This window comes from Staurois parvus, unplaced genomic scaffold (assembly GCF_062004578.1).
Source record: "Staurois parvus isolate SC_StPar_1 unplaced genomic scaffold, SC_StPar_1.0 ptg000015l, whole genome shotgun sequence".
NCBI lineage: Eukaryota > Metazoa > Chordata > Amphibia > Anura > Ranidae > Staurois > Staurois parvus.
In genome coordinates, this window is record NW_028317811.1 from 3736589 (window position 1) to 4313304 (window position 576716).

Sequence of the window (576716 nt, forward strand, 5' to 3'; positions counted from 1 at the left end):
CGTTTTCAGACAGCAGTATAGCAGTGGCTGGCAGGTGCTCAGGAGGTGATGCTGCCACATCCTGACACCTGTTTTTTTAATTGCTGAATGGCAATTTTACATTGCAGGACTGTGCTGTAATTGCTAGCCAAGCAATAGGCGTATGTTAGCAGTGCAACCCCATTGCTCTCAAAGTAACGTGCCACGGCATGTATACTGGCCCTGTCAGACTTGAATTTGGGGGTGGGGAGTGCTCACTCTATTCCCACTCCCATAGCACAACTCTGTATACTATATCTAGCTGATGCCACATACTGTTTATACAGGACTCTTAGTGGGAACATTTGTTGGTGAAGCAAATAGTTTGTTTGGACCAAACAAATTATTTGAAGGCATCGTGAGTCATTTGAAAATGTCATGTTTTGCCACAAGTTTTTGAAAAATGTGTAAATAGTATGAAAATGTATTGTACCCCAAAACATATTCTTCTACTTCTCCTGAGTATGAGGATACTACAAGTCTGAGACTTTTTCACAGATTAGCCACATAGAGAGACCCAAAATCCAAGGAGTACCTTCAGTTGTTCTAAAGGCATAAATTACACATCTAATTTCCTGACTACCTATCACAATTTTGGAGGTCCTGGAGTAGCAGAACAGTAGAAATGACTACAAAATGACCACATTTTGTAAAGCAAACATCTGACGGCATCTTCTAAGAGGCATAGTGCTTCTTTGGAAGACTTAATTTTTTAGCCACAGGTGTGGAAAATGTGAAAAGAAAATGAAAATTACTTTTTTTACACGAAGTTGTCCATTTATTGAGATATTTTTCACACAGAGATTGGACATACATGGAATTTCACCCTAAAACATTTTGCTACTCTTCCTAAGTATGGTTATACGACATGTGTGAGACATTTACAATGTTTGGACTAATTATATATCAGACATTGTATCTTGTGTTTAACAAAAATCAACCAATTGTATCATAACCATTGTACTGTAATGGTTGCCTTTGTACTGGCGGTCAGGGAATAAAGCTTAGTGTAGCATCACCTACAGCAGTCCCAGTTCTTATAATCCAAGTAAGCCTAGCTTACTGGTGCAAGGATACCCCTAGGAATGCCATGTTCACTGGCTAGAAAGTACAGAAAGAAAGGAAGAACAAGAGTTTCTGTGGATCCAGGAGAGCAGTTGTCCGCAGGGAATGGCTGGGACTGGTGAATCACAGGAATATAGTCAGTGGGATGTGCAGATGGATCAGGTCAGGCAGGGACCAGCAAACAGGCAAAGGATAGATCCAAGAAACAGGCAGAAATGTGGTCAATTAACAGGCCAGGGTCATCACGGGTCACAGGAAGAGGCAACACTCACTGACATTGTCAATGGTGTGGCAGGGATCAGGAACACTGGTGATGGCTTACACTGGTCTGGCAACACTGAGACAGGTGTGGTAGCGATCACAAACACATAATGGCTAACACTGGCACTGGTGTGGTGGAGGTCATGGACCCTGGTCTGGTGACACTGGGACTGGTGTGCCCAGTGATCAAAAACACTGGGACTGGTTATCGTGGACACTGTTGCTGGCATACACTGGTCTGATGACCCTGGGACTAGTGTGGCAGCAATAAGAAACATTGTTTGCTGGTTTATGCTGGTCTGTTGAAACTGGGACTGGTGCGACAGTGATCAGAAACACTGTTACTGCCTTACACTGGTCTAATGACGCTGAGACTGATGTGGCAGTGAATAGGGACAGTTGCTGGCATACATTGGTCTGATGACACTGCAAATGTGGTGGTGATAAGGAAAAGGTGTTAAGGTGGTGATCAGGAACACTGTTGCTCGCCTACATTGGTCTGGTGATGCTGTAACTATGGCAGTGATAAGTAAAAGTGTTGCTGGCTGCGTTGGTCCGGTGTGGCAGCAATCAGGTACACTGTTTCTAGCTACACTGGTCTGGGGACACTGTGCCTGATGTGGTGGTGACCAGAGACACTGTGACTGACTGCACTATTAGGACTCATTTTCATGTGAGGTTGGGGGGGGGGGCAGTAAAACCTTAGGCTTGAGTCACGGTTTTACTGTCCACTAGCTGCTAGCCCCTGCAGAAGCAGCTGCTGGGGATGTACACATGCTGAGCCTGTGATGCTTTGCAGCCATGGCACTATATATACCTACTGTCACTTTTAGCGGGTGCTGTGCCTGCCAGTCATGACCCATTCAAGTGAATGGGGGCACTTGTGCAGTGTCCAATGGGTTGAAGCAAGCAGTGACAGTGATACAGTGCCTCCTCACCACCTGTCATAATGCTTTCTGAAGAGCAGTGCAAACTCGCTATTGAGCCATACACATGTGAACAAGGCCTTATGGTGACATTGGAATAGGTGTGTAGGTGACTGGGTACACTATGACTGGCTACACTGGTCTGGTGAGATTGTGCTCCACGATCATCAGAGACAATGGCTGTTTGCACTTATACAGTGATATCAGAGCACCCAGCCACAATAGGACAACATCACCATAGTGACACTCAACTTGCTCTGGTGACAGTATGTGCCTACCACTGTAGGGAACATTCAGATTCCTCTCACAGCCAAGCAGCGTGCAGCCTTTGTTTAAAAGTGTGATCGCTGTGATTGGTCTGAGGGACATGGCGATCACAGAACTCGCCACTGCGCACCCAAGAGGGCATCCGTGAGCCCCGGAAGTGGGAGGACATACAAGTATGTCATCCCAAATGCAGGAAGCTCCCACCCGCCTGTTTTTATGCAGTGGCTGGGTGATAGGTGGTTACTTTGTTAGTGAAGTCGTTCTAATGCATCTAACACTATTATCTCCCATGGCTAACAGTGCTGCTTTCCAAAGGTGATTCTGTGAATCCCCCAGTTGAGTGGAGACACTCTAAGACAAGGTGTTACTGGCTGGATTACCAGGTAAAAAATAGCCTAAAAAGAAAATTAATGTAGGTGCAATATTTAAAGTGGTTCTAAAGGCTCAAGGTTTTTTACCTTTATGCATGAAGTTAAATAAAAAACCCTCTGTGTGCAGCAGCTCTCCCTGCCCCCCTCCCCCCCCAATACTCACCTAAGCCCCTTCTTTATCCAGCAATGTGCACTGGAGTCTTGGCTATCCTGGGACTCCCACTTCTCATTGGCTGAGACAGAAGCGAGAACCATTGGCTCCCACTGCAGTCAATCACAGCCAGTAAGCCAATGAGAAGAGAGAGTGGGTGGGGCTGAGTCATCACTCCATGTGTGAATGAACACACAGAGCAGCGGGTGCCCCCATAGCAAGCTGCTTGCTGTGGGGGCACCCGACAGGAGGGAGGGGCCAGGAGATCTTGTGGGGGACCCGAGAAGAGGAGGATCCAGGCTTCTCTGTGCAAAACCACTGCACACAGCAGGTAAGTACAGACATGTTTGTTATTTTTTCTTTAAAAAAATAAACCTTTAGAATCACTTTAAGGACTGGTTAGATGAAATAGATTACATTTTTGTTTTGGAGTTTAGTACCACTTTAAAGGCAGATACCTCACCAATAGAGCCCCTGAGAGATTTAAAACATAAGTGACGAACTGACCCTTTACATTTTCCAGATAATTTCTTTTCAATGATCTTTATTAGTTTCAAAGATTAGAAGCCATTACATTGTACATAATTACAGACATGTCATTATAACAGCTTTTCAAAGACTAAAATGAAAGATAAACTGAGATGGTTTTCAAAGATGAATTACAGGCATTGTTTATTTTTTAAATACAGTATTTACATTGGTCCAGCTTGGGCTTTGCATTTTTGTGAATGAATGCAAAGCATTTTCTGATTGGACAAGGTGGAGTGGCAGGGTGGTGACATCATTTATTCAGAAAATACAAAGCATTGATTCATTCAGAAAACACAAAGCATTCTCTGAACGGTGTCCATGGTGTTGCGGTTGACCTCCTGTGTTCACAATGCATCAGGCTGGCTGGCCACTCAGCGCAGGACCCTGAAGCAAGTGGAGATCTCCAGAGTAGTGGTGTCTACTGCGGTGATTTCCAGCTTCCAGGGGCATTGGCCGGGTATGGTATATACAAACTGAAATGAGTGACCTTATTCTCACCTATGCTAGAACTGAGCAAGTGGAAATGCGTACCTGGCAAAAGAGTACCCACTCCCTGTTAAAAAAACTCAAATGTGTTAGGGGCAGGGGTGGCTAGTAAGGGGAGCAGTGCTTTTACTTTTGAATGAAGGTCCACTTTAAACTATAACAAAGTTTAAGTGGTTAAAATGGAAAGTGAACACTTTTTAGGAGGCAATTCAAATAATAGCATTTTAACTTAAGCTGTAATTCCACTTTAATCTACAAACATGATGGATTTGGTTCTTGTGGTTCTTATTAAATTACATTAAAGTCAGCTTCTGATGGCGAAAATTACCAAATGGAAAACTGAACTATGAATAGTATTATTTTGTTTCAATAGGAAATGTTCATGGTAGATTGCATTGATCTGCTTTTTATGATTTAGATTGAAATGTGCCATGCATATGTAGGGATCTGCTGCCCTGTACTGTTAGCTGCTAATATCACAGTGTTACGTATAAGTATGTGTTAGCACTTCTTGTTTATGGAAGGCTGGCTTTGAAACGCCAGAAAGAGAAGTGGAGAGAGAGTGAGAAAACATCAGACACTTGTCGTGTTCATGCTGCCAAATCCAGACCAGAAGGGACTATTCGTATGTTCTAATAGCTTAACTGCCACTGACTGTAGTTTCTTGAGAGTGTAGATCACATGTGTCAAACACAAAGCCAGCTAGGCCATTCCATGTGGCCCTTGCACTCAGAGCTTTTTTTCAGCCAGAATGTGGCAGAACTCTGTTTGACCATCTCTGGCTCTTGCCCTCCTCTCCCCACTCAACAATGTCACTTGTAAACACAGAAGCCTTCTGTGTTTATAATGACAGCTTTTCTCTTGGAGTCTCTCACAGATCCCTTTCTGGCAGCCCTGCACTCACAGCAGGGACAAAGGAGATTCAGGTGTACTATGGGATGGGGAATCACATGATAATCTGCAATGTGTTCCCAGGTGCACAGATGCTGACCAATGATCTCCATACAAGTAAGAGAGAGGCGGAACCACCTACATAGCCTGGAGGTACTAGAACCGGGCTGGGAAGGTGAGATTGCGAGGAAACTTTTGGAAGGGGGGGTTTTGTGAAAAAAGAGTCCAACCCTGCACTCTGTAAGCCCCACACTGTGCATAGCACAACCCTAAACCCTAAAGACCTTCAAGGACTACATTGGAGTTCTTGTTTGGGCAGGTTTTGCCTTCTTTTTGTCTATTGCTGGAACTTCTGCTCTTTTACCATCCGAATATGGCTGAGCTTGGGTTTCATCATTGAATTTTGATGATTGGTTAATGCAACCTTGCACAATTGGAACGAACATTGGTTTGGCTTTCTGCTGTTTATCTGACCAGAGGTACTCTTGGACTAATGGTTCCCTAATAGGACCAGAGGTACTCTTGGACTGATGGTTTCCTCCCCGGTGTCCGCTGAATAAGGCTTTCTTGTATTTTCTACCAATATTGATCTTCATCTACATCAGGTGTTACTATTGTACAGAACATCATCATCGGCACTGTTATTTTGTTTTCCCAAATTCCCTGAAGAAGTGGGTCTTATCCTACGAAACGTGTCGGATTTATTATCTATTTCTTTAATTCAACTTTATGGAAATATATTTGCCTAATGATGATCTATGTATCTGATGTTATTGTTGGGGCTCTTAGACTCTTGCTTGTGACGCAAGTCCCGGGCCAAAGCATTTCCCCCCTTTTTGTTATTTATAGATTTATATTATATTTTTGCTGCTTTACTATGCATGTGTCTATTTTGGCTGACCAATTGGTCTCTCCTACCGCTTATGTGTTTTTTAAATTACAATAAAACATGTTCTATTTTATCTATTGTTCTCATGCTGTGCATCTTTATATTTTCAGATGGTATGGTGCTTTAAAAGCCCCATTAGTTTTTCTCTGTTAGGGTTTTTGTATCTTGTAGATAGTTTAAGGGGGAGATCACTGAACAGCATTTACCCTAAGTTTGCAGAAAGTCAGTGCGTAGCACTGAGACAGTTTAAGGTGGATATCACAGAACAGCATTTACCTGTGAAAAAGCAGAGAGGACATGATCAGGGGGCTGTGTTCAACTGCTGTTTTGCATTCCAGCAGATAATGCACTTACGCACGACAATGCCCCCACCTGCGACTGTACCCCCGTCTTTACCCCGGTAATAATATAGGAAATTAATAATATAAAGTTGGTAGTAGCTGGGGGAAAATGGGCACATGCTTCATTATGCAGCTCTCAAGGACCAGCCGGGACAAGATAAGAAATATGCCCAAGAAGAGTTCCATATCCTCGGCTGGTGAAGGTGCGTCAGCACAATGTGTCCAACACAATGTTTCTACAGACACACCCCTGTTTTGGGGACTTCCTGGCTGCATACTCCCAGCCAGTCAAAGGGTTTTAAGATTCCTCCATGCTCTGACTTGGAGAAGCAGACAAAATCCCTGGTCTCCTCCATGGGCCATAATCAGTGGATAAAAGGCTAGCCCATAGTCCCATCCAAAAGCTCCTGTCCCAATTGGGTCTGTCACACATGGTATCTATGTCCTACATGCAGAGAGTTAGGTCTGTACTACTGTATGCATGTAGTGCTCAGCTTCCAGTATATTAATAGGTGTTTATTGTACTAGAATTTATATACTGTTATTATAGTTAACCTTGTCTAGGGCTTTTTTCAGAGAATAGGTGCAGGAACTCCACCCTTCTGAGCCACTTCTTGTCTACCCACCTTCGAGCACCATCCCTTGGTTCTACCTCCTACCCACCTCCCAGTACTTCTCCTTTTAGAGAGTATAGAGGCAAGTATCATTTTGTGGTGCTAAGTAATTTGTATGGAATTTGTTAATGATAACAAGAAGAGCAGTAAAATAGATCCCCAGCCAGCATCAATAGACACCCCCCCCCAGCAACAATAGACTCCTCCCCAGCAACAGTGGACCCCACAACAAAATACCACCTCGGCAACAATAGACCCCCGGCGGCAACAATAGATCTCCCAGCAGCCACCATTAATAGACTCTCCAGCAGCCAGCAACAACAGATCTCTCGCAGCAACAATTGACCCCAGCAACATTAACCCCTTCCTCACCAGCAACAATATACCTCCCCAGCAAAAAAATAGACCGCCATGCAAAAATAGATCCTGTCCAGTAACAAAAGCTCCCCTAGCAGCCAACATCAATAGACCCTTCAGTACACCCCAGCACCCCTTGTCATTACATACATTTAGTACTGGAGGTGCCGGAACTGCATTTCCCCGCATTCCCTTCTGGTCTGAGATTCCATAGCTAGTTTTATCTTAAGGCTCTATAACTAGCATAGGCTAGATCCAGGTTAGGCATCTGACAGCCACTTTTGGTAGTTAGAGGTGTTGTTACATTTCAGAAACTGCTGGGGACTAAAGCGCAGAGTAGATAGACTGACTGAGTTCCAGTGCCATGCTATGGTTTCTGCTGGTGAAAGGCTGCATTCCAGTGTGGCTGAACAACAGCTGGAGGGTCTCCTTATCACCAGATTTTGTCTTCAGGCCTTTGACACAAAGATGGATGCTGCATCATGATCATCCCCAGGTCCTCCTGCAACTGCACTTTGCTGCAACATTCATATGGAGGTATCTTTATCTATAACTATATACCTAGCTATATGTGCATAGTTTCATTAGGATTCTTGTTGGGACCTTTGCTGATAATACCTGTTTATACATTGGGTATATATATATATTATTATTACTCTTTTCTTATATAAAGCTTTTATAACTTCCATACTGATGTGCATCTACTGTATATACTGTACTTATGGCTAGTGTTATATGATGATTTCAATAGTTCATCTGCTCCCAATTACTTTGATTAGATTACTGGTTAATTTCCAATGAAGGGAATCCCTTTTGTTCACATAGGACCTGTCCTGGGTGGAGACACTGCCAAAGTTATTATGAAATCCACTCTTCCCCGAAGAAAAGTTTCTGGCTCTCTTATTTACTTACAGGTTTAGCACAATATACAGGGCCATTTCTCATACCCACCCCCACCCCCCCCATCCCGAAAAGAGGTGTAGAGGGTTATGTACAGTTTCTCAGCTGAATTGCTGTTTCTTCTGGGTCTAATTTATCTATTGTTAATCAATATCCAATTTTATCCTTTGCACTGATGCTTTTCATCCCATTTCCTTATGGAAAAATGGACAATCAGCATCAATTTAACACAGTGAATGAACAAACCTATATGTTTGTGGGTTTGAGGTTCTTCTTCTTATCACTCCCTAGGAAACCTGTACACAGGATTATCAGCAGAGTATGCTTGAATCAGGCATATTGGTTGCAAAGAACAGGTTTATAAATGTGTGTCCTAAGCCAGATGCCACAAAACCACTTAAAGAACCACATCTGAAAATTTTAAACCTTTTAGCGCTACACAATAGATCTACTACATACCAGTGAATGGGCTCTTTTACTACTTTTGTAGCAAGATGACATATTTTATCGGATACACATAGTAAAGCATGTTATATGTGTTCAATCAGTGTTCTACCAAGGTGCTGCTGTGCTCTGGGTGTGTATGATTCATAACCTTTTTTTATATGGCATTTTTTACAATAAATTTAACAGCTGTTACATTTTGAAAAACACTTAGCATGAAATATACTTATACACTTTTTATGTACTGTATACATATGAAATAATATATAACACAATCAGGTATTTATCACTTCTCTGGTAATCTGTAAGTGGTGGATGGTATGAGTGCTAGGAGGGGCCCATAAAGGGGGCTGTTAAACTGGGCTTGTCCAGCAGTAAGGGCCCTATTTATACCATAGATTATATAATGCTATCTATTATTTTATGTCTCATTCATAAAATACAGGTCCCAGTTTGAAGCCTGCGATGCCCCATGTGCTTGCGCTCTATGAATAGAGGACAGGTGGATGAATGAAACTATTTATAGTGTGCTTTTCACTAATGGAAGCTACAGTATATACAGCTTCTGTGAATAGAGGTGGGCATAGTAGGCACTCCTAACATGTGCTTGTGACAGGTCTAATGCTCATATTAATCCACGCAGCACAGACCAGAGATTACATCTCTGAGGGTGGGGGAAGATGACTTCGGATTTCAGCTAGGGCAGTTGGCACCCGCACACTTTTCATTAAAGTGATATTAAAGGCAAGTTAAATAAAAGAAATTACAAACATGTCATATAACTTGCTCTGTGCAGTGGTTTTGCACAGAACAGCCACAATCCTCCTCTTCTTGGGTCCCCTGACGGTGATCCTGGCCCCTCCCTCCTGCCAAGTTCCCCCAGAGCAAGCAGCTTGCTATGGGGGCATCCAAGCAGGCTCACTGTGTGTCCATTCACACACAGAACCTGTGCTCAGCCACACCCTGTCTCTCTCTTCATTAGATCGCTGGCTGTGATTGACAGCAGCGGGAGCTAATGGCTCCCACTGCTACCTCAGCCAATGAGGAGGGAGAGGCTCTCATGCACATCGCTGGATCTTGATTGGACTCAGGTAAGCATTAGCGGGGCTGATGCACATAGGTACAAAACCTTGGGCATTTACAACCACTTTAAGTATAAGTACCATCCCTTGTGCTTAAAAGAGAACTATGACCCACACTTTTTGGGCATACTTCTCTTCTGGGTCACAGGAGTGCACTTATTTCTGCACTCCTGTGACCCAGATTCAGCCGACAGCAGGCTAAACCCTGCTGTCGGGTGACATCACAGAGATGGTCCAACAAAAAGTAGCAAAAGCTTCTACTCCTTCGCTGGATGATAGACTCCACAGTGTCTAGAACTACCGATGTGCCGTTGACATTTTATTCTTTGTGAGTATATTGCCATTTTTTTATACAATAAATTCATTTTTAAAGGTAATGCACTAGGCCGGTGCGTCCTCTGTTTTGTCTTTTTGTATACAGAGCTGGCCCAGGCTGATCCCAAAAATAATTTTGGGATCCACCCAGATGCCTGACTGGCAGCTGGCTCAGCCTCTCAGTGTGCAGCTGAGAGCCTGAGCCAGCCACTTCTGCCCCCTCCACAGTCTGTCAATTCAATGAGCCCTGGAGGCGCAGAGCAGAGAGCCAGTGACTGACAGTCACCGCTCTCTGCTCAATGAAGACTGAGAACCAAGCGAACAGCAGTCATGCGATTGCTCAGTTCTCAATCTTAGACACCGACCAATGCTGCAGCCACATAGATGGGTATGTACTGTAAGCATTGCTGAGTACTATATTTACCAAACTGTAATCTTAAGTATCTGTTTTAATTAACCTATTGTGACATTATATGGCAATGCCACTGTGAAAATGGTTGTAGAAAAGACACAGGGTTTGCACATATGCAGAGTACAGGACTTTGGAGCATTGATTACAAGCAGAGAAAGCTGTTTTTTCAGCTTTCTCTGGATTTTGATATTCCCGGATTAGGCTCCGTAGTTTGGAATTTGTTAAATGCTTTTGGCTGGAAGAAATCTCCAACCCTATGTCCAGGTCTTGCTGAAGACCAGCAGGGTGTGTGTACAGGTGTGCACAGCCCTTATAATAATAGACTTGTGCTTAGTTTAGGGCTCCCTTCAGGAGACAAGTGTACACCTGCAAGGGAATATCTCAGGACTTGAGTCACCTGCTAGTGTTACTGTTATTCCCAGAGCCGAAGGGCACAGTTCCAGTGACCACCAGCGGGTGACTCCCAGAAGTCAGCTTATCCTTGTAGTTAGGCTCCACCTGACACTGGCTGCTGGGAAGGTATTTAATCCCTCCCTTAATGGATATTGTTGCCTCAGTTTTCTTGCCTGTGAGCTGTGTCCCTGCCTGATCCTGTGCTTTGTGACCGGCATGCAGTATCCTGCACCCTACACCCAGTACCTTGTATTTTCCCCTTATTCCCAGCCTTGATCCTGCCCTGTCATGTGAGCTCCCTCCATTTTTGTACATAGCGTGCGTTAGTTAGGATGTTGTTCTGGGTTTGCTGTACTTTCACTTTTATTTCTCACTTTTACCCTGTTCATGGTTTGATGGTGTTGAAATGATGTTATTTGTATTATTAAGCTTTATTTAATCATACTTGGTCTGGTTTCTGAATTCTTGAAGCGTAACCCATTGATCTGGTCATCCTTGCTGGATATCTGCATTTAGTATCCCTTACAGGACAGGTGTGGGCTCCGGTTAGGAGATGTGCTCCACTCTGGAGACAACATTTCATGCTGGAGGAGAGATTCATTGTTCATAGGACTAGGAGATTCAAAGTGGCTAAGCAAGTTTAGGAGACTGAGAGAGCCAGGATGACTAGGCTAGTCCAATGAACTGAGGAACTTTGGAGATCTTAGAGGATTGAAAGAGCCCAGGGTGTCAGGAGAACCCCTATCAAGAGGCCAGGGAATCAGCCTGTACAACAGGGAGCTGCAACTAAATGGCTGAGAGAACCAGAAAAGCTGCGTAAGTCAGTCTGAGGGACAAGTGAAAAGAGAGCGGTGCAGGCTCAGCATTTCTTCTGTGCCTTCTGTGGACAACTGTTCTGTTTTGAACTTTCCTTTAAATAGGAACTATACTCCAGTGCCATGATCTCCATGGGTTTTGATCCCCGGCCATTTACTTGGCTGGGACAAGATAATGCCACTCCCGTGCATGTGTGGAAATGCAGCCAGCTTGGCATTGTTGAAATTCTACACTGAGCTGCACATGCAAAGTTCAGTGTACAGGGTCAGACAGGCAGGTAAGCAACTTGAATGCAGAACAGCCATTGTATTTTATCTTCTGTCTTGAAGATCCTGTCTGTTCACCAGTTTTTACTTTTCCATTAAAGTTCCACTTTACATTTGTTTAATAAAAGTGGGCTGGTAGACCTTAAAACCACAGTTTGGACTGGCGTGGGCTCATTACAAATGCTTCTACCACTGAGCTGAATTCTCCAATAACACATCAGACTAATACTGGCTATACACTAATATATTTTTGAACAAGAATATTTGTATGAACATTCATACGAAAATTCTTTGTACATTCGATGACTGAACGAATGTTGTTCGTAAAGTTCACTTGCTTTTACCATTCGATTTTAGAATAAATCTAATTCCTGATCAAAAACCACACACACTCTACAAAAATGTGTTCATTCGAGAAACATTGGGCAGCACAGTGGCTAAATGTTTAGCACTTCTGCCTGGCAGTACTAGGGTTGCTGGTTTGAATCCCAACCACGGCATTACCCGCCTGCAGTTTTCATGTTCTCCCTGTGCCTGCATGGGTTTCCTCTCACACTCCAAAGACATGCTGGTAGGTTAATTGGCTCCTGTCTAAATTGGCCCTAGTATGTGCATGTATGAATGTGAGTTAGGGACTTTAGATTGTATGCCCCTTGAGGGTTAGGGACTGATGTGAATGTACAATATATATGTAAAGGGCTGTGTTAATTGACTGTGCTATGTAAGTACCTGGAATAAATAAATTTTAACATGAAAATCTATGTGTATGACCAGCATAAGATGGGAAGCAAAGTCATGCTGCAAACTCTGGGACAAAAGAAAATGTAGATTTATAAGTGTATTTATTCAAAAAGTCAAGTGTATTTGTCCAGCGGAAGCAGTGGTCGAATGTCAGGGAGTACCAAGTGTACAGAGAGAAGCGGCTCATAGCTCCTATTTATTCTTGCAGTTTGCCGAACCAGCACAAGATGTCGCTGCCGCCGAGGAGGTGTGTGTTCGGCTTCGTGACGGGGAAGGAGATATTGGGCGGACAGGAAGAAATCTTCAAACCTCCGAGCGGTAGAAGCTTCGTTCCGTGCTATGTGAACACAGCAGCCTGATCATAGGCTTGTAAGACGTCTGCCTTGGTGCTGTGACCTGACATGGCTCGTGAGTGACAGTATGCCTGTGTCCCCTTCACGTGATTACCCCCTTCCTCATGGCTGTGGTGTGTGAGAGCTCTGCAGGATGGCTGCTCGATGAATTACCTCTAATAAATAGGTGGTATGAAGCTGGGGGAGGTCTGGCTGCTGCCCCTAGACCCCCTACATGTGAGGGACAGGAGAATACAAGGACTGTGTACAGGATGAAGGAGGAGCTCTTCCAGGTGGTCAAACCTTACTTCTCATTGAACCTCTCCACCACTTCCAACCAGAATATGGCTGCTCAGAGCGACAGGCAAGACGACGCAACCCCTGCCGCCTGCAAGCCTGTCAGAAAGGTACTTGGCATGAGAACTGGGTGGCCTCTGATAGGACACAATCAGTCAGCCTGCCCACCACTTATTTCCATATAGGAATGAGTTTGGGTTCATTCAGATCCTGGTTTGAGCGAGACTGCCAGGAAGCTGCCGCTGTACTGGGCCAGTCAACTGCAACTAAGGCATCCCGTACATATACATGCGGCTGCTGGGCAGGGAATGCCTCAGACACATATGATTGGCCCACCGCAGGTGACAGCTTCCTGGCAGGCTTTCTCAGTTAGGACTAGGATCTAAACACCCAAGATCATCCATGTTCACCTAGGTTTGTAATATATAAGCCCCAGTTCATACATGTGCAATGTGGGAATCACTGCGATCCCTGTGTGTTTCCTGCAACGCTCAGCAAACAATGTGTTTTGTGATCTGCTGTGGGTGTCATTTCAAAGTGACCTCAAAAGCAGGTCACAAATGCAGTGTGTTTGCCTGAACTGGATCACATTGTAGAAATCAACCATGTAATCCAGTTCCAGTGCGTTCCCAAAAATGCTGCAGGTACATTTTTGGTGTGGATGCGGTTTTATTTGAGCCATTTAAAATGAATCGGCTCAAATGGCACCACACAGAATCGCATGTAAATTGCACAGGTATGTGGTGCGATTCCTGTACAATTCACAGGCGGTTCACAGTGAACCTAGGTTAAGGCTGCTTTCACACTGATCAGTTTTTCTTTCATTTTTGCCTTTTCAAAAGCAGAAGCATGACCATTAAATCCTATGGAGCTCTTCACACGAGTCACTTACGTGCCAGTTGCATCTTTAACCACTTCCAGTCCGGACACTTTTACCCCCTTCCAGTCCAGGCCAATTTTCAACTTTCAGTGCTATCACACTTTGAATGACAATTGCGCGGTCATGCAACACTGTACCCATATGAATTTTTTAGCATTTTTTTGAGACAGATACAACTTTAATTTGGCGCTATTTATTCACCACTGGGATTTTTATTTTTTTAACTATATAAATTAAAAGTCCAAAAATTAAAAAAGAAACCCAAATTAGTTTATAACCAAAAATTATAATTTTTCAATTTTGTTTTATAATATTTGTTTTTTTTTAACATACTGTCACCCTAACAGTACAGTGTCACCATAGTGACACTGTACTACTTGTGGGGGGTGACGAAGATTTTTTTTTTTGTACACTGATTGCTTTTACACCCATAAAGGCTGTAAAAGCAATCATTACTACTTCTCTGGCTGCATTCTTGCAGCCATTGAGAAATACTGTGTGAGCTGTGATTGGTCACAGCTCATCACATGGTACAAGGCTGTTGTGAATAGCCCTGTACCATGTGACCTCTGATCATTCACAGATTTCAGAAGTCACATCTTGCTTACTACTATTCATGTGATCACTGATTAGCCATTCAGTGATCACATGATCGGGACCTCACACAGAGGTCCTGTACAGCGATTGGTGTTTGGACACAGCGGGCACCGGATCGTGGTGTCACGTGCTCCCAGGGAGCGCGCGCAGGCTGTAAATGCGGGCGCCGCTTATGAACAGCAACCCAATTCTGCACTGCTCCCATCCGGCCGTTTATGTACATAGACCGGACGAGAAGTGGTAAAAGTCCTACCTGCTGTATTTTTGGTGCATGTTTGTAAAACACAGACCTCTTCATTTAAATTAATGGAAAACGCATCAAAACTACACCCGCGGTTGCATTTTGTTGCGTTTTTTGATTCACGCCCTTTTTTCACAGGTGCAAAATGCATTGGAGCAGTGTGAAAGCAGCTGAACAGGGACTACTCTGAACAGTTACGGGAAAAAATATCAGTGGTATTTAAAAATGACAAAACATTTTCTATTTTGTTCACGATATTTCCATTGGGATGTGTTGATCTACACACAGACGCATAAAAAACAAGTGTTTTTTTATGTGTTGCAATCACATCATAATGCACAATGGGATGGGTTGTGTTGAATAAAATACAGATATACTGCATTTTTTTGCAGCACAACTTAATGCAGCATGTTGCAAGGTAGTGCAGTGAATGCAGTGTCGCTGGGATTGGGGTATGGCGGAGATCAGGGCGCTGGGATTGGGGTATGGCGGAGATCAGGGCGCTGGGATTGGGGTATGGCGGAGATCAGGGCGCTGGGATTGGGGTATGGCGGAGATCAGGGCGCTGGGATTGGGATATGGCGGAGATCAGGGCGCTGGGATTGGGGTATGGCGGTGATCAGGGCGTTGGGATTGGGGTATGGGGGTGATCAGGGCGCTGGGATTGGGGTATGGCGGTGATCAGGGCGCTGGGATTGGGGTATGGCGGTGATCAGGGCGCTGGGATTGGGGTATGGCGGTGATCAGGGCGCTGGGATTGGGGTATGGCGGTGATCAGGGCGCTGGGATTGGGGTATGGCAGTGATCAGGGCGCTGGGATTGGGGTATGGCGCTGATCAGGGCGCTGGGATTGGGGTATGGCACTGATCAGGGCGCTGGGATTGGGGTATGGCACTGATCAGGGCGCTGGGATTGGGGTATGGCGGAGATCAGGGCGCTGGGATTGGGGTATGGCGGATATCAGGGCGCTGGTATTGGGGTATGGCGGAGATCAGGGCGCTGGGATTGGGGTATGGCGGTGATCAGGGCGCTGGGATTGGGGTATGGCGGTGATCAGGGCGCTGGGATTGGGGTATGGCACTGATCAGGGCGCTGGGATTGGGGTATGGCACTGATCAGGGCGCTGGGATTGGGGTATGGCACTGATCAGGGCGCTGGTATTGGGGTATGGCGGAGATCAGGGCGCTGGTATTGGGGTATGGCGGAGATCAGGGCGCTGGTATTGGGGTATGGCGGAGATCAGGGCGCTGGTATTGGGGTATGGCGGTGATCAGGGCGCTGGGATTGGGGTATGGTGGTGATCAGGACATTGGTATGGTGTATGGGGGTGTTTTGTGTGCACTGGGACAGTTGATGGGACCTCCTGAATTATTTATGTTGATATTCTGGGGCAGTGATCTGGGGCACTGGGGTGGCTGGCACTGCAGTGTGTGAGTGTGCAAGCAGCCTGACAGCCAGTGTACACTCATACACTGCAGGATCGCTTCTCTCTGCTCTCACACTGAGATCAGTTTGAATTTTAAGCAGTGCTTTACATATTTTATCTAGTCAGAAAATAAGTGGGCAGAAAACAGCTAGTTTTGACTATGTTGGTAGCAAATCTACAAGTGGGAAAATATGCAGGCAACAAATGGGCATTTGTGACTGTATGGGGGTAGACCATTATGAAGGAAGGGAAACAAAGGGGCAAGCTTGGCAATAATGGAGCAAATGTAATTGTATACAGAAAGCAAACAGGCAATTATGATGCTATATGGACATACCCCTAGCAAGCCACCCTTACCCCCCCCCCCCCATGCCACAAAAAAAAAAGAAACCCTCTTCCAGCAAAACCCCCTATAGGGCAGAGTCGCAGGCAATGCAGCAATGTGTATCTTAAAAGGGTTGCAGTACTAAAGCATGGCTGTACCCAGGGAGCACCTGTGGCTACCCCCTAGGTTTGGCTGAATCACCCTTTAGGCCTGTGTTGAGGTCAGTTTCAGACAGTCCACACAAACGCAACAGTGCCTCAGCCCCATATGTGATGAATGTTAGAAAGGTAGACGCGTTTCACCCACAGCAACACTTATTACCATTTAGTATTGTAATGAATAATGCTGTGCGTGAAAACTGTTTACCTTCCTACCAGTCAATGCTCCAATGCTGTAATGCTTTAATCTGTATTTGACACTGCAATAAAGTATTCACTCTTCCAGGGGAGTGTGCGACCATTCCATTTCTATTGTCTGTTTCAAACACTTCTGAGATAATACAGAATTCATTGACAAGTGCATTTGATCTGTTTCAGATATTTTTTGTATTCCCATAGAATTGACTGGGAATGCAAAAGCTCAGTGGCGTCACTAGGCAGGTGCGGTGGGTGCACGCTGCACCGGGTGACATCTACCGCACGGGGTGACACCAGACCCACTCCACGAAAAGGTAAGTTGTAAAGCAAGCTGACAATCCCCGCAGGATGGATCGGATCAGCGGATGGAGCATAATGGATCGGAGTCCATCCTGCGGGGATCGTCAGTTTGGTGTACAACTTACCTTTTCGTGGAGCGGGTGCAGTGTCACCCCGTATAGGTTGCATGCCGACAATCCCCGCAGGATGGATCGGATCTGCGGATTGGGCAGGATAATGGATCGGACTCTGATCCACTTTGCTCAATCCGCAGATCCGATCCATCCTGTGAGGATCGTCAGCATGCAACCTATATGGGGTGACACCGGACTATACATTATACCCACAGCAGTTTCTCTATTTTTATCTTATAGGCATGTTTTCTATTAGATTAGCATTGTAAACATGTGAAAAAGAAGACTAGAGCTAAATAACCAACCAACTTATTAAAAAAAAAAAAGAAGCAGTTATTGGAGAGGGACAATAGTGTCTTTGTCATTTTGAGGTAACAAAATAAAGAAATTGTAATAAATTTATGAACAGGCTCTTTATAAGTCATTTGAAAGTGTGCTATTCTGGTCTCTTTTGAAACAGTTATTTTAAATATGGGTTACAGTGTGTGCCAAAAGGTTGTTAATGAAATATTTAATATTTCATGTGTCCTGAATTCAGCTACAGTTGCCTGTTTGTGACGTCAAGTTAAGAAATGTTATCTGGTAACCACAAGGTGCATTATGTAACAAAATTATGTTGAATTTTACAGAAGCGTAAAAGAGCATATGTGTTAAATCAAGGTGAACTGGATGCCCTAGAGTATCACCAAAAGGTAACCGCTACTGCTAACTGCTATACTAGCTTAAAGTGTGTCTATGCTCAAGATTTAAAATCAAATATTCATTTTCTCATAGAATTCAATTATTTCTAGCCTACTTCTATTAATTTAAATGCTCATGAAGTTATGAATGTTTTCTTGCAGACAATTTAAGAGTTACGTAGCACTATGTTCTGTGTCCAAAATAAATCGTATTAAAGTAGAACTAAGGGCATTTTCATTTTGGATAGAATAAGGGAGGGTTATAACCCCTATCAATTTTATTTTTGCCATATGTGTTTCATTGTGGAGAATAATCTTCACTTCCTGTCCCATGACCAAAACAGGAAGTGAGATGAAATCCCTCCAAGGTAAAAGAATCCCTGGTTGTCACCAGGGTCTGTAGAACTAGTGTTCCCATCAGAAGATTTTCCCTCTATTCGTGTTCTGGGGACAACCCAAAATTTGGGTTTTTCTTCTACTCTCACTTTCAGTGAAAATGGTAAACATGCCAAACAGAGGGAATCTCCCTAACGGATCCAGACAGCAATATTTTGTCAGGTACTTATATAGCGCCATCAATTTACACAGCGCTTTACATATATATTGTACATTCACATCAGTCCCTAACCCTCAAGGGCGTACAATCTAAGGTCCCTAACTCACATTCATATATACACATACTAGGGCCAATTTAGACAGGAGTCAATTCACCTACCAGCATGTTTTTGGAGTGTGGGAGGAAGCCGGAGGAAATACATGCAGGCACAGGGAGAACATGCAAACTCTAGGCAGGTGATGCTGTGGTTGGGATTCAAACAAACAACCCTAGTACTGCCAGGCAGAAGTGCTAACCATTTAGCCACTGTGCTGCCCTAAAAAAATTGTTCTAATCCTTCATCACTAGAGCCAAAACCTAAAATAATGTTTTGCCTGTAGTTATACTTTAAACTTCAGATACCATGTTACATTCTGTCTTCTGAAACAAACACAGAAAATATGATAACAGAATAACGCACTCACCAGATCCACCACTGACCCCACAGCGTAACATCGTCAGATTTGCTTGTGTATGGCACTTTCCTGAATATATCTCTCCCACACCAGTGTACCCACTACAATTAAGAGTGAAGACTGACAACTACCACAATACCACAAACCGCTGCTCAGGATATTCAGAGTTCTATAGGCTGATTCTATAGGGAGCAGCTCCAAAGAAAAGACTCGTACTTGACGTTGGGGATTTTAGTGAAACATTCCTGAGCATTTGTGGTGTTTTAGCTGTTTTCAGTGGAGATGTGCTCCTATGTGTAGTGCGTACAAGGTGTCCTGAGAATTGTGCACTGGAGTCCCAGGGTAACTCACCCTTACCTGTAGTGGGTATAATAGTATAGGAGTGGTATTTTCAGAGAGCGCCATGCACAAGCGAGACCTGACCTCTGTTACACTGTGGTGTCCCTGGATTTGGTGAGTGCTTTATCTTGCTATATTTTCTGATTGATAAGAAATGTTTGTTTCAACGGACAAAATAACTGCAAAGTATAACTAAAGTTTAATTCTTTTTTTTTTTTGGGGGACTCTGTATATGGTGCTGCATAACTTTTAATTTGTTGAGATTAAAGACTATATATTGTACTGTCTTTCTATGCAGGTGAATTGAACAATTGTGGGCAGCATGGACTTTTGATATTTAAAGTGTAACAAAAGGCAAAAGAACAAAAATCAATTGGCATCCCACATTTGATAAGGAGTAAAATGCCTGTCATATGAATTTTATTCACTGGAAACTGACATTCAAACCACAACAGCACATAGCAGAGGTAATCTAGTCCATAGACTGTCAGAAAATACTCAGGGAGCTATGGGAGTCAAACGGACAGCTAGAGGAAAGTCTTGTGTGATGTCAGACACTGGTGGGCATGGAGGAGGCATGGCTACAGTTGCAAGAAAAAGTATGTGAACCCCTTGGGATTACGTGGAGTTTTGCACGAATTGGGCATAAAATGTGCTCTGAACGTCATCTAACTCACAACAATAGAAGAACACAGTCTGCTGAACACAATACTACACAAACATTAGATGTTGCCATGGTTTAAATGCACATAACATGTAAACATTCACAGTGCAGGGAGGAAAAAGTATGTGAGGCCCTAGCTTAATGACTTCTCCCAGAGCTAATTGGAGCCAGGAGTGAGCCAACCTTGACTCCAATCATTGTGATGATATTGGATGTGTTGCTGACAGCTGTCCTGCCCTTAAAAAACACACACCTGTTTTGGGTTTACTGGTTTCAGGAAGCACTGTCTGATGTGAACTATGCCTCGCAGAAAAGAGCTCTCAGAAGACCTACGATTAAGAATTGTTGACTTGCATGAAGCTGGAAAGGGTTACAAAAGTATCTCCAAAAGCCTTGATGTTCATGTGTCCACGGTAAGACAGACTGTCTACAAATGGAGAAAGTTTAGCACTGTTGCTACTCTCCCTAGGCGTGGTCGTCCTGTAAAAATGACTGCAAGAGCACAGCGCAGAATGCTGCATGAGGTAAAGAAGAATCCCAGAGTGTCAGCTAAAGACCTACAGAAATCTCTGGCACATGCTAACATTTTTGTTGACACATCTACAATAAGGAAAACATTAAACAAGAATGGAGTACATGGGAGGACACCACGGAGGAAGCCATTGCTGTCCAAAAAGAATATTGCAGCACGTTTGAAGTTTGCAAAAGAGCACTACTGTCAAAATATACTGTGGACAGATGAAACCAAGATTAAGTTGTTTGGGAAGAACATACAACACTATGTGTGGAAAAAAAAGGCACAGCACACCAACATCAAAACCTCATCCCCACTGTAAAACATGGCAGAGGGAGCATCATGGTTTGAGGCTGCTTTGCTGCCTCAGGGCCTGGACGGATTGTTATCATTGATGGGAAAATGAATTCCAGAGTTTATCAAGACATTTTGCAGGAAAACGTACGACCATCTGTCCGCCAACTGAAGCTCCGCAGAGGATGGGTGATGCAACAGGACAATGACCCAAAGCATGCAAGTAATTCAACAAAACAATGGCTGCAACAGCAAAGAATACGCCTTCTGGAGTGGCCCAGTCAGGGTCCTGACCTCAACCCGATTGAAATGCTGTGGCATGCCCTTAAAAGAGCGATTCACACCAGACATCCCAAGAATATTGCTACACTGAAACAGTTTTGTGAAGAGGAGTGGTCCAAAATTACTCCAGATCGTTGTGCAGGTCTGATCTGCAACTACAGGAAACGTTTGGTTGAGGTTATTGCTGCCAAAGGAGGGTCAACCAGTTATTAAGTGCAAAGGTTCACATACTTTTTCCTCCCTGCACTGTGAATGTTTACATGTTATGTGCAATTTAACCATGGCAACATCTAATGTTTGTGTAGTATTATGTTCAGCAGACTTTGTTCTTCTATTGTTGTGACTTAGATGACGTTCAGAGCACATTTTATGCCCAATTCATGCAAAACTCCACGTAATCCCAAGGGGTTCACATACTTTTTCTTGCAACTGTACATGTTTTGAGGCTGTTCCACCTCTTAAGTTTATCTAACTGGTAAAGGAGTGATCTTTATAAATATAATGGAAGGGATGGCCAAGCGGGACACAGAATTCCTACTCAGTGAAAAATGAAGCTCAGACGATAAAAGTAAAATTAAAAGCTGAAATGAAACTGCTTGGTGCAACAGAATATGCAAAATAATAAATAAGATAATATTGAAAATACACGTGTGTGTGTATATAGAAAATACAGTGGCATGATTAAAGATATATAAAAACTTCACACAAAAGAAATATAGACATATAAGAATCTAAAATGCATGTGCTTGTAAGAATCAACTCATACCAAAAGAAATATAAGCGCTATGGGCGACTTAAAGGCTAAGTTTACTTTTTTTTTTTCTAAATTCCATCTTCTCTATGTACCAATATAGCATTAATATGCTTCTTTTTCAGAAAAGAAAAAGATTCTACTTTAACTACACCAACCCTTACCTTAGCGTTCAGATTGTTTTATGGAAAACTTTTATATACCTTCCTGTTCGCAACGGACCTTAACCACTTCAATACCAGGCACTTATACCCCCTTCCTGCCTAGGCCAATTTTCAGCTTTCAGCGCTGTCGCACTTTGCTTGACCATTGTGCAGTCATGCAACACTATACCCATATGAAATTTGTATCATTTGTTTCACACAAATAGAGCTTTCTTTTGGTGGTATTTATTCACCTTTTGAGATTTTTATTTTTTGCTAAATAAAACAAGAAACACCTGAAACATTTGAAAAAAAAACACACTTTTCTTCGTTTCTGTTATAAAATTTGATAAAATTTCTTCATAAATTTAGGTCAAAATGTATTCTGCTACATTTCTTTGGTGAAAATAATAATTGAATTTTTATTTTTTTTTTTCAATTTTTTTTTAAATTTTTTAATAAATTGTTTTCTTTTTTTTACTAATTTTATTTTTCAGCACACTGTGACCAAATCAATACAATGTTACCATAGTAACATTGAACTACTCTGGGCAAGTGATCAGGATTTTTTATTTTTTATTATTTTTTTTTTAACACACTATGATTGCTAATACCAATGTATTTCATTGATATTTGCAATCATTGTTACTGAATGAAACTGATTCATTCAGTCTTTTGTTGTGATTAGCTGTGATTTGGCAAAGCTGATCACATGATACAGCTGGGCTGTGATTGGCCCTGTCTGTATCATGTGACTGCCTTGGCCAGTCACAGCTAACAACATAATTGTATACAATGGATGGAATGACAGGAAGCCATCCATTGTATACAATTGACATGTGATCTGCTGTGATTGGTCACAAGACACTGGTAATGGGCCGGTGTAACGATATGTCATCGGCTGTGTCCCGTGAACGCAGCTGATGACAGATCGCGCTGCTGCGTGGCTCGTTTTTACAGGACGTTATATGACACCCAGTCACAACGGCAAGTGTCCCGCCCGGCCATCGATCTGCTATAGGCCGGGTGGGAAGATGTTAAGTTGTGAAAACCAGTACGATACAAGGAGTTCACCAGCTGTCTTCCTAGACGCAGGAAGTCGTTCACCAGCTGACCTCATTAACACTTTCCTTCCTCCAAGATATGGCTCCCACCCACTTCTGTAGGTGTATGAATTTGCAATGCAATCAGCAATTAACGTTCTCACTAAATACTCAGCCATCTATTTTTTTTTTCTTGCATAGATTGTTCATTTGGCAGAGTGTGCAGGAGCTGAGCTATCAGATAACAGCCTATCTGGATAGAGCTGTAGTATTAAAAACAGGAGTATGTCACCATACACAACAATCTGATTGTACAATCTCCTTTAGATCTACCATCAACTATGTAGTGCAAGGGTTTTTATGATTGGATACAGAGTGATTGGATAGATGGTGTACCCTTCTATTCTATAGTTTTGGTAAATGTAAAGGAGATTGTACTATCAGATTGTATAGTGTATGGCCACCTTTTATACACCTAAAATGAACTTGTCACACTTTATTGTTAACAACACCCGAAACGCAGAAGCAAACACACATGTTGTCATGTGAAAAAACAAGCGGAAAACGCTAAAAAAAAATGTGCAAACCACAACATGCCAAAATGTCCCATGAGCTACTTTGCCACATGTAGGGCAGCCTTTTGAAATCAATTGGAAATCAATTGGACTGGGTAATATGTTTGGAATGTAAGATGCTCCATCGTTTGATTTTTGGGGTGTCTTTGCATTTAGTCCTCTCTGCAGGTTGATAAATTTCAATTCCATCAAAGTGAAAAAATGATGCAGCAGGCTCCCACTATGCTAGGAGTGAAGGGGGGCCTGAAAGTGAAATTGATATGTTTACACAAGAACAATGAGGCTCCAATCACATCTGTGAGATTTCTGAACGCAAAGAAAAACACATAGAAAACGCGCTTTTCTGTGTGTTTTGCAAACACTGCAAACGAACATTGCACATGCATTGCTGTTAAATGTTAATGCTACCCCAGTTGCGGGTAGCAGGTGTGTGTTTGCCATGTTACAAATGTTATGCAAATGCACCAAAAAGCACTCCACTCCAAATAAAAATATAAAGTTCCGGAGCTTCTTTGGGGTGATTGTGATGCATAGAGCAGCCTGTTCAAGTGAATGGCCTGCCCTATGCCTGATGAGCAAAAACACTCCAAAATACCCCCAGAACAAATAAAAAGCATGCAGAAACACAAGATTCCACTATATGGATATGTGAACAGGGCCTGACAACTGAGTATTTCTGTCCACCTATGTACTTATATAAAGATGGCCATACACTATGCATTCTGATTGTACAATCGCTATACAATTTGCTTTTAGTTTTACCAAAACTATGGAATAGGAGGTCACACCTGAACAATCCATTCAATTTGTATTAAATCAGGCAGGCTCTTGCACTACATAGTTGATGTTAGACCTAAATGAGATTGTACAGAAAGTGGGTGGAAGGTGGTATAGTAACGAGGGAGGTGTGATCCAGGGTAGTGAGCACGCCCTATCATGCCCCTTCTGTGATGCAGTAAAGCAGTGTATGCTGGGGTTTAAAGCTTCCTGGATGTCACATGATCTACAGGAAGTGATGGAAGCAAAAAACATTTCTCAAACAGACATGGAATTTCAAAGTTGCTATATATGAGGTAAGTGAGAGATAAGCACATTGGGATGGCCTGGGCAGAAATGACTTCTATTTACAGGTGAAACATGAAAAATTAGAATATCGTGCAAAAGTTCATTTATTTCAGTAATGCAACTTAAAAGGTGAAACTAATATATGAGATAGACTCATTACATGCAAAGCAAGATAGTTCAAGCCGTGATTTGTCATAATTGTGATGATTATGACTTACAGCTCATGAAAACCCCAAATCCACAATCTCAGAAAATTTGAATATTGTGAAAAGGTGCAATATTCTAGGCTCAAAGTGTCCCACTCTAATCAGCTAATTAAGCCATAACACCTGCAAAGGGTTCCTGAGCCTTTAAATGGTCTCTCAGTCTGGTTCAGTAGGAATCACAATCATGGGAAAGACTGCTGACCTGACAGTTGTGCAGAAAACCATCATTGACACCCTTCATAAGGAGGGAAAGCCTTAAAAGGTAATTGCAAAAGAAGTTGGATGTTCCCAAAGTGCTTTATCAAAGCACATTAATAGAAAGTTATGTGGAAGGAAAAAGTGTGGAAGAAAAAGGTGCACAAGCAGCAGGGATGACTGCAGCCTGGAGAGGATTGTCAGGAAAAGGCCATTCAAAAGTGTTCAGGACTTTCACGAGGAGTGGACTGAGGCTGGAGTCAATGCATCAAGAGCCACCACACACAGACGGATCCTGGACATGGGCTTCAAATGTATTCCTCTTGTCAAGTCGCTCCTGAACAACAAACAACGTCAGAAGCGTCTTACCTGGGCTAAAGAAAAACAGACCTGGTCTGTTGCTCAGTGGTCCAAAGTCCTCTTTTTTGATGAAAGCAACTTTTGCATCTCATTTGGAAACCAAGGACCCAGAGTATGGAGGAAGAATGGAGAGGCACACACTGCAAGATGCTTGAAGCCCAGTGTGAAGTTTCCACAGTCTGTGTTGATTTGGGGAGCCATGTCATCTGCTGGTGTTGGTCCACTGAGCTTCATTAAGTCCAGGGTCAACGCAGCCGTCTACCAGGAGATTTTAGAGCACTTCATGCTTTCTTCCGCAGACGAGCTTTATGGGGATGCTGACTTCATTTTCCAGCAGGACTTGGCACCTGCCCACACTGCCAAAAGCACCAAAACCTGGTTCAATGACCGTGGGATTACTGACCTGAACCCCATAGAGAATCTATGGGGCATTGTCAAGAGAAAGATGAGAGACATGAGACCGAACAATGCAGAAGAGCTGAAGGCTGCTATTGAAGCATCTTGGTCTTCCATAACACCTCAGCAGTGTCACAGGCTGATAGCTTCCATGCCACGCACCATTGAGGCAGTAATTGCTGCAAAAGGGGCCCAAACCAAGTACTGAGTACATACGCATGCCTCTACTTTTCAGAGGTCCGATATTCTATGTACAATCCTTGTTTTATTGATTGCTTGTAATATTCTAATTTTCTGAGATTGTGAATTTGGGGTTGTCATGAGCTGTAAGCCATAATCATCACAATTATGACAAATCACGGCTTGAACTATCTTGAGTCTATCCCATATATTAATTTCACCTTTTAAGTTGCATTACTGAAATAAGTGAACTTTTGCACGATATTCTAATTTTTTGAGTTTCACCTGTATTATGAAAAAATGAAATTCTGCCCGAAAAAAAATTAAAGGAACACTTTGAAAATACATCAGATCTCAATGGGGAAAATATCATGCTGGATATCTATACCGATATGGACTGGGTAATATGTTAGGAATGTAAGGATGCCCCATCATTTGATTTTTGGGTGTCTTTGCATTCAGTCCTCTGCAGGTTAATAATTTTCATTTCCATCAAAGTGAAAAAATGATGCAGCAGGCTAGTCCATTTTGCTGAAATTTCATTGCAGCAACTCAAAATGGTATTCAGTAGTTTGTATGGCTCCCATGTGCTTGTATGCATGCCTGACAATGTTGGGGCATGCTCCTAATGAGATGGTGGATGGTGTCCTGGGATATTTCCTCCCAGATCCGGACCAGGGCATCACTGAGCTCCTGGACAGTCTGAGGTGCAACCTGGCATCATCGGATGGACTGAAACATGTTATCCCAGAGGTGTTCTATTGGATTTAGGTCAGGCGTGCGTGGGGGCCATTCAATGGTATCAATTCCTTCATCCTTTAGGAACTGCCTGCATACTCACCACATGAGGCCGAGCATTGTCGTGCACCAGGAGGAACCCAGGACCCACTGCACCAGCGTAGGGTCTGACAGTGGGTCTAAGGATTTAATCCCGGTAGTTAATGGTAGTCAGGGTACCATTGTCTAGCCTGTAGAGGTCCATGCTTCCCTCCATGGATATGCCTTCCCAGACCATCACTGACCCACCACCAAAACAGTCATGTTGAACGATGTTACAGGCAGCACAACGTTCTCCACAGCTTCTCCAGACCCTTTCATGTCTGTCACATGTGCTCAGGGTGAACCTGCTTTCATCTGTGAAAAGCACAGTGCGCCAGTGCTGGACCTGCCAATTCTGGTATTCAATGGCAAATGCCACTCGAGCTCTATGGTGCTGGGCAGTGAGCTCAGGGACCACTAGAGGACATCGGGCCCTCAGGCCACCCTCGTGAAGTCTGTTTCTGATTGGTCAGAGACATTCACACCAGTGGCCTGCTGGAGGTCATTTTGTAGGGCTCTGGCAGTGCTCAACCTGTTCCTCCTTGTACAAAGCAGCAGATACCAGTCCTGCTGATGGGTTAGGGACCTTCTACGGCCCTGTCCCGCTCTCCTAGAGTAACTGCCTATCTCCTGGAATTTCCTCAATGCTCTTGAGACTGTGCTGGGATACACAGCAAACCTTCTGGCATTGGCACATATTGATGTGCCATCCTGGAGGAGTTATACTGCCTGTGCAACTCTGTAGGGTCCAGGTATAGCCTCATGCTTCCAGTTGTGTCAATGACCCTAGCCAAATGCAAAACTAGTAGAAAAAAAAACCTGTTTTGGGGATCGCCTCATTGTTGCCCATCTAGTGCACCTGTTAGCTTCATTAACACCAAAGCAGCTAAAACTAATTAAAAACCCCCTCTGCTACTTAACTAACCAGATCAATATCCCAGGAGTTTAATTGACTTGATGCTATACTGTAATTAAAGTGTTCCTTGTAGTAACAGTATAATTTAAAAAAAAAAAAAGTTTTTTTTCTCTATAGTAAGTTGTAGGCTTGAAGGAACATTTTCCTCAGTCTCCTTTCTTTTAGAGGTAAGAGTGCAACACTGTAACTTTGTAGGACAAAGTTGAGAGGTTGCTCCAGGAGCTGATCTGTGTCAGTGAAGAACTACAGAGGCGCCTGGATTTACATGACTGTATCATCCCTGAGCCAGCATCTCAGTCCAGGAAGTAGGTACTGGCCTTGGGTAATGGCTGAGCCAATAGTGTTCTCTCCTTTAACCCCTTGCTTAAAGTGGAGCTCTGCTTTAAGGACTGCTCCCCGTTAAGGATTGGCACCTTTGGAGAGTGTGGGGGATAGCAGGTACCCGAAATTGAAAGGCACCCACTCCCTCTTCGCTTAGATGATCAGAAGCTCCGGTGAAAGATGGACTCCAGGAAGCCACCGCGATGACCAGCCTGGAACGCAAGATGGCGTCGGACCGGAATTGATGTCAGCACGGAGACATAATGCCGTGGATGTGGGTGGTAACTTGTTTTTGAAGCTTCTGCTTCTTCCTCAGACCTGATTGGTTGACAAGGTCCAGCACCATCTTGCGTTCCATGCTGGTTATTGTGGCGGCTGGCCGCTTACTGGAGACCATCTCTCATCACTGGATTGCACCGTGGCTGTCATACTGGTTGACTTTGCATAGGAGAGCTTCATGGATGTACGACATGCCTATTCTTTCCATTCATTTATGAAATGCCAATTGCACATTTTAATAAACCCAACGTTTTTAATGCTGCACTTAGCCTGGCTCTCTCTGTTTTTCCTTTTACAGTATATTTTGATATCTAGACACAAATATCCCAATAGCTGTAATATCAGTCAAAAAAAAAACCCAAAACACTATATGATTTTAAGAGCAGTATATTTATCGTTACATGCTGAATACATAACTGATATGATGATGATTTGATGATGGAATGGAATTGTTATGATTTCTATTTTACAACACTAACATATGAATACACAAACTGAGAACAAAACAGATCAGTTTCAATTCTTAATTGCACATTGTAGTCAAAACTGAACATTCATCTTTGGGATACATACAGGTTGCATAGGTCACCTGCTCAGTTATTTAGTGTTTCACCAAAGCAACTCCGTTTCCTTATTCCTTTAAAAATAAAAAAAAAAGTTAAATAAGCCCTTCCTAAGAATATTGCAACATTCACTATTCCAATTTTTCAGACCTGCCTTAAAGGAAAAGTACAGTCAAAGCTCTTTTGGCTGTACTTCTGTGGATCACCTGTAAGCTGACAGCGGACTAACGTCACTCGGCCATTCCAGGCTAGGGAAAGATCCCAACTTTAAAGTTGGAATCCACCCCATCCACTGAGCTAGCCGCTCACTCCCCTCCTCAGCCAGTCACTGCTCTCTGCTCAGAGCAGCTGTGAGAACTCAGCGATCATGTTCTCACACTTAGAACCGGTGGGGGACCGATGCTGCATCCACCTAGGTAAGTATAACTGAGCAAAAACCCCCCTACTTCTCTTTTAAAGATGTGTGAGACCCAGAACCATAAATGTTGATGTATAGTGCAGCTTGCCAATCTTTAGATGTGGTGGCTGCATTAGTTTTCTTTTTTTCAGGCTTTCTTCCCTCTGTGATCTAGGCAGTAACACATCTCTTGTATTAGAGCAGCCTTTCTCATCCGGGGTGCCGCCAGAGGTCTTCGGGGGTGCCATGTTGTCCTGGCAAAGAGAGGCTCAGTTAAGACCGAGCTCCCGATGCCCAGCCACACTGTACGTCGTCACTGGGAGCCGCCAGACTGCTGAGAAAAGTGAAAGCAAAGGGGGAGTGTCTTTTGTGCTCTGTGTTCCCCTAGAGTGCAGTACCTGGCTGTGTGAGTCAGGGTAAGGTACTGTAACTTTTCATAGGGTTGTATACGTGTGTGTGTGTTTTTTTTTTTTTGTATGTATGTTACCTAAATATGACCTCCTATTCTTGTCTTTTCAGAACTGCTTTTTTAGGACTTGTTCATAATAGCAGCAAGGACTGCTGCTCCTCTGAAATGCAGTCCATGCTTAGATCACTTTTCAGAGGCATTTGACAGGTTGTTTAAGAAGCAATATGTTGCCTCCTCACCAAAAGCAGCATCAGCACACCACAACCACGTGCAATACGCACACCGTTGCACGGGGGTGGTTGTAGTCAACCCCATTCACACGGAGGTATACTTTCAGCTGCGGCCACAGCATGTGTGTACCCCCAGCTGCAGCTTCTGCAGCTAAAGGGGGAGCAGTTGGCGTGGTAAAAGCAGCTCAATTGCGCGGTTTTAAGGTCCTCCAACCTCACAGGTGAACAAGCCCTTGGTTTACATCTGTGTGGCTGTGTTCATTTCAATGGGCTGCCTTACCCGCAGAAATTGCACCTCACCAAAAACGCCCCGGGTTTGCCAATGTATGGGGTAACCTCTAAAGAGCAGAGCATTTGTCTGCGTGTCGGGAATGAGTGTGATTTTGCGTGGGGTGCCTCGTGACTGAAAATACTTTTCAAGGGTGCCCTGACTGGAAAAAGGTTGAAAAACTGTGTATTAGAGTAACCCCATAGGGGGCAACTTTGAAGAGGGGGGGGGGGGGAGTATTAGATGGACTAGCAACATTAGATACACAGACAAGCTGAACTGCAGCTCACATGTTTTAAGAATTTACAGCAAACGTTTTTTTTTTCCTTTTGGAATAAAGGTTTTACATAAAAATAAAAAAAGTTGATTAATATAAGTACCCCTGTCAATGGTAAGTGGTTTTTTTCATCCCTGTAATTCATACAACTGCAGAACAGCTTGTTCTGTAAAAAAAAAAAAAACAGGTGCAAATAAAAAAGTACATTTTTTAATTGTTTGGGTTTAATACTGCTTTAAAGGTTGAATGTGATTGGCGATTCAAGGAGCAGAGAGAGGAGGTTATACAGCAGTTATACTACTCTCATGCATAGAAGTGTGCTTATTACACACAAGTCCGATTATTGTAAATTCAGTGAACTTTCTGACTTTAGCATTATTTCCCTGGGAGAAGTATCCTGTCTAAAAAGTTTGAGAATAGCAGATCCATATAAAGAATTTTGCAATATTGGCTGACTTTGGTAACTCTGGTAACCCCAAGCTGTGTTGCATATTCTAACATTCTGGTGTCCACAATACACTTAACTTTCATTTTGGATGGATTTATTCTTTGACGTATAACCTTAGCTGCCATGTGATTTACATCCACAATTTCATTTGCTTTGGCCTTCTGAGTAAGATGTCATTTTAGCAGCTGCAATGCCATTTCAGTGTGATAAGGAGCTCAAATGACTTCCCTGCACAGAATGATTTATGCTTGCGATACCCCAGAGCCAATGCCGACATAACTATTAGTCTGTAAACCACAAAACATCCACTGAGCTACACCATTTATTTTAATGTGACTCAGACTCCACAGATCTACTTGTAAAAAGTTCTTAGACATTTCAAGAAATTAATTGCAGTTCCTAAGCTGGGGAAATAAGAGAATAATGACCTTTCCCATAGTGGAGAACATAATATGTCTGTGTGATGTGGAGGGCTCTGTGGGAGGAAAAGGGAATTTGTGTTCATGGCACATTTGCTGAATTAATGCAGAACACAGAACTACAAAACCTGTACAGATTCATTCAAAGTAAATTACTATCATGGTTAAAACTGACATATTCAATATCGGTGCTGGGTGACATTCATATACTTCTATGGCCAGTTTATTATTTCATGGGCTGGATACCCTTTTGCCTTCCAAATATCATAAATCATTTGCTGACTGGCCTAAAAAGGTCCTAAACCATTGATGGTCATATTGGACCATGCTTAGTAGCCTCATGTATTTCCTGCAGATTTGTCCACCACATATTTGTGCTTCAAACCCTCAGTTTTCCACCTTACCCCAGATAAATTATTATGCTTAATTGTAGATCTGCATCTGCACATCATTGGACAAATCAAGATTCCTCAGACTTTGTAATGTTTTTCTAGTCATTAAAGTATAACTTAAGGAAAAACTGTATCTTTTCAGTTTTGGATACAGTGGAGAGGGATTAGAACATCTGTCAGTTTTTATTGCTGTCTGTACCCATTACGGAGATTCGCCCTCTCTTTTTGTCCTGTTTCCCACTATCATTGAAAGTGAAGATAAAAGAAAATCCCAAATTTTGAGTTGTCCCCAGAAACATAATAGAGAGATAATATATCAATGGGGACACTAGTGATGACCTAGGGGTCCCCATGGAATTCCTCCAATTTGCAGGGATTTTCTCTCACGTCCTTCTTGGCTATGGGACAGGAAGTGAAAGGAAAGCTCTGCAATGGGACACAGGTGGTGGAAAAAAAAAAAATCTTACAGGGGTTATAACCCTCCGTTGCTTTATCCAAAATGTGGAAAAATGTTTTGCCTATAGTTCTACTTTAATTAGTGACCAATTGCCCAGTATATTTGCCAGTGCTTAGCTGTCTGGAGTAGAAATTGACATGGGGTTCTGCTGATGGTTCTCTTCAACTCTTCAAGTTTCATGTTGACTGTTCAGCACGCTCTCCTTCTGCACATCTCTGCTGTAAAGAATTGTTAGCACATTTGTGTAGACATTCAACTTGGAAAAATGTGGTCATTCTCTTCTACCATCATCAGAAGGTCGATATACTAAAGCCGGAGAATGCTAAATCTGGTGCAGCTGTGCATGGCACCAAATTAGTTTCTATCTTCAGCTTGCTCAATTACCAAAGAAATGGAAGCTGATTGCTGTCTATGCAGAGCTGCACCAGATTATGCACTCTTCACTTTTAGTAAATCAACCCCCAAGGTTCTCACACCCACAGTATACTGTATGTTATGGTAGAAACAGTAGAGTTGGAAGATACAGTGTCTTCTTGGACCTGGGACCTTGGACAGCAAAGGGTCAGAGTATTAATAGCACAACTTTAGGGACGTGTGTCAGGAAGAGCAAAAGTAACCAAAGAGATGAAAGATAGCAAATATAAAGCAGAAGGAACCAAAGGATAAAGAAAGAGAGAGAAATTACTTAGAGGCCAAGAAGCAGCATTTACACATTTTATTTTTGTATCCTGCGTAATCCTAAACATTTTAGTCTAGGGGACATGGTATTTTACCCAAATACAACCCCTTTAATGGGGCCATATTGAGAGCATCCCTTGGCTCAGGGTACAGCCCAATACAAATGTATGAATGCTTACTATATAGAGACAGACAGCTCTGATCAAAATTTCACTCTGTTGAAGGAAACTAGTGCTTTCAGTCCAAGGTAAGTAAGCAGCTGTGTTGGGTTCTAGGTTAGTTTAGGGGTTCATTAAAAGAGAACATATCCTTTAACATCATAGGTTATACATTGTAAAGGCCAATCATAGTGAGATGTGCTAACCAACTAATTGTTGTTAGATGGTCTTATGTTTCCACAGTGGAGTTATACCCGGGAGCACATTTATGCCTTTTGAACCCTTATCAAGATATATGAATGTCAGCTAAAGATTAATTGGGAAGTAGAAGTGGAGAAAATGTTGGAACCTTCACAAAGTTTGTGAAAATAACTAGTATCTGACTGGTATCTGAATTTCCAAAAATTCTAGCAATATATGGCCAGCTTTAGAGAAGGGTGCCCTTTAACCACTTTCCACCCAGTTGAGGCCTCCTCTTAATACGGTCTGTAAGCCCAGGGGGCATGAAGGATTGGTGATCATGTGACCGCTGTGATTGGCTGTCACAGTGGTCACATGATCAGGCGTTAGTTCCCCTGGCTACTGATCGTTAGTGCAGCCTGAGAGCTGTCTTTAACAGCTCAGCCCCTGTACCGTGAATGCGCTTTCACCACAGATACCTCGGTCTCCCATTGGTGCATATGTGCGGCATGCGGGTGTTAACCACTTGCCCTCAAGAGGATTTACCTCCCTTCCTGACAGGACATTTTTTGCGATACAGTGCTGCGTTAATTTAACTGACAATTGCGTGGTCATGCATTGCTGCACCCAAATTAAATTTATGCCTTTTTTTCCCCACAAATGGAGCTTTCTTTTAGTGGTATTTGATCGCCTATGAGTTTTTTTTTATTTTGTGCACTATAACCAAAAAAAGACCAAGAATTTAAAAAAAAAATTTTTTTAAAACTTTTTTGCTATAAAACATATCCATTAAATTAATTTTAAAAAATCAAATCTCGTCATACATGTCTTTTGCTAAATAAAAAAATCAAAATACGTGTAAATTAATTGGTTTACATGAAAGTTATAGCATCTACAAATGGCGGCATATATACTGGAATTTATTTTCCTTTTTATACTAGTAATGGCGATCAGCGACTTATAGTGGGACTGCGGCAGGCATTCTGACACTGGGTGGGAACTGACTAACTGCCACTAGCATCCCTATTGACACTAATACAGTGACCAGTGCTGGGCAGGAAGGGGTCAACATCTGGGGAGATCAAAGGGTTAACTGTGGGCTGTTTTACTGTGTTGTGCGTGTGTACTTTACTGTGTAAGCACGCTGCAGAGCAATACAAAGTAGCATGCTGGCGCTGACAGGAGAGATCTGTATTGTTTACACACAGACCTTTCCTCTGTCAGTTTTCCTCAGCGATCACCTGGTGTTGGCTTGGAATCTCTGGCTGTGACCTAATGATCAACAGCTGTAGCCACCAATGGCGGAGCGGGTAGGGCAGTGCCCGCACCCCTACCCAGAAATACAAAACTGCACATCCCTGACACCCTGTAGCAGTATTTCTGCTATAGGGTGATTGGGAAGTGGTTAAAGCCCACTCTTTTGCTTCTGCACATATGTGTTAAGTGAGCTGCAAGAGGTTAAAGCAAAACTGTTTGTTTGCCTTGCATGGGCAAGCTCAAATCAGATTTATGTGAAACATCCCATTCATCCAGTTTGAGCAAGAGATAGTTACAGGACATTATAGCAGTTACAACAGTCAGCTTTTAGTTGCTCTGTGTTTTTGGAAAACAACTTTGCAATAAGTCTCAATGTTCTATAGATTTATGATCATAAAAAAGGGATATTCAAGCACAACCTTCAAACACGCTTGATGCAAGTCAGCTGAAGAACTACATTTTCAGTGAATCATTTTAGCTCAAAGCAACAAAGCTAGAGATGTATCCCTTTTGAGATCAAAAGAATGTGTTTGCATTTCCAGAAAATGTGTGTGCCTCTCAGGGAATAGAGATGTCCTCAAAGGCCAGCTTTACTTCCTAATATTTTGTAGGCCATAAAGATACTTTTACAGATCTCTGAAGGTTAAATTTCTCTCTCAGAATTTTCTGTCGTGTCTTTATGTAAGTAGCAGTCTTTTACTGTGTGTGCGTCATGGTGATAGAAAAGTTAAGCACATCTTTTCAGTAACTGAAATCTGATTTTAGAGGACATTTTTAGGAATCTCTGAACCTTGCCAATTTCTGATTTTACTGTTTTAATAATAGAGACCACAAGTTCTCTGCAGCTTTTCATTTCTCCTCATTGCAAACAGCACAGCAGGGTATTTATATTTCATATTCCTCAGCGTTTGTTTTTCAATAATGGCTACACTTAGCACTGATCTTTACTAAGCCATCAAAGATTTCTCCTTTTAAACACAGTCAGCATGTAGCGCAGCTCTAAGCTATGTAGTGAGATGGAATTTGACATATTTCCATCATTTGTTAGATTTCATTGTTTTTTGTAAGACATTCTTTTTGTCTCATGCGCTGCAGGAATGTCTGTTAAATAGATTTTAATAATAATTTCTTAATTTCTGATTTGTTTGAAAGAAACACCTTGTGGTTGTATGGGCAGTATAGATTACGGCCTGATAAACTGTTCAGCTTGTGAGGTTGCAGCCTTGAATTTGATTATGAAACTCTTCTGATGTAGTAAAAGTCTGCAAACAAGGTCTACATGAATAATAAATGGTGCTGAATTTTTCATTGACTGAATTACGGAATGTTTTCTAGAAGGGATCTCTTCGCCATATACATAATTTAGTGGTAATAATGGCTGTTGCTTTTACAAGGAAAGTATAGTAACTTGTACAGAGAATAGGAACATCGTATACATTGGAGGCTTTACAATTGTAAACAGATTTTTGCAACTAAATTTATCTTAATGGCTTTGAGAGAGGTTTGACATTGTAAAGCAGATCAGGGAAATATTCAAATTTGTAAATAATATTTATAGGCTGCCTTGTTTAATTTTGTCTGAACAGGCTGTTAGAAATATCTATTCTGCATAAGTTAAGGCAGCATTCAGATATCATAATAACCTAACCAAACCTGATTTATGATACATTTTTATACTAACACTGTCCCTTTATCAGTCATTCTAGTGCTAGCTAAACACTTCTGGGGAAAAAAATCTCCATACCACAAACGTATTTTGAATGAAAAATGTATTAGAAATGACAAATGCTGTACATCGTATGGCATCTCTGTATGGCATTCCTCAAAATCCACAATACAGTGGGGGTGATTTACTATAACTGGAGGGTGCAATATCTGGTGCAGCTATGTATGGTAGCCAATCAGCTTCTTACTTCACATTGTTCAATTAAGCTTTGGCAATGAAACCTGGAAGCTCATTGGTTTCTATGCAGAGCTGCACCAGACTTTGGACTCTCCAGTTTAGTAAATCAACCCCAGTGTGTTTAAAAAAGAATGGCCCAATTTTAAAACTTTCTATCTATGCAACCATGCACCGCCAATGAATGAAACCTGTACTACTTGAACGGGCGTGGCCTAGAATTTCTAATGGTGGCCCCTAGATACCACTACTAGCGCCCAAATAGACGCTAACCTCAGTCGTTAACAAGATGGTGTCTATGCAACAGAAGGTCTTTTGTGTTCTCCAATTTAGCAAGACTGAGTCTGTAATAACTGTGCTGTGTGCTTTTCGACAGCATTTTGAGATTAATCCATTAGTGGCAAAGAACATTTGTAGTTGGAATAAACAATTTGAAGAATTGGGGTGTTTATGTAGGGGAAAAGTCCAGGGTGAACACACACTTTAGCGGAAAATGTACAACGAATTCAAGAGGCTTTTCAGCAAAGCCCACACAAGTCTGCTAGTCGTGCTAGCTGAGAACTTGCAATCCCATAATATGATTGTCTGGCATGTGTTAAGATGTTTGCTTCTGAGGCCATACCAGTTGTAACATGTGCAAGCTCTTTGTGTAAATGACAGAAGAAAACTTTTAGATTTCTGTCATATGCTCATGCGACATGGAGGACAACAGATTCGTACTGCGGTTAATTTTTAGTGATGAAGCAGCATTTCATCTAAGCGGTAATGTTTCACGTCACAATGTTCACAAATGTTGACTTGAGAAGCCACACAAACTTGTACAGCATGAGCGAGATTCACCAAAAAATTAATGTTTCGTGTGGTTTCATTTACAAAGATTTTAGGCCCTTTCTTTTTTTAGGGAAACACTGTTACATGACATTGCTATCTTGAAATGCTGAAGGACTGTCTTTTCCCATAGCTTAATGAAGACTCTGAAGATTTCATTTGTCAGCAAGATGGTGCACCGCCACATTGGTACAACCGATACAAAAACTGGACTTGTGAATACAGTCGGGTCCATATATATTTGGACACGGGCACAATTTTAGTTTTTTTCAGGTATTTACCAAAACACATTCAAGCTATAGTTGTATAATGGATATGGGCTGAAAGTGTACACTCTCAGGTTTAATTTAAGGGGAATATACATCTAAATTGAAGGGTTTAGGAATTACAGCTTTTAAGAATAGCCATCCCCCCTTTTTCAAGGGACCAAAAGTAATTGGACAATTGAATCAAAAGCTGTTTCATGGCCAGGTCTGAGCTACTCCTTTGTTATTTCTTCATCAGTTAAGCAGGTAAAAGGTCTGGAGTTTATTCTAAGTGTGGTATTTGCATTTGGAATCTATTGCTGTGAACCAACATCATGGTTTCAAAGGAGCTGTCAATGCAAGTGAAACAGGCCTTTGTAAGGCTTCAAAAACTAATCAAATCCATCAGAGAGATAGCAGCAACATTAGGAGTGGCCAAATCAATGGTTTGGTACATTATGAGGAAAGAAGAATGCACTGGTGAGCTCAGCAACATACAAAGGTGTGGACGTCCATGGAAGACAACAGTGGTGGATGATCGACAGGATCCTCTCTATGGTAAAGAAAAATCCATTCACAACATCCAGACAAGTGAAGGACACTTTCCAGGAGGTGGGCGTATCCTTGTCAAAGTCTACAATCAAGAAAAGACTTCACGAGAGCAAATACAGAGGGTTCACCACAAGGTGCAAACCATTCATAAGCTTGAAGAATAGAAAAGCCAGATTAGACTTTGCCAAAAATACATCTACAAAAAGCCAGACCAGTTCTGGAAATCATTCTTTTGGACAGATGAAACGAAGATTAATGTGTTTAGAGATATACTGTCAGTCCAGATTCAGCCAAATGCAGCAAAGTTGATTGGACAGCACTTTATAGTACAGATGGACAATGATCCAAAACACTGAAAGCAACCCAGCAGCTTTTGAAGGAAAAGTGGGATATTCTGCAATGGCTGAGTCAATCACCTGATCTCAACCCAATTGAGCATGCATTTCACTTGCTGAAGGCAAAACTAAAGGCAGAAACAAATAACTGAAGACAGCTGCAGTTAGTCTGGCAAAGCATCAGAAAGGAGGAAACCCAGTCTTTGGTAATGTCCATGGGTTCCAGACTTCAGGCAGTCATTGCCAGTAAAGGATTCTCAACAAAATGTTTTAAGTGAACATTTTATTTATGATTAATAATATAATTATGATTAATTATAGACCTGTTTAACTTCTAAAGTTGGGAAGATACTGAAAAGTTTAATAAAAGACCACATAGATGAGTTCTTGCTGGAAACAAATATTTTAAGCAACAGACAGGATGGATTCATGAAAGACAGAAGTTATCAGAACAAATCTGATTTCTTTTTTTGAGGAGGTGAGCAAAACCTTGGACAGAGGGGTGGACGTGGTATACTTGGATTTTGCAAATGCGCTTGACGCAGTTCCCCACACAAAGCTAATGTGTAAGGTAAAGTCTACAGACTTGGAAAAAATCCGTATGTAAATGGATAGAAAACTGGCTAAAAGATCGTATCCAGAGTAGTGGGTAATGATTCATACTCTGAGGTCTAGGGTCTAGGGTTGTCAGTTGTGTACCCCAAGGTTCAGTGTTGGGACCCTTACTTTTTAATATATTTATAAACGATATAGGGTCTGGGATTAAAAATACCATTTTAGTCTTTGAAGATGACACCAAGCTGTGCAGTGGAATAACGTCCTTACAGGATGTCTCCAATTTACAAGCCGACCTCAATGCACTGTTTAATTGGGCAACTATGTGGCAACTGAGGTTTAATGTTGATAAATGTAAGGTTATACACTTGGGGGCTAAGAATATGTGTGCATCATACATACTAGGGGGAGTACAACTGGGGGAATCAATGGTGGAGAAGGATCTGAGAGTTCTGGTAGATTACAAGCTTAATAATGGCATGCAATGCCAAGCTGCAGTTTCTAAAATGAGCAAAATCCTCTCTTGTATTAAAAGAGGTATAGACTTCCGAGAGAGATATATCATGCTACCCCTGTACAAATCATTAGTAAGACCTCATCTGAAATACACAGATCAGTTTTGGGCACCAATTCACAAAAAGAACATTGGGGAACAGGAGAAAGTACAGAGAAGGGCAACCAAACTGATAAGAGGCATGGAGGAGCTCAGCTATGAGGAAAGATTAGAGGAACTGAATTTATTCACTCTTGAGAAGAGGAGATTAAGGGGGGATATAATCAACATGTATAAATATATCAGTGGTTCATATAGTGAACTCGGTGTAGAGTTATTCATCTTGAGGTCATCACAGAGGAGAAGGAGGCACTCTTTACATCTTGAGGAAAAGAAATTTAATCTCCAAATATGGAAAGGGTTCTTTACAGTAACAGCTATGAAAATGTGGAATAGACTCCTTCAAGATTTGGTTCTGGCCAGCTTAGTGGATTGCTTTAAAAAAAAGGCCTGGATTTCTTCTTAGATATGCAGAACATAACTGGTTACTAACATTTATTGGTAAAGTTGATCCAGGGAATAACCAGGAGCAAACTGGATCATGCTTTGCTGGGTTTTTTGCTTTCCTCTGGATCAACTGTGAGTGTTGGATTATAACTTATGTTAGTGGCCCCCAGTTTGCACTTACAGTAGTGATTTTTATTTTTTTTTTAATTTTTTAGTGCTTTATATTCACAGCTCCATTTAAACATTTAAACTGTATAGACAAAGAAAAAGTGCTCCAGAGTTTTGATCAGATGCTTTGAAGGGCAGAGGAGGGATCAGGGGTCTTATACATTCCTGATTTCTCAACGATTACCTGTCACTGCACCAGCTATCCTAAGGGATGTTGTTCATCCTTTGTGATAGCAATAAAGTTGAATAAAAAGAATTAAAGAAACAGTGTAAAAACTAAAAATACATTTAAACAAAATAAAAAAAAATGTAAAGCACCCCAGTTTCCCCATGCTCACATGCAAATGCACATGGTAGGTCCCGCACTCATATGTAAACAGTGATTGCACTACACGTGAAGTATCGCACCGAACATATTCTAGCACCAGTGCTCATGTTTAACTCACAGTGCAGAACAAACTGCACTCCTGTGATCAACAGGAGAAAGTTAGGTATAGTTTATATACAGATTACCCACAGTTTTATGTATTTTTTCTTTTTTTTTTTTGTTGTTTCACCAAATCATGGAAGGGGTTTTTGTTATTTTTATCAGTTATGCTGGTAGCACAAGTAAATAGATATAAAAGTATAACCACTTGCCCACCGTTTACAGTACTTTACTGCGGGCAGCATGTACCAGTACATCGCTCTAGGTGTATTAACAAAACCATTTAGTCACTTCCGGGTTCAGTTCTTGGTTTACCTGGCTGTTGCAGCCAGGAAAGCAGCCAATCAGACCGATCTGTGACAAATTACGGGCATTAGTGCCCCATCATTGGTGTCAGTGGGGGGGGAATAGTGCCCCATCATTGATACTAGTGTGGGGGGGAATTGTGCCCAATCATTGGTGTCAGTGGGGGGGGGGGATAGTGCCCCATCGTTGGTGTCAGTGGGGGGAGGAACAGTGCCCCAACGTTGGTGTCAGTGGGGGGAGGAATAGTTCCCCATCGTTGGTGTCAGTGGGAGGAATAGTGCCCCATCATTGGTGTCAGTGGGAGGAATAGTGCCCCATCATTGGTATTAATGACACCAATGATGAGGCACTATTCCTCCCACTGACACCAATAATACTTACCTTGCTGACTCCTGCTCCAGCCTGGGCTCGCTCCCTCCCTCTCCCATCTACAGCCAGCATACCTGGCTGCAGCAGCACCATCTGCACGCTACAGACGCTTACTTGTCAGCTGTCTTCCTTCTCCGGCCGCTCCCTCGCTCGATCTTCTTTGCTCTTCGCGCTGCTGCTCGGCTCCTCTCCAAGCTCCACCTCCTCGCTGGTTATTGGCCATCTGTGTGCCTCTCCTGAGCTACAGTTCCGGCGGCCAATCACTGGCGAGGAGGCGGAGCTGTTGAGTGATCCCGGGGATGTGGCCAGATGACAGGGGCGGCATGTCATCCCGCGCACACATCGCGGTCCAGGGAAATGTGGACGTATCTGCATGTGGGCGGACCCGCCTGGAGACTGATAGAGGAGCGGTGTCTCGGTTCCTAAGACCATCTGAAATATGTGTTTTCCGATGGTCTTAGGAGACCCCTGTGAAAGGGTTGTTCGACCCCCAAAGGGGTCGTGACCCACAGGTTGAGAACCGCTGCTCTAGGCAAAGCAACAAACCCTTACACACTAAACCTAAAAGCATTTTACATACATGCACATGTTAGATTAGCACATTTGATCACCCCTGCCACCCAGCCAGTGCCATTAGTACAGTGTATAAAATGTTTCACTGATCACTGTATCAGGGATGAGCAAATTATATCGCTTGACTCCTGGGACATGCAGTTTCAGGCACCGTGCAGGTGTTTTTCGTTTACTTTTAGCCCTGCTGCGGGCAAAAAGCAGAGTTTACTTTTTTTTGCCGATCCCATTCTAAGCAGAAGTGATTGAATGGCTGAATTCCCCCCCCTCCCCCCAAAAGTCCTGCTGCCGGTTCTTGCAGAGGATGTTGGCACTGTGCCAGCCCAGGGAGAGTTGCATAGTGCGGGATGGGTGTAGGAGATCAGAGCCACGGGGCCATATCCGGCTACTGCAAAATGAGAGACTGAGTAAAAGAGCCAAGAGGAGGAGAGAAGAGACCGCGTTGGCCACCAGACACACCTCCACTGGGACAACATGGCCTCACTTCCACCTGCCGGACCAACATCTGGACCGGCCTTCACGTCCACAATCGGTTAGTGACCCCTATCCAGGGCCCTAGACCCCCCTCACCCGTAGTGGCCCCTAATATCACTTCTGCTGGGGACACTGATCTTGAACTCTGACCCATCAGACTTATATGGGGGTCTCTGACCCAACATATCACTTATACTGTCGAGGAAAATGGCATGTACCTGATAACCCTTGTATTACCTACATTTTTATTTTTTGTTTTACATTTAGCCCTGCTGCGGGCAAGAAGCGGGTTTTACTTTTTTTGGCCCAGTTATTCCCTTCTAAGCAGCCACTCATTCACTTCTGTCGGTGGTGGAAGGGGGGTTTCAGACTCTCTGTTATCCTGGAAACCAGAAACGACGAGGATTTAGTCACTTCCGGTTTCAGTTCTTGGTTTACCTGGCTGTTGCAGCCAGGAAAGCAGCCAATCAGACCGATCTGTGACCTGTGACGAATTACGCTTCTCTGTTTGGCAATCTGATGGATGTCAAATGAGCTCAAGCGCTGGGTAAAAAGATAAATAAATCGCAAAGGACTAGCCGCTAGCATAAAAAGGTAACCTCTAAAACCTCCAGAATAATAAACCATAAAACAATGTATGCAGCGCGAATAGTCATAAAACATATTAAAATGGACAATGAATAGCCATATAAATAAATAAATAAAGTCAATCAGCTTAAAGTGCAAAAAGGCATGACTGCTGTGAGAGAGTCAATAAGGCTTATATAGCAAAATATCCGTGACTCCTGTGATGGTGGAAATAAGTGTCGATTGCACTAACCAGATAGCAGAAGTGCTTGCGCATGGAGTAAATAAGACCTACTCCTGGTTCTCTGGATCTGGAACACATGTAGTGGTAGTGGTCATCTGTATAGCAGCCACAAGGTGCCATACATCATGAATCCAAGGACAGCATCAAGCAGTACCAATAACAGCCACCAGGGGGATCATCCAAGATACCAGAACTGGGTTTCATTTGCCACCACCCCCTAGGAATACAAAACCATTTAGTCACTTCCGGGTTCAGTTTCTTGGTTTATCTGGCTGTTGCAGCCAGGAAAGCAGCCAATCAGACCGATCTGTGACAAATTACGCTTCTCTGTTTGGCAATTTGATGGATGTGTCTGGGTTTTGTGGTTGGCAAGAGAACATTACTTGCTTGATTGCATTGTGCCAAGTGTAAAGATTGGTGGAGGGGGGATTATAGTGTGGGGTTGTTTTTTAGGGGTTGGGCTTGGCCCCCTAGTTCCAGTGAGAGGAACTCTTAAGGTGTCAGCATACCAAGACATGTTGGACAATTTAATGCTCCCAACTTTGTGGGAACAGTTTGGGGATAGCTCCTTCCTGTTCCAACATGACTGCGTATCAGTGCACAAAGCAAGGTCCATAAAGACATGGATGGGAGAGTTTGGGGTGGAGGAACTTGACTGGCCTGCACAGAGTCCTGACCTCAACCTGACAGAACACCTTTAAGATGAATTAGAGTGGAGACTGTGAGCCAGGCCTTCTTGTCCAACATGAGTGCCTGACCTCACAAATGTGCTTCTGGAAGAACAGTCAAACATTCCCATAAACGCACCCCTAATCCTTGTGGACAACCTTCCCAGAAGAGTTGAAGCTGTTATAGCTGCAAAGGGTGGGCCACCTCAATATTGAACCCTACAGACTGGGATGCCATTAAAGTTCATGTGCATGTAAAGGCAGGTACCCCAATACTTTTGGCAATATGGTATGTGTGTGTGGTTGTGTGTATAATATGTTTGGGGCTCCACGTAATTTTTTAGCAAAAAATGCTGATCTGTACACGTAGGAGAGGAACGTCAGAATTGGCTCGGTAGGCAAGTGGTTAACAGAGTGGACATCGGAGCTTGAATTGGCTGCTCGGCATGCTACCTTGTGTGAGGGTAACCTGAAAGAGTAACTTTTTTTTTTTTTTTCTCTTCTCTTTCATTGGGGCCAGTGCCTCATTTACTCACTCAGCAGATGCACTTCTGCTGAGCATTAAGAGAGCCTGACACTACCCTTTCCTGATGAGCACCCAAGATGTGTTCGTCACACTGCCCCTCCCTTCTAGTCCCTGGGTGCAGTGCTGAAGACAGGGAGGTGAGTAGGAGATAAACAGTGCAATGGTAAAAACATGAAAAGTTTAAGTTGCCATAAAACCTCTTTCATTTTTAAATGCCCCAGACATTCCTAAAAGCACATCTGCCTAATAAAAAGGCATCAAACCTTGCTATCAATAAAGACCTTATTTAAATATGGTTTTGGTTAAAAGTATTTTTTTTTCTAATCAGGACAAGTAGATTGGGCCCCCATTTTGGTCCCTTGAACAAGTAGTTTTTTTGCACACCCCTGCTGTATTACTGCCTTTAGTGACATCAGATAGTGTCAGGGTCAGTTAGCATTCCTCCCAGCTAGGGTCAGCTAGTGTTAGATCATCGCACTCACACTATAGGTCGCTGACCACCACCATCACTAGTATAGTGTTTTTACGGATCAATATATTGATCAAGAATGGGAGAATACTAGTGCTTCCTTAGGAAAGTGTCCCCAAAAATGTAGTGTTAGCACTAGTCCCTCCACTGTTTTTCACAGAAGATTTGTAGCAATTCTTTGTGAGCCAAATGCCTTGTTTACCATGTGGTAAATATGCCCCTGCATGTGTGAGCAATGTATAATTTAAGTGACAACTGTGTGTTTAAAAAAAAAAATTATAATTTAAATTTTTTTTTCAAAACATTTGTGGCAAAACACTAAATCTTCCATGGACTCAACATGCCTCTCAGCAAATTCCTTGGGGTGTCTACTTTCCAATTAGAGGTAATTTGGTGGGGGGCGGGGAGGGTTACCAAAGACATGTGGCAGAATACACTTTGGCCTAAATTTGAGTTTATTGGATATTTTTTATAACAGAAAGTAGAAAACTTTTTTTTTTTTTTCAAAATTTTCAGTCTTTTTTCGTTTATATCGCAAAAAAATAAACCCAGTGGTGATCAAATACCACCAAAAGACAGCTCTGTTTGTGTGAAAAAAAGCATATACATTTCGTTTGGGTACAGCATTGCATGACCGTGCAATTACCAGTTGAAATAGTTCAGTGCTGAATAGGAAAAGATAGCCTAGTCAGGAAGGAGGGAAAACCTTCCTGGGCTGAAGTGGATAATATATTTACTTGCTTAAACTTTTAATTTTACATTTCCTCAGTTGCTTCCTAGTTCATGGTCTAAGCCAAAACAATGTTATAAATCCCAGGAGTCTTCATGGGAATTTTTTTCTTTCATCTGGAGAAGTGAAGGAGGGGCTTTCTCTTCTAAGCGCACCCTCCTCCCTGCATGCCTGAGCTTAAGGGTATATGGATTACAAAAAGTAAATGCTGCATGAATCATCTGCCCTTACTGAAGATGGCTGCAGCTAGAAAGGCTAGAGGGTATTTTTCAAAGTGATTTCAACAAAATAAAGCGTCGAGACATGGATGGATGTGTTTGCTTTAAATATTACAAATTAATTAAATAGCCTTTTTCAGTTTGCGGTTTTCAGAGTTAAATGCTGTTTTCAGGAATAATACCACATTATGGTCACTAGACAAACCCGACAATCATAGAAAATCAACGTATTACGCAAAATAAGGCAAAATAAATGTGTGAAAACTTGACAAATGTTTGTGACATCACTCCAGCAATTTTTTTTTTATAAATCTACCCCATCAATTTGAGTTCCTTTATTGAAGATGTAATTTTTTTTTTTTTTATACTTTACATTTTTCCCCACTCGTGATATTCAACATAAATCCTCTTTGCCCTTCCAATAACATGTACAGTGTGGGTGAGCACCACCTCTACCTACCCCACACATGGGGAAGTATTAGGCTACATTCAAACAGCTGACTAGTATCAGTGACAGGTTGGTGGCAGCCGCAGATATCCATGCCTGCCTGCATGGCGGTCCTGTGGGCAGGCAAGGTGTCTCTAGCACTCGCAGGTGGCTGAAACAGCTACAGGAGTCAATAGATCCATATTGCTGTCTTTCACACCAGTGCTAGTCGCCCATGCGAAAGTAGCCTTAATATGGTTGTAAATCTCAGACATGAAATCTGAACAAAGCACATATTTCTATAGTGTTTACTTGCCTCCCTCCAAAGTGCCATTTCTCTCTGCTGCCTCACTCCTCTGCAACCAGCATGAGTAATTTCCGATGCGTTTTCTTGACGCCAAGAGAAAAAAGGTGACAGAGTGCACAGCCTGTGATTGACAGCCTCAGTTCTGTTCCTGTGTGAAGGGTGGTGTGTCCCTTTTCTCCAGTCAGCTCTCAGAGCTCTTGTACAGTGTGTGACTGCAGCTCTCCACCCCTGCTTTGTGAGTTTGTGAAAAATCCTTTTCATCTCTTTGCGTTTTAAAAGGATATACAGGAGAAATGACTGCAAATTGAAAGGTTAAAATTATGTGGGAGGATTTGTTTCATCTCTGTGTATCACAGGCCAGTCACTTCACTGTGTATAGGTATGGGTTTACAGCTACTTTAAAGCGGAGCTCCACCCAAAAGGGGAAGTCCCCCACTCCCCAGTAAGGATTGGCACCTTTGGGGAACGGGTACCCGAATTTGACAGGTACCCGCTCCCACTTCCACTGCGATCACCTAGGCCTGGGGTAGGCAACCTGAGAGCCGCAGGACTGCAAGTTCCATCATGCCTCTGCAAGTTGTAGCTGTAACTGTCAGTTTTGTAATCTTTGCAATGCCTCATGGGAAATGTAGTTCCACAACAGCTAGAGAGCCGCAGGTTGCCTACCCCTGACCTAGGCGGTTGGAAGCGGAAGTTGTTCCCTCCTTTCCCCGTAGTCTTCTGGGACACGTGACAAGTCCCAGCAGACTACGAGGACATTCACAATGCGCAGCTCTTCTTGCGCTTGCGCAGTGGGCACCTGGCTGTGGAGACTCAAGCTGTCACAGCCGGGTGCCAACAATGAACATGCTGACACCAGGGAGAGAAGACGGCCGGTGAAACCTGCCGTGGTGAGGACACCGCTGGCTCGAGGGACAGGTAAGTGTCTGTATTTTAAAAGTCAGCAGCTACAGTTTTTGTTGCTGCTGACTTTTTTTTTTCAGCTGGAACTCCGCTTTAAGTATTGGGATTGTGATTCTAAAAAATCTCTCTGGTGTTTCCTTACTCTTTATACTACTATATTTATTTTCTTTTGTGTTTACTTCCTTGCAGATATGTGACCTTATTTTGAAAGGATCACAAATATTGATTCAATTGGGATTAAAGAATGAGCTACTCCGTGCCTGCACACAGAATGAGGAGGAAAATTGTAAAGTGATTTCAGAAGTTTGTGCAAGAAGCAGTAACTTGGCTGAACTCTGCAATATGACCAAGGAGCTGTCTACTTTGGGTGGCTGTGAACACACTGTGAACATCATAGGTCGTGACCAGCAATCACCTGAAAGCATGAACTGGCTTTTACACATTACAGAGAACAGTTCAGAGTGGCCACAAACCATTCACCTTCTGGGAGAGAAATATCTCATTCCACCCAAAACTAGCTTTCTCTTGTCAGACATTTCCTGCATGGAACCTCTTCTACATTGTAAGTACTTCTGACACTTCTGGTATTGTTTCTTCTGATTTGAACTATTGCACTCTAATGGTGTGTTCACATCTGTAGCAGGTCTTTCTGCCCCTCTGAAAAGCCCTTCAGAGGGAAATATAGAAGTAATATTGCTGCCTCCTTAATGTGATTTTTTTTTTTTTTCTTGCTGTTTTTTGACAGCTGAACAGAGATTTTCTATGTAAATACACTGCTGCAACCATGAACCAAATATTTAGCTTTAGGTTGCTGTGTGGCCTCATTCACTTAAATTGTCCACATTTGGTGGTGATACTGCCCACCCAGTGTGGCATGGAGTATAATTTTTGCTGTGGCCTGTGAAAGACCCCCAGTGCTGGCATGTTATTTTTTTAGTTTGGTAGTAAAACCACTGCTTAACCACTGTTTTTACTGCCTGGGTTAATGAGGCCTGTAGCTGTGGATAGATTTAGGATCATTCTGCCTGTAAAATGCATGAAAATAGATTACATGGCCAAATTATGGTGGTCTTCTGACATAGGCAGTGAGGAGGACAGAAGCACAGCTTCTTGGTTCCTGGCTTTGAGCCATAAAAATTTCCCCATCTTGCTAGCCCAACAGGGGTGTGCCAAACCAAGTCTGGTCAGAAGGGATGGTACTTACAATTTTATTAGTAATTAAAGAAATGTCCCAAGCCATTCAATGACAGCATGATCAGCATTATAACTACTCTTCCAAGCAGCTGGAATTCTTTGCATTATTTCAACAGGTGTGTAAGGATGCAAACCAAACCTAAAAGTGAAAAACATGCTTTTATAAAATGCTATATTCATTTATCGAGCTTCTCATCTTGCTTGAATTGTTCTAGATGAATGTTTTCATAGTTCTAAACACTGACAATACTTTGTTGTAAATTAAATGACAGTGTATAAATTGTTAAAACATTTTCTTTTTGTTTCAATCTATAGAAAGGCATCTGTAATGTTTATTGTCAGTTGTGACAACAGATGACTAAAGAACGTTGAAATCTCTTACTAATCTCTATACATTATGATTCTTGCATTCATACACTATAAAATAATTGAAAAAAATCAGAACAAAATGTTCAGCAGTATTTGCATTGCTTCTTATTCTTTTTGTGTCTCAAGTTCGTGGAAGCAGGCGAATATTTAATGCAGTGTTAAACCATTATCAACAATATTAAATTTAACTTTCAAATAGTGTTGTTGCACTGTACCTTTTATTTTTCATTAAAAATATTTAATTTTTTTTTTTTCTGGTCTCAGGTCTGACTGCCCCTGTGTTTCTCTTGCAATGTTTCCCTGACTTCCGGATGGGGAGCCTGCAGAAGGAACACCTAGCCCTGGGACTACATGTCCCATGATTCTGTGCACACTTATCGTACTGCTTAGAGAAGAGAATGCAGGAGTCCGGAACAGCTGTCAGTCTGCAGTTGATGGGTGGAACAGCTGTTATATTTATGAGCAGCCTATCTGTGCTGCCTGTGTGCATCTGTGCACAGAGTGGCAGTTTTGGTTGGGAGCGTGTACATCAGGGTGAATTAAGGAAGACCCTGAAAGACAGCAGAGCCACCCCATATAAAGAACTGAAGTGCATAACATATTCAAATTCATCTTCAGCAGAAACAATAGCCAAAAAACTATGATCATATAAAAAATTACTTTTTTCTAGTTCTTAAAAAAGAATTAGTCAGGTTAAGAGTCACAAGGGCCATAATGTCAGGTTATAGTGGTGTTTTTGATATATAGTAGTATTAGCTACACATTGCTGGTTAAAATGTGTCAATTAGTTCCCAGCAGCTGAGGCAGGGGTATGCAACCATTTTGAGCATAGTGTGCCAAAAAATGTTTTGAAAGAAACAGAGTGCCAGGTACATAAAAAAAAAAATCATCTTCACACTTTCAGTCATGAAAAGGAATTTTTGTAAATGCTGTAAACAACTTGAATAATAGTAAGAAATTAATACTGAGGTTTGTGCCTTAACACCTCAGATCTGCCCAATTCCTGCACCTTCACACCTCAGATCAGCCCCAATTCTTGCACCTTCACTCCTCAGATCAGCCCGTTTCTGCAACTTCATACCTCAGATCACCATAATTCACCTTCACACTTCAGATCACCCCAATTCCTGCATCATCACACCTCAGATCCCCCCAGTTCTTGCACTTTTAGACCTCAGATCACCCCAAATCTTGCACCCTCACACCTCAGATCAGCCCAATTCCTGCCCCTTCACACCCCAAATAAGGCCCCATTAATGCACCATCACACTTTACATCAGACTCAATTTCTGCCCTTCATATATCAAATAAGCCACAATGTATGCACCTTCACACCCCAGATCACCCCTATTCTTTCACCCTCACACCTCAGATCAGTTCTAATTAGTGCACCATCGGACCTCAGATCAGGACAAATCCTGCATCTGCGCATTTCAGATCACCCCATTTCCTGCACCTTCACACCTGAGACCAGTCCCAATTCCTGCGCTTCTAAATTTCTTAATTCGTAGTTCCCAATAGTTGGTTAATTACCAGTCCAAAATGAGAACAGGCAGCCTGGGGCATGCAACTTGACACCATGATCAGATCTAGCCTGTTTGATGTGGGGGTGAAGTAAAAAATGTATGGGGGCAGAGGATGGATGATCAGCAGGGCAGAGGATAGGGTCAGCAGTTTGTAGGGCAGAGGCTAGGGGTCAGCAGAGCACAGGGTTCAGCATGGCAGACTACAGGGGTGAGTAGGGAACAGGGTTCAGCGGGATGGACAACATGGTTTAGCAGGACAAAGGACAGGGGTCAGTAGGGCAGGGGGTCAACATGGCAGTGTACAGAGGCCAGCAGTGCAGAGGACAAGGATCAGCAGGGCAGAGGATGGAGTCAGCAGGGCAGAGGACATGGGTTAGCAAAGCAGAGGATGGGTTCAGCAGGGACATTTAAAGGGGTCAGCCCTCCTGGGGTCAGTAGTGCGGACAACAGGGCAGAAAAGGGTCAGCAGTGTAGGGGACAGTCAGCAGGGCAGTGTACAGGAGTCAATAGGGAAGAAGATGGGGTCAGCAGGGCAAAGGACATGGTCAGCAGTGTGACGGACGCGGCGTCAGACCCCAGCCCTTCTCATCAACTTGTGACCGAAGGACTAGCCAATCTAAAACCGCACTGCCACTTTTCCAGCTCACTGGATCACAATCTGTGTGCCAGCAGCCTGAGAGCGATTGTTACTGGGTCAGATTAATTACGCAATTAACCCTTCACACTGCCACCACCACATTTTTACAGAGAAGGAGGAAACTCACAAATCTTAGCAGTAACGCTATGATGTTTGAATAAGCATCTGTATACACACTGCCACCGCAGACAGATGTATGCAGAAGTTTTAAAACACACAGTAGCACTCTTCAGAGACAGGGTTTCTTAGTTTGCATTAAAAAACGTTAGAAACAGTTCAACACTTTTCAGAAAATAGGATTTATTACTAAAAAGGTCAAAATGGTGCAATAAAAATATTTACAGAAAAGATGTAACAAATATATATATTATATAAATAGAGAGAGCAATAACACAGAGATATAAAGAAAGAAGTTTAAGAAGGTATGATACTTGCAGAAGTCCTTGGTTTAAGCAGAGTTCAAGTGTCCTGAACAAAAGGGTACCTTTTCTCCCGAAGTTGGTTGCTGATGTTAAAAGGGAGAATCTCTTCATCCTCCTCTCCAGGCATGACAGCCTGTTTTCTAGTTTCCTAGCAGTGGGTGTCTACTGAAGCCAAGGGCCAATCGCCTCATTTGGGGAGGGGGTTTAGGTGGAGACCCAGGCTAGGACCAAATCCCTCCCAAGTTTATACCATGGCCAATAACCTTCACTAGGTACATGTAGCAGCCTAGCCACTGGTAGAATAATAAGCAGAATGATATCCTGAACGTCCATACATCAAATATGACATATCTTACCGTTCCAGATAAAGACATATTGTTTTCTACTCTCGTGTAGGTGCCACATAGGGGTGTAAGGTTTCAGGTGACTCGTATTAAACTGACCTATCTGAATATATGCTTTGTTTTATTGTACCTTGTTCCTGTCGGGATTTATGAATTTGTATGAAAAAGTGGTTTCATGTGGGATGTAAGTTTTACTGCCACTCTGGAATGCTTTTCATGTCCAGTGACTGATTGATTTATAGCTTTACGACCAGGCCAAGGCAAGAGTCTGACAGACATCATGGGATCAGCTAATTGGGTTTACAACCATAAAGCATATCCAGCTGTGCCCCGTGCACTCAGCACACACACAGACCACATTCCTTGCAAGGGGAGGGGGGCTGGAGGGAGGGAGAATGATATTTGCAGAGTATGATACAAAATGGTGGATCTTAGCAAAATGGTTGTCAGCGTCCATATCTGTACGTACAATTATCACAAGCAGGGCAGAGGATGGGGTCACCAGGGCCAAGAATGGAGTCAGCATGGCAGTGTACAGGGGTCAGCTAGTCAGAGGACAGGGGCCACTGCTGGCAGGGCACTCAGCAGATGTCATCCTCCCACACAGCACATAACTGAAATCGTATTCTGTTACAAACAGCCTCCATCTGCACAGTGTGTATCTTGCTACTGCAGCTGTGCTGCTGTTCCGATCTGAGGATTTCACAGGTCAAAACAGCAACAAAGCAAGCAACTACACACTGTGCAAATGACGGCTGTGTTTGTATAAGAATGCAATCTCAGTTAAGTGCTGTGCGGGAGAACAAAATCTGTTGAGTGGCTTGTGCCAAAGCTGTGTGTGCACAGGGTAGGAAAGAGAGGAGCTCAGCGGGCGAGCACAGATATCCAACTGAAATCTAGGGGGACACTGCTCTCCGGCCATGCTGAACATCCGCTTCTATGTTGGCTAAATCAGCCGAATGAAGTGGGCAGAAATGAAGGCAGCTGGGAGCTGGGAAAGAACCATCCTGCTCTCTTCTGTATAGCTAGCAGCAACTTGTGACTGTCTTTTTATTTAATGTGTGAAAGGGTGTCTCAGGCTTCCTTAGTGTGTCACTGTATATGTGTATATATTTCTGCCTTGCATGCCGGGGGTTGCCTACCCCTGAATTAAGGTGACCTGGCTTTTCTGTAATACAGCTAAGCTACAAATCTAACAATATCCTTTGGGGTAAATGAATGATTAAGGTCTGTAGCAATTTATTTCAGGGTGGGAAGTGTTTATAAACAAAGATTATTAAATCTTGTTCTTGTAGTTCCCACACAAATGGAGGGCATCCACGCTCTAGAACAATGATGATTGAAAAAAGGAAAAGAGCGCACAGATCTCAGACAAAATTGTGTAAAATGTATTAAGTAAAAACAAACTGGCAGTTCGCAAGTTTTCCACTTGGGACAAGCTCACCTCAGGCCAACTCAGAAGGGTGCCACGACCCTGAAACACTGGGACCACAATTTATAACATAATTCACAGTACTATAAGAATTGATTGCCAAAGTATGGCCTGCACAAAGGTTACTGCCACGAAAAAAAAAAAATGGGGCATGGTGATCGAACACCTCAAACAGCCTGTGATGGACAGAGATGGTAAGGCCTTGCTCACACCATACAGTCAGGTCCATAAATATTGGGACATCGACACAATTCTAACATTTTTGGCTCTATACACCACCACAATGGATTTGAAATGAAACGAACAAGATGTGCTTTAACTGCAGACTGTCAGCTTTAATTTGAGGGTATTTACAGATATCACAAGGATCACCCTTGTGAAAAAGTCAGAAGTGACGAAACGCGTCAGGGTCGTGACGTCAGACGTTTAGCCGGAAGGAGCAGTGCGGCCATTTTGAGGTGGTCTCGGCATAGAACGGACAATAAGCGAGGATGGACGGTATTTGTTATAATGTAAGCTGCTAAATAAAATTGTGTATACTTTATATATTACTCCACTGAGTCTGCTCCTATCTGTCTTGTGAGGAACGGGGATCCCGATGCTTTTTGCTGCATGAAGAAGGGAATCCATTTGTGTACTCATATAAAGGAAAGCATACTCCCAGTGAAGGCAACTATATCTGGTATAAGGGAATTCCAGAATGCTTTGAAAGCAAAAAGAGGGTAATCGTATATTATCCTATATGCAGAGTGGTGGCACCTATTTTTGGCACTAATTTTTTCACTGATCACTTATTTGTGGCATTTCACGTATTGCAGTGGTTGTTTCACAGGACCACTAGTGAAGTGGTGTGTTGATTTTCACTTCACATGTGTGATGTCTATTTAATAGTTTATTTATATCACTAGTGTGGTTGCATGATATCACCCATAATTTTTATGAAAGATAATGCACTATATCTAGTTTATTTTTTTGAGGTGCTTTTGGATTGAAGGGAAGATTTGGACATTTTCACAGTTGGAAGATTGGAGAGCGAGGATTATCATTTGCATAATTTTTATTTTTGTATTTTTATATTTTTGGTTTTCAATTTTTGGATTTGGGACTTTATTGTGGACATTATGCTAGCAGTATGAGACTGCGGGAGAGGGTGTGTGTGTATGTATTATTGAAAAGGTTTATGCTATTTTGCACTTTCAAGGGTGAAAGTTTGACTTTTCTGTGAAAATTATAGAGTTTTGATTTACCTCCTGGAGTGTTCTTGATCTGGCCAACTGTTGTGAAGAGTGTTTTCTTCACCAGGGAACGAATTCCACCACAGTTGTTTTCCGTGGTCTTCCGGGTCTTTTGGTGTTGCTGAGCTCTCCGGTGCGTTCCTTCTTTTTATGAATGTTCCAAACAGTTGTTTTGGCCACGTCTAATGTTTTTGCTATCTCTTTGATGGGTTTGTTTTGTTTTTTCAGCCTAATGATGGCTTGCTTCACTGATAGTGACAACTCTTTGGATCTCATCTTGAGAGTTGACAGCAACAGATTCCAAATGCAAATAGCACACTTGAAATGAACTCTGGACCTTTTATCTGCTCATTGTTATTGGGATAATGAGGGAATAACACACACCTGGCCATGGAACAGCTGAGAACCCAATTGTCCCATTACTTTTGGTCCCTTAACAAGTGGGAGGCACATATGCAAACTGTTGTAATTCCTACACCGTTCACCTGATTCGGATATAAATGCCCTCAAATTAAAGCTGACAGTCTGCAGTTAAAGCACATCTTGTTTGTTTCATTTCAAATTCATTGTGGTGGTGTATAGAGCCAAAAATGTTAGAATTGTGTCGATGTCCTTATATTTATGGACCTGACTGTACGTGCACAAATACTGATGGGGAAACCACGCAGATATCACTTGTAGAGACAAAAGTTTACATCAGTTTTCATGTGTGATTCAGTGGCTTTTATACACATTGCAGATTCCTGCGCAGAAAAATTATGCATACTAGTGTTGTGGTGTGAATAGGGCACATTAGAGAACGTTTTTTTTTTTGTGTGCAGAAAAAACTGACATCTCCACCACGGTGTGAACAAGGCCTAAGTGTTGTGAGCCTCCATTGCTGCTCAGCAACCGCTGTCAAGTTGTCACTCCATGTGGAGAATTCAATACTGGTTCTACTATAGATCTGTTAAGTCACTGTTTTCTCCATCCAAGTTTTATCCTGTGTTGAGCCCTAATGAAGGGGGAGTGGTGTTGCCCCTGAAACATGTTGGCTGTTTGTTTGGCTGTTGGCTCTGTGTTTATATGACTTTTCTTTACTAACAATTAAAATGAACTCAGACACTTGTATCTGGTTTTGGTCTGGACCTCCTTTCTGCATTTCTATAATTTGAGCTACTGTTGAGTGCCCTTTGAGGCCTTTCTGTGTGGGAGCTGCCTCGCCAAACCATTGAGCTTTTTTGACATTTTCCTCCATCTGACTACTTGCAAGTCTACAAGCTCCCAGCTCCTCTTTGAGTGTCTTGTTTTGGACACGCACGACTTCAAGGAGGTACTTCTCCACTGTTCACTGCAGCTTTCAATGCATTGTTTGTTTCCTGTTAACTATTAATATTTTTGGATTTTATGACAATTACTAAAAATAATTTGGTGTCAAACACACTATTTACACCACATTTCTTATCCTTATTTTTAAGTTTATCTACAAATTATTCACCATTTTAATGTTCTAAGCTGTAGATATAATCATTTTTAGTAGTGGTTCCCTGAGACCTTAAAATTATTTTAAAGGTTCTTCCATTGTTAGGGCTCATGAACACTGCAGCTGATAAACTCCTGTTTAAGGAGCTGTTCACCGTTTTTTTCAGCAGCCCCTGAACTCACCCTAATGTTTTCCTCTGTGTCCATGTACACTGTCGTTTACAGGCAGTTGAGTTTACAGTCGTTTTCTTTAATGCAGAAAACTTGCGTTCAGCAGTAGATTTTATAAGCTTTTCAAATGCTTGTAAACGCGGCTAACCGCTTTTATAAGTGTTTGCGTTTGAAATTTTTTTTAACTCTTCCATTTCCAGATGCTGTCCAGAGCCTTTTTTCATCATGAAAAATGCATGCAAAGTGTTTTCCCGGTACTCAAATGGACCTGGTACACCATACTTTGAGGTTTTGCATGAAAGAAAATGTTAGACAATGCTGCAATAATTTCTGCACAGAAAAGAGCTGGACCACATCCAAACACCACTAAAAAAAAAAAGCCTGCTAATCTCAACTTATACTGCTCTCTCTGCTTCTGCTCTATTTCTCTCAAAATGTCTAAAATAGTTCATTTGTACAGTTTTTCAGTGCATTCTGGGCATTTTGGAAGGTCTCCTGAGGTTATCTTTAAAAAACGCTTCTTAATGCAAGCGTTCAAAAACGCGGTATGCAAATGCAGCCAAACAGATATTTTTTAACCAATGTTTTCCAGCAGTCAGTTTCCATCGTTCAGAAGTGTCCCGTGTACATGGGGCCTTAAATGGTTGAGAGAGTCTGATCTAGGAAATGCAGTTAATTAGTACAGTGAACACAATCAGAGCATTAGTGTGCCATTCATTTATTGAATAATATAGTGGATGAATCATTTTATAGCCAAGATTTGGAAGCATGGACATTTTATTGCATCAGAAGCTAATGCTAATATCTGGGTGCAGCTGAAGATATAGGCTGAAGATTCTGCTATGTAAATTATAAAGCTAATATTGAAAAATGTAATAATACTTTTGTAATAATTTTACACAATGGAAGAACAGTGTTCATGGAAAAAAGGGTAAGGCTAGGTTCACACCTGATCGGCTCTGCGATCATACTGGATAAAGGTTCCTGCACCTTTTTTAAAATGCATCTGTAGGGAAATTGCATGGTGCATTTGCACCATGCAATTTCCCACAAGTGAAAACACAATGCATTTTCAAATTCGTGGGGGTGTCCTTAAAAATGAATGGCAGCCCTGTGTGTCTGTAAAAGAGCAGTGCGGTGTGGTTGTGGGTGCAGGAACAAGTGCAGTTTACACTCTGTCCCGCACCTGCACAAGTGTGAACCTAGCCTAAAGTAATATCTCATTCTTTGCCATCCCAGGTGGGATGTAATTGATTTCACTGGTTCCTGCTGTTAGCTTGTCTGCTGAGTGCCAGACCACACTATTAATATTTATATATAGTTGGCAAATAACATTATCTTGACTATACAAAATCATTGTGCTCCACTAGAGTTGTTCTGACTCAGCCTGTAAATTAGGGTTCTGTACAAACAATTTTTGTGCCTGAAAAACATTTGTTTGAGACTGGAGGTACAACACAAATTTGGCAGGATATTTATGCATTTTTAATTGGGTGTAATTTAAACAGCCACCAATAAATGTATAGTTTTTGTTAAAGAACTTTTTTTTTTTTGCGAAATATTTATTTCAGGTACTTATATAGCGCTGTCAATTTACGCAGCGCTTTACATATATATATATATATATTGATATATATTGTACATTCACATCAGTCCCTAACCCTCAAGGGGTGTACAATCTAAGGTCCCTAACTCACATTCATACATACTAGGGCCAATTTGGACAGGAATCAATTCACCTACCAGCATGTCTTTGGAGTGTCGGAGGAAACTGGAGTACCTGGAGGAAACCCACGCAAGCACAGGGAGAACATGCAAACTCCATGCAGGAGGTGCCATGGTCAGGAATCAAACCCATGACCCGTTTACTGCAAGGCAGACGTGCTAACCACTAAGCCACTGTGCCGCCCAAATATGATAGGCTTAGTACTCATGCGCACTGGACGTTTTTACAGCTGCTGTTTTTGGCTTTTGACGGGTTTTTTTCTACAGCCAGTAAACCCCCCAGCATGTTATCCTATGTGTCCATGCACACATAGATTGTAATCAACGTTTTTTGGCAGGGGTCTTTTTTGGCTCAAAAAAAACCCACAACTAGTGGAATTCTAGAGGAGTTTTTTAGCTGTAAAAACACTCTAATGCTGTAAATCACGTCAAACCAGCATTTTTTTACTTTTGAGCAAACAACAAAAAAAACATTTTTTTTTTGGTAAAAAAATGCTAAAAAACTCAAATGCAAAAAAAGGATCTAAACGCTAATGCAAAAACGCTAAAAACCGCTGAAAAACTCAGGTTTTTTAACGTGACTACACAGCTAATGTTACCAGCATTATTAAAATGCCCAGTATGCATGGAGCCTTATACTTTTGATAGAAATGTAAAAATGTATCATTTGCATTTGTTTGCAACATTGTTTATCTTTTGAGATGCAAATAAACAAGCTTGTTGTATCTTTTTTCTGCATTTCACAGTAGTTTCCATGTGCAATCTGCCCCCTTATGCTCCATTCTCCTTGAAGCAGATCTATCAGGAATGTGACAGGAGCATAGAATTGCAGGGGGTAGAAAAACATCAATCACTGCCACACAGGTTCTTCTATTGGATGCAGATGAAAAGTAGCAACAGAGAATGTTTTTTCACAGTTTTTGTGTTTAGATCCCAAGGTACATTTGTAGGTTTACTTTGTTTTACTTGACAATGATGTGCATTATTCTTTAGTTTTTCGACTTCTATAAATTAAAGTACAATGGTTCTGCCATCAACGGTACACCTTTTATTTCTGTATCTAACAAGCTTATCTTTAAATCAACCTATGTAGTGGATTCAGAGGTATTACCTATAGTAGCAAGCCAAATTATCATTTTTCTCACAAAAGTTGAATTTTTAAAGCTGTACAAACAAAATATGACTATACAGTGTTCTCAGTTTGGGCCTGATTTGCCTCAATTTATATGGTTCTCCACCTCTGCAAGTTGTCCAGTTAATATTCTGTTAGACTTGCTCTCTGCAAAATTAAAGGCTAATGTCGGCCATAGACGGTTCGAAAATCGGCCAATTTTTCGGCCGAAAAAAAAATCGGCCGATTTTCGCACTGTTAGTGGGTTAATTAGTCGACCGTTTTTCAGGTTTTTTTCTAACAGTCATGTTGGAAAATTCTCGGCTGAATTTGACGATCGGACGATTTTCCCGGCAATGATGGGCAAATCGGCCGATCATTTTACCGATAAAAAATCCGCGCAAGAGCCGTGACCTGCAAGGGACAGAAGTTATGGGGTGAATTTTATGATTTAGTCGGCCGATTTTTCTTTTTATCGTTGGTGGTAACGTCGGCCAAACGACCGACCGACTTTTTTTTTTTTTTTTGACAAATCGACCCATCTATGGCTTGCATAAGCCTATATTTAATAAAAAAAAAAAAAATACCAGCAAGATTTAAAAAAGCATGCATGTATATGTGTGTATATATATATATATATATATATATATATGTATACAGTATCTCAGAGAAGCATCATCTTTAGAAGAGGCTTCCTTCTGGGATGACAGCCATGCAGACCAACTTGATGCAGTGTGCGGCGTATGGTCTGATCACTGGCAGGCTGACCCCGCACCCCTTCAACCTCTGCAGCAATGTTGGCAGCACTCATACGTCTATTTCCCAAAGACAACTTCTGAATATGACGCTGAGAATGTGCACTCAACTTCTTTGATCAACCATGGCGAGGCCTGTTCTGAGTAGAACCTGACCTGTTAAACTGCTGTATGGTTTTGGCCAGCGTGTTGCAGCTCAGTTTCAGGGTCTTGGCAATCTTCTTATAGCCTAGGCCATCTTTATGTAGAGCAACAATGCTTTTTTTCAGATCCTCAGAGAGTTCTTTGCCATGAGGTGCCATGCTGAACTTCCAGTGACCAGTATGAGAGAGTGAGAGTGATTACACCAAATTTAACACACCTGCTCCCCATTCACACCTGAGACACTAACGAGTCAAATGACATCAGGGAGGGAAAATGGCTAATTGGGCCCAATTTGGACATTTTCACTTAGGGGGCACTCACTTTTGTTGCCAGCGATTTAGGCATTAATGGCTGTGTGGTGTTGAGTTATTTTGAGGTAACAGCAAATTTACACTGTTATACAAGCTGTACACTCACTACTTTACATTGTAGCAAAGTGTCATTTCATCAGTGTTGTCACATGAAAAGAGATAAAATATTTACAAAAATCTGAGGGGTGTACTCACTTTTGTGAGATACTGTATGTATGTGTGTGTGTGTGTATATATATATATATATATATATATATATACTGTGTATATATACAGAGAGCAAAGTATATGCATTTATCTTTTTTTTTTTTTTTTCTGTTAGTGAACCTGCAAAGCATTGTAACCACGATCAGTGGATTTTGAGTACAATGCCAGGTTCCAGCAGACTCTTCTTCCAGCTCTCTGTCCATACAGAGCTCCATACTTTCAGTTAGAGAGCTGGAGGAACTGTCGATGGACTACAAATGCAGCGAACGCCACTTTTATTTCCATTGAGAACTACAGGTCTGTCTGCCGTGGTAGATTCATTCACACAATTCTATAGGTAAATGATGCAGCTGTGTGGTGGAGCCCGTGGTTTGGGGGTGTAACATGGGCGATTTGAAAGTGGGCTCCAAGTTGCACCATGTTACACCTTAAATAAAAGTGCAACAGGGTCCAAAAGGTGGCGTTAGCCTTTTATGGGGGGCACAGTGTCGAAACTGCAGCAGGATTTCGTAGTGAAGAGTTACAGTATGTGTGAGCATCATGTTACATGAGCCTAGTTCTCAAGTGTTCAACTTGGTTCCCTATGCCTGGCCGCGTTCTAATAAATGTCTGCTATGATGGATGGTTAGTTCTTGAGAGCTTTATAACAAAAACCTAAGATAGGCTCCATGCACTCTAGCTTAAAAAAAACGTTCCTAGCAGCGGCGTTTAGAGTGTTTTTTTCTGCAACTAGAATCAAATAATGTTGTCCTATATGTCCATGCACACTTTGTAATCTAGAGGTGTTTTTTAAGCTCCGCATTTAGGAGCAGAAAAAAAACTCCCTGGTTTGTGTTTTTAAGAGTGATTTGAATGAAAATGCTAAATGCACCTACTGGATGTTAGCTACTGCAACTGCTGGTAAGAGCTGCTAAACAGCGGATCGTTAAGGGGTGGGCGGTCACTGGGTCCTCAACCAATGAATCAGCTGTCAGAGGGGAATCCAATGAATGTAAACAAAAGAGTGCTGGCATTAAAAACAAAAAAACTTGCTTGGGGGTACCACCAATATATTTCAGGCCCATCAAGTCTGATATGAATTTTAAGGGGAACCCCATGCCAAATAAAAAATGGCATGCCCCCCCAAATCCATACCAGATTCTTATCCGAGCATACAGCCCAGCAGGGCAGGAAAGCGCAAGAGTGAGAAAGCGCCTCCCCTTCTGAACTATACCAGGCCACATGCCCATAACATGGGGGGTGCTTTGGGGAAGCCAGCACCATCAATAGCGCAATGCCCCCCACCCCCTTTCCCGGGTAACAGTAACACTTTCAACACACCTGTTGCATGTAAACATCCATTTTTATGGGCTGTAGTCCTTAGAAACTAACATAATTAAGAGATTAATTTTTGAAAAGTAATTTACTTATTTTGCATTTTCCTTCTAGATAAAAAGTATGGTCTCATTGTCATTGATCCTCCGTGGGAGAATAAATCTGTCAAGAGGAGTAAGAGGTAGCTGTTCAGAATATGTAAATATATTTTATGTTCATGACAACTGTTGACAATGTCCAAAGGAATGTTCTTTCTACCTAAGAAAAGTAAATCAGCTTAACCATATTTCTACTCGAAAGTTCTATTTGCTTCTGTTATTTTTGGGACAGAATACTGACTGGTGTTATGCAAACTTCTTGGAACTAAATGTGTCTTTCAGTTCTCAAAGTCATCCACAGCATATTTTAATTTAATGGAGGAAAGAATATTAAAATACTGTACCCATCTACAAGTGTTTGATGCAAAGTCTATTTTTTAAAATAAAATAATAACCAGGTTTATACTTACCTACTCTGTGTAATGGACTGTGTGTGGCCCTGTACCCTCTCTTATGGAGTCCTCTGCAGGCACTCTGGGCTCCTCTACTTGTGTTTGACCCCATAGCAAGCTGCTGCTAGGGGGGCAGACATGCAGGCTTGCTTCCAGGCCAGGCTGTGTGTGTCCATAGATGCACACGATGCAGCTGAGCATGTGCAGAGAAGGGTGAGACAATGTATTACTTTATTTTAAACAGTGTAGGTACTTTTTATTAATTATTTACATTAAATTAAATTACCTGAAGTGATCTAGCAGGACTTAAAGTGGTAGTAAACTCAATATTTATAGTTTCCTGCATTAAAATTTATAATATACAGTGGACATGGTGCTGTTTTTTACATTCTCTCTAAACGCTGTTGTTCAAAAGAAATCAAGCTATCTTCACTTCATGACATCAACCAGCGCATGCACGTTTGTACCTTGATTCAGGGCATGCTCTGTGTGCTGTCAGTCCTTTCTAGAGGCTGTTCTACCTGCATCATTCTCTTTGTGGCATTGCATTGCAATCCAGCTAGAGTACATCCCCATGCTCAATTCCTGAAACACCCCTTGTGACTTGCTATGCCACAAAGGGTTATAAACATTGGAGCTGATCACAGGACAAGCAGATAGCATACCTTGCTGGCAGCAGTGTACTGTATTCCAAATACTCAAGCACACCAAAACAGTAAACTGCTTCCCTTTTGCTTATATTAGCACCTTTGTTTAGATATGTTGGAGTTTGTTGCCATAGTAATCCCAGAATGGAAAAGAAACTTGGCTAATAATATATGCGCATGCGCAAGAATTCAGCCATTATTGAGCGAAAGGTCAGAAGAATACTACACTATAGATGCAGAAGACAACAGAAAACATTGCACCGGCTTCAGACAGAAAGCAGTGGAACAAAAGCCAGCTGTAAAAACGTAAGAAAGCAGCTTGGGGGATACATAATACGGCGGAATGATGTAAAAAGCATTCTTTTAATGGCTAGAATGTTTTTCACGATTTGGGTGCCAGATATTACAACCATTTTTAAGCGGTATTAAATCCAAAACCAAAAAAGTATTATATTGCAGCTTTCCAACCATCAGATGTGGTGGTTGCATCAGTTTTCTTTGGCTTTTTTTCCCCTGTGTTTTCACCTGTTGATCTGACCAGTAACATACTTCCTTTACTAGTGAGAAACCACTTTGGAGGAATTAACCAGGACATGGTAGATAGCAGCATTCTCAGTCGTGGGGGTGAGAGTGTTAAATGTATTTGCAGATTTAAATACAAATATCAAATTGAAGCCAAACTCCAGCTCAAGTTTTATGATCAGTTGCAGCAAACATTTGTTTCCACTTGGTATAAAGATTTTAGGCTCCATGTACACTGCAGCTGATAAACTCATGTTTAGGAGCTTTTCTGCATTTTTTTCAGCAGCCCCTGAACTCTCCCTAATGTTTTCATATGTGTCCATGTACACTATGTCGTTTACAGGCAGTTGAGTTTACAGTCGTTTTTTTTCAACGCACCAAACTTGCGTTCAGGAGTAGATTTTATCAGTGTTCCAAACGCTTGTAAACGCGTATATAAATGTTTGCGGTTGGACATTTTTTTAACTCTACCATTTCCAGATGCTGTCCAGAGCCTTTTTTCATCATGAAAAATGCATGCAAAGCGTTTTCCCTGTACTCAAATGGACCTGGTACACCATACTTTGAAGTTTTGCATGAAAGAAAATATGTTAGACACTGCTGCAATAATTGCTGTACAGAAATGAGCTGGAACACATCCAAACACCACAAAAAAATAAAGACAGCTAATCTCAACAAATACTGCTGTCTCTGCTTCTGCTCTCTCTATTTCTCTCAAAATGTCTGAAATAGTTAATTTTTTACTGTTTTTCAGTGCATTCTGGGCATTTTGGAAGGTCTCCTGAGATTATCTTTAAGAAGCGCTTTTAAACGCAAACGCTCATAAACACGGTATGCAAACGCGGCTAAACAGACTTTTTTTAGCCTACGTTTTCCAGCAGTCAGTTTCCATCGTTCAGAAGTGTCCCATGTACATGGAGCCTTACATGAATAACTAAAAGCTGGTCATTTTGATTACCCCTGCCAGTGGTAAATTGATGGTCTCATGCATGTAAGCTGATACGTTCTGCTAGAGTTTTGAACTTCTGACAAATAGCAGAGTTAGTGGCTGAATGAAAGATGAAAATAGAAGAAAGACAAAAAATGGAAACTAATGCAGCCATCACATCTAAGAATTGTTTGATTTTACCTAGTCTCCTCCACCTGTTCCGTAGTTTTTTTCTACGGTCTCTGGTCCCACTCTTAATCCCTCCAAAACAACTGCTTTAAACATTTCTCTACCTGATTCAGAGGTTCAACATTAGCGGGATAACTTTGATTTTCAGTGGGCCTCCCGCTCTCTCCATTATTGGGGAATTCACCTCACGAGCTCTATCTTGTCACTTTATAAGACTAATTATCCCCCGCTCTTCAAACGACTTAAAGCTGACTTACATGACTGGGAGGACCTTCCTCTATCCTGGTTTGGTAGAATTCATTCTATCAAGATGACCTTTTTACCGAGACACTTATACTACTTTATGACTTTACCGATCATGGTACCCAAACGGGAACTTCTACTTTTACAAACAGCAGTCTCTAGATTTATATGGAAAGGAAAACGCCCTCAGGTTAACAAGTCAACTTTATTCTCCCTAAAAAAGCATGGTGGTCTGGGACTTCCTAATTTCCAGATTTACTTTCAGGCGGCTCAGATGGCACAGCTCTCTTGTACTACCGCTAAGTGCTATGTTCCCCAATGGGTTCGTATTGAGGCCTTATCTTGTCATCCTCATGCTATTGGTGCTCTCATGTGGCTTCCTAATCGGTTGCGTCGTCCTATCCTTTGTCCTACATTATCCTATTCCTTAACGGTCTGGGATAGATGGCGGGCACGTAAACCTCTCTGCTCTCCACATACCCCATTAGCTCCTGTCTTTTGCAACCTCAAGTTTATTCCTTGCCTATCGCCCTCTATATTCCAATGGTGGATAAATAAGGGTTTTTTGCGTATTGGGGATTACCTGGATGGTCTTTGTTCTCTCCAATACTTTTTGACAACTTTTCAGATGCCCTCCGGTGAACGGTTCCGTTATCATAAGCTTATGTCCTTTATTACCAGTAAATTCAAGCTACTCACAGAACCTTGCACACTCACCCCTCTAGAGATCTTCTTTGGGGCTACTGGAGGGATGAAGGGTCGATTATTCGCTATCTATGCCTCCCTTGTTGACCCACTTACCAAGCTATCCTACATGATTAGACAATAAAAATATGCAGCGCTCAGTGCCAAAATCAGACATAAATAAGTAAATTCAATGATTATAGCTCAAATATGATGAAAAACTTGTAGGTTAACATAGCATGTTGATCATACAGGGTAAATGTGACTTCTGTGATGCATCAGCAAACGATAGACTGGAATGCTCGTGACTCTTGTGGTAATTGTACTGAGTATAGATTGCACTAACCAGATGCATAAGCAGATGAAGCATGGAGTAATTAAGACCTACTCCTAGTGCTCTGGATATAGGCCACTGGATAGGTGGTTGTCATCTTATATCTTGCCACTAGATGTCATATCTCCCAGGCCAAAAAGGACAGGATTCCACGGATATCAACATCAGCCAATGGAGGTATTATCCAGATCATCAGCCAGCAGATGGACAGGATTTTTGATGAACACCTTCAAAAAGCCCGGGCTCCCTGGATTTTCTCTGGACGCTGCTCTTTCTATTACGACTGCGGGACCGGTGTCTTCTCTGGTCTGTGCTCTGCCAACTCCTGGAGCAGTACTGACCTCGCTCTCTGCTATCAGATCGATCCCTCTTAGAGATCGATCTCCTTTTTGGCCTGGGAAATATGACATCTAGTGGCAAGATATAAGATGACAACCACCTATCCAGTGGCCTATATCCAGAGCACTAGGAGTAGGTCTTAATTACTCCATGCTTCATCTGCTTATGCATCTGGTTAGTGCAATCTATACTCAGTACAATTACCACAAGAGTCACGAGCATTCCAGTCTATCGTTTGCTGATGCATCACAGAAGTCACGTTTACCCTGTATGATCTACATGCTATGTTAACCTACAAGTTTTTCCATCATATTTGAGCTATAATCATTGAATTTACTTATTTATGTCTAATTTTGGCACTGAGCGCTGCATATTTTTATTGTCTATTTACCACTTGAAGTTCCATGATTCAATGGGAAAGGGATTTGAACAGCTCTTTTGATTTAGACACTTGGCGGACTACAGATAATACCCTATCTAAAATTTCAATCAATACTCCCCTTATCGAATCAACTATAAAACATTTCTTTGTTGGTATCTAGTTCCAACACGTCTTGCCAAAATGTAGCCATTCGTGTCACCCACTTGCTTTAGACGCTGTGGACAGGAGGGCACTATGCTCCATATATGATGGAAATGTCCAGTGGTCCGTGGATCCGAATATTTAATTTTCTTTATTCAGTAACTGGAATTAATATTCGCAGAACTCCGGAGGTAGCTCTATTTCATCTGTTGCCCACTGATATTCCCAAGAAATCAGTTAAATTAATTCTTTATATTTTGTTGGCAGCACGAATTACAATAGCTAGAAGTTGGAAACAGTCATCTATTCCGCTAGCCTGGGTCAAACAAAAACTTAATTGGATCATAATAAATGATAAACGTACGAGTATCGTTAGCAACAATACCTCTAAATTTGAGGTCACATGGGAACCATGGATTAGGTATATCTCTATCACTTAATGGGAATGTGGCTGACCCTCTCTTTCCTCTCTTCTCTTTTCCTTTTCTTTCTCCTCTCCCCGCACCTTCTTCTTTTCTTTTTTTTTCTTCTGTTATGTTCTTGTTTGTTTTTTTGTTATTAAACTGCCCATGTTACTGACCAATGGAACATTTGCTTCCACATGGGGGCTGTATTTTCTTTGCTTACAATATTCTTGATTGAAATCTACTACGTGTCTATATACTTTTGAACCTGTTTATTTGCCTCTACTCACCCTGTAGGTGGGCTAAGTCTTTATGTTCTTGTTTGTGTATTTCTATTTTTTTAATAAAAATATTGAAATATAAAGAAATGTGTGCATTGAACGATCAGTGAACAAAAAAAAGTACAAAAACTTGGGTGACATCGGCCAGTGTTGGAGTAAGAAAAGAACTGCCAGATAATAGTGTCAACTGGTCTAGTACAGCTGTCTGAGAATGTAGCATTGTGGGGAAAGGGCTGCAGAGAATGTAATATGGGTAGTGGGTGGGAACTACTAAAAGGTGTAGTTTCAACTGTCAGAGAAATTATTGCACACATTGGGGGGACAGCTAAGACATATGTGCAGATAATGGGTAAAGAAGGGTAACATAGCAGTGGCAGACAGTGTTTACTTTCACAGTTTCTACTAAACAAACCATGTGCTAGTGACTACCAGTGTAGGGGCTGTATCTAAAAGGAGGACCCTCTGAATTGTTACATTCCTGGTGGCAGAGTCCTCCAGCAGTGAAAGGTTTCCATCTCTGTATATACCACACAGAGGGAAGGCCTTGTTTAGATTTGCTGTCTGAGGTGTGATCCTCATTTGGATCGGGTGGTGAGGAGGTGTTGCATGGTTTCCTCACTGCCTGTTTCAACCCCCTAATTACCAGACAACAGCGCAACTCCGGCATGCATTGTGCACTATTGCAGCACAGCACCTTTCACTTGCATGGGTTGTACTCAGTGGGTGGTAGTACTCGCTGAGTGTGACAGGGGGTATAATTCCTGCCATGGCATGTGTACACCACGAGCCACAGCACCAACAAGGGGAGCTATTGAGAGGTGGTAAAAACGCAGCTCAACCACAGGGTTTTACTGCCCCTCAGTTACAAGTGTAAATGAGTAAAAGAGTCATGCTCATTTAAGGCTGTAAACACTGTATGTTCTTGTTAACATAAGGGCAGTAAGATATCCAAATGATAGCAAACACTTCTAACGCTATGCACAGACATTGTGTCCGTGTACATGTGTGGGGCTGGTGTATTTGTGGTCAGATGCTGTGTTTTAGCTTAATGTGTAAAATACAGGTAGAAAGCTGAAGTCTAACAGTTTTTAGTAGTAGTTTCAGAGCTACATAAAACAAATGCTTTTGACCTGCTGACTATCTACTTACTGGCCTGACATTCCAAAGTACTATACTTTCTTGTTGCCTTTAAGCAACACGGTGGGTGGGTTTTTAAACTTTTGAGCTGGTGGACTTGGCAAAGAATTTTTTTTAGCTTTGAAAGTTACCGTTGCTTTATGTGAAATCCTTTCATCGCATATCACCAGTGGAATTCTGTGGGGCTCTGCCTTTTGCATTGCTTGTATTTCAAGTGTTTTTCTTTTTCTTTTTGTATGAATAAATCCTGTAGTTAGATACAGGCACCGAAAGGCAGAGAGTATGAGTAACACTCTTAATAATAAATTGTCTCGGGCTAAATCCCTCGATCAGGTTGCATTACTTTGAGCCAGTCTTTGAAAACTCATCTTAAAGAATGGTTTGTTATTCAAGATAAACTGAATTATGTATGATGAATTGAACATAATAGAACAAGTGATGCTGAAGTGGTTTGACGTGCGTTACAAACTTTACAAAGTTCAGGAGATACAAAATAACAAATTGTAAATAAAAGGGCAGTTCACACACATTGAGACTTAGCTCAATTCACAAAAAATGGCTCATAGCATTTTTCAAAAATTGTTTTGCAATTCACAAAAAAAGCCTAATATAATAAGGCAATGAGGCATTTCATTGAAATGTGCGGTATTTATCTCTGAAACGGTTTTGTGTTTTGTCTTATGACATGATATCTGGTGGGATGGATACAGTGGAGAGGGACTAAAACCCCTGTCAGTTTTTATTTCTGTCTGTGTCCCTATTATGGAGATTCACTCTCTATTGTTACTGCTTCTCCTTTATCACATTTTGGGTAGACATCAGAACTCTAATAGTGGAGAAATCTCCCTAATGGGACACTGCCAGGGGTTTTAACCCTCCATTACTCTATTCAAAATGAAAAAGAAAGTTTATGCCTTTAGGTATACTTTAAAGTCATGTTTGCTGTGATATTTGGCAAAGTCATTGCTATATCTTTGGACAGGTCTGTTTTGTCTTGTTAGAGAATAGCCATTATCATTCTCTGATGTTCTTGAAAGTGTCACTCTGTTATCCATCTGTCAAACCTTCCAGTTGATGACACCACTCTTCTAACAGCTCAAGTTCTACACCTTTGTAAGAATATTTCTCTATTCCTAATCACATTCTGTCTTACAAATATTTGAGACATCTTAAGATGTCTCTAAAATAATTGTGAAAACGTAAAGTACCCCCACTACATATGACATATGTTCTAACGAGATTGGAGCATTGTGAGATGCATGTGCACTACATTATGTTTGGCATGATTAAGAAGTTTTGTGTATACACTAAAAAAGTCTGAAAATCTGGCAAAATGACAGGAGAAAGTAGATATATTTTACTACATGTAAAGGGTTGGATTTACTACATGCAATGGGATGGATTTACAAAGTTTATTTATTGATTGATTACTGGTACTTGTATAGCTCTGTCAATTTATGCAGCGCTTTACATATATATTGTACATTCACATCAGTCCATAACCCTAGACAGGATCCAATTAACCTACCAGCATGTCTTTGCGGTGTGGGAGGAAACTGGAGTACCTGGAAGAAACCCACACAGGCACAGGGAGAACATGCAAACTCCAGGCAGGTGGTTCCGTGGCTGGGATTCGAACCAATGATCCTAGTACTGCCAGGCGGAAGTGCTAACCATTTAGCCACTGTGCTGTCGATGTATTGGGGTGGATTTACTAAAGCCACATAGACTGAGCACTTTGCAAGTGCAGTTGCTCCAGAGCTTAGTAAATGAGGGGAAGCTCTGCTGGATTCCATGATCCAATCATGTGCACGCAAACATGCATTTTTAAAAACAATTTCCTTGCATGTGACTGGGTATTTTTTGTAAAGTGAAGGTTTACCTCTTTCCTAAGCACTGCAGCAAATTGCACAGTCTGTTTGCCTTTATTAAATCAACCCCAATGATTTTGTGTTTTTCCATGTATAGGTTTCTATGCGTTACTGTTGAGAGAAATGGTCCAAAAAGGTAGAAACTACTCCAAGTTGGCTATTATATGTTTACGTTCCTTGAATACTGCATTCTTAGACCACTACTATTTAACTCATGCATTTATTTATTTATTTTTTTCCTAAAGTGATTGACTTTAAAGCCGTTTTATGAGGTATTTATCAAGCATTTTTTCTTTTTTGAGTTAAATATCTCATAAAGGAATATTGAACTGTCATTTTCATTTCCTCATGAGAAATTTGCGGAACATGTGTCAGATCTTCTAAATACCTCATGCGAAATGCTTTAGTGAATAGAGCCCTGTGTTCTTTGTCTGTGTTTCTCTTTAGTTGGCTGCCAGCACAGCCATTGTCGAGCTCCAACAATTGCCAGCTCATATGCAGTATGTACTGATTCTGAGGTAAAGTTGACTGTAGTGACAACCAACCAGACCTAATCCATTTTCCCCTCAGTATCCAATGTGACCAGCCCTTGTATTTTAGTAAGAGCTGCAGGTGTTCAAATGTATCCAATTTCCTCTTGAACGTTTTGGTAATTTATTTTTAAAAGTTTTTATTGAAACACTGGATAATACAAACTGCTGATCGCCCGCGGAGGGGTGCCGTACAATAAGTCACCAATAAGGAGTGTAACAGGCGATGATCAAACATTTATGAACATTATTAGCAATATAATGCCGCCTAGAGGCTGAGGCTCTATTGCGGCTTCCATGGTTCAGGAGCAATGCCTGAATGAACAAACAGTTGGTGTTAGTCATAAAATAATGGCGTTTCATTTAACTTGAAAAAAGAGAAAACCCAGAGAAGGAGAGGGAGAAAAAAGAAAAGTATAAAATCAGAAGTCAAGGTGGACAAAAGGAGAGAGAGAATTTCCCTCTCTCCCGCAGGTCCAAGAGTCCACAAAAATTAAGGAATCCCCAAGCCCAGTGGAGGAAGATTGGGAAACTCGTATGTCCACAAGGGCGCCAGATCTTCAAAAATTTAGCATGGGTATAATCAACAATACTGGTCATTTTTTCATGTAATATCAGGACGGTCAAAGTAGGTTTAGCCTTACAGAAGGGGACAGAGGGTGATCTCCAAGCACTGGCAATGACCCGTTGAGCGGCAATAAAGATGTATGTGGCAAGCTTCTGTTGGTGCGCAAACAAACCCATAACTGAGCAGTGAAGTAATGGGGCTTTCGCATCTTTCGGAATGGGAACATGAAAGAACTTTTTGGTAATTTAAAGATAAAGTAGCTAGTTCCTATATATTTTGTCATATTGTTTTATTAAATATTTAGCAGTGTATCTAGAAAGTATAATGTAAACAGAAAATCCTCCTGCACTGATATGGAAGTAGGCCCTGATCACTAGCAGCTAACACCCAAATCTGATAACCAATCAGTGTGACAACTGTAAAAAATAGTGTAGCGCTTAAAACTAAAAATTAATATTACTGTGCAAAAAATCAAAAACAAAATAATACAATCACTAATGTGGCTAGTGAAAGTGAAATTGCAATAATATGTGTTTCTCAAAAACATGCAAAGTGCAATGCGTGATGAATTCATGCAAGTGCCAGCACACACTTTTTCCACTGCAGCTGCAGTGCCTCCTCGCCTCCTTTATATGACCACAAAGGGCCAAAAAGCATTCAGGATCACCCTGGATCCTTCACATCACCGGCTACTAGCTCTCCTCTTTCAATAAATCTCCGGAAAACCTCAGGATCACCTAAAGTCCCCTGCTAATGATCCTCCTCCAATACCTCCTCCAGGACCCTCTGTATAGGTACTCTGCAGAGTGTATTACTCACCATACCAGAGAGCAATAAAAGAGATCCTCCATAGTGTAGTAATTTTGAGCAAGACAGTCTTTTAATCAAATTAGAAGCACACTCGCATTTCAAATGCAGTCCCTTCCTCCTGCTGTGTGTGGGTATGCTGCATCCATACGGTACTTCCTGGGTGTACTAAGATGGCGTCCTACTCCGGTAGTGTGTCACCTCACACCGGGAGCTGCGTATCGGCGTACCTACGCGTTACGTCACGTGGTCTTGTGACTTCCTCGGGGTATCGCCATGGAGACGCAGCTATTTCTTTTATAGTGGGATGGGTGTATGACACACCTCCTTTCCTTCCTTATTAGGTGACCGCGGCCATTTTCTTGAAGCCCAAGACTAAATAGCCATGCTAAACCCTCACCTGTATACAGGAAAAAATCCTTCATACCTACCAAGCGGCTCCAAATAACCTATCTGCATTGCTCAAATAATCAGAATTAAATAAATAACTTTATTAAAAAAAATACTAACATAAATCCATATAATTAAAAATGTAAATGGTGTATTGTGATAACCCTAAAAATAGGTTAATGAATCCCCCCTTGGAATATTATAAAATAAATGTATATAGATGATCAAAATGCAAATATATCGAAAAAGATGTTAAATATATATTATAAAGAATATATATATAAATTATATATATATATATATATATAAATACCTCATAATACCAAATGTGTCTATAATATACCCACACACTTACATAGATCGCAAACTCAAATACATGAATAAATATTATTTTATACAATTAAATATATATAAAAATTATTAAAAAATATAGAAATGCACAGTCAACCATCTCAAATAAAACCTCTAAATGTACAATATTAAAAATCGCTAATAAAACAGTTGAGGTTGAATTCAACGTTCAACCCCCTGGGGACCATGGTTCTCATATAATAAATCCACCTTGATTCTGCTTGACTGAGGGATCTAATTTTGTTGCTGCCTCCCCAATGTCTCTTATATTTCTACCCCAGAATTTCATGTTACTAGGGTCCTTATTATGATGCATGGCGAAGTGTCTTGAGACACTATGCTTAGGGAACCCCTTCCTAATATTTTGGACATGCTCCCTAAGTCTCTTCCATAGTGATCTCTTTGTTCTGCCTATATATTGGAGTCCATATTCGCATTCTAGGCAGTATACTACCCCTTCCGTTTTACAAGAAATAAAATCTTTAATTATAAACTCCTGCCCAGTGTTATTTGCAACAAAATTCTTACGTCTACTTTTTTTTTTTTTAATTTAAATATTTATTAATGTTTCAAAGTAATTACAAACACTTTCATCATATTCACAATAAATATACATAACTATTTCTTATTACCTTTCTTTTCCCTCTTAAAACATTTCCCTCTTCCCCCCTACCCACCCATCCCCCCCAAGCACCCACTCTGCATTCTTTCACACCTCTCATTTAAAGCAAGAATATCCTACTCTTCCACCCTCTCTATATCCTTCTACATTTTACTTTTTTTGCGTTTACTCCAGATTTTTCCCATTTCGCATGGTATATCTCCATCTTATCTTCCTGCATATAGTAGAGCTTCTCCATCCTACTAATCCAGTTTATTCTTTCTATCCAATCCTCCTCTTTCGGTATTTCTGTTTTTCTCCATTTCTTAGGGATCAGACTTTTTGCGGCATTTAAATAATACCCTAAACCTAAATTCTTATATTTGCTAACTGATATCTCTGAGCTATGTAGCAAACAAATCTCTGGGTCTAACCCAATATTTAACTCAGTTATGATCTCAATTAAATGTACTATTGTTTTCCAGAATACTTGAATTTTTGGACATTCCCACCAGATGTGATACACTGTCCCTAACTCTCCACACCCCCTCCAACACCATGGTGATTTTTCCCCACATATCTTATTTTCAACACTCGGTGTGATGTGCCATCTTATCAGACATTTGTAGTTTATTTCTACATCCCTCAAACTTACATTTTCGTGAACTAATCTATTTATTTTCTTCTGTTTATACTCATCTAATACCACCCCCATATCTCTTTCCCATTTCACCATGTGCATTGGTTTTGTGCTTGTGTCTAATTCTGTAAGAATTCTTTATATTTTAGCCATGCCACGTTTCCCATCCCCCCGTGAATCCATCAACCTTTCAAACAAATTACAATCCTTTTTCATTCTCAGAGGTTTTGGGAGATTTCCCACAAAACATTTCAATTGATGATAACGCCACTCATCGAACCTAACAAAAATCTCTCCCTTTTCCCTTACTAGATCTTTAAATGGCTTCAATTTCCCCTCCCCCATTATATCTCTCAGTTGAACATCTTCCTTTTTAAACCATCTACCTGTTATCTCCTCTCTGCCGGGGGGAAAAAATTCTGTATTTCTTAGTGGCATTAATATAGAATTAAACTCCCACTTCATATATTTGTGTACTTTATCACATTCCCTTAATACATTTAAAGTGTATATGCTTAAGTCCTCTTTTAATCCTCTATATTGTGCAGGTAATTAAATGATTCTATTCAACTTAGTTCCACTAAGTGCATTTTCAATTTTTACCCAACTTTTCCCCTCTAAATTAAACGTCCAGTCAAAAATTCTCCCTAATATTACTGCTTTGTAATATCTCTTAATATCTGGAACTCCCAAACCACCCTTCTCTTTGTCTCTACTTAATATTTCATAAGACACTCTTGGTTTTTTATTCCTCCAAATGTATCTTGTTATTCTTTTTATTACCTTGAAAAAAGCTTCTGGGAGTTTAATTGGGATCATTTGAAATCTATATAAGATTTTAGGTACAATTATCATTTTTACCAGGTTTATACGTCCTATCCATGATGGAATTCCTCTTTCTAAAGTTTTTAATTCCTCCTTGACTTCGTTTAATAATGAAATATAGTTTAGTTTATACAGATACTTATATGCAGCAGTTAGTCTTACTCCTAAATATTTTATATCTCTTTCTTTCCAGATGAAGGGGAATTCCTTTTTGTATTTTCTCTTTTTCCCTTTTTGGGATATTTATATTTAGGATCTCAGTTTTTGTTGGATTCATTTTTAAATTTGATAATTCCCCATATTTCTTCAGCGCCTTCATTAAGTTTGGGAGTGTTATCCTGGAATCCCCCACATAAAATAACAAATCATCTGCAAAGGCCGCCACTTTGTGCTCTATAGCTTCTATCTGAATTCCCTTTATATCTCTATTCTTCCTTATTGTGGACAACAGGGGCTCCAATGACATAACATACAACAAGGGGGGCAGTGGGCAGCCCTGTCTTGTTCCATTTGACATCCCAATAGGCTCCGTTCTTTCCCCATTTACTACAATAACTGCGGAGGGCTCCCTATACAACTTTCTAATCCATTCCCTCATTCTAACTCCAATTCCCAGAGCTTCTAAGGTGTCCATCATGAAGCCCCAGTCTACTCTATCAAAGGCCTTTTCATCATCGATCGAAAGAACCACCGCCGGTACCTCCCCTTTTCTACTTTTCTGAATAAGCATCAGGGATCTCAACCCATTGTCCCTACCCTCCCTCCCTGGGACAAAACCCACCTGGTCCCCATGTATCCATTCGGGCATAAACTCTTTCAACCTGTTTGCTAGGACCTTTGCATATAACTTGGTGTCTGAGTTCAATAATGATATTGGCCTATAGCTAGAATACTGTGAAGCATCTTTTCCTTCTTTATGTAACAACACCACATGAGCCTGTAGAGATTCTCTCCTCATGTCCATCTCTCCTCCCAGAGCATTCATATATTTCTCCAGCTTGGGAATTAGTAATTCGCTAAATTTTTTAAAATACCTCACAGTGTAGCCATCTGGTCCTGGACTTTTCCCCGTCTCTGTGCTTTTTAACGCTACTTTTATTTCTTCTTGTGTAATTTCTGCTTCTAAGGAATTTAATTGTGCTTCTTTTAATTTCAGTAAACCCGCATTTTTTAAATACATCCTTATTTTTTCCCTGTTTTCATTTTCCGTATTGTTTACTGAGTCATAGGGATTGATGTTATACAACTTTCTATAATATTCCATAAAAACCTTTGCAATCTCCTTATTTGAGTGAACCAGTTCTCCCTTGGAGCTTTTTATTTTTTCAATATAATTCCTATTTTTCTTTTTCCTTAAGGCTCTCATTAGATATTTTCCTGGTCTATCTCCCCATCTATACCTCTCATTTAGCACTTTATTATAGACTCTCCTTCTCTCCTCCTCCATTAAAGTCTCTAGCTCTTCTTTCTTTTTTATTATCTTCTGCTTGATTTCTTTTGCTATATTATTTTTATCTATCTGTTCCAGGTCAAATATATCCTCTAAGAGCCCACTAATTTTCTCTCTCCTTTCTCTTTTCTTTTTTGCCCCAATCGCAATCAGGATACCTCTTATATATGCCCTATGAGACTCCCACACTGTAGCTATCGACACATCCTCTGTCTCATTCTCTAAAAATTCTCTCAATTTCTTTCCCAATCTTCTGGGCAGTATCCTTATCCAGGAGAAGTGCCTCATTCAACCTCCATCCAACACCACCTGTTTTCTCCCTTCCCCATCCCATCTTCAATACAACAGGGGCGTGATCCTAAATAGTCATCGCTCCTATTTCTACTTCAACCATTGACTCAATAAATTGATGTTCTATCAATATGTAGTCCAACCTCGAATACATCTCCTCATGTGCATTTGAGAAGAATGTATAGTCTCTATCCTTCATATGCATAATTCTCCATGTGTCCACCAATTGGAACTCATGGTAGTAATCTAAGAGACCTACTCCCATCTCGCTGCACAGAAGAGGTTGCATCTTTTGTGGGTCCATACATAAATTAAAATCCCCCGCCAATATCAAACGGCCCTTTTTAAAGTCCATCAGTTTTTTTAGCACACCTTTCAAATATATCTCCGGCTTCTTGTTTGGACAATATATGTTAGCTACTGTACACTCCACCTCCTGCAGTTTACCCTTCAAAAACAAATATCTCCCCTCTGGGTCCACTTTTCTATCCTCCAACTCAAACCTTATATTTTTTTTCAAATTCTATTGCCACCCCTTTTGCTCTCCTAATCGGGAAATCTGCATAATACCATGTTGGATAATATCTAGATTTTAACTTAACCTTAGATTCCATCTCAAAATGTGTCTCTTGCAAAAAAACCACTGAAGATGCTCTATGGTGAAGTTCTTTAAATAACCTAAATCTCTTCCCAGGACAATTCAACCCCTTTACATTATAAGTGATAACTTGTAGTTCTTCCATCTTTCTTATATCACTCCTGTTCCCCTCCATCCCTCCTCCTCTTTTCCCTTGCTTTTGTACCTCCCTCAATCCTGCAGAGTGTTGACCCTAATACCCCTCCCCCCTCCCATCCCCCCAACCACCCCCTCCCCCCTTCCCATTTTTAGGCTACTAATATACCTATTAATCATTTGTGGGCCAAGATCCCCACCTTTGATTTAATACTTGGGGTCAAACTCTGCCAATGGACAGCTGCTCCTCCCTCCCACCTCCCCAGTACCCTCTAACTTTTAATTAACTCTTTAAAATTTCACATGCCCCCTGAAACAGAACTCTATGTAGCATACTATAAGGAAGGAAAATGGGCAAGGAAGAGATAGAGAGAAGGAGGAGGAGGGAGAGGGGAAAAAAAACACCCTCTCCCCCCCTCCCCTCCTAATTCCTCCCTCTAACAGCCTGCCAGTCCTCTTGTCTTATCACTCCTATTTCTCTCTCCTCTTCCTCCCATCCGGCAATCTCCATTCTTTGCAACTCAAGTTTTTCACAGAAATCTCTCAAGTCTTCCGGAAATCTCAAATAAGCTGTAACTCCATCTTTCCATCCAATTAGGCACGCTGGGGTCCCCCATCTAAAAAACACATTCTTTTTCCTCATCTGCTCTAAAAGGGGTTTCAGGGATCTCCTTCTCCACAAAGTCTCCGGAGTAAGATCTGCAAATATCTGAATATCAATTTCTCCATATCTAATTGATGCTTTTCCTTTGATCTTCCTCCAAATCGCTTCTTTATCCCCATGTTTGTTAAATTTAACAATTATGTCCCTTGGTTTTTCCTTCCCCGTGCCTTGTTGGCTCTTTCCTATTCTCACGATATCTTCCAGATCAGTCAACTCTAAGGCAGGTCTGTTCATTATGGAGTTTAAGATTTTACCTACTAATTCTTGCAGTGTTTCCCCTTTAGCATTCTCTGGGACTCCCCTTATCCTAAGGTTACTCCTCCTGTCCCAATTTTCTTGTACCTCCATCTTATATATCAATTTTTTCGGAATTTTCCTCATTTTCTTTTCTAATTCCGAAATGCTTTGGGCCTGATTTTTAACTTTCTCCTCCGTTTCTTCCACTCTCACCAACAACTGCCCCAAATAATTTCGGATAGTTGCCATTTCTTGCTTTATTGTCTTCTCTAGTTCTTAAAACATCTCTGCCATTTCTTTTTTATTCGGTACTTGTAGTTCACTTTCTCTCTCTCTCTCATCTCCATGGTTCTTATTGTTTGTTGACTACTAACATTTAGACCCAACGATAGTCTAGGGCTGCTTTCCAGACTGATATCCCCTTCACCCCTTCCGTTTATGCCTTGGGATCTTTCTGGAGTCACTTTTCCCTGGGGTGTATATTGTTTAATCGTTCCCGTTTGGGACCCTTTAGGCCCACTTCCTTTACTACTTTTGTTCTTCATTGCTTCTATGGGCCTTATTCTCCTCTATACTCTCTTGTAGAGACAGATGATTCACACAAATATAACAGTCCCAGTTTAGCCCAAATAGTGACCAATTTTCTTCCTCTTTTAAGTTGCTTAATCTTCTTCTCTTCCTTTTCCTCCTCTCCTTCTATTTCAAAGTCCCTGGGACTCCCCCTCCTCTCCCCGCTCTCCTTAACAGCACATTGGGACATTTAGGGTGTAAAAGTTCCAGACAGTCTCACTCACCCACGTCTCTCGTCCCTTGCTGCAAGGCAGTTGGGGGCTTCAGGTGTCCAGCTCCTCTGTACAGTTCTTTCCCTGGGGGGACTCCACAGGGCTACTTCTCCTGCTTCCATAGGGGTCTTCCAAAAAAAAAAAAGTGTCCACGTCCTTACCACTATAAACTGCCAGCCAGGGAGCAGACTAGGGAGCAGACAGCCTCCTTCCTCTCTTCTCGGCACGCCGGCCGGCTTCCTCTGCTCCCAGTGCTCCTTTGCGGCTAGACACGTTCCCACGACGCTCTCCCTGTCCCCCGGCAACCCGGCTTTCTGACTCGCTGGACTCCAGGTGGGCCGGTCTCCTGCTCTCCCCCCTTCACTACTCGGGTTCTCCGCTCCCTCGCCAACACCCCCGGCACTCCGGTAGGTCCAGACACGGCTCTCATTCCATATAGAGGGCCCCTGGGGAGGTTAGTAGAGGAGCTTAGCAGTGAGCTCCTACATCAAGCCCTCTGCCGCCGCCATGCTCAGGCTCCTCCCCCCTCTAGTCCTAACATCTACTATTTGATCTCTTTGTGACTATACAGGCGAAGCAATTCCTACACGGGTAAAAACCTTTATCATTCAAAAACGTGATATTATTTTTATTGGGAGGGTCTAATATACTTTTTACCACCTTTGATCTAACCGTAGGTGCTTTTCTATACACAAACTTACGGTATTCTGGTAAAACTCCTTTTAAAATGGGATCCAACTTTAAAATACTCCAGTGTTTACTAAAAATTCTTTCTATTTTTTTGTAATGGATATTAAAATCTAGAATTATTGTTTAATTATCACCAACATTATCTTCCTTATTACTATCTTGCAAAAACGTATTTCTATCTCTGTTCCCAACTTCAACTATTTTCTGGGTGAACATGTCCTTGGGATACCCTTTATCAACAAATCTAGATCCCAGCTTCTCAGCTCGTTCTAAATAATCTCTATCAAGGGTACAATTCCTTCTAACTCTTACATACTGACCCTTTTGGATATTATACATCCAGGGGGGATAATGACAACTCCCCATTGGTATATAACCATTACGATCTACATTTTTAAAATATGTTTTCGTTAAACATTTCCCATTATTAATCTTAATATTTAAATCTAAAAAATGTATCTCATGTATACCTCTAGCAGCTAAAATGGAAGAATTTGGATTTTTAGAGAACAGGTCCATAAATTTGGAGGAGATTTTTAACCAGTCTGCAGGCGGACCCATGGGTGATTTGGAGACACAATATAGAAAGTTGGGACACTTGAAGGAGAAGAAGGTGTCCTTATGGTGGGATATAGTCACCCATGAGAAGTATTTAAAAGATAAATTGGTGCCCAGAAGGTTAAGGTGGGATGTACCCATTTGTGATGGATTAACGGACCTGGAGGCGATAGAGGAATGGTTCAATTTCTTCCATGAAAAGGGCCTTAACTTGGTCATGTTCCTACTTAAAAGGAAACAAAGGAAGTTGAGAAATTTGGAAGTACAAATTGGTGAAATTAAGGAAAAGATTGTACCATTCAAAGACACAACAGAGATGCAAAATTTGACTAATCGCCTTAATAAGGATTTAGATAAAGTTTACCAAGAAGTAAAGTATAGGAAATCAAAGAAATATCAAAGAGATCTTAATGATATAAAGAAAAACCAAGTACTGTATTTTTCGCTCCATAAGACTCACCTGACCATAAGATGCACCTAGGTTTTAGAGGCAGAAAACAGAAAAAAAAAAATTCTGAACTAATGGACTGCAGACATAGTACAGGAGATGACCAGAGACTGCGGACAGCACAGGGATGACCAGAGACTGCGGACAGCACAGGGATAACCAGAGACTGCGGACAGAACAGTAATGACCAGAGACTGCGGACAGCACAGAGATGACCAGAGACTGCGGACAGCACAGGGATGACCAGAGACTGCGGACAGCACAGGGATGACCAGAGACTGCGGACAGCACAGGGATGACCAGAGACTGCGGACAGCACAGGGATGACCAGAGACTGCGGACAGCACAGGGATGACCAGAGACTGCGGACAGTACAGGAGATGACTGCTGACCTTTTGGGGAGGTGGGGAGCAGGTACCTGAATTTGACAGGTACCAGCTCTTAATTCCGCGGAGTTGTTCTTTGATCTTACCTGTTCCTCTATCCAGCCACGCGCTGTCTTCCCGGCTTCTGTAGTGTCAGCGCTTGGCATGACAGCCGGGTGCTCAGTGCGCATGATCGAGAAGCACTTGCGTTTTGTGATTGGTCCGGCGGCTTCTGGGATCTGTCATGTGTCCCAGGTACCGCCTTACCATTCACAAAAAGCACCGCCTTACCATTCACAAAAAGCCCAGCGCCCACACTACAGAAGCCGGGAAGACAGCACGCCGCTGGATAGAGGAACAGGTAAGGTAAAAGAACAACTCCGCGGAAGTAAGAGCGGGTACCTGTCAAACTCAGGTACCCGCTCAACACCTCCCCAAATGTCAGCAGTCCTCTCCATAAGTGTTAGGGATCCGGGTATGACCAGAAATGTGTGGACTGACACAGGGAAGTAGCAGGCTTCAAGAACACAGGCGTAGTCAGGCTGGAGAGGTGGAATGGTCAGGCAGGCCGTAAGGTACTGTCAGGTGCCACCTGGCAGTGTCTCTAGCAGCCCACAGCACAGATTTCCCCAGGTCGCGGGGTCTAAGTACCAGCCTGCTATTCACCACGGCCCCTGATGGTGGGGATGGACTTGGTGCAGACTGGAACCAGGTCGCGACCCCTGAGTGCGTCCGGCTGTGGTAGAGAGTACTGGCAGGGGAGTGCAGGAACGGGGTCTGATGGGAAGAGGCAGGCAGACTTACCAAAGGTGATCCGTGCAGGATGGATGGATCGTCGGGTGAAGTAAGCGTAGTCAGGCAGGCCGGGTCGGTATCGTGCGGGCAGCGTGGTACAGGAGGAGCAAGCAGAGAATGGTCAAGGTCACAAGCCAGGTTCAGCAGGTAGTGGGCAGCGCGGTACCGAGGATCAGGCAGAAGGATGGTCAGGCAAGCCAGGGGTTCAACAGGAGAAGTCAACAGAGGTCAGGATCAGGCAGGGTCGGCAACAAATCAGATCGTCAGCAGAACAGGAACACAGGATACCAGGTACAGGGGCTCATGGGAAACATACACCAAGTCCCAGATCACAGGCCTGGTCATTCCTTATATGCACCTCCTGCAATCAGCCTCAGGTGTTTTGGCTGATTGCAGGAATGAGCCTCTGGTTGCTGAGAGCACCCGCTGGCCAGCCCTGGAACTGCAAACCACAAGGCAGGTGAGTCCCACCACTATTGGCGAGTCCATTCCTGACAATAAGGTCCCGCTGCAGAGCTGAGCGGCCGGTCCGGTATTCTGACACGGCGGCGGTGGAAATATCGGACCGGCCGCTCCATATTCGCTCCATAAGACGCACTGACATTTTCCCCCTTTTTTTGGGGGGGAAAAAGTGCGTCTTATGGAGTGAAAAATACGGTATTTAAATGGCAGTCTGTTTTTAGATGAAGTGGAGTCGGCTTCGGCCAATACCACTCAGGTTAAAGAAAAGAAAGAAGGTGGTAGTTCTGCGCCATCCTATAAGGATTTATCTAGAGGGTATAATCAAGTGCATTATAATACTCAAAATTATCGAACACCTAGGAATGAGTGGAAACCTAAAAATGGGAATACGGGATATAGGAGACCGCAAGGAAAGGGTCCACCCTTTCACAATAAACTGTATTATCAGAATAATAGGCCATATTATTCTGGACAGAATTATTATCCTCAGCCCAGACCATATTATTCTGCAAGGCCTAATGGCCCTAGATTTGAGAGACAATACCCTGAATATAGGTTGGAATACCAAAGATATGAGGAAAGAAGCCCTATCCCTACCTACAATAGGTTTGAACCATTGAGATCTGATTATCCTCGTGGAGATTTTTTAGAGAGGGGTCAAGGGGAAAGGAGCCCCTAGAGAGAAAGGTGGAGAAGCCCAGGAAGAGGAGGGGATGCAGGGCTGGCTTTAAAAAACAAAAGAAAAAGAGAATAGTAGGTGATGGAGTTTTTAATATAAGTGGCTCTACATTGACTAAAGAGGAACTACTGGTACTAGATAAAGGCCTGAAAGACGATTCCCCTGCACCTGTCAATAAATTTAATGTATTTATAGATACTCAAAAATACATTAGAAAATGTAATATAAAAAAGTACTTTTCAGGATTGCCCGGAGCAAAGAACATTGTTAGTAGTGCCCCCAGCAGTTATGTTACCCACACAAATCTTAGAAACAGATCGCTTTTTAATCCACAGAATACTAATAACAGCCAAATTGATGTTTTTAAGAAATTGGTAAACCAGGACCTAGAGAAACTTAGCATCCCAATATTACGTATAAATATGTGTATGGAAATAGGCTTAAAGAAATTATCCAAAAGGGATGACATAGTTATATGGCCAGCGGACAAAGGAGGAGGGATTGTGATATTGTCCAAAGAAGATTATTTAAGTGAGCTATCTACCCAGTTAAAATATAATTTTACATATCAAGTTTTAAAGAAAGACCCTACATTGTCATATAAAAAAGAATTAGAAAAGTTGGTAAAGAAGGGAGTGGATATTAGGGTTCTGAACACAAAAGAGTCAAAATATCTAGTCCCAGAAACATGTAGGGTTCCAGTCATTTACACTGTCCCAAAAGTTCATAAAAATGCCACGAACCCACCCGGTAGACCTATAGTAAATGGCATACAGTCAGTGTTGGCTAGAATGGGACAATACATAGATGAATTCCTGCAGCCGGTGGTAAAAAGTACTAAGGCATATCTACGAGACACCAAGCATCTAATACAAGTGTTGGAGGAATTTAAAGGAGGACGGGATGTTTATTTAGCTAGTGTGGATGTATCCTCATTGTACACAATTATACAACATAGTAAAGATAAGATACATTTTTTAGATTTAAATATTAAGATTAATAATGGGAAATGTTTAACGAAAACATATTTTAAAAATGTAGATCGTAATGGTTATATACCAATGGGGAGTTGTCATTATCCCCCCTGGTTGTATAATATCCCAAAGGGTCAGTTTGTAAGAGTTAGAAGGAATTGTACCCTTGATAGAGATTATTTAGAACGAGCTGAGAAGCTGGGATCTAGATTTGTTGATAAAGGGTATCCCAAGGACATGATCACCCAGAAAATAGTTGAAGTTGGGAACAGAGATAGAAATACGTTTTTGCAAGATAGTAATAAGGAAGATAATGTTGGTGATAATTAAACAATAATTCTAGATTTTAATATCCATTACAAAAAAATAGAAAGAATTTTTAGTAAACACTGGAGTATTTTAAAGTTGGATCCCATTTTAAAAGGAGTTTTACCAGAATACCGTAAGTTTGTGTATAGAAAAGCACCTACGGTTAGATCAAAGGTGGTAAAAAGTATATTAGACCCTCCCATTAAGAATAATATCACGTTTTTGAATGATAAAGGTTTTTACCCGTGTAGGAATTGCTTCGCCTGTGTAGCCACAAAGAGATCAAATAGTAGACGTAAAAAGTTTGTTGCAAATACCACTAGGCAGGAGTTTATAATTAAGTGTTCTTGCATAGCAGGAACACTTATTGTATTCTCACATATATATTCTTATTCTTATTATTATAGCCATATTTACCACCCTAACTCCTCCCACAGTTTTTACACTACAAAGACAAGTAATATACCAAAACGTGCGGATTGTTCCCGATTGGTGTGCTATTACATTGTGGAACGTTTCGTCGAATCGTTCAAGAAATATCGCGGTTTTTGTGGCAAAATTTTCCCATAGGAATGAATGGTGCATGTAGAGTGGCAGCAGAGCACAGCTAGAGTGTGCAAAGGAAAAATCAGAACATGATTTGTAAACTGCCATCACTCTGTCATTTTCAAGCCCACCTACACATATCTTATATCAAAACGTTCAGCTAACCCTGCTGTCACTAAAAATGTTCACGGCTAGGACATACTCCTGATATTTTTCACAATATGACCATTTGTTTGCAACTCACCCCTCCCATTGACTTTCATTGAAACTCCACTCTAGACACCTGAAATTTTAAGGGACGTTTTTAAACTGCGACTGTGCCTTCATTTTTTATCTTTCAGAGACATACTATACATCAAAATTTAGCTCAGTTTCTTGTGATTCTTATAAAAACCAAGCTCTTCAAGCAGTAGCATTTATACTTTTAAAACTACAAGCGTTTGAAGATGGCAATTGCCAGTGAAGTTGGCAAGTTTAAACAGTGTGTTTAGAACAGAGCTGCTGACATTCCTGACTGAGTGAGTTGCTATAGCAACCAAACATGACTCACACGCAGCTGAGTCATTGAGGCTAACTGTGAGCTCCAAAATACAAGCTGAAATCCATTTCTCACTATCAGGCTTGCTATGTGCACTGCTTACATTTCATCATTACTTGGTAAGGGTTACTTGCAAGAACACTTTACACAATTTCCCCAGAAATTGTAGATTTTCTAGTTAAAGAGTTTATTTCTTGTAAAACGGAAGGGGTAGTATACTGCCTAGAATGCGAATGTGGACTCCAATATATAGGCAGAACAAAGAGACCACTATGGAAGAGACTTAGGGAGCATGTTCAAAATATTAGGAAGGGATTCCCTAAGCATAGTGTCTCAAGACACTTCGCCATGCATCGTAATAAGGACCCTAGTAACATGAAATTCTGGGGTAGAAATATAAGAGACATTGGGGAGGCAGCAACAAAATTAGATCCCTCAGTCAAGCAGAATCAAGGTGGATTTATTATATGAGAACCATGGTCCCCAGGGGGTTGAACGTTGAATTCAACCTCAACTGTTTTATTAGCGATTTTTAATATTGTACATTTAGAGGTTTTATTTGAGATGGTTGACTGTGCATTTCTATATTTTTTAATAATTTTTATATATATTTAATTGTATAAAATAATATTTATTCATGTATTTGAGTTTGCGATCCATGTAAGTGTGTGGGTATATTATAGACACATTTGGTATTATGAGGTATTTTTTATATATATATATATATATATATATATATATATATATATATATATATATATATATATATATATTCTTTATAATATATATTAACATCTTTTTCGATATATTTGCATTTTGATCATCTATATACATTTATTTTATAATATTCCAAGGGGGGATTCATTAACCTATTTTTAGGTTTATCACAATACACCATTTACATTTTTAATTATATGGATTTATGTTAGTATTTTTATTAATAAAGTTATTTATTTAATTCTGATTATTTGAGCAATGCAGATAGGTTATTTGGAGCCGCTTGGTAGGTATGAAGGATTTTTTCCTGTATACAGGTGAGGGTTTAGCATGGCTATTTAGTCTTGGGCTTCAAGAAAATGGCCGCGGTCACCTAATAAGGAAGGAAAGGAGGTGTGTCATACACCCATCCCACTATAAAAGAAATAGCTGCGTCTCCATGGCGATACCCCGAGGAAGTCACAAGACCACGTGACGTAACGCGTAGGTACGCCGATACGCAGCTCCCGGTGTGAGGTGACACACTACCGGAGTAGGACGCCATCTTAGTACACCCAGGAAGTACCGTATGGATGCAGCATACCCACACACAGCAGGAGGAAGGGACTGCATTTGAAATGCGAGTGTGCTTCTAATTTGATTAAAAGACTGTCTTGCTCAAAATTACTACACTATGGAGGATCTCTTTTATTGCTCACTGGTATGGTGAGTAATACACTCTGCAGAGTACCTATACAGAGGGTCCTGGAGGAGGTATTGGAGGAGGATCATTAGCAGGGGACTTTAGGTGATCCTGAGGCTTTCCGGAGATTTATTGAAAGAGGAGAGCTAGTAGCCGGTGATGTGAAGGATCCAGGGTGATCCTGAATGCTTTTTGGCCCTTTGTGGTCATATAAAGGAGGCGAGGAGGCACTGCAGCTGCAGTGGAAAAAGTGTGTGCTGGCACTTGCATGAATTCATCACGCATTGCACTTTGCATGTTTTTGAGAAACACATATTATTGCAATTTCACTTTCACTAGCCACATTAGTGATTGTATTATTTTGTTTTTGATTTTTTGCACAGTAATATTAATTTTTAGTTTTAAGCGCTACACTATTTTTTACAGTTGTCACACTGATTGGTTATCAGATTTGGGTGTTAGCTGCTAGTGATCAGGGCCTACTTCCATATCAGTGCAGGAGGATTTTCTGTTTACATTATACTTTCTAGATACACTGCTAAATATTTAATAAAACAATTTGACAAAATATATAGGAACTAGCTACTTTATCTTTAAATTACCAAAAAGTTCTTTCATGTTCCCATTCCGAAAGATGCGAAAGCCCCATTACTTCACTGCTCAGTTATGGGTTTGTTTGCGCACCAACAGAAGCTTGCCACATACATCTTTATTGCCGCTCAACGGGTCATTGCCAGTGCTTGGAGATCACCCTCTGTCCCCTTCTGTAAGGCTAAGCTAAGGATCATTAGCAGGGGACCTTAGGTGATCCTGAAGGCTTTCCGGAGATTTATTGAAAGAGGAGAGCTAGTAGCCGGTGATGTGAAGGATCCAGGGTGATCCTGAATGCTTTTTGTCCCTTTGTGGTCATATAAAGGAGGTGAGGAGGCACTGCAGCTGGAGTGGAAAAAGTGTGTGCTGGCACTTGCACGAATTCATCATACATTGCACTTTGCATGTTTTTGAGAAACACATATTATTGCAATTTATGGACTAATAGAGTGTTTGTTTTGATTGTTTATGAGATTTGAAGTGACACTATCACGTTTCCTCAATTTATTCATTTTTTGTGTTTGTCACTTTTATAGGTCACTAAGGTGACCCCATCACTATTGTTTGTCACTCAGTCAAATGTATATATTGTCATCACTTTCACTAGTCACCTTAGTGATTGTATTATTTTGTTTTTGATTTTTTGTACAGTAATATTCATTTTTAGTTTTAAGCGCTACACTATTTTTTACAGTTATCTAGAAAGTATAAAACATTGGAGTTGATTAACTAGAATAAAAGGGGAGCACATTGTTAACCAAGACCTTCCAGGCTGTAAGGGTAAAAGCTTTCCAGGATTGTATAATTTGTTTCTTAGCATAAAAAGCAATAATGTAAGTAAGGTGCAGATGACTAAGTACTAAGGTTTTAGCTAAAGAATCTACCACACATAGAAGACCCACACCTAAGAAGCAATGGGAAGAGTAGTGATCGAGCTAACACAATATAAAATGTCCATCCAGTATTATGTAATGATGTGCATTCCCAAAAAATATGAAGGAAATTAGCATTGACACATGAACAACCCCAACATGAGGTGGGTTGATCCTTTTAAATCTTTGCAAGTTTAGCCAGTGTCAGATAGTTTCTATGCAACACATTATAGTGAATCATTGGATCCCTGGCAGATACCTGTCTAGTAAAGGTGCCCCCCCACATGTCGTCCCAGTCATCATTGTCCAGCTTCTGGACATCATTGGCTCATGTCATTTGGCATACCTGTAGGTGTCTACTCATCTCCGGAAACAATTGTTTATATATGGTGTAGCTCCTACATATTTTGGGTTGTGTTCTCACTTCAAATTAGCCCACTCCTAAGACATTATCTTAATGCGTCATGAGTATACAGACCTCCTCTTGAAAGCAAGTGCAGCTATAAATGTACTTAAAGTGGAAAGTCACTAGGAGAGTGCTAAAGACAACTTTCAGCAGTTATGCTCAAACTAAAAAAAAACCCAAATTCAGTAATTTAAGATCACCAAGTATTTGCAATCAGATCTGTCTAATCAATACATTTAGGAATACAGATAACTGAGATTTTTTTTGCAGTTCTCAGTTTTGATGGATTAGCTTACCATTGGGTACAAGAGACTAGCAGGCATCCCACAGGGTAGTTGGGTTCTGGAGCAGCAGCACATCTTTGTTGCTTAACATACATCTTCCTTTCCATTTCATATGCAGTGACCAAGTTAGGGTTAGATATTCCCTGTGCAAATAAAGGACAATACAGCCCATGGAAGCTGGAAACATCCAATAGTCAGGTTAGTATTCCATCTTGTTCTAATTGTTGCCTGGAAAGTCCACGTGTGGCCACTAGTAAACAGTGGTTTGTATTTTGCATTTGATTGTAGGCACAAAAGAAAGATAATAGAAGAGTGCATTCAAGTACATGTATGAGCACCATCACCAGAATACCATAGAAGGTGATTTGGGTCTATCAGACAGTAGTTTGAATCATTGAATTGTAGAAATTAAAATATGTCTATTTGCCATTATTTGTCAGGCAGAAGTACTATGCATGTGTAGCTTTTTCATATGTGGTCACATGACAAGGTAAATTGAACACATCCAGTCATCCAGATCTCAAAATAGAAGAGCAATAATGATGGGTCAATGTCGGTCAAAATTAAAATGGCCAAATGCGTAACAACTGATTTTGGCAAACACCTCTATCTGGAACAAAGCTGCATAAATGTTCATTGTTATGCAGCAATGATTAAAGAGATTGGGTATGTTCAATTGCCATGTTCTCTGTGGCAATATTGGTTCAATATTTGATCTGTAGCATATGCAAGTGAGTGTAGGCAAGAGTGTATGCTAGTATAACTAATAAACCTGTTGTCGTAGTTAATGGTGTTTTTTTTAAAAGAGAATCTAATATATCTGTAGTTGTGGTTACTATTGCCCTCTCTAAGCAATGTCTTTATTTAAAACATCCCTGTTGCAAAACTAAAGATCTGTATAGGGGAATCAGGACCTCCTTCTTCCTGCTGGTTCCCTTCTAGTGATGCATCTAGAATTCTGTACGCTTTCCCCACTGCCTGGATATACTCACTGCTGTCCAACACTGTACCCCCAATGTTGTACTCTCTCAAGGAATTCTTTTTCCCTAGGTGAATTATTTTACATTTGGAAACATTGAACTGCAATTTCTACTTCTTTGACAAATCTTCCTGCAATGTCAAATCATGTTCCATGTTAGACACCTTCAGGGATATCAACCCTATTGCACAACTTTGTATCTTCAGCAAAAAGACATACCTTACCCCAGGGGTTAAAATTTCGAGTCCAGACCTACTAGCCGGTCACAAAACTTACTCTCCACCAGTTGCCCCACCCAACCTTGCCCAGGTCCGCCCCCAGCCTCACTCTTGGCCCGCCCCACCACACCCACGCCCCCTTAAAACTTATGAAATTAAATTTTTCTTTAGAATAAAGAGTCCAAAATATAAAGCTGTTTACAGTAATGTATATCCCAGCTCCCCTGTACTTCATTATAGTGATATGACATGTATACAGTATGTATATCCCAGCTCCCCTGTACTCCATTATAGTGATATGACATGTATACAGTAATGAAACACAAATGATGCAGCGCTACTACCATAAAAATTCTTCACACATAAATGAATAAGTGAAACAGTGCAAAATTAGTGACACAAATAACATAAACACACAATATTAAATAGTGCCATAAGACTCATAAATAATCACGTGTGACAAGTATTAATACTAGGTCCTAAAAGGACCAAATAACATAAATGGTGCCCCAAGTAATCCAATGGGATCCAATAGTGCTCCAAATCAAACAAGTAAGTCACAACAGGACTCAATGTGCTAAAAAACCTCCCACCGGAACTAAAAATCAGTTCCCACCATATAACACAAAACACACGTGCATCCCAATAAACGCATAAACTAAGAACTTATCATGCAAACAAACATGAATAAGTATATAAAGTCCCATGAGGTGTAAAACACCTGACAATATACAAAAAACCATATATAAAGTCCACAGCAATTCTTGAAGAAAAAAAAAAAAAGTGCTGATAAATGTGCAGAGATATCCAAAAATGGCTGAATTGCCCGCTCACCTCTCTCTTGCGACCCGCATAGGGTCAAAAGGCCTTCAGGATCACTAACACATGGACCCTTAATAGTAGGTAATCCTCCACAGCTCTCCACACTGACCTCCCCTCATGTACAGATTCAAGCACAGGCTCACAGGGCAGCAGATCTCCTCTTCAGGCACGTAAGGTGGCTGCAGCCACTTGATCCCTCAGAAAATATAAGTGAATGCTTGCGTAGTGTAAAACTATTTATTCACCAAAGTATCACATATCGAATATGTTCACAGTTAAAATCATCTTGTACATCACATGTAAATCAAACCTCAGATCAGATGTACAGTTGCAAAAAAAAGTATGTGAACCCCTTGGGATTATGTGGAGTTTTGCATGAATTGGGCATAAAATGTGCTCTGAACGTCATCTAAGTCACAACAATAGAAGAACACAGTCTGCTGAACATAATACTACACAAACATTAGATGTTGCCATGGTTTAATTGCACATAACATGTAAACATTCACAGTGCAGGGAGGAAAAAGTATGTGAGGCCCTAGCTTAATGACTTCTCCCAGAGCTAATTGGAGCCAGGAGTGAGCCAACCTTGACTCCAATCAGTGTGATGATATTGGATGTGTTGCTGACAGCTGTCCTGTCCTTAAAAAACACACACCTGTTTTGGGTTTACTGGTTTCAAGAAGCACTGTCTGATGTGAACCATGTCTCGCAGAAAAGAGCTCTCAGAAGACCTACGATCAAGAATTGTTGACTTGCATGAAGCTGGAAAGGGTTACAAAAGTATCTCCAAAAGCCTTGATGTTCATGTGTCCACGGTAAGACAGACTGTCTACAAATGGAGAAAGTTTAGCACTGTTGCTACTCTCCCTAGGCGTGGTCGTCCTGTAAAAATGACTGCAAGAGCACAGCGCAGAATGCTGCATGAGGTAAAGAAGAATCCCAGAGTGTCAGCTAAAGACCTACAGAAATCTCTGGCACATGCTAACATTTTTGTTGACACATCTACAATAAGGAAAACATTAAACAAGAATGGAGTACATGGGAGGACACCACGGAGGAAGCCATTGCTGTCCAAAAAGAATATTGCAGCACGTTTGAAGTTTGCAAAAGAGCACCTTGGATGTTCCACAGCACTACTGGCAAAATATACTGTGGACAGATAAAACCAAGACTGAGTTGTTTGGGAAGAACACACAACACTATGTGTGGAGAAAAAAAGGCACAGCACACCAACATCAAAACCTCATCCCCACTGTAAAACATGGCGGAGGGAGCATCATGGTTTGGGGCTGTTTTGCTGCCTCAGGGCCTGGACAGATTGTTGTCATTGATGGGAAAATGAATTCCAGAGTTTATCAAGATATTTTGCAGGAAAACGTACGACCATCTGTCCTCCAACTGAAGCTCCGCAGAGGATGGGTGATGCAACAGGACAATGACCCAAAGCATACAAGTAATTCAACAAAACAATGGCTGCAACAGCACAGAATACGCCGTTTTGGAGTGGCCCAGTCAGAGTCCTGACCTCAACCCGATTGAAATGCTGTGGCATGACCTTAAGAGAGCGATTCACACCAGACATCCCAAGAATATTGCTACACTGAAACAGTTTTGTGAAGAGGAGTGGTCCAAAATTACTCCAGATCGTTGTGCAGGTCTGATCTGCAACTACAGGAAACGTTTGGTTGAGGTTATTGCTGCCAAAGGAGGGTCAACCAGTTATTAGGTCCAAAGGTTCACATACTTTTTTCTCCCTGCACTGTGAATGTTTACATGTTATGTGCAATTAAACCATGGCAACATCTAATGTTTGTGTAGTATTATGTTCAGCAGACTGTGTTCTTCTATTGTTGTGACTTAGATGATGTTCAGAGCACATTTTATGCCCAATTCATGCAAAACTCCACGTAATCCCAAGGGGTTCTCATACTTTTTCTTGCAATTGTACTTGCATGGGTGTCCAATGTAAATAAAGAAGGCGTCCGACCGGAAGTGCGTCACCGCCAACGCGTATCGTCACGCTTAACACGTGACTTCATCAGGGCAAAACTGCCCTAATGAAGTCACGTGTTAAGCATGACGATACGCGTTGGCAGTGACGCACTTCCGGTCGGACGCCTTCTTTGTTTTCATTGGACACCCATGCAAGTATATCTGATCTGAGGTTTGATTTACATGTGATGTACAAGATGATTTTAAATGTGAGCATATTCGATGTGATACTTTGGTGAATAAATAGGTTTACACTATGCAAGCATTCAATTATATTTTGTTAGTGATCCTGAAGGCCTTTTGACCCTGTGCGGGTCGCAAGAGGGAGGTGAGCGGGCAATTCAGCCATTTTTGGATATCTCTGCACATTTATCAGCACTTTTTTTTTTTCTTCAAGAATTGCTGTTGACTTTATATATGGTTTTTTGTATATTGTCAGGTGTTTTACACCTCACGGGACTTTATATATTTATTCATTTATTCATGTTTGTTTGCATGATCAGTTCTTAGTTTATGCGTTTATTGGGATGCACGTGTGTTTTGTGTTATATGGTGGGAACTGATTTTTAGTTCCAGTGGGAGGTTTTTTAGCACATTGAGTCCTGTTGTGACTTACTTGTTTGATTTGGAGCACTACTGGATCCCATTGGATTACCATTTATGTTCTTTGGTACTTTTAGGACCTCGTATTGACACTTGTCACACGTGATTATTTATGAGTTTTTTGGCACTATTTAATATTGTGTGTTTATGTTATTTGTGTCACTAATTTTGCACTGTTTCACTTATTCATTTATGTGTGAAGAATTTTTATGGTAGTAGCGCTGCATCATTTGTGTTTCATTACTGTATACATGTCATATCACTATAATGGAGTACAGGGGAGCTGGGATATACATTACTGTATGCATGTCATATCACTATAATGGAGTACAGGGGAGCTGGGATATACATTACTGTATGCATGTCATATCACTATAATGGAGTACAGGGGAGCTGGGATATACATTACTGTATACATGTCATATCACTATAATGGAGTACAGGGGAACTGGGATATACATTACTGTATACATGTCATATCACTATAATGGAGTACAGGGGAGCTGGGATATACATTACTGTATACATGTCATATCACTATAATGGAGTACAGGGGAGCTGGGATATACATACTGTATACATGTCATATCACTATAATGGAGTACAGGGGAGCTGGGATATACATACTGTATACATGTCATATCACTATAATGGAGTACAGGGGAGCTGGGATATACATTACTGTATACATGCCATATCACTATAATGGAGTACAGGGGAGCTGGGATATACATACTGTATACATGTCATATCACTATAATGGAGTACAGGGGAGCTGGGATATACATACTGTATACATTTCATCACTATAATGGAGTACAGGGGAGCTGGGATATACATTGCTGTATACATGTCATATCACTATAATGGAGTACAGGGAGCTGGGATATACATTACTGTATACATGTCATATCACTATAATGGAGTACAGGGGAGCTGGGATATACATTACTGTCTACATGTCATACTATAATGGAGTACAGGGGAGCTGGGATATACATTACTGAGTAATGTATATCCCAGCTCCCCTGTACTCCATTATAGTGATATGACGTTGTATACAGTACTTACTCCTAGTCCCTCCGAGTCCCCCGCGGTGGAGGAGAGGGTGTCTCCTCTCAGCGGAGCCAGAAACCGGAAGTTGTAAACTGGAACTAGGCTTCACAGTGAGGCTTGGAGCGCAGGTGCAGTTGCTCCATGCTTCATCTGTGCTCGCTGCTCGCCACAGAGGAATTTCTCCTCGCATTTGGCGAGCAGGCAAGCTGCTTTTTCAAGCCCTGCCTTACCCAACAACCCTTTAGTTATATCACTTACATATAGATTATTTCGAACAGGACCTAGTACAGAACCTTGGGGTACACCACTAGTGACTGGTCTCTGTTCTGAGTGAACCCCATTTACAGCCACACTCCGGTATCTATCCTTTAGCTAACTGCATATCCACTGAACCCCTCAATGGTTAAGTCCTGACCTGTATAACTTTTGTATTTGATCCGTATGTGGAACTGTATCAAATGCCTTGCTGAAATCAAGATAGGCTTTGTCCACACTGCCGCCCTAGTCCAAAATGCTGGTAATACAGTCAACAAATCCAGTCAGTTTAGTCTGACATGATCTGCCCTCAGTAAAGCTCTGCAGCTTTGGGTCCATCAAGTTGTGTGTTTTTAAGTGATCAATGATCCTTCTTTTCAGGAGTGATTCCATTGACTTGACTACAACTGATGTTAAGCTCACTGGCCTGTAATTGCCAGCTTCTACCTTGTCACCCTTCTTGTGGATAGGTAGGATAGGCACAATATTGTCTGTCTGCCAGTTAGAAGAGATTGATTAAAAAGATCCGTTAATGGTCCAACAACTATACCTCTCTTGGTGTCAGGAAAACTTGTCAGAAGTGATTTATGCCGATAAAAGAGGAACAAAGCAACAAAGAGAAATTACACTTAGTTCTCTTAATAGAGACAAGTACACACTATAGAGGGATATGCTTGGTTCATAGTTGATGTCTGAGACTTACAACCACTTTTAAGGTTTCTCTGTAAAGAAGTGATATAATTACATACCCTTCTGTCTTCATTCTATGGTGTCTGGAGAATGCTTTTCATCTAATACACTTCTGGGAGTGTTGGGTTCCTTGTCCCCCTGCCGAGTGCTGCCAGCTTTTACTTTGCTACTGTGTCCTGCAGTCATGCTGGTGAAAGGAACCCAGCCCTAGGCAGGAAACCAGGAATCCAACACTCTTTGAAGAGTGTTAGATGAAGAAGATTTTCCAGGCACCATAGCTCTTGAGTGAAAGTAAGCATTGGAATGGATGGGTATAAAATATTGGGGAAACCTTTTTCTAATGGTGCAGCAGGGCCACTGAAACACTATGAGCTAAGGTCAGCAAAAAAGAAGAGAGGATAGAATGTGACAGCCTTGGGATGTTGGATTCTTCTTTATTCCCCACTGCTCCTCTCCTCCCACCAATGCTGTTTCAGCAGCCCCCCCCAAACACAGCCTTGCAATATGACATGTGACAATGCCTGGGTTGTGTTGAAGAGGGCACTTGTGCTGGTGCAGCATCATAACTAAGCTATCCGCATAGGCAAAGAATCCTATATTTTCACATGGAGATATTTTGAGGGCTATTTACAAATGAATCATGTGCGAAAGTTGTGAGAGAGCATTTTAAATATACTCATGTTTGCAAACCTTTATTAGGGACTGCTTACACTCATACCACTTGTTCTGCTGAGAGCTAGTTAACACATAATAGAAGCTTTAAACCTCAGCAGTCCTCTTTTGACTTGAGTATATTTCCCTTGTTTCGACTCCCATGAATATCTTAGCAGACTATATTTATATTACATATTCTTTTTATAACAACCGTTCTTAAAATGCATCATTTTAAGGAAGCAGTCTGTTGAATTATTTAAGGACATATGCTGAAAGCACTTTACCGTCTATTTTTACTATTTCTATAGTGCTGCTATCACATCAGTCAGCAGTGAAGTAGTACATTTGTGTAGAAGCTATATCTAGGAACACAAACTCTACGGCTCAGTATAAGTGATTTCTTTACTTCAGCCACTGGGTGTCACTGTTGTCTTTTATTCATTTTTTTTTTACAGAACTAATAAATTATTTCCTGAGCAGGTCTCTGCTTCCTACTGTTGATCTTTAAATGGTATTGAAATGCTTTGCTATTAACTGGTAGCTGAGCTTTTTTTTTCTCAAGCAAATACCTTTGTTTATCTCTAGATATAACTACTTATCCACACTGGAAATAAAACAACTTCCTATACCAGATTTGGCCGCTCAGAACTGCCTCGTGATTACCTGGGTGACGAACAGGCAGAAGCACTTAAGGTTTGTAAAGGAGGAGCTCTACCCGCATTGGTCAGTCAGAACCCTTGCAGAATGGCACTGGGTGAAGGTAGGTTAAGTGTATTTGTCATAAAACACAATATGATTTTTGTTTAAAAAATCAACTCAAAGTAATGTTTTGCTTTTGCTTAATAAAAAAGAGCAGAAATGGAGTAATCCCAATTATGTAGAATCTTAGATGAACTGGGAAAATTAGATTACTGACCATGCTAGTAGTAGGTGTGTGTGTGCTCAGCTGAAGAAAGCATCCCATTCCTAGTGCTGTACTTATACATAAATAGCTCCCTAAAATGTGCTAAACTGTAATTTTGTACTATTATTTGTAGAAAAAAATATATATTTTATTTGTTTTATTTATTACTATATTGCAGCTTTACTAATTCTTAGATGTGGTGGCTGCATTAGTTTCCTTTTTTAGGCTTTCTTTATTTTCACCTGGTGATCCTGCCAGTACGTCCGTGATTTTTCAACAGAACAAGCTGTCCTGCAGATGTAGCAGTTAGAGCGTTGAGACAAACCATTTACTAATGGCAAGGGGTACTTACAATGATTGGCTTTTATTCATTTATGTAAAAATGTTATAGAAAAAAAAAAAACTGTTGCCACGACTGCATAAAAAGTGTGAGCTAGAGTTTGTCTTCAGTTTGTTATTGTATCTAAACCTAACACTCCGCTACCCCCGATTAACAATGCTGCTGTCCAAGGTGTCTCTATTTCTGCTGCCTCCAAAGTGTAGGCACCCCAAGGCAGGAAGTGTGTTACTGGCCAGATCACCAGGAGAAATCAGAGGGAAATTAGTTTAAAAATGAAAACAAATGCAGCCACTACATCTAAGAATTGCAATATGTTAAATATTTGGTTTTGGGTTTGCTACCACTTTAAAGGGTTTGCCTTTGTCTGAAAATGTGCTATGCAGGGGCCTCAGTAATTAAAAAAAAAAAATTTCAGTGGAGAGAAATTGAGCTTACTTTCGATAACATTCCTGTAGGCCAGGTATGGCTTTCCTGAAGCTTGGCCAGAAAACTTCTTGTCGGTGACGTCTGCATCCTGCACAGAATCTAAGATTTGAGATACATTTGGCATGCCCCCTCTTTATCAAGTTTATCTTCCAGGGCAGCATTGAGAGAAGGCTTCACCTACCTAGAAACAGGAAACACATCATCCATCATTATAAAAGTGAGCAACATACCCCTGAGCTTCAATTATTTGTTTCCTCAGGCAGAACAGGAGCATCGCTAGTTTATTTTATCTGTTCTTTAGACCATTGTGCTAGTTACAGGAGCATCCCAGTATGCTGTATGTTTCCTTGCAATTCCAGGGAGAGTGGACTTGGAGGGGTTTCATAGTGAGGTTTTTTCTAGGCTACTTTTGTTTGGACCTTCCCTCCCCATCATCTTTTTGGTGTTCCCTAAGGTTCCTTCTCCGCTGTAGGAGAAGCAACTATCCACATGGTTACAGAGGCTGTAGTGGAGCCCTCTCTTACTCACATTTGGTCAGGATCCAAGTCCTCCGTTGTGTTGCTTCAGGTGGAATGCACCCTGCTTGCCGCAGGACAGCAATATGGTAGGTGAGTTTGTATACCCTGGTGCTGCCATCCACAGACACCAGGGTGGGAGCACACGTGAGTGGGGGATGGAACAGTTGGTAGACCTGGATCTTCCCAAGAGTGTTACAGCAGACTTCATCCTGTTAGCAATTCTATACCATGCAATCTGATTCTGCCATGACATCTGCTATGAATCTGGCAGATGGCTCCAAGATAGGTTGGTTTAAGTTTTTCTTACAGCTTTCCTTTCTACTATACCCATACTGTGGGGAGGCACTGTGTGGGGTACCCTTTGGTGTAGGTTGCTATGAGTGTTTGCATGCCTCTTACAATTGCAAGGTGAATGTGCTTTGTGTTCCTGTCCAAATTGGTGTGGCAAGTAGGAGGCAGAAGCTGCAGAGTAGAGTGCCACCAGCTGAGAGTTAAGTGGATGGGTGGCTGCTTGAGGACAATGCATAGATATAAAATGATTGACCAATCCAGTTGTATGCATGACAAGCTAATTTCTTAAGGTTTCTTAACTCTTGTGTACTCTACAGGTGGATGAGAAGATGAATGGTTCTATTTAATTGAGACTTTGGTTGAGGTTACTGGCTGGTATAATAAAAGGAATGCAATCAATATTTAATGTCTAAGATTTCTAATTGCAAATTAGAAAATAAAAGCTAGTTGCAGAGGATAGCAGTGTTACTTTACTTTGTTCTAGTTGTCACATTTCAACCCTTTTTCCTTCTTAATCAGTATCTGTGCATTGGTGAGAAGAGATCATTCATTTCATAATATGTACACACAAACATTTTCTTTATGCTAATTTTTATTGTCAATGACTTTTTCATAAATGCTAGCTAATGAAGCAAATTACAGCTATTTCCAGCCCTGAGAAAAAAAAATATGTCTGACATAAATTATGAGTGTATAAGAAATCTTGTCAATGCTGTCTTTTAAATTACATGTATCAGTCTTCATTTGGAGACATGAGATGATGCATGAGATTTCTGTCTGCTTTTAGGCTTTTTCATTAAACAATTTCATTGATGTTTATTTTCAGATAACCCAGTCTGGAGAATTTGTGTTTCCTATGGAGTCTGCCCATAAAAAACCGTATGAAATTCTGGTACTCGGATGCCTCATAAATGATATGGATTCTACTATAAGGTAAAAAATCGTTGCAGAAGATAATTTGAAAGTATTCGTGGTGTTTGGCTGTAGCTAATTGCAGTGTTTACTTCCTTAAAGTACATGTAAACCTACACACTAAAACTCGTAAACTTTAATATGTTTAAAGTGGTAGTAAAGCCAGATTTAGAAAAATTACTGACATGCAGGATATTTATGACAGAAGAGACCCTGTTGGTTTCTTCTGTCATAAAAGCTTCCTCCTGCTTGTCAGCCGTCATGTACACTGAGTCGTTCTTGTTCAGCTCAGTGTACATTTATGGCACCTTCCCCATGTGGGCTGCGACGATGTGACTCCCATGCGCATGCAGCCTAGCCATTCAAGTGTCTAAAGACACAGAACTTGGGCAGACAACTGGGCAAAGATGGAAGCTCCCAAGACCCACCAGATTATTCACACCACAGTGCTGGAGGGCTTCTTTGGCAGGTAAGTCTTCCATATTGTGCTAATATGCGGTGCATACTAGCACATTATGGCATATACCTACATGGGACCCCTAAGAAGAAAAAACTATAGCATACTTTACTAGCGCTTTGATGTAATTTAAATAGTATTGCTTAAATTTCACAACCTTAAAATGAATAAATATGTACCCTTCATTAAAACAATATTTGGTGATCCTGCCATGAAGGTCCTTGTTCGGGTACTTCCTGTTAGAGGTTGACAAAGCTCTGTCCCTGTCTCTCTATTTTTATTCTGTATTGTCACCTGGTCACAAGGGCTTCTAATAGAGGGTACATGTACACCTAAAAAAAGTGAAAACCAGTAAAAAAAATGTGTTGTTTAGTTAGGGGTTACATCTACTTTAAATTACAATATGGTTAAGTGTTGCTAAAATTCTTGTATACCTAAAGAAATTTAAACTTCTCTTTCTAGGGAACCAGCCTTTGACTTGTCTTCTATTCCACAACACAAGATTATTGTCAGTGTACCTTGTAATCTTCATTCCCACAAGCCACCCCTCTCTGGTATGTTCCCTTCTGTTTTGCGGTATATGTAAAAGAATTGTACTATGCAAGTGTTGGGCTTCCCTAAGCTGACAATGCCTGAGATAAACCACCTAATGGTCTCTTACATCTCTCAGGTTCTTGTGTTGTAAAGTGAGTTCACAGTTTTATGCAATTCCCTGTTGAATGTTGAATTTATTTCATACTATACAAGAAGGGCGAGCATACCCTAGTTCTAGCTGGAGGAGTGAGACTTCAGGGTGGATTCACACCAGGTGTGGTCGGAAACTTTAGTCAGTAAATTAGGTCCTTCTAGATCACTTCAGACTGGCCCCTTTTGCAGGTATAGCTATGTAAAACATTAAAAATAAGTGCCTATACTGTTTAAAATCCAGTAATACAAGGTCTTACCCTTCTCTGCACATGCTCAGTTGCCCTTTATTTTTTGGCACTGTTGAAAATCTAGAGGCAGATCTGCTGACAGCCCAAAGATTTACTTCTGTTCATAGGCTCTGGGCTTCATCAAAATGGCAGCCTCCAGCAATAAGAAACAGGAGCAATGCTGGAGGCAATTTAAAGCACACATTCATTTTGGTAGCATAATTATTAATCTAGAATGTACTGTATGTTAATTTCTAAAGAACATTATTTTTAAGTTGTTACAGTTCCGCTTTAAGACAATGCAAACTGCCTTGTCTTGTTTAAAAAAAAAAAGTGAGCAGTGCAATGCACCCAGATAGGCGCATCATCACTGCTGGCACTGAAACACACACTAGCCACTGCATTATAATGGTAGCTATGTTAGGTGGGTGAGAACAGAATTTGAAATATATATAGTGGGTGAGAACAGAATTGGAATCTAGATTGGTGGTGAGGATAGAACTGGGAACTAGAATATGTGGGTGAGATCAAAACTGGGATCTTTAATAGGTGGTGAGAATAGAATTTGGAACAATATTAGGTAGGTGAGAACATAATTAGGAACTATAGTAGGTGGGAGAGAACAGAACTGGGAACTATTATAGGTGGGTGTTAACAGAATTGAAACTATATTGGGTGGGTGAGAACACATCTAGGAACTATAGTTGGTTGAGAATATTATTGGGAATTATAGTAGGTGGATGAGAATAGAACTGCGAACTATAGTAGGTGGGGGGAGAACAGAAATTGGGTGTGATCAGAATTTGGAAATACTAGATAGTAGGTGGGTGAGAACAGTACTGGAAACTATAGTAGGTGAGAACAAAACTGGGAACCATAAGAGATGGATGAGAACAGATCAGGGAACTATAGTGGATGGACAAAAACAGAATTGGGAACTATATTACATGGATGAGAACAGAACTGGGAACTATATTACATGGATGAGAACAGAACTGGGAACTAAAGTAGGTGGTGAATAGCAGAAATGGGAACTATTATAGGTGTGTAAAGAGAACTGGGAATTACAGTTGGTGGGCGAGAACAGAACTGGAAACATTAGCAGGTGGGTGAAAACAGAATTGAAAACTATAGTAGATGAGGGAGAACTGAATTTGAAATTATAGTAGGTGGGTGAGAACAGAACTGGGAGCAATAGTCAGTGGAAGAGAACAGAACTGGGAACTGTTGTAGGCTGGTGAGAACAGAACTGGGAACTATGCTAGGAACATTTGCAAATGTTCTAAAAATGTGCTAAAGCATATGTGCAAATCTTTTCATATAGACATATAAGCTGATTATAGGTATGCTAAGACAATATACTTTTCTGTTCATATATAGTATGTGTAGAAGCATATGAAACTATGATAGGATATACAGACAAAATCTGTTAAAGCATATTGGGATTGTAATTTTAGGATAATTGGGTAAACACACATTGCCAATCTGTGATTTAAAGAGTATTAGTGCACTCTAAAATCAGTAATGTTAATTATTAACTAAGAAGCTAGTTGATATCAAAGCAAATATCAAAGTGATTTATAAACAAAATCCTGTGAGGCTTCTTTACTTCCATCCAACTCATTTCACTGAGCAGTTCTGGCCCAAACAGTGTAAAAACACTGATGCCATTAAGAAGCCCTTGATCAAATTTAACTGCAGGGAGGATTTCATGATGCTTTCAGTAATCAGCATGCTTGAAGGTTTGGGAAAGTCGCCAGTCTTGTGGGAGAATGCAAAGTCAGAGGATCAAAAAGTGGGAAGTCCCTTTTTAAATTGGAAGTTAAATCCAGATTGAAGGAAATCTTTACATAAACATTTTAGTGCTCTTTTCTTTGTGTTTTGAATTATTGCAATGATTTAACACTGTTCACTGTGTCAGCCTCCATAAGTTGTGAATCACTGTGTAAATGACTAGCTGGAGACTAAGCCGTCTCCTTTGCTGGAACATGTACATACTATGTCATTTTGAATTTAGTTTGACAGAAAAGAAAATGCATTGCTTTCTTAAGTGTTGCATTTCCTCATAATGTCTTTGATATGTTTCAAAGCTTTTATTTGAGAACAATGATCTGTAAAGATATATATATAAGGAGACTATAACACAATTGGTGGGAGAGATTAGCTGCAGGGACACCTTGCGGAAGACAATTAGAACACACTTTGACACTGTACCCCTTTTCTTTGTATGTGAATCCTCCAGGTTACCTCCAGTTACCATAGCTACCAAATATGTGTCTGTCTTTTCTGTTAAAGCTCACCATTCACTATCCTTTTTACTTACGTTTGGCCTTCTTTGGCATCACCATCACTTATTATTTACACAAAGAAGGTAGTAACAACACCTTCCATAGTATTGCATGGACTGTTCATCTTTTGACTTTAGAAGACGCAATTGTTTGCGGAGGGTCCTGCACCTGTCCCACACTACCCTTAAGTCTGAAAGATTTGCAGCTATGGGAGTTGTTTTAGTCATTGATAAAAATCCCTATTCTGATGGCTGCATGTTTAATTATTAATACCTATTGTTATGGAATTTAACCCAAACCACTTATTTTATGCTAGAATAGCGAAGGGGTTCATTAACACGTTTGTAGACATTCTTCTTTATCAGAAGAGTGTTGAATACACACATTTTAGAACGGATACCCCCTATGACAGTGTAAAAGTACCACCATGGCCAAAAATATTGCCATCCCTTCATTTCTGTCAGATAATGCACCACTATTGCAATTACAAAGGTTTAAGCATTCTCATATTTATTTATTTTGTTTGTATTGGTATTGTAGCAATCATGCACACAGAGATGGATGCGGTCATCCATTTTGCTCCAAACCCCTCCATTTTGTATCTCTCACTCCCAAATCAGCTTTCCTTATCCCCCCTCCCTCTCTGTTGAGTGACATGTGATCTGTTTGATGCAGATTACAGGCAGCAAACTCATTGAGAGGGTGTCATGGTTATAAATCCCACAACTAGCTGGTGCCCCTCTGTCTGCAAGACTCTTGCTGGAGAAGGGGTCGTAAAGCCATAAACCGAGCCCTCACTGAGCTTCAAAAGACATTTAAGGGAGTCGTAAAACAGACTTACATTTTAAAACCCAGTTTTCCATATAATTTTATATCTCCAAATAGGAAATAATTACACAAACATGGAGCACAAATTCGGATGGCTCACTTTAATACAAATCGCCTGGTATATTACACCCCCCCCCCATCTGACATACACAGGAGAGCAGAAAATTATATCTCCTTAACCATTCAAGCAGGTATGTCATATTTCATATCTAACCGTTCAGCAGATAATTCTGGGTATTAATCTACTTGTGGATAGAATGTTATATGTACTGTACCTAGGAAAAGTTATTGGCCATAGTATAATTTGTGAAGGCTTTAGTCATAGCCTGTGCTCCCCGCCTACACAACCCCCTCCCCAAATGAGGCGATTGATTCTCTGCTTCAGGGAAACACCCTGTGGAGTTCCTAGAAAAGGCTAAGCTAAGCAGAGTTGAGCTAATTTGAAGAATTCTCCCTTTTTAACATCGGAACCCACTTGGGAGACGGCCCTTTTGCTCTGAAACCTGATCTGCTTAACCCAGGCTGACGGCAAATACTTTATCTAAATTCCTTTCTGTTATCTCTTTGCTGTGCTATTGTTCTCTGTATATATATATATATATATATATATGTGTGTGTGTATATATATATATATATATATATATATATATATATATATATATATATATTGGCTACATCTTTTTCTGTAAATATTTTTATTGCACCCTTTTTGACCTTTTAGTAATAAATCTTACTTTCTGAAAGTGTTGAACTGTTTCTAAAGCTCTTTAATGCAAACTAAGCACCCCTGCCTCTGAAGAGCGCTAATGTGTGTGTGTTTTAAACTTCGGTATATCTCTGCCTGCGGTGACAGTGGTATACCGACGATTATTCAAACATCATAGTGTTATTGCTGATATTGCCGAGTTTCCTCTTTCTCTGTACAAAAAAGGAGGTGGTGGCAGTGTGAAGGGTTAATTGAGTAATTAACCTGACCCAGTAACAATCGCTGTCAGGCTGCAGGTACACAGGTTGGGGTCCAATAGCTGAAAAATCTGTGTGCAGGGTGCAGCTTTGTTATGCACGTGACAGCACGGTTTTAGATTGGCTAGTCCTTCAGTCATGAGTTTGGTGAGAAGGGCTGGGGTCTGACGCCGCGATCGTCACAGGTATGACTCAAAAAAGTGGAGAAACAAAAAGCCAAATCTGACACATTCAACGAAAAACTTAAAAAATGGCCTGGGCAAAATTATTGACACCTTCTCAAAATTGTAAGAAATAATTGCTGTCCGGGTTTGTGATGCTCCTGTAATTTGTAATCCAACGCACCGGCAACCAGTTAAAATGGTGAAAAATTACTCAACCTTTCTGTCGTGTGTCTCTGTGTGCCACATGGACCATGTAGAAGAGAAAGAGCAGCAAAGAATTGCCTGAGTATTTGAGAACAAAAATTGTGGAAAAGCATGGACAAGCTTAAAAAACAAGAACAAACAAGGGCGCACTCTCATCATGCAATACCGTGGTACACCACGTGTTTATTGTGTAATCAAATAGATATATACTCACAAACCAAAGGAGAATAAAAGCAGAATAAATAGACCGCAATGCCAGTCAATGCAATGCCGTGCCCTTATTAGGGATAAGTTGACGTGTTTCGAGAGACGAACCCCCTTCCTCAGAGTTCTGAGGAAGGGGGTTCGTCTCCCAAAACGTGTCAGCTTATCCCTAATTAGGGCACGGCATTACATTGACTGCCATTGCGGTCTATTTATTCTGCTTTTATTCTCCTTTGGTTTGTGAGTATATATCTATTTGATTACACAATAAACATGTGGTGTACCACGGTAATGCACAATGAGAGAGTGCGCCCTTGTTTATTCTTGTTTATTAGCATCCAGATTTCCCGATTTTTGAAGGGCTGCACCTCTTCGTTTTGGCATTTTGAATTCCATCTAGTCTGCTTGAGGATTTGAGCGCTGGTTTTGTTTGTTTATGGTCAAGCTTAAGGTTACAAGTCCATCTCCAGAGATCTTAATGTTCCTGTGTTCACTGTGTGCAACATTGTCAAGACGTTTACAGCCCATGGCACTGTAGCTAATCTCCCTGGAAGTGAACAAAGAGAAAAATTGATCAAAGATTGCAACAAAGGATTTAAAAACGTGATTCTTGTGAGCTACTGTGGTGTATTTTGTGCATATACAGTGGGGATCGAAAGTTTGGGCACCCCAGCTAAAAATTTGTATTAATGTACACAAAGAAGCCAAGGAAAGATGGAAAAATCTCCAAAAGGCATCAAATTACAGATTAGACATTCTTATAATATGTCAACAAAAGTTAGATTTTATTTCCATCATTTACACTTTCAAAATAACAGAAAACAAAAAAATGGCGTCTGCAAAAGTTTGGGCACCCTGCAGAATTTATAGCATGCACTGCCCCCTTTGCAAAGCTGAGACCTGCCAGTGTCATGGATTGTTCTCAATCATCGTCTGGGAAGACCAGGTGATGTCAATCTCAAAGGTTTTAAATGCCCAGACTCATCTGACCTTGCCCCAACAATCAGCACCATGGGTTCTTCTAAGCAGTTGTCTAGAAAACTGAAACTGAAAATAGTTGACGCTCACAAAGCTGGAGAAGGCTATAAGAAGATAGCAAAGCGTTTTCAGATGTCAATATCCTCTGTTCGGAATGTAATTAAGAAATGGCAGTCATCAGGAACAGTGGAAGTTAAAGCAAGATCTGGAAGACCAAGAAAAATATCAGACAGAACAGCTTGCAGGATTGTGAGAAAAACAATTCAAAACCCACGTTTGACTGCACAATCCCTCCAGAAAGATCTGGCAGACACTGGAGTTGTGGTACACTATTCCACTATAAAGAGATACTTGTACAAATATGGTCTTCATGGAAGAGTCATCAGAAGAAAACCTCTTCTACGTCCTCACCACAAAAATCATCGTTTGAACTTTGCAAATGAACATATAGACAAGCCTGATGCATTTTGGAAACAAGTTTTGTGGACCGATGAGGTTAAAATTGAACTTTTTGGCTGGAATGAGCAAAGGTATGTTTGGAGAAGAAGGGGCACAGAATTTAATGAAAAGAACCTCTGTCCAACTGTTAAGCATGGGGTTGGATCAATCATGCTTTGGGGTTGTGTTGCAGCCAGTGGCACAGGGAACATCTCACGAGTAGAAGGAAAAATGGATTCAATAAAATTTCAGCAAATTTTGGATGGTAACTTGATGCCATCTGTGAAAAAGCTGAAGTTAAAGAGAGGATGGCTTCTACAAATGGATAATGATCCTAAACACACCTCGAAATCCACAGGGGATTACATCAAGAGGCGTAAACTGAAGGTTTTGCCATGGCCTTCACAATCTCCTGACCTCAACATAATTGAAAATCTATGGATAGACCTTAAAAGAGCAGTGCGTGACAGGCAGCCCAGAAATCTCAAAGAACTGGAAGACTTTTGTAAGGAAGAATGGGCAAAGATACCTCAAACAAGAATTGAAAGACTCTTGGCTGGCTACAAAAAGCGTTTACAAGCTGTGATACTTGCCAAAGGGGGCAGTACAAGATATTAACTCTGCAGGGTGCCCAAACTTTTGCAGACACCATTTTTTTGTTTTCTGTTATTTTGAAAGTGTAAATGATGGAAATAAAATCTAACTTTTGTTGACATAAGAATGTCTAATCTGTAATTTGATGCCTTTTGGAGATTTTTCCAGCTTTCCTTGGCTTCTTTATGCACATTAATACAAATTTTTAGCTGGGGTGCCCAAACTTTTGATCCCCACTGTATGTCTTAATATAGTGAATCAATAAATGTAAAAATACAATTAAAATGAAAAAAACATATAAATTTATAAAAAAATATATAAGTGAAATGTGCAAGATGAATGTGCTTGTGTGTATAGTTATTAAATAAATAAAATATAATGAAATAGGTGAGTGGGTCGCCTACACCATACACATACTCATACAAGTGTGTCACTATAATCTTCCATTTTGCTTGAGGTGATTGTAGCCGTATTAGTGCACTTGCAACAGAAACAATTGAGTACTGTCCGTGATACTTTTTTACAAACCATCATAACAGAGGATGGAACTCTGAAAGAAATATTCCAGCAACCCCCAATGCTAGCCTTCAGACAACCCCCTAACCTCAGAAATAAACTAATCAGTAGGAAACTTCCTTCTGATCAAGATGTCAAAATAATGGAAGCAAACCTTGCAATAAAAAACGCTGCAATCTGTGCAATCAAATCAATCCATCAAAAAGTGTCAGACACTCAAAAGGGATCTTCAATACCTCCGGATCATACAGCTGCACCTCCAGTAATGTTGTGTACCTTATCCAGTGCAGAAAATGCAGCAAAGGATCTTATGTTGGTGAAACAGTACAGAAGTTGCAAACAAGGATGAATTTACACAGACACACCATCAAAGAACAAAAAGAACATGACTTCTGCACACCTGAGGGACACCATTTCGCACACCCAGACCACACAATGGGAGACCTCAATATTTTAGTTCTTAAAGGAAATTTCAATCCATTCAGGAAAGAAAAACCTTTGAACTAAGAATGATAATTCTATTTGACACAAGAGAGAACGTCCTGAATTTGGACATGGGATTCCTCAATCATTATCCAGCAGTTTTATGACTATCAGCTCAAGCTTAACTCCCTCTGTGTGAGTGAGTGTTGTCTCCCTCCCCCTCCCCCCCCCCCCCTTTGCTTTTGCTGTGTCTTATCTCTAGCCTCTTTTTTTTCATCTCTTCTAACATTCTGCTAAAACTTTGTGATTTGTATAGTACTGCTTGGACCTTGAAGAAGGGGACATTCCCCGAAAGCTTGTCCTCAAAATTGTATGTTAGTGCAAATAAAAAAAGTATCACAGACAGTACTCAATTGTTTCTGTCACTATAATCAAAGTCAAATACAAACGTGTCCTGCTCCACTAATACAATTAAGTGTGAAATATGCAAAAAAAGGTATATACATAAGTTAAATAAATCAATAAATATAATTATTAAATGACATGAGTCCAACTTTAGTTTGCAATCCTGCTAAAGCTGCGTGCTTATTTCAAACCAACTGTGACTTATAGTGTGTTTTCCACTAGTGAAAAATATATATAAAAAATATATAAAAATTAAATATAAGGTCCACAAAATCTTTATCTTGAGTGCTCCTTCACCAATGTGCGTTCATCTGACTTATATGACCAAATTGTTAAGTGAGGTCAAAGACAGCTTGTGTCCCTTTAATTGGACTTGGAGATGAGTGGATATCTGTATCCTTTCCCATATGGATGGATGGATGAGTGGAGTATTTCCCTTTTTCCAGCAGGGGGTCTCACTGTTTCCTAGAGACCTATTTCCTGGAGTTGGATGGATGGATGGAGTTATACCTCTTCCCTCTAGGGGATCTCTTTACTCCTTTCTGATTTATCTCTCCATATGCGTAAGTACCATGTAAAAAAGAGTAAGATATAGTGCCTTATCTTCTACAAAAAGTATTTATTCAGCTAAAATATAGCGCAGTCATATGATATAAATAATAAAATCGGTTTTGTATGCAATATTGTATGATCCTCTATGTGTTTGCCACACTCCTAATACTTGCTGTGTATTTTCCTTTAAGCGTCGTGATGTCAAAGACCCTCCCCTACACGTTACGCCACTGGGTCACGTGGCTTCATCAGGGGGAAATTACTTTCATTCATTTCATTGTACCTTGTGCCTGACCTTCAGGCACAAGGTACAACTATGTCAGCTCACACTATACGTCACCTTGTGAATGAAAAGGGATGCTATGGTAGGAGACCCAGGAGGACCCCACTGCTGACACAGAAACATAAAAAAGCCAGTTTGCCAAAACTTACCTGAGGAAGCCAAAATCCTTTTCGGAGAATGTGCCATGGACAGACAAAACTAATTTACAGCTTTTTGGTAAAGACCATCATCTTAATATTTTCAGAAAAAGCAATGAGGCCGTTAAAGAAAAGAATACAGTCCCTTCAGTCAAACATGGTGGGAGTTCACTGATGTTTTGGGGTTGCTTTGCTGCTTCAGTTACTGGATGTCTTGAGCGTGTGCATGGCATTATGAAATCTGAAGACTACCAAAGAATTCTGGGGTGCAATGTAGGGCGCAGTGTCAGAAAGTTGGGTCCTCTGTCAGAGGTTTTGGGTCTTACAGCAGGACACATCTCAAAAAGCACCCAGAAATGGTTTAAGACAAAGCACTGGACAGTACTGAACTGGCCAGCAACGATTTCAGTCCCATAGAGCACTTGTGGAGAGATCTCAAAACAGCAGTTGGGAAAAGGAACCCTTCCAATCTGAGAGACCTGGAGAAGTTGGCAAAAGAAAAGTGGTACAAAATTCCAGCAGAGAGGTGTACAAACTCATTGATGGTTACAGGAAGCAATTGATTTAATTTATTTTTTCCAAGGGGTGTGCTGCCAAATATTAATTTGAGGGTGCCAATAATTTTGTCCAGTCCATTTTTTGGAGTTGTGCGTGGAATGTTTTCGGATTTGGCTTTTTGTTTCTCTTCTTTTTTGTGTCCTACCAATACAAACAAAAGAAATTAACATGAGAATGCCTAAATATTTGTAATTGCAACAATTTTTTGGGGGAAGTGCTGCATTATCTGACAGAAATGCAGTGGTGCCAATATTTTTGGCCATGACTGTACATCTTTGGTTAAAGAAAAACTCCACGTTTGTTGAGGAAAAAAACACATTCACTTCTGGATGACCAATGTACATTACAAAGATTTTAACAAACTTTGTTGCAGAATCCTACCGGTTTCTGCTCTGAAGAAAAAGCTGCTTGTCTATGTCAGTGTGCAAAGTGTATCTGAATGGGAGTTATTTTCATCATTAATTAGCTGATGCACTTGCAGGCTTCCAATGAGGTAAATTGCACTGTCTGAATCCCTTTAGAACTGATTAATCCTTTGGAGTATCTCACCAAAATGACATTTTTGTTGCCGAGGATGCCAGAATCTGACTTGTATCTTAGTGCCGACTTTTGGGAAAATCAGTGAGCAAATCACAACACCTCAAGGTTGCCATATTATATAGTAAAACAGTATTGCGCTTCTCCCAAGTAGCTCATCACTAGATGAGCAGCAGAAAAAGCTCAGACAGTAGACTAGTCTGCCAATGAACCTGATTGTTGCAAATTTAGTTCTGGCGGAAAAGAGAGATACAGTAAGGTTTCTTCACAGTAAAAGCTTTGAAAATGTGGACTAGACTCCCTCAAGAACTAATTCTGACCATCTCAGTAGACTGCTTTGAAAAGAGAGCTGGATTCATTCCTAAATGCACAAAATATAACTGGATATTAAAATGTATAGACATTAAAACCAGAGATTGTTGATCCAGGGAATATCTGATTGCCTTCTGGGGGATCAGGAAGAAATTTATTTTTCCCTCACTGGAAATAATTTGACCATGCTTCATAAAGGATTTTTGCCTTCCTCTGGATCACCTGTGGGTATAGGATTCTGTATGAGGAGGTTTTCTATGTATTTTTTTTTTTATTGGTTAAACTAAATGGACTAAATAGCTATGTAAATTAAATTATTTTGTGGAGTCATTATTGTGAGTGAGTGCCACACAAGTTTCAGAATACTGAATAACTGAGTGTTCATATATGAATGAAACAGAAAAAAGAGAGTGAAGTCACTGGTAATAAGGAGGATGAGCCCAGGAGCTACAGCTGATGGAGGACTGGACCCTCTAAACATTGTTCTTTTGTTGTTGTTTTTTTTCCGCCGCAAATCTGTGTGGATCAATAACTACCAGGACTTTTCTCAGAATAAAGAGACCTCATTTTTTGATCTTTTGTGCTATTTTGCTATTTAGATTTTACTGTGAAAGGAAAGGCTAGAGCAATGTTTCTTCTTTTCGATTATTACTTGGGTGTGGCATAAATACATACACAGTTTGCCTCTTCAGTGCAAATGGAGGGCTAATTTCTTATTGATTTTCCTTAAATGTCAAATGTTTTTAATGTATACTCATTCATTCAAAGCATCAGATGCCATTATTTTGAATATTCAATCAAAATCAAAAACATTTTTAGTATCTTGTCACTCTGTTAGAAGAGTTAACTGTCATCCAGGGTTCTCACTTATGAAGGTGTGGGGCTCTGGTATGTCTATTCTGAGTGAATAAAACAGGTTTTTTAGTTTTCTCCACCACTGGTAACACCTGGATTGGTTCCACATTTAACAGGAAACAGTATCCTGATTGTGCAGATGTCCCTTTCAGTGAAAACTGTGTCCTTACATATTCAGTAGAGCCAGGAATCTTAAAAAAACAAAATTTTGTATGCAAGTCTTGGCTTTTCCTATAAAAGTAAAGTGTAGCCTCATCTCTTTCCACCCCCGAGCCTCCCATGTTGATCAACAAGGCCAAACGTCACATTATGGATTGAAAGGCTGGAGTGGGCAGGTCTCAGCCCAGTTTACAAAACATATGCATATAATTTTAGCTACCTAATTCTATGAATCTATCGGTCATTTTAATTGACGGTAACCTTGTTTTAATATATTTTTTCATTTTATATTCATTTATGCTTTGCTCAGGTCTGGGAGGGGTATACTTAAAAATATTTTCATATTAGAAGCTCATTTCTAAGAATATATTCCTGAAATCCTGTCAGTTTGCCATAATTTCGGGACTCCAGGTAGATTTGTATGTAAAACCTAATACAGCTTATATTTTATGCAATAGTCTATGAGAATCCGTTAAAGGTTTCCAACATGAAGGGAATAATGTATATCTTTGCAGAAACTATTAGTGCTTGAGTTATTAGTACTCCAAGAACTCATGAAAGATTATGTAAAAGTATGGCAATAAAGCAAAATCCATGCCTCATTAAGCCTCATTAAGCCACCCCAGTATATAAGGTGAAATGTACCTCTGAACACTGTTTCTTCGTAATACTTTGAAATATGCTGCATTTCTGAATATGGTCACTTCTGGCTGCATGTACGATTCCCAGGCTAAGTACTAGGTCTCCTTTTATGCAGTGGCACCACATGCTAAATTATGTTTCTCAGCCCCTAATCAACCTCCCCTTCTAGTGCCTGGTAATGTTATCACTGTGCACATGTGAATTAATGTAATTGACTGAGTTTGTAATTATCCCATTTGTGTTCATACAAGGATACCCTTAGCATTCTACCAGTACTTGAGACAAATCTGTAAATTGCTGCACTAGAGAAAATGAAATCTATTTAAAACATAAAAAAGTATGCCTTTTTTTACAGAAGAGCAGCCACATTCACCTTTATCACTGCTTAAACCACCCCATTTAGATGAAATGTTAATTACTGCAGTGGTCAGTCATAATCTTACGGATATTAAATGTTGCTCTAATTTTTAAACAATGCACTAAATGATGCATATTGGCACAGAAAAGGAAATATTTTGTTCCTTTTTACTTTAAAGGGCAATTACCCTCAAGTACTGTTTGCCCCTACAATTGTTTTCAATAGGAACTCCAAGAAAAACCTAACATTTTTACACAGCGAATATATATTTACTTGTGTCTTTTTTTAATTTTTTTAAAATATAATGTCTCATGACATTTAAAACCCATCTGTTGTGTCTCATGAAGTAATGTTGATTCGCCCTTGCAGTTCACACACAGCCACCCAGTCTTGTTATCACCCATAATGTCATGGCAGCTTTTGAAGTCTTGATAACTGTGCTGATGGACTCTTCTCACAGCCGGTTTTCATCAGAGAGTGACATAGGCACTTGATGAAGGACCCTACCACACCACAAACCTGCAGAAAAAAAACTCAGGAAGCACATGACTATGGATAGGTAAAAAATTAGGGCATCTATGTAGTTTTGTTTTTCAATATAAGATGTTAGTACCAGTCAAGCTTTGCTGGATGTTTCATTTCTGAGAAGGAACCTGTAGAGAGTAGGAGACATACAATCTTGCTGATATGATGGTCTTTGCTGTCAAAAAATCACAGGCTGGGGGCTGAGAATTAATCAAGCTGTGTTGCTATGTGGCAGAGCTATGTAAATCTCAGGACAGGTCAGACAAACCTATTAGTAAGTAAACCATGTCATATATATATATATATATATATATATATATATATATTTTAACTATGTATCCAAGTGTTAGTCTGGCGTTCTGCTCTTTTGATGATAAATTATAAATGCATCTTTAGCACTATGGAGTCTGTTTAGAATGCAGTGGTGCGGTCATAAAAAAAAAGAAAAAAAAGTACAATTATAAAGCTTAGCGGTATACATTACAAATGTGCATTGTGCTCTGCGGGCATTAATGAAAAGGAGTTGGAGGAGAGCCAGTCATTTTACCTGTCAAAGACACACGACTGACTGCCCTTAATTCACAGAACTCCCTCTTTTCTGTTAAGAGAGTGCATAGCGCTATCCGCTTTGTGTTAAATATTACCCTGTAATGTTTAAAAATGTATTAGTAGTAGCACTGCTACTGTTCTGTTAGATGTATTTATTCTGTTACTGATATGACCTTATCTGTATGAATTTATTTGATTTACATGTTTTTATTCTTCTGCCAACAACACAGTTTCTGACGTTTTGTGTAATGGCATCCTGTAGGCATTGTTTGCATGGCTTGCTGTTACATCTTTGTACTAAAAATGACTAAGACTTTGACTACATATTGTGTATGGCAAGGTATGCTGCTGGGGTGGATGAGTAGTACAATAGAAATGCTAGTGATCGGCAGATGACAGGAACTTGGTATTAATATTGCGGATGGATTAAATCAGCAAGTAGTACTCAATGCCTGGGGCTTAAAGATAATTAAACTCTTAGAAAAATACACATACTCTTCAAATAAGGGCCACACATTGATTTTTGCTAATAAAAGTTCATTAGGTCCTTGTGCAATGGGCCATTGTATTTTCTCAAGTTGATTTGAGGCAAACATTGTTTTTTCTGTGTTCATATAGAGATGTAATTTTTTTCATTGAGGGATATTTTTATGTCTACTGTATAATAAAGAATAATGGTTAGTGATAACTGTATTAAATGAACAGATATGAAGCTCTGTCTTGCTGTCAGTTTGGATCTGTATGCACTCTTTTATCTTTTCACAAGGTGTTTGTTTTGTAGCAGAAACAGCATACCACCAATGTCCTGTGTATAAGGGGGGGTGCAAGCGTTTGCTACATCCTCCATGTTTCCCAATTAACTAGTTGGGCCCCAAGGACTGACCAAGCCCCCCTCCGAGCACCTGTGACAGGATCGCTGTCAATACAAGTGAGGTATCTTTCCTCTGTGCCGTTTTCATCAATGCCCTGTCTCAAGACTGAGGCAGCAGTGGGGGAATACTCAACCTTAAGGTGGGCCTCTACTCTGAATATACACCATATACACAACCACCCGTCCAATGTTTCCCACTACCGATCCCTGTAGCAGCATGGGACCCCATTGTGCACATAACGTGGGCTCTAACATGCACTTGACTTGAACTTTTTGGACATCTGTACCTCTGTACAGGATGGAGACCTCGGCAATGCAGTTCCACTCTGGTTGCTAATGGAATGCATTATAGGGAGTGCCGACAGCATTCCCTCGCGGCTAGAGGCAATTCCACCTACAACAGGTACATGCTATCGACAGGCTGCTTGATGGCTTTACCTTCATTGTCCATGGCAACCACTTATTGTAATGTACCATCATGACTCTTCACATGCAAACTTTTCCTACCCCATGTACTAATGACCCAAGCCGTAGACTAAGTGTGGAATTGTGCTGCTTACTTTCTATGCACTTCTTTCAAGGTCTTCAGACCAGACAAGAAACAATGTTTCAACATTTTACCATAGAAAACCATGCACAGTATTTTTATGTTATTATTATAATACAGGATTTATAAAGTTCCAACAGTTTTTGCAGCACTTTACAACATAAGGGCACACTGTACAATTAAAATCTAAAACAGTAGGAATTAGAGGGCCCTGCTTGTTAAAGCTTACAATCTAAGAGGGAGGCCAAGACATACAAAAGCTAATAACTGTGGGGGATGAGCTGATGGAGAAAATAAAAGTACAGTTATTGGGGGGGGGGGCAGGGTAGGTCTCTCTGAAGAGGAGAGGTTTCAGGGATTGTCTAAAAGTGGACAGCCTAGGAGATAGATTGGGGAGAAGCGTTCCATAGGATGGGAGAGGCTCGAGAGAAGTCCTGGAGATGAGCATGGGAGGAGGTGACAAGGGAGCTAGAGAGCAGGATGTCTTGGGAGGAACAAAGAGAACGATTAGGTCAGTATTTAGAGATTAGGTTAGTGATGTAGCTGGGGGCCGAGTTGTGGATGACTTTGTAAGAAGTTGTTAGTATTTTGAATTTGGCTGGGTGAGTGGAAGCCAGTGGAGGGATTGGGGGAGAGATGTAGCAGATGGTGAACAGTTGGCAAGATGGATGAGTCTGGCAGCATGATGGACTGAAGTGGGGATAGCCTATATAATGGTAAGCTAATGAGAAGGGAGTTGCAGTAGTCAAGGTGAGAGATGACCAGGGAGTGAACTAGGAGCTTTGTGGTGTCATTGGTTAGGAAAGGATGTATTTTGGAGATTTTGTGGAGGTTGAGGCAGCAAGCTTTGGACATTGATTGGATGTGGGGCCGAAAGGACAGTTCAGAGTCCAGGGCTACACCTAAGACCTTGGCATGCGGAGATGGGTTGATAGTTGAGCTGTTGATCTTCACAGAGAAGTCAGAGGAAGGGGCATGTTGAGGAGGAAATATTATGAGCTTGGTTTTGGATAGATTGAGTTTGAAGTGGTGTGACATCTAGTATAAAAGAGAACAAAGCAGACAGGACGATCCAACAGAACTTCAAGAAAACGTTCACTATACTGAAGTCCCTACTCCCTACTGAACAGGCTATGTACAGCCCCGACATACCTGCAGAGGTAGAGTCAATGTGAATAAAGGTCCGTTAGTGCCATTTCCCAGTGGCTGGTATCTTCGGTATAAACCCCAAGTTGGATGGCAGACCGTCCACAAGACTCTCAAACTCCTTCAGAGGAACTTTTGAGAATCTCCTTCTTTCTCCAGGGACTCTCCAGCTCCGGACCGCTGTCCCCATTTTTTTAATCCTTTTTTTTTTTTGTCACGTTAACTGCATTTTACCCAAACATAAGTAGCAGCCCCTCCTTTTAACTTGTATATGTAGATGCGTCCCTCTAGTAATTGCATTGCTGTTGGCTCCTTTTTTTGTGCAGTATCTCCTTGCAGGACACTCTAACAATGAATTCTGTGTCCCAGCTATTTCCAGTTATGGGATGGCCACGCTGTCTTGCAGGGTCTCCTAGGAGCCCCAGTATAGCTACCCTTTGCATTTTCTAGACGAGTTACAGATTGGCATGCCTGTGCTCCATGCTCTGACACCCACAGGCAGCAACAAAGCCACTCCCTAGCGTTGACATTGATTTACAGTGGCTTTGTTGACATGAATATAGTGCTCTTCCAGAGTTCCAGGAAGTTCTACAGAGACAGAATGAGATATCAGAAGATGTATTCATACAATGCCGTGAAAAAGTATTCATACCCCTTTTTCCACATTTTGTCATGTTACAACCAAAAACATAAATGTATTTTATTGGGATTTTATATGATAGACCAACACAAAGTGACACATAATTGTGAAGTGAAAGGAAAATGATAAATGGTTTACAAATTGTTTTACAAATATGTGAACGGTGTGGCATGCATTTGTATTCAGCCACTTTATTCTGATATCTAGTGGAACTAATTGCCTTCAGAAGTCACCTAATTAGTAAATAGAGTCCACCTGTGTGTAATTTAATCTCAGTATGAATACATCTGTTCTGTTACGCCCTCAAAGGTTTGTTTGAGAACATTATCAAACAAACAGCATCATGAAGGCCAAGTAACACACCAGACAGGTCAGAGGTAAAGTTGTGGAGACGTTTCAAGCAGGGTTAGCTTATAAAAAAAATCCCCAGCTGTGAATATCTCATGGAGCGCTGCCACTTTGTGTTGGTCTGTCACATAAAATCCCAATAAAATACATTGATGTTTTTGGATGTAACCTGAAAAATGAGGAAAATTTCAACAGGCATGAATACTTTTTCAGGCCACTGTGTACAATTGAATGTACATTTTCCAAGAATGGTGATTCTATACCATTTTCCAGGGGTTGTATTTCAGCTACAATTCATACTATTACTGGAACTTTTTTTTTATTGAAAACAAATATAGCTGGGTCTTTGGGTCAAAATACTGGTGACTGAATTGCCAATTATTCATTGATATGTGCCGCTAATGGGAACTATGGTTTTCTGCTGAAAGTTTAAAGCAATATTAAACTTAAAACCAAAAATGTAATATATTGCAGTTTACCAATCATTAGATGTGGTGGCTGCATTAGTTTTCTTTTTAGGCTTTTTTCCCTATGTTTGTACCTGGTGATCTGGCTAGTAACATACTTTTGTATTAGAGTGCCCCCACTTGGGATAAATGAGTACGGGGAAATGTTGGACAAGCAGGATTGTCAGTCTGGGGGAAGGGAGTGTTAGATGTACTAGCAGAGTTAGATACACTAACACATTGAAGCCATACTCCAACTAACACTTTATAAGTCGTTACAGCAACATTTTTTTCCTTTTGGGATAAAGGTTTTAAATACATAAATAAAAGCTGATCTTTGGAAGCACCACTAACAGTGGTAAATGGTTTTTCTCATCCCTCTAACTGATACATTCATGGCTGGATCACCAGATAAATATAGAAAAATAAAGCCTTACAAAAGAAAACTAATGCAACTGTCACATCTAAGTTTTGGTAAGCTGAAATACAATAAATTATTTTTTTTCTGTGTGTGTTTTGCAACGTGTTGCATTAAAAATTGGTGTATTTATACCAATATAGTCTAACTCCAGTCAAAATAAACCTGAGTTAATAAGCCTGCACCAGAAATATAAAAGGTGGATCCTATGAAGGAAACTAGTGTGAAAAAAAGAGCAACTATAGGAAACTATCAAGACCATCAGTGAATGGCTGATGCTTTTCATAAATTCTTCTCAAAGTACTTTTTAACTGAGTTCTGTATAATTCCTGAGACACTCCTGCAGGGTTCTCACATATATTTCTGGGAGCAATTGCATCCTCCTTTCACATTGTTCTATGCAAGCAACCTCTCATGTTCCAGTGTGTGTGGGTAGAATTGCTTTGGGCTTAGCAAGAGGATATTATTTTTATTGATCAGAAAAGACATTGGACTAAAATGGGTGTGGTTCACAATGTTCTAACCATACCAACATGCATTGGATAGCCAGACAAACAAGATCAATGCCACCTTGAAAAGTAGGAACTGTTGGTTGTTTCCAAGATTTTTACTTTGGAGTAAAACTCTAGGAAAGCAACTATGCTTTTATGTTTTACCTTTTTACTTGCCAAATAATTTGTGACTTTGTTCAGCTAACTTATGATTCACACTCGCTGCACAGCCATAAAGTTCATTCCAATACTCTTTGGTTCGGCTTTACTTCTTTCTGAATCACCTTCACTGCTGGGCAGTGGTGATCGTGCCAATTTCTCAATTGTCCATCACAAGACATAGGGCACTTCATTTTCATGACTACTAGAGTTATGCTGCCACTTTCAGGTGAACAGACAGAGGCTAAAAAAGGCAGGAATTCCTATCCCAGGCATATCTCCTCCCAGCTCAGCTAAACCTCAGTTTTTATCTAGTGTCTTTAGGTGGTGGATGTACCTACAGATGTCCCTGTGAAGATCTTCCTTTGTGCATTTAGTCCTCTATTTTGTTGGGTGGTCGGAATGTTGAAGGTCCTGTGAGGTGCACCTGCCATGAGGTGTGAAGATTGGTCCCTCTTGCCCTGCAGCTTGGACTGGTCTCTGTGGTGGAGTATGTGGCAGTGTTTCCCTCATAGTGTTTCATGTGCATTGGGACAATGTAGGATGATTTTTATATTTTGATTGATACACCTCAGTGGCATGCGAGGATGCAATTTTGCTGGCTGTTCACCTGGCCAATTCCAACCTGAAGAGGACCAAGATGGCAGCATTGGATGCAGTCTTTAAAGCCGCCATGGACAAACTATTAAAGTCTTTAAGGAGTCTTCTCAGGTAGGAGTGGCTCTGCAGCCTGCTTTGGCTGTAGTGAGAGTTTTCTGACCCCTAAAAGTGTGGGCAACGTGTATTCGCAGTCCCAGAGAATCGTACCCAGGGCATACTGCTACCTGACAGTTTCTGGAAGCATTAAGTTGCTTGATCGGTGCCTTGGAAGAGTTCATAAGGCAGCTTTTCTTCACCATTTCTGTTCACGTGAGAAGGATTTTGTGGCTAAAGTGTTGGTTGGCAGAACTTCTCTAGGAGAAGCAAATCAGGAGGCTGCCCTTTGAGGTCAAAAACTTGCTTGGACCAGTTCAGAAACTAGTGGTGCCTTGAGAATTCAAGAAGAATTACATTCACCTGTGCCAAGCTGTGGACTCTCAGCAGGAGTCTACTTCCCCTGTGCATGTGGGGGGGATGTCACTGGCCTTTGTAGCCATCTGGACTTAGGAAGTCAGAAATGACTGTGTCTGCAGCTTGGTTTCCAGAGGTTACCTGTGGTATGCCCATTGTGTGGGGTACCTAGAGCAATCAGCTCCAGGGAGCAATCAGCTCAGAAGCTGACATTAAATGTGCAGCAGATGATAACAGTCCTTTAAAGGTTCAGCTGGGTGCTGAACCTTTTAGAAGCCACCCTTGGTCCTGATACAATATCTGAAACATTTGACCTAGCATAGGTGAAGGAACTTCTGCAAGAAAAGTGTCTGTATTTGATCCTAGGTGGAGTTCCAGAGGTCATCAGAAGTTGCTGGGTAAAATGTCAGCCTCATTTTTATGTGGTTCTCTATGCCCAGCTTCACTCCAGAGCTCCTCCACACAGTATTCTGTTGGTATGGGACCAATGTCAGGAGTCTTTGGACCTGCTAATGCATCTGACCACTCAAGACCAGATCAGTTCTGAAATGGTGAATAACTACGCATATGCTGTATACCTGGAGATCAATGCTTTCAATGAATTGGAAGGTCTTGACAACAAATGCCAGGCTGGCAGGCTGAGGGGGTGTTCTGAGAACGTTCGTTCAGGAAACATGGTTGTCAGAGAAGAAGTCTTTGCTGGTCAACATCCTGGAATTTTGGATGATTTGGCTTTCTCTCCTACACTGGTCTGTCTGCCTTCAGGGTCTTCTGGTCAGGGTGCAGTCGGACAGTGCCATTGCTGTAGCATACATCAGCCATCAAAGAGGCACATGAAGACCTGATGCCTAGGAAGAAGCCAACATGATTTTGTGTTGCACAGAACTTCATGCTTCTCTCTGCCGTGCACATTTCAGGGTGGAAAATTGGCAGACAGACTCTCTCAGCCTTCAGCAGCTAAATCTGGGGGAATGGGCTCTTCACCTGGAGGTGTTTACAGAAATGTATGCTGTGCAGGAAACCAGATATAGATCTCTTGACATGCAGATTGAACAACAAAATGGACATGTCTACATTATGTCCAGGACCATGGATCCTCAGGCATTTGCATTGGATGCCCTTGTGACTCCTTGGGATCACTTTTCTCTGATCTATGCTTTCCCTCCACTGCAGCTTCTTCTATGCTTTCTGCGCTGGATAAAGGTGGAGGTAAATTGGGATATGTGGATATCATAAATCTCTTGGCAAACAAGCCAAGATCAACCAGTTTTGCTATCTCGGTGTTATCTTCCATCCTGCTTTACAGTCACCTTCTTTGACAGCATGACTGATAAAGCCGAAGTACTGAGGGATAGGGGTGTTTCTGACTTTGTAATCCCTACTGTCCTCAAAGCAAGAAAGTCAACCTCTAGGAAGGTGCATCATCATACACAGAAGGCTTATTTCTTCACGTTTGAGGCTCATAAGTGTCATCCTCAACAGTTGAGTTGACTGTGCTTTCCTACAAGGAACTGTTCCTGGTTCTTCACTGGGATAAGGTGTTGTTAATGGTGTAGGTCTGTTTTTTATTGCATCCTGAGGCTTAGCTTAGCTGAGCTGGAAGAGGTTATACCTAGGTGAGGAATTCCTGTCAGTGTCCATTCACCTAAAGGTTGCAGCATAACCCAAGTAGTCATGAATATGAACTGCCCTGTATCCTGTAATGTACTCCAAGAAAAGGATTTTACGGGTAAACCAAAAATCCTAATTTATTTTCCAGTAATCAGGCCAGTGGTGGAGAGGTGTTGATGAAATTCATATTACAGAGTCAGGAAATGCATGCTATGCAGTATTTCGGAGGTTCAAGACTAACAGATTTAGAAGTTCTTTGGAAGGGCAAAGGGAAAATATGGTTTATGTTTTAAAATGTGTAATTAAAATTTTGTCTGGAGTTCTACTTTAACTGGAATAAATGTGTTTAAAGACATTTTGTATATTTTTTTTCTTGTATTGGTTTGGGCTTTGATTTTAAATTGCAAGAAAATCTGTTAGTGGTGCCATTAATATTGTAGTTTTTGCACAAAACCTTCAGTGTTGTTGGAAACCGAATGTGCTAAGAATTGCCCTGTACAAGAATAACTGATAGACATTAGCCATGTGCTAATGAAATTTGCCTGTAATCACTCTTTACCATTCTTGGGTTTGTTTCTCATATCAATAATCAAAAAACCAGTTTGATCTTTATTTAACACTTCTCAGAATTTGCTAGTCCAAGGTCTTTGTTTTCATCTGCATTAAATTCACATCAAATGGAATTCAGCTTGTTATCCTAGTTGGCATATATTAGGAAGAGAGAATTTTCTTACATTTAATATATAGTAAACAAAATGTGTTTTTTCCATGGAAAATAATTACATTTATTTTCTTATGGTGGTGATTGTAAGGGGAGAGGCATTCAGTGGAGGCACCAGTGTTCATTGAGAGATTGTTGTTCAGTGTAAACTATCATAAAATAGAAACGCTGATAAAGAAAATCAGGTAGATCATTGTGTAATGATAATACATGGAGAAGGTGATACCCAGGTCCAGAAGAGTCTTTGGTCATTAACCACTTCTGGCTGGCGTCCGGGCAATTTTTCAAATTTTCACACATGCTACAATCAACATTATTTGCAGTTAAACTACTTAGAACCCCAAACACCCGCAGTGTGTTTTTGGTGTGGTTTTTGAATCACGTCATGTTAAAAAACGCACCACAAACATGGTAAAAATGCGTCAAAAATGCATATGTGTTTGTGCCACGTATCTGTGTGAAAGTAGCCTAACTCTGATGATTGCTGCAATACCTCACATGTGTGTTGCAATTGTTTACAAACAAGTGTGGGACCTATACGTGTATTTGCATTCACATATACACTATATTGCCAAAAGTATTGGGATGCTTGCATCCCAGTCTTAGTCCGTAGGGTTTATTATTCAGTTGACCCACCCTTTGAAGCTATAACAGCAGCTTCAACTGTTCTGGGAAGGCTGTCCACAAGGTTTAGGAGTGTGTCTATGGGAATGTTCGACCATTTTTCCAGAAGTGCATTTGTGAGGTCAGGTACTGATGTCGGAAGAGAAGGCCTGGCTCACAGTCTCTGCTCTAATTGATCCCAAAGGTGGTCTATAGGGTTGAGGTCAGGACTCTGTGCAGGCCAGTCAAGTTCCTCCACCCCAAACTGGCTCATCCATGTCGTTATGGACCTTGGTTTATGCACTGGTGCGCAGTCATGTTGGAACAGAAAGGGGCCATCCCCAAACTGTTCCCACAAAGTTGGGAGCATGAAATTGTACAAAATGTCTTGGTATGCTGATTCCTTAAGAGTTCCCTTCATTAGAACTAAGGGGCCAAGCCCAACCCCTGAGAAACCACCCCACACCATAATCCCCCCTCCACCAAACGTTACACTTGGCACAATGCGGTCATGCAAGTATCGTTCTCCTGGCAACCGCCAAACCAAGCACATCCATCGGAGTCCTGTGGCAGTGTGCTTTATACCACTGCATCTGACACTTTGCATTGCACTTGGTGATGTAAGGCTTGGATGCAGCTGCTTGACCATGGAAATCCATTCCATGAAGCTCTCTACACACTTTGTGCTAATCTGAAGGCCACACAAATTTTGGAGGTCTTTAGCTGTTGACTCTGCAGAAAGCAACATCTGCACACTGTACGTTTCAGTACTGCACATTGAGTATACCTGTGGAATGGCGACAAGCTACGGTGCTTAAAAAAACTCCATAGGCAACACTTTTAAAGCTTTTACAGGTTACCAGTTTAGAGTTACACAGGAGGTCTGGAGATAGAATTATTCAGCTCACTATAGCATTGGTGGCGATACCTCACATGTGGTGCGAAAACTCTTTACATATGTGTGTGGAACCCTTCTCATGGGGGGTGAGGAGGACACATTCATTTTTTTTTTTAATTTGTGTTTTCTCTTTACATTTTTTTGACACTTTCATTGCTATGACAAGGGATCAATAACATCCCTTGTGATAGCATGACCAGAGACAGTGTAAAATGTGCTCTGTTTGGAGTGTCTTGGTTCCAAGAAGGATGACTAACTCTTACAACAAAGGTTGGGTTTATTAACAAATAAGGATATAAATACAGAATGTTTTTTCAAATAAGGAATCAGGGTAAAACAATGGGGAGGGAGATGGACTGAGGAAGGAAGGGGATCTATATTATCCTACACATCCTCACTAAATCTTTCACACACACCAAGGCCTCTTCTCCAGCATTGAGTGTTCCAGCCCCTCTGTGTTCCAGCCCATCAAGTCCTTGATCCTTTGTGGAAGATATCTGGAACTAAAAGGTCACAAAAGTTCATTCCTGTCCAAGGTTCAGAGTGGAATTTATTTTGAGCAGATTATCCCACAAGATGTCCTTGTGTTCTCTTCTTCTCCGGGAGGCATGCTGTCATTCTGTTCAGGTTTGGGCAGTAAACACCCCAAGGGTTCAATGTGCTAATGGCCTCATGTATTATTCCAGTCTTCTTTGATGTCAGCTGACTTGTGCAATCTGCTTAAGGAAAAGACACAGTTAAACAGTTCAATTCATATCCAAGCTGCATTGCTATCAATTTAATCCAGTCTTACAGACAGGTTCTCTTTAATGAGACAGCTGGGTTCTATTAGATCCCAGGTATGTCCTCTGCCCTAAAAACATCTGATCAAACCAAGACTGGTTTGATCAAATGCTTTCACAAGCCGGTATTGGCTTGTTTACATCTGAGCAAAAGCGGAAGTGGCAAAATCCTCATCGCTTTCGGTTTCTTAGACCAGTGGTCTCCAAACTGCGGCCCAGGGGCTTGATTTGGCCCTTTGATTTCTTGTATCTGTCCCTTGGGACACTATTTCATCCACTGATACCAAAAATGGGGCATAATTCCTCACACTAACACCAATTAAGGGGCACAATTCTTCCACATGACACCAATTATGGGCAAAACGCCTCCTATTGACACTAACAATGGGGCACAATTTCTCACAATGACCAACAATGGGGCCCAATGACAACAATAATGGGGCCCAATTCCTCCCAATGACACCAAAGAAGGGGCATGATTTATTCCCACTGACGTCAGGATAATATCTACTCCTGATGGCCATAGTCCGGCCCCCCTAAAGTCTGAAGGACAGTAAACTGGCCCTTTGTTTAGAAAGTTTGGAGACCCCTATCTTAGACCATAGAGATGATCTGGTCAGTCGGTGAAAGTGCCAAGTTCAGTCCTGGTGGAACCTTTGCAGCCATGGCCCGGTATAACCGCTTAAACCTGAGGACATACAGGGAAGTCTTATGTGTGTGAAGCTGTTGATTTACTATTGGAAGCATGTTATACTGTAAGTGTGAGATGACTACAAAAGATATCTGTTGATCTTGCCAGAACTTCAGAGCTGTCCTGTATACTATCCACACTTCGAATTTTATCTCGAGGAGCTAGCCCTCCCAATATTTATCTTGAGACTACAGATCAATTCATTCTTATATTGTGAAGATGAGAAGAAGAGCTGCGATTAAGTAGTTTAGCAAAAGACAACTGGATAGGGTTGACCAGGGGCGGACTGACAACTCATGGGGCCCCTGTGTCCTTGCCCAAACTCAAAAAAGCCTATGAAAAAGGTACCAGGGGCATCTCATGGGGCCCCCTACTGACTCCGGGCCCTCGGGCAGTGCCCGAGTTTCCAAATGGTGAGTCCGCCCCTGGGGTTGACACAATACAGTCCACAAAATTAACAGGATAAAACAAGGGGAGGGCATGTATTGCATAGATGCACCACATATTTTTTTGACATATCTAAATCTATTTAAAAATGTGCAAAAAATACCTGATGTTCCTGACAGATATCTAGGGAGATAATAACTTCCTCTGCTGTTTGTCCTCGATGACTATTTTCAGCTGGCTCTCTCTGTGTACTACAGGACACCTTCTTCTATGTTGAGGGGAGTGGGAGGTGGTCTGTAGCCCTGTCCTAGACTGACAACACTGCTCCTACATAGTACGGTATGTGATCTGTCACCCTTGGACAGGAAACATGCTGCCGGTACTATCACTAGGTGAGAATAAAGGTCTTTCATAAGGTCTGTATGCTATTTTGCTGTTCCCCATGTGCAGCCAGTTTTTTTATTACTTCTTTCTTGTACAAATATACACCCACAAATGATTCAGGATTAGTTATAATCATTGCTGGGGTCTAGTTAAAGCTTTCATTTTACACTGCCTTTGCCTCCTAGATTGTAAGCTCGAAAGAGCAGGGCCTTCAATCCCCTCATGTTTTGCATTGTATTGGTATTGTTCTGTCACATGTTCTGTCCCCCTTTGTAATGTACAGCGCTGAGCGAACTATTGGCGCTTTATAAATACTGTATAATAATAATAATCTACATCACCTTAAGTTTTGAATTTACATCAGCCCATACCACTGTGTCTTAGTTCTCACTCACCTGCACCAAACACTAGGTGCACACTCTGCTTGCTGCTAGAATGTGGGTGAAAGCATAGTCAGCATTCATTACATAAATCCTTTTATTGCATTAAATGTGGACCGAGTTGAAAGCTGGCAAATCCAGTTTTGAACTCCCTTTCATTTGTTTTTTGTGAACTATATCATAGTCATGAAATATGCAGTGCATTTGTGTTACATACTTCTTTGTTAGTATATTTGCTTTCAACACTAGGAGATCAGTCCAGGTAGTGTTTGGAGCAGAGCTTCTGATGCTAAAAGTAATGCTCAGGCTAAATCCTTTATCGCGCTAACCGTCCTTGTGACTCTAATGATATCCTTTCATAATGTGAACTTAAGTCCTTGCATGCATACTCTTCTTCGCTAGGATCAGCACAGGAACTGAAGACAATCTCTATCTATTCTGAAATACTAGTGCCAGGAGACTGACTCTGGAATCTACTGATATTCAAATTTGTGTATTATTTGTATTACTTTACATTTTAGATTTTCCTGCTAATAAAAAAAAATAAGATTGTGTTTGTTTTGTTTTTTGAAGAGTGGACATTTTCCATAATCAATCTGATGAATATGGCATAAATTAAATACGGTGTTGGCCTTAAAGTGTATGTAAAGCCAGAACTTTTTTCTTTATTCTAGTTTTGGATAGAGTAGAAAAAAGTAATACATCTGTCTGCACTGCATAGCCTCCTCTGAGAATCAATGAGCGCATATTTACCTATTAAGTTACCTATTTACCCTTAAGTAACTTATTTTGTATCCCCCTTTTACATGGGCAGACTCTACAGCGGACTCACACAGGAGCATTGGGGAAACCCCATTTGATTCAGACAGGAATGGTACCACATTCCTATTCAAACCACATGCCATTCTTTGCAGTGCAATTCGCACCAATTATTTGATATGTACACAAATCGCACCACAAAGTGTCGGTTTTGGGTATGGAGAGTATTTTCATAAGCATGAATACTTGTGAAAATACTCGGTATCAGCATCAGTGCATCCCTACTAAAGAGTTTTTTTTATTTTTAAAAAAAAAAAAAAAAAACTGCGCAAATATTGGGTGACATAAAAATATGCCACCCACCATTTTATTCCTTAGGGCCTTTGCTTAATATATATAATGTTTGGGGTTTCAAACTAGTTTTCTAGCAAAAAATGTTTTTTACATGTAAGAGAGGAATGTCATAATTGGCCCAAACTGGAAGTGGATATATAAACCTAACTATTAAAATTGCATATATGTCTTTAACAGGTTAATATAGTTTCAAAGTAAGTCGCTTGTTTCCCACTGTAGGGTGACAACTTTTGCAGGTATGTTTAGTTCAGGAATGACATGCAGCTGACACTTGAATGTATGTGTATGTATGTAGCAGGTATTAGCTACAAAGAGGCTGGAGGAAATCAACATCAATGAGAGATAATGGAGAAAAAAAAAAGAAGAAAGATTAAAAGAAAAACAAACATGATTTATGATATAAAGTACTTTAGAAAACTGAATCTCATTCAGTTAGTGTTTACATTTACTGTTCTTTAAGGTACTGAATGTAGAGATTTCTACATTAGCTACTGGGGTTAGGATACATAATCTATTACAATGACTGTGTCTTAGGGCTCGTTCACACTTGACTTTATTTCTAACTCTTGCCAATCGCCCCTATAGCGTTAGGCAGGTGTTTGGGAAGCGTTTTTAACATTCCCCAAATGCCCTATGCGCGGTTTTGAGGTGGTTGATAGGCGTTTGCCAAGCGTTAAAACTGCACCACAAATGCCTATAATGAAGTTAACCACTTCATGTCCGGACACTTTCACCTACTTCCGGTCCAGGCCAATTTTCAGCTTTCCGTGCTATCACACTTTGAATGACAATTGCGCGGTCATGCAACACTGTACCCATATGAATTGTTTTGCATTTTTTTGAGATAGATAAAGCTTTATTTTGGTGGTATTTATTCACCACTGGGATTTTTTTTTTTTTGCTATGAAAATGTCCAAACATTTTGAAAAAACGTGTTTTTCTTATATAATTTTGCAAATAAATTATATTTCATCATAAATCTTGGGCAAAATTTATTCTGTTATTTTTTTAGTAAAAAAAACAAATTAGTTTATAACCAAAAATTATAATTTTTAAATTTTTTTTTTTACATTTTAATTTTTTTTTTATATTATTATATACTGTCACATACTGTCACCCTAGCAGTACAGCGTCACCATAGTGACACTGTACTACTTGGGGGTGATGAAGATTTTTTTTTTACACTGATTGCTTTTACACTTATAAAGGCTGTAAAATCAATCATTTCTCCTTCTCTCTGGCTGCATTCTTTCAGCCATTGAGAACTACTGTGTGAGCTGTGATTGGTCACAGCTTGTCACATGGTACAAGGCTGTTGTGAATAGCCTTGTACCATGTGATCTCTGTGATCATTCACAGATTTCACACATAGTAAGTAATGATGTCAGAAGTGACATCTTGCTTACTACTCTGCATGTGATCACTGACAGTGATCACATGATCGGGACCTTGCAGAGAGGTCCCGTCCAACGATCGGTGTTCCACAGTGTCCGGAGGACACAGCGGGCACCGGATCGCGGTGCTGCGCACTCCCAGGGAGTGCGCACAAGCAGGGGGCTGGGGGGCCGTTTATAAATGGCAACCCAACCCTGCACTGCCACCGTCTGGCCGTTTATAGACAACGGCCAGACGGGGGGCGGTTAAATGGTGTCAACGCTCCGCAACCTCCTCGCAACCGCACCGCAAACGCCTGCCAGGCGCTTGCGGAGCGGCGACATAGACTTGAATGGGAGGCTTCAACTCCTCCTAACGCGACATGAGGCATTAGTTTTGCTGTGACGCGATGCTAACGCTTTAGTGTGAACAGCACTGTGTGCTGCCATGTGCAGATTTTTAACCACTTCCTGTACGGACACTTTTACCCCCTTCCTGTCCAGGGCAATTTTCAGCTTTCAGCGCTATCACACTTTGAATGACAATTGCGCGGTCATGCAACACTGTACCCATATGAATTTTTTACCATTTTTTTGAGACAGATAAAGCTTTTTTTTGGTGGTATTTATTCACCGCTGGAATTTTATTTTTTTTGCTATGTAAATGAAAATGTCCAAAAAATTTTAAAAAAAGTGTTTCTTATAAAATTTTGCAAATAAATAATCTTTCATCATAAATCTTGGCCCGAAATGTATTCAGTTATCTTTTTAGTAAAAAAAAAATAAGCCAAATTAGTTTATAACCACAAATTATAATTTTTAAACTTTTTTTTTTTACATTTTTATTTTATTTTTTTATATTATTATTTGTTTTTTTGTTTTTTTACATACTGTCACCCTAGCAGTACAGTGTCACCATGGTGTCACTGTTCTACTTGTGGGGGGGTGATGATTTTTTTTTTTTTTTTTTACAGTGATTGCTTTTACACCCACATAGGATGTAAAAGCAATCATTTCTCCTTCTCTCTGTCCGCATTCTTGCAGCCATTGAGAAATACTGAGTGAGCTGTGATTTGTCACTGCTTGTCACATGCTACAAGGCTGTTGTGAATAGCCGTGTACCATGTGACCTCTGTGATCATTCACAGATTTCACACGTAGTAAGCAATGATGTCACAAGTGACATCTTGCTTATTACTTTGCATGTGATCACTGATTGGCCAATCAGTGTTCACATGATCGGGATCCCGTCCGACGATCGGTGTTTCACTGTGTCCAGAAGACACAGCGGGCATCGGATCGCGGTGCTGCGCGCTCCCAGGGAGTGCGCACAGCTAGAAATGGCGGGTGCCGTTTATGAACGGCAACCCGCCCCTGGAGTGCTGCAGTTTATAAACAGCAGGCGGACAGTAAGTGGTTAAAGACGCTTCCCAAATGCCTGTCTGACGCCTGCTGACAAAGCTAGTGTGAACTGAGCCTAACTGCTTAAAACAGTACATTTTACCTTGCCCATCTAGGAGAAAGTGACATTGCATGTGTAATGGCCTCCTGACCCTTGCTTGTGCTCCCCTGCCTCAGCCAGCACCAAAATTCCCAGTGTTGGATCCTTTTGGTCATTAAATCTAGCCATATACTGTGTGAATTCCATCCCATTCCTGATGGACTCTGACACAAAATATTTGGCTGAACAGTGGCTGCATCCATTCAGATATAGCTGCTGTTAGGACATTTTAACAGCCACTGGTGCAATAGCTTCAGTGGAGATTCTTCCATCTGTACTGTTTAGCAAGGAATCTAAAAATATTTTTGTTCAGCCCACAGGCTAGAGTATGGAAAGTTTCAAAGAAGCAATTACATTTATTCATATGTCACGTGGCAGTTCCGGGGGCATAGAGATGAGTTTCTAGAACAGAGCACTGTCACATGTATAGAGGTCACATACTCCCAATACTCAAAATTACAGGATATTTTTGCCTGTTTAGGCAGCAGTTGGTTCATTGGGGATCTCTGGTAAATACAGTCAGGTCCATAAATATTGGGACATCGACACAATTCTAACATTTTTGGCTCTATACACCACCACAATGGATTTGAAATAAAAAAAGAAGATGTGCTTTAACTGCAGACTGTCAGCTTTAATTTGAGGGTGTTTACATCCAAATCAGGTGAACGGGGTAGGAATTACAACAGTTTGCATATGTGCCTCCCACTTGTTAAGGGACCAAAAGTAATGGGACAATTGGCTTCTCAGCTTTTCAATGGCCAGGTGTGTTATTCCCTCATTATCCCAATTACAATGAGCAGATAAAAGGTCCAGAGTTAATTTCAAGTGTGCTATTTGCATTTGGAATCTGTTGCTGTCAACTCTCAAGATGAGATCCAAAGAGCTGTCACTATCAGTGAAGCAAGCCATCATTAGGCTGAAAAAACAAAACAAACCCATCAGATAGCAAAAACATTAGGCATGGCAAAAACAACTGTTTGGAACATTCTTAAAAAAAAGGAACGCACCGGTGAGCTCAGCAACACCAAAAGACCCGGAAGACCACGGAAAACAACTGTGGTGGATGACCGAAGAATTCTTTCCCTGGTGAAGAAAACACCCTTCACAACAGTGTGCCAGATCAAGAACACTCTCCAGGAGGTAGGTGTATGTGTGTCAAAGTCAACAATCAAGAGAAGACTTCACCAGAGTGAATACAGAGGGTTCACCACAAGATGGAAACCATTGGTGAGCCTCAAAAACAGGAAGGCCAGATTAGAGTTTGCCAAACGACATGTAAAAAAGCCTTCACAGTTCTGGAACAACATCCTATGGACAGACGAGACCAAGATCAACTTGTACCAGAGTGATGGGAAGAGAAGAGTATGGAGAAGGAAAGGAACTGCTCATGATCCTAAGCATACCACCTCATCAGTGAAGCATGGTGGTGGTAGTGTCATGGCGTGGGCATGTATGGCTGCCAATGGAACTGGTTCTCTTGTATTTATTGATGATGTGACTGCTGACAAAAGCAGCAGGATGAATTCTGAAGCGTTTCGGGCAATATTATCTGCTCATATTCAGCCAAATGCTTCACAACTCATTGGATGCCGCTTCACAGTGCAGATGGACAAAGACCCAAAGCATACTGCAAAAGCAACCAAAGAGTTTTTTAAGGGAAAGAAGTGGAATGTTAGGCAATGGCCAAGTCAATCACCTGACCTGAATCCGATTGAGCATGCATTTCACTTGCTGAAGACAAAACTGAAGGGAAAATGCCCCAAGAACAAGCAGGAACTGAAGACAGTTGCAGTAGAGGCCTGGCAGAGCATCACCAGGGATGAAACCCAGCGTCTGGTGATGTCTATGCGTTCCAGACTTCAGGCTGTAATTGACTGCAAAGGATTTGCAACCAAGTATTACAAAGTGAAAGTTTGATTTATGAATATTATTCTGTCCCATTACTTTTGGTCCCTTAACAAGTGGGAGGCACATATGCAAACTGTTGTAATTCCTACCCCGTTCACCTGATTCTGATGTAAATACCCTCAAATTAAAGCTGACAGTCTGCAGTTAAAGCACATCTTGTTTGTTTCATTTCAAATCCATTGTGGTGGTGTATAGAGCTAAAAATGTTAGAATTGTGTCGAAGTCCCAATATTTATGGACCTGACTGTAAATCGAGTTACAATGGGTTGGAGGGGTCCCTTTATACATGTACTGTCATTCTGTAACAGTGTTTAACAGCTGTTGAGATAAGCGATTCACACAGGGAGTGCATAATTTTCACTGAGCTAGCTCATGGTCTTACATTGTGATAAGGAGAAGCAAGGCATTTGTTGGGGATCGCCGCAGCGCTGGGCTCGGCGCAGGCGCAGTGCACCGCCCTGTGCAGGGACGCGGGCACTGGGACCTGGCCGACCGCAGCAATCAAGTTCGCGCATGCGCGGTAGAGACCGCGGGCGTGCGCTTGGCACCAATGACAGCGCAGGGCGGGATATTTAAATGGCCGTGAGCTGTCATTCAGTGCCTTCTGGGCTCCTTGTATCCTTTATCCTGTGAACCTGTGAATAAGTGAGTTGCTGACCCGGATTGTGCCCTGACCTTGCTGTTTTCTCCTGTCCTGACCCTTGCTTGCCTGACCTCTCTCCTGGATGCCCCCTATTGGACCTGACCTGCTGTTGTTGACCTGGCGTGTGACCCGACTACTCTCTGCCCGCTGCTTTGTACCGCACCGTCCCCATAGTTACCGACCCGGCCTGGCTGACCTCGCACTCGCTCAGCCATCCATCCATCCCGTCGGGATCTCCCAGCCTTCTCACATTAGGCTCTTCCTCTGTGGGAGCCCCTGGCGGATACCCCTACCAGTGGTGAGTGTGCCCAGTAACTGCGACGTGGTCTCAGAGCGCTACAAGTCCATCCCCACTATCAGGGGCCCTGGTGAACAAGTGCTCTGGGACTTAGATTCCGCACGCTGGAAGCACCTCACCGGTGGGTTGCTAGAGGTACCGCTGGGTGGTCCCTTACAGCATTATTCAGATGGGTGCTGACACCTGTAGCCTGTGAATGAGTGCCTTGTTTATGTGTGCTGTGTGCAGGCAGCCTATTCATGTCTGTTGGGATGCAGAAGATGCACGGATACAGACTTTGAAAGCTGTGCAGGTGAGCGGCTCCAAATGCAGCCTGCCATTTCACTGACTAGGCAGCAGTAGGATCATTGGGCAGTTTCTGGCAAAGTGAGTTTTAATTGGTTGGATGGATACCTTTACACATGAACTGTCACTTTGCAACATTGTCTAACAGCTGTCGGGATAAGGGATCCACACTGGGAGTGCATAGTTTTAACAGAGTCAGCAAACTTATAGTCTTGCATTGGGTCAGCAACCATCTGAATGAGGCCTAAAGGACAACTAATGTGTAGAACTGAAAACAAAACCAGATGAATAAGCAAATATGATTGCCCCCACATATATAATTACATGCTATACATACATAAACACATACATACAAGATTTTGCAAAATAATACAAAAGGAACATTAACATCAAGTGGATTTTTTATTTGCATAACTAAGTTAGTTTAGAAAGGTAAAAAAAACTGTACATTTTTTAATAAAGATTTAGCCATTTGTTGTAGGTTTCCCAAAGTACATTACCATGCAGATGCACATCTTAGTCCCAAAATAGTATACCTTATCATCTACTAATCATGTAAAGTTGTATTGATCAGAGCTTTAAGTCCACCTTGTGACAGGCATGGCCATGTCACATTCAATGCTTTTTACGGTAAGGGTTCTTTTGTTCATGAGCACACTGAACAGTAGTCTTAGAATACAAAGATATATGACTCAAGTGCTGACAAAGCACTTGTTGTTATTCTTAGTTCAAGTACAGTACTTTTATTAAAACTTAATTTCTGCAATAACAATGCTGTTTAGCTTTTGTCCCTATAGAGTAGACAGTGACTCACTGTATTACCATTCAGAATGCCTGCAAAATTTCTTCCCTGACAAGCTTACAATCTACGGGACTCCTCTGCCTCAGGCTTAGCAAGATGAATGATTTTCCCAAGAGCATTAGAGAATGCCTATGCATACCATGAAGGTTTTTGAGCTGGATTTTTTTTATCTCTGTAGCCAAGTGTGTAAAAAACATTTTTGGCTCTGTACACCACCACAATGGATTTGAAATGAAACAAACAAGATGTGTTTTAACTGCAGACTGCCTGCTTTAATTTGAGGGTATTTACATCCAAATCAGGTGAACGGTGTAGGAATTACAACAGTTTGCATATGTGCCTCCCACTTGTTAAGGGACCAAAAGTAATGGGACAATTGGCTTCTCAGCTGTTCCTTGGCCAGGTGTGTGTTATTCCCTCATTATCCCAATTACAATGAGCAGATAAAAGGTCCAGAGTTCATTTCAAGTGTGCTATTTGCATTTGGAATCTGTTGCTGTCAACTCTCAAGATGAGATCCAAAGAGCTGTCACTATCAGTGAAGCAAGCCATCATTAGGCTGAGAAAACAAAACAAACCCATCAGAGAGATAGCAAAAACATTAGGCGTGGCCAAAACAACTATTTGGAACATTCTTTAAAAGAAGGAACGCACTGGTGAGCTTAGCAACACCAAAAGACCCGGAAGACCACGGAAAACAACTGTGGTGGATGACTGAATAATTCTTTCCCTGGTGAAGAAAACACCCTTTACAACAGTGTGCCAGATCAAGAACACTCTCCAGGAGGTAGGTGTATGTGTGTCAAAGTCAACAATCAAGAGAAGACTTCACCAGAGTGAATACAGAGGGTTCATCACAAGATGGAAACCATTGGTGAGCCTCAAAAACAGAAAGGCCAGATTAGAGTTTGCCAAACAACATCTAAAAAAGCCTTCACAGTTCTGGAACAACATCCTATGGACATAAGCAGCAGGATGAATTCTGAAGTGTTTCGGGCAATATTATCTGCTCATATTCAGCCAAATGCTTCAGAACTCATTGGACGCCGCTTCACAGTGCAGATGGACAATGACCCAAAACATACTGCAAAAGCAACCAAAGAGTTTTTTAAGGGAAAGAAGTGGAATGTTATGCAATGGCCAAGTCAATCACCTGACCTGAATCCGATTGAGCATGCATTTCACTTGCTGAAGACAAAACTGAAGGGAAAATGCCCCAAGAACAAGCAGGAACTGAAGACAGTTGCAGTAGAGGCCTGGCAGAGCATCACCAGGGATGAAACCCAGCGTCTGGTGATGTCTATGCTTTTCAGACTTCAGGCTGTAATTGACTGCAAAGGATTTGCAACCAAGTATTAAAAAGTGAAAGTTTGATTTATGATTATTATTCTGTCTCATTACTTTTGGTCCCTTAACAAGTGGGAGGCACATTTAATTTCAAATCCATTGTGGTGGTGTTTAGAGCCAAAAATGTTAGAATTGTGTCGATGTCCCAATATTTAGGGACCTGACTGTATATATAATATACAGTTAGGTCCATATATATTTCGACACAGCCACAATTTTCATACTCTTGGCTCTGTATGCCACCAGAATAAATTAACACAAAACAATCCAAATGAATTTGAAGTGCAGACTTTCAGCTTTAACTCAAGGGGTTGAACATAAGTGTCAAGTACAAATTTTAGGAACTGCAACCATGTAATGCAAATGTAATTGGACAAATGCATATAAATCATAAATAAAATGTTCATTTTGAATATGTTGTTGAGAATCCTTTATTGGCAATAACTGCCTGAAGTCTTGAACCAATGGACATTACCAAAGACTGGGTTTCCTCCTTTCTGATGCTTTGCCAGGCTCTAACTGCAGCTGTCTTCAGTTGTTGTTTGGTCTGCCTTTGGTTTTGCCTTCAGCAAGTGAAATGCATGCTCAATTGGGTTGAGATCAGGTGATTGACTCGGCCGTTGCAAAATATTCTTTTCCTTCAAAAGGTCCTGGGTTGCTTTTGCAGTGTGTTTCGGATCATTGGCCATCTGTACTGTGTAGAGCCTTCCAATCAACTTTGCTGCATTTGGCTGAATCTGGGCTGACAGTATGTCTCTAAACACTGCAGAATTCATACGACTGCTTCTTTTTTCTGTCACATCATCAATAAACAATGACCCAGTGCCACATGCATGCCCATGCCATCACACTGCCTCCACCATGTTTTACAGATGATGTGTGCTTTGGATCATGTGCTGTTCCAAGCTTTCTCCACACTTTTTTCTTCCTGTCATTCTTAGTTTTATCCATCCAAAAAATGCTTTTCCAGAACTGGTCTGGATTTTTTAGATGTTTTTTGGCAAAGTCTAATCTGGCTTTTCTATTCTTCCGGCTTATGAATGGTTTGCACCTTGTGGTGAACCCTCTGTATTTGCTCTTGTGAAGTCTTCTCTTGATTGTAGACTTAGACAATGATACACCCACCTCCTGGAGAGTGTCCTTCACTTTGTCTGGATGTTGTGAATGGGTTTTTCTTTACCATAGAGAGGCTCCTGCGATCATCCACCACTGTCCATGACTTTTTATGTTGCTGAGCTCACCAGTGCGTTCTTTCCATAGAATGTACCAAACTGTTGATTTGGCCACTCCTAATGTTGCTGCTATCTCTCTGATGGATTTGTTTTGTTTTTGAAGCCTTACAATGGCCTGTTTCACTTGCATAGACAGCTCCTTTGAACGCATGATGTAGGTTCACAGCATTCGATTCCAAATGCAAATACCACACTTAAAATCAACTCCAGACCTTTTACCTGCCTAATTGATGAAGAAATAACGAAGGAGTAGTCCACACCTGGCCATGAAACAGCTTTTGATTCAATTGTTCAATTACTTTTAGCCCCTTGAAAAAGGGGGGATGGTTACTCTTAAGAGCTGTAATTCCTAAACCCTTTCTCCAATTTGGATGTACATACCCTCAAATTAAATCTGAGAGTGTGCACTTTCAGCCCATATCCATTATATAACTATAGCTTGAATATGTTTTGGTAAATACCTGAAAAAAACTAAAATTGTGCCTGTGTCCAAATATATATGGACGTAAGTGTGTGTGTGTGTGTGCGTGTGTATATTTATATATATATATATATATACAGTCAGGTCCATAAATATTGGGACATCGACACAATTCTAACATTTTTGGCTCTATACGCCACCACAATGGATTTGAAATGAAACGAACAAGATGTGCTTTAACTGCAGGCTGTCAGCTTTAATTTGAGGGTATTTACATCCAAATCAGGTGAACGGTGTAGGAATTACAACAGTTTGCATATGTGCCTCCCACTTGTTAAGGAACCAAAAGTAATGGGACAGAATAATAATGATAAATCAAACTTTCACTTTTTAATACTTGGTTGCAAATCCTTTGCAGTCAATTACAGCCTGAAGTCTAGAACGCATAGACATCACCAGACGCTGGGTTTCATCCCTGGTGATGCTCTGCCAGGCCTCTACTGCAACTGTCTTCAGCTCCTGCTTGTTCTTGGGGCATTTTCCCTTCAGTTTTGTCTTCAGCAAGTGAAATGCATGCTCAATCGGATTCAGGTCAGGTGATTGACTTGGCCATTGCAGAACATTTCACTTCTTTCCCTTAAAAAACTCTTTGGTTGCTTTTGCAGTCTGCTTTGGGTCATTGTCCATCTGCACTGTGATGCGGCGTCCAATGAGTTCTGAAGCATTTGGCTGAATATGAGCAGATAATATTGCCCGAAACACTTCAGAATTCATCCTGCTGCTTTTGTCAGCAGTCACATCATCAATAAATACAAGAGAACCAGTTCCATTGGCAGCCATACATGCCCATGCCATGACACTACCACCACCATGCTTCACTGATGAGGTGGTATGCTTAGGGTCATAAGCAGTTCCTTTCCTTCTCCATGCTCTTCTCTTTCCATCACTCTGGTACAAGTTGATCTTGGTCTCATCTGTCCATAGGATGTTGTTCCAGAACTGTGAAGGCTTTTTTAGATGTCGTTTGGCAAACTCTAATCTGGCCTTCCTGTTTTTGAGGCTCACCAATGGTTTACATCTTGTGGTGAACCCTCTGTATTCACTCTGGTGAAGTCTTCTCTTGATTGTTGACTTTGACACACATACACCTACCTCCTGGAGAGTGTTCTTGATCTGGCCAACTGTTGTGAAGGGTGTTTTCTTCACCAAGGAAATAATTCTTTGGTCATTCACCACAGTTGTTTTCCGTGGTCTTCCGGGTCTTTTGGTGTTGCTGAGCTCACCGGTGCGTTTTTCCTTTTTAAGAATGTTCCAAACAGTTGTTTTGGCCATGCCTAATGTTTTTGCTATCTCTCTGATGGGTTTGTTTTGTTTTTCCAGCCTAATGATGGCTTGCTTCACTGATAGTGACAGCTCTTTGGATCTCATCTTGAGAGTTGACAGCAACAGATTCCAAATGCAAATAGCACACTTGAAATGAACTCTGGACCTTTCCTCTGCTCATTGTAATTGGTATAATGAGGGAATAACACACACCTGGCCATGGAACAGCTGAGAAGCCAATTGTCCCATTACTTTTGGTCCCTTAGCAAGTGGGAGGCACATATGCAAACTGTTGTAATTCCTACACCGTTCACCTGATTTGGATGTAAATACCCTCAAATTAAAGCTGACAGTCTGCAGTTAAAGCACATCTTGTTCATTTCATTTCAAATCCATTGTGGTGGTGTATAGAGCCAAAAATGTTAGAATTGTGTCGATGTCCCAATATTTTTGGACCTGACTGTATATATTGTGGGAACTCGCTTCTAAATGGTAGAGCATCTTAAAAGCACACAGCAACTCGCTTCTTTTTAAGGGCCTTTTGCCCAATTTTATTTAAATGAAAAGTTCCATCAATCTTCCCACGCAGGGGTATCCACATTAAACCAATTCAAATGATATTCAGCCTTCTGGCTGGTACACCGATTTCCGTCTGTCTCCTGCAGACTCTATCCAAATTATGGCTCTCCCGCACACAGCTGGCCAATAGCACACAGCTTGTCTGGCTTCCACCTCTACTAGGTGAAGCCCACCTGACTCCAAGGCAGTGACCTCCTGCCTGCTGGGGTGGAGCCCCCCTGACTCCTATCTGCCAGGGTGGAGCTCTCCTGACTCCTGTCTGCCGGGGTGGAGCCCTCCTCACTCCTATCTGCCGGGGTGGAGCCCTCCTGACTCCTATCTGCCGGGGTAGAGCCCAGAATCATGGCCTGGCCTCCACAAAAAGGCCTGCACACACCTGTGCAATCAGCGCGCTGGCTGCTCCCAAAGTATGGGCCCAGGATTAGAGATTTCATCCCTTCCAAATCTCTTAGAAATCTCCAGGCTACAGGTCCCAAAACAGGCTTTACAAACAAAAGAGGAAACTGATAAACCAGTTTCCTCTGCATTATGAGATCTGCCTGGAGCCCCTCAACCTGTATGGTTGAGAATCCTGGGTCTCCATAGTGATTGCCACCGTGGCAGGATACCGTACTGCCACAATATATATATATATATATTGTGGGAACTCGCTTCAAGTGGTAGAGCTCTTCTTGTTAAACACACAGCAACTCGCTTTCTTTTCAGGGCTTTTTTACCCACTTTTATTTAAGAAAGTTCAAGAAAACACAAATGCTTCCCACGCAGGGGTATCCACCATCAAACACAACAATATTCAGCCTCCTGGCTTGCACGCAGTTTTAAGTCTGCCTCCTGCAGACTCTTCCCAAAGTATGGCACTAGCACACAGCTAGTCCGGCTTCCACCTGACTCCACGGCAGAGACCTCCTGCCTGCCGGGGTGGAATCCTCCTGACTCCGTTTGCCGGGGTGGAGCCCTCCTAACTGCCGGGGTGGAGCCCAGAACCCTGGTCCTGACTCTCTCTAAAGGCCTGCACACACCTGTGCAATCAGTCTCCTGGCCTATCCCAAAACCTGGTCCCAGGATTGGAGATTTCATCCCTCCCAGATCTCTTTGAAATCTCCAGGCTCCAGATCCCAAAACAGACCTTACAAACAAAGGAGGAAGGTGAAAAGCCACTTTCCTCCATATCAAACATTTACCCTGGAGCCCCTCAACCTGCCTTGTTGAGAATCCAGGGTGACAGATCGCCACACTGTCACATATCCCCCCCCTTTGTTTTGATCCCGTAGGGGGCAGAACACATGACTTACAGCTTCTGGCACCTCTGTGCCAGCTCTCACTTACAGGGGTCCAATCTGGTCTAACCATACCTTTCCTAAAGGGGAACTCTACCCAATGACTCCTTTGGTGTCTCTCCCCAAGCCCCATTGTCACTCTGCTATGGGCTCTATTCAGATCTTCCCTATTCTTTTTCCGAGTGCATTTCCATAACCACTTTCTCTCCTGAGATCTTAACGGGGTCCCCCTGGCTTTTATATTGACCTTTCTGCCCCTTTGCTTCAGGTTCCAAGGTTTCCTAATACCTCTCTCAGTATTACTGTCCCAAGGCTGTAGGGGAACTATTTCTACTGTATTTGTACCAGGACCACCCCCCTGATTTCTTGTACCTCTAGCTATCAAACCTGCATGACTCATTACCACAGCATTCAGTTTACCATGAACAGATAACTTCCAGTCAATATTACATCTTTCAATACATTTTCCAGCATTAGTTAGGACAGTGTCTGCAGAGGGCACACACACCATAGGGCAGCCATCACCCACGTGAACCTCACAAAATGCCACTTCACCTGGCATCATGCACTCTGCAAGCAGCTGTCCCACCATTTTAACTTTTCCTACACCACTTGGATCTGTATCCAAATGCTGTACAGATGAGCTCTCTTCTGATCCATTTTGCCAGTTTTCACATACCATTGGTCCCTGTATTTCAGGTGTCTTATCAGACCTGCTACATAAATCTCTTTTTGGCCCAATGACCCTGATTTCTTTATGCACATCTGTCTGAGCCCTGGTCAGGATCTCTGCTGTTCTCTGGTCCATGCTCGGCCCTTCCATCTCATGTGGTTTGTCCAATGGTGCAGTAAACACGCCCTTAACTGACAACTGACCAGCACCATCCTGGACCATAGCAGCAGAAATGCTGCCCACCTGGCTGTTAGGAGGTGAAACCTTTGACTCATTTTTCATTTCTCCAAAACTTCTCTCAAATACATTGACAGGTAGTCCAGCAGCATACCCTGATACAACTTTTAACACCATCAACAAATTCAGAAATAAACAACTTTGTTTCCCTTTGATCTGTACAGCCAGCCATTCGGTGCTCCACCTAGTGGTACTCCGCAGTACCAGACCATCCGACTGTGGCGGAGACACCCCAGTATACATTGGTTGTACATTCCAAAGTTCAAGCATCTCCTTTAATACTTTGGTTACAACCCAACCGCTTGACTCTAAACCTAAGACCTTCCTTACCATATTTAGGGCACTGGGAACGCTGAGAGACTCACCTGCTGAGACTTGAGAAGCTGAAACTTTTAAAGGGACCTCCTCCAAGCTGGAGATAACCACAGCCTGGCGCTCCACCAGAGCACTGCCATGTGCTGGGCTCACTCTCAACGTCTCAGACTCAGTATCCACAAGCTGCCCCTGATCATTCCCAGTGACAACATCATTTTGACACTCCATGCCAACATCACATTTGTGGGTCACAGACAAAGTCTCTGCTGTATGCACGCCCTTATCTATAGGCCGTTCTATAGATCCTCCTGCTGGCACAGCAGAAACAGTGTCCACCTTATTTTTTTGCATAAAAGCCTCATCCAACGAAATTAGCCTTTTACCCCAACTATCCCAGTCCATTGTATATGTGCTCAATTCACCAGTGCTCCTCAGCACCGATCCATCCGCCCAAGGAGACACATAAGAATAGACGGGCTTAGTTGCAGATCCATTGCACAAATCACTCTGGATCACATCAGACTTGGGTAACACCTGGTTTCCCACTGCAGGTTGCAATACCTCACATCCACCACTTTGCTCTGGTGGCGCTTCCTGAATTACACACACACTTGCATTTTTGCCAGGCTGCATTAACCCGGTGTTCACCTGAACACTTTCAGTATTGTTAGGCTGCACCAACACACTCCTATGACAAGGTGCAGTTCCACTCTGCTCCACCAGAGTGACATCGCAGTTGTCCCGGGCAACCTCCGGCTCCAATACACGGAGACCCCTGGAGATGTCTAAGGACACCTGTGCTGTCTTACCACCAGTTGCTATGGGAAATGACCTATCTTTAATTACAGCTTTTGCACTGCAAGAGCTCAGGGTTTTCCCAACAGCAGTACATTTCACAACAACATCATCAGCACTTTTAGCTCTTGTGGGCTGTACTATCCCACTACCAACCTGTGACTGGCACACATTAGTGACATCACTTGCTTTTTGAGAACCATGCACAGGTTTCACTTTCACCCCTAACTCCCCACTGTACAAGGCACTGCACAGGGAAAAGTCACTCTCAAAAGCACATTCAGTGGCCCAACTAACTGGGGTCACTCCTACATCAGAATGGACAGTCTCATAACCAGTCCTTCTCAACATGACACTCCCAGCCATGGTTTTATCACACACAGTCTTACCCACCACAGTAGTAGGTGTCGCCATCTTCATTTGAGTGCGTTGTCTCATAAACGCATCCTCAACTGCACTTTCCTTGGCAACTTTTCTCTTGCCCCAAGGTGAAGTAACAGACGCCATCATAGGCTCCATGGACTCTCTGGCACCCCCTGCAAGCCCAACAGGAACTTCCTCCCTGTTGCCAGAGGTGGCTGCCAACATTTTAAAACAAGAATCTGCGTTTGCAGTTGTAGATATTTGCGCAGTATCAGCGGTATTCCAGAGTCTGGGACAGGAAAAGATCCCATGCCCCCACTGACCACATTCCAGGCATGGTACATTTCCACACTTATCTTTGTTGGGACACTGAGCCACATCTTCAATGCAGCTCCTCCTTCCAGGCACTACTTTTTCTCTGGTCGCCATGGGAGATTGCACTCTCCAAGCAGAACTTTGCTGGCTCTTTCCAACACTCTGTATTGGCTCCTCTTGATACCACTTGCCATGATCCTTGTACGACATGGCCCCCCGTACACAGACAGCCCGACTGGCCTCCTCTGTGTTGCTATGGGCCTTCACTCTTGGTCCTGGCCTCTGGTCAGCCCCTCTCCTTGCACATAGCATAGGCTTCTCTCTGCTGGACCAACTCTCAAGCCGTGACACATTCACATTTTTCACAACAGCTACTGGTTTAACTGCAGCAGCGTTGCCAGGGGCAACAACACCCCTCTCCCAGGTACGGACATCCTGAAGCTCTCTCCTTGCACTGAAGGTTGGCTTGCTTTCCTCTGGAGGTTGGTTCAATGCTGCCAGGTGCCGCTTGCACCAGTCCACAACAGACTCACCCACATCTAAATTTCCCGGCTTGGCTGGGGCATGTGGTATATAACCCCCTAACCACAGGGCTCTATCTCTCGCTTCAGCAAACATTGCCTCCTTTTTCTGTTTTGACCGCCCCATCTTTGCAGTCATGCACACAGCAGTGTGTTACACAGTTCAGCAACACCATGGAACACTGTCTCTTTAAGGCAAAGTCCTTTCCTCTAGCAGGTTCTCCTCACCTGCACACACAGATCGTGCAGACTTATGCACCAAACAGTTCATATAACTGATGAACTTACTTCAATCGCCGCGATCTCCAATTTTGCCCGCATCCTCCACCATATGTGGGAACTCGCTTCAAGTGGTAGAGCTCTTCTTGTTAAACACACAGCAACTCGCTTTCTTTTCAGGGCTTTTTTACCCACTTTTATTTAAGAAAGTTCAAGAAAACACAAATGCTTCCCACGCAGGGGTATCCACCATCAAACACAACAATATTCAGCCTCCTGGCTTGCACGCAGTTTTAAGTCTGCCTCCTGCAGACTCTTCCCAAAGTATGGCACTAGCACACAGCTAGTCCGGCTTCCACCTGACTCCACGGCAGAGACCTCCTGCCTGCCGGGGTGGAATCCTCCTGACTCCGTTTGCCGGGGTGGAGCCCTCCTAACTGCCGGGGTGGAGCCCAGAACCCTGGTCCTGACTCTCTCTAAAGGCCTGCACACACCTGTGCAATCAGTCTCCTGGCCTATCCCAAAACCTGGTCCCAGGATTGGAGATTTCATCCCTCCCAGATCTCTTTGAAATCTCCAGGCTCCAGATCCCAAAACAGACCTTACAAACAAAGGAGGAAGGTGAAAAGCCACTTTCCTCCATATCAAACATTTACCCTGGAGCCCCTCAACCTGCCTTGTTGAGAATCCAGGGTGACAGATCGCCACACTGTCACAATATATATATATATATGCACACACGGTGCCTTTAAAAAGTATTCATACCCCTTGAAATTTTCCACATTTTGTCATGTTACAACCAAAAAACATACACATCTTTTATGTGATAGACCAACACAAAGTGGCACATAATTGTGAAGTGGAAGGAAAATGATAAATTGTTTGCAAAATTTTTTACAAATATCTGAAAAGTATGGCATGCATTTGTATTCAACCCCCTTTACTCTGATACTTCTAAATAAAATCTAGTGAAACCAATTGCCTTCATATGTCACCTAATTAGTAAATAGCGCCCATCCAATCTGACAGAGCTTGAGCTATTTTGCAAAGAAGAATGGGTAAAAATTTCTCTGGATGTGCAAAGCCAGTAGAGACATACCCAAAAAGACTTGCAGCTGTAATTGCAGCATAAGATGGTTATATGAAGTATAGACTCGGGGGCTGAATACAAATGCACGCCACACTTTTCAGATATTTATTTGTAAAACAATTTTGAAAACCAGTTATCATTTTCCTTCCACTTCACAATTGTGTCATTTTGTGTTGGTCTAAAATCCCAATAAAATACATTCACACTTGTATGTGTGTGTGTGTATGTATATGTATGTATGTGTGTGTGTGTGTATATATATATATATATATATATATATATATATGTGTGTGTATTTATATATATATATATATATATATATATATATATATATACACATACTGTGCAAAGGTTTTGGACAGGTGTGAAAAAATGCTGTAAATTGCGAAGGCTTTCAAAAATAGAATTATTAATTTATATTTATCAATGAACAAAATTATTGAAAAAAAAGCTAAATGAACAGAAAAGAAATCCAAAACAAATCAATATTTGGTCTGACCACCCTTTGCCTTCAAAACAAAATCAATTCTAGGTACTCGTACACTCAGTCTTTGACGGAACTTGGCAGGTAGGTTGTTCCAAATATCTTGGTGAACTAACCACAGATTTTGTGTGGATGTAGGCTGTCTCAAATCCTTCTGTCTCATCATGTAATCCAAGGGCGCTAAACCATTACTTCCGGGACCCCTTGGTATTCTTTGCACTGAAATTAGTTCTAAATGACATGCACTGCATGTTTGGGGTTGTTGTCCTGCTACAGAATACGTTTGCAGCCAAACACATTCCTCCCTGATGGTATGGTATGGCATGATGGATAAGTATGGATGGATAAGTGACATTTAGTAAGGATAGAAAATAGGTCACAGACTGTTTGTGTGAGGAGAGCTCGGTGTGTGCGGCTAATGGAGGAAGGTACCTTGAATTGCTAAATTAAACTGCAAAAAACAGTCTTAACATAGAGTACACTATGCCAATCTTATTTAAGGAAGGCATAGATATCTGGTGAGTGCCGACCTGTTGGGGAGAGGAGTGAGCACATGGTGATATATACCTTTGAGAAGTCTTCATTTGTTCACTGAAGTTGTATAAATTTCAGTGGACTGTATTTGGAGCGGTTTCACATTTGGTACTGGGTTCTATATAATATTCAAAACCTGTAGAATATATATATCTCACAATTTTGGATTATATATATGTCTTTGGTAGATTGAATTGTTTATGTAATTAGGAATCACAATTTATCTGTGTTTGCCATTTTGGAGTGGGCATAATTGTTTTGTGTCGCTTTTTCTGTCCACACCTGTACATTAGCAGCAGCAGGAGTCTATATGAACTGTATTAGACATCAAATGTTATGCTTCTGAGAATGCTGTTTGACAGTGAAACGTGTTGGAAGGAGCCATATTGGAGACGTTATTATGCCTGCCAGGTCAATGCCGGTGAGGCGCTGCTGTTGTGACTACATGCTGTTTTTAACTTACATTTGTAAGTACCTGTCTATTCTTTAAGGCATATAAAATTGGTCAGTATTAAAATATAGAAAATTTTAGTACGTCCTTTAAAGTGTCCCTAAACCCTGAATTTTTTGGGGATCATTGGCTCTTTAATAGTTCATTCTGCACATTAATGGTTATTCTGCTTAACTATAATTTTATTTTGTAATTACCTTTTTGGTTCGGGTATGTTCCCCTCTTTCCCTATTCCGTGACATTGCTATTTCATCTGTTCTTCAATTTTACTGCCCTTGTCCCAATTCTTTCTTTTTTTTTCTGAATCCACCACACAGGACCTCTCATTATCTCCTTGTAGGAAAGAATTGCGAGTCCTCTGTCTGTGGAGCAGATCCAGGATTGTGAGTGACAGCGATCCTCTGTGTGCAGGGTAGTCGCCAGCATTGCGATTCCTGGTTTTCAGTAAACAAACACACAACTGTAGCAGCATCAATCAGCTCCCTATGGCCACATCGATAACAAAACTAATTTCTTGCTGTGAAGTATAAAGGACACGTCACAAGCTCCATGTTCCACCTCGCTATCAGACAGTGAGGTGTGGAGGGGATGGAAGAAAGTCATGTGACCAAGCCAATATAACCTCTAAAAAGGTATTTTGACAACATAAAATACTAATATCTATGCACAGTTATTCTTAAGCTGTTATGAAATACTTTTATTCATAGAGTTGATTTAATGGATTTACCTTCACTTTAAAATACACTGTCACCTTACCCATGCAGGTTAAGTTAGTGCCTTTTAAAAAGGGTATCCAATGACCGCATTATACTCGCCTCACATGGGTTCCTATGCATGTTCTTGTTTCTCTTCAGTTGGTGCTTAGATTAATGGTGAACCAGTAGTTAAATCAATGTCATATGACATCAGCCAAAAACTCAGAACCATTTGTTTTGAGTATTTACTTTACGGACACAGTCACATTAAAGCTATCATTAGCAAATGTCTGACCCAGAACAAGTAAGTGTGTGTCAGGAATGGACTGACCACAGGTGGTGCTGGGGTTCACCTGCCTTGTGGGCTGCAGAACCAGTGCTGGCCAGCGGGTGCTCTCAGCAGCCAGAATCTCACTCCTGCAATCAAGCCATCACCTGAGGCTGATTGCAGGAGGTGTATTTAAGCAATGGCCAGACCTGCAGTCAGTGCCTTGGTGTATTGTGCCCATGAGCCCCTGTGCCTGATCCTGTCGTCTGCCTTCCTGATCCCTCTGCCTGACTCCTGACTTTGATAGAACTCTGCCTGCACCGACCCCGGCTATTCCTGACCACTCTCCAGCCTGCTCCTCTGGTACCTTGTCTGCCTGATTGTTCCTGACCCGGCCCGTCTGACTACGCTCTGTCTGATCCTTTGTGTCTTGTCTGCCCGATGGTTCCTGACCCGGCCTGCCTGACCACTCCACCTCACCAGCCCTGACTGCTCTTGTCTGTGTACATTCCGTTATCAGTTGGAGGTTTGGTTTTGTGTATATTGTGCATTTTATATTTGTGTATAGCCTTTAATAAATTATATTGTTACACCATACTTGAGCCTGCGTTTCCCTGTGTCAGTTCACACATCTCTGGTCATACCGGGAGCCCTGACAGTGTGTTAGGAATTCATTTTAATGTGATATTAAAGGCTTGATTTTATTATTATTTTTTTTTAAATAATAAAGTGGCACAATCCTGTCATGGCTGTGTCCCTTGGACACAGCGCAACACAGATCGGAACATGGGTGCTGTGATTGGCCCTCCCAATAGTGTCTAATCACAGCCATCACACAATGTAAAAAGATACGTGCCTCTGTATTGGCTCTCCTCCATGACAGATAAGTGAGAGCTCAGAGAGGAGAAGGAGAGGGGGATTGTTGCATCCTGTAAGCGATCTGTGTGTAGCTGATGATTTTGCTGTGCAACTACCCACAGATAACAGAGTGCAACCATCCCACACCAGTGCACCAAGCACCATCTGTCCCTGCCCAAGTGCACATCAACATCTGTACCAGTTTTCCACCAACATCTGTGAGTGTACCAGTGCACAAAAGCATCTGTCAGTGTACAAGTGCTCATCATCTGCAATAGTGTCCCATTGCACCATTAACACCTGTCGGTGACCCCAGTGGACCATCAACCTCTGGTGACCCCAGTGGACCAGCAACATCTGTCAGTGTACCAGTGCACAAAGGTATTTTTCAAAGTGTATAAATGTTCCATCAACATCTGTCACAGTGTAGCAGTACACAACATCTACAATAGTGTTCCACTGCAACATCTGTCAGTGTCCCACTGCAACACAAACATCTGTAGGTGTCCATAGTGAACTGTCAACATCTGTCAGTGTACCAGTGCACGAAAACATCTGTCAGTGTTACAGTGCACAAAAACATCTGTCAGTGTCCCATCAACATCTGTCACAGTTTACCAGCGCACAACAGACAGAACAACTGTCAGTGTAGCGGTGTCCCATCAACATTTGCAATAGAGTCCCTAGTGAACCATCAATATCTGTCAGTGTCCCTAGTGAATCTTCAACCACTGTCGGTGTCCCAGTGGACCATCAACATCTGTGTGTTAGAAATATCTTATAAACTGACAGCTTTGTGTAAAAAAAAAAAAATACATTTTCACATTTCCTAAAAGCTTGTGGCAAAAAATTGGCACATTCAAAACACTTGTTTGCCTCATTGAAAGTACATTGAGGTCTTTGCTTTCCAAAATGTGGTAATTTTGTGGATGTTTCTACTTTTGGGGTACCCCAGGTCCTCCAAAAATGTCATGGGTAGTCAGGAAATTGGATGTGTAGTTTATGACCCTAGAACTCTTTAAGGTGCGCCTCTCTGTGGCTAGGCTGTAAAAACAAGTATCACACATGTAGTTTTGCCATACTCAGGAGGAGTAGCAGAATGTATTTTGGGGTGTATTTCTTAGTATGTTCATGCTGTGTTAGAAATATCTTATAAACTGCCAACTTTATGTAAAAAAAAGTTTTAATTTTTTTTCCACATTTTCCAAAAAACCTATAGCAAAAATGACATGTTCAAAAGACTCATTATGCTTCACAGAAAATACATTGGGGTGTTTGCTTTCCAAAATGTGGTCATTTTGTGGGTGCTTCTATTGCCCTGGTGCTCCAGGGCCTTCAAATGTGTGATAGGCAGTTAGGAAATTTGATGCATAATTTATGCTCCTTGAAAACCCAAAGGTGCTTCTTGGATTTTGGGCCCCTCTACATGGCTAGGCTGTGAGAGTCTCACACATGTAATATCCCCTTACTTGGGAGACATAGCAGAATGTTTTTTGGGGTGTAATTGCAAGTATGCTTATGCCATGTGTAAGAAATAAGTTGTTACAATGAAAATTTTGTGGGAAAGGAAACAAAAATTGTATTTAATTTTTTTATTTTGCAAAGAATTGTAGTAAAAAAATGACAACTTCAAATTCATCATGCCTCTTACTAAATCTCTCAGGATGTCTTCTTTCCAAAAAGGGGTCATTTGGGGGGTGTTTGTACTGTCCTGACATTTTAGTGCCTCAGGAAATTAGAACAATTAGTACATCAGGATATATATATATATCTTTCCCACAGACTAAATAATATAAACTGATTTGGGTTATTTTTTACCAAAGAAACGTAGCAGATTAAATGTCCTAAATTTATGAAGAACAATTATTTACAAAGTTTTATAACAGAAGTTTCTGTTATAAAACTTTGAAACAAATGCATTTTTTTCAAACTTTTCAGCCTCTTTTTTGTTTATATAGCAAAAAGTAAAAAAAAAAAACCAGTGGTGATTAAATACCACCAAAAGAAAATGTATACTTTTGTGTAAAAAAAAAAGATAAAAATGTAACTTGAATACAGTGATGCATGCCGAGTAATTGTCATTCAATGTATGAGAGCACAGAAAGCTGAAAATTGGCATGGGCAGGAAGGAGGTGAAAGTGTCCAGTATTGAGGTGGTTAAGGTAATTAAAGTGGACCTTTCAAAAATGACTTTGCTGCATAGGAAAGAATGACGACATCCCATCTCTGGCAGTCTTCTTAGGTATCTATGCCAGATATCCTAGGAGGCATTGGTGTTCATACAATAGCTGGGGAAGTGTAGACCTGGAAGCACATCACCAGGGGGCGACTGTAAGAACTCTGAAAAGCCAGCCAGCTAGCCCTAGATGACCTAAGAAAAGACAATAGCAACCCAGTGTTCGGCAGCATATCATAGCGGGACACTTGATTATCTGTATATTCCAGTATGTACAGTCAGGTCCATAAATATTGGGACATCGACACAATTCTAACATTTTTGGCTGTATACACCACCACAATCGATTTGAAATGAAACGAGCAAGTTGTGCTTTAACTGCAGACTGTCAGCTTTAATTTGAGGATATTTACATCCAAATCAGGTGAACGGTGTAGGAATTACCACAGTTTGCATATGTGCCTCCCACTTGTTAAGGGACCAAAATTAATGGGACACAATAATAATCATAAATCAAACTTTCACTTTTTAATACTTGGTTGCAAATCCTTTGCAGTCAATTACAGCCTGAAGTCTGGAACGCATAGACATCACCAGACGCTGGGTTCCATCCCTGGTGATGCTCTGCCAGGCCTCTACTGCAACTGTCTTCAGTTCCTGCTTTTTCTTGGGGCATTTTCCCTTCAGTTTTGTCTTCAGCAAGTGAAATGCATGCTCAATCGGATTCAGGTCAGGTGATTGACTTGGCCATTGCATAACATTCCACTTCTTTCCCTTAAAAAACTCTTTGGTTGCTTTTGCAGTATGTTTTGGGTCATTGTCCATCTGCACTGTGAAGCGGCGTCCAATGAGTTGTGAAGCATTTGGCTGAATATGAGCAGATAATATTGCCCGAAACACTTCAGAATTCATCCTGCTGCTTTTGTCAGCAGTCACATCATCAATAAATACAAGAGAACCAGTTCCATTGGCAGCCATGCATGCCCACACCATGACACTACCACCACCATGCTTCACTGATGAGGTGGTATGCTTAGGATCATGAGCAGTTCCTTTCCTTCTCCATACTCTTCTCTTCCCATCACTCTGGTACAAGTTGATCTTGGTCTCATCTGTCCATAGGATGTTGTTCCAGAACTGTGAAGGCTTTTTTAGATGTCGTTTGGCAAACTCTAATCTGGCCTTCCTGTTTTTGAGGCTCACCAATGATTTACATCTTGCATCTTTACATCTCAACGGTGCGTTCCTTCTTTTAAGAATGTTCCAAACAGTTGTTTTGGCCACGCCTAATGTTTTTGCTATCTCTCTGATGGGTTTGTTTTGTTTTTTCAGCCTAATGATGGCTTGCTTCACTGATTGCGACAGCTCTTTGGATCTCATCTTGATAGTTGACAGCAACAGATTCCAAATGCAAATAGCACACTTGAAATGAACTCTGGACCTTGTATCTGCTCATTGTAATTGGGATAATGAGGGAATAACACACACCTGGCCATGGAACAGCTGAGAAGCCAATTGTCCCATTACTTTTGGTTCCTTAACAAGTGGGAGACACATATGCAAACTGTTGTAATTCCTTTACCGTTCACCTGATTTGGATGTAAATACCCTCAAATTAAAGCTGACAGTCTGCAGTTAAAGCACATCTTGTTCGTTTCATTTCAAATCCATTGTGGTTGTGTATAGAGCCAAAAATGTTAGAATTGTGTCCATGTCCCAATATTTATGGACCTGACTGTATATGGTAAATGTAGGAATTCAGCTTCTGGAAACTTCATTCAGAACTATTACAGAAATCTGTGCCATATTTTTTCCCACTTTTCCAGCCATAACATGAGAACTTGAGAAGAGCCATTCATTGTATTCAGCTATGATGATAATGCAAAACTTTCATTTATGTTTCTCATAACAGAAGGCCTGTGTTCAGGGCAAATTGTATCTAATGTGATTTCTTGTAGCTGAAATTTACCTTCTGTGGCCCACTGGTTGGTACATTTGGCCTAGGTGAATAAATTAATTCTTTATTATATGATTTCTAGACATTGTACTGTGCCAAGGGAGGTTTTCAAACCTTCAAGCCAAACCTCAAAGACTACAAATAATCCTTTGCAGAAACTAGACCTCTTCTATTTTAATCTGTCAAAAAAAGGTAATGTTGCTACCACAGCCTTTCTACCGATCTTAGATTTCTCCTGGGAACTGCACAGGGAAAAAGCCTGTCACTATTTTCATCAGTCATCTGCAGAAATTCAGCAATGAATATAACACTTGAATCCAGAACTGCACTGGCAATATATTCATTACACCTGCCTTTGAGCATATGTTTTTTGTGTGTCTGCTATATAACTGAATCATAACTGTCCTATCCACTTCTCATCCAAATGTAGTCCTATCTGTGGATTAATTCTGGGGAACACATCCTGAATGGAGCCATTCTTAATATTAATTCTTTTGTTTGTTACATTTTATGTTAGCATGACAAAACATTTATCTAATTTTAACCATCCTAATTAAAGTCACTTTCTTCTAATTCGTAGGGGTATTAGTCCACTGTATTAACTGGTTATATCTGCATTTTTTTTACCTAATTAATTGCTTTTCTCTCCTTGATTTTAATCAAAATTTTTTGTTCAGTCTGTTCATTTGTCTGTTTGAGAAAGTAATTAAAGCTCTGGCAGTGATCAGACACTGCCAACATTGTTTTACAGTGCACATCTGCCTTTTTTCCTTTATTTTCCAATTGCAATAACCCTTGGACAAAAGCACTCTTCAGCCAGGGTAAGAAGAAAAAAAAGATATACTGAAATATTAAATCTAAGTCATTGCTGCAGAGGGAGATTTTCATTATTCTTGCTTCCCTTTGTTCCTGTGACTTGGCTAATAACATTAGGTATGATGCTCCATGAAATAACATTTTGCAGCTAGAAATATTACCGGGATTCTAACTTAATAAAGTTCTATGGTTAAACTATTGTTGTATCTGTTGGCCAGCAGGGGGCAACAAAACCACATTAAGTGAAGTGTCAGCAAGCAATATGAGCAGCAATTGTCATTGTTGAGGACAGGAAACTTGATGACTCACATGCAGTCTTTGTGCTTTGTTAAAGTAGCCAGGCCTATCCACCGGATCCCCCCAAAAGTATTGATATTTATTGCTTTTGTCTGTTGTTTTGTCTGTCTGAAAGAACATGCAAGGATACTCCCACAATCTTATGAGTGATTATATCAATATATATGTCTGGCTTGCGTAAGATGTGAATTAAAGTAAGCCATCACCATCAGACACTTTGCTTCATGCCGAGCATTTAAGTAAGAAATAATGAGTGTGGGGGTTTTGGTGATACATGCTTTTTGCTTAATGCTCACCTCCTTATGTCACACTAAATGTGCTTAAAATGTTTTACACCAAAGGGCCTAGATGTGAGGTTTTATTACTCCTGGCTTGTGTTTGAATATCAGCAGGCATTTCTTAGAAGCAGAACAGGAATAATATGTAAAACGGGTAAGAAGACAAAGCATTATCAGAATAGAACCACCTGACTTGTATTCTGCCAACTGTTTCAACACTATATATTTTTTTATGTCAATATACAATCTCAAGAAATAAACAGGATTACAGTCAACAAACAATAAAGTGCGCACAGGACATGAGAAATGCCATGTACATACAAAGAGAACATATTTGTCTGTTGGTTTTGATCATAAAATATATCTCTCTTTAAAAGGCCTGTGTGCCATGTTTAAGCTTTTCAGCAAGTTTAATACTGTTTTGCTTTATACCTCCATTATTTGTATTTACGTTGTGAGTTAATAAAATGAAATAAGCTAAAGTGGATCAACAGTTAAATCCTAACTTTATTGCTAGGATAAATACTCAAATGTTAACATTTGTAGCTGGGATGAATAAGAAGTATTAGACTGAAATACTTTACCGGAGAAAATAGTCTACTGAGTTCCCCACAGAGCAACTCATATAACCAAAATTCTATAAGCAGAACTTTGTTTCCAAAACATTCCTGCTGTTATATGCTCTGTTTTATATTTTTATTTGCACTTTCTTTTTTTCATAAAAAAATGTACAGTGTACTTTGCGCGCCACTGGTGTCTTCATTCTCAGGCCTCAGTTTGATTAATAAGGAGTTCTGATGCCAGGGTAATGTAGGCTGTCACTCTACTGGCATCTAAGGGTAACCCGCAATAGATGAGTGCCAGACAAACTATTTCACAAGCAAAAGAACATGCTAGAGGTTGGAGATCTCTAATTCAGGAAATGAACAGTAGCATATGGCATTAGAGAAGTGGATAACTTGCAGCATGAGGTGAACAAGGGACCACAGGGGAAACTTGAGGAAGTTATCATTGTTATTACCATTTTTTTAATGTCTGCCAATTAGTGGTTGCAGAATTGTGCTTGCTTGGTACTGGGAGCATATTTGTACAATATGGTAGGCTTATTTTTTTGTTTGCCCTCTTTCAGCAATAACAGATCATTGCTTGCCCCTGCCATCTTTGCCTGTTCTTCCAGACAAGGATCTTCTTTTTAATTTGGCCATTGAATGGCTACTGATGGAGTTCCTACACATCCTTTCTAGCACTTAGCTTCTTCCTCAGCATGTTACTGATGCCCGGAGTGTACACTGCATGTGTGATAGAAAGCACACAAAAAAATTAATACAAAAAAAAGAGAGGCCTTTTTTTTCTATAAATGTTACATTAAATTCTTCTGCAGGCATGGAATGTTGAACAAAATAAGGCTAACTTTATTTATGTGTTTGTAGAATTCTTTTTCAGTTGCTTAATCAATTCATAGCCAGCAACACAATGAAGTTTTAAATGGTATCCAAATGATATTGGCGTGATACACAGATATTTGTCATGGGGTCAAACATTTCTCCTGATGGTTTTGGGGGTATATGTTTATAATATGTTTATATTATGTACCTTCTTACTTCCCTCTTTTCCCATTCTATATTCTATTGCACACTCTTCTTTTAGACTTTTACTGTTCCACCATTGTAATAAGTATAGGACATATTCTATTCTTTGAGTACTTTCTAACTCTGAGTGTGTGTGCAAATATAGATATATAGAGATATGTTATTTACAGATATCCATCTTGTTTTGGAGCTTAGTTATATTTGCAGGATAGATTGCAAAACCTTTAGATCCTAAAAGAGGCTTCAGATATGGATTCAATAGATTTTTTTTCCTCTACATTGAGATTACTGCAAACCAAAAGTGTTCCAGACTGTGTTTTTCCCAGCTATAAGATACAGTGCAAACAAGACAATAATAAAAGGGTCAGCTCACTTAACTCAAGATCAAAATGCTTCTTTCTATTCCTTGCCACTACAGCTACCTACACCTTTAGTATTGGAAATGATAACTTTGTGCTTACAACAGAATTATACGCATCATCTAGGTCAGTGTATCTCAAATCACATGAATACCCCTTACTAATGTTTTTGCCCCTTCATATGTCATGTTATTTTATCTGTCTGATAAAACTAGAGTGTGTATTCTTATCACCAGTACCCTCTGATATATTTAAAATGTTTTCAATACAATATTTTTGTTTTTAAACGGTGTATCTAGAAAAATTGGCAATTCTGTTTCAGATGTTTTATTTGCTACAACTGTTACTGTGAATTCATTTAAAAAGTAAAAATACCCCTAGTGTGACAGGATGAGGTTATATCTTTATTTAACCACTTGCCCTCCAGAGGATTTACCCCCCCCCCTTCCTGACCAGGTCATTTTTTGCGATACGGTGCTGCAGTACTTTAACTGACAATTGCGCGGTCATGCAACGCTGCACCTAAATTAAATTTACGTCCTTTGTTTTTTTTGCGCTATAAAAAAAATCGAGAATTTTGAGAATTTTTTTTTTGACTTTTTGCTATTAAACATGTCCAGTAAAAAAATACAAAAAACTCTAATTTCATCATAAAATTAAGGCCAAAATGTATTCTGCTACATGTCTTTGGTATTTATTCTTTAATAATAAAGGTCTAGAATTATTAAAATTTTTGATTAGTAGAAAGAAGAAAAAATTGGAATATCTTGATTTGGAAATAAACAAAACCAAAGGGAAACTCTCACAATATATGGACAGTGATGAATTTAGAGCAGAATCTGATAAACTACGATTACTATTGGAAAAAACAGAGAAAGAACAGAGAATCAAAAAGAGAAAAAAATATATGCGAGATCTGAACGATTATAAAGAAAAAGAGGTATTTAAGTGGGAAACCACAAGATATGATTTCACAAATGATTCACAGGAGGAAACAGGACCCACACAAACCAAAGGGAAACCCAATTTAAGGGGGAACATGGAAAGAAGAAATTCATACAGACCCCCGCATACCCCTAAACATTTGTTTCATCAATCTCTTGATAGTTACTATAAACCTTCACCCAATATTCCCACAAGGAATAGATTCACACTGTTATCCAATGCCTATAGCCCTTCTACTGGCTATAGGGATATGAGATCACATCCCTTAAATAACAATAGACCATATCAACAGTATAACAACCAGAGATCGCACAACCAAGATTCAAATAGACAATACTATAAAGGTAATAGAGATAATTATCAAGGTGATTCTGAAAAGCATTGCCGAGAACACAACCAATACCATAATAGTCGTTCCTACACACAAACCCCCTCGGGCTATAGACAGCCTTACTCAAACAACTCGAGAAAAAAGGTTCCAATGCATAACTTTATGTATACACAACGTCATGAATCCCCACACCCCAATTATGAATACCACCATACAGTACGACCATTTGAGGACCATCATTCTAGGCCTCAAACATATCCTGAACAACAACGGGAAAATTTTTTAGGGAGGGGCCCTCCATACAAAAGAAATATAAGAGTAGAGGAAGAAGAGGAGGAAAAAGGCTCAACAGACAAAAAACGCAGGACATAAACAAAGAGGGCATTTTCAACCTGAGTGATAAAGTTCTAACCGATAAAGAATTGGTGCTATTGAATAAGGGTTTGAAATTTACACCAAAGACTAATCTCAATAAATTTAACACCTTTATTGACATTCATAAATTTACGAGACGTTTGGCGTTAAAAAGATATTTTTTTGAGTAATCCATCGACACGACAGATTACTAATCAAGGTCCAGTGAATATAAAATCATCGCACCTAAGTAATGCCTCCCTCTTCAATCCTCCAGCACACTCCCATATTACCATTTTTAAGGATATGGTCTTACGGGATTTGGAGAAATTAAAGATAAATAACTGGGATTCAAAAGGCACTAGAGAAATGGAGAAACTAAAAGATAATTTACTTTAAGACAAGGACCTCGTTATCTGCCCAGCAGACAAAGGGGGGGGAGTAGTTGTTTTAGATAAGAAAGACTACCTAATACAAGTATACGATTTATTGAAAGATGGGAAAACGTATAAGGTGTTACATAATAACCCACTCATTCCTTATACAAGAACAAGAATGCACAAGAGTGCACAAGAATCCGGTTAAACCTCCGGGGAGACCGATAGTAAGTGGCATAGATTCACTAACCTCACGCATAGGCGAATATATCGACTATTGCTTGCAGACATTGGTTAGCAATACTCCCGCTTTTTTAAAAGACACGAAACAGGTGATAACAGACCTAAAAACTATTAACCTGCAACACCCTACTTAAATTGTAACAGCGTATGTAGCGTCTTTATATAGCAATATTGAGCACACAGATGGAATGGTAGCAGCGGAGATATATCTAAATATGGCAGATGACATTCCAATACCACAGAAGAAATTCATACTAGAACTCCAAGAGTTTGCTTTGACGCATAATTATTTCTGGTTCGGAGACAAGTATTATTTATAGACCATGGGCGTTGCCATGGGGGCAAAATTTGCCCCCAGCTTAGCCAATCTGTTTATGGCTAACTGGGAGGAGGAGATAATATACTCCAGAGACTGGCCTGACCTCATTTTTTATAGGCGGTACATAGATGACATTTTACTTTTGTAGAAAGGCGATGAATTTTCATTGACCAATTTTTTTTAATACTCTTAACCATAATAGTCTAAATATTAAATTATCGTACAGTCACTTTGAAATACATTTTTTAGATCTAACGCTTTTTAATGAAGGAACAAGAATTTTAACAAAAAGTTTTTTCAAAATCACAGATAGGAACAGTGTCATCCCAATAAACAGTTGCCACCACCCAAGATGGTTAAATGGGATTTCTACGGATCCATAGAAATTGCGATAAAATGGAGGACTACACAACCCAAGCAAACACCTTTAAATTACAGTTTGTTAAGAAAGGCTATAATATCGATACTTTAAATAAGGAGATTCAAGAAGTTGGTGAGCTTAATAGAGAGGATCTCCTGGGTCCTGGGGTCAAATGTAAGAAAGAAAGATTCTGTCCTTTCATCACTAATTATTCAATACATTACAAAAGAGTATCAAGAATCATTAGTAAGAATTGGTCCATTCTCAAGAATGATCCTATATCACTGTTCAACAAATTTTTATTTTTTGCCAGTTTTGGAAACAAAAGGATCCATTTCTTAATGAATTTCACATTCTGAGTTCAAATATAACAATGAAATTTGTCAATTGGCTCTAGTTTTTCTGTAAACGGAAAGTTTTCTACTATAGGCGTAATGACTACATAATGCACAATAATTATATAGATAGATGTCTTTCCACAAATATAAAGCAAGTGATATTGACTACATAACAAAGCCTAAATGGCAAAATATATTTCATAGGATTACCAAGAAAAATTATAGCCATAAGCTAAGTTGAATCATTTTAATACTTAGGATTCTCACTAGTTTTGTCTTCAGTTTGTGTCGGTTTTGCTTCTCTTGGCTTTTCTCTTGTATTCGAGGAAAGGGCTATCTCTTACAACTGTTCAGCAATAGTCAGCAAGCATTGATGGGCTCCATTTACCTTGATATCTTCTTTCCATAGCTGCAATGTCTTGATGGAAGCGCTCTCCATGTTCATCACTCACTGCTCCACAGTTTGGTGGGAAAAAATCCAGATGCGAATGTAGAAAATGAATTTTTAGAGACATGTTGCAACCCAGATTTCTGTAAGTCTGGATGAGTTTTTCAACCACGAAGGATTCTGGTGCTTTAGGAATTGGTAGCCCCTCTCCATGAGGAACTGGACGTATTGCCGATGGAATATTTGGATAGTGCACAGATAACTTTTTCTTCTTATTTAGCCCTTTTGTTGGAGGCACCATACAAAAGTAACAATTACTAACATGATCTGTTGGCTCTCTCCAAATCATTGGCACAGCGAAAGGCATAGATGCCTTTTTTCCATTCAACCATTGCTCCAGTGCCGTCCCACAAGAATTGCAGCATATATGTGGTGCCCAGCTCTTGTCCTGGTCTCCTATCTTGCAGCCAAAATACAAGTTGTAGGCTTTCTTAATCATTCCTGTTATCCTCCTTTTTTGTGAGATAAAAGTTATTTCACCGCAGATATAGCAGAAATTATCTGCTTTATTCACACATGTTCGAAGCATTACTGAGTAGCCTATATAAGCATAAAACGAAATGTAAAGACGCTGTCGAACTACAATAAGCTACAGATACTGCAGCTTTTATGCAGTGAAGTGATGCAATTAAAGGCTAATATTGCATCATCTCAGTATACATGCAATTTACTATTGGTCACCAGTATCAATTGCGCAATATGCAGCTGAAGTTGCATCATAATTTTGAATGGCTTACGTCATTAGATGGGTGAATATATCATGGAAACTAGAGCCAATCAACATTTTTTAGGGTCATTTTCGTTTTCAGCACCCCAAAATTATGTAAGATTAGCTAATTTTATGCCCAAAACTTTTTACCTGTTGAACAGTGTATTAGGAGAAGTGCTACCCAGCCATCCAGAAATCACGTTTAGAAAAGCCCTCCCTCTGAGGAACACCCTAGCACCGAATATAGTTAACCCACCAAGACAGCTCTCTTTCAATTTTAATCATAAAGGATTTTACCCCTGCAATCGCTGCATGCTTTGCGTGTATAGTGGTATTCATAAAAAAACAGTCAAGAGTTTTCACGCTAACGTTACAGGGAAAACATACGATATACAAACAGCAATAACCTGCTATAGCACTCATGTTGTCTATTTACTTGAATGTGCCTGTGGTAAACAGTACATTGGCAGAACTACAAGACGACTACGAGACAGGCTCAGAGAGCATTTAACTAACATTAAAAAAGGGTTTAAAGACCATTCGGTCTCGATGCATTTTCGAGTGGCCCATAACAAAAACTCACACTGCCTGAAATTCATAGGGATATACAATATAACCTGTAATTGGAGAGGTATTTTTAAGCGCCGTGCAGTGTCGAGGCTTGAAACTAAGTGGATCTATTTATTACGGACTTCAGCACCACTTGGTCTGAATGTCGAATTGGATATCAACTGTTACATAGACACTAGTTAACCCTCCACGTGCCGAGAGGCCAAAATGGTTCAATAATGATATGTGGATTTTATTACACACTATTGGGTCTTTGGTTGTGTTTTTAGTGGAAGCTTTCGTCTTAATTTTACAGGTATATTTTTAGATATTTTTTGGTTATTATTTTATTAACACTATTTATACTTAGTATGTGGGTATGGCACCCAGCACAGGCACTACAATACCATACTTTAGGTGCGTATGCCCTTTGAATATTGTATTAGCAGTTGGTTCTTTGCCTTTTAGCTACAGCATTACAACCAATAATACAAAGGATGTAGCTGAGAATAGACTATAAGAGTAAAATGCATTATGCAATAGTTGTCATTCTTTTCTCTTTTACGCCTGTAGTACTTTGTCCGAAAAGATGTTTTATATTCATATATGTTGTTAAAAACAAAAACATTCTGTTATAATATTTTATTAACCATAATCACAATACCTTTATCTTTATATATTTTTTATATACCTTCATATTTATATTTTTACGGGGTATTAATACTCTGAGCCTTTAACAGGTCCAAACATCAGCATATTGTAAGTATTTTAACCATTGATTGACCTATTCCATATACTTGTGGGTCTGCGCATGCTATACAAAAAGTCTTTTGATTTGCTGGCACTAGTAGTTCTACTACTATATTGCACAATTTCATCCATGCTAATTATGATTGCTAATCTCCTACAAACATGGCTTAACAGCATAAATAACCATGAGATCAGGCATGCATAGCTTCTGATCTTTTTCTAAGAGGAATCAGGTTAATTTAGAACTGCTTGAAGCTATGGGGAAAGGAATCCTATGGAGAATGAATAGAGAGGAAGTTTCCCTACCTCTCCCTATGTTCTACTATGTCCCCAATAGAAGTCTATGTAATCACTGGACTTCTATAAAATGGCCGCCGCGCGTATGATCTGCACATGCGCGAACGAACGGCGATGACGTCATAGCTTCCTAATGCGCATGCGTCGCCCACAGTATAAAAGAAATGTCACCGAGAGCGGCCAGCTTCCTTTGATAACGTGCTTTCGCACGAAACATGTCAGGAAGCGTCTCTCAGTGACTCTACCACGTGGACCCCCCAGCTGGCTAGACGCCTAAAGTGTTTTTAACAAGTGTAAGTGTCATTCCTTTTAATTGATGTTCTTCACAATAAAGCGGTGTTGCACTATGGCATTTTCTGTGCTTGGGCTCTTTTCTCTATGAGCCTACCTCTTAAAAGGAGACCACTGGATGACACCTTAATTACCGGCTCCCTCTGGTGGATTTCGGGTATACTACATACTCCCTGATGCTGGGTTAAAGATCTGTGATGACATCCTGATCGCTGGCTCCCTCTGGTGGATCCTGATCGCTTTGCTATTATCTGGAAGAGTGGCTAATAGGCTGGAATTCCTGTGGCTGTCCATCAGACGATCCATATCCTAGATGTCCAACTGCAGATGACCCATGTATCATCATTCATATGTGCTATAATTAGTGCTATCTGGTTAGTGTAATCTACACCTATATGTACCACCAATGTCACCATTGTTATTCTGACATGTGTAAGACTGTCACAAGATTACCACACATTCAGAGTGTTGTATAATATAATTTCTTCAAATATCAAGAGACGCTATATATATCCGTATGCTATACGGGTTTTGTTACTGGTAATGATTTATGATAAGACTTTTCATCCTAGCGCTGCATGTTGAGATATAGATCTGCACATCTGGCAACCTTCATTTTCCTCTACGACATGAAGCATTACTTTCTGCCACTCCTAATTCTGACCCTGTTCTTACTAGTTTCTATTACATGATAGGGCAGGCTATCCCTCATTTCTCGAGTTTTCCATTTAATATAACTGTGATTAAATTATGGACCCTGCTTAACTGAAAAAAAAAAAAACACTTCCAAGCACAGTGGAGTATCAGGAGCATCTTATTTTTTTGCAGCTCTCAGCAAGATGGTTCAGTTTAAATTCACTAAATATGCTTCATGTGCATCAAAATGCAAGCTGTGCAGAGTCTTACAAATTCCAGAGCTGTAGCTAATTGGGATGACAGTTTGCTATCATGTGACAGTTTCCCACAGGTTCAGATTAAACTGCATTTATCCTGAACCTTAATGAATCCTTAAAAGAGAAGTATGGTCAAAGCTTTTTTTTGGCCATATTTATCTTGTGAGGCACAGCAGTGCACCTACTTGTGCTCTCTTGTGACTAAGAATCAGCCGACAGCTGGCTGACATCACAGACCCTCTTCAGTCTCTGAAGTGATCCCAGCAATATTGTCGGGATCCACTCAGATGCTTGATGAGCAGCTGACTCAGCCTCTCAGCGTAGGACTGAGAGCTAGGGCCTGCTGCATCCGCCCCTTCCCCAGCCTGGTGCTCCAATGAGCACTGGAGGGGCAGAGCAGAGTGCGGTGATTGACAGTCATCACTCTGCTCAGAGCTGTTTGAGAACTAAGCGATCAGCAGTCATGTGATGGCTCAGTTCTTGGGCTTAGAGCTGCAGCATGGAGGCGAGGTTTGTTTTTTTATCAGTGAAAAACTTCTCCTTTAACAAATATCTATTTACTATAATTGCCAAAGCCATGTATTGGCCAAATGCAATGTTTTTATGATTCAATCTATGAAGAACGTTCATCCTAGAGAGAAAAAAAATTTATTGCCACAAATAAACATGCAGTTTCACAGGACAAATAGCTCTATGAATTTTTTACAAATTCACCCCCATTTTGTACATCTTTTGGACGCTTGAAATGTAAGCTGTGTACTTGTAAAGGGTTTGTGATAAAACTGACAAGTCACAAGTTTTCTTCTATAAGATCTCCCTCACCCCTAGCAGCACGAACAGCTGCAGCCTTCTTTAATATAGGACGTACAGAGCAAAAAAAAAAACCCCATTAAATTTTCTAGAGCTGATGCTATAATAGCATCAGGTTTAAGTGTATGCATAGTTTAAAAAAAGAGTTATAATCACAAACTTGAAATTTATCTTAAAGTGGAGTTCCACCCAAAAGTGGAAGCTCCACTTGTTTTTCTCCTCCCCCCCTCCACTGCCACATTTGGCACTTTTTTTTGGGGGGGAGGGAGGAGCGTATACCTAGTTTTGACAGGTACCCGCTCCCAATTCTGGCTCCGTTCACTGCAGCGAACTGAGCCTTAAGTTCAGCCCCCCTCCTTCCCCCCACAGTCTTCTGAAACACTTCACAGGTCCCTGAAGACTGCCAGAACAATCAGGAGGCCCATCGTGACTCGTGCATGTGCAGCAGGTACCTGTTTGTGAAGCTGCAAGCAGTCACAGCCGAATGCCCACAGTTGAGATGCCAGCGCTAGGGAGAGAAGGGATGGCGAGGGTGAGCACATCGCTTTATCATGGTACAGGTGAATGTGTGTTTATTAAAAGTCAGCAGCTACAGTTTTGTTTGCATTTTTCAGTGTGAACTTTTCAAATTTGTCACTAAAATTCAAACACTCAGAGCTTAGTCTCATGTGGATGACCAGGTGTTACATTATACCACTGATCATAGACTTGATTGCCACTTCCATCTATAGCCCTTATAAGGTACTCAGGCACTCCCTCCCGCCCTTTCGCTAGGAGGATTAATTACAAGACAGTATAAAAGTAAAAATCCGTTACTAGAACATCTCGAAAAAATAAAAAGTTAAGCTTTATTTCATCCATCAAGTGTCTACACCTGGGTTTCTGCATACTCCTATACTTTATCCTGTTTTGTGAGTGCACCCTACAGGTGATTATGCTCACTTGCAGCTATAGTGGAGTCCAGGGTGAAAGGGAGTTCATGCAAAATTGCAGGCGAAAGGAAATCCATGCAAATTTTGCAGGCTCAGCCAAAGGTCCACACAATACTCCACCTCAGAATGACAATGCGTCTACATTGGAGCAAGAATTGGTCCTAACACTGGTCTCGGTGTCTGATTCTAACTATTTTAGGCACACAATAAGCTGCCTGTTTGGCTAAAGCAGAATTCTCTGCATCAATGTCACATTTCCTCATGCAGATTATGACCTTATTACAGCCATCTTCATCCAAGGCTCAAAAACACTATGCCTCTTGTCCTACTGCCATTTCTCAATGGGTTCTGATATACTGTTCCAAGGGGATGCAGACACGGTTAGGAATGAAGACGATATTGAGGCAATTTTAGAGGAAGCTGTGGAAGATTTTTCTTCCCCAGATTGTCACTATGTTGAAGGTGGAGCTTCATGCAACATGCTTGCTATTGTTAAAAAGGTCTTTGCCTCTTAGGCTTGGCATCGTGCAACCTGATTCCCTTCCATCTTACCAAACCTCTTTGGGTACAAAGACACCTGCAAAGTTCTGCAAAACATTCCTGTTCATGAACAGATAGAATGTGCAATCTATGATGAACTCCTGAAAGAATGTTTACTTCCCACAAAAACTTTGCTGAACTCTGTTTAGTAAAAAAAAAGAGGTTACAAAGATGTAGGCTATTCTTGTGGTTCATCCTGCAGTCTCTGTCCTAAACAAACATCTCACTGTTCCTTTTGAAGATGTTCCTTCTTTCAAAGAATCGGTAGATCGGAAAATTTGAGCCCTGCACCCTGCTCTTGCTGTATTTTCAGTCAAACTATAGCTACCTGGACTAGAGCAATGAACAACCAGACTGACCGTATATTTCAGGAATATGCTGTTACAAAGAAATTGCCTTCTGCTCTGTTTTTCTGTGTGGATGCCTTAGAAAATGTCAGACAAATTTCAAGAATTACTCTAATCTCCATTCACATGGACAGAATCTTATTGCTAAAAGCTTGGACAGCTGAATCTGCCTGCAAAAGATTCTTCAAGTGTATGCCTTTCCAAAGAAGACGCCACAGGTTAGAAGGATTTACTTCTACAGCAGAAGGTCCCAAAACCCCCTTCTCAGGGGCCCCTAGCTCCTCCTAAACAAAGAGCACCTGTCTGCTCAAACTAGGCTTCAACGTCAAAATCTAAGTTTAGTCCTTGCTTTCTCCACAAGGCTTGACTCGCATAGTTCACCAAGCTTTCTCCAAACTCCTTTTCACAATGAAGGAGTGCCTTAACTCGTGGAGGGACATCTGTTACAGTTTGCCTCTCTCTGGGTCACAGACATCCCAGACCTGTGGGTTCAATCGATGATTTCAAAAGGGTACCGGAGTCCAGGACTACCATCTTACCACTTTCTTCTTTCAAATCAACCAAAATCTTCCCAGGGACAGTAAGATTTGCAGAAAGCCCAGAACCACCTCTTGTCCCAGGTAGGCATTTTGCCAGTACTTCAAATGAAAAATGAAAAGAAGGCGCTACTACCCATCAAATGCTCATCCCAGGAACTGGGCAGGTGCATGATCCACAGTTCCTTGTCCATTCCAGAATTAAATTAAATCAATCCGCACTACTGCCATTGCTCTAAAATCTTTGTTTTATTAAATCGATCACAGTGAAAACAACACAGGTACAAAGGGTGACACTTTTTCGGCTTAACAAGTCTCAGTCATAACCCATACCATGGTATGGGTTATGACGAAGGTTCGTTAAGCTGAAACGCGTCACCCTTTGTACCTGTGATGTTTTTACTGTAGTCGTTTTAATATGGGTTATGACTAAGGCTTGTTAAGCCAAAATGCATCACCCTTTGTACCTCTGCTCCCAGAGTGTTCACAAAGGTCTTAGTACCTCTACATGCCCTTCTCATAACTTAGGGTATCCAAATTATAGGCCATATATACACAACATTTTTTTTCTGAAGGACTTATCCCTCTTGCAGCTATCATAAAATGTCCACAAGGCAATTCAGATGCTCCCAAGTCCTTGGCTGGGTGACCAGTTTCAACAAATCTGCTCTTCAGACTCCCATTTGCCTGTAATACTAGGGTCAGGTCCTGGACACATCCCAAGTAAAAGGCTTTCACCGAGAAAAAGTTCTTTCTTTGCACATGCTCAAAAATTGAAATCCAAGTGGCATCCCACATTGAGATTCTCCATAAGAGTTCTAGGCCTAATTCCATTCAAAAACTCTCCAACTAAACATCTTGTCAACTAGGGAAAAAGCAGCCTCCTTCTCTCAATTTACCCATAATGCTATCCAGCCAAGCAAGGAGCCCCCTATTTTGGGGGATCACCACCCCAGCCCTAACATTCAGAAAGACCTCACATCCTTATCACTGGAAAGTTATCACAATAGAAGCAAGTCACTTAGGCTGGGGAAAGTGTTCTGATCCCTAACAGTCTAAGGAACATGGTCCCTGGTAGAGACCAAGCTTTCCCCATCAACATCTTGGAGCTCACAGTAGTCAGATTGGCCCTGCAGCACTGGACCCCTCCTCCTAAAGGGGCACCCAATCAGGGTGCAGTCAGACAATGCCATGACAGTGTCCTACAGTAACCATCAAGGGGGCATAGGAATGTGGCTGCCTTTTTAAGGAAGCAAGCCAGATCATCTCATCGACAGCAATTTACTGTCCAGCAATCTCTGTGGTCCACATCCCAGGAGTGGACAACTGGAAAGTGGATTATCTCAGCCACCATCACCTGGATCAATGGGAATGGGCCCTTCATCCAGATGTCTTCACTTTGATCTGTCAAAAATGGGGGATTCTGGATGTGGACATCCTAACCTTCAGAGTCAACAACCAGCTTACCTGTCTGTTGCCAGGACAGCAATCCTATAGCTCAAGCCTCAGATGCTCTCATAATCCCCTGTTCTCAGTTCAGACTGGTTTACATCTTTCCTCCAATGCGAACCCTAGCTTGTCTGCTCAAGAAAATAGAGCAGAAGAGGAAAACATTGACTCTAATTTCACCAAACTGGTCCTAAATAACCTGGTACATAGTACACTGACTTCTGGCCTCTTCCCAACAGGTCAGATCTGCTTTTTCAAGGCCCTCTATTCCAACCTACTTCTCAGTATCTGACTTTAATGGCAATGGTATTAAAGGATAGAGGGGTTACTTTACTAAAAGCAAGAAAAACTTCAAGCAAGATCTGTTATTGCACCTGAAGATCCTTTTTTTTGCCTGGTGTGAAAACACACCTCAGTCCCAGAGAATACTCTGTATCTCACATTCTGGCCTTCCTACAAACAGGTCTTGTTCAGAACTTAGCTTTAAGCACACTCAAAGTTCAAGTCTTGGCGTTATCCATTCAAAGGCATCTGACTAAGAACTTTTCTTCAAGATGTATCTTGTATTAAGCCCCGTTTGCAGCACCCTGTGCTTCCTTGGGATCCCAACTTGGTTCTCTCTGCCCTGCAGAAACCTCCCTTTGAACCTATCAGGAATATACCTCTCGACGATCTCTCATACAAAGTAGGCTTTTTGGAACGTCTGCCAGACAAATTTCTGAACTGGCAGCCTTTTCCCATAAAGAGCCTTTCCTCATACTTTACAATGACAAGATTGTCTTATGCCCAAAGAAATCCTTTCTCCCAAAGGTGGTTTCAGCATTCTACCTCAATTAGGATATTATCCTCCTTTTCTTATGTCCTTCTGTTAAGCACCGAAAAGAAATCTCTTTACGTAGTCTACTTCAAAGCTACTGCTCCAATCTGATAGACAGATTCCCTGTTTGTCTTGTCTTTGACTCTTGTTTGGGCCTGTTGGCATAGTTCTGTGTGCCTTTTTGTTGTTTACCATTTGTATTTATTACTTTGGCTATCCCATGGTGTATGAATACTCTGGCTCATTCCTATATTGTACGTTTAAGAGAAATTTTGACCTACCTGTAAATTATAAATACAGTACAGGACATCCTCCCTTCCATTCTTTGTTTTACTTGCCATTGCTTGCTACAAATATAAGTACTATTGGAGTAGAGTAGGGTCCTCAAAAGCTTTGCCAGTGTTCAACCACCTGAAGATACATGCCTATAACCCATGGTGTATGAATACTCTGTGTCTTGCACAAATTCAAGATATGGAATTTACACGTAAGTAAAAATTCTTCTTTTTGCTATTTATGTCCCATTGAGGAGATCTCTAACTCCTCCTTACTTAATCTAAGACAAATGTGTTGGCTATACACTTTAGGCTAGAAATTAAACTTACCTGTGTTGTAAAGGGAATCTATGGTCACAGCATACACTTTCATTTTATATCATCAGTTTGCAATATCACTACAAACAATAGTTTGTTAATTAGGCAATTTTTGATAAACCAGTTTAAGTTCAGTTGAAAAATCTCCATTCATGTCTTGAGAGTGGCCTGCTACTGGCCATCTCTTTTGATGACTTGCTGGATTCCCTGCATGCTTTGCAGCTTCTTCTCTGCTGTTTACTTTCAATTTCTAAGGATGGCAGTACCTAACTGCAGACAGTGCACTAACTGTGTCCCTTAAAATTCCTCCTCTCAGCAACTCTGTAGTTCAGAAGGCAGGCTCTCTGTGAAATGTGTGAAACAGTAGTGCTTACCCTCACGGTATATTAAATACTTTTCACATAATTTAAAGAATTATATGTGTGGCGATCTTCACAAAGTAAGTTTACACTCTTCAAGATCATTCAGATTAATAGGATGTGGCTAAAATTAATAAAATACAATGTGGAAAGGAATATATGATTTTTCATTTTGACCACAGACACACTTTAAGTGTCACTAAACCTAGGACCCTGCATTCACTGTACCTGGTCTTTCACAGTTCCCAGAACATGAAAATGCAATTATTTTAGTAAAAATAAACTGCTAAATATCTTTTCTCACCAGCAGTATATACAGTCAGGTCCATAAATATTGGGACATCGACACAATTCTAACATTTTTGGCTCTATACACCACCACAATGGATTTGAAATGAAACGAACTAGATGTGCTTTAACTGCAGACTGTCAGCTTTAATTTGAGGGTATTTACATCCAAATCAGGTGAACGGTGTAGGAATTACAACAGTTTGCATATGTGTCTCCCACTTGTTAAGGGACCAAAAGTAATGGGACAATTGGGTTCTCAGCTGTTCCATGGCCAGGTGTGTGTTATTCCCTCATTATCCCAATTACAATGAGCAGATAAAAGGTCCAGAGTTCATATCAAGTGTGCTATTTGCATTTGGAATCTGTTGCTGTCAACTCTCAAGATGAGATCCAAAGAGCTGTCACTATCAGTGAAGCAAGCCATCATTAGGCTGAAAAAAACAAACAAACCCATCAGAGAGATAGAAAAAACATTAGGCGTGGCCAAAACAACTGTTTGGAACATTCTTAAAAAGAAGGAACGCACCAGTGAGCTTAGCAACACCAAAAGACCCGGAAGACCACGGAAACAACTGTGGTGGATGACCAAAGAATTCTTTTCCTGGTGAAGAAAACACCCTTCACAACAGTGTGCCAGATCAAGAACACTCTCCAGGAGGTAGGTATATGTGTGTCTAAGTCAACAATCAAGAGAAGACGTCACCAGAGTGAATACAGAGGGTTCACCACAAGATGTAAACCATTGGTGAGCCTCAAAAACAGGAAGGCCAGATTAGAGTTTGCCAAACGACATCTAAAAAACCCTTCACAGTTCTGGAACAACATCCTATGGACAGATGAGACCAAGATCAACTTGTACCAGAGTGATGGGAAAAGAAGAGTATGGAGAAGGAAAGGAACTGCTCATGATCCTAAGCATACCTGTAGCAAACTTGCTCATCAGAGATGGATGTGGAGTTCCCCTTTTTTATTAGAAGTATTCCTCAATCCTTTATTCCCTACCCCCTCCCTTCCTGAGAGGCACAGGGACAGATGTGTAAGTGTTAAAAGTTGCTGACAGGCTGGAGCAGCAGGGGGCCCAGCGCTACAAAGCCCCCCATAGAGACAGGAGACTCTCTGTCCAAGGGACCTGTGTGATTTCACACCTCGGGGAAGGATGGCAGAACCTTCTCAAGAGTTCAAGGCATTCCCCAGAAGCACAAACAAGATAATATTTTTAACAGATCTGGTTTTACCCTATATTTCATATCATGGATTATGACAGATGATGGTTCTAATTCAGAGTTCACCTGACTGACCCCTCCCTAAACAGCGTATTGGTCAGTTACTCAGAGCCATTCCCCCTGCTGGGGGACTTTTAAAAACTCATGCAAACAGGCCTGAAAAAGTTAAGCTAAAGACATCTCCCAATTTTAACATTGTAACAGCAGGAGATCAAAGACCCCTCGCTCTGCAACTTGGATCTGCTTACCTTAAGGCTGAACATGGCAAGTAACTTAACCTTTTAACTTCTTCCTGTTATCTCTTTCCTGTGCTGGCTGTTTTTATATATATATATATATATATATCTTAGTTACATTTTCTTTGTAAATATTTTATTGCACCTGTTTGACTCTTTTTAGTAAGGTGATTGTAGCCGTATTAGTGCATTTGCGACAGAAACAATTGAGTACTGTCCGTGATACTTTTTTTATTTGCACTAACATACAATTTTGAGGACAAGCTTTTGGGGTATGTCCCCTTCTTCAAAGTCCAAGCAGTACTATTACAAATCACAAAGTTTAAGCAGAATGTTAGAAGGGATGATATCCACCCAGCAAAAGAAAACTCTGTACAATTTTTCACCACTAGAGCGAAGGGCTATACACGACTTGCGCAATAATCAGGCCATCACCATCAAACCAACGGATAAAGGGGGAGCAGTTGTTGTGATGGATACAAACAAATACATGCAAGAAGGCCAGAGGCAGCTGGAAAATGCCATTTACTATAAAAAACTGGATTATGATCCGACCCAGGACTTTACAAAGCAATTCCAGCCCACCTACATTCAGAACTTATAAATGCGATTCCGGATCATCCAGAAATCGGGGACTTCTACATGCTGCCCAAAGTTCACAAGCCAGGAAATCCAGGCAGACCTATCATAACAGGTATGAATACACTCACCGAACAAATCTCAGGCTTTGTAGAAAAATTTTTAAAACCGTTAGTCATGAATACTGCTAGTTTCCTGCAAGACACAACTGACTTTCTGAACAAGATCAACAACATACAGCAATTACCATCTAACACACTTCTAGTGACTATGGATGTAGTATCCCTGTATAGTAATATCCCTCACAAGGATGGATTAGCTGCATGTCACAGATCTTTATCATCCTCACCAAACAACAAATACACTGCTGAGGATGTTACACAGCTCATTGAATTCATACTTACACACAACTACTTTGCTTTCAATAAAGACATCTATATTCAATGTATGGGCACTGCAATGGGAAGTAAAATGGCACCCCAATATGCCAATTTATTTATGACTGACCTGGAGGAACAATTCCTGAACAGCATGGAACAAAAACCATACAGATACTATCGCTATATTGATGATATTTTCACCATATGGACAGAAGGTGAAGAAAACCTAAAACAATTTTACTCATTGATGAACACTTTTCATCCATCAATCAAACTAAAAATGGAATACTCAAACACACATGTCAACTTCCTAGACACCACAGTATACATCAGGGATGATACGCTTCACACCTCAATATACAGGAAACCCACTGACAGATGCAACTACCTCCACAGTTCCAGCTTCCACCCCCAACACACGAAACGTGCCATCATACACAGTCAGACCTTTAGATACCACCGAATATGTTCTGACCCAAGAGACAGAGATAAACATCTCGGGACACTAGCAGACTCCTTCCAGAAGAAAGGTTACAAGGACAAAACTATCAACACCAGCATAAACACAACCTTGAGAACCCGAAGGGAAAATCTACTTCAGTACAAAGAGAAAAAAACAAACAACCGAGTACCTCTAGTAACCACATACAACCCAGCAGTAGAAGGAATAAGAAAAATAATCAAAGATTTACAACCCATCATAACAGAGGATGGAACTCTGAAAGAAATATTCCAGCAACCCCCAATACTGGCTTTCAGACAACCCCCCAACCTCAGAAATAAACTAATCAGTAGGAAACTTCCTTCTGATTATGATGTCACAAATAATGGAAGCACACCGTGCAATAAGAAACGCTGCAAGCTGTGCAGCCAAATCAATCCATCAAAAAGTGTCAGACACTCAAAAGGGATCTTCAATATTTCCAGATCATACAGCTGCACCTCCAGTAATGTTGTGTACCTTATCCAGTGCAGAAAATGCAGCAAAGGATCTTATGTTGGCGAAACAGGACAGAAGTTGCAAACAAGGATGAATTTGCACAGACATACCATCAAGGAACATAAAGAAGATGACCTCTGCACACCTGTAGGACACCATTTCGCACAACCAGGCCACACATTGGGAGACCTCAATGTTTTAGTTCTGAAAGGAAAATTCAAATCCATTCAGGAAAGAAAAACTTTTGAACTAAGAATGATAATTTTATTTGACACAAGAGATAACGGCCTTAACTTGGACATGGGATTCCTCAATCATTATCCAACAGTTTTATGACTATTAGCTGAAGCTTGACTCCCTCTGTGTGAGTGTAGTATCCCCCCCCCCTCACTTTTGCTGTATCTTATCTGTAGCCTTTTTTTGTTTTCATCCCTTCTAACATTCTGCTTAAACTTTGTGATTTGTAATACTACTGCTTGGACTTTGAAGAAGGGGACATACCCCGAAAGCTTGTCCTCAAAATTGTATGTTAGTGCAAATAAAAAAAGTATCACGGACAGTACTCAACACTTTTAGTAATAAATCTTTCTTTCTGAAAGTGTTAAACTGTTTCTAAGCGCTTACTTGCAATTCACGAATTCCTGCCTTTTGAAGAGACGCTACTGTGTTTGTTTAATCCTCTGCCCAATCGGCCTGCAGTGACCGTATTCGACAGGCGACTTTTCAACCATTACAGTGTATATTGGATAAAGTTTCCTTTTTCTCTGTACAAAAGAAGGTGGTGGCAGTGTGAAAGGGTTATTTGCGTAATTAACCCGACCCAGTAACAAGCACATTCAGACTGCAGGCACCGATTGTAGTCCATTAGCTGGAAAATCGCTGTGTAGGGTGCAGCTGGGTGTGGCCTTGTTACGCACGTCACATCGTGGTTTTAGATCGGCCGGTCCTTCGGTCACGAGTTTGGTGAGAAGGTCTGGGATCTGACGCCGCGGGTGTGACGTATTGTTGGTCGCGGTCGTGCGATTGTCGCATGTTGAGGGTGGCGATCGTGCGTCTGTGACATACCTCATCAGTGAAGCATGGTGGTGGTAGTGTCATGGCGTGGGCATGTATGGCTGCCAATGGAACTGGTTCTCTTGTATTTATTGATGATGTGACTGCTGACAAAAGCAGCAGGATGAATTCTGAAGTGTTTCGGGCAATATTATCTGCTCATATTCAGCCAAATGCTTCAGAACTCATTGGACGCCGCTTCACAGTGCAGATGGACAATGACCCAAAGCATACTGCAAAAGCAACCAAAGAGTTTTCTAAGGGAAAGAAGTGGAATGTTATGCAATGGCCAAGTCAATCACCTGACCTGAATCCGATTGAGCATGCATTTCACTTGCTGAAGACAAAACTGAAGGGAAAATGCCCCAAGAACAAGCAGGAACTGAAGACAGTTGCAGTAGAGGCCTGGCAGAGCATCACCAGGGATGAAACCCAGCGTCTGGTGATGTCTATGCGTTCCAGACTTCAGGCTGTAATTGACTGCAAAGGATTTGCAAGCAAGTATTAAAAAGTGAAATTTTGATTTATGATTATTATTCTGTCCCATTACTTTTGGTCCCTTAACAAGTGGGAGGTACATATGCAAACTGTTGTAATTCCCACACCGTTCACCTGATTTGGATGTAAATACCCTCAAATTAATCTGACAGTCTGCAGTTAAAGCAAATCTTGTTTGTTTCATTACAAATCCATTGTGGTGGTGTATAGAGACTAAAATCTTAGAATTGTGTCGATGTCCCAATATTTATGGACCTGACTGTAGCTGTCTTGTGACTTCTATCAGTGTCCAGATGAGCACTGGTGAAGCTTGTAGAAGGAGTTTTCATTCTGCTCTTACTATCCTATGAGGCTGCATAACCCTGACACTGTCTGGACAGTGCTGAGTAGCCCTGTACTGATCACATGTACTCTCCCAAAGAAAAAAAACTAGCAATACACACTAAACTGAGCATGTGCAACGGGACTCCTAGAGCTCTGTACTATCAGCAGATGGATTGGGGACAGTAGAAGAAGGGGAGGATCAGAGAACACAGGATCAAACAGCCTTTTTACAGAATGCTGAGGATTAACCCCTTAGGTTCCACAGTGAGTATAACAAGCATGATATACTGCAAATACAGACTGATTTTACTGTTTTGGGTTTAGTTGCAGCTGTCATGATAATGTAATGACATTTTGCTTGGTGTTCTGAGACCACTTAAGACTGCATCTCTACTTTTCAATTCATGACCAGTCTAGCAGAGTAGGTTGCAGTGGAACTCACATGCCACTTTGCAGCCAGACACTGACCCCTATAACTTTGTACATCCAGGCCCAGCATTGGTGATTTTTAAAGGGAGTAACTGACACAGTTAATCACTTACCTTCACCCCTGGTTCACATATATGCGGCTGTGTGGGCCGCTTTTTGCGCGAGCATGAGAGCCCATTCATTTGAATGGTCTCCCGTGCCCAGGACATGCAGGGAAGAAGTTCCTGCACTTCTTTGGAAACCACAGCCTGCATGGGAACCTCGGTTCCCAGTGCGGTTGCGATTTCCAGTGCTGGCGGTGTGCCAATAGAATTAATGGCACCCGCCCGTGGGTCCCGCATTCTTCAGTGTGGGTGGTGCGGCTGCATGGATTTTCGTGCGGATCCGCAGCAGCACCACCCGAACATATGTGAACCTAGCCTCAGTGTTTCGGTCATGAAGCTGTGAGGAACAGTTGCCATGTTATCAACTGCAGATAAAAAGGGTGAAAACACAAAGGAGAATTTGAATGACAATCGGTAGTGTTACCCCAACAAAGAAATTGGCTTACTAATTTTCTGGCAGGCTCAACATTTATGATTATATGCAGCAGCCTTAGATACATATTACACAGCTCATTAATGTTCAATGGAAATATAATGGAAAAATAATGGCGAAAAGAAGACCAAGTGGTCCATCGAGTCTTGTCTCGTCTTTATGTTTGTAGCCATTTACTGTTGACTGGCTCTGCTGGAGGTGTTTATTCCAAGCATCAACTATCCTTTCAGGGAAATAATACTTTCTAAGATTAGCTTGAACTCTCCTCAGTTAATTTGAGGTCATGTCTCTGTGTGCTGGAGTTTGATTGGACATGCTCTAACACATTTCATTTTGGGTTTTGCTCATAGATATACTTTTTAAATGTTAACAGTAGAATTTCTTTCTGCATGGTAACCTTACGCAAGTGACAGGGTCTCTAAAGGCAGGAGTACATTCTAATGTTTTTTAACATAATATTGGCAGAAGAACCTAATGAAACAAACATGCTTGGTTTTTCATTATTTCAGCATTATGCTGAAATATAATGTTTCTCTGTTGTTTTTCTGATCTGTTTTTGAAACTAATATTATCCGTGAGAGGGAAACAAACAAAATCAGATTTTTGGAACCCCAAGGATCAGGTATTTCATGTTTGTGATTATAACAAATTGTGTTTGGAAATGTCTGCTTGTGTTATCGCATAAAATCAATTGGTGAGCCTGTAAGCTTGGCTTTGAGTTTACCTGTGATGAGATGCTAACAACTGAGCCCAGTGTGACAGAATTACAGCCTTATCTGACTAATTATGTCATAGGAATATTTTAGACATGCGAATTATAACTTCCTGTTTATGATACATTCATATGACTCTTCAACAAAGTTTTTATAGTTTAAAAATTGCATTGTCATGACCTAACATACATTGCCAGGCTAGAATGTGATAATGGCTGGCAGCTTATTTATAAGTAGAGTAAAAACCTGGATCACAAGAGCCAATAGGCTTCCAAAATGTTCATTTAGGTACCTTTACAACAACCCAAGCAGAACTGAAGGCAAAATTTTTTTTTTTTTTTCATTTTAGAGTAAGGGAGGGTTATAACCCCTATTCGTTTATTTGCCAATTGTGTCCCATTGGCAGATTTTCTCCCAAAGCCAAAACAAGAGGAGAGAGAGGAAATTCCTCCAAAGTGAAGGGAATTCCTGGTAGCCAGCAGAGATAGTTTTTACTCCTTTTCTTTAATGTCCACTCTTGGAAATAATGGTAATTTTGACAAACTATAGAGGGTAAATCCCAATTTATTTTCTACATCAGAATTTTTTATTTATGGTAAATTCTACAAAAACAAATACAGGAAAGTTTAACAGATGAATTTTTAAGTGATTCTGTTGCTTCCAGAAAGTCTGCTAACAAGACCTTAGAAATGTACTCCTATTTGCCTCCTACACCTTTCTATTGGCCCAATTCTTTGATTGTCTGCCTCACTGGCCACTATGAATGGGCATGAATCAAGATGGAGTGGGCAAGCTTTGACACTACCAAGAAGAGCTGGAGCTTCATCTAATCAGAGCAGTGCATCAAGGATGTAACTATGAATTTTGGTTCCCCTTGATTGTTCTCCCTTGGCTAACTCTCTCTGTAGTAGCTGGAAGTTTCATCTGTGACAGTACGTGTCATTGATCTTGATTTGAAGTATGTCTAAATCAAGGACAGACAGTGTAGTCAGACTTCTAAGGATGAGTGTTTTGAATGAAAGTTAGTTTTAGTAGCAATAATAAATATAACCATAATATTTAACATTATTACAAATGTAATATTGCTTTTGCACATGATTACCCAGCTGTCCTCTAAGGTTTTAAAGGAGGAGGTTACTCTCTGGTATTTTTGACTGAATTAGGCATACAGGGTTAATTTCAGTCTGCAGAGAAGTTCAGAGGACAATAAATCTATAGTGCTTAGACAACTAAGCAAGTGCTTCTTGCTGCACAGAGGGACATCTATGACTAGCAATAATCCTCAAGTCTGACTTTATCAATTCTACACTGTAAAAATCACAGTTTCTCTTAAAGGAGAAGTTCATCTTTTTAACATGTTACCCTCAATATGGGTGTAACATGTTATAATACAACACTTGCCTTCATTCCCCGATCCACCCTCTGTGACAGTGGGTGGGGGGGGGGAAGATGTGCATTTATTAATATTATGTTAATAAAATGTGAACTGCACACTTGTTGAAATAATGACTGCATAATTTTCAATATACTTAAAGTGGATATAAAGGCTCAAGGTTTTTTACCTTCGTGTACTCTATGCATGAAGGTAAAAACTTTCTGTGTGCAGCTGCCACCCCCCCCCCCCAATCCTTACTTGAGCCCCCTCTGATCCAGTGATGTTCTCGGCAGCCTCTGCTGTCTGGGGACTCTTCCTCATTGGCTGAGACAGCAGCGGGTGCCATTTTTATTTGGGGGGGGGGTTGATCATTGAAGTTTTTAAAACTAACAATTTTACCTTTACTCAATAGCATATATATGCCTTATTACTTTAGTGACAATTATTCCCTAATGGAAACATGGGAATTGCTTTTTGTTCACTTCTTGGCTGCAAGGAGATGCAATTAGCACAGTTTTTCTTTTGCAAGTTACATCTCAAACACTCTTTCAGTAAGTTGTCTGGTGTTGAATAGATACAATCTAACAGTTATGCAATTTTGTAATCATTGTTTTATAAATATGCTACCCAGATTTCTGTACTTTCTAAGTAGGCAGTATTTAAAAGTGTTACCAGTACTGTTGTTTCCCTTATTGTAGAACTAAATAAGTACATCTATTGAGTTTAAAAACATTGCTTAAAATGACATTTAAAGGCTCCTGTGTGACAGTCTAAACAGCGCTATAAAAAAAAAAAAAAAGACCAACACTTTTTAGAATTAAACAATATTTTTGACTTTTTGCTAGTAAACATGACCTTTAAAAAATCAAATTGCATCATAAATGTAGGTCAAAATGTATTCTGCTACATGTGTTTGCTAAAAAAAATCCCAATGCGTGTAAATGAATTGGTTTACGTGAAAGTTATAGCATTTACAAATGACAGTATATATACTGGAATTTTTTTTTTCACTAGTAATGGCGGCGATCAGCAACTTATAGAGGGACTGCGGCAGGCATTCTGACACTGGGGGAACTTACTTGGTGTCACTGACATCCCCAGTGACACCAATACAGTGATCAGTGCTAATAATTGCACTGACACTGTACTAATGGCACTAGGCAGCAAGGGGTTAACATGAGGGGTGATCAAAGGGATAACTGTGTGCTGGGAGTGTTTTACTGGGGGGCGGTGTGTTGGTGCTTCACTGTAAGCACACTGCACTGGATGGCTGTGCTTAGCGTGTGTCCGAGCCAACAGGGAAGAGAGCTGATAGTAAACAAAGCAGCCCTCCTCCCAGTCCTCCCCAGATCCTCGGTAACCACCGGGCGTGGGCAGGGAATCACCGGCCGGGACCCGGTAATTGACAGCCACGGCCGCTACTGGCGGCATGGGTAGGGCGCGCGCCCCGTAGCTGGTAATGCAAAAGCATGTATATATACGTGATTTTGCGCTCCCCTGCCGCCCTGTAGCAGTATATCTGCTATAGGGCAGCAGGGAAGCAGTTAATTAGTGATTCTTCTTAATTCTCCCCCAAATAATAAAAAGCATTCCCCTGATTACTTCTTGTCTTCTTAACCGCTTGCCATCCGCCTTATAGCAGAAATACTGTTATAGGGCGGCACAACTGCACAAAATATACGTTGATTTTGCAGTTCCGGGGAGGGGGCGCGTGCGGCCTTGGCTGTCAATCACCGGATTCGAGTAATACCAACTGGGGGGGAGAACTGTATGTAAATAATACAGTTCTCTCCCCTATCAGCTCCTGCACACTGCTTTGTATGGCTCCTTCTGAATCACAGTTTACCTGTGCTTGTGCATCTGATGTATTTCCCAAAATGCTAAAGCAGTAAGGAAAAGAATTACGAAAATCGGCTTTATATGAATAAGGCTTCATACAGCCATTCACTTGTATTAGGGGCTGTATGTGGCATGGATCCCCAAGTGCAGGAACAGCACAGGGGATTTTATATTTGAGAACACAGCAGCTAGTAAACGTTCATGGGCATGAATGGTATTACAGTGTAGATCTACATTGAGTCTCCATCATTCTTGGCATATCAATTTGTATATTATTATTATTATACAGTATTTATAAAGCACCAACAGTTCGCTCATTGCAAAGGGGGACAGAACATGCGACAGTACAATACAATGCGATACACGAGGGGTTCAAGCTAGACTCATGGTGAGAGTGCCATCTTTGAGTTTGGCTTACAGTTTCTACACAACTGCCTTTATTAAACACTAACTGACCAGAGTTTAGAAAGTCTTTTAGAAAGTTTCTGACGGTGGATGAAGGATTTTATTAAATGTGTACTGGGTCCCTCAAGGAGATTTACGATAAGATTGTGGACTTTACAAGGGGATCCTACTATCCCTTTTTGTTATTAATAATACAACAGATAAAAGTGGGAACATACTTCTTGTGGCAGTAATAGGACTGAAAGGTAGACAGGGCCAGAACTGGGATCTGTGGCTTGTTGGACTTACAGGTGAAACTCAAAAGATTAGAATATTGTGCAAAAGTTCATTTATTTCAGTAATGCAACTTAAAAGGTGAAACTAATATATGAGATAGACTCATTACATGCAAAGCAAGATAGTTCAAGCCATGATTTGTCATAATTGTGATGATTATGGCTTACAGCTCATGAAAACCCCAAATCCACAATCTCAGAAAATTAGAATATTGTGAAAAGGTGCAATATTCTAGGCTCAAAGTGTCCCTCTCTAATCAGCTAATTAAGCCATAACACCTGCAAAGGGTTCCTGAGCCTTTAAATGGTCTCTCAGTCTAGTTCAGTAGGAATCACAATCATGGGAAAGACTGCTGACCTGACAGTTGTGCAGAAAACCATCATTGACACCCTCCATCAGCAGGGAAAGCCGCACAAGGTAATTGCAAAAGAAGTTGGATGTTCCCAAAGTGCTGTATCAAAGCACATTAATAGAAAGTTATGTGGAAGGGAAAAGTGTGGAAGAAAAAGGTGCATAAGCAGCAGGGATGACTGCAACCTGGAGAAGATTGTCAGGAAAAGGCCATTCAAAAGTGTTGGGGACTTTCACAAGGAGTGGACTGAGGCTGGAGTCAGTGCATCAAGAGCCACCACAAACAAACGGATCCTGGACATGGGCTTCAAATGTCGTATTCCTCTTGTCAAGCCGCTCCTGAACAACAAACAACGTCAGAAGCATCTTACCTGGGCTAAAGAAAAACAGACCTGGTCTGTTGCTCAGTGGTCCAAAGTCCTCTTTTCTGATGAGAGCAACTTTTGCATCTCATTTGGAAACCAAGGACCCAGAGTATGGAGGAAGAATGGAGAGGCACACATTGTAGGATGCTTGAATTCCGGTGTGAAGTTTCCACAGTCTGTGTTGATTTGGGGAGCCATGTCATCTGCTGCTGTTGGTCCACTGTGATTCATTAAGTCCAGGGTCAACGCAGCCGTCTACCAGGAGATTTTGGAGCACTTCATGCTTCCTTCCACAGACAAGCTGTATGGGGATGCTGACTTCATTTTCCAGCAGGACATGGCACCTGCCCACACTGCCAAAAGCACCAAAACCTGGTTCAATGACCGTGGGATTACTGTGCTTGATTGGCCAGCAAACTTGCCTGACCTGAACCCCATAGAGAATCTATGGGGCATTGCCAAGAGAAAGATGAGAGACATGAGTTCAAACAATGCAGAAGAGCTGAAGGCCGCTATTGAAGCATCCTGGTCTTCCATAACACCTCAGCAGTGCCACAGGCAGGTAGCTTCTATGCCACGCTGCATTGAGGTAGTAATTGCTGCAAAAGGGGCCCAAACCAAGTACTGAGTACATATGCTTGCTTATACTTTTCAGAGGTCCGATACTGTTATACACCCTGTTCCAAATTATTATGCACATTCTATTTAAGTGTCACAAAGTTTAAATATTTTGTTTTTCAGTTTAACTCATTGATGGCATTGTGTCTCAGGTCTCTTTTGATCACTGAAAACAATCTCGGACACCTGTGATAATTAGATTGGCAGGGGAGCCCAATTTAAGGAAAAACTACTAAAGGAGGGTGTTCCACATTATTAAGCAGAGCGCCATTTTCAAGCAATATGGGGAAGAAAAATTATCTCTCTGCTGCTGAAAAGAGTGAAATAGTTCAATGCCTTGGACAAGGTATGAAAACATTAGATATTTCACGAAAACGTAAGCGTGATCATCGCACTATCAAGAGATTTGTGGCTGATTCAGAGCACAAATGGGTTTGTGCAGATAAAGGCACATTGAGGAAGATTTCTGCCAGATCCATGCATTGGATCAAGAGAGCAGCTGCTAAAATATCATTACATAGCAGCAAACAGATATTTGAAGCTGCTGGTGCCTCTGGAGTCCCACGCACATCAAGGTGTAGAGTCCTCCAGAGTCTTGCAACTGTGCATAAACCTTCTATTCAGCCACCACTAACCAATGCTCACAAGCAGAAACGGCTGCATTGGGCAAAAAAATACATGAAGACTAATTTTCAAACAGTCCTGTTTACTGATGAGTGCCGTGCAACCCTGGATGGTCCAGATGGATGGAGTAGTGGATGGTTGGGGGACGGCCACCCTGTTCCAACAAGGCTGCGACATCAGCAAGGCGGTGGTGGAGTCATGTTTTGGGCCGGAATCATGGGAACAGAGCTGGTCGGCCCCTTTAAGGTCCCTGAAGGTGTAAAGATGACCTCTGCAATGTATGTGGAGTTTATGACTGACCACTTTCTTCCCTGGTACAGAAGGAAGATGTTTTGCCTCAAAACAAAGTGTTTTTAACACTACTACAATCGCTCACTAATACACGGATTAGGCTTAATAAATATTAAAGCAAAACATGATTTATTGAATAAGTTCTGTTAGTATAATAACATAAGAATTGTCAGAATTGCAAATCATATTTAGATCATATTATAGCAAGAATAAAGCATCAATACATCACCGGATATTGTAGCATCACCCATTGCCCATCGATTGGGGGACTCAGCAACCAGCAAAGGGGAATCCGAGAAATCATCGCAAGGCACGTCTGCCGCGTCTTCAATAAGTCTCAAATTCCCCTAGAATCCCCCGTCTTTTATATACACAATTTGCAGTGTCCTTGTTTACTGCCATGCGCAGTAGACTCTATTTGTGTAACTATTGTGACTATTACCTTGACTTGTTCGACTATATATCTTATAACTATAAATCCTTGACTGATTGCAACTGGTAACTATGAATCATAGATCTAGCCTTGATAGATTTTAACAATGTCCTTGTCTTATTATTCTAAACTCTAGTTACCCCTCCACTGATATATCCTACTAAAATTATTGCAATTGAGTGTCACTCATCCTTCACACATACATTCTATACACCCATGTCACATATGTATCACAGAAGAACTATACTTTCTGTAATAAAATCATCTTCATGCATGACAATGCACCATCTCATGCTGCAAAGAATACCTCTGTATCAATGGCTGCTATGGGGATAAAAGGAGAGAGAGTCATGGTGTGGCCTCCATCCTCCCCTGACCTCAGTCCTATTGTGACCTTTGGAGCATCCTCAAGCAAAAGATCTATGAGGGTGGGAGGCAGTTTACATCCAAACAGCAGCTCTGGCAGGCTATTCTGACATCTTGCAAACAAATTCAAGCAGAAACTGTCCAAAAACTCACAAGTTCAATGGATGCAAGACTTGTGAAGCTGCTATCAAATAAGGGGTCCTATGTTAAAATGTAACGCGACCTGTTAAAATGTTTTAAAAATGTAAATGTTGTTAAAAGTTTGATTGAAATAGCTTTTGATTTCAGTAAATATGCAGCAAACACAAAAAATGACAATTTTCAGTTCTTTACAACCTATAAAGTGTTTTGAAACTTACTGTGCGTAATAATTTGGAACAGTGCATTGTAAGTTTTTTATGTTTAAAGAAAATACTGTTATCATTAGGAGGTTTGTTCAATAAAATTTGAATTGTACTCTTAATAGTTGATAACGTGAGAATTATGCTGACTGTTACATCAATTATTTAGGTAAATAAGAAAAATATAATTTGCATAATAATTTGGAACAGGGTGTATGTACAATCCTTGTTTTATTGATTGCATGTAATATTCTAATTTTCTGAGATTGTGGATTTGGGGTTTTCATGAGCTGTAAGCCATAATCATCGCAATTACGACAAATCTCAGCTTACACTATCTTGCTTTGCATGTAATGAGTCTATCTCATATATTAGTTTCACCTTTTAAGTTGCATTACAGAAATAAATGAACTTTTGCACGATATTCAAATTTTTCGAGTTTCACCTGTATTGCTGGAGCCTAAAAGAGATATAAAAAGCTAGTTGATGATATATTTTACCAGGCTGCACCTAAAGTATTGTTTTAGGTGGAGTACCTCTCAGTGGTTCTCCTGATAATGAACACTGCTGATAGTTTGATATTTTAGAAGAATAAGTTTGGGTTTGTGTGCTCTTCTTGTAATCTAACATGAATTAATGATATAGCACTTATGATGATGTTTGTCAGATAATCCCCAGACACTGACTGCTAATCAATATTACATTGCATACATTATTAATTGTGAATGCTGACTGAGTTGCCCAAAGTTTTGTGTGAGCACTCCATAATCTGCAATTAATATTTTTGATGAATGAAACTTGTTTTGTTGGACATTATTATTGTATATATTATATTTTGGAACAGATTTTTTTTTTGGAATTGCCATTCTTCTGCTCGTGCTTTGTTGGTAAATTAAACATAACTTTTTAAAGTGACTGCCACAGAATTGAACAATTAAACAAGAAAAAAACCCTACCTGCTAAAAAGGGAGCCCCAGCAATCTTTAATCTCTTTGGTAGCAACAGTGTCAGGCAGAATCTTCACATCTGACAATTGGGGCATGTCTTAACTATGTGACCCCTACCACAAGTTGTGGTTCCAACCACCAGGCCCATCATCACTACTGTTTTCATGTAGTGATATATGGACCAGTAGATGAGAACACACCATGCAATTGTTGATCCTCACCCCCCAGACTGCAAGAAAACATCTTTATTTTATCATGACAAGCAAAAATACATATATTATTGCTTGCCATGCTCCTTTCTGTGGTAAAATAGACCTTTTCCTACAGCCCAGTAATGTGGTAATCCTAACTTGAATCAGCATAAGATTTTAGCAGGAATGAATGGAACCAGGATCCAGAATTTGCAGAGGAGCGTTTTCATGCTAGCTTAGCTAAAATGGTGTAAGAAATTTCATACTACGCCAGAGCGTGTGTCGGATGTGAATATTCTTTCAGCTCTTGAACAAAGCAAAGATCCAAGGAATGGCAGATGGTGCAGGTATAAATCAACACTCTTCTTTTGGAGATGTTGCTCTTTTAAATCTTTTAAGAAGAACTTCAGGTGAGGGCAATTCTAAATTAAAATTTTAACTGAAGTGGAAGGAGCAGAAACACCCTCTTTGTGTAAATACTGTTTTCAGATAGTTTTAACAGTTACTAAGATACAGCATAGTTTACACATGCTGCATTCCTGGATAGATACCCCTAGTCTCCTACTTGACACACACAGCAGAGAGGTGCCAGTTATTCAAAAACAAATAGAACACTACACCCCTTGGTTCTCCACAGATATGAAAACTCCTCTTCAGCCTCTATACACTTACCGATCACTTTATTAGGTAGACCACTTTAGGGCTAGTTCCTGGAAAATATCCCCCACACCATTACACCACCACCCCTAGCCTGAACCGTTGATACAAGGCAGGATGAATCCATGCTTTCATGTTGTTTATGCCAAATTCTGACCCTACCATCTGAATGTCGCAGCAACCAGTCTGCCCATTCTCTTCTGACATCAACAAGGCATTTTCATCCACACAACTGCCGCTCACTGGATATTTTCTCTTTTTCGGACCATTCTCTGTAAACCCTAGAGATGGTTGTGCGTGAAAATCCCAGTAGATCAGCAGTTTTTGAAATACTCAGACCATCCTGTCTGGCACCGACAACCATGCCATGTTCAAAGTCACTTAAATCCCTTTCTTCCCCATTTTAATGCTTGGTTTGAACTTCAGCAAGTCATCTTCACCACGTCTACACACTTAAAGTGGCCAGTGAGTGTATGGTGTTGTGAAGATAGCAAGTATATAATCTGCAGTGCCAATAAAAAAAAAAAATAATACCACTTCATAGAGATGCTGGGGCTGCTTCAGCTTGCATAACGCCCTTCCTTTGTTTGCACAAACACAAGTCCACAACTAATTATTCCTGTTGTCAGATGTGCCAAATGATTTTATATGCAAATTGAGGGAATAGACTGCTCTTAGCATGCTTATGAAAATGTGTATTAACTTTTGGTAGAATCTCAAGTTCTTGAAAGCCTGAAATATTTTCACTAACTGTTCATATAAATATTCCTTCCAGCAGTTAGCTCTCAGCCTTATGCAAAGACTTAAATTCATACCTCGTTGTCTTTTCCACAGTCAAGTGAGCTTACCAACAGTGGTGGATTGCACGTTTTTTTGGAGTTGTTTTAGTAAAGGCAAATAGGCTGTTTGCTTTGCAAGAGAAGCTACACTTTGAAAGGGAATTTGCATCTGAGCTCAGTGAATGAATTGAAAATTCAATTTGCAAAGAATATCCAATCGCATACAAGGAAAAAAAAACACATCAATTTTCGTGACTGGCTGAAGGAAGTCGGAAGAGCTTCACCTCATTCAGTAAGTTATGGGAAAAATTCCCTTGCAATGTGAACAGCCTATATGCCCTTTGTAAATCAACCGTTTGTGTCAATCACATCTGTTGAATCTCCTTGTCAGGAATGGACTTGCCAGTAATGGTGGGACTCACCTGCCTTGTGGGCTGCAGTACCAGGGCTGGCCAGCGGGTGCTCCCGGCAATCAGAGACTCAACCCTGCAGCCAGCCAAACACCTGAAGCTGATCATGCAGGTGTATTTAAGGGATGGCCAGACCTGCAGTCTCTGCCTTGGTGTGTGTTTTTCCTGGGCCCTGTATGTTGCTACCTGCATCCCTGTTCCTGTTCCTGTCTGACTGATTCGTTGCTGACCCTGCCTGATCCGGACCTCTGCTGACTTCTGTTTCATCCCTGGCTTGTGACCCCGACCATTCTCTGCCTGACCCCCTGTACCTACCTGCCCGATTGTTATTGACCCGGCCTGCCTGACGACGCTTGCATTGTATGTACTGGTATCTGTGGGTGGTTTGGTTCGTTTGCACTGTGTTATGTTTTAGTATTGCACTGCGTTTATGTTTGTATTGTTAGTCTTTAATAAATTATATTGTTTATAACTTATCTGAAGCCTGCGTTTCCCTGCGTCAGTCACATACCTCTGGTCACACCCCGGAGCCCTGACACTCCTCCTCTGTTAGCTATTGACTCTCGGTCTACTCCTTTGTTCACTTTCTGGCACTGCAGCCCCATGTATGCTTCTCCCAGATCAGACTCAAACAGGCCCCCATCCCTTCTTACAGCCCTGGTCTAGGCAGTAAAGCAGGGACATCTCCAGTTATAAGGTTTTATCTAGTTTTGGATAGCATGGGGAATGTTTTATTGTTGTCTGTGTTTATGTTGTGGAGAAAGTGATAGGAAATCTCCCCAATGTAGACACTGGTGAAGCACACATTTTTATTATAGTGGGGAAAAGTTAGGATATCTGTCATTCTTATTATTGCTGTCTAGGTCTTCCTGTCCCTGTGACAACTGCATCCCCCAGAAATTTTAATTCCTCCCTACTCCAGCCAAAACAAAACGATACAAAAAAAAAAATTGTCTAAAACTATGCTTTAATCATTGGCACTGACCGTACGCAAATATGCGGTCTCTTGGCAGCGGGGCTTCGACGCCAAGAGGACGCATATTTACGCAGCCCAAATAAACACACGTGTCAAGAGCACACATCTTGCAGGCTCCCAGCACGTTTATTGGCGCTTCACGCAAAGGTCCCAGTTGCTACTTGTGATCTGGACCTTTCCGATCATGTGACCGCTGTGACAGCCATTCACGGCGGTCACATGACCACAAACCCTGCCCCACCTCCCAGCATCACAAACCCCTTAAAGAGCTGGGAGGCGCCGGCGCCAAGGGGTTAAAGACATTCAAATTCCAAGATAACCATGTTGATTCATAGAAATCCTTGAGGAACGTTTGGTTTATGAGACTTGTGTTGTCAGGAATGACATTCATTGTGATTTTAACATTCTCTATATTATATTGTTTGTATTATATTTTGCAACTGTGACCAAAGTGTTGAGTGGTCCCAGCATTTGGGAGAAGATCTTGTTTAAGTATCCAGCTGACTAAAATAAAGAATTTAGAAGTTAATCTTTCCTGAGAGAAATACACAGCCTGCCATTGGTGACTTTCCAATTAAATGTTTGCTGCCCGGCTGTTCTATTACGTTTTTGGCTTCGGTATTTTCTGAGTCAGTGAACTGAAAGAATTGTGCACATCATGAAAATCACAGTAAAGTAAAAATGTTTTTATCTGCAGCTTTGTTGTGGGTTTGTGAGCACGGAAGCAGGAGGATCAGCATGACAGCCAGGTAACTAGCATTTGCAGAATATAAAGTCAGCAATGGCAGCCTCTGTTCTCTGAGGAAAGGTTCCTATTTAAAAAGGCTTTGTGCTAAGGTTACGGTTTGATGACTGTTAAAATTAGTGGATTATTCTTCTAGCATGAACCTAAATCTCTGGCCAATCTCTGGCCACTTAATTCAGTATTTTCTGGTGCACTGAGTCTGTATTACATGATTGAGGTTGTTTTTAATGGATAAATTCACTAATGATGTGTATGAGATGGGATCCAAGCAATGTCAATGTTTTAGCAAATATTCTGTATTCACTTTTTAGCTTAGGTGTGGCAGCCTTTTAAATGTTTAATTTTAAGTATTCCGCTTCCTATTAACTCCTTTGATTTTATTTCTTTGTGCAATGTAAATCCATTGCACTTACAATTTTGCTTTTGTCCTGCACTTTAGTTGTTGTTTTTTTATATTACCATGTTTGTATCCAATGGTGTGCAAGCTGCTGGTTTATGGATTTTGTCTTTTAGCACAATCTTTTATGTTAGAGCTTTTACGATTGTGGTTTTAGAAAATCCTATCATTAGTATTTAAAAATGGTTGCTGGAGATACTGCTTCTTTATCCTTTGCAAGATGTAAGTAGAGGACATTAAACATTCCATCAGAGGTGTTTCCTGCCATAGACCAGTACCTTGGACAGATTGCTCAATCTGCATGAGCAAATTAATCATGAAGGTAGGGGGTAGGAAAGGGGGGGGGGACTGGGAACAAGATGAAAGTTGTTGGTGGTGGTACTCCTAGTGCGCAATGACATCGAAGTCCGTGGATTGGGGAAAGGGAAAATGGTAGTGGGTCACTGTCATAGTCTGTACTTTGCTATACCGTTTTACATGTTCTGAACAGCCCCACTTCATATACTGCATGCTTCAGATAACCAGAATCACTAAATGACATAGCACATCCCTGTGTTGTACTGTAATTTACTGGCTTGCTGTATATTACAAGTTTGAGGGACACATCACACACTATACTTTATCTTGCATTCAATTACACTACAGCGGAGGTCGGCAACCAGTAGATCTTGGCCAGGTGACTGGTAGATCATGGTCAGGGCTTGCTGACCCGCCATCCCAGAGCATCAGAGTGCAATGCAGAGGGACTACTTGTAAAGTTGGAACTGTAGTAGGGAGAAAGAGCTGCATAAGTTGATGTCTCCTCTGTAGTGCTGGCTCATTCACCCTGCCATGGTTGGTGGGTATAGCACCTGCCAAACAGGACCCGTTCAAGTGCATGAGGCCACTCTGCAAGTGCCCTGCAAGCGTGTGCAATACAGCAACCAAGTCAAACAAGGGGTTACACAAGCAGCGGTGTGTTGCTTTATCACCACTTGCTTTAACCCCTTGGACCCTGCAGAAGCATGCAGTTGTGGGGCACTTGCAGAGTGGCCCCATTTACTTGAATGGGTCTCGACTGCAGTAGCACCTACCAAAAGCAACAGGGGGTGTAATTCCTGCTGTGGCATATGTATACCTTTGGCTGCTGCCTCAGCAGCTAAAGGGGGTAGGGATCGGAGGCGATAAAACCATGACTCAACCGCAGGGTTTTACCACCCCCCAATTGTACATATGAACGAGCCCTAAGAGTGCTGCTGCCGGATGCAACTAAGGGCTCATTCACAAGTGCAGCAGACACTACTGCTCCTCTGCAAAGTGATCTGAATGTGCTTGACAGGTGGTGAGGAGGCGATGTGTTACCTCAACACCTGATTTAAACCCATGATTGCCGTGCAAAGCATGCAATTGGCACTGGCCAATACTATGCCCGGTGATCTTTAACTTCTCCCATGTTCCTCAGGTATATCTCAACCTCTTTAAGGTTGCCTATCCCTGCACTACAGGCCCTGTACCACCATACTTCCACTACTGCTTTTTACAGAATATACTAGAATTTGTTACAAATTGATGTTAAAGGCTAGTTTTAGGCAGTTACTTAAAGTTAAACTTTTCTTTTAGATGAAGTTTGGGGTGTTACATCAGTGGCAATTACATTTCATATCCTCATAACTTTCTCGGTTATACTTTTACATGCAATATATATATATTCTTCAAGTTTGACAAGTAATTTGGTGATGAAAAAAAAAACCAGTTGTTATTTCTAGCACTGGAATTCCTGTACCAAAAACGATGCCAATTTTCAGACAAGCCAAATGCTACCTTAGAAGAAGCAGCCCCAGCGTTTTAGTGCTGTTAGAACGATCTAGAAATCATTTACTTTTTAAAAAAGAAACGGTTTGAATTTTAGTCACTTTTATTTCTTTTTTTTTAAAGGTTTATAGTTTTATAAACTGCCCTTTGATATGTTTCCTATTATTTGTATCTTGTATTGTGTCCCTCCACAGGTGTATTCAGTGGTGTGTTCTGTGTAGAGCTGAACTGGAGTACAACACTTCAGATAAGCTGTGTTCATCAGAATACAGTAGTTTCATGCTATTGTAATGTATGTGTTATTGTATTCCTCACTTATTATCCTAAGCAATGCCACCACATCTTTCTATGTTTCTAATTAGAAAGATACATTTGGTGCAACACTTATGATTGGGAAAAAGCATGGGGAACCAACTCCAGGTGCTCTACAAATTCAATAAGTCCAACTTATCACTTATGCTCAGGTATTTCATTCCATGCATAGCAGATGCTATAATAAATACCCACTTGATTTCAAGAGTGCTTGGGAGAAGGAAACATTCATATACACTCACTGGCCACTTGATTAGGTACACCTGTTCAATTGCTTGGTAACACAAATTGCTAATCAGCCAATCACATGGCAGCAACTCAATGCATTTAGGCATGTAGACGTGGTGAAGATGACTTACTGAAGTTCAAACCAAGTATCATAATGGGGAAGAAAGGAGATTTAAGTGACTTTGAATGTGGCATGGTTGTTGGTGCCAGACGAGCTGGTCTGAGTATTTAAAAAAACTGCTGATGTACTGAGATTTTTGCACACAACCTTCTCTAGGGTTTACAGAGAATGGTCCAAAAAAGAGAAAATATCCAGTGAGCGGCAGTTGTGTGGATGAAAATGCCTTGTTAATGTCAGAGGAGAATTGGCATACTGGTTTCTGACACATTAGATGGTAGGGTAAGAATTTGTAGTAAACAACATGAAACCATGGATCCATCCTAACTTGTATCAATGGTTCTGGCTGGTGGTGGTGTAATGATGGATAATTCTCTTATTCCTTTACAATATCAATAAAAGGCCTTACTAATTAAAAAAAGTTTTGACTGCACCAATACTCTGTTTAAGCCACTTTCTTTTAAAGTACAAAAAAAATGTACGCCTTTCATTGGTTGCAGAAGCACAATTTCAGACCACACCCAGGTAGCCCTTTGATTGGTAACAATAAGACACTAAAATACCAAAAACAGGGAATTCAGTCGTGGATGTTCAATACTTGTGATGCAGCCTCTTAAGGGTCTGTTCATAAAAAAAATTATCATAGCCATTCTTCCAGTGAATCTGTATGTGCATTTTGTGTGAAAAATGAATGCTGTTTAGGCTATTTTCTTGCCAGAATGAATGTTATTTTATTATTTGCAGTAGTAAAATACTGCATTACAGCCACTAGCTTTTTTTTTTTTTAGAAAAATTTTTATTGGGTTTTTTGTGGAGTCATACACGGTAATTGACCAAAGCAATAAAAAAAAAAAAACACATAGAGAAAACACATGTTACAGTACAGAACCATAAGATGAATCATACATTATGCTGATAGTATCTAAAATGGAATGAGTATCAGTCAATTTAGTTTCAACTGTGCTGTAGAAGGGGGGAGGGGTGAATTGTCTCTATAAACTGGAGAGTTTTGGATATTTGTTAGAACGATGTGTAGGTGCAAGAGTTAGCAGTGTGATTCTTTGGTTCTGGACATGAATGGTGGTTTAGGTCTAACGCCAGTCTATGACTTCAGTGAGAAGAGTAGAAAGGAAAACTAAGAGAAGCTGGATGTGTATGTGCGATGGTTATCAGAGAAGGGAGAGAGTATGAAGTGGAAAAAGGAATTAGAGAAGAGAGAAAGAAAATTAAGATAGAGGGGGGAAGCAGCTGTGATGCTGCTAACAAGATAACTTAACCAAAAGAATGAGGGGGGAAGGAAAAAAGGAGGGAGGGAAAGAAGAAAGGACCAGTGAAACCCTGAGACCTCTGTGTTTACAGAGAGATGCGATAGGAGAAGAAGATGAGCTTAGGTAGAGCAGTGTGATCTAGATCTGGTTTGTGACATGAGGAATGACATTAGTGATTGGGTAGATTAAAGATTAAAGATGTAACCTTAGTTCTCGCTTTGTGCTAGGGGGAGAAAGGTGAGAGAGAAATGAGGGGAGATCCTCTTTCCCATTTACTAAATAGAGTATAAATGGCGATTCGAATGTAGATGTCTATGTTATGATTAGTAGCAGGACAAGTCCTTTGGTCTAGCTTTTGCTGTGGCCCAGATCACTGATAATCCCAAACAGCAACCATAGAAGCAGAAAGTAGATACAGCAGGCATACATGAACAGATCCACATAACTAATGTCTTGCATACAGATAATATAGATAGAGAGATTGGGAGTAGGCAAGGTTACATGTCAAGGCACCGATAATTTGTCATCCTGAAGGAAAAGCCTTTGCTCTTTCAAAGAGAGTGTAGCAGTCACGTTAGAGCTCCATTTTCGGAGATATAGGTCCTCTCCATGTTTTGGACGTGAGGAGATTAAATGAAGTTTGTCCATACGTAGGAGAAAGTTGAGATCTTGTTTTAGGTCCGATAACGTTGGAGGGATGTTGGAGACTCATTTTTTTAGGATGGCCCTTCTTGCTGTCAAGAGACAGATTGATATCCATGGTTTGTATCCTCTCAGCCCCTGTAGTTGAGAGGGTCGAGGACCTGTAGTTAGATTTTCCATGTTATCGAAGAGAAGGATTAAGGGATCCCTTGTCAATTGGATGGTGGTGACAAAGGATATGAAAGTGATTACTTGTGTCCAAAAGATGGATATGGAGGGGCAGAGCCAGAATCTGTGTTGTAAGGAGGGTTTAGGACTGTTGCAGAGCGGGCATTTACACACTTCAGGATTGTCTTTCAGGTAGAGACAGGGCATGTGGGCTCGGTGCATGATCTTGAACTGTTGTTCGCGCCAAAATTCATTAATATTGAACGCACAGGTGGTGTTATAGCCGGAGAGTATTTGATCTGCTGTAAATGCCTTGTCAAAGTCTCTAGTCCAGGAGTGTATTGCGTTTGAGGTTTCCACTGGTTTCGTGTGCAGACGATTAAGTGGTTTATAAATGTTGGATATTTTATATTTTCGGTGTTGTGCCAGATCGTCTAATATGGTAACAGAGAATCTGGTGGACTTAACCGGTGCTACAGAGTTCACGTAGTTCCTTACTTGTAATGCATAGAAGACATGGTGAGAGGGTAATTGGTATCGTTGTTGAAAGTGATGCAAAGGTTGCGTTGAGCCGTTTGAAGTATCAAATAATTGCTGTACCAGAGTAAGGTTATGAGCTACTCAGGTGCCATAAGCTGCATATTGGTGGAAAAGGGGAAAAGAGGGGTTGTTATGAATAGGTAGGAAGCGTGAGATCCACGGAGATACTCCCATTTTGCGTCTAACTTCCCTCCATGTGATTAGAGTGTCACGGATAAGAGGATTGTGTTTTAGATGGGGCGGGAGAGAATTTACATTGGAGTGCAAGAGGGCCGTGAGACTAAATGGGTGAACCATCTTGGATTCGAGTTGGAAATTGGAGTATTTAGATGTTTGAGTAAGCCAGTCTAGACATACATGTAATAGGCAAGATAGATTGTATACGCATATATTGGGGAGTCCGGACCCGCCCTCACCCCTTGGAAGGTACAGTTTATGTAATGCAATACGAGGGCGTTTGCCTCTCCATAGAAATTTGGAAATTGCCTGGTTTAGTTGCATACAATCACTATGTCTGAGAAGGGGAATAGTCTGCATGGGGTATAGGAGTTTCAGGAAACTCGCCATCTTAAAAAGGTGCGACCGTCCCAGAAGAGATAGAGGTAGCTGTCTCCACATCTCTAATTCCCTTGTAATTTTGTTAATCATTGGCGTTAGGTTAAGCGTGTAAAGCAAAGAGGCTAGCTTTCCTATTTTTATGCCTAGGTATGTGATGTAGCTGTGAGCTAAGGTGAACTGTGAGTTCAGGGTCCACTGCGGGGGGAGGGGGGGAATGGAACAGCAGCAGGACTTCACTTTTGGAAAAATGTATGCATAACCCTGAATAATGTCGGAATTCGGTAAAGGTATCTTGGATATATGGCAAATCCGCGGAAGGATTGGAGGTAAAAATTAAAATGTCATCTGCAAATAGCGAGAGTCGTAATTCTTGTTGGCCTATCGGGATCCCATGGAGATCTGAGTGAAATAGTAAATATTGGGCTAGTGGTTCCAGGGCGAGATTAAAGAGAAGTGGGGAATGAGGGCATCCCTGTCGAGTTCCCTTATGGAGTTTTATGGGATTAGAAATGTGGCCTGCCGCAAATATCTGGGCTGTCAGCGCTGAATACATTGCCTGAATCACATGGAAGAAAGGGCCTGTAAAACCAAATCTCTGTAGTGTAAGAAACAGCCAAGTAAAATTAACGTTGTCAAACGCCTTTTCGGCGTCTAGGGATATAATCTCTGTGTCCTGGAGAGGATTATGTTTGTCATGATTGAGGACTGCTAAAACCTTGCGTATATTTGAAGCGGCTGAACGACCCTGGACAAAACCTGCTTGGGCGGGATGAATTAATGAAGGTAGGATTAAAGCCAGTCCGATAATTTTAGAGAGCAATTTGGCATCGAGGTTCAAAAGAGAAATTGGGCGGTAAGAGCCTGGATTAGTAGGGTCTTTGTCTGTTTTAGCAGTATGCTTAATATATGCCTGAAAACCAGGTGGCAGGTATTCGCCTCCCTCTTGGATCGATTGGAACACCGTCTGCAGAGTAGGTGAGAGAGTGTCGGTCATAAGTTTATAGAACTCAGCGTTATAACCGTCAGGTCCAGGGGCTTTTCCATTTGCTAGAGATTGGATAGTACGACTGATATCTAATTGAGTTATAGGAGCATTCAGGGAGTGTAGTGAGGAGGGGTCAATTTGTGGGAGATTAAGTTTCTCTAAAAAGGCGGTGGCTCGTTCGGTGTCGATGGGATCTGTATCATAGAGATTTGCAAAAAACGTCTCCAATATGGAAATTATTTCCTCTGAGGAAGTCTTTTGAGTGCCCTGGGGGTCTTTTAAGGCGGTAAAATGGGTGGGAACAAAAGGTTTCCTACATAGACGTGCTAGAAGTTTGCCTGATTTGTTTCCGAATTTGTGGTATTGAAGATCTAGATAGGATTTGTGTATAGATTCCTGGGCCTCTGCCCAGGTGTCAAATTGGTGTTTGGCCTCGGTCCAATCCTGTCTGTTTTGGCGTGAGTTAAGATCCACCAGATTCCTTTGAGCCTGACGTAAACGTTGGCTAGCTGTGGTGTATTTATGGATGAGATTTTTCTTATATGTCGAGGCTAATGCAATGATTCTACCACGTAGCACTGCCTTGCCCGTATCCCAGAACAGATTCGGATTAGACATGTGGGCCGCATTTGTGTCACAGAACTCTTTCCAGGTGTCATGCAACACCCGGAGCAGATCCTGATTATCAGCAAGGTATGCGGGAAATTGCCATGATCGGGCCTGAGAGCTAGGTGTTAGATGTTGAATAGTTAAAGAGATGGGAGCATGATCGGAGACAGCTATGTCATGAATAGTTGTGTCAGAAATATGAGGTAACATGTTGGGATTAGTGAAAAAGTAATCGATCCTGGATAAAGATTTATGGACCGGGGAGAAGAAGGTGAAGTCTCTACCGTCAGGATGTGCCAAGCGCCAGACGTCAATAAGTTGGAGAGCTTCAGCAAAGTTGCTAAGCACTGTGTGCGCTTGAGTAGGGGTGGGGGAGAATTGTCTGGTGTGGTCTGTCGGTCTTGATTTATCTTATTGTAGGTCCATGCAAGAGTTGAAATCGCCCCCTATTATAAGTGGAAGATGCATATACTTCAATAATTTGTGTGAAATGTCTTGGAAGAATAGTTTGGAGGGAGAGTTTGGAGCATAAATATTGGTAAGAGTCAGAGAGGAATCGCCCAACTTGATATGAGCTGAAACAAAGAGCCCAACCGCATCTGCTTCCATGGAGAGTCATTTGTGAATGAGTATTAGCACTCCTGCTTTGTGGTGGGGTGAGGGGGAGCCCAATACCTAGCCTATTCATAGCTTTTTCATACGTATAAAATCATTTTGGGACAGATGTGTTTCTTGGAGTAGCGCTATGTCTGTTTTCAGCCGCTGTAGATGGCGTAAAACAGCCATGCGTTTGTGGGGTGATCTCAGGCCTTTGACGTTCCAGGAGATTAAGCGTGTCATAGTGTTGGGGGTAATTGGATGATGCACGCAGGGGTTACATCTGAGAGTGTTGAGCGTTTAGTATGATCGGATCTCTCTTCCTTAGTGGGCTGTGGGAGTGAATGGGTCATGCGATATAGGGGTTCTCCGGGAAGAAAGGGAGAAAAAAAAGAAAGAAGTGGGAAAGAGATAGATAGGAGAATGAATCAAGGCAAAGCCCAACATGGGCTGTTTGAACAAACATAAAATTCTGTAAACCTTAGTAGCAAACTGAACTTCACTTTTTTCCGCATGTCGCCACTAATTTTTGACCAGCGTAACCGGAGCTGAGCTGAGGGGAACCTGCAGCCGGGGAGCTAGCCTCTTAAAGCATGTAGTAATCAAGAAAGAGTCCCCTAATGGGAAATTAATCTTTTGGCATGATGGAGAACATGTCAATTCCCCGAGATTGGCAATGTTGCGGTGGTCAAAGCTTGTTTGAAGGGTGGCCAAGACAGAGACACGTACCTGGGGCACATGGTCATCGGTCCCGGCGACCCCCCAGGTAATCAAGGTCATAGCCATAACAGTAAAAATTAAGGAATACAATAACAGGTACCCTCACTTCAGCGTAAAAAAATACACAAAAGAAAACAGATAATACCCCAACTAGAGGTGTAACTAGACATGTGGAATAAAATTCACAGGTTAGTAAGCGTATCTTAGAAATTAAAATTGGCGCCCAGACGGGCATCATCGTAGCCCTAGGGAGGACCAGACTTGTCAGGGTAGTTTTGTTTTGGCCGAAGAAGTGTTAATTCGCTGCCGTTATGGTGGATCTTTGCGTGGGCTTCGCTGATCTCTTGGGCCTGGGTCTCGGAGTGTAGAGTGTGGAGATGAAGGGTCTCGGATGTTCATCATGTTGGTCTGGATATATTGTATGGCCTCTTCCGGGTGGGTGAAGGATTTAGATTCTCCCGTGGGCAAACTGAAACGTAAAATGGCTGGGTACGCTAGGGTGAACTTAATCCCTTTTTGAATTAGGTTTTTGCAGATCTGCTGAAAGGACTTGCGCTTTCGAGAGACTTCCTGTGAATAGTCCACAAATAGAAGTAGTTTGTGACCTTCTAGCTGAAGTGAGCGGGAGTTGCGGAACAAGTTGAGGATAGCCACACGGTCTGCATAGTTAAGATATTTAACTATTATGGAGCGTGGAGTGCGTCGGTCATTTGAGGGAGCCCCTAGGCGATGTGCCCTTTCGACTTGGCATGGCGTGGGTATGCCCAATGCAGCAGGAATACACGTGGAACATATATACGCTAGGGTGCCTAGATTAAATGATTCTGGAAGGCCTATGACATGTAAATTGTTCCTACGTGACCGGTTTTCCAGGTCATCAATTTTTTCCAAGATAGATATCTGCGTACGTGAGGAGCGTGCGTTTTTCGCTTGAATGGCTTGAAGGTCATCCTCTAGGTCTGATAGGCGCTGTTCCACCTCAGTTATGCGTTTAGCGCTTTCGCCCATGTCACGCCTAAGCTGTTCTATGCCCTGTGCCACTGCTCTATCCACTGCCTTAGTAATAGTGGGTAACAGTAATGAAGCAACAGCTTGTGCTATTTTGTCATATTGGTCCGTGGGACTACAGGTGTCAGCTTGCCTCAGTGTTGTAATGGCTTGTGTGTGTGACTCTGCCATACTTTGTCCTGTGTCCATGCTGCTGTGATCGGAGGCCATCTTGGCTGCAGATGGGGGAGAGCTGTATCTCTTTGTCTCCCCCGCCAATCCAGGGCCGTTTGGGACCAGGAGCAGGAATCGATCCATGCCTGGTAAGTGAGGGGGGGATCGGGGGGCACTTTTGTGCCACTTTAAAGTGTCCCCTGCTGTGGTAAGCCGGCTTTATATGGCAGAAGAGCCGGAGCCGCGGGTCTCGCCGTCCTCACATGCGGCGCCGGATCCGGAAGTCCAGCCACTAGCTTTAAGGACACCGCCACTCGCTTTTCTGATTTTTTAAGGGCTTTTCTGGCCCAATTTAATTTAATGTGTTACTAAACCCACAACAGTAAAAGCAGTCTGTATATGCAGTAAAGCATGTTTGTTGTACTTACTGTGGATCCTAAGGGGTTAATTCTCTGCATTGTGTAAAAAGGATGTTTTATCCTGTCTTCTCTGATCCTCCCCTTTTTCCATTGTCCCCCTCTTATCTCCTGGTAAGACATATGTGTGAAGACACTCTGCACATGCTCAGTTTGATGTGTATTGCTAAAGAGGGTTTTTTTTCCTTTGGAAAGTGCATGTGACCAGCACAGGGCCAATCAGCACTCTCCAGACAGAGGTCAGGGATTCTACATCCTAGAGCAGAAAGAAAACTCCTCCTACAAGCTGTAACCAGTGCTCTGCTGGACACTGGTGGAAGTCACAAGATTGCTATATACTGCTGATGGGAAAAAGTATTTAGCAGTTTATATTTACTAAATTAAGTGCATTTCCATGTTCTGTGTACTGTGGGAGACCAGATGTAGTGAATGCAGGATCTTGGGTTTAGTAACACTTTAAAGAAAGTTCAAAAGCAAAACTCATCAGTTTCCCATGCGGGGGGGTTTTAACATCTCTCTTACATCCAAGAACAAAGATATGCCAGCTTACACTTGCAGCACTTCTGCTCTGGCCTTATATTCCAGGCCCTTGTCTGTCTTCTACAGACCATTGGGTCACCAACTCTGTCCACACAGCTAGCAGCCCCAGAAATAAACGGTAATAAACAATAATACAATAAGGCTGACAGTCTAGACAGAGATGGAAGCTGGTAAACATATATGTTACAGACCACCCTAAGGCAGCAAGAAGTGCAATCTGAATAGAGAGCATGGAGACATGGATGGATCCTCTCAAAGGGATCAACGTCTATACAGTAGGTGTTCATTTATGCATCTGTCCGGAAAACCAGCCTAGAAGACTCATATAGAGGTGATCTTTCTGAGATGGCATGAATAAACATGAAAGACGTTAGAGAAAAGAAAAAAAAATCTTATAGTTGATAGATTTAGGCCAGACCAGCATATTGTATTGGTAAATATTTTGCCAGTTGGTTGAATAGCTTAGTTGCAAACCATTGTCAGTCACTGGTGAAATGTTTCTGGAAGTTCCTAATTGTAGCAAAAATTTTGAGAGATGTAAGGCTTCCGAGGTGGAGAGGGTTGAGTCGATGAAAGCTTGCCACCTGGAGGTGAAATGTTGTGATGAAGTATGTTTGAAAAGTTGGGAGTCCAGCTTCTCCCTGTATAATAAGGTTGGTAACTCTCTCTTGACATCTGTCACGGTTGGGGGAGCACGGGTTGTCCATTTCTTTAAGATGGCCCTGTGTGCCATTAACAGACATATTAAGGTCCAGTGGGAACCAGAAAGCGAAGCAGTCTTACCACTTGCTGGTTTGAATGTTGGGCTTTCATACCCAAAAAGTAACAAGAAAGGGTCCTTAGGGATGAGACATTGTGTTACTCCAAAGATGTAGATCACCTAGTCTCAGGAAGCTGCTATATGACAGCATGAGCAAAGGCAATGGGTTAACGCTGGTCTAGGTGTACCACATAGAGGGTAGAAAGCAGCCTGTTTGTTGGATTTCGAGGAAAGGAAACGTACGTAGGCTCTGTGAATTAACTTAAATTGGGATTCTTGCCATGTTTCTTTGCTGCTCAAATACACAGTTCTGTTAAACCCACTGAGCAGTTTATCTGTAATAGATTTGGATGGAAAGTCATTGACACAATTGGCAGCTGATGACATGCTAGACGGTTTTATGCATTGAAGATTAAATTGTTTTATAAATGTCTAATATAGAATATTGTTGTACATCTATGAGGCTAAGGGCCTTAGCATAGCTGAGGCATTGCCAGAAATGAAAGAGATGGTGTGCTGGTGTGTTGATATGGTGACCTTGTCCGTGACTGCTTTAAAGCTTAGAGAGCTGCATGATTCTAGATGAAAGAGTTGAGAAACTGAAGTCAACTCTTTGGTCTCCCATACAAAGAAGGCTGCATGTTGTTTTTCAGAAGGGAATATTGTGTTGTTCTGTATGGTGAGATATAAGGTGAGAGGCCCAGTTTCTTGCGAACCTTCCTCCATGCTATGATAGTGTCTCTGAGTAATAGATTATGTTGAAGTATAGGAGGTAGTTGCTTCAGTTTGCTATGCAATAGTGCCACCAAAGAAAATTAACCTATCATTTCTGATTCAAGTATCCAGTTGGAGTAGTAAGATGTGGAGGTCCAGTCTAGCCCAATGCGTAGGAGACATGCTAGATTATACAAACATTAGGCAGATTTGCACTCCCCTCATTTCTAGGGATATAAAGCCTGTCCAAAGCTATTCAAGGTTTTTTCTTGTGTCACAAGAAGGAGATGATAGCTTTGTTCGACATAGTGACATCTTTAGGTTTTAAAAGAAGGGAAATTGTCTGGAGTGGGTATAGTAGACATGCACCAAAGCTCACCATTTTGAACAAATTACATCTCCCCAGAAGTGAGTTGTGTAAATCCATCCATGTCTCCAGAACATGCACAATTTTCTGTACGATAGGTGAAAATTAGGACCATAAAGAGAAGAGGGTAGTTTCCCTATCTTGATGCCGAGGTATGTGATACTATTCTTGGCTATATAAAAGGGGGTCATCCCTAACCACGGTTTAGATTGCGTAGCCCTTAAGGGCAATATTTCACTTTTATTATCATTGATGCGAAGGCCTGAACATTTACAGAATTCATAGAAGATGGTTTTTATAGTGTTCATATCGAATAAGGGGTCTGCTGTGAAGATGAGAATGTCATCAGTAAAGAGCGCAGTACGTGTCTGGTGTCTTCCTATGTGCATACTGTGCAGAGGAACTATGTCAGATAAGTAACGGGACAGAGGTTCAAGAGCAAAGTTAAATAGTAGGGGGGATAGTGGGCATCCCTGTTTAGTATCTTTAAAGAGTCTGATGTTGTCTGAAATGAGATTCGCTATCACCACATTGGCCAACAGAGAAACATACATACTGTGGACAAGATGGATGAAGAGACCCGAGAAGGCAATTTTGCCAGGAACCAGAGAGCCAGTCGAAACTGACGTTGTCAAAGGCTTTCTCCGTGTCCAGTGTGATGATGGCATAATCGCCTGTCAGACTGGCTTTAGCACATTCCAGGGCCATGAGTATCTTACATATATTTATCAAAGCGGTCCTGCCTTTAGCAAATCCTGATTGTGCCGGATGTATCAGTGAGGGTAATATTTCTGCCAGGCGTGAAGCTATGATTTTGATGTCTAGATTTAGTAGAGAAATAGGATAGGATCCAGGTTCCAGGGGATCTTTGCCCTTTTTGCTTAGAAGCTTTACAAGAGCCTGGTTTCCCATATGGAGATATGGCCCACCTAGCCATATCCCATTATAGACCTCCAACAGGGTCGACTGCAGAGTGTCTTTAAAAGATTTAAAAAATTCCCCAGAAAACCCAGGGCCAGGTGTCTTATTTATGGGTAGGTGTTGAATCACTGTTAGGAGTTCCTCTGTTAATATGGCTGTGTTCAGGGTCGCTAGTTGAGAAGGTGTAATACTGGGGAGCTGAAGCTTTTCTAAAAAGGCTTGGGCACATGGCTGGTCAAACATCTTGGGCATAGAGTTGAGTATAGAAACATTCCATAATTTTAATAGTTTCCTGCGGGGAAGTTCACACTCTCCCCTGCTAATCACACAGAGGTGTTATATGGGTCATTTGACAAGTACCCTTGCATAGTCTCGCTAGCAATTTTCCTGCTTTGTTACAAAATGTCTGCAAAATGAGATCAGTGCAGGAAAATTTTTTCAGCTCCAACAATTCTGCCCATCAGTCAAATTTTCTTTTGGCTTCATGCCTTTGAGATCTTTTTTTTTATTGGTATTACGCTTGTGGAGGGTACTCTGGGCCCTTTGAAGATGTGTGCTAGCTTTCTTATAGCTTGCCTAAATATGTTTTCTGAGAGAGGACATGTAGGATATTTCTGACCCCTGAGAAAAGGATGTGCATGATCACTTTAAAGTCACCACCGACTTTAAAGTGGAGAGGAGAACAGTGGATGTGTGCAGTAAACTGGCAAAGAATTTCTTAGTGGGGAGATTTGGGGCATAGAAATTTGTTTTTTTTATGTCACGGGAGGCTATAAGCAGGCGAGCAGTAACCAGATGTCCCTAGCCATCTGTCTCTATAAATTTGATCTGGTAGGGAACATTTTTATGCAGGAGTATAATGACCTATCACAGAACCCACCCATAATTTTTTCATTCCATCGAAATCTGGTGATTGGAGGTGTTATTCGTGCAGTAGGGCTATTTCTGCTCCCAAGTACTTGAGATGTCTAAGGACTTTCGTGCGTTTAATTGGGGAACACAAGCTCTTGATGTTCCAGGATATTATTCTCATGTTAGAGTGGGAAGGGGAGGAAATTAATGCAGGTGATGGAAAAAGAGTGGATAATCTCCTGAACATATGTGAGAGGTATGCCTGAGACTTACAGTGATGTGCTGGTAGGTCAAAGATGCATGGGCTACTCTAAAAATGAAAGCAAGCATACGTAAAGGAGTGTAGTCTAGAAAGCACAGTTAACAACTCAACAAATTCATAAACCGTGACTGCAAGTGTTTCACTTTTTTCTGCATGAACCCACTAAGCATACAGTTATCACCAAGAGTTGCCACATGCATTGTTTTGTGTGCCAGTATATCTTGGCTGGGTACATCAGTAGAAACAACAACCAGGAGTATAACATTTGGATGTAACCCCAATAAGAATTTCAAGGTGTATACTTTAGGTGATGTAAAAATCACAGTGAATAAGGGGCCTTTCTGCGGAGGAGGCTATGTTTAGCGAGATCTGGAATTATTGTTAGAAGCAGAGAGTCTGGGGCACTTTGTTGGATCCTTCCTGGGACTTCTTTGCTCTGAGGAGCGAGTGGTAGAGATGCACGGAGAGTGGAGTGCAAGGACCTCCATATTGAGGGATTGCAGGTAGGTTTCTGCTTCTACCGGCTCTTGAAATGTTAACTGGTCTCCAGAAGGAGAGCATAGCCGAAGAATAGCAGGGTAGACTAAAGTAAATTTAATTTGCTTCTGGAACAGTGCAGAGCAGATATGACGTGCATGCGGGAGACCTCCAGCAAGTAATCAGCAAAGAAGAGTTTATGGCCATGAATCATTAAAGATAGAGTTTGGCGATATATTTGCATAATAGTAGACTTATCTACATAGTTGAGGTATTTCACAATGATTGGACGGGATGAGGGTTGATCAGTTGTGTATGCCTCCATATGCTGAGATCATTCCACCATGCTAGATGCAGAGATCCCCAAAGCCTCAGGGATGTGTGATGCACAAAAATCCACCAGGGAGGATGATTTGTAAGACTTGGGGAGACGTGTGTTCTGTAGATTATTGCACCTAGAGCGGTTTTCCAGGTTTAGTTTCTGCCACAGAGCTTGGTGGGATTTATCTTGGTCATAGATTGAAGATTGGACTTGGGTCAGCTTATCTTCTACAGTAGAAATTTTAATTTCTGCTTCATTCAGACGCCTGGGGTGTTCTCCCAGTTCTTTTCTGAGTTGTGCTATGCCTTTTTGCACTGCTTTTTCTACTGCTGTCAAAATGGTGGGGGAGAGGAGAGCCACCACAGCCTGTGCTATACTGTCGTGATTAGCCCCCTCAGTAATTGCAAGCAGGGAGAGAGGTTGTGTGGAGCAGTGTGACAGCTCCAGGTCAGTTTCAGCCGCGCCAGCCATGTTGGATTCCCAGGACCACCACAGGAGGATCAAGCTGGCGGGGAGCAGGCTGGGCTCGCACCCATCTTTCTCCAGGAACTTGTCCATGAAGATGTCTCCTAGCCACTGTCTGTGTTGCCAAGCCAATTGGGTTCCGCTGGCAGGCTTGAAAGGTAGAACTGAGGGCACTCAGTGGGGAGCTGCATGGGAGAGCTGCTAACTCATATGGAGCTGGAACCGAAAGCCTTCATATGTCTATTTAACAAGAGCTACAATGTAACAATTCAAGAGGACGCTAGAGGGCATTAGTAAATACAAGTAACCAGTGGCTACATTTATGCACCAATTCCCTCCAGTGTTCTCTAGAATGTTAACACTGTATCTCTTGTAGAAAGACATATGTGTTTCCTGTGCTCCTGAACTACGTCTAGTGGCCATAATGTGCTATTTTACTACGGCAAATGATAAATGAACATTCAAAAGTGAAAGTAGCCTAAACAGCATTTTAGTTGCCTAATACACACAGAATGAATGTACATGCCGATTCAAAAAAGACCACTTAGTGTTGGCTAAATATTTTTTTTTAGCCAATAGGCTGGTATGTGTTTTAAAGACAATTTTTCACTTGCTCCACAACAATATAAAGTCATGGGGAATTTGTTTGCATTTTAGATAAAACATGTAAGCTTACTACCCACACCAATTTTCCTCTTGGCTACCGAGTCTTATGTTAACATTTTGCAAAGTAAAAAAAAAAAAACTGATACAAGTAATTTCTTTGTTTTATAGATTCAGTTGCCACCAGTTTTTCGGATCAGCATTCCCTGGCTTTTCACTTACCATTACGATTACCTATGACATAATTAGGTATATATTGTGATAATTGCAGTAGATACACTCTCTGCAGAGAAATATAGCTGTAATTGCGTTGTTCCCTATTCCCCCTTTTGTCGTCTTCTTCAAGATATTGTTATTATCTGTGAAACATAAACACATTTTCAGTTATGTATAACACTTTGTTACACAAGAACATTTCTAGAAAATTATAGAAATGGTCATATGCTGGAATGGATTCTCTTTAAAATCCTGCTGCTATTGCAGATTTAATATTCCCTAACAATTGGTTGTGAGCTTGTTATACTGGGTAAATTTTATATTACCTCATATCTTTAAAGCATAAGTTCACCTTTGGGAACATGTTACATGTTCCACCCATTTTTAGGGTGGAACATGTAACATGTTCCGATTGCCGCAGCCGCCACCCTCTACCCCCTCCCTCTGACAGATAGTATGGGGATAAGTCTCCCTGTATTATCTGTCATATTTTAAAACAGCACAACCATGCGGGGCTCCGCCCACACGGCCACATTATTCATTCACAGACTTCCTTGAATGAATGAACTGCAAGCCTCGACAGCCTTATCAGCTCTCGGCTTGTAGTTTTCAATTAACTACCACGGCGCTCCACAGCGCCGTGATAGTTAATTGAAAACTACAAGCCAAGATTTCATTGAAGCTTCCTGTCAGAATATCTGCTTGCTTGTACATCCTGTACTGCAAGCAGATATTCTGAAAGGTCTGCAGGAGACCTGCATGGCATCAGCAATCTACTGATCACTGGTGCAATGCTTTCTAGGCTCCTGTAGACAAAAATAATAAATACACATTTTTTTACTTGCAAAAAAAGTGCATTTATTATTTTTGTCTAAAAGGTGAATTTATGCTTTAATTTAGATTTCATAGTTGTGGCAAAAACAAGATCATTTATCTATTACATGAACTGCTGAATGTACATACTCTCTTTTGTTGGTGGTATTATATATAACCAGCTATCATGTGCCTATTTTTTTTCACAAAAATCACAGATGTTTTGAGATGTGGGCATCGTAAGCAATATGCCATGTGCCATAATGAAGCAACCAACTAACTATAAAATAAACTAATTCATAATGACAATCCAAGTTATATTTGGATTTGATTTGCTATATATAATTTACATTGTAATAGGGGCACACAGATCTCCTTATTATCTTTTTTCATACCTTAGTTTTAATGTGTAACCTGATATTGGAGAATTTGATAAAATACCACATAAATGAGTTCTTGCTGGAAAAGAAATATTTTAAGCAACAGACAGCATGGATTCATGAAAGACAGAAGTTGTCAAACAAATCAGATTTATTTTTATGAGGAGGTGAGCAAAACCATGGACAGAGAGGTGGAGGTGGTATACTTGGATTTTGCAAAAGCGTTTGACACAGTTCCCCACACACGGTTAAGGTACAGTCTACGGGCTTGGAAAAATCCGTATGTAAATAGATAGAAAACTGGCTGAAAGATTGTATTCAAATAGTAGTGGTTAATGATTCATACTCTGAATGGTGTAGGGTTGTCAGTGGTGTACCCCAGGGTTCAGTGTTGGGACCCTTACTTTTTAATATATTTATAAACGATATAAGGTCTGGGATTATAAATACCATTTCAGTCTTTGCAGATGACACCAAGCTGTGCAGTGGAATAACGTCCTTACAGGATGTATCCAATTTACAAGCCAACCTCAATGCACTGTTTATTTGGGCAACTATGTGGCAAATGAGGTTTAATGTTGATACATGTAAGGTTATGCACTTGGGGGCTAAGAATATGCATGCATCATACATACTAGGGGGAGTACAACTGGGGGAATCAATGGTGGAGAAGGATCTGGGAGTTCTGGTAGATCACAAGCTTAATAATGGCATGCAATGCTAAACTGCAGTTTCTAAAGCAAGCAAAATCCTCTCTTGTATTAAAAGAGGTATAGACTCCAGAGAGAGATATTATATTACCTCTGTACAAATCATTAGTAAGACCTCATCTGTAATATGCAGTTCAGTTTTGGGCACCAATTAACAAAAAGAAAATTGGGGAACTGGAGAAAGTACAGAGAAGAGCAACCTGATACGAGGCATGGAGATCAGCTATGAGGAAAGATTAGAGGTACTGAATTTATTTTCTCCTGAGAAGAGGAGATTAAGGGGGGATATGATCAACATGTATAAATACATCAGTGGTTCATATAGTAATCTCGGTGTATCACAGAGGACAAGGGGGCACTCTTTACGTCTGGAGAAAAAGAAATTTAATCTCCAAACACGGAAAGGTTTCTTCACAGTAAGAGATGTGGAATAGACTCCCTCAAGAGTTGGTTCTGGCCAGCTCAGTGGATTGCTTTAAAAAAGGCCTGGATTCTTTCTTGGATACACAGAATATAACTGGATACTAACATTTATAGGTAAAGTTGATCCAGGGAATATCCGATTGCCTCTCGGGGGATCAGGAAGGAATTTTTTCCCTGCAGGAGCAAATTAAATCATGCTTTGCTGGGGTTTTTTGCCTTTCTCTGGATCAACTGTGGGTGTAGGATTATAACTTTTTTTTTTTATGGTTGCACTAGATGGACTTTTTTCTGTTTTCAGCCAGACTAACTATGTAACCTTCAGTAAAGACACGGATGGCATTTATAACAGCAATAGTTTTATTTTAATTCGTTCTGTTGAACAAGAGTGTAATGGTTTAAATATGTGAAAAGCTTGACTTTATTACACCATGCATAAGCAACATTTTGGTATCCTTTTTCAGCCAACCTATTCTATGTGAACATGTTCAACACACTGTCCAACATTTATGAAGATACCTGGCAAAAGTTGTCTTTGATTATCTGGTTTGTTCACCATCAACCAAGTAGTTGCACCTACTGAAAGTATCAGAGATTTTATAGTGAACCTAGCTATGGCCGTTGAAGTTCCTAATAAATTGTAAATAAGCTTTACAACAAGCCCTAACTTATCTTTGTATGTGACATGACAGATCAACTTTGTTCTCAAACCCATGACCCTGCATTCACTACATCTGGTCTCCCATAGTACACAGATCATGGAAAATGCAATTATTTTAGTAAATATAAACTGCTAAATACCTTTTCTCATCAGCACTATATAACAGTCTTGTGACTTCTATCAGTGTCCCGCTGAGCACTGGTAATCTTGTAAGATGAGTTTTCTTTTTCCTCTGACTGTCCTATGAGACTGCATAACCCCTGACTATCTGTCTGGACAGTGCTGATTGGCCCTGTGCTGATCACATGTACCCTCCAAGAGGTAAAAATAAAAACGCTAGCAATATACACTAAACTGAGCATGTGCAGAGTGACTCCTAGAGCTCTGTTCTATCAGATGATGGATTGGGGACAGTAGAAGAAGGGGAGGATCATAGAAGGCAGGATCAAACAGCCTTTGTACACAATGCAGAGGATTAACCCCTTAGGTTCCACAGTTACTATAAGCATGCTTTACTGCATATACAGTCTGATTTTACTGATGTGGGTTTAATAACACTTTAAGTCCTTCTCACATGAAGCTCAGCTTACTTGCTCCCCTTTTCCTAGAACACCAGAGATTATAAGACTGGAAGGAAGGAGTCACTGCTAGCAGGGGGAACAGGGCTAGCTGAGCTGTTGACAGAATTACTTGAACAACTTCAGTTGTTCTGCAGAGGATTTTGAGGATGAATTGATCTACAGTTCCTTCAACTACAGAGGCCAGTGAAGGCTTTTTCTAAAGCTCATTTACTGTAAATACAGGTGAAACCCGAAAAATTAGAATATCGCGTAAAAGTTAATTTATTTCAGTAATGCAACTTAAAAGGTGAAACTAGTATATGAGATAGACTCATTACATGCAAAGCAAGATAGTTCAAGCTGTGATTTGTCATAATTGTGATGATTATGGTGTACAGCTCATGAAAACCCCAAATCCACAATCTCAGAAAATTGTGAAAAGGTGCAATATTCTAGGCTCAAAGTGTCCCACTCTAATCAGCTAATTAAGCCATAACACCTGCAAAGGGTTCGTGAGCCTTTAAATAGTCTCTCAGTCTAGTTCAGTAGAAATCACAATCATGGGAAAGACTGCTGACCTGACAGTTGTGCAGAAAACCATCATTGACACCCTCCATAAGGAGGGAAAGCCTCAAAAGGTAATTGCAAAAGAAGTTGGATGTTCCCAAAGTGCTGTATCAAAGCACGTTAATAGAAAGTTATGTGGAAGGGAAAAGTGTGGAAGAAAAAGGTGTACAAGCAGCAGGGATGACCGCAGCCTGGAGAGGATTGCTAGGAAAAGGCCATTCAAAAGTGTTGGGGACTTTCACAAGGAGTGGACTGAGACTGGAGTCAGTGCATCAAGAGCCACCACACACAGACAGATCCTGGACATGGGCTTCAAATGTCGTATTCCTCTTGTCAAGCCGCTCCTGAGCAACAAATGTCAGAAGCGTCTTACCTGGGCTAAAGAAAAACAGACCTGGTCTGTTGCTCAGTGGTCCAAAGTCCTCTTTTCTGATGAGAGCAACTTTTGCATCTCATTTGGAAACCAAGGACCCAGAGTATGGAGGAAGAATGGAGAGGCACACACTGCAAGATGCTTGAAGTCCAGTGTGAAGTTTCCACAGTCTGTGTTGATTTGGGGAGCCATGTCATCTGCTTGTGTTGGTCCACTGTGCTTCATTAAGTCCAGGGTCAACGCAACCTTCTACCAGGAGATTTTGGAGCACTTCATGCTTCCTTCCGCAGACAAGCTTTATGGGGATGCTGACTTCATTTTCCAGCAGAACTTGGCACCTGCCCACACTGCCAAAAGCACCAAAACCTGGTTCAATGACCGTGGGATTACTGTGCTTGATTGGCCAACAAACTCGCCTGACCTGAACCCCATAGAGAATCTATGGGGCACTGCCAAGAGAAAGATGAGAGACATGAGACCGAACAATGCAGAAGAGCTGAAGGCCGCTATTGAAGCATACTGGTCTTTCATAACACCTCAGCAGTCCCACAGGCTGATAGCTTCCATGCCACGCCGCATTGAGGCAGTAATTGCTGAAAAAGGGGCCCAAACCAAGTACTGAGTACATATGCATGCTTATACTTTTCAGAGTTCCAATATTCCAATATCAAGGAATACTTCAAATATAACAACGTATTCCAATTTGCATAATGCATCTCTGTTTAATCCTCCACCTCAGTCACAACATTACATAAATGCTTTCAAAGAAATTACATTGAAAGATTTGGCGGCAGTCAAAGTGAAAAATTATAAAAATCATAATAATTTTGAGTCATATAAAGCTATGGATTCTTTACTGAATCGGAAAGATTTAGTTATAAGACCCGCCGATAAGAGAGGGGGGGTTGTAATTTTGAGCAAGGATAATTATATTAAAGAAGTTTATAATATTCTTGAGGACAAGGATACGTATTGTCCTTTGTCAAAAAATCCTCTGATAATGTATAAGAAAGTTTTAAAAAACATTATAGGCAGGGGTTACCAGGATAATATAATAAATAAGAAGGAAAAAGAGTTCCTATGTCCTTCAGCTCCAAAATTACCTATAATGTACATTCTCCCAAAAGTGCACAAAAATCCTGAAAATCCCCCGGGTAGACCTATTATCAGTGGTATTGGGTCTTTGTGCTCAAATGTCGGTGAATACATCGATTATTTTTTACAGCCGCTGGTACGGAAAACTCCCTCATATCTGAGGGATACTAAACAGGTCCTGCAAGATATAAAAGATCTTTCTGTAGATGACAATACATTTTTAGTCACTGCTGATGTCACGTCTCTTTATACCAGCATAGACCATTCAGAGGGCATGCAGGCTGTTAAATTTTATCTTGATGAGTCAGTTTTAACAGTTTTACACCAGAATTTTATTTTGACACTTTTGGACTTCGCCATGACCAGAAATTATTTCTGGTTCGATGGTTCTTTCTATCTGCAAACAAGGGGTGTCGCTATGGGAGCCAAGTTCGCTCCGAGTCTGGCCAATCTATTTATGGCCAGATGGGAGGAGGATGTCGTGTATGCCAGAGATTGGCCGGAGTTATATTTTTACAAACGATACATTGACGACATCCTCCTGATATGGAAAGGAGACGAACAAGCCCTAATAAATTTTTTTGGGACACTCAATAACAATACCTTGAATATCAGATTAACATTTGAATACAGTAAGACTAATATCAATTTTTTGGATTTGACATTAATGAATTTGGATAACAAGATTGTAACTTCATCTTTTTTCAAATCTGTAGATAGGAATGGGTATATTCCCGTAAATAGTTGCCACCATCCTTTGTGGCTTTCAAATATACCGAAAGGACAATTCCTTAGAATAAGGCGAAATTGTACCTCTGTGGACACTTACCTATCCCAGGCTGAGATTTTGAAGAACAGATTTTTGGAAAAGGGATATGAAGAAACGCACCTTACCCAGATTATCCATAATGTAGCGCATATGGATAGAGAGGCATTATTAGCTGGCAATACTTTAAAGAAGCCACCAAAAGTTTGCCCTTTCATAACTACATTTTCCAGACAATACAAAATGATTTCTAAAATAATAAATCAAAACTGGAAAATTCTTAAAGCAGATCCAATTCTAACCAAGATTCTGCCGGATAAACCAGAAATAATATATAGAAAGGCACAGACTTTGAGAAATCTCATTGCCCCAAATGTTATCAATCCTCCGCAGACTGTATCTTTATTTGGGGATATAAAAGGTTTCTTTCCCTGTAATAGGTGTGTCATATGCACCTGTAATGGTAAAAGGAAACAAAAAATTGAGGACTTTACCTCCACGGTTACAGGGAAAACCTTTAAGATCAAGAACTTTATTTCCTGCAATAGCAGGCATGTTGTTTATCTTTTGCAGTGTCCCTGTAAAAAACAATATATTGGACGCACGACCAGGAAACTTAAAGATAGACTTAGGGAACATGTTAATAATGTGAAGAAAGGTTTTAAAGATCACTCACTTTCTATGCACTATAGAACACATCACAATAGGGATCCATCATCCTTGATGTTTGCAGGAATAGATGCAGTTCAATCGCATTGGAGGGGCACCAATAAGAAGAGAGTAGTGTCGCAGATGGAAACCAAGTGGATTTTCCAAATGGACTCTATGCGGCCTAAGGGGCTTAACATAGAGTTAGATTTGAACTGCTTTATAGATAATAGCTAAATTAGTATTGGTAGAGCATCACTGTATTCATAGTTTTCATCTGATATTGGGTTTTTCCTGTGTATATGTATATGCCAAATAGGGCATTTATTATTATAGTTCCGATTTCTGGTTGTGTCGAAGTCTTTGGTTAGTATTTTATTTTTTAAAAAGATAATTTTCTTAAGATAATTTTAGGTATATTTTATAAGTTTGGGTTTTTGCCCATATTTGTATGGTGTTCTCCCATATGTTTTTATTTTATTTATATATTTGAGAGACATTGATTTTAAAGTGTTGATTGCTATAATTTACAAGGTATTTCATCATGCAATTTCACATATGATTACGTTTTGCATATGACATTATGGGATGGTAACACCATAACTTGATGTGAAATACATAGCATTTTATGAGTGGTACTGCAATTTAGATGTATCCATGACGATTTAGTATGGTTGATCATTACAATTTAAAATGCCGCTATATTGGACACAGAGGATCACCTAGGGTATATGTTGCCATTTATTGAGATATGGCTTGATAAATTAGGGTTTGATTTGAGGACCTGGTTAATAAAGTCCGCCTCCTGTTGTTAATGTTGATTTGATCTTCTAATATTGATATAATGCAATATATTGCTGGATCGATACACTGGCTCAGAATGACCTTTATATTGGGGTTCTGTGTATTGTGTTCCTATGGCAACACTTTTCCCTCGGTGATCGCATTCAGATGTCCGCCCTGTCCCGACGCTATGCTCGCGCATGCGCGGTTACAGGGACTACGCCAAAATGGTGCCCGTCTTTGAGGACATTTCTCTCTGGGAAAATGGCGCTTTGTGGATAGATGTCCGCCCTGTTCCGACGCTATGCTCACGCATGCGCGGTTACAGGGACTACGCCATAATGGCGCCTGTTTTGAGGACATCTTTCCCAGGGAAAATGGCGCATGTTAACTATGCGTGCATTGTTCCCCTTATTTAAACGACAGAGTGGCGTCAACAGCTGACAGCCGAATACCCGTTGACAAAGAGCTATCGCTCGAAACGCGTCTGGGTCAGGCTTCAGCTGATTGACGCATGCACCGCCGGCACCACGAGGGGCCCGGCGGTTACTTCATATAGGGTCAGTATTTATTTTGCTTCTTCCATACCTTGTATCTGCTGTTTGTGCGTGGGAATAAATGTACCCTTAAGACATACTGCACTATTGGCCTCCTTTGCTTTCTTCTGAGCTCCTGTGGGAGCCAGGTGTCTTGGAGAGTGGTGACCATCAAAGGAGAAGGCTAACTGCAAGGTGTTTGGACTGAGAAGGGGACCTGACCAGATCTGACCAGACCCTGGATGAGGGATTGGAGATCTTATTTGTTAGAGAAAAGCGCATAAAGGTTGCGCATTTGGTGAGTGCGCAATTTGTACCCCCATTTTTCACCGTAGACACAGTCGGTGTTGCCTGGAAAGCATCAGAGTATTTGAGAATTTATTCACATCCTCACTTTGAACTTTTGTTTGGATATAACCTTTCCTCACGTTCTACCAGACACATCAGTAGTGTTTTATACCTGTATGCACTATGTCACTTTGAACTTTTATACGAGTCCACATGTGATATATGGATCTTCATTTATCTGTATATTAGCGCTGCACCTTTTATATACTATCTGTTGGGAGGTCTTATATGGTGCCTTTGGTGTACAGCTGCTGTCATTTTGGAAGGCGCTCGCTTATCTGTATATTTTAGAGTTCCAATATTGTTCTATGTACAATCCTTGTTTTATTGATTGACCCTATCCCCTCTCACACAGCCACCCCCTCATCACCCCTCTCCCACGGCCCCACCACTGCTCTGATCTCCACCCCACCCAACATTCCTCACACTGAAGCCCCCTCAACACTGCCTCGCCACAGGCTATCCCCGCTTCAGTCGATCCTGAATACGGCAGCCAGACTCATTCACTTTACCAACCGCTGCGTTTCCGCCACCCCCCTCTGCCAAAACCCTCCACTGACTTCCGATTACGCAACAGATCAAATTCAAAATCCTAACACTGATGTACAAAGCTGTCCAGCATACTGCCCTAAATTACATCACCGACCTAATATCCAAGTACCACCCAACATGCACACTCCACTCCTCACAAGACCTCCTTCTCTCTAGTTCCCTGGTCTCCTCCTCCCATGCCCGCCTCCAGGATTTCTCCAGGGTGTCACCCATCCTCTGGAACTCCCTGCCCCAACCCATCAGACTATCACCTACTCTCCTCTCCTTTAGGCGCACCCTGAAAACCCACCTCTTCAGGGAAGACTACCCCACCCCCTGCTAATTTGCCGACCTCCTCCACTGTTCCTACCACTCCATCCCCCACAGCTATCTCCTCCTGTACCACTATCCCCTCCCTCCTAGATTGTAAGCTCGAAAGAGCAGGGCCCTCAAACCCCTCGTGTTTTGCATTGTATTGTTACTGTACTGTCGCATGTTCTGTCCCCCTTTGTAATGTACAGCGCTGAGCGAACTGTTGGCGCTTTATAAATACTGTATAGTAATATTCTAATTTTCTGAGATTGTGGATTTGGGGTTTTCATGAGCTGTAAGCCATAACCATCACAATTATGACAAATCACGGCTTGAACTATCTTGCTTTGCATGTAATGAGTCTTTCTCATATATTAGTTTCACCTTTTAAGTTGCACTACTGAAATAAATGAAGTTTTGCACAATATTCTAATTTTTGCAGTTTCACCTGTACCTAAATGTCCATAGCTAAGACAGAGGTTTGCTTTAATAAACGTTTCACAACTCTAAGCTTAACCTTCAGAGAAAACCACAACTCAAAATGATCAGTAGATTCAAAGCTGTAGACCTCTGAAGTGAATGCACATTTTGACCTTGATTGTGAAGTTGGAGCTTGGCCCTGCCACCTCCTGATCCTAAATGATCCCCACCTACCAATAGCAGGTAAAGGGATCAGGGTTATAACTAGGCTTGTATGACATGGGAAAAGACCACATGTATCAATATGTACTCTTTCCCTGCCGAAAATAATAGCTACTCTTTCCCTGCCTTCCCAGTATTAGATTTTACAATATAGCCTGTCTATTGAGACATGCCTTGGATTGGCTAACATCATTGTCCAGGTATTCTAAGTTAGATCTCCCTGGAGAAAAAGTATGGAATCACCACTCTTGCAAAATGTTCATTTAATTGTGTAGAAACGAAAACTAATCACAGACAAAACTATTTTCATTTAACATTCCAACCATCTGGCTTTAAGAAACACTTTAAAAATAATTTAAAAAAAAAAGATAACTCTTGTCAGTTGCAACTGTTTTTGCAGATCAAGCAGAGGAAAAAAGTATGGAATTACGCAATTCTTAGGAAAATATTATGGAATCATGAAAAAAAACACTACAGTACACCACTAGTACTTTGTTGCACCACCTCTAGCTTTTATAACAGCTTGAATTCTCTGAGGCTTGGATTTAACTATCAACAAACAGTATTCTTCATCAATCTGGCTCCAACTTTCTCTTATTACACTTGCCAGATCAGCTTTGTAGGTTGGAGCCTTGTCATGGACCATTTTCTTTAATTTCCACCATAGATTTTCAATTGGATTGAGGTCCAGACTATTTGCAGGCCATGCCATTGAAATTATATGTCGTGAAGGAAAGTTTTCATGGCTTTTGCTCTATGGCAAGATGCATTATCATCCTGAAAAATTATGTCATCATCACAAAACATCCTTTCAATTGACGGAATAAGAAAAGTGTCAAAAATCTCAATATAAACTTGCGCATTTATTGAAGATTTAAGGACTGTCATCTGCCCCATACCTTTACCTGCAATGCAACCCCATATCATCAATGATTGTGGAAATTTGCATGTTTTCTTCATGCAATCATCTTTATACATTTCATTGGAAGGGCACCAAACAAAAGTTCCAGCGTCATCACCCTGCTCAGTGCAGATTCATGATTCATCACTGAATATCATTTTCATCCAGTCATCCACAATCCATTTTTTCTGTTTAGGTGTTGATGGTTTTTGTTTGTTTTTTCTGTATGTAAATCCCATTTCCTTTAGGCGATGTCTTTCAGTTCGGTCACAGACATTGGCTCCAGTTTTTGCCCATTTGTTCCTCATTTGTTTTGTTGTGCATTTTCTGTTTTCAAGGTTTCGAGGCATATTGCTTTATGTTTTCTATCTTGACACTTTGTCTTCCTTGGTCTACCAGTAAGCTTCCCTTTTTACAACCTTCCCATTTGATTTGTACTTGGTCCAGATTTTAGACACAGCTGACCGGGAACAACCAACATTTTTTGCAACACTCCGTGATGATTTACCTTCTTGAAGAAGTTTTATAATCCTCTCCTTTGTTTCAACTGACATCACTTGTGTTGGAGCCATGATACATGTCAATCAGCTTGGTGCAACAGCTCACCAAGGTTGCAAGCACCCTTTTTTTTTTTTTTTTTTTTTTTTTACTGCAGAGTAATTAGCAGATGTAATCTGATGCAGATGTTTGTTTTAGAACTGCAAAGTACATGGTGATTCCATTATATTTTTCTCAGAATTGAGTGATTCCATATTTTTTTCTTGAGTTTGATATGCAAAAACGGTTGCAATTGACTACAGTTTTCTTTTTCTTTTTTTAAGCGTTTCTTAAAGCCAGAAGGTTGGAATGTTAAATGAAAATAGTTTTGAGGCATGCCTGTGACTGATTTTTTTTTCTACACAATTAAACAATTGAATGGACATTTTCCAAGAGTGGTGATTCCATACTTTTTGCCAGGGGTTGTACTAAGATGAGAAACTTGCCTCCAAGTCTGAAGACTAATGTACTTGATAGAGATACAATAATAGCTTGGAGAGAGTTGAGGAAAAAACAAAGAAAGTCTCCCTATCAAAGTTTTTGCTAATTCAGAATAATCCACAACTCCCACGAAGTAAAGATTATGCAGCTTTTCAAACCTGGAGGAAGAATGGACTGATTACAGCATGCTAACTGTATCATAGTAATTCCTATTCATTAAAGTCATGATCTCTATGGAATTTAATATTCCAAGGCAGCATTATCTCTATAACCTACAAATATCTAGTTAGCTGTGGTCCTGCTTCGGCAATAGGATCTATGCATTTAAAGGCTAAAGGATGCATTCACTTTTTTTGAGGGGGGGAGGGGGGTTAAATTCCAGCTTCCCTATGTACCAATATAACATTAATGTTCCGCTTTTGCAGAAAAAAAAAAACTTTCTATCATACACTACCTCTTACCTCAGGTTCTATAGACTTCAGTGGAAATGCTGCAGAAAAGCATGTATTGCATTTTTGCCGTGTTTTCGTTTCCATTTTAAATCTGCCTAGCAAAAATAAAAATGAAAAATAAAAATTGTGAAACGCATCAAAAATGCGTAAAAAACACAGGTGAAAAAATGTAAAGCAGAAACGGCTCAGCTTCCCTATGTACCAATATAACATTAATGTTCCGCTTTTGCAGAAAAAAAAAAACTTTCTATCATACACTACCTCTTACCTCAGGTTCATGTTGGAAACTCCTCCATTACCCTAGGTTCACACCTAAGCGTTTTCTGCAGCGTTTTGCAGAAATGCAGTACAGTCCCTTTAACATGATTTCCTATGGGACATGTTCACATCTCCGTGTTTTCACCCAGTGCTCTTTTTGGAAAAGGTCAGGGACTCTTTTGAACACAAAAAGTTGCATTTTTGGTTCTATAGACTTCAGTGGAAATGCTGCAGAAAAGCATGTATTGCATTTTTGCCGTGTTTTTGTTTCCGTTTTCAATCTGCCTAGCAAAAAGAAAAATGAAAAATAAAAATTGTGAAACGCATCAAAAATGCGTAAAAAACACAGGTGAAAAAATGTAAAGCAGAAACGGCTCAAACGCAACCTGCATAGGTTTGAACCTAGTCTTATCCCATCCTTTGGTATTCAGGATGGAGAACCAGGAGAACCCTCTAGGACAGGGGTAGGCAACCTGAGAGCCGCAGGACTACAAGTTCCATCGTGCCTCTGCAAGTCATAGCTCTAACTCAATTTTATAATCTTTGCACTGCCTCATGGGAAATGTAGTTCCACAACAGCTAGAGAGCCGCAGGTTGCCTACCCCTGCTCTAGGAGATCGCTCCCACATACCTCCTGCAGGTGCATGTATTACCAGTACAATCAATGTTAACCGTTCTCACTAAATATACAGCCATTGACTTATTTTTCTATCTTGCATAGATCGTTCATTTGGCAGAGTGTGCAGGAGCCTAGAGATCAGATCACAGACTATGTAGAGTAGCCTGTAGTATTTAAAACAGGATAAGTGTGTCTCTGAAAGTCTGTAAATATCATATTACACTATACAATCTGATTGAACAATCTCCTTTAGATTTACCATCAACTATGTAGTGCAAGGGCCTACCTGATTGGATACAGAGTGATTGGATAGATAGGTGTCTCCTCCTGTTATTTAGTTTTGATAAATCTAAAAGAGATCGTACAGAGATTGTATAGTGTATGGCTACATTTATACACTTAAAATTAACTAGTCACACTTTTACCCATTAACTCCTTCACGCCTAAGGGTGAAACAAATCTAAATGCTTATGCACAATTTTGCAACATTGACATGTGTGAGTAAAACCGTACATATCATCACAACTACTTTGTACATCCAGGTGAATTATACCGCGTTTTTTTTCAGGAAAAATTGGGCTTTCATTTGGTTGTAAATGGTAATGGATATCTCCTGATTTTTTTTTTTAGCAAAGGAAAACTGGCCCAAAATATAATTTTTTTTTTTTAAATTTAGCTGTGTGTTTCTTGTTACTACCATAACCTTCCATCAAACAACCCAAAATAAATTTTACAGCTCTTGATAATCGCAGCGATACCATATATGTGTATGTTATTTGTTGTTTCTACCCATAGTACAGCCCAGAAACAATAGTGCACATTTTGTTTTGTTTTTTGTTTTTTTTACCTTAAACACACTGGCACCAATTTTTTTTTAATCCTGACCTTTGACCCTGACCTTGACCCAAACACTTACCCTGGCACTGAACTAGATCAAACCTTGATCTAGGTATTTTTTATTTTATTTTTTAATATTTATTCATTTATCTTTTTTTTTTTTTACAAACATTTTTTCCCCTCTATGCCAGGAGTTAGAGAGATGCAATGTATTCATTTCCTCAATTCATAGAGACAGAAAAAAACAAGGAGGCCGGGCTGTACAGTGACTGATCACTGTGATAGCCAATCAGAGGCTATCACATCGATCAAGTGACCCAAAATCGGGAATCTTGGGTCCCGGGCTCTCAGTGACAACCCGCAAATATGCAGTCGCACAGAAAAAAGCCCAGTTCTGTGAGGCCGTATATTTGTGTTACGTCGGCGTCAAGGGGTTAATTACTAACTACCCCAAACGCAGAAGGAAATGCACATTTTGCCACATGAAAAACAAGTGACAAACGTAGCAAAGTGCAACACAGCAAAATGTCCCATGAACTACTTTGCCATGTGTAGGCCAGCCCATTGAAATCAATGGGCTAGGCTAAGTGTGTTGCGAGAAAAACAAGCCAAAATAAACATGTGCTTCCACTTTGCTAGGTGTGAAGGGGGCCTGAAAGTGAAATTGTTGTGTTTACACAAGAACAATGAGGCTGCATTCACATCTGCGTGTTTCTTGAGCACATGGCAAACTGCACAGAAAACACATGCTTTGCCATGCATTTTGGAAACCTTCTGAAAACACGCATCGCACTTGCAGTGCAATTAAATGTTAATGGCACCCCAAGTGTGGTTAGCAGGTGCGCATCTACCATGTGACAAACATGCTACAAACGCACCAAAAGCGCAGTAAAAAATCCACCACACCGGGCTCTAAAATAAAATAATAAAATAACAAAAAAAAAAGCTTTGGGGCCTTTATCACACATAGAACAGCCCATTCAAGTGAATGAGCTGCTCTATCTGTGCTGAGCAGAAATGCTTCAAAATGGCCAACAAAAAAAACGTGGGAACGTGAGTTCCCGCTATGTGAAGATGCAAATGGGGTCTGACAGCTAAGTGTTTCCATCCTCTCCCTTCTATGTACTTGTTTAAAAATGGCCATACACCATGCAATCTGTACAATCCCTGTACAATTTCCTTTAGATTTACCAGAACTATGGACTAAGATGACACACCTGAACAATCTATTTAATTTGTGACAAATCCAGGTAGATTCTTGTACTACATAGTTGATGGTAGATCTAAAGGAGAATGCACAATCAGATTGTAATGTGTATGGTCACCTTAAGCGAAGAAGTAGTAATGTGTGGGGTGTTGCCCACACTGGTAACACATACCCTATTACACCCTTTTCTGTGAAGCAGTAACGCAGTGAATGATGGGAGATGACCTACAGTAAGTGATGCAAACAGAAAATTGTTTTTAAAACTCTAACAGAAACATGAGATTTCAAACCTTCTGTGGATGAGGTAAGTGAGAGATAAGAACTTTGGGATGGCTGGGGCAGAAATGATATTACAAAAGGATTCTATTTATTATGAGAAGTGAAAAATTCTGCCCGAACATGTGAACCTTTAAGGTGTTATTAAACCTACAACAGTAAAATCAGTCTGTATATGCTTTAGATTGTAAGCTCCACGAGCAGGGCCCTCCTATTCCTTCTGTACTGAAATGTATTGTAATTGTACTCTCTCCCTTATATTGTAAAGCGCTGCGCGAACTGTTGGCGCTATATAAATCCTGTATAATAATAATAATAATATGCAGTAAAGCATGCTTGTTATACTCACTGTGGAACCTAAGGGGTTAATCCTCTGCATTGTGTAAAAAGGCTGTTTGATCCTTTCTTCTCTGTTCCTCCCCTTTTTCAAGCGACCACCTCTTATCTCCAGACTGAACCGTAGGCATGTATATGCTCAGTTTGGTGCGTATTGCTAGAGATTTTATTTTTGTCTTGGGAGAGTGCATGTGATTAGCACAGGGCCAATCAGCACTGTCCAGACAGAGGTCAGGGGATTTGCATCCTCCTAGAGCAGAAAGAAAACTCCTACAAGCTTCAGCTAGTGTTGGGCTGGACACAAATAGAAGCCACGAGACTGCTCTAACTGCTGATGAGAAAAGGTATTTAGCAGTTTATATTTACTAAAATAATTACACTTCCATGTTGTGTGTACTGTGGGAGACCAGATATAGTGGATGCAGAGTCCTGGGTTTAGTAACACTTTAAGTTGACTTTTTTGGATAGGTTGATTATCATTATTTTTCTAAACCAGGGGTTGCAAGCTTAAAAAAGTGGTGTAAATTGGTTACAGGTCAAACTGTTCACAAAGACCCTTTGATATTACTATTCAGCTGTGACCAGTCTAAGGCAATGAGTACTCTATAGAGGCAGATATCTAATATGCAGTAGATTCATATATGTTTATTAACAGCCCTGTAAGCCATTATGAGATACTGGATTACTAGTGCCTCTCCAATGCTGGCAGAACTAATAACGGTTATGAAAAAACTGCTGTATATTGAAAAAGTGTAGAACTCTCGAATCCTACCATAACAATTGTTTTTTAGAGGTGGAGATACAATTTATATTAGGGAAGCACTGAAATTTCGGTGTCCGAAACGTTTAGGCCGATATGAAGAAAAGCACTGAGACTGGTGCCAAAAAACCCCCGTCCTTCGCCTCCACTCGGTAGTTCTCAGCCTTACCTGAGAAATCATCAAACGATCCTTGCACTGGGAATAGAGATGAGTGAAGGAAAGATGGCCTCCACTCATCTCTATGCCCTTGGAGGACCTGAGCGATGTCACTTCCGGTCCCGGACATTTATTTAAATTTTTTTTAAATCAATGCTTTTTTTTGATCCAATGTAATACATTGCATAGGATAGATGTGGGGTCTTATTGACCCCATATCTCTCCATACAGTGGAACTATCACTAATTATTTCTATCACAAGGGATGTATGCATTTCTTGTGATAATAATAAAAGTGATTAAAAAATTTTTTTTAAAGGGACAGTGCAAAACAAAATTTAAATTAAAAAAAAGTTTAAAATGTCCCCATGCTCCCGTGCTCCCACGTAGTGCTGAACGCATACGTAGGCCATGCCCACATATTTAAATGGTGTTCAAACCACACACGTGAGGTATCGCACTGAACATCAGAGCAAGAGCAATAATTCTCGCACTAGGCCTCCTCTGTAACTTTACACTGTTAACCTGTAGAAATTTTAAAAGCATCACCAATAGAGATTTTAAGTACTGCAGTTTCACGCCATTCTGCGAGCGTACACAATTTTAAAGCATGACATGTTGAGTATCTATTTACTCGATGTAACATCCTCTTTCATATTTTACAAAAAATAGGGGTATATACCACTAATCTTTATGTAGATTTAAATTAAGGAATAATCTATCAAAGATGATTTGACTAATAGTTTGGGTTTTAAACCCTTACATATGCCCAGTGAAGTGACTGGCCTCCTGTAGTACAGAGAATAAACAAATAGTGGTGCACTGGAATGTAAATTCTGGACCGAAACCAAAAGTTTATGATGCACTTGGCCGAAAACCAACTGAACTGAAATGAACAGGTTTTCTAAAAAAAAATATATTTTATATCTCCTAGATTGTAAGCTCGAAAGAGCAGGGCCCTAATCCCCTCATGTTTTGCATTGTATTGTTATTGTTCTGTCACATGTTCTGTCCCCCTTTGTAATGTACAGTGCTGAGCGAACTATCAGCGCTTTATAAATACTGTATAATAATAATATAATAATATAATTGTATTATATTCAACATTTTAATTAATATCATGCATTTAAATGAATATGAATTTTAAAAATACAACCCAGTAACGTAAAATAACTTATTAAAAGTAACACACAAAAATTGAACAGAAAATTAAATGAAATATAATATTAAAAACTTAAATGGAGGAGTTTTTGCATTGAACTCAATAGGCCGCAATTTTGCATTGAAGTCAATATGCGGCGTTTTTGCATTGACATCAATTTAACGTGATTTTGCATTAAAGTCATTGGGTTGATATTTTGCAATGAAATCGCAAAGATATAAAATATATCTTTTGTGAGTCTACTTTTCACAGTTTTTATATTTTGTGAACTGATGGTTTTTATTTGATCTTTATTATTTTGTTTTATGCTTTTTGAGGAGTTAGCACACCACATTTAATTTATTGTATGTTTATCTTGAGGACAAAACGCTGATAACCCTATGTTCAGCCGATCATTTTCGGCAGCTGATATATCAGTACATCACTAGAAACAAATCCTCATAAATAAGTTATACCTGTTAATCTGCAGTCTTTTCTCCTCTACATCACTTCAAAGTCCAGCATTTATAAAGCTTGTCTGAGCTGCCAGAAAAAAAGGGGCAGACAACTGAAGTTACACTCTACAGAGCTCAATGAGGGGAGCTGTGAGAGCTGATTGGAGGAAAGGAACCCCCCCTCCCCCCCGCGTGCTTCACAAATCACACAGAAACAGAGCTGAGACTGTCAATCACATGCTGCACACTGGAGATGTATTCCCTGTCCCCTTTTTTCTCTTGGTGTCAGGAAAACTTGGCAGAAGTGATGCATGCTGATAGCAGAGGAGTTTACCACTTCAATACCAGGCACTTTTACCCCTTCCTGCCCAGGCCAATTTTCAGGTTTCAGCGCTCTCACACTTTGAATTACAATTGCGCAGTCATGCAACACTGTACCCAAACTGAAATTTTATCATTTTGTTCACACAACTAGAGCTTTCTTTTGTTGGTATTTAATCACCACAAGGGTTTTATTTTTTGCTGAATTAACAGAAATTGTTTTTGAAAAAACACATTTTTCTTTGTTTCTGTTATACAAGTTTGCAAATAAATAATTGTTCTTCATAAATTTAGGCCAAGATGTATTCTGCTACATGTCTTTGAAAATAACCCAAATCAGTATTTTATTTAGTCTGTAGGAAAGTTAAAGAGTTCACAAACTATGGGATATATCTGAAAATTGATCAATCCTGAAGTACTGACAGGCAATCTAATTTCTTGAGGCCCACAAATGTCAGAACAGTACAGATATCCCCCAAATGACCCCTTTTTGCAAAGTAGACAGTCCGACATATTTCATGAGGGGAATGGCGAGTTTTTTCGAAGTTGTAATTTTTTTGTCATTTATTGGAAAATTAAATTTAAAAAATTATTTTCACAATTTTGTTTTTTTTTTACACATACTGTCACCAGTGCAGTACAGCATCAGCATATAACTGGTGTGGCGATGATCAGGGACACTGAATGGTGACAGTACGGGAAAAAAAAGAAACATTTTTTTTTAATTTGTTTCAATTTTTTTTATTTTTTTTATTTTTTATGACATTTTTTCCTCTTTTTTAAATTTTGTTTTCATATTGCACTATGACCAAAGTAGTATAATGTTACCATAGTAACATTGTACTACTTTGGGGAAGTGATCAGTATTTTTTTTTTTTTTTTACAAAATTTGACTGCTTATAGCAAAGCAGTTCTTTGCTGTAAGCAAGCATTTAACTGAATGAAATCGATTCATTTAGGTTTTTTTGTTGTGATTATCTGTGATTGGCCACGGCTAATCACATGACACAGATGGACTGTAATTGGCCCAGCCTGTACATGTGATCGCTGTGACCATTCACAGCTAGACACAGTTGTATACAATGGATGGCATGAATGGAAGCCATCCATTGTATACAACTGTCATGTGACCTGCTGTGATTGGTCACAGCAGGTCACATGGTACTGGCAACGGGGCTGGTACACAGATCTGTCGTCAGCCGTATCCGAGGTACACGGCCGGTGACAGATCTCATCACAGCGCGGCCCTGTGGGCATACGCAAAGCACGATCTGGGAAGGATATCATATGACGCCCTCCCGGAGGGACGAAGTGATCGCCCGGCCGTCATTTGCATATAGTGCTCTTAATTGAGTCAAATACACTCTACAGGGGGATATGCTTGGTTCATATTTCATGTCTGAGGTTTACATCCACTTTAAGCTTAAAAATATAAACTGGGGCTCATTTATTTATTTCTGGTACTTATATAGCGCCATCAATTTACGCAGCGCTTTACACATATACATTGTACATTCACATCAGTCCCTAGCCCTCAAGGGGTGTACAATCTAAGGTCCCTAACTTACATTCATACACATATTAGGGCCAGTTTAGACAGGATCCCATTAACCTACCAGCATGTCTTTGGAGTGTGGGAGGAAACCCGAGTACCCGGAGGACACCCACGTAGGCACAGGGAGAACATGCAAACTCCAGGCAGCTGGTGCCGTGGCTGGGATTCGAACCAACGACGCTAGTACTGCCAGGCGGAAGTGCTAACCATTTAGCCACTGTGCTGCTATTAATTGTTAATCTATTTATTTGTGATATATGATTATTATTAAGGGTTGCTGTATTGTTTGTATTTTTTTCACCACCTGCTCAATTCAAGTTGCTTGGATTTCTGAGATGGAAATTTTAAATAGAGAGAATACAATGCATTGGCAATGATATAACCTGTCTGAGAAAGTCCCCGCTCAAGACCAGGCCTATTGGATAGTTTGCCTGTTAGTTTCTGTTTACATTCCTACATGCGCTTTACACATATACAGTATATTGTACATACACATCAGTCCCTGCCTTCAAGGAGCTTACAGTCTAAGGTCCCTTGCTCATATTCATACATTAGGGCCAGTTTATACAGAAGCCAAGTAACTTACCAGCATGTGATTGGAGTGTGGGAGGAAATTCCCATGCAGGCACATGGAGAACATGCAAACTTCAGGCACATGGAGAACATGCAAACTCCAGGCAGGTAGAGTCATAGTTTGGGATTAAAACCAACAACCTTAGTCCTGCTAGGCGGAAGTGCTTAGCACTGTGCTGCCCTGTACTCTTGGCTTTCTGAGTATTTAGGAAATAATTTTGCTTTGTCTTTTAGCATTAGGAGGTGGGCAATGTGTAGCAACCAATGATGGCAAAGGTTTCCTCAGAATCAGGAATTATGGAACCAGAATGTCATTTTTATTACAAAGAACTAAGGCATATTGATTGCTCAAAGAAAACATTTAATTAATTTTGATTAAGCATTTATTTTCTACATGAATTACAAATCCTTTTCAAGTTTGGTTTGTTTATCTTTCTCTGTTAAGGTCTTGCAATATATCAGCAATGGTGTCAGTCCCAGGAGTTTATTATTTTAAGCTAATGAAATAGCGGGAACATGTTGTTTTTCTTAGTAGACATATTTTCTTAAAAAGCTGTTAATCTTACAAATGTCAAACATGAATTGAATGAATTAGTCTCATCATCCTCCCAGTTCACTTGTCAAAACAGAGAGCAGCTGTTGCAATTTTCTATATATATTGTAATATGGTGTCTGAAAAACCTGTGGTATTGTCCAAAAAGTGTCTCTTAAACATTCATAATCAGGTGAAGTCAGCAGGTCCCTGAGGTAGAGAAACCTAGATGGGATGGATTCCCAATCCAATCCTGTGGAACATATTTTGTTTTTTCTCCACAGTTTCCCTGGTTACTGCATCTGGTCCAATCTGAGGAGCTGAGTGTCTGTGTGTTTGCTCGGAGAAAGATACACTGGGCTGTAATGCTGCTGTACTACATCTGACAGTGTGCTAGAAGCCTGGTTTTGAACTGCTGCTGTCCTAGAAATGAGAAATTGCCTGGAACAAGAGACTTTCCTAATTGTGTATTACAGGACATGGGCACAGAATCTTAGTCTTAGACCATTGGTGATGCAGCTACCATCAGGTGATTGGACCCTGGCAAACAAATCTGTAGGAACAGCACTAGTATAGCCCCTCCCACTTCCAGCAAGCTGCATTTTTTGCTAGTGGCCTTGGATAAATAGGCATCTTTCCCCTGTTTGAGAGAAGAAAACACAATATTATTTTGTTATTGTATTTTACTTTGCCATTTTTTCATCAAGATTTTTCAAGCAAGTCTACTCACAGCCATTGTGGCTTCCACTGTGCAGCTTTCAGTTGACTCCTTGGCTGCATCTTGGGGTACAATACTTGGATTCCAACTAGGGATGCACCGAAATTGCGGTGGCTGAAATGAAAATAAGCACTGATACAGGTGCCGAAAAAAACCTGCCTCTCAAAGCCACCCGCCCCTCGCCATCTCCCATCCGCCGTCGCCTGCCCGCCGGCCGTCGCTCGTTAGTCTTACCTGAGAAACCATCGATCCCGGCGCTGGGCATAGAGATGAGTGAAAGAAAGATGGAGGACCGGAGCCATGTCACTTCCGTTTCCGGCCATTAAGAGGACCTGTTACTAATTATTTCTCATGAGGGATGCATGCATTTCTTGTGATAAGAATAAAAGTGATTACAATTTTTTTAAAAGGAACCAGTACAAAAAAAAACCCATTAAATACATTTTTTAAAAAAGTTTAAAGTGAGCCCATTCCGCCGTGTTCGCACATAGTGGTGAATGCATATGTAGGCCATGCCCACATTTGTAAATGGTGTTCAAACCACACATGTGAGGTATCGCCATGAACGTCAGAGCAAGAGCAATAATTCTCACACTAGACCTCCTCTGTAACTTTACACTGTTAACCTGTAGACATTTTTAAAACATCACCCATGGAGATTTTTAAGTACCGCAGTTTCATGCCATTCCACGAGCATGCACAATTTTAAAGCATTATATGTTGGGTATCTATTTACTTGCCGTAACATTCTCTTACATATTTTACAAAACAGTTGGGGTATATATTTTTTTTTTTAATCAAAGAATATTTCTTTCTAAAAAAAAAATATATTCTTTTGAAAAACTGCGCATTTCGGTTTCAGTTTTCGTCCAAGTGCATTTTGAATTTTTGGTTTCGGCACCAGAATTTTCATTTTGGTGCACCACTAATTCCAACAGGAAGAAGATGCAGGCCAGCCTGAAATGTGGCTTTGGGCACTGGATCCTGCATTTCTTATGTTGATTTTAATTTCTAATTTGAATGCTTCATATTCATGTTAATAAGTGTGCTTAACAAGTGAAACCTCAAACATACGTGACCAGACAAACTTTAGTCTTCCAAATTTCCTGTCTGGTCCCATCTTATGTAGTTTGTGTTGGATACATTTTGCATGTGTTTTTTGTATACATTAAAACCAGCGCTCACATGATCTGATTTATTGTAGTCTAGAGGGTCTTAGGTGTTCTCAAAATACTTGCTAAAGGTCAAGCATCTAGTGATAGATTGAAATCTAGGTGGGCACATTTTCCTTGACTCCAGTTCTGACCATTAATTTTTTCTTTTTCAGTATTAAGACTGTTGTTACATTGTTCTTTCAAAATGTTGATGGTCTGCTACGGTATTTCATTTGCAGATATTGGGGTTGACTATTTTGTCAAAGTGTACAAAAATAAGGATCAGTGACACAATCTATGGGGAAGATTTACTAAAACTGGAGCACTCAGAATTTGGTGCAGCTGGGCATGGTATTAAAACCAACTAAAAAATTCCTCCTGCACTTAGTTGGAGTGATCAATGTGTATTAAAGTGGCCAACACTCATTGCTAATACCTTTCTAGCTTGTGTAATATGATAATAAAAATAGCGCAGCACTACAACTTAAAAAACAATATACTTTCCCTGAGGAAGTCACGTGATGTTAGTGACGCAACGCGGTGACGCACATCCGGCGTGGACGCCATATTAGGACACCCATTTCCTAACCCATGCAGTACACCTTAGCATGAGGTTCTAAGAATATGTATTGCTGTGTACAAGTGAGTGGGCATTTCTTATTTAAATAAAGGCTATATACTGAAAATGTCTATACTATGGAGGATCTTCTGTTTTCTACCATGGCCTGCATGGGAGAGTTTACTATGTAGCAGAAACTTATATTGGGAGAGGACTGGAGAAGTGTAAGTGCCACCAGAGAGGAGGATTACGGTTGGATACCATCCAGTACCAGATACTGCCTGTGAAGGATCCTGGGGTGATCCTGAAAGCGAGGTGGCCCAGTGGAGGTGAGGAGGCAATTTAGCCACTGAGGATTTGTATGAAAACATGATCACTTTTTTCACTCTGCATGGAAGTTTATTGAAGCACGATTTACGGTATTTAAAGATTATTGGACAATTAGAGATTTTTCATTTTGTTATTTTTTTTTGTATTTTTATTTTGTATTTTTATATTTTTTACTTGTATTTTTTGGTCACTGTATATATATTTATATGTTCTCCTATATATTGATGTATACTATTTAAGCATGGGTCACTTTGTGTGGTATTTATTCCCTCATTATAGGGGATTCACAATTATCCTACCTATGTAGGGGTGTGTAGGGGTTGCTTGATTTATATTATACAAATATTTTATTATTTGTTTGTGGAGTTATTTGATTTCACTTTAAGAGGCCTTGGAGAGGACCTCAGTACACACTTTTGGGCACTTTAGAGTTTTTTGACACTAAATAGATCTGCATTGATCTTCTCACCATTTTATTGTTTTTTTGTGTCTGGTTTTTGATTGTTTCTTGCATGTTTTATATATTTATGGATTTATTCATCTGACATCACTTATCTTAATAAGTATATTGTTTTGTAAGTTGTAGCTCTGCACTATTTTTATTATATTACACAAGCTGGGCATGGTAGCCAATCAGCTTCTAACTTAAGCTTTTAGTAAATCTTACCCTATGGCTCAATGAGCATGGGTTAATGCCATGGCTCAATGCCATTTTTGCTGTAGCAAATCAGGAGAGCAAGCATGACAACCATGGCTCCCTCCATAAATAGAGTGGAGTAAATATCGGTAAGCTGTAGTATATAAAATGTTGGTTTTGGGTTTAGAAAAGCTTTTAGTGGGATAAAGATATAAAAACTGACCTCAAGAAATGAGTAATTCAATTTTCTACACGATTTGCATTAGCCAAAACTAATTCCTTTCTGGAAAATCAGAATTTTTCCATTTGCATAAAGAATATGCATACCAAGCTGGATCCTTTCCATTCCTGATAATTAATAATTTGATTGCCTCAGCATTCAGGGGCATATTTTTTACATTTTATTACCTACAAAGTGTATGCTAGACCATTTGTGAATCTGTTGTAAATGCATACAAACCTTATTGGCATTAAAGGAATTAAATCTGAACTCCAGGATCCCGAACAGTTTTCTCCTTTATCTCTCTTGCGCCATCCACAATAAAAACAGCTTTAGTTTTAAAAAGCCTTACTTTTTGAGTAATTGTTGCTTTTATTATGTGGTCGGCTACTACATTCATACTTTGCCTTGGAACTGTATTGAAAATCTAGGGAGTAGCACATATCACGTACAACATGTTTTCTTATGGAGGATCAGAAGTACATTTCCCATGATACTGGTGTGGTGGGCAAGCATGTTCCTACCAATCAATGGCTGTAGGTGGGTTGCAACTTGGAGCCATGTAATTGTTCTTGCCCCACGGAAGGAAGCAGTGACATCATATGTCACTGCTCACCCTCAGGAAACTACAGATTCGGAGAACCTTGGCCAGGAGCCATTTCTCCTTGTAGAGAAAACAGCAGCACCTGGTTGCATAAACCTGGAAGAAGGGGGCATAAGGGACTTGCTTAGGGGAAGAAAAACATGGGGAAAAATGCACTGACCTAACAGTCCCAGATGTGGGGTCCTGCTTCTTTTTGTTTTTTATTTCATGAAAAATATTCTCAGATGAGAAAACATAGATCTGACCGGTTGTTTACTTTTTTTTACAGTGTTACACATACTGAGTGCTGTTTGCTTGGTGATATGGTTGTCTACTTTGGCGGCCATTGCAGACTGCCCTAAAATTTGTAATTTGTGACCCTGTAATTTTTTGTCTGTGTGGGCAAAACTTCTTTAAATAAAGAATATAAGTAAAAAAAATGCACTGAAAAAAAGAAAATGTGAGCGTTGTGGAGGCTAAGAGTGTAACCTATTAAATAAGACTGAATTCCTCCTTGGGTCTTGGCTTCTGCTTAAAGTGTTTGTAAACCAATTAAAAAAATAATAATAACAACAATCATGTCATAATCACCTGCTCTACCTGCCCAGTCCCGCTACTCCCTCGCCGGCACTTCAGGTTCCTCCTCCCTGCTGAGTGCCCCATAGACTACTCTAACTGCTGATGAGAAAGGGTATTTAGCAGTTTATATTTCCTAAAATAATTACACTTCCATGTTTTGTGTACTCTGAGAGACCAGATACAGTGAATGCAGGGTCCTGGGTTTAGTAGTACTTTCAAAAAAAAACTTCTACCTTTACAGCCACTTTACAAAGCAGGTTTAAATTTACCTAGCTTTTCAGATATATAGAAATTTACAAATTGATTTGAAAATCACAATATTGTCAAATGTAAACCTACGTGTGTCAATATCGCAGCGTAAAGCACAAAACACTGTCAAGCATTGAAAAGCATAATGATATAAGTCACAAATCTGCTGAAAATACTCGCATATCAGTTGTGTACCTATTTTTTAAATTCCAGTAGCTACAGACTACCAGCACTGCATGGTTTAGTGTGTTCCTTTCATGGTGTTCTGTCAATTTCCTTTATATGGAAGAGTACAGAATATATGACAACCAGACTTGATAAATCCTCTTATCCAATTGACCTTTTATTCACCACATTCTTTGGCAACACGTTTTCTTGTTTTCATTGATGTCTTCTTCCCTAAAGAATTAAATTCAAAACAATGATCTTTATGGACTTGGTTTCTGAATATTCCTTCTTTCATTCTATCCATCCACTAAGACCAGATCTTTTAGATTTTCTAAAGCAGTCAGTAGTCTTTACTCAAAATAATTAACAATAATATTCTTTTAATTACAAATGTTTAACACAACAGAAGATCTGCCAAAAGGATGGTATTTTTGGTCTCTGACATTTTTTTAATGCCTTGCTGCACAAGTTAATTCTTGCTGCTTTAAGGCAGAGTATAGCAGCTGTTTTTGATTTGGTACAGTGTTCTACAGCTGATAAAATATAATACGTTTTGAAAGTCTGGGCTTGTTTTGTCTCTTGGGTAACCAGAAAAGTTGCCACTAACTACTAAAACATCAAAGAGATGTAAAGACTATGGGTTCATAACATACTGTATATGCACAATTTATTTGACCAAATAAAAATTTCTTTTGGTCAAAAAAAGTCCAAAAATGCTGGTTTGCCGTGATTTACCACAGTGTGCTGCATTTTTCAGCATTAGAGTGTTTTTACAGCTAAAAAAACTCTTTTAGCAACCCACTAGTTCTGGGGTTTTTTCCAGCCAAAAAACGCCCCTGCCAAAAAACATTGACTACAGTCTATGTGTACATGGACACATAGGAAAACATGCTGGGGGGTTTACTGGCTGTAGAAAATGTCAAAAGCCAAAAACAACAGCTGTAAAAACGTCCAATGTGCATAAGGACTAAAACTGAAGACTAGCAAACAGCAAAATTATTTGTTTTTCTATCTATATAATCTTTGGCTTTACACAGCTCTGCTACACAACACAGTCCTGCCTGGCATGGCATGAAACCTAATTTGTCTCTGCTAGAGTTCAATAACATTTTCAAGTCTCCTTCCTGTGGGCACCCTGTGCCTGGACATTGAAAGTAGAAGCGGAGCTCATCTCTATATCACTAAACTCTCTTCTCTTACCATCCTGCTCCTAGAACAACTGGTTGGTTCCTTGTGATACTTCTTCTTTGTCTTACTTCTATTATACAGAATGCAAGAGGCTGATACCAAGTGAAATATATGTACTTATTTTTTTAATATATTTAAAGCTGAACTTTAGTATAAATACATTTTTGGATACAGCCCCAAACACATTAGTGATGTGCAATAATGTGTATCATATTACCTGCAGGAAGCTGCTTCTGCTAAAATATCGTCCCTGCAGTGTTTCCTTCACAGTCAGATACTGTCCTAAGCAGCTTTCTTCCAGCTATGTGAAGGTTAAAGCGGAGTTCCACCTCAAAGTGGAAGCTCTGCTTATCTGCCTCCTCACCCCCTCCGGGTTCTATGTAATATTCTAGTGAAAAAGCTGATTTTTACATTTAAACAAAATTTGTCAAAACAGGCCTGGTCTTCAAGGGGATATACTATGATTCAGCTTTAAGGTTTTATTTTTAGTTACAGAGCTGCATTATTCATCCTTGTATTTCTACCCGATATTCAGCTTTAAACTTCTTAAGTATTTGCTAATCAAATGGCTATCTTGCAAATGTGGGTATCATAAAAAGCAAGTAGCAAAGCACAACCAATCTTTAATTGTTTTGACTGTAGTGAAATCTCAATTCTGCCTCCACTAAGGAGTATGTGATTACTAAAACTTTTCTTGGTTTTCACATGAATGGCTCCTAAAATATAATCTGATTTATCTCTTGGAGTGATAACAACTAAATTAAAACCGAACTTCAGCTAAACATCTAATTATACAGATGAACTACATATAAGGGCCCTTTTCACCTTGCAAAAGATTTTCATTTCTGTCCATCCAGTCCTAAGATTTATAGAGCTCCATCACACAGCACAGCCAGGAGGAGGACACCACTGTCTATGTTGCATGAAAAGGAATGGAGTGGTGACACCACACTGCCTTCAATCTGCTGATTAGACATCAGCAGACCACTTGGGTCACCTGTCTTGCAGGCCATACATGGTTCGAATTCTGAACGATTTTGGAACGAAAATCGGACCTAAGAATAATTGAACGGTTTTTGCTCTGTTAGTGGGGCAATGGCATCGGCTGTTTTTCGTGGTTCCTCCCCATTTCGTTTATCGGGCATGCTGGAAAATTTGTGAAAAACGACTGATTTTCAAAATCATTGGTGGCACCATCGGATTACAGAATGAACGACGTTTCGATTTTCGGATGAAAAATCGTTCGGAATTTGAACCATGTATGGCCTGCATCTGCCAACTCTAAATTCTCCTTTCTTCTTGATTCTTGTCACTACATTTGCCTGCAGCATACATGATTTATTCCTAGTACTGTTCTTCTTTCTCCCAGTCTAAGTGCTGTTGTATTAGGGATTTGCAAGAGTCTATTACCAAGTCCTATGCAGATCCTTATACTAAATGTTTTTGAAAAATACATTAATTTATGAATTGTTTAACGTGCATCTTTTATATCTGTTTAAAGTTGAGCTTTAACAATGAATAATTATTTTACTTTAATAAATCTTTCTTTTACGAAAGATTTATTTACAGTTAGGCAGTGCATACACAATCTATGCGACTTTAAAAAGGTTCCTGCACTACTTTGATGCGACTTGAATGTCATAGACTGCAATGTAAACTCTCAAAAGTCGCATGAAATTCACATCTTTATGTTATCAATGCGACAGTTAAGCAACAGTCAAAGCCAAAGTCGCATCCAAGTCGCACCCAACCAAAGTTGCATCAAAGTCGCAATGTAAATTGCACAGCTTTGGAGTTGCACAAGTGTGAATGGAGCCCAAACCTGTACAGTAAGCGCTTATAAAGTAGAACTGGTAAGTGGAGAGTCTCTCGTATGAATAGTGACTAATGATATCAGTGAAGTAAATTAAAACAAAAAAGTACATCTCTTGTCTGAGTGAATTCACAGTGAATTAGGGTAAAAAAGTGCCAAAAAAGTCAAGGTTGCAATAAAAATAAATACCCTGGATGAAATCCTATCATTACTATACAATACAAGAGCACATGTGTAATCATAGCCTATAGATGTGGATAAGTAGACAGCCAAATAAATGAAGAGAATCAAAGAAACAATATCGTGTTGTTCAGCTAAAAAAAAATGAGAAGGAGTGAAGAAAGAAAAAAAAAAAGGGGGGGGGGGAGGGTGGAGTCCCGGAGGGTCAACGTTCTATTTCTTTCAGATGGTAAGCAACAAGTTGTCAAATCTTGATGGACTGGCATTCAATATTACTCTGATATATCTTTCAAACGGTTAAATGATCAGGCTTATTGATGGAAAAGGTGTTCCAATTTCTAGGAGAATGGAAAGAGGGTATCTTCAGTCAGGAATTCAAATCAGAAAGTCAGCTGTTCAAATCAGCTTATGTTAGGGTTTATTTGCCCTGCTGTATATAAACAAGTTTGGATGCTTCTAATTCACAAGTGTTCTGTTAAATCGTAAGGTGATACGAAGAAATAAGAATTTAGAGGAAGAGTTGTTGAAGTTTGTAGGACTGGAAAATAAAAACCAATGTATGGGCACATGGAACAATTCACAGACAGTAGATTGATAGCTACAAGCCCCAGGAGTTTGATCTGTTAAATTTGTTAACAAAGACTAAAATGGCGTTGTCTGTGGAACAGAGCAAGGTAAGTATATAATGCAGAAGGAGTTTATTGCAAGGGGTTAGGTTTGTACTTGGGATTAAGAGGATAGTTAAAGTGACACTAAACAATATCTTTATTCTCCAAAAATAATCCATACACATCCACTATTTGATGGTACTATAATTTATTTCTCATGAAATCCTTTCTGAAATCTCTTTCTCATGAAATAATTTCTTTTGTTTTTATGCGTCCTTGTAATGTGAGTTCCTGAGCCTCTTTTTTCACATCACTTCTGTTTGTTTGGAACAAGTAATGCTGTTATTTGTGGTAATGTGCATAGTTCCATGCACACTACAAATCGCATAGTTCATAATTCTGTGCACAGCCATCCAGTGCAGTGTGCTTACAGTGAGGAACACCCCCCCCGTCCCCTAGTAAAACACTCCCATCACACAGTTAACCCTTTGATTGTCCCTCATGTTAACCCATTTCTGCCCAGGGCTATTAGTACAGTGTCAGTGCTTTTTTTTTTTTTAGCACTTATCACTGTATTGGTGTCACTGGGGATGTCAGTGACACCAAGTCAGTTCACCCCAGTGTCAGAATGCCCGCCGCAGTCCCACTATAATTTGCTGATCGCCGCCATTATTAGTATTAAAAAAAAATCCAGTATCTATTCCGCCATTTATAAATGCTATAACTTTCACGTAAACCACTTAATTTACATGTATTGGAATTTTTTTTTACCAAAGACATGAAGCAGAATACATTTTGGCCTCAATTTATGACGAAATTTCATTTTTTTTTATTTTTTTACTGGACATGTTTAATAGCAAAAAGTCCAAAATATAGTTTTTTTTTTCTCAAAATTGTCAGTCTTTTTTTTTTATAGCACAAAAAATAAACGCACAGGCGATCAAATACCACTGCAAGAAAGCTCAATTCATGGGAAAAAAAGGACGTACATTTCATTATGGGTGCAGTGTTGCATGACTGTGCAATTGTCAGTTAAAGTAACGCCGCTCCGTAACACAAACCGCTTCTTCAACCTCTTCCTGACCGCCCTATAGCTGAAATTCTGCTACAGGGCAGCATGGGTGCAAAAAAATTATGTGTATATATAAGTGATTTGAGCTCCTGTGGTTTTCACACCACTCCCAGATAGCGTCCGATTGCCCCTCAGTACACCAGTCATCACATTTAACTACTTGATTGTTAGGAACACGCTCATACACAATAAACCTCCATTGCTAGTATAGTATCTGAATGGATCAATATCTGATCAGATCAGCACTATACCAGCGTTCATATTAGTATAGTGTGACGGTAGTGACTTTTGGGGGTGGGGGGACCGCTTGGTCAGCTCATGTCCCCCTCATTATGTTTAAGGCACCCTGTGCCTGTTAAGGGTTACAGGGTGTGTATGTGAATGTCTGAGTCTTGTGTGTTGTCCTTTGTCTAGGGCACATGGCTGTCCATTGTCTGTTTACCATGTGCTACCCCCCATTGTGCTGTGTCTCTCTGTCTAGTGAACTATTATGGGATGTACTGTTTGTGTATTGGTGTGGGGGTTGGTCAATGTCCTTGGCCACATGGTTGCATCCCATTGTTCTGTGTCTGGTTGGATGGGGAGGGGTGATGAGGTGTTTCCTGCCTATACTGTAGCCCTTCCCACTGAGGGTGGGCTGATGATGTATGTCCTGTCCCTGATTGTCTTTCCCCGCCCTCTGTATAAAACATGTTTTGTGTACAATAAAGTTAGTTGACTTCCTGTTTTAGTAAGAGCTGGTTGTCTGTCTATTTTCCTGAGGGATTCCGAGGGTGTGGTCCGTGGATGGTGTTCGGACAGGGGAAGTTGTGCTATAACGGAAAAACTCAGTGCGGTCTGGGTTCCGGTTCCGTTACATATAGTGTCCCCAAAAACACAGCGTTAGCGGGATCAGCCCCGGCACCTGCATTTAGCCCCTATGCTTCCCCCCTCTCCCCCAGCAAGTGCAGTGTCAGTAGGTCACTGTCACTTGATACATTGCACACACAACCACAGTGTTCGCAGAATCAGGCCTGATCTCTGTTAGCACTTTCCGGTAAACTTTGATGGCTCTCATATGCAGCAGAGTGCCAGTACTAGTGCCGCTCTACCTTTTAATGAACTGGCGAGCACCAGCGGCCTTGTACATCCTGGTCTTTCACTTACGAGCACTGCAGTATAACTTGGTGACGTGGCGAGTCCCATAAGTGCAGTACAATCTGGTGCGGTGGTGAGCACAAGTATTGTCCCACAACCACCAAGAATTCGTACACAGGCCCATAGAGCCCCTAGTATCCTTCTGGATGTGCTTGCAAATCCCGTTTAGCAGCCCATAAATTCTGCATCACCCGTACTTCCCCCTTTCACTGCTCAACCTGGAATTCAGGTGGAAACAGCAAAATTTAACTACTCCCCTTGATTTTTTTGAGCTGTTTTTCACAGAAGATCTTTATACATTGATTGTGGATCAAAGCAATTTATATGCACAACAGTTTATTGCCGCCAACCCAAATTCAAACCTTGCCAGGCCATTCGCATGGAAACCCATCATGGTTTCCGAATTTAAAGTTTTTTTGGGCCTAACCCTCAACATGGGCATTACTAAAAAAAAGTTAATTGGTCTACAGTCCCAATTCATCATATACCCATGTTCTCTGCTGCCATGGCCAGGAATAGATATGAGAATATAATGCATTTTATGCATTTCAGCGACAACACACTCAGTCGTCGGGGTGACCCTGAATTTGACCGGCTCCTCAAAATTCGGCCCTTGTAAATCACCCTAACCAGAAATTTGCAGATGTCTATACTCCCCAGCAAAACATCTGCATTGATGAGTCTCTTGTTAATTTTTCTGGCCACCTTGCATTCAAACAATTTATCCCCAGGAAGCATGCCAGATATGGGGTCAAGGTGTATAAGACCTGTGAGAGGGCAACAGGCTACACATATAAGTTTCGTATTTACAAGGGAAAAGATAGTCAGGTGGAGCCCCCTGGATGACCTGACTGCATGGGGAGCAGTGGCAAAGATAGTTTGGGACTTAGTGTCATCCTTTTTCTATATGGGCTACCACTTACACGTGGACAATTTTTATTCAAGCGTGCCACTATTTAGACATTTGTACAATCTTGGAATTGGCGCATGTGGCACCTTGCAACCTAATGTGTGCCCACCATTAGAAGTAGGTGGATGCAGGGCTGAATATTCTAATGGTGGGAATACCACATTTCTTCTCTTTTTTTCATTCAGCCCACAGGCTGCATAAAAAAAAAGAACATAGCATATATACCCAAAAAGGACTAGTGACGTACTGGTACATCACTGGAATTTGAATGGTTATACCAGGATGATGCCTACAGTTGCAGGCATCATCCTGGTATCGTTTTTTCAGCCGGTGATCGGCTTTCATGTAAAAGCAATCCTAGTGGCTAATTAGCTGCAAGATTGCTTTTACAAGCAGTGGGAGATGATGCCCTCTCCCCCGCTGCCTTCCACGGCCTTCTCGGACAGTTCCGTGCCATTGGGAGAACCTGAGAATGCAGCCGGTGTTTCTGCCAGCTGACTATAGAGCTGATTGGAGCTGAGATTAGATAATGTAAGGGCAGAAGAGATATCTAGAGTCTGATAGACCCCAGATTTCTCAAAAAAGAATAGATGCAATGCTCATTGAAGTTATAGGGAATATTTGCATTCCCTGTGATAGCATAAAAAGTGATATAAAAAAAATGAAAGGGACAGTAAAAATAATTAAAAAAATCAAAATAACTTAAACCTGCGTGCACAAGCATTGATCCTTTGCCGGTATGTAAACAGCGGTTGTCCCATGCATGTGACGTATCACCGCAAAAATCAGATCAAGGGTAGTAGTTCTAGCACTAGACCTCTGTAAATCTAAAGTGGTAGCTTGTAAAGGCTTTTAAAGTGTTGCCTATGGATGTTAAAAATGTATGCAGTTTGTCGCCATTGCACGGGGCATGCACAGTTTTAAAGCATGTCTTGTTTGGTATCTATTTACTCTGCATACAATTATCTTTTATATTTTACCAAATAATTGGCCAATATATTGTGTTTTTGTGCATTAAAAGTAAAAAAAGTGTATTTCTTTTTTTAAATTTGCTTTTGAAAAATCACTGCGCAAGTACTATGTGACATAAAGAATTGCATTACCCATCATTTTATTCACTAGGGTTTCTGCTTTAAAAAAAAAAATATAATGTTTGGGGGTTCAAAGTAATTTCCTAGCAAAAAATACATGTTGAGTCAATAGAAAAATGTATTTTTTTACCACAAGTTTTTGGAAAATGACAAAAAAAATATATACTTTTTTTTTTAAAACAAAATTGTCACATAAATGATTTATTGCTCACACGTGCCATGGTTATATGTGGAATGAATCCCCAAAATACATTCTGCTACTTCTCCCGAGTATGAGGGTACCACATGTGAGAGACTTTTTGGCAGTCTAGCCAAGTACAGGACCCCAAAATCCAATAAGCACCTTCAGGCTTTTAAAGGGCTTTATTTCCTCATTACACTTCCTGACCACCTATCACAGTTTCGGAGACCCTGAAATGCCAAGATGGCACCAACCCCCCCCCCAATGACCCTTTTTTGGAAAGTAGACACCCCAAGGAATTTGATAAGCGTGGTAGTATTTTGCAGATCTCGTTTGTTGCCACAAGTTTTTGGAAAATAAAACAAAAACATATTTTTTTCTTTTCTTTTTTTTATATTTCAAGACTTAAAAATTAGATCTGCAAAATACTCACCATGCCTCTTTTTAAATTCTTTTGGGTGTCTACTTTCCAAAAAGGAGTCATTTGGGAGGGGGGGGTGCTATCCTAGCATTTCAGGGCATCCAAAACTGTGATAGGTAGTGAGGAAGTTGCGCACCTTCAGGCTTTCAAAGTGGTCATTGGATTTCAGGCTCCTGTCTGTGGCTAGGCTCCCAAAATGTCTCACACATATGGTATCCCCATACTCGGTAGAAGTAGCAGAATGTATTTGTCGGTGTAATTCCACATATACCCATGGCTTTTGTGAGCAATATCCAATTTAAATGACAACTTTGTGGTAAAAAATAAAAATGTTTTTGCCATTTTCCAAAAACGTGTGGAAAAAAATAAATCTTCCATGGACTCAATATGTCTCTCAGCAGATAGCTTAGGGTGTCTACTTTCTGAAAAAGGGGTCATTTGGGGGTGTTTGTACTGTCCTGGTATTTTAGCACATCAAGAAATGTGATGGGCAGTCAGAAAGTAAAAGCTGTATAAATTCCATATCTGTACCATAGTTTGTAGATGCTATAACTTTCACACAAAGCAATCAATATACACTTATTGGGATTGTTTTTTAACCAAGAACATGTAGCAGAATACATTTTGGCCTAAATTTATGATGAAATTTGAGTTTTTTTGGATATTTTTTATGCCAGATATGAGAAAATATCGTTTTTTTCAACATTTTCAGTCTTTTTTTGTTTATAACATCAAAAATAAAAAGAGCACAGGTGATCAAATACCAACGAAAGAAAGCTCTATTTGTGTGAAAAGAAGGGACGTAAATTCCATTTATGTACTGTATTGCATGACCGTGCAATTATTAGTTAAACTAGTACAGCGCTGTATAGCAAAAAAAAAGGCGTAAATTGCAGTATCTATACCAGCAATGGGCAAACTACGGCCCGGCGGACCTTTTAATCCGGCCCGCGGAGCTAGGCTCCCGCTAGGCTCCTCTCACAGTCCGCCCTGATGACCGGTGTAGCATGAAAATCTGTCTCCTATGAGGATCTGTCCCCCTCGACGTATCTGCGCATGTGCCGGAGATCGCCGATCGGCTGCTAATGCCTGAAACTGGCACATGCGCAGATACGTCGAGGGGACAGATCCACATAGGAGACAGATTTTCATGCTACACCGGAACGGCGCGGGAACACGGCGAGAGGAATGCGCAGAGCAAAGGTAAGTGAATTGACACAGGGGGGACTTGGGGACTTAATATGGGGGATGAATTAATATGGGGAATGAATTACTATAGGGGGGATGAATTACTATATGGGGGATGAATTACTATATGGGGGATGAATTACTATAGGGGGGATGAATTACTATAGGGGGGATGAATTACTATGGGGGATGAATTACTACATGGGGGATGAATTACTATGGGGGATGAATTACTATATGGGGGATGAATTACTATGGGGGATGAATTACTATGGGGGATGAATTACTATGGGGGATGAATTACTATATGGGGGATGAATTACTATGGGGAATGAATTACTATATGGGGGATGAATTACTATGGAGGATGAATTACTATATGGGGGATGAATTACTATAGGGGGGATGAATTACTATAGGGGGGATGAATTACTATGGGGGATGAATTACTACATGGGGGATGAATTACTATGGGGGATGAATTACTACATGGGGGATGAATTACTATGGGGGATGAATTACTATATGGGGGATGAATTACTATGGGGGATGAATTACTATGGGGGATGATTTACTATATGGGGGATGAATTACTATGGGGGATGAATTACTATATGGGGGATGAATTACTATGGAGGATGAATTACTATATGGGGGATGAATTACTATGGGGGAGGAATTACTATGGGGGATGAATTACTATATGGGGAATGAATTACTATATGGGGGATTAATTACTATGCTTACTATGGGGAATATTACTATACTTACTATAGATGACACATACACATCATTCATCTACTCTTGGTCCGGCCCCCGGGTCCAATATATGAACCCATTGCGGCCCTCAAGTCAAAAAGTTTGCCCACCCCTGATCTATACCATAGTTTGTAGACGCTATAATTTTCACACAAAGCAATCAATATACACTTATTGTGATTTTTTTTTTCTTTTACCAAAAACATGTAGCAGAATACATTTTGGCCTAAATTTATAACTAACTTTGAGTTTACTATATATTTTTTATAGCCAAAAGTAAAAAATATTGCTTTCTTCAAAATTCTCTGTATTTTTTTGTTTATAGCGTGAAAAAGAAAGCGCACAGGTGATCAAATACCACCAAAAGAAATCTCTATTTGTTTGAAAAAAATGACGTAAATTCTGTTTGGGTACAGTATTGCATGACTGCGCAATTATCACTTGAAATAGTGCAGCACCGTAAAAGCAAAAAGAGGCCAGGTCAGGAAGGGGGGGGGGGTAAATTCTCAGGAGGGCAAGTGGTTAAACAGCATATCTTGTGTGGACTGTACTCACTGGTGAGCTTTACATATTAGTTAAACAACCCAAAACATCATAATAGACATGATTGCATGTGCAAGGTTGAACACTTCATACTGCTGAACATACTGATCCTATGTGTGAATGTACGTTTGCAGTCCTTGTCCTGGAGGAGCTTACTATCTAATGCCTTTACCACAGTCAAACAAATATAAATACACACTCTAGGGTTGGTTTGTTTTGAACCCATTGATCCTATAAATTATGTATGTGGAATTAAACCATGATCTTTCTATACTGACTGATAAAAGTCTTATTTAGTCTTATTAGATTGCAGAACATATTTTGCATACTTACCATTGGATGAAAATGGAAAAATCCAGATTTGTTAACCACTTCAGCCCCAAACCATTTCTTGCACTTTGTTTACATTTTAAAATCAGCAATTTTTGCTAGAAAATTTCTTAGAACCCCCAAACATTATATATATTTTTTATAGCAGAGGCCCTAGAAAATAAATTGCGGTTTTTGCATTTTTTTATGTCACACAGTATTTGTGCAAACGGTTTTTCAAACGCATTTATGAGGAAATTTTTTTTTATTATTGTAAAAAAGAAAATATATAACCCATTTTTTTTGTAAAAGAGATGATGAAGTAAATAGATACCAAACATGTCACACTTTAAAAATGCGCCTGTCTGTGCAATGGCGACAAAGACGTTAATTTGACCAATAATAAGCGCCACTTTAAAAGCTTTTACAGGTTATCACTTTAGATATACAGAGGAGTTCTAGTGGTAGAATTACTGCCCATGATCTGATGTTAGCAGCGATACTTAACGTGTGGGACGATCGTTTGCGTGCGTGCAGGACGGACGCGTGTGTTTGCCTTTGCACGTGAGCATAATGGTATAACCACCGAAAGTCCAGCAGCGCATGGGTACGTCACTGGTCCTGTCAGTGGCTAATCCTGCAAGTAAATAGAGGCTTTTTGCACCAGTAAAAAAGAAAAACTTGTGTCAGTAATTATCTATCTACAGTGAAGCGTTTATGCATATATAAGAGACAAAAAAATTGCGTAAGTAATGACTCTATTCTAAAAATGAGCATGAGATGAAACTGACAGTTCTGTTTATCTATAGATCTTTATTCTATAAATCATGAAGCACACTCACAAGGTTCATCCTTTGGAATGTAGTAAGCATAGTATGTGTACATTCTATTATTCACAATAGTGTTTTTTTTTTCTTTTGGCTTAGTTTAAAAGTGCTCATGTATGTAACAAGGCCACATTGGAGTTGACGTTCAAATGCGTCTAACAATTTGGCAGAAGCTATGTGCATTATAGTTTAGAAACTTTGTAACCATGACGACAAACCCTTTCAAACAACAGTGTAGAGATGCAAGAGATGACTCCGCTTAGCAAATCCTCATCTGATTTGCAATGTGTAGCCTTGTACAAAGTCCAACCTCATATTAACAAAGGGCATGATGACCGTGATCTCTGTACTGAATTCATTAAACTCATTCTTACATTATTAGAGTGAAAAAAAAGGTAATTAAAGGTTTGAATTGCTTGTGATATGAACACTGAGTGCTGGTTTGAAATTAAAAAAAAAAAAAGATTATATATTTAAGGAGATCCTTAAGCTATTAATTAGCATTTGGGTAATTTTTCAGCTTGAGAACATGATCTATTAACCCTGTTGTTTTTATCTGACCTGTATTGAGCTGTGTTCCTCACCTGATTAACCAGTTGCTACATTTCATTCTTTAAAAATCCTACTAACAAGCATTGGATGGTAAATTGATACTTGACATATACTGTATTATATTTTCCACAGTGTTTTAGCTTAAGGCTCCATAAACTAGTGTTATTTTAAGCTCAAAAAATGCTGGAAATAGTGTTTTTTAGTAGTGTTTTAGTAGCATTTAAGAGTATCTAAGTTTTTACAGTACATGTAGAAAAAAGCTGTTAGTTGTCTTTTAGTAGCATTTAGAAGCATTTAGCATTTTTTTTTTCTGCTGGAAAAACACTCCAAAAAAACTATACAAAAACTGTTTTTTTCTGTTCTTGGAAGCTAAAGCTAAAAAAAATAGCTAATAGCCTAAAGTAGTGTGCTTGGACACATAGGATAACACTATTTAGCTTCTAAGCGCAGGAAAAGAAATGCTATTAACCGCTTCTAGGAGTTTAAAAAAACACTAGTGTGCATGGAGCCTTACTGTGTATGTTTTTCCCATTGTGTTTACAGTAGTTGTGTGCATTTTTGGTTTGTCAGTAAGATAGCAATGCAGCTCCATCCTGGTACAGGTCCGGGCGCAGCTGTGATCCCTTCTCCCTTGCAATCTGGGATGCATGGGAATGATACTGTAGTCATATACACATATAACCTTCTGTTCTTATGCTTTATTGTATTAGACCACCTGTATGTGATCCTATTTGCATCTCCCATCTTTGTTTCAGTCTTCCGAATGTCTATGTACCTTGTACTACTGCCATTCTTTTTCAATAAAGGAACATTTTGGTTGTTAAAAAAAGATAGCAATACAGACTTTATAAAATTACAAAAGCAAGTCTTTTTTTTATCTACTTGGTCCTGTCCTCTCAGAAGAAATAGAAGACACTGCTGTCAATAATACATAATTAAATGTATTTTTTAAATGCAAGCAGTGTAAATAAGTACATTTGACCTGATATCAGCCTCTTGAAGCCCCTATACAGCAGGCATGGAATATGGGAAGAAGCTGTAGCTCAAGTAGCCAATCAGTTTATGAAACTGACATGAAACATGCTAATAGGAGAAGATAGCAGTGTGAAGGAAAGATAAGCTCATTACTAGGATGCTTCTCCTTGTACTGTCCAGACATAGCCTAGGGCAAGTCCAAGACAACCTGCACTCAGAAGTGGTTTTGAACAATGAAAAAAAAAAAAGACTGTGATGAAAATCTCTGGGCTCTCAAGCTGCATATTGTTATTTTTAACTGGAGTTCTACTTTAACTGTTGTATCCTCTGTATTATTGGACTTACTTTTACTATTTATTTATTATTTATTTATTTCAGGTGCTTATATAGCGCCATCAATTTATGCAGTGCTTTACATATATATTGTACATTCACATTAATTCCTAACCCTCAAGGGGCGTACAATCTAAGGTTGTATAAACTCTCCCCAGTCCAGTTTATATAAACTCTCCCCAGTCCTTTAAACTTCTATATGCAAATAATAGTAGTCTCCCTATATTCTCACCAGACACTTGATGTAATAAAGTGTTGTGTACAAACAAATCCTCCTCTCCTAAACTAAAATACTGTGGTTGCATAAGTGTGCACACCCTTTTATAACTGGGGATGTAGCTGTGTTCAGAATTAAGCAATCACATTCAAAATCATGTTAAATAGGAGTCAGTACACATCTGCCATAATTTAAAGTGCCTCTGATTAACCCCAAATAAAGTTCAGCTGTTCTAGTAGGTCTTTCCTGACATTTTTTTAGTCGCATCCTACAGCAAAAGCCATGGTCCGCAGAGAGCTTCAAAAGCATCAGAGAGATCTCATTGTTAAAAGGTATCAGTCAGGAGAAGGGTACAAAGAATTTACAAGGCATTAGATATACCATGGAACACAGTGAAGGCAGTCATCATCAAGTGAAGAAAATATGGCGCAACAGTGACATTACCAAGAACTTGACATCCCTCCAAAATTGATAAGACGAGAAGAAAACAAGTCTGGGAGGCTGCCAAGAGGCATACAGCATGATTAAAGGAGCTGCAGAAATATCTGGCAAGTACTGGTTGTGTGGTACATATGACAACAATCTCCCGTATTCTTCATATGTCTGGGCTATGGGGTAGAGTGGCAAGACGGAAGCCTTTTTTTAATGAAGAAAAACATCCAAGCCGGGCTAAATTTTGCTAAAACACATCTGAAGTCTCCCAAAAGCATGTGGGAAAATGTGTTATGGTCTGATGAAACCAAGGTTGAACTATTTGGCCATGATTCCAAAAGATATGTTTGGCGCAATAACCTCACCAAAAGAACACCATACCCACAGTGAAGCATGGTGGTGGCAGCATCATGCTTTGGGGCTGTTCTATAGCTGGAACTGGGGCCTTAGTCAAGGTAGAGGGAATTATGAACAGTTATAATAATGAGGGATTTTAACTACCCAGAAATTGACTGGAGTAATGGTACTGCAGGAACAGTTAAAGGACAAAAATGTATAATTCTACTACAGGACAATTTTATGTTACAGTTCATAGAGGCCCCAACTAGGAATGATGCTCTGCTGGACCTTGATAGGAATATCGATTTAGGGCGGCCTTCTCCTCCACACAAATATACAGTTCAAAGTACTTTGGGAACAATGCGACACAAATACCAAGATGCGTGATGAAAAATTCAACTTCTTTATTATTGATCAAGCCTTAAGTAATAACATTTTAAAAAAATACTCTATGGCTAGTCAAAACAAAATGCAACAGAGTAGTAACTTCTGCAATTTCTGAGAAAGAAGTGTGTACATAGATAACAGCATTTCAATCCGAAGGGAACATCTTGTATGTAAAATAAACCAGTTAGTAGGCACAAAGCAAAAGTTAGTTAACTATTAACCCTTTCAGACCTGGTAATCTCAAACCATGCAGCACTTATTACAAATGTCCATATAAAAGAACATCTGGGTAGCAGTGACCATAACATGATTTCATTTGTTGTTAGCTGTAAACATCAAGCACATATGGAAAAAATAAAAACACTCAATTTTAAGAGAGCTAATTTTCCAAGGCTGAAAGCTGCTCACCAAGACTTAAACTGGGAGGGAATATTGGCATCGATGAACACAACACAGAAATGGGAGTTCTTCAAAAAGACTGTATGTGAACACACTGGAAAATATATTGCCAAGGGCAACAAGTTTAAAAAGCTAAAAATGGCTTACGGCCAAAGTTAAAAAAGCTATATATAATAAGAAAAGAGCTTTTATTAAATATGAAAATGAAGGAACGTTGTCATCATTTAAACATTACAAAGAATATAACAGAATATGCAAAAAGGAAATAAGGGCCGCAAAAATTGAAAATGAGCGATAGATTGAAAAAGCAGAACAAACCCCCCAAAATTTTACAAATATATTAATAGTAAAAAGGTCAGGTCCAAGCTTGTAGACCCTTTACAAAATAATCTAGAGCGGGGGACTGGGGAGAAAGAGAAGGCCAATGTATTAAATACCTTCTTCAGCTCTGTGTATACAAAGGAGCATGAGGGAGCTCTTGTCCATAATGGGCATGGTATTGACACAGCTCCAGATGATCCACATTGTCTCACAACTGATATGATCTAGAAATATTTAGACAGAATAAAGGTGAATAAAGCACCTGGACTGTATGGCATACACCCATCGGTCCTTAAATAATTGAGCTCTGTCATTTCAAAGCCATTGTTTCTAATTTTAGGGACTCTTTAAAGACTGGCATAGTACCACTGGATTGGCATAAGGCCAATGTGGTGCCTATATTTAAAAAGGGGTCAATATCATTACCAAGTTATTATAGACCTGTTAGTTCAACTTCTATAGTTGGGAAGATACTGGAGAGTTTAATAAAAGACCACATAGATAAGTTCTTGCTGGAAAAAAATATTTTAAGCAACAGACAGCATGGATTCATGAAAGACAGAAGTTGTCAAACAAATCTGATTTCTTTTTTATGAGGAGGTGAGCAAAATCTTGGACAGAGGGGTGGCCGTGGATGTGGTATACTTGGATTTTGCAAACACGTTTGACACAGTTCCCCACACACGGCTAATGTAAGGTAAAATTTACAGGTTTGGAAAAATCTGTGTGTAAATGGATAGAAAACTGGCTAAAAGATAATTTTCAGAGCATAATGGTTAATGATTCTTACTCTGAATGGTCTAGGGTTGTGAGTGGTGTACCCCAAGGTGCAGTGTTGGGACCCTTACTTTTTAATATATTTCTAAACGATATAGGATCTGGGATTAAAAATAAAATTTCAGTCTTTGCAGATGTCACCAAGCTTTTCAGTGGAATAACGTCCTTACAGGATGTCTCCAACTTACAATTCGACCTCAGCGCACTGTTTAATTGGGAAACTATGTGGCAAATGAGGTTTAATGTTGATAAATGTAAGGTTATACGCTTGGGGGCTAAGAATATGCATGCATCATACATACTAGGGGGAGTACAACTGGGAGAAATCAATGGTAGGGAAGCATCTGGGAGTTCTGGTAGATCACAAGCTTAATAATAGCATGCAATGCCAAGCTGCGGTTTCTAAAGCGAGCAAAATCCTCTCTTGTATTAAAAGAGGTATAGACTCCAGAGAGAGAGATATCATTTCCCCCAGTACAAATCATTAGTAATACCTTACCTGGAATATGCAGCTCAGTTTTGGGCACCAATTCACAAAAAAAAAAATTGGAGAACTGGAGAAAGTACACAGAAGGCCAACCAAACTGATAAGAGGCATGGAGGAGATCAGCTATAAGGAAAGATTAGAGGAATTATAATTATTCTCTCTTGAGAAGAGGAGATTAAGGGAGGATATGATCAACATGTATAAATACATCAATGGTTCATATAGTGAACTGGGTGCAGAGTTATTCACCTTGAGGTCATCACAGAGGTCAAGGGGGCACTCTTTACGTCTGGAGGAATGAAATTTAATCTCCAAATACGGAAAAGTTTCTTCACAGTAGAGCTGTGAAAATGTGGAATAGACTCCCTCAAGAGTTGGTTCTGGCCAGCTCGGTGGATTGCTTTAAAAAAGGCCTGGATTCTTTCCTAGATACACAGAATATAACTGGTTACTAACATTTGTAGGTAAAGTTGATCCAGGGAATATCCGATTGCCTCTTGGGGGATTAGGAAGGATTTTTTTTTCCCCTACATGGTTGAACTGGTTGGACTTTTGTCTTTTTTCACCCAGACTATGTCACTTGGGAGCACGTGCAGTGGATGGGACAGAAGTGGAGAAGAGGATTTGTTTGGGTACAATGCTTTATTACATCAAGTGTCTGGTGAGACTATAAGGAGACTACTATTATTTGGATATGGACTTTTAAAGGACTGGGGAGAGTTTATAGTGTGCTGGTTTTTGTACAAATAGTTTACCTGCCCGGGGGGACAGTAGTATTTCCAGCTGCTGGACATTTTAAACCTTTTGGCGCTGTTTTTATTTTATATCAACTATCAACCTGTCCCTGCATGCCAAGCTCTTAATAGGTGTAATCCTGGACTCTGAACTATCCTTTTGTCCCTGCATCCAATCAATGTCCAAAGCCTGCTTCCTCCGCCTCCGTAATGTCGCCAACATACGCCCCTTCCTAACCAATGACACCTCCAAGCTCTTAGTCCACTCCCTGGGCATTACTACAACGCTCTCTTCATTGACTTACCTTTACATGCGCTTTCATCCCTTCAGTCCATCATGAATGCTGCTGCCAGACTCATCCACCTTACCACCCGCTCAGTGTCTGCTACTCTAGTATGCCGATCCCTCCACTGCCTTCTGCTCTCCCAACAAATTCAATTCAAAATACTAACAACAACTTACAAAGCCACCCACAACTCTTCTACATTGTTAACCTAGTCTCAAAATACCAACCTAATTGTACTCTTTGTTCTTCCTAACATCTCCTGCTCTCTAGCTTACTTGTTACCTCTTCCCATGCTCACCTCCAGGACTTTTCCTGAGCCTCTCCCATCCTCTGGAACTCCCTACCCCAATTTGTCTATCTCCTACTCTGTCTGCTTTTAGACGATCCTTGAAAACTCTTCTCTTCAAAGAGGCCTACCCTGCTCCCACCTAACAACTGTATTTCCACTTTTTCCATCAGCTCATCCCCCACAGTTCATAGCTTTTGTGTCTGTTGACCCTCCCTCTTGGATTGTAAGCTCTAAAGAGCAGGGCCCTCTGATTTCTACTGTATTAAATTGTATTGTAAGTGTACTTTCTGCCCTTCTGTTGTAAGGGGCTGCGTAAACTGTTGGCGCTATATAAATCATGTATAATAATAATAAAAAGTTGTAAAACTCTGGTTTCACACAAACTGTATGTTACAGACCTTAAGGACTTAACCTCTCTGGCGGTATGATTATTTCAGATTTTTGGTGCTGAAAGTGGTACCATTATTTTGCATGGAAATTTGGCGTTTTATACTGTAGGCCTGTAATTCTTAGGAATAACTCACTGAAATCTGTCCGAACAAGAGTCTAGTAAACATCCCGGGTATGATAAAACTTGAAACACGAAATCATAAATTATAATTTAATAAATAATCATAAAAAATAATAATATATTAATAATAAATTTAATTCAATAATATAATCAAACCAAAAACACTGAAATTTGAAATATAGCGCCAAGTTCGCACATCACTGAGCAAAGTCGCAAAATCGTTTTCAGTGTCTGATGACAAATTTCCCCACGAATCATCACTCAATTCTGCAAGTAGTTCTAATTTACTATCGCTTTTGACCTAAAGGGACGCTTTTAGGACGCCATGGACATTTCTCAGTTTCCAGGCAGAAAGAACAGTAAAAATGCAGGCAGGGCACAGGACAAAGCACTAGGGACAAAATGTATGTGAAATGGTTTGATACAGTAATGTTTTACTATGTGATTTTAGTGAATGTCACTTTTTGTCATTTTCAAATTTCCCGCCGTTCCATCCCCCGTACGTCCCGACGCTTGCAGAGGACGGAACCCAGATGACAGATGCCAGCATCCGCCGGATTACATTGCCGGGGACACTGCAAGAGGGACATCGCGGGAGCGCAGGACAAGGAAAGTGACCAAGGGATCGCGGAGCGCTGCATAGTATTCCAGAGTGTAGCTCGGGGTTACCGCTTGTGGTACTGAAACTTTACCCTGAGCTACACTCGGGAATACCACCAGGGAGGCTACGCTATTACATTGGGGTGCCATTGACTTTTGATCTGCACTCTAATACACAAAGGGAATGAAGCTCTCACACATATGCATTGCAATTTGCAATGCACTACATCCAGAAAAATGCTGCATGTCAGTTTTTTTCAGTTCTTGTGTTTCACTTCAACGAGCTGCCTTAAGGCAAAGCAGGGTAACATGTGACACAACAAACATTAAACACACAAGAATGGTAAAGTGTGAATGGGCTCAAAGAGTGTTTTTTTTTTTTAAAACAAATATAGTCTGTTACCAGAAATGTATACTCTGTCTACTTATTAGAAAATGTCTGCTGGCAAAAGAGTTCCGATTTTTAGCTGCTGCACATTGGAGCAGCATTTGTGTGGTCACCACAGGTGTCTCTGTGGATATCAGGGAAGGCCTGACCTTAGTACAGGTAAATCTCCACGGCGCACGAATACAGCCAGGTCCATAAATATTGGCACATCGACACAATTCTAAAATTTTTGGCTCTATACACCACCACAATGGATTTGAAATGAAATGAACAAGATGTGCTTTAACTGCAGACTGTCAGCTTTAATTTGAGGGTATTTACATCCAAATCAGGTGAGCGGTGTAGGAATTACAACAGTTTGCATATGTGCCTCCCACTTGTTAAGGGACCAAAAGTAATGGGACCATTGGCTTCTCAGCTGTTCCATGGCCAGGTGTGTGTTATTCCCTCATTATCCCAATTACAATGAGCACATAAAAGGTCCAGAGTTCATTTCAAGTGTGCTATTTGCATTTGGAATCTGTTGCTGTCAACTCTCAAGATAAAATCCAAAGAGCTGTCACTATCAGTGAAGCAAGCCATCATTAGGCTGAAAAAACAAAACAAACCCCTCAGAGAGATAGCAAAAACATTAGGCGTGGCCAAAACAACTGTTTGGAACATTCTTAAAAAGAAGGAACGCACCGGAGAGCTCAGCAACACCAAAAGACCTGGAAGACCACGGAAAACAAATGTGGTGGATGACCGAAGAATTTTTTCCCTGATGAAGAAAACACCCTTCACAACAGTTGGCCAGATCAAGAACACTCTCCAGGAGGTAGGTGTATGTGTGTCAAAGTCAACAATCAAGAGAAGACTTCACCAGAGTGAATACAGAGGGTTCACCACAACATGTAAACCATTGGTGAGCCTCAAAAACAAACGACATCTAAAAAAGCCTTCACAGTTCTGGAACAACATCCTATGGACAGATGAGACCAAGATCAACTTGTACCAGAGTGATGGGAAGAGAAGAGTATGGAGAAGGAAAGGAACTGCTCATGATCCTAAGCATACCACCTCATCAGTGAAGCATGGTGGTGGTAGTGTCATGGCGTGGGCATGTATGGCTGTCAATGGAACTGATTCTCTTGTATTTATTGATGATGTGACTGCTGACAAAAGCAGCAGGATGAATTCTGAAGTGTTTCGGGCAATATTATCTGCTCATATTCAGCCTAATGCTTCAGAACTCATTGGACGTCGCTTCACAGTGCAGATGGACAATGACCCCAAGCATACTGCAAAAGCAACCAAAGAGTTTTTTAAGGGAAAGAAGTGGAATGTTATGCAATGGCCAAGTCAATAACCTGACCTGAATCCGATTGAGCATGCATTTTACTTGCTGAAGACAAAACTGAAGGGAAAATGCCCCAAGAACAAGCAGGAACTGAAGACAGTTGCAGTAGAGGCCTGGCAGAGCATCACCAGGGATGAAACCCAGCGTCTGGTGATGTCTATGCGTTCCAGACTTCAGGCTGTAATTGACTGCAAAGGATTTGCAACCAAGTATTAAAAAGTGAAATTTTGATTTATGATTATTATTCTGTCCCATTACTTTTGGTCCCTTAACAAGTGGGAGGCACATATGCAAACTGTTGTAATTCCTACACCGTTCACCTGATTTGGATGTAAAATTAAAGCTGACAGTCTGCAGTTAAATCACATCTTGTTCATTTCATTTCAAATCCATTGTGGTGGTGTATAGAGCCAAAAATGTTAGAATTGTGTCGATGTCCCAATATTTATGGACCTGACTGTATGTGCATGCGCAGGGTTCTGGCAAGCCGAGCAGATGTGCGGGCGCCTGGACAGAGGCGCGCACAGTTGTGCATGCGCACTCCCACACCTGTCATTAATGCTGGTGCCAAGAGGGCTATTTAAACTGATTGCTGTGGTTTTCTCTTTGCTGTATGGTCTTTTCCCCCTGCTCGTGTTTCCTGACTTCCGTGATTGATACCTGTTGCCAAACCAGCCTGTTCCTGACTTCTGCTTGATCGCCTCCTGCCCTGACTTCTGGCCTGTCCTCGGATTATTCTTCTGCCTGCTCCTATCTGATTGATCTCCTGTTACTTAATCCGGCCTGTGACCCGACTATTCTCCTGCCTGCCGTTTAAGCCTGATCTGTCTCACCAATATCGAACCCAGCTTGTCTGACTCTGCTTCTTCAGCACACGGTGCTCTGGCATCCATCCATCCTGCACGGATACATCTGCACCCTGCTCTGGCCTGCTACTCATCAGCCCAACAGCTGTTACCGGACAGATCTCAGGCCCTCATACCTCACCGTGCTCCTGCGACCGCTGTCCCACTCTCAGCAGTCCTTGAGCCGGAGTTGTACGAGAGGTCTGCCTCTTTAAGTCAGGCTCATTAAACAGGTACGTGACAGTGCCATACGGCCATGTCTGAGCCTGCAAGAGGATCCTCACCCCTGAATGAGATATGTCATCACCTGGCAGCACTCACTCAAGCAGTTAAGACTCTGCAGCATGGATATGCGCACCTGGAGGAACGCATGCAAACACTGGCTACACCTGCTCCTGTGTCTGTGGATCCTGCTACTCCAGCAACGGCCAGAGATTCCACAGAATCCCGCGCCAACACAATTGTCACGATGCCACCACCTGAACCCCGTGTACCTACTCCTGAGTGGTTTAATGGAGACCGAGGCAAGTTTAGAGCGTTCCGTAATGCATGTCAACTTTACTTCAATCTCCAGCCAAGAACCTTCTCTACAGAGACTGTCAAAGTGGGGTTCATTATTTCCCTGCTTCAAGGTGAACCACAAAGTTGGGCCCATCGTCTGTTAGAGAGTCATCACCCACACCTAAATACTATGACAACTCTCTTCGACGCAATGGCCCAACTATATGATGACCCACAATGGACCACCACCACTGAAGTAGCATTAGATGCGCTCCAACAAGGTCGCCGAGTGGCCGAAGATTATGTCACAGACTTTAGACGTTGGAGTGGGGATACCAATTGGAATGACGCCGCCCTGCGTCACCAGTTCCGCTTGGGTCTGGCTGAACCCCTCAAGGACGAACTGGCTCGAGTTGGCATACCAGATTCTCTGGAAGATGTGATCGCACTAGACATCCAGATCGATCGTCGCCTACGTGAACGCAGGTTAGAAAGGTCCAACCAAGTTCCTAGACCCACATGGATGCTACCTAAGTTTCTGGTCCAGCCTAACCCTCCTGCTAGAAACTTTGATTCTGAGACATTAGACACACCCAAACCTATGCAACTTGGGCTGATTCGTCCATCACTCACTCAGGATAAGAGCCCCCCCTCCTGGAACGTTTTGCCAATGTGGAGGACCCTTCTGAAGTCTGTAACCCCCCTGGTGGAGAGAGCATACAATGCCCCCCCCCCGAAGTGGAAGAAATAAGAACTAAGAGGGTGAGTGAGAGTGGCAGAAGTTTATGGACTGTGATACATGTTATATTCTCCAATTAAATATGAAGTAAATTATGTTGGATAAAGGACTGGGGGCTGTATACAGGGGATATTATTGAGGGTCTTGTATTTAATGGACTAAGCATAAAATAAGAGAGAGGATCCAATAAGGACTTTTGTCCCTGAAGGGGGTTATTGGGGGAGACGGAGAAAGGAAGAAAAAAGGGAAGGAAAAGAAAGAAAAAAATATTCTGTTGGAGGTGTGGAACTTTGAATTTGTTATTTACCAACATGAAAAATAAAGTAACAAAAGGAGGTGGGTCAAAGCCCTTCAATCAAGTTCAATTAAGAAATATATTCCCATACAGGATAAACAGACTCCAGAGAGGCAAATAGGAATAAATGATAAGAGTGTGTTGGAAAGTAGTACGGGAGAGTGCTCCAGAGTATCCCTGGCAATATCGAATACTAGTCAAAATTTGGAAGATGGAGATATAGAGAAAACAGGTGTGGCGGAGAACTTAGAAGAGCAAGAAATAAATTCACACCTGCCTACTAAATCAGAAATAGCAGAAATGTTTAAAGGGCAAGAAAAATCTATAAAAACAAGAAATGGTAAAGTTACATAAAAATCTAGGTCATGTATTATCTAGAGAGGAGGAATCGGAAAAAAAATTACCATGCCCAAGTGATTCAGATCTTAGAATAACAAATGGTGGAATTGAAAAAAGAACAAAGAAATCTGCTATATAAATTAGAAGAACAGGTAAATAGGGATAGAAGATGCAACTTAAGGATACGAGATCTCCCAGAGATATCTCAAGGAGAAAAATTGATGGAAACGATACAGAAAGTGTTGGATATAGTAATGGATAGATCTGCAGCTGAGCCTTTTAAAATTGATGGGGTGTATAGAATTGGTAGATCTCAACAAGAAGGTAGAAAAGGAAACTCGAGAGATGTTATCGTCCAATTTCATTACTATCGAGATAAAGAAGAGATCTGGAAGAAGATGAAAGGAAGAGCAGTTATAAAATATGGGGAAGTAAATATACAGATTTTTGCTGATCTCGCTGCAGAGACACTTTCCAGAAAAATAATTTTGAAACCATTAGTAGAACAAATGAGGATGCAGAACGTACGATATAGCTGGGTGTTTCCAGCTTGTTTAATCGGATGGAAAAATGGACGCTCAGCAAGACTTAAGTTTCCTGAAGACTTGAGAGACTTTTGTGAGAGACTTGAGTTGCAGTATGTAGATATTCCTGGTTGGGGAGTAGGGGAAGGGGAGGTGAGGAATAGGGAAAGTGAGAGGTGGCAGACAGCCCAAAGGGGAAATTGAGAGTTAAAGAAAGAAAAGGGAAAAGGGGAGATGTGTGTGTGGGGGGGGGGGGGGGAGGAGAGGAGGACTGGAGGGGGAGGAAAGATTTTTTTCTTTTCTTTTTCTCTCCTTTTCTCTTCTTGCTCCCTTTTCCCTTCCCCTCCTCCCTTCTATTCCTATGTCTTCCCAGTCTGCCCAGAGTCCTGAATCTCTGTTTGATTTTTTTTTTCTCCTGTTGGTTTTGCATTGTGGGGGTAGGTAATTTGGTGAGGTGTGCATGTTCAGAGCCCCACCCTGGAGTGGAATCAAAGATGGGAATAGGACCACAAATGATTCATAGGCAAGACACTGGCCTAAAAAGGGAGGGGGAGGGATGTGAGGGGGGGAGGAAGGTATGGGGAGTTTGTATTTAGTTTAAGACTCTGCGAGGTAGTGGGAAATATATGCATCTGGAGGAATCCAGGAGAAAGGAGGAGAAGAGAGAGAGGAGGAGGGGGAAGGAGGATGAGAACATTGGAGTAAAGGGAAAAATGGAAGAGATTTATTGTGTGACATATAGGGGTTTATTTACTAAAGCTGGAGAGTCCAAAATCAGACTCCCTTCTGCATAGAAACCAATCAGCTTCTAACCTCAGCTTGTTCAATGAAGCTTTGGCAATGAAACCTGGAAGCTGATTGGTTTCTATGCAGAAGGGAGTCTGATTTTGGACTCTCCAGCTTTAGTAAATAAACCCCATAATGTCAGAGGATTAAATAGCCCTGGGAAAAGATTTAGGATTCTTAAAGAAATTCAGCATACACTTTCTTCAGTGGTTTTTTTTACAGGAGACACATCTAGCACATGAAACAAATGTGAAGCTACAATTCAGATCTTATCCATCTTGGTTCTTCGCAGAATTCCCCAATTAAACGTGCTAAGGGAGTGGCAATAGGTTTTGCGAAAAATATAAAATTTAAGTTGGAAGAAAGATTGGTAGACCCTGAAGGGAGATTTTTGTTTTTGAAGGGAAAATTGCAGGAAATAGATTGTACATTAGCAAATATTTACTGCCTGAATAAGAAACTGGAGATATTCCTGAAAAATGTTCTGAGGAAATTACTGGACTTTAAAAAAGGTAGTTTAATTGAGGCAGGAGATTTTAATTTGTGTATGGATCCTCAGATGGATATGACGTCTCCTCTGCAAAGAGAGGGTAGTAAGTTTTTGAAACCCTTGAAAAAAATGTTATATCAGTGTTAACTTGTAGATATATGGAGAATTAAGCATATGAAGAATAGAGATTACACGTTTTACTCTCGTGCACATGAGACGTATTCAAGATTGGATTATATATTGTTGGATCATCAATTCATTGAGTCCCTGGTTAAAGTAAGTCATATCAATCTTGGACCATGCCCCTGTCACAATGCAATTGTTATGGGGAAATGGGCAGAAAGGTGGAAAATTATGGAGGTTAAATGAGACACTTATTCAGGGTCATGAGAAAGTTAAAAAAGAAATAGAGCAATGATTCTGAGGAAGTGTCCGTAGCAACGGTATGGGATGCTCATAAGGCCTATATTAGAGGAATTTTAATAGCGATAGGAGCTAAGAAGAAGGAAAGAAGAGAAAAATAAATATGCTTCTTAGAGAACTCTGTGATTTAGAGCAGATACATAAAGATAGAGTAACAAAGGAGATCATGCAGAGGATAATAAACAAAAGAGAAGAATTAACTAGTTTTCTGGAAGAAGATAAGAGGAGAGTGTTTAATAAAATAACAAGTGTGAGATATAGCTGGGGGGATAGACCAAGAAAATACTTAATGAGAGCTCAGAGAAAAAAAACATCTAGGAACTATATAGAGAAAATAAGAGATAGCAATGGAGAATTAGTGTATCCAACTAAAGATATAGCAAAAGTGTTTAAGGAATATTATAACAAGCTATATAATATTACACCCCATGGTATTATAAAGGAAGACAAATTAGGAAAAAAAGAAAAAAGGCATATTTAAAAAGGGCGGGATTACCGAAATTAAGTGAAGAATAATAAAATCCCTTGAAATAGCAATAACGCAGGAAGAAATTCATCTAGCATTAAAACGTACGACAGCTGGAAAAAGTCCAAGACCTGATGGGTATACGGTGAGATACTATAAAAAAAAATAAAGATTTATTAGTACCCAAATTGAGGATATATATGAATACCTTTGGAGGAGAGATGGAAATGAGGAGGGAATCCTTGCAAGCTCATGTTGTTCTTATACATAAGGAAGAAAAAGATGTCACTCAATGTTCTAGTTATAGACCGATTTCCTTACTGAATGTAGACACTAAACTATATGCAAAAGTTCTGGCAAATCGGTTGAAAGACCTAATGCTGGAATTGATTCATATAGATCAGGTTGGCTTTGTCCCAGGGAGGGAGGGTAGAGACAATGGATTAAGATCTTTGTTTCTCATACAAAAAAGTAGGAAAGAGAAAACTCCTGCGATGATACTCTCGTTTGATGCTGAGAAAGCATATGATAGAGTAGACTGGGGATATATGCTAGATACATTGTAAGTATTGGGGATGGGACCTAGAATGAGAGAATATATAAAGAAATGTTATAGTCAGCCCTCTGCAGTAATCATGGTTAATGGGGAATTATCAGAGTTCTTTGAGATGCAAAACAGGACACGACAGGGATGCCCTTTGTCTCCATTGCTATATGTACTGTCCCTGGAATCTCTCTTAGCCACAATAAGGAATAATATAGATATAAAAGGAATCTGGATAGGAGAAATAGAGCATAAGGTGGCAGCTTATGTGGATGATATGCTGTTTTATGCGGTAAATCCAAGGATAACATTGCTATATTTAATGAAATCATTGAAGGAATATGGTGAGGTGTCAAATTTAAAAATTAATCCAACAAAAACAGCGATCCTAAATATAAACCTTCTTAATAAAGAGAAAAAAAGTTACAGGAGGAATTCCCCTTTGTTTGGAGAGAGAGAGAATTAAAATATCTAGGTATAAATTTAACCGTATCGTCAAAGAATCTCTATAGTTCAAATTATATCCCATTATTAAATGAGATCAAGGATGAGCTAAGGAAATTAGGTTGGGGAACTCTGTCATGGATAGCTCCTATAAAACTGATAAAAATGGTAATTGTTCCAAAAATATAATATAAATTTCAAATGATACCAATTAAACTGCCAGAAGTATATTTTCGAATAATTAAAAAGATGTTTACTAGATTTATTTTGAGGAATAAAAAAACTAGAATAGGCTATGAAATGTTAAGCAGAGACAAGGCTAAACTATGCACAAAAACATAGGAACCTGGGTGCAAAAAAATGGCTGCAGGTGCTCTGGACTGATGAGTCAAAATCTGATTTGGCTGTCCTGGAAGTGATGATTTGGCCCAAAGGGAGTGGGCCATAATAATCTCAACATTATTGAGTCTGTCTAGGATTACATAAAGAGACAGAAGGATTTGAGGCAGCCTACATCCACAGAAGATGTCTGGTTAGATCTACAATATATGTGGAACAACCCACTTGCTGGGTTCCTTCAAAAACTGTGTATAATATCTAGAAGAATTGCTGCTGTTTTGAAGGCAAAGGGTGGTCACACCAAATATTGATTTGATTTGGATTTCTATTCTGTTCACTTACTTTCCACTTTAAATAATAAGAAAAAAATATTAACATTTCTTCTACTTCTGAAAGCATTCTTAATTTACAGCATTTTTTCACACCTGCCTAAAACTTCTGCAAGATAATTTATATATATATATATATATATATATATATATATATATATATATGTGTATATATATATATATTCTTAAAACGCATGCCCTTGGAAGATACACCTGCAGAGAGTGTTTGAATATCCTATTTACTCCTTTTTAGAACTTTTTTCAAGCATTTGCTTATTGTCAATATGTATATTTTTACCTTTGTTTAAGAATTGGCTAACCAACATTTGTCTTCATTTAAAATGTTAGCTAGCATGTTGATATAATGACGCAGCTGCTTTAACAGTGGAAAGACTCAGTGAAACTGCACTCAGGCTGACCAGATGAAATAATATCTTTCTTTAAATGTAGCAGAATGCATGTGCCTTAGATGCTCTAAGACTGCTGTAGAGAAGCCTTGGAATTGGACTTGGCATTTATTGCAGCGCAGTGTAATGCAGCATCCCCAGCTGGTGATAAGGTGTTTTTATCACAGTCCTTGTCCTTAGAATTTAACCTGATCGCTGTGTACTAATTGTCTTGTCCTTTTCAGCCATGTTTTGTTCCTGTCATTCAGAAAGCATTTAAAACATTGTCACCGCTTGCTCAGGAGTACTGAGATGACTCTATTGAAAAATTGAAAAGTCACCTGTGTAGGCGGTAAAATCCTCATTCCATGTCTCTAAATGAAAACCAATAAATCAGGCCTATTGAAGCCTCTGACTGTATTGTTCACAATCTCAAGGGCGCTTATTTCAAATGATTTCCTCGCTATAAATAGGCCAGCTGTTGATGAAATCCTTGAAATTAATTTGCTGCCTTCTTTTTAATGAAATACTCCAGTTTTTCATTTCCCGATAGCTAAAGGAAGATTGATTTTTGTTCTTCTTTTTTCACTTTCTTCTTTTTCTCTTTATCCTTCTTTTCTTTGTTTCAGAGATCCTGAAAAAATATGTCAAACCAGACGTGGAACGCTTGGAGTTATTTGCCCGTAATCTGCAGCCAGGCTGGACAAGCTGGGGAAACGAAGTTCTGAAATTCCAACACTTGGATTATTTCATTCCCTTTGAGACTGAAAACTGACCCAAGTCTATTAGCTATACAGGATTTTTTTTATACATTAGAATTGCTTTTTATTACCGACAGAACACTTAGGAATCTGTGTAAATAGAAGCGGACATGTCCCAATAAGAAATTCATGGAGTGGGCGAGTCTCTGTGCACTACCTCAGTGCTGTTGTTTTAAGCTGTACAAATTGTCCTTAGCTTCAGATAGCTTTGCACAGAGATGGAAAAGAAAATTGCAAAATAACCCCATGTTCACTACAGTGTAGCCTAGTTTCCTGATAGAACAAAGGTTAATTGTCTAGGCTATAGGAAAAGAATGAAGAAAACCGATCTGTGGCAGCAGCACAAGTCCTCATAGGCATCTCCGTAATATTTCAAAACAGTATATATTTCCCAGATGGATTAAATGACAATTTTATCACATTCATCTCATTTTGCTGCTTTCAAGAGCAATATATAATGTATGAAGAGGGGTATGAAAACAATGATCAATGTGCTAAATTTTATTTTGCGCTATTGCTTTTTTTTTTCCTTTTTTATTTGGTCTTTGTCATAATACATTATAGTTTACCCCTTTGGCCACATTTAATGCCTGGCCCGTTTACGTCAGATTTGTGAAAACTGGATTAAATGTTTCTAGGGTAAATATTATTCATTTGAAAGGACCTATACAGAAAAACAAAGCTTCCCAGTGAGTGGCAGTAATGCTGAGTGTCATCAGAGCTGTGACAGGTGAATTTTGTACACAGCTTTTTATCCATGGGAAGTGTATAATTATAATAACTTTTAATTATCATAAAAGCTGATTGTGTGCAACTTGTTACGGTATAGATAAACACTAACAATGAACTCCTCTTATTTGCTCCCATTTGGTCTGCTAAGTAAACCATGAAAATATTTTATCATATCTGTTCAATAAGCTCAAAAAAAATACCTTGCTTTTTTTTCCAGAAATTTTAAGTTGATAACTTCCTCTACTCCTGTGCTTGTGTACAAGGAGTGAACATGGGGAAATGTGCATGTATTCCAGAGTTGTACTAAATGTGTGTTTTTTATTCATCTTGTCTGGACATACACGTTAATATAATGTTAAGGGGTCATTTCATCCAAATTGAGTATGAAGAGAAAGCCAGTATTAATTGGAGAATTTGTCTAAAACCAAAACTAAAATACAAGGCCAAAAGTATGCAGACATTGTTCCAAATTATTGAGTTCAAGTGTTACCAGTAAAGGATATTGTTAATGCTACATCATTCAAAGGCATTTTAGGGGGCTATTCACACCAGGTATAATAGGAGTTGCCCCAGGGCAGCCAGTTCACACCACCCTGTTTTAACCACTTGCCTTCCAGAGGATTTACCCCCTTCCTGACCAGGCCATATTTTTGTAATACGGCACCGTGTTAGTTTGACAATTGCGCGGTTATGCAACGCTGCACCCAAATAAATTTGCATCCTTTTTTTCCCCACAAATAGAATTTTCTTTCAGTGGTAGTTGATCGCCGGTGCATTTTTTATTTTTTGCACTATAAACAAAAAAAAATGACAATTTTGAGAAAAAAAGCAATATTTTTGACTTTTTGCTATTAAACATGTCCAGTAAAAAATTTTAAAACAAATTTCGTCATAAATTTAGGCCAAAATGTATCCTGCTGCATGTCTTTGCTAAAAAAAAAACCCAATACATGTAGATTAATTGGTTTACGTGAAAGTTATAGTGTTTACAAATGGTGGTATATACCGTATTTTCCGGCGTATAAGACGACTTTTTAACCCCTGGAAATCTTCTACAAAGTCGGGGGTCGTCTTATACGCCGGGTGTTGTGCTGAAACCTTACCTGTACTTCCGAGCTGACGCTTCTGCGCATGTCTTCGGCAGCAGTAGACGATCGCTGATCACCATTCCTCGCAGAACTGCATGAGACGTCGGATGCAGCCGTTCAGTGCTCGATTGAGCTTGACTGAAACTGTGACATGTGCAGAAGCGTCTTCTTGCCGCTACCCGATGTGTATCCCTTCTCTGCATATCACAGTTTCAGTCAAGCTCAATCGAGCACTGAACGGCTGCATCCGACGTCTCATGCAGTTCTGTGAGGAATGGTGATCAGCGATCGTCTACTGCTGCCGAAGACATGTGCAGAAGCGTCAGCTAGGCAGTACCTTGCAGGAAATACGATAATTAACATTAATTATTATATATTAATAACTGTGGCAGTTCTCAGATCATCTTGGAGACAGGGAGGGCTGGGCAGGCAGGGAGAGCTGACCCACCCAATCCAAGCAGGCTTTGTATGCAGTGTGCACAGAAAATACTGGTACATCGCTTGCCGTGATTGGTTGGTAGAGGGGGGTAGTCTTATACGGCAAGTATAGCCCAAAGCCTATATTTTAACAGGAAAAGTAGGGGGGTCGTCTTATACGCCCAGTCGTCTTATACGCCGGAAAATACGGTACTGGAATTTTTTTTTTTTTAACTAGTAATGGCGACGGTCAGCGACTTATAGCAGGACTGTGGCAGGCTTTCTGACACTGGGGGGAACTGACTTGGTGTCACTGACATCAGTGCTAATAAAAAGCACGGACACTGTACTAATGGCACTGGGCAGGAAGGGGTTAACATCTGGGACGATCAAATGGTTAACTGTGTGCTGTTTCACTATGTGGGCTGTGTGTGCTTCACTGTAAGCGCACTGCTTTGTATGGCTCTGCCATACAAAGCAGTGTGCAGTAGCTGACAGGGGAGAGATCTGTTTATACACAGGTCTCTCCCACGTTGGAGATACTCAGTGATCACTGGGTGCCAGCGAGTAATCACCAGCTGAGACCCGGTGATTGGCAGCCAGGACTGCAGAAACGCACACACGCACACGCGCACACGCGCACACACACACACACACACACACACACTGTTTTGCGCACCCGTGCCTCCCTATAGCAGTATTTCTGCTATAGGGCGGCACGGAAGCGGTTAATAGTGTGCACTGTCATTCTATTGCACACCAGCGGGTTCTTTTTTTTTTTTTCTTTTATTCTCTATAACATTTTCATATAGACATGGGGGGCAGCCATACCATCACATTTGTAAAATAGACAAGGGAGTTGATGACAACAGCGATACAAAATAAGCAGAAATACAGTGGTAACTGAAGAACTCACACCCCATCAATAGTCAGTACAGTATACAGTATAAAATCATTCTAGGTGATAACATAGCTTTCATTCAGTCTAAACTTGGTTGTAAACCTCAGACATGAAATATAAACAAAGCACTAAGGCTCCATTTAATAATGCTGGTAATGTTAGCAGTGTAAAGTCACTTTAAAAACATGAGTTTTTTTGCATTAGCGTTTAGCTGTTTTTTAGCTGTTTTTTGTTTTTGTTTTTTTTTGCTCCAAAAAAGTCAGTTTTTCAGTGTTAGATCATTTTTACAGCTAAAAGACTCCTCTAGAAAACCACTAAAAGACTCCTCTAGAAACCCACTAGTTCTGGGGTTTTTTCCATCCAAAAAACATCCCTGCCAAAAACGCTGATTACAGTCTATGTGTGCATGGGCACATAGGATAACATGCTGGGCAGTTTACTGGCTCTAGAAAAAAATGTCAACAGCAGCTGTAAAAACATCCAGTGTGCATGAGGACTAAATGTCATTACTCTTTCCTCTGCTATCAGCATGAGTCACATCTGACACCAAGAGAAAATGTAGGGAGGGACCTCCATCAAATCCATCAAATTGACAGCCTTAGCTTTGTTCCTGTGAGCTGTGTGGGGGGGAATGTGTCTCTTCCTTCCAATCAGCTCTTAGAACTCTCATCGCTGAGTGTAACTTCAGCTCCCTGCCCCTGCTTTTGAGAGCTGAGAGATACTGTGTAAATTATGCACTTTGGATGTAGAGGACAGATAGTTGTAGATAAGTAGGTACAACTTACTGTATGTAGGATAATTTGTTTCATCTCTGTGTATCACCTGAGGTCAGTCATTTCACTGGGTATATATGTAAGGGTTTACAGTCACTTTCAGCATAATAAACAGCAGAGAGATGCAATACTCCCAAACAAAGGAGAAGAACAACAAGAAGCAAACAGAGAAAATAAGAGGGCAGCAAGGGATAAAAAAAATGGGGGGATGAAATTACTCATCAGTCTCTATGGTAACAATATTCCTTGTGGGAAGTATAAAGTGTCCAGTAAAACCGTGTACCCCTGAACTTTTCCTCCTTCCCTCTCAGTGCAGATGAGATACTTTCCACAGAGTTAATTTCATTGACCTTAATGAACCACAATGCGAGCATTGGAGGGGATTATTGCTTCCAGAGGGCAGGTATGCAGGTCTTAGCCATTGTAGCAGTGCGGTATCCTGCAACGGTCAAAATCCAGTTTATAACCCGGGATTCTCAACCAGACAGGTTGAGGGGCTCCAGAGGGTTTATTTGATGCAGAGGAAACTGGCTTTTCAGTTTCCTCATTTATTTGTAAAGTCTGTTTTGGGATCTGGAGCCTGGAGATTTCAAAGTGATCTGGGAGGGATGAAATCTCCAATCCTGGGTCCATGTTTTCTGAACCCCCAGCATACTAATGGTACAGGTGTGTCCACGGCTTTAAATAAGAACCTGACTATGGTTCTGGGCTCCACCCCGGCGGACAAGAGGTCTCTGCCTTGGAGTCAGGAGGGCTTCACCAAGGAGAGGTGGAAGCCAGACTAGCTGTGTGCTCGTGGCTAGCTGTGTGCGAAAAAGCCATTTTGGAAAGAGTCTGCAGGAGATGGATATAAGCCTGAAGTGGAAGGCCAGAGGAAAATTGTATGTACAAGCCAGGATGCTGAATATTTGTTTGGTGAATACCCCTGCGTGGAAAGCTCTATGGAACTTTTTCTTTAAATAAAACTGGGTAAAACGGCCCTTAAAAAGAAAGCGAGTTGCTGTGTGCTTTAAAAAAAAAGCTTTACTACTTGATACGAGTTCCCACACCATGTTCAACAGATGAACTTGCATCAAGTTTTTTTCAGCGTTCTTGTATTAGCGCTTTGCTGCGTTTTTCGTGTTCGCGTTTTTTTTTACCAGAAAAACAAAGTCCAAAAACCACATTTTTCAGCGTTCCAGCAGTTTTACAGCTAAACTCTAGAAACCCACTAGTTCTGGGGCTTTTTTCCAGCCAAAAAACACCCTGCCAAAAAACGATGATTACAGTCTGTGTACATGGACACATAGGATAACATGCTGGGGAGTTTACTTGCTGTAGAAAAAAACATCAAAAGCCAAAAAACAGCAGCTGTAAAAACGTCAAGTGTGCATGAGGACTTATGTTTCAGGAGATCGAAGTAGTGTAGAAGGTACCTCGCTGAGCCAAATCATAGTCTGTTAAAAGTCACCATTACCTGGGACCAAAAGTCCTCAAGTTTTTACATTTACAGAAGATATGAAGGATGGTACCCTCAGCTTCTTTGCAGCACTAACAAGTGTTCACCATGTCATGAAATATTTTACGCAGTAGCTTTGGGAACTTTTGCTAGCACATTGGAACTTAGTAGTCCAGTTCTTGGTATTTGTGTGCAATGGATGAGTAATGAGCAAAATGTAAGATATGTTTGTTCTTGGTAGAAGAGAGTGTGAGGCAAAGGTCCCTTTTTTCATTTGAGCAAGAAAGGTACAAAAGGATCGAGGGGTTGAGGCAGCAGCTTGTAGGCAGCCAAAACTGTGTGAGAGGAGGGCCCTGACTCTATTCATGTACTTTCAAAGGGTGAGTCGGGGTGGGATGAAATTCCATGCCGAGATATCATTGGATAGATAATAAGTTAGTTGTTGGGGTCTCCACATATCCAGCGCAAAACTGGCAACAGCCATGTCATTTTAAAATCAGGTTTCAATGGCTGCTGGGGCTGCGGCAGCGTGCTGAGATAAAATGTAGACATGCTGCATGTGCTGCTGTACAGCGCCATGATTGATGTGTACATTTTATACACTACAAATAAAGTTTGTTCAGAAAAAAAAGGGAGCCATGCAATAAATTGTACACCACACTGCCCCCTAGTGCAGCCAGAAATGGACTGCTGCTGGCCAAAGCACTCCTGCAGCTGTCCGTCCCTGTGTGAACCCAGCCTAACCGCATGTGAAGAAGGCAGAGTAATGTTCAGTATTTTTGACTTGCCTAGGTTATTTTTGAAGTTGGAATCCACTTAAGGGATTGGGAAGGGTGGTTTCCAGGGCTGTAAGGAAGACGTTGTCCATGAAGGCTGCTACCTTCTGGCTCACGTTACCCACAGAGAAGCCCTGGATATTTTGGGTTTTGGCACACATGCTTCAAAAAAAGACTCCAATGTGGGGGCATGGCGACCTCGCTGGAAGATGGCCGCTAAGTGAGGAGCTCCACAGCTGAGGAGATCACACCACACAAGGGCTCACTGCCATCCCTGTGCCCATCCAACAACTACCTCACATACTGGGGACCCCTTAAAATGCCTCAGAGGCAAAAAGAAGCTTCTGTGCCCAGGAAATTGAAGGGTTTTTTTCCCTCCTCTCTCTCAGAGGCTCCAGCAAGATGTCGGAGGCCGCTCCTCACAGTAAGCCATGTTTTGGCGGTTTTTCTCTCCCACACTTATTCACTTGGTTCTATCGATTACAAATACAATAAGTGATTACAACCTTTTATCACAACAGAATCAGGCCTTGTTGCCTCTCTCTCAGTTGTAGATTATTTCTAACCAATAACCACTGTGCCAAATAAAAAGAAAAAGTAAATCTAATTTATTTATACAGAAGACAAATAGTTACTAATATAGTCAATCAATTGATGTTACATGAAATAAAATATTAGATGTTACAGTATAGAGAGATGACTATAAGAAAGGAAGTTATAGAAAATAAAAGATAGAGCATGGCTTATACATTACAGACACCCTGATGTTGTTAGGTCTGGCTCCTGGAAGGCACACACGATAAAGAAGAGGGCTTGTCCATTGTCCTAGGTGTTTTATGCACTTTACAATAGACCATCCCAAGAACCACCCACCCAAGTTATCTTCCAATGGGTGGGCTTCAGAGCAAGGTACACAAAGAAGCTGTTGCCTTCCCCCTCACCTCCATTGAGTCTTTTGTGTACTCCCCCTCCCCCCCACAGTCACAGTAACATACATGGAGGTGTGTTGAGGTGATACAACAGATGGTAAATATGTTGAAAACTATTATAGGCCCAAAATAGCCACCACATCTCCCCCTCAAGTTCATTCGAGAACTTATGCCCTCCCTCAATGATTTTGTACCCACCCATGACCACCCAGAAGGCCCAACCCCCCCACCACCACTGCGGCCTCCTCTTCTTTCTTGATCACGAAGGAACTCCTAGTAAACAAAGAAGTCCTGGTGCCTCCGAGACCTCACATTCGCACCATGAATGCCTGTGCTGCGATGTTTCCTCACCCCTCTGCCTTGGAAGGATGGAACTCCAACATCGATGGCGGGATCCTGGTATCTTTAGTCCCGTATCTTGGGAACACTGTGCAATGTTTGCAGAGATTGGATCAGACCGCGAAATGGCACTATTCAGCATGGCGAAAGATAGTTGAGGAAGGTCTAGCTTTTGCACCCTTGTCTCTAGAGATGACGTGGTGGTTGTTGTTTCTTCAGGTGGTGGTAGGGCAGGCCTCCAGACGATCATACATGGATACGAAAAAAGAGAAGGAGAATGTTATTGGGGGGAAATCAAGCGTGAAGCAGCTGTTTAGCCTTTAAGGTTGTTAACCATAGGGGGTCTTAATGTGGGCAAGTGAAGTGGGATCCCCACAGGATGCAGAGTCTGAGCAACAGCCGGTATTTACCAGAGCCCCTGAAGGTGAGGATGGCCGATGCTGCATGCTATTGTCAGGTCTCAGTTCCTGGGTTCTCCCCACCCACTCACAGGGCTCGGGGTAAAACTATAAACAGATTGAGGGATGTCTGCAGGAAGCAATTATAAGCCTGTGGATCCCCATCGGACTCTTGAAGCTGAGTCGGGCATGAATGCCACAGCCTTATAATTCACAGCTCATTTATCTTAAAAATTACATGAAACAAGGAAAAAGAAAGAAAGAGGAAAGCGTAATAAAAGCAAAAACATAATGATATAAAAATAAAAAAGGTACAGATTTAATGCCCCTCCAACTACGACACTTTAGGTTGGTAAAGAGCAATTAATCTGTATTCATTCAAAAGAAATAAAAAAATAAAAATAAATAAATAAATAAATAAAAAAAAAATAAATAAAAATAAAAAAAAAATGAGAAAAGGTGGAGAAAAAAAAAAAATAATAATAATATATACTGTAGATATATATATAGTTGCCTTGGAAAACTGTTGGTAACTGCATTAAAAACACAAAAACATTGAAAAAATAAAAAAATAAAAATTGCAGCAGTTACTTGAAGATAGACAACTCTCCCTCCATACTAGTAATCAACAGTATATTTGCAGGTCAGGTACACACAAATGGAGAGAGTATAAAAGAAAAATCGACTGAAAAAAAAACTTTTAGAATTTAGATAAACCTGACTGCACTTTATTACTCCAATTTAGAGGCTTCTCCCTAAAACAAAACAACAACAAAAATACAAAAAAAAAAATTAAGAAAAACAAAAACAGCCAAAGAAGAGAGAAAAAAAAAATAATAATAAACACAGGAGTTTAATTTTCCTGTAACTTTATGTTGTTTTAGGGTCCTCTTTTAAATGTGTAAAATTCTTTTGTGTTAGTCTGGTTTGGATTAGACTCTTCAGAGAGCAGTTTTTGAGTTGATGGCCTCTCGATTTCTCAAGAGGAGATACCTCGTTGAGGTACACATTCTTACTGCTTTGGCGTTCATTCTCCTGATGGTGATGCACATTATTAGTTGTATCAGGGAGAGTAACAGGGTTACACAAATCAAGACAACAACAGGGTGGAGTAAGATGTTTAGGAATGCTGTGGCTCTAGGACTGTACCCAAATAAACCTTCCCACCAGGATACTTTAGCATCTCCTTCTAATGCGTGTGTTACCTGGACTAATCTATTTTGATCATGGATGAGTCTAACGGTGGCTTGTTTCTCAGCATCTTTTAACACATTTAAAATCTCATCCTGTTGCCCAAAGTCCAATAACCAAGCTTTTAACTCTGACCCAAATCCCAAAGGAAGTTTCTGTAGGTGGATGGGGGTGTCAGGTTTGATATCAAGCCTTTTCTCAGGGGTAATAGGAGTACGTCCCTGTGTCCCTGCTATATCTATGCCAAGCACAGGAGAAGATGTACAGTAGACTCCCCGAGGTAATGTGCCCCGCTGAGTACAATTTAACCCGTATGTCGAATATAGGGCATCACTAGACATTTGATACCAGCACCAATACCCTTGCCCCAAGTATTTTAAATAAGGTTGGGACAATTCTTCAGCATCCATTAGACATGACCCTTCTTTGTGCCAGCATTGCTGTCTCATGATCCTGTCCTGTTTCCCTTGACATAACACAACCCCTTCCTTTCTCCAGCACCCATCAGTATCAATCATCTGAGGATGTCCGGACTCATAAACCATCAGATCATGATGTATTCGTGGATGTAAAATGGTAGAGTCCGATAGGATAGTACCCAGATTGACTGTGGTATATGCACGATGTTCAATCCCTGCAACTGGAATCAGGGATGAGACAGTGCAAGATAGGTTTTTACAGCCATGGAACTGAGTCATCCACCAATCCATATGACTCATAGCAAACTTGGATACTACCCTACCTGCTTGTTTTCTTAAATTGAGTGGAAACTGTCCTGCTGAAAAAGAGGCAATCATTACTCGGAGTTCCTGGGACATCTCTGATTGTACCTGGGTGCAAGACAAAGCAAGCTGGATTTCTTCCTGTACCTTGGACAATCCTGCTATCAATCCTGTAAATTTTTTCTTCATTATCTCAGACAGTGAGGCAGTTGCATCGATGTGAGCATGTTGTAGGTTTTCGAGGATATGATCCACATCTAACTGCACCTTAACCCCTTCCCCAACATGTTGTGCTAGACCTCCTAATTTGTTTCTGAGTACCTCCAGATCCATTGTGTTTAGGGTACCAATTGCCACACCCCCTGCTCCTAAGGCAGTCTCCATTAAGCCTCTCTTGGCCCTAGAATGGGAGTACTCTGAATATCCTGATTGCAACCAACCTTTCAACATGTACACCTGATTCTTTATGAAGGCAGCACACCTTTTATCCCATTTATCAACCCGAAAATCAGATAAAGTTATCCTCCATGTATACAACATAAATTGCGTTTCTGTTAGCATTGTCCAATGAGAAGAGAGCAAAGGGACTACTAGATCTGCTGATTTCACTATAGGGGCCTTACAGGAGTCTGAACTAATTTTTGCCGGGACAAGAACATCCATCTCATTCGGTATTCGTACAACTGTCACACAGATCCTTCCTCTCCCTTTCCAGGTATACCAGTGTTTGGGGTCAATAACTGGGGTATTTATTCCTGGGAACATGTCATTACTCTTGACTTTTGTCATTTGCATAAATGTCCAACAGCCTTCATCGATTGCATTGCAGAATGGCCACACAAATGGGCCATCTAAGTTTAAATCCAAATCCAAATCATATCCCTGTGGGTCCTGCCAGTCTACAGTCATATGCACACCTCTCATTTCTTCATTCATTGGCCTTCCATTCATCCACTCATTCACTCTAGGCAGATCCACACCATTGCATAAGACATCCCACTTCCATGGGTTTGGACTGTTGAAGGCCAAGGACTGATTTGGGGGCCAATAAGCTGTGTCAATAAAATAATGACCCTCTATTTCTGGGACACAAGTCTCCCTCATTACTTGCAACACAAAGGCATGTATGGACAGTCTTGATTGTAAATCCATGGCCTCGTACTGTTTGTTTTTAGCATCAGTCCTAATTTTTAAGATTACAGTGTTTGTATATTTAGCAGAAAGAGTCATATTCGCCTTTTCATACCACACAGCTTGATGAGTGTTACTACAATTTAATTGCAATACCACCTTCTTCTTTGACAGGTAGTTAAGGGGATGTGTCTCCCTATTATAGGTGGGATGTTTAGTGATCAGGATCTCAAGTTTTCCATCAGCAGGATGAAAACACCGGTCTGCTAGTGACCCTTGTACAAGCTCAGGGAAATCATAATAGTACCTCTTATGTTCTCTCTTTTCTCCCAAATTGAAGGTGATGTAAACAATATACCACCCCTCATAGTTCTCTCCCTTGGGATCTACTGGATATAATTTGCTATTTTTGCATTCTACCTTCCAGGGGTCTGACACCTTCGTTGAGTTTGTTAAGGACACCACATGGGTCTCAGTATCAAGATCTACAAACATTCTCTTTGTAGGTTGACTGTCATTTGATCTTTCAGGAAAAATTCCTGGGATTAGGCAGTCTACATCCTTGGGGTCCCAATTCCCTTCACACAAGGCCATGTCTTCATCTAGGTGATATGTTACATACATTATGGTATCAGGGCTATCTTTCACCACTCCCTGTATTTGTACCCGCTCACCAGGACTAGTCTTAAAGAATGCAAGTTTGCAAAGCCTTTCGAGTATATGCCCCTCTGTAAAGTCCCCAGTGGATGTATGAAAGCTGTAAGGGTGAGGATCAAGGCCGGTGGTATGTTCTAGGAAGGACCCCTCAAAATCCATTCCTGATATAGCATGGATGAGTATATACCCGTGAAAGTACATTGGGTATCTAGGGAGTAATTGTCCTTGTTTGCACTCTACCTTATGGATCTGAGTGTGACTCCACCCCTCAGGTTTTATTACCCATTTACCATACTCCTCAGGTGGAATCCAGGGTGCAATTTCTGCTCCACGGTAGAATGGGGATGGCTTCCCTGGGGCTGGGGTTTTTTGAAAAGTAGCAGGAACACCCCAGATGATTAAGCTTACAACCAGGGTAGACAGGCTCATTCCACTCGACTTTTTAAACATTCTTTTGGACTTGTTTACAATGAGAAGCATGCACCCAGGAGAGTTTTCCCTCTAATTTAACTGAGGTGGGGGTGGTCAGCAACACCTGGTAGGGACCCTCAAACCTGGGTTCTAGTCCTTTTCGTTGAAACTTCTTGATCACTACCCAATCTCCAGGCTGCAAGGAGTGAGATTCACCGTCAGAATTTGGATCTGGAATAGAAGAGAAAACTTGGGCATGCAACTTAGCGAGCTGTTTGTGTAATTCCTGCACATACATCTTCAATGAACAATGCATTAATGTCATCTCTTGTGGAAAAAACAAACCTGTCATTGGGGCTCTCCCGAACAATATCTCAAATGGAGATAGTTTTTCCGGACCTCTGGGTGTATGTCTAATGGATTTCAATACCAGGGGGAGAGCTTGCACCCAAGTGAGGCATGTCTTTGTATGGAACTTCTGTTCAATTTGGAGTCCTTCCATAACTTCAGCCATCACTTGGCCTGTGAAATGGCTCCCTTGATCAGACTCTACTGTCTCCATCAGGCCATACCTGCACACAATTTCCTGCAACAGCTTCTTTGCAGTGACTGAAGCAGTAGCATTGGCTACAGGCCAGGCCTCTACCCATCCTGAAAACATGTCTACACATACTAGGACATATTGGAATTGCTGACATTTTGGCAATTGAATGTAGTCAAGCTGCAGTCTCTGGAAGGGATACTGTGCCTTGGGCAAATGCTTAGTTGGGGTTTTTACCAGCCTCCCAGGATTATGTATTTGACATGTTTCGCATCCTTGACAGAATCTCTCAGCAACAGTGGTGAATCCTGGGGCTACCCAGTGAGATGTGATTGTAGAGACCATTACGCCTTTGGACAGATGAGAGGGGCCATGAGACGCCTCAGCCAAATATGGATACAATGCTGGAGGGGCACAGTATCTTCCATCCCCATGGGCCCAAAGTCCATCTGTTTCTTTACATCCCTGATCTCTCCACTTCTGCTTAGTACTTTCATTGGATTGCACTTGCAATTTCTTCAAAACAGTCAAATCTACCCAACCAGGGCTGTCAGAGGAAGGTGTGGCTGTGAAGATTTCTACAGACTCAGTACCAGTTAAAGCAGCTGCCTTAGCAGCGGAATCTGCTCGAGCATTCCCAAGTGAAATATCATCTGTGCCTCTGGTGTGTGCTGCACATTTTAGGACTGCTATTTCATCTGGGAACCAAAGAGCCTCAAGGACTTTCTTAATGAGCTCACCATGTTTGATGGGCTTTCCACAGGTAGTCAAGAAACCTCTCAGTTTCCATAGTTGGCCAAAATCGTGACATATGCCAAATGCATATCTTGAGTCTGTGTACACATTGAGCTTTTTCCCTTTGCCTATTATGCAAGCTTGCATCAGAGCCATAAGCTCTGCCACCTGGGCGGACTGATGCCCAGCTAGTTTGCCTTGGAATAGGATTTCATCCTTGGTGACTACTGCATACCCAGTAATAGGGTGCCCTTCCTCAGTATAGAAGCGGGACCCATCTACGAAAACAGTGAGGTCAGCCTTTTGGATGGGGGTATCCCTTACTCTTTGTGCTTCCATGTAGTGATCTTCCATTTCTGCATTGCAGTCATGGCTTTCTATCTCATCTTGCAATGTCTCTGGTAGCAATGTAGCAGGATTTAAATTTGCGCACCTTTTGAGTGTAATATTTGTGGGAGTTAAAAGTGCCAGTTCGTATTTGGTCAGTCTTGCTGATGAAATGTGCTTTGTGGTCAGGTTCTGCATGACCACGTGTACTTCATGGGGTACATAAACTTCCAATGGGTTCCCTAGCACAATGTCCGCAGTCTTGCTCAGCATTTCAGCAGCTGCTGCTACTGCCCTCAGGCAGGGCGCCATTGCATTGACAACTGTCTCCAGCTGACAACTGTAATAACCAATGGGCTTGTCACGACCTCCATGGTCCTGTGTCAGGACTCCAGCAGCATGGCCTCTGGACTCATAACAGTAAAGTCTGAACCCCTTAGTATAGTCCGGCAGACCCAAAACAGGGGCTTCGCTGATTGCAGCCTTCAAGGTCTGAATAGCATGCATTTGCTCTTCACTGAGCTCCAGTTTCCCCTGTATGTTTACAGAGTCATAGAGTGGCTTACAAACTTTGGACATTTCTGGTATCCATTGCCGGCAATATCCAACCAACCCTAGGAAACCCCTTAATTGTTTAGAATTTTGTGGCATTTTGCTATTCAGTATAGCTTTCTTCCGATCTTGTGTCAAGTGTTTTTTTCCTTGGGAGATGCAATGACCCAAAAACACAACTCTGTCCATGTTGTATTGTAATTTGGAGGGGGAAACTCTGCATCCCTCCTCTCCAAGATGATTCAACAGGGAGATAGAGGCATCTCTACATGCCTGTCTTGTGTCTGCTCCAATCAGCAAGTCATCCACATACTGAAGGAGAGTGATACCCTCCGGGCAGTGCCACCTGTCAAGGCATTCTTTTATTGCTTTACTATACTCATTTGGGCTGGATACCATGCCCTGGGGCAACCTAGTCCAGGCATACTGCTGCCCTTCAAAGCTGAAGGCAAACAAATATTGACTGTCCGGGTGGAGCGGTACAGTAAAAAAAGCATCCTTCAAATCAATAACTGTGAAGCATCGATTTGATGGTATAATGTTACTCAGAATAGTGTGGGGGTTTGGTACCACTGGTGCATCCTCTTGGATGATTTTGTTAACTGCCCTAAGGTCTTGCACCATCCGGTAAACATTTCTGCCTGGTTTTTTCACAGGGTACAATGGGGTATTGGCTGGTGAACTCACTTTCACCAATATACCCTCTTTCAGGAGGTGTTTAATTTGGTCTCTAATTCCCTCCACTTGAGCCAGTTTCAACGGATACTGTGGTAACCTAGGAATGATAGCATCTGGCTTCAGCTTGATCTTCACAGGAGGGCAGTGGATCATATGTCCCGTGTTACCCTCTTTAGCCCAAACATTCGGATTTGTGCTTTTGGATAAATCACTGGGCAAGCTCTCTGTACTGTTGGTATTTAGTTCCAACTTACACAAAGCAATGAGGCTGTCCCAGGTTTCTACCATTTGATGTTGGTCAGGATCAGAAGGTATGTTCACCTCCACTCCATCCTCAGAAAATTGTATTTGTGCTCTCATTTGGGAGAGCAAATCTTTTCCTAGCAAATTGCAAGGAACTGAATCGCTCAAGAGCAGGGAGGCTTCAGTTTGAAAGGGTCCAATTCGAACTTTAGTGGGAGTTGTTTCCAATAGGGGGTATGATATACCCCCTAGACCAACTCCCCTAATTGTATTTTGAACGGGGAGATTAACTTCACTGGATTTAAGAACGGAACGAGCTGCCCCGGTGTCTACTAAACAATTTAGGGTCTGATTATTCAGTTGCATTTGTACATAAGCACTTCCTTGCTCATTTTTCGAGATTACAGGTAACACCGGGAGCTCTCCCCATCACTTGGGGTCTCTTTCAAATTCCTTCCCAGGCCGCAATGGCCTACTTTGTCTTGGAGCTCTACACTCCCTCTTGAAGTGTCCTGGTCTGTTGCAGTTGAAGCAGACATGTTTCCTTTTCTGTTTTAGGCCAAGATCTGCACTGTTCAACTTATCAGTGACAATGCAAATCTTCTGAGGTTTCTGTGACTCCCAATCAGCTATATTCCTTTCAATAGCAGTTGCAAGTGACAACAAAGAGGAGAGGGGCTTATCTCTCCAGTCTGGATTTGCAGTCATTAATTTTTCCCTGATCTTTCCTCTCAACCCAGTAATGAAGCTATGTACCAACACAGGTGATAGGGCACTGTTAGTAATGTCCCCACCAGCTGATTCCACAGCTTGTTTAAAGTGATTGTAGTAAGTCATACAATCTTCCTTTGACCCTTGGGTCACTTCAGACACCTTGGTCCAAGACTGGGGAGGATAGACTGTTTTAATCAATTGTGCCAATTGTTTGGTGAATATACATCCTTGATGGCTGGAGTCAACATACAGGGTCTGAGGAATATTAGTTTTACTGAGGATTTCATCAAAATCCCCATCTCCACAAACCCTTTTCATTATTTGAAGCATATCACCCCAATTTGCATTGTAGCTTGCCTGGATGTCCAGAAGCTCTTTGGCAAATTTAATGGGATCAGTCCTTGGATGGGGGATAACGCTCAGAAATCCCTTCATCTCAGAAGGAGTCCATGGTACATGATGCGTCATCTTTCCAGTGGAACTCCCACTGTTATCATAAATTACCTGCTCTCTTACGGGATATACAGATAGGTCATCTGAAAAAGATATCAACTGTTGATTGGTCTTTTGGGGTTCTGTCACAGAATCCCTGTAAGACTGGTGGTGATTGTTGCTTCCAGGTTGGGGCACTTTATCTAACTGCAAAATGCCCTGAAGGGTGGCATTAACAGTCCCATGGTACACAGGTGTGCCCACGTTGGGTGTCATTTCCCTGTTAGAATGACACCACACAGGTCTTTGCTGTGGGGTACTAGTCACATGGGGGCGTAAGGGTACGTACGCAGTGTACCCAGTAGCAGAGCTGCCAGTATTGCACTCAGCAGCAGAATTGCTCTTTAACTCTTCTCTAGGAGAGAATGCTGGTTCGCAGCCAGTAAATGGGGGATAACTCTATTTCGGAGGATCTTCTGTCAGAGGGGCAGAAAGTATCCCTTCTGACTGTATATGGTCTTTGGTACCAGGGAGACTTTTCTCCCTTAATGCCAGCATTCCCTTCTCCTGCCTTGCTGCACTGTCTCTCCCTTCTTGTTCCAGTGCCCAACAGAAAGAGTCTTTCTGTGCTTCATTCAGGGTTTTAACTGGGGTGTCAAACTTGGCTGCAAGATGTAGCTTTCCCTTTTTGTTATCTGCTGATAGATGACAATTCATATCAGCTTTTGAGTAATTTGTTAACAAGGACCTGGCAACTGCATAAGGCCCCAATCCTGATAATTCCTCATCATCCCCCTGATCATCACTGTCACTGTTCTGGGGTTTTGGCTCTAGTGGTTGTTCCTGCTTGTCTCTATTTCTAAGGGTCATTTGGTGTGTCTTTTCCTTAAATCTCACAGGAAGAACTTTCACATCATCAGCCCTATGTGTGGATTCTATCATCCATGCACTCCAAGCATCTCTTTCTAATGGTCGTGTCATCTTTTTATGATGATCATACCAGAGGTCTTCCCAAGTCTTAGGTTTAAAAATACCTCTTTTAGAAAACTTAATTCCAGTCCAGCGCTCCCAATCATGTATATATTTAACTACCCAGGGTCCATATTTACTGATCATCTCTTCCCTTGGGGTCAATTGAATGGGCTTACCATACTTAGACACCCTTTTTGAGTTGATACAGTTTCCCATCCTTACGGATACCGGACCCTGAAATAGTTTCCCAACCTTAAGCGGTTGCCCCCAGAGGTAGCTAATCTCTGGCCAATGATTGGGTTGACAGGTACCGCCCCTGTCACCGTTGCTGCTTTTCACTACTTCTCAGAACAAACTTTTAATTTATCCCTGTTCTGAAGTCCTTCAAACAGCCTGGGGATCACCTGAACTTGATAGTTCAATCCCCCCCGTGAACTTTTCTAAAGTATTCTAAAAGATTGCTCAGAGTAGAGCTATTACTTATATTATTTAAAAAAATTAAAGCAAACTTGGAAAATCAAAACATTTATGAGTGCTTGGAGTTCATTAGACAGTTGATTGAGGCACAACTACTTGCAGTATAGTTTGTGTAGTTACAATATAGCTGTTCACAGGTCTAAATATTCACTTACAGTCCCCAGTTAGTAAATTACAGAGGATAGATTCATACACAACAAGATAATTCAATGTAGGCCCACAGGTGCGTTTCAATCGCAAAGATTGGGAAGCGTCTTGACCAAAATCTCATTCGAGAGTCAACTGAAAACCTTTTGGCAGAATGGCACAGATCCTACGTTTTATTTCACTGCCTCCAAGAATCCAGTCAGATCTCTTTCATTCAAACTTACACTCTGCTGCAATAGGCACACCAAGCAGTTAGGATGTTTACTCATACACTCTCAGAACAACAGAACAATTTCATTTCAATTATACTGTTTGTAATCAGTCTCATCAAAAGTGTTAGTGCAGACAAAAGGTTAAAAAAAAAAACAAAAGAAAACAAACAATGTTCAAAGAAGCTTACTTGTCCAGGTGTTCAGGCAGGGGAGACAGAGGTGAAAACATTCAAAGGCATAAATAAATGCTTACCGTTCTGGAGTTAGAATTGCCTGGCTCAGCTCTGTCTTCCATACAAGACCAATCACCCAAACAGTCAGGCTTCCTCACACGGGGCACCAAATGTTTTGGCGGTTTTTCTCTCCCACACTTATTCACTTGGTTCTATCGATTACAAATACAATAAGTGATTACAACCTTTTATCACAACAGAATCAGGCCTTGTTGCCTCTCTCTCAGTTGTAGATTATTTCTAACCAATAACCACTGTGCCAAATAAAAAGAAAAAGTAAATCTAATTTATTTATACAGAAGACAAATAGTTACTAATATAGTCAATCAATTGATGTTACATGAAATAAAATATTAGATGTTACAGTATAGAGAGATGACTATAAGAAAGGAAGTTATAGAAAATAAAAGATAGAGCATGGCTTATACATTACAGACACCCTGATGTTGTTAGGTCTGGCTCCTGGAAGGCACACACGATAAAGAAGAGGGCTTGTCCATTGTCCTAGGTGTTTTATGCACTTTACAATAGACCATCCCAAGAACCACCCACCCAAGTTATCTTCCAATGGGTGGGCTTCAGAGCAAGGTACACAAAGAAGCTGTTGCCTTCCCCCTCACCTCCATTGAGTCTTTTGTGTACTCCCCCTCCCCCCCACAGTCACAGTAACATACATGGAGGTGTGTTGAGGTGATACAACAGATGGTAAATATGTTGAAAACTATTATAGGCCCAAAATAGCCACCACAGCCAGACCGCACACTGAGTAAATCCTTGGGCTCCAGTGCCTCCACACCATCAACCCACAGCCCTGCTAAGTCCATACCCTGCATAGAAGCAGATGAGGATCCAATCACTCACATGGGCATGGAGGTAGGCACATCTCAAGCTATTTCTCCCCCTCCTCTTGACTGTCCTGACCCCATAGCAAACTTCCCTACTACAGGCCAGCCAGTGTCAGACTCTACACAGAAAGACATGCTCCTGTCCCTTAGAGCATCCCTACTAGCCAACATGCTCTCCTGCATCCACAGTTTTAAAGGGGAACTCTGTGAAGTGGGTGATAGAGTGGTGCAGATTGAAGATAAAATGGGAGAATACACCTCCTCTTTCAATTCTCTTGTTGATGCTCATAGTGCTCACGATGATGATATTCAGTGGCTTAAAGCGAAAATACCTAGAGGATAGATGCTGAAGAAATAACAAAGATATGCGGGATCCCTGAATCGGTCCAACAAGCTCAACTTGCTCATTAAGTACAAGATCTATTTAAATCTGTGGCCACCTCCTTGTCAACAGAAGACCTCACTGTAGAAAGGATCCACAGAATCCCGAATCCAGCTCACCTGCCTCAGTCCATTCCAAGGGATGTGCTGCTTCAGATTACACTTCTTCCAGGCCAAGGAAAAAGTCATGTATGCTTTCTGCCACTCAGAGCATCTACCAGAGAAATTCACCAAGCTACAGCCTCTCCCTAACCTTTCACAATACACCCTACAAAGGCATAGAAACTTAACGACAGTCACCAAAGCTCTCCGGAACCACAAGATCATGCACCACTGGCGCTACCCGTGCTCCTTGACTATTACTGGCAACAGAGAAACCTCTACTGTCACATCATCCAACTGTTTAGAAGATGGGACATTATTCCAGAAGAAAATCCTCAGCTTTCTGGCCCTGCTGGCCTCCATACAATCACCTCTGATTGACAAGTTGTATCACACAGGAGATATCCCACCCGTTGTGCTCAAAATGAGTCCTAATCACACCTCAGGGGTTTTCAACCCTACCACTCCCCAGCTGGGACTTAATTGTCTCTAAACTCTTTCCTTCAGCAGAGTTCAGCAATTTTCTGCACACAGTTCTTAAGATTATCAACACCCCTACTAATGTGACTCGCTCAGCATCTCCAAGATTATTTTGAACAAACTCTGTCTAATCTAAAGACAATTCCTTACTTTGGATTGCCCATAAGGCTTACATGAGAGGTATAATATTCCAACATTGCACCAGAGCCAAGAAACACTATAACCTTCATTTAAACTCAATCCTTTCTGCTATCCGTGTGCTAAAATTAGACAATAAAGCAAACTTCGATCCAGTATGTTCCTCTACCCTTCACAAACATAGAGTCCAGCTGAGGGGACTTCTATTTGAACAGTATGATAAATCTACAAGAACCCTCAAAATTAAACATTACTCCAATGGCAATCGGGCCAAAATACTTTTAGCTAATAGACTTCAATAGCATAAAGCTAAAACTAAAATATCCCACCTCTTCCATTGTCTCACTAACCACAAAGTCACCAATCCCCAAGATATTGCAAATGAATGGGCAGACTACTATAGTACTTTGTATAATCTTAAAAATGACTCACCCCCCACCCAATACTCAGGTCATTCGTGACTTCTTGGCTCGGCTGCAACTCCCAACTATCTGAAGAACACCTCTCTACTCTGAATGCCCCATTACCACGAATGCGATCATCATTCGCTCTCACCCCCAAATCATAGGATTCCACATTGGCCAATCGGTCCATTCTATTCTATTAACTTCATTGCAGACTACATTATTCTCTTCACTAATCCTCATATTTCTCTACACCAGGCACACCACATTTTATTTAGTTTCAGCAACATCTATTACAAGGTAAATTTCTCAAAATCATTAATTTTAGACCAAGGTACCCCTGAACCGGATAAGAACTCTCATATGTATGGACCTCCCAAGGAGTCCCATATTTGGGTGTAACCCTGGCCCCTTCCACAAAACAACTTGCCCAAATTAACATTCAGAATATATTTTAAAAAAATATCCTAGGAACTTGATCACCTAGCTAAATTCGAATTAACCTGGTCAGGCCGCTTTGCATCCTACAAAATGCTTATGCTTTCCCAAATGCTTTACCTTTTCAGGACACTGACCACTCCCATCCCTTCCAAATATATTTTAGCCCTGAACACATCCCTTGAATAGTTCATATGGCAAAGTAAGAGGGCTAGATGATCTTTTGATTAAACATAGCAGAGCAGGAGGAATGGGAATGATAGATATCAAAGACTGTCATCTGCCTCAACTCAAATATTGGTTCTTACCCTCATATACCATACCTTGCCTAGTGATTGAACGTGCCCTTGACCTATGTTCTCTCTTAATTGCAGACTTATGGCAACCCTTTCAGTTAAATAATTTTTCTCCCCCTATGAGAGCCTCCCTTCTTGCATGGAGAGAATTGCATAGTCATTGTCACTCATGATTTTTTGACACCTCACTTCAAATCCCTCTCTTGCCAATACATTAACTCATACCAAATGTAAACCTTCAGCCTTGGCTAACAAAAGGCATTAACGCCATAGATGACATAATGTGAAATGGGTCACTCCTTTCCATGGAAATATTGAGGAAGAAATTTGGGCTAACGGATATGGACTATTTCAAGTATCTTAGAGTACAGCACCTCCTGTTAACCTCACCTCCTCCAGAAATTTGCCTACCTAAACATTTACTGCAATTATTCATATCTAAGCCTACCAAAAGTAAGGGTATCTCTTTAATATACAATATCCTGCAAGATAAATTAACTTTTCTCAAAGTAGGGCCCTTCTTATACTGGGAGGAAGATTTGTCTCCTCCTTTGAGCCCTCCCAATGGAAGAATGCTCTTAAGTCGATTTGTAAAGCCTCGCATTGTGTCCAGCATTGGGAACTAATGCAAAAAATCTCTCTTCACTGGTACCACACTCCTTACCAACTAGCCCAAATCTCTCCCTCCCATTCTCCACTATGCTGGCATGGATGCGGCCAAATTGGTAATCTCCATATCTTCTGGACCTGTAAAAGCATTGTTAGTTTCTGGAACAAAATTTTCACAGTAATCTCAAAAGTGACAGTTCAAATAATTGCACTCAACCCAGCTTTGGCCGTTGTAAGCCTGAGAATTGATGACATTCGTCACCCTTTCCGAGTAATCGCTACACAGATTTTGATCGCCACCAGACTCAGGATAGCCAAGCATTGGAAAGCCCAAGATGCTTCCAATCCATCTGAAGTCCTTGCGCTTGTTGAACTTCATTATTCTTATGAATGCACTCTAGCACTATGGTCAGGCCAGATCTCGGCCTTTGAAACTTGGTGGGAACCCTGGACCACCTGGACAAAAGAGTGATATCAGCCTTTCCCCTATATTTACTCCTAACTTGGCCCATGTTATTTTTCTTTGTCTGACCATCTGTACCATATTATTGATGACTAGTTGACTTGTACACCACCTATTTTGTGTTTCTATTTGTTCTTATCTTTCCCTTTCATACAAGAAGAATATTCACATTGTAAGACCTGCACATTGCGGAATAATCTGTATGTTTTGTTTTTAGAACTGAATAAGCATTTATTGGGGGAAAAAAAAGGCTCCAATGTCAAAGAAAATCAGAGATGATAGTGGAAATAACATTAGTCAGAGGGAGGTAAAGAGAGAGTGCTTCATTAGCCCTAACCACTGTCATGGGTATAGAGTAGATATTGTCTGTTCTTTTACAGAAATGAATCCCTACTGTGTGAGCTAACATCTCCTTCAGGAAGTTCCAGTCCACCCTGTCAAAGGTCTTCTCGGCTTCAGTTGAGAAGGCCTTTTGAGAACACGCATAGGGAAATCTTCCAGGAATGGGTCAGGTGGATCATATCATGGACTCTCATGGTGTTGTCCTTCGCTTCTTTAGTGAGCATAAAGCCTACTTGATTAGGGTGGATGACATCCTGTAGGAGCCTAAGCGACAGAATTTTTGTGAATATCTTCAGGTCCACAGTTGGTAGGAAAATCAGACGTGGTGAGCGTGGCGTCAGACCACTGCCACCTTCACCCACTTATGACAAATGGCTGGTCAACCTTTTACACAATGCTGTTACTGATCTGTGAAAATGTCACTCTCAGCCTCACGCTGCAGAAAGTTTTCCCAACTCACGGGACCACAATCTTAAGTGACAACCCACTGAACAGAATTGTCATTGGATTTTGTTAACTAAGCAATTAACTCTTGCCACCAGATAAGTTTGTTGTAAAATATCAAAAGTTCACAATATTAGCAATAGCAATTTTGACTTAAAAAAACATGTCTTTAACACTTACTGTAACCACAGACAGGTATATCCAGAGATTTACCATATAGTAGTGTTCTTCAAAGAGAGAGGGATTCTTTACATTCTGCCTTAGCGCATTAGAGACAATATTAATGGTTTTGAAATATCATTTAATAAAAAAGGCAGTTAAAAAAAACAGCGCAAGCAAAATATACAGCAATAATGCAACAAAGATCATCAAAAATCCTTACCAAGTCCTGGCTCAGCAAAGTCCAATGACTGACGAAGATGGTTCTCATGTCTTTGCATATGTTCCTTGTCTTGATAGTAAAAAGGAGAGCTGTAGACTGTGGATGTTGTCCCTCTTTTCTGGTTCTTGAGAAGGGTGTTCACAGAAATGATCTGACCAATCAAGAGGTCTGAGGTGTGGCTGATGGAATGTCATTGTGTTTATGATCATGAAGCTGCCCACCTACAGATACAGTTTTCTATAGGTATTAATACATACAGGTTACAGTCTGGCAACTTGTATATTATTGTCCAACATGAAATTACCTTTTAAATTAAATAAAACATGATGGGTATTGGATGGCTGTTTCAACTAGGAGAACTAATGTGTCCAGCTTAATTCAAGTACCTTTTTAATATAGTGGGGTTTGGGCTTAAAATGCTGCTAATTATATGATATGGAAAAATATGTCCTTCTCCTGGTGGTACTGTTATCTCAGGACTTATGCAGGCCACTAAAATCTGTATTTTCCAAGATGAGATATACAGAAATTGTAATTACTCCAGCTAAACTATTTATGATGGGGAGTTATCTAAGAGGATATCTGCTTGCTTTTACAATATCACTTAGCCCTGGGAAAGACATTTACTGCATGCCATGTACTCCTGTTGGATTTAATTACCCTGAACTCCTGTTGGATTTAATTACCCTGAAAACCCTGCTTGATAGTACTGAAAGTTTTTTTTTATTCTTAGTTTTACGATGGATTAATCCCAATTCTCTCAGAAGAAAGTGATAATCTTCTAGATATTTATAGTTAGCAGACATAAAGATAATAAGCAAACCCTGACAGTGCAGTGTTGCATGCCAAACGTCCTGTGAAGCCCTAAATTAGCTCTTTACAGCTCTGGCAAATGCCTGTTTATTAGTTATCTGCGAAGTAAAGATCAGCAGAATGGTTTTTGCTGTTCAAACTTTCTTTTGAAGTGTCCAGAACCTTAACAAAGATTTACTTAAGTTAAATGACTATAGCTAGTTCTGAGAGGGGGGGGTCACAACTGCTAGGTGTCTCTTATTGTCTCAATGTCATGGCCGCTAAGGACTTCTAAACAACATGGTTGCCTGGCCCTCTCATGCAACCTTTTGGGTGACCAGCCCACATTATCATCACAGGACAGTAATTCACACATTGAGCAGGGTCTTTTTTCCCTTTCAAGATCATGGAAATATGCAATCTCAGGGAATCTCTCTGTAGGATATAGTCTTCTACAATAACATTATAGGTCGCTACAAACCTAGGAGCCAGAATATCAGCATAGGCTTTATAGTAGTCACTGGTATAGCCGTCAGGCCTGGGGTCTTGTACAGCTTAAGTAACTTAACTGTTGACAAAAATATGCCAGTGGAGCATTGAGAGAGCCTGCACATCTTAAGGAATAAAAAGGTGGCCCAAAGATTTTAGATAGTCATGTATTTTTATAACCTGAGCTGTTTTCAACTCGAATCTGATGGACTCAGGAGATTATAGAGACCTAAGTAATACTCCTCAAACACAGTCACAATAGTGTGTGAGGTATGACAGTTCCTTCCTTGCCCTGCATCAATAAAGGTGATATCATTTTAATTGGAAAGCTCCCTTAAGGATTGGGCAAGGAGTCTACCTAATTTTGTTCCCATACTAACAATACGCATGCTAGATTCTCTGCAGCTTGACTTTGGTTTCATGAAGGAGCATAGGCTACATTTTTCTCTTTGTAATGTGAGGTCAACGGCAAATGATCAAGAAAAGGCTTTTCATATAACCTTTCAAGTGTGCTATAGGGTCCAACTGCTGTTGAAGTTGGGACAGTCTTTTTTTTTTTCAGTTCCAAGGCCTTTTGGAAGTGGCTCTTTTTTTAGCGCATATGCTGGTGTGAACAGGCCTTTAGACATTTGTGTACTTCCAACCTTGTGGCAACAATTAAGGAAAGGCCTGTGTCTTTTGCAGCATGACAATGCCCCTGTCTGTAAAGATATAGTTTGATGATTTTGGATTGGATGAACTTGAGCAGCCTTGACCTCAATCTTACCAATACCTTTGGGCTGAATTGAGAGACAGATCTTCTCTGAGTATCAGTACCTGACTTAACAAATGCTCTTTTGGATAAATGAGCACCAATTCCTAAAGACATGCTGTAAAACCTTGAGGAAAGTCTTCCCAGTAGAGTGGAGACTGTAGCAAAGCAGGAGCCAATGCCATCAGTGTTGCCAACCGTCCTCAAAATTACAGACAGTTTGTAAAAAAAAAACTACCTCTTTTTTTCCTGCCTGTGAAAGTCCACAAGCAGGGAGAGCTATCAGTAAAAATGACTGCTTTTCTATTAAATACAAACAGCACATGCACAGTTCCACAGCCAGTAATTCCTTATCAGCTGAGCTTGAAATGTGTCATGTGTAGAGTGATGTTTAATGATGCTCAAGGACGGGCCCAGTATTTAAACATCTCTGGAGCTTGGCATTGTCCACCCACCACATGCAACCCAAACTGTAGTGCGTGCTCAGAGGAATACACTCCCCACACTACTAGCATAATTCATGCCGACAGGTCTGAGCTGAAACTAAAGATAGATTGGAAGAAGCATGTGTGACAGAACACGGTGCCCGAGCCCTGCTTTTCTCACCAACTCGTGACCGAAGGACCAGCCGATCTCGCAGCACGTTGTCACTTGAGTAACAATGCCACTCTCAGCTGCACCCTGCACAAAGATTTTCCAGCTCGTGGGACCACAATCTATGTGCCAGTAGCCTGAGAGCGATTGTTAATTACACAACCCTTCACACTGCCACCACCTCCTTTTTACAGAGAAGGAGGAAACTCACAAATCCTAGCAATAACACTATGATATTAGCATAAAAAGAGCCCCAGGCCAGAAGCTTTGATAGTGTAGGAGGTTTAATAATCAATAGAGCAATAAACAAAAAACACACTTACAGATTACAAAAGATAACCGCCGGCCATCCAGAAATGGCCATGCAGTATGTAGTGATATCTGGGGGGCACGTTCTGACGCGTTTCGTGTGATGTACACGTTTTCAAAAAGGGGCCTTATTTATTAATAAACCTACTACACTATCAAAGCTTCTGGCCTGGGACTTTTTTTTATCATGGGAGCCCAGGCTTTTTGAAGGTGCTCATCGATTCCTGCTCATTTGCTGTCTGATGATTTGGATAATCCCTCTGGTGGCTGATGCTGATATCTACAGAACCTTTTCCATTTGGTTTGGGATACATAACATCTAGCGGCGAGATTTAAGATGACAACCACCCTTCCAGAGTCTTATATCCAGAGTACCAGGAGTAGGTCTTAATTACTCCATGCATAATCTCCTTATGCATCTGGTTAGTGCAATCTACACTTAGTATTATTACTATAAGAGTCACGAACATTCTGTTGTGTCGTCTGTTGATACATCACAGAAGTCACGTTTATCCTGTATGATCTTCATGCTGTGTTGACCTTAACCTTATGCATCATATTTGAGTTTAGTTGAGTTTAAGATTTCTGATGAAATTTGACCTTAATCTTATGTATCATATTTGAGTTTAATTTTTGGCAATTTTATACTAATGTTAATAACCTCCATTATGTGCAGGTGGCATTCTAGCAACTGGCAGATTAATATTCAGAATTATATTTCAAACCCAGGGATACCAAGCACAGCGTACCCTTGTCACCCAGGAGGGAAGAGACTGCTTTCGTCTCTCTCCTATGTGCCAACATAGTCCATGTATGACCTTGTTTGCCTTGACATGAAATGCCCTGTCCAAATATATACCTAATATTAATGTGCCCAGTTCCTGTTGAAGTTTATGAATTTTGAAATATGGAATAGATGTTTTATGGCACGCTCTGCATTCCTAGAGCCCTAATGGCCTAACAGGTCATGTGTGACGGCTGACTGAGTTATCGTTTTACGATAGGGCAGAGGAAAGTGTGTGGAAACAGACATCCTGTCAAGACTAATTAGCAGGCTACAGCTCCTTGGATCTGGCCTCTATTTGTGTTTTATTTAAGTTAAGAGGCTCTTTTGAAGTTGTTACAGCTACAAATTCCATTACAAGATTAGGGAGGAAGGGAGAAGATGATTGTTCATAAGAAACAAAATGGCTGAGACCTTAACAAGATGGCTGTCGTGTACAGCGTCCATGTCTCCATTGCGCACAATCGTCACAGCATGTATGTGTCATCTCTCCCCTGCTAAGAACACACATAAGAGCAGAGCACTATGAGCTGATCCTTTGCTTTTCAGATGGTCATGGTAAGCCTGACTCTTTTTTCCCCTGAATACTATGCCCTTACCTGGTCACAGAGCTCTCTACTCCCAACATGTTTCCTGATGGAATGCTTCCTTGGGTAAGGGTCCCAATTTGGGTACACCACTAATAATCTTAGACCATTCAAAGTATGAACCATTAATCACTACTCCCCGAACACAATCTTTTAACCAGTTTTCTATTGATTTACAAAATGATTTTTTCCAAGCCTGTAGATTTTACCTTACACATTAGCCATGTGTGGGGAACTGTGTCAAATGTTTCTGCAAAATCCAAGTATACTATGTCCACAGCCACTGCTTTGTCTAAGGTTTTGCTTACCTCACCATAAAAAGAAATCCGATTTGTTTTACATCTTCTGTCTTTCATGAATCCATACAGTCTGTTTTGACCCCTTTTAAATATAGGCACCATGTTGGTCTTACACCAGTCCAGTGGTACTATACCAGTCATTAAAGAGGCCCTAGAAATTAGAAAAAATGGCTTTGAAATGACAGAGCTCAATTCTTTTAGGACCCATGGGTGTATGCCTTCTGGTCCAGGTTCTTTATTCACCTTTATTCTGTCTAAATATTTCTGGAACATATAAATTTTAAGCCATTGTGGATCATTTGGGGCTGTGTCAATATCATCCCCGTTATGGACATGAGCTCCCTCGCGCTCCTTTGTATTCACAGAGCTGAAGAAGGTATTTAATAAATTTTCCTTCTCTATGTCCCCAGTCACACACTCCAGATTATCTTGTAAAGGGCCTATATGCTCAAAGTTGACCTTTTTACTGTTAATATATTTGAAGAATTTCTTTGAGATTGTCTTACTCTTTTTTACAATCTTTTTAATTTTCGCAGCCTTGATTTCCTTTTTACATATTGTTATATTCCCTTTAACATTTAAATGATTATAATGTTACAATTTCTTCAATAATTGGCTTTGGTAAATTTCAGGTTAGCCTCAAATTTTTAGAGAAGCAGTAGATGTAGTTTCCGCCTTGCTAGGAATAGATCATAGGATGGAAGAGGGTAACTTTTTATTCAGTTCCTCTAATTGGTTAATCATATGTAGTGTCTGATCAATCTGCTTAGTCCTCTAGTTCCTATGTTTGCTATTCAATGTAATGAGAATCCCACGCATGTTGGCTTTATAGGTGGCCCATAGTATGAATTGGTCAGTGTCTGGGAGGTTATTAAGATCACAAAAGGAGTGGTGTGCATCTATTATGTTTTAGCAGATGTCAGGGTTTGCCAAGAGAGAGGCCTTAAACCTCCACAAACATGGTTCCCCTACCTGATGAGACCCCAGGGTCAGTGAGATAGGGGCATGGTCGGACCAAGTGATGGTACCAATTGTCATTTCTGTTACCTTTTTGGAGAGTCCATTTGTCAACAATGAAATAGTCTATGCAGGAGTATGATAAATGAGGAGAGAAATATGTAAAGTCCCACTCTGAGCCATGTTGGCACATCCACACATCATGTAGGTCGTGAGCTTGAAGAAGAGGATTCTGAGTTGATCGGTGATGTTGGGGCCCATAGATGTGTCCATGGAGGGATTTCCTACTAAATTAAAGCCACTACCTATAATAAGACTGCCTCTTTTTAGGGTGTCTAATTCCTTCAAGAGATATTTGCAGTAATGGATCTGTTTTGTATTAGGGGCATAAGCGTTCACCAGGGTGTAGGTAGTCCGAATGATGTCATATACAATGATGATGTAGTGGCTGTGAGGGTCTATATGCGTTTGATTGGAATGGAAGAGAGTTTCAGATGGCTGTTAAAACATCGTTTTTCTTTGTGGGTCCTGAGGCAAGTATCAGTTGGTTGTAGTGCTTGAGTTTGAAGGCCTGGGTTTTAGAGAAGGCACAGTGCATTTTTTGCATGAATAGGATGTCAGCTTGAAGGTTGTTCGCTTCTTTCTGTAAAGTTGCCTGCTTCTGGGGGCTATTTAAACCTCGGACTTCAGTGACACCAACTTAAAGGCCATATTGAGGCGGAGGTAGTTGCAGAGTGAAGAGCTTAGGGAAGAGTGATCAAGTTCACTGGAGAAGAGTGGAAAATCGGCTTGGCCAATGTAGTTTAGGTTTCGGTACAAGGTTTTGTGTAATGATGAGCTGTAAGAAATGTAATACAACCAGAAGATATATAGAACTGGTGAGATTATAACAGTAATATCTAAAAAAAAAAAAAAAAAAAAAATTTGTTTTAAAAAACGAGAGTCTGGAGGTAAAAACAGGCTTAATGGACAGAAAGGAGAAAAAAAATCTGCTACAGAACCAGTGGGGAAAGTATTCAATGCAGCTGGCACCAGTAAGAACTGTAAAGTTAAACGAACAAAGCATTAACTAAGCAGGCAGCTGAAGCCTAGCCAAATGGCGCTGCATGGGCTTAGATAGGCCCTTCAGGTGTCTTGATAAGCTCATTCCGTTTCCATAGGGGATGGAGCAGAAGGGTTGGGTACTTGAGATTCCTCAGGGATCAGACATTACGCTATGAGCAGCGGCAGTCCTCCAGTTTTAGGGTGCGTATGGCATGTGTTCTCCCTTGGTGAGGCACCAGAGGTTTGGTAGGGAAACCCCATTTGTAGGTAATACAGTGGTTTTGTAAGGCCTTTGTGATGGTAGAGAGCTGTCTTCTATTTTCCATCGGCATTTTGGAGAGGTCAGTATAAAGTCTGATGTTCATGAAGGGTTCTGGTAGTTTGTCAGCTCTTTTCACTTCAAGCATCAATTTTTCTTTAGTGGTGAAAAAATTAATGCAGGCCAGGAAGTCCTTAGCTGTGGACACAGGTAGATGAGGTGGTTTCGGAATCCTATGGGCTCTATCTATTTCCATATCTTTTTTTAGATATGTCAAGTATTAGGGAGTGCATCAAGGTCTGCAGATATTGCACCAGCTCAGATTGTTGAATTTCTTCAGGAATGTTGAAAAATGTTATATTATTTCTTCTAGACCAGTCCTCAAGTTCTGCTAGTTTCAATTGCATAAGTTGGATCTCCTCATGTTCTTTAAATACAGTTGTGTTCAAAATAATAGCAGTCAGACATCACTAACCTGATCAACCACTGTTTTTGGTAGAAATGATATTTCTACATGGCAAATAATTTACTAGCAGGTGTAGTAGAGTAATAGAAATCCAAGAGACCCAACAGTCATGACATGCATGCTGCTGATTCTGTGTAATTGAATCACTAATTGAAAGGGGCATGTTCAAAATAATGTGGAGTTCTATTAGTGAGGTCATTAATTCTTTGAAAAACAGGTGGCAATTATTGCCCTTATTTAAGGAAGGAAGGCAGCAAATGTTGTACATGCTGGTTACAGTGCATTTCTCTGAAATTCTGAGGAAAATGGGTCTTTCCAGACATTGTTCAGAAGAACAGTGTACCTTGATTAAAAAGTTGATTGGAGAGGGGAAAACGTATAAAGAAGTGCAGAAAATGATAGGCTGCTCAGCTAAAATGATTGCAAATGCTTTAAAATGGCAACCAAAACCTGAAAGAGGTGGAAGAAAGCGAAAAACTAGCATTCGAATAGATAGAAGAATAGCCAAAATGGCAAGGACTCAGCCAGCAATCAGCTCCAGGAAGATCAAAGAAGGTCTAAAGTTACCTGTGAGTACTGTTACAATTAGAAGACACCTATGTGAAGCCAAGGTATCTGCAAGAAGCCCCCGCAAAGTCCCACTGTTGAAAAAAAGACGTGCTGAAGAGGTTAGAATTTGCCAAAGAGCACATTGACTGGCCTAAAGAGAAATGGCGCAACATTTTGTGGACTAATGAAAGTAAGATTGTTCTTTTTGGGTCTAGTGGCCGGAGACAGTTTGTCAGATGACCCCCAAACACTGAATTCAAGCCACAGTACACTGTGAAGACAGTGAAGCATGGTTACGCAAGCATCATGATATGGAGATGTTTCTCATACTACGGTGTTGGGACTATTTATCGAATACCAGGGATCATGGATCAGTTTGAATACATCAGAATCCTTTAAGAGGTCATGCTGCCTTATGCTGCAGAAGAAATGCCCTTGAAATGGGTGTTCCAACAAGACAACGACCCCAAACACATCAGTAAACGTGCAATATCTTGGTTCCAGACCAACAAGATTGACGTTATGGCAGTGGCCAGCCCAATCCCCGGATCTTAATCCAATAGAAAACTTGTGGGGTGACATCAAAAATGTAGTTTCTGAGGCAAAACCAAGAATCGAGAAGAACTGTGGAATGTAGTCCAATCATCCTGGGCTGGAATACCTGTTCACAGGTGCCAGAAGTTGGTTGACTCCATGCAACACAGATGTACAGCAGTTCTCAGAAACAGTGCTTATACAACTAAATATTAAGTGATTCAAAGGAAAGCAAAAACTTCAAACATTTTTCAGTTTATCAATGTGACAAACTCCTGCTCTCCTACCTAAAAACTAATACCTACCAACAAAGGTAAAGCTGCTACATACAGTCATATACCCATAGACAAAAAATATAAATGAAACACAAATGATGCAGTGCTACTACCATAAAAATTCTTCACACATAAATGAATAGGTGAAACAGTGCAAAATTAGTGACACAAATAACATAAACACACAATATATTAAATAGTGCCAAAAAACTCATAAATAATCACGTGTAACAAGTGTCAATACGAGGTCCTAAAAGGACCAAATAACATAAATGGTGCCCCAAGTAATCCAATGGGATCCAATAGTGCTCCAAATCAAACAAGTAAGTCACAACAGGACTCAATGTGCTAAAAAACCTCCCACCGGAACTAAAAATCAATTCCCACCATATAACACAAAACACACGTGCATCCCAATAAACGCATAAACTAAGAACTGATCATGCAAACAAACATGAATAAATGAACAAATATATAAAGTCCCGTGAGGTGTAAAACACCTGACAATATACAAAAAACCATATATAAAGTCCACAGCAATTCTTGAAGAAAAAAAAAAAAAAGTGGTGATAAATGTGCAGAGATATCCAAAAATGGCTGAATTGCCCGCTCACCTCCCTCTTGCGACCTGCACAGGGTCAAAAGGCCTTAGGATCACTAACACATGGACCCTTAATAGTAGGTAATCCTCCACAGCTCTCCACACTGACCTCACCTCATGTACAGATTCCAGCACAGGCTCACAGGGCAGCAGATCTCTTCAGGCACATAAGGTGGCTGCAGCCACTTGATCCCTCAGAAAATATAAGTGAATGCTTGCATAGTGTAAAACTATTTATTCACCAAACAAAGTATCACATATCGAATATGCTCACATTTAAAATCATCTTGTACATCACATGTAAATCAAACCTCAGATCAGATGTACTTGCATGGGTGTCCGATGTAAATAAAGAAGGCGTCCGACCGGAAGTGCGTCACCGCCAACACGTATCGTCACGCTTAACACGTGACTTCATCAGGGCAAACTGATGAAGTCCTGAGGTTTATGTGTGCCTGTGAGGCTGTCACTTGAGGTATAGTAATTCAGAGTATTTTGTGGAGACAAGGACTATAGCACACGTGAACAGTGCAAATAGCAACAGGTTCTATTTAATCATCCTCATTTAAGCCACCTCCACTGTTAAACACAATCTGGCTATGAACACTGTTTTCAGCACAGTCTCAAAGCAAACATTTTTACTTGTGTCCCAATATTTAATTTCATAATATGCCATAATCATTTTCACATTTTGTCTCACTGTTTCGACCTTCTAATAGTAAAGCCTGGTAAATTACTTTTTATGGATGCTGACAACATTTATATATTACAAAAATAGTGCAGCGCTAGAATATAAATGACTGCACCAGTGCTTGAAAGGTGGTGCAAAATCCCTTAAATTAATATCAAATAGTATAGGTCACATATATTGTATTGTGACCTTCCCAAACAAAAATGAAAATGAAGTAATGACGTGTACCCCACACGGCTTCACTTCACAATAAAAACGCACAATATAAATACACAGTAAAAGGTAGTCCAATATTAGTCTAATAGTCAAAAAAAGTCACAGATAGATGTATTGTGATATGATCCCTGTGACGTATATAGTCCGGCGTTGTGCAGAAAAAATGAATAAATTGCGCACTCACCGGAAGCACAATTTAATTGTGCGTTTATATCTCATACACCAAGGATCACTCCAGCTTAGGATGGAAAGAAGCTATGAACAGGAGATTCCGTGATGGGGGGTGCCACATCTGGGGGTCCCTTATGGTAGGCTTGGCTCCAAACAGGATCAGCTGAATGTTACTCTAGACCCTGGGATAGTCACCTTGTGGTCCTGAGGGATTAAATGCTCGATGTAGAGCAAAAAGAAATACCCATAGTGTAGTATTTTGGTCAAATTTAAAACGAATTTATTGAAGATTTGGAGCAAGAAACACTTAACATGAGTATGGAAGTGAAATCAATCCTTGTGCACAAAGGATGTCATAAAATACATACTGACCAGCTGGTATAGGAGAGTGGCCGCCGGACCTCCTTGATCCGGCGGCTTGACGTCACGGCTAGCAGGGGCTCCTCCTTGACGCGCGTTTCGTATCACACGTACATCCTCAGAAGGGATAAGAGCCATAGCTGCCGGACGTCACAGGAGTTATATATATAATGTGTTATGTGCCTGTATTAGAGGTAATTAGGTGCCATTTTGCCGAGGTCCCGCATACAGCGCATGTGCGGGCATTCGGGCGCCATTTTATCGTGGCCAAAATCATATATGTATCCACCGCGTATGTCCAACTGCGGTGGAACATAATATTCAAGACTGTGTTAGTTGGAAGTAGGGGAACCTACCTCCTCCCCCTACCTACTGTATTCCCAGGTGATATCTTCTGGAGAAGTGAAGAAAACGCCGATCACTGCGGACCAGCGCCATATTCCCGTAGGTCACTGCATAAGTGCGCATGCGCGAGTAGGCCCGTCGGACCGACACCATTTTGCCGTAGGTCTGTGCGGGAGTGCGCATGTGCGAATAGGACCGCCATATTTATGTAGTCTAGTTGAGTGGGTACATAATCACTGCGACTACGTTGGTGCAGGGACAGTAAAAGATCGATTAGGTGTTTTCTATAGGTTTCAAGAATATCCCACTAACCTAGGGGAAACTATAATTCATTAATTCTAAAGTTATGTACATCATTCTTTGTTATGGAGACACCATATAGGACACTTTATAACAAAGAATGATGTACATAACTTTAGAATAAAAGTTATTGGATTACAAAACAATTTGTGTTGTAGTGGTGACTCATCCTTTGATTGAAATAACATGTCTTTAGGTATCAAATATATATGTATCCTATTCAAGTATAGTTGATATTACTCTTGAATGAGAACCATAGAAAGATGTACATACATTTGGTTCCTCACTTCCCTGATATTTAACTGTTTTGAAACATTTGATTTCTTTTGGAAATGTATAATTGACACCAATTCACGAATCATCTTATTCTTCATCATTTCACACTTAATTGAGTGGTATGTAATACCTAACCTTCTCACAAATATTTTCCCTTGATAAAAATTGTTAGTAATATGCCTTTGATAATGTTTCTGTGGGTAGATATATCAAGTTCTTAGCTTTAGATGACCTAAGCTCACCTTTTTGTTTTAGGCATGAAGTTCCCATGAATAGGAAAGACCCTCTGTTTACCTGTTGATTGTGTGGGAGCTAGTGTAAACAGCCAGTTATATTTTTACCTCAGTGGATAATAGTGTATTGTCACATTTCAAGAAGTCTGGTCTTGGGAATCCACACTTCCAAGGTTTTGTGTGAGCTCTCAGACAATCAGGTTTGGTTACCCTATTGTCACTTCCATACCTCGTATATGTTCACCTGCAGAAGTCCAAATAGTAGTGTTTGACTACCTATAATTAAGTTTCCTGCCATTGAAGTATCTCCTAATTTCCCATAGACCATGGCATTTGTTTAGGAAACATATATCTGCCAGGTCTTAGACTAATCAACATCAGATCCCCCATTGTCTTTTCTGGGACTTTGTTTGATCACCTGTAGGAATTTCAATAGTAGTGTGTGTCTCATTGTCTTTCAAACAAGTTTCTTCCACTCACTGGTTTTTGTGATAACCTCTTGAAATATCCTTTGAAATTCACTCTAGACTGTTAACCCCTAACAGTCAGCTGGGATTCCCAATTTTGGAATAAAATCATTTTTTTAATAAATAGTTCCCCAAAAGTCACTACAATATACCTCTAGTCCCTCCCCCGTAGCCCTGGAGCACACGACCATGCTGGCTTGCGTTCCAGCAGCTATTTTTCACCTTACAGCACTTCCCATCCAGTGTCATATACTTACCATGTATTCCAAACAACACCTTTTCTCTCTAAAGAAACGGTTCATACTCTCTCCATACGAACATCCCTGACCTGATCCAGTCATGAGGTACCTAATAGATTGTGCACCATTCACACCTCCCCTATGGCAACATTTATACCATTATAAAATCATTGCCCATTTTTAAGTTTTTCCTCACCTTTTAACACTATGAGTATTTTTCATAATTTTTTAATACCTTGATTACTATATTTTAAATATATTATTTATATACAGTATAATATATATACTTTTGGAGTATTTGTTATGTGGTTTGCAGCATTTTATACAGGAATTTGCTATTATTTTCAGCATTGATATGCCAGCCAAGTTACATTCTCCTGGCACCTTTGTTTTTATTAACCCCTATGATCCTCCCCCTTTAAGAGCTCAAGGGGAGGAGCATTGCTCTTAATGGCTTCAGCCAAAGCTATTTGTAGCATGACCTACATCCAGGCGGGTCACAAGCTCTGAGGAAAGGGAATCGTCCCCGAAATGCTTCAGCAACCTGACCACACTGACAGTCGGACACCCTGCCTATTGTTGTGGCCATCTCCATTGTCATACAAAGCGTTATACACATGCTACCTTTGTGAGTATGTTTTTGTCTTTTATGCATTTTGAATAAACCGTGGATAATGCACTAGGTGTTTGCGCCACCTGTTTGCTCTTTTCTTTTTCATGAGCAAGTTCCTCTGCTACCTCTGTCTCTAGAAATCCTGAAAATGAACCGTTGTTATTAGAACCAATATGATCCCTCAACTTGTTATTGTTAGTGCAATTTTTTTTTTCTGAGAAGACTGAACAGAAGTAACTGTTTAAATGGTTTGCTACATTCAGGTCTCCTTCAACATAAGTGTGTCTGGTTTTCATTTTTGTGATCCCTTTTGTATTTTATTTTCAATCACTGATGCGCCTAAAAAAGTTTGGTCTCCTTCCCAATAGAATTAGCTATTTCCTCTTCTTTTTGTGTTTTAGCAGCACTGATAATGTGTTTGGCCCCCTTTTTGTTTATTTTTATAAGTTTCTCTATCAGAAACTATTTCTGTTTCCTTGAATCTCCTATATGCTGTTTTTATTTTCTCCTTACTACCAAACCTACCTCTTTAGTGAACCATATTGATTTTTTTCTTCTGTTTTTACTTTTATTAATTTGCCTGACATATAATCTAAGTGCCTCCAAGATAGTAGACTTTAATAGTGCCCACTGATTACTGACATCTATTGTTTTACTCTTTTTAATTCGTTTTTTTTAGAAATTCACCCATTTCAGATAAAAGCGTCCTTTTGAAATCCAAAAATGTAGTTTTCAAAAATGATTTTTCCGTTCTTGTTTTATTATCAACCCAAAGACATTGGTGATCACTAGAACCCAAATGTTCTCCCACTTCAACATCAGTTAGTCCATCCCTATTTGTCAGGACTAGGTCTAGAATATGGTTTTCTTGGTTTGGGCTTCTTACTAACTTTCCCATTTTAAAGTCTTCACTACATTCCTGCTCCTGCTTGTAAATGCAGTTTGAGAATTCAAGTTAACATCAGGCATGTTGAAGTCACCCATAATTAAAACCTCTCCTTTCATTGCCATTTAAATTATCAGAGGGTTTCAAGTATTTAATTTGTTTTTGTATTACTGTTAGGCTTATGCTGTTTTTGACATAGCAACTGTGCCTCCCCTCTTTCCCACTCTGTCTTTTCTGTATATATAATGTGTACCCTGGTATAGTTATTTCACAGTTATTTGAATCCTTGAGCCATGTCTCTGTCATTGCAACAAAGTCCAAATTGTCCCTAGACATAAGAGCTGTCAGCTCCCAAAGCGTGTTGCCTAAACTATGAGCAATACTGCTCATGACATGACAGACCTTGCTATCTACTGCTGTAGTTTTAACACCAGAAGCATTAAATAAAATAACTACACCATCAGCCCAGTCCTTAGCAACACAAACCCTCACATTTGTTTTAACCTACTGGGGACAAAAATGCTCCTAATCAATGTAAATCTCTGTCCTCATTTCTCAGTTTAAATGCATGTAAAAAAAAAAAAACTCCTGAATTCCATAGAATCCAAGAAGCCTAGTGCCCCTGTGTGAGAGATGTAGACCATTTATTTTGTACAGCTCAATATCAAACCACCTGTTGGCATCATAACTAACATAATTAAAACCTTTAGCTTTGCACCAATCTTTTAACTAAATGTTGAACTCTGCTATATGATTTTCCCTTGTTGTGCATTATGGACAGGCAAGACCTCTGAAAATGTAAGAGTTACATAGTCAGTCTGGCTGAAAAAAGACAAATGTCCATCTAGTTCAACCATAAAATATTTTTTTTAAAGTTATCCTATACCCACAGTTGATCCAGAGGAAGACAAAAAAAACCCCAGCAAAGCATGATCCAATTTGCTCCTGCAAGTGTAAAATAGTTGGAGACGTCCGGAGGGAGGACGAAATTCGGAGCCGGCAGACGCAACGTGGCGGTTTGGAGCCCCCCCTCTCTTAAGGTGGATACCTCATATGAGTGCCCTGGGTGAGGAACCTGGATCAGTGCTATTAAGGGTCTCTGGATGTCTGGAATCCCCCTGCTGGCCAAGGAAAAGGTTATCCCCATCAGAGTGACAGCTTGCCAGATGATCCACACAGGTTCAGCTTTCTAGGACCAGGAGTGGTCTGACAACTCAAATGCGCATATTATGCGCTTTCTGGTGAGTGCATAATATTAGACACTTTTCAGCACGGAGTCAACCACTTTTGCACGGCTTATTGGGACTATTGTATCATGTTATGAGGACACTTATCAATCACTACTAAGCACCAGTAGCCCATCACTTATTACTTTATATGTTACTTTATATTAACCATTTGTAGCGCTGCATGTGTTGTTATTAACATCAATATATGTTGATGTCCCTAGTGGACTGTCAACATTTTTAAATCATATATTCATTTCTACATTGGGTAGATTTACTAAACCTGGAGCACTCCAAGTCGGCTGCAGCTGTGCATGGTAGCCAATCAACTTCTAACTTCAGTGTGTTCAATTAAGCTTTGTCAAAAAAAACCTGGAAGCTGATTGGTTTCCATACAGGGCTACACCAGATTTTGCACACTCCGGTTTTAGTATTGTATTTTACATATTTCTAAACAAAGGAACAAGTGCTGAATAGTGCAGATAAAACAATTTATTAACAATAATGAAAAGGAAACTGTACTCCCAAAAGCTGAGAGCTGTCATCACAGAGCAGTATTCGTAGCAGGAATTAGTGTATGCAGACTTCACTCACTCCCTGTGTAAAAACCAGCATCCAGGGAAGAGGAAAAGTGCAAGGATGGAACACTTGAATCATCTGTAGAGCATCCTCCATGTGACAGCTTCAACTCACATATACCATCACTAACATGTTTCGAGGCTCTGCCTCTTAGATACAGGGAAGGACATTTTCTTTATGCCCTGTGAATAAGAACTTGCTGTGTCACACATTTCCCAGAGCCTACTCTTTAAAACTACAGAGGTGCTAAAGAGCAGTTTTAAGAGGAATTTACAAAGCATGCAGGGAAGTTATGGAATGAGATGGCCGGCAGAGGAGCAGGAGCAATCACATCAAAGCAAATTTTTCAAGTGAGCTTATATTGGATTGTAAAAAAAAAAAAACTACAGTTGCAAGAAAAAGTATGTGAACCCCTTGGGATTACGTGGAGTTTTGCATGAATTGGGCATAAAATGTGCTCTGAACGTCATCTAAGTCACAACAATAGAAGAACACAGTCTGCTGAACATAATACTACACAAACATTAGATGTTGCCATGGTTTAATTGCACATAACATGTAAACATTCACAGTGCAGGGAGGAAAACGTATGTGAGGCCCTAGCTTAATGACTTCTCCCAGAGCTAATTGGAGCCAGGAGTGAGCCAACCTTGACTCCAATCAGTGTGATGATATTGGATGTGTTGCTGACAGCTGTCCTGCCCTTAAAAAAACACACACCTGTTTTGGGTTTACTGGTTTCAAGAAGCAGTGTCTGATGTGAACCATGCCTCGCAGAAAAGAGCTCTCAGAAGACCTACGATCAAGAATTGTTGACTTGCATGAAGCTGGAAAGGGTTACAAAAGTATCTCCAAAAGCCTTGATGTTCATGTGTCCACGGTAAGACAGACTGTCTACAAATGGAGAAAGTTTAGCACTGTTGCTACTCTCCCTATGCGTTGTCGTCCTGTAAAAATGACTGCAAGAGCACAGCGCAGAATGCTGCATGAGGTAAAGAAGAATCCCAGAGTGTCAGCTAAAGACCTACAGAAATCTCTGGCACATGCTAACATTTCTGTTGACACATCTACAATAAGGAAAATATTAAACAAGAATGGAGTAAATGGGAGGACACCACGGAGGAAGCCATTGCTGTCCAAAAAGAATATTGCAGCACGTTTGAAGTTTGCAAAAGAGAACCTGGATGTTCCACAGCACTACTGGCAAAATATACTGTGGACAGATGAAACCAAGATTGAGTTGTTTGGGAAGAACACACAACACTATGTGTGGAGAAAAAAAGGCACAGCACACCAACATCAAAACCTCATCCCCACTGTGAAACATGGCGGAGGGAGCAGCATGGTTTGGGGCTGATTTGCTGCCTCAGGGCCTGGACAGATTGTTGTCATTGATGGGAAAATGAATTCCAGAGTTTATCAAGACATTTTGCAGGAAAACGTACGACCATCTGTCCGCCAACTGAAGCTCCGCAGAGGATGGGTGATGCAACAGGACAATGACCCAAAGCATACAAGTAATTCATCAAAACAATGGCTGCAACAGCACAGAATACACCTTCTGGAGTGGCCCAGTCATAGTCCTGACCTCAACCTGATTGAAATGCTGTGGCATGAGCTTAAGAGAGCGATTCACACCAGACATCCCAAGAATATTGCTACACTGAAACTGTTTTGTGAAGAGGAGTGGTCCAAAGGAGGGTTAACCAGTTATTAAGTCCAAAGGTTTACATACTTTTTCCTCCCTGCACTGTGAATGTTTACAAGCTATGTGCAATTAAACCATGGCAACATCTAATGTTTGTGTAGTATTATGTTCAGCAGACTGTGTTCTTCTATTGTTGTGACTTAGATGACGTTCAGAGCACATTTTATACCCAATTCATGCAAAACTCCACGTAATCCCAAGGTTCACATACTTTTTCTTGCAACTGTATCTTTTGTATTGTTATTACAATGCTGATGTTATAAAATGAAAGTGTATGCTATGCCTCTAGATATCCTTTACGTTATTAAGGTACCTGTGCTAATGGTATTCTTTTGCTTTGTTACATTGTGGATTATAACATTGGACTGATTTTCTATATAGTTTTTTTTGCCTCTTCCCCTTCATATATCCCAAACAAGGTTCCTGAAACTGAGAATGCTATAGTTCATTTAGATGTTACTTCGCTGTAACAGTGGCCTAGATAGGGAGGACGAAGTGGCCACTGCAGAGATGTAGTAGTACCAACAGACTGTCTCCATTTCCCACTCTGCTGGTTCTTTTTGATGCCTGTAGCAGTACACACAGAAGACATCATGTTTTTGTGGCTTTTGTGTAATGTATATGGTGTCAACAGTTTAAGCAGAGAACAGTGAGAGAGCAGTATTGAAAGTAAAATCAAACTGTCAAAATAAACAATTTTTATTAATTTCCCATTATTTGGGGTACACACAGAGATAGCTTTAAAGTCCTGTTTATATCCTCCGGGTTTTTTAGTGCATGTAAAACAAAATATATATATATGTGTGTGTATGTATGTATATATATATATATGTATATATATATATATATTCAAAATGTTTTTGTTGATATACAGTCATGACCAAAAATATTGGCACCCCTGCATTTCTTAAAGTGCAGAATGTTGTGGGCTGCTATGCCAAACAGTGATGCAAAATAATCTGGAAAATAAAATATTAATAGAAAATAAAAATAGAAATAAAATGAGATTGTGAATCGCTCACACCATGCACATTTCCATTCAAAATGTGCTATATAACATAAACTATCAATCAAGTTCCGTGCTTCACTGCTGATTCAAACCAAAACAATCAGCATAAATGTCTCTTAATCACTGTCCATGCATTGGTATTCTGTATGGTTATATTTCTTCACAGATGCTTGAATAACAAATATCTTCTTATAACACCTCATGCGATTATCCACATGCTTACCACACACCCGGCGATCTCCATGATTGCTGTGACCTGAGGACACAGCTGATCAAGTGATAAGGTAAAAGGACAATAAAATCAAACAGTCTAACCAAATGTTTTAGTTTCACGACATTTGCAAATTTCTGCAGAAGCCTTCTCATGACCACTCTGTATAGTGCAGCTCTGACTCTAGTCGGACTCTAGAGTTACTTTGTAACATTGCGATATTATACATCACACGTGAGTGGAATACTGGATTTTGTTTTATCAATAAATGTTTTGTAAGGATAAAGCACTATGTTTTGGTCATCTCTTTTTGGACAGCTAGGAGAGTGGAGGATACTCATGCTTATTGGACATCTCAGACATCTCATATCAGTCCACACAAGGGACACATGCTATATAGTCAAGGAAATAAGTATTTGATCCCCTGCTGGTTTTGAGTGTTTGCCCACTCACAAAGAAATGATCAGTCTAAAAATTGAATGGTAGGTGTATTGCAACACTGAGAGACAGAATAGCAACAAAAAATTCAAATTAAATGCATGTCTAACAAATTATGCACTGATTTGCATGTTCTGAGGGAAATATGTATTTGATCCCCTTCACAAAACATGACTTAGTACTTGGTGGCAAATCCCTTGTTGACAATCATAGAGGTCAGACGTTTCCTGTAGTTGGTCAGCAGGTTTGCACACATCTCAGGAGGGATTTTGGCCCACTCCTCTTGGCAGATCCTCTCCAAGTCATTAAGGTTTGGTGGCTGACGTTTGACAGCTGGAACATTCAGCTCCCTCCACAGATTTTCAATCGGATTAAGGTCTGGAGACTGGCTAGGCCACTCCAAAACCTTAATGTGCTTCTTCTTGAGCCACTCCTTTGTTGCCTTTGCCATATATTTTGGGTCATTGCCATGCTGGAACACCCACTACGACCCATTTTCAATACCCTGGCTGAGGGAAGAAGGTTCTCAACCAAGATTTGACAGTACATTGCCCTGTCCATCGTCCCTTTGATGCGGTGCAGTTGTCCTGTCCCCTTAGCAGAAAAACACCCCGAAAGTAGAATGTTTCCACCACCATGTTTTGACAGTTGGGATGGTGTTCTTGGGGTCATAGGCAGCATTCCTCCTCCTCCAAACACGGTGAGTTGAGTTGATGCCAAAGAGCTCGATTTTAGTCTCATCTGACCACAACACTTTCAACCAGTCCTCCTCTGCATCATTCAGATGTTCAAGTGGCAAACTTCAGACGGGCCTGGACATGTGCTTTCTTGAGCAGTGGGACCTTGCGGGCACTGCAGGATTTCAATCCTTGTCGGCGTAGTGTGTTACCAATTGTTTTCTTGGTGACTGTGGTCCCAGCTTACTGGAGATCATTGATAAGATCCTCGTGTAGTTCTGGGATGATTCCTCACTGTTATCATAATCATTGATACTCCATGAGGTGAGATCTTGCTTGGTGCACCAGACCTAGGGAGACTGGCAGTTGTTTAGTGTTTCTACCATTTGCGAGTGATTGCACCAACTGTTGTCACCTTCTCACCAAGCTGTTTGGCGATAGTTTTGTAGCCCAGGCAAGCCTTGTGTAGGTCTACAATCTTGTCCTTGACATCCTTGGACAGCTCTTTGGCCTTTGCCATGGTGGAGAGTTTGGAATCTGATTATTTGATTGCTCCTGTGGACAGGTGTCTTTTATACAGGTAACAAAATGAGATTAGCAGCACTTCCTTTAAGAGACTGCTTCTAATCTCAGCTTGTTACCTGTATGAAAGACACCTGGTAGCCAGAAATCCTGCTGAATGATAGGGAATCAAATACTTAATTACCTCATGAAGATGCAAATCAGTGCATAATTTGTTAGACATGCATTTCTTTTGAAATTTTTGTTGCTATTCTGTCTCTCAGTGTTACAATGCACCATCCATTCGATTTTTAGACTGATCATTTCTTTGGGCGTGGGCAAACATTCAAAATCAGCAGGGGATCAAATACTTATTTCCTTCACTGTATATGACCTCACTTAGCGGTTTCGTCATATACACCAGGTGAGAGCACATCCGATGGAGGTGTACACACATCAGTTTGCAGTGTATAATCGCATGAAGTGTTCTAAGAAATAATTGGTTACTCAAGCATCTGTGAAGATATAGAATACCAGTGCATGGTCACTGATTAAGAGATGTTTATGCTGATTGTTTTGGTTTAAATCAGTAGTGAAGTGCGGCACTTGATTGATATTTTATACCCCTGCATTTCTGTGTGATAATGCACCACCAAATTGTTGGAATTACAAATGTTTAGGCATTCTCATATTTATTTATTTTGTTTGTATTGGTATGACAAAGTGGAGAAACAAAAAGCCAAATCTGGCACATTCCATGCAAAACACCAAAAATGGACTGGGCAAACTTATTTGCACCCTCAAGTTAATATTTGGTAGTACACCGCTTGGAAAAAATAACTGTAATCATTTGCTTCCATTAACCATCAATGAGTTTCCTCTCCTGGAATTTTGGACCACTCTTCTTTTGCCAACTACTCCAGGTCTCTCAGATTGGCAGGGTTTCTTTTCCCAACTGCTGTTCTGAGATCTCTCTACAGGTGCTCTAGGGGATTGAGATCTGGACTCATTGCCGGCTAGCTCAATACTCTCCAGCGCTTTGTCTGAAACCATTTCTGGGTGCTTTTTGACATGTGCTTTGGGTCATTGTCCTGCTGTAAGACCCATGACCTCTGACAGAGACCCAACTTTCTGACACTGGGCCCTACATTGCACCCCAGAATTCTTTGGTAGTCTTCAGATTTCATAATGCTATGCACATGCTCAAGACATCCAGTGCCTGAAGCAGCAAAGCAACCCCAAAACATCAGTGAACCTCCACCATGTGTGACTGTAGGGACTGTATTCTTTTCTTTAAAGGCCTCATTGCTTTTTCTGAAAACGGTAGAATGATGGGCTTTACCAAAAAGCTGTAATTTTGTTTTATCGGTCGTCAGCACATTCACCCAAAAGGATTTTGGCTTCCTCAGGTAAGTTTTGGCAAACTCCAGTCTGGCTTTTTTATGTTTTTGTGTCAGCAGTGGAGTCCTCCTGGGTCTCCTACCATAACATCCTTTTCATTCAGATGGCGATGTATTGTGCGAGCTGACACAGTTGTACCCTGTGTCTAAAGGTCAGCTTGAATTTGTCTGGAAGTTGATCATGGTTCTTTACCCACCATTCAAACAATCCTATGTTGCAATCTTTGATCAAGTTTTTTCTCTTTTGTCCACATCCAGGGAGATTAGCTACAGTGCCATGGGCTGTAAACTTCTTGACAATGTTGCGCACAGTGGACACAGGAACATTAAGATCTGTTAATTGATACAGGTGAGTTTAATTACAAAGTACTGGAGCATCACAAGCTTGGAATGCAATTATTTCTTACAACTTTGAGAAGGTGCCAATCATTTTGTCCAGTTCATTTTTGGAGTTTTACGTGGAATATGTCAGATTTGGCCTTTTTGTTCTTCCACTTTTTTGTGTCATACCAATACAAACAAATAAGCATGAGAAGCCTAAACATTTGTAATTTCAACAATTTGCTTGATGAAGTGGTGCATTATCTGACAGAAATGAAGTGGTGCCAATGTTTTTGGCCATGACTGCATGTACTTAAATGTTGAATGGAGGTAACCTAATATATTGATATTTATGGAATAATTTAACCACTTGCAGCCCAGCCACTGTAGATATACAGTGGCAGGGTGGCACTCACAGGCAAAACCACGTTTTAAAACGTGGTCCTGCAAAACAGGTAGGGGGCGCGCGCCCGCCCTACCTGTCCCGCGGGTGTCAGCAGCGGGTCCCAGCCGCCGGGTCACGGCCAGTGATTACCGGCCGTTTGGCCAGGATGAGCTGTGACAGATAGCAGGGCTGCATTGTTTACACACAGCCCTGTTATCTGTCAGTTGCCGTCAGCTCGTGACAAGCTGCAGAGGGAGAGAAGAGTTCTCTCCCTCGATCAGCTCCCCCCTCCCTCCCCCCATCCAGTACACACCCCCGCCCCCTAGTAAAACACTCCCCTCACACAGTGAACACTAAAAATGTTAACCCCTTCCTCCCCATTGCCATTAGTACAGTGTCAGTGGTTTTTTTTTTCACTGATCACTGTATTGGTGTCACTGGGGATGTCAGTGACCCCAAGTCAGTTCCCCCCCAGTGTCAAAATGTCCGCCGCAGTCCCGCCATAAGTCGCTGATCGCCGCCATATGTCGCTGATCGCCGCAATATGTCGCTGATCGCCACCAATATTAGTATAATAAAATAAAAAATCCCAGTATCTTTCCCGCCATTTGTAAACGCTATAACTTCCAAAATTGTCAGCCTTTTTTTTATAGCGCAAAAAATAAAAAACGCACAGGCGATCAAATACCACCGAAAGAAAGCTCAATTTGTGGAAAAAAAGGATGTAAATTAAATTTGGGTGCAGTGTTGCATGACCGTGCAATTGTCAGTTAAAGTAACGCAGCGCCGTAACACAAACCTCTTCTGTAACCGCTTCCTTACCACCCTACAGCAGAAATACTGCTACAGGGCGGCATGGGTACGCAAAATCACATATATATATACGTAATTCGTGCTCCCGTGGTTTTCACACCCCTCCCAGATAGCGTCAGATTGCCAGACAGTACACCAGTCATCACATTTAACCCCTAATTGCCAGGAGCACGCCCATGTACAATAAACCTCCATTGCTAGTATAGTGTCTGAACGGGTCAATGTCTCTGATCAGATCAGCACTATACCAGCGTTCACATTAGTATAGCGTCCCCAAAAACGCAGCGTTAGCGGGATCAGCCCCGGCACCTGCCAACACCTGCGTTCAGCCCCTACGTTTACCCCCCCCTTCTCCCCCAGCAAGTGCAGTGTCAGTAGGTCACTGTCACTTGATACATTGCACACAAAACCGCAGTGTTCGCAGAATCAGGCCTGATCTCTGTTAGCACTTGTCGGTAAATTTTGATGACTCTCATATGCAGCAGAGTGCCAGTACTAGTGCTGCTCTACCTTTTGGTGAACTGGCGAGTACCAGCGGTCTAGTACATCTTGGTCTTTCACATACCGCCTTGATTTTTGGAGCTGTTTTTCACGGAATATCTGTATGCGTTGATTGTGGATCAAAGCAGTCTATATGCACAACAATTTATCGCCGCCAACCCAAATTCAAACCTTGCCAGACCATTCGCATGGAAACTCATTACGGTTTTCAAATTTAAATTTTTTTTGGGCCTAACCCTCAACATGGGCATTACTAAAAGAAATGAATTTCGGTTGTATTGGTCCGCAGACCCGATTCATCATATGCCGTGTTCTGTGCTGCCATGGCCAGGCATAGATATGAGAGTATAATGTGTTTTATACATTTCAGCAACAATACACTCTGTCATCCTCGGGGTAACCCTGAATTTGACGGCTCCACAAAAATCAGCCCCTCGCAAATCACCTTAACCTAAAATTTGCAGATATCTATACTCCCCAGCAAAACATCTACATTGATGAGTCCCTTATTAATTTTTCTGGCCGCCTTGCATTCAAACAATTTCTCCCCTGCAAGCGTGCCAGATATGGGGTCAAGATGTAGAAGACCTGTGAGAGGACAACAGGCTATACTTATAAGTTTCGGATTTACGAGGGAAAAGATAGTCACGTGGAGCCCCCCGGATGCCCAGAATACATGGGGAGCAGTGACAAGATAGTTTGGGACTTGGTGTCATCATTTCTTCATATGGGGTACCACTTTTACGTGGACAATTTTTATTCAAGCGTACCACTATTTAGACATTTATTCAATCTTGGAACTGGCACTTGTGGCAAAGTGTGACCTAATGTGTGCCCACCATTAGAAGTGGGTGGATGCAGGGTGGAATATTCTAAAGGTGGGCATACCACACACTTTTTCTGGCAGAGATTTCTTCTCATTTTTTCATTCAGTCCACAGGCTGCATAAAAAAAAAAAAAGAACATAGCATATATAGCCAACAAGGACCAGCGACGTACTGGTACATCACTGGATTTCAATGGTTATACCAGGATGATGCCTACAGCTGCAGGCATCATCCTGGTATCGCTTTTTTCAGCCGGTGATCGGCTTTCATGTAAAAGCAATCCTAGTGGCTAATTAGCTGCAAGATTGGTTTTACAAGCAGTGGGAGATTATGTCCCCCCTCCCCCGCTGCCTTCCACGGCCTTCTCGGGCAGTCTCGTGCCATCGGGGGAACCTGAGAATGCAGTCGGTGTTTCTGCCAGCTGACCATAGAGCTGATTGGACACCAGAATGATGCCAATCATCTCTATAGTCTAAGAATTCAGAAGCTACAAGCATTTCATCACTTCAGTTTCGCAGGATATAAACAGCGCCATTTATAAATTGGGAAAGCATCTGATCACACCGATTTTGGTTTGATTAGATAATGTAAGGGCAGAGGAGATATCTAGAGTCTGATAGACCCCAGATTTCTCAAAAAAGAATATATGACAATGCCCATTGAAGTTATAGGGGTTATTTACATTCCCTGTTATAGCATTAAAAGTGATTTTAAAAAAATGAAAGGTACAATGTATAAATAATTAAAAAAAAATCAAAATAACTATAAAAAAAAAAAAAATTGCCCCTCACCTGTGCGCACACCTATGTGCACAAGCCTTGACCCTGTGCCGTTATGTAAACAGCGGTTGAACCATGCATGTGAGGTATTTCCGTGAACGTCAGATCGAGGGCAGTAATTCTAACACTAGACCTCCTCTGTAAATCTAAAATGGTGGCTTTTAAAGGCTATTAAAGCGCTGCCTATGGATATTAAACATTTTTGCAGTTTGTCGCCATTGAACGTGGCATGTGCAGTTTTAATGCATGTCATGTTTGGTATCTATTTACTCGGCATACCATTATCTTTTATATTTTACCAAACAATTGGCCAATATATTGTGTTTTTGTGCATTAAAAGTAAAAAAAGTGTATTTTTTAAAAAAAAATTGCATTTGAAAAATCGCTGCGCGAGTACTATGTGCCATAAAAAATTGTAGTACCCACCATTTTATTCACTACGGTGCCTGCTTTAAAAAAATATATAATGTTTGGGGGTTTAAATTAATTTCCTAGCAAAAAATACTGATTGTTTTCATGTGCACAAAAAGGCTTGGTCTTCAGGTGGTTAGAAGAGTGAATGAAGTGTGGCATAAACTTCTAATGCTGGGCATAAAACGCCCCCACCCCCCAAAATGACCCCTTTTTGGAAAGTAGTCACCCCAAACTATTTGCTGAGAGGAATGTTGAATCAATAGAAGAATTTATTTTTTTACCACGTTTTTGGAAAATGACAAAAATAATTTTTTTTTTTTTTTTACACAAAATTGTCACTTAAATTATTTACTGCTCACACATTCCATGGTTATATGTGGAATTACTCCCCAAAATACATTTTGCTACTTCTTCTGAGTATGGGGGTACCACATGTGAGAGACGTTTTGGCAGTCTAGCCAAGTACAGGACCCCAAAATCCAATAAGCACCTTCAGGCTTTTAAAGGGCTTTATTTCCTCATTACACTTCCAGACTACCTATCACAGTTTCGGAGGCCCTGAAATGCCAGGATAGCACCTAACCCCCCCAAATTACCCCTTTTTGGAAAGTAGACACCCCAAGGAATTTGATAAGAGGCACGATAAGTATTTTGCAGATCTCATTTGTTGCCACAAGTTTTTGGAAAATGAAGAAAAAAAACAAAAACATATTTTTTCTGTTCTTTTTTTATATTTCAAAACCTTGTGAGAAAAAATGAGATCTGCAAAATACTCACCATGCCTCTTTTTAAATTCCTTGGGGTGTCTACTTTCCAGAAAGGGGTCATTTGGGGGGGTTTGGGGCTATCCTGGCATGTCAGGGCCTTCAAAACTGTGATAGGTAGTGAGGAAGTGTAATGAGGAAGTTACGCACCTTCAGGCTTTCAAAGTGGTCATTGGATTTCAGGCTGCTGTATGTGGCTAGGCTCCCAAAAAGTCTCACACATGTGGTATCCCCATACTCAGTAGAATAGCAGAATGTATTTTGGGGTGTAATTCCACATATACCCATGGCTTGTGCGAGAAAGAAATAATTTAAATGACAACTTTGTGTAAAAAAAAAAAAGAAAAAAAAAGTTTGTCATTTTCCAGAAACTTGTGGAAAAAAATAAATCTTCCATGGACTCAATATGCCTCTCAGCAGATAGCTTAGGGTGTCTAATTTCCGAAAAGGGGTCATTTGAGGGAGTTTGTACTATTCTGGTATTTTAGCACCTCAAGAAATGTGATGGGCAGTCAGAAAGTAAAAGCTATGTAAATTCCATTTTCTATACCATAGTTTGTAGACGCTATAACTTTCACAAAAAGCAATCAATATACACTTATTGGGATTTTTTTAACCAAAAACATGTAGCAGAATACATTTTGGCCTAATTTTATGATGAAATTTTAGTTTTTTTAGATATTTTTTATGATCAAAATGAGAAAATATTGTTTTTTTGAAAAAAAATTTTTTCTTCAAAATTTTTTCTGGTTATAGCGCCAAAAATAAAAAGTGCACAGGTGATCAAATACCACCAAAAGAATGCTCTATTTGTGTTTAAAAAATGTCATAAATTTAATTTATGTACAATATTGCATGACCGCGCAATTGTCCGTTAAACTAGCGCAGCGCTGTATAGCAAAAAAATGTCGTAAATTGCAGTATCTATACCAGCAATGGGCAAACTACGGCCCGCGGGCCGTATACGGCCTGGCGGACCTTTTAATCCGGCCCGCGAAGCGTGGCAAACATCGGCTGTCAGAATGTGTGTAGGCGGGGCAGCGTGAGGAACGTGAGGGGAGGGGAGCTAGGCTCCTCTCACAGTCCGCCCTGAAGACCGGAATGGCGCGGGAACACGGCGAGAGGAACGCGCGGAGCAAAGGTAAGTGAATTGACACAGGGGGGACTTGGCTTACTACTTGGGGGGGAATAGTACTATGGGGGATGAAATACTATATGAGGGATGAATTAATATGGGGGATGAATTAATATGGGGAATGAATTACTATAGGGGGGATGAATTACTATATGGGGGGTTGAATTACTATATGGGGGATGAATTACTATAGGGGGGATGAATTACTATAGGGGGGATGAATTACTATATGGGGGATGAATTACTATAGGGGGGATGAATTATTATGGGGGATGAATTACTATATGGGGGATGAATTACTATATGGGGGATGAATTACTATGAGGGATGAATTACTATATGGGGGATTAATTACTATGCTTACTATGGGGGAATATTACTATACTTACTATGGATGACATATACACATCATTCATCTACTCTTGGTCCGGCCCCCGGGTCCAATATATGAACCCATTGCGACCCTCAAGTCAAAAAGTTTGCCCACCCCTGATCTATACCATAGTTTGTAGACGCTATAACTTTCACACAAAGCAATCAATATACACTTATTGGATTTTTTGTTTACCAAAAACATGTAGCAGAATACATTTTGGACTAAATTTATAACTAACTTTGAGTTTACTATATATTTTTTATAGCTGAAAGTAAAAAATATTGTTTTTCTTCAAAATATTTGGTCTTTTTTTGTTTATAGCGTAAAAAATAAAAAGCGCACAGGTGATCAAATATCACCAAAAGAAAGCTCTATTTGTGTGAAAAAAAGGACGTAAATTTCGTTTAGGTGCAGCATTGCATGACCGCACAATTATCAGTTGAATTAGTGCAGCGCCAAGTAGCAAAAAGAGTCCTGGTCATTAAGGGGGGTAAATCCTCTGGAGCTCAAGTGGTTAAGGTATAAGCAAGGCTCAGCTGAGGTTTTAATGTTTCTTAGGGGATTTGTAAGGGATTTTTTTGTGTGAAATCTGTGATACTAATAAAGGTTCAGAAGTTCTATTTATATCTAGTTAGGCTCATTAAAGCATTGTAAGATAATATAAGGTCAAACTTTTTCACCATTATTATTAAAATAATTACATATCAGTGTAAAGGAATTTTTTTAAATTCTGTTTAAAAATGTATTCTATTTTGTATGCATTGCCTAAGTATTGTAAACTGCACTCATTGTGCACCCGGCGCTAATAATGTTTTGATTACGTTTGCATTACTTCAAGTCCTGATTAGAAATAAGTCTGCCTATGTAACGCCCCTTGTTACCAAAAAGTACAATTGTAAAATGAATGTGATACCTATGTAATCATGTGTATAAAAAAAACTTCAAATGTGCTGAATAAACATAACAACTATTTGGAAAGCTGCTGCGTGTATCTTTTTCTGTCTGTTCCCTACTGCAGTAGTTATTAATTTGGAACCACTAATCAATATGAGGATAGGAGTTGCCTATCTATAAAATTTCAGTATTAATTTCCAGAACAATCAGTTACTGTATATAGCAATTTACTATTTATATATTCAGCATGTTTTCCAGTCTGAATAATTGGCTAAATTTCATTATGTTAACGCAACCATTACAAAGGAGCTCACACGCACATTGAAGCCTTGTGATTGCAAACCTTATTTTAAATTCAGTTTTATGCAATGGCAACCCAAATGTATCAAGAACAAAATTTATGGATTAAATGTACAAACACTTGTTTGTCAGGAACAGAACATTTGGCTTGTATAACAGAAAACACAATGTCCTATAAAGACTCAAGAGCCCTTAAACTGTCCCTTTAGGTTCACTTTGAATTAAACAAAAATTAGTGTATCGGTTTTTTGGAGTGTAAAAGCAAAAACTCACATTTTACAATCCAGATGCTTAACAGAGCAAATATATTTTTTTTCAGAATTGTTTAACTCTTCTTCAGTTAAATTCAAATAATTTTTAGGTTTCATTTTTATTTTACGGTTACCATTTTCCTTTTTCAGCTATTTAAAAATTGAATTCTCTTCTTTATAAATGCTGTTTGCCCTTTGTAAAATGCCCCCATACAACCTTAAAGTTGCTATTGTCTTTAATTCTCTGAATTCATATTTATTTCCTTAAATCCACGTCTTTTCTCCTCTAAAAGTTTCTCCTTTGGAATAAATGAGGGCAAATCTGAATCATGGCCTTTATTGGTATGCAGAATTAAACACAAAGGATTTTTCAAAGAAGATTAATGGCTGCTAATTGCTGCTCCAAACACAACAACAAAACAAATTACAGACTTCTACAATTTAAATATACATTAGACATTTCTAGGATGCAGTTTACATTTAACTAGCATTTAAGCTTAAGTTTTATTTGAAAACTCAAGAGAGAGCAAAACCTAAAATTATTTTTTAATGAATGGCAGCCAAAAATGACTGTAGAACTGCATTTTAAGTGATATTTTCCTATATAGATTTGCAGATACCATGGACTAAATGCTGGCAAAAGTTAGTAAGCATATTCATAAAGCAATGAGAAGAGTAATTTTGGATAAATTGATTTCCAGTGTTTATATGGTTTTTTTAAAATTATTTTATACAATGGTACAAAAATAAGGTACACTATAGGCAGAACAATAATATGGTACAATATAGCATATCAATTACAGTAATTGAGAACACATAGCTCAATACAAGCAATTCACCAAATAATAGAACATCAGAGATGTTCAGTAGGACAATAGTACACTAGTCAAAATCCTAAGACATTAAATATGGCAGATTTTAATCAGTATATGGAGCATAAGGAAGGAGGAAATGGGAAAGGGAGCAAGGAAAAGGGGAGGGGTGGGACAGGTATGGGAAGGATGGAAGAAGGGAGGGGAAGGAAGAGGGGAGGAGGTTGTGGGAAGATATAGAGTCCAGCCACCTGCATCCTGCATCCTGATGACAATGAAAAAGGAAAAGAGGAAGTGGTGCTTAACCGAGATTGGTCAGATTGTCAAAACCTGGGTGTCTATCCAGCTATTCTACACTTTATCAAATTTATTGGTGTAATTTCTACCGGCATACGTTAGATTGGATAGCAGTCCCATTAATTGCAGCCTTCCAACCCAACACTGTGGGGGGAGTCGGTGCTTTCCACTTGAGTATTTCCCTTCTAGCATAATAATCAGCAAAAAAAAAAAAGAATTTATAATGTTTAGTAGCTTCCACCAAGTAAGAGAGTCCTAGCAATAGAATAAGGAAATGCATTCCTGCATTATTAATGTCTACCACTCCCCTTCAAAATTGTTGTAATTGAGAGCATGACCAAAACATATGTAAGTAAGACCCTTGGTCGGTGTCACATACGGCTGATCTGGAGGGATATAGCTATTTTTTGGGGGCTGTAGACCCTTGGTCGGTGTCACATACGGCTGATCTGGAGGGATATAGCTATTTTTTTGGGGCTGTAATAGACTCCATTTATAAACTTTAACTGGGGTAACTGCTCCCTGGCAGAAATCATAGTGGGAATGAATTGTAGCAAGCAGTCCTCCAATTCATCCTCACTCAGGCACAGTAGGTCTACATGCCATTTACTGTATAGAGAAGTCATCCTAGGAATAGTCAAGGGAGATAACTGGGAATATAACGAAGACGGGGTTTAAGCAAGTCCTCCTCCAGCAATAGGCTCTCCAAGAGATGAGATTGCACATTAAGTGGGTGGGGGAATTGAGCAGTTGATAGCGTGTTGTAGTTGTAAAATAAGAAAACATATCGATAGACAAGTGAAGCATACTTTTAAGTGCATCAAAAGATAGGAGGAATCCTCACAGCACAATATGTCTCAGTACTCTAAACCCATATCTAGCCCAAAGGTAAAGATCCAGCACAGTGATCAAATGAGGAGAGTTTTTCATCATAAGAGGGTATGTGGGCAAAAAGTGTTTTCAGTCCAATATTGGGCTCTGGCCTGGCACCAGATCCACGGGGATAAAAACGCAACAGACCGGCCTATAGGATCACAGCTGGGGCGGGGAGAACCACCAGTGCACCGTCACTAAGACAGCTGCCCTGTCATACAATCTCCGGATATTAATATACATGCCTTTCCCTATGGGGACAGTACAATGCATGCTGTGGGATCTTTAAAATTACCAATATCACAACTTGCGACTTAGTAGGAGGGAGTGACTCAAGCTCTGGGGCACCAGTCAATGTGCAGTGAAGATAGATGGACAATTGGTCCATGTACACTTTGTAAAATTCTATGGCAGCTCATCTGGGCCTGGGATCTTTCCAGATTGAAGATTTGGTATAGCCTGTTGGACCTCATCTAGAGAGATTGGCTCCTTCAATATTTCCTGCTGTGCATTCGAGAGAACTTGGAGATTGATGAGGTCTAGATAGTGAATCAACTAAGGGCAAGTGTAATTGGCCCTGAAGGTAAATAATGTGCGGTAGTATTCTGCAAACCGATGATTAACCAGCATGGAGTCTCGCATGAGTGACCCAACCAAAGTATGGATGGTAGCATTGTTAGTTATTGGTGTTTCTTCTTTTGCCAACCAGGCCAGAAACTTCCCATTTCTCTCTCCCTGCTAAAAAAAACATTGTATCTGATAAAGAAGCGCTTTTCTAGAGTTATCAGTGCGAATAAGGAGAGCTTCCTTAATAGCCATTTGCAAAGGTGCGTTACAGGGTCAGGGTTGGAGGCATATTGGGTCTCCGGCTCCTGTAACTGCTGATCTGCCTTCTCAAGCTCCAGTTGGTCTGGATGCTTCTAATGAGGGCCTGATACTGGCCTCTAGAGTAGGCCTTGAAGGCATCCAGACTACTTCCAGGGAAGTGGAAGCGGATTTTAAAAGCCAATACTGTGCCAAAGCCTCAATGATGAGAGATTCAATGTGATCCAATAATGGGACAGCCTCCAAAGCCTATCTGAGGGGGGATTGGAGATGGTCAGAAATGCCTCTCAGAAAGAGAGAGATCTCTTGAACCTGTGATAAAACTGTAGCACTAGTGTACATAAGATTAATTCTAGACATTGTTCTATGGGTAGCTGGGTGACATATATAGGCTTGCACCTCTGGGTATTTCCACCGACACACATCAGTGAGCTGATAAATTTATGCCCATTTAGATAGATCCATTCTGGATGTAGCTTATCAATACTAGGATTGGGATCCGTATTAGAGTCATCTGCCAGGAAAATACTAGTAGTTGGGTAGTCAGCAGCTGTGTGGAGGGTGCAGGAGGTATGTAGAGACCAACCAAAACCAGTTCTAGACAATCAATTATAACATCGACAGTCACACATTTGCCCTCAGGATCCAGATTGAGATAAACAAAGGTAAAAGAGAGAGACTTGTGCACCAATATATTCACCCCATGGATATAAGTAAGGTAGCATTATGGCAGTGCCCCACCCAAGTTTTTTTTGAGGCTCAACACTCTAGTACTCAGTAAGTGGGTTGCATACAGGATACATATGTGAGGACTGTAAGTTTTGAGGAATTGAAAAATAAGGGATAGCCACTTAGAGGCAACTTAGAGAGTAGGAGTCATCATCTTGATGAAGTAAAGGGAAGGGTAAGGACCATCAAAAGCTTGATCCTGATAGCCAAAGGAGAAATGGTGTGGCTGAATGATCAACAGAAAGTTAACATAATTGTATCATAAAGCACAATTATCCAAAAGCATGTAGTGTACCCTAAAAAAAACAGAACAACTCAACAAAAATGGAACCCCACAGCCACCCACCCTGGCCCTGCCTTAAAACTTATACAGTCTTCAATCCTATAACAAGACATGGGGAAACAGCATGGGGGTGCATGTGCATGAAATGCATGGATTGAGTTCAATACAAGAGAGTTTTATAGATGCTGCCTAGTAGAGACCAGGAATAAGTCTCTCAGCGAATACTGAGGGCACAAAAATAGTACTGATGGAATAAGGTTTTTCAAACATAGACCAAACCAGGACGACCAATAGGTACTTGTAAGTCAATACGTACAGCAATGTCTGACAGAGAAGACGACTACGGTCTGTCATTGTTAAGTATGGAGAGCATATACAGGCAGTGAAGTATCCACAGAACATCCATAATCCACTTGGCAGATAAAGAAGCTGATGTATCGAAAAAATCACAGACCAAGCCCTTATCGAGCAGTAGCAGTAGATCAGATAATATAGGAATAGACTTATGGCAGGGAATCACATCCACAGTTCTCTATGCACAAATTATGTAAGACGGAGAATCAGCAGCTGCAAAAATGAAGGGCACACCACATGGAGAAGAAGGACAGATGTATGGCACAATTTTCTGAGAAATGAGAGGAGCATACATAGTGTACAGTACCTTTTAGCAATTGTTGGGTAAACATAGCTGTCACAATGAGGCAGAAACAATGCAGGGGTCAACGTGTGGAGAATTTCCAGCCATGAGGTGGCTTTCTCAGGCACTGTAAAAAAAACTGTATGGTCTCACTATCTTGGACTCTGAGGTTTGTGGGGAATAGAATACTATATTGGATTCCTTTCACTTGTAGTGGATCCTTTGACACTGTCAAAGGATCTACACTGCCTCTGTGTATCCAAGGAGTAATCCAGGAAAAGCATCAGCTTGCTTTTTTGTATTGGTGCTCACCTTGTGATCTGGCCTCTCTGAGAGAAAGATCACGGTCATGATAGTTCAACAGCTTAAAAACAAATGTGCGCAGCGGGCGCCCAGGGACAGCAGCAGCAGGCATGCAATGGGCTCACTCCACTATGAAGAAGCCATAGAAATTAGCTCTGGGTAAGAGAGAGAGTGGAGCAGAGTCTCAGTAAGCATGGCGGATTGGCTCCTTTGGTGCCTTCAGGTAGGCTCAGGATACAGATGTTATTCCTCCTATTGTGGTTCTCCACATCATCCTCCCTAGCCTTCAGAAGGAGGTGTGCAGCTCAGCCGCGTGATCACTGGTGTTGTCCTCCACATCGTTTACCAAATGCTCAACTACCATGATCCACTCTCGGAACCCATCTAGATCCTGGCAGATGAGACTGGTGTCTGTCTGAAGGTGTTTGATGTTTGCTGTAAGCACCATCTGGCAGGTGTTAATTGCCACCATTACATATGCAAAGTCTGCCTGGTTCAAAGAGGGGAAGGCATCCGAAGCAGTTGGAGTGGCCATGTCAAGCATACCTTCAGGACGCACCACCACACCACTGGAGGGAACCTGCAGGTTTCCTGGATGCTTACTGAAGGTTGCCTTTAGACATCTCCATAGTTGAAGGGACGGTAGGCGGGATGTCCGGTGGACAAAGGGAAGCCTAACTTCAAAAATGTAATAAAGCAAATAGAGGCAGTAGAGCTCCTCTCTATGCAGCCGATCCCGTTGCCATCTTGTTACTTTTGTAAGCCCTGTAACACCCCAAGGCAGCTGTGCTGGCTGCAGCAAAAGTTGGGGGATGCCAGCAGTTCGTGTACAGTACCACAGTGATTTTAAGAAACCTCACTCTCCAGCACTGACTCAACGGGGGGGGGGTGTCAGACAGATGCAGTGAAAACACTTCTCACACCATCATGGATAGGAATGGTTTTGTCTGCAGCCTCTTGTCTAGGTCTGCAATTTTATTGTAGTAAATATTTTGCTCCAAAATTAAAAATCACATGCAGTTCTGCGTGCTGAACAATAAAGCACTTTAAAATAAATGTAATGTTGTTGTTTTGGGGTTTTTTTTTTACATTTTTTGTTTTTTTTTACTTCCTAGTATCCATAGACCATAGTGATGTAGCCCCAGCTTCACAGCAGCCCCCAGGAAGACTATGTAGTTAATCCGCAGAAAAATGAATGTACTATTTCCTGTGATGTCATTGAATTTTGCAAAATCTCTAGATCTCAGTAAACAATATTTTTTTCTGCACAGATGATACAGATACTGGTGGGTCAGAGCCCTCTGTCTGGGAATCTCATTCAAGAGATTCCCCTTTACTTCCTGTCCTGTTGCCAACAGTTTCACCAGATAGTGCGGTAAAATATGAAACGGGCAAAGAGACAAAAATACTGAAAGAGTAATATACAGTGTGTATAGAAAACAAAATCACCCCCTTTAACATAATCACATTTTGTTGCTTTGCAGCCTGAAATGAAGACAGAGATAGTTTTTGTTTTATCCAGCAGTATTTACTTGCAACGTATAACATCCAAGTGAAAGATATAACACCAACACATCAGAAAGAAAGAAAAAAACAACAAAAACAGAACCACTGATTTAAAAAAAAGGATCACCACCTCCTGAAAATGACTTGTAAATTCAATCAGGTGTAGCTAATCGCCTTCTCAGTGGCACACACAGCCATTTCACTTTCAACTATGATCAGCTATGGTCATTTTGATTAGCTTAGTATGAAAAGAGCTTCCCTGTAGCATTTCAGTCCCTCATAGAGCAACTAAAGCAAACAATCAACTATGGATGGCAAAGCACTGTCAAAAGATCTCTGACATAAAGATGTGGACAGGCACAAGTCAGGAGATGGATGCAAAAAAATTTCAAAGGCTTTATCAATGCCTAGATGCACAGTGCAGTCTATTATTAGGAAGTGGATTGTACTTTGTACAACACAGACTCTCCCTGGATCAGGACGTCACCCCAAACTGGATGAAAGAGCCAAGAGGGAACTGGTCAAAGAGGCTACCAAGAGGCCTATGGCAAATCTGAAGTAGTTGCAGAATTTATGACAAAGAATAGTCATTGTCCGCATGTTACAACAATATATAAAATTCTCCACAAATTTAGCTTGTATGGGAGGGTTGCAAGAAAAAAGCCACTCCTCAAGAAAGGCCACATGCAGTCACAACTGAGCTTTGCCAAAACACACCTTGAAGATTCTGAGGTTACATGGAAAAAGGTGTTATGGTCAGATGAGACTAAAATTTAATTATTTGGCCTCAACACAAAACAATGTGTCTGGCAGAAATCCAATACAGCTCACCATCCAAATAGCCCCATTCCTACAGTAAAGCATGGAAGTGGTAATATCAAGTTATGTGGGTGTTTCTCTGCAGCAGGGACTGGAGCACTTTTTAGGATAAAATGAAAAATGGGTGGGACAAAATACCATCAAATTCTTGGAGAAACTCTGCTGCCCTCTGCCAGAAAGTTGTCAATGGGAAGGTGGTTTACTTTCTAACATAACAATGACCCTAAGCACAGAAAAAATGACCACACAGTGGTTGAAGGAGAAAAAGGTTAATGTCCTTGCATGGCCTAGTCAGAGTCCAGACTTAAACCCAATTAAAAATCTGTGGAATGACTTGAAGACTGCAGTCCACAAACGATCACCATCAAGTTTAACTGAACATGAGCAGTTCTGCAAAGAAGAGTGGGCAAATATTGCAAAGTCGAGATGTGCAAAGTTAGTAGAGACATATCCCAACAGACTAAAGGCTGTAAATAAAGCAAAAGGTGGTTCAACAAAATACTGACACAAGGGGGTGATCCCTTTTCCAACTCAGTGATTCTGTTTTTAATTTTTTCTCCTGTCATGTTGGTGTTATATCTTTCACTTGAATGTTGCAAGTTGCAGTGAGAAAACACAGCTGGATAAAACAAAAACTGCCTGTCTTCATTTCAGGCTGCAAAACAACAAACTGTGATTATTTTACCCACTTCCCGTCCAGTGGTGTACCGGTACATCGCTGGACTTTCGGTCTTTATACCATAGTGATGACTGCTGCTGCAGGCATCATCCCAGTACCGTTTTTTAGAGCCGGCGTGGTTGGTTCTCATGTAATAGCAATCAAAGCGGCATTCCAGCCGCTAGATAGCTATTACAAGCAGCAGGAGGGAACGTCTCCTGCCTCCTTCCGCCACTCTTTTGGGCTTTCTCATCCCACCCGAAGACCTAAGACACCAGCCGGCACATGCGCGGCTGGCCGGACAGCCGAACAAAGCCAGGATTTGGGGTAATAACAATAATGGTGATTAAAAAAAATTAAAGAAACAGTGAAAAAATAAAAATTAAAAAATTAATAATTAAAAAGAAAAAAAAATGTAAAGCACACCAATCCTCCCGTGCTTGCTCTCAAAGGAGAATGCGCACATCGGTCCCCCACGCATGCAAACAGCGATCGACCCTACCATGTGATTTATCACCACGACCGTCAGATTATGGGCAGTAATTCTAGAACCAGATCTCCTCTGTAAATCTAAAGTGGTAACTTGTAAAGACTTTTAAAGTGTCACCTATGGATAGTAAATTTTATGTTGATTGTCGCTATTACACAGGCATGTGCAATTTTAAAGTGTGACATGTTTGGTATGTCTTTACTCGGTGTAACATCATCTTTTATATAGACTCCGCTCTCTCCTGGCTCTTGTCCTACCTATCACAACGCTCCTTCAGCGTTACCTACAACGCTACCACCTCCCCTCACTCACTCTCTCTGTTGGGGTCCCTCAAGGCTCTGTCCTCTGGCCCCTTCTCTTCTCCATCTACACCTCCTCCCTTGGCCAACTCATACACTCTCATGGCTTCAACTATCACCTCTATGCCGATGACACGCAAATCTATCTCTCCACCCCTCACCTCACCCCCTCAGTCTCCGCCCAAATCACAAACCTACTGAATGACATATCAGACTGGATGTCGCTCCACTTCCTTAAACTGAACCTCTCCAAAACCGAGCTCCTTGTCTTCCCCCCAGCCCGGACACCACCCCTCACTGACTTCTCCATCACGTCCAACAATGCCACCATCAGGCCCGCCCCACAAGCCAGAGTACTTGGGGTCATACTTGATTCCAATCTATCCTTCGAGCCCCAAATCCAATCACTAACAAACTCATGCAGACTCCATGTATTTTTTCCCATAAAACTGTTTCATTAACCTCTGCGCAAATGCAGTGTGACAAAAAATTATAAAACCCACTAATTTATTCTCTAGAACATGTGCTTTAAAAATATATAGTGTTTGGTGGTTTTAAGTAATTTTCGAAGAAAAAAACCTGACTGTTACATGTGAACAAAAAGTGCCAGAAATGGCCTGGACTAGGGGTTAAAAGGGGGGGGGGGTTTGATTATTTTCTATACCATATATATATATATATATATATATATATACACAGACATACGTACACACACATTATATTGTAAAAAGTATTGTGCCTTCCTTTCAAATCATTGGATTCAGGTATTCCAATAACCTCCGTGGCTACAGGTGTATAAAATCAAGTACCTAGGCATGCAGACTGCTTCTACAAACATTTGTGAAAGAATGGGTCACTCTCAGAAGCTCAATGACTTCAAACGTTGTACCGTGATAGGTTACCACCTGTGCAACAATTACATTTCTTTGCTACTAAATATTCCACGGTCAACTGTTAGTGGTATTATAACAAAGTGGAAGCAACTTGGAACAACAGCAACTCAGCCATGAAGTGGTAGGGCATGTAAAATGACAGAGCTGGGTCAGTGCATGCTGAAGCGCACAGTGTGGAGAAGTTGCCAACTGTCTGCAGAGTCAATAGTTAAAGACCTCCAAACTTCAGGCGGCCTTCAGATTAACACAAAAGTGTGTAGAGAGCTTCGTGGAATGGGTTTCTATGGCCCAGCAGCTGCATCCAAGCCTTACATCATCAAGTGCAATGCACAGCATCAGATGCAGTGGTGTAAAGCATGCCGTCACTGGACTCTAGAGCAGTGAAGACGTGTTCTGGGGTGATGAATCACGCTCTTTGTCTGGCAATCCGATGGACATGCCTGGGTTTGACGGTTGCCAGGAGAACGGTACTTGCCTGACTGCATTGTGCCAAGTGTAAAGTTTGGTGGAGGAGGGATTATGGTCTAGGGTTGTTCTTCAGGGGTTGGGCCTGGCCCCTTCGTTCCAGTGAAGTGAACTCTTAAGACCTCAGCATACCAAAGCATTTTGGACAATTTCATGCTCCCAACTTTGCGGGAACAGTTTGGGAATGGCCCCTTCCTGTTCCAACATGACTGCGCACCAGTGCACAAAGCGAGGTCCATAAAGACATGGATGAGCAAGTTTTGGGGTGGAGGAACTTGACTGTCCTGCCTCAACCTGAAAGAACACCTTTGGCATGAATTAGAGCGGATGCTGCGAGCCAGGCCTTCTCATCCGACATCAGTGCCTGACCTCACAAATGTTCTTCTGGAAGAATGGTCAATCATTCCCATAGACACACTCCTAAACCTTGTGGAAAGCCTTGTGGACAGAGTTGAAATTGTTATAGCTGAAAAGGGTAGACCAACTCAATATTGAACCCTACGGACTAAAACTGGGATGCCATTAAAGTTCATGTGCATGTAAAGACAGGTGTCTGAATACTTCTGGCAATATAGTGTGTATATATAAACACACACACAGTATATTTACTTTCTGTGAGGGGAAATATCTCTACTGTAGTTTCAGATAGCAATAAAAAAAACCTGACGAGTTCAAACCCATTCCTACTTTTCTCAAAACTAAGTACAAAAGTTTGGCCGAATGTACACTTTTAAAGCTTATAGGAACATACATCACATCATTACAAAATAAAAAAAAAAAACACATCATTACAAAATAAAAAAAAAAACACACAGACATCAATGTGTGCTAAAATGCACACACATAGGTATAAATGGGCTCAATTATGAATCTAGAATGCAACCTTTGTCTCCATGGTCCCATTCAAGGACTTACAGCTGTGCATTAAAGGATAAGTTCACCTTTCATAACATGTTACACCCATATTCAGGGTGTAACATGTTATGAATGCACCGATCCCCCGCTTTGACAGCTAGCAGGTGATCTCCCCCGCCCCCTTCTCGCTAGCTGTTAAATTTTAAGTCGCTGTGTGGGGCTCCACCTACTCCGGCCACATCACTCCTCTGTGAATGAGAAAGTACAAGTCCTGACAACCTTAGCAGGTGTCAGCTTGTAGTTCATTGAATCTTCCTGTCAGTATATCTGCTTGCTCGTACAGATAAGCAGATATACTGACAGATCTGCAGGAGACCTGCATGGCACCAGCAATTTGTTGATCACTGGTGCAATGCTTTACAGGCTCCTGCAGCAAAAAAAAATAATAAATGCACATTTTTTTTACCTGCAAAAAAATGTGTATTTATTTTTTTTAGCAAAAGGTGAACTTATCCTTTTCAAGCATAATGATGCAGTGGAGAGGTTGGACAAAGAAATGTCATTCCTATAAAAGGTCCTATTTCTATTAAGCTATTAAAGAATTGTGACAAAGAAATGATCAAAGTGGTAAATGGTTGTCTTAAGTCATAGCAACACCTTCTTGTTTTAAAACAACATTCTTGGTTTTAGTTAGATGACATATTGTATTTAACAACTGGGAATACATGCATATTAGGTGCAGAGGACTTGTATGCTAGCTTTAGTTAAAGTTTATGCAGTTGAAGTGAATGTCAAAACTGTGTAAAACTTTGCACTATAAAGGTTTTGCTGTCACAGTGACCACTAATAAGTGTCTAAAATTGTCTTAGCCATTTCCTTCAATACAGCCACTGAAATTGTCTGTTCTTTAAGCAAAAACCAGATTTTGGCAGTTGAATTTAATTAAGTCAGTTATCTGATTAATTTCAACTTCACATAGCAGAAGTTGAGACAAAAACTCTGAATTATGTCAGCAAGAGGATAGCCTTGTCAAAGGAGCTGTAAATGCTTTTCTCACCTTTGCGCTATGCCTAATTCAAGACTTCTACTTCCGTTCACATTAAAACATCAGTTTCAGCAGCTGCTGAAGGCAGAAAATGTTTGCTAAAAAGAAGGCAGCACGTTTCTACAAATACATATATTTGGTTTCTTGCCTGTTTTCATTGACACATGAGAAATCAGAATGCATTTTGTAAAAATGTCCTGTGCTAATGTTGAGAAAATGCCAAGATAATTATATCCTGTGATTTAATATTTACTGACACCCTACTGCAGTAATCCACATGCAGTGTCCATAATGAGTTAAAAAAAAAAGAAAATGGTAATTTTTATGTGTGGTTAAAATAACACATAATTCTTTAATTACTAATAGGAACTCATAATTCACTGTAATCTGCTTGTTGCATAGTTATATAGATAGGTTGAATAAACACACCAGTCCAATAATTTTAACTTCAGAATATGTGTGTGTGAGACTACTGTTTACCATATCCCTGTACATTGTGTTCACTAAGAAACACATTTAAAAGTGTTTTTGATCTTATCTACAATCTCTGCTGACCCCACCAACTGTAGAAGGGAGTTCCATTTCCTCACCACTCTAACAGTAAATAACTCTTTACAGAGTTTAACTGTTTCTCATCCAAGTTCATTGTGTGGCTGTGTCTTCTTTAGAGACCTAAGATTAAACTCCCAATCCTAGAGTCAGCATGCAAGAATTTGTATATCACTACCATATACTCTCTTCTCCAGGGAGAATGTTTGTTGTCATTCCTCATAACTGAGGTCTTCCAGCCCTATTATTAGCTTTGTTGCCCTTCTCTGGACTCGCTCCAGTTCAAGTACATCCTGGGGCAATTGAGGATGCACTTATTGCACTCTTTGTAGCTTTAGATTACTGAGAGTGACCCTTCAGCCTTATATTTTTTAAAGAGATGTTTTTTCTCATTAATATGCCTTTTTAGGTTAGTGTTTAGCAATCCAGGTTTAACTTTTGATCTTTTATATTTGTTGTCCAGTGGAATGCACTGACCAATGTCATTGTTTAAATGCTTCCTGCCCAATCTATAGACAAGTAACGTCCGACCAGGAGCACTACAATTCTGGGTGGATGTCATATAGGGGTTTATTTACTAAAGCTGGAGAGTCCAAAATCAGACTCCCTTCTGCATAGAAACCAATCAGCTTCCAGGTTTCATTGCCAAAGCTTCATTAGCTGATTGGTTTCTATGCAGAAGGGAGTCTGATTTTGGACTCTCCAGCTTTAGTAAATAAACCCCAATATGTCATCCCAGTCATGCTCCCAGGGGTTGCATTGCAGTGTGATAGTTGTACACAATTAATGGCTTTCATTCATAGCCATTCTTTTTGTCTTATTGTGATAATCTGTGTGTTTGGTCACAATGATCACATGGTACAGAGAGGGCCAATAACAGTGCATCTGTACCACATGATAGCTGTGGCCAATCACAGCTATCATAATTCATAGCCATACATAAAAATTATTGCTTATAGCAGTACTCATCACTGTTTAAACAATCATAGGGTAAAAGAAATCCTGGTAATTTCCCCAGAGTAGTAAAGTGTGGTAACATTATGCTTTCCATGGCTTTTACTGCTCTGGTCACAGTATATAAGAAAAAAAGAAATACAATTGTTTATATAATTGAAAAACAATATTTTTTTACATACTTTCACCAGTCAGTGTTCCTGATCGCCAGCACACCAGCCATATGATGATAATGCACTGCTCTGGTGCTCTGGTGTAAAAAAGAAAATGTGAAAAAAAACACATTATATTTAATTTCTTCATTTTCCAAAAAATTGTGACAAAAATTACAACTTAAAAAAACTCACTATGCCTCTTACTAAATACCTCAGATTGTCTACCTTCCAAAAAGGGGTCATATAACATTCTTGTCCACCCTCATGTGTCCTTTTCCTATAATTCATGGTGACTGTAATTACTCTGTGATCATGGTTACCTACAGTATCCATTTCTTTCACATCTCCAATCATCTCTGTCTTATTTGTAATTAGTAGGTCCAGCAGAGCATTCTCTCTAAATGAGGCTTTCACCATTTGACTGAAGAAATTGTCCTGCATTAAGTTCAATAAATGGCATCCCTTAGTTGAGTGAGCAGTTCCATATGCCCAATCAGGATAGTGAAAGTCTCCCATGACTACAACATTGCCTTGCCTCCCTGCCATCTCTAACTGTGAAAGTAGATGGGTCTCCTTCGCCACCTTAATGTTAGGAGGCCTATAGAATACATCCATTATTAATTTACTGCTTGTTTCACCCCTTTGAAGCTCCAGCCACAAATTCCTGTACTTTAAATATTGGTGTGACGTTCAGTTTAAATCAGTGGATTTCAGGTGCATCAAAAGAAAATTGAGGGAATTAACTAAGCAAACCAGCAACAAAGCTGGTAGATTTCAGGTAGATCAGCACCCACTAATGCCACATTCTATTTCAGAATGAAAGAGAAAATGGTACAGGGTCTGTACCTAGTTAACAAAGGGATTGCCACAGTTTATGCTATAGAAAACTGTGGAAAATCCTCCCCAGAATGGATCTGGCATACAGTAGGTGAACTGGAAGACAGCTTACGTGCTTCTCTGTCCATGCAGTGAACACATTGCACAAGAATATCCTGCATGGCATAGAGCACAGGGCATGCACCCCTTTTCTTATTAGGAGCAAGATCCCTTCCCTCTTCTCAGCTTGATACCCTTCAACTTGTGCAAATTCTTTTTTCACCTCATCTTAGTTCCTGAATTATGATTTTTTAAGTAATCGGTAATTTGTCAAGATTTTCGAATAAAATTAAATAACCACTAATTTGCATATCTCTCCTCCTCCCATCTTCCTTGCAAAATCGCAAGGTGAAAACAAAGTATAATGAGTGCACTAAAAAAAAAAAAAAAAGGTACTTACCTTAGACTCTAGCTTCAGGTCAGCTGGCCTGTGACATATTCATTATTTTATTCATTGTATCTTCCGGTAAAGCTAATGATTCAAGGCTAAGGTACTAGAATATTGTGATAATAATAGTTATATAGTTAGTCTGGCTGAAAAAAGACAAAAGTATTTCCAGATCAACCATATAAAAAAAAAAAGAAGTTATAATCCTATACCCACAGTTGATCCACGTGGTAAAAGGCCGCTGTGATTAGCCTTTTACCACATCACGTGATATTTGGTCACAGGCACAATTTTCGTAATTTTGTCTCTGTATGCCACCAGAATAAATTAAAATGAAACAATCCAAATGAATTTGAAGTGCAGACTTTCAGCTTTAATTTAAGGGGTTTAATATAAATATCAAGTACAAATTTTAGGAACTGCAACCATTTTTATACACAGTCCCTCCATATTTTGTGGAGAATCCTTTACTAGCAATGACTGCCTGAAGTCTGGAACCCATAGACATTACCAAAGACTGGGTTTCCTCCTTTCTGATGCTTTGCCAGGCTCTAGCTGCAGTTGTCTTCAGTTGTTCTTTGTTTGTGGGTCTTTCTGCCTTTAGTTTTGCCTTCAGCAAGTGAAATGCATGCTCAACTGGGTTGAGATCAGGTGATTGACTTGGTCATTGTAGAATATTCCACTTCTTTTGCTTCAAAAGCTCCTGGTGTCACAGGTTAGCCTGCAGTTTGTTGTTTGTGTATTCTTACCTCCTTGCTGCTGCTCCTGATTCCTTTCACATGTGTGGTTTGTCTGTGCTCACCTATGGGTGTCATCTGCTATTCTCTGGGTTTTATTTCCTTCCCTTCCATCACTTCCTGGCTCGCCTCCTAGTTTGCTTGTCTATATAAGACATGCTCAGTCTAGCCCACTTTGCCTGAGCAACTTCTTAATTCTCTGAGCTCCTGTCTGTCACTACGCTTGTATCCTGTATCTGACTACCCATGCACCGACCCCAGCTTCGTTCTCTGACTGTGCTGATCTCCACCTGTCCTGACCTCGGCTTGTCTGTCTGCTTCCCTGTTGTCTCCTGGATTACACTCTGCACACACGATTGGATTGGTAAAGAAGCAGGCTGGGGCTTAGACTCTGCTCTCTGGGGAACCCTGTGTTGGCGGTCTACAAGGGCTCACTACCACAGATTCATGACAGTTTGCTCAGGCCATGAGCTCCTCGGAGACCCCGCAGCCTCTCCTGGAACAACTCCAGTGTTTGGCACAGAGAGTCGATGTCCAGCAGGCCTATCAGAAATGTATTATGCAATGTCTGCAGGAACTTTCCTCCCGGTTGGATCAGCTGCAGGTTGTGTCCACTTCCTCACCCTTTGTTTTGGATCCTGCTCCGGTTCCTGCTGCTCCAACCCCCACTGTTCCTCCAGTGGAACACAGTCCTTCGAAACTCCAGCTGCCTCCACCGCCTCGCTTCTCTGGTGATCCCAAAGCTTGTTGGGGCTTCATCAATCAGTGCTCAATTCACTTTGAGCTAGCAGCCCACCATTTTTCTACTGACTGTTCCAAGGTGGCGTACATGATTTCCCTCCTTTCTGGTGAAGCACTGGCTTGGGCCTCACCACTGTGGATGCATCAAGATCCAACTATTTGCAGCCTCTCAGCCTTCCTGCAAGCTTTCTGTAAAACTTTTGATGTGCCCGGCAGGACTTCACCTGCCGCAGGAGCTCTTCTTCAGCTTCATCAAGGTAGCAGTTCAGTTTTGCACCTTAGCTTCGGGACTGACCTCCTTGCTGCAGTGCTGCTCCTGATTCCTTTCACATGTGGTTTATCTGTGCTCACCTATGGGCGTCGTCTGCTATTCTCTGGATTTTATTTCATTCCCTTCCATCACTTCCTGGCCCGCCTCCTAGTTTTCTTGTCTATATAAGACATGCTCAGTCTAGTCCACTTTGCTTGAGCAACTTCTTAGTTCTCTGAGTTCCTGTCTGTCGCTACGCTTGTAACCTGTATCTGACTACCCATGCACCGACCCTGGCTTCTTTCTCTGACTGTGCTGATCTCCACCCGTCCTGACCTTGGCTTGTCTATCGGCTTCCCTGTTGTCTCCTGGATTACACTCTGCTCACGCAATTGGTCTCTGCATCCTCAGCTGGGCATACCTGGGGGCCACGACCTGGTTCCAGCTTGCTACAAGTCCATCCCCACCATCAGGGGCTCTGGTGAAGAAGCAAGCTGGGGCTTAGACTCCGTGCCCACTGTCCAATCAACTTTGCTGCATTTGGCTGAATCTGGACTGACAGTATATCTCTAAACACTGCAGAATTCATCCGGCTGCTTCTGTCTTCTGTCACATCATCAATAAACACCAATGACCCAGTGCCACTGGAATCCATGAATACCCATGACATCAAATTGCCTCCACCATGTTTTACAGATGTTGTTGTGTGCTATGGATCACAAGCTGTTCCAAGCCTTCTCCACGTTTTTTTCTTCCTGTCATTCTGGTATAGATTAATCGTAGTTCCATCCATCCAAAGAATGCTTTTCCAGAACTGGTCTGGCTTTATTAGATTTTTTTTGTCAAAGTCTAATCTGGCTTTTCTATTCTTGAGGCTTATGAATGGTTTTCACCTTGTGGGTAACCCTCTGTATTTGCTCTCATGAAGTCTTCTCTTGATTGTAGACTTTAATGATACACCCACCTCCTGGAGAGTGTCGTTCACTTGTCTGGATGTTGTGAGTGGGTTTTTCTTTACCATAGAGAGGATCCTGCGATCATCCACCACTGTTGTCTTCCACGGACGTCCATGCCTTTTTATGTTGCTGAGCTCACCAGTGCTTTCTTCTTTCCTCAGAATGTACCAAGCTGTTGATTTGGCCACTCCTAATGTTGCTGCTTTCTCTCTGATGGATTTGTTTTGTTTTTGAAGCCTTACAATGGCCTGTTTCACTTGCATGGACAGCTCCTTTGAACACATGATGTAGGTTCGCATCAATAGATTTCAAATGCAAATACCACACTTAGAATCAACTCCAGGTCTTTTACCTGCCTAATTGATGAAGAAATAACGAAGGAGTAGTCCACACCTGGCCATGAAACAACTTTTGATTCAATTGTCCATTTACTTTTGGTCCCTTGAAAAAGGGGGGATGGCTTCTCTTAAAAGCTGTAATTCCTAAACCCTTCCTCTAATTTGGTTGTACATACCCTCAAATTAAACCTGAGAGTGTGCATTTTCAGCCCATATCCATGATATAACTATAGCTGGAATATGTTTTGGTACCTGAAAAAACGGAAATTGTGCCTGTGTCCAAATATATATGGACCTAACTGTATTTGAAGAATTTTGGGGGGTTTGTCCTGCTTGTGTTTTCATTTTTTGTGGCCTTGATTTCCTTTTTACATATTCTGTTATATTCTTTGTAATGTTTAAATGATGATAGGTTCCTCCATTTTTGTATTTAATAAAAGCTCTTTTCTTATTATTTATAGCTTCTTTAACTTTGGTCTTAAGCCACATAGGTTTGATTTTTAGCCTCTTAAACTTGTTGCCCATGGGAATATATTTTTCAGTATGTTCACATACAGTGTCAGGAATGGAGATTTTTTATTTGTATTTAAATCATACAAACCACCAATCCAACTTTTTGTACAAAAATACAAAATATATAAATAAATAAATAGGTATAAACATCACCTTAATACGTAAACAAAAAAGTCCAGAATTTCCTGGGGAAAAAGACATCATAAAGAAATGAAAACACACATAGCCTTTATGGCTCAGAAACTAAAAGTCCATTCCCTGGAAGAAAAAAGAGCAACAAAACCTGATGCTCCAGGCATACAAGACCACCCCAACAAAATAGAAACTTATACATATAAGAGGCCTTTATGGCCACAAGCCAAAAGGAAAACACAATCAATTTCCACTTTACTGCTTCAGACGGCCTTTATGGCCTAAACCTAGTACATTTTTACAGCAAACAATACATACTTACGAAGAAGACTAAGAAACTTAGACCTTCAGCGTCAGCAGCCTTCCATCAAAAAGGTTCCATACCTACAAAATCTAGGGGAGTGAAAAGAGGAAAATAGGGACAGATACCACCACCCGAGATCAACAGGCAGCAGCTACAGTCCTGATGTTCCTCCACGCCTCCATCCAGGCCTTTCGTCGCCACCTGTCTTTCTCCAGACCCCGAATCTTCCCAACCTCACCAAGAATGCCACACACCACCACCTGGACGGGGAGGACTTTCTGCCGAAGGAATACCTGGCACCGTGCGTTCCACGTGTAGTATCGGACCACTAAACTGACTAAGAACAAGGTGTCCAAATCAAAACCCTGTCGGCTTTCAAATGCTCCATACACCCACTCTGCATAAGTCATGCAGTGCAGGAAAGAAACACCTAGAGCCCCACCCACTTCTTTGTACACTTCCACGTTAAAGGGGCACTGAAGCAAGAAGTGGTCCATAGTTTCCACTTCACCCTGACACTCTGAACTCGGACAACCACGGTCATCCGGAGGACGGTACTTCAAGTTACCCCTCACGTAAAGCCTGCCATGGAAAGCGAGCCAGGCCTGGTCCCTAAACTTCAAGAGAATCCGCTCCAGATTTATTAAACGTAAACCCTCCCTCATGATATGAGGCAATCTTTCAAGGCCAACGGAGCATGGAAGGCGGTCGCCACAATCCTCTCACCCAGGAGTGTCCTAGGGAGGGATCTGACCTCCACCGTCACATGCCACTGCTGGAGTAACTTCAGGCACGGTGCCACATAAGCCGGGAGCTTACCGTGCTTGACCCACAGGCTTTTCACTGGCCCGCCACTTTCCCAACTGCTCAGAAAGGGTCTAAACCAGATCCAAAACAGCCCTACCCATGCAGGTGGTCTCTCTGCCAGCATGCTACCAAAATTATGTTTCAAGAACATCAGAGAGAAAAAAACCACCGGGTTGACTATACCTAGGCCACCGTCCCGCCTGGATGAGTAGGTCACATCCCATTTGACAAGGCTCAGCCCATAACATCTGGAAGAAGCAGCTGTAGATCCTCGTATAGAGCGATTCTGGCAAGAGGCAAACGAAACTGACATACAAAAACACGGGGACCAGGAAAGTCTTGATCAAATCAACCCTTTCCCTCAAGGAGAGCAGCCACCCCTTCCAGCATCTCACCTTGACCTCGGCACCAAACAATTTGGCCTCCCAATTTGATTTGCTATAATCAGCAGAGCCGAAATTGATGCCTAAAACCTTTATACTCTGTTGAGACACCGGGAAGGTGTCCGGGAGTGAGAAGCCCTCACCCTCCCCATCCAGAGAACTTCGCATTTGTCCTGGTTGACCTTGGAGCCAGATGCCTCGGCATACTGATCCATCACTGAGACCACCTCCTGCGCCTCCTCCAACCCAGAGATGAAAACAGAAATGTCATCAGCATAAGCCACGACCCTCAGGGGCGGATCCCCAGCGGACCCCACCGGCACCCCACTCACCGCCCCACCATCTAGCCTCCTGATGAAGGGGTCCATGGCAAAGGCGTAGAGCAAAGGGCTCAGCAGGCACCCCTGGCGCACTCCGGATCCAACCCTAAAGGATCGCCCAACCCAGGCATTCACCAACATGAAGCTCTCAGCCTCCCTATACAACGTCTTCAGCCAGCCAATGAACCTCCCCTCCAAACCATACCGGTCCAGGAGATGCCAGAGGTACTCATGATTGACTCGGTCAAAGGCCTTAGCCTGGTCCACTGCCAGCAGAAACTTTCCCCATCCTTCAGCCTTACACCGTTCCAGGGCCTCCCGGACAGCTAACACTGCTGTGAAGGTACTCCTGCCCTGGACCGAGCAATGCTGCTGACGAGAAAGCAAGCCATCCGCCACTGACAACAGGCGCCAGAACAAAATCTTAGCCAGAACCTATCGACATTGAGAAGGCTAATGGGGCGCCAATTCTCAATAGCCGAAGGATCCTTACCCTTTGACAAGAGAATCACTGCAGACTGCCTCATGGAGGGAGAGAGGGACCCCTCATCCAGACAGCAGTTGTAAACCTCCGCGAGGCGAGGCACCAAGCTGGACTTAAAGGTTTTAAAAAACACGGCTGTCAGGCCATCTGGCCCAGGAGTCTTCTTAATGGCCAGACTATCGATGGCTTTGACCACCTCTTCTGCAGTAATCTCCCCAGTCAAACTCGCAGGCGGAACATTACCGTCTAGACCCGGTGTAGACTCCAAAAAGCTCAACATCCTTGTCCGGTTGAGGCACTTCTCACCCAGCAAGTCCTCATAAAAGGACCTGGAGACCTCCAGGATCCCTGACCTGGATCTTGTCAGGGACCCTGTACTATCCCTTAGGGCAGAGACCGTCTTAATCGCTGCACTCTGTTTGCAATTCTGGAAAGGGTCGGGCGAGTGGTACTTCCCATAATCCCTCTCCAGAACCAAAGATGTACACCGGTCATACTGGTACTTCCTGAGGAGAAGCTTGGCCTCCGAGATTGCCCCAGAATCTCCACCGCTAGAAACAAGGCGGTCGAGCTTCCTCTGCAACCGTTGGTAGGCGATGTACTTATCAAACTGCCTCCTTTTACCTATGGCCTTGAAAAACCTGCCAATCTGCACCTTGGTAAGTTCCCACCACTCCAACTTACTGTTGCAGAGATCCAGCACAGTCTCCTGAGCCTGAAAGAACTCCTTGAAGGATTGTCTCACCTCCTCATCCTCCAGCAGAGACAAATTCAACCTCCAGATGCCCTTCCCTCTCAGTGGCGTGTCTGAAACATTCAAAGTCACAATAAGCATAAGGTGGTCAGAAAACTCCACCGCCCGACACTCAGGTGCCGAGAAGGCAGAGTCCTCCTTCAAAAAAAAAAGCACCGCAACTCCGCTGTAAGGCTCAGCCGCAAGAGACCAGTAGGATGGCCCACGCCTCCACTCCCACTTGGTCAGATGTACAGTATATCCGCCAGGCTGGACAACCTGGTCTCCTGCAAAAAGAAAATATCAGCATCCATACCACTGATCAAAAATAAGGCTGTCTCTCTAATACTCACAGACTTTATGCTGGCAACATTAATAGTTGCCACCTTTATCGGAGCAGGAACTGCCATTAAGATAATTGAGAGTGATGTTTCTTAACCCTCTTCTTGACTTTTTTTGAAGGGTCTCCTGACCTCTTTAGAGACCCTCCTGCCTCCTCATCCTCCATCGGGGAAACAGGATCCTCAGATACCCCCTCCTCCTCCCCCGACTGAGCCCTAAACATGTTACCAAGGGCCACCTCTCCCACCTCCAGAGAGGAGATAGACCCTGCAGGAGAGAGGACCGACCTGTTACGCCTCCCCACCACTGACCACCCCTCCTCCACCTGGACTCCACCCTGCCCTCCCTGGGCGGGACCCTGGGCACCCCAGGGACTTTCCTTAGGGACCTTATCCCGCCGAAGACGGAGAACCGGGGGGACAGGCACAGTAGGCCCAGACTTAACCTACACCACTCCGCCCCTTTGGCAGCTTCCACCAACTTCATCCCTCCCCTGGGAAGGGGGACAGGCACAGCAGGGGAGACTACGGGGGACTGGACCAGGGCAGACTCAACAGGGGGGACAGACACGGAAGGGGCAACAGAAACTTCCCCTACCTCCACTGAAGCTGCCGCAGAGGCCAAACTGGCCTTTTCCACCGCCATTGCAGCCTCCTTGGCCTCAATTCTGTCCAGCTCCGCCACCAACTCACCCTCAGGCAAATTACGGAGAGCCTCAGGGCACTGGTTATAGGAATGTCCAAGGATACCGCAAAGATTTCAGCGTATGATATTGCAATCCCTGGCCAGGTGGACAATCTCCTGGCACAAGGAGCAACGGATGACCGGGCACGTGGCAGCAAAGTGCCCCTTGCCACCGCAGCGGTGACACACCCGTGGTTGACCGGCAATAAAACACAATGAGCCGATCCCTTCCGAGAAAGGCAGATGAGGGGATGTGCTGTAGCACATTACCCTCTACCCTTAAATGCACAGTGGCCGTCCACCCACCCGTCCAGATCTTCCTATCATCCAGAATCTTGGACAAGGGCCCCAAAACATCCCCGTACCTCCCCAACCACACAACAATGTCAGAGACCAGGACAGATTCATTCCTTACCAATATTGTGACCTTTTTGATCACATTTTGGCGGGATATGAGTTTGGGGATAAGGCCAACCCACCTAGGGCTGCGGACATATGTTGCCTCAAATTTTTGACAGAAAAGGTCCAGCAATTCGGGCCTCATAAAGGATACGTCATACTCCCCTGTTCCTACAGGGGCAATAAAGGCATATATGTCCACAGCCCTGAACCCCATCTCCAAGACCCTGTCAATGACTTCCCTACGGCTTAAAGGGGGACCCTCCCCGGTCCATTTTAATTGGACCACATTTCTCCGTGTGGCCGAGGTAGGTTCCCAGCACGTGTTTGGGGTGGCCTAACCTTCCCCTGACCACCTCTCACTGCCGCAGAATAATTTAAGGCAGGTCAGACCATTGGGGTACCCACTGCAGAGGCAACGGAAACAGGGGGGGCCACAACAGAGGCGGCAGGACTCGGAGGGGCAGACCCAGAGGGGCTCTGAGGCTTGGGACCCGCACTGACAGAGGGGGGACCTGACAGGACCTGACCTGGAGGGACTAGAACACCAGCAAGGGGACCCGGAGGGATGGACAACACACCGGGGACAACCCCAATCCCCGGAGGGGCGGGACCAGATGAGACCAGGATCGACGGGACAGAGGGAACAGAAACACCCACCCTCTGGTCTGCGGGAGGGGCCTGCACGCCAGACATGCCTGCTGATACATTACCCACCGCCCCAGAGTCCATGGGCATGCCACCAGACGCAACAGAGTCCCGCACAGTGTCCCCAACCAGCGGATCTCCCACCTTTGCCAATAGTTCACTCTCCATAGAGCTGGGAATGCGCTGCAACTTGACATATGCCGACCGCTCCTTCAGGACCGGCTTTGCTGGCTTGCGTGGCATCACATCATCCACTTCCTCCTCCGAATCTTCCGATGTGAACTGGAAGCGGTCCTCACGCAACCTTGGCTCTACTTCCGCCGTGAAACAAAGCACTGCAGCCGACTCCGCCTCCTCCACCTGCGTTCCCCAATCAGCAGACCGCTGCCCGAGGGGGAGGGAATCCGAAACTCCCGCGTCAACGGTGTCTCCCTTAACAGGAGCCGCCATTTGCAGGGAAGATGCAGTGGGCTCAGCCTGCCCCTGCATTGGTTCACCTCCTTTCACCACTGGAGCAACCGATAACTCCTCCATGGAGGAAACCTCCACCGGGCCCCTCACAGCCATGCTCCAGCTCCTCCCAGCTTTAAAGTGGGCATCATTCTGGAACTTCTCCCGCAATACGCCCCTCTTCCTCTTTAGGGCCGCCACGTATTTCCCCTGGAGGGACACCCGCTTCTCCAATGCCTCCAGGTCCGGCTTCATTGTCTAGCGCTTGGTGCTCCAGACCCTGTCATATGATGAGCGGAACTTTTTGAGCTCCAAGCTCAGCTTTCCCAGCTTCGCTTCCCCCTTCTCAATTGTTTGGATCCGGGCAGCCACACGGTCACGATACACACCATAATCCGTGCCAGATGACTCGGTGCCCGCTGTTGTGCCAGATGACTTGGTGCCCGCTGTCGAGCTTGGTGACTCGGTGCCCACTGTTGTGGCTGATGACTCGGTGCCCGCTGTTGTGCCAGATGACTCGGTGCCCGCTGTCTTGCCTGATGCCTCGGTGCCTGCTGCCTCGCCTGATGGGCCGGTGCCCACTGCCTTGCCTGATGGGCCGGTGCCCGCTGCTCCGCCCAATGGCCCGGTGCCTGCTGCTCAGCCCGATGGCCAGGTGCCCGCTGCTCAGCCCGATGGCCCGGTGCCTGCTGCCCAGCCTGATGTTCCGGTGCCAAGCTGCCCAGCCTGATGTTCCGGTGCCTGCTGTTCTGCCAGATGACTCGGTGCCCGCTGTCATGCCAGATGACTCGGTGCCCACTGTCGTGCCAGATGACTCGGTGCCCACTGTCGAGCTTGGTGACCCGGTGCCTGTGGTTCTGCTAGATGACTCGGTGCCCGCTGTTGAGCTTGGTGCCCCGGTGCCCGTGGTTCTGCTAGAAGACTCGGTGCCCGCTGTCCTGCTAGATGGCTCGGTGCCTGCTGTCGTGCCAGATGGTTCGGTGCCTGCTGTCGTGCCCGATGACTCGGTGCCCGCTGTCGAGCTTGGTGACTCGGTGCCCGCTGTTGTGCCAGATGACTCGGTGCCTGCTGTCGTGCCAGATGACTCGGTGCCCGCTGTCGTGCCATATGACTCGGTGCCCGCTGACACGCTTGGTGGCCCAGTGCCCGCTGTCGTGCCAGATGACTCTGTGCCCGCTGTCGTGCCAGATGACTCGGTGCCCGCTGTCGTGCCAGATGACTCGGTGTCCGCTGCTCCGCCTGATGGCCCCGTGCCCACTGCCCAGCCTGATGTTCCGGTGCCCGCTGCCCAGCCTGATGTGCCTCTGTCCGCTGCCCAGCCTGATGTGCCTCTGTCCGCTGCCCAGCCTGATGTGCCTCTGTCCGCTGCCCAGCCTGATGTGCCTCTGTCCGCTGCCCAGCCTGATGTGCCTCTGTCCGCTGCCCAGCCTGATGTGCCTCTGTCCGCTGCCCAGCCTGATGTGCCAGCTCCTGATGTCCAGCTAAACTGGCCAATAACTGGTTCCCAGCCTGCTCCTGGAGATCCTGTGTCCAGTAACCTGCCTTCCTGGGTTCTCCTTCACAAAGAGAAGTCTACCAGCAGGAAACCCAGCAGTAGGATAATCAGCCAGTTATCTGACCCGAGCGGTGGAACATTTTGCTCACTAAGGACTGTTTGGAGCGTCCTGAGGCCGCTCCTTGAGTGGGGGTGGGGTACTGTCAGGAATGGATTCACCACTGGTGGTGGGACTCACCTGCCATGTGGGCTGCAGTACCAGGGCTGGCCAGCGGGTGCTCTCAGCAGCCAGAAGCTCACTCCTGCAATCAAGCCATAACCCGAGTCTGATTGCAGGAGGTGTATTTAAGGAATGGCCAGGCCTGCAGTCAGTGCCTTGGTGTATTGTTCCCATGAGCCCCTGTACCTGCATCCTGTCTGCTTCCTGCCTTATCCTGCCTCTGCTTGATCCTGACTCTGCTTGAACTCTGCCTGCACCGACCTCAGCTAAACCTGACTAATCTTCTGCCTACTCCTTGTACCTTGTCTGCTCGTTAGCTACTGACCTGGCCCGCCTGACTATGTTGTGCTACATATATATATATATATAAAACAGTTTAGGTTTGGGTTTGTTTCACCTTGTTGTATGTATTTGCGTTAGCTTTGGGTTTGGTTTGTTGCACTGCGTTTGTTTGTGTTGTCCTTAATAAATTATCTTGTTTACACGCTATACCTGAAGTCTGTGTTTCCCTGTGTCGGTACACACACCTCTGGTCATTCCCGAAGCCCTAACATATAGTCTTTTTGAAGAACTTTCATTTTTGTGTTGTGTTCATCGATGTCAATATTCCCTTCCAGTCTAAGTCTTGGAGAGCAGCTCTCAGCCTTGGAAAATTAGCTCTCTTAAAGTTGAGCATTTTTATTTTTCCCGTATGTGTTTGTTGTTTACAGCTAACAATAAATTAAATCATGTTATGGTCACTGCTACCCAAATGTTCTTTTATTTGGAAATTAGTAATAAGCTCTGCATGGTTTGAGATTACCAGGTCCAGCAAAAAATCATTACTAGTTGGGGCTTCTATGAACTGTACCATAAATTGTCCTGTGGTATGTTTATAAATGTTTGCCGTTTAACTGTTCCTGCTGTGCCTTTACTCCAGTCAATTTCTGGGTAGTTAAAGTCCCCCATTATTATCACTGTCCCAGCCCTTGCAGCCACTTTTGATCTGAGTCTCCACCTCCTCATTAACACTGGGTGGCCTATAACAAACTTCAATGATTACCTTTGTAGTACGCACACCCATGTGCAGTTCCACCCATAATGCTTCAGCCTCATCCCACTCTCCATCAAATATGTAGATAACTTGTATAAAATGAGTATATTTCTAGCGATAATGCTTTGCAAAGCACAAAGTTGTTACGGATCCGCCAGGTGGTGCCTCTGGCAGCCCACTTGACAGGATTACCCGAAGCGTGGACTCTAAGTCCCGGTCTGCGTTTTCACCAGGGCCCCTGATGGTGGGGATGGACTTGGAGCAGAACCAGGACCAGGTCACAACCTCCGAGCAATCCCACCAGTGGCAGAGGGAACCTCCGGGGATGTGTGTACACCAGAAGAGAGCCAGATGTGAGGAGGCCGGCAGGACCAGGCAGGATAAACAGGCGGTTGTCACCGTGAGGGATGGCGAGGTACAGAGTCGGCAGGCAGAGAGTTGTCAGGTCACACGCAGGGTCAGTAATGTAGTCATACTAAAGGTAATTGTTAAGAGGTTATCAATTAAGTTATCATGTCACCCAATATTCGGTTTCTATTCAGTAGCCAAAAAAGGCATTCAAAAAAGAGGGGTTTGTGAAAAGAGATTCACAGAAAAGCGGCTACATAATGAATAGAACGTGACACTCAGAAAATTTCCAAAAATTATGCTTTATTACACATATATAGATATGACATATGGGCATATGCCCTGGTTTACCATCACCTCAGTATGAGACAATAACACACAGACCTAAAACCATATAAAATGACATCAAGACCGGTCTAAATGCATGTGCAACAGAAAGAATGACTTCAAGAGTCTAATACCTCTGCAGCGCAAGCACATAGGTGAACACTTCCATGGGGAGGTGTATCCAAAAATTGTACCATAAGTATACCATAATATTGAATATATAATAAATGACAATATCAATCTGGTGAATCCCAATAAGGGAATCCAAAAATTCTACTATGGATATATATATATATCACATGTATGCAAGGCTGCAGCACAAAAAGCGTGAAGAGGAGAACAATAGGCCTAGGGCCTGTATGGAAAAAGACATAAATGTCCAATATATGATACAATGCATTCCTGTGCCTATGTGCTTGCGCTGCAGAGGTATTAGACTCTTGAAGTCATTCTTTCTGTTGCACATGCATTTAGACCGGTCTTGATGTCATTTTATATGGTTTTAGGTCGGTGTGTTATTGTCTCATACTGAGGTGATGGTAAACCAGGGCATATGCCCATATGTCATATCTATATATGTGTAATAAAGCATAATTTTTGGAAATTTTCTGAGTGTCACGTTCTATTCATTATGTAGCCGCTTTTCTGTGAATCTCTTTTCACAAACCCCTCTTTTTTGAATCAGTAATGTAGTCAGTCCGCAGAATGGTCAAACAAGCCGGGGGTCAGGATAGGAGAAGGCAGCGTAGTCAGGGGCAATCCGGGTCAAACTCAGGAGAAGGCAGCGTAGTCAAAACAATCCGTGTCAGAGCTGGAGCAGGCAGAGAGGTCAAACAATCCGGGTCAACAATCACAGGGCACAGGAACTCAGGTTACAGATCAGACCTTGCGGCAACCTGTGACAGTGCAGGGCATCTTTAAACATTGCGCCCTGCACTGTCATTGGCCGCCCAGGACGCGCCCCTGGCTGTCATTGGCCGCCCAGGGCGCGCCCGCGGCTCCTACTGCGCATGTGCGGATTCCTGTCAGCCGCGGCCCGCCGGGACCTGGTGCTTGTATCCCGGCGCGAACCGCCGCTAGTGCGTGTGCGCCGGGGAAGGCGCCGCGGCGGTCCCTGACAAAAGTTTTCAAGTATAAGTCATCAACAATATAAACGTATGAAACATTTTAGTAACCATTTATTTAATAATCATATATAGTTAAAATTGCTTTTAAATGAAAGTTGATTATTTACCAAGTAAGGACCAACAATAAATTTTTAGATGGTCTAATATTTATTTTTGATCTTCTTACTGAATATGATTTAAGTTTACACTGACCCAGCATTGAAGAGGTTAAATGTAACATTACAATATATTTCCTAATACACTATTGTCTTCATGATTTTGTGTGTTCTAGTATAAAACGCACTTAGCTGCAAATGCAACCTCAGTTACAATTAGTAGAAGTGGACCACCACTCTGAAGCCCTCTGGGAACCATATTTGGCCTTTGGGTTATAGCATATGGCCAAATTTCACACTTTAAGTCTGCAAAGGGAAATTAATAAAAGCATTAGAGAATGAAGGAAGAGATAGACATGCTATTCTCTTAAGGAAATAGCAAGGAGCACACCACAAAATGAGTAACATTTTCTGAGAATCTGCATGGAAAAATTGATGCTATTCCCAGAAGGAGAAAGAGGGAGAAAAAATAAATCTGAAACATTACATTCCAGGCTTATTGTGTGAACTAGGATACTACATATCTGTCTTCGGGTGAATACGTTTAAATGAACCATTGACAGGACTGCCTTATGCTTGCTTACTGCCTCCATGACCCCAGTAGCAGATTACAAGAGTTGGTGATGATGATTGTTTTTTTTTTTAACACAAACATGACAGAGGTGTAATTTTTCTCCACAAAATGACAGAAGTGCAATGTTTATAAAATAAAAAAATGTTTGTACAGTGTATGTGCCTAAAATAATTTTATTTAATCTCCCAAGGATTCCAAATCAGTGTTCTAAACTGTTGTGAAAAAAGCCATTTTAAGATAAGCTCATCGAAAGATATATATAGAACAATTATCTCATATTATAAATTGATATTTATCAACTCTTTCTACCTGTGATAAATGTCAGCTTTCTATTCCAGTCAATTTTATGTTGTAGAGTACTTTGCAAGACAGACACCTCATAACCAGAAGAAGCCAAACTGATTTTTTAGCAGAACTTCAGCTTTACAATAAAAGTGAATAATACACAGCTGAGAACCTGTAAAAATAAAAGAGGGGCTGTTGCTGCAATATTCATCTTCAAATCGATGCTGTCTGCAACAGAGTGTCCTCTTATCCTCTAGACCACTAGCACTTCTGAATGATTTCCATAGTCATTTAACCCATTTTTCTGTTCTAAGGCTGTCATAGATACACCCCTGGGTGTGTGTCTTCATATCTGCCTGGGTTCAAAGTACTACTGCACTAAACAACACTTGCACAGCATTACATGAAAACCATAACAAACACTCACAAGAGGAAAAAATGGCACTGTACTATCCAGAACACCCCTGGAAAAGAGGTAAACATACTTTTTAATGTATAGAGGGGCCACAGTGAACAGATAAGATGGGGGGTTTGCATTAAAACAGGGGTTCTGCATTAAAGCTCAATTGAAACCTCACTCTTTTTGGCTTGTTTTGCAGCCAGTCTACAGAACAAATAAAGGATGTGGCTTTTAAAAAAAATTTTTTCATTGATTGTGTGCTCTGTAAGCATTGCCTCATGTGGAGGAATATGAGCATTGTTGTTTGGGTAAGAAGGAGTGCCAAACTGCTGGAGATCCGGATTGATTTGGTTTGTGTTAGAGCATCGAGTCCTGTTCTCCAAGTTAATGCTGACATGTTATGTTGTTCAGACTTCAGCCATTAGAGTTTGTAACACAAGTTGGTTAATAACAGCAGTGGTTCCTTTCTCTTCACCCCCCAGTAAGCCTCTGGTGCAATACACAACTGTTAACTGATGCCAGAGCCTTTTTATCAGACCAGGACAGATACAGGCCATCCTCACATACATATTAGCCCAATCCACTATTCTAGTCTGGAAACCCTAATAAAACTGTCATCCTCACAAGCTTCCAGAATCCCGAGAGACTTAGTGGATGTCTGTGTAATACACATTTCTAATAGAATGCTTATCAGCCGAGACTCAACATATTTAATAACGTGTGAAATTATGACAGTATAGCCAAAATAAAGCCATATTCACATTCATTAGTTATTGGGTAGCATTTTGAACCCAAACACTCCTATGCTAGGAGGTATCAGAGTGGAGTAGGTTGCCATAGCCCTCCTATGAAAAATAGATCTCTGAGACCTGTCATAGCTATATCCATTTTTAAGCTAATTTCATGCTGGACAATAATATGCATGGCAGCAAATGGTAGGTATTGATAAATATGAATACTTATAATAAACTGTATTTGGGACTTGGTCAGACATGGTGTACCTCCCAGCACCCACCCCTTAAGCAGGATGATTGGTCAGATGGTCTCTGTCAACACCCACCTTGATGTCAGATAAAAAAGAAATTGCAAGCAGATTTGAAAGCTCTCATTTTAACATCAACCAAGGAACACCGAACCAGACTTGAGAGAGCCACTGTACCATTTTTTGTTTGATTAACTGGACTCTGATAAAACCAAGGACTTTGCAAGTATTATTCATGTTCAACTCCTTTTTAATTCTCTGTTGCCTTATTACATAGTTAGTCTGGCTGAAAAAAGACAAAAGTTCATCCAGTTCAACCATTAAAAAAAAAAGTTATAATCCTACACCCACAGTTGATCCAGAAGAAGGCAAAAAAACCCCAGCAAAGCATGATCCAATTTGCTCCTGCAGGGGAAAAAAAATTCCTTCCTGATCCCCTGAATGGCAATCGGATATTCCCTGGATCAACTTTACCTATAAATGTTTGTACCTGTCAGGGATCCCGGCCGCTCGGAGGTGCGCGCATGCACAGATTGCCAACACGCACTAACCGGCGAGCACTGAGATTTAGGCGATCGTGGCGGCCGCGCATGTGCACGCGTGATCGCGAGTGCGCACCTGTCACCAATGAGAGCACAGGGCGCCCTATTTAAACCAGCCCTGTGCATCTCCAAATTGCCTTATAGTCTTGTTCCTGTGTTCCTGTGTTCCTGATTGTTCTGTACTTCTGACTGCCTTGTTGCCGACCCAGCCTGATCCTGATACTGTTGTCCTCTCCTGCTCTGACCCTTGGCTCGTCCTGACCATTGTCTGCCTGATCCTATTGCCTGACCTCCTGTTGCTGAACCCGGCTTGTGACCTGATTATTCTTCGCCTGCCATTCTGTACTGTCTGCTCCGCTGTTACCAACCCGGCCTGTCTGACCCCGTTATACCTCTTCACATCTGGCTCTTACCTGCTATACGCTATTGGTGGCTGCCTTTACCACAGCTGGTGTTACTCGGGGGTTGCGACCTGGTCTCAGGCTGCTTCAAGTCCATCCCCACCATCAGGGGCTCTGGTGAACCAGCAGACTGAGGCTTAGACTCCACGCCCTGAGGGACTCCAGCCTGTGGGTCACTAGAGGCTACCTTCAGTCGGCTCCTGACAGAACCATAAGGCCATGACTGAGCCAGGAAGAGGCCCCTCACCTCTTGGACAAAATATGCCAGCACCTGGCAGCACTTACCTAGGCGGTGAAAACACTTCAAGAGGGGTAAACGCATCTGGAAGGGCGTATCCAGACCCTAACCGGACCAACAGCAATGCCAGCAGCCACGGTGGGTCCACCCCCGGCCCAGAACTCCGCAGAACCCTCCACCGGAGCAGTGCTCACCATTCCTCCACCAGAACCTCGGGTACCAACCCCTGAGCGTTGTAATGGGGATCGGAAGAAGTTCAGGGCCTTCCAGAACTCCTGCCTGCTATATTTTGACCTCCAACCCCGAACCTTTTCTTCAGAATCTGTAAGAGATGGGTTCGTTATATCTTTATTGCAGGGAGAACCTCAAGGCTGGGCTCATCGGTTGATGGAGGATCATCATTCAAGTTTAGACTCTGTGTCGTCTTTCTTCAAAGCAATGGCACAACTCTATGATGACCCACAGCGAGCCGCTTTGGCCGAAGCGACTCTGCATTCCCTGCAACAAGGCCGCCGGGTAGCAGAAGATCATGCGGCCGAATTCAAGCGCTGGAGTGGGGACACACAGTGGAATGACGCAGCTCTGCATCACCAATTTCGTTTGGGCCTGTCCGACCCACTTAAGGACGAGCTGGCCAGAGTAGGCATTCCCAACACTCTGGAGGATTTGATTCGCGTGGCCATTCAAATCGACCGCAGGCTGCAGGAACACCGGCAAGAAAGGGCCAACCTGAGTTCTAGGCCAACATGGGTGTTACCCCAGGTTCCGCTCCAATCTACTCCCCCAATTGGGAATCGAGGTCAGGAAGTGGCTGAGGGATCTGAACCAATGCTGATTGGATTGATGCGGTCCTCTCTGTCCTTTGAAGAATGCCAGAGGCGCCGGCTGAACAATTTATGCCTGTATTGCGGAGCAGCTGGCCATATAGTCCGTACTTGCCCTGAGAAGTTGAGTAAGTGTGCATCTGTTGCATCTGCCGTATCTCCTACCTGCCTAAACAATGTAACTCACCTAGCTGTGCCTGTTTCGTTCCAGCTCCCCGGGAGAATCGTACCAGTGATGGCCATTATTGATTCGGGAGCCTGTAGCTGCTTTATCGACCTTGGCTTTGCAGCTCATCAGCAGATTCCATTGCAGACCAAAGAGCGGGGCCTAAATATATTTTTGGTGGATGGGTCTCAGATAAAGTCCGGGTTGGTGAATCGAAAGACCCCCCCGATCCACACTACGATAGCTGGGCACCATCAGGAGTTCCTCCGCTTGGACGTTGTCACGTTTCCCCTGTTTCCAGTAATCCTGGGACTTCCTTGGCTACGAGCCCATGACCCTCACATTGACTGGAAAACAGGCGCAATTCAGTTTAGGTCTCCTTATTGCCAAGAACACTGTCGCCTCAAGACACCCGGAGTCACTCAGTCCCTGTGCTGTGTGACCACGGATGAAGAATTAATCCAAGCTATTCCTTCGTGGATTGCAGAAGGAGAGGAGGCCGGGTACAATACCTGATTAAATGGAAAGGCTATGGCCTGGAGAAAAATTCATGGGAACCAGCCCAAAACATCCACGCTCCCAGATTGATTCGAGAGTTTCACCGCAACCATCCACAAAGGAGAGGTCAGTTGGGCATCTGGAGGCTGCCCGTAGGGGGGGGGGGGCAATGTCAGGGATCTCGGCCGCTCGGAGGTGCTCGCATGCGCATATCACCGACATGCACTAGCCGGTGAGCACTGAGGCGTAGCCGTTCGTGGCGGCAGCCGCGCATGTGCACTCGCGAACGCGAGTGCACGCCTGTCACCAATGAGAGCACAGGGCGCCCTATTTAAACCAGCCCTGTGCATCTCCAAATCGCCTTATGGTCTTGTTCCTGTGTTCCTGATTGTCCTGTACTTCTGACTGCCTTGTTGCCGACCCAGCCTGATCCTGATACTGTTGTCCTCTCCTGCTCTGACCCTTGGCTCGTCCTGACCATTCTCTGCCTGATCCTATTGCCTGACCTCCTGTTGCTGAACCCGGCTTGTGACCTTATTATTCTTCGCCTGCCGTTCTGTACTGTCTGCTCCGCTGTTACCAACCCGGCCTGTCTGACCCCGTTATACCTCTTCACATCTGGCTCTTACCTGCTATACGCCATTGGTGGCTGCCTTTACCACAGCTGGTGTTACTCGGGGGTTGCGACCTGGTCTCAGGCTGCTTCAAGTCCATCCCCACCATCAGGGGCTCTGGTGAACCAGCAGACTGAGGCTTAGACTCCACGCCCTGAGGGACTCCGGCCTGTGGGTCACTAGAGGCTACCGTCAGTGACAGTATCCAATTATATTATGTGTATCTAGGAAAGAATCCAGGCCTTTTTTAAAGCAATCCACTAAGCTGGCCAGAACCAACTCTTGAGGGAGTCTAGTCCACGTTTTCACAGCTCTTACTGTGAAGAAACATTTCCGTATTTAGAGATTACATTTCTTTTCCTCCAGATGTAAAGAGTGCCCCCTTGTCCTCTTTGATGACCTAAGGGTTAATAACTCTACACCGAGTTCACTATATGAACCACTGATGTATTTATACATGTTGATCATATCTCCCCTTAATCTCTTCTCAAGAGAGAATACATTCAGTTCCTCTAATCTTTCCTCATAGCTGATCTCCTCCATGCCTCTTATCAGTTTGGTTGCCCTTCTCTGCACTTTCTCCATTTCCCCAATGTTCTTTTTGTGAATTGGTGCCCAAAACTCAACTGCATATTTCAGATGAGGTCTTACTAATGATTTGTACAGGGGTAAAATGATATCTCTCTCTGGAGTCTATACCTCTTTTAATACAAGAGAGGATTTTGCTCGCTTAAGAAACCGCAGCTTGGCATTGCATGCCATTTATAAGCTTGTGATCTACCAGAACTCCCGATCCTTCTCCATCATTGATTCCCCCAGTTGTACTCCCCCTAGTATGTAGTATGCATGCATATTCTTAGCCCCCAAGTGCATAAACTTACATTTATCAACATTAAACCTCATTTGCCACATAGTTGCCCAATTAAACAGTACATTGAGGTCGGCTTATAAGTTGGAGACATCCTGTAAGGACGTTATTCCACTGCACAACTTGGTGTCATCTGCAAAGACTGAAATGGTATTTTTATTCCCAGACCCTATATTGTTTATAAATACACTTTATTAAAATGTAAGGGTCCCAACACTGAACTTTGGGGTACACCACTGACAACCCTAGACCATTCACAGCATGAATCATTAACCACTACTCTCTGAATATGATCTTTTAGCCAGTTTTCTATCCATTTACATGTGGATTTTTCCAAGCCTGTAGACTTTACCTTACACATTAGCCGTGTGTGGGGCACTGTGTCAAATGCTTTTGGAAAATCCAAGTATACCTCGTCCACCACCACCACCCCTCTGTCCAAGGTTTTGCTCACCTTCTCATAAAAAGAAATCAGATTTGTTTGACAACTTCAGTCTTTCATAAATCCATGCTGTCTGTTGCTTAAAATATTTTTTTCCAGCATGAACATATCTATGTGATCTTTTATTACCCTACACTCCACCGAAACCGCCCTCCTCAAAATCACCAACGACCTACTTACCGCCAAAGCCAAAGGCGACTACTCTGTCCTCCTCCTCCTGGACCTCTCCGCGGCCTTCGACACAGTTGACCACCCCCTCCTCCTTAATAAACTATTCTCCCTTGGCGTCAGAGACACCGCTCTCTCCTGGTTCTCCTCTTACCTATCCCGACGCTCCTTCAGCGTTTCCTACATTGGTGCCACCTCCCCTTCCCTCCCCCTCTCTGTTGGGGTCCCCCAGGGCTCTGTCCTTGGACCCCTTCTCTTCTCCATCTACACCTCCTCCCTTGGCAAACTCATACACTCCCACGGCTTCAACTACCATCTCTATGCTGATGACACTCAAATTTACCTCTCCACCCCTCACCTCACCTCCACTTTCTCCGCCCGCATCACTCACCTCCTAAACGACATCTCTGACTGGATGTCGCTCCATTTCCTCAAACTCAACCTCTCCAAAACCGAGCTTCTCGTCTTCCCTCCTGCCCGCGCCCCCCCCCCCATCCTATCCATCACTACTAACATCACCACCATCAATCCCGCCCCGCAAGCCAAAGTCCTTGGGGTCATTCTGGACTCTAACCTCTCCTTCCAACCTCATGTCAAATCACTGACAAACACATGCAGGCTCCACCTCCGCAATATCGCCAAAATACGCACCTTCCTTACCCCAGACACCGCTAAACTACTTGTGCACTCCCTGATTATCTCACGCCTTGACTACTGCAACTCCCTCCTCACCGGCCTACCCCAGTGCAAACTCTCCCCGCTTCAGACCATCCTGAACTCAGCTGCCAGACTCATCCACCTCACCAGCCGCTCCACCTCTGCCACCCCCCTCTGCCTCTCCCTCCACTGGCTCCCTATCGCCCAACGCATCAAATTCAAACTACTCACTCTGACCTACAAAGCCATTCACAACACTGCCCCTAACTACCTCACCGACCTGATTCCCAAGTACCACCCTACCCGTATCCTTCGCTCTTCACAGGACCTCCTTCTATCTTGCTCCCTGGTCTCCTCCTCACACGCACGTCTGCAAGACTTCTCCAGGTCCTCCCCCATCCTCTGGAACTCACTACCCCAATCCATCAGACTGTCACCTTCCCTCCTCACCTTCAGGCGCTCCCTGAAAACCCACCTCTTCAGGGAAGCCTACCCCACCCTCACCTAACTGCTGCTCTCCTTCATTCCTCCTACCACTCCATCCCCCACAGCCACTTCCTCCTGTACCACTACCCCCTCCCTCCCAGATTGTAAGCTCGAAAGAGTAGGGCCCTCTTACCCCTCGTGTGCTGTTCGTAGCTGCTGTAATGTTTCATGTATTGTCCCCCCCTCTATTGTACAGCGCTGAGCAAACCCTTTGGCGCTATATAAACTCAATGTAATGTAATGTAATAATAATATTAAACTCTCCAGTATCTTCCCAACTATAGAAGTTAAACTAACAGGTCTATAATTAGTTCATAAAGATTTTGACCCCTTTTTAAATATTGGCACCACATTGGCCTTATGCCAATCCATTGGTACTATGCCAGTCATTAAAGAGTCCCTAAAAATTAAAAACAATGGTTTTGAAATGACAGAGCTCAATTCCTTAAGGACCTGTGGGTGTATGCCATCCGGTCCAGGTGCTTTACTTACCTTTATTCTGTCTAAATATTTCTGGATCATATCAATTGTGAGCCAATGTGGATCATCTGGGGTGGTGTCAATACTATGCCCATTATGGACAAGAGCTCCCATGCTCCTTTGTGTACACAGAGCTGAAGAAGGTATTTAAAAATGTGCCTTCTCTTTGTTCCCAGCCACCCACTCTAGATTATTTTGTAAAGGGCCTACATGCTCGGGCTGGACCTTTTTACTATTAATATATTTGTAGAATTTGTTGGGGTTGGCCCTGCTATCTTTTGCAATCTGTCGTTAGGTTTCAATTTTTGCGGCCTTTATTTCATTTTTGAATATTCTGTTATATTCTTTGTAATGTTTAAATGATGATAGCATGCCTTCAGTTTTATATTCAATAAAAGCTCTTTTCTTATTATCTATAGCTTTTTTAACTTTGGCCGTAAGCCACATATGTTTGATTTTTAGCCTTTTAAACTTGTTGCCCATGGGAATATATTTTGCAGTGTGTTCACATACAGTCTTTTTGAAGAACTCCCATTTTTGTGTTGTGTTCATTGATGCCAATATTCCCTCCCAGTCTTAGTTCTGGAGAGCAGCTCTCAGCCTTGGAAAATTAGCTCCTAATATTGAGTGTTTTTATTTTTCCTATATGTGCTTGCTGTTTACAGCTAACAATAAATGAAATCATGTTATGGTCACTGCTACCCAGATGTTCTTTTATATGGACATTCATAATAAGCTCTGCATGGTTTGAGATTACCAGGTCCAGCAGAGCATCATTCCTAGTTAGGGACTCTGTGAACTGTACCATAAAATTATCCTGTAGTAGGTTTAAAAATGTTTGCTCTTAAACTGTTCCTGTAGTACCATTACTCCAGTCAATTTCTGAGTAGTTAACATCCCCCATTATTATCACAATACTCCTCCAGCCTTCTCATAAACCTCTCCCCCAGCACAGCAGACCCCCTTCCATTTAGGTGCAAACCATCTCTAGCATATAGGTTGCACCCCAATGAAAAGTCATCCCAGTGCTCTAGAAACCCAAATTCTTCCCTCTTACACCAGGTCTTTAGCCATGCATTGAATTCTCTAATTTCCCCCTGACTTTCCTGAGTTGTGCATGGCACAGGTAATATTTTGGAGAATATCACCTTGGATGTCCTTCCCTTCAATTTGCAGTCTAGATCTTTAAATTAATTCTTAAGGAGCCTCCACGTTCCATGTATTCTGTTACTGGTTCCAACAAGGACCAAGACAGCTGGGTCATGCCCTGCCCCTCTCAGTAATTTATCAACCTGGTCCACCACATGCTGAACCCTGGCATCAGGGAGACAGCAAACCATTCGGTTGAGGCGATCCTGGCGACAAATTATTCTATTAGTCCTTCTGATTATAGAATCTCCTACTATCACCAGCTGTCTAGGCACTTCTGCACTACCCTCACCACCCCTCCCAGATGGTCTGCCCTCCCGGCTGTTAGGGACAGCAGTGACATCCAGGGCTGCCACCTCTGAGCTTGCCACCCCCACATCTTTACCCAACTTGGCAGTTCTGATTTGAAAGATATGTTCGCATGTGGAAAGTGTCAAATGTGTCCATATGTGGGCCGGACTTTTTACGATAATTTTGGACAGAAGGAATACCAAAATCGGGATTTAATCAACTGTAATTCAACACAAGTAATCTATATGTTGTCTTGCTCATGTGATAAACTGAATATAGGCAAGACCAAACATTCTCTAAAAACACAGATGGGGAACATATGAAAGAGATAAGGGGAAAAAAAACCCTGAGAAACCTCTCGCCAGACACTTTGCCACCTACCATGGCGGCAGACTGCCTGGCATGATGGTAAAAAGTATCTACATGCTCAAGTTACCCCCAAGACTTGGGGACTTTGATCGCATATTGCTGCAAAAAGAGAAAAATTGGATTTTTAAGTTACAAACCTTAACCCCAATGGGGTTGAATGTAGAAATGAACCCACAGGTTTTTCTTGAAACATAATTCATAAATGTTGTTAATTCACACTGTTTCATAAAAACAGCTATTTTTAATACTTGCATTAGATAGGGACCACTAGATTCAAATAAACTCCTATGGCGCAATGGCCATATATGCTCTAATTTGGAGACACTATTATGGCAAATATAAGTTATATAAGACATGCAAGTGATGTAATTGCCATATTTTACCTTAGCCACATTTGTCATCATAGTAATGCATAGCACTATCCTATTGTTTCTATGTCCCTTTAACTGGTAAAAACCAGGCGGTCACTGGGTGGTGACAGCTTGGTCATAAGGGACCACTAACATACCACCCGACGTCCAACCGAAGCTACTTTACTTCCTAGCAAAACGTAACGTCACATGACACCATCTTACAGCTTGGGAATGCTAACGCTGACGGCGGTCTGGTGGAACTTGTGGGGGTCACGAGATGGACTTGAGACATGCAGCTTGAGCGGAAAAGCCTTGGTGAACCTTTCCTCCCAAAAGGTGCTGTTGTCTCACATAAATATTGAGGGATTGTACCTCCAGAGGGAATATTAACCTTATACCCATCCTGCACATATGCTTTTTGATTTCTTGTATCTTGTATCACGTTATTGTCCCTGCAACAATAGGTCCAGGACAGACCGGGATGGACTCCTAATCACACTTGTGTTAATTCCTGATGTTTAGCGTCTTTTCAGCACTCTGATGCTGCCTTGTGTGGATGGATTGTGTGGATTGTGTTAATCAATGCACAGAACTTTTAATTTCTCTCTTCCCTCTCAATACATTATTCTATATAAAGAAACTAGTTCCTAGAGGAGCAAGCCATCGGTTACTGGAGGAATACTTTGTATACAATTATCTTTGGGACTGATGTGTTTATTTTCTCCAGAGACATGCAACTCAGATGAGGCCTAGACCTATAGTAATGGTTGAACTTCTGTCTTTAAATTGTATATTAGTCACTTCAGTATAGCAATGCCCATGTTAGATTCCCAGGAATTCATACATGGGAAATACCTAGTTGAGGTTTTATATTAATACATGGGCGTTTGCTGCCGTATAATCCCATGCATGACTCCACCTGGGTGTCCGGACATTTACATGTTATTGTTTTTTGTCTTGTCTTGTTTGTCTGTCCATGGTGAAGTGTAAACATCAATTCTCACGTCAATTAATGTTTGGGCTCCACACTGGTGGTTTTTAAGCTATTTCTTGAGTAAATAAAATTATTGATTAAAATTTTTTTAGGATCAATTTCCTTAATCTTCATTCACCAGTCCCCAAGTTTTGCCACCAGAAGTAACTGTGCCCATCTTTTGGGGCTTTTTGTTGGTTTTACAAACATTTCAAACGAACCAACTTTTCTAATCTGCGCTCAATACTACAAGATATTAACAAGGACTAAATCCTTAAAACATTGAACACTGAGGAAAAATGGGAATACTTTAGGAACTAAAATAAATAGCAAATATCATATAACAAATAAGTGTCCAAGTGAAAATATAAAAATAAATTAAAAGTCCTTGTGTTATAACAGTCCTAAAACAATAAATGGTGTGCTTGAATAAAAATGTGCTCCACAACTCCAACCGACAGTGCTCCACTGCAAATAAGTGCACCTCCACCTAGGAATAGGACAGCCGCTCACCTCATATAATGGACCTATATGGTAACATAGGTCAAACAAGCATGGTAATTCAATGAATAGGCTCCAAATGGCAGCAAAGAGCTGGTTAAGGCAATAACACGGATAATGCAGGATCATCCAAAGGGATCTCCTCACAACTCCACATCAACATGTAGGAAGAAAGAACAACCTTCCATGGTGTATTACCATTTATTAAATTAAAAGCACAAACAGAGTATCACTCACAATATCTCAAGAGTATAAAGATACAGTATGTATGACAGCATAATACTTCTGGTTCGTGAGTCCGTAACCGGAAACTGCCGTCAATAAGCTCCGCCCACACATTACACCACCAACCACGTGGCTTCGTAGGGGATAGCTATTACCTCCATAAAGGATGATGAAGGTAAGTTAGTTACAAATGACAAGGAGACAACTGTTCTAAATGCATTCTTCTCCTCAGCTTTCACAAAGGAAAAGGAGGGGTATAGTGATCAAGACTGTATCATTAGTAACATATCACAGAATGTATCCTTGTGGATAACAAAAGCTGGTGTCCAAAAAAGACTAGAAGATCTTAACACCAAGACTGGATGGCTTACACCTGGCAGTCGTCAAAGAACTCAGTCAGATTATAGCCAAAATACTGACATGAATGGTACCAGCTGGTTCACAAAGGGCCAATGTGGTACCAATATTCAAAAAAGGGCCGAGACATATACCTGTGAACTACAGACCAGTCAGTATAACATCAATAGTATGTGAATTATTGAAAGGGATGATAAGGGACTATATCCAAGAATTTGCTGATGAAAACAGTATCATTAGTAGTAATAAGCATGGATTTATGAAAGGTCATCCTTGCCGAACCACTCTGTTAAAATTCTATGAGGAAGTGAGCTGCCATCTAGATAGAGGAAGGCCAACGGATGTGGTGTATCTGGATTTTGCAAAAGTATTTGATACAATTCCACATAAATGCTTAATTTGCAAACTGAGGTCTGAAGGCATTGACCTTAGGGTTTGTTCATGAATAGAAAACTGGTTACAGGGGCGTGTCCAATGGTGTCCACTTACCACTTCAGACCAGTCTGAGTACTTGCTATGTATCCAGTGGTGATAAATAGCAAGTACACAGGCTGGTCTGAAGTGGTAAGTGAGATACCACAAGACTCTGTCCTTAGACCAGTTCTGTTTATTTTATCATAAATGATACAAAGGTTGGTATAAATAGCTCAATCTCAGTGTTTGCTGATGATCCAAAGCTAAGTAGGGCAATAACTTCACAGCAAGATATAGAACCCTTACAATAAAATAAAGGGGTGGGCAACTACATGGCAAATTAGGTTTAATGTTGAAATATGTAAAGTAATGCACTTAGGGGCTAAAAATATAAATGCAAGTTACTCGCTAGGGGGAATACAGGATGGAAAAAAATCTGGAGGTCCTAGTAGATGACAGACTCAGCAATGACATGCAATGCCAAGCTGCAGCAAGCAAAGTTAGCACAATATTACCATGCATAAAAAAAGGGAATTTACTTGAGCTATAAAACTATAAAACTATAAAACTATAATCCTGACACTTTATAAAACTCTGGTTTGGCCACATTTGGAGTATGCTGTCCAGTTCTGGTCACCAATCCTCAGGAGGGAAGTGTGGGAACTAGAATCCAGAGGGCAATGGCAAAAAGTTAATAAGGTGACTGGGGACTGGAGGACCTCAGTTACAAGGAATGACTACAAACATTAAACTTATTCTTCCTGGAGAAGAGACGCTTGAGAGATTTGATAGCGATATACAAATACCTCAATGGTGATTCTAGAATAGGGAATAAACTATTCAGTCTCAGGGAGTGTGAAAAGACAATTTGAGGAGAACTGGTTTAACCTTAAACTGCATAGGGGGTTTTCACTGTCAGGGTGGTAAGGATGTGGAACTCACTTCCACAATTGGTGGTGTCAGTGGGAAGTATTAATAGTTTTAAAAATTCTTGGATAGGTATCTTAGTGGACACAGTATACAGGGATACGGGAAATGATTTTTGACATGAACACACACACACCCACATAGGTTGAACTATGAGTTGATGGACTGATGTCTTTATTCAACCTTACCAACTATGTAAAATGTATCCTGGCCACAGTAAACAGTCTTTATGATCCACTTGGGTTTGCAGCCCCAATCATTATGCAAGGTAAAGCCTTAGTTAGAGAGCTCTCAAGAGATCAATGTGACTGAGACTCTCGCCAGACAGAGAAACTCAGTGGAGAACATGGACAGAAAACTTGGTTCATCTTGAAGATCTCCATATTCCCAGACCCTATGTGCCAGTGTCGCTAACATCTACAGTCCGAAAAGAGGTATGTCTTTTTTTCTGATGTTTCTACTGTGGCTTTATTATAGGCAAATCTAAACTAGCTCCAAGACCTGTCCACACAGTTTAGAGAATTGTCAGTCGAGCTATTAGAACTGATTCTTGAAAAAATAGACTTTGTGCCTGATGCAGTTGAATATTACACATTTACAGCAAAATTGTGTTAGGTTATATCCAGAATACTTCCAGAAGATTTTATGTGTATGTCTCAAACAGGATAATCCAATAATCCAGATCAGTGGCATTACATTACCACTAGTCAGAACCCAGCAGAACACGGTACCAGACCAATTCAAGCAGCTCACCTGAAATATGCCAATTGGTTCTCAGGCCCAGATTTCTTACATCAAGCAGATACAAATGAGTGACCTGAACCAATCTATTTGACCTTATTAAAGTAAATTCTGACTGTAATATCAGACCTGAAGTTACAGCCATTGGTTTCCATTTCAACAGATCTCAAGAGACCTGAAATTCTTACCAGCAATGCTCGCAACTCAGAAGGCTTGTGTAGCATTAGCATGACCTGGTGAGTTCACTTTGAAAGTGGCATTTACAATTGCCAGTGGAAGCAAGTTCAGAACCTTGCTGATACCTTTTGGAAATGCTGGAAGCAAGAGTATTTGTCATCCCTCCAAACAAGAAGAAAGTGGAAAGAGGAGAAACCAAATGTTCAAGTAGGAGATCTTGTTTGTTGAAAGACCCTCAAGCAAAATGCAGTGTATGTCCAATGGGTCTTATTATGAAATCCATTCCCAGTGGTGATGGTAAAGTTTGTAAAGTAGAGGAAAACCCATTAATCAGGGGACTGCTAAAGTATACCTCCAAACTGTCTCAGATTTGGTTTTCATTTTCCAGAATAAAGAAATATCTAGTTAAATGTTACAGTAAATTAAAGATATATAGTAGTGCTATATATTTATACCAGGCAGGCAGTGTTCTGTATGTCACATAATTGTGTTGAGTAGGAAGCCATCTATTGGGTGTTTACTGCAATTGCACCTTTTTTTTTATTCTTTTCAAACAAGAACAGGAAGTGCTTTGTATTTTGCAAATAAAGTTTTCCCACAAATCATTTTCCCTTCGATACACATATGCGCGTTAGTCTTTCCATTGTTTACCATGTGGTACTATGTGATAGCTGTGGGCCAATCACAGCACAGTCAACACAGCTGTTATTAGAAAATTCATTCATATCAGCTTTGTTGACATTGTGATCATGTGATTGCACATGACAACCAGGCCCTGAGTGTCCGATGGAAACAGTGGTCGCAGAGGGTTGGGGATTACATGATTTTGCCTGCAGGTGCCGACCTGCTGCAGTATATGTACTGTGCCTAGTCAGCAAGTGGTTATGGAGCCTGACTGTATAACAAGAAGAAAAAATTAGACTTTAATTAGGCTTTAATAGATTTGGCCATATACAAGGAAAAATAAGTGATGCTGCTAATTTGGAGTGTACAAAAAATGGCCACTGCCCCAGTCTATAACTGGCCTTCACAGCAAGGAGCACATGGAAGGGCAACGCATGTCAAACAACAAAAAAGAAAAATTCCCAGCTCAACTTGCCAGCCAGCCTGCAAACAAACTGAATTAACCTGTCTAATAGTATTCGTTAAAAACAGGGGTTTAGTTAGCACACATTTTCAAATACATGCATAAGCTACAGAGCCTCGTCATGGCACCCCAGTATTCTGTAGTTCCTAACTATCCACTTTTAAGAGCCCCCATAGCAGAGGCACATGTATTTAATGGATAGACCAAGGGCAGATGGGTCCTGAGGGAGCCCACCCCTCCTTAAAGATACAGGTACAGTAATTTTGAGTGTAGCTTTCTGTTCTGTTTCCCAGGCCTGTTTCATACTGGCTTCAGCTTGTTTGAGAACAGTGTGAACAGCAGGTTTTTACAAAGCATTTGCAGAGCTTTCAACAAGCTGTAAATGTTGAACACAAATCATAATGAGAGTGTTAATTGCCACTTTAAACAAGCTGCTAGCAGTCTTTAGCACTGTTCTGTATGTCACACCATTGTGTCGAGTAGGAAGCCATTTATTAGGTGTTTACTGCAATTGCACATTTTTTTGTATTCTTTTCAAACAAGAACTTTGTATTTTGCTAATACGTTTTTCCACAAATCACTGCAGTACCATTGTAGCTTCCAGAAGAACACATCAGTGAAGCTCTCTTCCTTTTCTCTTCGATACACGTATGCTTTTAAGTCTATTCATTGTTTGTTAAAGTTATGATATATCTGTATTGCAATGTTATGTGTATGTGGATTTGTAGATGAGCTGTAAAGAAATGTGTCCATTGTATGCATTTGTAAGAGACATGTCTAAAAGCATATTGTAACCTCAGTTTATGTGATTGTATTGCATTTTTACAGAACTATTCACAGAAGTTAATTCAGTTTTGGAATAAAACACAACACTGCTTCTGTCAGTTTTGTCAGCTAGCTGTTGGCTAACAATCAGTAGAACAGCATTACTTGAAGCTTATTGAAAGCCTGCTGAAACCTGCTAGTTGGCTGTTTAAAATGACAATCAACACTCCCATTAAGATCTGTGTATAACATTTCCAAACAGGAGCTGAAGGGTGCTTTAAATGCTTAGAGAAAGCTGTTCAGAGCTTGCCAAAAGCTTTGCAAAAGCCTGCTGAAACTTTCATAAATGTGTGCTGTTCACACTGCTCTTATACAAGCTGAAATCCATGTGAAACAAGCTTTAGGGTGCACTAAATGGTGTCTTTGGTACACCGTGATTCCTCCAGCTTGTTGGAAAGCGGGGTGGTCATATCTTGTTCATCATACTTTGGAGAATATATATGGCCACAAATATCTCCTAGCCTGTAGAAGAAACCTGGGACAATCACGTGACATGATGACTGCATCCAACAATGAAGAGGTATGCAATTCTGTTTTCCCCTACACTTATACAGAAGTAATGGAGCAGAAAAAGCAATTACAGTATGTTCCATACATTTTGCAATAACCCAAAGATAGGTCCAGATTAGAACTGCAAGAAATGGCTAAGCACTGGAGATCAATCGGTAACAATTATAGTATGTTTATAATGTCATCTGTGTTTTTTAATTCTCTAACTGTCACTTCTAGGTTTGCATTTTATTAATTGCAAAACAATAATCTGAAGAGCAGAGTTACCAAAGAAAGTGATGATGAATACACTATTCTCAGTATAAAGGGTCTATAACACAGACTTAAATAAAATTGATGCTCTTACAAGTTTAACCTCTTTGACAACTGAACACTTGTCAGAAGATAGAGTGCATGACTGTGCCAAAAGGCCTGCATGTGCAGATGCTGCAGCTCTTGGATCAGTGTATAGAGTCAAGGCTGTGTGCATATCATACTTGTGCTAATGTGTGTATGTCTGGCACTGGCTTTTGGTGCCAAGAACACTATTTAAATACAGCACAACTAAGAGTTTCTGAGTGGTTAGTGATCATCCCTCCATCTTGCTACCCTGAGTTTAATCCCACTTGTTGCCTGTCTCTGCTACATCCTCATCTCTTGTTAGTGACATTGGCTTGTGTCCTGACTTTGTCCTGTGCCTGCTGTTTTGGTAATTCTGCTGTTTGTCTGGTATCCATTCTGACCTGGCTTCTGAACCTGATCCTAGCTTCTGACTTGGTACTCTGCTACCCAGTTGTTGCTAACTCTGGCTCATCTGGACTATGGCTTTGTTTACTACTCCTATGGTTTCCTGTGCTCCGCCAGTGTGACCGCATTCTGTACAAGTTCCAGTCTGAGCGTCAGCAGTATGTAGACTTTCATTTGGCCAAGCACTGTGTTATGACCTAGCACAGGCACCCATGCTACTCCTTGTCCTGCTACATCCTGTCACCAACTCCAGAGGATATTGGACAGATGGTGTAATGGAAGGCCTCACATCTTCAGATATTCACAGGGAAGCATAGAATCCAATAGTCGTCAATCACACAACATTTCTCAGGGCTGTCTAGTTCTAAGGGAGGAGTTTCTAGTACTTTGCTGATGTATAAATCTGTGTCTGCACAGCGTTGATTGGTGCTGTGCCAGTCTCTTGACATAAAAAAAGGCTTTCAAAATAAAGAATTAAAATAAATAGTTAATAACAAAGTTTTTTAAAGCTTCATGAAAATCTATATTTCAAAGCAAATGTTTTTTTTTTTTTGCAGTAACATGGTGTAGGTGGAGTTTAAGTTGATTGTCAATAGCTTTCACTATGTTCACACTGTAAAGAGATCTGGAGGAGGTTCTGCTAATCATGTCACGCCCCTTCAGCTTATGTCTATGATGTGTATGTGATGGGACTAATAGGGAGGTGAAGCCTCCATCAATCACCATCTTAAATCTCACCCTCAATAGTGTTTAGAAATATGAGACCATGGAAGGTGAGGGGGATATCATTTACAGTACCACTGTGTATATGCCCAAATGTGTGACTCTGTAGTCACATGGGCTGCACAGATAAGAAAAATTAGGAATTCCTTAAAGTTTATACATGAGCAAAATGTAAATCCCATACCAGCTGACTGCTGTTTCTACCTCTCTCGTGCTATTACGTGCCATGTAGTGGCAGTAACAGCAAAGGCTTTGTGTTCCAGCCCATAGTTTTTTTCTTTTTACGCAAGCAGCCAATTCCATTGATTTTATTAACAGCAATAGTTATTTAAAAATGATTGTAGTTGACATTACTGTGTTAATATTTTAAAAAGTTTATTATTGCAAATAGAATGAAAAAGTTTGCCTACTTTGTGAAAAAACATGGGCTGGAAAATAAAGCTCTTGCTAATCGACAGCAAGCGATCAATTTTCATTTATTATTGATATGACTAACAACTAAAACTAACAATGTGACGGGAGTCACTTTGGGTCCCCCACCCATGGAACCCAGCTCACTTTGGAGAGGTGGGGAAACCCCGTATCGGCTCCCCATATCCCTCTTATGTGTAAATCACCCTGTGCCTGTTAGGGGTACAGGGTGATCTGTCCTAATATTGTGTGGGCCTTGTCTCAGACTGTGTAGACATGTTTAGGAGATAGGTGGGGTGGGGGTTGTTGATTGTTTAATGTTATGTGGCTGCATCCCATTGTTCTTTTGTTTGTCTGGCTTGGGAGCAAACTATTATGGGATGTAAGTGTTTCTGTTATTAGCTTAGTGGGGGGGGGGGTCTCCAGCAGTCCTCCCTCCTCATGGGACTGGCTGCTGGTGTGGAGTTTGAATGCCTCTGTGTCTCTTGTTACTAAATGTAGATTGCCTCGCCCTGTGTCGTTATGCAGGGAGGGGGGATTGTCCCCTGAGTGTATATATCTTGTATCTGTGTTTAAATAAAGTTGTCTAGTCTTGTATAGTCGGCTGTGGTGTCTATTGTTGGTGTTCGAACAGGGAAGCAGTAGTCTAATGGAAGTACTCAAGCGCAGTCTGGGTCGGTTCTGTTACAAACGAAAACTAAAATTTTGTTGCTAAAGGTTGACACACGTTTCTTACATTTGTTGCACGATGTTATTCATTTAGCGTTACATCTACTTTGAGCTTAATAGACTAAGCCTTCAGTGCTTCTGAATTAGCATGCAGACTAGGGAGCAGAAGGTCAGAGATGAAGGCTAGTTCTGTAAGAGGTTTTATAGACAGGTGTTTTGTTTTATGAAAGACAGTAAGGTACGAGCAGTAGGAGGCTCTTGACATTGATATGCCATGAGAATACTGTTACCAGAAAAAAAAAATCTATATATTTCTTCTTTAGTCGGTCACTAGTTAAATACAGAATTTACCAGTTCTAGTTCATAGCATTCCAAGAATATATACAGAATCTTGGAGTAGCACTGGACTATACTTCTGTCTGTGAAAAAGCTGCCTCAGCTATATAGCTCAATTACCTGTCCTCTTCTTTGTATGGCAAATAAAAAATGACAAAACATATTATGTGCTTGTTTATTTCTGGATTAGGAGTATATCTTTATGCTTGAAAAGCACCTAAATCATTTTCAAACTACCACTGTTCCGCAGATGTCATATAAAGCACATGCTCCACGGCTTCTACAGATGATCACTCTGGCAACAAACTGACTAAGGCCTGAAGTCTAGATGACTGTGTTTACCCTGTTCCTAGGAAACAAACATACAATGCGAGAGAAGCCTGTATAAAATTACTGCCATGTCAAATAACAGTTTTCGACTGCTAACAAAAGGAAAAAAAAAAGTAAGATACTGTTGTTTTAACATTTTGCAATGGTTATATATATTAATAATCAACAGAACACAAATATTCAAGATTATGCCAAAATAAAGTTAAAGTGTAATTCCACCCAAATACCTTTCTTTTAGTTTTGATTACAATTGGGAGGGGAAAGAACCTTTGTCAGGTTATTACTTTTATCTGTGGCCAAACTGGGGAGATTTCTCCTCTGTTCCTGTCCCAATGACAATGTTGACTTGAGAATAGGAATAGATGGATATAGCACTCTCTTAGATTGTAAGCTCCCAGGATCAGGGCCCTCCTAACCCTCTTGTATTGAACTGTATTGTTGCTGTAGTGTCTCCTGTTATATTGTAAAGCGCTGAGCAAACTGTTGGAACTATATAAATCCTGTATAATAATAAAAATAATAACACAGCCAACAGTAATAGCGAAAAACTTCACTTAGCAAAGTGGGAGAAAAGCTAAAACCTTTGTGAGGTTTTTATTTCTATCAGTCTCTCTACTGAAAATTTCTACATCATCACAAGGTGCACACGGTGCAGAACAATGTGTCACACTGCTCCTTTTTTAGACTTTATTCAATCATGTTTGTAGCCACTGTACTACAAACATGCAATGTTAGGAAAGCACAACAAGTCGTCTGCATTAAAGTTACTCTGTCATGAGATAAGTATGAGATGAGTGGATATAGAATTGAAAGTGGAATTCTAGCCTAACTCCAATTATACTTCAAAATGTTCCCCCTACCCTTCTGCTACCTATCCTACCTAACCTGTGTGAAAAAGTTATGTATACCAACCTATTTTAAATCTGCTCCTGTCATGTGATCCCCTGTGTTATTAACTGGCAGCTGCAGGGGAGAGGACACTGGCTGGGAATTCTAGGAGCTGTAATGTAACTTATAGGCTCCCATGCCACAGTCATTGTGAGTGCTCCCTCCTTTCCCCTGCAGCTGCTGCTAATTGACACAGGAAAGCCGGAGCTGCGGGATCATGTGACTGGGCCAGAGTAGACTATGGACTAAAAATAGGTAACTATAACATCTAGGTAGGTAGCAAGGGGAGAGAACATTTTTAAGCATAGTGTTAGTCTGGAATTCTACTTGAAGCAATACATGGCACAAGTCCAGGTTCCAATGTAACATCAAATGAAAGACTGTGCACAAATTCACGGGCCAAGCCTTGCCCCCATCATCCAGACTTACCAGACTGGAACAGTGTTTTTGGAATTGATAGTAAATTATTTGCATGGTATGAATGATGTAAATTTGCTACTACCAGCTGCTGACAATATATTGTGCAACTTTACATAATTTTTTTGATGAAAGGGCAATGCTTGGCCTCAATATCTTGGCTTTTGTGTACAGCCTGTAATTTGATTATACGTTGGAATAAACATCTATGGCGCTGCTTCTTTTCTAGATTCACCCATTATAGGCAAAACCCAAGAAGACTGTGAAAGCCATAGGGTGTGCAGAAGCCACCAGCCCAGTGTTCCGACACCTTATATCAATACCAACATTATATTATTGGGTTATAAGAAGGAAACTTTCAGGGATCTAGTGCCATATATTCACTCCTGTGTGCATGAGATATGTATTTGGGCTGACTTTTAAATTACAGGTACAGAAAAAGCAAGCTGTAAATGAGAGTCAGAATTCTTTATTTCTCTACCTGCTCTGGGTCAGTGACTTATACAGCATTAGCATTTCAGACAGGAACCTAGTATTCTCAAAGTGAGGTCAGCAATGGCATCCTCCATTAGTATTCTTAAAGGATAAGTTCACCTTTAGGGGAACAAAATAATAAATACATATATTTTTGCAGAAAAAAATGTACATTTATTATATTTTTCCCCCAGGAGCCTGCAAAGCATTGCACCTGCAATCAATGGATCACAGATGTAATGTCAGACTTCTGCAGACATGTCCTCCAGCTTTCTTGCCCATACCTCTAAACAGGCTTTGTTTTTAAAGGCTAGAGGAAGTGTCCATGAACTAGGAAGACACTCATCATTGTCCGCCCAGTTCATTGAGAACTACAAGCTATCCCATGGCAGACAGGACTTCATTCTACAGATCACTTTGAATAAATAACGCGGCTGTGCGGGTACAGCTGATTTTGAATGTAACTGTGCTTGCGGGGGAAGAGAAACCCCCACCTATTGTCATACGGGGAGAAGGAAGGTGCTGAAGCATGTTATATGTTAAACCTTAAATACAGTGAACTTAGTTTTTAGGACAACAGTCACCTACACAGCAATACAAATCTGACAAAAGGTAATGCCCTTGCCCAATCTACTACAAAAGTGTTTTTATCCCAGTTGTAGATATTTCCCCTTATTTTCTAGTGACATGATACAGGGTAAAAATAAATCTCCCTAATGTGGCAACACATAGCAATAAATATTTGATGCACTTTACAAAAGACCAAATACAAAAAATGTTGGCTGAAGTTACATTTTAAGGGGTTGCTCAAAGCAATCATTATGTTTTTTCTGTAATTGTTCTGCTGGACGTTAGGTGGAACTTGACTGTGAAGTTGTTGCAGCATTCATTTTTTGTATAATATAGCCTCAATTATTACAGAAAGATGTTGCTGTAACATCCATTACTCTGTATAACTTACTGTATGAAGATAATAAAAACTATAACTGTGTCACTGAAAACTTTTCCTTCTCTTCACTGTAGAGAATCATGCCTGTTGTGGCGCACACCCCTAAAGACTGCGTCTCTTTCATTCGTATCCCAGCAGGATGCTGTATTGTACCTGCAGCTATGTGTCTGAAGAGCTTCTATGTTTCCTGGAGATTGATTCAGCATTGATTTACTACAGTTTTGCACTTGGCTAGAAAAAAAAAGGAAAAAAAACAGTCACGTTTATCAATAAAAATGTCAGTCTTATAAATGAAAATACGTCAGCTCACTGCAGGAAAGCCAATGTAAAACGTCCTCTGCTGTGTTCTTTTACTTATCAGCCCTTTGTGAAGCTGAAAAAGATGTCAAAGTGAATTTACACGCACAAGCCAAACTTTGACAGCAACCGGGCTGGTGGTAAAAACAAATTACTTATTTCTTTCATTCTATATTTCGTAATAGGCTTTCACTTAAAGCAGAACTCCAGGTGAACAGCTAAATACACAGTTAAAATACATATATATGGACTGCTTAACTGTTAAAGGATTTGTAATTCTGTTTAGCCAGTGTTTTACACACACTGCACAGCAAGGTGCTGATACGTTTATCTCTTAATCCTGCTTTACAATTGCATGTGACACCTTTTCTTCTCTAGACTGCTCTCTTTGGACAAGGAGCTGTTAGTTGGTCAAGAAAGTAGTAGAATGTATTGAGAACTATGCAGTATGTCAGATATCTGAGAATCATCAGATTTACAGACTAGATATACAAGTACATTAGAGATCTATTGGTGTAGTATGAAGTATCAGGTAACTTTTTAAAATCTGAACCCCATTCATTATTTATGTCCTGGGCCATTGGTTGCTTATCTGTCGCCTCCTCTGTAATCTCGTTTGTCACTCTTTTAAGGAACACAAATGTGTTTTCAAACTGTTGCTTAATACAAGTGATCTTGGCAAAGCTTGACATGTACAGAATACCATGTATGGAAATAATTTGTCTAAATCTCTGTTATCCTTTGCTGATGGCAGAGATTGAGGAGTACTCTGGGTGACAAACCCTGTCAATAGCTTGGCTGACATCACTGTAATGTGACCTCGCCACAGTCATGGACATTTGCTTAGGTCCGAGGGAATGAGGTTAACAACAAAACGACACATTTACTATTCACTTTATTTTTCCTTTTTTTGTTCATCCATGCACTTTGTGTATAGATCCTGCTATGCTGTTTCAGGAAGGTGCCTAGTTATTATGGGTTTTGAACCAATAACTTATTTGCCTTACTCTAGATCAACTAATGGTTGGAGGTTTTGAGCACACAACACATTGTTTAATGGTTGCAGTCAATACGTATACATCATTTAAAGCAGAACTCTGGTTAAAAATTTAATTTTTCCATACAGTGGGGCTGTGCCTGCACTGCATGGGTTCAGTGCTCGTTTTGTCTAGGGGCTTACGGTAAAGCTATACTTACCCATTCCTCCGGAAAACCGTGCTCCCTCATGTCCAGCGGTGGACTGTTCCTGCCATCTGGAGGATGGAGCTGGTCTATGGGCGTGATGATGTCAGGAACAGCCCATTCACAAGACCACTAGCATTCTTGTGATCAGAGGATTGGCAAATTAGGTAAGTATATCTTTACTTTCTGAGCCCCTAAACAAAAACGGTTTAACCCGTGCAGTGCAAGCACAGCCCCACTGCATGGGAAGATAAAATATTTGCCCGGATTTCTTCTGTAAAAGAATAGCAATGTAACTATGGAATAGAAGAGTGAAGGATGGCAGTTGGCAGCAATGAACAGTCATGTTACACAGGCACTTTATGCAACCATGCAGATTCCACATGTTTATTTACAAATATATGTAACTAAGATATCTCGTCTGAAAGTAGGAAAGATCAGGCTGGGCCTCTTTGCTGATTTTCAGAGTTACCTACAAGTAATGTATGTACTTTCCTTTTCTGTGTTGGCTTGGTAAAAATCTACAGTCTATTCTAAGCTCTGGAAATTAATTAAATCCTTGCAGCTGTACTACTGTATACAGTACCTACAGTCGCTGTCCCTTAGCTATTATAATTAGACAAAGCTTCTACACTTCTTCCTAGTGTTAAAGCTTGTCTACTTCCTCCTGCTTCAATCACAATCCTATAGGCCAGGGGTACTGAATTAAAATTCAAGGAGGTCCGGTCACTTAAATGTTCTTCTGGCAGAGGTCCGAATAGGGTGTGCTCATATCAGTGTGCCCCTTACATTAGGTGTCGCCATCAGAGTGCAACTTTAACTCATGTATTCCCATCACATCAGGTGTGCCCATCAGAGTGCTCCTTTACATCAGGTATCACAGTGCCACCTTACATCAAATATTCCCATCAGAGTGCCCCCTTACACTCAAAGTACCCCTTTCCATCATATTTCCCCTTTGGAGTGCCCCTTTCCATCACAAGTGCCCATCAGAGTGCCCCTTTCCACAGAATGTTCCCCCTTAACATAACATGTGCCCATCAGAGTGCCCCCTTAACTAAAATGATGCCCATCAGAGTGCCCCTTAACATAAAATGCACCCAACAGAGTGCCCCTTAACATAAATGTGCCTGCCAGAGTGCCCCTTAACATAAAATATGCCCATCAGAGTGCCCCTTAACATAACATGTGCCCATCAGAGTGCCCCTTAACATAAAATACGCCTGTCAGAGTGCCCCTTAACATAAAATGTGCCCATCAGAGTGCCCCTTAACATAACATGTGCTCATCAGAGTGCCCCTTAACATAAAATACGCCTGTCAGAGTGCCCCTTAACATAAAATGTGCCCGTCAGAGTGCCTCTTAACATAAAATGTGCCTGTTAGAGTGCCTCTTGTCTTAACATAAAATGGGCCCATCAAAGTGCACCTTAACATAAAATAAGGGACATGCTGATGGGCATATTTTATGTTAAGGGCACATTTATATTAAAGAGCACTCTGATGAGCACATTTTATGCTAAGGGACACTCTGAAGGGCACATTCTATGTTGTGCCCATCAGAGTGCACCTTAACATTAAATGTGCTCATCAGCATTACCCTTTAACATTCAATGTGCCCATCAGTGTACCCCTGTAAGACAACACCCTACCTTGAGGGCAGACAGGAGCTTTCTGCAATCCTTGCTGAAGGATCAGCTGCTCGCTTGTGTACAAGCAGGGAGCTGGAGCCGTAGAGACAGTGAGCTGCAAGGGGAGGGGCGCACATGTGATATCAGTTGCCATGACGACCGACCCTGCTGAGCGGCGGTTCTGTGATTCCAGTCTGGCGGGCTGGCGGTCCAGAAGGGAGTTCTGCTCGGGCCATTCTTGGACTGCGGTCCGCCATTTAGTGATCGCTGCTATAGGCCAATCATTATTATAGGTACTTATATAGCACCATCAGCATTTTGCATATACTGTATGTACATTCACACCAGTCCCTGCCCTAAAGGAGCTTACAATCTAAAGTCCCTAACTCTTGTTCATACACATACTAGGGCCAATGTAGACAGGAGCCAATTAACCTAGCAGCATGTCTTTGGAGCATGAAAGGAAACCGGAGTACCCAGAGGAAACCCATGCTGGCACAGGGTGAACATGCAAGCTCTAGGCAGGTAGTGCCGTGGTTGGGTTTTGAACCGATGAACCAAGTGCTGCTAGCCAGAAGTGTTAGCTACTTAGCCACGGTGGTGCCCATTCTTCATAATGGGCATGCTTCACTGGCTAATAGGAATGTGCATTACACAGGATGGTTCGGACAAGCTTTGGCACTACAAAAAACGTCAGAGCTTTGCCAAATCACAATGTCCAGCTGTTCAGGGCTAGTGCTGGGGACTACAGACTGCTGCATTTACAGTAGATGCAGGTACCATTAGGTGTATTTACTTTTTACATGTTTAACCCTCTTTGCTGGCATGTAAACAAATACCCGTCCACTATAGCAGACTATAGTATATATATTAGAAGTGACCCGGGAGTTTTCACTTCTACATCTGCATGAAGGTGATCTCCCTTCTGTCTCCCCACCATGTGTCCCAGACCTGTGCCAGACCTGTTCCTCCTTGTTGCCCAGAAATTCAATAGCATGTATCAGGAAGGAAAGCATCGAGAGATCAGTGAACATCAGTTTATTGATCTCCCCTGTAAAGTATGAACCCAGTTGCGTTCACCTCTGTCAAGCCAAGTCTGTACTTGATTAGCCTTAGCAGAATTTAGGAGCGGCATTTAGGGTGATCACCTCCAATATGCTATCATATAAGGGACTTGTCAGCCCTCTTGTAATACCATCGAGGTCCAGCAAAAAAAGGAAAAAAAAAAAGAGGTAAAGTTAATTTAAAAAAAAACAAACAAAATTTCTTCCACATACAAATACATGCAAATGTGCATGTTGGGTGCGCATGCTTTTGAAAAAGATAATTACACCATACATTGTGTATCATCATGCAAGTCAACATGAAAGGCCATCATTCAAAGTTAACTCTAAGCTGATGAAATGTAAAGTTTTTTTAAAGTATCGCCTCTGGACAAGTTTGGGTACCACAGATTTTCAACATTTTAAATACAGACATTTTAAGGCTAGACATTTATTTGATATCAGTTTACCTGACACAACTTGATCTTTTATATTTTGTAACAAATTAGGGATTATATTGTGTTTATGTGCGCTAAAATATATTTGGGCCAATTTTTTACTGAAAATATAGGTTGGATAAAAAGTAGCACAAATATCATGTGACGTAAAAATTAAAACTGACACTGTTTTAATGTCTCTTCTGTCAGGGTCTCTGCTTCAGCAAATATATAATTTTGGGGGTTTTAATGTGTTTTTATGTGAAAAAAATTTGCATGCTAACCAGTTCAATACCGAGCACTTTCACCCCTTTCTGCCCAGGCCAATTTTCAGCTTTTTTTTTCAGCTGTCACAATTTAAATGACAATTACGCTGTAATGCAACACTGTACCCATTTGAAATTTTTTTTTACACAAATAAAGTTTTCTTTTGGTGGTATTTATTCACCACTGGGGTTTTTATTTTTTTGCTAAACAAACTAAAAAAAGACATAAAATTTTGAAAAAAAAACATTTTTCTTAGTTTGTGTTATACAATTTAGCAAATAAATACATTTTCTCCTTCACTGATGTGCTCAGTTGAGATGGCACTGATGTGCACTGATAGGCTGCACATATGAGATGCTACTTATGAGCTCTGATGATCAGTGCCCTGATTATTTGTGTACATGCTCCTGTCACATTTGCCGGACACCAGCTCTCTCCTACTCATGCTGTGACAGTGCGTGAGGAAAGTACTTCCGATAAGCGGCAAGTGTGTTAACATTTGATCAGATGCGATTGGACACAGCTGATCACATGGTAAAGGGTCACTGTGATTGGCCCTTTACCCCTATCTGTGACCAATTGTGTCCAAAGGATGTGGTTCTGGGGGGGCGTCTATGGACACTCTCCTAGAACTGGACGACCATGTGGTAGCCATCTTTTGGCTATAGCACGGTCAAGAATCGGGTAATATGTTTGTGCAAAATGAAAAAATGGCTTTGGATATTTATTTTTTTTTAGTCATGTTAAAGCCTACTGTATCATTGTACAATTAAGTCTCCTTTACTTTGGAAATCCTATCCATATAGCAATTAGGTTTTTGAAGAGTTTGATTGTCATTTATAGTAATGTTCTGTAATACAGGGCTTGAAAAAGCCGCTCGCCAAATGCGAGGATAAATTCCTCTGTGGCGAGCAGCAAGCACAGATGAAGCATGGAGTGACTGTACCTGCGCTCCAAGCCTCATTGTGAAGTCGAGTTCCGGTTTACAACTTCCGGTTTCCGGCTTCTGGGGCACCGCTGCCGAGGGGACAGGTGCAGGAGAGGTCCGCTCTCCTCTGTTGAGAGGAGACACCCTCTCCACCGCCGCGGGGGACTCGGGGGGACAGTAAGTACTGTATACAACATGTCATATCACTATAATGGAGTACAGGGGAGCTGGGATATACATTACTTAGTATACAGTAATGTATATCCCAGCTAACTTGTACTCCATTATAGTGATATGACATGTATACAGTAATGTATATCCCAGCTCCCCTGTACTCCATTATAGTGATATGACATGTATACAGTAATGTGTATCCCAGCTCCTCTGTACTCCATTATAGTGATATGACATGTATACAGTAATGTGTATCCCAGCTCCTCTGTACTCCATTATAGTGATATGACATGTATACAGTAATGTATATCCCAGTTCCCCTGTACTCCATTATAGTGATGACATGTATACAGTAATGATTACTGTATGCATGTCATATCACTACAATGGAGTACAGGGGAGCTGGGATATACATTACTGTGTACAGTTTTATATTTTGGACTATTCTAAAGAAAAATGTAATTTCATAAGCTTTAAGGGGGCGTGGTTGGGGACGGGCCGGGTGGGTTGGGGCGGACCTGGGCACGGTTGGGTGGGGCAACTGGTGGAGAATAAGTTTTGTGACCGGCTAGTAGGTCTGGATTCGAAATGTTAACCCCTGCTGTAATAGAAACATTGACATCTGCTCACATTCACCCAAATTTGTTATTGTGCAATTTAGAGCTGCAAGCAGAATGCAGGTACATAGAACTAGTGCAACCCTTTAATACATCACTACAAAAATACACTCAAAACCTTAATTTAGCACTAAATTACCAATATGCTTTAACCTCTTGAGTACTAGCTTGTATATACCCCTTAGTTACCAGGCCATTTGTTTTTCAGTTTTTAGTGCTGTGATAGTTTGAATAAATGCAGTCTTGCAACACTGTACCCATATGATATTTTTAGCATTCTAAAAACATATAGAGCCTTTTTTGATGCTAGTTAATAACCATTAGGTATTTTATTTTTTACTATGTAAAAAAAGTAGAAAAAACTGCTTACTTTCTGTTATAAAACAAATCATGTAAATAATCTTTCCTCATAAATTTAGACCAACATGTATTCTGCTACATTTCTTTAGCATATAAAAAATAAAATACTGTAGCTATAGTATTAATTATTTAGTCTGTGCCTGCAAATAATGATATATAAATGTATGAATTCCAATGTTCTGACTATCACATTTCTTGGTGCCCTACAGAGCCAGGACAGTACAAACACCACCAAAATAACCCCTTAATGGAGAGTTTACAACCAATGATATTGGTTGCATGCATGTTGAGACTTCCTACCACACATCTTTGGAAAATTATTGATTTAAATAAAAAACAGTTTTTAATAAAATGTCTGTTTAACAAGTTAAAGTTCCTTGAAAAAGTATTCATACCCTTTGAAATTTTCCATATTGTGTCATGTTACAACCAAAATTGGGATTTTATGTGACAGACCAACACAAAGTGGTGCATAATTGTGAAGTGGAAGGAAAATTATAAATGGTTTTCAAAATTTTTTTCAAATAAATATCTGAAAAGTGTGGTGTGAATTTGTATTTGGCCCCCTTTACTCTGATACCCCTAACTAAAAGCTAGTGGAACCAATTGCCTTTAGAAGTCAATTAATTAGTAAATAGAGTCCACCTGTGTGTAATTTAATCTCAGTTTGTTAGAGAACATTAGTGAACAAACAACATCATGAAGGCCAAGGAACACACCAGACAGGTCAGGAATAAAGTTGTGGAGACGTTTAAAGCAGGGTTAGGTTATAAAAAAATATCCCAAGCTTTGAACATCTCATGGAGCACTGTTCAATTCATCATCCAGGGCGTCAGACCCTAGCCCTTCTCACCAAACTCATGACCGAAGGACTAGCCAATCTAAAACTGCACTGTCACGTGCGTAACAATGCCATGCCCAGCTGCACCCTGCACAAAGATTTTCCAGCTAATGGACCACAATCTGTGTACCTGCAGCCTGGGAGCAATTGTTACTGGGTCAGGTTAATTATGCAATTAACCCTTCACACTGCCACCACCTCCTTTTTGTACAGAGAAAGAGGAAACTCTGCAATATTAGCAATAACACTATGGTGTTTGAATAATCGTTTGTATACACAATACCACCTCAGACAGATGTATGCAGATGTTTTAAAACACACAGTAGCGCTCTTCAGAGACAGGGATTCTTAGTTTGCATTTAAGAGCTTTAGAAACAGTTCAACACTTTTCAGATAATAGGATTTATTACTAAAAAGGCACAATAACAATATTTACAGAAAAAGATGTAGCCAATATATACATGTAAATACAGAGACCAATAACATAGCAAAGAGATAACAGAAAGAAGTTTAGAGAGGTAAAGTACTTGCCGTCAGCCTTGGTTTAAGCAGCGTTCAAATGTCAGAGCAAAAGGGTACCGTTCTCCCAAAGTTGGTTCCGATGTTAAAAGGGAGCATTCTTCAACTTAACTTAACTCTCTGCTCCAAGCATAACAGCCTTTCTAGGAACACAGCAGGGTGTCTCCTTGAAGCAGAGAACCAATCGCCTTATTTGGGGAGGGTGTTGCAGGTGGAGACCCAAACTTGAACCAAAATCCCTTGCAGTTTATATCATGATTCATAACTTACCCTCAGTGCATGTAGCAGCCTTGCCACTAGTAGATTAATATGCAGAAGCATCTGCTGAACGTCTAGACATTAAATATGACATACCTGCTTGAAACGGTTAAGGAGATATTATTTTCTTCTCTCCTGTAGATTTCAGCTAGGGGGTGTAATATATCAGCTGACTTGTATTAAAGTTACCGATCTGAATATATGCCTGGTTTCCTTGTAAGTCTTTCATATCTCCAGATATAACATTATATGGAAAAGGGGAGTTTTAAATGTGAGTCTGTTTTACAGCTAGCTGGAATGTCTTTGAAGCTCCGTGAAGGACTGGTTTATGGTTTTACGATATCTCAGATTGAGAAGCTAACAGACACCCGGGCACGAGCTAGTGTGGGATTTATAATGATGCAGCTCTCCCACTGTGCATGTGATCTCTGTCATCATACAGGCCACATTCCTGAGGGAGGGGGGGAATTGGAGGGAAGCTGATTTGGGAGTAGAAATGATACAAGATTGAGGATCCTTAGCAAGATGGATGACCGTGTCCATCTCTGTATGCACAATTGCTACAACCAAAACCAGGCGGGCAGAATACAAATACATGCCACACTTTCCAGATATTTATTTGTAAAACATTTTGAAAACCATTTATCATTTTACTTCCACTTCACATTGATGTGCCGCTTTGTGTTGGTCTATCACATAAAATCCCAGTAAAATACATTTACGTTATTTTACAAATAACACCCGAAACACATTCTGCTACTAAGTGTGAGGATGCCACAGACTTTTTTGCTAACTAGGTGCATTGAAGGGTTCAAAATCCAAGGAGAACCTTCAGGCTTCCTAGGGGAATAAATTGTGTATTTGATACCCAACTGCCTATAACATTTTTGGAGAGTCTGGAGTGCAAGTACAGTACAAAATCTCCTAACATGACCCCTTTTTTGGAAAGCAGACATTCCAAGGTATTTGTTAAAAGACATGGCGAATCTTTTAATTATTTAATTTTTTTGTCATTCGTTTTTGGAAAATTATCAAATTAAAGTGATACTAAAGCTACTTAAGAACCCTTTTCTACTTTAATGCATTCTTTGCATTAAGGTAAAAAAAAGTTTTCTATTTCTCTGCCCCTCCTTCCCTTTGTGAAGGGGAAGAGAGGGGAGAATAGATTCAGAGCTGTTCATGGCTGCATCTATTCTCCCCTCTCTTCGCCATCACACACCACTCAAACAGCAGCAGGAGCCATTGGCTCCTGCTTCCGTCAATCAAATGAGGTTAGAAGGAAGTGGAGGGGGGGCATGTAGCTGGCCAGCTAAGACCGGTCCTAGGTTGCTAATATGGTTCACATATATGTATACCAAATCTGCCAATAACCTCAGTACAGTGTATATGTGCATATGTTAAAGCCAAAAGCAGAATCGTTGCTGTAATTTATGTCTTTGAATGTTATATGACATTTATATATTCATTGTGTTAGCAGAAGCAGAAAAGGAAAATATGCCTTTAAGAGTCAGTACAAGGTGAGCCAATCACAGCCATCCTCACACTGTACAGAGCCTTAACCAATCCCAGCCAGTTTCACATTTGTGCCTGTGTAAAACTCCCTGCTAGATTGTTCTAGAGTCACTTGCTCATCAGACAGAAGAGGAAACAGACAAGTTCCAGTCAGAGAAGCTCTATGGAAGCAGAGAAGGCCAAATAGGTATTTAATGCACTTGTGTTTTCCTCTGTTGTTTAACAGTGCAGGTAGATCTGTGTGTAAAATCTGTTGTATGTGTTTACTTGTAGTTCCACCGAAATATACAGAACGAAATAAGTTATCGATATAATCCACCAAATTAACCCAATGTAATACGAATTAACCCACTGTAATACGAAAGAAATAAGCCACTGTAAGATAAACTAAACAAGCCATTGTAAGCAGTGTTATATGAAGAAGATTGAAGTTATTAAAGAAGTTAACTAAAGTATTCGGTGTGCTCTTTAAACCTACTGCATCCATAGAGCGGCATTGGAGGAATTACAGAGTAAAGTCAGTCTAATCAAACAAAGAAACAGCAATTGCATAATTTTTCTAATGCCACAGCGCAGAAGGCACTACAAGGTGCTGCGCCTGCCACAGGGCAGGCTAAGTCCTGCTCCATAGACACACAGCGCAGCTCCATAGACACACAGCAGACGCAGACACTGTGTGCCTCCATAGCAAGTGGCTTGCTATAGGGATACACAAAGAAGATGAGTAGCCAGAATCTCCGGGGGATTCAAGAAGAGGAGGATCAGGGCCGCTCTGTGCAATACCACTCCATAGAGCAGGTGTGTATAACATGTTTGTTATTTTAATTAAAAAAACTATTATGACTTTAGCAACACTGTACATGCAAATTCATGTTTTTTTTACAAAGTTGTCATTTTAATAAGTTGTTTCTCACACACAGCATGGTCATTCTTAGATCATCACCCCAAAATGCATTCTGATATTGCTGATCCTTTATAAATATCCTACCCTTCGAGAGCCACAATCCTACACTTAGTGCAGCTGGGGGCTCTCAATCGCAGCTGTCACTAACAGCTAAGGTCCGCATTGATGATTAGGAATCAATCAGCAAGGTTCCTGATCATGTGATCAGTATGTCACCTTAAGGCTCAAATGCTCATTTGCAGTACCATTGGTTTAAAGTTGTAATTATCTGAGTATACAAAAAAAATCATAAAAATTAGTTATTGTTGAATTAACTAACACGTGACACTGCTAAATTTGGTCCATTCACAAAAAGGATTATATACAGCCCTGTTTGTGAGATATATGCATTAACATGAATGATCTTTTGAGGGCCTTAAAAATTAATATATTCATGTTCCTTCTATGATATTATGAGAAGGTTTTACAAAACAGTTGCTGTTCTTTTTTATTATTGTTAAACCTCAGAGTGTCTTGCAGGTTCTTTCTTAAACCTCAGCATCTTTGACTGTTTGTGAAACCACAGCATGTCTGACAGTTTCTTTACTTACAGGCACGGTAGACGCATGAGGCCAGAGCAGCAGTGACTCATCGCACTGTCAGACCTCAAGACTTTCTTTAACTTCTGGAAAGATAGAGGGAAGTATGTGGCTTTATAAGACCCATGTGAAATACCAGACACAAATCAAGCCTTACGTTCATGCAGGGAGGCTGGAGAAAAATAGTATGTACCGATTGGCTGGGATTCGCAGTTTTTTCTCCTTTCAAATTAATCCTACACTATGATGCAGTATTGTGAGTCATACCCTGTATTATAGGTTACTGTATATCATTATATGCCAGTATAAATCAATGTGACCTCACTCCAATATTGAGTATATCATTTCTTGGGCAGGTGAGATTAAAGAGGTTGTTTTTCAGTATGCTGTATGATATTACATTTTTATATTCTTTCCCACATTTTTATTAGTGTAAACTGAGGTGTTAATGTAGTTAATGCTATTATGATATCAATGAATATTTCACCAACAGATGATTTAATTCACTATTTGTGAGCTATCTTTAAGCTTATAAGCAGATAATAGTCCATTATTATTATGTTAGCAATAACACTTGAATGTCTTGGCTGTGTTAGGCTCCATGTACACTGCAGCTGATAACCTCACGTTTAGGAGCTGTTCTGCATTTTTTTCAGCAGCCCCTGAACTCTCCCTAATGTTTTCTTATGTGTCCACGTACGCTATGTCATTTACAGGCAGTTGAGTTTACAGTCGTTTTTTTAACACACCAAACTTGCTTTCAGTAGATTTTATCAGCGTTTCAAACGCCAAATGCTTGTAAACGCGTTTATAAGCGTTTGGAATTTTATTTTAACTTTCCAGATGCTGCCCAGAGCCTTTTTTCCATCATGAAAAATGCATGCAAAGCGTTTTCCCGGTACTCAAATGGACCTGGTACACCATACTTTGAGGTTTTGCATGAAAGAAAATATGTTAGACACTGCTGCAATAATTTCTGCACAGAAATGAGCTGGAAAACATCCAAACACCACAAAAAAAAGACAGTTAATCTCAACAAATACTGTTCTTTCTGCTTCTGCTCTCTCTATTTCTCAAAATATCTGAAATACTTAAATTTTTACAGTTTTTGGAAAGTCTCCTGAGGTTATCTTTAAAAAACGCATCTAAACGCAAACGCTCATAAACGCGCATAAATGAGGTATGTAAACGCGGCTAAACAGACATTTTTTTACCTACGTTTTCCAGCAGTCAGTTTCCATTGTTCAGAAGTGTCCCGTGTACATGGAGCCTTATACTGAAGAAAAAATTATAGTAAATGAGATGCATTTCTAGTTTCCTAGCATATTGCAACACTGAATCAATTGCAACATTTTTATCCAACTTGGGTGGAATGAGGCACAGGCTTAGGGCATGCTCACACTTGGAATGTTTTAAATGAACTATGCCCGGGTCCACTTGTCCCTTCTCCCTACTCCCCCGCTGGTTTGCATTCACACTGGACTTTAAGTAAGTGATCCTGAGAACACTTACATTATCAGTATGCAACTGTTTATATTTCTGATGCGTGAAGGAACTCTCCCTGCTAAAACACACTGTTTAGATAGAAATCTGTGCCTATTTTCTATGCATTTTAGCAGCCTAGAATTGATGTCCCATCATAGCTCACTGTGTATGCACCAGAAGTAGTTCTGTTACTATGTTGTGTGCAGTACAGCAGCAGAGAATCAATGCCTTCACATAGCAAAATGGAGTTGCTGTGTTCATATTTTGCTTGTGGCTTTGGAATCATATTGGTATAGGTGACTCATAACCACCTCAGTAGCCTTAGAGACAGGGGTAGGGGAGGAGCCTGAACATGGCGGCTGTGGGGAGCGTGTGGCACTAGCTCTCTTCTAGGCTCCGCTTCCCGACCACCCCAGCGACCCTCTGGAACAGGGTTATACGATCTTACTCACCGGAGTATGGAGAGCTGTGGAGGAGAGATCGGAGACCCGGGGATGAGAGCTGGATGGAGATTGTGGTGAGGTGCTGAACCCCCCGGCGCTTCAGGAGAGAGAGACCCGGGCGGCTGGGAGACGAGGAGACGCGGCGGGAACACGTGACCAGCCGCGGAGGATCACTGGGAGGAAAAAAAGCCGGTTGGCTCCCTGATGCAAGAGGGAGCCGCCCGCTTATTTTTGGCAGTACCCCTCGGCCGGCTGATCGATCCTGGGTCTGGGAAACCCAGGAGGACCAGGAGACCCACCCTACTTCCCTGGGACGGATCCCAAAAGGAAAATGAAAGAAAAAAAGGGAAAAAATGACGAGTACAGCTGGAAACCCAGAGGAATCCCCCTAGGACAGAGCTGTTAAGAAAGCCCTCCACTTAAAGCCTGAAGCCACCGTCCAGAAAGGAGAAGGGTGAGTGAGAGCTGCGGGGGGCTTGTTGTATAGAGTAGACCCCTGAGCGTTATAGGGGAGCAAGCGGTGAAGGAGAGGAGGGGGGATTCCCAGGGTTTAAGAAGAGGAGAAGCGAAGAGACCCAGGAGACTCAGGAGGGCAAAACGCAAGAAAAAATAGCAGGCTTGCCGGGTTCATAAATTATAAATGATCGGTATAATCCTATCTTGAGAATATAGAAGAAATAAAGATATACAGAGGAAATGAAGAATAAAGGCCCTAAGAGAGCAGGGCTCAAAGGGTCTCAAACAGGCACAATAAAGAAATTCACATCATATGGAAATACTACTCCAGAAAGGTCCCAAGGCGCAAGTGCAAAAGGGGAAATGGACACTAGTTTGGGAAATAGCCCTAGATTATCACTGGGTATAAATAGCAGTTGTAGCCAACAAATAGCAGATGGCTTGGAAAAAAAAGAAATTGACGGTGAACTACAAGTACCAAATAAGAAAGAGATGATAGAAATGTTTCAAAGTTTGGAGAAAACGATAAAACATGAAATGACAGCTATACGGAATGATTTAGGACATCTGTTATCAAGACTGGAAGAAACAGAGGAGAAAGTTAAAAACCAGGCCCAAACCATAGATAATCTAGGGAAAAAAATAACCAATTTGGAGATTACTCAGAAAAAATTGCTCTATAGGATGGAAGTTCAAGAAAATAAAGAAAGAAGGTGTAATCTTAGAGTACGAGGAATTCCAGAGTCGGTAAAAGGGAAAACACTGCATGAACTAGTTATAAAAATTTTAAACTCCATAAGAGACAGACCTGAAACAGATGGGATCAAACTGGATGGAGTGTTTAGAATAGGAAAGTTTAAACAGGCTTCTGAAAAAGAGAGACCGAGAGATACAGTTGTTCAGTTCCAAAAATTTGGGATTAAAGATGAGATATGGAGGAAGATTAACCACTTGCCTACCGGGCACTTATACCCCCTTCCTTACCAGGCCAATTTTCAGCTTTCAGAGCTGCCGCACTTTGATTGACAATTGCGCGGTCATGCAACATTGTACCCATATGAAATTTTGATCATTTTTTCCTCACAAACAGAGCTTTCTTTTGGTGGTATTTACTCCCCACTGGGCACTTTACTTTTTGCGCTATAAATAAAAAAGTGCAAAAAATTTGAAAAAAAAAAGTTTCTTTGTTTAAAATTATAAAATTATAAAATATTTCAAACAGGCATTTTTTCTCCTTCACTGATGTGCGTTGATGAGGCAGCACTGATGGGCACTGATAGGCGGCACTGATGGGCACTGATAGGCAGCACTAAAGGGCACTGATAGGCAGTACTAATGAGGTGTCACGGATAGGCGGCACTGATAGACAGCACTAATGAGGTGTCACGGATAGGCGTCACTAATATGCAGCACTTATAGGTGACACTGATGATGGGTACTGATAGACGGCACTGACTGGCATCACTGCTGGGCACTGACTGGCGGCACTGACTGGCACAACCCCTGGGCACTGACTGGTGGCACTGACTGGCAGCACTGGTGGGTGGCACTGGTGGGTGGCACTGGTGGGTGGCACTGGTGGGTGGGCACAGGTGGGTGGCACTGGTGGGCACAGGTGGGTGGCACTGCTGGGCACATGTAGGTGGCACTTCTGGGCACAGGTAGGTGGCACTGCAGAGTGGCACAGGTGGGTGCACTGCTGGCCACAGGTGGGTGCACTGCTGGGCACGGGTGGGCGGAGCTAGTGGGCGCACTGCTGGGCGGAACTTGCGGGTGGCACTGCTGGGCACCGATCATCAGGGCACTGATCATCAGTGCCCTGATGATCGGTGCCGATCCCCGCTCTGACAACTGCCGGTTCTCGGCAGTACTTTCCTCACGATCTGACAGTGTGAGGAAAGTGCAGCCGAGAACCGGCACTTGCATTTCCCTCTGATCAGCGTGTCATTGGACACCGCTGATCAGGTGGTAAAAGGCCGATGTGATTGGCCTTTTACCACATCACGTGATCAGCTGTGTCCGTAGGACACAGCGATCACGGAGATCGCGTTCTGGGAGGACGTCATATGACGTCCACTCAGAACTGGCCAGCCGCGGTGAAGCCGTCATTCGGCTATGCGCGGTCGGCAAGAGGTTAAAGGAAGATCATTAATTAAGTACGGAGATATAACTATTCAAATTTATGCGGACTTAACACCAGAGACCCTATGGAGAAGGAGATCCCTGAGACCCCTATTGGAGCAAATGAAAAAACAGAACGTGCAGTATAGATGGGGTCCCCCAGCGTGCCTAATTGGCTGGAAAAATGGTGTTACAGCTTATCTGAGATTCCCGGAGGAACTGAGAGATTTTTGTGACAGACTGGATTTGCAAAGAATGGAGATAGTTGGGTGGGAAGAAGAAAAAGGAGAAACAGAAGATACAAGAAAAGAGGACTGGCAGCGGGTCGGGGGGGAGAGAGGGGGGGCCCGGGGGTGGGGAGGGAAAGGAGGAAGAGTTAAGACAGGTGTTTTTTTTTTTTTCTCTTTCTCCCCCTCTCGCGCCCCCCTGTTCACACCTCTGTCGGTGTGGTAGCTCCCCTGGAGTTCCGGTTGATGTGGGTAGTGAAGATTTTTCTATGTGTCCAGTTGATAGAGAGAGGGGAGCTGGGGAGGGCGGAGGAGAGGTGAGCCGGCCATGGGCGGAGTTTATCCCCAAAATTTTAAATCAATGGTGGGACTACACCCACAAATGATTAGTAGGCAGTTTTTAAGCCTAAAAATGGGTAGGGGAAAAAAAAGAGAGGGAGATAGGTGGGGTCGGGGTGGGGGGGGGATGGGGGTAGGAGAGGGGGGTTGGGTGGGAGGGAGAGGGGGGAGGGAAGGTTGGGTTAATATGCTGCAAGATAGTAGGGCCTAATGGGAGGAGGTGTATTAGAGGAGAGATAGACAGAATTAAGAAGGATGGAAGAAATACAGTTTATAACATATAATGTGAATGGGTTGAACTGTCCTGGGAAAAGATTTAAGTTGTTTAAAGAACTACACCATAGGGCAACGTCAGTGGTATTCTTACAGGAAACACATTTTGAGATAGAATCAAACGTGAAATTAAAATCCAAATATTATCCAACATGGTATTACGCCGATTCTCCAATTAAAAGAGCAAAAGGGGTGGCAATAGGGTTGGCAAAGAATATGAGATTTGAGCTGGAGGATAGAAAGACCGATCCGGAGAGGAGATTCCTATTTTTGAAAGGTAAACTACAGGGAATCGAGTGTACGTTAGCCAATATATATTGCCCCAACAAAAAGCCGGAGATCTATTCGAAGGGCCTGTTGAAAAAACTGATAGACTTTAAAAAAGGGCGTTTGATAGTAGCAGGAGATTTAAATCTCTGTATGGACCCACAAAAGGACGCAACCTCCCCTGTGCAGAGAGAAGGTGGTAGGTCTCTGAGAGCTTTGAAAAAAGTGATCCACGAGTACCAACTGGTGGACACTTGGAGAATAATGCATATGAAAGACAGAGACTATACCTTCTTCTCTAATGCACATGAGACATACTCGAGATTGGATTATATTTTAATAGATCATTAACTCATAGAACTGCTGGTTAAAATAGAAATAGAGATGAGCACATTCTCGGACCATGCCCCTGTCATCATGAAAATGGGATGGGGAAGACGGTGGACGGGAGGCCTAGGATGGAGGTTGAACGAGGCCCTTCTTATGGATGAGGAAATAGCTCAGAAGATTGGGGAAGAGATTAAGGTATATTTTAAGGAGAATGAGACAGAGGAAGTATCGACAGCCACAGTATGGGAAAGCCACAAGGTATATATAAGAGGAATCCTGATTGCGATGGGAGCAAGGAAGAAAAGAGAAAGAAGAGAGAGGGTTAGTGGGCTCCTAAAAGAAATCCTGGATTTGGAGCAGAGACAAAAGAAGAAAATAACAAGAGAAACAAGACAGAAGTTAATGGATAAAAAAGATGAGCTAGAGAGATTGATGGATGAGGAGAGGAGAAGAGTATATAACAAAGTATTAAGTGAAAGATATAGATGGGGAGATAGACCAGGAAAATACTTAATGAGAGCCCTGAATAAAAAGAAAAACAGGAATTATATAGAAAAGATAAAAATTCCTAAGGGGGAGTTGGTCCACTCAACTAAAGAAATTATTAAAGTATTCACGGACTATTATAGAAACCTGTATAACATTAGTCCCCAAGGTTCCCCAAAAGAAATTAGAGAAGGTATTAACGAAAAAAGGATGATATATTTAAAAAATGCGGAATTACCAAAGCTCAGCGAAACACAATTGAACTCCTTGGACGCGGAAATTTCCCAGGAAGAAATAGAAGCAGCATTACGAAGTACAGGGGGTGGGAAAAGCCCAGGCCCGGATGGTTATACAGTTAAGTACTATAAAACATTTTGTGAATTACTGTTACCAAAGTTGAAGAAGTATATGAATGACTTGGGAGGTGGGATGGAGGGGAGGAGGGAATCCCTTCAGGCCCATGTCGTCCTTATTCATAAGGAGGGAAAAGATCCTTCTCAGCGCTCTAGCTACAGACCAATTTCATTATTGAACACTGATACTAAGTTGTATGCAAAGGTTCTAGCTAACAGGCTGAAAGATCTAATGCCTGAATGGATCCATGGAGATCAGGTGGGCTTTGTCCCAGGGAGAGAGGGTAGAGATAACGGGTTGAGAACTTTAATGCTCATTCAGAAAAGTAGAAAAGGGAAAGCCCCGGTGGTGCTCTTGTCAATTGATGCCGAAAAGGCGTTTGATAGAGTGGACTGGGGCTTCATGATGGACAACTTGGAAGTGTTGGGGATTGGAGAGAGAATGCGTGAGTGGATAGGTAAATTATATAGGGAGCCCACCGCAATTATAACGGTAAATGGGGAGAGGTCGGAATCCATTGGGATGTCCAATGGAACAAGACAAGGCTGCCCATTGTCCCCCTTGTTGTACGTTTTGACATTGGAACCCCTGTTGTCAATAATAAGGAATAGTGGAGCGGTAAAGGGAATCCAGATAGAAAATATAGAACATAAAGTAGCGGCCTTTGCGGACGACCTATTGTTTTATGTAGGTAGCCCCCGAATAACACTACCAAGTATAATGAAGACCCTGAAGGAATATGGTGAATTATCAAATCTAAAAATTAACCCAACAAAAACAGAGATTCTGAACATCAATATACCAAAGAGCGAAAAAGAAAAGTTACAAAAAGAATTCCCCTTTATATGGAGAGAAAAAGATATAAAATACCTAGGAATAAAACTTGCCACCTCATATAAACAACTGTATAGATTAAACTATATTTCTCTGATAAATGAGACTAAGGAAGAATTAAAAAGATTAGAAGGAGGAAATCCATCATGGTTAGGACGTATAAACCTAGTTAAAATGGTAATTATACCTAAAATACTCTATAGATTTCAAATGGTCCCAATCAAACTTCCAGAGGCGTTTTTTAAGATAATGAGAAGAATGTTAACAAGATATATATGGAGGAATAAAAAACCAAGAATATCATTCGAAACACTAAGTAGGACTAAAGAGAAAGGGGGAATGGGACTCCCTGATGTCAAGAGATATTATAAAGCAGTAATCTTAGCAAGAATCTATGATTGGACATTTAACCATAAGGGAAAAAGTTGGGTAAAAATAGAAAACGAATTGAGTGGAATTAGTTTGAGTAAGATGATATGGGTTCAAGCACATTATAGAAGAATTAAAGAAAGCACAAGCACTTACACTTTAAATGTTTTAAGGACATGGGATAATTTACATAAACACATGAAATGGGATTTCAACTCTATATTAATGCCTCTTGCAAACACGGAGTATTTCCCTCCAGGAAAGGATGAGATATCAGGGAGATGGTTTAAAAAGGAAGATATCCAATTGAGAGACGTATTGGTAGAGGGGGAATTGAGAACATTTAAAGAATTAAAAGAGAGGGGGGGGAGATATGTTTACTAGAATAGATGAGTGGAAATATCATTAATTAAAATGTTTCATTGGAAATCTCCCAAAACCCTTGAGATTAAAAAAGGAGTGGAATATGTTTGAAAGGCTATTAGAAACACGTAGAGATGGGAAACACGGTGTTACAAAAATTTATAGAATACTCACAGAATTAGACACAGACACAAAGTTAATTTTTATAACAAATTGGGAAAGAGATATGGAGGTGGTGATAGATGAGGATCAACAGAATAAGATATTTAGATTGGTACACGAGAGTGTTAGTATGAGAGATGTTGAGATTAACTATAAATGTCTGACACGATGGCATATTACACCGAGCACTGAGCACAAGATGAGTGGGGAGAATTCAAAAATGTGTTGGAGAGGATGTGGGGAGGAGGGCACGGTGTTTCACATATGGTGGCAATGTCCAAAAATTCAGGTTTTCTGGAAGACAATAGTTAAATTAATAGAAAAAATAACTGGAAAGGACATAGGGTTAGACCCAAACATGTGTCTCCTACATAATGTTGTGACAACAGTAAATAAATATAAAGAATCAGGTGTATGGTACTACTTAAGTGCTGCAAAAGGGTTGATACCCAAGTTTTGGAGGAAGACAGAGGTGCCGATGGAGGAGGATTGGATCAATAGGGTAAACCAGATTAGTAGAATGGAAAAAACCTACTATATGCAGGAAGACAGGTTGGAAATATACTATTCGCAATGGGGAAAATGGGAAAAATCAGGATTGAAAGAGAAATATAGAAAATTTTAAACTAGGAAGTTATTTAAAGTTATTGGGCCTTGAGAGATTGGAGATCTTGCAGAGGGGAGGGAGGGGGAAGGGGGGGGGTAGAAATGGGTTGGGAGGGGAGGGAAAGAAAAGAGGTAATTAGAAGGGGCAAAGTAGAAATGTATTGATTATTTATATGTATTGTGTCTCTTCTTATGGAAGTTTTGTAATAATATGAAAAACTAATAAATATTTAAATTAAAAAAAAAAAAGTAGCCTTAGAGACAGAAGGTAAAAAATTTTTATTACAACCTTAAAGTGTTACTAAACCCACAACAGTAAAATCAGTCTATATATGCAGTAAAACATGCTTGTTATACTCACTGTGGAACCTAAGGGGTTAATCCTCTGCATTGTGTAAAAAGGCTGTTTGATCCTGACTTCTCTGATTCTCCCCTTCTTCCAGTGTCCTCCTCTTATCTCTTGATATCGTGTGGAGACACTCTGCACATGCTCAGTTTGGTGTGTATTGCTAGAGAGTTGTTTTTTTCTCTTGGAGGAGTGCATGTGAACAGCACAGGGGCCAATCAGTACTGTGCAGACAGGGGTCATGGGTTCTGCATCCTCCTAGAGCAGAAAGAAAACAACTCCTCCTAAAAGCTTTAATCAGTGCTCTGCTGAACACTGATAGAAATCACAAGACTGCTCTAACTGTTGATGAGAAAAGGTATTTAGCAGTTTATATCTACTAAAATAATTGCATTTCCATGTTCTGTGTACTGTGGGAGACCAGATAGAGTGAATGCAGGGTCCTGGGTTTAGTAACACTTAAATATGAAGCAGACAACACATAGTGTCACATACCTTGGTTTGAGGCCGAGTTGAGGAAAGGGCTTCCCTTGTGGCCCCTGAATGTGGTGACAGAGGTACAAGGCTCAAAGAAGCACGGGGGCTAGTTGCTTGGTAGCAGGTGACTGCCACAGTCATGAACGTAGTCAAGGTGATCCAAGGTCATACATGGTGAAAAAACAGGCTAAGGTCAGTTCCAGGGGAGCAGACAAAGCAAGGTCCAGTAGCAGGCTGAGGTCAGTTCCAGTGGAGCAGGCAGAGCAAGGTCCAGTAGCAGGCTGAGGTCAGTTCCAGGGGAACAGGCAGAGCAAGGTCCAGTAGCAGGCGGAGGTCAGTTCCAGGGGAGCAGGCAGAGCAAGGTCCAGTAGCAGGCTGAGTTCAGTACCGCAGAAGCAGGAGAATAGTCAGATGCAAGCCAGCGAAGGTCAACAACAGAGGATCAATCAGCAAAAACAGGAACACTGATCATGGGGAAGCTGAAGAACATCCAGCGATTAGCACACACCAGGATTTCCTTCAAATAGGCAGATTGGCACCAATGCACATGGACATACATGTTCATCTGCGTGCTGGTGCACACAGATGTGCCTACTTGTCACTGAATGCTGGATACTAGCCCAAGCTCATCCGTCTGCTAGTACATGTGCACGAGCATTAGCTGCATAGGACTGAGCATTGGTCAAATGATCAGGGGCTATATACTTTATAGTAATCACAAATACACCTGTTCACATACATAGTGCAATATATGTTATATATTGTATATATAGAATATTTGAGTGTAACTCTTTGCAACCACTATTGTTAAAACAATGCAGTCTAGAAAAGTATCTGCTCATATTTCTCAGATCTGTAGGCCTTTTTTTTCGATGCTGATACCTAATTGCTCATAATGTTAAAAACTTGTTACAGTATCTGTGTTGTATTCTTTTTTTTTTCAGGAAAACGTTTATTAACATAAATGCAAACTAGTACAGCGAACAACAGCATTACGTCAGTCTGCATCAACTCCAGCTTAAAACAAAAACATGAGTCAGTTACCACACATACATCACATACGAAGGCAGGCACTAGTTATACAAATCCAATACTACAATCCCAAGGTTCGGAAGACCACTGCGAATTAAGGCCACCAGTCTTCAAGAGCTGGGAGGGCGGTGCGACAGGGGACAAAACTTAGGAACAGAAGGGGAAGGGGGGTAGGGGGGAGGAGATGGCAATGAAATGCATGCTGACAATTACCCATCTACAAGGAGGAAGGCGGGGCCCACAAAATACAGTACAGAAGAGGTAATATACACTATCATTCAGTCAGGCCATGAGCATCAACCCAGTTAGTTGAATTTCTTGGGGCAGTTACAGCTGGCATAGTAATTTTCTACAAAAGGAGTACCTCATTAACTGTGGTTTTCCACCCAAACACAGAGGAAATCGTGATTTCCATTTTAACAGGATCATCTGTCTAGCATGAAAGGCTGTATAAAAAGTAAACAACCTCATGTAGCAGGAAATTTCAAGGTTATCTGTGATGTCCAAGAGAAAGTTAGCTGGTAAAGAAAGATGTCCAACAGAATTCAGTCCATTAATAACTTTTTTCCCATACTCTTGTAACTTAGGGCCAAAAGACATGGTAAAATTTACATACATCCATGTTACATTTACGACACATGGGGTCCAAGCATGGGTAAATATCGGCTAGCCTCTGTGGCATGTATTACGTTCGGTGTAAAAAGTTGATTTGAATAAATCTATCTTTAGCTGCAACTGGTAGTGTCAGATATCGCTGTAAACAAACTACCATTTCTCTCCTATAGGTTTAGGAATATCTGCCTGCCATTTGGTGAACAGAGAGGTCATGTGAGGCATGCTTACTGAGACCAAGGCTTCATTGAGGGTGATAGAGGTTTAGCCAGAGTCAATGTAATTGGAGCAGGAAACTGGGCCCTTACTGCATGCTGAAACTGCAGAAAGTGGAAAAAAATATCTTAATGGGCAAAGCAAATCTGAGTTTAAGAGTATCAAAACTTTCCAGCACATCCCCAGACATAATATGTTGTAAAGTTTATTTTGTTTTTTTCATATAAAATTTGTATTAGTTTCCAAGAATGTACAATACAGAGATAATGCATACTTTTGCTAGAAAATACAAAGATTCCAAGATTGTATAGGAATAAAAGATAATAATAATACCAGGAATACGTGGTTGATGCTACCTTGATGACTTTACATCTGTTCAGCCATTTTGTGCATAAATACAATATTGTACACAAATAGGCATATTCCGTAAATTAGAGTGTACTAACACAATAAACAGTGCATAAAAAGGAAAAAAGGAAAACAATTAAATAGTTAAATAGTTAAATAAAAGATTGTGCAAAAGGTCAGGCGTTAGGTAAGGGGAGAGCTCGAGTTCAACATGAGTAATATGTTTATATGGAATGTATGTAGGATTCACTCTAACTACCTACTTAGACTGGGAATATTCATTCCAGATCCTCCAATGGCGGTCGGTTAACATCCTATTACCTCGTTTCGCAACCAATGATTTATAAAGGTAATTTATCTGTATAATCTCTAATACATTAGAAAGGTTCAGGGAAAAGTTAGATTTCCAGTTTTTAACTATAAGCAGTCTAGCTGCTAATAGGATGTGGATTACTTCTGTACGATAGAATGTAAGGAATCTTATCAATTCCTAGGTTTAAGATCACAAGGCCCGGTTCAGGAGATGTGATGCCTGTACAATTAGAAATAAATCGGAAAACAGAGTTCCAAAAACTAAGAGTTTTACATGACCAGAAAATGTGTATAAGATGTCCCACATCACCACAGCCTATCCAACACAAAGGGGAAGCCGTCTTAGTGAATTTGGATATTCTAAACGGTGTAAGGTACCAATGTAGGGAAAGTGACAGTTCCCAGTGGTTCTTACAGTTAGAAGCTTTATAAAGTAGTGTAAAAGCCTGTCCCCATTGTTCAATATGGGGAAGACTTAACACATTTGGTTTTATCTTGCAAAAGACTAGTTAGCAACCGCCTGGCGGTACCTCTAGCAGCCCACAGGACAGGGGAAGGGGAGGCGCGGAGTCTAAGCCCCAGCCTGCTTGTTCACCAGGGCCCCTGATGGTGGGGATGGACTTGGAGCAGACTGGAACCAGGTCTCGGCCCCTGAGTACACCCATCTGCGGTATAGGAATCCGCCGGGGGTCTGTGCAGGTGGAGAGCCTGACGTGAAGAGGCAGAAGGCGGAAGCAGGGATGGCTGGATCCATGCAGGATGGATGGATGAGCGTAGTCAAACGGGCCAGGTCGGTAACAGAGGGGTCAGCGTAGTACAAGGCAGCAGGCAGAAGAATAGTTAGGTCACTCGCCGGGGTCAGTACCAGTAGTTCAGATCAGGTAAGGATATCCAAAAGAGAGGTAAAACTTAGCCAAGGGTCAGAGCAGGAGAAGTCAGCAGAGGTCAGGTCCAGGCAGGTCAGCAACGAATCTCAAAGAACGGGAATACAGGAAGACAGGAATAAGACCATACGGCAATGAGTGTAGGTGCAGGGCAGGTTTAAATAGTGCACCCTGCCATTGGTGCCAGGCGAGCGGCCGCGGTCGCGGATGCGCATGCGTGGCCGCCGCCGTCCAGGTCCTAGTGTCCGCCCGGCTAGAACGGATCGGCGCTCTGCGCATGCGCAGAGCCATTCGCTGCCGCGATCCTTGACAAGATTATAGAAGGTGGATATTCCTTTGGTTTGAGGTGTTTGTACAGAAAGGTATTTCCAAGCCACTACCGGGAGACATATTTCCTGGCTAGGAAGAGTTTTTAAAAAGTGCCTTATTTGAAGGTATTGATACAGATCTGTAGGAGTAAGATTTTTTTTTTGGATAATGCAGCAAATGTTTTGAGCTCTACTTTGGTGTATAGGTCAGAGATAAACTGGATACCCCTATCATGCCAGCCTACAAGAGAAATATTTGGTATTAAATTTGATTGAATGGATATAGGAATAGGAATGGATGTCAATATGGAAGGGCAGTGAGAGATCCTACAGAAAACTCTCCAGGCTAGGACAGAGGCCTGAGTTGGCAGGGGAAAGGACTGGATTGGGTATGGACACCAAGAATCAATTAGTAGAAGAGATTTGAGGTCAGTTACGGGACATAAGGATACTTCAATTTCTCTCCACAGTGTGTCTGAAGATGTATTAAACCAATGTTTCAGTTGTGAAGATTGAAAATAGTCATACATATCTATCCATCCCATGCCGCCTGCTTTCCTGTGTTTAATTAGATATTTGTGCGCATGTCTAGGAGGTTTACCTCACCAGATACATTTTTTAATATAGATCATAGAGATTGTAAATGGTTACATTTGAGGGGAACGGGAAGTGTGCGAAAAATATATATAATTTGGGGTAGGAGAATCATTTTAAAGGCTGCTAGACATCCTGATCATGAGAGTTCCACTTTGGACAGTCGATTAGTTTCTTTGGTTAATTTATTTATTAATACAGAATAGTTAATGTCTGTTAGGTGTGTGGGGTCTGATGTAAGTTGTAAGCCCAAATAGGAGATACCTGAGTCGCTTCAGGAGTAGGGGTATGTACTCTGAAGCTGGTTTTTCATCTGGGAGGAGAAATTTAGTTTTAATATTACTGATTTGGTTAAGTTAACCTTATAGTAGGACACTTGGCCAAAAGATATGAGTAGAGTGGGCGTTAGCTAAGGATAGAAAAGGGTTGGTTAAAAAAAGGACTACATTGTCCACAAAATGGTTTATAGTATGGGCTCTATTTTTAAAGGAGAAGCCATGTATGCGGGAGTGTGTTCTAAAAGTCTCTGCCAGGGGTTCAATAAGTAGATTGAATATGGATGGAGATGGGGGCAAACCTGTCTAGTCGCATTTGTTATTGAGAATTATCAAGACAGGATACCCGTTGTATATACTTGCGCACTAGGGGAAACATAGAGAGCTTAAATTGCAGATAAAATAGGGCCAATGAAGCCAAATTTTTGAAGTGTCTGTTTTTATATCTGTGTTGAGAAGTGATATGGGTCGAAAATTAGGTGGAGACATAGGTTCTTTGCTTGGTTTCGGGATTGGAATGATATAAGCCTTCAGCATTTCATCTGGGAAAGAGGAAGAGGACATTGCAGAAGAGAAAATTGTGGTAAGGGTTGGACCCAGAATGTGTTTGAAACTTTTATAATAATCATTGGTCAGACCATCTGGGCCAGGTGATTTTCCATTTGGAAGTTGTTTAATGATTTTAAGGATTTCCAAGGTTGTGATAGGTGCGTTTACGGAATCTAGTTGTGTGGGCGACAAGAAAGGCAGTTTCATCTCAGCCAAACATTTCGCAATAGTAGCTTCCATGGGTTGTGCAGTAGATATATCTCCCCTGAGATTATAGAGAGAGTGATAATACTCCACAAATCAGTTTGCTATATCTTTTGGATTGATGATTTTACCCTTATCCGAAGAACAAATCAAATGGGGGAATTTAGATTGTATATGATGATGTTTAAGTCTCTGCGCAAGAAATTTACCCACTCTATTGCCTGAAGAATAATGGATCAATTTCGAATGGGTGAGATATTTATCGTCATTTTCAATCAGCATAAGGCGCAAATCAGAACGTAGTCTAATAAGTTGGAGGGTCAATTTGGGGTCTGGAATTGATTTGTTTTGAAGTTCTAGGCATGTAATGTCGCTCAAAAGCTGACCTATTTTTTGAGTCCTCTGCCTCTTCACCCAAGAACTCAGCTGTAAGAAAATTATTATTATTATACAGGATTTATATAGCGCCAACAGTTTGCTCAGTGCTTTACAATATAACGGGAGACAATACAGCAACAATACAGTTCAATACAAGAGGGATAGGAGCTTACAATCTAGGAGATGCCTCTAATATAAGCCTTATGGGCACACCACAGAGAGAAAAGATTAGTGACAGATGGAGCATTGCGTGTAAAGTATTCATTTAAATGATTAGCAATATGAGTTGTATAGGCGGGTGTGTCTAGCAGCTGGGATTTGACACGCCACACAGATGCCAAACCTGGGGTATTCCCCTCCCTAATCATCACGGATACAGATGCATGGCCGGACCAGGAGATCTAGTGCATGGAGGAGGAGGAGGAAACTGCCTGTAGGAGAAACATATCAACCAAAATCATATCAGTACGTGAATATGAATTATGTTTGGTAGATAAAAAGGTGTAGTCCTGTTCTGAGGCATCTTGGCATCTCCAGACATCATAGATGTCTTCTGCGTGGAGGATCGGCATCAGAGTAGGAGGGGTTCTTTTGGCTGTCGAGGTAGAGTCCAAGTGTTGACCATTGATGATATTGAAATTGCCACAGATTATCAAAGCACCTTTTTTTTATAGAAGATACCTTACGGAGGACTTTTTTGATAAATTGAAGTTGGTGGGTATTAGGTTCATAGAGACTGACAATCGTGTGGAGCTTGTTGTTAAGTTTGCATATAAGGATCAAGAATTTTCCTTCTGGGTCTGAATATGAATTATGTAGAGTAAAGGCAACAGAGTTTTTTATAGCAATGAGAACCCCCTTCTGTTTCGTAGGAGCAGATGCTGTGAGGATATTTGGGAAAAGTTTGTGGTGAAATATAGGAGCTGATGTTATTTGAAAATGTGTTTCCTGTATGCACAAGATGTCACTTTGGAGTCTGATTGCTTCCTTCCAAAGAGATGACCTTTTTGTCAGGTGATTTAATCCGTGAACATTATAAGATACTATTCGCATCTCCGTGGTCTAAGAGTGTGTAAAAAGATAGACCATACCTTTCGCTGCTCCCGCCAACTTTCTCAATAGCTGTGGGCCAGTAACTGTGTCGTCTTATGAAAGAGAGGCTGTCCCCACAGGAGTAGTTTAAACACCTTTTTGACTCCACCATCCCACAGCCAACGCCAGACCAGCACAGTGATAAAAAGAAGAGATGAAAAAAAAACAGTCAAATAACATACAATACAGAGAGACCTTAAGAAAAATGATTCCAACAGGAATCTGGTAGCAGAATAACTGCTCATATTCTAGGCGGGGAATAATGTGGGCTGGAGGCTCCGAAGCGTGTGAGTTATCACGTAATTTCATTTTGTGTGATACTGAGGCATTTAAGGTTGTTTTTTCTTACTTAGTTTTTACAAGAGACCACCCTCCAGTCATCTTTAGACTGCAACTTGTGAGGATTTGGTGAGCTAGCAGAATCTTGCTCTGAAATAATATTCTTGGTGCAAAGCAGTTTCAGGCCTTCATCAAGTGAGGAGATAGATGTCATCTTTGATGATGGTTAGCTTGACCAGGTATCCCCAGCAATACATTATCTTGTTGTTACGAAGGGCCTTAATAATAGGTAATAAAGCTTTACATTTTTGCATTGTGTATTGAAAAAAATCTGTGAATTGTTGAATAGATGTGTACTTTCCTGGGGGTTTTGAATGTTTGTGAAATGTTTGCATGAAGCGATCCTTAATGTGGTAGAAATGCATATGCATTAGAACATCTCTAGGGATGTTCTCCACAAGGTAGGAAGGTTTAGGTAAGCGATGGATTCTATCAATTACGATTTCTGAGGCGGGGGTGGAAGGCAGGAAGGGCCTGGATGAGGTCGCATGCGTATTGGTGAAGTTGAGTAGGTTGGATGGTCTCAGGGATGCCTCTGAGTTTAATATTATTTCTGCGTGAGCTATCTTCTAGATCCGCTACTTTGACTTTGAGCCAGGTCACCTCATCATCCTGTTCATTATGGGCATCCACCAATGAATTATGAAATTATGCGAATTCTCCCATTTTTTTTGTTCAATATGGTATATCCTGGTCCCCATTTCTCCTACTTCAGTTTTAAAGTTCTGAATACAAGTCATCATGTCATAACGTAGACAGCTGAGGAGTGAGATAGGCATATCCTTTAGAGACGGGTTGATTCATGGTAGGGAAGGAGTTAATATTTTCCACCAATTCTCTAGTGTCGTCTAAAAAATCATTTTGTTTGCTCACCTCCATGCTGCAGTGCTCAGAGTCCATCCTTGGTTTGGATTTAGCAGGACTGCAGGATAGTGGTGTGGAGAGGCCTAGAGAGCAGTGCTGTAATCCAGCCGACAAAGGAGGGCTGTGTGCAGGAGAGTGGGGATGAGAGGTGTCTGAGGAGGCTGGAGAGCGGCCGTCAGTGTTATCTTGTTCCCCTCTCTGCTGGAGGAAAGAAATGAGGCAGTTTTTTCGGCTGAGGTGCCTCCTTCCATTTGCGGGTAATCACTGGTTGGTGAGTAAGCAGTGAGGTGCCCGTCAATGTCCGTTATGTGCAGTTTGATCGCCTCAGTCGGTAGCCACGCCCCTCATGTTGTAAAGTTTTGATACCATATCTCACACTACCAACTACTAATAACACTACCATCAGCCCCACCCCTCACACCAGGGTACTTGGTGTAATCCTAGACTCCAATCTGTCCTTTCAGCCCCAGGTCCAATCACTGACAAACTCATGTAGACTTCACCTCCGCAACATCTCCAAGATACGACCGTTCCTAACCTCGGAAACCACTAAGCAACTCATTCACTCCCTTGTTATCTCACGACTCGATTACTGTAACTCCCTCCTCACCGGCTTACCTCATCACAGGCTATCCCCGCTTCAGTCTATCTTGAACTCTGCGGCCAGACTCATCCACTTTACCAACCGCTCCGTATCCACCACTCCCCTCTGTCATTCCCCCCACTGGCTTCCAATTGCCAAATGGATAAAATTCAAAACACTAACACTGACGTATAAAGCCGTTCATAACACTGCCCCTAATTACATCATCAACCTTGTCTCTAAATACCACCCAAACCGTACTCTCCGCTCCTCGCAAGACCTCCTACTCTCTAGCTCCCTTGTCTCCTCCTCCCATGCTCGTCTCCAGGATTTCTCAAGGGCTTCACCCATCCTCTGGAACTCCCTACTCCAAGCTATCAGGCTATCGCCTACTCTGCTCACTTTTAGGTGCACTCTGAAAACCCATCTCTTCAGGGAAGCCTACCCCGACCCCAGCTAATACTGGAATCCCCTACTCCTCCTACGACTCCCTCACCCACAGCTAATTATCTCTTGTACCACTATCCCTTCCCTCCTAGATTGTAAGCTCCAAGGAGCAGGGCCCTCTAATCCCACTTGTATTGAACTGTATTGTTACTGTACTGTCTCCCTCCATAATGTAAAGCGCTGAGCAAATGTCCTGTATAATAATAATAATAATATCTCGCCCATTGTTGAGGATCGGGTAGACCTTGTAGGTGAGGGGGTGTTGGATTGCCCCACAGTGGACTAAGAGATGAAAATTAATCATGTTGGACAAATTGAGCTCTAACCTGTCTCCTGTAAGAGCCAGACTAGACTGGGGCAAATAATGCCGCTTCCAGCATAACAGCTGCGTTGTCTTGTGGTCGAGCAAACTACCATCTCATAGTCTTTAGAACCACTGCTTTATAATATAATAAAAAGTAGGGAACTGGCAAACGGCCTTCAGAGGCAACTGTAAAGTTGATTTGGCTAGCCTAGGTGTTCGTCCATCCCAAACGAACAAAGTGACACATATATCAATATTCAAGAAAAACTATTTGGCAACCGAAACTGGTGTTTGCTGAAAAAAATAAAGAAATTTGGGCAGGAAGACCATGTTAAGTAGATTGACCCGACCGACCAGACCAAGGGGAGAGACCACCAGGCATTACATTTATGTAGAAGATGGGTTAACAATGACCCCAAGTTGTCCTCAATGTAAAGCCTGGTAAACACGGTGAGAATATCAGATGAATGATTGGCATTTTGTTGTTTGTTTTTTTTTTTGCATGTTAGTCTCATATAGAAAATGAATAAGTTACTAAAGTTACAAAAATTCTCATAAGACAGAATACAACTTTTCGTGATGGTGTAATGTATTGTATTCTTTTGTTTCCGAGCGTGTGCAGTCTTGATTACTTGGTTTTTTTTTTATGAGAAAATACTGTACTGATTAACTAAAAATCGTTCATTATGTTATCTTATGAGGAACATTTTCATGCTTGTCCCTTTGGATAATTTTGCATGAACTGTCCTGATTGGCTCTCAAAAGCTGTGTACAAACAATCAGATTATCATACAATCACTTCGGAAAAGTTTTTCTTTGTCCGATTTTCTCATCATGTGCATACTAGTCATGAGAGGCAAGGGTATTCCGCATTATCACTCCCAAAAATGTAAATTGGGACACCCATTTCACTGCAGTAGGAGTAACTGGGAGTGGTATAGAAGGCTGGAGTGGGAATAGTAATGAATTTTCCCAGTTCACCCTTATCCTAGAGTATATTCCAAAGGAATCAATGAGGGCCATGTAAATACAGCAGCGTGTCATCAGCATACATAGAGACTCTCTCCTCTCAATTAGTTACAGGTATGCCATGGATATTAGGGTCTGCTCTTTGGCCAACAGAGACAAGTATAAGGTCTGAAGTCAGGAATAAAGTGGGGGCCAAGCACCTCTCAGAGATAGGCCCATTTGACAGAATCGAAGGCCTTCTCCCTGTCAAAGGACAGGACTATGCCCCCCCCCCCCGGGGGTTGACCAATGAAATATTTGTAAAGAAACAATGGGTGTTAATGTCAGTCCCCTTGCCTGGCATAAAATCAATTTGGTCCTCATGAATGAGAACTTCAATCTCTGAGAATAGATGATGGGCAAGGACCTTCATGAGGACCTGCATTCAGCATTGAAATGGGGCGATAGGACGTACACTTAGCAAGATCTCTACTTGGTTTGAGAATGACCACAATAGTAACCTCCATCATAGAGGGCGGCAACCTCCCATTTTCTAACACGTCAAGAAAAACTTTGTGGAGATGAAGTATGAGTTGCTCTGCATAAGTTTTATAAAACTCATCTGAAATGCTGTCCAGACCCAGAGTCTTAGCAGACTGTAGACTGGGCAGGGTGTTTTGCACCTCCTCCAAACTAATGGATGTATGCAACTTCTCCCTCTGGGCATCCGAAAAAGTTGGAAAGGTGATGCTATCCAAGTAATGATGTAGGGCCAATTGGTCATATTGAGCCCTGGAGGAGTAAAGTGCAGGATAAAAAGATGCAAAACATTGGTTAATAGCCACTGGGTCAGATTGTAAAGTGCCATTCTGGCACTTAATATGAGTAATAGAGATGGTGAAAGACTGTTCTCTCGCTAACAAAGGTGACTATTCTTTCCCCTTGTTCAAAAAATATGGTGACTCTGATATAACCTCTGTTTCTTAGCTGCATTGATATGGAGCAATAACACTTCATAACAAACTAGTTGCATCTCTTCATGTACAAGAGCATCACCCGGCACATCTCCAACCTCAGAAACCAGGGTAGTACTAATGTAAATAAGGCCTATACAGCACATACTGTAGCTTTATGAGAAGGTGAGTGGCAAGTATGTGCTTTGGTCCCATAGTGTCTCCAGCTCCATACATTAATAAACCTTTACAGCTCCACTCACCTGGAAAGTTCAGAGACCGTAGCCTCATCAGTGTCCAACCTAAGGACTGGTTGGGGATCATGTTAAAATCTCCCGCTATCAGAATGTTAAGATCAATCTATGGAGGATAGACATAGTGACAGGGGGTGAGTTGTACAGCCACAGGATCACTAATTCCAAACATTCAACCATAGCGTGCAGGAGAATGAATTTACCTTCAGGGTCCAGCTTGAGGGCGAACAACCGAAAGGAAGCGTCTTATGGATCAAAATACTTACGCAGCGGGAATAAGAATAGGTGGCATTATAATAATGGCCAACCCAGGGTTTCTTTAAAGACAACACATGACTACTTTGCGGGTGTGTATTTTGCAATATGCAGATGTGGGGGTGGTAGTTCTTAAGGAACCGAAAAACAAAAAAAAGTTTGATAAGTTGAGGCCCCATACATTCCAAGATATGCAATTCATTTGGATCATCTAGTGAGTTATACTTAGAAACTTTACCAAACAAGCCCCCACACTGAGCCCAGAAGCCATAACAGTGCAGTGTAGCATACTGAACCGAATAAAATCCATGGCAGTGGTATAGATTAGGAGCATAGGACAATAAACAGTGCTGTAAGAAGCAGAAAACAGTGAAAAAACAAAAATAGCAAACAACCCCCCCTTCCCTCACCTCATCCATCCCGCAGAACTGGAGTAGACTTATGTCCCTAAACCACCATAGCAAAAAGCTGTAAGGGATCATGATCCAAAGGCACAACAAGGTAAAGTCTCAATGCACCAGGGGTGCCACTTCATAAGGATTGGATGGTGTGTGTCTCTCAGTAGGAACTGAGGGTACAAAGCTTAGGTTATAAACTTACAAACAAATGATAATCATTGCTGTCTGGTGAAAACAGACATAGTAGCGATAACAGCCAGTGGGCAAAATCAGAGAAAGCTATCTGAGCAGCAGATAAGGACATTTTGCTTACATTTCCGAATGTCAAAGACATTCAAATAGTGCGTTGGGTAGACAATCTGCAGTGGTAAAACAGAGAAAGGGGCAACCCAGTTAGAGTAAATATGTACCCACACAGTGGGACAAGGGTCTCACTTAACACTGGATCCAAAGGATCACAAAGGTCAACACCAGATGGCCTCATAAGACAAGAAAAAACTCAGGCTTTAGGAAAAGGGGGGGAGGGTGTTTGCGATGTTGCGTTTCCAGCCGATGTGCTGCTGGGACAGTAGAAAATGTGACAGTATCCCCATCCTGTATGTGACATTTGGCAGGAACCAGCATGCTGTAAGGTATACATTTTGCATGTAGTTTCACCTTTACTCCATTAAAGACGTATGGGAGTGTTGCGTATACAAGGAGTAGTCCAGGAAAGTAAGCAGCTTGGTATTTTCAGATTTCAGCTCTACCATCTTCCTTGCTTCCCTGTGGACAGTGGCCCGACGGAGGTCAGAAAGGAGGAGTTCTGTACAGAACAGCTGAAAGATTCCACTCTTAATAGAGCCAGAGAAAATATTAAAATGGTTGATGGGGAACCAGTTGAAAATGATGTAGGGGTGTCTTTTCCCTACATGGCGCTTAACAATAACTTGCTGTATCAAGTGGTAAAGCAAGGGGAGGAGGTGGTAGAACAGTTAGTGGTCCCCAAACCCTTTTGCCGGATGGTACTAGATTTAGCCCATGGGCATATAATGGGTGGACACCTGGGTATAGAGAAAACAAAGGAGAGAATAACCCAGAGATTCTTTTGGCCAGGCTTACATGGGGACGTCAAAGCGCATTGTGAGTCATGCCCGGAATGTCAATATTCTGCACCCGCACCCCATTTTCGCAGTCCGCTAGTACCTCTACCCATAATTGAAGTACCGTTTGAAAGAGTGGGCATGGACCTAGTGGGTCCAGTAGTAAAGTCTGCCCGGGGCCATCAGCACATACTGGTTATACTTGACTATGCTACCCGGTATCCTGAAGCCATCCCCTTGCGTAATACCTCCGCTAAAAATATCGCCAAAGAGCTTTCCGGGTATTTAGTCGTGTAGGTATTCCAAAGGAGATATTAACGGATCAGGGCATGCCATTTATGTCTAGAGTTATGAAAGAACTATGCAAATTGTTCAAAATCTCCCATCTCCGTACCTCGGTCTACCACCCCCAAACCGATGGGCTTGTGGAAAGGTTTAACAAGACCCTTAAGAATATGTTAAAAAAGGTGGTGGACAAAGATGGGAGAAATTGGGATTTTTTGCTACCATATCTCATGTTTGCTATACGAGAAGTACCTCAGGCATCTACAGGATATTCACCTTTTGAATTACTGTATGTTAGACATCCCAGGGGATTGCTAGATGTTGCAAAAGAAACCTGGGAGGGAGAGTCCACGCCCTATAGAAGTGTCATCGAGCATATCTCACAGATGCAGGATAGAATCGCAGCTGTCATGCCACTTGTTCGGGAACACATGGAGCAAGCCCAGGAGGTCCAGAGAAGGGTTTATAACCGGGGTGCCAGGATCCGTACCTTCAACCCTGGGGATAGAGTGCTGGTGCTAGTCCCCACCGTGGAAAGTAAATTCCTCGCAAAGTGGCAAGGTCCCTTTGAAATTAAGGAGAAAGTGGGGGAAGTAAATTATAAAGTTTACCAGCCAGGAAAAAGGAAACCCGAACAAATCTATCATGTTAATCTCTTAAAACCTTGGAAAGACAGGGAAAGTTTGTTGGCAGTACCAAGCCCCCAAAAGGATGTGGTTCCCGCGGCCCCTCAGGTACCTATAACGGAAACCTTGTCAGTAGCCCAACAAAATGATGTTAAGGAGTTTGTGAGGAAAAATGGAGATTTCTTCTCCCACCTACCTGGACTGACGACGGTCATACAGCATGACATAGTTACCCAGCCCGGGGTCCGCGTAAATGTCAAGCCCTATAGAATACCTGAGGCCAGGCGGGAAGCGGTGGCAAAGGAAATAAAGGACATGTTAGAGTTGGGAGTGATTGAGGAATCTCACAGTGAGTGGTCGAGTCCCATAGTGTTGGTCCCAAAACCAGATGGAACAATTTGTTTCTGTAATGATTTCAGGAAACTGAACAGTGTGTCTAAGTTTGATGCGTACCCAATGCCTCGGGTGGATGAGCTCATTGACAGGTTGGGAACGGCTCGGTACATAACCACCTTAGATTTAACCAAAGGCTATTGGCAGATTCCTTTAACAGAAGCTGCAAAAGAAAAGACAGCATTCTCTACCCCGAGGGGTCCTTTCAGTATAAGCAGATGCCGTTTGGTCTACATGGTGCTCCGGCATCATTCCAACGAATGATGGACAAAACGTTAAGACCACATCGCCAATATGCAGCTGCCTATTTGGACGATGTCGTCATCCACAGTCCAGACTGGGAGTCTCATTTGTCCTGCCTGCAAGTGGTAGTAGATTCGCTGAGGGAAGCAGGTCTTACCGCCAACCCCAGAAAGTGTGCCATAGGCTTAGAGGAGGCCAAATATCTTGGCTACATCATTGGTCGAGGTCTCATTAGGCCTCAGATCAATAAAATTGAGGCGATTCAAAAGTGGCCCCAACCTGTAAATAAAAAGCAAGTCCGGGCATTTCTTGGGATCACAGGATACTACAGGCGGTTTATCCCCAATTTTGCCACCATTGCAGCCCCACTGACAGATCTGACGAAAGGTAGGGGGTCGGTCATGATTAAGTGGAATCCCGAGGTGGAGACCGCATTTCAAAGGCTGAAACAAGCTCTCTGTGCCCAACCTGTGCTTGTGACTCCAGATTTCACAACAGAGTTTGTGGTACAGACTGATGCCTCTGACGTGGGACTAGGTGCGGTACTGTCCCAAATCAGAGATGGGGAGGAGCACCCTGTGGTCTACCTAAGTAGAAAACTCAACAAACATGAGAGAAACTATGCCATTGTGGAGAGGAATATTTGGCCATCAAATGGGCCTTGGAGGCCCTGAAATATTACCTGTTAGGAAGACCATTCAAGTTAGTTACTGATCATGCCCCGCTCAAATGGATGTGTGATAATAAGGAGAAAAACAGTCGAGTGACAAGGTGGTTTCTCGCGCTACAAGTGTTCAAATTCACAGTGGAACACAGAGCGGGGAAACTGCAAAGTAATGTAGATGCCCTTTCCCGGGTCCATTGCCTGGTTGGGACAGTTGCTCAGCCGCAGGGGCTTGAGCAGAGGGGGGAGGGATATGTGACAGTATGAACGGCAAAGTGATGGATGGAAGATATGTGTCACCTCGCATGAGGTCATACTGTGAGGTGTAAGGTGGAGTCCACTCCGGGTTTTCGGGGCCACAATGGCAGAGGTGGTTCCGAACCAGAGTTTGAACTCCACTAATGACCACCAACAGGTGATACAAAAAGGGCAGGGCTGGAGCAAGGAGTCGCTCGTGGCCTGGGACTCAGAGAGCTATTCTGAGAGAGCTGTGTGTGCACTATACCTACAAGAAAAGGTTTGCATTTGTTTTGTTTTTGGGTGACAGGGAGAAGCCTTTCACCTCTGAGAGAGGAAAGTTACATGTTTAGTTAGTGCCTGGATGGCAAGGGTTTATTTTACTGTTTTGTTTGTTTTGACATTTTTGCAAACCTGTAAATAAAGCTGACAACCAGTCAGATTTTAAGAGCCTGCTGTGCGGTCTACCTTTTTCCCAGGGAAGGTGATCCCCCACCTGAGCTAACCCCACACTGTTTACATACAACCCCAATTCAAAAAAAGGGATGCTATGTAAAGACTACAGAAAAATCTACATGGTAAAACAGAGATAGCAAAAAAATGTAAATGGGTCTACTGTATCACAAATGATATATCCGTATATGACATATGAAAAAAGACATATAAATACATCACATCTACTGCAGTGTTAAAAAGTATCAATAACTCTCATACATGTCAAGAACAATAAACATACACCTAACTTTGTTAAGGCACTACAGTATTGAAAACAAAACTGTCTCATGTAAATACAGCTGAACAATATGTAGTATGTAGCATTGCTATCAATAGCAAACAGTGTATTATGCACATTCTTCTAGGAGATAATGTAGAATTCTGTCCTCTACCTAACTAGTACATTCCCCTTCCCCTCTTAACACCTATGCTGACTAACTTGTGTTAAAAAGATGTATACACTTTCATATTTTGAAGCCACTGCAGTTCAGTCATGTGATCCCCTGTGTCATCCAGTGGCAGCTGCAGGGTAGAGGAGGGAGCACTGACAATGGATTGGCCATGGGAGCTTATGGGTGACATCAGCATGCCTAGAATAACTTGTCATTGTCGAGAGCTCTCTCCTCTCCCCTGCAGCTCCTGCTGGTTGACATGGGATCACGTGACCAGAGCGAGCATGGAATAGGAAAGTGTATACAACTTTTTAACACAGATGAGTCAACATAGGTTTAAGATGAGGGGAGTGGACATTAGACTGTAGGTTAAGTATGGAATACTACTTTAGAGTGTATCCTTAGACAAAAACATTATATTTTGGATAGAAAAGTGAGTAGCTATTATCCCTGTTAGGTTTTTATTGCTGTTAGTGTCCTCATTAAGTGATTTTACTAAAGCCAGCATACAGCAATAGAGGGACAATCATTCATAAGAGGACACTTGTTTCAGTCACAACTGAGAGGATTTCCTTCACAGATGGGGGATTTCCTTCCCCTTCCTGTTGTTCCTCTAGTATAAGAAGTGCAGGGAAATCTCTACCCAGAATAAAAAAAAAATGGATTTCATTTTACCTAAACCTCATGTTCATAAAAACCTACTTACCGAAGGCACAGAACAAATGAACGCATCAATATGGAAGAATAGAAATGGGCAAATGCAAAAAATCAGTTTTACCACTTGAATAAACAAACCCTAATGTTGGATAACAAAAAAGTGCAGGATATGCAAACAATGCAATAGGCATAAAACTATTAAAGGTTGTGATAATGCAGGGAAGACTGTGGCCTGTTGAGGTAGGTTGTGTAGCTCCTCAAGGGCATGGTATGAATACTGGTATGAGAAGCATGTTGTGTACGTGAGGTTATGTGCTGTTGACATCGAGGCACCATGGTATCAAACAGTTTGTTCATCATTTGCACAAACATCCTTGACATTCCTCTCTCTGTACCTGTTGTTGACTCTCCTCCATCTCCATTTGTCACTTCATCCATATATTCAACATTTCCTTCTCTTGCTGATGATGAGCCCTGGTGTGTGAGGCGAAACACGTCAGAGTGCCTGGCTGGAGCTGCACTGGCTGAGCCACACTCATCCACATAATCATGCAATGAGTCGGTGTGTAGCACTTCTTCCTTTCTCTGATGATGCTTCTACACCTCTGAATGGTGCATAGGAACCTGCTCCCTTCACTGCAACTGGCAGGGAGATTATCTCAGCTTAGAACTGCACTGCAAGTTATACCTAGATCACTGTGAATATTATTAGGGGTAACACACCTAGAAAAAAGCAGAAAAGAAGAAATATGGGGAAGTGGCAATTGCTTATTTTAGTGACTTTGTGCGTTTATTATAATGGGCTACTTACCACTCTGAAAGCTTAGTGTATCTGTGTCCTCCGCAATGATATCCGATGGTGGATATGCCATCATGTTATCAGCTGCTGTAAACTCCATATTGTTATCAGAAGCCCTATTATTCTCTGATGGTAACAATGGTCTTCTTGAACATGACCTCAGGACATTTGGTTCACTACTTGGTTTATGACTGATTATTTTGTCCACAGCATTATATCATTGTAATTTCTCCTTTTTATTTGCTAAGCTGCCAACTTTACACAGTGCATACCGTACCTACTGAGCCTGCAGTTTTTTCAACTTTGCATGATATTGCTCTATGTTTCTTTGGTATCCATGTGCTGGCATACAGTATGCTCACTCATTTTGCCATAGATCTCTGTATTCTTGTGTGTTTTGTCTATCTGCTCTTGTATGCTCTCATCCGCTTGTATTTCCAGCAGACACTCCACCTCTGCAATAGACCACTGGTGCCTGAAGATGCCATGTTTGCCCATATGACCGGTTCGCAGATGACATCAGAGTCCTGTTTCTGGCACAGTTCTGGAATGGTTTGCATGTGCACTGCAGCAAGCTGTCCCACTCCACAAATGAACAGTGCTCCCAGGTGTGGTTCGGAGCACTCACACTACACAAACAAATTGGCCCAAGGGGCTGAACTGCACCCGGGGCAGGTTAAAAGTGCTAGTATGAGTGCACTCTAAAGTTTGTACACATATGTGCAGTAGACTTAATTAACTCCATTCTGCCTGAATTTTGGGCCATTTTTAGTGGGTTAAACTCTCTGATAGCACAGATTTTTCCTATTCCCTGCCACCCACATATTGTAGAATCTTATGGGTTCAGCTCTATAATGTGCTACCTCTCTGGGCATTATGTGTGTGGGAGCAGGCAAGCTTTGACACTACCAGGAATTAGATTTACTGAATCAGAATGTTGTGGCATTCAGGCAAAGAAGAAGCACTGACAGCTATTTCAGGTATTACCTGCCTACTCTAGGTGCCTGGATTTTATACCTTGTAGCAGCATTCTGTTGTTAAAGTGTCATTCACTTTAAGACAGCACAATTTAGGGGCATTCTAAACAGTTGCTCAGGGTTACTATACTCTTTGTTCTTTGCTTAGTAGTTGAAAGTTGAAATGCAATTAAAGGCTAACTACATTTTCAGTTTAACCCCTTGGCACCGGAGCCTCCTGGCCCTTTAAGGGTTTCAAAAACTGGGAGGCGGGGTGGGGTTTAGGGGTCACGTGACACGTGTCACGGCGGTCACATGATCGGGAAAGGTCCTGATCAAAAGAGGAGATCAGGACCTTTCCATCAGTACCGGACATGTGTGCTGGGAGCGCGCAGGGCGCGCGCTCTCAGCACATATGTTTTTTTTTAATAGGACGCAAATGTGCAGCCGCTCGGTGTCTAGGCCCAGACACCGAGAGGCTGCACATTTGCATTCAGCCGGCGCCAAGAGGTTAAACCATCTAAATAGATTCCAAGTGCACCAAAACAAAGGGTAAGGTTTTACAGTTTGTTTTCTTCATAAGACAGCCACAATCTGAGTATTAAGGCCTGTCCTCTGCCAGGCACTTATCTCTGTATGAAAGCAGTAGTCTCCTAAATCTGAGACAAAGCATGGCCACTTTGCTGACAGATATTAGTATGATGGCTAATGAAACATCTGCCCAATTTGTGAATCACTAGAAGAGCAGAAGCAGCACTGGTGAAAAAGAGCACTTCCCTGTCTTTTGTAAACAGAAAAGGAGTGGACCATCTCTGTGCATAGGGAATTTCTAACAAGTAGCAACATCTATTTCTGTGATAACAAGTGCTTATTATTGCTCCTAGCTATGTACTTTTTGTATATCCTCTTTCTCATAATGTCAAATTGGTACAGAAATGGGCAGTATATAGCCATGCTCTGGCCTTTCTATTTTTACAGAGCATTGCAGATGACAGACTTTTCTCTTCTGTTTAGCTAATGTTTGATCCGGCTGGGACACTTATAGAGGTATAGGTGGTAACTGTGTTTTAAGTAGGCCAATAACAGTTTGTAAAACTATGTCTATCAGCCTAGCAGACAGAGACCTCGAGGAAAGATCAAAAAACCTTGATAGGCTAATCTCAGTAGCCCATGCTTGACTTTCATCCCTAAGCAATGTTGAGGTGGAATCAGATGCTGGTTACTCTCCTTTCTTCTTGTCTCTTGAACTTGAATTTGAAATTGAACTTTTCCCCATAGAGGTCAAAGCAACAGATTCATTTTAAAGCCACCCCACTTTTATGTATCTTTCATTGCTTTCACCCTCTTCTATTTGCCTATGGAAGCAAAGTGACATACTCATTCTTCTAGGTATAATAAAACATGTGAATCACTCCCCTTCCTCCCAATTGACAGAGTTCATCTTGAATCATCTGCTACAGGCAGGCAGATTACTAGATGTGCAGGCATCTTAAAGAAAAGGCAAAATGTGAGTAATTTTTCCCATGTAAAAGTTGTGCTGACGATTGAGAGACAAGTGGTCTAGCCAAGTATGCCTGGTCCCCTGGGGAACTTTCAGATGTCCACCTTGTTGCTTCATCACACTGTTCCAGAAAATAAAGATCATCGATTTATCACTGTTGATAATTTTAGCATGCTGTTAACATACATGCTCTTACTGGGTGACTATGTTCACTCTTTCACTGTTATTTATTGGGGGAGACATAGTTGCTACCCTGGGTGGACCTCAAATGTCTGTCATTACATGGAGGCTGATGGGATTATTAGTTTACAGAAGAAGGGAAAGGATGTTTGTGGCTTCTGTTCAGCTCACAGGAAGTGGCAAACATAATGCATTTGTGGCAAGATCAACAGGTATTTCTGTACTTGCTGAAAAAAAGAAAACTAACACAGTAGCCAAATCTAAGGACTGGTAAGCTGCAATATATTTATGTTTTTAGGTTTATTCATCCTTTAAAAGAAAAAGTGCTGATTCCAGCAGTATTTAGTATGCAAATTTTGACTGAACATGTTAGACTATGTATAAAGGTGTATCAGAACTGTGCCCTTTAAAGAATTATATGGCACTCTGTTGCTATTTGTTTCAACAGTTTGTTTGTGTGCCTTATTTAAGAGATCAGGGTGTGCTTTCTGATCACTTTCTAAATGATCTACCACTTTCCGTGGCTCTGTTACTGTTATACCATTTTAACCAATGCAATCAAAATGTTTGAGAAGATCAATTCCCTTGAAGTAGGGTAAGTCTTCTGACATAATTACTTGTAAATTGCACACATATTTGTTTTATGCTTTTCAATATACATACCGTATATTGTTGATTTCATGCCACACAGAATTTTGCTTGGAGTTGGAATATTACTGAACAACATTGCATTGTCACATATTTTTGCTCCTTGATTAATGTCCTTATGGTACTTCATTCATTCTTTCAAAAGTGTTCTTCATTGACTGTTAAAGCAACAGTACAACTATTTTCATCTAGTACATACAGTATATACTATTGAACCAGCGTCAAGCAGTAAGGTAATAAAGACCCAACCAGCCACATCCTTTTATTAGGGCTTCCTAGCACACTTTAATTCAAAGAAAATTCAGTTCTTCAGCATTCCTCTTTCAATGCTACAAAACAAGGGAAAGGGAATGCTTCCTTCAACCTTCTGGATTAGCATTGCAATATCACTGCTCTGGTTCTCACGCTTAGGGATTCTGTTTCTCCACAGACTTTCAAGCACTGTGCATACATTTGCACACTTCTGGCTGCTGCCTACCAGCCGCAAGGACTCCTTGGTCAGGTGAATCCCTGAAAACTACTCAGCACCCATACCATAAAGGCTGTGTACACCTGCACATTCAGTGGGTGCTGGTCACCACCAAAACATGGACCCAGGGTTGGAAGCTTTATCCCACCTAATGCTCTGAAAGATTCAGAACTCCAGGACCTTGACCAGCCTTTTCCAAACCATGAGAAGATTTGCCAAGCAATTTTTATCTGCTGGAAATAAATACTCTGGAGCTCATCAACCTGCATGAGTGTGAACTTCCTAATTGCCATTTTATCTTGTGGCTAGGTGCAGCCCTGTCACAATGCATAAACCAATAATTTCTATCACTTTCAGCATGAATGAGGCAAAATGGTACTCTTTTGATTTCAAAACATTTACCTTTTTAATTGTCACCTTTTCTGAGTTTTAGGAAAGTCAACTTCATGTGCTGTTATCACCTAGAGGTTGGCTTTTTTACTTGTTAAAGAACCATCATTAAAGGTCATTTCCCCTCTTTTCAGATTCTAAAAACCTTTATGTCAAAATAGCATATGAGCTTGGTTCATTCTGAAAGGAAATGCTTGAAAGAAACAGTATATTGCTAAGAATTCGTTAGTACTGTGCAAACAGGCGAACCACCAGCTGAGCACACTCTGTCTCATCATCTAAAGCTGAAGAGATAAATAACAAATGAGCTTTGATCAACTAGTTTACACTTGACTACATTGAAGGCAGAGCTTGGTGGTTCTGGAGTCTCTATCTTAAATTATTTCAGATGGAACATAGTAGATGAGTGCTTCTCTGTTATCTGTAGTGCTTGCTTTTTGAAACACTTTATATCAAACACATTGCAAATTTAATTTCATGTTAACACGGTTGTGGATCTAACCAATGTGTATGTAAGTAAAGGATGGAAATCAAAACATACGTAAAATAGCAATGTAGGAAAGGGTATAGTTCCTTGATTTGCCCACAAGTTGTCGCCATAGTATGTTATGAGAGTAGGGACCCCTTTATTTAAATATGCAATGTAGACAGCCACTAGAGGTCCCTAGAGTAGTAGTGGGCTGTGACTTTAAGAAGTGACAGCCCTGCTGCTGCTAGTGTGGGACATCTTGGGAATTAGGGCTGAGATATAAATTGTCCACCGGGGTCATTGTCATGAGAAGTGCCTGGAAGACCAGGCCACAGCGAAATGCATAGTCTGTGAGGTTCTATCCATGGCATGCTGGACGCTGGCAAACACTCCCTAAAAGTTATGGGCTTCTTGACTCGTCTCTCCTCTCACCTACAATGTATCTACTGTTTGTAACCTTAAGGAATGTGCTATAACCACTGGGATTACAGAAGGATACATATATAAAATTATCTTCATTCGGTAACTAGTTAAAAAGCTTTAATTTTATGTACTCTTCCTTCTCGTAACCTCAAGATAGGGATGTCCTCTGCAAATGGATAATGCTGAGAGAGGCTGCTATTGAGGTCCACTGCTGTTAAACCTGAAACAGTTATGGTATAGACTACTTGGGGTGCTGGTTAGGCCAGGTCTGGAGCAGGGGCGAACTGACAACTCATGGGGCCCCCGGGCAATAAGGGATCATGGGGCCCCTGTGTCCTCGCCCACACCCAAAAAAGCCTATGAAAAAGCCAGTGAAAGGTACCAGGGGCATCTCATGGGGCCCCCTACTGACTCCGGGCCCTTGGGCAGTGCCCGAGTGCTCGAATGGTCAGTCCGCCCCTGGTCTGGAGTCTCTCAGTGTGTGCTTGTAGATTGATAGGTTCCAGTGGGTTCCCTTGGGACAGGGGGTTCCTTGCTGATAGCACCATGGTGAATATAATTAACCAACCTATGTCTATAAATGAAAATGTACACCTAGGTTGATTTCCCCTGGAGGTAGACCAATGGTGCCCCAAAGCCAGCAGTGTCTTCCTGGCACTTTAAACAGCAGATGAGTATAAGGTGAAGAGGCAGCAACTCATTCTCCAGATAAAAGTACTTTATTCATAAAGGGTACAGTGTGCGTAGCTATGAATAAGGTTTTTTTTTTTTTACCAAAATGCATAAGCTGCTGTAACTTGCACACTGTGCCCTTTAAAATAAAGTACTTTTATCAGGAGAATGAGTTGCCAAGATGGCTTCTGTTTTAGTGCATCCTTTGTACTAAGCACTGGACTTCAATTCTACCCTGCAGGAGGCCTTGCATAGTGCCTGAGATGGGCAGAGGGACTTTTGCGGCAGGTGTGCCTCGCCTGGGTATGACCTTTTGCTTGACGTACTCCATGGGCTTGCTTCCCAGTGTGCCATGTGCTCATATTTAGGCAATTTCTAGATTGTTGGGACCCACATGAGCTGCAACTGGAAACCAAGTAGGTGTAACAGAGAACCAATGATTGTAGCTGTCCTTTCCTGCCATTTACAAGAGAGCTGTGGGATGCCCCATTTAAAACCACCAAGAATGAGAGCTCCTGCAGGGTACCACTATCCAAAGTCAGCTACAGTTGGCATCAGACTTCTCAGAGCTTTTGGTTTAGAACTGGTCCTGAGGTGCCATAGACTGCATGTAGTTAACACCCCGACCAACAGAGCACCAGATAAAGCTAGATGTTGGGTCACATTGGGACCAGACAATACCTCTTAACCACTTGCGGACTACCCCATTTACTTTTACTCTGACAGGGCTGCCACTCTGCGCTGGATCACGTACGTGTATGTGATCCAGCATTTCCCGGAGGTGGGCACGTGCATCGCTGCCCCATCTGTGCTGTCATTCGGTACAGCACAAGTCAGTTAAAAGGTCCAGGCCATGATTTATGTCCAGGACCTGCTGATCGGCTTATCAAATCACTGTACAGATCCCTGTGTGTACTAACAATGCAGGGTTCTATACACGGAGCAGTGATATAGCTGTTGTTTCTCTTAGTAAAAGCAGCACACATTACACATTGTTAGGCACACAGTTGACCCTTTGATTGCCCCTAGATGTTAACCCCTTCCCAGCCAGTGTCATTTGTACAGTGACAGTGTGCAGTATTATCACTGATCACTGTTTTAGTGTCACTGGGCATGCTAGTGTTAGTCAGTTCCCACCCAGTGTAAGTTAGTGTCAGATTGACCCCATCACACTATCACTAGTATTAATAATATAAAAAAATAAGTACAAATTCCAGTATATATACCATCGTTTGTAGATGCTATAACTTTCATACAAACCAATTAATATACACTTATTGTTATTTTGTTTTGTTTTCCAAAGACATGTAGCATTTTGGCCTTAATTTAGAAAGAAATTAGATTTTTAAAATTTTTTTATTGGATGTTTTATAGCAGAAAGTTAAAAATATTTTTTTTTCAAAATGTTCTGTCTTTTTTCGTTTATATATTAAAAAATAAAAAACCCAGTGGTGAACAAATACCACCAAAAGAAAGTTCTATTTATGTGAAAGAAATTATATAAATTTAATTTGGGTAAATTGTTGCATGTCCGTGTAAATGCCAGTTAAAATAGTGCAATGCTGAAATGCAATAAAATGCCCTGGTCATGAGGGGGGGGGGGGGTAAAACCTCTCGGAGCTTCAGTGGTTAAAGGGCTGCAGGCAATAGTGCTGTCTCTGGAACTGGTGTCCATGTGAGTAGTGCGTTGGATGTTTGAAGCTGAGACAGAGCAGGACACAGGTCCAAGGCAGAAGCACATCTAGATGGTGACTCCAAGTCTCTAGAGAATCCGTGAAGTGTGAATGACCCATCAGATGGACCTAATGCACCTGAAGTGCCACCAGACAGGTTAACAGTGCAGGAATGGGGACTGGCCCATTTGCAGAGAGCTAGTGCCTTTTGCAGGATCATGATGAACAATAGAATGTATTTACTGTTGCTCCCTGTTCTTCCTCATGTGCCTTGACTTTTGCTTGAATCTGTTCAGTAATTACAAAGTTCTAGGTATTTTTTTACAAGTATCACTGAGAAATGAAATAACTAAATATTACCAAGGTTAACACCCTGCAGTAATACTGGTTGTAGGATGTTAAACGGACACAAGATGGCAGTGTTCAGCAGTGCAGTTATACAGACTTGGTTGAAGAAAAGCTTTGTTGGACTTATAGGCTGATAGCAGGACTTCACTGTTTAATAACAAGCTAACAAACTACATTTCCCAGAGTAGCTGGCTGATGGGTGGAGGCAAATAAATACAGAAGCCCAGGAACCCGAGGACAGGAAGTAAATGGTGAGAGCTGGAGAGGAAGTATGAGAAGAGGACTGTGCAGGACGTTGGAGGTCCGGGCTGGGCCTGTCTGTAGAAAGTGAAGAAGTGAAGAGGAGTTGCTGACCGATGACAAGCCGGACTGACAATCCTGCGAACAGATGGATTTGGAGTGCTGTCATCCACAGTGCTCTTTGACAGAGGAATTAAGGGAACACGGGGGCCCTCCTGCAGAGATACTATCCGTTATCTGACCAAGGCTACTGATCGGGTGAGAGTGCTCCATATTCAAATCATCTTAGTTGCAAGTGACATTGCTAAGTTCAGTTACTTTCTTTTGTTTCACAAGTTATTGTGCTAAGGCATAGATTGTCTGGCCTATCCTGCCTATAGTCTACTGATTATCACACATTCAACACATTGAAACACAGGATTCTGCTGCCATACATGCACCCTGCAGATAAAGTTACGGTAATGCTTCAGTTCCAGTTTATGCTACTCATCTTTATCACCTTAGCTTGTTGTGCTGTTTCACATATATGTGGATTGGATGCGGTTTGAACCGCATGAGAAATGGAGTCACAGATCTAGCAGAATGGCAGCAAGGAGGTAAGAGTTTCGCAAACAGTAATCTGCAAGCTAGATCGTGACAAGAGAATTATCTCTTCTCCATGGGATACCGAGACCACTGCGCTCATGATTATCATAAATGGAAGATCCTCATAAGCCCAAAAGTAAATGAGGAAAAAGCCCCAAAACAATATAACATAGTGCAGTACTTTATTTAAAATTTGGAGGATAAAAAGCAAAGATCGCTATGCACTCATGTGGTACAAGTGCCAGAGGGGGCACCAACACAAACAGCTTACTAGAGGGATCCTTACCCTTACAACGCCGCTCATATACACAGTCATTTTGCATAAATATTTAAAGAGCTAGCGCCTTTTTTTATTATTTTTCACAAATAAATACTTAAAAAAAAACATTTTTTGTTACATCATAAGAATTCTTATCAAATGGAAGAACATCCAGTATACCACATATGAATATCTTTGTATATTGCTACCTCAACATTTTACTTATGCAAACATAGAACTCTCCCCTCTATAAAGGTATTCCTTTTATTACATGTCAGCTTAAGTAAGTGTATCTCTTTAGACATTAGTCCAATTAAAAACACCAGGGTCCACTGTCAGTTCAGTGTGTCCAGTGAGGGCAAGTAGGGTCATCTGGGGTTCCCTCCTGAAGCCTGGACTCAACAAACGTGCAGAAGGTTTCAATGGGCTACTGGATTAATATGTGTAAGATTTCTATGCTGTCTACATGTTGTCTTGGGCCATTCCCATTGACTTTCTATGGTGTGAGCTCCAAGTATGTCTCAGGATGTGTGGTTGAACAAAATAATCCACAAATACTGTCATTTTCTTCCCTTATTTTTGTTAATGAATGTATCCAATGCCTGCTAGCACACGTTCAAATGCATGGAGCTGGTTCTGCTTATGTGCTCAAATAATGCCTATGCTGAAGATAATAGTTAACAGGCCTTCAGATTTAGAAAGATGACCGGTACCACCCTCCACTTTAACGTAAACAAATATATTTGACACTAAGTCTCTTTAGTTGCCATTCGCCCTATAGCAGAAGTATTTCTACAGGGCGGCAGAGCTCCGCAAAATCACGTTTATATATACATGATTTGCATTTCTGGGTAGTGGGTGTGCGCTGCCCTGCCCGCGCTGCTATTGGCAGCTAGAGATGTCAATCACCGGGTCCCGGATGACGATTCCGGGCTGGCATCCGGCGATCATCGTGGAAAGCTGACAAGGGAGAGACCTGTGTGTACACAACACAGGTCTCTCTGCTGTCAGCATGGACATGCTGTTTTGTATCTCTCTGCACAGCATGTCTAGTAAAATACACACAGCACACAGTTAACCCTTTGATCGCCCCAGATGTTAACCCCTTCCTGCCCAGTGTCATTAGTACAATGTCAGTGCTTTTTATTAGCACTGATCACTGTATTAGTGTCACTGGAGTTGTCAATAGCAGTTAGTCAGTTCCTATCAGGGGCAGACCGACCATTTGGAAACTTAGGCACTGCCCGAGGGCCCGGGGTCAGTAGGGGGCCCCATGAGATGCCCCTGGTACCTTTTTCATAGGCTTTTTTGAGTTTTGGCAAGAACACAGGGGCCCCATGATCCCCTATTGCCCGGGGACCCCATGAGTTGTCAGTTCACCCCTGGTTCCTACACAGTGTCAATGCCTGCTGCAGTCCCGCTATAAGTTGCTGATCACTGCCATTACTAGTATAAAAAAAAGAAACTCCAGTATATATACTGTCATTTGTAGATGCTATACCATTCACGTAAACCAATTAATTTACACGTATTGGGATTTTTGTTTTTAGCAAAGACATGTAGCAGAATACATTTTGCCTTAAATTTATGTGGAAATTTGATTTTTTACATTTTTTTTATTGGATATGTTTTATAGCAAAAAGTAAAAAATATTGTTTTTTTTTTTTTCAAAATTATCGGTCTTTTTTTGTTTAGAGTGCAAAAATTAAATGCAGAGGTGATCAAATACCACTGAAAGAAAGCTCTATTTATGGGAAAAAGTACATAAATTTTATGTATATTTATGTACAGCGTTGTATGACCGCGCAATTATCAGTTAAAGTAACGCAGCCCCATATAGCAAAATATGGCCTGGTCAGGAAGGGGGGCAAATCCTCTGGAGGGCAAGTGGTTAAAGGTGCGGTCCACCTTTGTCACTACATTTGCATATTTTCTTTGGTTTATCGATGCAAAATTGCTTTTCTCTCTACAGGAAACTGCCAAAATATAGTCATTAAAAATATGACAGGTTGTTTCTCTGCTGTTTTGTATATAATTTGATTGGGTCTTGAAGATAGCTCAATATCCAGAGGAAAATTAAAATCTTGTCTTTGCCAATTATTGTTTAGAAACCTCCTTTCAAAATACTGTGCTTGCACTGACCTCATGAAAGGTAGAGATGCATTTTACTGTGTATAATTTCAGGCAGCTTTTTGTTCTTTTAAAAATCTATCAGAACAATGCAACAAAACGTACTGTTTCTGACGTGAGAAAAATGATTTGATTGGAAAATGTCAAATTTGCATGTGACCTTTATCTGTACCCTTATTACTGTGATGAAGTATTTTTCATACCATTTACAAACACTTCTAGAGAGAATTTTAGCTATAAACCTGTAATAAATCTAGCTCTTCATTTTATCTCCCTTCTCTTCTGTCATTTCACCTTTTCTTAATCCACTGTTCTTAAATTGTTCTTGTAACCACTTCAGGGCAGAAAATCCTGAGCACAACAAATTACAAACTACCATTCATACATATTCTAACATATTTAATGCGTACTTTAATTGAATTTTTCATAGTTCACATGATTAAAAGGGAGCTACACTGATTTTGCATTCATTTTATTTTACCTGATTTTTTTTATAGTTTATACATCTTAACCTTATGTCAATATTAGTTTTTTTTTACCACATGTCACATAGAATACATGGCACAGGGTTCCCAAAGCATTTTGTGTTAGCTAAAGAGACAGCACAGCAGTATTCAGCTCCTTCCAGGCAGGCTGGCTTTCACTGAAACCTCATACAAACCTGTAGAGTAAGGGTAAGAGTAAGTCTAGGTTCAAACCTATGCGTTTTTCACTGCATCAAACACAAACTGCATAGGTGTGAACCCAGCCTAAGAGTCACTGATCCATTCATGTGTGTGTAAATTTCAGCTTGAGTTATTGGTCGGTGTAAAAAACAGGCTTTTTAAAACAAACATTTCATTGTTTTTTTACATTTACAAAACAAGCAAATACATTTTTCCATTGTGATGTGACATAGCATAGAATAGTTAGAGTACATGTTTGAACGAATGCCTCTTAAACAAACAGAAAAAAAGAGCTGCAGCTCAACAATAGTAGTGTAAGGTAATGGAGGTTGAATACATAAACACAACAGAACAAAGTATGTCTGCAAACTATTGTTTGGATGGGGTAGGTAGCTTTCAGTGTGCCACCCACTATTCCCTCTGCATACCACTGTAAATTTCTTGATCAGTATACACATGTAATATAAAAAGTTTCCATTTGATAAAGAGGTTTTCAATAGGCTGGAACCTTTTAGTGTGTGTTTCGAGGTCCACATTAGACTTTGAGTATCCAAAATGAGGCCCTTTATAGTGGGTAGTTTAGGTGACAGACATTGGGCTATTATTTTGTTCAGGCTAAAGGAAGAGCTGCATGGGTCCATTGGATTGTAAAGTTTCGAGTTTGTGGGGGAGGGGTGCAGTAACCAAATAAATGTAGCTCATGTGGGAGTCTATTACACATTTTCACAGCTCTGTGTAGAAGCCTTTCCATATGTCAAAGTTAAATCACTTTTCCTATAGATATAATGTGTGCCCCCATGTCCTATCTAATGGCCTGAAAGTGAATAACTCTACACCAAGTTTACTATATGAACCACTTATGCATTTATACATGTTCATCATATCCCCACTAAATCTCTCAAGACAGAATAAATTCAGTTAAGCTAAAATTTCCTCATAGCTGAGCTCCTCCATGCTTCTAATCGGTTTGGTTGCTCTTTTTCTGTACTTTTTCCAGTTCTCCGATATCCTTTCTATGAACTGGTGCCCAAAACTGAACTGCATATTCAAAATAAGGTCTTTCTAATGAATTGAACAGGGGCAACATTTTGTCTCTCTCTCGAACACCCAGATTTGTCTCCACCATTGACTCCCCCAGCTGTTCTCCTGGAATGTATGATTTTTGCATGTTTATAAGTCATTAACTTTACATTTATCAACATTATACCTCATTTGCCATATATAGTTGCCCAATTAAATTGTGCACTGAGGTCTGCTTGGTAGCTGGAGACATCCGGTAAGGACATAATGCCACTGCATAGCTTGGTGTTATCTGCAAACACTAAAATGGTACCTTTAATCCTAGACCCTACTTAGTTTATAAATTTGTTACAAAGTAAGGATCCCAACATTCAGATGATCATTCAGAGTATGAATCATTAACCATTACTCTCTGAATATGATCTTTTAGCCAGTTTTCTACCATTTACAACCTGAATTTTCTAAGCCTGCAGACTTTGTTATACACGTTAGCCACATGTGAGGAACCGTGTCAAACTCTTTGGCAAAATCCAGTGGCCTTTGTGACACACCAGAATTCCCTCACTTTGGAGTAATTTCCTCTCACTTTCTGTTTTGGCTATTGGACAGGAAGTGAAGGGAAATCTCCCCAATACATTACAGATGACGGGGATATAACTCTTCCTTACTCTATCCAAAATGTAAAAAAAAAAAGTTTTGCCTTTAGTTACACTTTAATAGCACCACTTTTACAAAGTTGGCAGAGCCTGATGGGGAAGCTGAGACACTAGTTCCCCATCAGAAATTCTGCATAAACCCTCTGCACACTGCTATATACTCATTTTAGCAAACATTGCAATAAAAAACAGGGATTTTTTGTTCACACTTATTGCAATACATGTTTAAGCTGACCAACTGTGTCAAAGTAATCCAGCTTGGCCAGTCCTACTCTGCTCTGCAAAGCAAATGCTACCGTGAACACAATGTCAACATGGGACAAACAGACACAAAGTGGGGGAGAGCTATTAGGTTTAGGTCTGGCCACTGACCTGCAATACAAGATATACCTGTGCTCAGTGTTAACATGTGGCCACACCCTTTTAGTACCTGATAGTTTATATGCATGTACAAGCTATTGGGATCTGAGCACAGGTATTTCTTGTTTCACTAGTTCTCCATCAGGTCAGCTTTTTTCTTGAAATTGACAGCAGCCAGTGGACAAATTCTACAGCCACTAGCAGGCTGTCTATTGGCCAAGTATCTGCCTGCTGTCAGTCACAATGGGAACGGACCTGATGGAGAACTGCCCCTCTAGGTACAAAACTCCCCACCACTGTGCTAGTTGCAGCTCCAGCAGTAAGAGGGAGTTTTAACTGCACTGAGGATGGAAGGTCCGTATGAACACTCTGGCCTTCCACACATTTTTTTTTTTTTTTTACCAATGCTAAATGCCTGCCAAATCTCTCAGAAATTGCAGTCTGTTCAACCAGGCTTTCACGCTTTCAAGCAGTGTCCAATAACAGGACATACGTTTTTACGATTGCTATGATTGCTGTCAGTTTGATATAGAGCACGTTAAAACAAAAACACTGAATCATTCTTTGCTTCTTAGTGATCCTGACTGCATCCTGTGTGTAAAACATTAAGATTTAATGGGTTTTAACATGCTGTGAACATTGGACTTCACATTTGTGTAGGATGTCATGTCCTTCTGCCCTGCTGCCAATACCCTCCTGACATTTGCTGTCAATTACTGACTCTCAAAATGGCAGCCGGGAGTTGCTGTGTAAATAAAACAGCTATAACAGCCACTGCTGTCATAAGCACATTTTCTGACCCAGCTTTTATAACCACTGTCCAGATGGAAATAAAAAGATACAAAAGTGATGTTATTGTTATGTTTGTATGTTTCATTTATCTGCAGATTATGTTAGCTAAAGAAACCTGAAAAGTGACAAAAAAGCTTTGTTTTTTTAAATAGATTGCCATCCTATCGCACCTCTTATTAACCCTTAGCTTACCCTAGTCAACCCTGATTAACTCTTTTTCCCCTTCTCCCATTAACTATTATGTTCCTGATGATTGTTTTTTTATTTCTGATTTTCTAACCCTTATTATTTAAACTTCTTTATATTTACAATCATAATTTTAGTGTAATTTTATATAGGATATTTATTGATTAAAATGTATACTTTTTATACATAGTGACTTGCTTGTCCCAAAAAGGTAATAAATGTATTACTTTTCTATATACTGTATCTTCAGTAACAAAAACAAATAGGTCCATAGCAGAAGTGTAGAATCGCTCTGGCCTATATTTGGTGTACAGGTGCAAGAATTGAAATAGTTAATACAGAAACATTGTGGATATTCAAAGGCTTTTTTGTTGTGACATTACTTGATGTGTGGAGACAAAAATACAATTTGAATCTTACTATGAAGGGCAAGTAAAGAGTAATTAAAGGGGTGAAAAGCTTATCTTTTCTGTAGAAGATTATGCTTTCGTTTATCTTCAATGCTGCTTACATAGCCAAAAGATTATGCATTTAATCACATAATCTCTGATAAACAGGATAAAAGCATAAACCAATCTGAACTCTGATCCTTCCCTTCAGCTGAGATCACATGACTAAATGCTAATGCTTTAGGCCACATGATCAGCACTAGAGGGAGCCTGAAGCAGCATTTTTTCTAGAGAAAGTTTTTAAGCAATCTTATTACTGATTATAACTCCCAGAAAGATAATATAACACTAACATCTAAGTATAGGCATTACTATAAAATTTTTCCCATTTCATTCAAATGCCAATACCATCTGCTGAAGTAGCTAATTGATTATAAAAATGCATTTGATTTAAATTAATTAACTTAACCCAGGTGATAACAGCTTGGTAAACTAAGCAGTGAAAAAAGAAACTATATTTTATCACAATCTGAAAAGGAGCCAGGTCAGCTATCAATACTTACATTATGATGTCTCATTAAAATATAAGTTATTATTTGTTAATAAAATAGAGAAGAAACAGTGAGCACTTGCTGCTAGCATTAAGGTTGAACCTCTCTCCCTCAAACAGAATAATATATATAAATAATATATATATAAAAAAATGCAGCACTAAAATGACTTAAAGTGACTGATGTGAGCGCTTGATTGCGCTGAAAGTGATATGAATATAAATATAAAGTGTACCGTCATATTTTGACGTATAAATAGGTGAATAAATATATAAGAAAAAAGTGACTTTAGTGTATGAATAAATATTATGACATATAATTAGCAACGTCAAATAAAGTCCAAAAGTAATCCGTGGAATCTGTGCTCGTGATATCCGTGATAGGAACCGGTAATATGATTGCACTCACCAGAAGCGCAATATTAAAGAGCATGTGTATATATATTATCCTCTGTGGTCATCTGGGTACGGGTAAGAATAGTGGAATCATCTGGCACACAATCAGCAGACAAGGCAACTCCAGACCTCTCTCACAGGACCCTCTCAGCATCCAGGAACAGCTCCATGATACTCCAACATCAACGGATAATACATCTCAAAACAAGGATATCTCCATCTTTGGAGGCTCGTTATTAACAAGCCTTTCAGAAACAATGGATTGGCTTGTGTGTACTCTTTGAGCTTCACCTGACCCAGCTTTCAATATGCTGCCTCACTCTGGAATCAATTGTGTCTCTCAGTAACGTACAGACTTCCTCCTTCTCATGGCCAGAAAACCAGCTGGTGTCTTTACTGGTGCCTTGAGGCAAAACATGAAGATCCACCAGAACAGCAAAGTTCCCACACTTCTTGCTGCAGTTTTGTTCTTGATCCCTTCTCATGTGTTTGCCTGTGCTCATCTACCGGCCAGGTGATTGACAGCCTTGGATGCGAATGGCAGCGCAGGTAGGGCGCGTGCACCTCCTACCCGGAAATGCAAAATCACATATATATACATGGTTATGTGAACTGCTGCCGCCCTGTAGCAGTATTTCTGCTACGGGGCGGCGCTAAAGCAGATAAAGGGCCAGTTACATACAAATATGTATCTGGCCCTTTGAATCACTGAGAGTGAGATTATCGGATGGGAGAGAGTCCATATATGGGAGCGATATCACCTTCCGGAATCCAAATATAAGGTATTAAGCATTTTGACCTGTAAGAGAGCAGGTCGCAGAGTGTAGGTGAGCGTGGGTTTTGAATGGTGGAGGATAATGCACCTATGCATGAGTTTGGAAAAGCACATGGACTTTAATTTATAAATTGCATGCACTTATGGACGTTCTTTATAAATTATATTCACTTTAAGAACAGAACTTCATTTCAATATTTGTGTGAATTTGTATGTGATTTATTTATTGTTTGGGCACATGTGGGGAATGTATATATTTGCAAACAAGAGATACCTGTGCTCAAATCCCAAAAGCTAGTGCATGTATTTATCCATCAGGTGCTAAAGGGGTGTAACCACATATTAACACTAGAAATTCTGAAGAACCCTCTGCACACTGGTATATACCCTTTCAAGCAGACTATATAATAAATAGGGATATTTAGTTCACACATATTGCAATACATGCTTAAGCTGGCCAACTGCGTCAAAGTAATCCCTCTATGGCCAGTCCTACTCTGCTCTGCCTACGCAAATGCCACTGTGGACAAAATGCTAGCATAGGGGAAAAGACAAAGTGGGGGAGAGCTACAAGGTTCAGGTCTGGCTACTGGCCCAACAGTACAACAAACAAGAGATACCTGTACTCAAATCCCAAAAGCTAGTGCATGCATGCTAACATAGAGGAAAAGACACAATGGGGGAGAGCTACAAGGTTCTTTTCACCTATGTTAGTATTGTGTCCACAGTAGCATTTGCGTAGGCAGAGCAGAGCAGGACTGGCTATAGAGAAATTACTTTGACGCAGTTGGCCAGCTTAAGCATGTATTGCAATATGTATGAACTAAATATCCCTATTTATTGCATAGTCTGCTTGAAAGGGTATATACCAGTGTGCAGAGGGTTCTTCAGAATTTCTAGTGTATATATTTGCACTCGCACTTTGATAGTAATTCCACCTTTTTTCAGGTTATATTTATTTATGAAGGTTTTTTGCACTTTAGGGAGGAGCAGCAATACAATTATTGATGGATTGATACCAAGAGCATTGTCACAGGAGATGTAAAATTGAAGATGCGCTAAATTCCTCTTAGCCAATGATAGGAAAGGAATTATGAACATTTAGATAGAGAAATGTTTTTTAAAGCGCTGAGACCTTATAAATCACGCAAGTGCAATTTTTGGTCAATAAATGTGTTTTTAAGGATTTTATACTATAGCAAGCTTTTTTTCTTTTTAAATATACATGCCCGCTACTCTTACCTGGGAGAAGACTTCCGAGGCAACCCCGAGTATTGCTCAGGAGTGGAGCAGTCTGGAGATACATACATGCATATCATGACCACTCATATGCAGAGGGACATTATATTCTTGAAAACGTATAATAAGCTTTTCTGGGTATGGTGAAAGGTGGACACATTCACTTTGGAGCACTATATTTTCAAGAGTGGTTTATATTACTATGATGCTAGATTTTATATTGCAGTATTGGAACTGTTTATTCATTGGGTTTCTTGAGATGCGTATTTTATTGTATTATCTGTGTAAATCACTATCACGATGGACTTGTTACAGTTTATTTACAGCATTGAGTGTTTTAAGATGCATAGTTTAAAAATTGTTAACATTCCAAGATTATTCAACCTACTCCAAACACTTCCCTTGCTACTGACGCATATTGAAGTCAGAGTGCTAAAAGCCTTTTTCACAAAATTTTTCTGAAGGCAGAAAGTCTCCAAATCTTGTTTTGTAATCTGATGCCACCAAAAGTGGAGAAAGAATGTAAAAAACAAGTGCAGCGCTTATGACTAATAAAATGCAGATAGTACTCAATAAACCAAATTGAGTAAATAATGGTCCTGAATAAAAAAGCAATATATATTCAATAAATTAGGGTGCCAAAGGTGGTGATATATATCTCAGGTGACATGTACAGTCCCCACTGATTGTTGATGGACAGAATATCTATATCCCAGTGTGAATCAAAAGAATCCGGTGATGTGTGACCAATTGAAATATTGCCCACTCACCGGAAGCACAATCTTAATTCGCATAAATCAGATATTCCAGAAGCGGAGGTTCCCTTTAAGGTACAGCCTGGAACGAGATCCTCTTCTCTACAGGTGTGGGTACTGGAGATGTCACTCAAAAGCACCCTTAGATGGATATACTGCAATAGGGTCTGGTCATAGGCTTCCCCCCTCTGGTCCTGGTAAAACACCTGGGATCTTGAAAGGATTTAATTGCTCGGTACAGAGCAAAAAAGATGGATGCCCATAGTGTAGTATGTAACCATATTTATTAGATGTATAAATGATGAAGATAAAAGATATCACAAGTACTACACATACAAGAGTAAAAAATGGCAGATGAATCCTAAATTCATATGTAAAACCGGATAAAGCAGCATCCAAACTGCTATATACACTGACCAGCTGGAGTGGGAAGATGGCCGCCGGACCGGAGGATGACAGATCTGAGTACCGGCCCCGTTGCCGGTACCATGTGACCTGCTGTGACAAATCACAGCAGGTCACATGACAGTTGTATACAATGGATGGCTTTATTCATGCCATCCATTGTATACTAGTGTGTCTAGCTGTGAATGGTCACAGCGATCACATGCACAAGCTAGGCCAATCACAGCCCAGCTGTGTCATGTGATTAGCCGTGGCCAAATCACAGCTAAGCACAAATAAAAAAAACTAAAAAAAACCCTGAATGAATCGATGTCATTCAGGTAAATGCTTGCTTATAGCAAAGTAATTCTTTGCTATAAGCAAATTGTGTAAAAAAAAAATAAATACTGATCACTTCCCCAAAGAAGTACAATGTTACTATGGTAACATTGTACTACTTTGGTTATAGAGAAATATGAAAACAAAAATCTTAAAACAAAAGAAAAAATGTACTAAAAAATTAAAAATAATAATAATAAAAAAAAAACTTAAAAAAAAAAGTATATATATTTTTTTCATACTGTCACCAGTCATTGTCCCTGATCACCACCATGCCAGTTATTTTATTATGCTGTACTGCACTGGTGACAGTATGTAAAAAAAAATAGTGAAAATATTTTTTTTAATTTTTTCATTTTCCGAAAAATTATGACAAAAAAAATACAACTTCAAAAAACTAGCCATACCTCTTATGAAGTACGTTGGACTGTCTACTTTGCAAAAAGGGGTCATTTGAAGGATATCTGTACTGTTCTGACATTCTTGGACCTCAAGAAATTAGATTGGCTGTCAGTACTTCAGGATTGATCAATATTCAGATATATCCCATAGTTTGTGAACTCTATAACTTTCCTACAAACTAAAAAATACATCCTAATTTGGATTATTTTCACCAAAGACATGTAGAAGAATATATCTTGGCCTAAATTTATGAAGAACAATTATTTATTTGCAAACTTTTATAACATAAACAAAGAAAAACTTGTTTGTTTTTTTTCAAAATTTCCGGTCTTTTTTTTGTTAATTTAGCAAAAAATAAAAACCCCAGTGGTGATTAAATACCACCAAAAGAAAGCTCTAGTGTGAAGAAAATGATAAAAAGTTTAGTTTGGGTACAATGTTGTATGACTGCGCAATTGTCATTCAAAGTGTGAGAGCGCTGAAACCTGAAAAATGGCCTGAGCAGGAAGGGGGTAAAAGTGCCTGGTATTGAAGTGGTTAAGGTTATAAACTATGTAGGGTCTAGGATTAAAGGTACAATTTTAGTTTTTGCAGATAACACCAAGCTATGCAGTGGCATTATGTTCTTACAGGATGTCTCCAGCTACCAAGCAGACCTCAGTGCACAATTTAATTGGGCAATGATATGGCAAATAAGGTTTAATGTTGATAAATGTAAAGTTATCTACTTATAAACATGCAAAAATCATACATTCCAGGTGGAGAACAGCTGGGGGAGTCAATGGTGGAGAAGGATATGAGTGTCCTGCTAGATCATAGACTTAATTACATCATGCAATTGTAAGATGGGGAAACAGCTCTCATTGTTTGAACAATGTTTGGAGTAAATCAAATGTTTTGACTGACATTCTGCGGTTTAGCCACAAGATGTCACTGTTTTTCTAACAGCCTCAAACTGCATCTATATTCATGAAGAGGTGGAGTTTTCACACAGGAGTTGAGTGAACAGGAAGAGGTGACAGCAGGCATGCTTTGGAGAATGGGGCTGTGTGTGAGCTGAGAATCCGATGCCATCCAGCTGTGAGAACATCCCTCCGTAATCAGAAATGCAGCTAAGTGAAGCTGATGGTGTTCAAGACACTGATCCTGTTCAGAGAAAGGAAGATTGCTGCCAGGAATGCTGATGAGATTGCTGCTTGTTGGAGAGACATTTGTTCTGTTCAGAGTCACCAGCGGATGCAAAGCAGACCCGGGTCGGTAAGATTGTGCACGCAGCTCATTTCAGTGTTGGCGCCTTGAGACTGAGACAGGCCTATAGTTAGTTAGGGTCTCTGTTTGTGTCAGGCCACAAGTGTTGTTACTGATCATTGGAAGGACTCCACAACTTAAAGTGACATTTCACATTGGAGAGCTGATAAAATCCCACAAACTCAAGCCAGACTGGCGTTTTGCTCAGAGGGAATACTCAGGCACATGCTACAGGACCAGTTATGGGAAAGGGAATACTGTAGATTTGTGTAAGATTGTAAGCTGTTGTGCTGTACCACAGGCTAGCCCATACCATACACCCATACACTGATTCCTGCTCTTTTAGGGTAATAACAGGTAAGGTGTGGCAGCTTAGTTGTGCCCGCCAGTAGGTAAATTACTACTCTTTCTACCTTCATCCATCAGAAGGCGCCGTGCTGTGCAGCACAAGGGTCTCAGCCTTTGGGCTGGGTGTATGTAAATTTATTGTATATTTCCAGCATTTGTGGTTGTGTTTATTTGCCACATCTAAGTAAAATTCTGTTGTGGCAAAAGCTGCTGTTAGGTTTGCTTTCCTCGTTCGTGACTTCACTGTATCTTGGGGAGCCCACCCCGGTACACGGCTTACACAATGCCAAGCTGAAGACTCCAGAGAGAGACAAAATGTTGCCCCTGTTCAAATAATTCGTAATACCTTATTTAGAATATGCAGTTCAGTTTTGGGCACCAGTTCATAAAAAGGATATCAGAGAACTGGAAAAAGTGCAGAAAAAGAGCAACCAAACCGATTAGAAGCATGGAGGAGCTCAGCTATGAGGAAATTTTAGCTTAACTGAATTTATTCTGTCTTGCATGATTTAGTGGGGATATGATGAACATGTATGAATACATAAGTGATTCATATAGTAAGCTTGGTGTAGAGTTATTCACTTTCAGGCCACTAGAGAGGATATGGGGGCTCACATTATATCTGTAGGAAAAGAGATTTAACTTTCACATATGGAAAGGCTTCTACACAGAGCTGTGAAAATGTGGAATAGACTCCCACATGAGCTAGTTCTGGCCAGCTCAGTTTTAAAAAAGAGCTGGATGTATTCCTAAATGCACAAAATATAACTGGATACTAATTTTTAGATGTAATACAGGTGTAGTTAATCTAAGATAGAGAGAAAACAGGTGGCGCACACACCTAGTGCATTATCCAAGGTTTATTGTAGGAATTAAATCATAAAAACATACTCACAGACGAAGCATGTACCTAAAAAGCATAGAAAAATGGCAATGGCCACAACGGCGGGCAAGGTGTTCTCACTGGCAGTGCGGTCAAATGGCTGATGCATTTCGGGGACTAATCCCTTTCCTCAGAGCTGATGACCAACCTCTGATGCTGATGCACGATGAATGGAAAGTAAAGTAAGAGCCCTGCTGTTGATGCCTCATACGCTATCCGGTAGTTAATCTAAGGAATATCCATTTGCCTCCTGGGAGATTAGGAAGGAATTTCTCCCCCTCCCCCCCCGGAGTGAATTGGACCATACTTTATTGGGTTTTTTTTCACCTTCCTTTGGATCAACTATGAGTATAGGATAGTGTATATGGAGGTTTTAAATTTGTGTGTTTTTTTTATTGGTTGAACTAGATGGACTAGTGTCTTTTTCACCTAACTTTATACAAGTATATGGAACTAGTGTCCCCACTGGGAGATTTCTCCTCTATTAGTGTTCTGATGTCAACCCAAATGTGCAATTTTCTTTTACTTTCACTTTCGATCATAACAGTTCAGAGAACAAATAGAGAGTCTGAATCTGCCTAACGAGGGCACAGAGAGCAATCAAAACTGCCAGATGTTCTAATCTCTTTCCATTCTATCCAAAACTAGAATAAACAAAGTGTATGTATTTTTGGGCACTGAAGATAGAAATAGCATACAGGTTTGCACAGCAGCTAAAAGGCCTGTGTGGACAGGCCTCAATGTCTCAGAGACTAAGCAGACATTTAGCATGTAAAAAAAACTAAAAAAATAATATATATATATATATATATATATATATATATATATACACATACAGTGCTCAGCATAAATGAGTACACCCTAACAGATTTGTCAGAAAACCTTTCCTTTCAGAATCAATATTTTCTACACAAGAAAGGTGAATGCTACAAGAAAATCAGCAGAGCTTTACTTATCAGTCAGAATACTGTAGCATAAGTGAAAATTTACCAAAGATGGAACTGAAACCATCTCACAGAGAAGTCCAGGCTGTCCATGGAAGTTAACAACTCGACAGGAGAATCTTCTGATGAGAAGGGTTGAACAAAATCATCATGCAAGTTCACTGCAGTTAGCTAAAAAAGCAGAAAGCCACAGTGCGGTGATTGTTTCCTGTGACACAATATGGCATACACTGTAGAGGAATAGCATGCATTGGAGTCGTCCACTAAGGAAGCCTCTCCTGAAACTCAACACAAAAAAGTCAGCCTAGAATTTGCCAATGCCCATGCTGAAAAAGAAGACTACTGGGACTCTGTACTCTGGAATGATGAGACCAAGATAAATGTTTTTGGAAATCATGACTTCAAATCTGTATGGCGTCGCAAAGGTGAGGAGTACAAAGAAAAATGCATGGTGCATACAGTGAAGCAGGGTGGTGGCAGTGTCCTTTTGTGGGGCTGCATGAGTGCTGCCGGTGTCAGGGAGCTGCATTTCATTGATGTTATCATGAATTCACAGATGTATTGCTCTATTTTGAAAGAGACAATACTACCAACACTCTGTGTGCTTGGTCTTAGGTCACTGTTGCATTTCTGAAGAAGAACAGGGTGAAAGTGATTCAGTGGCCAAGTATGTCTCCTGATCGGAACTCAATCAAACACCTATGGGGAATTCTGAAGAGACAAGTTGAGCAACACTCTCCATCCAGCATCCAGGCTCTAAAAGAGGCCGTTCTTGAAGAATGGAAAAAGATAGAAGTTGCAATATGTTGCCAACTTGTTCCATACCTAGAGGACTTGGTGCTGTCCTTACAAATCATAGAGGTCATACAAAATGCTAGATGTAGTAGTTTTTGTTGTGGGGTGTATTCATTTTTGCATGAACTAAGTTGGGTAAAACTGAAGATTTTGTAATCTAAGCTATATTATTAACCTTAGATTCATATAATTAGCTATACAAATGTTCTATAAAACTCAGTTTTCAGCATTTTGGAAATTGTTCTTGTGTTCATTGAGATATTGATTAAAATCTTACTTTTCAAAAGGGGTGTACTCATTTATGTTGAGCGGTGTGTGTGTGTGTGTGTGTGTGTGTGTGTGTGTGTATATATATATATATATATATATATATATATATACACACATTTGTTACAGAATGGGTTGCTCAGGAGCTCAGTGAATTTGCATGGTACCTTGATAGGTTGCTACCTGTGCAGTAAGTCCATCCGTGAAATTACCCTTGCTACTAAATAATCCACTGTCAGCTGTTAGTGGTATTATAACAAAGTGGAAGCAACTGGGAACAACAGCAACTCAGCCATGAAGTGGTAGGCTATGTAAAATGACAGAGCTGGGTCAGCAGATGCTGAAGGGCACAGTGTGCAAAAGTCGCCAACTATCTGCAGAGTCAATAGCTAAAGACCTTCAAACTTTGTGTGGTTTTCAGATTAGTACAGCAACAGTGCATAGAGAGCTTCATGGAATGGGTTTCCATGGCTGAGCAGCTGCATCCAAGCCTTATATCACCACGTGCAATACAAAGCATTGCATGCAATGGTGTAAAGCAGTGGACATTAGAGCAGTGGAGATGTGTTCTCTGGAGTGACGAATCATGCTTCTCTGTCTGGCAATCTGATGGATGTGTCTGGGTTTGGCAGTTGCCAAGAGAACAGTACTTGCCTGACTGCATTGTGCCAAGTGTAAAGTTTGGAGGAGGGGGGATTATGGTGAGGGCTTGTTTTTTAGTGGTTTGGCTTGGTCTCTTAGTTCCAGTGAAGGAAACTCTTAAGGCATCAGCATGCCAAGACATTTAGGACAATTTCATGCTCCCAACTGTGTGGGAACAGTTTGGGGATGGCCCCTTCCTGTTCCAACATGACTGCACACCAGTGCACAAAGCAAGGTCCATAAAGACATGGATGAGCGTATTTGGGGTGGAGGAACTTGACTGGCTTGCACAGAGTCCGGACCTCAACCCAATAGAACACTTTTGGGATGAATTAGAGCTGACTCTGTGAGCCAGGCCTTCTTGTCCGACATCAGTGCCTGACCTCACAAATGCGCTTTTGGAAGAAAGGTCAATTATTTCCATAGACACACCCCTAAACCTTGTGGACAACCTTCCCAAAAGAGTTGAAGCTGTTATAGCTGCAATGGGTGGGCCAACTCAATATTGAACCCTACGGACTAAGACTTGGATGCCATTGGCACTGCATCACAATACTTTTGGCAATATAGTGTGTATATATATATTTTATTTTTTGAACACTTATGATGGAAATAGCATCAGCAGGTCCACCCTTTGTCAGTTTTGGAACCAAGTGAGAATCTACATTTTATCGGTTGCCCAAGTCCCACTCCCACATGATCCTCTTCTTCTATTGTTCAGTTATGAAATCTGCCCAGAACTATCCAGCCTCCCTCCTCCTTCCTCGCCCACCAAATGGGCCTTACCTAATGTTTACTTACTGCCAGATGATCTATCACCAACAAATCCTCTTATGCTTCTAATATAACTGATGTCAAAGCAGCAGTTCATTACATCTACCCCAGTGAAAAACTGGACACCGAACTTAATCCCGAACTCCTATCTAAGTGGGGAGCTTACTGTGAAATCGCCAATTCATCAGGTGATGTCTTAACGCCTATCATAACCTTACCTTTAGTGGCCCACTTTTCACAGTTACCACCATATTGCTCCATTTTAAAGCATACCCTTACACTAGGGGTGTCAAACTGGCAGCCCTCCAGCCCTTGGGAAACTACAAATCCCATTATGCCTCTGCCCTTTGGAGTCATGCTTGTAACTGTCAGTCTTGCAATGCCTCATGGCACTTGTAGTTTGGCAACAGCTGGAGGGCCACCAGTTAGACACTTGTGCCTTACACAATGGAAATTCCTCTCATATTGCTACACTGGTTATACCTGTGCATTTGTTCTTTTTTCTCTTTGTTATTCTATATATCTGTAGTTAAGGCAGTCAATAACAGACTCACTTTATTTCCAACTCCTCCTCCAATCCAGGGGACAATGTAGTTAAAAGTATCATTGCTGCTGTAAAAATGTCTCATTGATATATAATCTATATTTCAGAATAAATTCCATGTCTATATGTCACTAGGTTATTCTTTGAGTTGTTTATATGACCTTGGTAACTAATTACAGTCTTCTGCAAGAGTATGCACAATTTGAATAGCATTATTCTTTACAATATTTTTTATTTAAAAACTCTTAACAAAATTTGTTGAAAGTAATTAAAGAAATTGCATAATGATTTTTGCCACAGCTAAAATGCCTGTTTGGACAGGACACAATATTTTAGAGATTGAAAAGTTTTTGCGTTTTTTTGCATACTGGGGATAGAAAAAGATTACGGCTTAGGAACACAGTTATCAAACTGGTGTTGACAGTATGTAAAGATTGAAGGGATAGAACAGGCAGGCATTTTACACCAGGAAGTTGTATATTAGTGCCTTTTTTTTTTTTAACACTGAAGATAGAAACAGCATACATTTCTGCCACACAACGTTTGGAGCCTTCATTATAAATGCTGCAGTTTATGATGGAGAGAGCAACCAGATTGCAATTTTACCCAAGAAATGTGCTTCCTTTTTCATAGAGTAAGGAAGGATACATTTTACATATTTGATGCACAGCATTTTAAACCTTTTCAGACTGCCCAAAAAGAAAGAAAAAGCATATTGCACCCTACATTTCTTTTCATTTTCCATGCAGAAGATGGAAAAATGACAACTGTTAAAACCTTTTTTGGAGAGGCCACTATTTCTTAGGGACAGAGTGGGCTATTTAAAAGGTAAATCATTTTTAACTTTAAAAATTAAATTAGACTGTATGTTTGAAGGGATGTGATATACTGTAAATATTGTAAAATTTTCAGACGGGGGGGGCATGGCTGGGATGTAGGAGAGAGCGGATGCAGCTTACTCCTCAGCTGCTTTCCCATCTTCGGCTCTGCCATCCTGCTCAGCAAACTTCTCTCTCCTGTCGGGGGTGCCATGCCAGTCCTTCACATGCCTGGTAGAGGTTCCTCAAAGCCCTCATATTGTACTCCTTCAGGAGACACATCTAGTTGGCAATAGAACACTGACCCTCAACAGGAACTGGATACAGAGAGGCATACACTCCATCTATTCCTCTTATGCTAGAGGAGTAGCTATATTATTACATAAGACGCTAATTTGTACTATAGAGCATGTGGTCATGGATCCCCAGGGGAGTTTTGTGATTGTTATCCTTGCAATTGACACCCAATTGCTGCTGTGGTAAACATATATGTTCCGCCCCCCCTTCCACAGTATGGTACTCTATGTGGCTCTCGAGAAAGTTGCCACCTTTATGCCACTGAAATTGTTTTTGAGGGTGACTTTAATAACAACTAGCCTTACTGCTGATAAACTGTCCAATATGATTATTCCCTGTGTCTACTCCTTTGATGGTACTTTCGTGAAGGAGAGGATTATGTAATCATTTGTGAAATATTACTCTACACTGTTCTCTCCCATTCCCCCTATGAGGAACGTGTCCTCACTGATCTGCTAGACACTCTTCAGATCCCAGTGCTGCCTATTTCTGTCAGCACCTCATTGGATGCACCCTTTACTGAGAAGGAGCTAGCGGCTGCGATTGGTTCTTTTCCTAGTAGTAAATCATCGGGTCCTGATGGGATGTCGGCTGAATGGTACAAACATTATTCGGAAATAACTGACACACAAGCTGCTACAACTATATGGGCAGTGCTTGGAGACTGGAATTTTACCTCCCTCCTGTTATGAAGCTTATGTAGTTTTACTAACAAAGCCAGATAAAGACCCTCTTTACTGCTCTTCGTATAGTCCAATAGCATTGCTTATTATGGATCTTAAAATACTCACCAAGATGATTTCCATCAGGCTAACCAAGGTGCTAGATCATTTAATCTCCCCAGACCAGACTGGCTTTATGCCTCAGAAGGCAATGGATATTAACACCCGTAGGGTGTACACACACACTAAATTATGTTGTGAGGTATCTACCAGGGGCACCCTGGTTTTTCTCAATCTGGAGAAGGCATTTGATTCCATAGATTGGGTATACATGAGACATGTTCTGCAAAGTATGGGCTTTGGTCCAGTGTTCCTTAACTGGATTTCATTACATGACCATCCTGTAGCTGCGCTCCGTATTAATGATCAGGTCTAAGACACTTTTTCGGTATCCAGGGGCACAAGGCAGGGTTGCCTCCTTTCTCAGGGGTTGTTTGCCCTCATGATGGAGCCGCATTGCGTTGTGCTCCTCCTCTCAGCTACACAGGATTAAGGTGGGTAGCCTGGTAGAAACAAAGGCTCTTTATGCGGATGATATTGTACTTTTTCTTAGGGACACTGGCCCCTCACTGCAAACAGCATTGTCTATTCTAAACAGTTTTTTTCTGGAGTCTCCAGCCTGAAAGTAAATTGGACTAAGTCTAAAATTCTGCCTCTATGCTCCCACTCGATATCTGGGCCATTGGACCCCACTATTGTACTTCAATGGGTTTCCAGGATACGGTACTTGGGCATGGTGATTACAAACTCGGTGGCTGATTATATTTCCCTAAATGTCTCCTTTCTACTTACTCTCCTTAAAAACAAAGTGGCTGCATGGAAGAATCTCCCTTTGCCACTTATTGAGAGAATTAACTTGATTAAAATGAAAATGTTGCCCCTTTTTATTTATGTGTTTAGAAATTCTCCAGTGTGAATTCCCAAATTGGTTTTAAATCATTGGATGGCCTGCTGTCCTCCTTTTTGTGGTGTGGAGGGACCCCTTGCCTTAAATTGTCTATACTGCAACAGCCATGGCGGGAAGGGGGAGTAACGGTACCCAATTTTTACAAATATTTTTTGGCCAGACAATTAGTTTTTGCACACCGCTGGCTGACCACTCCTGAGGATGACACCTCGATCTCTCTGCAGGCGGCTAGTTTGGGGTCCTATGAAACTCTTGGTCACCTGGTTTATAGAGGCTGTAAAACCCCTACTGCCTACCTCCACTATTCAGTCTGTCATTAAGGCATGGCATGTGGCACATGGGGCTACCTTAATTAGTACTAATCTATGGTCACCCCATAGTCCGACCAATTGGGTCAACCCCAAATTGACCCAATTTTTCGTCTACCCAGACCCAGTAGTGTAGACTTGTGGTGTAAAGACGTTACAACACATTGTTTGCCAAGGCTCTCTGATGTCCTTTGATGACTTGAAATGGTGTTACCAGTTACCCAACTTGCATTTTTTTAGATACATCCTATTAATGCATGCCTTTAGGACTCAATTTGGATCTAGTCCTGTCATCCTTGAATCCAATGATTTGGAATCCTTGGTTCAGGATGATTCATTGACCAAACTGCTGTCCACTATCAACAAGGACCTTTTCCCTGAAATGGCCAAGTTGCTCAGCCCATGTAAGTCACCCTGGGATGCTGTGGCTTCTGGATTAGATTGGGATGATTGAGATGCTGTCTGGGAGGCCCCTTTTAGCTGTTTAGTCTCCACTAGAGACCGTCTGAGACATTTAACATTTTTGTACAGGGTATATTTTGCCCCAGCTAGGCTTGCTCGGATTTATAGGGGTCAGCCTTCCTTCCAGCACCTGCAGCAGACTTTATGCATATGTTCTGGGAGTGCTCTAGCATTAAGCCCTTTTGGCAAGCAGTGTTAGCTTGTATTACTTCAGTTACTTCTATTACTGTACCATCTTCAATTGAAGTCTGCTTACTGAGTCTGGTTGAGCCATTAGCTACCACTAAAGCAATCCGCACATTCCTCACTGTTGTTCTATGCTAGGAAGTTATTCATTTTATCATGGGAGAAATTTTCTGCACCAACTCTAGCTGCATGGAAATCCTAAGTGAATAAAGTAGTTCCATTTTATAAGGCTGCTTATCTAAGTAGGGGGGGCTTTGCTAAGTTTTACAAGGTATGGGGTGGATGGACGGCTTCCTCCGACACTGTTTCTGATTAGGCTATGGTTAGAGTCCTGTATTACTCACTGCCTGTGCATGACCATATTTGCTGGGCATGTCAGCTGACACTGCGCACATTCATGAGTTTCATTGGGCAAACTGTTCAAGCTGATATATGTACCCATGTGTTTTGGGATTCCTTCAAATATTTGATTATTATTGTATTGCATGGGTTGTTTTATGAACATTTATTTCTTTGTGGTGAGAGGGCAGTCCTGGGCTGCCACTTTGTTTGTCCACGTGTATCCTACTGTGGGTTGCACTTCACCAGTTTATAGTGTCTGTTCACCTTCTGGTGAACATAACTTTGCATGTTGGGAGGGGCAATGTTTGTTGTTACCTTTTTTAAGGCATCTATTTTACTGGTTTGTAATACCGCCATGGGCGGGTTTTTGTTATTGTCTTTCTAACTGTTAAATTCAACAATAAAAAGAATTTTACAAAAAAAAAAAAAATTTAGACAGAGAATCTTACCCGTATTAATGGGAGGCCAATTTGGAGACAGAGAGTCAGCTTATTTCAGCCTGAAATTGTGAAGGAGACTGTATTTAGGTTCATACTGATAATAGAAATTGTATACATATTAGTCCTTTTAGAGAATAGGCAAATATAGAATCAGAGAGTTCGCTTATTTCAGCAAACAAATAAAACTTGTATTTTTTAGATGTACTGTATAACTGTTTCACAGATTTGATGCATAACACTTCTTTTTTTTCAGAGAAGGCAAATTAGGATGTTATATTTCAGCTAGTAATAATCAATCATACTGCTTCTATTTTCTGACATATAATCAAGTGATCATACAGATTTTCTAAATAGAACATAAATAGTTCGAATGAGAGGCAATGTGAGAGGGAGTGAGCAGGGAGGCTCCATTTTTAAATCAAAAAATGACATTTTATTCCCTTTAATGGAAAGGAGAAGAGTAACAGTTTTATGTAAGTAACCACTCATAGGCCACACTACTTAAAAAAGTGTGTATTCTGGATTTCACAACTGCAGTATGAGGAAATGTGTTGTCTATTTTTAATTCAACCAAAAAAATTAATGGCCAGTGCAGTATTTACCCTGCCCCCCCAAAATTTAGCAATTTCTACATTCGTAAAATAGGCTTTGCAATAACTAGGTTTCCAGTGTTAATAGAGACAAAGTATAGTAACCTAACACAAATATTCATTCAGAGCACAGGATCAACCCTGGCAAAAATGTTATATCTTCTGCTGCCGCCAAACAGCCAGCCAAACATTGGGCTTTGGGCAGGGCTGTCTTAATGCATGGGCAACCCTGGGCACTGCCCAGGGGCTCCAGGTGCATGGGGCCCCCATGATAATTTTACATTGCATCATACTTGCCAACTGTCCTGAATTTGATTGGGCAGTCACGGTTTTTACTAAGCTTTCCAGGGCTGGCCGTGTCCCCTGGAACCTGTACTGTGCCTTCCTGATCCCAGTATTGTGCCCTCCTGAATCGCTCCCCCCTGTACAGTGCCCTCCTGCATTCCCCCTGTACCATACCCCTGTTTGTTTAATTCTATCAACTATTTATACTTTAATTCTTGAGAGTAGATGTGTAAATTGGGCCAGGCTGGTAGGGGCCCCAGTGCATTACTTTGACCAGGGGCCTATGATGCTATTAAGATGGCTCTGGCTTTGGGTGTTGGTTGTGCCAACATCTATACCAAGAAACAGAACCTGAACAGGAACAGTCCTGTTAATCAAATTATAATTCAAAAAAGTTTTATTACATAGCATGTCCCACCCCTATTAGGATATGGTTCCGTCCAATTTATTCCAAAATTAGATATAGTATGGTATATATTATAGGCTTGTGCCCAAACACTGTTACCCAACAGAAAAAATCCTACAGAACCCAGAATGGACCCTGCTTTAACAAATATTCACTGTGTCTTCGAACACTGGTATCAAAACACTGTAACCCATTAGAAAAATTCCTTCAAAGCACAGAATGGACAATGCTTTAACAAACATTCACTGTATCTGCAACTGTCACACAGAAAATTGGCTTTTGGGTGTTGTTTGTGCCCCAACACTGTAAACCCACAGATAAAATCCTGCAGAGCATAGAATGGACCCTTTTAAACATAATTCACATTATTTGAAACTGTTAGGCTATGTTCACACCAGTGTTGTGTGCAGGCGGCAGAAAGGCGTTTGGGAAGCGTTTTTACCGCTTCCCAAATGCCTCGGACAATTCTGCACATTGCTGCACATAGTGCTGTTCTAACGGGAGCGCTCTCGTCGCGGCACGGCAAAACAGACGCCTCTGGTCGAGTCAGGGGGTGTTGAAGCCTCCTATTCTAGTCTATGGTGCCGCTCCACAAACGCCCGGCCGGCGTTTGCAGTGCGGTTGTGACGCGGGTTGCGGGGTGTTTGCGGAGCGGTACCACCATTCAAACTTCGTTATAGGCGTTTGTGGGACGTTTTGATCACTCGGCAAATGCATAGCAACCACCGCTGAACCACGCATGCGGCGTTTGTCGAGCGTTAAAAAGCACTCCGCAAACGCCGGACCAACGCTTGCTATAGGGGCGTTTGGCAAGAGTTGGTAAAACAGTCAAGTGTGAACGAGCTCTAAAACAGCTGCTAAAATTGTTGAGTGCCAAATTAAACTTGCTGTTGCACAGAACAAAGCAGCTTTGAACACATTTGTAAGTGGTAATGGTAGCAGGCCTACAGTAGTGGCAGGATATACAGTATAAATAGTGGCAGTTGGATGGCTGTGCCATTGATGATGGTGTGCTCAAGGAGACTGGGCATAACAATGGTGACAGCTTGTGAGATATTTTTTGTGGCCTGTGTTGGTGAAAGGAGAAGCTTGAGATGGAGCAACAAAAGTGTGACAGGATCCACAAATATGTAATCAGCAGTATCTGCAGCAGCGGGTTGGAAGCTGCTGCTGATCCAAGAATGGTTAATTTTCACAAATTTCAGCCTGTCAACAGTGTCTGTGGACAGATGCACTTTGTCACATAGACCCCGTAGCACTGAATGCATGTTCAGAGAACATGTTGGTTGCAGAGTGTTCTAGGGATTTCTGATAACAAGCTTTCTGGTGCTGTTCAGAAGTCTTTTCATACACATGGTATACAAAGTTGCCAAGCTTATGCTGGAGGCAGAGACTGCAAATAACAACAGTGCAGTATACTGCAAACATGAACAGGACAGCTACTCTCTGCACATTTATGTAAGCTGCCCCTGTATGGCATCCTACCTTGCTGCAGCTGTGGTGTGCCCTAATATTTCTCCCGTGCACACAGGCAAAGTCAGAGACCTCATCATCAACATGCCACCTCCTCAATGCCTGAGTTAACTTGGCAGTATGCTGAAGCTGTGGGAACATCACTGCCAGTTTTCCCCCATGCCTGGTGTCCCCTTCCTCTAGGTTCCTATTATTTTTATCCTCAACCTCTGAGGCCATTTATTGCTGCACATCCTCTTGCATTGCCGCAAGTAGCTGGTGCTGTGCTGAAATAATTTATCTGACTCCTCCATGACAGTTGGTGGGGCAATGATAGAAGTAACTATGGATGGGGAGGCAAAATAGGGTGCTTCAGCAGCTGTGGTGGACTGTGAGCAAGTCTGTGCCTGAGTGGCAGAGGAGGAGGAGGGTGATGAATGCTTGGTTAGCCACTCAACTACCTCCTCCACATGCTCTGACTATATATGTCACCCAGCGTCCGAATAAAGGGCAAACTTGTCCTGACTATAGATAATGCACCATGGCCACAACCACTACTTTGGCCCGTTGACAGAGAGGCTGCTTGCCCACTCTTAGCTGCACATGAACTTTTGCTTCTCTCTTTTTCCCTACTTTTATTTTCACTTATTGGAAGAGTTGTATGGGGGTAGTGATGCTTAGGCACACTGTAAACTGTGGTGCTTTGGTGAATTATATAGCAACTCAATGATCTGCATTGTTCTGCTGCAAACAAAGGGCAGATGTTGTGGTGCTACCAACAGATTCACGCTGCTATTGCAAAAATAAAACACATTTTTTTGTTTAAGGAAAACAATTTAAAAGAAACCTAACTACTATTAAAGCAAAAAAAAAAATCCCCTTTTAAAACAAAACAAAGCAAAAAAAAAACAGGTGGAACAACAGCAACACAGTAACTTACCAAAGCCACATGCCGCTGACATACACACACTCACTCGAAATCACAGTGAATGCAGGTGATCTTACACTCCACCCTTCCTAGCCACACAAACCTGCAATTCACTGCACAGTAACAGTAGCAAATGTACAGCACTGATCAAAGTATTGTATATAGCACTAAGCACTGTATAAAGCACAAAGCAATAGTAGCACATGACACTACACTAACCAACTCTCTATCCCTAAAAGTAATGTCAGCTGTTCTTCACTAAACTCAAAACACACTGACAAAAGGACCGCAGCTTAGGTCAAAACCATTACTGGTCAATTTCTTGCACTTGAGTGAAGGTCAGGTGCAAGACTTTGGCCCAGGGGCGGACTGACCATTTGGAAACTTGGGCACTGCCCAAGGGCCCCGGATCAGTAGGGGGCCCCATGAGGTACCCCTGGTACCTTTTTCATAGGCTTTTTTGAGTTTGGGCAAGGACACAGGGGCCCCATGATCCCCTATTGACCAGGGGCCCAATGAGTTGTCAGTCCGCCCCTGCTTTGGTCAAGTATGGCTTTGGCAATGCATTACAGAACATTCTGCAGAGCAATTTCCGCCAAATGTCCTAAAATTTTGTGTTACAACTTATGTTTGGACCAAACATTTATCTCACTCCTAATTGTAATAATGTTATAATTATCTTATTCTAATGAGGATGTGCATTCGCCCACCCAAATCTCTGACTGCTGCAGCCAGAAGTCATTCATTTGCAGTAGTATCACAATTGCCAATAAATGACAGCTTCCTACCACCCCTGGATTGTTTCAAATTGTAAACAAGCTCACAGGCATTTGGGTGACATCACCGAGCACATATAGTCATGAACATATTTAGTCAATGGCATCAGGCGGCATTCCCAGCCAGTTTGTTCACATTCAGCAGCTGGGTGGAAAAGTGTTATTTGCATTGTAAGCAGCGGTGGGACAGGATTATCGTGATGTGATCATTTCCATGCATCGTCAGAGCATTGCTTATCATGATTGATGATGGATCCACATCTCTGGATGTGATTGACATTGGATTTACATTGAGGGACAATATTTTTTTTTTAAAGGACTTATACCACTACATTTGGGCTAAATGACATCATCTGAATGCCAGCTGGCTTGTTTACTACTTGAAGCAAGCCAGATGGCTTTTTGCATTAGAACATGTGTTATGAGGTATCAGTTTATCTCCGGCCCTGGTTTACTCCAAGCAGATCATGGGTGCTCTCTGGGGAAGCCTGAGTTATATCATTTTGCTGATGCTATGGACATCCTTTGTATGCATGTGTATAAAGATGAGTATTGCATTTGACTAACCAGTTGCTGACTGTACTATAGTCAAAAGACTGCTACAGTGCAGTCGCCTAGGTCTGGGAGGGCAGATGTCTATAGATATCTGCGCAGAACCCCAACCCCCTGCATGCCCCCAGGGCACGCATGTGGTGTATTCTGTGATTGTTTTGTCCTTTGGACACAGCTGATCACAGATTAAGGTAAAGGGCCAATCACAGCAGCCCTTTTTCATGTGATCAACTGTGTCCAATTACAGCTGATCACATGTAAACAAATACTGGTTATCGGCATTTCCTTTCCTCACATACTTTCACTGTATGAGGAAAGAAAAGCCGGCAACAGGTAATCCTGTGACAATCCAGCACATTTACACTGATAATCAGGGCACTGGCTATACAGCTACTCATTCACTTTTACAGGCAGCAGAAGGGGGTGTCCCCACCAACATCACCTCCTGCCAATCGCAGGTGAGCCTGGGACCGATCCAATTGGTGCATTGGGTGCACTGAGAGGAACTTCCATTCTTCCTTCCACTTGTAAGCGATGGGGATTCTGTCACTTCTGGTTTGGTTTGTTTGGGGGGCAGAAGAGAGATCCGAGGGTCTAATAGACACCATATCGCTCTGTAAAAAGGACCTGTCATGGCCCATGCTATCACAAAGGATGATGTTCATCCCTTCTGTTGGCAATAAATATGATGAAAAAAAAAGTATAGTGTAAAAAAATACATTTTAATAAAATAAAAAAAAAAGTAAAGCGCCCCCGTCCCCCTGTGTTTACACGCAAGTGCAAACATGCACATAGGTCCCGGCTGCATATGTAACACATACGCACACATGAGGTATTGTTGTGAACTTCAGAGTTAGAGCAATAATTCTAACATATCCTGTGTAACCCTAAAATGATAACCTGTAAAGGCTTTTAAAGCGTCACCTATGGATACTGTTGTTTGTTGCCATTCCACTGGCATGTGCAATTTTTAAGTGTGACATGTTTAGTATATATTTGCTCAGCATTGCATCATCTTTTATATTAACCCAAAAATTGGGTATTATATTGTGTTTATGTGTACTAAAATTCATTGAAGTGTTTATTTTTTCCTGAAAATTTGCTATGATAAAGCGTTGCACAAATATTATATGACATAAAAATATCAACAACCACCATTTTGTTCTTCAGGGCCTTTGCTTTCAAAAGATATATAAAGTTTGGGGGTTCTAAGTAAATTTCTAGCAAAAAAATGCACATTTTACATGTAAGTGAGAAATGTCAGAATAGCCTGGTTTTGAAGTGGTTAAATAGTCTGAAGTAATATTTGATATTCTGTATGGCATCTTGTCTGATCTTCTTCCTGATCTACAGTTAGTAGCTGCTTCCTATTTTCTCAAATCTCTTCAGATATCCATGGTGTCCTATAGTTTTTTTTTTCCCCAGCCCTGTGTTGTTCTAAACTACTTTAAAAATATCCGCTTGTAATTTTGTCATTTTGTAGTTTCATCTGTCATTCCTTCCAGGGTTTGTGTTTGATTAATAAGAACTCTGGTTTTTCAACACATGTACAAGTCTGCTTTTTATTTAAGCTGTATCTGTTTTTTTTTTCTTGCATTGTTGCTTTCACAAACCTCATAATGGCAACAGCAGATGTGCAGACCCAGGAACCTAATTTCAGATATCTTATCAATAACGTTCATGAGGGATATAAGAAATTGTCAGGTGGTTCAGCTCTCCAGCATCTACTTAAAAATTAAATATATTTCTTGGGTGGACTGAAACATTAATATTTTCTCAGAATTTGTTCTAGGTTCTCACTGGTATCAACCACCTTTGCATTCAAATCACTTATGAGAATAATGATATTTGATTTTTAACCTTACTTCTTTGGAAGGCCCCATTTGATTTAAAATGACAAATAACAGATTACAATAGGCTACAGCGCATAGTCAAATACAATGTCATCCATTCCATTTACTGTAACTGCTTTTACCAAAATATTCTTATCTCATGTTGTTCTTTTTTTTTCAAAAGGGTATATGTACTGTAACTTCAGGTTAGGGGGTCTACAAGCGAGACCTTCTAGATGAGATAGCGAGTCCAAATTCATAAAGAAAGGTGCATTTATTACACTGCAGTGGAGGTAATATAGCATACAAAAGTTCACCTCATGTGAGATGAACTAAGGTAATACAAAATATATATCTGTTTCTTAAGCCTTTGGCTATTACTAGAGATGAGCGAATTTCTCAAAAATTTGATTCGGCTGATTCGGCGAATTCCAGTGTGAAATTCGATTCGATGCGAATTTCTTCGCTACGAAGATGACTTATAAAAAGGGTTTCTAGGCTTCAGAGAGCCTTTAAATTAGTGCAGAACACTGTACCTTTAATTTAAATGCCCTTGGAGATGAGGAAAGAGAAGGAGAAGGAGAAGGATGAGAAGAAGGAGAAGGATGAGAAGAAGGAGAAGGAGAAGGATGAGAAGAAGGAGAAGGAGAAGGATGAGAAGAAGGAGAAGGAGAAGGATGAGAAGGAGAAGGATGAGAAGAAGGAGAAGGAGAAGGATGAGAAGAAGGAGAAGGATGAGGAGAAGAAGGATGAGAAGAAGGAGAAGGATGAGAAGAAGGAGAAGGATGAGAAGAAAGAGAAGGATGAGAAGGAGAAGGATGAGAAGAAGGAGAAGGAGAAGGATGAGAAGAAGGAGAAGGATGAGAAGAAGGAGAAGGATGAGGAGAAGAAGGATGAGAAGAAGGAGAAGGATGAGAAGAAGGAGAAGGATGAGAAGAAGGAGAAGGAGAAGGATGAGAAGAAGGAGAAGGATGAGAAGAAGGATGAGAAGAAGGAGAAGGATGAGAAGAAGGAGAAGGAGAAGGATGAGAAGAAGGAGAAGGATGAGAAGAAGGAGAAGGATGAGAAGAAGGAGAAGGATGAGAAGAAGGAGAAGGATGAGAAGGATGAGAAGAAGGAGAAGGATGAGAAGAAGGAGAAGGATGAGAAGGAGAAGGATGAGAAGAAGGAGAAGGAGAAGCAGAAGGAGAAGGATGAGAAGAAGGAAAAGGAGAAGGATGAGAAGATGGAGAAGGAGAAGGATGAGAAGAAGGAGAAGGAGAAGGATGAGAAGAAGGAGAAGGATGAGAAGAAGGATGAGAAGAAGGAGAAGGATGAGAAGAAGGAGAAGGATGAGAAGAAGAAGGAGAAGGATGAGAAGAAGAAGGAGAAGGATGAGAAGAAGGAGAAGGATGAGAAGAAGGAGAAGGAGAAGGATGAGAAGAAGGAGAAGGATGAGAAGATGGAGAAGGAGAAGGATGAGAAGAAGGAGAAGGAGAAGGATGAGAAGAAGGAGAAGGATGAGAAGAAGGAGAAGGAGAAGGAGAAGGATGAGAAGAAGGAGAAGGAGAAGGATGAGGAGAAGGAGAAGGATGAGAAGAAGGAGAAGGATGAGAAGAAGGAGAAGGAGAAGGATGAGAAGAAGGAGAAGGAGAAGGATGAGGAGAAGGAGAAGGATGAGAAGAAGGAGAAGGATGAGAAGAAGGAGAAGGATGAGAAGAAGGAGAAGGATGAGAAGAAGGAGAAGGAGAAGGATGAGAAGATGGAGAAGGAGAAGGATGAGAAGAAGGAGAAGGAGAAGGATGAGAAGAAGGAGAAGGATGAGGAGAAGGATGAGAAGAAGGAGAAGGATGAGAAGAAGGAGAAGGATGAGAAGAAGGAGAAGGAGAAGGATGAGAAGAAGGAGAAGGATGAGAAGAAGGAGAAGGATGAGAAGAAGGAGAAGGATGAGAAGAAGGAGAAGGAGAAGGATGAGAAGAAGGAGAAGGATGAGGAGAAGGAGAAGGATGAGAAGAAGGAGAAGGATGAGAAGAAGGAGAAGGATGAGAAGAAGGAGAAGGATGAGAAGAAGGAGAAGGAGAAGGATGAGAAGAAGGAGAAGGATGAGAAGAAGGAGAAGGAGAAGCAGAAGGAGAAGGATGAGAAGAAGGAAAAGGAGAAGGATGAGAAGATGGAGAAGGAGAAGGATGAGAAGAAGGAGAAGGAGAAGGATGAGAAGAAGGAGAAGGAGAAGGATGAGAAGAAGGAGAAGGATGAGAAGAAGGAGAAGGAGAAGGATGAGAAGAAGGAGAAGGATGAGAAGAAGGAGAAGGAGAAGGATGAGAAGAAGGAGAAGGATGAGAAGAAGGATGAGAAGAAGGATGAGAAGAAGGATGAGAAGAAGGAGAAGGATGAGAAGAAGGACAGTTCTGTGATAGTTTCTGTCTATTTCTGACAGTTCTGGGACATTCACTCCATACAGCAGTTGAAACATTGTATCTATTTTTTTTCCATAAATGACATTCTGCAAATACACTTAGAGGAGCGCTGCAGATACACTTTTTGCCGGCTTGGAATTAATCTTATTTTCATCCTACTTCTTCTTCTTCATCCTCATCCTCATAAGAAGAAAAAAAAGAAGTAGGATGAAAATAAGAATAATTCCAAGCCGGCAAAAAGTGTATCTGCAGCGCTCCTCTAAGTGTATCTGTAGAATGTCATTTATGGAAAAAAATAGATACAATGTTTCAACCGCTGTATGGAGTGAATGTCCCAGAACTGTCATAAATAGTCTATTTCTGACAGTTCTGGGACATTCACTCCATACAGCTGTTTCAACCGCTGTATGGAGGGAATGTCATGGAACTGTCAGAAATAGACTATTAATGACAGTTCTGGGACTGTCCTTCCATGCAGCGGTTGAAACATTGTATGTATTTGTTTCCATAAATGGATCCATTTATGGAAACAAATACATACAATGTTTCAACCGCTGTATGGAAGGACAGTCCCAGAACTGTCATTAATAGTCTATTTCTGACAGTTCCATGACATTCCCTCCATACAGCGGTTGAAACAGCTGTATGGAGTGATTGTCCCAGAACTGTCATAAATAGTCTATTTATGACAGTTCTGGGACATTCACTCCATACAGCTGTTTCAACCGCTGTATGGAGGGAATGTCATGGAACTGTCAGAAATAGACTATTAATGACAGTTCTGGGACTGTCCTTCCATGCAGCGGTTGAAACATTGTATGTATTTGTTTCCATAAATGGATCCATTTATGGAAACAAATACATACAATGTTTCAACCGCTGTATGGAAGGACAGTCCCAGAACTGTCATTAATAGTCTATTTCTGACAGTTCCATGACATTCCCTCCATACAGCGGTTGAAACAGCTGTATGGAGTGAATGTCCCAGAACTGTCAGAAATAGACTATTTATGACAGTTCTGGGACATTCACTCCATACAGCGGTTGAAACATTGTATCTATTTTTTTCCATAAATGACATTCTGCAGATACACTTAGAGGAGCGCTGCAGATACACTTTTTGCCGGCTTGGAATTATTCTTATTTTCATCCTACTTCTTCTTTTTCTTCTTATAAGGATGAAGAAGAAGAAGTAGGATGAAAATAAGATTAATTCCAAGCCGGCAAAAAGTGTATCTGCAGCGCTCCTCTAAGTGTATTTGCAGAATGTCATTTAATGTCATTTAACTGTCAGACTATTTCTGACAGTTCTGGGACAATCACTCCATACAGCTGTTTCAACCGCTGTATGGAGGGAATGTCATGGAACTGTCAGAAATAGACTATTAGTGACAGTTCTGGGACTGTCCTTCCATACAGCGGTTGAAACATTGTATGTATTTGTTTCCATAAATGGATCCATTTATGGAAACAAATACATACAATGTTTCAACCGCTGTATGGAAGGACAGTCCCAGAACTGTCATAAATAGTCTATTTCTGACAGTTCTGGGACATTCACTCCATACAGCTGTTTCAACCGCTGTATGGAGGGAATGTCATAGAACTGTCAGAAATAGACTATTAATGACAGTTCTGGGACTGTCCTTCCATACAGCGGTTGAAACATTGTATGTATTTGTTTCCATAAATGGATCCATTTATGGAAACAAATACATACAATGTTTCAACCGCTGCATGGAAGGACAGTCCCAGAACTGTCATTAATAGTCTATTTCTGACAGTTCCATGACATTCCCTCCATACAGCGGTTGAAACAGCTGTATGGAGTGAATGTCCCAGAACTGTCATAAATAGACTATTTATGACAGTTCTGGGACAATCACTCCATACAGCTGTTTAAACCGCTGTATGGAGGGAATGTCATGGAACTGTCAGAAATAGACTATTAATGACAGTTCTGGGACTGTCCTTCCATACAGCGGTTGAAACATTGTATGTATTTGTTTCCATAAATGGATCCATTTATGGAAACAAATACATAGAAGAAGTAGGATGAAAATAAGAATAATTCCAAGCCGGCAAAAAGTGGAGTGATCCATTTATGGAAACAAATACATACAATGTTTCAACATTGTATGACATTCCCTCCATACAGCGGTTGAAACAGCTGTATGGAGTGAATGTCCCAGAACTGTCAGAAATAGACTATTTATGACAGTTCTGGGACTGTCCTTCCATACAGCGGTTGAAACATTGTATGTATTTGTTTCCATAAATGGATCCATTTATGGAAACAAATACATACAATGTTTCAACCGCTGTATGGAAGGACAGTCCCAGAACTGTCACTAATAGTCTATTTCTGACAGTTCCATGACATTCCCTCCATACAGCGGTTGAAACAGCTGTATGGAGTGATTGTCCCAGAACTGTCAGAAATAGTCTATTTCTGACAGTTCTGGGACATTCACTCCATACAGCTGTTTCAACCGCTGTATGGAGGGAATGTCATGGAACTGTCAGAAATAGACTATTAATGACAGTTCTGGGACTGTCCTTCCATACAGCGGTTGAAACATTGTATGTATTTGTTTCCATAAATGACATTCTGCAAATACACTTAGAGGAGCGCTGCAGATACACTTTTTGCCGGCTTGGAATTAATCTTATTTTCATCCTACTTCTTCTTCTTCATCCTCATCCTCATAAGAAGAAAAAGAAGAAGTAGGATGAAAATAAGAATAATTCCAAGCCGGCAAAAAGTGTATCTGCAGCGCTCCTCTAAGTGTATCTGCAGAATGTCATTTATGGAAAAAAATAGATGCAATGTTTCAACCGCTGTATGGAGTGAATGTCCCAGAACTGTCATAAATAGTCTATTTATGACAGTTCTGGGACATTCACTCCATACAGCTGTTTAAACCGCTGTATGGAGGGAATGTCATGGAACTGTCAGAAATAGACTATTAATGACAGTTCTGGGACTGTCCTTCCATACAGCGGTTGAAACATTGTATCTATTTGTTTCCATAAATGGATCCATTTATGGAAACAAATAGATACAATGTTTCAACCGCTGTATGGAAGGACAGTCCCAGAACTGTCATTAATAGTCTATTTCTGACAGTTCTATGACATTCCCTCCATACAGCGGTTGAAACAGCTGTATGGAGTGAATGTCCCAGAACTGTCAGAAATAGACTATTTATGACAGTTCTGGGACATTCCCTCCATACAGCGGTTTCCGGCAAAAAGTGTATGTGCAGAGTTCCTCTATTCTGCAGATACACTTAGAGGAGCTCTGCAGATACACTTAGAGGAGCTCTGCAGATACACTTTTTGCCGGCTTGGAATTAATCTTATTTTCATCCTACTTCTTCTTCTTCTTCTTCATCCTCATCCTCATCCTCTTCTTCTTCTTCTGAGGATGAGGATGAGGATGAAGAAGAAGAAGAAGAAGTAGGATGAAAATAAGATTAATTCCAAGCCGGCAAAAAGTGTATGTGCAGAGCTCCTCTAAGTGTATCTGCAGAGCTCCTCTAAGTGTATCTGCAGAATAGAGGAACTCTGCACATACACTTTTTGCCGGCTTGCAATTATTCTTATTTTCATCCTACTTCTTCTTCTTCTTCTTCTTCTTCTTCTTCTTCATCCTCTTCTTCTTCTTCTGAGGATGAGGATAAAGAAGAAGAAGAAGAAGAAGAAGAAGTAGGATGAAAATAAGATTAATTCCAAACAGGCAAAAAGTGTATGTGCAGAGCTCCTCTAAGTGTATCTGCAGAGCTCCTCTAAGTGTATCTGCAGAATAGAGGAACTCTGCACATACACTTTTTGCCGGCTTGGAATTATTCTTATTTTCATCCTACTTCTTCTTCTTCTTCTTCATCCTCATCCTCATCCTCAGAAGAAGAGGATGAGGATGAGGATGAAGAAGAAGAAGAAGAAGAAGAAGAAGTAGGATGAAAAGAAGAATAATTCCAAGCCGGCAAAAAGTGTATGTGCAGAGTTCCTCTATTTCTGACAGTTCTCTCACAGCTTCTTCACATGTACAGCGGTTGAAACATCTGTATCCTAAATGGAAACTAATAGATACAAATTGTATCTATTAGTTTCCATTTAGGATACAGATGTTTCAACCGCTGTACATGTGAAGAAGCTGTGAGAGAACTGTCAGAAATAGAGGAACTCTGCACATACACTTTTTGCCGGCTTGGAATTCTTCTTCTTTTCATCCTACTTCTTCTTCTTCTTCTTCTTCTTCATCCTCATCCTCTTCTTCTGAGGATGAAGATGAAGAAGAAGAAGAAGTAGGATGAAAAGAAGAATAATTCCAAGCCGGCAAAAAGTGAATGTGCAGAGTTCCTCTATTTCTGACAGTTCTCTCACAGCTTCTTCACATGTACAGTGGTTGAAACATCTGTATCCTAAATGTAAACTAATAGATACAATGTTTCAACCGCTAAACATGTGTTCCTTCTGTCAGAGAACTGTCAGAAATAGCAGAGCTCACTGCAGGGACACTTTTGCCGGCTGATCGGGAAATGTTCGATTCGCGCACCCGAAGTAGGCAAAATTTCGGTTTCGCCGCAAATCGAATATTTCCTGAAATTCGACTCGAATTCCGGTTCGCCTGGTTCGATTCGCTCATCTCTAGCTATTACATATATAGACATAAGATCCGGGCGTGCTCGTATAAGGTCCAGGTGTGGTCATACGGTCTTAATCCAATCAAATCCTCATATGCTTAACAGCAAACTCAGAGTTAAGTGGGGGTTAACAGCACATGATCAGTCCAAAATAGCATCCATCATGACAGTTGCTGGTTCAAACTGGTTTGACCATAAGATGCTTTTCTTATCCTTAAAAGAGGAAGATAGCATTTTCTAGCCGGCTAGGTGTTTACATCACAGGCATACACTTCAAACCACATTTCCTGAGGAGAAGAAAAGGAAATGCAGAAGAAACTCTTAAAAAAATGATATATATATACAGTCATGGCCGAAATTGTTGGCACCCTTGATATTTCTCCAGGAAATCATGTATTTCTCACGAAACGTATTGCATTAACACATGTTTTGCTATACACATGTTTATTCCCTTTGTGTGTATTGGGACAAAACAAAAAAAGGGAGGAAAGAAAGCAAATTCGACATAATGTCACACAAACCTCCAAAAATGGGCTGGACAAAAGTATTGGCACCCTTTCACAACTGCGGATAAATAAGAATGTTACAAGCATGTGATGCTCCTGTAAACTCACCTGGGGCAAGTAACAGGTGTGGGCAATATAGAAATCACACCTGAAAGCAGATAAAAAGGAGAGACGTTCACTTAACCTTTGCATTGTGTGTCTGTCTGTGCCACACTAAGCATGGACAACAGAAAGAGGAGACGAGAACTGTCTGAGGACCTGAGAACCAAAATTGTGGCAAAATATCAACAATCTCAAGGTTACAAGTCCATCTCCAGAGAACTAGATTTGCCTTTGTCCACAGTGCGCAACATTATCAAGAAGTTTGCAACCCATGGCACTGTAGCTAATCTCCCTGGTCGTGGACGGATGAGGAAAATTGATGAAAGATTGCAACGCAGAATAGTCCGGATGGTGGATAAGCAGCCCCAAACATGTTCCAAAGACATTCAAGCTGTCCTGCAGGCTCAGGGAGCATCAGTGTCAGCGCGAACTATCCGTCGACATTTAAATGAAATGAAACGCTATGGCAGGAGACCCAGGAGGACCCCACTGCTGACACAGAGACATAAAAAAGCAAGACTACAGTTTGCCAAAATGTACTTGAGTAAGCCAAAAGCCTTCTGGGAAAACGTCTTGTGGACAGATGAGACCAAGATAGAGCTTTTCGGTAAAGCACATCATTCTACTGTTTACCGAAAACGGAATGAGGCCTACAAAGAACAAAACACAGTACCTACGGTAAAATATGGTGGAGGTTCAATGATGTTTTGGGGTTGTTTTGCTGCCTCTGGCACTGGGTGCCTTGACTGTGTGCAAGGCATCATGAAATCTGAGGATTACCAAAGGATTTTGGGTCGCACTGTAGGGCCCAGTGTCAGAAAGCTGGGTTTGCGTCCAAGATCCTGGGTCTTCCAGCAGGACAATGACCCCAAACATACGTCAAAAAGCACTCAGAAATGGATGGCAAAGAAGCGCTGGAGAGTTCTGAAGTGGCCAGCAATGAGCCCAGATCTAAATCCCATTGAACACCTGTGGAGAGATCTTAAAATTGCTGTTGGGAAAAGGTGTCCTTCCAATAAGAGAGACCTGGAGCTGTTTGCAAAGGAAGAGTGGTCCAAAATTCCGGGTGAGAGGTGTCAGAAGCTTATTGATGGTTATAGGAAGCGACTGATTTCAGTTATGTTTTCCAAAGGGTGTGCAACCAAATATTAAGTTAAGGGTGCCAATACTTTTGTCCAGCCCATTTTTGGGGTTTTGTGTGACATTATGTCATATTTGCTTTTCTGCCTCTGTTTTATATTTGTTCCAATACATACAAAGGGAATAAACATGTGTATAGCAAAACATGTGTTAATGCAATACCTTTTTTGTGTGAAATACTTGATTTTCAGGAAAAATATCAAGGGTGCCAACAATTTCGGCCATGACTGTATATATATATATATACTTATATATGTGTATATTAGCACATTCATTATCAGACCCCTATATTTCTTCTCAATTTACTCCTCTTGAACCCCCGGTTGGGGGTCACCACTATGTTCCCTAACTAATATGACACCAGAAAGTCCACATTGCTACTTCACTTCTAAGTGGGGTAAAGCTGCTTATTAATGTATATGGATACGTACAAGCTTCACCCATTTACATCACCATTTTGGCGTCATATTACATCTACTAGGTTATCACTCTATTTCTCTCCTTGGGGTAATCTTCCTTAGTTTAACTGTCATTGTAGTAATCTTTTGTATTCCACATTTAGCACACCTGGAAAAAAAAACAAATAGGCAAGCAATCCTACAACTGTGGTTCCTATGAGCAACAAGACTTTTATTCATTAGCGAAAAAATCTTAGCAGAATTATATGCACAACAGACAAAATATATATATTTCCTTTGTACTTTTAAACTTATAATCTTTGAGTTGCCAGCAAATAACTTTTGTACTTTCATACTTCTGCTTTTTATTTCTCTAGCTTAAGTAGATAGAAAAGCACAAGATTTTAAGAGAGGGGAGGGGGTGGCGTGAGGTCTGTATGTGTAAGGAAGTGCAGCGACGGACAAAAAGTCTCAGCCAGTTCTCCGTAACAAAAAAAAAATATTTTAAGGAGAAACAAAGCATCATTTAGCATAGCTTCATTATAGATCACTGAGCCCAGGGAAACCCTTAGGGCATGGGAGGGACTAATGGTTCGTACTCCCACATGGCCATTACATGAGCTGCAGCCCTACTCGCTACAGTGGCTTCAATGAATCTCCGGATCATCCTTGTCCCAAGGGGTATCAGACAAGGGAGTATCATACAGGCCAATAATATCACTACCACTCCCACTTGTATTTGGGAACCAATCTTCAAACCAGCTGCCCACATTAAATTCATCCCATGTTTACACTGGAACACGAGCAACTTTTCTCATTTTATCGGTAATTTCTTCTATTACCTTGCCATGATCATCTATCTCCAGACAGCAATTACTTAAATTGAATTTTCCACAGACCCCTCCATCAGCCACTAATAGTCTAAAGCAAGCCTGTTCTGATAAATACTAGTGTGCAACTTATAAATCAAAACAATGCAGCGCTAAAATTAAAATTGTGAAAATACCCATATACAGTGCATATTCATCAAACTTGTCAGTTCATGGTATAAATATATAAGAAGTCCAATAATCAAAAAGGCTCTAAATTGTAGAATTCACAAAGTAGTGGCAAACTCCTGGCTGTTCCGTGAGGCAATAGTACAATAATGCACTTACCAGAAGTACATAGAAACTGAGCGTTGTATGTAAATATTCCACATGGACATCAGGATCTGGTCATCAGAATGGCATCATCTAGGGCTGCAGCAGACTCCCAGGGATGGTGTCACTCACTCATGGGGGTCATCACAGGCTCACCAGAAGGGTCCAACGCCGTCCAGATTCCATAGACTCCTCCACCTTAGGTGGCTCAGAATAAAACAAGCCAGGGAGGCAAAATAATGCTAATAGTGTGATACTGTTTAATGAAGATCCAAAGTAAAATTGCAAACTGCAAAACACTCACATGTGATACAGCAGAAAAGGCTATACAAACATAGCCTCACAAATAAATGATCCAGATGGGGTATAGCGTCAAATAGAGGGATTCCCCTGACATGTTTCGTGCGAACCGCACGTTATCAAAGGGGTATATCCTCTCAATCCGACGCTGTCTAAATGAATGTGGCCGCGCATGCGCAGTAGCGACGCGTGCTAACAGACGCGACCGCGCATGCACGACTGACGTCAATACTGCGGACACACTGGAGCCAGTGCGTACCCTGATGCACTTCACTGGCCGAAGACTATCCGCAGTCAGCCCGCAACATGAAACGATCGCGCATGTGCAATGACGTCACACGCTGCGGACATCGTGGGAACATCCCACACAGGGAAGCGTGTTAGTAGTCAGCTTCCTGGATATAGAACTTTCCCCCACTCTGGTAATTCTTACATATGGGTGGGGAAAAGGACACATGGGGATTTATACAATCAATGGACAGTGCAGAGAACTATTATACATATGCTGGCCGGGGGTCACATACCATTTGATCTAGGGAAAACTTAGGTGAGCCAAAACCAAATGTCCCCAGAGTTGAACAAGCAGACTCCATTTTCTAGAGGCCAACATTCTGCAAATCCACAGTGGCAGACATCCACCCCTATGTTCACCATTATCGTGAATAAAATAGATAATAACGGATCCCACCTATCAAAATAGGCTTTTGGTGAACTAAATTTGTTCATAATAATTAGAGATGAGCGAATTATTCAAAAATTCGATTCGGCTGATTCGCCGAATTTGCGGGAGAAATTCGATTCGATGCGAATTTATTCGCTGCGAATTTAACTTATTAAAAGGGTTTCTAGGCTTCAGAGAGCCTTTATATTAGTGCAGAACACTGTACCTTTAATTTAAAGCCCTTGGAGTCTGCTGGGGAAGAGAAATAATACTGTCAGTCAGTATGACATGCAGATGAGTGCCGTCGATCTTAGAATCACCGCACACTTCACTCATTTGGGCAGTCACGGGGCACGACGAAGAAGAAGAAGAAGAAGAAGAAGAAGAAGAAGAGGAATGAAAGGAAGAATGAAAAGAAGAAGAAGAAGAATGAAAAGAAGAAGAATGAAAAGAAGAAGAAGAAGAATGAAAAGAAGAATGAGAAGAAGAATGAAAAGAAGAATGAAAAGAAGAAGAAGAAGAATGAAAAGAAGAAGAAGAAGAAGAATGAAAAGAAGAATGAGAAGAAGAATGAAAAGAAGAATGAAAAGAAGAAGAAGAAGAAGAATGAAAAGAAGAAGAATGAAAAGAAGAAGAATGAAAAGAAGAATGAAAAGAAGAAGAAGAAGAAGAATGAAAAGAAGAATGAAAAGAAGAAGAAGAAGAATGAAAAGAAGAAGAAGAATGAAAAGAAGAAGAATGAAAAGAAGAATGAGAAGAAGAAGAAGAATGAAAAGAAGAATGAGAAGAAGAATGAAAAGAAGAAGAAGAAGAATGAAAAGAAGAATGAAAAGAAGAAGAAGAAGAATGAAAAGAAGAATGAAAAGAAGAAGAAGAAGAATGAAAAGAAGAATGAAAAGAAGAAGAAGAAGAATGAAAAGAAGAATGAAAAGAAGAAGAAGAAGAAGAATGAAAAGAAGAAGAAGAATGAAAAGAAGAAGAATGAAAAGAAGAAGAAGAATGAAAAGAAGAATGAAAAGAAGAAGAAGAAGAATGAAAAGAAGAAGAATGAAAAGAAGAATGAAAAGAAGAATGAGAAGAAGAATGAAAAGAAGAATGAAAAGAAGAATGAAAAGAAGAAGAAGAAGAAGAAGAAGAATGAAAAGAAGAAGAAGAAGAATGAAAAGAAGAAGAAGAATGAAAAGAAGAAGAAGAATGAAAAGAAGAATGAAAAGAAGAAGAAGAAGAATGAAAAGAAGAAGAAGAAGAATGAAAAGAAGAAGAATGAAAAGAAGAAGAAGAAGAATGAAAAGAAGAATGAAAAGAAGAAGAAGAATGAAAAGAAGAAGAAGAAGAATGAAAAGAAGAATGAAAAAAAGAAGAAGAAGAATGAAAAGAAGAAGAAGAAGAATGAAAAGAAGAAGAAGAAGAAGAATGAAAAGAAGAAGAAGAATGAAAAGAAGAAGAATGAAAAGAAGAAGAATGAAAAGAAGAAGAAGAAGAATGAAAAGAAGAATGAGAAGAAGAATGAAAAGAAGAATGAAAAGAAGAAGAAGAAGAAGAAGAAGAATGAAAAGAAGAAGAAGAATGAAAAGAAGAAGAAGAAGAATGAAAAGAAGAATGAAAAGAAGAATGAAAAGAAGAAGAAGAAGAATGAAAAGAAGAATGAAAAGAAGAAGAAGAAGAATGAAAAGAAGAAGAAGAAGAAGAATGAAAAGAAGAAAAAGAAGAATGAAAAGAAGAATGAAAAGAAGAAAAAGAAGAATGAAAAGAAGAATGAAAAGAAGAATGAGAAGAGTGAAAAGAAGAATGAAAATAAGAAGAAGAAGAATGAAAATAAGAAGAAGAGGAATGAAAAGAAGAAGAATGAAAAGAAGAAGAAGAATGAAAAGAAGAATGAAAAGAAGAAGAAGAAGAATGAAAAGAAGAAAAAGAAGAATGAAAAGAAGAAAAAGAAGAATGAAAAGAAGAAAAAGAAGAATGAAAAGAAGAAAAAGAAGAATGAAAAGAAGAAAAAGAAAAATGAAAAGAAGAATGAGAAGAAGAATGAAAAGAAGAATGAAAAGAAGAATGAAAAGAAGAATGAAAAGAAGAAGAAGAAGAATGAAAAGAAGAAGAAGAAGAATGAAAAGAAGAAGAATGAAAAGAAGAATGAAAAGAAGAATGAAAAGAAGAAGAAGAATGAAAAGAAGAAGAAGAAGAATGAAAAGAAGAATGAAAAGAAGAAGAAGAAGAATGAAAAGAAGAAGAAGAAGAATGAAAAGAAGAAGAATGAAAAGAAGAATGAAAAGAAGAATGAAAAGAAGAAGAAGAATGAAAAGAAGAAGAAGAAGAATGAAAAGAAGAATGAAAAGAAGAAGAAGAAGAATGAAAAGAAGAAGAAGAAGAAGAAGAAGAATGAAAAGAAGAAGAAGAAGAATGAAAAGAAGAATGAAAAGAAGAAGAAGAAGAATGAAAAGAAGAATGAAAAGAAGAAGAAGAATGAAAAGAAGAAGAAGAAGAATGAAAAGAAGAATGAAAAGAAGAAGAAGAAGAATGAAAAGAAGAAGAAGAAGAATGAAAAGAAGAATGAAAAGAAGAAGAAGAATGAAAAGAAGAAGAATTCCAGTACAGCAAAAAGTGTATCTGCAGAGAGCTCCGCTATTTCTGACAGTTCTCTGACAGTTCCTTCACATTTACAGCGGTTGAAACATTGTATCTATTTATTTCCGAATAAAAACATCTGTATCCTAAATGGAAACAAATAGATACAATGTTTCAACCGCTGTAAATGAACTGTCAGAACTGTCAGAGAACTGTCAGAAATAGCGGAGCTCTCTGCAGTGACACTTTTTCCGGCTGATCGGGGAAAATTCGATTCGTGCATCCGAAGTTTGCTAAAATTCGGATTCGATGCGAATCGAATTTTTCCTAATATTCGAAACGAATTCCACTTCGCCAAGTTCGATTCGCTCATCTCTAATAATAATATAAAATAAAAAGTCACATGTAAATACAGCATGAATAAAACATATATAAAAACCTATGTCCATATAAAAATTGAGCTCAAAACATGATCAAAGTCCGTATAGAATATAAATAACATAATCTGATATACAAGTAAATGAAAGGCATTATCATAGCATATTATAAAAGTCTATATAATGCATTTTAGAATAAATTATATAACCATAGTGATAGGAAACCATATGCACATAGAAAATCAACTATTATCAATGAAGCAGTTGATGTCGAGATCCACGTTTAGGCCCTGGGGGGATAGGGACTTCATACCCACAATCCATTTGGTCTCAAGTTGTGAAATGGCCCTCTTTTTGTGACCCCCTCTCCAATGTGGTATAATAGAGTCAATGGCCGTAAATTTCAATGTACTGGGATCTCTGTCATGGTGGTCTCTAAAGTGTTTAGACACTGAATGATATTTAAAACCCTTCTTGATATTATTAAAATGTTCCCTTAGACGGTCCCTCAGGCGCCTCGTAGTCCGCCCAATGTACTGGAGACCGCAGGAACATTCCAAGAGATACACCGTGTACGTGCTATTACATGTGATTAAAGGTCTTATAGTGTAACTCCTCCCCGTCATGTTGGATTTAATTTTTTTTACTTAAATTAAAAATGCCATTTGCTGTTACATTTTTCTTTTTTTGCTGTGATCTGTTGATTCTTTTTCCTCCTCGCTTTCCTCTGTGTGAACGCTTCTCTTTCGCGTTGGGCCCCCCCCTAAAAAATGATGCTTATTACTCATGGGGGCAGGGGAGGCTGTCATCATACTCGGATGAGCCCCCATTATTCTGATTATATGTTCAACTCTGGGGACATTTGGTTTTGGCTCACCTAAGTTTTCCCTAGATCAAATGGTATGTGACCCCCGGCCAGCATATGTATAATAGTTCTCTGCACTGTCCATTGATTGTATAAATCCCCATGTGTCCTTTTCCCCACCCATATGTAAGAATTACCAGAGTGGGGGAAAGTTCTATATCCAGGAAGCTGACTACTAACACGCTTCCCTGTGTGGGATGTTCCCACGATGTCCGCGGCGTGTGACGTCATTGCACATGCGCGATCGTTTCATGTTGCGGGCTGACTGCGGATAGTCTTCGGCCAGTGAAGTGCATCAGGGTACGCACTGGCTCCAGTGTGTCCGCAGTATTGACGTCAGTCGCGCATGCGCGGTCGCGTCTGTTAGCATGCGCGGCCACATTCATTTAGACAGCGTCGGATTGAGAGGATTTACCCCTTTGATAACGTGCGGTTCGCACGAAACATGTCAGGGGAATCCCTCTATTTGACGCTATACCCCATCTGGATCATTTATTTGTGAGGCTATGTTTGTATAGCCTTTTCTGCTGTATCACATGTGAGTGTTTTGCAGTTTGCAATTTTACTTTGGATCTTCATTAAACAGTATCACACTATTAGCATTATTTTGCCTCCCTGGCTCGTTTTATTCTGAGCCACCTAAGGTGGAGGAGTCTATGGAATCTGGATGGCGTTGGACCCTTCTGGTGAGCCTGTGATGACCCCCATGAGTGAGTGACACCATCCCTGGGAGTCTGCTGCAGCCCTAGATGACGCCATTCTGATGACCAGATCCTGATGTCCATGTGGAATATTTACATACAACGCTCAGTTTCTATGCACTTCTGGTAAGTGCATTATTGTACTATTGCCTCACGGAACAGCCAGGAGTTTGCCACTACTTTGTGAATTCTACAATTTAGAGCCTTTTTGATTATTGGACTTCTTATATATTTATACCATGAACTGATAAGTTTGATGAATATGCACTGTATATGGGTATTTTCACAATTTTAATTTTAGCGCTGCATTGTTTTGATTTATATTTACTACAGAGGTGCTGAGGTATACCTTTCATGCTAGCGGCTTTATATCATTTTACATACTTTTTTCAAGCATACATCTTTATTTGCGCTCGTTCATTTCATTCTAGTGTGCAACTTAGTTCCTTGTTTGGCAAGTAAATTAAAAGCATTTGCAGACTCATTGGTAATGATTTCTACAACAGCTTGTAGTCTAATAATCCGATTAAGCATATAGATAGGGGTGCGGTAGCCATATGATCTGTCCTCCGCCCAGGTGGCGGGACCATAATACTGGATAATACGTTTGGGGGGCCATTCATTTTCTTTCCAAACCCCTATCTCTAGGCCAGACTCCCTTCTTTTTCTCTGTAACTTGTCATACACAGGGACCCCCAGCAGCTCTCTGCTCCTTATGAGGAGGTGGAAGAATGAGGGTTTCAGTTTTCCTAAGACACAGGCTCCTGACCAGTCTTGGAGGAGCTCTGAATAAGCTTTGTTCCCACAAATCCAGTACAGGCTCTCTGGTGCTTTCCAGTCAGACTCTTTTGTGAGATCCTCCCATATCCCTAATAAATTGGTGAAGTTTGTAAAGGGATGTGGGTCAGGCATAGGCACTTCTTTATTACTCCACCAGGAGGTATTTTTAGAGGTGTCATTGTAAAACGGTTGCCCTAGGCAGGCCATTTTCCTTACGTGGGTTTTATACATGGGGCCTATACAGTACTTCCCAATTATTGATGTTTTTAGATGCCATTCTGATTTTGTTCGCTCAGAGGGTTTCTCAGTGATGACATCCCAGGGCCACTGGTCTCCCATCTTGGTCCCTCCACAAATGTAGCAATTAGATACCTTCAAGTTGTCAGCTACTCTCTCCACCAGTTCTATGAACAGGTTCTTGGTACTAGGGGGTGCCTCTTTACCAGTGGCAAGTTCTTCATAGATAGAGTGGAACAATTGATGTGTGGCACTCTTGGATCCTTCTGTTTCTATAGATATATTCACAATTGTTCTTGGGTCTGATTCCCTTACAAATATGTTTACTTCCAACTTATTACCCGATTGTGTCAAAAATTTGGCGGGATTATATATGGTGAAGTTTACAGGGGTGCAGCCTCATATCGAACAACTGGATAAGCTAGGCAAGGCTTGAAGGATAGCATCATGGTTTTTCTCTCCCCATGTTGCCCATGCTACATAACCCCACTGGGAATAGTAATTCCATGCTTCATTATTACAGCCACTTCCTAGCTTCCCTGAGCAAATGTATTGTTAGTTAAGTATTCCTTTTCCCACTCTAACCCCCTGCAGCCTCTGGTTACAGATCCTATTCTAGTAATCTTGATACATGGGTCACACATATATAGCCTTGACCACTGTAATCAAGCAAAGGCATAACAACAGTTACTCATCTTTTGAGATTTGGCTGTATTTTCTTGCAATGGCTGGCATGTATCCACGTCTGTTTTCATCCTAATTTTACAGCTGTGGCAGTTTTCAGGAGTATTTGGTAGGGTCCCTCAAACTTTGATCCCAAGGGCACCTTTACATGTTCTTTTACTAGGGCCCAATCACCTGGCTGTAAATCATGCGTTTCAGTTACTTGATCTGGAATGGAATCAAAAACAAGCTTGTGCGTCGCAGTTAATTGCTTGTGTAAGGCAACTACATAAGAAACAAGGACATTATGCATTACAGCAGTCTGATGTGGAAAATACAACCCTGTCTTAAGTGGGCCTCCAAATAAAATCTCATAGGGGCTCAGGTTCTCTGTCTTATTGGTAGGTGTAGTCCTGATGCTGTAAAGAACCAGAGGCAACAGTTCTGGCCACTGCTTCTTTATTGATCCTTACCCCTTTTCCTGCATTAGTTTAGCTAACCTATTCTTAATGACTCCATTATATCTTTCTACTTTCCCTGAACTCTCAGGATGATATGCAACATGAAAGGCCTGTTCAATTCCCAAGTCCTTGCATATGGTTTGTATGATCTGTCCAGTGAAATGTGTTCCACGGTCACTCTCTATGGTTTCAGGGACTTCAAAACGGCATATCACTTCTGAAAGGAGTTTCCTTGCTGTTGTCTTGGCATTTGCTTTGGCCACTGGCCAGGCCTCTACCCATGATGAGATATCCACACGCACTAAAACATATTGGTATTGGCCCAATTTGGGTAATTGGATATAGTCAATCTGAAGTTTTTGGAAGGGGAATAGTGTTTTGGCCAAATGTCTTTGTGTCACTCTAGTTGGTTTTCCTGGGTTATTTTTGGCACAAATTATGCATTCCTGAACAAAATCCTGACATGCATTCCTGGCATATTGAATAAACCATCCAGCCTTTTCAATGTTTCTCTCCATTGCCTTAGGGCCTACATGACCTGGGCCATAGGCTAGTTGCATGATCTTCTTCTCTGTTTGAGGTGGGACACATATTGCATTTTCAATGCGCAACAGTCCATCTTGGTTTTTCTTTGCTCCATCCCTTTCCATGATCTCATACCAACCATTGGGTGCAGATTCTTGCAATTTCCTAATCAGTTATTTTGCCTTCTTTATTCACTCTCTTTCCTTTTCAAGTCTTGTACGAGCTTCTTCTTCTTCCTTGGCAAAGTCAGTGATTTGGGTCATACTTCTTTCCATAGAAATTTCAGCAGTCTTCCTGGCTGTATGGTCAGCCAGCTGATTTCCTTTTTCTTCCATAGTCTGTCCTCCAGTATGTGCCTTGACCTTCAAGATGGCTACTTCCCTTGGGAGGGTGACCGCTTCAAAGAGTTCTTGAACATATTTCTAATTCTGGATTGGTTCTCCTGCAGCACTTGTGAATCCTCTGTTCTTCCATATGGGACCATAGTCATGGACTACTCCTAAAGCATACCTGCTGTCCGTATAGATGTTGGCTGATTTATCCCTTGCGGTCACACAAGCCTTGGTGAGTGCTACCAACTCAGCAACTTGTGCTGAAAGTGATGAAGGGAGCATTTGGGTCTCAATAACTTCTTTCAATGTTGTCACTGCATATGCTGTTTTTGGGACTCCATCCTTGTATAGGCGTGAACCGTCTACAAACAGGGTCAGATCAGGATTTTCAAGTGGAATGTCCTTTACTGGGGAGATTTGCTGCTTTTCTTCTTCCATGAGTTCCATGCAGTTGCGGTCACCCTCCTCTTCAAGGTCTTCTCTTTCTGGGAGAAAACTGGCAGGATTGTAGTACATCTCTTCGCTTCTATTTCCCCTGATTCAAGCAGGATTGCTTCATATTTGCTCTGCCTTGCTGATGACAAATGTTTGGTCCTTGCTCTTTCCAAGATTTCACTTGCTGCATGTGTTGTGTAGACTGTCAGGGGTTGATTCATCCTTACAATGGCAACCTTTTCAACTAGTAATGCTGCGGCTGCAACAGGTCTTACACAGGTTAGCGTTCCTTGGAGGATTGGGTCCAGTTGTACGCTTTCATAGGCCACTATGTGTGTTCCTGATGGTGACCTTTGAATAAGGACTCCATTGCCTGTGTCTCCCTTGACAGAGCAATATAGTTGGGTTTGTTTTGGTCAGGCAGTTTGAGGGCAGGTGCAGCTTGGATATCAGCCTTCAACCGATTGAAGAGATCCTCCATCTCATTTGTCCATTCAAAGGGGATAGTCAAAGCAGTATACAGAGGTTTCAATTTGGCATTGGCATCTGGTATCCATTGTCTCACATATGTTACCATCCCAATGAACTCTCTGACCTGCTTGTGATTTTTTGGCTGAGACATTTTAGTTATTGTCCGTTTTCTTTCAATGTCAATGTGTTTAGTTCCAGGGCCTAAACAGTGACCAAGGAACTTCACATGAGGTCTGCACCATTATACCTTTTCCTTTGATACCTTATGATTCTGTTCACTGAGATATTTCAACAGGGAAACAGAGTCTTGTTCACAATGTTCTTTTGTGTCTGCACACAGTAAGATGTCATCAATGTACACTTTGATCACTGTACCTTCATGGGCTGGTTGCCATCCATTTAGATTAGTCATCATGGCTTTTGAGAAGTCACTTGGGGAGGAGACCATTCCTTGAGGAATTCTGGTCCAGGTGTACATTTCTCCTTTCTTCATCCAAACTCACACTAAAGAATGTGTTTGCCAGGTCTATTACTGTATACACCTTTGTTCCTGTAGGTATATCATTTAGCAGGGTACTGGGATTTGGGACAACCAGAGTGTCCTCTTCAATAATCTGATTGATAGCTCTCAAATCATGTACCATCTGATATACGGGCTTTTCTCCCTTTTTGATTTTCTTCTTTACAGGAAACAATGTGCTCTACCACTGCTTCCATCGCCCTCTGAAACTTCCTGCTCTAACTGCAACTGACAACTGCCTCCTGTTGCCCCCGGTAACCACTGTTTCCATCGCCCTCTGAAACTTCCTGCTCTAACTGCAACTGACAGCTGCCTCCTGTTGCCCCCGGTAACCACTGCTTCCATCGCCCTCTGAAACTTCCTGCTCTAACTGCAACTGACAATTGCCTCCTGTTGCCCCCGGTAACCACTGCTTCCACTGCTCTCTCAATTGCTAAGCTACTTTGCATGCCTGAAATTATATGCATTGTTAGATTTTTTCTGTTTTCTTTGTAACTATTGTGTATACTTGCCTGTATGAAGTGACCTTAGCCTCATAGTGTCTTAGCTGAGATCAAACACCTTGCCTTATCTTGTGTCCATCCTGCTTGCAATTTGTTAAGGGCAAAACACATCCATGTGTCATTTATTAGCTCTTAATTGAAGGATTGCCTAACCTCCCCCCCTGTCCATCCAAGTATAAATTTAGTACAGTCCGGGGGACGGCCTGGCAAGGGGGACAGGCTGGCATTCCTTGCGCAAAGTACGCATTACGGCACTAAGTACATTGCACTTTCAACAAGGCACTTTAACTAAGGCAAGTACAAACAATAGTGCTCCACCTCAAGCAGATTGCATGTGCTCTTCCCTCTTACCTTTTTCCGTCAGCCTTCCTTTGTTATTTCTCCTCTCTCCAGCATGCTCTTGCTAACCCTCTTTGTTGCTATAATGCCCTCTCTTCTCAAACTCTCTCTTGTTTACCCCTCCTCCCCACCACACAACCTGTACATATCACCCTCACTTCTGCCCTCTCAATATCACTGCACTTATCTCCTGCTCTCTCTTGGTCCACATAATGTCACCGCTACAAAAGCACTGTGGCATTTGCCCTCATATATATCTCGCTCCCACCTCACCTCCCTCACCCTCCTATTACTACTAACTTCTGGAGACATTGCCCCAAACCCTGGCCCTCCACCATCAAACTCCAACCCACAGAAGCAGCAGCCTCCCCTCTCTGGCCGCAGCCACAACCCTCACTCTCTCTTCTCAATTCCCCTGCTTCCACGCACCCACCCCTCCCTCCTTTGTGCCCTCTGAAATGCCCGCTCAGCTGTGAGATGGGGAAACAGCTCTCATTGTTTGAATACTGCTTGTGTGGAATAAGTTAAATGTTTTGACATTCTGCAGTTTAGCCACAAGATGTCACTGTTTTTCCAACACAGCCTCAGACTGCATAGAGATTTCTATATTCATGAAGAGGTGGAGTTTTCTCATAGAGGAGAGAGAGCAGCCATGTTCTGGAGAATGGTGAATGAGGGGGGCCGTGTGAGCTGAGAATCTGATGACATCCAGGTGTGAGAGCACCCTTCCGTAACCAGAGCTGCAGCTAAGTGAAGCTGATGAGATTGTTGCCAGGAAGCTGATGAGGTTGCTGCCAGGAATGCTGTTGAGAGCAGAGGAACTAAGCAACATATACGGTGAGACTGCATGCTTGTTAGAGAGACATTTGTTCTGTTCAGAGTCACCAGTGGATGCAAAGCAGACCCGGGTCAGTAAGATTGTGCACACACCTCATTTCAGTGTTGGCGCCTTGAGACTGAGTGCAGGCCTATAGTTAGTTAGTTAGGGTCTCTGTTTGTGTCAGGCCACAAGAGTTGTTACTGATCATTGGAAGGACTCCACAACTTAAAGTGACATTTCACATTGGAGAGCTGATAAAATCCTACAAACTCAAGCCAGACTGGCGTTTTGCTCAGAAGGAATACTCAGGCACGTGCTACAGGACCAGTTACAGGACTGTAGATTTGTGTAAGATTGTAAGCTGTTGTGCTGCACCGCATACACCCATACACTGATTCCTGCTCTTTTAGGGTAATAACGGGTAAGGTGTTGCAGCTTAGTTGTTCCCGCCAGTAGGTACATTACTACTCTTTCTACCTTCATCATCAGAAGGTGCCGTGCTGTGCAGCAGAAGGGTCTCAGCCTTTGGGCTGGGTGTATGTAAATTTATTGTATGTTCCCAGCATTTGTGGTTGTGTTTATTTGCCACATCTAAGTAAAATTCTGTTGTGGTGTTGGGGTTGCTTTTCTCATTCGTGACTTCACTGTATCCTGGGGAGCCCACCCTGGTACACGGCCTACAACTTTGCATAGTCGGCAGGATTCTCCCTGCTGGAGAGAGCCCAAGGGGGGCGTGCTAAAGTAGTGCAGCTGCGGAGCCACTTCAACCGTCCACAGCAAGAGGGTGAGACCCTGATGCTGTACTCCAATGCCCTACAGGAGACGCTAAATGAAATACAGCAGCGAGATCCAGAGGCCATGGGAGCTTTCCGGGAGGTGGACCGGCTACTACGAGACCAGTTCATAGTGGGGCTCTCCAACAAGTTCTTAGAGGACAAATTGCAAGAGATGGACGGGCCCAACATGACATTCTACAGCATCTACTTAGCCACTGTGGAGAGAGAGGAAGAGTGCATACCTGTGGCGGCGATAATAGTGAGTAGTACCCATGCTACAATAGGTCAGTCTGCATTCGAAGACTCAGAATCCTTAAAGGATGTGGTCCAGGCCCTGCGGACAGAATTTAGAGAACTTCGGCTGGAAGTGTCCCAGATGAAGGCAGAATCTCCCCGGTCTCCGGAAATGACCTCAGCACCTCGCGCCACTCCACTCAGGATAACTCAGCTGCGGGGGCACGTCAAAAGGGGACCCCTCTGTTGGGCTTGTTGACAGTACGGCCACATGGCCAGAGAGTGCCCAGAACACATGAAGTCCGAGCCGACGTTAAACTTCCGACCACCGCAGTAGCTGGGCGTCCTGCGGCGGTACACCAGAAGCTAAACCCCAATCATGAGGAACACGACCTATATGCCAGCAGCCCCATTATGGAAGCCGAGTTGGAAGGCCAGAAGGTATGCTGCCTAGTTGATACAGGGTCGGAGTGCACCCTTATGCCTCTGGAGTTCTTCGAAAGACACTTTGGACATATGATGGAGCCGGAAGACGGGAGCGTCATCAAGCTGACGGCTGCCAGAGAGATGGACTTCCGAGGAATAGTCTGGATGCTGGTCCGGGTGTGTGGGCAAGACGTTGGCAAGAAGGGGGTCATGCTGGTGGATCATTCGTCCCGGAGACGGATGGACGTGACACTAGGTATGAACGTGCTGAGAGACCTAGACCACCAACTTTATGCCAAAGAAGGGCCGAGGTATTGGCAACGGGCCACCACACACCGGCCAACCCAGAAGGTTCTACAGCAGATGGTGAGGAGCTGCAGTCTGCGAAAGGGCGACATGTCCGGTCGACCCATTGGATATGCGAGGGTGTCGCGGAGGACCCTGGTGAAGATCCCGCCCTGACAAGAGCGAATATTGATGCTGCTGGTTGGGGCTGGACGACAACTGAATGGACTGGAGGTCCTGATCGAGCCCACTTACCAAGAAGAAACACAGACTCATCCACTGGTAGCCCGGGTCCTCGCAATTGTGAAGGATGGATGTGTGCCTGTGCGATGCCTCAACGTTGAAGACTGTGAGTTGACCATCCCTGGGGATACCTTGCTGGCTAAAGTTTGTGTCCGAAGGGGATATTCCTCAATGGAGGAGCTTCACGCTACGGGCAGATAGGAGATCAGCCTGGACCTATGCTGTAGAGGTCCATGAAAGGGAGACCCCGACAGCGGTGTGGAGCGGTCGAGTGATCATGGCCTAGATGGGGGTGAACTGCAAGATCCTGACTCTAGGACAACAGAAGTTGCTGGAAGACACCCTTTGGGAATTTCAGGAGGCCTTCTCGAGACATGATGAGGACTTTGGGTGTGCCTCCACCATCGAACACGAAATCCCCACCGGCAATGCTGCACCGATCAGGGAACGTTACCAGCAAATCCCGCCTAAAATGCATCAGGAGGTGAAGGATATGGTGGCCAGCATGTTGGAAAACCAGGTGATCCAGGAGAGTCAAAGTTCTTGGGCTGCTCCAGTAGTCTTTGTGCGGAAGAAAGATGGGAGTCTCCATTTCTGCGTGGATTATCGGAAGCTGAATGCCCAGACCGTCCGGGATGGCTACTCCCTTCCGCCGATTGAGGAGTTGTTGTCCGCCCTGAGTCATGCAAAGTTCTTCTCGACTCTTGACCTGGCCAGTGGGTATTGGCAGGTACCGGTGGCCAAGAAGGACAAAGCGAAGATGGCCTTCATCCTACCTATGGGTCTCTACGAGTTCAACCGGATGCCATTCGGCCTGTCCAATGCCCCGGGAACATTCCAGCGGTTGATGGAGCACTGTCTGGGAGATCTCAACTTCGAGTCAGATATTGATATACCTGGACGATGTAGTAGTGTTTGGGGCCTCTTTTGAAGATCATCATTCAGAAACTGCGACAGGTCTTAGGATGGCTTCGAGACCATGGGCTCAAAATTAAGCCCAAGAAGTGCCAACTGTTTAGACAGCAGATAGAGTATTTGGGACATTTGGTCACCCAGGAGGGGGTAAAGCCAACCCCCGACAAGGTGGAGGCTGTCCAGAAGTGGCCCCAGCCGAGTACACTACGAGAGGTGCGGACGTTCATTGGACTGGCTGGCTACTACAGGAGGTTTATACCCAAGTTTGCTCATTTGGTAGGCCCGTTAAATGACTTATTAAAGGGCACTGCAGGGGGCCTGAAGAATCATCCAATAGTGGGGACCCCGGCAACAAGGGGCCTTTGAAGCAGTGAAGGGGGCACTGATGAGTGCCCTGATTCTGGCTTATGCGCGGTTCGACACCCCATTTCTGCTGTACACTGACGGAAGTCTACATGGTCTGGGGGCTGTGTTATCCCAAGTCCAGGATGGACGCGAGAGAGTCATTGCCTATGGCAGCGGGGCTCTGAGGGAGTCAGAGCGCAACCCTGACAACTATAGCTCCTTTAAATTGGAACTACTGGCCCTGGCGTGGGCCATGACCAAAAAGTTCACGGAGTACCTGATCGGTGCAGAGGTGACCGTGATGATGGACAACAACCCGTTAGCACATCTGGAAAATGGCTTGCCTTTCTAAGTACCAATACTGCATCAAATTCCGGTCAGGTAGGGAGAACGGCAATGCTGACACACTCTCCCGAGTCCCTGTAGGGTTGTTGGCTCAGAGTGCCGATGAGGAGCTAGAGGACACTGAAACTCCTGACCTTGGTCGATTGCCCATGTTCCAGGACATGGCATATTCAAGTGGGGTGGCGTCCAGGATGCCAGTGGTGCTGGGAAAGACGTTGGCTGATTGGGAGAGGGCCCAGGATAGCTGCTCGGATCTGTGGAAAGTGAAAGAATGGGTCCTGACCAAGATCTGGCCTCGGTCAGAAGAGCGGGCTCGTCTGACTCCCGAGGGCCAAAAGTTGTTGAGGCAGTGGGATAAGCTAACTGTTACCCAGGGCCTCCTGTGTCGGACCATATACTTGCAGTCAGAGTTGCAGTACCGGCGACAGATTGTCATCCCCATGTCATTTGGACTGGAGGCTGCCCAGGAAGCCCATGAGAGCGGTGCCCATTTTGGGAGCGATAAAACATTCAAGTGGTTCCAACGGCTTGTGTACTGTCCAGATTTGGCAAACATGGTGGCCGAGGCATGTCTTAAGTGTCAGCCCTGCGGGCTGAGTGAGAGTACTGAACAGTGGGCTACTGTCCAGGCCATCCGGACATCAGCACCCCTAGAGCTCCTTATGATCGATTATGCACAGATTGGGCATTCTACCTCGGGACACTTGTACTTTCTAGTCATGACAGATTATTTCACAAAGTATGCGGTGGCTGTACCCACCAGAGACCAGACAGCAGAGTCGGCTGCTGAAGCGGTCTGCAAACACTTTATACAGATGTTCGGGTGTCCACAGAGAATACATTCGGACCAGGGGGCATGTTTTCAGGGTACTCTAATGAATGAGTTGTACCAACTGTATGGGATCGAACGTTCCAGCACCACCCCGTATTCCCCCCAGGGAAACGGGGCGTGCAAGCGGTTCAACCGCACCTTGCTCCAGATGCTGAGGACTCTGGAGGACTGCCAAAAAGCTTGGTGGCCCAAATACCTACCTGAACTGATGTGGGCCTATAATAACAGGGTACACAGTACCATCAGATACTCCCCACATATGCTCATGTTTGGGAGAGCTGGATGGGAGATTGAAGATTATCCACATGCCCGATCCGATGGAGCCACCACCAAGAAATACTACCGCATGTGCGCAAGAGCACCGCCGCCGGCTGAGAGTGATCCACAAGGTTGTGGGGGAGCACCTTAGACAAGTGGTATACCCCAATCCAAGACCAGTGCAGAAGGAGGGGTATGCCCCGGGTGATCGAGTGATAGTCAAAGCCAAGCGGCCATCTGGAAAGTTGGATGGGCGGTGGGAGGCGTTCCCATACACGGTGAAGAAGAGGGTAGACCCTGCCACCCCGGTCTATGAGGTAGAGCCAATAGGGACTGGGGGCCCTCACGAAACTTGCACCGTAACATGTTGAGGCGTTGTAATTTTGATGAACCAGTGTGCGTGGAGGGGATGGCTCCTCCTGCTCAGAGTACAGAGGAAATCCCCGTAGAGGAGGGGGAGGAATGGTGGGTTGTCCCTTCCCCAGTACCCACAGAGGCTCCAACCATAGCAAGTTTGCCACCGAGGGAAAGTGTTGAGCGGTCAGCATCTCCTCTCCCATTAAATGTGCCTGACGTCCCCAGTGCTTCTGAGCCTGTCATTCTATGAAGGTCAACGAGGCCCAATGCTGGTGTGCCCCCACAGCATTATGCCCAGAATGAGTCTGTATGGGGAGGATTGCCGAGGACGACAACCTCTAGTGGGGTGGCATGTGAGATGGGGAAACAGCTCTCATTGTTTGAATACTGCTTGTGTGGAGTAAATTAAATGTTTTGACTGACATTCTGCAGTTTAGCCACAAGATGTCACTGTTTTTCTAACACAGCCTCAGACTGCATAGAGATTTCTATATTCATGAAGAGGTGGAGTTTTCACACAGAGGAGAGAGAGCAGCCATGTTCTGGAGAATGGTGAATGAGAGGGGCCGTGTGAGCTGAGAATCTGATGACATCCAGGTGTGAGAGCACCCTTCTGTAACCAGAGCTGCAGCTAAGTGAAGCTGATGAGATTGCTGCCAGGAAGCTGATGAGATTGCTGCCAGGAATGCTGATGAGAGCAGAGGAACTAAGCCACATATACGGTGAGACCGCATGCTTGTTAGAGAGACATTTGTTCTGTTCAGAGTCAACAGCGGATGCAAAGCAGACCCGGGTCAGTAAGATCGTGCACGCACCTCATTTCAGTGTTGGCGCCTTGAGACTGAGTCCAGGCCTATAGTTAGTTAGGGTCTCTGTGTCAGGCCACAAGAGTTGTTACTGATCATTGGAAGGACTCCACAACTTAAAGTGATATTTCACATTGGAGAGCTGATAAAATCCTACAAACTCAAGCCAGACTGGCGTTTTGCTCAGAAGGAATACTCAGGCATGTGCTACAGGACCAGTTAAGGGAGAGGGAATACTGTAGATTTGTGTAAGATTGTAAGCTGTTGTGCTGCACCGCAGGTTAGCCCATACCATACACCCATACACTGATTCCTGCTCTTTTAGGGTAATAACGTGTAAGGTGTGGCAGCTTAGTTGTTCCCGCCAGTAGGTACATTACTACTCTTTCTACCTTCATCCATCAGAAGGTGCCGTGCTGTGCAGCACAAGGGTCTCAGCCTTTGGGCTTGGTGTATGTAAATTTATTGTATGTTTCCAGCATTTGTGGTTGTGTTTATTTGCCACATCTAAGTAAAATTCTGTTGTGGCAAAAGCTGGTGTTGGGGTTACTTTCCTCGTTCGTGACTTCACTGTATCCTGGGTATCCCACACCGGTACACGGCCTACACAGCCTTTAACAAACTCCCTACTATCAATGACCTCTTCCTCTCCCACTCTCTCAACCTTCTTGCTGTTACTGAAACCTGGCTCCAGGATTCCGACTCTGTCTCCTCAGCTGCACTTTCCCAGGGCGGCCTCCTCTGGACTCACTCGCCTAGGCCCAGCGGATGAAAAGCGGGCGGAGTCAGACTTCTTCTTTCCCCACAAAGCACATTCCAGGTTCTTCCTGCCCCTCCGTCTCTGTCCCTCTGCTCTTTTGAAGTGCACTGTATTCTTCTCTTTTCTCCTGTTTGTCTGGAGATTGCAGTCATCTACTAGCCCCCGGACCCAATTTCGCGCTTTCTTGATGAGTTTTAAGCATGGCTACCATACTTTCTCTCCTCTGAGGTGCCTGCCCTCATCCTCGGCGACTTTAACATCCTAGTCAATGTTCACACCCCTGCCACCTCTCAACTACTCAACCTAACTTCCTCTTTTAACCTAACACAATGGTCACAATCCACCACCCACTCCAATGGCAACACCCTTGACCTTGTATTCACCCACCTATGCACTCCCTGTAACCTCTCTAACACCCCTTTTCCTCTTTCTGATCACAACTTTATCAGCTTTGCACTCTCCCTGCCTCCTACCTCCCATGCCTCCAACCAGCAAACCGTTACCTGTAGAAACCTCCATCACCTCAGCCCTGACCTTCTCCACTCCACTACTGAGCGCCTCTATGATGAAATTGCACCCCTGTCCTGCCCAGAGCTGGGCACATCTGCCTACAACAACTATCTATCATCCTCCCTGGACACTCTTGCTCCTCTTTCTACACGCAGAACCAAGCCTCGCCTGTCACAACCCTGACAAACAGATGACACCGGAAGTCTCAAGAGACGCAGCCGCACTCTTGAGCGAGCATAGCGTAAAAATAAATCCCTGAAAAACTTTACCCTCTACAAATCCGCTCTTCTCAAATACATCTCCAGCCTCCACGCTGCTAAGCAAACCTACTATAACACTCTCATCAAGACCCTCTCATCCAATCCTCGTCAACTCTTCTCTAAACTTAATTCCTTACTCCACCCCCCACTGCCTCCACCAACCAACTTACTTAATGCACAGGAGATTGCCAGTCACTTCAAGAAGAAGATCGACACAATTCGTGATGAGATCTCCAGTGTCAAGTTTCCTCCTCTAACCAACATACCAGGCCCAACACCAAACTCTACACTCTCCTCCTTCGACACTTTTACCACCAAGGAAGTTACCGAACTCCTTTCCAAGGCCCACTTCACCACTTGTCCCCTGGATCCTGTCCCCTCACGACTGTTGCAGCCTCCTTCCTGCTCTTTCCTAAACTCTCTAACCCACATCTTCAACCTCTCACTCTCCATGGGCACCTTTCCCTCCCTACTCAAACATGCACTGGTTACCCCCATCCTCAAAAACCCTCGCTGGACCCCACCTGTTTGAATAACTTAAGGCCCATCTCCCTGCTCCCGTTTGCCTCCAAGCTTCTCGAGCGCCTTGTTCACAACCGAATGAACTGCTACCTCACTGACAACAACCTTCTTGATCCCTGACAGTCTGGCTTCCGCCCACAACATTCCACAGAAACTGCCCTACTAAAACTCACTAATGACCTACTAACTGCTAAAACCAACTGCCATTTCTCCATACTCATACTCCTTGACCTTTCCGCTGCCTTTGACACAGTCGACCACCCGCTCCTCCTCAGTAAACTCCACTCCATCGACCTCCATAACTCTGCTCTCTCCTGGTTCTCATCTTACCTTTCTCAGCGCACTTTCAGTGTCACATACAACTCCTCCTCCTCCGCTTCATCTTTCAGTTGGGGTACCCCAAGGTTCTGTTCTTGGGCCCCTCCTTTTCTCTCTCTATACCTCCTCCCTGGGCCAACTGATTACCTCCCATGGCTTCCAATACCACCTTTATGCTGATGACACCCAGATCTCTCTCTCCACTCCCCAGCTCACCCCCTCAATCTCCTCACGTATCACAAAACTACTAAGTGTCACATCACTACCTTAAACTCAATCTTTCCAAAACTGAGCTTGTAATATTTCCTCCTCCCCGATCCCCCACTTATGACTTTACCATTAAGATCAACAGCACTACCATTGGTCCTTCCCCTCATGCCAGGGTGCTAGGCTTAATCCTAGACTCTGACATCTCCTTTGGGCCCCACATCCAGTCACTGGGTAAATCCTGCTACCTCAACCTCCGGGAACATTTCCAAAATCCGCCCCTTCCTGACCAATGACAACACAAAACAACTTATCCACGCCTTGGTTATATCCCGCCTCGATTACTGCAACTCCCTCCTCACTGGTCTACCGTTACACAGGCTATCCCCCTGTCAGGAATGGACTTGCCAGTAATGGTGGGACTCACCTGCCTTGTGGGCTGCAGTACCAGGGCTGGCCAGCGGGTGCTCTCAGCAATCAGAGACTCAACCCTGCAGTCAGCCAAAACACCTGAGGCTGATCACAGGTGTATTTAAGGGGTGGCCAGACCTGCAGTCTGGGCCTTGGTGTGTGTTTTTCTATGGGCCCCTGTATCTTGTTACCTGCATTCCTGTTCCTGTTCCTGTCTGACTGATTCGTTGCCGACCCTGCCTGATCCGGACCTCTGCTGACTTCTCCTGTTTGATCCCTGGCTTGTGACCCCGACCATTCTCTGCCTGACCCCCTGTACCTACCTGCCCGTTAGTTGCTGTACCCGGCTCGTGACCTGACTACTCTCTGCCTGCTCCTCCTGTTCCTACCTGCCCGATTGTTATTGACCCGGCCTGCCTGACGACGCTTGCATTGTATGTATTGTTATCTGTGGGTGGTTTGGTTTGGTTCCTTTGCACTGTATTATGTTTTAGTATTGCACTGCGTTTATGTATTGTTAGTATTAATAAATTATATTGTTTATAACTTATCTGAAGCCTGCGTTTCCCTGCGTCAGTTCACATACCTCTGGTCATACCCTGGAGCCCTGACACCCCCCTTCAGTCTATTTTGAATGCTGCTGCTAGACTCATACACCTTACCAACCGATCAGAGACTGCTGCCCCTCTCTGCCAATCCCTCCACTGGCTTCCACTAACCCAACGTATAAAATTCAAAATACTAACCACAGCTTACAAAGCCATCCACAACACTGCCCCTAGCTACATCACCAACCTCATCCACAGATACAAATCGCCCACTCCGCTCCTCTCATGATATCCTCCTCTCTAGCTCCCTCATCACCTCCTCCCATGCTCACCTCCAGGACATTTCCAGAGCCTCTCCCATCCTCTGGAACTTCCTACCACAGCATGTCCGGTCAGCCCCCACCCTGTCTGCCTTTAGGCGATCTTTGAAAACTCACTTCTTCAGGGAAGCCTACCCCACCTCCACCTAACAACTGTACTTGAATCACCTCCGCCAGATCATCCCCCGCAGCTATCACCTTTTGTATCACCTCCCCCTTCCTTTAGATTGTAAGCTCCATGAGCAAGGCCCTCCTATTCCTTCTGTACTGAAATGTGTTGTAATTGTACTGTCTTCCTTATATTGTAAAGCGCTGCGCAAACGGCGCTATATAAATCCTGTATAATAATAATAATTTTCTGTTTTCTTTATGACACTTGCTTCAGGCAGTTCCCTCATTTGCACTCGTATACCTGTGAGTTGATCTGGTGATAGTGGATATTATGGTGAACGTGGGATTTGGGCTCCTGCTTTTATTTTAACTTTTACTGGAGGGACTTGTAGCAGCCCTGCATCATATTTTCCCTTGGCCTAGAGAGTATCAGGTATTTGAGCAACAATTGCAGGTGGAATATTGCCTTTGACTTCTCCCTCTAGTTCCATGGCTACCAATCCACATACCACTTCCTCCTCTAATTTTCCAACATGCACTTCTACTCCGTTGGGTGTATACTGTATACAAGCGTGTAAGTTACTCAGCAGATCCCTTCCTAGAAGATTGCATGGTACAGTATAAGCAACGTATGAAACATGTTGTGGCTTCCAATTCCTATTTGTATAAGGGGTGTTTCTTTGAGAGGAGTGAACTTTCCTCCTACCCCATTTACTTGTGGGCCAGATTTGAAGGGGACGTTTTTTGGTAGGCGGGACATTTGAATTGTTGGGGCAGAGTCAGAGTCAACTAGACATGAAATTTCCTGGTCTGTTCATTGTGGAAAGCGTAATGTTATAAAAGCATCTTTACTGTCTGTCTCAGAGATGCACAAGTTGGACCCTGTAGGCTCAGAAAGTTCAGGAGACATTGATAGTCATTCATCACCTTCTCCCTCTTTCTTCTGCTTGCATCTGTCAGGTAGTCTGCACCTCTTAGCAGGATGTCCAACCTTGCCACAATTAAACCATTTCCTGGTTTCTCTCCTAAAATCATTAGCTCCTTGAACACGATCTTGAGCCACAAAGGTATTAAGTCTTTTCTCTCTCTTTTCTTCCTGACTTTCAATGCTGCTACACACTTCTCTTAGCAAAGTCCATTCATATCCCTTCCACTCTGGTTTTGTTGCCAACGTTTCCTTGATATTTCTTTCAATCCCATCACAGCAGCATTCTTACAACCTATAGCAGTGATATTAGTGCGATCTGTCACATCTACACTCACCGTTTCTGCCATAGATTGTACAGGCTTAAAGTAATCAAATACATCCTCAGTCTTTTCTCATCTCACATCTAGCAAGCTACCAGATTTGTTCTGTGAGGGCCATTCGTTAATAATTCTACATCATTCTGTCCATTTTATTTCTAGCCCTTCTATTGTTTTATCTTCAGCCTTGAACAAAAAGTTTCCCCGGCCTGTGGGGCACATAGTGACATTGTGATTGTCATCTGCACCTTTCTGTGCGACCTTGTTCAGGTCAGCGGACCCAAGGACTATTCTCAATAATTTAGCCATATCTGCCCAACACAAATATTGAGATTCTTTTAACCTGTTCATTTCTTGCATAAAGACAGCTTTATCTTTTGATGGTTGTGGAATGTCTTTTGTAGAGTTTGCATTTCTCCTGGTGTAAATAGCTGGTAGCAAGAGCTGGTGGTGACCATTGGTTGGCCACCATCATCCGGTCCTTGTCTAATATTGGTAATTATGCGAAGAGGATATGCACGTTATCTTAAGCTCATTCTGGCTTCATTTTCTTCCTGTGCTGTTATAGCCTCAAAGTCCTTGACAACTCCTGTATATGGTCCTTGTACTGTACTGTTAGGTTCAGGACAAGCTTGGTAACTTGGGGGAGTAGGATGATTTTGGTAAGAGGGTGCTGTGGGAGATGAAAATACTGGAGAGTGAACTTGGGGCAACTCACTGGGTGAAGGAAGGGTCATTGTTTTTACACTATCCTTCCGCCCGCTATTGCTATCTTCGTCCTTACTGCTGTCACTCTCTGCCTTATTTTTCTTTACCTTTCCTTTATTTTTCCCTCTTTTACTGCATCTGGGGAGTTGTGGGCTATTCCAGCACCACCCTAATTTTTCTAACATCTCTGATTTTCTTCACATATCTTTACATTTCTTAAACATTTTTATAACACTTGCATTGCTTGGAGTAATTCTGTCTTAATAGGCCTGTCAGTAATATGTGTTAGAAAAGTCTTAACAGGCTGATGACTAATCAGGATTTCATCACGTTTCATACAATCAAAAATCAAACATTGTACACATTTAATTCCCAGCAACAATTCTGTCAGTCTACCATGAAAGTCAACATACACAGAGACCCAGGTTGATACATCATAAACTCCTTCCTTTGGGATTGGATCAAATCTGATTTTTGTCCAACTTATGATAGCCTTGGTGTCTTTTCCCAACCACTGTCCATATTTATTTGTCATTTCTGCCAAAGAACTGAATTTACTTGTGCCATTTATATTTCTCCCATCATCGAGAGGTCCATAGGACGGCCGTCCTCCCATTCTATAGAGCCCTCCTCTTCAGTCTCTATTTACAATTTGGGTCGTCACCTAAATTGTTTTCCCAAGCCACACACAGTAGCCGTCAATGACACTTCTCTACACTTGCCACACAGGCGTATGCCACACATGCTTCTTATACTACTTCAGTCCTTTGGTCAGACCTCACAATTCTTACAAATCTATTGACACCCCATGCATAGAAACAAAACATCAGCAGCCCACCAAAGATAATAATAGGTTCTATTATTTCTGCAACATATAAAGTAGAGGAGCTTTTTAGGTCAAACTGTGTGATATTAACGTTACCCTGATCCATATTTATCTTGCCATCAGATCAATCATTACTAAACTCTTCTACTTCCAAAACATCTCAGACACCGAGAGTTACTTGCCATAAGGGACAAAATAAGTAAGAACAAGGGTCTTACAGTGGCCACTGGTCTGTCCGCTGTGGATTTCACGTCTCTTCTGGGCTGGGGTCCAATGGAACAATCTGAGTCGCAGGGCACCAAGCTGTAACTTCAGGTTAGGGGGTCTACAAGCGAGACCTTCTAGATGAGATAGCGAGTCCAAATTCATAAAGAAAGGTGCATTTATTACACTGCAGTGGAGAAAATATAGCATATAAAAGTTCACCTCATGTGAGATGAACTAAGGTAATACAAAATATATATATGTTTCTTAAGCTTTTGGCTATTACATATATAGACATAAGATCCGGGCGTGATTGTATAAGGTCCAGGTGTGGTCATATGGTTTTAATCCAATCAAATCCTCATATGCTTAACAACAAACTCAGAGTTAAGTGGAGGTTAACAGCACATGATCAGTCCAAAATAGCATCCATCATGACAGTTGCTGGTTTGACCCTAAGATGCTTTTCTTATCTTTAAAAGAGGAAGATAGCATTTTCTAGCTGGCTAGGTGTTTACGTCACAGGCATACACTTCAAACCACATTTCCTGAGAAGAAAAGGAAATGCAGTAAAAACACTTAAAAAATGATGTATACATATACTTATATATGTGTATATTAGAACATTCATTACCAGACCCCTATATTTCTACTCAGTACTTATTAAGTATGAAGGAAATATTCAAAATGACACTGAATAAAAAGAAATAAGTGAGGCCACTTGCCTATTGCAACTGCACAATACAAAGAGCATGAATCAGGTTGGCTTCTGGTCTTTGGCTGAAGTGAATTAAAATAAATAGTTGCATTTTGTTGAATGTTGAAAAGAATAATCTTATTATACGGAAGCAAAGCACATTTGAGTTTGTGTCTTTAGGGCGAATCAATGACAAACTATAGGCTGCAGGGAAAATAAAAAACAGTATTTGTAAATGCATATTAAATGCATTATCATATAAATAATAAAAAGGTCCCAATATACATAATATTTTTCTAATGCAGTTTGAAATGTAAAATTCCCTACCACATTTGTTAGTATGAGCCACATTGACCTATGTACTTCAATTCAGAAATGAATGGTCAATCCAAGGTTTCCACAAGGGTGTAGTAGTCCCCATTAGCTTTCATCTTCACCAACTGTGTTAAAATGAAACCGATAAATACATAATATATATATATATATATATATATATATATATATATATATATATACACTTCCTGTTTTACCTGCCAAGGAGTTTGTTTTACTGTTAAACAAACCTTGTGATTTACAAATATTTTCAGCACTGCTTAGCCAGACAGGTGAAATGTAGTATCTTATTAAAGGATAAGTTCACCTTTCATAACGTTACATGCCAAAACAATGTTTCCTCCCACCCCCCCTCTTTGACAGTTAGCAGGGGATCTTCTCCTCCCTCTGTCACAATTTAAAAAGAAGCCTTAGTGGCTGTTGGCTTGTAGTTGTCAATGAACTACCACCGCTGTGGAGCGCCGTGGTAGTTAATTGATTCTTTCTGGCAGTATACCTGCATTCCCATACATCCCGTACGGGCAAGCAGATATACTCACAGGTCTGCAGAAGACATGCATGGCACCAGCGATCTGCTGATCACTGAAACAATGATTTACAGGCTCCTGCAACAGAAATAATAAATGTACATTTTTTTTCCCTGCAAAAAATGTGCATTTATTATTATTTAGCAAAAGGTGAACTTATCCTTTGATGGAGTTGTTTTCCTGTTACAGCAATTCAGTTTCCTTTATCACTTACCTGACCAAGAAAACCATAATGCTAAATGTGTAGAGATCTGCTGCCATCTACTGTCTGTAATTGTAAGTAGTTTTGCTTCTTACTGTCATAGAATTATTTATGTACATAACTGCCTGCCCCTGCTAGCTGAAACCCCAGATTGGAGAACTTTGATATCTTTGTAAAGGGGAGTTTCCAGGAAGTAGACTGAGAAAGAACTGAGCCACAAGTCCTGTCCATGGAGTTGCTGCTGTTGTATTTTCACCCAGACCAGATGAGACTACTATAAACTACAAGGGAGGGACTAAAGTGCAGAGTACTATGCTGGATGTGAGTTCTAGTATCACATAACAGTTCCTGCCGGTGAGAAGTCCCATTCCAGGCTGGTCAGACAACAGTTGGAGGATATCCCTATGACTGCTGATCTTGTATTTAGGTCTCCAGCACAAAGACAGGTGCCACATCATCTTCAGGGGCCCCTGCAACTGAACATTTTGTAACATTCATATGAAGGTATATTTACTAATAACTGTATATACTCAGGTATATGTGTGCAATTCCACCAAGACTCCTATCAGGCCCTTTGTTGATAATACCTGTTTGTACAGCGGATGTATGTACTGTTATCAATCTCTTCTTATATAAAAAGCTTGTATTATTTCTACACTGGTGTGCAGCTATATGTTTATGGTTGGTTATCCTGATTGCAGTAGTTATTCTTCTCCCATTTACTTTGTTTAGATTATTGATTATTTTCCCAGGAAGGAATCCCCTCTGTTCAAAGAGGTTCTGTTCTGCATGGAGGCATTGCCAACTTTATTATCAAACCCACTCTTCCAATCAGCAAAGGTTCTGGTTCTTTTATGTACCTACAGGTGTAGTGCAATATCATGTTTGGAGAGGGACATTTCCCATAACTGCCCCTCAAAATAGGGTTTTACAAAGAATTAGCAGATTGATCTTTGACTAGAATAGATGTGTGTATCACAACAATGAGAAACTATGTAGGCTGCCATCCCTGGCCTCTACCTCTGAAGATTCTAGGTGCCTGGCTGTCGTGTTGATTGATTGAATGCTTCCATTACATTGAGTCACTGAAAGGTTTGACACAAAACCTGGAAAGTCCAATTTATATAACCAGTATCTAGTACCTTAATTGCTATGCATCGTGTACAGTTAGGGCACTCTACATAGAACACCCCCCCACTCTAATTTTCAAAATATTTTATTTATTTTTTAAACTCTCAAGTTCTGTACAGCTTATTACCTTTACTACTAGTGCAAACATCACATACACATATGCTAAATAACCAATGACTGTTTGGCATGTCTTCAGCACACTGTAATTCTCTCAGTGACAAAATAAGTCTACAAGCTTAAGGTAGAAATATTTGTAGCACTAATCACACATGAAAATGCAAAAGGGCCCCCTTAGAGTGCCTGGCATCAGCTATAACCTGGACTGCAATGTTTAGAATCTACCATAGACCCTGCTCTGATTGGGGTGACTTTTTGAGAATCTCCATTTTATCAGAGGTCAATGGATGCTCTCCTGTTGTAGGGATAGTGTATCAAAGCTTCCTGTGTCTTGTATAGGCTTTGCTGTGCTCTTTACCCTGTTTGTTCTTGGATACTTTGAACTGTGTACACTGCATACATATGTGCTTTTTGAAGCCAGTATTGAATGTATTATTATGTGTAATATAGCAAAGTTACCACAACAAAATACTTTACGCTTTATAACAAAATAATAAGTCCTCAAAAATTATTATGATTTATATAGCGCCAACAGTTTGCTCAGCGCTTTACAATATAACGGGAGACAATACAGTTCAATACAAGAGTGTTAGGAGGGACCTGCTCCTTGGAGCTTACAATCTAAGAGGGAGGGGCTAGTGGTACAAAAGGAAGTAACTATGGGGGATGGGCTGGTAGGAGGAGTAGAAGATTCCATTATTAGCTGAGGGCATGATAGGCTTCCCTGAAGAGATAGGTTTCCAGAGGATTGGGGAAGCTCTGGAGATGAGCATGGGAGGAGAAGGCAAGGGAGATAGAGAGCAGGAGATCGTGCTAGGAGTGGAGAGTACGGTTTGGGTGATATTTGGAGACAAGATTGGTGATGTAATTTGGGGCAGAGTTATAAATGGCTTTATATGTTATTGTTAATGTTTTGAATTTTATCCGTTGGGCAATGGGAAGCCAGTGGAGGGATTGGCACAGAGGGGTAGCAGATACCAGGGGTGGACTGACCATTTGGAAACTCGGGCACTTTCCGAGGGCCCGGGGTCAGTAGGGGGCCCCATGAGATGCCCCGGTACCTTTTTCATAGGCTTTTTGAGTTTGGGCAAGGACACAGGGGCCCCATGATCCCCTATTGGCCGGGGGCCCCATGAGTTGTCAGTCCGCCCCTGGCAGATACAGAACGGTTAGTATGGTGGATGAGTCTGGCAGCACCATTCATGATAGACCGAAGAGGGGTTAGCCTGTGATGAGGTAGGCCAATGAGGAGGAAGTTACATTAATCAAGGCAAGAGAAAACAAGGGAATGAATAAGCTGCTTAGTAGTTTCTGAGGTTAAGAACGGGCGTATCTTGGAGATGTTGTGGAGGTGAAGTCTGCAAGATTTGGACAGCGATTGGATTTGGGACTGGAAGCACAGATGGGAGTCTAGGGTTACACCTAGCACCCTGGCATGAGGGGAGGAACTGATGGTTGTGTTATTGTTCTTGATGGAGAAGTTAGGGAAGGGGGCACGGGCTGGAGGGAATACTAAGAGCTCAGTTTTGGAAAGATTGAGTTTGAGGAAGTGGAGTGACATCCATGCCGATATGTCGCTTAGTAGGTTGGTAATGCGAGAGGAGACTGAAGGGGTGAGGTGAGGAGTAGAAAGATAGATTTGTGTGTCATCAGCATAGAGATGGTACTTAAAGCCATGGGAGTTTATCAAGTGACCAAGGGAGGAGGTGTAGATGGAGAAGAGTAGGGGTCCAAGGACAGAACCTTGAGGGACCCTTACAGAAAGGGAATGGAGAGGAGGAGCCAGAGTTATAGGAAACGCTGAAGGAGCGCTGCGATAGGAGGAGAACCAGGAGAGATCAGAGTCTCGGAGGCCAAGAGAGTGGAGTTTTTTGAGGAGGAGGGGATGGTCAACAATATCAAAAGCTGCTTAGAGGTCAAGTAGTAAGAGTATAGAGTAGTGGCCATTGGTTTTAGCAGTTAGTAGATCATTAGTGAGTTTTAGTAGGGCAGCTTCAGTGGAGTGTAGTGAGCGAAAGCCAGACTGTAAAGGGTCAAGAAGGTTGTTGTCATTGATGTAGGATCTCAGGCGATTGTAGACTAAGCGTTCTAAGAGTTTAGAGGTAAACGGGAGCAGGGAAATGGGTCTTAAGTTGTTCAGGTTGGTGGGGTCCAGGGAGGGCTTTTTAAGAATGGGAGTGATATGTGCATGCTTTAGAGGGGAGGGGAAGGCACCTTTAGAGAGGGAGAGATTGAAGATGTGAGTGAGGGATCATAGGATGGAAGAAGAGGGTGACCTTAGTAGTTGTGAGGGGGCAGGATCCAGGGGGCGGGTAGTGAGATGGGCTTCTGAGAAAACCTTAGTGACCTCTTCAGTAGTAGCAAGGTCAAAAGAAGAAAGTGTTGAGGGAGGTTTAGTATAAGGTATGCTAAGTGGGATGGATGTCTATGCAGTGGAAATGCCATAATGAATTGCATCAATGTTGTTTTTGAAATGATTTGCAATCTCGTAAGCAGTGAGTGAGGTACTGGGTGGAGGTGGTGAAAGTAGACAGTTAAAAGAGGAGAAGAGACGACGAGGACTGGATGACAAGCTATTGATGAGAGTGACACAGTAGGCTTGTTTGGCAGCATGGAGGGAGGAATTGTATTTAAAGAAAGCAGATTTATATAGGGTGAAAGCTTGGTGAGATTTGGTTTTATGCCACAATCGCTCCAGCGTATGACTATGTCGTTTAAGATTTCTGGTGTTATCAGTCTGCCAAGGTTGTAATGGCCGGGGCCTGATGCTTCGTGTTAGAGGAGCAAGCGAGTCTAATGTAGATGAAAGCGAACTGTTGTAGACAGCAGCGGCCAGGTCAGGGCAGGACAGGGGAGAGATTCTGTCATAGAGTCGGTCAGTTGCAGAGTGGAAAAGAGCAGGGTTCAAGTTGTGAAGGTTTCTGCAGGTAATTGCTGCTTGGAGGGATAGATGTTTGAAGACGAGGACACTGTGAAGGTGATGAGATTATGATCAGAGAGAGGTAAGGGGGAGTTTGTGAGGTTGTAGTGAGTGCAATGATGGAAGAAAACAAGGTCTAATGTATTCCCATCAGAGTGAGTGGAGGACTGTGTCCCTTGCGTTAAGGCAAAAGATGAGGTTAGGTTGAAGAGTTGGGATGTAGCTGGGTTGTTTACATTAATGGGGATGTTGCAATCTCCGAGAATGATAGTGGGTAGTTCAGAGGAGAGAAAGTTGGTTAGGCAGGTGGAGAAATCATCAAGAAAGCGGGACACTGGTCCAGGAGGCCGATAGATCACCGCAATCCTCAGAAAAATGGGAGAAAACAGCCGAATGCAGTGAGTCTCGAAAGAAGAGAAGGATAGAGAAGGAGGGTTAGAGAGGACTTGAAAGGTGCTCAGTGGGGATAGAAGCAAGCCAACCCCACCTCCTTTCCGATCACTGGGTCTGGGTGAGTTGGTACAGAGAAGGCCTCCCATAGGAAAGTGCTGCGGGAGAAGAAGAATCTGCTGCTTGAAGCCAGGTTTCTGTAATTGCTAGTAGGTTAAGGGAGTGGGAGACAAAAAGGTCATGGACAGAGATGAGCTTATTACAGACAGAGCGGGCATTCCAGAGGGCACATGAAAAAGGCAGGGTGGTCTTTGGGAGCACGGGGACTGATATTAAATTGAGCGGATTGCGGCTATTTCTGGAGGAAAGAGGGTGCCTGGTGTGGGGGTGAAATAGTGGAGGACCAAGGTTTGGGGAGTGTCAGGGCCTGGACTTGAACCTGGGACCTCTACTGTGTCAGGCAGTAACTCTTCTCACTGAGCTACCTGCAATGCTGGACAGCACTCTGCCTTATCTATTGGACAATCCTGCCTTGTGCCTTGTTTTCTGATGAACCTTAAACTCCTTGCTCCTCCCATGAACTTCCTGATTTAAGCTATGTCTCTGCACTTCCTGGTTGCCAGATTATTGTTCCTTCTCCAGCCAGTATCTCGCTTTGTCTCTCCTGCTGCCATCCATATCTTCGCTACCTACCTTTGGCATGTTCCTTGACTACGATTCTGCCTCATCCCACCCTACTACCGCTTGTTACTGACCCTTGGCTTTTTTACTGACTACGCTTCTGCTAGATCCCTACCTGCCATATCAGTTACTGTATTCTGGCTTGCTCACTTCCTGGTGGGGTGATCCTGAGAACTGCGACCTGGTACTAACACACAGCAAAATCCATCTTCACCATCAGGAGCTCTGGTGAATACCGGTTAGTGATTAGAACCCGCACCTCAGGTGAGCCTGCATCATTTCCCAGGGTGACCTGCTTGGTTACCTATCCTGTTGGTTGGTCTGCTATAACTACTGGTCTCTGAACCTGACCTCACACCGTGACAGATTAATCTGGCCAAAACATCAAGGCCACTATAGCAAATGCCATGGCTCCTTTCAGGCAGCGAATTTCAGAGCTGCAAGAGTTTTGTTTTACCTACCAAGAAAAAGTTTACGAACTGTAAAATGTAGTAAAGGGGCAACAGGAAGAAATCCATGCTCTGCAGAGACGATTGCTGCACTTATGTTCCCGCAATGTTGCTAATACACAGATGTCTCTGCCACTCAAATTTAATAGAGACAACTGCCATTACAGAGGTTTCCTTAACCAATGCCGCATTTATTTCCAGATGCAACCTGCTGCATTTAATTCTGAGAAACAGAAGGTATTGTTTGTTATAAACCTCCTGACTGAGGAAGCAATAGCTTGGGCCTCTCCTTATATAGAACAAGACATCGCAACTTTAAACAATTTTGTGACTACAATGAACCAGGTCTTTGATGATCCCAACCGCTGTGCTACTGCTGAAGCAAGCTGAATAGTTTGTGGCAGGGTAAACGCTCTGTTGCTGAGTATACATCTGAATTCCGACGATGGATCTCAGATACCAACTGGAACATAGCAGCGCAAAAGAGTCAGTTCCGGCAAGTGTTCTCTGAACAGGTGAAGGATGAGCTCGCCAGAGTAGAGACTCCTAACGATCCAATGTCGAGGAGTTCATCCAATTATGCATTTGGATTGACCAGAGACTTACAGAAAGGAGAGATTGGGAATGTTTGGAAGTAATGGTGGCATGCGTTTCTCTGCTAATCAGTTCAGTCAGAAGAAGGATCTAAACCAGGGGTGTCCAAACTTTTTTCAAAGAGGGCCAGATTGGATGAAGTGAACATGGTGGAGGGCCGAACATTTTTCCGAACATTCTTTGAACCATTACAATTAAATGAAAATAAATTATTTTATGCCAAGTTAATTGCAAACTACATACTTTTCATTTCATAACATTAAGATCAACTGACAGCTGAGTTTTCACAATGTATTGAAAATAAATTAAAAAAAAAAAAAACTTACCTGCACTAATGTGAAGGGTGAAAAAGGTAGCTGGAGCTGAAGTCTCTGCTCGGCAGCCGGGAGGGGAAGAGAAACACACTTCACGCTGGAAGCCCGGCCCTGACATCACCACCCTCTGTCGCTCCCAGCGCGGCGCAGTCACGCATGCACACTGCTCTCAAGCAGAAGACTGTCTGCCACAGAAGGGAGGGCTGTGCGACAGCCGCATTTACACAGACCAGGGAGAACGCGCCGCAGTCAGGCATGCGCACTGCCCTCTGCTCTCAAGCAGAAGACTGTCTGCCATAGAAGGGAGGGCCTGTCAAGGTCCTACCTTTTCCCTGAAGTTTTGTTACTCCATGTGCTGGCGTCCATCTTGGATTCTGCTGTGCATGGTGGGAATCCTATTATGCCTTCAGGTCTCTGAGGTCCATCCCCCAGAGGGGTGTGGCTGATGACATATAAGCCTGTGGCCCGCACATGCTCTTTGCACTTGTGTCTTTGTCTTCCTACAGCTCTGTGTATACGCTCGTGACTCTTCTGGTATTCTGACTCGGCTTGTGATTAAGACCATTCTCTGTGTTTTCCTTCGATCTGACCTTCCGTTGCTGAACCCGGCCCGTGACCTGTGATTCTCTGTCTACTGTTCTGTACCGTTTTGTCCCGTTGTTGTCGACCCAGCTTGCCTGACTACGCTATTTTCATTCTCACCAGCTACACGCCATTGGCGGCGGCCATTACCGCAGCCGGGGTGTCTCGGGGGCCGCGACCTGGTACCTGGCTGCGTCAAGTCCATCAACACCATCAGGGGCCCTGGTGAAGGGCAGCCTGGGACTTAGACTCCGCGCCCTGAGGGACTTCGGTCTGTTGGTGGTGGTTGTCGTCAGCCAGTGCGTTACCCTGCCACTAGGCCTACCTGTCCGTTCCACAGCCCTGCCCTGACATTACACAAGTGCCATGAATCCTGACGGTGCAGGTACGCCTTCGCTTCCAATGTTGGTCACCAGACTGGATCAACAGGATCTCCTCTTGGATCAGTTTGCTCAGGCGTTGCAAACCCTGCTTGCACGCACCGCGCACCTTACTCCTGGTGTTATTAGGCCGGTTGTCACTCCGGTGGTCGCTCCCGCTGCTGTTCCGCTGGTTGCGCCTACCGCCGCGGCTGCTGCGGCACCCGCGGCGCCCAGAGGTATGACTGGTTCAGTCCCTCTTCCACAGCGCTTTGGGGGTGAGCCGAGTCAGTGTCGTGGGTTCCTCAACCAGGTGGGGATTTACTTTGAATTAATACCCCACGCTTTTCCGACTGAGAGGTCAAAGGTGGGTTTCCTAATATCGCTACTCTCAGACAAGGCCTTGGCCTGGGCGAATCCCTTATGGGAGAGGAATGACCCAGTGATTCACGCGTTTTCCGGTTTTGTCGATGCCTTCCGTAGGGTATTCGACGTACCGGCTCGCTCCGCCTCGGCTGCCAAGCTGCTCATGTCTATGCATCAGGGTTCACGGACCGTTGCCGATTACGCCATAGAGTTTCGTACCCTGGCAGCAGAGGTGGGTTGGAACAATGAGGCTCTGGTGGCTGCGTTTTCTCAGGGTCTTTCTGATGCATTGAAGGATGAGATCGCAGCCAAGGAATTGCCTGTGTAGCTGGAGGCACTAATTTCCTTCCTGATCCTGATTGATACCAGGCTCAGGGAGAGGCCTTCACTCAAGGAACGCCTGCGGCGGCCTTCCAATCGACTGGCACCTGTGTTTTCTGTCCCACCCGTTCCTCCCTCTCCTCCCACGCCTCCTGGGGATGGATTGTCTGATGGTGAGCTCATGCAGCTGGGGTTTGCTCGCCTTTCCGAGGGAGAGCGGGCCGCTCGGCGTTGGGAGGGGCGCTGCCTGTACTGTGGCCTTGGTGGGCACTTTCAGCAGTCCTGTCCGGTCCGTCCGGGAAACGCTCGCACCTGAGATCCTGTCGGGGACAGATCTTGGGTGGAGTCTCCTCATCCCCGGCGTTCCGCAGAGATAAGCCACTGATCACCGTTGTCCTCTCTTGGGCGGAGGGCTCGGTGACGGCCCAGGCATTGGTAGATTCTGGGGCCGGCGGGTTGTTTATGGACAGCTCGTTTGCTGCCCAGCACTCCATTCCCCTGCAGGCTCGAGTTACCCCATTGGTTCTCGAGGTGATAGATGGCAGGCCCCTGCAACCACCGCAGGTTACCCACGAGACTATGCCAGTTGAAGTAGCTATTGGGGCTGTTCACAGGGAGTTGGCCTGTTTCCAGGTGATTTCTTCCCCTCACTATTCGGTGGTTTTGGGGTATCCCTGGCTCCAGATGCACACTCCAACCTTCAATTGGCAAACAGCCGAGATTTTCTCGTGGTCTCCACAGTGTGGGGCCGGGTGCATCCGTGGGCCGGTTAAGGTGTTGTGTGCCTCCTCGGACTCTGCGTTGCCCTCTGATTATGGGGAGTTCCAGGACGTGTTTGATAAGGTACGCGCTGGTGCCTTACCTGCTCATCGTCCTTACGACTGCGCCATATCCTTGCAACCCGGTGCCACTCCTCCGCGTGGCAGGGTGTATCCTCTCTCGGTTGCGGAGAATAAGGCCATGGAGGAGTACGTTGCGGATGCGCTTTCCCGGGGGCACATTCGTAAGTCTACTTCCCCAGCAGGAGCGGGCTTTTTCTTTGTTAAGAAGAAGGGTGGTGAATTGAGGCCTTGCATCGATTATAGGGGTCCTTATCGAATCACCACTAAGAATGCCTACCCGATTCCCTTGATTACTGAGTTGTTCGACCGCCTTAAGGGGGCAACAGTCTTTACCAAACTTGACCTTAGGGCGGCGTACAACCTCGTACGGATCAAACAGGGGGATGAGTGGAAGACCACGTTTAACACCAGAACCGGTCACTACGAATACCTGGTGATGCCCTTCGGGTTGTGTAACGCGCCCGCAGTTTTTCAGGAATTCATAAATGATGTCCTGCGTGACTTGTTGCAGCAGTGCGTTGTGGTTTACCTGGATGACATCCTGGTTTACTCTGCCTCCATGGAGTCCCATATCCAGGATGTTAAGCAGGTGCTGCAACGATTACGTGAGAACGAACTTTTTTGTAAACTTGAGAAGTGCGAATTCCATCGATCCCAAGTTGCCTTTTTAGGCTACATCATTTCTGCGGAGGGATTCTCCATGGACCCTCAGAAGGTTTCGGTGGTTCTGCAGTGGCCTCGTCCCAATGGTCTTCGGCCCATTCAGCGCTTTTTGGGTTTTGCCAACTACTATCGGAAGTTCATCAGGAACTTCTCCACGCTGGCAAAGCCCCTCTCAGACCTAACCAAAAAGGGCAGTAATCCTCACGAGTGGCCATCCGAGGCCATCGTAGCTTTCGAGGCTCTGAAATCTGCCTTCGCTTCGGCTCCGATACTGTCTCATCCCAATCCTGGATTGTCCTTCGTCCTTGAGGTTGATGCATCCGAGACGGGAGTAGGCGCTCTCCTGTCTCAACGTCGGTCGCCCGATGGACCCCTACTTCCCTGTGGGTTCTACTCCAGGAAGCTTTCCTCTGCAGAGTGCAACTACCAGATTGGAGATAGGGAGTTGTTGGCAATCATTCTGGCTCTCAAGGAATGGAGGCACCTGCTCGAGGGCTCCGCGGTTCCAGTCCTCATTCTTACCGATCATAAGAACCTGACTTATCTTTCGGAGGCCAAAAGATTGACACCCCGTCAGGCCAGATGGGCCTTGTTCTTGTCGCGGTTCAACTATGTAGTCTCCTATTTGCCGGGTTCCAAGAATGTCAGAGCTGATGCATTAGCAGATTTTGGCGGCTCAAACTGACGCTCCTCCCGAGAGACCGGAGGGTAGATGTTTTGTACCCGAGGGGTTGCGCACCCGTCTGCTGCGTACCTACCATTACTCCAAAACTGCCGGGCATCCGGGGTGGAACCAGTTGTCTTGGGTCGTCTCTCAGTTGTTCTTATGGCCAACTCTCCGTGCCGACATCGCCTCTTATGTAGCGGCATGTTCGATCTGTGCCCAGAATAAATCTCCACGGCATCTTCCAATGGGTCTTCTGCAACCCATTCCCAATGGGGAGCGTCCTTGGTCACACCTAGGCATGGACTTTATTGTAGACCTCCCTGTGTCTCGGGGTCATACGGTCATCCTCATGGTCGTCGATCGTTTTTCCAAAATGTGCCATTGTATTCCACTCAGGAAATTACCAACAGCGCAAGAACTGGCCACGGTCTTTTCTAGGGAGATTTTTCGCCTGCATGGGTTGCCCAAGGTGATTGTCTCGGACCGCGGGAGTCAGTTCGTGTCCAGATTCTGGCGCGCCTTCTGCTCCCAGTTGGGTATTAGTCTCTCCTTTTCTTCAGCCTACCACCCGCAGTCCAATGGGGCTGCGGAGCGTTCCAATCAGGCCTTAGAACAATTCCTTCGGTGTTATATCTCGGACCATCAGGACGATTGGTCCGATCTCTTGCCTTGGGCAGAGTTTGCCAGGAACTCAGCGGTCAACTCCTCCTCCGGGATGTCTCCCTTCATGGCCAACTATGGGTACCAACCCGCGGTATTACCTGAGAGGTTCTCACCACAGGACATTCCGGCTGTGGAGAACAATCTTGCTGCCCTGCGTTCTTCATGGGGGCAGATCCAGAGGGCTTTGAGGGACTCGGCTCGGCGTCAGAAGTTCCAGGCTGATCGCAGACGGTTGCCCGCTCCTTCATACCAGGTCGGCGATCGGGTGTGGTTGTCTACTCGTAACCTCAATCTTCGGGTACCCACACCCAAACTAGCTCCCCGTTTTGTCGGTCCTTTTCGCATTCTCCGCAAGGTGAATCCGGTGGCCTATGCCCTTGCCCTTCCACCTGGGATGCGGATCTCCAATATCTTTCATGTATCACTGTTGAAACCTCTGATCTGCAATCGCTTCACTACCTCTCTGCCTCGGCCCCGTCCCATTCGGGTTGACGGTCATGAGGAGTATGAGGTGAGCCGGATCCTGGACTCTCGATTGGTGCGCGGAGGGTTACAGTTCCTGGTTCATTGGCGCGGTTATGGTCCCGAGGAGCGTTCCTGGGTTCCTCCGCGGATGTCCATGCTCCTGCCCTCCTCCGCGCTTTTCATACCCGCTTTCCTCAGAAACCTTTTGTTGAGCCGCGGAGGGGGAGGGGCCCTTGAGGAGGAGGTACTGTCAAGGTCCTACCTTTTCCCTGAAGTTTTGTTACTCCATGTGCTGGCGTCCATCTTGGATTCTGCTGTGCATGGTGGGAATCCTATTATGCCTTCAGGTCTCTGAGGTCCATCCCCCAGAGGGGCGTGGCTGATGACATATAAGCCTGTGGCCCGCACATGCTCTTTGCACTTGTGTCTTTGTCTTCCTACAGCTCTGTGTATACGCTCGTGACTCTTCTGGTATTCTGACTCGGCTTGTGATTAAGACCATTCTCTGTGTTTTCCTTCGATCTGACCTTCCGTTGCTGAACCCGGCCCGTGACCTGTAATTCTCTGTCTACTGTTCTGTACCGTTTTGTCCCGTTGTTGTCGACCCAGCTTGCCTGACTACGCTATTGTCATTCTCACCAGCTACACGCCATTGGCGGCGGCCATTACCGCAGTCGGGGTGTCTCGGGGGCCGCGACCTGGTACCTGGCTGCGTCAAGTCCATCCCCACCATCAGGGGCCCTGGTGAAGGGCAGCCTGGGACTTAGACTCCGCGCCCTGAGGGACTTTGGTCTGTTGGTGGTGGTTGTCGTCAGCCAGTGCGTTACCCTGCCACTAGGCCTACCTGTCCGTTCCACAGCCCTGCCCTGACAGGGCCACATTATACAGAACAGGGAGGGCTGTTGGAGGGCCGTATTAAACCAACCCCCGGGCCGTAAATGGCCCGCGGGCCGGACTTTGGACATGCCTGATCTAAACATTTCTCCAGATTCTAATACACCTGAAGCTATGCAGGTAGATGCTATTAAGAAATCCATTTCTACTCAAGAGAAAGAGAGAAGACGTGTGGAGTACTTATGTTTATATTGTGGGGACCCTGGGCATTATGCAGTTAATTGTCCCAACAAAGTTAAAAGAACAATTGCTGCGACTGGTGTTATACTGCCTGAACACATGAACTCAATTACCCAGTCTATCTCCCCATTGATCCATGTAGAAAATAAAGTTGGTTCTAAACAGTTGCATTTTGTCATCCCTATCTAACTTTTAACTGAGGGCCGTGAAATTCCTTGTTCTGCTATGCTGGACTCTGAGGCTGGGGGAAACTTTACGGACAAAGAGTTTGCCCACAACAATAATATTCTCAGAAGAAATAAATCTGCCCCTATTGATATGGAGATGGTTGATGGTTCACCTTTATCATCAGGACCAGTCACTCATGAAACAATTACCTATCCTGTTGGTTGGTCTCTTGTTATAGCTACTGGTCTCTGAACCTGACCTCCTACAGTGACAGGGAGATATCCCCAGACATTAGGAGAAGAAGGAGAGTGAGGAAAGTAAGATGGGAGCGGGATGTATATGAGTGCACATGCCTTCCTGTCCTGGTGTTTGGGTCAGCAGGTGAGTAAAGTATCAGCAGGAGGCGATGAGAGCAGTAGTAGGGAGATGGTAGCAGTGAGGGTGAGATGTACAAGCTTTGCGTTGGAGCAGAGGGGTAAAGAGATGAGATTTTGGGAACACAGGATAGTACTATGAAAAGGAGGAGTAGAGATGGCATATTAAAAAGGTAGATGGATTGGGACTCAGACTTGTAAGAGATGTTTCTCAAGGTGCTTGCAGTCCATCCAGAATGCAGTAGAGTTCTTTGTTGTATCTTCCTGCTGCTTGGGTTATCCGGCTTTAGTTAAACTGCTGTGTTCAACTGTATCTTCACACTCCAGCATTAAACACACTTACGCATAAAGCTAATCCCCATCTGTGACTGTGCCCCCCCGTCTGTGACCTCCCCCCATGAGCTGGTCTAAATTTATGGGGAGATGGTCAAATGAGCAACTCTTCTCCGCCCCAATTAGGAACTGAAGGATCACATGAATTGGGGGGTGGGGTGTGTTTCTCAAAAACAGACCAGCTACAGACACAGGTCAAAGTCATAAAGAAGTGCAACAGGAGGTGAGAATCAATCACCACACACAGACCAAAATATATGCGCTAACTGTTCTGAAATTTGCAGAAAGTCTATGCATTACTGGAGATACAGTTTAAAGTGGAGATGAGAGCAGATGCAGCATTTACCCAGAGACAACAGAGGTCTATGCATTGCTGAGATACAGTTTAAAGTGGAGATGAGAGCAGATGCAGCATTTACCCAGAGACAGTAGAGGTCTATGTATTTGTGTTGCCTTTATTTGCAAAGTCACCTTAGAGGTATATTTTTAAGCAGTAAGTGACACAATGAATTGTGATAAGAATTGTGGTATTTATTAATTATGGATGATCTGTCCATACTTTTCCCACTATGGTGTTCACTTAGTAAACAATGTTTTTACCTGTTCACACATCTCTTCACTCATCGCTCCTATTTTCCACTTATCATTGGGGCTGTTTACAAAATAATTGACAGTTCTGAGATAAGCGGCAAAGAAGAGACATCAGCGGCTAATTTAATCTTGCCAGTATTCAGAGATTAACAAGAGAAATGTGAAGGAAAAGACAGTTGTTATGGAAACCCAGGGAAGCTCAGAGTCTCAAATCAGCCAAAGATCTTTCCACTGTCCAGATGCCAGAGATGGACATTGATAATACTTGTGTGAAAAATATTTATATTATTATACAGAAATAAAACTTAGCCTTGAAAAGATTGGTCATCCTTCATATGATGTGCTAATAAAGGATTAAACAAAGTAGATGCTCTAGATGTCTACTTTAGGATTGTTAAAATTGCATATCTGTGCCATTCAAGTCTTTTTCCTGGGTTAATTCCCTATCCCTTTCCTGTCCTGGCCTGTGTAAACTTATAGTCTTAATATGCAGTACATCTCAGTTGTGTCGTCCACATCATGTAATATAAAATACATTAGAAAAAACAAAAAGAATTTGGAAAAAAAAGGGTTTCAGAACACATGAGAGATAGTGGGGTTGATTTACTCTCAAACTGATGGATAAGTGCAGCTTTGAAAACCCAGTTTGCCGGTGGCACAAAAGTGCATGCAGCGTACAAGCGCCACTTTGGCTGTGGTCGGGAGGATTTGGCTTGTTATGTCACACATCAAGAGGTGGGGGCGTGGTTATTTGTTTCAGGGCTGCAGGAGTGTTACCAAAGTCCCAGAAAATGTAGGGCTCGTTCACACCACTGTGCAGACATCAGTTTTCTGCACGCGTTCTGCAAGGGCACAACAAAATTAATTGTTCTCTATGTGCCTTGTTCACACCACAACACTTGCATCATGTGCAGATTTTTTCTGCGCAGGAATCTGCAACATGTATAAAACTCATTGAAGCGTGCATGAAAACTGATGTCAACTGATTATTAAAAGAAGGTGCAGCGCTAAAACAAGACAGTATGCATAATAAAGTGCAAAGAGATCACTAATATTTTTATCATAACCATCTGAGATAATAATTAGAAGAATAAATAAATAATAATACTGTGTGGGGTATATCACCACCGGGTGATAATAAATGGTCCCAAAAATACGTGAGGATCCCTTCAAGATCGCAATCAATGTGTATGGGTAACTGATCCAAGGGTGCCAGATGAAGCGACTGAATAAGTAAAATGCGCACTCACCAGAAGTGCGCTATAAACACACATTTGAGATATTATCCTGTCTCATCAGGTATACTTAAGTCATCTGCTCCCGGGTTCGGCCAGGTTCCAATACACCCTTAGGGTCCTTAGGCAGGTGTCACAGCATCTGGTCACGTCTGTGTAAGGTTCTCTGGGGTCCCTTAGTATGTATCACTACGTAGGGTCATCATTAAAATGGGCTCTGCAAATGACGGCGCTCACAAGGAGAGCCCAGTGAAGGACACCACATAGCATGATACTGCATAAAGGGGTGATTTTTATTTCCACAGAAAACAGGTATCACGCTATGTGGTGTCCTTCATTGGGCTCTCCTTGTGAGCACCGTCATTTGCAGAGCCCATTTTACTGATGACCCTACGCGGTACACATACTAAGGGACTCCAGAGAACCTTACACAGACGTGACCAGATGCTGTGACACCTGCCTAAGGACCCTAAGGGTGTATTGGAATCTGGCCGAACCCGGGAGCAGATGACCTGAGTATACCTGATGAGCCAGGATAATATCTCAAATGTGTGTTTATAGTGCACTTCGGGTGAGTGCGCATTTTGCTTATTCAGTCACTTCATCTGGCACCCTTGGATCAGTTACCCATACACGTTGATTGCAATCTTGAAGGGATCCTCACGTCTTTTTTGGGACAATTTATCACCATTTATTATCACCTGGTGGTGATATACCCCACACAGTATTATTATTTATTTATTTTTCTAATTATTATCGCCGATGGTTATGATAAAAATATAAGTGATCACTTTGCACTTTATTATGCATTCTGTCTTGTTTTATCGCTGCAACTTCTTTTAATATTCACATTTGAATGATGTTTTTGGTTACCTTTGGTGTTTCAGCAGCTATTTCTGGAAGTAGCGTTCGCTGATACTCTCTTTGTATTGATGTCAACTGATGTCTCTGCAAGTGAAATCTGCGCGTCAGTTTCCATCAGTTTTTCTGCACGTAAGTGCCAGCAGAGCTTAGCAGAGATTAATAAAGAAGTTTAAAGGCAAAACCAGTTTAGAAATACAATTTAGCTTTTTATGTATGTTGTTTCACATTCAATAGTGCAGGGGTGGCGAACAAGTTAGACACAAAGAGCCAAAATTTTAATCTGTGAAAGTCAGAGAGCCACACCACGCAGTGACCTGCCAAAACAGACAAACACTCACACAAAAACACATAATTAAAACCATATTATTCACCATAACACTTTCTTCCCCTTACAAAACACAGGGATGACCAGAGACTGCAGACAGCACAGGGATGACCAGAGACTGCGGACAGCACAGGGATGACCAGAGACTGCGGACAGTACAGATGACTGCTGACCTTTGGGGAGGTGGGGAGCGGGTACCTGAATTTGACAGGTACCCGCTCTTACTTCTGCAGAGTTTTTGTTTGATCTTACCTGTTCCTCGATCCAGCCGCGCGCTGTCTTCCCGGCTTCTGTAATGGCGCTCGGCATGACAGCCGGGTGCCCAGTGCGCATGAGCGAGAAGCACTTGCGCTTTGTGATTGGTCCGGCGGCTTCTGGGATCTGTCATGTGTCCCAGGTACCGCCTTACCATTCACAAAAAGCACCGCTTCTTGCGCATGCGCACTTGGCACCCGGCTGTCATGCCCAGTGCCCACACTACAGAAGCCGGAAGACAGCGCGCCGCTGGATAGAGGAACAGGTAAGATCAAAGAACAAAGAAGTAAGAGCGGGTACCTGTCAAATTCAGGTACCCGCTCCCCACCTCCCCAAAGGTCAGCAGTAAGAGGCAAAGAGCCGCATTCATTTTGGCTGGGAGCCGCACGCGGCTCGAGAGCCGCGTGTTCGCCACCCCTGCAATAGTGCTTTGGGAGCAAAGGGATAAAAAATCATATATGTCCATAGCTTTATAGCATCAGATGGTAGTATTTGATAAGGAATTTAAAGATAGAATAAGGCTACATTCACATCTGCCTTTTTGAACGACAGTGTGTATATATGAGAAAATCAGTGAGGGGTCCCAGCGGTTGGCTGTGGGAGGCAGCCCTATTGAAAGCAATGGAAGGCTGCCGGTTCCTGCAGCTAATTGCAGCCATGTGCATGTAATTACTGTGCTGTGTTTACCTGTGTCCAGGGCTGATCACTCACAGGTATGGCGATCTTTCACTGTTATCTACACAAGATCTAGCCTATGCAGCACTGTTGAGGCCAAATACCAACATAAAATTGCTGGCCAGCTACTATGTCTGTACGTAGCTATCATCTCCTCTTCCTTTTGATGACTGCTTGCCTTGATTACAGCAATGAATGAAGTGTCGTTAAACTCATGAAGTCTGTATGCTAAAGGGACTGCAAGCCTTAGCTTGCCACTTCATAGCTGGCAGATGTTTGTGAGCTTTAGGCACACTCTGAAGTACCATTGTGAATCCAATGTTATAACACTAACCTGCTCTGGTGGTTTAACAAGAGTCTTCCACAGCTTCACAAATCCCAGTGGACACCTATTTTGGGATTTGCAAGTCAACGAGTCACTAGTGCATTTGTGATATCTGTAATAAATCAGTAAAAAGTCTTGACGCGGTTCATTTTGTGTCCTTTCACTACAGAGGAAGCGGAATGCAAAGGGAGGGGAGCACATCGGCCTCCTATTAACCAGTAGTCATCTTGCTATCACTTGTCTCAGGCAAGTACTTGTAGCCATGATACATTATTCTTACTAGCTACATTGTCAGATGGCCACAGGATAAGGGATTGCCCTGTCAGACTTTATATCTAGACTTAAAAAAGCATGCAGAAACATGAGACAAAGCACTACATGTATTTTGTCCCCTGGACACAGAACAATGAAAAAAATAAGTGAAAACCACAAGTCCATGGTTTGGAGAACATTAGAGATATATATATATATATATATATATATATATATATACATAAAAGGATGTACAGCAAACATGGCCAAATAGAGAATATATTGCACACCGTATATCTCCAATATATATATATATATATATATATACCACCTTTCTGAATATAAACTGCACTCAAAATAATAAATATATAAGTGAATGATATATAATAATATATAATAAAACCATATATAGCCGCTACTTTCTCTTGTGAAAAAAAAATTTAACAAATATTTTGAGATAACAAAATATACATGCGGCGCTCTGTAAATCATATAAAGAAAGAAAAAAAAAACTCAAACAAAGTCCATCAATAAAGTCCTTTTTGAAATCACCGTGTGGATTGAATTTTCAAAATAAATCACCACGTGACTGTAAATAAACATCCAAACTGTGCTGTGCTCCCCCTTTAGGTGTGCACTCACCAACTTTATTTGCCTCCCACTCTCATGGTTGGCAAAATTCGCTTTGGTATAAACATATATTTCTCCAGACCAGGATCTTCGCTCATATGCATCGACTTTTCTCAGAATGGTTCCAACACTCCAAATCAATAGCCTTTGTAACTGAACTCTCCACAGTAACATCCCTAGAATTGCTCCAACACTCCATATCTACAATCTCTGGTAATGACTCTCCATATCATATAAAAGAAAGGAAATAGAGACCTGACATGGTGCAGTATCCTTTAAAACCTTTTAATCTCTGTTTAAAGAAACTGGCTTACAAGAACAAAATGCAAGATAAGCCCAAAGATATATCTCTCTTCTTTAATGAAGGTAATATCAGAAAAGGAAGACCGTAAAACGCTCTCACCACTGCCGGTCCTCGCTCTCAGACAACCTGCGTCACTTCCGGTTCCAAAGATTGTCACTTTCGGTTTTCGCTCAGCGTTTCGTCACTTCCAGACTTATTCATAGGGAGTGGCTAAGCAATGTGGCTCCACACTTTTATAGTGTGCTCAGTAAATATGCATTGTTGCTAATTGGTTGACTTTGACAAAAATTCAACCCATAACCTGGCGGAAGCTAACCGCTATGGCTGCCATATTAGAGGGTACAAGAGCTTAAAACACATATGAATGTAGCTACAATTCAATGTCAAAGATGGGTAAGATAGAGATTTTTTTCGGTGGTATTTGATCACCTGTGTGCTTTTTATTTTTGGCGCTATAGACCAAAGAATTTTGAAAAAAAAAACAAACCCAAAAACATTTTCTCATTTCTGTCATTAAAAAAATCCAAAAAACTAAAATTTCGTCATAAATTTAGGCCAAAATGTATTCTGCTACATGTTTTTGGTTAAAAAATCCCAGTAAGTGTATATTGATAACCAAAAGGGCAGAGTATCTGGCTGATCATCCCTATATGAATGCATGTACCCAAAGAACACCCAGTGGGACTTTAATGCAGGAAAAGGATCATACATACTGTATATTGAAGAGGACATTTGGTTAAAAAAGATTTTTATCAACTTTATTACATACACATTTCCATTGTAATGTTAAATACATGATTTCTAAAAAGAATATTGCTCTGACAGTGTTCTTACAAGAAAGCTGTTAATACTCCTAGATTGTACTCCTCTTGTATTGAACTGTATTGTTGCTGTATTGTCTCCCGTTGTTTTGTAAAGCTGTAAAACTGTTGGCGCTATATAAATCCTGTATAATAATAATAATAATACAAAAATATGAAACCACACAAAAAAAGAAAAAAAACCCTTTTGACGTGTTTCGATCATTCCCATTCTAGCTCTTCCTCGGGGCAAGAAAGACAAAGGACTTTCTAGTAAATATATAAACAATCATAAATGAATATACCAAAATTAAATAAACAGATAACCAAAAAAATGTTTTCACATAACCAAAGAATTTTTTACTTATAAATCATATGTCAGAGCAAAAGAAAGGATGACTTCCAAGATGAGAGGCTGGACACCATGCTCCAGTGGGGTGCATCATCCAAGAGTGGTCAGATGTAAGTCACTAGACAACAAGGACTGGCAGAGGGGCAGCAGAACATCCCCCCAATGGGTGTATGAAAAATAATATATTAAATTCCAAATCAAACCAAGGGGATATAAATAATAAAAGAATATGCATTCATAAAGGATATATCAAGAGATAAAACTGACCGTGTCTTGAGCAGGTCAATGTATGGAAAAAATAGAATTTCACTCGGTAATGGATGTAACAACTCAAGGAAAGCGTGGTAAATTTGAGATATTAATTTCTCCAAGGAATGGAAGTATGTCAAATCCCATGGAGCAAAGACCAAAGTGGCACGTAAGACTGTAAAAAGATCCAAACATTATGCAAACAATTAACGGTAATAGCCAATGGTAGTGTAAAAAAGAACAATATAATATGAAGGAAAGAATAGAAAAATATATCCCAAACACAAATTAATGGGGTATAAGTAAATAATTTATTGTACTGCAACAAGAACTATTATCAATGCTGGTCAAAAAAGAAAAGCCACCTGATTATGAGATATAAGATAATATACTCTGCAAGAAACAGACAGAGATTGTTGCTCACCAAGTCGGCAAGGAAGCAGAAAAAGGTGCTGTTGGGAACAAATCCACCAAATCCGTTAATAGGCAAACGAGATGGTGAGCCACCATTAGTATAAATTACATCCAAGTAATTGGCTATAGATAAGACAAGTCAAATCATGCGGCCATGGAGAGATTTAGCCAGTATATCAAAGTAGTAAACTAAGAATGAAATCAGAGCAAGCCATATATGCATTAAAGTAATCATCCATGGTTGCAACTACTTGCTTTATAGCAGACACATAAAAACAAATGTAATGCTCACCAAATCATCAGCGTGAAGCACAAACAGCCTGTGAGTCAGAAGACCAAGAGACAAATGTAAGATGGTTGCTCATTAAATAGGGCTGTGTGTAGGTGGTTTGGTAATGGGGAATGATTTAGTGCAACTGTGTCCCAGGTCTGGAGTGGTGGCTGAAGCAGCCAATGACTACTTGCTTTATAGCAGACACATAAAAACAAATGTAATGCTTACCAAATGATCAGACTGATGCACAGATGGCCTGTAAATCAGAAAACTGAGAGACAAATGTAAAATGAATGCTCATTAAATAGAGCTATATATGGATGGTTTGGTAATTGGGGAATAAATTAGTGCAACTGTATCCCAGGTCTAGAGTGGCGGCTGAAGCAGCCAAATACGCCAGAGGGCATCACCATATGGCCACCCCGGCATCTTTGAGTGAAAAATCTCAGCCTCCACTGCCAACCCCCGCCATGATGGAATTGGCGTAGAGGCATCAAGTGCGCACCTGCGCAATGCATCCCAAATGTGCATCAGACCGTGACGTACAAGGGTAGTCATGGGATGCCACCCGCACAGGAAACTGTCCCAGGGGGAAAATGCAGAGAAGAAATTTCCAAGCATGGTCAGGGGGTAAAGGCTGGCCATGGGAAAAGGGGGTGATCTCCACAAAACCAACCACGTATATCCCCTGCCAGATGCCCAAAAGGATGGCCAATCAACAGCCAAACCATCCAGGAAGTCATCTAAAAAATGGAGAAAAAAAAAAAGAAAGAAATTAATAATGAATACAAAATCAAAAAAATAACCAATATGTACAAAATATAGGGTTTTTTTTCTGTGTGGTTTCATATTTTTGTGTTAAGAGTTTTCTTGTAAGAATACTGTCAGAGCAATATTCTTTGTAGAAATCATGTATTTAACATTACAGGGGAAATCTGTATGTAATAAAGTCGATAAAAATCTTTTTTAACCAAATGTCCTTTCCAATATATGCATGATCCTATGGCTGCATTAAAGTCGCACTAAGGGTTCTTTGGGTACAAATAAGTGTATATTCATTGCTTTGTGTGAAAGTTATAGCATCTACAAACTATGGTATAGATAATGGATATTTCACAACTTTTACTTTCTGACTGCCCATCACATTTCTTGAGGTGCTAAAATACCAGGATAGTACAAACACCCCCAAATGACCCCTTTTCGGAAAGTAGACACCCTAAGCTATCTGCTGAGAGGCATATTGAGTCCATGGAAGATTTTTTTTTTCCACAAGTTCTTGGAAAATGACAAAAACATTGTTTTCTTTTTACACAAAGTTGTCATTTAAATTATATATTTCTCACACAAGCCACGGGTATATGTGGAATTACACCCCAAAATACATTCTGTTTCTTTTACCCAGTATGGGGATACCACATGTGTGAGACTATTTGGAAGCCTAGCAACATACAGGAGCCTGAAATCCAATTACCACTTTGAAAGCCTGAAGGTGCGTAATTTCCCCATTTCACTTCTTCACTACATATCACAAGTTTCAGAGGCCCTGAAATGCCAGGATAGCACCACCCCCCCCCCCCCCCCAAATGATCCCTTTTTGGAAAGTAGACACCCTAAGCTATCTGCTGAGAGGCATATTGAGTCCATGGAAGATTTTTTTTTTCCACAAGTTCTTGGAAAATGACAAAAACATTGTTTTCTTTTTACACAAAGTTGTCATTTAAATTATATATTTCTCACACAAGCCACGGGTATATGTGGAATTACACCCCAAAATACATTCTGTTTCTTTTACCCAGTATGGGGATACCACATGTGTGAGACTATTTGGAAGCCTAGCAACATACAGGAGCCTGAAATCCAATTACCACTTTGAAAGCCTGAAGGTGCGTAATTTCCCCATTTCACTTCTTCACTACATATCACAAGTTTCAGAGGCCCTGAAATGCCAGGATAGCACCACCCCCCCCCCCCCCCCCAAATGATCCCTTTTTGGAAAGTAGACACCCCAAGGAATTTAAAAAGAGGAATGGTGACTATTTTTCTCACACTTTTTCTCACAAGGTTTTGAAATATAAAAAAGAAAAGAAAAAATGTTTTTGTTTTCTTTCTTCATTTTCCAAAAACTTGGCAACAAACGAGATCTGCAAAATACTCACTCATCATGCTTCTTATCAAATTCCTTGGGGTGTTTACTTTCTAAAAAGGGGTCATTTGTGGGGGGGGGGGGGGGTTCATGCTATTCTGGCATTTCGGGGCCTTCAAAACTGTGAAAGGTAGTCAGGAAGTGTAATGAGGAAATAAATCCCTTTAAAAGCCTGAAGGTGCTTATTGGATTTTGGGGTCCTGTATTTGGCTAGACTGCCAAACAGTCTGTCACATGTGGGTACCTCTATACTCGGGAGAAGTAGCAGAATGTATTTTGGGGAGTAATTGTACATATACCCATGACATGTGTGAGCAATAAATCATTTAAGTGACAATTTTTTTTTTGTCATTTTCCAAAAACTTGTGGTAAAAAAAGAATTTTTTCTATTGACTCAACATGCCTCTCAGAAAATAGTTTGGGGTGTCTACTTTCCAAAAAGGGGTCATTTTGGGGGTGGGGGCATTTTATGCCCAGCATTACAAGTTTATGCCACACATCCTTCACTCTTCTAGCCACCTGAAGACCAAGCCTTTTTCTGACACTTTTTGTTTACATGAAAAAAATCTGTATTTTTTGCTAGGAAATTACTTTGAACCCCCAAACATTATATATATATTTTAAAGCAGATACCCTAGTGAATAAAATAGTGGGTGCTGCAATTTTTTTTATCTCACATAGTACTTGCGCAGCGATTTTTCAAATGAAAATTTAAAAAAAAAATTTTTTTTTCTACTTTTAATGCACAAAAACACAATATATTGGCCAATATCTATAGGCAACACTTTAAAAGCCTTTACACGCTACCATTTTAGGCTAGTGCTAGAATTACTGACCTTGATCTGACGTTCTCGATACCTCACATGCATGGTGCAACCACTGTTTACATACTGGCACAGGATAAACGCGTGGGGGGGGGGCTTTTATTGATTTTTTAAAAATAATTTTTAGACTGTCCCATTAATTTTTTTTTGTTATCACTTTTAATGCTATCACATGGAATGCAAATATCCCCTATAACTTCAATGGGCATTGTCATCTATTCTTTTTTGAAAAAAAGGGGTCTATCAGATTCTAGATATCTCCTCTGCCCTTACATTATCTAATCTCACCAAGTTCGGTGTGATCAGATGCTTTCTTAATTTACAAATGGCGCCTTTTATATCTTGCGAAACTGAAGTTATGAAATGTTCGTAGCTTCCGATTATTTAGACTATTGAGATGATTGGCACCATTCTGGTCTCCAATCAGCTTTATGGTCAGCTGGCAGAAACACCGGCTGCATTCTCAGGTTCTCCCAATGGCACAGGATTGCCCGAGAAAGCCGTGGAAGGCAGCGGAGGAGGGGGGCATCACCTCCCGCTGCTTGTAAAAGCAATCCTGCAGCTAATTAGCCACTAGGATTGCTTTAACATGAAAGCCGATGAAAAGATACCAGGATGATGCGTGCAGCTGTAGGCATCTTCCTGGTATAACCATTCAAAGTCCAGTGATGTACCTGTATGTCGCTGGTCCTTGTTGGGTATATATGCTATGTTCTTTTGGGCTGAATGAAAAAAAGAGAAGAAATCTCTGCCAGAAAAAGTGTGTGGTATGCCCACCATTAGAATATACCACCCTGCATCTGCCCACTTCTAATGGTGGGCACACATTAGGTCGCATGGTGCCACATGTACCAATTCCATGATTAGACAAAGGTCTAAATAGTGGCATGCTTGAATAAAAATTGTCCACGTATAAGTGGTACCCCATATGGAAAAAGGATGACACCAAGTCCCAAACTATCTTGCCACTACTCCCCATGTAGTCTGGGCATCTGGGGGGCTCCACGTGAACTCTTTTCCCTCGTAAATCCGAAACTTATATGTATAGCCTGTTGCCCTCTCACAGGTCTTATACATCTTGACCCTGTATCTGGCATGCTTGCTGGGGAGAAATTGTTTGAATGCAAGGAGTCCAGAAAAATTAATGAGGGACTCATCAACGGAGATTGTTTGCTGGGGAGTATAGACATTTGCAAATTTTTAGTTAAGGTGATTTACGAGGGGCTGAATTTTGTGGAGCCGGTCAAATGCAGGGTCACCCCAAGGACGACAGAGCGTATTGTCGTTGAAATGCATAAAACACATTATACTCTCATATCTAGGCCTGGTCATGGTAGCAGAGAACACGGGCATATGATGAATCAGGTCTGTGAACCAATACAACCGCAATTCATTTTTTTTAGTAATGCCCATGTTGAGGGTTAGGCCCAAAAAAAATTTTAATTCAGAAACCGTAATGGGTTTCCATGTGAATAGTCTGGCAAGGATTGAATTTGGGTTGCTGGCGATAAACTGGTGTGCATATAAATTGCTTTGATGCAAAATTAATTCATACAGATCGTCCATGAAAACCAGCTCCAAAAAATCAAGGGGAGTAGTTAAATTTGCTGTTTCCACCTGAATTCTGGGTTGGGCAGTGAATGGGGGAAGTATGGGTGCTGCAGAATTTGTGGGCTGCCAATCGGGATGTGCAAGCACATCCGGAAAGATACTAGGGGCTCTATGGGCCTGTGTGCAAATTCTTGGTGGCTGCGGGACACTACTTGTGCTCGCCACCGCACCAGCTTGTACTGCACTTATTGGACTCGCCACGTCATCAAATGATACTGCAGTGCTGGTATGTGAAAGACCAGGATGTACTAGGCTACTGGTACTCGCCAGTTCACCAAAAGGTAGAGCAGCACTAGCACTGGCACTGCTGCATATGAGAGTCATCAAAATTTACCGGCAAGTGCTAGCAGAGATCAGGCCTGATTCTGTGAACACTGCGGTTTTGTGTGCAATGTATCAAGTGACCTACTGACACTGCACTTGCTGGGGAAGAGGGGGGGGGGCTGGTAAGAGTAGGGGAGAGAGAGAGGGGAGTTGGAGAGTTCTTTTGAGGGGTGTTTTTCTGGAGCTCCTCTAAATGGAATGTTTATTTCTAGTATACCCTGCTGGAACAAGCTCAAACAACAAGTGGTAGAGAAAATACATTCTGTGCTTAGAAATCCCCCTTCAGAGATATAAATGGGCAGACTGCAACCCACTGCAAGCAAAAAATATTACATCTTCACATCCTCGTAATACACCAGTCCAGTGGCATCCCTAGGCAGGTACGGGGGGTGCGTGCTGCAACAGGTGACACCTGTTGCACGGGGTGACACCGGACCCTCTCCACGAGCTCCACAAAAAGGAAAGTTTTAAAGCAAGCCGACGATCCCCGCAAGATGGATCGGATCTGTGGATTAAGCAGAATGTATCAGAGTCCAATCCATTATGCTCCCCAATCCGCAGATCCGATCCATCTTGCGGGGATTGTCGGCTTGCTACCTATACAGGGTTAACTCATCTAGGTAAGGCTGTGCAAGATCCGGGACTTGTCTGTAACCAGGAAATGCGGCCACGATAGCAGGAGCCTCTGACATCACTTCTCGAGCATGTGCAGACTGGACCGATGTTGAAAGATCAGTTAACCCCGTATAAGTTGCAAGCCGACGATCCCAGCAAGATGGATAGGGTCTGCGGATTGGGGAGAATAATGGATCGGACTCCGGTCCATTATGCTCAATCTGCAGATCCGATCCATCCTCCGGGGATCGACGGAGGGGTGACACCAAGTGTTACTGCACCAGGTGACACCAACCCTAGGGATGCCCCTGCACCAACCACCACCAAATCACCTTAGTTTGGCCTTCCAATTCATTTTGTCATAATGGTATTTACAGCCAAGTTGTCAGGACGTGAATCACCTGCTCACAGAAGGGATTGGTCACTGGTATTAGGATGCTGGTGGGTGCCGACTCCTTAACAACCAATGATTCATCCTTGCTGAGATGAGTTGCAGTGGTAAACAAATAAAAAATGCACTGCAGTTGCACTACAAAATAACAATGGAAATCAGATCAAAATTGCATTGGACTACTGTGAACCAAACCTAGTAAACTTTATTTTAATCATAATCATTCTGGTTCCAGCTTTCTTAAAGAGTAGGTAAACCCAACATTTCATATTCCTGGTATGTGTTTTGTTTTAAAAAGTATCCTGATCTCTTGGTATTCCTGCCTGTTCCTCTGCTTTCCTGTTAAAAACTGATTACACTAGACATGTGGGCACAGTGTGGTCAATTCTCTTGCTGTGCTGGGGACTTTGTGTGCTCTCCTCCAATGATCAAACGTCTGCTCACCTGCCCCACCCTTCCCTGCACAACCATTCACTGGGAAGTTCAGTGTACTGCTGTTTCTCCTCCCCCAGCTCTCTTTTCTCAGCTTCATAAGGAGCTTTGTGGATTTTTTTTATATCTCTACATAAATGTTTTGCCTTTCATTTCAATTTTAAAGTGAATGGGTTGTTTTACAATGGGTTTACCTATACTTTAATTGTAGCCCACTGATTTGGTCATCCCTGCTGCTGGATACCTGCATTTGATATCCCTAACACAAGTTCTAGTCTGCTATCTTACTAGCATTAAAACGTTCCTCTTAAAATTGGGTATCTGTTTTAAAATTTGGTTGTGCACCATTTCATATATGTGTATACACACACATACTGTATATACAGTATAAATGGTATGTCTATATCAAAAGGATTTACTTAATTTTAATGTGTGTCAATAAATTCAAGCAGTATTTCTGTACAAGGGACAGCCTTGTTTACTTCTTAAATGTGCCTGCTCAACACCTTGCTTATATCTACTAGAACAAAAGCATAGCTTCCAACTGTCTTTGTTTTGGAGGGACAAAGTCCCTTTGTTCCTCTTTCCACCTTATTTGTCCCTTATTTTATTTTGTATACAACATACACTATGGGTTTTTTTTTACTAAAGCTGGAGAGAGCAAAATCAGGCTCACTTCTGCATAGAAGTCAGCTTCCAGGTTTTACTGCCAAACTTTTAATTGAACAAGCTGAGGTTAGAAACTGATTGGTTTCTATGCAGAAATGAGCCTGATTTTGCACTTTCCAGCTTTACTAAATAAACTCCTATATGTCCATCAAAAGTGTTTTATAGTGCTAAGCCTTTCATCCAATTTCTAAATTGTTGCAATTTGAAATTTCAGACTCCAATATATAGGAATTATAGTGATAAAAAAAACACTGGTGGGATTTTTGAATTCATTTTCCAAGTAAAGGTAGTGTGGCAAGGGCGTGTCTTTTGTTTACTTACTTTATGGTAATGAGTGTCCCTTTTTATCATTTCAGAAAGTTGAAAGGTATGTAAAGTATGTTCTTTTCATGGGATGCCCTCACATCTGTACATGTTTTCATGTGCTTTATCAGTAAACTTGATCATCAGTAGGCCTTATAACGTGCATCAATACACTAAAAAAATTTGGCAAAGTATCTCACTGCATAACCCAAAGGTGAAATAACCCCATTTAAAACAACAGCTATTCTGTGTACATGTGTTGTTGTGGGTTAAACCGTATAGGTGTAATTCAGCCCTAAAATTATGAAACAACATATACTTCCAGTAAATAAATACAATATTCCCTTGGTTTGCAGAATGTACTCACTGATAAAAATACACTATAATTGTCTTTCATAAAATAATAGGGGCACAGTAATAAACCAGCACTGAGCATTAATTATCCCAAGAGCTTAACAATATTTAACCCCAGCATTGCATAATAATTAACCCCCAGGAGTATAGCAGTCAGCGTGCCCAGTTAATTGTGAAACCATAGTCCTCTTCACCTACTTGTGACAAAAGACTAGTCTACCTCACCCCGCTGTGTCACCTACGCAACAATGCCACTCTGAAGGATTGTTGACGGGTTTAATTAATTAAGCAATTAACTCTTTAAACTGCCACCACCTGCTTTTACCAAAAAGCAGGAAAAATTCACAAGATTAGCAATTACAGTTATGAAAAATAAACGTCTGTATACACACTATCTTCACAGACAGGTATATTCAGAGATATTGCTACAGTAGCACTTATAAAGAGACAGGAATTCTTTTAGTTTGCTTTACTGCATTTAGAAACAGTTTTAACACATTTAAAAATATAGTTAAATAATGACAAGGATAAAATGGTGCAAATAAAATATTTACAAGAAAAAAAGATATTAAAAATTTACAAAGAGAACAAGCGACAGCAAGATAAAGAGGTAAAAATAGTAAATACTTGCAAAGTTCAGTCAATGAGCAAGGTGTTATTGGTTCTTATAACTTGACAGATGTTCCATTGGTTGATGGTACGCGAGAGCTGTCAACTTTAGGAGTAGTGTATTTTTCTCTGATATCAATGGGGTGTTGTCAGAGACCATCTGACCAATTAAGCTCATGAGGACTGGTCATGGAGGTGTCACCGTATTTATGGCTGTATCATGGCCCTCCCCTACACGCAGTTTTATACTAATATAATATCTTCAAATATGTACAGGTTGACTTCTGGAAAGTCGTAGATTATTGTTCAGCATTGAATTTTGTGTCCAGGAATACTAAACACACAGTATCTCTGATAGACCTGTCACCCAGGAGATATCTGACTGCTATCTAACCTTCTGTATACTATAGCTTAATCAGGTATAATTTTGCATTTGTTTGGTATGATATTCCCCATTCAAATATATATTTGATATTGATGTGTCTTGGTCCTGCCTGATTTTATGAATTGTGTTTAGTTTTTGAAATTTTGATTTTCGCAGGGCAGGGGGTCTCTAAAAGGTCACTGTAAGGCTGACTGCTTTACGATCCCCATTTTATGGCACGCTATGTGTTCCTAGTGCTTTAATTGCCCTACAAACCATGGGTGACAGAACTGAAGGATTTTGTGACTGTTTTACGATATGGTCAACAGAAATTCATAGACATTCTGCCAGAACTTCAATTAGTTGTTTGCAGCTCTGGAAAAGGCTTGTGTGCTGGTGTCTGCTGTCCCTAAGTTGAGATAACAGGCTCTTTGAAATGTGACCAAGTTAAGGCTATGGATTCCACGAATTGAAGGAGGGGGCAAGGTCACTGTGCTATGCCTCTTCTCATGACAAAATGGCTGAGATATGAACAAAATGGATGTCGCATACAGCTTTCATGCGCACAACCATTACAGATATGGTATAAAATAAAATAAAATCAAGCTGCGATCATTGAGTGGAAAATAAAATATAAGAGTAAACACCTAAAATCAAAATAACATGTTGTGCTAAACATACATATAAATAATGCTTACCCTCGAAGGAGCCGCTTGGTATCATAGGACCTCTGCTCTCTGCCACGACTCTGTGAACTAGTTCATCCCCTCACACCTGGTTATATGACAGCATGCTGCAAAGACCTATATTAGCTTAGTTATTAGAATATTACCCAACTATATCGGCATATGAAAATTAAACATCAGGCTATTGGACTGTAAATTAAGCAAGTATATTGTCAAAAAGACCAAAAAAAGAAATTACAATGCGTCAACATTAATAAACAGGTAAAGGCTCTGTTAAATTGCAGTAAAGTAGCTGACATGAATACTAGGCTATGATATGGCTGTTAACCTAGACCACAGTAGTACTTCCTATCTGCCACCAGTCACTTCTGCTCTACCGACTTCTTCCAGCCACAGGTCACCTCTGCACTGCCCTCTACTTTCAGCCACAGCTCACCCCTGTTCTCCCCTCCTTCCAGCCACAGGGCACCCCTGCTTTCCCCTCCTTCCAGCCAAAGATCACCACTGCTCTCCCCCTTCGTTCCAGTCACGGGTCACTCCCTCCCTCCAAACCAGGAAAACTCACAAATGAACCTATTACCATGAGATTGTATCTGTATACACCCTGTTCCAAATTATTATGTAAATTATATTTTTCTCATTTACCTAAATAATTGATGTAAATAACAGTCAGCATAATTCTCATGTTATCAACCATTAAGAGTACAATTCAAATTTTATTGAACAAACCTCCTAATGATAACAGTATTTTTTTTAAACATAAAAAACTTACAATGCACTGTTCCAAATTATTACGCACAGTAAGTTTCAAAACACTTTATAGGTTGTAAAGAACTGAAAATTGTCATTTGTTGTGTTTGCAGCATATTTACTGAAATCAAAAGCTATTTCAATCAAACTTTTAACAACATTTTAACTTTGTAAACATTTTAACAGGTCACGTTACATTTTAACATAGGACCCCTTATTTTATAGCAGCTTCACAAGTCTTGCATCCATTGAACTTGTGAGTTTTTGGACAGTTTCTGCTTGAATTTGTTTGCAAGATGTCAGAATAGCCTCCCAGAGCTGCTGTTTGGATGTAAACTGCCTCCCACCCTCATAGATCTTTTGCTTGAAGATGCTCCAAAGGTTCTCAATAGGATTGAGGTCAGGGGAGGATGGAGGCCACACCATGACTTTCTCTCCTTTAATCCCCATAGCAGCCATTGATGCAGAGGTATTCTTTGCAGCATGAGATGGTGCATTGTCATGCATGAAGATGATTTTATTACAGAAAGCATAGTTCTTCCTTCTGTACCAGGGAAGAAAGTGGTCAGTCATAAACTCCACATACTTTGCAAAGGTCATCTTTACACCTTCGAGGACCCTAAAGGGGCCGACCAGCTCTGTTCCCATGATTCCGGCCCAAAACATGACTCCACCACCGCCTTGCTGACGTCGCATCCTTGTTGGAACAGGGTGGCCGTCCACCAACCATCCACTACTCAATCTATCTGGACCATCCAGGGTTGCACGGCACTCATCAGTGAACAGGACTGTTTGAAAATTAGTCTTCATGTATTTTTCTGGCCAATGCAGCTGTTTCTGCTTGTGAACATTGGTTAGTGGTGACCGAATAGAAGGTTTATGCACAGTTGCAAGACTCTGGAGGAATCTACACCTTGATGTCTGTGGGACTCCAGAGGCACCAGCAGCTTCAAATATCTGTTTGCTGCTATGTAATGGTATTTTAGCAGCTGCTCTCTTGATCCGATGCATGGATCTGGCAGAAATCTTCCTCTATGTGCCTTTATCTGCACGAACACGTCTGTGCTCTGAATCTCTTAATAGTGCAATGATCACGCTTAAGTTTTTGTGAAATATCTAATGTTTTCATACCTCGTCCAAGGCTTGGAACTATTTCACTCTTTTCGGCAGCAGAGAGATCCTTTTTCTTCCCCATATTGCTTGAAAATGGTGCTCTGCTTAATAATGTGGAACACCCTCCTTTTAGTAGTTTTTCCTTAAATTGGGCTCCCCTGACAATCTAATTATCACAGGTGTTCGAGATTGTTTTCAGTGATCAAAAGAGCCCTGAGACACAATGCCATCCATGATTTAAACTGAAAAACAAAATATTTAATCTTTGTGACACTTAAATAGAATGTGCATAATAATTTGGAACAGGGTGTAAAGTGGATGGGACCTGTAGCAATAAACTGCAAACTAGACATACATAAAACATGAAAAATGAAATGAAAAAGATATCAGACGAATGAAAATCATGTGCACAAGCACTTCAGGAGTTAAAGTCCTCAAAAAGATCCAGAGCAAGCATACATATTTGAGAACTGCTGTAGTGTCATCTGCCTCAGAAACATTGGGTCATTGACATTCGACAGCAGATGACATTACAGTAGGAAGTGTGTCCATCCATTGGTTAACTGTCCATTATTGAAGCTCACCATTCAGCACTTGACAAAAGAAGCCCTTCCCCTGAGGCATCCTCCTTCCTCCTCTTTTTTGGGTGGAGCATATACAACCTCTGCCCCTTCCGGCACTAAGGCCATAGTATTGGGAGGTATCCCTCCACACACAGCAAAAAAAAAAAGTCCCTTGCCTGACCACACACTTAATTTATAGGTAAATGATTGAAAACACTGTTACATTTTGCAATGAACTGCAATGAACATGGATATGCTATGGGGGTGCTGAAAGAATGTTTGGGGGGGTCTCAGTATAACCAAGCACCCCCTGGGACTGCCCCTGTGTGCTATGAGTTTAAAATGTCATCATTATACAGCACCCCTTGCCTCCCAGAGTCATGTAGGGGACCTCCAGTGGTTCCAACTCAGGAGGCTTTTGTTGTAGGCCTCAACCACAGCTATGGGAAGCCTTGAATTACCTAATCTCCTGACAACAGGAGTAGTCAAGATGCTGTCAACAACGGTGGTGGTAGACAGAGCACTTTCAGTGGTAGGAACTGCTGAGCAGGCTCCACAGTAGCAACTTCCATAGCCCAATTTATGTTGAACGTCTAGGGTGCCACAGCAGGGTGTTCAATCTCCAGAAGATGCTCTAGGAGTAGAGAATGCAAGCATCATCCTTGGGGTCAAAGGTAATGTCCAGTCCCATACGCTTGTAGCACAACATTCCCAGTGCTTCCTAGCTACCGACTGTGTTAATAGTTATTCCTGGAGTGGACACCTTCCAGTCAGCTGCCCCTATTACAGCAGGAGGAGTGAATCCAACCATTTCTCAGTCCCTATCCAACTCAGTGACCCATGTCTCTCTTTCTCCACCTCCAGACAAACAGTTAAACTCTCTGGTACTGCAATCAGTGGGAAACGTTTCTTCACTGGAGCAGATATCATGAAGTCTAGTCTTTTCCTGGAGCCTGTAGTTAAACCCCCATTCCCAGCTAAACTGGCAAAGTCTGAGAATTTCTCTAAACTCACAAGTCACCAGGTTCTTTCCCACAAGTGGACAGCACAGTGGAATACATCTCTTTAAAGTCTTTAATTTGTGTTTCAGCCTACAATCCACATGATGCCATGAAAAATCTCTGAGCTTGCAGCTGGTTGTTACGGATTTGGGCAACACATATTCTGCAAGGCTTCACGCTGGGAACCCAAAATGGAGCACCCACCTGACCCTCCAGTGGTAGTGTGGGTTAACATCTACCTGAGAACTGAGTCTAGTCATTGCGCGTAACGGGGAATTGAAAAACATTGGGCGCCAGTCACTGTCATTTACCAGGAATTTAAACATAATTTTGATTTTGTTGTAAATGTAAGTTTTGCTTATTATTAAAACTGCTTCTCCCTGCCAAGGCAAGCTGTTTCCATCTGGGTCTACGTGGCAGAAGAGTTGGTATATTGCCAAGGACATTGACTGCAGTGGAAAACGCATACAAAATGAAATACATGCATAAAAAGATTTATTTCACAGTACATATTCTCCCGTGAAAGTGCCCAGCCATAACGTCAGTCACCCCTAGCTTCAGTGCCATTTGTTTGACTTCTTGACTTTAGTAATGAGCTGAAGACTTCAGATTTGGGCTAAGTTTGGAAACTTAATAAAAAAAAACCAGTAGCCTAGGAAATGCTCACTACTGTTTTTTTTCTTTTAACATTTGGCTCCTGTTGACTTCAGTGGTGTTTAGATTCAGCACCTGAACTTTTATTAAGTTTCCAAACTTAGCCCAATCTGAAGTCTTCGGCTCATTACTAAAGCCAAGCAGTCAAAATTTTGCAAGACACCTGTGCTTAGGGCAGGGTGGCTACAAATACTTTTCACATAACTTGAGCCACAGCTGTATTTTGGAATGCTTACATAGAGGTATGTGCCCTGTTCAGTATTGTTCTGTTAGTGGATCCTGCTCAGATGCTCACACAGTGTAGTTAGTAGGATACATTTTATTAGGTGCTTCTAGCTGCCATTATACATGTGTCTGCCCTAGAACTACAACCAAAGAGAGGCAATAACACAGTTGTACCAGTATCTAAGTAGTGAGACCCCTAGAGGCCATACACAGCATATAACATATTGCTACATCCTTTCTCTTTTAAATAAAAGAACAATGAAATATAACAAACACAAAATGGTGAAGTAGAACATAGCTATAAATTAGATATAATCCTTGAGGTGAGCCGGCTTTCTGATTGTTCTGCCAGCTCGCGTAACATATGAGGTTTCTTCTGATTCTGGCAGTCTATTTTCTGGGACTGTCTCTCTCTGCCTAGAGACCTCCCTATGCTCCTCAGCAGTTCCTGTTTCTTTGTTGCTGGTATTCATAGTCTCATCGCTTTGAGTGTCCATATACTGTTCCCAGGGCCCTGTATCATCTCCTTCTTGTGTTTTTCTCAGATGTCTCCAATTTCTCCTCCATCTTCTTCCTTCCTCTGTTATAATTTCATAGGACCGTGGTCCCAATTTCTGTACAACCTTCGCTTTTTTCCAGTGTTTGTCATATTTCCCTATTGGCTGAATCCGTACATTGTCATTGCTCTGGAGAACAGGCAGATCTTTTGCAGATTTATTATAATAGAAAGCTTGCCTATCTTGATTCTTCGTTAGTTTGGCTTTAACATTGCCCACAAGCTTTGGCTTTAGTAGTTGACCTGCAGTTGGTAGGAGAGTCCTTGTACGTCTACTCATAAGCCGCTGTGCTGGACTGGTGTCTAGGCCTTGTGTGGGTGTGTTTCTGTGGTCCAGTATAGACAGGTATATCTCTGTACCTGCCTGTTTTGCCTTTTGCATGAGTCTTTTGGCTGTTTTTACTGCTGACTCGGCTTTACCATTACTCTGCGGATATCCAGGAGATGATGTCTGGTGCTCAAATTCCCACCTCTCCCTGAATTTTTTGAATTCTTCCGATGTAAATTGAGCGGCGTTGTCAGAGAACACAATATCCGGAATGCCATATCTGGCAAAATGGGCCTTGAATTTTTAATTACTGTTTTGGCCCTTGTGTCCTGTAAGTAGTCTATCTCCCAGAAGTTGGAAAAATAGTCCACAGTTACCAGATATTCCTTGTCGTTCCACGTGAACAGATCTGTTCCTACTTTTGACCATGGTCTGTTTGGAATTGTATGTGGTTGCAATGTCTCTTTCGGTTGCTTGTCATTGCACGATGCACATATTTCACACTGTGCTATAAAGTTTTTTATGTGGTCATTCATTCCAGGCCAATAAACATATTCTCGTGCACGACGTAGACATCCTTCTACACCTAAGTGAGTCGAGTGCAATCTTTCTATAATGTCTCTTCTAAGTGATTGTGGTATGACAGCTCTTTCTCCTTTAAAGATGATTCCATGCTGCACAGAGAGTTCATCTCTTATGTGAAAAAATGGAGAAACCTCCATTGGAGCATGCTGTTTGTGTTTTGGCCATCCCTTCAAGATGACAGTCTTTAGGATCTGTAGAGTTATATCTTCCGCTGTGCAGGTCTGTATTTGTTTCAGTCTGTCTTTTGAGACAGACAGATATTCACACATATTGATGCTTTCAATGTCTTTTTCTTCTTCATTTGTGATGGGTAAGTAAGCTCTGCTTAGGGCATCTGCAATCAGTAAATCCTTCCCTGGACAGTAACAAATGTTAAAATCATATTTCTGAAGCCTGAACAGCATACGCTGCAGTCTTTTTGGGGCATTCAGTAGTGGCTTCTTTGTAATACTTTCTAAAGGCTTGTGATCAGAATGCACCACCACTTGTCGACCGTAGGTGTACTGGTGAAATTTCTCTAACCCAAATACTACCGCTAGTAGTTCCTTCTCAATTTGAGCATATCCTTGCTCTGTTAGAGTTAACGCTCTGCTTGCATATGTGATTGGCTGTTTATCCTGCATTAGTGTGGCTCCAAGGCCGGTTTCTGAGGCATCACATTGTACTACCGCTACTTGATCTGGATCAAAATATTTTAGCGTTGCTGCGTCTGCAATAGCATTTTTCACTGACTGAAAAGCAGTTTCATGGCTTTCTGTCCATTCCCAGAGTACGTCTTTGTGAGTTAGCTGTCTCAGTGGCTCACACATGTCTGATAAATGCTTGCAAAATTTGGAAAGATAATTCACCATGCCCAGGAATCGTTGTACTCCACGTATATCTGTAGGTGTCGGCATGTCCTGTATCGCCCTCACCTTCTCTGGATCGACTTTAACACCATTTGAGGTAAGAAGATGTCCAATATATGGTACTTCTGTCATTTTTAGTTTGAATTTTTCCAGGTTCAGTTTGATTTGTTTTTTTCTACATCTGTCTAAGAATTGTATCATCTTTTTATCGTGATCCTTTGTTGCGGATTCTAGATCATCACCTTCCCCAACTATTAGTATATCGTCTGCTATTATTTTTACTCCAGACAGTCCTTCCAAAGCTTGCATCAATTTTTGTTGGAACACTTCTGGAGCTGGGCTTACTCCCATTGGCATTCTAAGCCACTTATAGCGTCCAAATGGGGAAGAAAATGCTGTTAATAAACTTGATTCTTTATCCAGTTCCACGTGCCAGAACCCATTTTTCACATCACATACCGAAAATATTTTAGCCTTTGATAGATTTGGTAGAATATCTTCTATTGTTGGCATTGGATAGTGATTTCTTTTAAGGGCCTTGTTCAGTGGCTTAGGATCAATGCATATTCTTAACTTGCCTGATGGTTTTTTCACTATCACCAAACTGCTTATCCAGTCTGTGCTTTCCTGTACTGGTGCTATCATACCTCTGCTGTGCAAATCCTGCAGTTCCTCTTTATGCGGTTGCATTAAGGCTACAGGTACTCTTCTTGTAGGCAGTCTGGTAGGCTGTATTGTATGATCAATTTCTAGTTTGTATTTACCTTCCAGGCACCCATCACCTTCAAATAAATCAGCATACTCTGTTTTTATGTGGTGAAAATCCAAAATGTATTCTGCCTTTTGTGTAGGATTTTGAGTATTGTCAGAAACTTCCAGAGCCATGATGTTATGGGACTGCACCTTTATTAAGTCCATAGCCTGAACTGCTTTAACTCCCAGCAAAGGAATGTGATCGTCCTCCTGCAACACAGTAACTCCACTCTGTAGCTCTTTCTGTTACGTGGATTTCTTAATTTTAGCTTGCATGTTCCCATGGGTTTCAGAACACTTTTGTTGTACATGACCAGTACCTTATCAGTGGGCTCAATGGGAACCTGTTTGTTAAGCAGAGTAAATGGAATGACATTGCAACTTGCTCCACAATCCAGCTGAAATCTTATGGGCTGTTCATCCACCATAAATATGGCAAAGAGCTGCTTTGCATCATTGGCTACTGGCTGTTTGACTACATTGACGTTCTCTGTTGCAGACTGCAGCTGCAGCCATGTGATGCCCTCTGTGCTGTCCTCGTCTGTGTCCTGGGTCACTGTGTGGACTTGTCTGTACTGTTTGCTGGTTTTGAATCTGCACACAGCTGAAAAGTGGTTCATCTTGCCACAAGTCCTGCAGGACTCCCCATACGCTGGACATTTCTCTTTGTCTCTTTCATGTCTTTTGCCACAGTATTTACACTGGACTGAGCTCACAGGGAGCCTGGACCTTGCTCTGCCTTTCACAGATACTGCATGTACTGAGGCATCACTGGTGCCCTCCATCATCTTCATTCTGTCTTTAGTCAGCTCTGCAGCCCTGCAGATTTGTATACATTTCTCCAGCGCCAGCTCTTCCTCCCTCAGTAATCTTTCTCTGAGGTGAGAGTCTCTGATGCCACACACTATCCTGTCTCGGATAAGGGAGTCCCTGATGTCCCCAAATCCACAGGTTGCAGCCAGTCTCCTCAGCTCTGTCACATATCTGTCCACACTGTCCCCAATCTCCTGATTCCTTGAGAAGAACTTGTATCTCTCCACCGTCTCATTCTTTTTGGGGTCACAGTGCTTATCAAATGCTTGCAGTATGTCTGTCAGTGTCATGCTGTCTGTGAGCAGGGTCTCGGCTAGTTCTCTGCCTTTTTCCCCAATCAAGTAATAAAACAGCTTTACTTCCCTCTTCTCATCTCTGGGTGCCACTGTCAGGTCCACATACAGAGTAAACTCTTCCTTCCAGTGTCTCCATGTCTGTGAGAGATTGGAAGAAGTGACATCCAGTCTCTGAGGGGGTTTCAGGCCACTCTCCATAGTGCAGTCTGATAGGGACTCTGTACTTACAGTTGCTGATTCTCTGTACAGTTCCAGTGTCACACAATCTGTATTTGTAGACAGAAGACTTGCTATTCAGAGGTTCAGTGCCCAGCTGCCACCATGTTCTGTTAGTGGATCCTGCTCAGATGCTCACACAGTGTAGTTAGTAGGAGACATTTTATTAGGTGCTTCTAGCTGCCATTATACATGTGTCTGCCCTAGAACTACAACCAAAGAGAGGCAATAACACAGTTGTACCAGTATCTAAGTAGTGAGACCCCTAGAGGCCATACACAGCATATAACATATTGCTACAAGTATCTTGGCTGTCTTCTGAAAATATCGAAGGCAGCTGTTTAACTATGCATATATTAAAAGCAATCAAAAGTCACTATGCGCAGCTAAAATAGCCATTTACGTCTTTAACAGTTTTATTATAGTACAAAGTGATAATTATAGAACTTTTAAAAAAGCCAGCCTATGTTTAGTTTGTACTACTTTGCAAATTGGTACTGCTTAGTGACGCTGGTATTTATCCATGAGGAACAGGTAAACACCATGCAGTAAATTTAGCTTGTCAGCAACATGAGTCTCTCAAGAGAGCAGCTAGTTCGCTAATTGGAATTACAAAGCTTCAGCTAAAGTATAAAACAGTTCAGTAATTACATTTTCAGTTGTTATTCCTGAGTATATGTATATTGTGATACCCAGATTAAAATAAAAGTATTTTTATAAAAATGTTTAAATTGTTATTAACTATATAAGTAAACAAAATATACCACAAGAGAGCATACTGTATAACATTTTGGAATTGAACATTTTATATCAAAATAAGAATTTGTTGTATGATAGTGAACATTGTGAAGTCAGTCACCAACAAAAACATATCAATGCATAAGTAAAACAAGTGGGTTTATCAGCTAAATAAAATAGATTGTTCAATAAGCAAAGTGTATGTTTAGCAAAGTGAAGCTGTGCTTACCTAAAATTTTTCCTGCACATAATTGGTTATTCAGGATAACAGGAAGGCACAGACACCATCCAGACTAGCTGCTGGTATCCTGTAAAACTCTGAGAGTCAGAAAGCTACTACAGCTGGACAGGGCTGGGCGGTGCACCAAGTTATACTAATGTTCAAGCCAATTAATGAATGTCCAAAAAGCAAGAAGTCTGCATTCTGGGTATTTGTCCCTGGACACATACTTCTCTAAACGTTAGTACCACTCCACTATCCAGTTGCAGAAGCTTTCAGTTTCTCATAGAGTTTTACAGGCTGTCAGCAGCAGGGCCAGATGGTACACCTGTACACTGTACACTGTAATCTCATGCGCAAAGGCAACACTCAGTGTACATGCGTTCCTACAAATGCAACAACTGCAACCTGCATATGAGTGAACCTAACCTTAAGAACAATCTGGGGGTCTGCTGTGAAAATCTTTTTTTGTTATTAAATTCCAAAGTTTTCCCTATTCACCAGCCATTTCTTCTCCAATGTATAGCATTCCAACAAGAAAACTTTAGGAAACAAAACACACCTTAGGGTGCTCAGTGGCTATGTCACCCTCGTGTTAAATTCATATAATGAAGCAGTGTAAACCAATGAAGGAAAATAAAAACAAATTGTCTGCAAGTGCTATCACAATTAATATAACATCAGTTATCCTGAAGGTAATGCCAACTTACTAAACATGAATAAATTAGCACTGAATCACAGTGTCCACATGCAGCTTACTCAATATCAGATGGGAGGTCTGGAAAGATAGTACAAAACAAATAAACAAAGAGAGGCATCCTCATGCTGAAGTGAATCATTTTTTAAATTGACACATAAAAATAGACACGCAATAGGAAAGCCCTGAAACTCATTCCCCACAATCCCTTGGGGTCTGTACAGAGGAGGAAGAGAGGAGATCAGGCCTTTGCGAGCAGAATAGGTATCCCTGTACCGAAACTCTGGCCTGTGCCTCAGTGTGTGAAGCGGTCTGTCACTGCTTCCAGGACTAGTAGCTGTGCTTGATTCTGGCTGCATGAATTACAGAGTGCCCGAGGACAGGACTCTTGTTTACATGAGCTCTCTCCCCTCCAGACCATGAGAAACTTTTGTGCCTCTTCTTGTTTATTTGCAGCAAGAAAACTTGCAATTCCTAAGTGAAATAGAAAAAAATATAAATAAAGTATTTCAAGCTACTGCATGGAAGTAATAAAGAAGCATACTAGTCATTTGTAAATTAGTACAATGTGTAAATAAGAAACTCTTTTACTGTAAAATATTTTGCAGTTAAGTGAAAATGAATTCTATCTAAGTGAAAAAGTTACTTTGTCAGGAACGTGTAACTGTGATGTTATGTGTTATTTTGAGTAAATGTACATCCCAATAACTCTGTTAAACCAATGACATGTTCTTTTTTGGTTTAAAGGATCTATCTAGTGTTTTACACACACTGGAGGTTATTTACTACAACTGGAGCATACAAAATCTGGTGCAGTTCTTCATATAAACCAATCAGCTTCCAGATTTTATTGTCAAAGCTTAATTGAACAAGCTGAAATTAGAAGCTGATTGGCTACCATGCACATCAGCATTAGATTCTGAATGCACCAATTTTAGTACATTTCTCCCACAGTATTTTGTAAATGATACATTTAGACCCCATGACAATGCAATTGTCTTTTCTTTGAGATATAGCAAAAAATTGGAAAAAACGTTTGTTCATAGTATAAAGGGGTCAGGCATGGGGTGACACACCTTGGCTCATTTCAAGAATCTTCACAGCTGATTTTCATAAAGGTTAGGGAAAAACAGAAGTGCAGAGAATCCTTTGATCCACCAATTATAGCTGAAGGCAAGATAGGTATCTACAGCAACAGCTGAGTGTAACTGGCTATCACAATGATAGCTCATATAGTGGCTTATGCGTGAAAAGTATACTTGGCACTCATAGAGTGTAATCCACTTCCAAATGTCATTTCTACACCCTATTGTTAAAAACTAAAACTAAGATGCAGACTGTTTGCTTGGCACTTTACAAAATAATTGGAGACAGTATAGTTACAAAACAATTTTATGTTGCGTGCCTGATTTGAGGCCGATTTGACAAAAGGGCTTACCTTGCAGCTATGTGCCAAGCATCTGTGAAGGTGAGAACAGGAAGTGCTAGGCTCAAAGAAGCATGGGTGCCATTAGGTAGATCTGCTGGAAGCTGCTTGCAGTACAGTCAACCAGATAGGGCCAGGGCAGTGACCACAGGCAAAGAGGCACCTGAGAAAGAAGCAGGATCAGGCTGGAAGAAGAAGCATAGTCAGGATGGCAGGCAAAGTCTTACACAGGAAGACAAGCCAGGAAGTAGGTAGGAACGTGGTCAAGAACAGAGCCGAGGTAATTCACATGTATAATTTTGTTACAGCAGCTGCCTACTGAGGAAGCCCAAATCTGGGGCATAATGCGTATAGGTTAGAGGAGCTGAGCCCTAGACTTTTTGAACTGATGATCATCTTGGAGAGCGGGGTGGTGAGCCATGTAAGGAAATTATACATTATATGCTGGCTTGTTTCTTACATTTTGTAAGTGTTTTTAATCTGGGTGCTAATAAAATATTTTATAAATAGAGAACACTATGGACCACTTTTCTGTTTTCCATAATACATATTATATGAGGTCATCAGCTGGAGGAGTGTATACTGTGACGGTGCCGGGAGAGGAGCTGAAGGAAGATCACAGAGGGCATCCACCTGTCGAGCACATAATGACCTATTCGTGAGGTCATAAAATGAGGTAGCAGGTTTTTCATCTAATGGTGGTGACATGGTTGGCATTGAAGAAGAGAGAAGATTTATCTTATATACAATGCACAGTGGTGTTAGAAGAGACTTTTTCATGGGACTTTAATTATTGTTATTATTTATTTTTATATGAGATATTAGTCTGTTGTGCTATACTTTATTGTTATTCATTTTGGTACAGGTGTTGTGAAGTCACTAACAGTGTTTTAGCAGCAACTATTTAGAGCACTATAATAATATTTTAGGGTGTGTTGTGCTGATTGAAAAGTGGTTTATGAATATAGAAAGAGGTGAAATAAAATATCTGTTTTGTGTTAGTACACATTTAATACATAAAAAAGATAGATGTATGTGTTTTCTTAAAGATCCAGATGTGTGTAGCTATACATTGGTTAGTAAACCTAATATAAGATATATAGTTATTGGAATATGTACACAATATGTGGCTGTTTGTACCTCTCGATTAGTAGATGCCTTTAAAATATGAAGAGCATTGGAAATAAGCTCATCAAGCACATTAATATCTCATGGTGAAAGTACAAAAAATAAAAATGTACAGGATGAATAACACTAAAAAGTATTTTAAAATGTTATACTTGCCAAAAAGGCCAAAAAGAAGGATGTGTCTGGAAGCTAAAGTACTGAACACATTAGATTAATATTCTGAAAGAAATAAAACATTCGAGGCAGACAGTTTTCCAGCATGTTTACAACTTAACTACAATACACACAATAATTTGTGCCTAATCACCGGAACTCAGTAAGAAATGTATCTATGGGGAATGTAGCTATTTGCCAGAAATTAAATCCTTTGTGAACATAAAAAAAGTTTTGCTGTAAACTGTTTAGCTTGTGACAGATTCATCATAGCACTAAATACTGTGAAAATGAAATCAAAAGATCTAAGTGGGCTATTCATGTGCACAGAGGCATAAACCCAGTTAGAAAAGGTATACTTGCAAAATTTTTGCTCCCACCATAGTTGTGTTTGTAAGAACCTAGACTGTATAAATCTTTCACATTTAGAACTGCTTGCCTCTATACCACACTAGTGGCTTACACTAGGTCTTAGAATATCCAACTTCCGTGTAGATGGACACAATAACTACAATAACTATAGGCATGTGCTTACACCATCCACTGTCTAATATAGGGCAGGAATAGTCCAACAGGCATCCTCAAGTCTGAATTGAGCTTAGTGCACTGAGACTTTTATATTGTTCTGTGATTTATACTTTAATTGTGACCACATTTTCCATTCTGTATCTATATAAAACTATTGCTGATGTTGCAACTGGCTACAACACCAGCTGCTGTGACCTTCTGTTTAAACACTATCTGAAATTGTTATGTAGTGGCATATCTAATTGCGGGGTTCCCATTTCAATGACTAAGCACTCCTTTGTTTCACACTTTGTAACCTGATTATCAAATAAAATATAAAATATGCCTAAGTTAATCAATGGTTCCGTGTTTTATCATAAACTCTACAAGAACTTTTGGGGTAGCTGAAACCAGAAAGGTAGAATATTTTATTGCTATGACTATCTGACTGCCTATGTCAAAGGTTATGTTGTTACCTTATACTAGTAAATCGTAATGTGCAAATGTCTGTGATATTGTTGTGTGTATATATATATATATATATATATATATATATATATATATATACAGTGAGGAACAGAAGTATTTGAACACCCTGCGATTTTGCAAGTTCTCCCACTTAGAAATCATGGAGGGGTCTGAAATGCACATTGTAGGTGCATTCCCACTCTGAGGAACAGAATTAAAAAAAAAATTCAGGAAATCACATTGTATGATTTTTTAAAGAATTTATTTGTCTTGCACTGATGAACATAAGTATTTGAACACCTAAGAAACAGCAAGAATTCTGGTTCTCAAGGACCTGTTACTGTGCCTTTAAAAAGTCCACCTCTACTCCACTCATTAATCTCACTTAGTAGCACCTGTCTGAGCTCTTTAAAGACACCTGTCCACCCCATAGTCAGTCAGACACCAACTACTACCATGGGCAAGACAAAAAGCTGTCAAAAGACACCAGAGACAAAATTGTGGACCTCCACAAGGCTGGAAAGGGCTACGGGGCAATTGCCAAGCAGCTTGGAGAAAATAGATCAACTGTTGGAGCAATTGTTAGAAAATGGAAGAGGCTAAAGACGACTGTTAATCTCCCTTGGACTGGGGCTCCATGCAAGATCTCACCTCGTGGGGTATCACTGATGATAAGAAAGGTGAGGAATCAGCCCAGAACTACAAGGGAGGAGCTGGTCAATGACATGAAGACATGGGACCACAGTTTCAAAGGTCATTGTCGGTAGAACACTAGGCCGTCATTATTTCAAATCATACATTGCACGGAAGGTTCCCCTGCTCAAGTCATCACATGTCCAGGCCCATCTGAAGTTTGCCAATGACTATCTGGATGATCCAGAGAAGGCATGGGAGAAAGTCATGTGGTCAGATAAGACCAAAGTAGAACTTTTTGGTCTAAACTTCACTCGTCTGTTTGGAGGAAAAAGAAGGATGAGTTGCATCCCAAGAACACCATCCCTACTGTGAAGCATGGGGGTGGTAACATCATGCTTTGGGGGTGCTTTTCTGCAAAGGGGACAGGACGACTGCATTTTATTAAGGAGAGGATGAATGGGGCCATTTATTGTGAGATTTTGAGCAACAACCTCCTTCCCTCAGTCAGAGCATTGAAGATGGGTCGTGGCTGGGTCTTTCAACATGACAACGACCCAAAGCACACAGCCAGGATAACCAAGGAGTGGCTCAGTAAGAAGCATATCAAGGTTCTGGAGTGGCCTAGCCAGTCTCCAGACCTAAATCCAATAGAACATCTTTGTAGGGAGCTGAAACTCTGTGTTGCTCAGCGACAGCCCGAAACCTGACAGATCTAGAGGAGATCTGTGTGGAGGAGTGGGCCAAAATCCCTGTTGCAGTGTGTGCAAACCTGGTCAAGAACTAGAGGAAACGTTTGACCTCTGTAATTGCAAACAAAGGCTTCTGTACCAAAGATTAACACTGATTCTCAGGTGTTCAAATACTTATGTTCAGCAGTGCAAGACAAATAAATTCTTTAAAAATCATACAATGCGATTTCCTGAATTTTGTTTTTTAAATTCTGTCTCTCAGAGTGGGAATGCACCTACAATGTGAATTTCAGACCCCTCCATGATTTCTAAGTGGGAGAACTTGCAAAATCGCAGGGTGTTCAAATACTTCTGTTCCTCACTGTATATATATATATATATATATATATATATATATATACTGTATATCCACCCCGAGGAGATTAGGGTGGGAAATAGTCTCCAATGATGGTTTGGAGGATAAAGACTTGGAACAATTGTGCCAGTTTTTCAATCACAGGGAGAAACATTTTTGGAATTAATTGTACAGAGGAGAAAGAAAAAACTGAACACCGCTGAATCAGAAATAACTGTGTTGAAAGATAAGCTGACACCATTCAAAGAACTAGGAGAATATACAGAAAGATCACAACAATAACAAGAGTTTTTGACCAAACTTGACATGGATATTAGGAACAAAAGCTGAAAAGTATGATAGAGACACCATGGATTATAAAAATAAAAATATGTACAAATGTCAGGAGGATAAAAGAGCTTTGGATTCTAATGACACATCATTTGAGAGAGAAATAATATCCTTGGGTGCACATATTGTGGGAATGGAAGAGAAGGAAAACACATGGAAAAGAGTGGAGAATAAAGAGAAGAATGCAGCTCCCACAAGGACAATGCAACCTTTATGAAGCTAGGAAGAGGGAATAAAATAATACCTTGAGAAACAGAGTAGCAGTATATAATAGATTTGACCCATTGTCACAGGAGAGTCCGGGGGGGATGCAGAGAGGGCCAAATCATGGAGGAAATAAGAGACAATTTTGGGGTTATTCCCTGAGGAAAGCTATAAAGGCCCCAGACAAGGAGATTTAGAGTGGATCAGAGGCCACACCAAATTGGGGGGGGGGATGAAGGGGATGGAAGGACTCTAACAAGGTGCAGTAGAAGAGGTCCAGGAAGACAGGAAGATGGGAAAGTACAAACCAAGAGGATGTGCGTGGGGGGGGGGGGGCAAGGAACAAAACAAAAAGAGAATTTTAGGTGAAGAAATTTTTAACTTGAGAAATGTCACTTTAAAGATAAGCTGAGGATTTTAGATAAAGGCCTGAAACACGCACCAAGTAAAACTATTTGAGTCTTTATTGACGTTATTGACAAATCTGTCACAGAGACATTTGGGGTGTTTTGAGTGGCACGTGTGCTTCAAGAGTGGAAGAACATCACTGGAAGACGACAAGAGATCAAGAAGACCTTCAACGAGCTCAACCCTCAAAAATGCCCTCTTCCCAAAGATGAGGATCCAGCTCAAAGGTCACCATTTGACAACATTGCATAGATTCAGCAATTTGCCCAGTTTCACACAGAATTTCATGTTTGCTCTTTGTTCTAACCTGCTGTCCATGCTGAAGTAGCAGAGTAGTCAGAATAGCACCAGATGCACAGCTCCCTATGTACACAGGACAATGTCTTTTGGTATGTTGAAATATGAAGGTCGGTGTGTCCAGTGTGTGCAGTCTCATGCTGCCATCTGTTGGCATTTTACAAAACTAGTCTCGATAACTAATTGATACCACCTTGTATGAGACTAAGAAGGAATTGTAATCTGGATATTGATTATGATACACAAAGTGCAGTATTATTGAAGAGGTTTTTAGAAAAATAAAGGATATAGGAAAGAGGAACTTGAAAAAAAAAAAGATTGGTGAAACATATAGAAATTGAGAAATTATTACAACCAAAGAATAAGAGTGATTGACAGGAATAATTTCCCTTTATTACTAATTTTAATAGGCAATATAAAAAAAATAGAGCACAAGACGCTGAATAGACTGTTACTCGAAAAAATTAAACTCATATAGGAGCGTGCCAGCATTGAGAACTAAAATGGTCCACAATGTGCCAAACGTTAAAAGGTAAACAGTCACTTTTTTTTTTAATCAAAAAGGGTTTTATAAGTAAAGTAGATTCCATGCCTGTAAGACTATATATTAAGAAAAGAAAGAAAACTGAATTCCTTTCTAAATCTACCGCATGTAAATATTGTATTGATAAGTTTATCTTGCATACTGGAGTACCCATGTGGCCCCCAGTATGCCCCACTAGAAAGCTAACAGGATAAACAAACATCAATATTATCAAGAAGGGCTTCAAAAAACACAGTGTTTCCAAACACTTTAATTTGAACCACACTAAGGACCTGAGAGGATTAAATTTTTATGCGGTAGATAAAATTAACACTCACTGGAGAGGCTCTGATTTGAATAGGGGAATATTAAAAAAAATGAGACCGGATGGATATATGAATTGGATACTCTGGGTCTCATTGGCTCTCAATATAGAAATTGGTGTACATTGTTTTTTCTCCAATTTTTAGGAATATAAGGCAGATAAGGGGACACCATATATCTAAAGTGTATTTGTTGCTGAATATAATGAGTGTAATCCATATTAATTTTATTGTATTATTTAGCACTATATTACCTCTATCCTGCAAATCAAAAGAAGAAAGTAGGCGTACACACCCACAGGGCTACTACACATAGAAAATGTATTGAAAATTACATAAATATAATAAAAACATCACAGGTCAGTGACCCGAACCCCCCACCCTCTGAACCACCTGTATCCCCCCCCAAGAAGAACACCACCCCCCAACCTAAACCAAACCCCCCCACTACTTAAGACCCACTCCCTAGAACAGGCCTAACCCCTCAACCGAAAGGGATCACCCACCAAAAACCCCCTAACAGAAGGAAGAGCTGAGGGACCCATCCACACCTAGATGATCCCCCCTATTGGTACTCTCCCCTAATACCACATAAGCTAAGCCCAAAAAGTAAGGACCAATCCTAATGGTCCTCAACAGGGCCAGTATCAAAGGTAAAGGTATCAGATGGACCCTAACGTATGGGCACCCTAAATGAAAGCCCACTACAGTCCATAGAGCGTGCAGCACAGTCCTGAAAAATACAAAGACTGTCCAAGCGTATGAAGTAAGAAATGCATGTAAAATCACTGTATGGCTGGATGCGCTGTAATCCAAAAGTCTCAGATGAATGGATGGATAGGCTGTAGTGGACAACAAATATATGTAAGCGACAGTGCGGAATGTGTTGTCAATGGATCACAAACACTGCTGATGTAAATGATTCCAAGCTAGTGGTGTGGCAGCAGAGATATGCCAGTCCGTGGTATGTCTGTGAAGGAACTAATATCCAGCAGTGCTATCCCTGATAGCGGCTAAACTAAGTATGCGTGGTATAGCAATCGCAGCTGTAGGCAGCTAGTAAACTGGTGTCGGTACCTGAACAGCAACCTCCAAATGTGTCTAGCCTGCATGGATGGTGAATGCAGCTGATATGACCTAAAGAGCTGCATAAGGTCACCGCCACTTACTGTGCACAGTGCATGATCTGGTGTCCAGCCAGTCAGCCGCTGCTATGTTCCAGTAGCCAGCTATTCAGATTTAAAGAGATCCTGAGGCAGTCCATAACACATGCCACTCCCCGTGAGGTGATGCACTAGGTCCAGTCAGAGATGACAAGCTCCATTTGTGGCCTGATGAGCAGCAATGCAGTTTGGGGAGGAGGGGGGGATAGATTGTGACACCCTGCTGATGCGTTTCGTCACACCCACTTCTTGGACTTTTTCAAAGTGTGGCAACTCATTTTTGCTAATGTGTGTGGGCTCCTCAGACCACATCTTTGTTTTTTGTTATATTACCTTTATCTCTCGATGTATTTTATTATGTGTTATTGAAGAAGAATTGACATTACGCCTTACCGATAGATGGGGTTATTGAGAATATGTAGTATTATTCAGTATATGATATAGTAGGAGTAAAGTAATGCAATTAATATTTCAGGATTTTTAATAGGGAAGTTATTTTAGTGGTTATCTTCAAAACTGAGCTCATAAAGATATAATATATTAGCCCAACGTGCATACATTTGTGATCAGAAAAATGAAGGGTTAATGAAAGGTTAATGGGCGAGCATGTGAGATGCACATCTGAATAAGTCACATGATCAGTGACTACTTCCATAGGGCGATGCCGGGTGACGTTATCCTTTGGAGCTGTATACAAGAGCTAAGAGGAGCTCAGGTGTCAGAGTCATGCACACCTCCACTCGCTCTGGTGAAAATGGATGACTCCTTAGATCCTGCGACTCTGACACACCACTGCTGGCGTGTGGTCATGATGCTCCTGCATCTGCGAGGACCAGTACCCGGGTACACCTGTTTAGTTGTTTCCACTGGCTTATGGTCCTAGGTGGTCTCATCCTCTGATCGTGACAGGTTGAACATGGTTGTCTGAATTTAGTTTCAGGTGGAACATCTTAATATTGCTTGTCTTTGCTCATGATTAATAAAATATTTATATATTTTTAATACTTTAATATTGGTTTGGTTTAAACTATTTATGTTGCTAACACATAATTTGAAATGATATAAAGGCCATGGCAAGGGAGGTTTTTAAAGAGCAACGCGGCACTTACAATTTATATTTATTACGTGACATGCAGCCCAAAAAAGTAATTATACATATAATCTATCTATATGTGCAAGCTGTGAAAATAAATTATTCAAATTATAATAAATGCATCAAATGACAATTTGTATAAACATCAAGTGAAAATCATGATCATAAATTAAGAAATAATGAATCCAAAAATGAATAAATTAATAATTAATAAAACGTCGACCAATTCATTACTCATACAAATAATTAAAAAGTTCCACCAGTTCATAAATGTGTTTGTGCAGAAATCTTCCACCAATTCATATGTGGATTACCAAATCAATCAGTGACTTCTAGACTGTGAGCATTCCGAGACCTTCATCAACACTCTGCACTTACAAGAGTATGGCTACACAGTATACAGTATTGCAGCTAAAGTGCTCTATAAATCACCCCAGGCAGAATCCACTTCTCTATAAGCTTCAGTTCATTTAAAGGCAGCAACCAGCTTATATAATTTCACCATCAGAGCCGGCACCCAAATGCAATGACTTTGTGATAACGTCTCATGCCATGTGACAGTCCCCGGGTACAGTGTGCGCTGTATGTTTCTCAGGCTTATGGATAGATTTATGTATAATTAATTTTTTGGCACTGCATCTCACATGTACTTACCTAGAGGGTTTTTTCATATTGACCTTTTTTTGCAAGCTGTCATTCTTTCTCTGAGCACTGATTTTTTCTAATAATTTTGTACTGTTTTTGATGCACATAGTGAGTCTTTTTGACAGATTTGTATATAGTCAAATTCACACATATTTATTCTCGTCTTGCACATTTTATTTAATGATATTGACAAGGAGGCATTTGCATTGGAAAATCTTTAATTTTTTTCAGAGATGACTAAACATGTACAGTACAAGCACATTACAAAACTACAGACATTTGCACATTAAGATTTATTGGTATAACTTTGAGCGCTGCTATCTTCTTTATTAACAGTACTGATTATAGTATCATAAGGGATACTGTTATAGCAGCATCTGGTAGTATAGCAGTGGCATCACTAGGATTAGTGTCACCTGGTGCAGTAAAACATGATGTCACATTCCCCCCAAATACTTTTTTCCCCATGTACCACTACATATAATTACAATAGTAGTGATGTTAATCCTCCCAGTGTAAATCCTCTGGAGTATATTCCCCCCATGTTAATCTCCTCAGTGTACTCCCTCCAAATTATATCTCCTCAGTGTAAACCCCCCCAATGTAAATTCCCCACAGTGTACCCCCCATTGTAATCCCCCATGTACATTCCCTAAGTGTAATCCCCCAGTTTAATCCTCCCCATTTAATACCCCCCAGTATAGACCTCCCCATTTAATACCCCCAAGTGTAATCCCCCAGTGTAATCTCCCCTAGTGTAATACTCCCAATGTAAATCCCCCCAGTACAATCCTACAAGTGTAATGTGCAGTTCCTCCAATGTAAAGCCCCCAATGCAATCCCCGCAGGTCAAATCTTCTACCCAATGTAACTCTGCTCACCTGCTGTGTTTGCATCTGGCCAATTACAGACCTCAGATCAGCTTTGCTCTCCAGACAGAAGTCCCTCTGCCTAGTCTCTTCCTTCTTCTTCTCCTGAGGATGTAACATTAGAGTAGAGAATAAGCCTAGGCCAGGCTCCATTGGCTCTTAGGTTAGGTATGCAGAACTGAGCAGCCGGCACCCGTCCCTCTTGTGGCTACCTGTCACACACAATAATGGAGCGAGTGTTTATTTGCGCTGCTGGTCCGGTCCCTGGAGGATATGTGTGGCAACGCAGGTTCCCATAGTAGCAAGCCTCACCTAGGCCTGCACATCTGTATGGGCTGTTCCTCTTTCATGGTGGCCCTGGGTGTCACCCCTCTCGCGGGTGTCACCTAAGTGTGGTCCACAACCCCATAGCAATGCCACAGTAGTATAGGTGTAGTATTGGTTTATAGGATATCTTTCAAAAAATCCTTTTTATGTTGTTACCTTGTTTTCTGTTTATATATAGCGCGACATCTCATACTTTTCACTCTATTCCAAGCATTTATGCTGTCAAAACATTCTAATGCCTGTACTGTTGACCAAATAAAGCAAAAACAAATGTCAGACTCAATGGACCACTTGGTCTTTTTTCTGCCATCACTTTTCTATGTTTCTATGGTCCTGCTATCTTAGTTAAAGATGAAAGTGAAGCTGCCCTAATTTAGATTAAGGGTAGTCTCAAAAGGCAAGATGTCTGTTTTGTCAGCACTCTATATTACACTTAGGTCATCTATATATAGCGGAGGAAATTAATCCTATTTGTGACTGCTGTAACCTGCTGACTTGCATCTCCTCTGAACCCTGACACTTGCACAGTGAGGGATTTTAGCCCCTCCCTTCTCCTCTCAGACTGTAATAGAGAGAGAGAGCCAATCAAAAGAGCCATTAAAGGAGTCAATGACAGGGACTTTCTCAAGCAGGAGGTGCAGCTGCAAAGCATTGTGAAATATGTAGCCCTAAACAGAAATGGCCTGATAGGCTTATATGCTGTAGAAATGGAACTGCAAAGACTAGCATGCTTAGTGAGAGCAGAGTGGAGGACTCCATCTTGTTTCTCCTGAGGGGAAGCAGTCTGCATGTGGCAAGGTAACAGTCTGGACCTAGCAGAGAAGTGCTTAGGGTCAGTTCACAGCATGCTGTTAGGAATGGACTGGCCAGCAATGGTGGGACTCACCTGCCTTTTGATCTGCAGTACCAGGGCTGGCCAGCGGGTGCTCCCAGCAATCAGAGACTCAACCTTTCAGCCAGCTAACACCTGGAACTGATGATACTGGGGTATTTAAGGGATGGCCAGACTTGCAGACTCTGCCTTGGTGTTGTGTTTGTCCTGGGCCCTGTATCTGTCCTGCATCCTGTTTCTGTTCCTTTGCTGACCCTGATCTGAACTGCTGCTGACTTCTCCTGCTCTGATCCTGGCTTGTGACCCTGACCACCCCTCTGTCTGACCCTCTGTACCTCGCTGCTTGCTACCTGCTGAACCTGGCCTGTGATCCCGACCATTCTCTGCTTGCTCCCCCCGTACCTACCTGCCCAATTGATATTGACCCGGCCTGCCTGACGACGCTTGCTTGTATGTACTGTTATCTGTGGGTGGTTGGTTTGGTTTGTTTGCACTGTATTATGTTTAGTATTGCCCTGCGTTTATGTTTGTATGGTTAGTGTTAATAAATTATATTGTTTATCACATTTCTGAAGTCTGCGTTTCCCTGCATCAGTCACACATCTCTGGTCATACCTGGGAGCCCTGACACATGCTGAGTTATCTGCATCAGTCAGGGGAACATCCAAACTGAGAAATGTGGACCTACAATACAGTGCCTACACCGACAGAGTGAAGCGCTCATCGTCAGGTGACCAGAGGAGCCTGTCATTTCCAGGATGATCGTTTGGGTCTTAGTCACAGGATCTGGTGAGAGGGATTTTGCCCATTGGCAGATGACAGGAACACTGCACACATACAGAGACATTACACTTCGCCCATACTCACCAAGCACTGGGTTGTGTAGATGGCCCTGCTAAACAGACACAGTATTTGCTATGCTATACAAATACTGCCACAGGATTACAATTGTACTTTACCATAGGAGTTTAAGTGCACCAACGAAAGTGGCTAGCTGAAGATCCCAAGATTCATCCTGTTTCCAAGAGACTGAAGTTACTGGTGCCATACGGGCACGCGCATGGGTATTCAGGCCTCTATACTGCATGGTGTGTGAGGGAATAGCTTTACCTTGGAAAGTAGCTATTAAGCATCAGTTGGGTACAGTGTAGGAACAGTGTTTACCTACTGGGCTTGTGGCGTCGGGGGTTAGAAGGGAGAAGTCTGACACAACAGAGAGTCATTCTTCTGCTCTCCTCCTGCTTGGACATCATAGAGCCAAAATTATGTAAAGGGGTTTAGACCCACTTTGAGGTTGCCATTTAAGTGTTTGCTCTTGGGGTTATTCACAGTTGGAATCCCCTGAAAGCAGCCTGAGTGTAAAAGTGAGCTATATTACGTTCGATCACAGTATTTGCTGTTCTATTGATTCACCTAACATATACCTGTTGTCAATGTTTATTACTTCCCATAGAGGTCTTACAGTAAAGCTGATCTCTGTGTTTTATTATAACGTTTGTGCTTTTCATTGGTCCTTGCACTTACACTATTGCCAGGGGTGTCAGTTGGTGCTGAGACAGTTCTTGGGGTTGAGAGGCAGAGTGTCGGAGTGAACAAACTGAGGCAGCCCCTTCGGGGGTAACGCTACATATATACCTTTTGTACAAAATGATGTTTGAACTATAGAGTGTGTCTAGATTAAAAACTTTGCACTCCAGGTAGCCCTTAGTAAGATTTGCATCGCTATGTACAAACTTGGTGCCCATAACATTGCCTTTTGTATAACATTTGCAGTATTTTTGAATGATAATAGGTTAGAGATTAGGAGGTAATGTATTCCTTCAAGTATTGTTTTTGTTTATGGGCATGAGTGAATCAGTGTAACTAGAAACTTTTTAGTCTGTATTTGTGAGATATACAGTGCAGTATTTGTATAAAGTGAATTGAAATACAGAGTACTATGTGCATGATAATGAGCTGCTGTAATAGGTGAGTGGAGTTGCATAGGTAAGACTGATGTTTTGTGAAATATCTCTGTAAATTAAAACCTTTGAGTTTGGACAGGTTTATGGTGAGCGAGTTTATAGCCAGATATGACACAATTATTTATGTATCATCTGCAGACTGTAAAAAAGAAAACTAATGGGTGGGGTATAAAGAGAAAGATTTTTTCAGTTTTGGTCATATTATTTTTGAAGGCTTGGTTAAGGTCATTGCTCTTTTTGTGTTCTTTAAGAGGGTTGTATATGTGGGATTTCATTATAAGATTTTTTGCCTTTGAGATTTCTGTGTGTTTCTTTTAAATATTGTCATATTTTGCAGTACAGTGTGCCCCCTTCCCATACTTTTACAGCATTTCTAATGATAAGATTTAGTTAGATTCAAGTATGTATATTTGTATTTTTTTCAGGTTTGGCTATTTTATGGAATTTGTCCATTACCAGTGTTTAAAAATGGTCCATGTAGGTCCCTTTGCTTAAAGTTGGATTTCTTTTTGAATAGAGTGGCTATAAGGGTGTAAAGAAAGGTGTCTATTTCACAATCGTTATCAGGACAAGTGTATAGGATAGCATTTTGGGTAACTTTATCACCTTGGGTTATTATCAGGAAGATGTTGGAATTTGTGGTTACTTTTTGTTTTTTCAGTTCATAGCATATTATCTTTTTAAGGTTATTATTATATTATTATTATTATACAGTATTTATAAAGCGCCAATAGTTCGCTCAGCGCTGTACATTACAAAGGGGGACAGAACATGTGACAGAACAATACCAATACAATGCAAAACATGAGGGGATTGAGGGCCCTGCTCTTTCGAGTTTACAATCTAGGAGGGAGGGGATGGTGGCACAGGAGGAGAAAGCTGTGGGGGATGGAGTGGTAGGAAGAGTGGAGGAGATCGGCAAGTTAGCAGGGGGTGGGGTAGGCTTCCCTGAAGAGGTGGGTTTTCAGGGTGCACCTAAAGGAAAGGAGAGTAGGTGATAATCTGATGGGTTGGGCCAGGGAGTTCCAGAGGATGGGTAACACCCTGGAGAAGTCCTGGAGGCGGGGGTGGGAGGAGGAATTCATTATCAAATACTGTATATTTCTATAACAGGCATTTTAATATTATTCACTACTTCGAGCAAATGGTGCCCAAGCTATGGCATGAGGGCAACAGGTGGCCCTTTGGTACTTACTGTAGAACCCAGAGACCCCACCAGGCAGTAGTCGTCATATTCTCTGCCTAGGTGTTTACTCAGGAACGTTAAAAGGAAATATTCATAAAAATATTCCTCTGGATATAATTTATTTCTTTCAGTTATGGCATGTCTGTAGTCTTTGACAATCTCTTGTAGCATACCCACAGTCTCTGACAATATTCTGTAACATTGCATATCCTGCACAATATGTATGGCCCTTTGGTCAGGTCAGGGGACCTATAACAAACAGGTAGACCACCACAGTCTTAGAGTATCAGATTGGGAGAGGTGAGAAAACAAAGTGGTATAAAACATAAAGACCTTACAACCCCGGTCCTGCTCAGCGTTTATATTTTATTTATGTACAATCAGGAAATGTAAAGACGTAGATCAGAAACCCTTGCAGCAATTGGCTTTGTATTCAAAGTGATCCACTCAGAGAATTGTGTCCTTCATCACTCGCTCATAGAAGATCTAAGTGATGAACAGGAAGTGCAGGCTCAGGAGAGGCATCATGTATCTGTCTCATGGAACTTTCTCTTCTTGTAACTCTGCACCAGGCTGGAGGCCGTGATCTGAGCCGCCTGCCCCCTTTCCCAGTTCTGAAAAGTGTTGAGACCCCTCTGTCCAGCCCGAAATAACATATACGCTCAAGTTCATCCAGTCTGGCCACCAACCCAGAGGTGTCTTCATTGTAGGCGTTCTGGGAGGAGTCCATGATGCGACGGAAGTGCCCAACGAAAGTCTGTAGCAGCGTCTGTGCGATCTGTGTTCTCTGGACTATCGAAGTTGAGGTCAGTTTATTAATGAAATTATTGAGGTCTGTGAAATGTTCAAAGATGTTCAGTTTAAAGGAAGGACAGAAGGATAAACCTACTAAGATTTTTTTATTCATTGAAAGCCAATGTCTTAGAAAAGAGATTGGAGATTCTATTATTTTGAACTTTTGGTCCCTATATGTTTTTCTCTCTCTCGCTTTTTTTTTTTTTTAATAGGTGTAAGTTGGGAGGTAGTTTGAATGTTTGCATAGTGAGACTGGTAATGGGCTGGTATATTGTGTGTAGGCATGTTCTGAAGTTCTAAAAAGTAAAGTCAAAACTAGAAGGGCTGATTGTGGGAGGCTTATTGGTCATGGGTTTTCAAAAGTCTGTAATGTTTTGTTGTTCTGATGGAGGTTTGGGTGATGTTGTAATGCCAACTTTTCAGTGGGTAGTTGTGATGTGTTATTAAGAGGAGAACTGTGTAGGGTAATTGTGTCTACAGTTTCTGCATTGTTATTTTTCTGGAAGACACTGTGGTGTCTATGGCTTTTTCCAGGGGTATGAATGAGCACTTGGACATCATTTAACAATTTGGATCCAAACACTGGAAGCATCAATGGGGACCAGAAGTGACTACAATGGCTGGGCCTCAATGTATAATAATGCATTTTACAGGATCACGTCATCAGGAAGCTCACTTCAATTCCACGGTGTGAACTTCAAATTCATGAGTCATTTTGAAGTAGATTTTGACTTACCATACTCATCGTTGGAGAACTAGGAATTAGTAAGCGGTCTGGGAGTGGATGTGGAATCAAAGGACTTTTTTGTTTTCTTTCATCAGTTCTTTTTCTATTAATTCTTTATCTAGTTATGTATTGATTATTGGATCTGATCAGCATGTGTAGAAATTCTTCAGTATTAAGCAGTTTGAGAATTTGTGGATATAGTTTTGCCATATTTGGTTTGAGTATTTATTTCTTGGTTATCTTCTGGATGGGTTCTGCATTTAGTCTGCGCTTTGCACTTAGTTCTGTTTCTAGCCAATTTATTTATGTAATCTAACTTATCCCTCCTTAATTAGTTAAATTTGTTGCCCATTATTCCTGTCATGGTCTGGGGACCGTACTTACAAGGAGCAGAGGCTCTAGGATTCTTAGGACTGCCAGGGACTAGAGATAAAAAAATGTGACACCACGTGATGTAAATGCATGTTTGAATAGGGAGGGTTTGAGGTGCAGAGTCTAAGGAGCGCCTGGTATTTGCAAGTTTCTTTCCAGATACAGCATGCAGATTACTCAGACTCCTTGGGTCCAAAACAAGGGACAGCTCCAGTGTTAGAATCTTTAAGCCAACCCAGCAACACTGCAAGCACATTTTCAGATCCAGGTGTGTCCTCCGAGCGAGTCACCAGACCCTTCTGAGAGACCTGCCTTCATCCTGGCTCTCTCCAGCAAAGGGCTTCCCCTGGATCTTCTCATCTTGACTTGGCTTCCTCCACACCGGGCAGGACAGCCTCAGGACCACCTCAGAGTAGATAGGCCCCAGATAGACTTCTGGGCCTAAGCACAGAGCACTTCCAGCAGCAATTCCTCAGGCCACAGCCTAAGGCACGAGAGTGAGCACATGGCCTGCCTCAAATATTTATACCCTCTCCCAGCATGCATCAATGGCTATGAACCTCCTATTGGGCTGTTTGGAAGAAATATAAATATTGATAACTAGTCTAGTTGTACAATCTCATACTATGGCCTGTGGTATCAGTGACACAGTGAGAAATGCACATCCCAACTGAGTTTAGGGAAAGGGCAGATATAACTGTACAATCAGTCTGAACTGCCTACAGCCCAGCCAAAAACTAAATTTGTATAGTGGTCCCAGTTTAGGACTGGGGGCTATACACAGGAATATACTAGCAGCAGAGAGGAGACACAGGAAACAGCAATGCTGATAGAAACAGCAGGTCACAAACCTTCTACCATCTTAAACAATAAATTCAAATGTTTTGAGAAAACTTGGGACCCCCATGAATCATCTATGACATTTGCAGTACTTTATGGCTGTGCAGTCTTTCTTTTTCCTCATAGCAGAAAACTGTACCTAACACTTACAATTGCCAAGCTCAATACTCTCCTCCGAGGAAGTTACCGAACTCCTTTCCAAGGTTCACTTCACCACCTAGACCCTGTCTTCTCATGATTATTGCAGCCTCCTTTCTGCTCTATCCTAAACTCTCTAACCCGCATCTTCATCTTCTCACTCTCCACGGGCACCTTTCCCTCCCCGCTCAAACATGCATTGGTTACCCCCATACTTAGAAATTCCTCGCTGGATGCTACCTGTTTGAATAGCTTAATACCTATCTCCCTGCTCCTGTTTGCCTCCAAGCTTCTCGAGCACCTTGTTAACAAACGTATAAATTGTTACCTCACTGACAACAAGCTTCTCAATCCTCTACAGTCTGGCTTCTGCCCACAATATTCCACTGAAACTACCCTACTAAAACTCATTAATGACTTTATAACCGCTAAAACCAATGGCCATTACTCCATACTCCTACTCCCAGACCTTTCTGCTGCCTTTAACATAGTCGACCACCCGCTCCTCCTCAGTAAACTCTACTCCATTAGCCTCCATGGCCCTTCTCTCTCCTGGTTCTCCTCTTTCTCAGCAAACTTTCAGAGTCATATACAACAACTCCTCTTACTTCCATTGGGGTACCCCAAGGCTCTGTCCTTGGGCCCCTCCTTTTCTCTCTCTACACCTCCTCCCTGGGGCAATTGATAACCTCCCATGGCTTCCAATACCATCTCTATGCTGATGACACCCAGATCTATCTCTCCACTCCCCAGCTCACCCTCTCGATCTCCTAACGTATCACAAATCTACTAAGCGACATATCAGTATGGATGTCACACCACTTCTTCAAACTCAATCTTTCCAAAACTGAGCTTGTAATATTTCCTCCTCTCCGATCCCCTGCTCAAGGCACATTGATCCTTCCGTTCACACCAGGGTGCTCGGCGTAATCCTAGACTCTAACCTCTCCTTTTAGCCCCACATCTAATCACTGGCTAAACCTGTCGCCTCAACCTCCACAACGTTTCCAAAATCCATCCCTTTCTGACCAAGGACACCACAAAACAACTTATACATGCCTTGGTTATATCCCACCTTGATTACTGCAACTCCCTCCTCGCTGGTCTACCGTTACACAGGCTATCCCCCCTTCAGTCTATTAATAATGCTGCTGCTAGACTCATACACCTTACCAACCGATAAGTGACTGTTGCCCCTCTCTGCCAATCCCTTCATTGGATTCCAAAAACCAAAATTCAAAATACTAACCATAACATACAATGCCATCCACAACACTGCCCTTAGCTACATCACCAACCTTGTCTGCAGATATCATCCAAATTGCCCGCTCTGCTCCTCCTAAGACATCTTGCTGTTTAGCTCCCTCATCACCTCCTCCCACGGTTACCTCCAGGTCTCCAGAGCCTCTCCCATACTCTGGAACTCCTTACCTCAGTATATCCGGTCAGCCCCCACCCTGTCTGCCTTTAGGCGATCTTTGAAAACTCACTTATTCAGGGAAGCCTACCCCACCTCCACCGAAGAACTGTACTTGAGCCACCTCCATCAGATCATCCCCTGCATCTATCACCATTTGTACCACCTCCTCCTTCCTTTAGATTGTAAGCTCCATGAGCAGGGCCCTCCTATTTCTTCTGTACTGAAATGTAATGTATAGTAAAGCACTGTGCAAACTGTGCAAAGCCTTTATAATAATATAATTGCATATGCTTTTTTTTTTTTTTTTTTTAAAGAACCACTGATTTGATTATATGAGAGTTTGTACTCGTACTGTACATTTTCTAAAAATAATAAAAATTATTGGTAAAGAAACAGCAGGTCACAGAGAAAAGTTCATATTTGTGTATGAATCTATCTTCGATAGTATCTATAGTTCAGAAGAAATTTAGTATTAGTAAATAATAATATTAATATAAATGTATGTGATTGAGAGTCCACTACTAACCACTGGGTTTAGTATTTAGACTGGATTTAGGAAGTTTACACAGTTCATAAATAAAGGTCTCCTTTGCCTTTTGGTATCCTTGAATGTAGTATTCTTTTTGAGTGTTATTGTATGGTTCTCATGGACTACATACTGTACAAATTTTATTCTATATGTATTTTTCACTAGTGTTTAATTTACAGCGTCTTTCTGAAACATTGGCTTTCCCTCAGTCAATAAATGCATTGACAGTGTTTAATATTTGTTGTACATTAAATAAATATCAACATTTTAAAGAATCAGTCTACAAGTTTGTTTTTACGCACAGACACCCCTACTGTAGCCATATTCCAAGTTTGTGGACACTAAAAACTTTGCGCCACTGTACAGAAGCTGCTAAGAGATACTTAGACTGTGTGACCATCACAATACAGAAGCAGAGTGCTATGGGATGCTTAATCTGTTTTTAATTTTCTATGGGAGTTATTTACTAAAATTGCAGAGCTTGTCTGTTTTTATTATTCTTTGGGGGTTATTTACTAAAAATGGAGAGTGCAAAATCTGGTGCAACTCTGCCTAGAAGAAAATCAGCTCCCAGTATTATTGCCAAAGCTTAATTGAACAATTTTAAGTTAGAGGCTGATTGGCTACCATGCGCAGCTGCACCAGATACTGAGTGCACAAGTTTTGATAAATCTACCCGTGTCTCTGTGAAGTAGATTTCTTCTCGCTTTAATTGCATCATCAAGACAAGATTTGAGGGAAAATGTAACAGAAATAAAAAACAGACAGAGATTCCAATGTTTCACCATTACTAGTTATTACTTTAGTTTTCAGTTCTGAGTATTATTATTATTATTAATATTATTATTATTATGTAAACAGTGACTCACAAAGTATATGACCTTCATCAGTTCATGTCAGGTATGATCTCCAATAGTTCCTTAGCTAAACTTAAAGAGGTGATAAGATGAATTACCTCTTGTTGCACATGAGTTGTTCATAAACTAGCATATTGAAGCACTTTAGGCCCCTTTCACACAGGCCATCTGATCAGGTCCACCTGTCAGTTTTTCAGGTGGACCTGATCAGATGGTCTATTCACCCATATGGATCAACAGGTGTAAACAAACTTGTGTCCGTTTACACCTGCCTACCTTTGATCCGATCTGGTCCACTAAAAACAAGCAGTGGAGGATTTGTCCTCTTTCGTGTAGGTGGATTGAATTGGATGTAATAAGGGTGTTAATGAACAGCCAGTCCCTTTACACCCAACCGCTAATAGAGCAGAGTGGGCTTGGTCCCTGTCCACTCTGCATAAACTAAGTGGACATGGACCTGTCATCTGCCTACTCTGTTCTGCTCAGCTGAGGACAGGCCACCTGCTGAGCAAAGTGGATCCACTCTGTGTGAAAAGGGCCATAAAAAGACATTCTCAGGCAAAAAAGGGCTCTTCTTGACTTTTATTTCCTGATGTTGAAAAATATGTACAATGCACACAAGATTAATTTGGACTTGATAACTGACATACTTTTAGATGACAAGATAGTGATGGATCTTTCCAATAGGTACAAAGACAAAAAAAAATAATTTTTTTAAAGTTTTTTTTTTTAAATTGTTATTTCTGTTATTTGATTTGGTAACATCCTTTTCCCTTATTTATTATCATATTCCTATTATAGTTATATTCCTAGTGACATAGATAGAGGAGATGAGAAATTTTCCAAGTGAGATTACAATCCAGAGGGCAGGCAACACCTTACAGAAGTTTAAAGGACCAGTCATGAAATCAGGAAATGGATGTTAGATGGATATGACCTCTAAAAATGACCTCTCCTGCTATGCATATTCTTATGATCCACATTCTAATCATTCTGTAGTGCTAGCCTTTGCTACCTCTCTGTTTTTCTTGTGCTGAGAGTAGTAAGATTACATTTTTAATTACGAATATAAATTCTTAATTAAAAGCAGCTTTTCAAATATCTAGAGTCTGTTTTTAAAATGGATCATTTATATTAGATTGAAATGTTAACACAGGAAAATATTACCAGTATAGTAATATATAACTATAATTACTTTAATGTGCAATGTTGATATAAATGAAGATATTGTAAAATGTTAAAACGATGGTCACTAGATGGAGCCGGTAATCTCAAATCCATTTATTGAAAAGGGACCATTGGATAAGCATATTAGTTATGCAAAGTAGAGTGAGGAACGAATTAATAAACTGAACAATATGTGCATATTTATTGCTATACTACAATGAATGAATGTTGAAATACACAGTTGCCCTCTGTGTATCTGTTTGTAGATCAGCTAAAAATATGTTGTACTATATGCTATATAAGATGTTACTAATCTGGAAACCTTGATTAAAGAGTCTAATCAGCATTGGAACATGTTCATTTGCAAGTCAAAACTATATTCTTTATCCATTTGTTTATCATCTGACCTACAAGATAATCCTTCTTTTTTTCTATTTATAGTGAATGCTTGAAAATCAAGATGGGAATAAATAACATGCATAAGGTGAGTGTTGCCTAATGCACTCTAGAAAGGGACAGAAAATGGGACTTGTTTGGTACCCTGGATATGCATTTAGACTTGGAGGTGTGAACTTTTTTGTTCAAATTAAAGAGAACTGTATATAATGTGGATGTTGAAATTGAATACATGCAAAGAGTAGCACTATACACATTTTCAATTTTTAATATTTCAGAAACATATTGTGAAGGTAAACTATATCTAGTTTTGCGTAAATCAGCATCCTTATAAACCAAAAATATATTATATTGCAGCTTACCATTGATTAGATGTGGTGGCTGCATTAGTTATCTTTCATTTGGCTTTTTTTATCTGTTTTCACCTGGTGATCTGACCGGTAACATAACTCCTGTATTATTGAGACACCACTCTGGACAATGAGCCAGGACACAGCAGACAGCATCATTGTCAGTCTTGGGGGGATGGGAGTGTAAAAGTGTCTGTAAACCCAAAAAACACAAATAAATTTAATCCTACAGTTGAATAGATTCTACCTTTACTAAACATTTGAACTTAGTTTGGTATCTTGAAGCAATCCCCTTATCCAGAAATCCCTCCTGCTCTTCTGAACATAATAAATGTGACACAAGCAGTAAAAACGTGTCGCCACTCCCCTTCTCCTGTGAGTGACAGGCTGAGCTGAAGATGAGACCTGCATGAGTTTCCATGTAATACACTGCTAAGGGGTGGGGGAGCGGGTGTCCTCTCTCTGCTGGTCTCTGCCATCACAAGATCGAGAAATCAGAACCAGTGATTTATGACATAGATCGGCATCACTTCAGTATTGCTATTCATATCTAGGTAAGTCTGCTGACAGCTGATTATTGTCCTGCTCTATTCACAGCACCTAGCTTGTGAATCGCTCTTTACATAGTTTTACATGAGAATATTTCCTGGTCCACATTGCCACTTTACGCTGCAAGATTCCTAGGATTTATAACATTAACCCCTTCCTACCAGCTTTCTCCTGATTAGCACAGATCCTGTGCTGTAAGCAGAGCTGACATAGTCACTGGCACCTGTGTATTCTCCTGAATGCACTCAGGAGACATGATTGCAGGCATAGAGATGTCAGATAGCTGTGTCCATTCTTGAGCTGAGGCTGGAGAGTGTGTATAACTGAGGGATTGTGTTACATCACATCTCCGCCTACTATTCTCTGGTCCTAAGCCACGCTCACAGACCAGCAGTTTTTTTGAATGCTGAGACAAGCTAAGGGAGCATTTTTCTGATGTGCACTCACAGCTGTATGTATGTTTACATTAAAATGTATTCATTTATGGCAAAAGTAAATTTTTTAATATTTGCGTTTATAACCACTTTAAATGTATTCACAGATTTGAATACAAAAAACAAATTCAAGCCAAACTCCAGCTCACACTTTATAATCAGTTAGAGCAAACAGTTTTTAACTTTTGGAATAAAGGTTTTTCATGAATGTAGGAAAGCTGATCATTTTAGTCAGTCAGTGCAAAAATATTGTAATGGTCTCTGTGACGATGGCGGCGTCAGACCCCTGATCTTCTCACCAAACTCTTGACTGAAGGACTAGCCAATCTAAAACCGCGATGCCACGTGCGTAACAATGCCACGCCCAGCTGTACCCTGCACAACGATTTTCCAGCTAATTGGACCACAATCGATGTATCGGCAGCCTGGGAGCGATTGTTACTGAGTCAGGTTAATTACGCAATTAACCCTTCACACTGCCACCACCTCCTTTTTGTACAGAGAAAGAAGAAACTTGGCGATATCAGATATACCACTATAATGGTTGAGATAATCATCTGTATAGCATGGTCACCGCAGACAGGTTATACAGAGGGTTAAACAAACACAGTAGCGCTCTTTTAGAGGCAGGAATTCGTAAGTTGCAATAAAGAGCTATAGAAACAGTTCAACACTTTCAGAAAGAAAAATTTATTACTAAAAGGTCAAAAGGGTGCAATAAAAATATTTACAGAAAAAAGATGTAACCATATATATATATATATATATATATATATATATATATATATATATATATATATATATAAATGTACAGAGAACAATAGCACAGCAAAGAGGTAATAGAAAGGAGGTTAAAGGGTTAAAGTACTTGCCAATCAGCCTTAGGTTAAGCAGATCAAGTTTCAGAGCAAAAAGGCACGTCTTCCAGGTTGGTTCTGATGTTAAAACAGGAGAATTCTTCAACTTCACTTCTCTTAGGCCTGACAGCCCATTTTGAAGTCTCCCAGCAGGGAGTGTCTCTAAAGTCAAGGACCAATGCCTCGTTTAGGGAGGGATCGTCTGGGCGGATACCTAGACTAGAGCCAAAATCTCTCATAGTTCATATTTTGCTCATAACTTTCCCTATGCACAAGTGACATTCCACCCGCGGGTAGATTACTATGCAGACGCATCTGAGGAACGGTTAGATATGAAATATGAAATACATATTTGAAGGGTTCAAGAGATGTAATTTTCTGCTGTCCTAGGTATTCCAGTCAGGGAGTGTGACCTATCAAACTGTTTGTCTTCTCGTGGGCAATCTGAAGATAGGCCTGGTTTTTATGTAAGTCTCTCATATGCCAAGATATGAGACATAGGGGAAAAATGGATTTTAAAAGTGTTATCTAGTCTCTGCTCCTCTAGAATGTGTTTTAACTCAGGGGAAGGCTTGGGTTATCTTTTTACAATGTGCTAGATTGCTCAGGTTCTTTGGACAGCGAGGCCCCAGCTCCCTTGGGGGTTTTATAGCTCGGGGCTCCCTGCTGTGCTCTGGCCTCCTGTGACACTGCCAACACACAGGCCATATGTCACTGTGGCTGAACAGAGAGGAAGAATGAGAATGATGGGGATATGTTTGTACAAGATGGAGGATCCTTTGCCAAGATGGAGATTGGAGCCAAAATGGTTGAACCGCGTCCATCTCTGTGGGCATGATTGCTACAGTCTCATCCATGTAAGCTGATACGTTCTGCTAGAGCTTGAGCTTCTGAAACACAGTAGAGTTTATGGCTGAATCACCAGATGGAAATAGAAGAAAAAAAGCCAAAAAAGGTAACTAATGCATCCATCACATCTAAGAACTGGTAAGCTGCAATGTCACAAATGTTTGCTTTTGGGTTTATTACTGCTTTAATTATTGTACCTAGTAAATAAAGTATTGGCACTTAGCAGAGTGTATTGCATTTAGTAAATATTGTATCAAGTTGTACAGCAATCTTCAAGGTATATGCATTTAAAAAAAATAGGTTGTAAAAAAGGATATCTTTACTGAATTAAACCCAACATTTCATATTCCTGATATGTGCCTGCTGTACCATGTACTTGTATGGAAAAAAGTATCCTGTTCTCTTTGTATTACTTCCTTTGTGTGAAATCCCTGGTGTTCTTGCCAGTCCCTCTGCTTTCCTTTTAAAAACTGATCACACTAGGCAGGCAGTACAGCATGGTCAGTTCTATGGCTATGCAGGGAGCTAATCCAATGATTAAGATTCTGGCTTCTGCTGGCACAAGCACCATTTCCCCCACCCCACACCACACACAGCCATTAACTGGGAGGATCAGTATCTTGCTGTTTTTCCTCTCCCACTCCTTATGCAGCTGAGAACGGGATATGTGATCAATTATAGATAAAAGGGAAAATAAGGGATTTATAATGTTTTTATATCTATACACAAATGTTTTGACTTTCACTTTTATTTTAAACTGAATGAACTGTTTTACAAGGTGAGGATTTACATATACTTTAAAGTTATTAAAAGGTTGTACAGACAGCTGGGGAAACCAGTTAATGAATCTAGCTATACGCATGCATACACAAGTAATCCGTTCTAAACTATGCACCCTGGTTTAGGCATATAACTGTAATATACACAATACTTTGTTACTTTACTTTAAATCAGGGACTTCTGTCAGCTCTGATGGTTGATGAACTATTCTGCAATGGTCAAGATAAAATTCTTGTTTGGTCAGGAAGTACAAGCATGGATGCTCACTCTGCCTTCCAGTCTCCAGCTCTGTATGTTTTTCCAACACACAAGGCTGTGTGTTCTCACTTTCTGCTTGCCTTCATTTTATGCCAGCAATACTTCCTTTTTCAATAGCCCTTTCAGATAACAATCACCTCAAGATAACCTAAGCAATTTTGTTCGCATTTACAGTATATAAAGGAAACCCAGATACTAACTGAACTCACTCGAAAAAGACACTATTAACTCTTTAACTTTAAAATAGCAGATAAAACTTGTTCCTTTTGTAAAAAAAATTAAATAAAATAATAAAACACTAAAATTACCTTAGCAATACACTAGACCAGGGCTTAAAATTTCAAGTCCTGAGCTACTAGCCAGGCCTTAAGAGTTACTCGCCACCAGTTTCCCCACCCAACCCCTACCCTGCTACACCCCTAATTCTGCCCCTAAACACACCCTCATAAATTATTTCATGAAATGACACTGTTAAATGTTACCCACATTTCATCAGGGTCCCCAGAGTTCCCCCACATTACATCAGGGCCTCCAATGTCCCCCTAAACACTCCATCATACTTAGACCATGCACCGCATACAAACATAACCCCCCATAATCTTTCACTCACAAAACCATAACTCTATCAAGCATATCCCACCTACTATCCAACCCAGCAATACCTCAAATGCCCCATACTCTACCACCCATAATAACCACATAATCTTGAACCTGACCAAACTACCCATACATGTAGGTTTACATACAGACACATGTACATACACACACACAAACAGACACCTGTACACACACACACATACACACACAGAAACATGTACACACACACACACACACACACACACACACACACACACACACAGAAACATGTACACACACGCACAGAGACACATGTACACACACACATACAGACACATGTACACACACACACATGCATGTACATACACACAAAACACATGTACATACACATAAATACACATGCACAGACACATGTACATACACACAGACACATTTACATACATACACATGTACACACAGACACATGTACGTACACATACACGCACACATGTACAAACACACACAGGCATATGTACACACACAAACACATGTACAGATACACACATGTACATACACACAGACACATGTACATGCATACACAGACACACACAGATACATGTACATACACACACACACACACATACAAACAAATACACACACATACAAACACACACACACACACACTCCTATAAAAAGTTGCAGCACTTACTTTCGTTCACTCACAGAGCCGGGTACTGCACTCTAGGGAGAGGTAGAGAGCACAGCACACACTCCTTCCTTTGCTTTCACTTTGCTCAACTACTGAGCAGCCTAACAGCTCCCAGTGCAAGTGACAGATCCGGCCCTGAGTTCCGAGCCTGCTTAGCAGGACAGCCCTGGGGACACACTCACCCCCACCATAATTTCCACTCGCCAATGCAAGCAGGCGAGTGGAAATTTCAAGGCCTGCACTAGACAAAAATTCACTGCTGAGATTTCTCTTCTGGATCCTGAGAGCACCCTGCCATTGGAAAGCCAATAGGAAATGTGACTATGGCAGGATGTGATAAATGAGATGCAGAAGAATGACCCTACCTTATTTTGTTTATGTGAATGATTAGTTAGAAGGGGCTATATGAGACATATAAAAAGATGCAGTATGCAGCAAACACACAGCATATTGTTCTTGAAGTTGTACAAACACAGACCAGGGAAAAAAGTCACTCACACAGTAATACACTTTTTAAAGTAGAGTTTAGCAACAAGTGAAAGTGGGCCTATTTTTTATGTCAAGAGAATTAAAAGTTCATATGAGAAGGATATACTTTAAAATTTTCCTGATACTGAGTTTTTATGCTTATTGGCCTACATTGCTCTTTTTGTTTAATGAATTAACATATTGCTGTAAATTACGTTAAGTAGCTCTAAAGCTCATTGCTGAACTGGAAAAATGAAGAAAGCTGGTAAATGCATCCTTCTGAGGATAGAGATTCTTAATAATATTTTTTTGTATTATTCCCAGCAATATGAATTTAGTATAATCTATTTCAGATTAAAGATTGTTTTTGCAATATTTTAAGAAATGTGAATGTAGTATGATCTATTTAACAGATGAAAGGATTGAAGATTAAATGCACCCAATGTATCTCCAGTCGATTTTGTTTTCTTTTTAGTTTTGTATATAGTTTGGAAGAGTTAATATTTCTTTCTGTTTTTTATTTCTGCCTGTTATCCTATTGGGGAAATTCTTGGAAGTTCCAACCCTTCCCCTCTCTACAAATATTTGTTTTTGCTATTACTTCCTGTCTTGACGATTTCGATATGAGCCTTCTTCACATCCACCCCTCCTGGCATTGTATGGAGTTTTAATACTTTAAATACTGTACCTGGGGTGGGTTTCTAGATGATCATTTTACTGTCATCACAACCCTATCCATTCATGTCTCACTCCAATTCCAGGACAAGTACCCTCAGTGCCATAGATCCAGATGCTACAGGCTTTTACCTGGAGCAGTCTCTAGATATCCTGTTGGAATCCATTTCTTCTCTCCTGAAGATCTTGACCTTTGGTGGTACCGTTTTACCCTTGGGCCTTATCTCTTGGCAGACCACATCACTCCATCTCTTAGTTAATTTACTTTACCAGGATGAAATTTTGTTTTTAGTGTTGCTTGAGTCTTCCATCCTCTTGATTTTAAATCTCCTTTAGCAGTGGCTTCATTCCTCTACTACCAATTGGAGTGAGAGACAAACAAGTTTTTGGGTGAATATGCTGTATTCCCCATATTCCCCATGTCTTTCCAAGGTCCTACCTCTCAAGTCTGTTCCACTTCAGCTAACTGAAACTTTGTCCACTCTCCCTCCTGTTTACATGGATTTTCAGGATATCTTCTGTAAAATGAGAGCAAACCTCCTACCCCCAAATGGGCCTAGGATTGTCCGATCAATTTAATTCTATAGTCTATTCCCCAATAGATACACATCCACTTTCCATCCCTGAGTCTAAAGCCATGGATGAATACAAAGCTGACAGCCTCAAGAGAGGATTTATCTGCTTCTCTTAAGTCTGGTACAGACAAGAAGTTTTTTTTCGTTCAACCCAGCAAGCTGAATGAAAAAAACGGCGAGATCACAAAACTAAAACAAGCAATGTTAGTGCAGCGATCTCCCTCCTCTGTACTATTGTGTTCTGACAGGGCGACTGTACCCCCACCAGAACAAACTGATCAACGTTTACAGCCATCAGCTTTCTGCTAAACCGACTGATTTTGGCCGATATTCGGCCTGTATGTATCCAGCATTAATCGCCAGCAGGTGTTTTTTTTTTTTCGTCTAGAAAGATGGCTCCCTCTGTCTATGCATTGATTGGACTGAATAGTATCACCATTAAGAATAGATACACTCTTCACCTCAATGGTGAAGTTTTTAATTCAAAATGTTTTTAAAGCTTGACCTCAGTGAGACTTACAAGAATTTGCGCTGGAATTAATGCAGGGATAGACATTATGAATACCTGGTAATGCCCCAATGTCTTTGGCCCACCCCACCTGTCTTTCAGCGATTTGTTAACAATGTGTTAGGGGTTTACTATAGAAGTCTATGGTGATCTACTTGGATGACATTGTGGTGTTTTCTCCTGGGATCATCATGTTCAACTCCCTCTATGTCTTTGAGGTTCCTGAAGTGCCTCTTCTAGGATACACAATTTCTGAGGATGACATGCGCATGGATTCTGCCAAGGTATTTACTATTGTGCATTGGCCTTTCCCTACCAGCTTCATGGCCACTCAGATATTCTGGGGTTTTTCAAGCTGTTATTGTTAATTTTTATATTATTTATTCTCACCATCTGAGAAGAATTATTCTATTGATGACTGGAAGCTCCTTGCTATTACGTTAGCTGTGATGCAGCACTTTCTGGAGGGGTTGATATACCCGACGACCCCAGGAAGATATTTTCCTTTTCGAGCTTTAACTTCACTATCATCTATAAACCTGGCACCAACTACTCTTGGGCAGATGCCCTCTCCATGTCTTTTGATGTTTTAGATTCTGAGAATGTTGCTTTGACCTCTACAGTTATGCTGACTCAAACTGTTGTTCTGGTGACTTATCCCTTGCTGAAGCCTCTATGCCTGGCCTGTATAAGAAGATACAATCACTGCAGACAGTCTTTATCAGATAGCTGAACTCACCAAACATCTGTTCATCTACAAAATCTTTATTGCATGCAGCAGGTTAACAGCAGAACAAAAGCAGACAAGGGCGCACTCTCATCGTGCATTACCGTGGTATATCACGTATTCAGTGTGTAGACAAATGGATGTATACTCACAAACCAAAGAAAATTAAAATCAGAATATGTAGTCCACAATAACAGTCAATGCAATGCTGTACCCTTAGTAGGGATAAGCTGACGCGTTTCGGGAGAGGAGCCCCCTTCCTCAGAGCTAAAATGTATGCCTGCTGGTCCCAAGCTTATATACCAAAGAATGTCAAGGAAAGTGTAAAAAGGCCCTCCCACCCACTCCCAATGCTCCAATCCCAGAAAAGGCCAACCTGCCCACATTAAAAAAAAAAACCACAACTTTGAAATTAAATTAAAAATGCATACATGAAGAACCAAAAAAGTGCACAAAACAACCAATAAAGTGCATACAATATATACAGAGACTTGCAAGCAAAAACATTTATATGCTGGAAATGTACTCACATGTGCCCTCAAGATGACTTTGCATAAATCTTGATGAACCTTTGATGGACGATTCCCATCCCAAGCGACGGCGATGGATCCCCTCAGGCTGTGATAATGCGAATGCGCAGGCGGGGAAGCGCACGGGCGCGCATGCGCAGAAGCGCGGAAACTAACGCATGCGCAGTAGCATACATGTCACCGCTAGGCGGGCTATTTAAACCTGCAGAATAGTAAAATCATTGCCTTCTAGTCTACAACCTTCCTACACATAATACCTGATCCTGTTGCCTGTTTTCTGATTTGCCTGACTAAGAAAGAACTCCGCCTGCACCGACCTCGGCTATCCCTGACCATCTGCTTTCCTGCTCCCTTGTACATGATCTGCCCGCTTAATACTGACCCGGCTTGTCTGATTCTGCTACATCCACTTACCTGTGTGAGATGGGGAAACAGCTCTCATTGTTTGAACACTGTTTGTGTGGAAGTAAATTAATGTTTTGACTGACATTCTGGGGTTTAGCCACAAGATGTCACTGTTTTTCTAACACAACCTCAGACTGTGATATTTCTATATTCATGAAGAGGTGGAGTTTTTTGCACACAGAGTTGGAGAGAACAGGAAGGAGAGGGAGAAACCATGTTTTGGAGCATGGTGAATAAGGGGCCCTGTGAGCTGAGAATCTGATGACATCCAGGTGTGAAAGCGTCCCTCCGTAACCAGAGCTGCAGCTAAGTGAAGCTGATGAGATTGCTGCCAGGAATGCTGATGAGATTGCTGCCAGGAAGGCTGATGAGAGCAGAGGAACTAAGCAACATATACGGCGAGACCGTATGCTTGTTGGAGAGACATTTTTTCTGTTCAGAGTCACCAGCGGATGAAAAGCAGACCCAGGTCGGTAAGATCGTGCACGCACCTCATTTCAGTGTTGGCGCCTTGAGACTGAGTCCAGGCCTATAGTTAGTTAGTTAGGGTCTCTGTTTGTGTCAGGCCACAAGTGTGGTTACTGATCATTGGAAGGACTCCACAACTTAAAAGTGACATTTCACATTGGAGAGCTGATAAAATCCTACAAACTGAAGCCAGACTGGCGTTTTGCTCAGAAGGAATACTCAGGCACATGCTACAGGACCAGTTATGGGAGAGGGAATACTGTAGATTTGTGTAAGATTGTAAGCTGTTGTGCTGCACCGCAGGCTAGCCCATACCATAAACCCATACACTGATTCCTGCTCTTTTAGGGTAATAACAGGTAAGGTGTGGCAGCTTAGTTGTGCCCGCCAGCAGGTAAATTACTTCACTTTCTACCTTCATCCATCAGAAGGTGCCATGCTGTGCAGGGTCTCAGCCTTTGGGCTGGGTGTATGTAAATTTATTGTATGTTTCCAGCATTTGTGGTTGTGTTTATTTGCCATGTCTAAGTAAAATTCTGTTGTGGCAAAAGCTGGTGTTGGGATTGCTTTCCTCGTTCGTGACTTCACTGTATCCTGGGGAGCCCACCTCGGTACACGGCTTACACCTGCACCTACACCTGGCTTGCATCCTGACGGCAGCCATACTTACCTGCCGCTGCACCCACGGTCCTGCATCCGGCATGCATCCTGGTCACAGCCATACTTATCTGCCGCTGCAACTGGCCTGCATCCGGATCTCCTGGGTCTTCAGCTACCTGCCGTCAGCTCCAGATCTACCCGGCACTCATGCCACTCCTGGCTTTGTGCCCTCTGTTCCCACTATCAGGAGCTCCGAGTGGGAGTCGTAAAAGGACGCCTCCACATCAGGCTCCCCAACCAGGTACGTGACACTCATAGTAGCATCATTGGAATCCATTTCCCTTTCTAATTTCTTCTGAAGTACTGCAGCTCATGTCCTACATTCTATGAACCCCATTTGGTCTCAAGTCAGTGATTCCTTGTTGCAGACCACCCAATGCTTAAAAATAGTTTGCTGATTGACAATGGAAAACCTTTTTCTATACTTAATCCTGACGATTGGGTCTGGCTGTTTACAGAGATTCTAAAATTCTTCAGCTCAAGGTTCCCTCTGTCAAGTTTGCTCCCCTCCCCAACTTTATCAGTCCTTTAAGAGTTTGGACTAGAATCAATCCAGTTACTTATGTTATCTTTTCCTTCCCATCTTAATATCACCAATTCTTTCCATGTTTTATTACTGAAGCCACTAATTGTCAATTAATTTTCAAAGCCAGTTTGGTTTTCCTGCCCCTCTACTGAGTCCTATTTGGAGCTTGAGATTCATACAATTTTGGATTCAAAATTCAGAAACTACAAGTTGTATTACGTAATCGATTGGAAGGGTTTCCACTCAAAGGAGAGGTCCTGGTTGCTAGCATCCTATGTTTCTGCCTTACGCCTCACTCACAAGGTACATCAATGATTTCACTTGAAGCCTGGTCCCCTACAGTATGTGTGGGGAGGCCCCTTAAGGCAGGGGGGTACGGTCACACATTTGTTGTAAAGGTGACGTGTTTCCTTATTGGCTTATATACTGTACAGATGAACTGCTCATATCTACCTATAGCTGCCAAGCTGAGCTATTACCTGTGGTCCCATTGAGTGATGATTTGTTCTCCTCTGACCCTTACACTAGCAGCCTTAGACACAACCGCTGATTCCACCTGCTGTCTGATATAGGACCAGTCTCTGCCCAGTCTGATCAGTAACTGTATTTAGGCTGTGCTCAGATCAGCCATCCTTGCCTGATAAATATTTGTCCATGTGTCATCAAGCCATGTACTTTGTGATTCCTTGTTCCTGGAAGTTCTGCTGTACACTCTGCTCACCTGTGCCTAGATAATCTGCATGCTGAGTAGTAAATGTATTTGGAAGTCCCACTGTGCACTATGTTACTTGTTCCTATGCACCATGCCCTGCTTGGCAGTAACCAGGGTAGTAACCTGGTTGCGAGAAGTAGCCAACCTATCTTCCTCATCATAAGACCATTCTTAGACTCTACTCCTCAGTGAATCTAGGCATATGGGTTTGTTCTCTCTATCTGTGGTTGGCAGGTCCATTTATGATCTGAATATTTCATATTTCTCAAAGGTTTCTGTAAACCTTGGTATAATAAAAGGTTGCTTGAGGATAATAGTTTAGATAATTTCAGAGTTTGTAACCTGAAATTGACGAGCATAGTCCTTTTTTGATCTGGGGAAGAAGGGTGGTTAATGTGATTCTAAATAGCTAGTTTATGAAATGTATTTTTTAAATGTAATGCTGCTGTAATCAGGGGCAGACTGACCATTTGGAAACTCGGGCACTGCCCGAGGGCCCGGGGTCAGTAGGGGGCCCCATGAGATGCCCCTGGTACCTTTTTCATAGGCTTTTTTGAGTTTGGGCAAGGACACAGTGGCCCCATGATCCCCTATTGCCTGGGGGCCCCATGAGTTGTCAGTCCGCCCCTGGCTGTAATTATATTATATACTGTATAATTATTGCATAGTAAGGATTGTGCACTCTTTCAAATTTACTTTCCAGCAAGATGTGAAATCTCTTTGTGCTATAACCTGAAGCCCCAACCATGAATTGTGCATTGCCAAGAAATACAAAACCTTCCAACTGTTATAAGCAATGCTTTAAATTGGGAGCTTCAGTTGCTGTTATAATGCCATTTGGGTGAGATTTTGCTATTACAAACAGTTCTAGCTGCATACCTTTGACAGTCATATGTCCAATTCCATCTTCTTTTAGTTGATCAAATCTAGTCAGAATGTCATTTAAAATGATTATTTGTTTTGAAATAATGCAGGGCTTCCATCTTTTATTATTGCATAATTCTTAAACATATTTATTACCATCTAGAGACTGCAGTAATGCTTGAAAAAGGACCAGAGTTTGAAATATGATGGTTTGTGTGCTACATTACTATAGCAACTAGCCTTCTTGGTGAGGTCATGGGCTAGTAAGTATATAAATTATGCCTCTCTACCTCTATATTGCTATTGATTACTATGTAGCCTACACCCACATTATCAGCAGAAGCACTTAGCAATAAAAGTAGCTCTATCAGATTGACCATTTAAATAGGACACTTGGGATATGCCCTACTTTATGACTACATTGCCATTAGCTCACATGCAATCTAGATATCTGCATAGTTCTATCAGTATACATTTAAGCCCTTTTCTAAGTATTATTTACAATTGTATTGTTGCCAACAAAGACAAACAAGTTTGCCCCCAAGAATGTCCTTTTTTTATCTGTAAATAATTTTGCCTTTTCTACATGGCATGTATCTTAGATTGGATTTATATGTTCGTCCTGTTTTTATATTTCTTCCAGGTGTACCATTTTCTACCTACAATTCCAATATACAGTCATGGCCAAAAATATTGGCACCCCTGCATTTCTGTCAGATATTGCACCACTTCACCCCGAAAAATGTTGCAATTACAAATGTTTAGGCATTCTCATGTTTATTTTGTTTGTATTGGTATGACACAAATGAAACAAAAAGCCAAATCTGATACATTCTACCCAAAACCCCAAAAACGGACTGGAAAAAATTATTGGCACCTTCTCAAAAGTGTAAGAAATAATTGCGTTCCAAGTTTTTGATGCTCCTGTAATTTGTAATTTAATCACCTGTATTAAATAACAGGTGCTGACAATATAGAAATCACACTGGCACACAGTTAAAATGGTGAAAAGTTGACTCAACCTTTGTGTTGTGTGTCTCTGTGTACCACATGGAGCATGAAGAGAAAGAGCAGCAAAGAATTGTCTGAGGATTTGAGAATAAAAATTGTGGAAAAGCACGGGTAATCTCAAGGTTAAAAGTCCATCTCCAGAGATTTTAATGTTTAGGTGTCCACTGTGTACAACATTGTCAAGAAGTTTATAGCCCATGGCACTGTAGCTAATCTCCCTGGATGTGCATGAAAGCGAAAAATTGAGCAAAGATTGCAACGAACACCCCTCTTAAACTGCACGGGATGAGTATACTGGCTGATCCCCTCTGCCCTAGGTGTCAAAGGGATCTGATCTACATGCTATGGCACTGTCCAAGCTTCATAGATACTGTGACAGTGTGCTAGGTATAATTAACCAGACCTATCAAGTTAACCTTGGATGCTCTGTCCTGCATTCTGGGTATTTTGGATGCAGTTATCCCTGATGCTTTTTTTAAGGCGGCAGTGTCTAGAGCCTTGTTCCAAGCTCGAAAGGTACATTTGTTGCACTGGAAGAGCTCTTTGCCCCCATGTACGCAGAACTGGCTTACCATAATGCACTCTACTCTGTGCCATGAAAAACTTATATACCAACATAGGAGATGCCCTGCTAAATTTGATGAAATTTGGGATGGCTGGATGTTGGTCCCTGGCCTGGCTTCAGTGGAACTAGTGTTGCCACGTTTGTTAGGATATGGTTGAGCTCCTTAGTGGTGAGGCTTTCTCCTTAGGATGGATCCATCTTGATTTAGTATTTGAGTATTCTTAGTACTGTTCTAGATATGATGCTTTTTGTCTTTTGCCCTGTTTACTTGTCAGGGGAGGGTGAGGATGCTGTAAAGTTTACTGTTTCCCATTTTATAATATGGTTGTACAATTTGTAAGATTCTATATCTTTATGCTGATTATTATCTTTACTGCATGCTGTTACTGTGACACAGGTATTTTGGGCTATGTTTCTTTGTTCTATTTAGTAAACCTTCTTTCTGATTAAAAAAAAATTGCAATGAACCATTATTCGAATGGTGGCTAAAGAAACTCAATCCACTTCCAGACAAATTCAAGCTGATCTTCGGGCACAGGGTATAAGTGTATCAGTTCACACTATATGTCTCCATCTGAATGAAAAGGTACGCTATGGTAGGAGACCCAAGGAGGACTCCACTGCTGACACAGAAACATAAAAAAGCTAGATTGGAGTTTGCCAAAGGAAGCCAAAATCCTTTTGGGAGAATGTGCTGTGGACAGACGAAACACAATTACAGCAATGAAGCCTTTAAAGAAAAGAATACAGTGCCTACAATCAAACACAGTGGAGGTTCAATGATGTTTTGGGGTTGTTTTGATGTTTCAGGCACTGGATGTCATAACCGTGTGCATAGCATTATGAAATCTGAAGACTACCAAAGAATTCTGTGGTGTGATGTAGGGCCCAATGTCAGAAAGTTGAGTCTCTGTCAGAGGTCATGGGTCTTACAGCAGGACAATGACCCAAAGCACATGTTAAAAGCACCCAGAAATGGTTTCAGACAAAGTCCTTGAGAGTACTGAACTGGCCAGATCCCAATCCCAGAGAGCACCTGTGGAGAGATCTCAAAACAGCAATTTGGAAAAGGAGCCCTTCCAATCGGAGAGACCTGGAGCAGTTGGCGAAAGAAGAGTGGTACACAATTCCAGAAGAGAGGTGTAAGAAACTCATTGATGGTTACAGGAAGCGATAGATTTCAGTTATTTATTCCAAGGGGTATGTTACCAAATATTAAATTGAGGGTGCCAATAATTTTGTCCAGTACATTTTTAGAGTTTTGGGTGGAATGTGTCAGATCTGGCTTTATGTTTCTCCACCTTCTTGTGTCACACCAATTCAAACAAAAGAAATAAACATGAGAATGCCTAAACATTTGTAATTGCAACAATTTTCTGGGTGAAGTGGTGCAGTATCTGACAGAAATGCAGGGGTGCCAATATTTTTGGCCATGTATATATGTATATATATATAATATATATATATATATATTTTGAAGGTTTACAAGCCTTTGGGACACCATAACAGCTAGCCAGTTAGTATTTTTGAAAGGCGATCATGGGATGGCAACTATCCTGATTCATTATTAATAGCTATATATATATATATATATATATATATATATATATATATATAGCTATTAATAATGAATCAGGATAGTTGCCATCCCATGATCGCCTTTCAAAAATACTAATTGGCTAGCTGTTATGGTGTCCCAGAGGCTTGTAAACTTTCAAAATTACCTACCAATAGTAATTATGCAGATAAGAAATGTGAGGGCAACAAAAGAATTACTCAACTGCACACTTTTTAAAAGTCTTAAGTATTGTAGCAAGGTCAGCATCACAGCCAGGCACCCAGCATTTTTCAAGGCGAGAGGTCAGAGTTGGCAGAATTCATGTTTTTTCTAATGGCAGGTTTCCTTTAACTCGTTTCCAATCATCCAATTAAAAGTGTAAACCTGCAGCTCTGTGCCTTGATTAGTGATATTAGACGTAAAACATCAGGTTCCTCTCTGCAATATTTTTAAAAGTTAAAGTATATATATATATATCCTATTTCCAGAAGTGTTCCAGCGTTCATGTATGTTATCCTCTTTGTTTGGCTTCTCCTCTTCTCCAGTAGTGGCAGATTCACAATGCTGCAGTGAACTGCACTTACATTGTAAGGTTGGTGTCCTTCTCTTCAGCATTTACCTGTGAGTTCAGGCTGTGTGATTACATACCTCCAAGGGGCAAGTCTCTGATGGTCTGGACTCAAAAGATTGCATTTGGCATTATTCAACCCAGAAGAGCACTCTTTATGGTGAGGCACAGTGCCCATGGGAATAGTCCACGTGAGAGGGTAAATATTACAATGAAAGCAGATATTTTTTTCTTTCTGAGGGTAAACTTGTTTTTGTACAGAACTTGGAGTTGGACTTTAACCTCTCTATGGGGCAGAGACTGTTGTTACTATTTCATTTCTGCAAAGCACTGTGGAAAAAGTACTACATAAATTAAGACATGCAAATATAAATTTTAGGTAAAATACAAACTTTCTATTGGTTAGATTTTTACAATAATTAATATATTATTGAATTTTCAATAAGATGTTTAATAAAATCATTATGCATAGGAAACCTGTTACATTTGCATTTACACTAATTGTCAGTGTTCTCAGAAAGTATTGCTCTAAAAAATTGCTTAGATACCGCAAATCCGCACCAATGTGACCCATAAAATTATTTTCAAATGTTGGGTGCTACGTACAATGAGATAAGTGAAAGTCAATGGAATATGACTAAGGCCCAAAGTTTGTGGTGCTGAAGCATGTCAATCTTTACACTGCATGGATTATTGTTATGTCTTGATGGATTATGAATAAGGCTCCATTCATGCCAATGCGGTTTATAGTGCTTTTTGCTTTTGCAGAAATGCACTACAGTCCATTTAACATGGTTTCCTATGGAACATGTTCGCATCCATGCTTTTTGAGCTGCTGCGTTTTTGGAAAGTTTCAGGGACATTTTTAAAATCAAAAAGCAGTGTTTTTGCTACAATAAAGTTCAATGGAGAAGTTGCTGAAATGCATGGTAGTGTGTTTTTGCCGTGTTTTGCATTTTTGTTCTGCCCAGCAAGAAAAAAAATTCCACTTTAACAGAAAAAAAAAATCTGGACAAAACGCGGTAAAAACGTATAAAAAATGCGTCAAAAACGTATGTAGAGAAACGAACTGCAGAAAGCACTGCAAAACGAACAAAAAGCAAACTGCATAGGTGTGAACGGAGCCTAAAGTATAGCAATTTTACTTCATACTGTGTCAGTGCTCGACTTTTGCTTATTTCATGGCTTTCTATGAAATGTACAACGTTGTCCTGGCATAGACTGTATACCTTCATCCCACAGTTAATACAAACTGAGGGTTTGCAGCACCATACGTTTTATTTCTGTATTGCAAATCCTTGACCAAAATCTCACTTCAGGGTGCTGATACTGATGAAATAACCTCATTGCATCATTTAGGTACACAATAAATAGCTACTTTTAGTACATAACAATATGGCCATATTATATTTATAAGTTTTCATTTTGTACCCAGTTGCAAACAACAGTGTGGAACACTGCATCAACAAGCTGTACAAAAGGGTTAACCAGATAGTAAGCACTTGAAAAGTAAATCAGACTACTTCCTTTTATTAGATTTTATTAAAGAACATGCATTCTGTTCCCCTGATAGCAGAGCAGAGCTCTTTGCTTATGTGTTCAGATTTTCATTATGCTAAAATGACTTCTTTTCGGGAAGGAGAGACAAACTGGAATACAGCAGAACAGTTAGGGCTCCCAGCACAGTAATGAGAAAGTACATGATAGCTGTTGTTTTTCGTCATTTTTACTGTTTAGTCGTTTGTGAAATACTACCCCAATATAGAGATAATTGTTTTCATTTAAAATCTTGGTGCAGGATATTTATCTTGAGACCAGCTGTGACACTTAAGTATTTCCTGCTTTGATAAACCAGACTAACAAATAATCTAATTAGTGCCTGATGAGGAACAGTCAGAAGTATGATAGCTTTCCTTGCTTAAATAAATAAAAAAAAATCAATGAAATAGTAAAACATAAAAATTGCTACTGTTAACATGTTAAAAAATCTAAACGTTAATTAGTAAGACTATTTTTCTACTTATAAAATGCTGCCTAGAGATAAAAATAGGTTATTTGCTTCTGAAATGTGGCAGACAATACAGACCTGGGACTCCCCTATCATCTCCATAATGCATATCAATGCAAAGTTATGCAAAATTCCTCAGCAACAAATGCTCTGCTACAAACAATACTCTGACAGTGCTTGGCAAAGGATCATTGCAATTCCCCAGCATCTATAACATTAAGAACATTCATACACAATTAGGCATAGAAAGCACTGTAGTGGGATGTGTATGCAGATGAAATGACTATTTCAATCAATAGAAAAGTCACATTATTTTTTAAAGTTAAAGCAGAACCCTGACCAAAATGTGTGTTCTGAGTGGATTGAGGGAATATTAGATCCTCCCCTTACCTAATGTTTTTTTCTGTCATACAGTAGCTAGGGCTCTAGTTACCTTCATTGGAGTGTGTTTCTATTCTTCTGGAAAGTCTAATAGGGGGGCATTGCAGGTTAAAAAAGACACATATTAATTGTGTTCAACCAAAAGACGAAAAAAAAAAAAAAGACTTGCATCTTCAGAACCTACAGTTGATGCAGATGAAGGCAAAAGACCCTTATAAAGTGTGATCCAATTTTCTCCAATATGGACACATTCCTTCCTGATCTTCTGTACACTACAATGGGAGACAGTACAGTAACAATACAATTCAGTACACAATGGGTTCGAGGGCACTAATGGTCACTCCATTTATAGTTGGGTGGAGATCAACCCTATCAAGCTTCTCACTAGGAAATTTTCCTATACATGCAAATTAAACATTGGGTCCCCTCAATGATGACAAATTATCACTTCTTGAACAAACCTTTACAACACACCTCTCTCACCCAAGTGAATTACATTACACCAACCCAATTACTTGCCCACACATACAGTTCCATGTTACGTTTCCATGTGAGAGGAGAATTGGTAACACATTTTGTCCACCTTCACCTCTTGTTGCATAAACATAATTTCTACTGAGTCTGCCACTAAATTCCTCAGTCAATGATACATGGTACCAACCACGCTAACACACCTCCACTAATCTTTTTACCCATTATGCTTCAGAGGTTAAAATGGCATTGGAGATGTTATGCATATCTGGTGGACTTGTCCATTGCTAAGCAGACTCTTACTAGGTACTCCCTTCACCAAAACCCAATTCAAGATGACTACCTAAAGTATGCACTACTGGCAGCCAAACAGACTATTGCAAAAGCTTGGAAGAAACAATTTATATATGTTACATATAAATATAAATGTGCTGAGCTGAATATTTATAAATATAATAAAATCAGAGAATAACTGTGAAGTAATATGTGAGACCAACAAGAAACCTATATAAAGTCTTAGTGTAAATGTCCAAATCCCTTGTGCAGGTTTCAGTAAAAATGTGCTCTCCATGTGGACCCTTCACCTCCCCTCTCAGGTGTTCTCTCATCTTAGCTCTCTGCCCCTCATCACAAAGGTCATATCACAAGTGTCTTTAGATCAATAACCAGGTATTAAGGCCCCACACCAAACACCTCATGCAGGGATGGTGTAAGGGGATTTCTGTATGGAGACTGGCGAATAGAGATGAGCATGTGCGCAACATCACGCATAGAAATGAGCACAGGCGCATTGCTAATAAAATTAGCATAGGCTCGCGCAAGAATGGGTGCAAGCACGCGGGAGCATGCCCACAGTTTCTGATGCCAGACAAATTATTTAAAGGAGGCTCTTACTCTCTGCGAGTGCTGACTGGTTTTCAACTAATTCCCTGTGTCCTGCTGTATCTTGTGTGTATCGCTACAGACCCGGCTTGCCATCGACCTGCTCTTGGATTCTGTTTATGCTTCTGCTCATCGGTTTCTGATCCTGGCTTCCTCCTGACCTCGTCCCTGTCTGATGTTCTGGTACCTCATCGCCTGCTCGTTGCTGACCCTGGCTATTACTTTGACTACGCTTCCGGCTCCAGTTTGGCTCTACAGTCCTGCCGAGTGCTTGTCCTGGCTATCTATTATAGACTTCTATCAGGTACATGGCAGATGGATCCCTCAACAGAATGTATTCACAGAGTGTAGTCCAAGGTTTGGATCAGCAGGTGTAATAGTTAAACTAAAATACTCTCTCTGGTCAGGCTCACGGAATACAAAAATGGAATATATAGTGCTCTCTGCTATGCTTATTATTAAAGAAAAACAAAAATTGCACTTACATTCCCCAGGAACACTTAAAGAGAAACAAAATATGGAACCGCTGGGTGCACTATTCTGGATCACACCACAATCATAAACTGCGAACTGGCTGTTACATTCCTCCTATATACAGACAGTGTTTGCTCTGAAATCGTAAAAGCTCCATGATCTCGGAGCAAACACTGCGCCTGTGCAAAAAGAGGAGTGTAGTGGCCAGCTGGCAAAAAGGAAAAGCCTTTAATGGAAAACCTGTTTATTGTTAATAACAAAAGCAGTGCTATGCATTTAGGCAAAGAAACCATTACCTGAAGCCCCTTCAGAAACTAACACTTCCAGGATTGTGGATCTCCTGGTCTCTGGTTGTGCTCAGTTGTTCTTCTGCCAACCTGTACTATGCTACAGGACACAGTAGTAACAGTAGTATTAGTAGTAGTAGGTGTTGGCAGGTCAGTATTTACTTTGTTTTTTCTAGAGAACACTTTTGTTTGCAAGTTTAGTGACAGTCACTATCAGCCCTTTTTCACTGCCTTTTCCAAATCAGTCTTTCTTGGTTGGTCAGTTCAGTTACTTGCAACTCAGAGAATATTGGATGAATGAGCATCTATTTTTTTTTTCATGATAGTTTCATATCGAAAACAAATAGGTTGCTAAAGATATAAATATTCTCATACAACAGACTACAACTTCCCTCAGTAATGTAATGCATTGTATTCTTTAGTTTCCGAGCATGCGTGGTCTTGGTCACTTGATTTTTTTTAATTTATTTTTTTTATGGACGAATAGAATATTGTACTGATTAACCACTTCAAGTCCGGACACTTTTACCCCCTTCCTGCCCAGGCCAATTTTCAGCTTTCAGCGCTATCAAACTTTGAATGACAATTGCGCGGTCATGCAACACTGTACCCATATGAATTTTTTAGCATTTTTTTGTGACAGATAAAGATTTATTTTGGTGGTATTTATTCACCACTGGTGAATATTTATTTTTTTTGCTATATAAATGAAAAAGTCCAAAAATTTTGAAAAAAAGGGTTTTTCTTATAAAATTTTGCAAATAAATAATATTTCATCATATAGAACAAAGGAAGAAGTGAGCGCTTTAAACGGACAAGCAGCTGAAACACATAGGAACAACCAAAAAAATTCCTCACATGAATATAATTATAAAGTGCAGCGCTAAAATTGTGACTTAAAAATAAAAAAGGGGGAAAAAGCAAAAAAAAGGAAAATTAAGTCCCAATGTAAAAAAAGGTCCCAGTAAAGATGACTTCAGGTGGCCGTGCACACTGGCCAGAGGTGCATGCAATGTGGCAGAGATGGAGTCCAAGATGTAGTCAGGGAACAGAGGTAGATGCAATCCCTGGATCAGTGAAGATCCTCAGACCAAAGCAGCACACGTTCCACTAGACAGCAAGGAAGAAATCACAGCTCCACCGGAGAAAACCACCACTCCTCCACTCCACATCAGCGGTATCTAGGAGGAGATACGCCCCACAAAGGAATCAAGAAAAATGCCCATGATGAGGTATAATCGAATAGGTTTAATAAGTATAAGACAGGATGCATCCAGTAGCAATCAAGTAAAACAGTACACGGCTAGCAAAGCAAAAAGCTAGCAACAAAGCAAACAGGACTAACCGTCCTGTCAGATGTAGTGGCCGCCGGAGCTCCACAATGCTCCGACGGCGTGGCGTCAAGGCGTGCGCAGGTTCCTCCTTACGCGTTACGTGCCAAGCACATCCTCAGAGAAAAGAACCGGCACATAATAATATTTCATCATAAATCTTGGCCAAAATGTATTCAGTTATCTTTTTAGTAAAAAAAAAAACAACCCAAATTTAGTTTATAACCAAAAATTATCATTTTTAAAAAAAATTTTACATTCTTATTTTATTTTTTTATATTTGTTTTTCTACATACTGTCACCCTAGCAGTGCAGTGTCACCATGGTGACACTGTACTACTTGTGGGGGGTTATGAAGATTTTTTTTTTTTTACACGGATTGCTTTTACATGCATAAAGGCTGTAAAAGCAATCATTTCTCCTTCTCTCTGGCTGCATTCTTGCAGCCATTGAGAACTACTGTGTGAGCTGTGATTGGTCACAGCTTGCCACATGGTACAAGGCTGTTGTGAATAGCCTTGTACCATGTGACCTCTGTGATCATTCACAGATTTCACACGTAGTAAGCAATGATGTCAGAAGTGCTACATCTTGCTTACTACTCTGCATGTGATCACTGATTGGCCAATCAGTGATCACATGATCAGGACCTTGCACGGAGGTCCCATACGACAATCGGTGTTCCACTGTGTCCGGAGGACACAGCAGGCTCCGGATCACGGTGCTGCGCGCTCCCAGGAAACGCGCACAGTCCATAATGGCGGGTGCCGTTTATGAACGGCAACCCGCCCCTGGACTGCCACCGTCCGACCGTTTAAATGCAGCGACCGGACAGCAAGTGGTTAAACAAAAATTATTTGTTCTGTTAACGTACAAGAAAAATGTTTGCGCTTGTTCCTTCCGATAATTTTGCATGAACTGTCGTGATTGGTTCTTGAAAGCTGTGTACTAATGATCAGATTATCAGACTAGGCTCTCACTTACAGTCTGGTCCATAAATATTGGGACATCGACACAATTCTAACATTTTTGGCTCTATACACCACCACAATGGATTTGAAACGAAACAAACAAGATGTGCTTTAACTGCAGACTGTCAGCTTTAATTTGAGGGTATTTACATCTAAATCAGGTGAACGGTGTAGGAATTACAACAGTTTGCATATGTGCCTCCCACTTGTTAAGGGACCAAAAGTAATGGGACAGAATATTAATCATAAATCAAACTTTCACTTTTTAATACTTGGTTACAAATCCTTTGCAGTCAATTACAGCCTGAAGTCTGGAACGCATAGACATCACCAGACGCCGGGTTTCATCCCTGGTGATGCTCTGCCAGGCCTCTACTGTAACTGTCTTCAGTTCCTGCTTGTTCTTGGGGCATTTTCCCTTCAGTTTTGTCTTCAGCAAGTGAAATGCATGCTCAATCGGATTCAGGTCAGGTGATTGACTTGGCCATTGCAGAACATTCCACTTCTTTCCCTTAAAAAACTCTTTGATTGCTTTTGCAGTCTGCTTTAGGTCATTGTCCATCTGCACTGTGAAGCGGCATCCAATGAGTTGTCAAGCATTTGGCTGAATATGAGCAGATAATATTCCCGAAACACTTCAGAATTCATCCTGCTGCTTTTGTCAGCAGTCACATCATCAATAAATACAAGAGAAGCAGTTCCATTGGCAACCATACATGCCCACGCCATGACACTACCACCACCATGCTTCACTGATGAGGTGGTATGCTTAGGATCATGAGCAGTTCCTTTCCTTCTCCATACTCTTCTCTACCCATCACTCTGGTACAAGTTGATCTTGGTCTCATCTGTCCATAGGATGTTGTTCCAGAACTGTGAAGGCTTTTTTACATGTCGTTTGGCAAACTCTAATCTGGCCTTCCTGTTTTTGAGGCTCACCAATGGTTTCCATCTTGTGGTGAACCCTCTGTATTCACTCTGGTGAAGTTTTCTCTTGATTGTTGACTTTGACACACATACACCTACCTCCTGGAGAGTGTTCTTGATCTGGCCAACTGTTGTGAAGGGTGTTTTCTTCACCAGGGAATGAATTCTTCGGTCATCCACCACAGTTGTTTTCCGTGGTCTTCTGGGTCTTTTGGTGTTGCTGAGCTCACCGGTGCGTTCCTTCTTTTTAAGAATGTTCCAAACAGTTGTTTTGGCCACGCCTAATGTTTTTGCTATCTCTCTGATGGGTTTGTTTTGCTTTTTCAGCCTAATGAGGGCTTGCTTCACTGATAGTGACAGCTCTTTGGATCTCATCTTGAGAGTTGACAGAAACAGATTCCAAATGCAAATAGCACACTTGAAATGAACTCTGGGCCTTTTATCTGCTCATTGTAATTGGGATAATGAGGGAATAACACACACCTGGCCATGGAACAGCTGAGAAGCCAATTGTCCTATTACTTTTGGTCCCTTAACAAGTGGGAGGCACATATGCAAACTGTTGTAATTCCTACATCGTTCACCTGATTTGGATGTAAATACCCTCAAATTAAAGCTGACAGTCTGTAGTTAAAGCACATCTTGTTCGTTTCATTTCAAATCCATTGTGGTGGTGTATAGAGCCAAAAATGTTCGAATTGTTTCGATGTCCCAATATTTAAGGACCTGACTGTATATCACTAGGCTTTAGCACACTAAACCATACATCTGCATTTTTTTCAACATTCATTCCTGCGATATTTTTCAGCTGCATTACATCTCTTAAAGCTCAACTTGAATCGTGCTGTCCTTTGTGTATTTCTTCCAGATCTGTGTAGTGATCCAGGTTGAAACTTTGTCTTTGTGCAAGAATTTCTTGTAATAAAGGTCACTCATTGCTGCTTTCTATCCTTGTGCAGAGTGACTGAGCCTGTATCTGTCTTCCTGTAGTTTTCTGCCAGTAGCCTATAATAGGAGGATCGACTAGGTCCCTCCACAGCTCTGCTGTCTGCTCAGGTTATGTACAGCACAATGGTGATGTCACTGCTACATTTACAAAGTAATTGCTGTGCATTTGGCACACACACACAGTGTATTTATAGCCAGTGGTGTCACTAGGGCTGGTGTCACCCCCCCCCCATAATGTTTTTTTTCCCATTTAACACTGCATATAAAGCTAGCCTGCCACAATGCTCTGTCCAGCCGCTAGGGAGTGACAGCAGAAGCAGGACAGAGCAGCGGACACTGGGCCGGTTGGCACATTGGGATCTCCCCTGTCTAGCTAGCCATGGTGCCCTGCAGGACACTGGGCAGGCTACTGTAGGGCCAGCAGTGCACGGTCATGCTACGCACCCCAAACCTGCCCCAGTAAACGATGCAGCTTCTACATTCATCCATCCCCTTGTGCAGCTTCTTCACCCTCCCCCTCTTCTGGTGCACCCCCTGATACCATTATCTTGTCCTCCAAGTGCACCTTCCCCACCTTTCGCAGCTCCCCCATGCCCCCCCTTATTCACCCCCCACCTTTTTCCTGAATCTCCCTGAATCCCCCAACTTTTGCCGTTCCCCAAGCCCCCTCTTGTGCACCCCCACCTTGTCCTCCTTTTACCCCCTCATCTTGTGCACCTCCTGACACCCTCTCACCTTGCCCCCCCTTCAATTTGTGCATCTTCCCCCTTCCCTCCCTCACCTTTTGCACCCCACCACCCTGTGCAGCTTCTCCATCCCCCATGCTCTACCTCACCTTGTCCTCCTTTTTCCCCTGGACACTGGAAGCACAGGGGTTTTGCACTGCTCACAGTAGATGCTCTGGTTCAAAAGTTCATGGTCAATACAGATGGAGAGCAGACTCCTGGCTGTGCGCGGGCGGTACCAGGCAGTGTTTGGCCAACAGTTCCTGGGCAAATGACAGCAGGGGCAGCAGCGCTCACAATCGAAGAAGTGCATTCTACACACATGACGGTGGCCTGCTACAGCCACCTTGCTCTGCTTGTAGAGGCTGTCACCCGGGTGTGGTCTGTACCCCCCACACCCCCATAGTTAGACCACTGTTTATAGCCTTTGGGGCTATTTATGAATATATTTCAATAAACATTTTTGTGGCAGGAGTTCAGATTTACTTTTTTGAAGCCAGATTCAAGAGAGTAACATCCTGTCCCAGGGATAGAAAAACAGGGACGTATCAGTTTTTTTAAAATATCTGTCTGTTGGCACCAGAAGAGAAAAATAAGGATCTACCTACAAAATGTCTGTGTGGATATAAGTGGATCACAAGAAGAGTTGAACGATCAGTGGTCATATGATCAGTTTTTGGTCTCAGAGCTGAAGGGGGGGCAGCTGGAACATCACAGCAATGCTGCAGCTATAGAGAGGAGTATGTATTTTTGTTTTGTTTTTTTCAATTTCCATATGTCTTCTTTATGGGAAAATGGTGGGAACATTTACAGCTAGCAAATTTTCTAATAGAGTAAGGAAGGTTTAGACCCTTTGTCGGATTGTTATTGATCATATGTTCCCCCCATGAGAGAGCGTTCCCCCTCACTCCCTGTCCAGGTGATGGGCGTCAGACAGAACAGAGAGAGAAAATATATCTATTCATTGGGGACGCTTACAGCATTAAAAATCTCACAGGGGTTCTAACCCTTTGCCACTTCCAACATGTGTTGGATGGAGCTGGGTTTTCATTTTAAGTTAAAAAAATACCCTGCATTTGGAGACCTATTTAAACCTTAGAGTTCTTATAAGAAATAAGAATATTCTGTTAGACTAGTTAATGTTAGTGGTTACAGCGATCTTGGATTTTATGTACTATTTTTAATACTTTTAGTATTTCATTGAGCTTTTAAGCTGTGAAAATCATGAACTTTCTCCCCAATTAGGAAATACAGGAATAGATTTTCTGTTGCTTGCATGAATCAGTCATGTACTGATGTGCTAAATCTAAGATTGATGTGAATGGGAAAAGGGGATTTTTCATACTGTCATTCTGTATTGTGCTTCAGCTGTCATTCATGCAGCTTGAGTGACAATAGTTATACATTTTCTGGAGCTGAACACAGACAGTGTAGATAGTCATTTTATTTGTTTGTCTTTGTTTCCCTTGGATGTCAGCCCCACTAGGGAGATAAATTTATTTTAAAAGACAAACCATATCAAAACACGCAATAAAGAGAGGAGAACAGAAATCATGTACAGAGTCACCATAATGCTTCTGCTTGCTTGTGAATTAATATTTCCCAGCCTTCATGTCATTACATCAAATGTTAATTTAATATACATTGCAGTGGTTATCTACAACCTTTACTATTGTCATAAATTTAGACCTGTCAACACAGATTAAATAAATGTCTAGGTGAGGATATGCTTCCAAAACAAGAGTAGTGAAATTATATTGTTTGTCATGTTTGTTAGTATCTATGTTAATGTTAAGATTTGATTACGCTATTAAAGACAATGGATAGTGGGTTTTTTTATATTCTATTCATTCATTATTATTTGTCTATATAAATGTTTTTTTAAAATATGAAATGTGGCATATAACGATTTTGTAATCTTCTGTCCAGCTGCAGGATAGATAATGTGGTTAATTTTCATGTTTCTTCTTATATCCTGTTCTGAAAAAGTTTGTGGCTTGCAGAACTCAATAGCTCAAGCTGAAGTTTTTATACACAAACCAGTGAATAAAGCAGAGCAGTGACCCCCTCAATCTCCCTCTTTGTATGAGAGTTAAATGTAAGAATGAGAGTTAAATGTAAGAGGGCATGTTGGAAAGCAGACAGTTTCCTATATTTTTTTTAACCCTTACTTTTAAAACTTCTAAACTTAAAACAAAAATAAAATAAAATAAAATTGACCCAAACCCTTATAGATTCCCTGGAGCTGCTTTTTGCAGCACCATCAGATTTTTTTTGTATTATTTGTATACATGTAGACAGGTTTGGGCACACATTTCTAGGGTTGTTTGTCGAATGTGTATGGATTTGCAGGAAATATTCTCATAAGTGTAGTGAAAGCCTAGATACACTTTAAACGTTTAAACAGTAACACCATTTTCTGTTTAAGAAAAATTACAGCAAGTAAAAAAATAACATATACAATTGCTACAATAGCCATCTAATGAATTAATTTTATTAAACATTACATATCTTTTTTGATCTGCAGCACTGTCATTTTCTGTAACATTCAGTCCAATATGACAAGCCTCCCTAAATTTTCTTTCCTGCTTGTGTGATTGGCTTACAGATTTTCTGCACTAAGATCAAGTCTGATTTTAGGCACCCCTTCCAATTGAAATATATGTTTTGGTGAGATACTCCCTAAGGGTTAATTACTTCTAAAGGGATGCAGATACTACAGCTCTCCTCCTTAAAACACAGTGCACCAGCTGATTAAAATTAACCAGACACTCCCTTCATGAGATCAGTTTGATGAAACGAACAGCTATTTCTTCACACTAACAAAAGGTAGGAATCTGCTACAATATTTGTTATCATCTATGCAATGTACCTTGACCACTCAGAGGGGATTGCCTATTTTATTTTCTCAACAAAAGTGGAGTTACTCTTTTAAATCAGCTTAATACATTTATAGTGTATCAAGACAAAATGGGGGGAATTCAGTAAAGCAGTTGCAACACTTTTCTGGCAGTTCTGATCCTTTAAAAATGACCTATGCCTAATTCAGAAGAGCCTTGTGAAAATTTGTTAGGAGATCCGACACGTGCCAGCTTAGGTGGTTCTTGTTTCCATGACTTTCCACTACTTTAAAATTGTCACAACCAATTCTTCAAAAAGAATTACCATCAGTTTGTTGATAAGCACATTGGTGACAATTTACACCAACTCTAAGTTGGCGTACAAAAAGACACCATTATGCTGAGAAGTTAGGATGCCAGCTTCCTAGTAATTGACTCAACCCTGGTCCCATTCAGCTCCTGGCCCTCCGATTCTTTGGCCCTTGGCTGGATTTAAACAAAGGGGTGGAGGATGCTTTCTGAAGTCATTACCCAAATATGGCAATAGCTATATTTGGGGAATGAAAGGAATCTCCCTTCCAACAGCTGAATGGGGCCTGGGGTTGTGACACTGATTACTATGATGCAGTTGACTACACAGCAAATGGAGTCTTAGCAATCAATTATGTTTTACTAATGGAACTAAATATGCACTGAGGACAGGTGTGTCTTCAGTATGGACACTCTAATGTCAGTGCTTACCCCCACCATGCCTCAGAAACGTTAACGTACCTGTCTCCAACAGGTACAGGTATCTGTCACAGGCACCAATATTTGTCATGCAGAGGCACAAGAGTATTCTTAGTATAGCATATTACAGTTTGTTTTCTTTACAAAGCAGCCACAATCTGAGTATGAAATCATTCTTTCTGCCAGCATGCTGTAGAACAGGACCTTTGCTATCTGTGTGGAAACAGTGGTCCCTCTGCATAGGACCAGCTGCTGAGTCAGAACTGCAACTCTGCAGTCAGCAAACCTCATGCTTCCTAGATTGGAGATCTCTGCTTATCAGGAGACATTTCAGACTTCTGCAGAGGGACCACTGCTTCCATACAGACTGGCAGGGCACAAGCTTTTCTAATCAGGCTATGGCTGATTTGTAAAGAAAACAAACTGTAAGACTTTGAACACCTTTTGTTTTAATGCACGTGGAATGTACTTACTGAAACTGATTTTAACAAAAAAACTTAGCTGGGCTTTGAAGTTGTTAAAACTTCATACAAGAACAATATTTGATTGTCGAAACCTAGGACAGGGTTTCCCAACCAGGATTCCATGGAACTCTAGGATTCATCCAGAGGTTGCTAGGGGTTCCCTGATCAATGAGCACTTTCTTCCTCTAAGATAAGTTCCCATTGACACACTCAAACTTTAGCTGTTTGTAAGGAGGGAGCATTTTTCCCACTTACCATCACACTAATGCATCATGTGTTGTAGATAATAAACAGTAATTTTTAGCAGGGGTTCTCTGAGGCCAGAAAGTTTTTTTTTTTTTTTTTTTTTTCTCAAGGGTTTCTCTGTGCTGAAAAGGTTAAGAAGGGCTGACCTAGACTATAAGCTTGTACATACAAAATAATTTAAGTTTATACTTTCTATAAATTTAAGGTAAATGTCAATTAGAAATTGAAATTTGCATTTAAATTCACCCTTTGAATGAACACATTCTGCTAAAAAAAGCCAGTAGCATGTGAGCAACCAGGCAACTCCCTGTGGTCTATTTTTAGCACTAGCTAACTGTACATTTTCCAGTTTTCTAGGACTCATGTACACATGTACTCTATAAAAATACATACAGAAAAAAATGAACATAGGTTTACATATTGTACTTTCCCTCGCAATTTCATCTTCATAACACAAATGTTTAGTAGCTATTGACCTGACAAATTACAGATAATTTCATTTTCCCCTGTCTTTCTCTGTTCCTTCATTCCAAGTCCTCTCTACATACTGGATAATTAATTTCAGAGACTAGAGTAATAAATTTAAGATTTCCCTACTATAAAAGCCATATCTAGAAGGAAATTTGAAATATATGATAGCAGGTAAAAGGAATAAGGCTATTTGCAGAAATATTATAAAATGGCTGAAGAAAAGGTAATTTGAAGCAATTATTTGTAATGACCTACAGCCTGGTACTGTTTTACAAGGCAGTTATTGACTAATTTAGCAGTGATACAGTGCCTGAGCAAGGAGAAGCCCTGGTTCACACATATGCAACCATGCGGGCCGCATTTTGCGTGGGCACGAGGGCCCACTCTTTTTAATGGACTCCCATGCCCCGTGACACACAGAGACGAAGCCCTGCACTTCTGAAATCGAAGCCCGCACGGGAACCTCGGTTCCCAGTACAGTTGCGTTTTCCAGTGTGGGTGGCATGCCATTAGAACTAATGGCACCCACCTGCAGGTCCGAATTTCTCTATGCAGGTGGTACGGCTGCATGGATTTTTGTGCGGATCCGCAGAGGCACCACCCGCACAGATGTGAACCTAGCCTAAACCCTGGTTAACATACACCATGTTCCAAATTATTATGCAAATTCTATTTAAGTGTCACAAAGATTAAATATTTTGTTTTTCACTTGAACTCATGGATGGCATTGTATCTCAGGGCTCTTTTGATCACTGAAAACAATCTTGGACACCTGTGATAATTAGATTGGCCAGTGAGCCCAATTTAAGGAAAAACGACTAAAGGAGGGTGTTCCACATTATTAAGCAGAGCACCATTTTCAAGCAATATGGGGAAGAAAAAGGATCTCTCTGCTGCCGAAAAGAGTGAAATAGTTCAATGCCTTGGATGAGGTATAAAAACATTAGATATGTCACGAAAACTTAATCGTGATCATTGCACTATTAAGAGATTTGTGGCTGATTCAGAGCACAGACGGGTTCGTGCAGATAAAGGCACATTGAGGAAGATTTCTGCCAGATCCATGCATCGGATCAAGAGCGCAGCTGCTAAAATACCATTACATAGCAGCAAACAGATATTTGAAGCTGCTTGTGCCTCTGGAGTCTCACGGACATCAAGGTGTAGAGTCCCCCAGAGTCTTGCAACTGTGCATAAACCTTCTATTCGGCCACCAATAACCAATGCTCACAAGCAGAAATGGCTGCATTGGGCAGAAAAATACACGAAGACTAATTTTCAAACAGTCCTGTTCACTGATGAGTGCCGTGTAACTCTGGATGGTCCAGATGGATAGAGTAGTGGATGGTTGGTGGACGACCACCCTGTTCCAACAAGGCTGCAACGTCAGCAAGGCGGTGGTGGAGTCATGTTTTGAGACGGAATCATGGGAACAGAGCTGGTCGGCCCCTTTAGGGGCCCTGAAGGTGTAAAGATGACCTCTGCAAAGTATGTGGAGTTTA

General features: G+C 41.4%; 1 protein-coding gene across 1 annotated transcript; it reads left to right on the forward strand.

Annotated features, from left to right (window-relative positions):
• The first annotated feature begins 12817 nt into the window (after window positions 1-12817).
• METTL4 (methyltransferase 4, N6-adenosine) lies at window positions 12818-263917 on the forward strand. Its single transcript, XM_089678225.1, has 8 exons — window positions 12818-13276; window positions 18034-18096; window positions 47548-47920; window positions 61831-61897; window positions 96951-97125; window positions 99671-99777; window positions 100676-100767; window positions 262729-263917. The coding sequence occupies exons 1-8, from the start codon at window positions 12995-12997 to the stop codon at window positions 262872-262874; spliced, it is 1305 nt and encodes a 434-aa protein (XP_089534351.1). The 5' UTR covers window positions 12818-12994; the 3' UTR covers window positions 262875-263917.
• The last annotated feature ends 312799 nt before the right edge of the window (window positions 263918-576716 follow it).

Excerpts from the sequence above, each read along its gene's own strand:
- METTL4 (XM_089678225.1), top strand. The coding sequence starts at position 12,995 with ATGGCTGTGGTGTGTGAGAGCTCTGCAGGATGGCTGCTCGATGAATTA. Across the intron at positions 61,898-96,950 it reads TCTGTCAAGAGGAGTAAGAG|ATATAACTACTTATCCACAC; the intron begins GTAGCTGTTCAG and ends GTTTATCTCTAG. Across the intron at positions 97,126-99,670 it reads CAGAATGGCACTGGGTGAAG|ATAACCCAGTCTGGAGAATT; the intron begins GTAGGTTAAGTG and ends GTTTATTTTCAG.